Genomic DNA, 492,439 nt, shown 5'->3' with positions numbered 1-492,439 from the left:
GCAAAGGCAGCTACACAGAGCCACGCAGAGCTAGAGGGACGCAGTTTTTCTACAAGCTAAGTGCTGGGCAGAAAATTCGTCAGAAGAAGGAAGCAGATCGCATAGTGAGGGAATACTTCGTCAATGATTTCTTGCCAAGGAAATCAATATTTCTCATTTGTTGAGCAGCAAAGGAGCAGTGACTTACCAGCTCCATCAAGGAGTGGTTAAGTCAACCTAGTGAGAAAGAGGGAGTTGTTCGACATTTTTCGAAGGATATGGCAACTAGCGGCTTGAGGGATCAGGACAAGTTGGACGGGGCTTCCAACTATGTCATCTGGAATGCTAGAATGTCTTTCCTTCTAGATGAGCATGCCCTTAAGACGTATGTTGATAGTGTGGTAACTATCCCAACGGATGTAGATCCGTCGAAGAATTACAGAACTAAGATGGCAAAGGCCCAAGGATGATCCTTGATGGAGTCAAGGATCACGTGGTGTGCCACCTTGCTAGCAATGGAACTTCTAAGGAAATGCGGGATGCTTTGGCCACATTGTATCAGTGATCTTCCAAGCAGCGGAAGATGTATTTAGAACAAAAGTTGAGATCTGCTCAGATGCAGAAGGGAGAACGTGTGGATCCATTCCTCACGAAACTGAAGGAGACCCGTGATGAGTTGTTGACTGCGAGGCACACACCTCAGGATTCGGAGTTAGTGAGACTGGCTCTAAATTCCATCTCGGATGAATGGCAAGTCTTTCTCTAGAGTATCCTGGGCAAAGCGGCATTGCCAAATTGGGACAAGATGTGGGAAACTCTGAAACAAGAAGAGCTTGGGAGAGACATGCTCAAGGTCAAACTTGACGGAAGCAACAGCAGTAGTGGGTCGAAGCCCAAAGTAGAGGAGGAGGATAACACAACCCTTGCATCGAAGGGACATCAGGGGCAACAGAGACAAAAGAAGGACATCTCCAAGGTGAAATGTTTCAGATGTGGCGAGATGGCCACTATGCATTCCAGTGTCCTTTGAAGAAAAAAGGCAGGATGAGAAGCATGATTCTAAGGTTGCAGCCGCAAAGATTGAACAAGAGGAGTTCACCATGATAGCCAAGATACCTCCAAGAGGGAGGTGGGTTGATATAGAACAGTAGTTTGATAGAACTACAGATGGGCAGGTCCTTGAGGAGCCCACCTCTTGGATCATCACCTTACTACGGGAGCCCATGATCAGTAGTAGCAGGATGGAGGAGTTTTAAGTTGGTGCCATGGAGTGTTGATTCGACAGATGTAGTAGTTAGTAGCACCAGAATGTGAGAAACGCAGAGCAGGGAGGCACAGTGTAGAGCTTCAGCAGCGCAGTGGCTTTAGAAGAGAGCTTAGGACTAGCAACAGTTAGGATTTCAACACCAAGGTGCATCCACCGAATACTTGTCCAGTCTTGGGTGCTTTCAGTTACTTCTCTCAGCAACTGAGTTGCAGTACAGATGCAGTGTTAGCAGTGGTAGTGCTAGCAGAATAGCAGATGCAGCATTTGAGAGGGAGCTACAATACAGATATAGCATTGGCAGTGGTAATGTCAAAGGCAGCAGTACAGTAGCAGCAATAGCGTAGTAGTTGGTGCACAACATGTCAGACATCAGCAGTGTAGAGGTCGATGCTTCAAAGTCAGAGCAGTGTGCAATAGCATTGTATTGCTAGAGCACATTCCTCGCTAAGAGGGAGTGTTGATTTGGGGTAGCATCGGATGTGCTCTAAGCCTCAAATTTTGCAAGGAGGCCCGGGCACATGTATTCCAAAGAACCCAGAAAGTGTTTTTGGAAATTCCACCCAGAACTGATTTTATTAAAATAATTAATATTTTTAATGGCGTTCCTAAGTCTCAACTTAGGAAAATTAAAATATTAATAGATATTAATCTAATTAAGGGTGAAACTTCTAGAAAAAGACACGGATCAAACAAAAACAATCTGAGCCTTTAATTATTATTTAATCTAGTCCGTTGGTTGTCCAACAGGAAGATATAAGAAGGAGCTTGAGGGTCATTTGGAAAACACACCGAGAGATTAAGGAAATTGATTTTTCTCAAGTGAGAAGTTCTCAGCAAGAAAAATCGATAGAGGTGATTTCGTGCGGCATAGGGGCAGGGATAACTTCCAGAGAGAAAGTGAGATTCTCAATTGGAGTGTCATCAACAGAGAGAGGCAGAGAGTGATCCAGTATCCTTGACGCAAACGCTGACGCAGAGCCAGAAGGGCCATGCAGAAGCAGCACAGAGGGAGAGAGAAAAAGTCGAAAATCAGAGCAGAGAGTCACTTTTAACAGCCAGAAGCCGAGGTGTGAGACCGGGAGGCTGAGAGCAGTGACTCTGGGCTACTGATCGATACCCTTTCGGGCGACGTTGTGCCTGAGAGGGTTGACATTGGGATAGCATAGAGGCATGCAGAGGCAGCGCAGGGCCTGCTAGGGGCACCTCATCCCGCAACCAGAACAGCTGGGATTTTATCAATGATTGTGTGAGGTAATCTCATTAAATTTTCTGCGAGTATTTCTCTCTGTCACTGAATAACCCTATGACGTATTCAGTGGTGTATTCAGAATTTCCTACTGCTTAATAATAATAAACCCTCAGAGTTGTTGCACCGGGTTTCTCACATTGGGTTTTTCCGAGGACTATTGTCCAAAAATAACGGTGTCCTATGTGTTTCTATTTTCCTTGCTCAGTTTCTATGTTTCAAAATCATATTTAATTTGGTGTAAGTTGCTTCAGTAATTTATTTCAATATTTCAAGAAGAAATCTGAAATAAGTTTGTAATGTAATATACAACCTAGGTGAAGTAGATTCAACTGGTTGCAGTAGGATTCCTAAGATTGTTAGATCTGGGAATTTTCACACACTGGACCTTTAAAAGAACACAAAATACTCATAGCACTCATGTTTTTCAAGAGTATTTTTTTTGCTATTGGTACTCATTTTGGGAACCACTCATTGAGTTTTCATCTATTATTGCAACACTGGTTGACATCTCCATAAATTTTTATCATTACAAGGGAGGAAAAAGATTATGGAGTGTGCATAAAGAGCTGATCCCAAATTGGCTTCCCACATATTAATCCAATTTTAAACCATTTATTGTTTGACACACCATGTTCAAGCATTTTATCTTTCTCTACTCATTTGCAGGATGACATTTCATGCAAAGATATTCCTGAATAAACTCTAAAGCTTTCCCGAATAGATCTTTTAATCTTCTCATGACATACTTCTTTTACCAAACTGCTGGCTTTGATAGGAAAATCCCCAGTATCTTCCTAAGAATAGATTGGCCAGGAAGACAGCATCCACACAACCAAACTACTCTCCTCACAATAAATAGCATTCTAGAGACCAAAATACTGTCAGCGCCAGCTTCTGCACCTTTGATATTGGGAGTTGAGGCTGTTAGCCTAGCTATCTTTGCTGGACAACTATTGTTCAGTAAGCAATTTCAGATCTCTAAAGTTCATGATTGACTCTATGTAAAAGGACAAGGGAAAAGATGCTTCCAGTGTTGTGAAAATCGCGATAAATTCAAATTATCGCGATTTTTTCAACACAATGATTTTATCGCGATTTTTATATGAAATTATCGCAGGTTTTTTTTTTGGCCGATTTTTATGAAATTATTGCAATAATTTGAAATTATCGCGATAAATTCGAATTTATCGCGATAAAAACCGAAAAAATCGCAAGCTTCGCGGCAGCGAGGTTTTATATAGTTTTTTTTTTGGTTTTTTGAGTGGGGCAGCTTAATGATCAAGTCTAGGCCCTAGTATTGATATGCTATTCATGGTAATGTAAAAGTGACATTCTCCTTCATCTTCATTTTCATCTTTTTACTTAAATTTTTAACACTACCATGAAATGACTCAGGATGTTTGAGAGTGGTTCCGGCCTCATTGGATTTCATATGGAGAAAGTAGAATTTTAGATTTCATTCAAAATCCAGCAGACTTATCAATTTTTCAGGATTGGGAGATTGTAATGTTTCCAGGTGACACCACCTGCCCGGGCTACCCTTGCCACCAGTAGAGGGCGTGGTCTACCTCCTATAGCTCCTACTTCTAGTTCTTCAACTTCTAGAGCATAGCAGACTCCACTACCAACTCCACCAGCACCAACATCTACATGTAGAGGGAAAGGGAAAGTTGTGGCATTTTCTCACAAGAGGGGCAAAGGAAATCAATAGGATTAGACTTTAGTTATTTTCTTCATTTTATTGTATATGACATTATGACATGATGAGATACATTATTATATTTTTTGTTGATATTTTGAGGCTGAGCTGGGACTCGGGAGTCATGACAATGTTATGTGTGATTTTAGCACTAGAAATGATATTAAAGATCGTATATATTAGTTCTTTTATCATATTTATGTGTCAATGTATTTATTTTATGTTGTAGATGGTTTAGATATTAAAAAAATTGAAAAAAAATGAATGTTTTTGTACCAAACGATTTTTTCCCAATTATTTCCCGATAATTACGATTTTTTCCGATTTCTTCCTCGCGCCGATATTATCCCGATAACGATTAATGCAACATTGATGCTTTCTGATACTACTCTGTAAAAACCAGCATACACTAAGAAGGCCAGTCAGGGCTACACTTAGGCTCATGGACTACTTCTAGTTCTAACAGTTATTATGTGCACGGATGGAGGAAATTTTGCATCATGAAACATTCCAATAGATCTTGTCTATTGAAACTTGAACACAATGTTTGTTATGGTAATCACAACTCAGGCTTTGCAAACTTTCACATTTTGCTTTGTTCTGATATATAAGAAATAATGTTTCGTTATCGTGAATTTATCAGCAGGTGTCTGGCATATAACTTATTGCCAATATCGGGGAAAATATTTTAAATTATCAGAAATAATCGAATAACTCACCAAAAAAAAATTACAAAATAGACATTTTTTTCAATTTTTTAATCTAAAGCACCAACAACATCAAAAAATGCATTGCTATATAAATATGACAATAAAACTGATATAAGATGTCAAGTGGTCCATCACACATCGATATTGAAATATGATATCTGTCCTTAGTAATAATTCCTGAGAGGACAATACAACATCACATCAAAACGATAATAAACGTATCCCATGAAATGAATCATGGCAATGAAAACAACAGATTCCCCTTGTTTGCTTGACAGAAAAGGGTCACATTGTCCTCAAAGTTCAATCTCTTAACTCACTTTGGAAAATGAGGATTTAAAAAAACTCAAGAATCTGGTTATAAGGTATATTAAGGCAGACAGAGCAATAATTTCCATATTATTGCTATAATTTCAAAACCTCAAATTATCATGATAAATACAGGGAATAATATTGCCACATCAGAATTTGGTGATATTGTTGCAATAATGGTGATATTATCGTGACAATTGTAACACTTTAGAAAACATGATTTGCTTCTATGTAGGAGGCATTTAACTGTAATCAAGAAGAAGATAGATAGCAATTTAATGAGTCTATTATCTGGATAGGAACAGCCAAAAGTGTGACAGGAGAAATATAAAGGGAAAGAACAGTGAACTAAGCAAAAATAGAGTTAAAAAAGCCAATGTTACAAATATCCGCATAGGAATAAAATCGGCAAGTGGCTGGAAAAACAAAAAAATTGAAAAAAATATTGATAAAGATCAACAAACATCAGCAAAATTAAAATACTGCCAAAATATCGGTAAAAATCAGCAAACATCAGCTCAACCAAAATATCGTGATTTCACGGTTTTTTCGCTATAAAATTGGGGTGTTTGCAAAACTGGAAAAAACATCCCTGACATAGTATTTGGCATGATAAGTTTCATGTATAGATGTTAGAAATTGACCTGATAAGGGAAAAGTACCTGATAAGGAACTTCAAATATGAACACTTCATTCCAGTTTACTGCACCAATAGAATGATTGTTTGTCTCTGTCATCAATGGCCTAACACATCTAGACCTTGCACTCTGAGGAAAGGGTTTTTGATCCTCTGATGTTTGTGTCGCAGTAACTAAACGGAGAGCACAAAAGAAGTTTTTCCCGTTGCCATCTTCAGTCAACATTAACTCCTGTGAAACAAAGCACGAAGAAAACCCAGAAAGATACCATCAGAAACAAATTTAATAGTTATCCAACAAAAGACAAGTATTGAAAGAATATCATATACCCTCGCGTCTAAAATATGAATAGCAACATAGTATCGAGAAGCCTTTGTCTCCGTGACAGCATTCAATCTGTCAGGAAACCTTGGAGGTGGAAGGTGCACAAGAACATTTCTATCAGGCTTCAATAGCTCAATATCTTCAAAATTGTCTCTGTACTGCCGGATATACAAATCACATCCAAGTCTATTCTCGATGATTAATTTTTCAGAATCATCTACTTGTAGAGCAGATGCATTCTGATCCACTGCCAGTTCACCGTAGTCATTAATATCCTGTTTTCATTGTGAGGATTCAAAAATAAATAGTATAAATTAGTACATATATACGATGACTATATGAAACAGCCTCAAGAAAAAACTTACTAAAACAGTGACTAGGAAGAAAGCACATTCAAATAGAAACCTTTTCAAGCCGCATTGCCATTCGGGCCTTCTGTTCATGCTCTATTTGACTTCTCCAAGCAAGTATCGATCCTACGAATGTTTCTACATTTGCTGATGTGATATTCAAATTTACTATATTTGTTGCCGTAATTCGAACACGTTTCCCAACTCTCAATGGCAAGTCAGAATTAGCATCATATGCTTCATATCTACAGATAAAAGCAACAACATATCAACTCACCATCATATGCTTTATATCTACAGATAAAAGCAACAACATATCAACTCACCTGCCATACAATGCTAAGCCATGCCACTTGACCTATTTTATATATCATATCCTAATTGTGGAACTACAATGCATTTGATGTTGTATTACAGATTTAACAGGTCACAGTAATCTATTAAAAATGATTGCATGAGGGGTGGCAGGTGCTGTCAGGTCAGAGCAGCTGGTGGGAGGGGTGGCAGAAGGGCAGTTCATTCTTGACCCCAAAGGAAATCAGGAAAGTTCCTTTACATGGGATCAAGGTAAAGCTACCAACAATCAAGCAGAAGCTTTGGCCCAGCTTGAGCAAATGATAATTTTGAAACAAGAAGGGATATACCAGATCGGAGATAGGGGACTTGTCAGCAACTATCATGCATATGGTATATAGATCGTCACCACAAAAACCACAGCTGAGCAGATTGACATCTTTAGCTGGTGGGGAAGTTCGGGGGTGTGGGTGGTTTTCGTGGCATGTGAGTTCATTCTTGACCCCAAAGGAAATCAAGAAACTTCCTTTGCATGGGATCTAGGTGAAGCTACCAACAAGCAGAAGCTTTGGCCCAATTTCAGTGTATGACAATTTTGAAACAAAAAAGGATAACCCAGATCTGGGTGATGGGGGACTATTCGGCACTGTCATGCATATGATCTATAGATCATCACCACAAGAACAACAGTTGAGCAGATTGACATTCAGAGAACAAAAGGAAAAAGCAGAGAGCTTTGAACCGGTGAACAACTATCATGTATTAAGAATTTAAGAGAGCAAAATTAATCAGCAGATGAGAGATCAAATGGAACTTGTAACCAGAAATAATGAGAATAAAGAGGGGAAACTTAGTTTTTTGGCTCCTACAGTAATTCTTTCTTTAAACACATAGCCAACAATAAATCAATCCAATATAATGGACAAGTGACAAGCACTGTGGGAAAGGTGTAATGCATCAATAATGGAACCAAGCCTCTGAGTATCCTCACACTTCACTTCACAGGAGGTCTACCTTTATTGCCCTGCCAAGAAGGGAGGAGGTAATGAACGTGGTATTTCTTTCAATAACAAACTGGATGCTGTTTCTCCCCCAGAATCAGTCACCCTCAAACTTTGCTAGAGACAGAGGGTTGGGATGAATTTGGTGAGACTGGCACCAATGCAGGATTGCAACTTGCAAGCAGTATAGACAGTTGGAAGTTGAGCATTTGAGTAAAATCGGGGATAATGGGAAGGCCAACTCTCATGGGAATTCCAAGAGATGTGCAATTTGCAAAAACGCCGACCTGCACAGAGGTATTACCACTACACCAAAGCACAGGAATGTCTCTCTCTCTATCTATGGAAATGGGAGGGCTGGAGCAAAGTATGGGAGAAAAGAAACTTATTGAAAATGCAGACATTTCAAAGACAAATTATTGGTCTAAGTATGCAGATGGAAACAACCAAGAACAAACAAGATGCTGCTGGACATTAGAGTGGAGAACAGTAACCAGAGATTAGAGGAAGTGGAGAAGAAAATGCAACTATTTTAGGACTGAATATCAAAGCTGGAAATGGAGAACAGGCCAGTCTCTAATGCAATAAAGTATGCAGCTTCCCATATAGTGGCGAATGAGAAAGATATTGTTCAGCATAACACAGCTCAAGATAAGAGAGACTCATCAATCATCTTCTAGTCAAAGGACGGTAGCAAGAATGAATGCCCCCAGAGAGCACGGTCCCAAGCTAAGAAGGACTCATCAATCATCTTCTTGTCAAATGCCGATAGCGAGATGAATGCCCCCAGAGAGCATGGTCACTATAATTCCTCAATGATGTACTGTTTTGTAAAGTAGCCCTGCTTTTAGGCCAGTTTGTTAGGATTTACACAAGCAGAGCAGCTAACTCTAGTAATAGAACTATAAGAATAGAGAAGATAGGAGACAATTATGCTGTTATTTTGAGAACTTTTGAAGCCTTTAAAACAGTTTTCCTCCATAAAATTTTGTATAAGACTGGCGGATGGTTCAGCCGCAGCCCCCTTTTTAATACAACTATAACTGTTTCTGTAAGTATTTAAAACAAAAAAATCAATTGCTGATCTTTCCATAATGAGAACAAAGTGTCATAGTTACTTGAAAATTCCATCAAATGGTTCAATTAGAGGCTCCCATGCTTCCAACTGAGGATTGAAAGTGGAAGTAGCTACTGATGAGACAACTACCACATTCAATGCTTCCGGTCGACCATGTGCAGCAAGATTTATATTTGTCAGAGTACTGTCCACTAGAGGTGTCACCTGTACACAATAATGAAAAAGCTCTTAGGCTAGCATGCCTTAGCAAAATGTAAAGAGTGTATGCACTAATTCAGTTCAACCAAAAAGAGTTCCAATTGCAAGTTTTCAAAATTAAATAAATCTTACATACCATTCCACGCAGATTATCCAAAAGTGTTACTGATAAACAACCAATCTTCATTTCACCACTAAAGTTCTCGTGCAATTTTTGTTTCCCAGTCTCTGCAAGCCCATATGCCATCCGACTTGCTGGTCTTTTCTGGTCAGGCATTGCAATAAATGTGCCAGCCTGTAAAATGTGCACATGGTAAAATCAATCATTTGATGAGAGAGGATAAAAATGAACTTGATACTTTTGCTATATATAAAATTGCCATGGATTTCTCATTACAAATGTAAAGTAAAACAAAGAAGATGTATATGTGCCAATCTCTTGAAATTATGATAACCAAAATCACTTTTCATTTTCCCTTTAAACAATAAAACATACTGATTTTCAATCAATCATTCTCACAATTTCAAATATAAACTAAGAGCAAGACAGTCCATAAATAAATTCTGACAAACCTGGTTTTCAACTCTCCATAAGCTACAACCAGATGACCCCTTGAGACCTGGCATGCTCCAGACAGGTTTCTTGGACATATTTGCCTGGATTACAAGGTCCATACGCACACAACGCACTGTGTCTAAGGGAGGTAGAGTTGCCGATCTTGAAGCTATACAACCTAATGATACAAAACCAGGAGGTGCGACAGGGAACAACATAAAAGCATCTTCAAGACCCTTCCCTGGTATTTGTGTTTTCTTAAATTTAACAGGTTTCTCAAGACGTCCAGAATTGTCATCCCTCAGAACTACACCCAAACCCGGTGGATCCAACCTAATGTCATTCAAACAATATTTAACTTAATGGGTAATGGTTTACATAAAGGAAAAAAAATATAAATGTACACAACCACATTAAAATCTATAATTAAATATCACATTATATTAAACAGGTGCACTAATAATTTTTAAAGAAAAAAAGTTAAAGACTAAACATTACCCTTCAACAATGCTGTCACCAATAATAACATAACCAGGAGGTGGTACAGGTCGCCAAATGGAAACTGTACGTCTAGAGTCACTGTCCTTATCCCACCATATAAGATCGAACTGTGAGGTTGACATATAAGAACGAGCCAACCTGGCCATGGATGCTGTTCTATCCCATCGAGGGATGCTTGGTCCACTATCCACCCCATGCTTGCTTCCCACATCAGATTGTGCATTCATTTCAGAATATGTTGTCTCCTCATGCAAATTCAAATTAGCAAAGTTTCGGTGCAGCATTTCACACAGATCACAGGCTGCAGATTTTGGAGGAGGTTCAACAGATGTGTGCGCAAAGAAAGAACCAACAGCATTTTCTATCCACCAAATACTGAAGCCAGATTGATCCCTTCGAATAAAAAACAGCAAGTTTAAGAAATCAAGGTACAAATATTCACTGTTTCAACTCACAGTATAAATCATATATAAAGATCTATCATGTGGAAATACAACATGTCAGCACTGGTTATTTCTACAACCCAGTGCAATTTTCATATTATCAAAGAATGATGGAACAATTAAAAAGGTAAAAAAAGAAATAAGAGATACCTTGAATTAGGAGGACTGTAGTATATACAATCAGAAAACATAGCAGAAGTTAGAAGATCAGATCGAATACAATTAACAACACTAGTTGATGGAGGAGCTTTGCCAAATTGTGCAACACAACCAAGAACAGTATATCCCTCAGGTGCTATAGGCATCCACAGTGAACACTCCACGTCTTCATCTTGATTATAGGACTCTGCTTCCAGATGATTTAAACTAAAGAATGACCAAACTAATTGAAAGCCAAGAGGTTTTTTCACACGGCCATAAGTATTGCTGACTGCCATCACAGCTTGAGATGGAGGCACAGATCTGGAAATAAGATGCACTAATCGTTAATACCTATGAAGAGATACTATGCTTAATACTTCTGTGGTGACAATTAATTACTACGCATTAAATTATCCTAGTCAGGACAAAGACAAAAAAACCCATATCACAGATAACAGATCAATCTTTAATCTAATACCATACACATAAGTCAATTTACATACCCCAGTGTAATACAGTCACCTAGAATAACATAATTTGAAGGAGGGCGGGGCCTCCAAATAGCTATACGCTGATTAGAACCATTACCTGTTTAAGATAAGGCCCAGTTTATGAAAAGCAAAGTAGAAGAAAACACCAAAAAAAACGAAGACAATTTGTCATTGTTTAACACAAATACGAAAGGCAAAACCAAAAATAGAAGGGACAATTTTTGAAGCAATAATTGAGTAAGTTACTGCACTCCAAACCTCTTTTATCAATCCAAATTCTATCAAAATGTGTGCAACGCGATAAGGCATTGGCACTTCCAAATTGCAAAGCTGAAACTGTTTCATCTTGTAACCGAAGCAAAAGGCGCAGAACACTCAGAGAAAGATGAACATAAATATCTGTTGTCATAACTGAAACATTAGTCTTATCCTGGACACAGGTATATTCGCCTGATATATCCACTGGATCAAGTACAGCAAGACCGGAACCACTTTCAACAGTAAGGCCTTTAACAAATGCACGGATCCATCTATCATTTTCTTTTGCAGCATACCTATAGTCAACAAGTATAAATTTACACTAGTAAGAACTAAGCAATATTACAAAAGCTGTTTTGTTAGTTTTCAAGTCCAATAATTTGACAACTAATGCTAAATTGAACAAAACAAAAAGAAAAACAAAGTATATATATCAACTACATCATTAGTTAATATGAAATCCATCATAACAATTTAATTATCTTTCTTCAAGCTTCCAATACTAGGCAAGAATACAATATTCATTTTGCTTTCTTTGAAAACTGAAAAAATGAGGAACAGAATCAGCATTCCACATTAGTTAAACCAGATTTGTATAGAATTTTGATGTCTCTGAGAAACAAGCGCTTTAATCTTGCTTACATAGGAATTTCCCTTGCACTCCCATTTCATATTGACCTAGATGTACTTCGCAGTCCCCATTGAGCTTTTAAAGGTCAATGGTGTTGGAAAATTTGTCATTCATGTCAAAGGGTGAATGGGCCAGCACTTGTTTGGTGATTTGCATGCACAAAGCAAGTGAATTTGGGTACAACGCCCTCTAGATTGGTAGCCCTTGTTACGCCATTTCGTTTGATAGGTGGCACACCTTGTGGGTCGTCTTGGTTGGAGAGATATTAATTTTTGAATTTTGATGTCCCAAGGATAGGTTTAGCACCAGCATTTGCCTCAAATGTTTATGACCTTATCACTCCATTTGCCTCAAATCATGTACTTTGAATAATACAAAACTTAATTTCTTTAAAGGGCTAAAAGTATCCTCTTACAGGTCGGCTCCAGGAAAAGGTGGTCCTTGTTCATGGATCAGGTCAGCCCCATTAGGCCTCCCTTCTTCCCCATATATTACCTCATCATGGAGCATCAAAACACCATCAACTCGGCATCTCTAAGGCAAGTAGATCTGTGGAGGAATCCGAAGTGATCAGAAGAAAAGAAACTGGACATGAAGCACAATGACCAAGGCTCTGAATTCAAATTCTTCAAGCATTTTTTGAGACATATTTCGCTCTGCATCTACGGGATCCTTTTCCGAGGTTTTTCTTCGCATGTTCTCATGCAGATCTGAGGTTTTTGATGCCCAATTCAAACCTTCTCCTGAGGCAGAATTCGGCCCTGTCATATGGTAACTTTCTGAGGTAATTTTTCAGGCTATTCCTGGACCCATCATGTGGCAGAAGTTGACCTTTGAAACATTCATCTGGGACCTATTTTCACTGATCTCACGCTACCTTCTGTGGCTGGTCCAAATCTTTTTAGGACATAGATTTCTGAGGTATGATTGTATCTCCTTTTACTCGCTGAAGTATTCCCCTGAAGCAGATCCAAGGCTCTCCTTATGTGACTAATTTAGGGCCTATCTGAAGTAACTGTCCGTTCTTCCCTGAAGTCCTTTTTGGATCTGTTCTAGGGCAAAGTTCAGCCCTGGTTAGGGTAGTCTTAAAGCCACCTTCAGAGGACATCTTGAGTTCATAACTTCATACTGAAGCGAACAAAGTTCCTTCTTCAAATTAATTACTCCAGAAGACTTGGAATACAAAGATATCCATGAGAATACAAATATTATATATTAAATGTGTGCATAAGAATGATGATAGAATGAGAGTGAGAGGCTTGCTTATATACCAAGCAGGTGTCTCTTCATGGAGAGTCATGTCTCATTTAGACATGACTCTTCAACCTAATTCCTAATTAACTAATCATTATTTATGATTGTTATCATTTACATTATTTTACATTATTTCCTATATATTTATTCATAACATTGCCTTCTTCCTCAAAAAGTGTTGCCCTCAAAGCTTGTCAATGAAAAAGGCTTATCTCTTTTTCAGTTTCCAATGTCTTCTCGTTTCGGAACCATCATCTTCATTGATACAAGTTGATATAATCTTCTAAGTGACAAACAAAACTGTCACCCTGAGAAGGGATCAGACCATCCTAGATTAATCTTCTATGTAATATTATGATCATTGGAATTTTGTAACAACTTGTCATCATAGGACTGGATTGAGGTTACATCACTATTCTCTAGAACATGTGTTTGTTGTTTCTGTTCTGAATGGTCCCGATATGTAGCATGGTTCAGTTGTCTACTCTCATGATTCAGATGTTGATATGGAAATTTTTTGGTTTGACTTTACCTTATTGGGGGTGTGGCAATTTTTTTTATTTTCTTCTAGCGAAGATGTTGAGTTGGTTACGGAACATTCACTTGGGATGTTCATTGTCTGAACTCCAACATCTAAGTTTCTATTTTCTTCAACTTGCTTGTCTTCTTCCTGAGTTGTGACATTCACTGGATCGGTATTTGTTGTTTTTTCGTCAACTTGAATTCCTACATTTGATGCTTCCTTCTCGACAAGTTGGTGTACCTTGTTTTCTAATGACTTCTTATCCTTCTTAAGTTTCATAATTTGCATCAGTAATTTTTGACTATGGTTTTTAAGTCGAGAAACTTCTTCACTTTTGTCAGCAGTGATCTTGTCAACTTCTCCTTACATATTTTGTAGAACTTTTTTACCTTCTTGAAAAATTACTTTTGAAATATCTTGTATGTCATTTGGCATTACTGAATTTGGCTTCAATGTAACATCTTGAAATGTTATTTTTTTCCTTTTGTATGAAAATGTCTAGAACTTCTTTTTCATATTCAGGATGAAGGAACCTATGGTTTCCATCCATCTGGATCCCAGAATAATGTCACGTGGTTCAGTCCATAGGGATTGAACCAAGAATTGCGATATAAATGTATAATCGCCAAAGTTTAACAGTAAATCAGTTATTTCGTATTGTTTTCTTTAAACAGTCTAATTTTTTTATTATATTTGTCTCCAGAACTACTAATTGGTTTGCGATTTTAGGCATTATATAATTTGTATCTTCGGCGCGAGAGATAGCAATAGTGACATCTTTTCCTGCGAGAGTTCCTTTAATTTTAAATAGTACTTTAGCATAACCGATTAAGGTCTCTAGAAATCTTTCTTCTTTTATCTCCAATTTAAACTCCATTTTTTTTCAGCTTTTAATACTCTTTTTTCTACTTAATAAGGTATAATCTATCTCCCTTTTTATACCCTTATATATATAAAATTCTCAATCTAACCCTTTTCCTTTTTATTTGAGTACTTTTTGCTAACCTTCTTCGTTAATAAACTCTTTACTTCACGAATAACCCTTCTCCTCTTATAATTATATATTGAGACTTATATGTAGACTTAAAACGTCTCAATAATATTCTAATTTTTCTGTTTTGTTTAATAAAATAAGTTTCCTTAATCTTCCACGTATTCAGTGGTTATTTGACTTGACCTATATAATTAACTATATTATAAGTTTTTATATATTACCTTTTTTATATAATATAGAACTTTCTAAAACCTTGCTCTTAATAAATCCGTAACTTCACTTTATAAAACCATGCTTTTTAATAAATCCAATTCATGTATAACCCTTCTCCCTAATAAATCATTAACTTCACAAATAGCCACGACCTTTTCATTTGTCGTGACTTTTGGCAATGATGTATGAAATGGTTTGATTGTCCATTGGCTGGAGGCAGGACAAACATTGAGAATCGAGAAGGATGTGGGCAGACATCAGTGGAATTCGATGGAGGATCTTGGGTGGTTGCTGACTGTTACAAGGACCAGCGAGAAAAAATGGTTGCAGGAACAACTGAAAGTTGTCGACGATGGTCGGATTTTGTGGTTCGAGTAGGGAAGAATGGACAAAAGGCAATGCTTCTTCTACCTGTATTATCTCCCAATTGGTATCACGGTAGAGTTATGGACTGAGATTTTCAGATAAACCACAAACCAAAAAGAGTGATTTTAGCGGTGATTTTGTCGACTAGGATGAGAGTTAGAAGTAAGGCAATCATGTATGTAGGCAACAACACAAGTATCGTGGAGGAAGAAGAAGATGGCGAAACTTGCGTTGAAACAGAGATGAAGCGCAGCGGTGAATAGGGATGACAATAATTGTTGGGAATCCATTGGACAACATACCAAAAGTTAGGCAGACAGTCATGACTGTAGTGTTGTGGCTAGTTGGTTGCAGATCGATTCGCCGGATAATGGCATAGGCAGAGTGGCCGGATGATGGCAAAAGCAATCTAGTAAGTTTTTATTTTTATTTTATTTGTTTTAATAGGTAAGTTTAATTTCTATGATCTTTTGTCTTTTTAATGTGTAATTTTATTTTATTTTATATATAAATTTTTTTTAATAATCCCTTGTTTTATAATACATATTTTTTATATGATTTTTTTTAACCCTGTATATTTTTTTTAATATATAATCTTTACTTTTCTTTTCTTTTTATTATATCTCTCTCTCTCTCTCTCTCTCTCTCTCTCTCTCTCTCTCTCTCTTGATCTCTCTCGATATATATATATATATATATATATATATATATATATATATATTATTTACTTATAAAAAAATTCTTGTCTTTTTTTATTTATAATTAACTCTTTCTATGTGGCCAAAACCCTGATCGCGAGACGGAGAAACTTTGATTGTAGCTAAACGCTTAAACTGCAACAGCAATAAGGTTGACGAAGAGTCGATGGCCAGGGGCCTAGATCAGAGAGCGTGGCTCTGTGCAGGGGTGAAGCAGCCAAAGGATTGAATGCTCTGGTACCAAATGAAGCAAACAAAGTTCCTTCTTCAGATTAATTACTCCAGAAGACTTGGAATATAAAGATATCTATGAAGATACAAATATTATATATTAAATGTGTGAATAAGAATGATGATACAATGAAAGTGAGAGGCTTGTTTATATACCAAGCAGGTGGCTCTTCATCGAGAGTCATGTCTCATTAGACATGACTCTTCAACCTAATTACTAATTAACTAATCATTATTTATGATTATTATAATTTACATTATTTTACATTATTTCCTATATATTTATTCATAACACATACATTGTATTACTTCAAGCTTGTCTGAAGTAGATTGGAATCTGTCTTCAAGAACACTTTGTGGAAATTCAAGTAACTGCTTAAAGGAAATCACAGGCATCATTTTAGAGCAGCTCTTCAAGCTGTCTTTGTAGCAGACTTTAATATCAGACCTGATGAAGTTTTGGAACAGGCATTGAAGTCATTCTTGGAGTAATTGGAGTCATTCTTAAGCAGGCATTGGAGTCATTCTTGACCAGGCATTGAAGTCATTCTTGCGGAAACTTTGAAGAACTTGTAAAGCAAATCAAAGACAGAGTAAGCGCAATTGTCTTGATGATCTGATATATGCATTTTATTGTTGAATTATCTACAGATTGCATATGACAAGGGGCAGAACTGAATTTGTTTGAATGTTGCTGTAAGTGGGCCATTGTCCCTGGTATGGGAGCCCAAGAAGATTTTGATTTATCTTTTATTCTATAGAGTGGCAGGGTGGTGCTAGGGAAGGAAGTTGTAGCTTCCTTCAGGAAGTTGTTGCCTCCTTTCAATGGATGTTGATAAACCAAGGGTTGTAGCTCCTTCTAGTAGTGACTGGTAAATATCTTGGGATTGTAACCCTTCCAGTTGTAGCTGGTAAACAAAAAGTTGTTGCTTACCTTGTAATATAAATATATTGTTCATATATATCTTGTGTTGCTTTGATGTGATATTATTGGTTAATAGTTTTGATAGTAATTGTAAGAAAAAGTGAAATACTGATTCACGCCCCCTCTCAGTGTTTCCAACAATTTGTTAGACATTAAATAACTTATCTAATATTTTCTTCTGAAAATCTATTAATCACTTCATCAAATACTTTCACTTGATAATTTCTGTAAAATGTTTGGCTACAATAGACAAAGTACTAACATTAAATTGATGTCCAGTTTTGCCCGAAGCAGCTTTTCCCCTTTCAAGATATTCTCTGAAGACCATTTTGTGCTGTCATAGAATGTAAGTTCTGGAGCCACAGCCTGCAAAATTTCCACAAGGAAAGATAGCTTAGTAGATATACACCTGCTAGGGATTTTGAAATATCAATATCATGGGAAACTAGGCAAAATCCAATAAAAAAACCTGTAAAAGATAAACTAAAAGTGAAATAGGCAAAAGCAATTGGAAAACTAGGAGCAGAAAACAATATGAGCAGAACTTGCATAGTCTGTTAGGAAAAATGTCTTCAGAACTGGATTCTGTTACAAATGAAATTTTGATACGTTCTATGTTTTTCTTTAATACATGTTTGTTTTCATCAAACCATCAAAATCAAATCTTTGTTCATAAGTCAACCCTATTGCTGTTGTTGCTCACTTGATGCCGTTGTTCCCATTAATAATATGATCTCTCCCAGTAAAGTCACACGAAGTGCCCAGGAAAACTTTCCACAATAGATCCGTGTTTTGAATCTCTCCTGTCAATCTGGATTCTGAACTGCATTCAACTCAATTAACCGTCGAGATTTTATTCCCTATATCTGCTTAGCCTGTAACTTTGCTTTGAAGTTTCAGCTGTTTACTTGGGCTACCTATGAGAACTTTGTCTGAATGTCTGCCCAATTCTTAAATATTTGCACTACACAGTGATTTTTACCCTCATGATTTTACGCACCATTGCTAGAATTTGTTTATTCCAATCATTTATTCTTTGGCAGCACTTTCTATCTGATACCTGTAACCCACCCACATGGGTAACCCCTAGGAGAAAAAATTTCTCCTGTTGTTTTAGCTTGCCAGCCGGCAGCCTTATTCTGACCCACAGACATCTAGCCTCAGATGACTCTCATCCATCCTCCAGTCAGTGCTTTCTTTCCTAATGCATGTGGTCCCGAAAGGAAAAAAGTCAACTTCGTCTCAAAATGCTCAGCAAAAAATGTAGATGACATACCACATTGAAATATTTCCAAAATGTGAAGGCATCATCAAGAAAATGGCAGTCAAAGGTGGTCCAGCAGCATGTGGGAGTTTCCAAGTGGCATAACAAGAGCAGATTTTGACAGAATGAGAGATGCAATAAGTAAAAAGTGGTCTACAAAAGTAAAGAATAAAACCCAGGTGTCAAAATTCCCAGTTTCCCAAGGATGTTGGAGATCCCTCTCTCGTGCAAGATGATGTCCTCATATTATGCCACGTGGAGGTCAAATAAGTTAACGTTTGGGGTTGATCTAGCCATTGGACCTAGCAGGAATGCGCTGAGGAGTCAAAGATCCAACAGTTAGTCCAGCGAGCCAGTCAAAAAGACCAAGGGCGTTGAAGAATATTCATTATATTCTTGTTAATGACGAATATATTAAAACATAAAAGGCAATCTCTTCTCAATAGGTTTTGCAGATTTTTATAGTTATGTTGAAAACCAACTTTCTTTCTGTAAAGAGATTAAAATCATGTTCCAGATTAAAAAGGTGATTAACAAGGGAATTCTTCAAATCCATACAACATAGGTCTTAGCTGACCAAATATATTAATGCACTACTATTTAAGGTTTGGATGGGGCAATTGGGTAGTGCGACTACCTAAACCATGAATAACAAGATGCTAAAACATTGTATCACTAACGCCTTCCTTTGTAATACAATTACATTCTCCCTTTATCACGTAACATATAATACCAACATAATAAAATAATTTTTTTATAATTGAAAATTAAGATTACCTTCCAACAAATTACTTTGTAGTAATCTACTCTAAAAGGGATCTTTCGGTAAACAAGTAAGATGATAACAAAAGCCAATAATAATGAAAGTTAAAAAGCATGGAAGACATGAAATTTCATACCACCTCCCACAAAGTAACACTTTCATGGGTATTTTTAAATTCTATTTAAATTATAAATGCTTAGAAAATTACAGACACTTAACAACCTAGCCTTTGATAGAAGGAAACTAAAGAATGAAAACAATTTCAATGATATACCTGTACTTCAATAATGAAATTATTAGCTCCATTAAAATTGGTGCCATGTTCTTCTGAAACAACAGATGGACGGTGGCCCTTATTCCTTATGTCATCAGAGTCGAAAGAATATTCTTCCTCATTTAAAACATCGAAAGTCACACCATCTTCCACAGAGGCAGAATAACTGCTATCATTGCTTAAATATATTTGCTCCCCCAATTGTGAACCATTCTGGAAGAGACAAAACACATGATCTGATTTCATAAGCTATGCTGCCTTTATTGAGCCTCCATAAAGTGTAGATAAGAATAAAATTGTACAATTATACAATTATACAAACCTAAATTTAAGCACAAACTTGATGTTGAAAATTGCAAAATCTTAAATAACAACACAGCAATACCTTTAAATTTTTAGAAGCATTTCAAATCACATTCAGTTCTTAGCATGACAGCTTAAAATGTGACAATATCATAAAACATTCTTACAAGGTTCAAAACAATAAATCGGTGTTTGAAACTTTATTTCATCATATAAATCTTGTTACTTTAGTTACAAACAGCATGACAGTCACGTCAAAATGATAACAGACTACGTTTCAACTTTTAAGTTAAATATCGCATTTCATATATTCCAGCATATAAATATTGTTACTTCAGTTACAACTTGGAAGTATAAACCCACAACCAGGGCCCAAATAATATTTTTCTGAACAAGGCAAGAACAAAAAGTCAGTACAATCTTTCCTACATATATGAAGTTTTATTACGAGTCACATCCTACAACTATGTTGAAAACTACCAAGACCAAAGGCAGGTTTTACCTTAGCCAACCTGGGCAACAAGATACACTCCAACAAAATCACAAATTGCCTAATACTCAAGGTACATTCTCTTATTCATAATGGATTGATCCTTGAGCCCACAAACATTTGAATGACTCTGTTATTAAACCTAGTATTTTAAACCTTCAGGGTAGAACTCAGACTGTCATTGAAAATGAGGATCTCGAGGACCTGCCTAAAACCAGGCATCCATGAGATTGACATAACCTAATAATCCAGTTCAAATATCACAAACCAAACAGGTTCTTATATTTTTTATAAGTATTATGGTGACATATGATCAACAGACATGAAAATATCAGATTCATGTTCTTCCTGTCCTGAACATGCAGGATTTGCAATCCAGGACTAACTTGGATGAGTAGGTACAAACTCAGTCAAGTAGGGCCGGTTCTGTACCAAACCAGCTGAGTACTCGGCCAACCAAACCGACACTCTCAACTGAGCTGTTCACCGAGTATGAGTCAGCTCAGTCCAAGTTTTAAAACACTGGGTCTATTGGCCCTATTTTTTTCACTAGTTGAGAAGTTATGATGCAAAATTTCTATGTTAAGAATAAACACTTTGAATGTCAAATAAATCTCCGAGATTTCTAAAATTGAATCCTAAGGCATGTAAACTTGTCAAGCTACAATGACCAGTATGAAGAATGTCCATGAACAAATTCAATCTACTAGAACAATTTGTTACAGCATTGCATAACCAGCTGAGTACTCGGCCAACCAAACTGGCACTCTCAACTGAGCTATTCAATGAGTATGAGTCAGCTCAGTCCAAGTTTTAGAACACTGGGTCTATTGGCCCTATTTTTTTCACTAGTTAAGAAGTTATGATGCAAAATTTCTATGTTAAGAATAAACACTTTGAATGTCAAATAAATCTCAGAGATTTCTATAATTGAATACTAATGCATGTAAACTTGTCAAGCTACAATGACCACTATGAAGAATGTCCATGAACAAATTCAATCTACTAGAACAATTTGTTACAGCATTGCATAAATTAGTTTTCACACGCTTAGCTCTTTCCATTTTTAGTTGTTACATATCAAAGTCGTTACATATACAGGTGTATAAAAACAGTAAAGAGCATGCTGTGTGAAGATATAAATAAACTATTAACTAATTCAAGAATAACCAGAGTATTTTGAAATAACAGAAAAAACATGGCATGTACCTTAATTCTTATATTCTTGAAACGAAGCTTTTTCCCATATCCAATTATAATGAGGGGCTGCAAGCTAGGCGAAGAATTCCCTTTCAAGTTATCCTTTCCAATCAGACAGATTGTATTCCCACATCCATCATAAGTAAACTCATCCACATCATAAGAATCTGCAATCAGTTGTCGATGTGGAGATAAAAATACAATATCTTCTTTCTGCTCATAGAGAGATGCATTTAGGCGAACATGGTCATGCATGGTGACTGGATCATTTTGTATGTCCATTACTTCCTCCCGCCCAGTGATTATCCCCAGTGCAGGCACAAAATATTCACCTACTGCAAGCAAGAAGTCCAGAACAACAAGCAACCGTGGTTGCTGCATCCGAACCACAAAGGCTTGGGAGTCTGTCTTGACTCTCCAATCCATAACTAACATGGTTAGTTTAGGAATGTCTGACTTGGTTGCCCCACGAGGCTCATTATTAAGCCCATCATCCTCAACATCTGTCATAGACCCGAGCATTAGACGCATCTCAGGCTTTGTGCTAGGTCGCAGATCCAGAACTGACAATTTTGATAGTGTGACATAGAGATCTATTTCTGAGATCGAGGATGTTCTATATGCAACCCAAAGCCCTTGTAGCTGCACAAAGTTTTTTCAAATATGTTACTGCTGTGAAAAGTTGAAAACTACAAGAAAAGATACGCGCGCAGGTGAAATGAAAGGGGATGCCTTAAACAAAAAAAGTAAATATGAAATAACAAAATTCACAATATGCTCAATTTTGCTTGTATTGGTTGATCTAAGTAGTCAAATTTCATATAACCAAATTATCAAAACCTAAAGAAAATTTGATCACCAATATTCAAAAGAAAAAACCTACATCCATTCTAGCAAGAGGAGACTCCCGATCAATGCCATTATATAACTCCAATGAGGCAAATTGAACTTCCACCGTCACTAGTGTTAGTGTAAAGGACGAACCATCTTGGCCACTCATCTGATCCTCATTAGAGATAATATTTTGATTGGATTTTCCCAGTTCATTTTCAACTTGTAGACAAGCCAGTTGTCCTTCTCGAATATCTCTAACATTTGGAGGAATGTCTGCCTCTTCAGATATATTTGAAGAGGCACAATCTATAATAACCATGTATTCCTTGTCAGACATTACTCCATGCAACAAGTCAATCTGATCAAAACATATCACAAAGAAAGTTAGTCAGTAAAAAAATTATATCAATAAAAAGTTATCTTCCTACCACCAAAAAGCATTTGGATGAATGAATGAATGATATTTTAACATCCACGGGACTAAAAATAGTCTATCGGCTTAACAGAAAACTAAGCATAATCTTTTTGCACACTATGATTCATCAAATATATGGAATATATGAATCTACAAAATGTAAGCAACTCAAACACTTAAAGAAATGCAAAAACTCAGAAAAACAGCAATATAAAGCAGTCCATATATAATCTTCCCGTATCTTATGCACAATTTCATCTTAAACTACCATGATATTTTTTCAAGGTTAGTTCCCCAATATACATAAAACTCTGATAACATGACTCAGAAAACATTTCAATAACCTCTATCTCATGAGCTTCCCCTAGATGTCATAGACAGGAATAACGAAATAAGAAACTCAATCACATACACAAATGATTTGACAGTAAACAGTACACTATAACAGATTTAGAATTAATAACAAAAGTAAAGAAGAATAAACAAATGATAATATAACCCTAATAGGTTACCCCCAAGGGGAAACTACCATAGAGGGACCCTCACAAAGGTGTATTGTTGCTGATTTTATGAGCTCTCTTGCTCGGACTCTCCAGACTCAGACAATTCTCTTATTTCTTTCCTTAAAATAGTGTTGTGCTAGACCAGCAGTGGTATATCAGATACTCCACCCTCACCTCTCATATTTGCAAATATGAGTTATTGTTGGTAACTTGGTACACTTTGGTCACACTATGTCGTACTTTGATATTTCATGTCTTGGTATTCTTGATTGGATGCAGTGCTATAACTTCTTGGCCTCGGTGTGAAAGTCGTAAGCTCTAACTAAATCTGATAACACTTCATAACATTACCATGGGGGACATGTTGTTCAACCATCGAATTTGCCTGACTTGATCAAAATTTCATCACAGAAAAATGGGGCAGAAACACCTCCACAGAAAGCTATATCAAATGAGTTACTTTGAATATTCAGCATCCTTCAACAAATCTTCAATGAAGCTTGAGCCTCAGTCTTTTCTTGCCTGGTTTGCTACCTCAAATCCCACGAATTTGCTGTTCATTTGTGCTCCATGGCTGGCCTATATATACATGATTTGGAGAGGCCCTTAACTGGGGCCGACTTGAGCGCATAATGATATTTTTATGAATGGTCATGACTGTTCTTGGAGCCAACCTGAACTCTTATCAAGCTGACCTATACAAGGAGGCTTTAGGACACTTTAAAAAAAAAATCAAATTTTGCCTTTCTTATAATCTCCTTTCAAGGCAGATTTGAACCAATGAATTTAGGCTTCTTAATTTATAAATTTTGACCTTCCTTTTAGGGTAGCAATGAATGTTAAGGCCAAAAACCTTTGGGCCAAATGTGCTGGTGCAAAGCCCATTGATTGGGGCATGAATCTTTAAAAATTAATATCTCCAACCAGGAGGACCCACAAAATGTGCCACCTATCAAACGAAATGGCTTGACAAGGGCTACCAAACTAGGAGGTCCTTGCAACCAAATTCACTTGATTTGTGCATGCAAATCATCAAATGCTGGCCCATTCACCCTTTGACATCAATGACAATTTTTCCAACATAGAGTTCGGAAGGGTAATGAGCAAGAAGAGCTGTGTATGCAATTCTGCCAAACATTACTGCTTAATTACATATGCCAAAGAGTTCAGTGCTGTATCTTACTCTGAGTGTATTGCTGCCCTACTTGACATTACTTAGTACAAAGTTATTTCTAAATGGAAAGTAACGTGATGGTAACTGGATATGCAATACAATGTAAAGAAACATCATCAAATATATAACTTTATTTACCTGTATGTCAACTGCCACTTCAGGAACCTTTTTGAAAACATCCCGTAGTGAGCGACACACTTTGATATGCAATCCACAAGCTTCTTGTATCATTGGTTTTCCCAGTCGCCCATCAATCCCAACAACCATATTCATGCCCGTTATCTAGAAAACAAAGAAAATCTGAGAATCAAATGCAATTTGATGCATCCATTGAGAAACATGAACTCTTCATTGTACAATGAAATGACTTAAAAAAGAAACGAAAATTCTGAATTTCACACCTCAGCATGAAGGACGTCAAGATGTACAGCAGATGGATCAGATTCCTTACAACCATGCCACTCAAAATTGTTAGACATTTCAAGATGACCCAGGTCCAGCTGCATGAAGCTGATAACTCAAAACAAAAGGAAATAGTATCAGCAAGTGGTAAAAAAATGGCATCAAAAATCTGGCTCAAAAGTCATATATTAGTGAAGTTTTACTGACCCATGGTAATATTTACATAAGAAAACTAGTCTGCAATTGTTACTCATATGCATACTTTTTGCTTGTAGAATTCTGTGGCACAATAATAATAGGAGTGTCCAGGGAAACATCCAACTTCAATGAAGGAGATCCATCAATTTCTGATTGTGAAATAAGCCACTCCATTCCTCTAACTTTATCAACAACTTGGATTGCATGCTGAGCTTCTGGTATTGCCAAGCCTGTGAAATAGGCCGTTACCTGCACAAGCAAACATTTACAAATATAACATGTATTATATGAGAGAAAACCAATTTAACAAAATTATTAAGTACATCCCATCAAATTACATCTAAAAACTAGTTAAAATAGTGATAGGCATCTTTGCCGTAAAACTGATTCCATAACATTCAAGAAATTAAAAATCAGAAGACACACACATCATTGATTCGTTAGCATTCAGAGGTTTGTCCACATCCAATCATATTAAAGGAATTCAACAGTTTGTTGGTATCTACACAGTGTTTGTAAACATTTATAATACTCAGGCATTACTCGACATCAATAACCAGTGTTATCAGAACTGGTGGAACTAGCCAGTTCAGTACTTAGCCAGCCCTTTTTCACCAAACGAACGGGTTCTGCACCGAACCGGATGGTTCCATACAATGCGACCAAGAACATTCAAAATGCTGTTTTCTTTAAAAAAAATTGCGTCAGGCAGCCTATTGTTCAAGCCTAGGGCCCTACTATGCTATGCAGTTAATAGTAGAATTCTTATTTTTAACATTATCATTAATTGTTTCAAGATGTTTTAAAGTGGTTCCAACCTCATTGTATTTCATATGGAGAAAGTAGAATTTTAGACCCCACTCAAAATCTAACAGACTTGACAGTTTATAGGATTTCAGGATGGAGGGGATTGCAACGTTCCCATTGGATTTTGTCATGTACAAGGGTATGGAACTCGCATTTAATCAACAGAACCAAGCCCTCTATGTTCCTTCATGTTAGTGGCATTGAATGTTGAACTCCTCTGTCATGAACCTAGTAAGAATGTACCCATCACTCAAACAAAATCTTGACTTTGACATGCTAAGCTTCTTCAGATTTTCTAAATCCTTTTATGTTTAGAGTGTGATATTGATGATGAAGATCATAATATGGGCAATGATTTTAATGATAAGCAAGTTTCTGTTGTAGCATGAATTATTTTTTTATGCTAGAGGCCAAATCTAGAGCCTGCTTATCGATGTATTTTTGGTTCAGAAAAGGATCACACTCAGAGCTATTTTGGTTATATGCACCCTTACATGCTATATAAACGAGAATTTTTGCATATTTGTGTATAAATAATTTAGATTCATATGGATGCGCATGAATATATATGTTTTTCTTTAGTATTTGAATATTTTACATTATTTTTTGGTCAACCTGTTTTTTGGTCCTATTTTTTACTGATTCTGACCGGTTCCAGTTCGGTCAACAGTTTGTTTATGGTAATATTATCAATAACCATATATATAACCAATACTAGATACAATGATCTATGACCACATTACCTCCTCCTATCTAGCAAAGATCACATTAACATCTTTCTATCTAGCAAATATCCAATTTGTCCATGTCCTCAGTGTTGATTTGGGGTAGCATCGAAGGCGCTCTATCCACGAAACATGGTGGAGAGGCTAAGGCACATGATCTCCAATAACAAGAAAGAGTTTGGGCAGATTCTAAACAGTTTGGGAGATATTAAAATAGTTAATATTTTTAATGTAATCCCTAAGTCTAAACTTAGGGAAAATAAAATATTAATGTGAATTAATATGAAACTGTGTTAAAATGGTCCAAAAGTTTAGACTTAGGGAAAATAAAATATTAATGTGAATTAATATGAAACTGTGTTAAAATGGTCCAAAAGTCATGGATCAAGCCAGATCTAATCTTAGCCATTGATTAGGGACATAATCTCGGTCGTTGATTTGTCAACAAGAAAGGTATAAGAGGAGGCTTGAGGGTCACTTGGAGAACACACTGAGGGAGACTAGTGAGTTCAATTGTTGGAGTGCGGTTAGAGAGAAATTGAGCAAGTGGTCTGGTGAGCAGTCAAGAGACAGCAAGTACAGAACAGAGAGACGGGAGATCAGGGTAGAGGCAGAAAAGGCAGACGCGTGGCCAGAGGGAGCCACGCTGAGCCAGCAAAGACTGTGCAGAGCCAGCAGGGCTTGCGTCATCCACACAGAGACTGCAGGAATGACGCAGAAAGCCAGAGAGGCTGCGCAAAGTGTCAACAAGCTGACGCAGAGGGTTTCAGGCCACGCAGAGGTCAGCACACTGACGCTGGGTTCAGAAGAAGTGTTGGAGAATTTGTCTATCTGTGGGTAAGCCAGTTTGGCACCCTGTTGTACTAGAAAATTGTTGAATAATAAAATCCTCTCTTGCCGCACCAGTTTTCCCACATTGGGTTTTTCCGGGGATATTAGTCCATAAATATCTGTGTCAATATGTTGATTCTTATGCATATGTTTGTTTCTGTATTACGGTGTGATATCTGTTTTCCCACATTGGGTTTTTCCGGGGATATTAGTCCATAAATATCTGTGTCAATATGTTGATTCTTATGCATATGTTTGTTTCTGTATTACGGTGTGATATCTGCAACAGTATTTATTTTAATGTTTATTGAAGTGATTTCATAAATAGCTTATGGTGGAATAAGTAGGAAAAGTAAATCAGTTACTACAGTGATTGAATTTTCACATGGTATTAGAGCAAGTAATCAGAGATAGAAAGGGAAAATCAGTTATGGGTCGAGAGCACGATACAGAGGCATCCACCTCAGGAGACTCACGCAAATTTTCAGAAGATTGCACAAGAGAGGATTTTGATTTCTCTATGTTGGCTTCCAGGCTAGAAGAAGAAGTGGCGTGCATGACTAGTGGTGCATCATCAGAAGTATGGTATATAGACAGTGGAGCCTCATGGCGTATGACGGGAAACAGGAAGTGTTTCTCAGAATATCGAGAAGAGAAGATGAACTTTCAGATCACCATGGGGAACAAGGCAAAGTGTACTCCAGTAAGGAAGGGTACCATAGTTTTTCAGACAGAATTAGGAGAGCGGTTATGTGCCACAATTGTGTTGCATGTGCCAGGATTGGGGATGAACTTACTTTCCGTGTCACAACTACAAGACAAGGGCTATGACATCTACTTCATCAAGGAAAAGGTATACGTCAAACACCCAAGCTGGAAAAAGAAAGTCCATATCGGGATCAAAAGTAATCGATTGTATAAATTACAACTACAATCACCAATGGGTCTAATAGGCAATCATGGGGACAAGGACTTGAACGAACTATGGCACAGAAGGATAGGTCACTTGCACCATGGAGCTCTGAGAATTCTCAGGAGCTCTGTAACATGAGTTCCGGATCTGAGTACGGAACGAGATGATATATGCAGGGGATGCGCTCTAGGAAAGTATGCCAAGGCGGCATTTCTTAGGAGCAAACACAGAGCCAAGAGTGTACTAGGATTGATACACTTAGATATCTGCGGACCTATGTCCATCAAAGCTCTCAATGGAGCTGAGTATTTCCAGTGTTGAAAATATCGGTATCGGCAAAATATCGGCAAGGGTCCAGAAAATATCTTATCGGCAATATCGGCAAAAATATCGGCAAAATATCGGCAAGCATAAAAAATAATTTTTTCAAATTTTTAAATATAGCCGATATTTTGCCGATATTTTCAAAATATCGCGATATTTTGCCGATATTTTCCGATATTTGCCGATATTTTGAAAATATCGCGATATTTTCAAAACAGAAAATATCGCGATATTTTCTCGGCGATATATCGTTTTGCCGAAAATATCGCAATATTTCCGAATATCGCCGATATTATCAAGTTTCAACAGTGAGTATTTCCTTACCTTCATTGATGACCCCTCGAAGAAAACTTGGGTTTATTTTCTAAAAACCAAAGATGAGGTTTTATGTCGATTCAAAGAGTTCAAGGCTCTGGTGAAGAATCTGACTGGGAAGAAAACAAAAATTTTGCGCTCAGATAATGGTGGAGAGTATGTCGATAAGGACTTCACTGATTATTGCGCTAAGGAGGGCATCAAAAGAGAGTGGACAGCTCCCTACAATCCGGAGCAGAATGGTGTAGCAGAGAGAAGTCCATTTATCTTCACCATTTATCTTCACCATCTTCTGTATTCCTCTTGGAAGTCCTCGTGTTTTCCACTTCCTTCTTTTTTTCTTCTTTATCAATTGCAAGGTTCAAGCTTTCTCTTGGAAGTCCGCATGTTTTCCACTTCCTTCTTTTTTTCTTCTTTATCAATTGCAAGGTCCAAGCTTTCTCATGATATCATTTATCCCTCACTGTTCAGGTCATTCCCTTTTCTTATTTCAATTTGGAAACAATCTTAGGATAGCAACTCATAATTCCTTGTTTGTCAATAAAAGAGTGGCATTTAGAAGATTCTCATACTCAAGCCAGTGAAAGCTACTAACTTCACTAGGTCTTAGTTTCACTCCTTTTGTTTGCACAATGCAGATGATATGGTATCGCTCACATCCATTCCAAAAAGCTTGTGAATACAACTTGATGCTTCCAACCAGTTTTGTTATTTTAAATAGCTGACAGTCAATCTAGGCTTCATATTTCCTTTTGGGAACAACCAATCGGCTTGTTACCCACCACAAGTGGGTGACACCCATAGGAGACATTTTCTCCTAGATTTGACTTCAACCAGCAGTCAGTAGTCCCTTGCAGCCACTAAATAGCTCAATGTGCCACCATTCTCTGCCATCTGAGCAAGCCATTATGTGCCCTCGCCCATCTATTATGATCGTATGCTTGAAGTTGGGCCTTCCAACCCCAAAGGAATGGCTTTTCATTATGAAATTGGGTATTTTTGCTTGCCTATCATGGACATGTTTGGACATGGATTAGTAGGGGGATTAGGCGGAAATAATGGGCTTGGTTTGTACTCTTGTTCCCTTGTTCCAACTTGGTGGTTGATCTTATATCCTAGTCCCGTGGGATCTCCTCTATTGGCTACTAGCTTTAAGAGTGGCACTACATGTCCCGATACCATATACATCACTCCCCTCCACTCATTATAACCCCTTTTCACACTTTTCTTATCTGGGTGCCCATTGGGTCCAAAAGGAGTTAGCCTCCGCCTCCGCTTATCCACACTTTGGGTCGGCCCTGGAATGATGCCCCGGAGCTTAATGCAGCTAAAAAGAAAGTTAAAAGCATAATTTGGCCACTTGCACCAAGAAATGTACCATAAAATGCAAAAGATGGTTGGGACATAAAAGTTTAGCACATAGGAAAAATCCAAGTATGAGCTCTACCACTTATCATTATGGCCATAATCTTGGTTCCTACGACCCCTATGTGTGCCCCCTGCATCAATAAGGAACACATGATTGTCCCAACCCCTGGTGGGCGATGAACTTCCCAACCTTAAGGGGGTATTCACTGCTTTATCATACGCATCGTGCTCTCATTCTATGGAGCCCCGAGCAGTTAAAAGAAAGAAAAATCAATAAAAGGCAAAAGGCAACTGAAAGAAAACAGGCACACAAGTGACACCGTTATTTTTTAACCAGTCCCTGGAAAAACCCAATGAATGAAAATTGGTGCAGTTATTCAAAGAGTTATATTATTATGCAGTTTATCAAAGTACAACTGGGTGCCTAAACCGGCTCACCCGACAGAGAAAAATATATGGCAGCAATACCTCTATATCCGGAAACAGGTATTCAAAAAACCTATCAAATGAAACCCTCTCTGGCACAATTGAAGCTCAGCACTGGCCCTTTTGGCCTCTGCGTCAGCCTCCTACTGACCTGTGTCAGCCCCAAGACTCTCTGTGTCAGCCCTCTGAGGCACTGCGCAGCCTCTAGGAGCCTCTGCGTCACTCCCTCTGCCCTCTGCGTGGATGATGCAGTCTCTCTGGGCTCTGCATAGCCTGGACTGACTGTTGCTCTGGCTCTCTCTGCTTCTGTGTTGGTCTCCCAGTATTGTCCATGCCTCTCTACCTCGTACATACTACCCCTCGCTGCTGATCATTGATTCAACTTTGCTTAGCAACCCCGCTCTAGCAAAATGAATGACTGATCACTCTGGTGTATTTTCCAACTGACCCTCAAGCCTCCTCTTATACTTTTCTCGTTGGTCCATCAACGGCCGAGATTAAATCTTTAATCAACAGTTAAGATTAGATTTGGATTGATCCATGACTTTTGGAACCTTCTAACCCAGTTTTATATTAATACCCATTAATATTTTATTTTTCCTAAGTTTAGACTTGGGAACTCCATTAAAAATATTAATTATTTTAATATCTCCCAAACCGGTTAGAATCTGCCCAAACCATTTATGGGAAATGGAAATCTCATGTGCTTTAGCCTCTCCACCAATTTTCATGGCTAGAGCACATCTGATGCTACCCCAAATCAACACTTCGCTCATTATAGCTACCCTTGTACCATGGCATGTGGCTTGGAGCCTTCCCTCCTACCCCACTCTATTCCACCATCGTTTCACATGACACCTTCCATTTTGCCACATGTACCATAGACCTGTCATTCCATTAGAGGTTGAAACTACCTAATAGGGTCCTTTATTAACCTCCCCCTTGAGCTCGAGGACACCTATACATTCTAAAGCCCACGTGGAAGGGTATGCCATTATGAGGTATCCACTTGGGCCCCTGATTTGCAAGCTTATTTACCCAACTGCTTTAATGAATCCTTGTGCTAGAAGGTGAGGAGACACATTGGATTTTATACAGGATTGCAGGTGGATCTTCATCTTGGGCTTTGCCTCCCTATACGGGGTCCAAACCCCTCCAGAGGGTCATGATGGCACTTGTAGGGTGAGCGTTGGGAGCCATGGGCCTCCTCCACAACAGAGCATTGATATGCCACATCATGGTCTTCTTCAACACCACATATTACTTGCTCATGCCCTAGCTACACAGACATGATGATGTGCTTAGACCACATTGCCTCGCTACCCACATACTTGCACCCTACACTTGGCAGTTGATCTGGAGCCCAAATGGGGTTTTGTCTCACTCGGGGAGACATGGGAGGACTTGCATCATCATCCTAGCCCTTATTGATGGAGCATTGACTTGTTTGAAAGCGTTCAAAGCTCTTCGCAAATCCACTATCTCCTCTTTGATGCAGTTCAAGTGCTCCCAGACCTTCACAAGTTCCTCATAGTGTTGTTGTCTCCAAACTTTCCAAAAATATCATCTCCACAATGTGTATTGTGTGGCACCGACGAGATTTCACATTTTAAAATTATTTTCACCTGGACTAGCCTAACACTCCAACACTTGGTCAATTTTTTATTCAAGTGTTCTTTTATTCAATTATGCAGCAGATATAAACTTCATTCAATTTAATTTACTTCGTTTACATTCAACTTCATAAACGTGTGATAAACATCAACAACAATATAACAATGCAATATTGCAATTATGACAATAAAGACAGCTTTATGATGGGAGGGGACAATTCCCCAAAATAGTTTGCCCCAACTTTTATTAAATGCCTGAGCCAGCAAACTCGCCCACTTAATTTTGCACAAGTCCTACAGTCCTTCCCTACACACTTGACCTACCCAGAAAGCCCAAGTTATTCGCCCCAAAACAGAATATAACAAACTTGCCCAAGCCGTTTGGCTCGCTGGGTGAGCCCCACCTTGCCTGCACCCTCCTTCGCTGCCTTTTCTGTGATGTGCAACCTCCGTGAGTTTCTTCCACATCGCAGACCTGCGCCCTCTACGATATCGCAAACTTGCCCACTCTACGATATCGCAGACTTCGCACTTCTTCTTGTTTTGCGATCTACCTTGATGCCCTTTTGGTTGAGTGCCTCTCTTCAATATATACATGTCTCACCCATATCATTTTCCATGAGTTGACATGTCCTTTCAACATTTGAGCCAACTTTATGTTTTCATGGGTGCCCCTACCATATGGGTGCGCCTCTTGGGTCGACCTACCTATGATCGTGCGGTCACCCCTTGTTGGGTCCCCTGCCCAGCGCTCTGCCTTGCCTTATTGCACACGCCACGTTTGCCAGGTCGCTTGCTCCTCACGTCATGTCACATGATGCCCCGTCACGCCCTCACTTACTCCTCGCCCGTCGTGGCATCGAGCGCCCCTCAATGTGGGCATGCCCTTGGGCACGAGTCCACTGAGTCACTTCCTTCATGTTATTATGTGTGCGCTCCTCCTACGCACTCCTTGCTATGGGCGAGCGCTCTCCTCACAACGCCCCCCACTATACTTCGTCGTGTGGGCGGGCGCGCACTCGTTTTATGCCCGCTACATCTCGCCTGGCGCCTGCCTCGCGGCGGCGCACCCAGGGCGTGCACCCCTCCAACTCGCATGCACGCTACCCGTTGTGTCGACCTTGGTGCCTCTCCTTAGTGTGGGCGCACTTGGGCACTCTCGTTGCACCTCCAAGTCGGTTTTTTATCACCAAGTGAGCATGGCCCACCACAGACACCCGTTGGCCTTGGTGCCAACTCGGGGACTTGACACAAGTAGTGAGTGAAAACTCTTCAAAATGAGAAGAGAACTCAATCTCTGCAGAGGTTGCTTCTTGGTCCTTCTTTGACCCTTCCTTCTAGCTAGGGAATTTTTTAGCATAGTGCCCAAACTAGTTGCATGCAAAGCACTTGATCTTGTTGTGATATTTCTTCTTCTTCTTGCCTTTAGAGCTCGGCTCTCCACCACCATTGCTCGTTTTGCCTTTTCGCTTGCCCCCTTTATTGGCTAGGGCAAAGTTCTCCTCATCTTCACTCTTAGCACGAGACCCATATTGAGCTTGTCTGCAAATCTCTTGTTGGACACAGTCACCCCATAAACGCTCCCAGTTTAGAAGCTTCTCTTTGGCAAAAATCTCGCCTGTGAAAGTTTCCCAAGCCTTGGTGACACCCATCAGGGAAAAACTCACCAAATCCCTATATCTAGAATAATCTCCCCCACACCATCCACCTCGTCCTTGACTTAGGTAAAAATGGTTAGATTAGACACCACAAAGTCTACGTTGTTCATTTTAATGGTCCTGAGCTTGTCCCTCAGTACTAGCCTTATGGCCTCGCTTGAACCTTGCTATAGGCCAATAATGGTTGCCCAAATGGATTTGGTCATTTTCTTCTCGATCAAGTGAGGAATAATGTGCTCATTGATTCCCTTGTTAGGATCTCATAGGTTATGCACAACCAACTATTGAGGGTCATTTGGTGCAGTTGAAACATTATTAGCAAACTCCCACACCACTTGTTCCTCCAGCACCATGGCAATTCTGTCACGCCATGAGCAAAATTTGGGTGCACTATCCAACGATTGGATTCCAACCTATCCTTAAATCGAAGACCCTAATACACTATCTTGCCAATTTGCATTGCCCAAAAACCCTAGCAGCCAAGTCAAACGGGTGAACTCGATCCCTCTAAATCGCAAAACCTACTCCTAAAATGAAAAAAATGTGCGTAGTCTTCCGAGAGAACTTAAACCTAGCAGATCTGTAACTTTCAAAGTGTGCAACCAAAAATAAGAATAATTATTATTCTAGAAAATTAAATTACAAATACACTGAGTTTTCTAATTGTGGCATGCACAACGGAAATTGAACAAAAGTTAAAGACAAACACATAGAACACAAGATATACCCAAGAAAGCCCAACTCTGGGAAAAGCTACAAATTTTGTGTCTCTTTTATTATCTTTAGCAAGGGTAATTTTCAAAAAATTTACAAGGGAAGACTTCCCTTTCATCACAAAAAAATCACCGATCAATTCCTCAAGGAGAAATTGAACCCCCTTGCTGCACAATTGTTCTGTCATACGACTGCACAATTGTTATGTCATACGACTGCACAATATGGCATTTATGCGGCCTCCTCGCATTGTACGGACACACAACGTGGCCTTCTCCTGTGCGCATGTGCAGAGGGTACAGTGGCGCTAAAGATGTTGGGCTAGGCTAATCGAACCTCTCTCTCACTCTCCTTCTTGGTCATTGAAACTCTGCTTAGTTGTTGAAACCCTAGTTCTCTTTGTTGTGACAACACACACTTCTGCCCTCTTCCGAGTGGCCACTATTGCGGTCTATCTTCACTTATAATTCAACGTTGGGCCCCACCAACATTCTCAAAGGATGAGATTAAAAACTAATGGAGGGCTAACATTAAATCATGAATTAACTTTAGGAATGTTCACACCTAATCCTCAGCGGTTGGGTAAACTGGAACGTGAACAGTCATCAAGAAGATGAACTGATCCGTCTCATTTATGTATATAAACAATAGTTATCTAATGAAATAATCAATCAATCTTTTCTGCCAAGTCTGGAGTTACCCTGGCCTGACATGGTATCAGAGCGCAGGTCCCAGATTCCTTGTAACTCCCTTATCTCTGTCCTGAGCGCTGCTCTGTCATGAGCGTTGCATCTGTCCTGAGTGCCATTAATTCTATGTGCATCCGTTAAAAATCATTGATTCTCTGCGCATTGATTGCCTCTGTCCACACCTAATGCACCGGCTCTGAAATCCTTCCGTTGAGGAGATCTCAAAGGAAACGGCATATCAGATTCAAATCTTTTACCAACTAGTATTGAAATTATTTTCCGTCGCCCCTCCCTCCCTTTCACTCAGAAAGTTGAATGGTCTTGATACGGGGCTCTCGAACAGGCGTCTTGGGGATAATAACGGTGAGCACACCCTTGTCCATCTTTGCCTCCACCCTGTCGATCTCACAATTGTCAGGAAGCCTGAGACGACGCGAGAAACTTCCCTGCATTCGCAAGACGCTTTCTACCAACAACATCTCGCTTCAAAGTGGAAGAGTCTGCTAATTGAGGTAAAACAATGGCAGGCCGCAAATTTGCAAACACACCAAGTCCAGCACGAAGTCCAAGCAATCCACTTTCTGGCCTCAAATGACGCTCATTATTGTCCCATTTATAGCCGCCAATAGCTGCAAGAAGCACTGCATCTGATTGCTTGCAAGCAGCCAAAGTTTCATCTGGTAAAGGAACTCTTGTTGCATCTATTGCAGCTCCACCCACAAGCATTTCATTGAACTTAAAGTTTACATCTTGTTGGGAGCCCACGAGACGCAGCACTTTTTTCGCGACAGACATAATCTCTGGTCCAATGCCATCACCTGGAAGAATGGTTATTTTATATGTTTTTGAGGCTGCTGCTGCGCATCGAACCCTGGCCATCGTTGATACAGTGTTGTTCTTCGCGTGACAGACCCCAAGCCTTGGGCGCAAGGTATTGTTATTATTGTTAAGGGTGGTGGAATTAATCACGCCAAAGGAAGATGAAAGACAGTCCATTGCGCTCCCTCCGAGCTCCAAACGACAGCACCTCCTAAAGGTGAAATTGTGCAGAAGATTGGATGATTCTGTGGAAGAAGTCCAGCGATGGTTACAACTATTCGAAGGCCTGAAAGCTCCTGTCAGAGAACTATTAGCACCGTCCGAGTGGTATATGTTTCCATAAAGTTTGGTATTAAACCGCATGTATATGCCTTGTTGATGATTGACCAGCATATATATATTGACCAGCTGTTTGAATAAGTTTTGAATGCGCTGTAAGCTGTTTGAATAAGTTTTGGACGCTGTTTGAATATTTTGTGGAGGATATTTTATAAAATTTTGGAGACATTTGAAGAAAACTTAGTGCATAAAGAATTTGAAATCTGTTGCCCTTTTGAGTACAATTTCACTGTATATCAGCAGAAAGTTTTTATCAGCAGAAGTTATTTTTATTAGCAAAAGTTTTTTTTTTAGCAGAGGTATTTTTTACAGAATGCATTCAATCGTCTCTATGGTAGGAATAGTTCTCACTGGCAAGGAGAACTATCCTGAATGGTCCCGGATGGTAAAACACACCCTCATCTACAATGAGTTGTGGAAAGGAGTGTGTGTCGGAGAAGAAGACAAAGACCCTGTGCAGCCTACATCAGACAAAGAACTCGCCATTTGGGAAAATAAGAACAGCAAAGCCTATGCATTAATCGCATCATCTATAAATGAAGAAGTAAGTCGTCATATTTCATCTTATTCCACTGCCTTTGAAGCTTTACAAAAGCTGAAAGAACTCTATGATTCACATTCTGCACTTGAAGTTGTTCAGCTCATGATTAAACTTTTCACTCTTGAACTGAAAAATAATGATCCTCTTGCTCTTGCATCTGAAGTAAAGTCTATAATGCATGATATTAAATCCACTAAGGTTGAGCTGGATATCCCTCTTATTGCCTTTCTCAAAGCACTCGATCCTACCTACTCCGATTATCTTGAGTCATTACAAGCAAATGGAAATCTTAAAGATATAACCTTTGACTCTCTTGTGAAAAAGTTTGTTGAAAGACAGAAAGCCTTTGGAAAGAAAACAGTCCCTGAATCTTCTGAAGAGACTGTTTGCCTTGCTCATAAAGAAAAGCATCCTGCTCAAGATTCTACAAGAGGAAGAGGTGGACGAAGAGGAAGAGGAAGATACTTCAGAGGCAGGGGGGCCAGACATTCTCAAGGAGAAAAGGCAGATCTGCATTGCATTCGCTGCAAACGAAATGGATCACATGATGCTTCTACATGCAAGCTACCATGGGACAAAATTGAGCAGAGAAGAAACCAGCAGAAAGGTAAAACTGATGACACAGACAAAGGTAAAGCACCTGAATCCGCTCACTATATTGAGGCACAATGTAACATTGGAGTAAATGAAGATTTGTTTAATGCTTCACTTGCTTCTTCGAAAAATGATTGGTTGCTTGATTCAGGAGCAACCTGTCATATGACTCATAAGAAAGATTTTTTTGAAGATTTCACTGACAATGTTGATGGAGCAGTATACTTTGCAAATCAGTCAAAAATCAAGCCATCAGGGCTTGGCACAATTAGGCTTAAACTGCCTGGTCTTCCAGACTTTCTTCTGGATCATGTTCTATATCTCCCACAGCTCAAGAGAAACTTGTTGTCCTTGGTCCACATCCGCCAGCAAGGTCACTCCATTCATATGTTTGATGGAAAGCTTGAGGTAAGAAAGGCATCTGACCACTCACTTGTCATGAGGGGAATAGAAGAAGAAAGACTTCTTAAACTGCAAGGAACCTCTACTCATGCACAACATTTCTCATATATTTCTCACCATGAAGAAGGTACACTTCCATCAAGTTTATTATGGCATGCTAGATTTGCACATTTAAACTATGACAGTCTTCGCTTATTAAAGAAAAATGGTGTTGCTGGTTTGTCTACAATTCCTAGAAAACATAAGCAATGTGATGCTTGCATTCTAGGAAAGCATAGCAAACAGTCTTTTCATGATTCACATTCAAGCGCACATAGGAAGCTTGAACTCATTCATTCAGATTTATGTGGTCCAATGCCTATTCCTTCTGCAAATGGAAATAAATATATCATGACATTTATTGATGACTACACCAGAATGTGTTGGGTTTATTTATTGAAGAACAAATCTGATGCTTTTCAAACATTCAAGAATTTTCATAAGTGGATTGAAAATGATGCACAATCTCATATTGGGTCTATTCGCACCGATAATGGAAAAGAATATACATCAAATGAATTTGAAAACTATCTTCGCCAACATGGGATCAAACATCAAACAACTGTGCCTTATAATCCCCAACAGAATGGTGTAGCTGAAAGAATGAATAGAACAATTTTGAATATGGTACGATCCATTCTTTTCTTCAAAAATGTAAAGATAATGTTTTGGGCTGATGTTGTTCTATGTGCTGCATATATAAAGAATAGATGTCCATCTAGTGCTATAAGAAACAAGACTCCTTATGAATTGTGGTATGGACATGTTCCTTCGGTAAAACATCTCAGGATTTTTGGTTCCACCTATTATGCTTTAATACCAAAGGTACATAGAAACAAACTTGGTGCTAGAAGTCGCAAGTGTATCTTCCTGGGGTATTCAAACACCTCTAAAGCATACCGTCTCTATGATGAAGTAAATAAAAAGTTTGTTGTATCTAGAGATGTCATTTTTCTTGAATCATCCAAATCTGACAGTGTTGTTGAGCGGCAACTTGATCGCTTGGATAGATTCACAAAAACGAAATCATTTCAAGAGTTTGATAATCAGATTCCACATCTTGAAGGGGGGATTCCTATACTAGATCAACATGTGAAATCTTCTTCTGAAGAACAATCTCCCTTACATGAAACTCCAACACCGGATGATCCTTTAAGTGATGTAATTGATAGAATTGAGAGACCCAATCTTGATTCAGTCCCAACTCAATCAACAGAGCAGCCTGGACCATCTCAGAAAGGTCCCCCAAAGTGGCTGACAAAGACACTTGAAAATGTTCATCCTGATGAAATTGGAAAAACAGGAACCAGAAATACAAACCGACAAGATGGAGGTGATGTAGATAACTCTAATTCACCTGTTGATATAGATGTTCCTTATGATTGTGAATTGAATTTGTCTACAGATTTTGAACCAACTTCCTTCAAAGAAGCTGCTTCTCATGATGAATGGAAAGAAGCGATGCAGAAAGAGTATGATGCCCTCATAAAGAATGGCACTTGGAAGCTGGTTGATCCTCCATTTGGAACCAAACCAATTGGCTGCAAGTGGGTCTACAAGAACAAATACAAAGCTGATGGCTCACTTGAAAAGCACAAAGCTAGGCTTGTGGCAAAAGGTTTTCACAGAAGGAAGGGGTCGATTATGAGAAAACTTTTGCCCCCACAGCAAAATGGGCCACCATCCGGACACTCTTTGCACTAGCTGCTCAGAACAGTTGGAAAGTCCATCAAATGGATGTAAAAACTACATTCTTGAATGGAGATCTAAAAGAGAATGTTTTTATGTCCCAGCCTGAAGGATTTGCTGTGAAAGGACATGAACATAAAGTATGCAAACTTGTGAAGTCCTTGTATGGCCTCAAACAAGCACCACGAGCCTGGTATGAAAAACTAACTGAGCATCTTCTGAAACTCAACTTCAATCATTTTGATCTTGATGATGCAACTTTATTTGTCAAGAAAGTTGGCAAAACAGTTGTATATCTTGTGGTATATGTAGACGATCTTTTAATGACAGGGAACAATGAAAGCTATATTGCATCCATAAAGAAAGAATTAGGAAAAAGTTTTGAAATGACTGATTTGGGCTATGTTCATTACTATCTTGGCATTGAAGTAACCCAACATCCAAAATCCATATTTCTTTCTCAAAAGAAATACATTGGAGATTTGTTAAACAGATTTGGCATGACAGAATGCAATCCTCTTTCTACTCCAATGGAACAAAACTTGAAGCTCACATCTATTGAAGGAAAGGAATTTGAGGATGCAACAAAGTATAGACAGCTTGTAGGAAGTCTCATCTACCTCACTACTACCAGACCAGACATTTCATTTGCTGTTGGAATCCTCTCCAGGTTTATGCAAAAGCCTTGTGAAGGACATTGGTCTGTTGCAAAAAGAGTTATAAGGTACTTGAAGGGAACTCAAGACCTTGGAATCAAGTATACACAGGTGGACGACTTCAGCTTGATTGGATACTCTGATTCAGACTTCGATGGAGACAAAGAAACTGGGGTATCTACTTCAGGATATGCTATGAGTCTTGGATCAGGAGCTGTCTCCTGGAGATCACGCAAACAATCAGTTCCAGCAGATTCCACAACAGAAGCAGAATATGTGGCAGCAGCTGAAGCAACGAAAGAAATTGTGTGGCTCAGGATATTCTTGAAGATTTGCAGGTAAAACAAGTACAATCAACTCCACTCATGATTGATAACACCTCTGCAATAAAGTTGGCCAAGAACCCAAAGTTCCATGATCGTACTAAGCACATCAATACTAAATATCATCTGATCCGACATCATGTTGAGGCCAAAACAATCCATCTCCATCATTGTTCCACAAATGAGCAAATTGCAGACATCTTCACCAAAGCGCTTGGAAGAGAAAAGCTTGAAAGATTCAGAACGATGCTTGGACTCACCAACATCCCTTCAGATTAAGGGGGGGAATGTTCACACCTAATCCTCAGCGGTTGGGTAAACTGGAACTTGAACAGTCATCAAGAAGATGAACTGAGCCGTCTCATTTATGTATATAAACAATAGTTATCTAATGAAATAATCAATCAGTCTTTTCTGCCAAGTCTGGAGTTACCCTGGCCTGACAAGGAATTTAAATTTCTCCTAAGTGCAACTTTAAGAAATAGTTAAATAAAATTAATATTCTGTCGCGTGGTTGTTTTGTGGGCCCCCCTGCTAGCCTTGGCACCTAGGCAAGCAAAACCCTTCCTTCTCGACTTCAATCAATATATAATGTATTGTTGCACCTTGTAGGAGTGCCAATTGATGGTTGACTTGCAAGTCGGATTTGGTTTTCTTTAGTTCTTGAGATCCATCTTCTTTCTTGTCCTTTGCCACTTCATGTGTTCACTGATTGTATTTATTTCCCAAGTACTATAGTTAGGTCTTATTTATGAATACAATTTATTTTTATGTACAAATGAATGAATGGGATGACTTGAGCACTAACAAAGTGGTGCTAATGCAATGAATAGTCATTTTCGATCACAGGTGAGGTTGATTTGGCATTTCTCCAAGCCAATTTATAACATGATTTGGTTTGTAGATTCATATTAACCAATCACTAGGGGGTTATATGAGCAAATGGACACCAAGATAGGACAAAATAAAAACACTGCTTAGCCAAGCGATGTGAAGTTGTATAATCATATCCATATAGAGATGATAAAATAGAGGGCATCATTAAATATTCTACTACATGACTTAGCATATGTGCTCACACCAACATACTATCATACATTATAGCTGCCAACAACAACATCCACTAGTGGGGCAAAAAGAAAAAGACACCAAGATCCAAAGGATCAACCTGGTTATATGCAAGCATTAGACAAATTGGGCCCTAATGAGGAGGATATTGAATGGTGTCGTCATTGACGCCAACATCAATTCTTGAAAACTCTTAATATCTATCTAGGATGGATCGACTGGAGCTCCAATGGTCAAGAAGCCTTGGAAAGCCCTAGAAGCCCCATACTTGTTGATGACTTTGAGGATAAATATAAGGGGATTTGCTCCTAAGACCACCATCATTGAATGCTCATCATCATGCCAATTCCAAAGGTATATGGCTCATTAAGAGACTACTCCCGCTTCGAGAGATATGCCGAATCAATGTTGATGTTCACTTCATGTGGTCAAAGTCCCCCAAAGCTAGATGATGTGGCAGCATAAAATTGGCCATAATATGCCTCATCAGGGCCAAACTTTATGTGGGTCATCTTATTCATGGCTGATAATATTTTTATTAGATTCCTCTCGTCGAGAGGTGTAGGATTGATCTAAAGATCATCCGATTCCGATAATTATTCACAGAGATATGAATTTATTTTGATTATGGAACTATTATCAAGCCTACCTACAACTTATGTAGGCTCAAGAGGCCCAAACGTCATGTCTATTCAACCTCTACGTGTTAGTATAAATAGAAGAGGACTTCAAGTCATCTCTACACACACTTGGATCTCTTCCTCTCTCTTCTTGTCTTTGGGTTTTAGTAGGAGGAGAGTTCCTAAGATGATGCCGGTGATGCCGATGATGCCGGTGATGCCGATGATGCCGATGAAGTTGATGATGCCGGTGATGCCGATGATGTCGGTGAAGCTGATGATGCTGGTGATGCTGATGATGCCGGTGATGCTGATGATGTCGAAGCTGATGATGTCGGTGATGCTAATGAGATGATGCCAGTGAAGCCGATGATGCTGGTGAAGCCGATGATGCTGGTGATGCCAGTGATGCCGATGATGATGATGCCGGTGATGCCGATGATGATGATGTTGGTGAAGCCGATGATGCTGGTGAAGCCGATGATGCCGATGATGCCAGTGATGCCGGTGATGCCGATGATGATGATGTTGGTGAAGCCGATGATGCTGGTGAAGACGATGATGCTGGTGAAGCCGATGATGCCGATGATGCCAGTGATGCCGATGATGATGATGCCGGTGATGCCGATGATGATGATGTTGGTGATGCCGATGACGCTGATGATGGTGATGCTGATGAAGCCAATGATGTCGGTGAATTCGATGATGCTAGTGATGCCGATGTGATGATGCTGGTGATGCCGATGAGATGATGCCAGTGATGCCAGTGATGCCGATGATGCCGATGAAGCTGATGATGCCAGTGAAGTCGATGATGCCGGTGAAGCAGATGATGCCAGTGAAGCAGATGATGCCGGTGATGCTGATGATGCTGGTGAAGCCAATGATGCCGATGAAGCCGGTGAAGCCGGTGATGCCGATGATGCCTGTGAAGCTGATGATGCCAGTGAAGTAGATGATGCCAGTGATGTCGATGATGTCGGTGAAGCCGATGATGTCGGTGAAGCCGATAATGCCGGTGATGCCAATGATGATGATGTCGGCTGATGCCGATGATACTGATGTCACTGATGCCAATGATACTAATGTCGTTGATCTAGGGTTTGTTGCTGCTGAAGTAAATCAGATTTATGTACTATTTCTCTCTGCTGAAATATTGAAGATAAAAGAAGATTTGAACAAATGGTTTCCCCATATTGGGGTTTGTCCCTGGCTAGCCGCCACATCTTGTGTCTCTTGTCTTGGCTTGTTTTATGTTGATAGTTTAATGTTCTATCTGCACTTTACTTATGTACATGTGATTGTTAATCTGTGGATAATAATAAGAAAGATAAGTAAATTGCTCTAAGCATAGAACATCCCATAACTTAACATGGTATGAGAGGTGAGGTGAAGACAATGCCCAAGCAAGAGTGAAAGAGAAATCACCGACAACAGTTGGGACAAGACAAAAGGATCAATGGGTTCAAATTCATCGAGGGTGAAGTGGAAGCAGAGAATATTATCAGAATGGCGCAGCGGAAGTTTCTGATGGCCTACTTAAAGATCACTTCATTGGGAAGTTCGGATGTAAGGGTGTAGAGAATGTTACCCCTCCATTGAATGAATGTAACTCGATTCATTTACAGAATCTATTTTATGTACCTGATCGCAAGAAGAACCTGGTGTCCATTTGAGCAATGGAAGTCAAAGGTTACAAGGTGGCACTCATCGATGGAAAGGTACGTGTTTGAAAATATATTTTTTCAAAGATGTTTTTGAGTTCAGGGTTGTATCAAGTTGCAGGAAGTCCAATGGGGACCATGTCCATTGACACAGCACCAGAGTTTTGTGAGTCAAATGGTGACAGGGATGCCTGAATTCAAAAAGAGCATGAAGGTACATGTCTGAGATGTACTGAAGGAAAATATTACAAGGGGACCATTCCCCTCATGTAGCAGGTCCACAGGTTTGGAACAACCCGTGGAATTTGAGATTCATGAACAGGAATCTCATGTATACAGGTGGAAGAAAGCCCTCTATGGCTTGAAGCAAAACACCCCGGGCGTAGTATGAGAGGATTAATAGTTGTTTGATGAAGTTGAGATTCACTAGGAGTGAAACCAATCCAAACCATTACCCGAAGGTTGTGGATGATAGACCTCTCATACTAGCACCTCATAAGGATGACCTATTTCTGACAGGTGCAGACCCTCTCATTTGCAGAAGTAAGAGGGAGTTGGATTCCGAATGTGGAATGATAAACTGCAAGCCTATGACTACCTCAAGGATATTAACTTTCAGAAGTTATATGGTAGTGATGTCATACCAAATTTGGGAAATGCCTCCGAGTTTCATAAACTCAATCACGTTGATGTTCTTGGTGAACTTCCATCCGGACATATGTTTTGCAGGTAGCATCGTGAGCTCATATTTAGTTGAGCCTCACTGGATTGGTGCCAAGAATCCTCTGAGATATCTTCAAGGCACAATCTCTCATGGATTGAGATACACTGCCGAAAATATGAAAACTGCATGATTATTCAAACACTGACTGGGCAGGCATTGTAGAGCATCACTAGAGCACTTCTCAGTGCTGGTTCTCTTTGGATTCTACTCCGATATGATGGATGAGCAGGAAGCAGAAATCAGTTGTTATAAGTACCGTCGAGACCGGATACATAACTATGAGTATAACCTCCTATGAAGTTGCCTGGTTGTGGAAACTCTTCAGTGAGTACACATGATGAATACCACTATGATTCTCTGTGACAACCAGAGGTGGGATTCGATTATTGAGGAATCATGTATTCAATGATTGCTCCAGCAGATAGACATCAGATACTGCCTTATCTGTGATATGGTAAGTCGATGAGCAAGGAGGCTCCATCGCACTGACATGATGTACAGGTTAGAGCCCCAAGGAAAGATCAAATTTGTGATTTTCCCGAATGACTTGGAGTTGTCAAGACTCAAGATACCCTTGTAAAAGGGTCCTGCATGTTAGCTCTGGGGGATTGCGGTTCTTGCTGGAGCAACATACCACCACAGGGTGACTCACCCTCCCCTGGTGGTGCGCACTGTGAACAAGATGATTCACTCTCTTGTGGAACAAGATGATTCGCTCTCTTGTGGGACAGGATGATTCGCTCTCCTGTGTAGCAGGATGATTAGTTCTCCTGTGAGGTCTGGATGATGTGTTCTCCATGACGATTACGTAGCAGGATGATTAGCTCTCCTGTGAGGCCTGGATGATGTGTTCTCCATGGTGATTGTGTAGCAAGATGATTAGTTCTCCTGTGAGGACAGGATTGATTAAGTTCTCCTGTCAAGGCATCCTACCCATGCAGTCTCAGACTCATGGGAAGTACCTATCATCTGATCAAATGAACAGGGAAATGAGGATAGGGACCATAGTAGTACCGATGGACGCATCGTTGTATCTACTATACTCCCTACGCTAGGATGACCTTCATTGATCTAGGATCAATGATACTAGTACGGGACCAATGGTAGGAGTTGTACCTACTATGACGTTGATTTCAGGTCGGTTGAGACTGGTCTAGGACCAGCGGTACATACTCTGACACTGACCTCTGGTCAGTGCAGTACTGTTCTGGGACCAGTGAGAGTGGTACATTCTATGACGCTGACTTTGGGTCAGTTGAGACTGGTCTGGGACCAGTGGTACACTCTCTGAGACTGCGATACTGGTCTGGGACCAGTGGCACACTCTCTGAGACTGCGATACTAGTCTGGGACTAGTGGTAGGAGTGGTACCTACTATGACTTTGACTTCGAGTCGGTTGAGACTGGTTTGGGACCAGTGGTACATACTCTGAGACTGACTTGAGTCAGTATGATACATCCTCGATCATTTCTTCTTCTTCATAATTCAGACAAAAGCAGAGCAGAACAGAACAAAGCAGAGCAGAACAGAACAGAGCAGAGTGGGGCAAGGGTCAGGCTGTATAGGGCAATGCATTTGATGGATGAATAGTAGCGATCGACAGACAGATTGCAGATGAAGTTCTCCTTAGTTGAGAGGAAGTATTAAAATTGGCAACTAGGGCCAAAATTCATGTGGGTCATCTTATTCATGGCTGATAATATTTTTATTAGATTCCTCTCGTCGAGAGGTGTAGGATTGATCTAAAGATCATCATATTCTGATAATTATTCACGGAGATATGAATTTATTTTGATTATGGGACTATTATCAAGCCGACCTACAACTTATGTAGGCTCAAGAAGCCCAAACGTCATGTCTATTCAACCTCTACGTTTTAGTAAAAAATAGAAGAGGACTTTAAGTCATTTCTACACACACTTGGATCTCTTCCTCTCTCTACTTGTCTTTGGGTTTTAGTAGGAGGAGAGATCCTAAGATGATGCCGGTGATGCCGATGATGCCAGTGAAGTCGATGATGCCGATGATGCCGATGATGTTGATGCCGGTGATGTCGATGCCGATGATGCCGATGAGATGATGCCGGTGAAGCCAATGATGCCAATGAAGCCGATGACGTCGGTGATGCCGATGATGCCGATGAAGCCAGTGATGCCGGTGATGCCGGTGATGCCGGTGAAGCCGATAATGCTGGTGATGCCGGTGAAGCCGATAATGCTGGTGATGCCGGTGAAGCCGATGATGCCGGTGACACTGATGATGATGATGTCGGTGAAGCCGATGATGCCGATGAAGCTGATGATGCTAGTGATGCCGATGATGATGATGCCGGTGAAGCCGATGATGTCGGTGATGCCGATGATGTTGATGTCGGTGATGCCAATGATGTTGGTGATGCCGATGACATGATGCCAGTGATGTCGATGATGTCGGTGAAGCCGATGATGCCGGTGAAGCAGATGATGCCGGTGAAGCCGATGATGCAGTGATGTCGATGATGCCGGTGAAGCCAATGATGCCGATGATGCCGGTGATGTCGATGATGCCGATGAAGCCGATGATGCTGGTGATGCCGATGAAGCCGATGATGCCGATGAAGTTGATGATGCCGGTAAAGCCGATGATGCCGGTGAAGCCGATGATGCCGGTGATGCCGATGATGATGATGATGTCGACTGATGCCGATGATACTGATGCTGCTGATGCTGATGTCGCTGATCTAGGGTTTGTTGCCGCTGATGTAAATCAGATTTATGTACTATTTCTCTCTACTGAATTATTGAAGATAAAAGAAGATTTGATTAAAGGGTTTCCCCATATTGGGGTTTGTCCCTAGCTAACCGCCACATCTTGTGTCTCTTGTCTTGGCTTGTTTTCTGTTGATCGTTTAATGTTCTATCTGCACTTTTTACTTATGTACATGTGATTGCTAATCTGTGGACAATAATAAGAAAGATAAGTAAACTGCTTTAAGCATAAAACATACCAAAAACTAACATGTCGTCATTGACGCCAACATCAATTCTTGAACGCTCTTAATATGTATCTAGGATGCATTGATTGAAGCTCCAATGGTCAAGAAGCCTTGGAAAGCCCTAGAAGCCCCATACTTGTTGATGACTTTGAGGATAAATATAAGGGGGTTTGCTCCTAAGACCACCATCATTGAATGCTCTCCGTCATGCCAATTCCAACAGTATATGGCTCATCAAGAGACGACTCACTGTTCAAGAGATATGCCGAATCAATGTTGATGTTCACTTCATGTGGTCAAAGTCCCCAAAAGCTAGATGATGTGGCAGCATAAAATTGGCCATAATATGCCTCATCAGAAGCATAAGAAGGATGTTTCATTGAGGGGTTAAATTTAATTTTTGAGGTCAAAAGTAAATTTTATTAATGTATCCAAATTTAAAATATGGTCCCTAAAATAGGTGAAATATTTTGCTCCATTTGAAATTTGAAATTTAAATTTTTCCCTCCTAAATTGCCAAGTCAGCTTCAATAAGGGCCTATTCTCTCCTAAAAATATAGACGGATTTCTCTCATTCTTATCAAGAGAAATTTGCATTATCTGCCTATCTTGTCTGTGGCCTATGTGGAGTCTTGAAGATCCATAAGGGAGGTCGAATTCTATCAAGGTTCAGGGATAATTCTTGGTTTGGATCTGCTTATATTCTAAGGCTACATCTGGACTACTTGTTCTATCTTTCTTTCTTTGGTTAAGGATTATTGGCCAGGAAGTTTTGTGTTTTCCTGAAGAATTTAGGGCTCGTTAGAAGAACAGATCTGGAGGATCTAGGGCTAATTCTCTTGACTTCTGGACTGTGGCTATTCATGAGTTTCCTGAGGCATCTCGGCCTATCTTGAAGAGCATATCTGAAGAATTATGGGCTACAAACTTCGATGTCTCCTGAGATCAATCCTGTGCATGACATTGAGCTAGTTGTGGCACTGCATAGGGGCACAAATCTATGATTCTCGGCCTTCTCCTGGAGTTACTTTGCAATGATGCATCTAGATCAGATCTGAAGAATTATTGGAAATATTTCAGCCCCATGGTCTATAGCAGGCCAAGGATTGGTGGAAGTCTCGTTTGATCCAGGAGCATTACAAAATCCCAAGGTCAACGTCACTTTGTCTTGAGATCAGCGAAATTATTGGAAGACAAATCAAGCAAATTTTGTAAACATAAGCATGTGAGCTCTCTCTCTGCAGATATTTTTGAGGCAGCTCTGAAAACATTTTCTGAGGTTAACTTGTTGGTTACCTTAGGCTCTCTGAACTGGCTATCTGTATGAATTTTGGCCCTCTGTAATAGGGCAGAGTTGTGCCAAATCATGACAAGTCCTGTGAAGATCATGTGGATGTATTGAAGCAAGGATCTGTGGTTATTCACACCCTTTTTGATGCCTTTATGGCTCTCTCTCTGACACAGATTTGAGGCTATCTGGTTGCTACATGTATTAAAATTTTCTGAGATATTCTCACTCCTTCAAGAAGACTTTTGTGCCCTAATCTCCATGCTCTTGTGAAGCCTAATTTGTGTGGATAAATTTTCTGAAGTGGACAGATCTAGGGTTAATTAAGTCTGGATTTAGGGCTTTGACCTGGTCAAGGGTGCCATTTGCATATAAGCATTGCAGACTTGGTTATAATTCATTAAAGGCATATCTTGTGACTGTCCTGAAGCTTACTTTAGCCTTCTGTCTTCCTGAGATCTTCTGCCAGTACAATAATCATTGAGGTTGAACACAAGGTTTCTTGCGAAGGTTCCAATATCTACATATTGATAAAAATGATCAAATCATAAAAGAATGATTTAGTAGGTGCTGCTACAGGACTTTTGGCATCACGTTGGTACATTTATTAAATTTCAGGGTTGATATGGCTGGCATGTCTTGATGTATAGTCTGAGTATGTAAATGTGAAAATTCCTTGAAATGCAGCAATGGAAAATTTATTTTTCTAACTGATTAATTATGCAGTTTGTTTGCTATGGAAAAGTTAAAACAATGAATAAACCACACTGCAATTCTTCACAAATAAAAACGTTGCAGAAAATAAAATGCTGGAACTGAGAAATATAGAGCACACACACAAAAAAACTGACACCGTTATTTTTGGACAAATGTCCCCAGAAAAACCCAATGTGGGAAAACCAATGCAGCAGATGAAGGTTTTATTATTATTATGCAGCAGAGAAATTTCTGAGTACAATATGGATGCCAAACTGGCAATCCTCTGCAAGATAATCTGGCCAAAAATAAGTGAGACAATTTTTGTCTCACCCGACATTGATCCAACTCTAAATCTGGCACAAACAGGCTAATCGAAGCACCCCTGCAACAGCCTCTGTGCAAGCCAAACTCACACTGCCTGGAAGCTGCTTTGATACTGTCGTTCTACCCAACTCAGGCCCTGAGAATCACTCACTTGGCCTTCTGAAATTTCTCCCCGCCTCTAGCAACTGAATCAACCCTCTCTTCAGCTAAATCAAACTCCTCCTCTGCAGCTACCTACGCGGTCCCTGTGCAGCCTCACTAAGGAAACCTCGACCCTCCTGCTACAGACTCTCTGAAACTGGAAACTCCTCTAGAATTACTATCTCTGCTCCCTCTTTGTCTCTACATCCCTTATGGCTCGAACTTCTCTCCCTTGCTCGATTTCTGCAACTGGGTAGCTCGATCTGCCAAGGAATTCGCTCTATTGGTGTGTCTATCTCCAACCCCATCGACCTCCTCTTATAATCTCTCATTAGCTCACCAATGGCCATGATTGAATCTCTATCAATGGCTAAGATCATGTCTGAGTCAATCCATGTGGGTTTCTAGAGAAATCTCACCTTTCTCAATTAATTCCTGTTAATTTATCATTTTTCCTAAGTTACACTTGGGAAATATTTAATTATTGATTAATTAACTTAATTGAGACATCTCCAAGTGTTTTCTCTTGAAACTTTTTATGGGTTCTAGAGATCTAGTGTTCCTTAGCCTCTCTGACCAAAGTCAAGACTAGAACAAATGTCTGATTCTACAAAACTAATACTACCTCTTAGCAAGGAAGGTGTTCTCTCTCACTCTGTCTCCACAACATCCTCCATATACAATGTTGATGTTTGACAATTGTGACAACCTGTCAGTGTCCACCAAGCCATTGCGCAACTTTAATTCATGTGCCACTCTGAGTTAAACCATAATGCATCTGCACTGCTACTAACACTGCACTGTACAGCGTGTATTGTTGCCAACTCTGTTTTGCGTTGCACCGAATCTCATGTTGTTGTTGCTGCAACTATTGCAACTGAGAACTCTGAATCAACTGTGTCTCTACACTAGGTCTGCATCTGTCTCTTGAGTTGTTCACTGCTACTAGGATCTGCACTATCCATTGAATAATTGTCTGCGTTGCAACTGCTTTGCACCCCTCAGCATCTAACTAGAACTAGTACTGCAACTATCCCTCAATATCTCTCTGCGCCAACTGACACCAATCCATCTGCTATTGAAAATTGTAGGCCCCTGTAGAAAGGGTATTGATCCAAGTGGAAACACCTATCTGACGCAGTCCTCCTTGGACCCTACCCAAATCTCCATAACTCTGGGGACTAAATACCAATGTCAGCCCACTTCTCTCCGGGAGGTATGGATGCATACATCGTGAATTCATCCTCCAATCTGGAAGACAAATTGTCGATCTCCGCCAACGCTGCTACCTACTTTTGCTTCTCCTTCTTGTCCTTCTTCCTCTTCGGACATTGGGTAGTGTAGTGACCAAACTCACCACACCTGAAGCCTTATGAGCCTTGTCCCTGACTGGGACCTTTCTTTGTCTTCCCCTTTGATGCAAGGGCTATGTTCTCCTCTTCCTTCACACCCTTCGGTTCTTTGCTACTGTTGCCAGTTGCCACTGATATTGCTCTTTACAAAAGCAAGCCTCATCTACTCCTACGTAAAATATGCCCACAATCGATCCCAACTTGGTAGGTTGTCTCATCCAGTCATGCCTTGGACAAAAGTGGCCCATTCCAAGGTGAAACCATTAAGAGATGTACACACCAGCTCACTCTCTTGAGGTGCTTCTCCAACTACGACAAGCTTGTCTTGAATATTCTGAATCCTAGTGAGATAAGGAGTAACTCCTTCACTCTTATTCATCCTGGTGAGCCTCAACTTCTCCTTCAAGAACATCTTCATGTTCTCTGAAGGATTCTAGAAAAGCATGGCAACTGCATGAGCATCCCACATTTCTTTAGCCATATTCTTGGCCGCTAAGTGTGAGACTATATGACCTCAAACGCCATCAAGGATCAACTGCTTTCCCTTAGCCATCTCCTTAATATAGTTCTCTAGTTGTTGTGGGTCTATTGGTACGGCTACAACTCTCTCTGCATATGTCTTCAGACCATGCTCATCTAGCAGGAAAGACATTCTAGCTTTCCAGATACAATAATTTGAGGCTGCATCGAGAGACAAGGCTTCTAAGCTTAGTTCCAAGGCATCTCTTCCAAGCTCCACCTCATGGAGGCCATTATCAAACCCATGATCCTCTATGGTTTTGATATTTGGGGACCCAGTTTACTATAATCAAATTGGGCCACGATGGAGAGAGTCCAAACCCTACTTCTTCGAGGTATCATCCATTTTAAATGCACAGTTCTAGAGCTCGTTATTCAGGCAGAGTTCGAGGTCCACCCGTTTCACCTTGAGGTCCTTTTTCACTTGGTCACTTTCCTCCATAAAGTCAAGGATTACAAAGACTCAGCTACTAGGAGAGAGAGATACACCTATCCTACACTTTGCTCTACAGATGTAGTCACTTCGAATACCCCCTCAAGTTGTGCTCGTGGATGGTTCGTAGAGGCATCCAAGCTCCTTCAATAGATGGCCATCTCCCCAGAGCACCTTCCTCCATTTAGCTACTCCCTTGACGAACCAGCATATCTCTTACTATCTCGGTAGAAATTGAATAAGGACATCATAGAGAATATCTACAAATTATACATTCAAGTCACTTGGACATCCCCCTTGGTCAGCATTGGCCCAAAGATGTCCTTCGACCTAGAGCATTTTTTGGAGATGCAAGATGGTCTCATGGTTTGCCCCCCTTATACTCATAAGCACTAGATGCATTGTTGGAATTGGGTCTTGTCGGCTTCATGTGGAAACATTCCTACATATCCCACCTCACTCAAGGATGATTCAAGTGATCACATCATACTTTTAGGTCAATCCAGTTGATCTGAGAAACAAACGACGAGAGCAATGAGACCTTGGATCTCCCGTCAACCCCCATCCCCTTTGGTACGCCAACCAGGACCCTCGAGATCGTTGTGGAGGTATTGAACAACACATCAGTTCACTCACACCAAGAGCATTAAAGGGTTTACTACTAGACGGTTCCAAAACAACATCCCCCTCCCCAAACGGGTTCCTCCCCAACCTCAATAGGGCAGTCAACTACTTGTCCAAACCTTCTTTTCTTTGGCATCAGATGTTAATAGTATCCCTCACTCCTACATCCCCCTACAAGATCATGCAGCCACACTCTTCGTTTGATCCAGCAGTCTTTAGTAGTGAACGAGTGCCAAATTCACCTCACTCATCATCGGCTATCAGACTCGGGCATTCTTGGCATCATTGACCTCTAGCCATGGACTTATTCACTTAGCCTTCTACATGATCCATTTATATACATGTTTGTGAGCCTGTCCTATTATTGTATCCCTTTTTTTTACTTCATTTTATCCTACATTTAGCTTTGGCATTTTCTAGGAGTTGCATTTGTACTCCCACATTGTACTCCTACTAGTTGTATACTTCAATCCCATTGGCCTTTTTATGGTCATTCGTTGGAAAATAATAAAATTATCTTATCTTATCTTAACTTATTAAAAATATTCAGGGGCAACATTTTGTCCCTTGGAAGGAGAACATCTAGGATTTGTTACTCACACACTCTCCTTGGCATGGTAAGTGCTTACTATCTTGTTTTTCTTAAATCTATGCTCCATGACAAGGGTTGTGGTATTCTTTTCCATTCCATCATTAATCATCGAAGTAAAGGCAAAGTTATACGAAGTGGCAGAGTGTGATACTAATGATGAGTATCCCAATATAAGAAACAGTGGAACATTGCCTATCATTTATGTTTGTCATTTGAATGGTCTTGCTCATTTATTCATGATGTTTTCTTTCAATGTTTCAGTGTAGTGTGTTATTTATAAAACAGTGCACACACACTGTTTCCAAATTTTTTAGAGTCACATTTCCTGCACATTTCCAGGTACCTATTTCCTCCTATTATGCAACTTAGCTCTGAGCTCATTGCAGTATTTGCTGCACAAAGGTAGATATGACCTTTGATTTTTTTATCTATATAAAAGAGTCACATACATCAATTTGGCATCTAGCTAGGTCATGACCTTAAAATAAGATTGCTATTATATTGTTTGTAGAAATTACCGTGAATGTCCTCTGTATAGCAAATACAATTAAGACTTGCTAGCCTCTGAAAGATGTTATTCATGCTTAACTAGTTAAAATTTGATACACAATGATTGCACTCTTTTGTGCCATAAACATCAAAAGCAATTAATATATACACACAAACAATAACATGATTTTCAGATAATATTAACAAAATGTAACAATTGAATTACACAACAGGACAGTCTATATATTGTGCTCTACTACATAATGCAAACCCCATAACAACTCTACAGTGCAAATGATACAAATCCATATTAAAGACGTAGACATATCATCCTAAGAAGAATTTGTATTAAGCGATATACCTCCTGAATGAACCTGTACAGAAAAACAATCCGTACAGCTGAAAGTCTGGCAATGAGACTGTAATCATGGCCTTCAAAATCATCATCATCTACACTGAAAGACTGAAACTTCCACTGCAAACATGATACAACAGTGTCAGCCTAGTTTTAGCGATAAAATTAAAACTAATTCATTTAATAACAAGGTCAACAGATTCTATCATAATAGAGTATGACTTAATCGTACATGGAATCTACTCTTTAACAAAAAAGGCAAATGATAAATAATAAATGAAAGTTGGGCTGAACCAGAACAGGTGAATATGACAGTAAGAGACAAGGCAAAGAAATTGGAGAACCATGTGAAGTAGTAAGGAATTGTTTCCTTTCAATTGGAGACAAAATCTTCTTGCTAAATCCTTGGAAAAGCAATCCATCCAAAAATAAAAGTGTTTTAACATACTGTTTTGAGAAGTTCCTATGACTGGGTTGGAACATAAGTATTGGAAAATGCACTCCCCTAATCAGGATAATAGACTTACTTTATCCCTGCACACGTGATTTGGCATTTTTCTCCTATGTTCAACTGTCAATAATCAATACTTGGATAAAATAAAGGATGGATGTGACTTATCTGATAAACAATATAAGCATCCACTGATTGCTAAACAAAGTTTAGCATCTATAAGTGACTTCTAGTGGCAAGCACATATAAATTAATCAAAACCTTTTAATCTAGAGAGAAAACCATAATAAACATTATACATATATAGAAGCATTATATCATTAGCTTGAGGTAAGACAGTCAACTAACTTGCACTGCCAACCTTTTTTTTTATAATCAATGCATAAATTCTCTCACAATTAGTAATCTCTAAAAAAAATAATGAAGTTGCTTATTGTAGTTAAGAAAATGATAATTAAAATGCCTGAGACAGTTATAGTTTAATTTCGGCCAATTTATTTTGATACTAAACACATTCCAAGAAATATCATGCCTAATGACTTGGTATTTCATCAAATTCTAAATTCATATTTTCAAGAATATGTGACCCATAAATCCAACAATCACTTTATCAAGATATGTTGAAGCATTTTCCAACCCCCTTTCGATGTACCATTACTTCTATTGTTTCTGCATTTATTTAGGTGTTTGTTTACAGAGAGAGAGAAAGGGTGAGAGAAAGAACACTGCAATAGTAAATATGTTCCTTAATATTTGCCATGAATCTTCTCCAATTGTTTCTGCATTTATTTAGGTGTTTGTTTACAGAGAGAGAGAAAGGGTGAGAGAAAGAACACTGCAATAGTAAATATGTTCCTTAATATTTGCCATGAATCTTCTCCAAAGTGCTTTAAGGGATAAAGTGTGAAAAGAGACCTTTACAAGTGAATCAGAACCTGTGTCCCGTATGTCACAAAGCCAGCCCCACCAGTGATCTGGACCAAGGGACATGTCACAGATCCTGAGGTTCCCTAACATCCCCTCAATGGAAATAGAATTTGGATGAACCTGATCACATACAATATATCAAGAAACATCAATTCAAGTTAGCCTATGTCGAGAACCAATACTACTTCAAATAAATGAGACTAACATATATAGTCCAATATTTGATAACTTTCATGAAAATTCAACTATAATTAATCTAAGGTGTTATTATATAAAATTTCCCTAATATATGACAGGATTCATATGTGCAACAAATAACAATTTGAAAATCTATAACACAATCTTCTCTCCTTCTAGACCATAATTTTCACTCTCTTTTCTTGAGTTTGCAGGGGGATTTTGTTGGACAGAGGTGAAGTATATTGCTGCTATAATTTATATTTCCAATAAAGTTCTATGAAATAAATCTGGGAACCTCAACTAAAAGAACCAAACTGGTAAGGTATAAGCATGACTCAGAAAATGCTTCACCTTCCAACTAACTTTTCAGGTTCCTTCAGTGTCTATTTTTGTGAGCTTGCCTTGTGAATTAGTTGAAGCAATACCACATGAAACCCTCAAACAAGCCCCTATGTTGAAGCAATACTAGACTAGGGTTTACCATAGGGAAAACAACTAGGGTAAAGAAATTTATGGACAAGATTGAAGTGGATGCCCACCAAAAGAAGAGATTCTGTGGCAAATACACTCCTCTTAAAGTTTAGGCTCTTCAATACCAAGAATATTCCTTGCCTATGGATTTGCACCAAGCCCTATTTAGTGAGCTTGGCCTAATTAAAGAAAGAAGAGTTTATGGCAAGGTTACTTGGGAGTGGGAGCGAAAGTGGGGAGCAGAAGCAGGGAACGACATTTGCAAAAGCTCCCAGTTGGGGAGCGAATTTTTATATAATATATATCTTTATATATTTTGATGCATATATTATGTCAAGAAAAGCATGTAGAATGATGAATTAGATATAAAAAGCATAAGAAATATAGATTGAGCCATATAACATCAATCATCTGTAGAAATTTCTGTTTTCCCACCCCGGTTTTCAGTTTCTCCTTATTTCTCCCATGTAGTCAAATGCCCATTCCCATAACCATACATTTAACAGACTGAAAAAAATAAATATTGCTGAAAACACAAATTCTGGAAATTTTTCAGAATGCTGGAAATTGCAGAATTAAAAATCAGCAATCAAAAACAACCATTAAAACACTGATATTTTTTGTCAACTTGACCCTGGAAAAACCCCCTACAACTCTTGGAGAAAACCAGTTTGAGAGCTCTTCTTTATTTCTGAAAATTGCCTTTTTACAATGAGAATTATTCAGCAAGCAAATTTACAACTTATCTCCTTTCTCGTGCCTCACAGCAATCTGGAAATTACAGCAAACATGACAGCAATAAATGTAGTACGGCCTCCATTTTGTGTGCAGAAAAATCAGCAAACTGCTCCTCGATTTTTGTGCAAAAATCTGCCTTTCACTATGTGTTGAATCAGCTGTACAAATCTGCTCAACTGCTGCCTTGGAATGTGTGCCAAGTTGTTGTCTCCTTCTCCTCCCTGCTCAGAAATCTCTCTTGCTCTCCTCCCAATCTGCTCATGAAAGAATGAATGACATTTTCCTCATTTTCCTCATTTTCCTCCTTTGATATAACTCCAAGTGACTTTTGGGTGATCCAAGTGACTTTTGGGTGATCTCTAAATCCAATGGCTGAAATAGATTTAGATCAATGGCTGAGATTAAACGCTCATTTAAATCTCACTTTCTATTTTTTAATTCACCCCACTTTAATAAAGACCCACTTAGTCATTTATTTCCAAAGTCACTTTTCCTTTCTAATTTTTCATTTACTTTATAAAAGTTACTTTAAAATTAGACTTAGTAACTTTATCACTTGAAGTCACTTTTAAATTAGATTTAACTTTATAAAATTATAAAGTCATTTTAGGAGAAAAATTAAATTCTTTTGGACACTTTTCCCTAGGCCAAAGATCAAAAGCCTAAGGGAACCACCTGTCCTCCGGTACCAAATTTCAACACTCCCTCTACCGAGGAAGGTGTTCCTCACCACACCCATCTTGTCTCTGAAGTAGACATGCTTGCCCCGTGGTAAGGCTTTGGTAAGGATATCTGCAACCTGCTCATCAGTGGAAATATACTCAAGTTTCACAGCTCCCTTCTGAACATAGTCTCTGATGAAATGATATCTGATCCCGATATGCTTTGACCTGTCATGAAATACTGGATTCTCTGTGAGTTTAATGCAACTCTGATTATCACAGTAAATCACTGAAGGTCTCAACGGCTGACCAAATAAGCCAAACAACATCTTGCGAAGCTAGATAGCCTCACAACTAGCTAGACTGGCTGCCATATACTCTGCTTCCGCTGAACTCAGTGCTACTGACTGCTGCTTCCGGCTGAACCATGACACCACTGCTGAACCCAACCCAAAACAACACCCTGAAGTGCTCTTCCTATCAGAAGCACAACCTGCCAAATCAGAATCAGTGTACCCTGCCAATCTCACTCCATCTCCCTGCCTGTAGTCCAGACCATAATCCACTGTCCCCTGCAAGTACCGCAAAATGTGTTTTGCAGCCACCCAGTGAACCTTCCTAGGCTCACACATAAACTGACTCATCGTGTTGACTGCAAAACAGATATCTGGTCTAGTGTTGACCAAATACATCAAGGAACCAATCAGCTGCCTGTACAATGTGGGATCCACCAACTCGGAATCTAAAGCATGAAGCTTCTTCCAGTTGGTGATCATCGGTGTCGACATGGGTCTACAATCCTCCATGTGGAATCTGCTAAGGATGTCCACAATATACTTCCCCTACCCCAGGAATAAACGCCCCTCCTCCTGCCACACCTCCAAGCCCAAAAAGTAATGCATCAAGCCGATGTCCTTCATCTCAAACTCCGCCGCAAGATCTCTCTCTTGCAGTGCTCTATGAGTCTCTCTGCACCTGTAATGATCAAGTCATCCACATACAGCAGCAGAATGAGAGGCTCCTCACCAATCACAATAAAGTAAATGTTCGGATCTGCCTCACTCTTTGTGAAACCCATCCCCTGCAAGTATGTATCTATCCTAGAGTACCAAGCTCTGGGAGCTTGCTTCAGGCCATAAAGGGCCTTCTTCAGTCTGCACACATGGGACTCCTTCCCATGCACCTCAAAGCCCTGTGGCTGCTCAATGTACACCTCCTCCTGTATGAAGCCATTGAGAAATGCGGTCTTCACATCCATCTGGTGAATCTTCCAACCCATCTCTGCTGCTATCGATATAATGGAGCGGATCGAAGTATATCGAGCCACGGGAGCAAAGGTCTCTTCATAATCAACTCCCTCTACCTAGGAGAACCCTCTAGCCACAAACCTCGCTTTCAATTTCTCAATGCTGCCATCTGCAGCATGCTTTACCTTGTAAAGCCATCTGGAAGTAACCACGGATTTGCCCTCAGGCCTCGGCACCACCACCCAAACATCATTCTTCATGATAGAAGAATACTCCTCCTGCATGGCCTCTCTCCAGACCTGCTGGCTAGCTGCCTCCTCATAGCTAGAAGGCTCAAAGTCAAGGATGCTGGTAACCATCGCCATATAGCTACAAAACCTCTCAGGTGGTCTACTCTCTCTGACCGGCCTCTTCGGCTCAGCAACAGATGTGGCATCTCTCAAGGTGTCCTGAAGCCACTTGGGCTTCCTCTTCCCTGAGCGCACTTCTCCCACCGGAGAATGAAACTCCTCATCATCATCATCATCAGTAGCCTGAACTCCTGACTGTCTGTCTGTTGTCCTCCTGCCTGCACCTGAACCTGTAGAAGCTGAGGTACCGTGTGAACTGTCCATCAGTGGACTCCCTAGTGAACTACTCTGTGAACTACTCTGCATGCTACCCGGAGCACCACCCCTCTGCCTCGATGAGCCACTGCTCACTGACGGACCTGACATCCTCATAGATGTACCTCTGGATCCTCCTGATCCCTGCCCACTGGATCCCTGCAACTGACTCAACTGCTGCTGAGGGTCTGGTTGATCCAGATACTCTAACTCCCGTGACCTCCTAAAGGCCCTGTGCTCCACACAATAGTCAACAAACTCTCCAAGGGTGTACTCTCCTCCATTGTCCAACCTCAAGGACTTGATCTTTCGACTTGTCTGAGTCTCCACAAGAGCTCTGAACTCCTGAAACCGCTTGAAGACCTCACTCTTGGTCTTCAAAAAATAAATCCAGGTCCTCCTGGAGTGATCATCAATGAATAAAACATAGTACTCATATCCACTCAAGGAAACATGAGACATCCGACCGCTCACATCGGAATGAATCAAATCAAGTATCCCCGTCGCTCTGCTGTCACTGCTGGGAAAACGGGATTTGGCAAATTTGCCCATCGCACAACCTCTGCAAGTATCAAAGTGATCACTACTGAAATCTGGCACACCTGTAGTGATCTCCCGCAATGTCCTCAAGGCTCCATATTACATATGTCCCATCCTGCGGTGCCAAATCTCACACAGCTCAGAACTGCTAGCTCTGTTGTCGGTACTACTGCTCAATGCCAAAAGGGGCTGAAATGCAAACTTGTACACCTTTGTATGGCGTACACCTATCACTCCAGCTGAATCAGCTGGAGTGCCCCTGGGATACATCAACACCTATCCTCCCCTGAACAGTACCTCATATCCTCTGTCCTCCAAAGCTGAGACGGATATGAAGTTCTTCCTCATCCCTGGCACATAAAGAACCTCTGACACCTTCAAGGGAGGTTTGGACTCCCTCTGAAATGTCACTGTCCCCACCCCGACTGCTCTAACAACTCTGTCATCACCGAGTACTACCTCAATATCAGTGCCACTCTCTGAAAGCTCTGAGAAGTACTCCCGGACTCTTGTCATGTGACGTGAAACCCCACTGTCCACATACCACATACCTGTAGATGCTCCGCTAATCGAGGGAAAAGCATGCTCCCTCTGAACCTGTGTGGCAGGTGATCCTGCACTAGAGGACTCACACGTAGTGAACGCAAACTCTCGGTCAAAACAACCAGCAAAGTCCTCAATCTCTGCTGAAGCTGCCACGTCCTGGTTCTTCCCCTTCTTCTTCTTTTCCGGACACACAACTGCATAGTGTCCCATCTTTTGACAATTCCAACACTTCACTTTGGAATAGTCCTTCTGTGTGTTCCCCTGTTTACCTTTACCTTTGCCTTTGCCTCCACCACCGCTTGTGGAAGCCTGCTTCTTCCCTTTGCCTTTCTTGCCTCCCGCCACCAGTGCTACATCCTCATCCTGCTCAACTGGCTTGGCTGCCCCAAGTTGTCCTTTCCTGATCTCTGTCTGAATACAATCATCCCAAAACCTCTCCCATGTGGGAAGGGTCTCACGTGCACAAACCCCATCAGCAAAGTTCAACCATGAATGGGGGAGGCCATTCACTGCAATACGCACCAACTCAGTGGATGGAATGGCCTCTCCAATCGTTGCCAACTCATCTCTCAAATTGGTAATCTTTGTGAGATATCTAGCTGCACTATCATACCCCATCTTAATGTTCTTCAGCTTCTCCTTCAGGACCATCTTCCGGTTCTCATTGGTACTCTGGTAGAGATTGGACAATGTTGTCCACATCTCATGGGCATTGCTCTTTCCTCTCACATGAGGAATGCAATGATCTTTGATTCCATCTAGAATCAGCCTTTTACCCTTATTGTTCTTTTTTTTATACTCAGCCAACTGAGTAACATCAATGGGCACAACAACAGGGTTCTGTGCGGTATGCACCATGATATCCCAGACTTCTGCCTCCTCAAAGATACTCTGCATTTTCTCCTTCCAAACGCTGTAATTTATATGCCCATCCAACCTATCCTCCACCCTCAATCCCAATGACATCCTGCTGTCCTAAAACTGAAAAATAGCACTGCTGTAGTAAAGATAAAACTGTTGTTTATGAAAAAGTCAGCTTGCTGGAATTTTCTGAGTGAAAAATCAGCAGCTGTATTTTTTTCATTTTGCTGTCCCAAACTGCCCTTCAGCACTCAAGCTCTGATATCATGTAGAAATTTCTGGTTTTCCACCCCGGTTTTCAGTTTCTCCTTATTTCTCCCATGTAGTTAAATGCCCATTCCCATAACCATACATTTAACAGACTTAAAAAAAAAAAAATATTGCTAAAAACACAAATTCTGGAAATTTTTCAGAATGCTGGAAATTGCAGAATTAAAAACTAGCAATCAAAAACAGTCATTAAAACACATTAAAACACTGATATTTTTGGTCAACTTGACCCTGGAAAAACCCCCTACAACTCTTGGGGAAAACCAGTTTGAGAGTTCTTCTTTATTTCTGAAAATTGCCTTTTTACAGTGAGAATTATTCAGCAAAAAATCAGCAAGCAAATTTACAACTTATCTCCTTTCCCGTGCCTCACAGCAATCTGGAAATTACAGCAAACAGGACAGCAATAAATGTTGTACGGCCTCCGTTTTGTGTGCAGAAAAATCAGCAAACTGCTCCTCGATTTTTGTGCAAAAATCTGCCTTTCACTATGTGTTAAATCAGCTGTACAAATCTGCTCAACTACTGCCTTGGAATGTGTGCCAAGCTATTGTCTCCTTCTCCTCCCTGCTCAGAAATCTCTCTTGCTCTCCTTCTCCCAATCTGCTCATGAAAGAATGAATGACCTTTTCCTCCTTTTCCTCCTTTAATATAACTCCAAGTGACTTTTGGGTGATCCAAGTGACTTTTGGGTGATCTCTAAATCCAATGGCTGAAATAGATTTAGATCAATGACTGAGATTAAATGCTCATTTAAATCTCACTTTCTATTTTTTAATTCACCCCACTTTAATAAAGACCCACTTAGTCATTTATTTCCAAAGTCACTTTTCCTTTCTAATTTTTCATTTACTTTATAAAAGTTACTTTAAAATTAGACTTAGTAACTTTATCACTTAAAGTCATTTTTAAATTAGATTTAACTTTATAAAATTATAAAGTCACTTTAGGAGAAAAATTAAATTCTTTTGGACACTTTTCCCTAGGCCAAAGATCAAAGCCTAAGGGAACCACCTGTCCTCCGGTACCAAATTTCAACACTCCCTCTACCGAGGAAGGTGTTCCTCACCACACCCATCTTGTCTCTGAAGTAGACATGCTTGCCCCGTGGTAAGGCTTTGGTAAGGATATCTACAACCTGCTCATCAGTGGAAATATACTCAAGTTTCACAGCTCCCTTCTGAACATAGTCTCTGATGAAATGATATTTGATCCCGATATGCTTTGACCTGTCATGAAATACTGGATTCTCCGTGAGTTTAATGCAACTCTGATTATCACAGTAAATCATTGAAGGTTTCAACGGCTGACCAAATAAGCCAAACAACATCTTGCGAAGCCAGATAGCCTCACAACTAGCCTAATCTTCATCAACCACATCCACAAGTTAGTAACATACAACATATCGAGTCTCATGATTCATTAATCTTAACATTTCAAGCTTTCAAAATTCAATACATAACATTTATCATCATTGATCACCAAAATTATATAAAAATTCTAACATGAAATGAAATGTTATAAAATGAAATGAAATGAAACAACTTTCAGCTTTCACTAAGCATCATATTCATAATTCACTACCAATGAGTTATAATTGCCAACTTCAAACTTCAAACTTAAATTGCCATATATTGTATATGAAAAATATCATAATAAATATGAAAGAGTCAACAGTTCTAAATTCTACTAGAAACTAGAAAAGACAAGTAAATCTATTATATATTGCTAATGCTTGGGCCTCTTTCCGCCACGAGAAATGTCTAATTTTTTAGTCTTGTTCGAAAATGAGGATCTTTGTCATTAATATCACCCTCTAAGCATTAATATCCAATGGTATCTTTGTCATTACCTCTGTATAAGGATCTTTGTCATTAATGTCACCCTCCAAGCACTAACATAAGATAGAAAAAACATAGCATGTCAAGTCAAGATTTTGTTTGAATGATCGGTACATTTTTAGGAGGGTCATGATAGAGGAGTTCGACAACCAATGTCACTAACATCAAGGTACATAGAGGGATTGGTGCTCTGGATTAAATATGAGTTCCATACCCTAATACATGACAAAATCCAATGGAAACATTGCAATCCCCCCAATCCTGAAATCCTGAAAAACTAATAAGTCTGTTGTATTTTGAATGAGATCTAAAATTCTACTTTCTCCATATGAAATCCAATGAGATCGGAACCACTCTCAAACATCCTGAGTCATTTCATGGTAATGTTAAAAATTTAAGTAAAAGGATGGAAATGAAGATTAAGCAGAATGTCACTTTAACTTTAAGAATTTAACATTACCATGAATCGCATATCAAAACTAGGGCCATAGGCTTGATCATTAAGCTGCCCCACTCAAAAATTATTTTCATTGAAAGAAATTGCTTTTGGAATGTTTTTGCAAAAAAAGGCTAAGGAGCGAAAAATTTGCTCCCGAGGTCGCTCCTGAAATTCACTCCCCGCTAGACCACGCTCCTGGGGCTGCTCCCAAAGGGAGTGCGCTCTAGGAATGGGTTCGAGGGGGGGAGCCATTCCCCTGCAACCCTGGTTTATGGATAAGAGATGTGTTTGATCACCAACAAAATGGACCACACCTTCTTCCTTGGGAGTATGGAGTCTATGATTTCATATGATAGCCAAAAAGTCTCTAAAAAGGCCGAAATCTTGATGTCATAGCACCAAAACTCAAGCAATTATCTATGCAATGGATAATGGAATTTTCATTGGAGAGCTAGTAAAAGGTCACCACTAGGGTATTTATTTACATGGTATTCATGAGTAATAGATGCAATAGTCACATCTAGATAACATTCAATAAATTTTCAACAAATTAGGGCATAATAGAAAACCCTAGATTCAACATATTCCATACATTAGACATATAAAAAATAGATATTCAGCAACATGTACACTTACAAGATAACATGCAAAGAGAATCCATCCATTTGATCCAAAGAATAGCTCCAAAGATACACAAATCGGCTCCAAATGTCAAAATGCATTCATAGATCTAAATTCTCCATAAGAAAGAGAGTTGAATTAGCTCAAGAGGTTGAATTACAGAAGTTGTGATGATCATTTGCTACAATGTATCTCTCCTCTACTTATATGACAAGTTTGAATGCCTAGTTTAGCCTACTGACCCTAAAATAATAAAATAATGCGTCAATCACAAGTTAGGTCATAGGCCGACCTAATAGCAAATAATAAAAATCAACTGTTGCCCACACGTGTGAACTGTAGGAGAGAAATTGATGACATCATCCATGTGTGAGCCCTTCTAGGGCTAGTGTTGAGGCTTCTTGCTGCCAAAATGTGAGTAGCAGCCTTCTAAAATCACCTCCTAAGGGTTGGTCCTTAGATCTCTATCAATGTTCCTTTGTGGACCCCAATTTTCATCTTGGGACACAAAAGTGGTCGGAAGGTCACCATGTGGTCAAAACGCCTATCTCTACTCCAACATTAGGGGCTTTCAAGGTGGCGCTATCCCTCCCATGTCTCGAGGTGTGAGACCATCCTCCTCTGGGCCTGGATAAAATACCATCCCTCTAATAGTACTAAGTCGACTGAGGGCATGTTGGGCCTGGATAAAATACCATCCCTCTAATAGTACTAAGTCGACTGAGGGCATGTTGGGTCTAGGTGCACAATCACATAAAAGTCATCAATGTAGGGCAAAGTGTTAGAACCTTGTGGGTGTTGGAGGTGCCCATGGTTATGTATGATGCTTTGTTGTTGCTTAGAGTCCCATAGCTCTCAACGCCTCAACCATGGGTGTCAATATGCTCTTCTAGAAGACTTGGGCCCCAATTATGTTTCCCAAGCCATGGTTGTTGAACCCCCTGACAATTACACACAATATCCAATGCTAGCAACTACATCATTAGGTACATTTAATCATTTCTGCAGCTATGTGGACCAATCTTGAATGTAATGGGCAATTTGACATTCCAATTGTTGAAATTTGGTAGCTCAGAAGGTATTTCCAAGTGGGAAAGCCTTTGGGGGCTTTGTGGGCAAGTCACCCAAAGTTTGGGGTTTAGACCCAAAGGAATGGGCTTGGAACCCAAGACAGTGAATTTTATATTCAAGTTTAATGTTGAGTGGTGAAGTGGGGCCTCTTGAAGGAAAAGAGGGCTCCCAAGAAACCTAAAGGAAAAGTATTTATTGAAGGCCAAAGAATAGGCTAAGACATTATCACAAGTGGAGAAGGACAATCATCTTGTGGAGTGGAGGAGGCTAAAGTGACCTAGTCGCAGACAAGGAAGGAAGTTGCAATCTGAGCTAGAGATGTCAAAAAAGGTAGTCACAGTTTGAGCTAGAGAGGGCGAGGAAGGTGTGAAATTTTAGTATTGTTGCAGTGATTGGTTATTATTCACCTATTTGAAATAGATTATTTGTCTTTGTCAAATTATATGTGACAAATAGTGAATAAAACAATACTACAACTTCGTGAAAATTAAATCACAGGGACTGAGAAAATATTGTGCACGCAAAATAATAGACACTAATATTTTTGGAAACATGTCCTTAGAAAAACCCCAATGTGCGAAAAACAAGTTTTGTAGATGAGTGGTTTTATTATTCTTCAACAATTCTGTAATTGAAATTACATACACTGTTTGTCGTAAATTAGAAAAACCTCCTACAAATTATTTTCTTCACTTATGATAAATGGTCTAACCTCCTGGAAGCAGTTTAGCCTCTCAAAACCAATTTGACCCTCCTTTGGAACATTGAATCGATCCACACGTGTGGTCGTGGCAGAATAATTCAACCTCTCTGGCAACTCGCACTTCCTAATAGAATATCACGGCCTCCACTGTGTATCACAGCCTCCACTTGGATCTGTGTATCTACCCTCATAAACACCCTCAAGAGCTTCTCTTTTCCACCATACTGCATGCCCAGTCTACATCAGTATAGCCCACGAACCTGATATCATCACCTAGAGCACATCTAATCCCATACTCAATTATACCACGCAAATACTGCAGCACATGCTTTTTCGTTATCTAATGCACTCTCTTCAGTTTCACCATGAACTAATTGAGAGAGTTTACTGAACATCATATATCTGGCCTGGCATTGACCAAATACATGAGAGGGTCAATCAACAGCCTGTATAAGGTGGGGTCCACATCTTATCCCAAGATGCATATACCTTCCACCAATTTGTAATCATGGGTGTAGACATGGCTCTACAATCTTCCATCCCAAACCTCCTCATGATTTCAGTGCAATATTTTCCTTGTCCAAGGAAAATCCCTTCGTTTATCTGCCACACCTCCATGTCTAGAAAGTGGTGCACAACCCCAAATCCTTCATCTCGACCTTTGTTACAAGGTCCCTTTTGCACTCCTCTATGAGCCCCAATGAACTTGTTAAAAACAAGTTGTCCACATACAGAACAAGAATGAGAACCTCACCCCCAACCACCAAGTAGTAGAGGTTTGCATCTACCTAACTCTTGATAAAGCCCATTCCCTACAAGATACCATGCCCTGGGAGCCTGCTTGAGCCCGTATAAAGTTCTCTTCAACCTGAACACGGGTCTCTTTGTTGTGTGCTACAAAGCCCTCTGGTTGTTCCATGTATACCTCCTCTTCCAAATCACCATTAAGGAACATCATCTTGACATCCATCTAATGGATTTTCCATCTCATCTATGCTACAAGTGAGATCACGGTTCGTATAGAAGTATACATGGCCACAGAAGTGAATGTCTCCTCATAGTCTATCCCCTCCTTTTGAGACAACCCCTTGGCCACAAACCTTGCCTTGTATTTCTCGATGTTTCCATTTGCACTGTGCTTGATCTTAAATATCCAACGTGATCCAACCACTGCCCTATCTGTCAGTCTAGGCACAACCTCCCACACATTGTTCTGCATGATTGAGGTATATTCCTCAACCATCACATCTCGCCACACTGGTTGTTGTGTGGCCTATTGATAGTTCGAAGACTCGCTCTCTACTAACCGACTGAACAATGCCATGCAGCGAGTGTACCTCTATGGTTGTCTCCACTGTCTACAACCCATCCTAGGAGCTCCTACAAACAGATCCGAACGCTCCCACGTGAACCGGATGAGGGTATCTAGGGTCAAACATAAGAAAACCTGCGTCAAGCCCTAGATGCTCTCATAAGGATGGTGTGCGAGCGTCTATGGCATCCCGGAGGCTCCCAGGACCACTATGTGCGAGTGTCCGGGGACTAATACAACTCGATCTAAGCCTCAAGCCTTGGACCCTCCCATAACTCACTTTGCCAACGTCCAAGGCTCCCTGGATGCTCCCATAAGCCTGTGTGCCAGCGTATAGGGACTAAAATGCCCAGTTCAGAGTCAGCGTCCGGGGATCAGAAAACCCTAAGTCAGAGCGAACCTTACACCTGTGATTTCGCACTGTTGTGCAAACTCCTTTCGTCGAACCTGTGCGAACCAAGACAAAAAGAGAAGAGAAGATGGCTTGATCAATGTTTCCAAATGAGCTTGAGGTCTCTTCTATTTATAGGCTAACACGAGGGTCTACTTGGGGTTAAGGCCGACCTAAGCAATTACCCATGTGGTTAGGGCCGACCCATTCCATAATACATGTATGAATAAAATAATTCTAAACTCAACTTCTACTTGACCAAATTGGGTGATCTTTAGGTCGATTTTGGTCCTCTCGAAAAGAGGAATCTAATGGAAATATCATCTCGATCATTTGAGTTGTCCAAGGTGGAATTTGACCGCAGTTGCAAAAATCAACATCTAGTTTATCTCCAACAACTGCTAACTCATCATTGACATGTTGAAACCTAGTGAGGTAACTTGTAACGTCTTCCCCCCTTCTTCACCCAGGTGTTCCTCATCTTTTCCCTGAGATGTTGATTTTTAATGTACCTTGGACAAGTGGTTTCCCATGGGTTAGTCTCTACCTAGGGAAAAGTGTCCCAAATAATTATTTTCCTAAGTGTGACTTTATAAAGTGAAAGTGACTTTATAAGTGGTAAAGTCAATGTTAAATTATAAAGTGAAAAGTGACTTTAGACATAAAGTACGATGTGGGTACTTTATTTAATGGGTGAGTTAAAAAATAGAAAGTGAGAATTAAATGCAGATTTATTCTCATCCCTTGATCTAAATGAATCTGAGCCATTAGATCTTAGGGTTGCCCAAAAGTCATTTAGGGAAACAAAAGGGGCAAAAGAAAAGAGAGATTGCATTCATTCTTCATGAGCAAATTGGGGAAAGGAGGTTGAGAGCTGGAGAAAAGTTTTGAAGGAGAAATTTGTTGCAGCAAGCTAAAGGAGTGATCTCTGGCAAATTTGGGCACGAAAATCGAGGCATAGAAGATAGTATAAGGTACAATACGAATATCATTTAATTTTGTGAGTTGCACGCCATTCGAGAGGTTTTTGAGAAAAAAAAATAGAAAAAATCTGTATAGTACAGTTCATACAATCAGTATTCGACAGTACATATTTTCAACTTCAAGTGGGCACAAAAATTGAGACAAAGTGGGCACGGTTTTCAAGGAGTTTTGGGCTGAAGAGACAAGTTGTAATTTGTTCTTTTGTTTTGTCTGCAAATGTATTTTTCCTAAACTTGAAAGATAAATAAATTTGAAGAGCTCTCTAACAGGTTTTCCCCAGAGAAGATAGAATGGGTTTTGCCTGGTTCTAAGTTGACCAAAAATCTGTGTGTATTTTTATGTGTATTGTTGGTTTGTTTATGTCCATATTTATTTTCAACGTGTGTTGATCGTCCCATGTGTTTTAATCTAAAAATTTCATTTCCAAAATTCCATATGTTGAATGTATGTTTATGGAAAAGGGTATTTAACTGAATGGGAGCAATAAGGTGAAATTAAAACCGGGTTGGGATTGCAGGAAACTTTTTAGTCATCAAATTTCAACATGAGAACCAGCTTCTTGTTTGTGGTAGCATTCTAGTACATATTCATATTGTGTCCCACATCTTCTTCGTTGTGTCTAGCTCTGCAATATGTGGAACTATATGGTCCTTAACATCGTCAAGGATTAACCTCCTCACTTTGGCATCTTCCTTCTTAATCCCTACAAGTTGTGTTGGATCTATAGGTACAACTATCACACTGGTCACATACTCCTTGAGACCATTTTCTTCCAACAATAAAGAAATTTTGGCTTTCCAGATACCAAAATTAGAGGCTCCATCCAATTTGTCCTAATCTCTCAATCCTGTTGAGGCCATTTCTAAAGAACCCTTGGAAATATAGAGAAACCCAAATAAATTTGAGGAATTCGAACTGGGTTTTATAAACCCTCAATTTTCTCTTCATGTGCCTGCATAGAGCCTCTTCTTCCCTCAAATCTACTCTGAAACCATGTGAAATTTTAATATTGCTCCAATTATTGGTTATATTAACCTATCTGAAATAGATTGTCTTTTGCAAATTATATGCGGAAAATACTGAATAAAACACTATTGCAACTTCATGAAAATTAAATCACAGGAACTAAGAAAATATTGCACACAAAAAATAATAGACACTGATATTTTTGGATGAATGTCCATGGAAAAAACACAACGTGGGGAAAACAGATTTTGCATGAGTATTTTTATTATTCTTCAACAATTATATAATTGAAACTACATACATTGTTTGTCGTAAATTAGCAAAACTCTGGCAAATTATTTTCTTCACTTTTGCTAGATGATCTAACCTCATGGAAGCAATTCGACCTCTCAAAACCCATTTGGCCCTCCTCTGGAACCCCAAATCGATCCACACGTGTGGACCTGGCAGAATAATTCGGCCTATCTAGCAACTCGCGCTTCCTAGCAAAATATCATGGCCTCCACAAAAAAAATCAAACTCTACCAGCAAAATCGAATTCCCTCTTGTAAATCGGCCTTCTCTAGGAATTTCATTCTTGCTCCAACAATTCAACCTCTTCAATCAACTCGCACCACTGTTGGGAAACTTGGCCTCTGCAGATAAAATCAATATCCCTCTATCACTGAGAAACTAAAATCACCGTGAAGAAATCTCTCTCCGACAAATCGATCTTCAATCGCCGTTAATATCAACTATTGGTGTCCTCGCACTATCATTGCACCTTTGCTCTCACTGCAAATCATTGTTCTCCAAAAGCCCCATCAATCTCCTCTTATAATCTCTCATTAAGCAATCAAAGGCTACGATCTAATCTCAATTGATTGCTAAAATCATCTTGGCTTCTAAAAATGACTTTTCTAGACGTCACTAGAGAGAAGCTGATTTATCTCGATTAATCCTGATTAATTAACCACCTTTCCTAGTTAGACTTAGGAAATAATTAAATTGGCTAATTAAGACAATTTTCCATAGAAACTTTTTCTAGGTATTGGAGATAATTATTCAATTTGTGTATCTAGCCTCATAATCACCACTTGCCACTAGAACACTTGTTTGAGCTACACAAACTAACAAAAGGTTGTCGCAGTCATATAGGAGGGTTGATCTGTGTTTGGAATAGGGCGCAACCACAAGGAGGTTGGTTGTAGCCACAAGGAGACTACTCGCATTTGGAAAGGTTTGTCTAGAGGGGGGCAAGACAAGGTTTGGTTCAGCTTGTTTAGGCCTATGTGCACTGGCCGCAGTTGAAGGAAGGAACTATAGTTGGATCTGAGGTTAAAGGGAGGCCAAAACTGTTATAGGAATGCCTTAAAGATTGGTCGAGACCTAGAAGGAGGAGGCCAAGGGTCTCAGGGATTATTGGCAGGGAAACCTAGGCATAAACAGGGCCTAGGAGCGAGGCCTCATGACCAAAGAGGGTGGTCGAGTGCTAGGAAAGTGAGGTCGCGGGTCTATTTGGGCTAGTGCAACGAAGCCAAGGCATGTTTTGGAGGTTGTAGGCTAGCAAAACGAGGCCAATGGCAAAACAAAGTTGCAGAGGCTACAGAAGAAGAGGCTACAGTCATAAGGAAAGGGTTGTGGCCCTGTGGAGTCACTAAACAAAGAGATTGAGGGCTTAAAGGGGCAAGCAAAGGTCTGGGAAAAGGTACAGTAAGGTTGCCAAGTGGCAAGAGGAATTTCTAGAGGCCTAAATGAGTAGGCCAATGATGATAAAGGGTTGCCACATCAGCGAGAAGGAATCAACAGTGACAACAAGGTTGATTGAGGGGGCTAGTTAAACCCTATGAAAATAGTTTGATGAGACTAAATAGCTATAAGTATTTTGTATTATTTGTGTTTTGTATGATGGGCATATGAGAGCCTAAAGGTAGTGGCCTCAACGCTAGGCCCCTAGGTTATTGGTCAGAGGACAGACTTGTATTATAGCATTGTACTATGGTTTGTAAAGGGCCATGATCCCTGGTAAGGGAGCCCTAAGGTTTTCTTATTGAAGGACTAATAAGGAACATGTTTGAGCCATAAATTCTTGTGTACTACATTGATTTCATTATTGTTATATTTTGTTGTGCAAATTTGTCTAATGTTGGGCATCTACTAGTGTGTTTGTGTTCTTATCTAAGGCATCGACCATACCTAGGGTGCATGGAAATTCCAACATTAAATAAGGCTTCCCTTCCCTCCCTAGGTAGGAGTGGTTAATAGACCACCCTACTAGGTGTTTCCAGCACCCAAGGGGGAGTGACATGTCCTTGGTCCACCCTTCAATCGATAGGTGTCAACTGACTAATGATGAAACAGAGGGAAGAAGACTTATGCCCAAGTGCCATAGTCAAAGTGACCAACAATGGTGGGCCCCTCATCTTGAGTGTACAGATATGGGGCGAGAGAAATCGTGGATGCATGAATTACCAACTCGGCCTTTGTTTTTCAACCCTTCTTGTGCGCCTTTTACTTTTTCTTGATTTTTTCTTTCTATTACTGCTCCTAGCTCAAAGGGTTAGAGCTTGCTTTGTATGATGTACAACAATTATTACCCCCTTAATGACGAGGCAACTCATTGCCCATCAAGGTTGGGACATGCAAGGGTTCCATCTCATAATATGAAGAGCACATGTGCTCAAGAACTGAGTTATGGCCATAATGAGTAAGGTAGAGCTCATGTTAAGCTTTTGCACACATGCTAATGTGTATGTCCCAGCCATCCTTTTCATTTTGATCCTTTTTTCTTTTTTCTTGTGGCCATCATATGCTTTTTCTTGTTCGTTCCGCTACATCAACCTCCCAAGGCAAAGTTTTGGGCCCTACCTAGTTATGAGGATGTATGGTGCCAAATCCCAAAAAATCAATGGTTAGTTGAACCTGAAGAATGGAGGTGGAATATAGGGTTTATAGTGTGAGATGGAAAGTGGTAAATATAGAATAGGGAGAGATGAGACTACGCTATCTCAATCAAGGTTGCCCAAGCAATGCCGCTCCTATAACCATCGACCCATTAGAGGAGTTCACACTGGACTATGATGAAGATTAACCCCCCATTTAGGGTGAGGGAACAAGATCAAAGTCAAAACCCTGCTTCCTTCCAGGTTGCCCCATAATCCATGTCAAATGCCCAAATACAAACAAGCATAAGCAACCAATTGTAAAATGAACAAAGTACCTTTTGATCGGAAGCCCACCTTCCAACATGTGCTCTTTCCATATAGGCGAGGAAACAAATGATGATGCAGGTAGCGAAGATAGGAATGACACATCATCATTGACTAGTAAATGTTGTCAGGAGTTGTTGGCTGGCCGGCTAGAAGAGAAGATGGTAGAAAATTTTCTCCCATGGGGCCAACCCACTTTTGGTGTTTAACAACTGGCTCCAACAGGGACATGAGCTCACCATAAAGCGCATGATCCATGTACTCGAATGGGGAGTTCATGAGAACTCCAGCAAACTCCTAAGACCGCAAACCTATAAACCGCACAGTGCAACAAACTTGTTTGGGAGCACATGCGCATTGGGTGTAGGGTATTGTTACGAATAAAATATATAAATAATATAAATATAAGTAACGAGGATAATTGTAATAATGATTAGTTAATAATAATTAGTAGTTAGGTTGAAGAGGCATGTCTAAATAGGACATGACTCTCCATGAAGAGACGCTTGGTATATAAGAAAGCCTCTCGTTCTCATTGTATTATCATTCTTATTCTTATTCTTATTCATATATTCAATATATAATATTTGTATCCTCATGGATATCTTGATATTCCAAGTCTTTTGGAGTAATTAATTTGTAGAAGGAACTTTGTTCGCTTCATTTGGTATCAGAGCAGTTTGATCCTTTGGTCGTTGCACAGGGCTCGTTCTCTGATCCAAGTCTTTGACTGTTAAATTCGTCAACCTTGTTGCCATTGGAGCGTTTTGCTATAAGATTTTGGATGGTCTCCATTTTCGCTATCAAGCCCGTGGCCATTTCAAATAGAAAAAGAAAAAAGGAAAAGAAAGAAAGAAAGAAAAAGAAAAAAAAGGGAGAACAATACCTACGACTCCTGTTGCCTCACTATTGCTGCAATCCACGCTGGAGAGACAGTCGCATAGTAGTCGACCAACGGCCCTCATAGACGTATCCACTCCCGCAACCGTCCACCCACCATCAACCACATCGACAGCCACAGTTGTAGCTTGGGTACCAGTGACGTTAACCACAACCACTACCAACCGTCCTGTAATCGAATCCGTCAAAGTCAGCGATCAAAGGAAACCACAACCACCACTGCAACATTCTTGTGTGTCTGTCGTGTAGTAGCGTTATCAACATACAGTTCTCCACCATTTCCTTGCCCTGCATTCTGATAGTGACCAAATAGAAAAAATAAAAATCATCTACCATTGCGGGCGCATCCGACAAGGAACAATAGAAAAAGAACGACCACTGCTGCAGCGACATCCAACATCGATCAGCGATCGTCATTGTTCAAACACTCCCTGCAACACGCCTCCCTCTCCTATATTGCGCTTGCCAAACTTCTCTTCATTCCGTACGTATAAGATAGGGTATGGGATAAACCGACCCGCAAGGTTATACCCCTCGACTATAGGTGGTAAGGTATAACCGATAGGTTTCACCTCAAAGTGCCTAGTCCTAGATCAGGTTTTCTTCTTGATTATTAAGGTGCGAAGCCACCAGATTCCCTCTCCTTAAGTCGAGAGTTCGGTACCTCTCCCGGTGGTCGAGAGTTCGGCAATCTCACCCTCACCCTAGAGAAAGCTTCAGCAAATCCTCAGAGTAAAGAGTCTTTATCTGACTTTCCATCCAGTAGAAAAGCCAAGGAGAGCTTGTCTAATGACTTGCCTTCTTAACCATTGACTTGCTTAGCCACCATAGTGACCAACATTCTCAGTGACATGCATAAAATGATATTGATGTTAAAGCGCTCGACAAAATTGAAAAACATCGATTTTCGTTACATAAATTCGCACCTATGTGAAGCGCAGACCCTATTGAAGTGCATAAACACAGATTTGCGGGTATTCCAAGTCTGTTGGTGCAATAGAAAATTGAAGGGTTGCTCAAATTGTATGGTGAACATCGTGACCCTATCATATGAAAAGACGTGACGTTTTATATTAAGTGTGGTGACATCATAAAAATTTATAATAAGTGGGACTTTTATATTAAGTCGGGTGACATTAAAAAAAAGTTATCAAGGGAGTAATTAAGTATATAAAAAAAGAACCAATTTATTATTAAAAAAAAAGTGAAATTATTATTATTATAAGATAATAAAGTTGTTTGAAAAAGAGTCTTAATATAAAGAAAGACATACATATATAGAGGGAAACAATATAAAGGAGTATTTCATATAAACAAAGAAAAAAAAAAAAAAAAAACGTATTCAAGTTTTAACAATCCACATTAAAGGAGAATATTTGAAAAATATATATAGAAAAAAAAGGATTTATTTAAAAAAAAAAAGTGATTTAAAAAGTATTTAATATTCAAGAAGCAAAAATGGAGTCTAATACAAAAATGAAGGCCATAAGATTCCTAGAAACCTTACCCAGAGACGGTAAAGCGTTATTTAACATGAAAGGAAATCTCGCAGGAAAAGATGTTATTATTGTTTTTTCTCCGGCAGAAGATGCAAATTATATAATGCCTAAAATTGCAAACGAACTAGTGATCCCGCAGTCAAATATAACTAAAAAATTAGACCTTTTTCGCAATAAAACATATGACAGCTAATTTACAGTTAAACATTGAAGATTATACATTTGTATCGCAATTCTCAGTTCACACCCTATGGAAAATAACACTCCAAGATGTTACACTGAAACCAAATTCAGTAACGCCGGAAGATATATCAGATATTTCAAAAGTACTTTCTCAAGAAGGAAAAAAGTATTACAAAATATGCAAAAAGAAATTGACAAAATCATTGTTGACAAAAATGAAGAAGTTTCTCGACTTAAAAACCATAGTGAAAATTTACTGACGCAAATTAAGAAACTTAAGAAAGATAAGAAGTCATTAGAAAACAAGGTACAACAACTTATTAAGAAGGAAGCATCAAATGTAGAAATTCAAGTTGATGACAAAACAACAGATACCAATCTAGTGAATGTCACAACTCAAGAAGAAGACAAGCAAGTTGAAGAAAAAACGCACTTGGATGTTGCAGTTCAGTTGATAAACACCCCAAGTGAAGGTTTGGTAACGAACTCAACAACATCATCCCTTGAAGTAAATCAAAATATTTCCACACACCTAATAAGGGAAAGTAAAGTCCCATATCGACATCTGAATCATGAGAGTAGACAACTCAACCAAGCTACATATCGGGACCATTTAGACCAAAAACAGTAAATTGATATTTCAGAGAATAATGACGTAAAATCAATCTCGTCTTATGGTGACAAGTCGTTACAAAATTCCAGTGATCAGAATATTCCACAAAAAATTAATCTAGAATGGTCTGATCCCTTCTCAGTGTGACAATTTTGTTTGTCACTTAGAAAATCATATCAGTTTGTATCGACGAAGATGATTGTTCCAAGAGAGAAAGACATTTGAAGCCGAAAAAGAGATCAAGCCTTTTTCATTAACAAGCTTTGAGAACAAAGCTTTTTGAGGAAGAAGGCAATGTTACGAATAAAATATATAAATAATATAAATATAAGTAACGAGGATAATTGTAATAATGATTAGTTAATAATAATTAGTACTTAGGTTGAAGCGGCATGTCTAAATAGGACATGACTCTCCATGAAGAGACACTTGCTTGGTATATAAGCAAGCCTCTCGTTCTCATTGTATTATCATTCTTATTCTTATTCTTATTCATATATTTAATATATAATATTTGTATCCTCGTGGATATCTTGATATAGTCTTTTGGAGTAATTAATTTGTAGAAGGAACTTTGTTCACTTCAGGTATCACCCATGTTTTATATAAAAGTAATAAATGGAGTGATGGCCCACTGTCACCACAACCAAAATCCCCTTGTTGTCACTTGGTTTAGCATTAGCCTTGTAGGGTGAGCCTCTCCAAGGCCTGTTAGATTTTGCGGCAACATGGCTTACACCCAATATCTGGGACTTCTTAGTAAGTTACCCATCCCGAGACTCCTTCAGCTCAAGTGTGCTAACTTGTATAGTTTTCCCGACATTCAATCCCACTTAGGTTGCTACCACATTTGCAAAACCTCAACAAGTTTTGTACTTTATGAACTATTCATTTAGAAAACCCTTCACTCATTATTTAAGCATAAAAGGGCTTCCACAATCCAACATATGAGATAGCAATTTCAGGATTATCGTTAATCTATGACCCATAACCATGAGTATTAGTCATAACTAAACAATTTCACGTGATTGAGAACAAACCACTTAGCACTCATAGCATCGAGTGATCCCCATAGAAGTGAATAAGCGGGATTAAAATAAGGGAGGTGATTAGTGATGCCATGTGATTCATTTTGCTAGTTTCAATCCCACTTATTCACCCCTGTGAGCATCACCCAATTCAAAATGCGCTAAATGGACTATTCACAATCATAAGAAATCCTCAATGGCTTAAAAAGGAGTTTGTCAAACTATTGTCGTTTCGAGGTCAAGCTCTCTGGATATCAAAAACTCCTCAGTTATTCATGAGACCACCTTAGAATCAGGATTTCTGTTTTCCCAACACTTTTTCTCTCAGTGAATTTCTGCTGGGCTGAGTCACCTAGTCCCAATTTTGGCACCAAGTCAATTATAAATTAGGTGTCTAAGTCATAACTAGAGAATTTTGCTACTATAATTAGGATGTCTAAAGCATCTTCAACAAAAGGGAGAAATTGGTTAAGTGTAAGAAAAGATAAAGTAAAACAAGTAGTACGAGAAAGTCAAAAAGCAAAAGAAACACCCAAATGGATTGAAAGAAGTGACGATCATTAAGACAATGCCATGGAAGAAGCCTTAGAACAGTAATAGCCAACAATATAGTGTCACAAAACAGATATCCTCACATCCCTGGCCAAAAAAGAGTTGGTCTTGAGATTTGTGGTAACAGCTGGCTGGGATCTCTTAGGCCTACACCATCTAGCTGATATCATAGTGGTTACCTAATCACAAGACCTCCTATGGCATGAACCATCCAACTTCTAAAAAGTAGGAAGTGATGAATCGTAGGTAGGCAATAAGGGACTTGTCACTAGATGTTTCTGTTGGAGATGTAGCATCTCGCATATGAATAGGACAAGACATATTTGTCCCTTCTACCATATAGAAGTCCTCAAAGAACCATGCAAATCTCTGAACAAAGAAAGGTACCATCCAAGGATCACACAATAAAGCGGGCATCTAAATATACATGGGTGCCCAAATAAAATGTCTACAGGAACAAATAGTTGAGGAGTATGGAGGTAGTGAGTCCTCTGGCTACAATCTCATGAATAATGTCACTTTGTGAAAATGTTCAGAAATGCATCAGGCACCTAGATAATTGAAATCACAAAAGATGAAATATTACGCAAGGAAATGGAATCAACATAGACTGCAGATAGCAGAGAATAAAAGAGAATACGAACAGAGCACCTCAGTTCTATGTAAGGAAATGAATTTATTGGAAACATGTTGGATGTTTGCTGAAACCAAAGGTCATTTGTTCAATTACATTACCCAGAAAAGTAAAACATTTGAGCAAGTAAAAATTTCTCATTTCCCACCCCGGTTTTCAATTTCACCTTATTTCTCCAAAATAGTTAAATGCCCTTTCCCATATCCATACATTTAACAACTGAAAATTAAATTTTGCTCAAAACACAAATTCTGGAAATTTTACAGAATGCTGGAAAATGCAGAAATATAAAAATCAGCACATATAAACAGCCATTCAACACATTTAAACACAGTGATTTTTTGTCAAGGTGACCCTGGAAAAACCCCCTACAACTCTTGGGGAAAACCAGTTCGAGAGCTCCTTATTTCTGAAAAATGCTTTTTACAGTGAGAAATATTCAGCAAAAAATCAGCAAGTAAACTTTAACAACTTATCTCGTTTTCCGTGCCTCAAAGCCAACTGGAAAAACTTGCAAACAGCAATAAATGTTGTACGTCCTCCTCGATTTCTATGCCAATTTTAGCCTTAAATTCTGTTGTACGACCTACCTAGAAAATCATGCAAGTTGCCAGAAATTTTGTTGTACGATTTCCTCGATTTCTATGCCGAAAACTATTGTACGACCTGCCTAAAAATCGTGCAAGCTGCCAGAAATTCTGTTGTACGATTCCTCGATTTCTGTGCCGAAAACTGTTGTACATCCTCCTTGAAAATCTGTTGTACGGCCTCCTTGAAAATCGTGCCAGCAAACTCATATTTTTGCTCCTCGATTTCTGTGCAAACTGCTGTACAGCCTCCTTGAAAATCGTGCCCAAAAATATGCCTCACTGTATGCTAACTCAGTTGTACAGACTTGTTGGAATGCTGCCTTGGAATGTGTGCCAAGCTGCTGCCTCCGCCTCCCTGTCCAGAAATCTCCCTTGCTCTCTTGCTCTCTCTCTCTCAATCTACTCATGAAAGAATGAATGACCTTTTCCTGCTTTTCCTCCTTTAATCTAACCCTAAGTGACTTTTGGGTGACCCCTAAATCCAATGGCTGAAATAGATTGAGATCTAGGGCTGAGATTAAATGCTCATTTAAATCTCACTTTCTATTTTTTAATTCGCCCCACTTTAATAAAGACCCACTTAGTCATTATTTCCAAAGTCACTTTTCCTTTCTAATTTTTCATTGTCTTTAATAAAGTCACTTTAAAATTAGACTTTAGTAACTTTATCACTTAAAGTCACTTTTAAATTAGATTTGACTTTATAAAAATTATAAAGTCACTTTTAAATTAGATTTGACTTTATAAAAATTATAAAGTCACTTTAGGAGAAAAATTAAATTTTTTGGACACTTTTCCCTAGGCCAAAGATCAAAGCCTGAGGGAACTACCTGTCCTTCGGTACCAAATTTCAACACTCCCTCTTACCGAGGAAGGTGTTCCTCACCACACCCATCTTGTCTCTGAAGTAGTCATGCTTGCCTCGTGGTAAGGCTTTGGTAAGAATATCTGCAACCTGCTCATCAGTGGGAATATACTCAAGCTTTACAACGCCCTTCTGAACACAGTCTCTGATGAAATGATATTTGATCCCGATATGCTTTGACCTGTCATGAAATACTGGATTCTCCGTGAGTTTAATGCAACTCTGATTATCGCAGTAAATCACTGAAGGTCTCAACGGCTAACCAAATAAGCCAAACAACATCTTGCGAAGCCAGATGGCCTCACAACTAGCTAGATTGGCTGCCATATACTCTGCTTCCGCTAAACTCAATGCTACTGACTGCTGCTTCCAGCTGAACCATGACACTACTGCTAAACCCAACCCAAAATAGCACCCTGAAGTGCTCTTCCTATCAGAAGCACAACCTGCCCAATCAGAATCAGTATAACCTGCCAATCTCACTCCATCCCCCTGCTTGTAGTCCAGACCATAATCCACTGTCCCCTGCAAGTACAGCAAATGTGTTTTGCAGCCACCCAATGAACCTTCCTAGGCTCACACATAAACTGACTCATCGTGTTGTACTACAAAACAAATATCTGGTCTAGTGTTGACCAAATACATCAAGGAACCAATCAGCTGCCTATACAATGTGGGATCCACCAACTCGGAATCCGAAGCACGAAGCTCTTCCAGTTGGTGATCATCGGTGTCGACATGGGTTTACAATCCTCCATGTGGAATCTGCCAAGGATGTCCACAATATACTTCCCCTGCCCCAAGAAGAAATGCCCCTCCTCCTGCCACACCTCCAAACCCAAAAAGTAATGCATCAATCCGATGTCCTTCATCTCAAACTCTGGCGCAAGATCTCTCTTGCAGTGCTCTACGAGTCTCTCTGCACCTGTAATGACCAAGTCATCCACATACAGCGCACCAGAATGAGAGGTTCCTCACCAATCACAATAAAGTAGAGATTCAGATTTGCCTCACTCTTTGTGAAACCGATCCCCGGCAAGTATGTATCTATCCTGGAGTACCAAGCTCTAGGAGCTTGCTTCAGGCCACAAAGGGCCTTCTTCAGTCTGCACACATGGGACTCTTCAGTCTGCACACATGGGACTCCTTCCCATGCACCTCAAAGCCCTGTGGCTGCTCAATGTACACTCCTCTTGTATGAAGCCATTGAGAAATGTAGTCTTCACATCCATCTGGTGGATCTTCCAACCCATCTCTACTATTATCGATATAATGGAGCGGATCGAAGTATATCGAGCCACGGAGCGAAGGTCTCCTCATAATCAACTCCCTCTACCTAGGAGAACCCTCTAGCCACAAACCTCGCTTTGAATTTCTCAATGTTGCCATCTACAGCATGCTTTACCTTGTAAAGCCATCTGGAAGTAACCACGGATTTGCCCTCAGGCCTCAGCGCTACCTCTCAAACATCATTCTTCACGATAAAAGAATACTCCTCCTGCATGGGCTCTCTCCAAACCTACTGGCTAGCTGCCTCCTCATAGCTAGAAGGCTCAGAGTCAAGGATGTTGGTAACCATTGCCATATAGCTACAAAACCTCTTACGTGGTTTACTCTCTCTGACCGGCCTCTTAGGCTCAGCAACAGATGTGGCATCTCTCAAGGTCTCTTGAAGCCACTTGGGCTTCCTCTTCCCTGAGCGCACTTCTCCCATTGAAGAATGAAACTCCTCCTCCTCATCATCATCAGGAGCCTGAACTCTTGACTGCCTGTATGTTGTCCTCCTGCCTGTACCTGAACTTGTAGAAATTGAGGTACCGTGTGAACTGTCAATCAGAGGACTCCCTAGTGAACTGCTCTGTGAACTGCTCTGCATGCTGCCCGAAGCACCACCCCTCTGGCTCAGCGAGCCACTGCTCACTGACGAACCTGACATCCTCATAGATGTCCCTTTGGATCCTCCTGATCCCTGCCCACTGGATCCCTGCGACTGACTCAACTGCTGCTGAGGGTTGGCTGATCCAGATACTCTAACTCCCGTGACCTCCTAAAGGCCTCGTCCTCCTCGAACTTCACATCCCTTCTGACAACAACTTTCCTCTGTGCAGGAATGTAAATCCGAAAGGCCTTTGAAGTGTCATTATAGCCCACAAAGATACCATTTTCTGCGGTGGGCTCTAGTTTGGTCCTCTTCTCCTTGGGTATGTAGGAGTATGTAATGCACCCAAAGATATGAAGATGACCAATATCAGGCTTCTTCCCAGAAAAGTCCTCCGGATTCATGTGCCCCAAGGCACGATGCGGACTCCTGTTCTGCAAATAAACAGCTGTGTTGCAGGCCTCTGCCCACAAGAACAATGGCAACCCCTGATCATGTAACATGGATTTGGCAACCCCTACAATGGATCTGTTCTTTCTCTCTGCAACCCCGTTCTGCTGGGGGTTGTAAGGAACAGTGAACTTCCTCCTAATGCCTGCCTCCGCACAATAGATAACAAACTCTCCAAGGGTGTACTCTCCCCCATTGTCCGACCTCAGGGACTTGATCTTCCGACCTGTCTGTGTCTCCACAAGAGCTCTGAACTCCTGAAATCGCTTGAAAACCTCACTCTTGGTCTTCAAGAAATAAATCCAGGTCCTCCTGGAGTGATCATCAATGAATAAAACATAGTACTCATATTCACTCAAGGAAACATGAGACATCCGACCGCTCACATCAGAATGAATCAAATCAAGTATCACAGTCGCTCTGTTGTCACTGCTGGGAAAAAGGGATTTGGCAAACTTGCCCATCGCACATCCTCTGCAAGTATCAAAGTGATCAGTACTGAAATCTGGCACACCTCTAGTGATCTCCCGCAAGGTCCTCAAGGCTCCATGATACATATGTCCCATCCTGCGGTGCCAAATCTGACACAGCTCAGAATTGCTAGCTTTGCTGTCGGTACTACTGCTCAATGCCAAAAGGGACTGGAATGCAAACTTGTACACCTTTGCATGGCATACACCTATCACTCTAGCTGAATCAGCTGGAGTGCCCCTGGGATACATCAACACCTGTCCTCCCCTGAACAGTACCTCATATCCTCTGTCCTCCAAAGCTGAGACGGATACAAGGTTCTTCCTCATCCCTGGCACATAAAGAACATCCGACACCTTCAAGGGAGGTTTGGACTCCCTCTGAAATGTCAGTGTCCCCACACTGACTGCTCTAACAACTCTGTCATCACCGAGTACTACCTCTATATCAGTGCCTCTCTCCGAAAGCTCTGAGAAGTACTCACGGACTCTTGTCATGTGACGTGAAGCCCCATTGTCCACATACCAGATACCCGAAGATGCTCCGCTAATCGAGGGAAAAGCATGCTCCCTCTGAGCCTGTGTGGCAAGTGATCCTGCACTAGAGGACTCATACGCAGTGAACCAAAACTCCCGGTCAAAACGAACTGCAAAGTCCTCAACCTCTGTTGAAGCTACCACGCTCTGGTTCTTCCCCTTCTTCTTCTTCTTCTCCGGACACACAATTCTATAGTGTCCCATCTTTTGACAATTCCAACACTTCACCTTGGAATAGTCCGTCTGTGTGTTACCCTATTTACCTTTACCTTTGCCTTTGCCCCCACCATTGCTTGTGGAAGCTTGCTTCTTCCCTTTGCCTTTCTTGCCTCCTGCCGACAGTGCTACATCTTCATCCTGCTCAACTGGCTTGGTTGCCCCAAGCTGACCTTTCCTGATCTCTATCTGAATGCAATCATCCCAAAACCTCTCCCATGTGGGAAGGGTCTCACGTGCACAAACCCCATCAACAAAGTTCATCCATGAACGGGGGAGGCCATTCACTGCAATCCGCACCAACGCAGTGGGTGGAATGTCCTCTCCAACTGCTGCCAACTCATCTCTCACATTAGTAATCTTTGTGAGATATCCAGCTGCACTGTCATTACCCATCTTAATGGTCTTCAGCTTCTCCTTCAGGACCATTTTTCGGTTCTCATTGGTACTCTGGTAGAGATTGGACAATGTTTTCCACATCTCATGGGCATTTCTCTTTCCTCTCACATGAAGAATGCAATGGTCTTTGACTCCGTCTAGAATCAGTCTCTTACCCTTGTTGTTCTTTTTATCATACTCAGCGAACTGAGTAGCATCAGTAGGCACAACAACAGGGTTCTGTGCGATCTGCACCATGATGTCCCAGACTTCTGCCTCCTCAAAGATACTCTGCATTCTCTCCTTCCAAACATTGTAATTGCTAGGCCCATCCAACTTATCCTCCACCCTCAATCCCAATGATATCCTACTGTCCTAAAACTAAAAAATAGCACTGTTGTAGTAAAGATAAAATTGTTGTTTGTGAAAAATCAGCTTGCTGGAATTTTCTGAGTGAAAAATCAGCAGGCTGTAATTTTCCTCCTTGCCGTCCCAACCTGCACTTCAGCACTCAAGTTCTGATACCATGTAAAAATTTCTCATTTCCCACCCCGGTTTTCAGTTTCACCTTATTTCTCCAAAATAGTTAAATGCTCTTTCCCATATCCATACATTTAATAACTGAAAAATAAATTTTGCTGAAAACACAAATTCTGGAAATTTTACAGAATGCTGGAAAATGCAGAAATATAAAAATCAGCACATATAAACAGTTATTCAACACATTTAAACACAGTGATTTTTGGTCAAGGTGACCCTGAAAAAACCCCCTACAACTCTTGGGGAAAACCAGTTCGAGAGTTCCTTCTTATTTCTTAAAAATGCTTTTTACAGTGAGAAATATTCAACAAAAAATCAGCAAGTAAAGTTTTACAACTTATCTCATTTTCCGTGCCTCATAGTCAACTGGAAAAACTTGCAAACAGCAAAATCTGAACAGCAATAAATGTTGTACATCCTCGATTTCTGTGCCAATTTTCAGCCTTAAATTCTGATGTACAGCCTACCTAGAAAATCGTGCAAGCTGCCAGAAATTTTGTTGTACAATTTCCTCGATTTCTGTGCCGAAAACTGTTGTACGGCCTCCTTGAAAATCTGTTGTACGGCCTCCTTGGAAATCATGCCAACAAACTCAGATTTCTGCTCCTCGATTTTTGTGAAAACTGTTGTATGACCTCCTTGAAAATCGTGCCCAAAAATTTGTCTTTCACTGTATGCTAATTCAGTGGTACGGACTTGCTGGAATGCTGCCTTGGAATGTGTGCCAAGCTGCTACCTCCCTGTCCAGAAATCTCCCTTGCTCTCTCTCTCTCAATCTGCTCATGAAAGAATAAATGACATTTTCCTCCTTTTCCTCCTTTAATCTAACCCTAAGTGACTTTTGGGTGATCCCTAAATCCAATGACTGAAATAGATTGAGATCTAGGGCTGACATTAAATGCTCATTTAAATCTCACTTTCTATTTTTTAATTCACCCCACTTTAATAAAGACCCACTTAGTCATTTATTTCCAAAGTCACTTTTCCTTTCTAATTTTTCATTGACTTTAATAAAGTCACTTTAAAATTAGACTTTAGTAACTTTATCATTTAAAGTCACTTTTAAATTAGATTTGATTTTATAAAAATTATAAAGTCACTTCAGGAGAAAAATCAAATTCTTTTGGACACTTTTCCCTAGGCCAAAGATCAAAGCCTGAGGGAACCACCTGTCCTTGGGTACCAAATTTCAACAGAGCAGCCAAGCAAAATATTTATATTCACTTCAGCCTGGCTGTATAAGTAAGTGCTATTTCTTGATACGACAAGAATGGCTTATCAATACTCATACTAACCTAATCAAGCCAAAATGTGGCTTAACAACCTCCTAATCAATTATTTCCTGGAGTTGTCTATCGTTTTTTGCTTCAAATGGTAGACTGGAAAAATATTCGACTGAACAGTGAAAATGAGGAAAATTTGCTTCGTATAGTTGAGGAATTTTAAAGTCAGGCACAAATATGAACCTAGAAATATGTTATAGCTGTAATCCTTTTACATATGGTTCCAAACCTTCAATAAATGATTATGAAAAATTAATCCTGTTACATAATTGCTATTTGCTAGAAGAGCATCTTCCATAAAAATGTCAAGCCTAAGGCTGGCCTATACCATGTACAATTAAATTTTAGAGGATAACAAGAAGCCAAAAACTACTATGACTATAGTAAGTTTGATATCATTAAGAGATAACAAGAAGACAAGTTCTAATCACTTTTGAGGTGCAACAAAGCTACCACCAAGAGTAGAGATCACCTAGGATCCCCATACGTAAAGCAAAGGCCAAAAATCCTTACCAGGAAAACCTGAATGACAATTCCTTACACATTAGGCAGGAGCAAACATTCTAAATAGATAAGATCAGGCCTTCCATTCTGCTACAGAGGAGAGAGTTTCGCATAATAAAAGGGCATAAACTCTGTTGATGCATTAATTAAGCAAACATATGAAAAAAGAAGGGAATTCAGTTTAAAGTCAGGCAGAAGTCACTATCCCGACCAATCCATGCATGAGCCCAAAGGCATCACTCCCTCAACTAGCCATAAGTAAATTTAACATACATGATACAAAGTTGAATAGGGTAGGAAACCAACAACCAATACTGATATTTTCATTAAAGTAGTGGAAAACATTACAAGTTGATAAGCATCACTTACTTTCAAATCCATCTGAAACTTCTCTTGTACCAACATGGCCAACTGAGAACCATCGTCCTTGTTAAGGAAAATACAAACACTATTGACATTCATCTTCAGCTGAAACACAACTCTAGATTTTCCAGTGCCCAATAGCCCTTTAACAAATAAACGATCAGTGCTTTCTTTGTTTCCACTTGGAAAAACAGCATCACCTGCCATATCATTCTGTGGAGATGCTTTCTCAGATATGACTTCCATTAATTCACTCAGTTCCATGCCAAAGTCAATCAAAGAAACAACAGTACATCTGTTGCAGAAGAAATCAAGCTTTGTCATGCGAATGTTCATCTGAGAAATATCACATCAAGAACTTAGTTAGCTCTTACAATTAAATTGAAGCTATAAATTTCACTCCTTACTCATATGCATGTAAAATTGAAGTAAAAAAGCTCCATGGGATGATCAATACCTGAGTGTCTGTTCCATCATAGTGAGGAGAATTGGGCTGCCTTGTAACAAATGTAACACTCACAAAATCAGATACATCTTCCTCTTTGGTTTTTTCTCCTCCTACGGGTAAATTCCAATCAAAAAGTTCATATTTGGAACTTGTAAGAGGGGTTCCAAAGTCATGTGATGGATTTTGTTTTGGCGTCGAGGGGAAAGAACTTAAGATGCTTTGGGGGATGGAAGAAAAATCAGAAGGGCAACTAAAATCTGGCAATGCATCTTTAAAAAACTCATCCTCCTCTGAAATGTTTTCTGCTAACACTGTGCTACATTTATTAATGATCTCCTCATCTGGATCTTGACTATCATTTTCCAGCACAGAACAAGCAATATACTTGCATGTTGTAGACACATGACCTTGAAGTTTATCTTCAATCCTCAGGGAATGCAATGTCATCCTCACAGTCAAATCATTCTCCTGCTGTATAAGGTTCACCTGGACAACAATAATAAAGTAAATGCATTTTAAAATTCAAGTCTGCCAAAGGTTCATGAAAGAGCATTGAAACTGCATCACTGGTTGTATGTATAAACTACAGACCAAAAGGACCTCATTCATGTTCATCCATGTATAATGTTCAGTGCCTTTAACAAAGATATGTTTCATAATGAGCAATATTTATATTATTTTTAAGATATTTCTTGCTTTAAGTCATGCAAAAATTTAAGCCAAACTTCAATAAAGACTTTCAGAATGAAAGTGGAAAGTTTTGTTGAAATTAGTTTGAAATTTAGCAGCACCAATACAAATTGTATGCCATAAATTTATGCAGATAGAAAAAACTCTTTGACAAAGTATTCACTCACTGGGCATGACAAACCCTCAAGGATTTGGGACCTCCCAAACAAGAGACAGAAATAAAGAAGTTAAAAGTAAAGTTCACAAGCAATCAAATAGATCAATGAGACTTGAATGTACAACCAGCTATAGTGGCAATGCAGGAGTAATTAAAGTATCCCTTAGATGCAAAAAAGAATATAAAAGTAAGAGAAAACAAAAGTACAAAGGGGAAACCCAAGTGATAAACCCTAGGGTATAAGAAAAGCATTAACCTACAGTAAAATTAGAATAGGAGAACATCATCATCAACCACTGTGCAGGTGACAATGCAAAGCCAGAAGAAGTCTTCAAAGGAAAGTTCAATTTATTGCAAAACTCTACATGAGCACTTATATCAAAGTAAAATATAAATATGAATTGCCAATTAACTAACCTACAGTAAAATTAGAAGAGGAGAACATCATCATCAACCACTGTGCAGGTGACAATGCAAAGCCAGAAGAAGTCTTCAAAGGAATGTTCAATGAATTGCAAAACTCTACGTGAGCACTTACATCAAAGTAAAATATAAATATGAATTTCCAATTAACTATATCTACCAACTAGGTGTGTCCATGTTGCACTTATATCAAAGTAAAATATACATATGAATTGCAAATTAACTACATCCACCAACTAGGTGTGTCCATGTTAACCGCATGTTCTTCAACAAGATTGCAATTCCACTATGCATTTCAATGAACACAGCACCCTCAACATATTCTCTATCACTTGTGATAATGGCATATGCATGTGCTGATCAAAATATCGTACCAAAAATAAAATGTCATGTACCACCATCACGTTCCCAACTAGAAAATAGTGCAAGGAAAATTAGACTAGTGTTTACCATTCAATTGTATATTAAGTTATCAAGGAAAGAAATGCACATTGCATACCACTTCCATAATTGTGAAAGCAGCAGATATTGACATACAAATCACACTAAGCCAAATATCATTTTCGGTAATTGTTCACATAGGTCTTTTGTTGTGTAATCCATCACAACATCATAAATGTAGGCCATATCAATAGTATCGTTTGTTGCAATAATGGCACCTTCACCCTCATAAATGCACATATACTGCCAAAGTATACATTATATCAACAGGGCATATCACTCATTAACACTGTTCTTTGTATCCATATAATCTTTGTTATAGGTTAGAACTTAGAATCATACCAAGTTTAATAAACCTCATGGCTAAGAAAATGTGTCCCAGTATCAATGAGACAATACCTCATTGTGGGCCAACATATCTTCACTCATGTACATTTACTGCAACCTGTAGATGTCTATTTTGCAAGTAATGATAAAGTAAATGATGCAATTCCTTATGCTGTAATAATTTACCACAGCCCCCACCAATCACTCAGATAGACTTTTCCACTTGCAGTTTGGAAAGAAATGTTGCAAAACCAACATTAGAATGTAACCTTTGTACAAGATTATCCAATTCAATTGTTTGAACTTTGAATAATAATGTATCTTGTTGCCAATGAAATTTTGTCTCAATATTAGGTCTTGTTGTTGGCAACAAGAACTTTAAAGTTTAGCTTTCCTATTTTGTATTTCTGTTGCCAACAAGAGCTTTATCTTACTCGTACATCTTCTCTTTTCAAGGAAAACCTCACAGGGAAATCCAAAGGATGCTTCCCCACATTCATGGATGGCATCCCTAGTAAACCCAATAGCATAGACTAGTGCATCTTACCCAAAGGGACTTGAACTAGAATGGAACTACCGAAATGCCTATCAACATTAGCGACAACCAGTTGAGCTAACTACTTGATACTTTTCTTTCTGTTAGGTTTGCAACAAGAACAATTTGTCGTTTATTGTGCAAAGACAATCCCAAATTGCCTTTCAATTCTCACAAGACTATAGCCTTTTTTAATAAATCTCCCTAGTAAAAGCAATGTATGATAGTTTGTGCTTGCATCATCCTACATCTCAAAGCACAGAACATCATAGTTTGTGTGTGCATAATCTTTTTCCAATCCCTGTCAAGAATGCAAGCACAAGCCATGATTGCCTTCTCCATTTCTGAGTACTTCCAAACAGCCCAACTGACACTAACAAACATTTTCAACAATGCATGTTTAACCGTTGTAATAATTGTGATATGTCCTTTACACTTGAATTTTTCTTGATATGTCCTTTAAGCTTCAATGTTTCTTGATATGTGATAGTTGCCAGAGAAATTTTTGGCATATTATCTTCTTTTGGATTTGGATAAGGGGTCCCGTTTTCTTCATTGTTTTCCTCGTCAGAGCTATTCTCTGAAGATTCTTCTTCTTGTTCTGCTTCGCAGTTGTTAAGTTTTTGCATAGTGCACCTTTACCCTTGGGAATATTTATCTCTGCATGTCCAAGACTTAACATCCCTTTTTCTTTCAAAATTTGACTGTTGTTTTCCTCCATTGCGCATTGGTGGTGGAATGTACTTACCAGTCTTTTCTGAAGATGACTTACTTGACTTTCCTTTTGAGTAGTTGTTTGATTTTTCATTACTGGCATATGGCATTTTATGGAGCTTATATTTTCGCTCAATAATTATTGTTGCATGTCTAGCTTCTACCTTCTTATGCTTTTTGTGAGAGCATTTCTTTATTGCTTGCTTCCTGGACTAGTCAGCATTTCTTTATTGCTTGCTTCTTGGACCAGTCAATGTTTCTTCTTGCTTCGTAGTCAGCAATCTTATACTCCTTATGTGAGCATATTCTTTTGTTGACCTTCATCACATTTTGGTACATGCCTTCGAGCATGTCCTTGGTGAAAGAGATTCTTTCATACTTGATCATGTTATAGAACTATTCCGGTGACTCAATAATATACAAATGATAACATGACTAAACTTTGATGCATACATACCTCATCTTGATTCTCCTTTGATCATCTTCGCTTCATTTGGTTGTCCTTGGTGTGGCCCTTCTTGCTTCATATTAGCTTGCCTGCATATCATCCTTTTCTTTTGATGATGGAGGTCTTCTAAGATTCTTAATCATGATCAATCTTATTTTATCATGGATGAAGTCCTATACTAGATATGCGCCTTCTATACGAATATCTTGAGCTATATCTACCATGCACCTATATTCTAGAAGATATTTCTACCCATGCATTTTTATTCTCATTATAAATGCTACATCTTCATGAGTATCTAGAACTCTATGTATTTCATACTTCTAGATTCTAGAAGATGCTTCTAGTCATGCAATTTTATTTTATTCCTACATGCTCCTATCCTACTCAAAACCTTGAAAGAAGACATGAAGTGAAGAGTTTGACTTATTCATAGTAGACATCCGAAGGATCTTCCTTCTTTTGCTTCTTTTCTTCTTCTTTCACCTCTTGAGTCATGTCAACTTCTTCCCTCTTTCTTTTGTTGGTGTTGTCCTTCTTAAGCTTAGGACAATTCCTTTTGTAGTGTCCATATTCTTGGCATCCATAGCGTTGGATTTTGGACATGTCTTTGTTGTTTGTTCTTCGTGGACCAAATTTGCCAATTTTTCCCTTTCTCTTGGCCATGGTAGCAAATGCTTGCTCCTTTGATCCCACTTCTTCCTTTGCGTTATTTAAGTCTAGTTTCCACTATCTTGCATAAAGACCACATTTCACTAAGTGTGGTTGCTTCCTTCTTGGTATATATGCTTGATGTGAAGTTGCCCCAATCCTCAGGTAGAGCATTAAGTACTATAATTGTCATTTCTCTGTCAGACATGACTTCCCCAAGATCTTGAAGTTGATCCTTCATCTCAGAGATCTTCATGAAGTAGGGAGCTATTCCTTCCTTTGATATCTTCATCTTCTACAATTCATTTCTTAGAGATATCACTTCTCTGGCTGTGGATACCGAGAATAGCTCTACTAGCTTGTCATACATTTCTTTTAATGTTTCAAATTTGGAGACATAAGGAATGAGAGACTCTTTAATTGATTCTATTAGAATCCTCTGAGGTCTTGTCTCATCCTTATTATACTTGGCTAAGGCTTGAGTTTGTTCCTTAGCAGGGATAGTGATATTCCCTTTGACATGTTCTAGGAGTTCATTCTCCTTGAAAAGTAAATCAGTCCTCTTCCTCCATGCAAGAAAGTTATTTATACCTACCAATTTGTTTCTTTCCTTGCAAAAAGACATTGATGTATATTCAGAAGGGGACATATACTTACTTGATATATTTTGAGATGTAATGGATTTGCTTCCTCCTTGAAGACTTGATGACTTGCCTTCCTAGGATCTTGATGTTCTTCAAGTTGCCTTCTCCAAGTGGACTTTGCTTGATGAAGAGATTTGCTTGGTAATTTGTAGATGATGTAGGTCCCTTTTGATCTACTCTTCTTTGTAGGTGCCTTTGTGTAAGGCTCTTCCTTTTGCTATGTAGTCTTCCTTGATGAATGATAGATGATAGGCCTTGTTTTCCTTGAGTAGATTTGGCTTGATGTTTCAACCTTGTAGATGACTTTCCTTGATGAGTGTTCTTGAGTTTCCCTTTCCTTGATAAGTCACCTTAGCTCTGATCCCATGTTGAAGAATCTAGGGCACTAGGGTTTGTTAGGATTCTTCTCTGCTTAATAACAATTTGTGAAGCACTTTTACAATTATCTTAGCTTGATCTTCTTCTTATTATTAGTGTTTGTGTTTCATCAAACTACTACCAAAAACATAAAGACAAGAACACAAATGTTGGCTCTCTGCCAACGCCAAAACCTCTCCCTCTTAGAGAGAAAAACCCTTCAGTAAGTTTCTCTTATTGAAGCTTCTTATTGATCACTGCCAAACCCTAGACCTTTGACTAGGATGTCCTCTAAGCACAAGTCAAGTCCTCTCCTCTTTTCTGCACTTTGTTCCCCAACACATAGGCTTCCTTCTTCCGGCACTTTGCCCCCCAGCACTTTGTCCTCCTTTTCTTTGTTTCTTGTCTAGAGATAGACCTTCCTTAAGTGAGCCTTCTATTTTATCCTTTGCTCAAGTAGACTTTTTCAAACGAGCTCCTTCTATTGTTGTTCCACTACCCTAGTTTTCCCACGTTTGGAGGGTACCCTTAGTGAATTAAGGTCCTTTAACCTTCGCTGGAGAGAGAGACTTCTTCGCTTGTGTTGGGAGGCCTTGTAGGCCTAATATCTAGCCCAAAAACCAACGAATCTTGCACTGAAAAGTTATCGTTGTTATATTCGCAATATGCCCTCCTTTCCTTCGCACGTGTGACTGTTTCTAGCCCTAGAAACAGTCACCTACCTTCGCTGAGTTTCCTCCTTCCTTCACTGCACTTTTGGAGACCCTTTAGACTTGCTTCACCTTCCTTTTCTCGGCTTATCTCTTCGTTGATTTCAGAGCTTGCATTTTATGCTTTATGAGGGAGTGGACAGCCTCTATATATAGAGGATTGTCCCTCCTCTAGGTCGACATTTTGTCTTTAGGCCGACTTGACCATATCTTCATTATTTTCTTCGTTTAGCTTCTTGTGGAGGACGTTGTTGCATGGAGAGGACTTGCACTTGTCTTGGAGGTATTCCTTTGACCTTATACATAGTGTAACATGCCCTCAAAGGGTCTTACATAAATACATTGACTCTTGACTTCCTAGAAGCACTTTAAACATGTGCTTGACCTAATTCAATGAGCAAGAAACTCATTGACAAATATCATAAAAATAATTTCTCTTTTCTTAAATAAATACAAAATTCAAATTTACATTTATGAAGACCGAACCTAGTTACACTTCCTTCAACATGGCGGTTCACCTTTATATGAGTTGACTGGCCACAAGGTTAAGACACGACTTTTGACATAAGTGCCCTTTCATAGTTAATTTGGCAACTTAATTTAATTTAATTTATTTATTAATTATTAATTAATGTCTATTTATTATTATTTATTATTTATTTTAATATATTATATAGTTATGAATATTTTATTCATAACATTTGTCTTTGTGGAAGCCATATAGTCCAAATGACATACGGCCTGAAGTTCTGGAAGACATACAAGTCCAAAGTTTTGTCTATTAATGGAATCATCAAAAGGCTAAGTTTTTGGTTCATTGTGGTCTGAGTTTCTGCTGCACACATATAAGTGATATGATCCAAGATCCCTGTGTCTTTGTGGTGAGATTCAAGCTATCCCAAAATGAAACCATCTTTGTGATTCAAAGGTCCTCCCTGTCAATATCTTTGTGATGAGTCCAAACCTATTGAACTTATGGAGCATGATCTAGCATTTTTGAAGCCAAATGATCCATGTGTGAAATCCCTAACATTAATAAAGAGTCTAAATCTCTATAATAAAATTCGAACTTGCTGAAGGTGATCAAAGTAACTTATTTGACAAGTTTCCATGATCCATTTTGGTGAATGGCCTTAGTGAACCAAGTATTGTCTTAGTAATGGTTGAAAAACTTTAGAAAACCTTGAATTACCTTTGAACCTATATATGAAGCACACTTTATGTTTATGTGCAATTTGGACTTGATATTACCTTTAGTTGAAGCATGAGAAGGATACAGAAAAGGAGGATGAAGCAAGAGGTTTCATAAAGGACTAATTTATTTTCTCAAAATACAAAACTGAGCTTCTATGGAATACCATTGTTGAGAATCGAACTTGTGTCCCTCTCTATGATGGACAAAATTATGTGATGAAAGAATTTTTGTGATACCCATCACTGTGATATTCTTTAGATTATATTTATGTGAAAATATCTTTATTGAAGGGCAAACTTGCGATCATTTTGTTGAACCAAATCCTTATGATGACAGCTTTTCGCATCCTTGCAAAAGCACCATGAAGAAGGATGAATTTATGCATTGGAAAGGCCAAAGTCATGCTCTTGCCGAAGGAGATGAGATAAAAGCTATTAATGAGCTAGTGGACTTGACTAAGAGGAAGGGTGGATCAGAGGATGCTATGTCAAGAAGGAAGAATCATTGGACCAGAATATATTGACATGATTATAGGAGTTAAAGATCCGCCTTGGCCACCAAGCAAGCATAACTTTATACATGTTATTGGATGCTCAAAAGCTAATGCCTCCTTGACCCTTCTGGAATGTAAGGAAAGATATCTTGCATCTATTGTCATGAATGTTGGGTACTGAAGAATGATGAACTTAGTCTTGCACATTGAAATGAAGGCCAAAGCTTTGTGGAAAAAAAAATTGTTGAGAAAAGCAGAGTTTTCCTAGGATCATAATTGGACATTCTTAATGGATCAAAGACATTTCGATTCCAGGGTTTGTAAACCCTAGCAAGTAACAAGGCTTGATAAGAAAACCCTAGCCTTTACAAGAAAGGTATCGCATCATGATGATGATGTGGATGAAGTTGATAAAGGTACTAGATGAATGCAAGAAGATTAAAGATCAAGAGGGAGTTGACAATCTTCTCAAAAGAAAAGTATCTTATATCTCTCTTATTTTATTACTAATATTGTTGTTTTACTATTAGTTAACCCCTTGTCTTTGAATTTTTTTTGCTTGGTTGTAATTGTTCTTCCATGGCCCCCTAATGAGGATTGCAAGTACATAGTAGAAGCTACCTAGGCTCTGGCAGCAGATGGAGAAAGTGGAAGGATGAAACAAAACAAAAAGACTTTCCAAATTGCTAATTGATAAATATTGTACTTCTTCCATGGCCTCCTAATGAGGATTGCAAGTACATAGTAGAAGCTACCTAGTCTCTGGTAGCGGATGGAAAAAGTGGAAGAATGAAGCAAAACAGGAAAACATTCCAAATTGCTACTTGAAGAATATTGTACTAGATGAGACCCAAGTTCAAAGAGAGCGAGCAATTGTAAGTATGCCTTGATTGTGCCAAAAAGAAGTCAAGATCTAGCATGTAGTAGATGCCAGGAAGAAAGTAAGATTTGAGAAAGTTCTCTCAAAAAGAGGGAGAGGATCTTGACAAGACATTTGCCTCAGTTGATGATCTGCTATGACTTGTTTCTGACGAAAGGACTCATATGTCAGAGGGAGCAATTGTGAAGAAGGTATTGCCACCAAAGAGTCGTAAGAAAGCTTTGTTATAACCCCAAAGAAAGTTGACGTTAGATTCCTAGATGATGGACAGTCAGTGTGAGAGGAAGCATCCAATATGGGTATCCGAAAAGCATTTTTGATCTAGTGAAGGGAACAAAATACTCTATGGTTGAGCCTAAGATGTGATGCTCAACATCTTTTACCAGCATGGTATAGTTGGTCATGGATGTTTTGAGAAGTACAGCTGCAAACTTAGCTTGGGCTTGTGGAGATTGCCTCTCTCATTAAGAGGGACAGTTGATGAGATAAGCATTCTCCATGTGCCTTCATGACCTTGGTTGGAGAATGGTCTAATATTCTCCCTGCGTCATCTTGACCTTGGCTGGAGAAGTTCTCCCTATGTCATTATGACCTTGGCTGGAGAATGGTTTGAGAGATTGGATCGTTGCATGGACTGACATTCTTCCTATGTCATGTACTTTGACCTAATTAGGAAGGTTATCCCTGTGTCAAGTACACAGACCTTAGTTGACGAATGGTCTGGTGGACTGACATTCTTCCTATGCCATTGTATAGTGACCTGACTATGGTTGTGGTCCTTGAGTCACTTTGACCTGATTAGGAAGAATGGTCCTGCAGATATAGGAAAATGGCCTAGCAAAGGATAGTCATTCTCTCTATGTCATTGTATAGTGACCTGATTAGGGAGGTTATCCGTATGTCACATTGACCTGATTAGAGAGAATGGTCCTAAAGGTTGTAGCCTCCCAACATTGTGCTTTGATCTCTTTCTAGAGTGAGTTTGTTTTGGCATCATGCTCTTCTCTTTCTAGAGTGAGCTTGTTTATTAAATGACGCATATGTGCCATATGTCAGCGGTACTGACTAGGTTATGGCAACGTGGTTGATGCTAGTGATGATTTTGATGACGATGCTTATCTTAATCTTGATGATCCTTTCTTATAGAATTCATCAACTTGAGAACATCCTAATAGTCATTATGAATTCCTCCCTAGTTAAGAGGGAGTATCGAATTTTGTAACTAGGTTCGGTCCTCATAATATTATGTAAAATATCAATAGAATTTTTTTTTTTGAAAATTGAATTTTATAGTATGTTTATGTCTCTCCAAATGCCTAAGTCGTCCCTCCAAGAAGTCATTTTGGCCTACCTATGAAGACACCCATTCGCTCTTGACCAAGGTTATATAAAGATCATCTGTCTCCCTCCACAAGTTATCCATGCGAAGAACAAAACATCTAAAACAGTGTGAAGTTTCTTTGAGGCATGGAAACAATACGAATTATTTCTAAGGAATGACACATTTGTGGAAGCATACGAAGTCTGGGAAGATGAAGTTTGGACCTATGGAAGACTGCAACAGACCAAATTGTGGATAGTTTGAGACATCTTATCTTGGAGATCTTGGAGGGTTGACCTGGGATTTGGAGAATGGTTATATACTGGTCAGTTTGTCTATGACTTTGATGTCTCTTGTTGAACTGATTCTAGAAGGAAGGATTTGTTGGGTTTTCCCCTTATGGGTTTTGCCCTTGCCACTAGCCTAATCTTTGGTGTCTCTTTTCTCTTATATCTCTACTTTCTTTATGTTCCCGAATGTGTAATTGCTTGACGACTTAATAATGAAAATGATAAAAGGAAACTTATATATCAGTCACAAGTAATTACCATGATAAAAAATTCTAGCTTGCAAATGAATTTCAACAGAAATTTGATACCCCATCCAACCCATCTTCATATCTCAAATTGTTTGATGATGTCATCTTTGCATATCAACCACGACCACAAAATCTAGCTGCAAAATTTTAAGAAATAATTATGTTGCTACAAAAAGGAAAATTCTTTGTTGCAAACCCTCGTGATCTCAGATATCCCTTTCAGAGTCTTCTAGATAGCTTTGATACTATATTAAAATTTCTAATACCAGCCACATTTATTTTCTCACGGGAATTTAATTTATCCCTAGTTTATATTTACCCAAATAATAACTGGATCACTGAAAAATAAAATCGTCGGTATCATTAACTTCTAGAATTAAAAATAAGCAGTGGAAATAAACCAAAGAGATCAATCACACATTGCAAAATTAATTAACCCACACAATTCTCTGTCATTTCAGATACAAGGAAAAATACAATCTAGAACATGCTACTCGGCTCCCTCTGAATGAATTCGGCCCAAGTGAATAGGCCTCAAGGATATCAACCTCCAAATGAAATCTCTCTAAAGAAATCAGCCTCTAGCAATTTGATCTGCGCCTTCGAGCCACTCGATCTGCGCGTTTCCACTAATGTGCACCAAAAAAACCTACGTTAACGGATCCGGCAGCTGAGGGTCCGAGATCTCCGTATCCACGGATCTAGTACGGATCCGGATCCGGATACGGAAAAATACGTTGGAAAAACGGCACGTGGCGAATATCAGTGTTTGGAAACGGCTCGTCTTTCCTGGAAACATATGGTTAGTCAATGCCGGAACTTGCATACCTTAAAACCGAAAAAGTAAAAGCGTTGTATGCGTGGCAGTTTAGTTTAGGGTTTTTGCTTTGATGTTTGCGTTAAAGTGAGGTGGTCCCCCATTGGTCGGCAGTCAGGCGGAACAGAAAAAAACAGTGGAACAGAAGCGTTTGGCGTTTACCTCTGAGTTTCTTGGCGTTTAGCTTCAGGGGGCCCAGCGTTCCAGTTGTGTCGGCTGGACCAGAAACCGGGCAAGGTATTTATGATTACAGCCGCATTGTTTTATATTATAACCATTATATATTATAATTTATAACCATTGTTACAACTTACGGGTCCACCGTCCACGGTTCTGGGTTTAGACGCGTCCACGGTTCTGGGTTCAGTCGATATTCATATATATTATAACCTTTATAGTTTATATATTATAAGTTTATAACAATTGTTACGGGTCCACGGTTCTGGGTTTACCACAGCGGTGAGCGTTTACAAATTAGAAATACGAGCTCTAGAATCAAGCCACGGGAGCGTTTATAAATAGCTGCGCGCTGCCCTTCCATAGCGTAGAGACTATAGTCTATAGGGGTGTGAAATCATAAATCATAACCGTAAAAATTTAAATATATAAATATAAATATATATAAATAATTGAAAACATCGGCCACTGTTTATCCTAATGTATTATTATTTTGAAAAGACTGAGATTTTAATGAAAATACTTTCACCTCACCTACGGTCGACTCATAAAATTTGTTCAATAAAAATTCTTTAATGAATTACACATCTCATAATGTTAAAATTATGAAAAGACTATACATTATTATAACTCTAATACATCTACGAAACAACAAAACAAATATTCTAACTAATATTATATTATTTAAAGACAACCAAATCACGTTCTCAAAACGATATTCTAAATCTGAGATCAGGGTTAAGGAATATCAGGGTTTATAAATATAAATTATCAGAGTTTATCAGATACCTGTTAAATTATCAGAGTTTATCTGATACCTGTTAAATTATCAGAGTTTATAAATATAAATTATCAGCGTTAAGGTATCAGGGTTTATAAATATAAATTATCAGAGTTTATAAATATAAATTATCAGCGTTAAATCTGATACCTGTTAAATCTTGGCGTTTGTCTATATATAAATATATTAGTTATTTAATTCAAATTGTGTATGGATAATTAATATTATTAAATTTTAATACATTATATTTGAATTTTATATGCAGTTGTGAGTATCAGTAACGTAATTTATATATCATTATGGAGCCATCACAGCACGAGCAGAGTGAAAGAGAAATCATCAAGACAGACCCAAAATCTCCTCTATGGCAGTATGTGGAGATTATTGGAAAAAATCCCGGAGGTGGTTCATTTAAATGGAAGTGCAATGAATGCCAAGATATAAAACATGGCTCATATACTAGAGTGAAGGCCCATCTCACTGGTCAAACTAACACAGGGGTGCAAGTATGCACCGGACCAAAAGATGCAAATGGCAAACTTGGCAAAGGTTTGAGTCCTGGAAAAATGCAATTCTATGCATCTTTGCAAGACGTTGCTGATAGGAAGCATGCTAAGGGAAAGTACCCTGTGCAAAGCTCTACAACTAGGCCTCCATTGCCATTTAGGCCTATTGCCACAACTAATAAAAGGCCCACTCTAGGCCCTCTTGAAGCATCATTCAATAATCAAGGTAGAGAGACAGCTGATGAACATGTAGCTCGTTGCATCTATGCAAATGGGCTAGCATTCAATTTGGTGTGTTCCCCTTATTGGCAACAAATGATTAAAGCAGTGAATGAAGCGCCGAAAGGGTACAAAAGCCCTGGATATGAAAAGGTCCGCACTACTTTGTTGGCATCAGAAAGACAATCTGTGGATAGAAAACTACAGACAATCCGGGATACATGGGCAGAAACAGGGGTGTCCATCATTTCTGATGGATGGAGAGATCAAAGAAACCGTCCATTGATTAACGTTGCAGTATGCCCCCAAGGGGCAATGTTTTTGAAGGCTATTGATTGCAGTGGAATAGAGAAAGATGCATCTTTCATATCCACAATTCTTATTGAGGCAATAGAAAGTGTGGGGCCACATAATGTTGTCCAAGTCATTACGGACAATGCACAAGTTTGTAAAGCTGCAGGTTTGATTGTGGAGAGTCAATATGATCACATCTTTTGGACTCCATGTGCAGTACATTCACTGAACCTTATGCTTGCCAAGATTGGTGAGATTGAATGGATTAATGAAATATATGTAGCAGCAAAGGAAATCCAAATGTTCATAACCAATCATTCAATGTCCCAGGCCATTTATAGAGGTTTTGCAAAGTTGGAGCTACTAAAGGTATTCTCTTTTAATCAATATTATTTGTATTGGAAATTCTTTTAATTGCAAATTTATATATGATTTCTCATTTCAATTTGAGATTTGACTTTTGTACTTTTTGAAACTTGTAGGTTGCTGAAACTCGTTTTGCCTCCCACACTCTTGTCATAAAGAGGCTTGTGGAGGTGAGACAAGCATTACAAGCAATGGTCATTGACCCTCTTTGGGAATCATGGAGGACTTCCACTTCTGATAGAGGGCAAAAAATCAAGTCCATCATTCTTGATGATGCATGGTGGGACAAGGTCCAATATCTTCTACGGTTCACTGAACCAATCTTGACCTTGATCAGGGCATTTGATACAGATACACCTTGCTTGGGGGAAGTTTATGAAAACATTGATAGTATGTTAGAGAGGATAAGGGAAATTATCAGGGCAAGTGAAAATGACCCTGATGAAACATTCTATTATTTAGTGAAAGACATAGTTACAGAAAGGTGGAACAAAATGACCACACCATTACACCTTCTGGCATATGCATTGCACCCTAAATACTATCATTCCAAAGTTTTGTCTTTACCAGGTAGAACAGCACCAAACAAGGATTCTGAAGTGGTACAAGGATACAAAACAGCTTTGAGGAAAATTTATAGAGATATGGGAGTTGCAATGGAAGTCCGCCAAGAATTTGGAGGGTTTGTACAGTCTACAGGTAGCTTTTCAGATCCAGTAGCTATGGACGATCGAGGACATCTTGATCCTATTACTTGGTGGGGCTTCCATGGTGGGGATAGCATTCATCTCTCTACTTTAGCCACCAAGTTATTATCACAGGTTGCTAGTTCCTCATCAGCTGAGAGGAATTGGAGTACATATGGCTTCATCCATTCAGTGAAGCGAAACAGGCTGGGAGCGGCAAAGGCTGAGGATCTTGTTTATGTTCATTCCAACCTCCGTCTTCTATCACATGTTGAACCAGAGTATAAAAAAGGTCCGAATAGGATGTGGGATGTGGAGCCTGAGATCTCTGACTTGAACCTGACACTAAATGCCATGACTCACCTCAACCCACTTGAGGACATTGTTCCACCACCAGTCCAGCCTACTGATGCAACTTCCTACATTCCAAGACCCCCATCATCTATTCATGATGTAGAGTTGCAATATGCAGAAGATAGAGATCCATTTGAAGATATGTAAATGTATTTACTGTTAACATTTATGATATTATGATCTTTTTTGTTACTTTGTATGACGGATGATGCATCATTTCAGTGTTTCAGTCTTCCTATTCATAATATATCTAATGGTTTCGGTTCTAAAAGTGTTTGATGGTTCAATGGAGTAATTGATTTTTGAACTCTAAAGTGTTTTTTAAAATTTTAAAAATATTATTATATTTTATTTTTTTGTACGTGACGTATCCTTGCCGTATCTGGATCTTGCATTTTCAAAAAACTAGCGGATCCGGATCCGGATCCGTATCCGTATCCGTATCCGAATCCTGGTAACATAGGAAAAAACCTTGCCACTCCAGCAACTCAGCCTCCTCCAAACAAACATGATCTCCCTCTAGCAATTCAACCCGGCAATATCCTCCAACTCGACCCTCCTGGATTCGCTCAAGCCATAGTTTTGAACACCCGATCTAATCGAACCGAAGATCAGTCAAACCAATCGGTTAGCTTCTTGAGATATCAAACCCCTGCAATCTCCTCCAACTCGACCCTCTTGAATTCGCTCAAACCGTAGTTTTGAAAATCAGTCTGATCGAACTGAAGATCAATCAAATTGATCGGTTAGCTCCCTAAGATATCAAACCAGCCCAACAAAACTGATATGCTTGTTGATCAAGACCGATTGGGTGCCAAACCAACCAATTTGGTATATAACCGGTTGATTTTGTCAAAAAAAAGTCGGTTAAGAAGCCACGTGGTTGGGCACCTTGATGGGACTCGCGGGTGGTTTTTAGCAAACCATGGTAGGTTCCCTCCTAAATCTAGCCCCCTAACCTTATAAAAGGATGCCTAAGCTCCTATTTGCCTCACACATTTGATTTCTAGTGTTTGTGAGCATATGAGAGCTTGGACAGTTCTACAAAAACAAGTTTGGAGGTTCTTTGTCATCTTGGAGCTAGTTTGGAGTTGTCTGGTGGAGTTGGGGGTGTTGATCATAATGCAAATCTGGTAGTTGAACCAAGAGTTGAAGGAAGTGAACCACCCAAACCAAGCATGGCACATGGTGATTCGTGAGGGAAGTAGTAGTCATGCAGCTCGGTGAACTCATACTTCGAGTTTTGTTAGGCCTAGTGTTGTTGCTCATGAGGCTAGAGAGGAGTTTGAGGAGTCCTCAAACTTTGAGCTAGATGATGTTTATGTAGCTCCTGGTGATGATCCCATGTGTAGTAGCGGTGATGAGTTTGATGAACAATCATGTTGATCAGTGATTTGTAGTAGGCTAGTGGCCTAGCAGCTTGAGTTGTATCATTGCTTTTGGACTTTGGAGGCCATTTAGAGCCTCATTGTGGCATTTTTTTTGGACTATAAAGGCCATATAGAGCCTCACTGGTTTTTTATTTTGTTGATGATATCATTGATATGTATTGCACTCGGTGCTATTTTGATATATGCACCCTTACATGGTATATAGATGATAATACTTTCCATATTTCGTCTCAATTGGTTTGGAATCGTGGTTTCTAATCTTAAAAATAAGTTTTCTTCATTAAAATTAATTATTTTATTTATTATTTCCAATTATGGTTTATTGAATGTGGTTCGATCCGATTTGATCCCATTCTGGTTTGAATCATGGTTAGATAGGCGGTTGGTTCGAAAACCAGTTCCAATTTTTAAAAATATGGCTAAAACCCACTCGCACTTCTTCCTTCTCTACGCACTAGTCACTAAGCCACTCACACTGCAGAGAGAATCACTCTCTCTCGTGGTGACTCGCTCACACACTTGTGCTCTTCACTGTGTCTTCATCTCCATCGCCAACCATCCAAATCCCTAACCCCAATCTCCTCTCTAGAAACATCTTGAAGATTCCTTCCAGAAATATCTTGAATCTTCCTTCAAGAAACATCTTGAAGATCAAGAGTTGAGATTATTTAAGTAATTAAATTATTTATCCTTATAAAATAACCCAATAGTCCACAATAATTAATTGACTTTAATTACTAAACTTTTCGTAAGCTAAACTTAGGAAAGAAGACATAAATCACTAGAAGACGCAGATAATGTCTTCCACATGTTAAGAAACCAAGCAATTGTAGAAGACCTTGCAATGATACTCACATCAACACATCTCCATCTTACACCACTGGAGGTGGCACACTTGGTGGATCCTAACAGATCACGATATATGGTGATCTATCTCTATCCGGAGTCAACGAGAGCCAACTTGAAGTTGTCCCAAATAGATCTTGAGCAAGTGCATCCAATGTTTGCATGTAATGGGTAGGTTGACAATGATACCAAAAAGTGCTCTATGTAGAAGGGCATCTTTAAGCCCAAGCTCGTCGAAGGTGTGTTCGAGATAAATGTACAAACCATATATATCCTCTCTAATAGCCCAATTCAATACCTATCTAATCAACAAGAGATGGCTTGACACATAAAGGGAGAAGTAGAACAAGTGAAGGCGCTTTAGGGAGATAGTAATCGATTGAAGAAGCCAAGACTCCTCTAAGAACCAACCCTGTGCCCAGCCGAAGGGAAAAATCCAAAGCAAGAGCCTCTAAGGAGCAAATTGCAAGGTAGGGATACCTTTATCTCTCGGGGGCAAAGTTTTTGAGAGATCACACTCTATGAAGGAAAGAAACCAAATAGAAGATGACCTTGGGGCAGAAAGGGAAAACATCAGACTGTGCCTAGATGATGGGCTACAGAGCTGTCCACTTACAACTAATGACACACTTGGGAAGCAAGACTTGTACTCTCTCCAACCTAATCCAATTTGTTTGCAACATCCTCAATGCCCAGATCTTGGAGCCATAAAGAACTATGTAGTATGGTCTAATAATTGCCTCCATGGGATAGAGTTTAGTCAAGATGTCCTAACTGCCCCTAGAAGCTCTATCTCTTAATCAGGGCCAAGGAACCATACCCTTCACTAAGCCGAGGCTACAAGGTCTACCATCAACCCAAGCAAGGTCCCATGAACTATACTCCCAAGCAAGTGTAAGCTGTCGTGATCCTGTGGTGATCATTTACACAGGCCAGGACCCTATATCAATAGCTTGATCTGTAAGAAAATATCATATATGATAATCTATAGTAAAAAAATAAATTATAGTTGTCTTATTGCTACCATGGGATCAATCAGAAAAGCAAAGAACTCGAACAGAATTTTTTTCACAGGATGTACATAGATAGAAAGAAAGGGATTAAAATTAGGTTTAGTGCCTTTAAACCGCTAACCCCACCCCTCTATAATATACAAAAAACAAGAAACAAAAAAACAATACAAACAAACAAACGAGACAACAATACAAGAAGTTATAACCTGTCCAATTTAGCAACAGGGTGAATAAAGTATCTCCAAAGAAGTAGGTTCACATAAGCTCACCTTGCCTCCGCCAGCATATAGTGCCAAAAGCATTCTTTCTTCACCAACTCTGTCCTTTTCCTCATCTTCCTGGTACAATATAGAATACAGATTTATCGACTGATCACTTATCAACTAAGAAAGATAATGAGAACAACTATGCAATTCTTCTCATAACATCCAGTCACTGTAAAGGAATATAACAGAAATTGTATAGGAAAAAATTGTGAATCTACTTTGTGTCTATACAATGTCAATTTCATGGCAACTTCGGCCTTTGTAGTGAAATACAAAATAATCCCCTTTATAAATGATAGAAAAGATGTAAAGATCGTAAGTCTTACAAAAGATTTTCCATAAACAGTTATGCCTATATGATAGTACCTTCCCATAGATCAGAAGCTTCATTTCAAGCAGAGTACCGACAACAGACAAGTTTGTCTTCTCTGACACAACCACTGGTTGACAGCTTTCATCTTCAGATTCAGCACCACTAAGATTTCCAGGTATGCTCATGGACAGAGGGGCCTGAAAAGAACAAATTTAATAAAATAATTCTGTGACAGAAAATATCATAATTCGTTTCAATCTTGGGTTGAGTAAGAAAATTACAGATGCTTTATATATAGCGTGAACAAACGCCTTCATCCATTCTGCCTTTGAATGCTCATCTTTGAACTGCAGGACAACTGCGCTAGAGGACTCCAATGCCTGAAAATAAAATCAAGGGAAAAAAATATTCTTCAGACCAATGAAAAAGCCCAAGCCTAGTATGAAATTTCGAAGTAACTCAATCTGCTCAAAGCACAGCAAAAGATGATCAAATATATTTAGAAGATTCATGAAGCACCAATTTATGAAAAATGCTTAAACTTGAAAAGTGTCTAATGTTGTCAATGATTGCTAGCTGGGTCAGTGAAATCAGGTGGCTAATATAGCTCCCACCTCAGTTTAATTCTATTGAAGTGACATGCTTATGCTTGTGCTCACACTTGTGGATGTGCAACTGCACAGGCAACAGCAGTTGGGGCTAGATGGAATCCTGTTTTAATTTGGCAGAATAGATACCCCCCACTCACGGCTGCTTAACTGAAGAGCAACCAGTTTGAATGATGGACATGTTAGCCCAATGATGACAAGTGGAAGCTTAGTCCAATAAAACAAAAAAATGTCTCTAATGTTACCATGCACTTCGTTGCATCAGAAGTTAGCTTCCCATCATTCTTAGGATCGGGGCCTAAAAACAAAGAAGGATATAGCACACTAAATTCCTATCAATCCAGAAAAACTTAGGAGCATCCTTTGAATCATTCTTCACAAGTCACACAAAAATGACACAGGAAGTACTCAGCTACCTAAATTCCTATCAATCCAGAAAAACTTAGGAGCATCCTTTGAATCATTCTTCACAAGTCACACAAAAATGACACAGGAAGTACTCAGCTACCTATATGTCATGAAGGCAACCATGCCAAGTGCTTAAGCCTTATACAGCTACAAGATATGTCAATTTCCTAAGCATCATTCCAACACCTATTTGGTTTAGTATATTCAATGAAATCAACAACCCTTACCCTCAAGAATTTCACTCTTGCACTCAAGTCATGCTCCGCCCAATCTCCTTCCCCAGAACCAATCCAGTGTGTATATTTCACTCTGCATAAACAAATTCTACCCCTTCCTATTATACCAACGCCAAATATGACTTTCTGCCCAGTTCACCATTTCAATTATTTGCCATGGGTCCATACTAGCAAAATATATAAAAGAAAGAAAAAGAAGATATGTGTGTATGCAATTAAGATATGCTTGCCTGAGGATGGGGTTGAGAAATGTGGGTACAGGTTTCAAATGTGGAAGAGAATAGATCCAAATATCAGCATACAGCAACAAGAGAATGACACGAAGGAGACATTAGTAGACAAGAAGACAAATGAAGGGGGGCAATTTAGAGCCAGAGAGACAACAGGGTAAGTCAACCAATTGGGGTCAAACCTCTACAAAAAAATGAAAAGAGAAATAGAAGATGGAAAAAAATAAGATACTAGGGACTGGGGAGTGAGGATATGTGTGTTAGGTACTGTTGCCCATCAAAATGGGTAACCCCCTAGGAGCATAGTATTCAAAACCGGAACCGGTGACTGGACCAGTCCACCAATCAAACCAGTTTTTGAACCAGAACCGGAAAAACTGGATTGGTCAGATCTCAATGAACCAGTCTTTAAAAAAATACATGAAATAATTAAGTTTTAATGAAAAAAAAAACTATTTTTCAGATTTAAAACCAGGATTCCAAACCAATAGAGACACAATATACAAAGTTTGCTCATAAGTATATCATGTAAAGGTGAATATATCAAAAAGGCATTGAGTGCAATACATATCAGCAACAAAATACATAATTAATGAGGCACTAAATGGCCCATAGTGTCCAAAAACAATGCTACAAGCTATTGGGGCACTGACCTGCAACAAATCTATATATCAGTGATCAATATGATCACTCCTCATCATGATCAAACTCATCACCACTACTAGACATGGGATCATGTCATCAACATGAGCTACATAAACATCATATGGCCCAGATTCTAAGGACTCCTCAAACTCCTCTGCAACCTCAGTAGTAGTAGCAACATAACTAGACATCAAAACTACAAACCACTAATCAACATGATCACTCATGATACTCATCATTGATTCAGCACTACTAAAATGGGATCATCAACAAGAGCTACATAAACATCATCTAGCTCAAAGTCTTTAGACTTGGATTACTCAACTTTATAATATGGTAGAATTGAAAAGTTTAACATGCCTAACCAACGATTTTGGTTTGAGTGAAGAGTTCATTTCCTCAACCTTATATCGTAGGAAAAGCTTGCCATGCCTAACCAATTATTTTCTTTTGAGTGAAGGGTACATTTTTGTTAAGGCCATGGTAGATGAATTCAACAAGCAATACCACCAACATCAACAAATTTCAACAATCAATGCCACCAACATCAAAGTACTTAAAGGGATTCATGTTCTTGATCAAATGTCAATCTCATACCCTCATGCATGATAGAATCAATTGGAAACACTGCAATCCCCTAAATCTTGAAACTCTGAAAACCATTAAGTCTGTTGGATTTTGAAACTTGGAGGGATTGTTTTAGGAGGGAAATATCCCCTAGTTTCTCTCAAAACCGCTCAAAAAAACCAAAAACAGCTCACATGGGGTCCGTAATCGAGTTGGCAATAAACCGACCGATTTATGACGGAACCAGCTAGTTTATGGAAAAATTGCACGATTCCGTTATTAGTCGATTAACTTATGGCCAATTAATGCCAAAACCCTAGCCCATAGGGATAAAAACTAGTTTTTCTTCTGGTTAGGTACCACCACCTAATGAACTGGTTGGTTTGACTGGTTTATGATTCGAACTGGCCAGTTTTGAATACTATACCTAGGAGAGAACTTTTCACCTATTTTGGACTACCAACTCCTACAAATTGGCTTGATGATGATAATATGCCAACTCCTACAGATTAGCTTGATGATGATAATATGCCAACTCTTCCACCATCTACACCAGTCACTACATCTCTCACCATCCGACATTCCTCTTGGATGAAGGTGGGCTACCACTCAACAGGTACTTGGATCATTTTGCAATTGAGTGCTTTTACCTAAAGTTATGGGCATTTATCATGGATAAAGGGGTGATCTGGATGATTGCCCGATCTTGATTGTTGACCTGTTCTCTCACCTTACCAATGGGGTTAATTTTTAGCCTTGATCCAATGGGACCTCCCTTAGGGCCTTAGGGTTATAGGAGGGGCACTACTTGGAAAATATGGATTGAAATAGCATGTTCACTCTCCCTTACACAATACTTAAATTACATATCACATTATAAACCTTTTATACCATCTCCATTCTTTGGGCCCAACTTGTCATTGGCTCATTGGGATTTGGTACCCTCTTATCCACATCATTGAGTAGGGCTAGAAAACTGTTAGAAAATCAAAAGGTAGAATGATTTTCTTATCTTGATAATTACTTGTGGTTTCTTAGCAATCTTTATTAACTTCTTTTATGTCTTCTTTTATCTTCTTATCATCAAGAAACTACCAAACCATGAACATGAAGATCAAGGACACAAGATGTAAGCTCTCAATCAGGGAAAAACCCCTATTCTAGTGGAAAACCCAAATTTCTCCTCTTCCTTTAGAACCAAATCAAATGAGACAACCAAGACCTTTGACCAAGCCAAAAGACTTCTCCAATCCACCAAGTCAGCCTCCAAAATAGTTAGCCAAACTTCAGAAGTCTACTCAAGTCAAACTGCTTCAATACTGCATCAAACTCAAATTTCGGCCCTACTACATCAAGAATTTTGGCCTTACTACAAACTTGCAACTTCGGCCCTCCTGCAACTCCTAAAATCTCACGCATGTGCGCAAAATCAAGAGAAAAACAAGCTCCTTCCCTTCGCTAGGGATTCTTTGTACTATTCCTAAATTGAAATATTGTGTTGGAAACACTGAGAGGGGGGGTGAATCAGTATTCCTTTTCAATTGTTACTTTTACCAGTTAGATCACTTATATTAAGAACACAAAATGAACAATAAGAACAAATGCTTTTATTAATTTCTTCAATAAATCAAGTACAATATATGTAGGGATCCAACCCTAGATGAAGACACTGATCTTCAATCTCCCATGCTCCAACCTCTATTTTCCAAGCACCGATTTGGACTTCCAAGGCTCCAACCTTGTCAATTTTGAGGCACCAACCTCAAGGACTCCAACTCTATCTCTTGTTCAGGCTCCGACTTGGTTTCTTGAGGGCTCTAATCCTCTAGGGCAACGACCCTATCTTTCAAGGTACCAACCTTGTCTTTTCGAAGCTCCAACCTCTTGGGCTCCAACCCTTAGCTTTACTTCGTCAAGATATATTTGGTTATACTTCACGGCTCCCAATGTCTTCTTCAACGAGCCATGTCAATCTTCGCTTAGTCTTCACTTTGGTCTCCACGTTACATCATCGATGACAACCTTGTCTTCTAGAAGGTTTCACCACTGTTCTTCATGTTACCCAATCAAAGTCTCCAAGGTCACATCATAAGGCCTTCAACATGATCCCCAAGACTCAAGGTTTGCAAATAATTCTTCACAATGTCTTCAACTAAGAAGGTTTATAAAGGTTCTCCAAAGAATGTCTCAAAAACCTTCAACAGTGTTTAGGGTTGTCTTCAAAGGACTTCTCCAAGAGTGTCTTCAATAGGTATTGGATTCAGCCCTGAAGTTATCACACTCAATGTATAGCCCAAGCTCCACAGTCCATGTTTGCTATAAGTCTGAAGTGTCTATATATATATATATATATATATATATATATATAACTCTTTCAGACTGCACCAAGTCCAATCTAAGCCTTCACAATGACTGCTTAAAGATATCAAGCCAATTGTCTTAGGATGCTGGACGAGTTGACTTTTTTCTGAGTTCACAAGTATGCTCATAACTGCTTCAAGAGTGTCTTTAAATCAGTTTCAAACAATGGATTCAAGTGTATTTAATCCGTCAATTAGTCCTTCAAGAGTGCCTTCAAAATGTCACATGAGTTCACTTCAAGATGCCAACAGATAGCAATAGGTCATTGCAATTCGAGCTACTACAAGTCTGAATTAAGATTGTCGAAGGTCCACGGTACTGGAGGGTATAAGTGTAAGTTTCTCCCAGAATTTCCAAACTACTACACACCAGCCTTAAGCTATAGCAGGTCCGAGCCTTAGAATTGTACCAAGATCACCTATCCGAGTCTCCTTGACTGTTCAATAAACTAAAATCTTTACAAGCTTGTCTGAACTTCAAGTGTTACTGCCCACAGGTACACTGTAATGTATCACTGATGAAGGCTCTTCTTCACTGTTCAACGTATCACTGCACCAATTCCGAGGGTCCTCACAGCAGGTCCAAGCCACTAAAAAGGATGCACAGATCAGAGGAGGGTAAATATGTCACTGTTTTCTAATTCTTTCACAGAAATTGCAGTGCGGTTTTGTATTATATTTAAGCCCAAACAAAGAATTTCATAATAGCTCCTTCCTTTTCGTCCTTAAGCTTCTCTCCTCGGTATTTATATTATTTTTGTATTAGATGACCAAATTAATTGCTCAGAAATGAAGTCTGAATAATGCATATATAATGATTTTCACACAGCAAAACAAAAAGACACGTCCCTGTTTGGAGGCCGACTTGTGTCCTTGAGCATAGGTCGGCTCAATGTCCAGAATAATATCCTTAAAAAATGTATATCTCCCAAACTATTTGCAGTTTCGGGCCAAGTAAGAGCTCATTGGAAAGGCAAAATTATGCTCTAAAAGATGGTATAGGTATCATATTGATAGGTTGGCTCTAAGGTAGTGAAAAAACTTTTTTTAATGTCACTGGTCATCAATTAGGTGCAGAATTGGAGGTAAGATAGAATGGCTTCATGGAGAGTAAGGCCATTTGGGTTCTTCATTGTTATAGGGTCATAATGTCAGCATGATATGCTTCATCCATGTCATCTTGATATGTCATAGTGTCATCATGTACTAGTGTAGTGCAGTGATACGACATATGCAGCTTCATCATTAAGAAAGTTCCAAGATAGTATGATAGTCTTCCAACCATCAAATGAGATCTTCCATGTCATCATCTGATCTTCCAACCTTCATTAAGTACCATCATTAAGTGTAATCCTTCACATCACAAGGTTGTATATTGGCACTTAGGATGCACATGATTGGCACTTGGCAACATCATAGTTGATTCAACTACTTGACATCTTCATTGATGTTATACTAGTCAACCAACCACCAAGAGTTATGGCATCATCGTCTGGAACCAGGCATCACAAGAATATTGACATCTTAGTCAATGCCATATTGACATCAATGACAATCTTGATTAACAAAGTGTAACAAAAAGCATGCACTAGAAAATAGTAGAGAAGTTATAAAACAACACAAGTCACAAACACCCAACACAATTTCAGAACATCAGCTAAGCCATTTTATTAAAATTTGGAATATGTTGGAGTACAATAGCAAGGAATAAAGTGCACCTGGGCTTGCATAAGCAAGTTGAAGCAAACCCAAGTGAGATAGATGTCTCCAGTGAGTGGAAACTTCGACCAAGATGGCCTCGCCACTAAACCAGGATAATAGTGGTTGTCGCTATTAGTTTTGGTACATCGAAAGTGCTCTAGTCTTGAAAATTAGTGGAGGGGCTAAGGCACATGAGTTCTAAAGAACCCAGAAACCATTTCGCGAAATTCCACTCGGATTGTATTTTATTAAAATAATTAATATTTTTAATGGGGTTCCTAAGTCTAAACTTAGGAAAATTAAAATATTAATAGGTATTAATCAAAATATGAGTGAGAATGATCTAGAAGGCGGACCAAGTCATGCTTTAATCTTAAACATTGATTAGAGACTTAATCTCAGTCCTTGAAGTCTCAAGGAGGAAAGTATAAGAAGAAGGCTTGGGGTTCATTTAGAAACACACACGGAGAGAACGAATTGATCAAGAATTCTATTCCTAAGGTAGGGTTTGCTAAGGATTTTGAATTAAGTGATCATTCTGCAGCAAAGGGGCAGCGAGAATCCGGGAGGAGGACTTTTCCAGAGAATCCAAATAGAGAGACGAAGAAAACCAACTGAGCAAAAAAGTTGCCTGTCACTTAGAATTAGGGAACTGCTGGTACAGCCAGGAAAGGTTACGTAGAGATCAGAAGTCGGAACTATCGGGAGCAATAGGAACTATCGGGAACAACTGGAACTACCGGGAACAACCTGAACTGTTGGGAACTGCCGAAACAGTAGGGAAAGCTGACGCAGAGGGCAGAAACTAGAACTACCGGGAACAGCCGAAACTGTTGGGAACTACCGAAACAACTGAGAAAGCTAACACAGAGGGCAGAAGTCGAAACTGTCGGGAACAACCGGAACTGTCGGAACAGTCGGGAAAGTTGACGCAGAAATCGTTGGGGTTAGCCATTCTTGTGTCGTATCAGCCAAAATTATGTCGGGTGAAGTGAGGTCAAACCCACTAAGATTCTGTGCTAATATTTTCTCTGTAAAGGATTGCTAGATGAGCATCCTAGATTTGTATTCAGATATTTCTACTGCATAATAATAAAACCCTCAGATTTGTTGCCCCGGTCTTCACGCATTGGGTTTTTCAGGGACTATTGTGTCGAAAAATAAGTGTGTCCTATGTATCTTGTTCTTTTCTCTGTTTTCTGTTTCACGAGATCAAATATTTAATTAGAGTAGGCTACAGAATTAATTTGCTTCAGTATTCAGAAGAATAACTTGATTAATGTAATTTAAAAATCAAGTAGGTGAAGTAGATTCAGAATTGTTGCAGTAGGGGTTCCTTCGAGTGTGGGAATTTTCACATGGTATCAGAGGGTTGATTTTGAAACAAGAAGAACAAATCAAGCGTTGAACAGTGAGGCCGAAAGTTACACTTGGCAGCAGTTCGAATCACCTTGGAGGGATTGCGCAATCCTTGTCGGGAAGCTGATTCGAGGAAATCTCTCTCTGAGTGAGTCGACAGAGGTACGATTTTCGAATCGTGAGCTTACAAAGGCAAAGGGAGTGATGCAGAGCCTTATCACAGTGCTAGAAGGGCGCAGTTTCTGTCGAGGTAGAAATCCGCTAGAAAAGAACGAAGACGCATAGTAGGGGAATTTTCTCCTCAGAGAACTTTCCGCCAGAAAGTTTGAATTTCTCACTTGCTGGGCAGTTGTGCTAAGCAGTGACTAGAGGAGTCAGTTCAACAGTTGGGTGAGATGGCATCACATGGGCTCAAATATCAGGACAAGCTGGACGGAGCCTCCAACTATGTCATATGGAAGACAGGAATCTTAGTTGTTCTGAAACAATACGATCTCAAGGCCCACGTCAAAAGTGTTGTCGTTGTTCCTGTTGACAACGATCAGAAGAAGAAATAAAAGGTCGAGCAGGGGAAGGCAAAGAGGTTGATTCTCGATGGAGTTCGAGATCATGTGGTCTCACACTTGCAGGGAAAGGATACAGCCCGGGAGATGTGGGAAGCCTTGTCTTCTCTGTATGAAGGCTCTTCCGAACAGCGGAAGATGTATTTGGAGCAGAAGTTGCAGCGAACTTTGATGCAGAAGGGAGAAGGGGTGAACCTCTGTATTCAACGTCTTCAAGACACTAGAAACCAGCTTGTTCCAGTGGGGTACACTCCTCAGCCAATCGCGATGGTGAGGATAGCCCTGAATGGAGTCTCGGATGAATGGCTAGTTTTCTTCCAAAGCATATTGGGCAGCGAAAAACTACCTTCATGGGAGGAGATGTGGGCATCTCTTCAACAGGAGGAGTTAAGGAGGGACCTAGTGAAGGTCAACCTCAGTGGCAGTAGTGGGTGTGGCTCAAACACGAAGGAGGAGGAGGAAAATGCAACTCTAACATCAAAGGGATAGCAGAAGAAGAAGCAGAAGGAGGACATTTTGAAGGTGAAATATTTAGATGTGGCGAGTTGGGTCACTTTGCCTCTCAGTATACTTTGAAGCAAAAGGATAAGGACGAGAAGCATGATCCTAAGGTTGCAACTGCAAAGATTGACAAGGAAGAGTATGCCATGAGTGCCCATGCATCTCCAAGAGGGAGATGGGGCGATATTGAGGTGTAGTCAGAAGGTCTACATGTGGGCAGGATCCTTGAGGAGTCCACCTCCTGGATCAATTCCTTGCTACGGGAGCCCAAGATTCAACAGTAGCGAGATGGACTTAGTGTCAGATGAAGTAGTGGATTGTTTGGAGGATAGATGCAGTAGCTTGGGACCAAATACTGATCAGTGCAGAGCAAGGTTGGCAGCAGTGCACTTGGCACAGTGCAGGAGTCAGTAGCAGATCCAGAGAGTCAGAATCAGCAGCAGTCAAATTCCAACATTCACTGTATTACGTTGAATACAGTGAAGTTCAACTAATTTTGGATATTATTCAGTTGCTTCTCTCAGCAACTAAGTTGCAGTACGGATCCAGTAATAACAGCATAGCATATGCAACATTAGAGAGGGAGTTGCAGTACAAATGCAACAATGGCAGTCACAGTGTCATGGGAAACAGTACAGTAGTGGCAACAGTATAGTAGTAGGAGCAGCACAGTGTTGCTGGCAGCAGCAGTGCAGAAAGGAGGTGCTTCAGAAAAAGAGTAGCATGCAGGTGGACATTGTTGCTAGAGCACTTTCCTTGCTAAGAGGGAGTGTTTGTTTATGGTAGCATCGGAAGTGCACTAGCCTTCAAAAGTGGTAGAGAGGCTAAGGCACATGACTTCTAAAGAACCCAGAAACTGTTTGGTGAAATTCCACTCGGATTGTATTTTATTAAAATAATTAATATTTTTAATGGGGTTCCTAAGTCTAAACTTAGGAAAATTAAAATATTAATGGGTATTGTTGTCACACAAATTGTCTCGACAACGCGACAACGCTCGGACCGGGGGCTGTCACCCTGATCCCCGATCTCTCCATTTAAGTCGTCTCCCTGAAGCAGGCTAAGGGGGGTAGACCCTATGGGAAAAAGGAAGACCAACTGGGAACCAGCCGATTCGAGAGAGACAATAAGGCAATCGAATACTCGATTAAGGCTCAAGATTTATAATTTGATAAAAAATGATTAATCTCAATGCCTTATGGAGTCAATGAAAACCAAGTAATGAATTAGTTGTTGTTGCTTATGAAGTAATTTAACAATTGCTTGAAAATATTTACAAAATATCCAACATGTAACGAGCATTATATAATCCAAGCAATGATTAATTTCACCAGATGCAGGATATTCAAAAGAAGCACAGAGCTCTAGCAATTAAATTTCAAAGATCAAATGCTTTAAATAACCATAAAATCTAAAATCTAAACAGTTACCACTTTCATATAGATAATCTTTAGATAAAACTTAAGCGCGTTTGACTATATAAAAATGACAAACATTAATCCCACATTAAAATTTTTAGCCTTAGCGGAAAAGATACACCAAAAGTGACAAATTCTTGAATATGCCAAGACTAAATGTGACAAAATTATTTTTATTTTTAATGATTAAAATCAAAATCATAAAATAAAAACTAAATTCTCAAAAAAAACAAAACAAAACAAAACAAAACTTTTTATGATTTTTATATATTTTTTTAATTCTTTGTTATTTTTTTATGATATAAAATTCTAGATTTAAAATTAAAACATAACAAAACTAAAAATAAAATCTAATCTAAACTAAAGCCTAATCAAAAATCTAAACGGAACTTTTTATGCCTTTTCTATATTTTCTTTATTTTTTATATTTTTTGATATTATTTTTAAAATCAAAATTTAAACAAAACTAAACTAAACCTAAAATCTAAATAAAAATTCAAATCTAAAACCTAAATCAAATCTATAAACTATTAAAAAAAAAATATATATATATATATAACCTAACTAAAAAAAACAAAAAATGAAAATCGATATATATCTAAACTAAGACAGAAATCTAATTCTAAAATCTAAATACACTAACCCTAATCTAAACCATGAAATAGCAATCACCCTAACCAAGCATAAAATCTAACCAAACATAAAATCGACACATAAGAAAAATTGAAGTGTATGCATTTGGTGTTTGCAAAGTTGGTCAAGCGTGAAGAGTTTGACGGCGGGGAACATGGGCTCGAGCCTCGATGCAATGAGAAGCAGCATAGATCTGGAGATGGCGTGAGGCAGAAAGGATGGAGCTACGATGCAGATGGAGTGAGGGTTTAGTGAGCGGTTTGTTTTGCAGGTGGGCAGCGACGGCGAAATGGCAGCTAGGAGCTGGAATGGAATGGAGGAATGGCTGCGTGGTGCAAAATGTCGCTTTAATCTAGTATTTGCAGGTGCAAGTCGACAAGAGGGCAGGCAACAGATGGCGTGAAGAGGCAGTGAGTGAAGGTGAACAGCATGCAGGGAGTTGTGGAAGCACTTGAGGAGCAGTGCAGATGAAGCTGCGTGAGGGTGGACGTGGAGATGGCTGGAAACACAAGTTAGAGCTGCATGTAGCTTGAGGATGGCAACGTTTTGTGGCAGAAGTATGGTGCTGCGAATAAATGGAATACGCGGGTAGAGGGACATAAGGGGTACGGAAGGGCAGCGTGGAGAGCTTGAGGAAGAGGACGCAGGAATGGCATCAACGTGATGGGTATGCAATGTCAGAGATATGCATAGAAGGAAAAATTTGTGGAGGAGAAAAAGGGTTGTGGGAGGCTAAGGAGCGAAGCTTCCAGGTTTGATGTCAGCGATGAGGAATAACGAAATGAAAGGAGGTTGCCTTGAGGGAGCAGTAGATGCAGATAGACAACGAGGGCAGCGGGACAGCAAAATGGAATGAAAGCCGGAAGAAGCATGGGAATGAAGCAACTCGATGGATAGCGTGGATACAACTGTTTGGAAGGGAGTTGCAACGATGGTGGTGAGTATGAGTGCTATGAAGAAAAAATGTGTGGGGCAAAATGCCACTTTGATCTGGTTTTTGCAGGTGTGAAGTGCGGCTAGCAGGGAGCTGGATGAAAGGAATGGCCGCGTGGATTTGCCGAGAAGAAAAACGCAGAGGGAGAAAATATTGTCGGTGGGAGAAAACTACGTGCAGCATTGAGTAAGAAACACAGATTTGATGGGTGTCGGGAGCAGTTTGAGTTTTACACAGTTCACCCAAAATTTTCGAAATGTTCTTGCAGAAATGAAACCCCAAGTAGCAGAAATGTACACCTGCAAAACTGGTTCTGAGGCCAAATCTTACCCTCCAGGGCCTAGATCTGGCTTCCAGATTGAAGCTCACCTATAGATCTGCACCCTGTAATGATGAAAACAAACACCCAGAAACGAGATATGCAAGAAACAAAACCAGAAAAAACCTAAAACCAACTAAATAATTACAATATTCACAGTTTAAAGGCTCTAAATAGCCAGATTTGTCAGTATGCCACAAAAATATTTTCAAAATCAGAAGTTCGATATGAGATGCTTCAAAAAACCCTTCATGCATCCGCAACAGAAATTCTAATGATAAACCCGGGATCAAAACCAACTAGGCTCTTCAGAAAAGGCAATCCGGGAGTTGGCTTATTCAGCCAAGAACTTCCCCGAATGCCTGGTAAACTCAAAATCAAGGATTTCCTGCATAGTTTAATTCAACCATTAACAAAGAGGTAGAAAACGATACTGAAATCCAAATCTAATAGAGATACCTGCCATCATATTCAAAAATTTAACTACCATTCAAACCCTAGTGACTAAACAAGATACCTGTGTCTAAAATCACTCTTCATAAAGCTATCATCAATGGCTAAAATTAAAATCATGCACAGAAATAAAACATCTTACAGCATTCCCAGAAGAATAACACCAGCAAGATTTCAACCCCAAAGTCTTTCTTTATTGCACATGAAAAATGACTACAAGAGAACTTTCTTTAGCACAAGACTCACAGATTGAATGATCTCAAATGACCCTTGACACCATATTTAAAGAAAAAAATCCCAACGGCTAGTTCGAGTGATCCATGTCAAAGTGATCTCGACCGTCAATGAGAATCAAAATCTCTTTTAATCTCATCTGTTGAAAATTTTAAATGAATTTTAATATATTAAAATATTAAAATTTTGCATTTATTTCCTCAAAACTTTGACTTATTATTGTTTTATTTTTATTTTTTATTTATTATTATTTTTATATTATTCAATTTTTTTTTTTAAAGGGACCCTCGAAGTTAGCCTTTGGAAAAAACACCTAGGAATTAGGACTTATGAGGGGATAGAACATTTTCTAACCATCAAGACACTTTACATCATGATTTTTACATCTCAAGGGGGGAAAACCCATTTGACATAGACCCTCATAGACCACCCAGTTCTGTGACACAAATATAATCTAGTAGATTAAGCAATTTGTAATAACCTAACCAAATAGTTAGGATTATTTCCAAATTACTTTTACATAGACTCGAAGCACACTAGGATTCCCCTAAGATTCTAATGACAAAATCCATTCTGACTTTGGGGTTAGGCTGAAGGAAAACTCTGCTGACCATGGGTGGGTGAGACAAAAAACCTTCCAGCATGTAGATCATCACTAGAAGATTAGGTTTACCTAGGCAAATACATACATGACACAGATCTGCCAAGATTAGTTACAATTTACACATGCAGACTAGGTCTACAACATAACATGATCGAGCTGATGATGACATTCGAATGGCACAGACACGTTGATCAGGTGCTATCCCTTTTGCAATAAAAAAGGGGTGTACTGCTATGGGGAGTTGACACGTAGTGGTCAACAGGTATTAATCAAAATATGGGAGAGAATGATCTAGAAGGCGGATCAAGTCATGTTTTAATCTTAGTCGTTGATTAGAGAATTAATCTTGGTCGTTCAAGTCTCAACAAGGAAAGTATAAGGAGGCGGCTTCGAGTTCATTTAGAAACACACACGGAGAGAACGAATTGATCAAGAATTTGATTCCTAGGGCAGGGTTGTTAAGGATTTTGAATTAAGTGATCACTCTGCAACAGAGGGGCAGTGAGAATCCGGGAGAAGGACTTTCCAAAGAATACAGACAGAGAGGCGGAGAGAGTCGACAGAGCAGAAAAGTTGCCTGTCACGCAAAATCCAGGAACTACCGGAACAGCGAAGAAAGCTGACGCAGAGGGTAGACATCGGAACTGCCGAAAACAACCAGAACCATCGGGACCTGCTGGAAGAACTGACGCAAAGGGTAGAAGCCGGAACTACTGGGAACACCCGAAACTGTCAGGATCTGTCGGAACCGCCAGGAAATTTGATGCAGAGAGCAGAAGAGGTGACGTAGAAATAGCCGAGGTTAGCCAGTCTTGTGCCAGATCAGCTAGAATTATGCTGAGTAAAGTGAGGTAAAACTCACTCAGATTCTCCGGTAGTATTTTCTCTGAAAGGATTGCTAGATGAGCATCCTAGATTTGTATTCAAATATTTCCCTTGCATAATAATAAAATCCTCAAAGTTGCTGCATCGGTTTTCTCGCATTAGGGTTTTTCAAGGACTATTGTGTCCAAAAATAAGTGTCCTGTGTATCTTGTTTTTTGCTCTGTTTTTTGTTTCATGAGATCAAATATTTAATTGGTGTAGGCTACATAAGTAATTTGCTTCAGTATTCAGAAGAATAACTTGATTAATGTGATTTAAAAATCAAGTAGGTGAAGTAGATTCAGATTTGCTGGTTCCTTCGAGTGTAGGAATTTTCACAGTTGCTTCTAGAGAATAGCTCAACTCTCCCACTGGAATGTCTGGATTGGTTTGAAATTGTTGTTGTAGCCTCCTCTTAGTTTTCCCCACAAGACCCAGAAAGGAATTGGTCTCAATCCTTCACACCGGAAAACCCACAAAATGGTGCAAATTACCAGCTGAGTAGTAAAACGCATTGCTAAGCAAAAAGTGATTTCTGCTTTGAATACTACCCAGAAAATTTTGCAAATTTATCTGCGACCTCTCCTCCAAATACCCATAAAAACCCAGAAAGCATTGGGCTTAGTACCAACCTCCCAAATTTACCCCCAATTAAAGTGAGCTCCTCCACCAACTAGGAAATTTGTACCACCCAGAAATCTGCTACAAATGCCCTCCAAATTTTGTTGATCAACCCTCCTAGGAATCCCCCTTATGCCCCCTAGCACAACTCACCCCCAACTCCCAAGCTAACCTCAACAATGAATGTTGCTCCTCTAGTGATTGTGCATGCCCTCAATCAGCCACTTCTATGCATGCCCAAGAAGAGCATTTCACCCTTAAGTAATGCCACCCAATCAGCCTGTAAGTCACCTGCAAAAATGTTGCCAAATACTCAAGAAATGGACCTCTAATTTCCTGGAACAATCTTTGCCCTACATCTCTCTCCTCCCAACAGTGTGTGGTCTTTTCCAGCATCCAGTCTACTCGAGGATAGCTCAAATTCACCTATAGAATCTCTCTGATATAGCCTCAAATGTATAGCAAGGCTCTCCGAGGCTGGCACTCGAAGTCCACAGAATAAGGAGTTGAGATTACCATGCAAAAATCTCGTGTGCTAAACAGCACTCTGTTGACCCAGCTAAGCAGCTTGAGAAAACAATGATTTAGTTGTCAAATGAGCAAAAAGTCCCCAAAATGAGAACCTCCACCTCTATTTATCTTGGTGCCCACATCATCCTCCATGTGGCCCCCCACAAGTCAAGTTCCCTCCTCTCTCTCTTCCCACAAATTCGAACTCTCATAAGGGATACAAATTCCCTTTGGAGTGGCCCCCACATTCCACTTGCACTTTGATTTATTCCCCTTTCTATTGTTTGGGAGCCTTCCTTCCTCAAAAAGTCAAGTGGGTTTCTCCTAACCCATCTTTCCTAAGTTTTAATGCCACAACATCTCCCGATTGCCAAAAGTGCAAAATAGAAATTCTTCTCAAAAAAATTAATTAATTTGGGATTTTACAATCCTCCCCACCAAAAATTGTTTCTCCTCAAGCAATGCTTGAACAAGCACCCTCTCAATCATGTGACCCAAACTGTCACTACAATCAATATCGGGGTCCCAAATGTGCCACTGAGTCATCCCTGATCTTGCACTATCCTGCCTTGGGAAACTCCCTCAGTACCAGGATCCCAAGCCATCCTGATCAATATGAGGCATCCCCGACTCCACTCATTCTCTAGCTCGGCATGGGCACCAGACACCCTCTACATACCACCACTAAGTAGAGCATCATGTTGAATAAAGTGTAACTAAGTTCGATATTTACAAATGTAATTTTGATCTTTGTACTTGTCGAGAAAAAAAATTATTATTTTTGTAAATTATACAAATGAGTTTCTTGCTCATTTCATAGGTCTAGGAAAGTCAAAGGGTCAAAGTCATGTATAAGGAGCTCTTCTTGAGCCTATGTGTAAATGTATTCTAGTCTAAAAGGTCCTCCAAGACAAGCACAATCCTCCTGAAGACATCAGCTAGCAAAACAATGTCGCCCTGCAAATGGATTAAAAGAAATGTCAAGTCGGCTCAAATAAAGTGTCACAACGATTCACTGCCATGTCGACTTATTATGGAAGCATAACACCTATAAATTTGCAGTTAGGGTCACCACAGAGACAAGGAATTCGGACAAGCCTCTGTAATTGCGAAAGTGGACAAAAGCTCTGAAATTTCTATAATCAACACAATGACATCTTCGCATTCCCTTTTGTAATCTCAGACAAGTAATGAGACACAAAAATTGCGAATGGAGATACAGTCGTTCAAGAGAAGGACAACTACAATATTTCGTATGATACAGTGCCTTCGGATCTCGGGTAAGTACAATAGTTGTGTTTCTCGGGTGGTCATCATGATCAATGTCTTTGGGTACAGTCTCAAAGCAGCATCACAGTGATGACAGTCTTGGCACATTGACAAGAATGAACTTGGTGCAAGGAGTGCACAGTCGTAGTCTCGATAAAGGAGGGAGAAGGATCTTGGTCATCATTGTCACAAGAAGGATCTTGGTTATCCTATAATGACACTCTGTCTCATCATGTATTTTGGACGATGATGACCATGATCACAATGAAGACATTGCTTCAAGATCATAATCTTGATAATGATATTCGTACAACACTCCTATTGCAGCAGTAACGATGATGATCTCAGTTGAACGAGGAAGAGGATTGATGTCTTTGTTGATTTGGAGTAGCATCAGATGTGCTCTAGCCACGAAAATTGGTGGAGAGGCTAAAGCACATGAGATCTCCAATACCCAGAAATGGTTTGGGCAGATTCTAAACAGTTTGGGACATATTAAAATAATTAATATTTTTAATGGAGTCCCTAAGTCTAAACTTAGGGAAAATAAAATATTAATGTGAGTTAATATAAAACTGTGTTAGAATGGTCCAAAAGTCATGGATCAAGCTAGAGTTAATCTTAGACGTTGATTAGGGACTTAATATCGGTCATTGAATTGTCAATGAGAAAAGTATAAGAGGAGGCTTGAGGGTCACTTGGAGGACACACCAGGTTGATCAAGATTTCGATTTTCTGGGGCAGGGTTTGTTGAGGAAGTCAAAAGAGTGATCAAAGTTGCAGCTGAGGGGCAGTGAATACAGAAGAAAAGAGGCAGAGAGGGTATAGGGAGAATCACCGCAGAAGCTGGGAGAGAGGGACGCAAAGCCAACCAGAGGCCACACAGAGGCAGCTAGGGCCCACGCAGAGCCAGCCAAGAGCTGCACAATGCCTCAGAGAGCCAGCATGGGTGACACAGAGGCTCTAGAGGCTGACGCAGTGCCTCCAAAGGTTGACGCAGGGGTTATTGGGTTGACACTGGGCTGACGCTGGGCCAAGAAGGGTTGACGCAGTCCCTGGAGGCAGACATTGGGGTTTTCGTGGGGCAGATTGGCGCTGGGAGCTGTCAAAGTGTTTATCCGGGGTTTCAACCAGAACATCTGTCTCCGACTGAGAGGTACTATTGCCGAGTTTATTCTTTGTTGGGTGAGCCAGTTTTGGCACCCAGATTGTATTCAAAAACTGCATAATAATAAAATCCTCAGATAGCTGCACCAGTTTTCCGTCATTGGGATTTTCCGAGGACATTGGTCCAAAAACAACGGTGCCACTTGTGTGCTTGTTTTGTTTCCTTTAGTTGAAGATCTGTAATATGTTGAGCATGTACTTGTATTTATTTTCAGCATTTACATGGTAAATAACTTGTTAATTAATCAGAACAAGTAGGCATAAATAAATCAAAAAAGTACATGAAGGGTTTCTAACAGATAGACTTAGAAATTCCAACAGTCTTGGTCTTGGAGTGGCCTAGTAGGTCAAGGGTCAAGGTCTTGGTATTCGTCAATTGGAATCTCTATAAGAAGAATTGTGTGCGGGTTTTCCTCTCTAAGAGGGAGAGGTTTTGGTCCTGGCAAAAAACCAACATCTTGTTTTCTTGTTTCTTTTAATTTGGTAACTGTTTGATGAAGTAAGAAATACACACACTAATGATATCAAGATAAGATTGTGCTAATAAGCAAAAATTAAATACCTCACAAATAGTTATCATGCCAATAAGAATTGCATTAACTAATTGCCCTATATTCTTAAACATGATATCAAAGCTATGGTTACAGTCTAAGGAAGGGCAGAAAAGAGACTCTCAAGAATCAAGTGTCAAGCAGGGCATCAAAGTAAGTTGAAGTGTTTTGTCCAAGATTGAAGGATCAAGTCTACATCAAGCAGTCTACAACTGCAAGAACTTGTGTCTCCATAGTAGACCCTCATCAAGATGTATACAAAGCAAGGTAACTTAGAGGATCTCAAAATCAGAAAACAGGTTGAAACCCTAGCAGCAATCCTGATCTACAAAAGAAGGCAAAGCATATTGAAGGAGAAAAAGCATTGTCATCATCTTCAAGTTTATAAAAGATCATTTCCTTGAAGAAAATCATCGAAGAAAAGCAGCAAATCATCTTCATCAAAGGGAGCAACCTTTTCCATTGAAGAAAGGGTTTCCATCAAAGAGAAGATCATCCAAGAGGAAACTCCAATACATTTTCTCCAACCAGCATCTAAGTGAACAAGTAGAAGAGTTCATCTTCACTTGTCAAGTAAGTATCTTTCATTTTTATAATCAAGTTTGGTTAATTGACTTCATGATTGCAAGGAGATCTATGGATTGGATGGGTCATCAAAAGTCCTTGCATGAAGTAAGGAGGATTGTCATAATCCTCATAGATAAAAAGAAGTCAGAATCAAGAAAAAGGGTCTCCTTTTGAATTCATGAGAAGGAACTCTTAAGGTCCTCTCATCCCTACATAGCAAGAAAGGAGACATAAAAGAGATATATAAAATGCTAGAAGATATAATCTCTGAAATGCAGTGAAGAAGGTCATATACCTAATTGAAGGTATCAAAGACTGAAGAAATATCTTCATGAGATCTCAATTAGGAGACCTGGGAGAGATGATAAGAAGACAATCATCATTAACTAAAGAGTGACATTTCCTATGCCTTTCACGGGATATTTTGAATTATCTCCAAAAACAATTTCCAAGGTGGTTTCCTTCTCTATCAGATTATAGAGAGCTTCTTTGTAACCAGTGATGTGCCTTGAGGCACCACTATCAATAAGCCAATTTCCCAGCGAGTCCAGGGTAGCACTAGTAGATAGAGCTGCTGGTACATAATATTCATCTTCAGTGTTAGATTCATACCTGGAATTTCTTGCCTTCTTGAATGGTTGTCCTCTTCCTTGATTTCTAGCACTTCTTTTACCTCTACCATTTGACCTGCCATTCCTTTGATTGCCTTGAGAGGGATTTTGATCATCGTCCCGGTGTGAGTCCCTTTTATCAGGGCACTCCCTTGCATAGTGACCTGTTTTATTGCAATTGTAACATCGTCCTTTTCTTCCACCCTTTGGTCCAGCCTTTCCTTTGAATTTAGCCCCGAAATTGTTTCTTCTTTTAGTATGAGAAGAAAAGGCAGAGGGATGACCTTTAAGTATGGGCATTTCTTGCTCTTCCATCCTCGTTTCTTCTTGAATGCATCTGGCCATTAATTCCTCAAATCCAGGAATTACGTTATTGTTGAGAAGTCCTGAAAAAAACCATTCAGATGGCAGTCCTCCAAGAGTTGTGAGTGTCATTTTCCTTTGTGTCATTTCCGTATCAAGAATTACTTCCCCAATAGATAGGAGATCGTTCTTGATCTCGGTGATCCTTAAGAAATATGCTTACATACTCTCATCTTTGCCCTTCTTAATTTCCTTCAACTTATTTCTAAGAAACAAGACTTGATTTCCATCATTAACTTTAAATAAACTCACCAGTCTATCGTAGATTTCCTTGGAGGTGTTTAGCTCGGAAACATAAGCCGCCAAGCGCTTGTCGATAGAATCCCGGATGATCTTCCTTGCTTTGACTTCTCCCTTGGTCCATTTGTTCCTAACAGCAGCGAATGTATTTGATGGAGGCTCAACAATCCTGCCTCTCACATGGTCCAACACTTCTTGCTCTTCTAATGTTAGATCAAGAGACATCTTCCATCCGTGATAGTCAGACTTCTCATGGATTTTGTCTTCAGCAGGGAAGTGTGTTGAGGACCCCATGATTTATTTTTAAGATAGCCTTACCAACCTTCTCTTTGGTGATTGCTCTTGCTCTTGCTCTTGCTTGGACTTTATCTTCACCTCAGCTCCGATACCATGTTAAATTATGGTATGTTCTATGCTTAGAGCAGTTTATTTATTTTCTTCTTTTTAGCCACAGATTAGCAATCACATATAGATTAAGTAAAGTGCAGATAGAACATTAAATGATCAACAGAAAACAAGCCAAGACGAGACACAAGATGTGGCGGCTAGCCAGAGACAAACCCCAATGCAGGGAAACCCTTTGATCAAATCTTCTTTTATCTTCAATAGTTCAACAGAGAGAAATAGTACAAAATCTGACTTCTGTACTTTTATATCAGCAACAGAAAACCCTAGATCAGCAAAGTCAAACTTGGTCAAACTAGCTGAAATTGACCTCTAAAATACTTGGTCAATTTCCGAACAATTTGTCCTCAAACAGCTTGAAGAAACAGCTCTTGAACAGCCCCAAAAGTTCAGTCAATTTGTAGATTTCTGAAGTCAACTTGCAGCCCTAAACTAGGGCAGTCAACACCGGTCAAACTAGAGGTCAGATCACCTCAATTTTCGTGCCAAAAATTGCGGCCTGCCTAGGAGAGGCAACCACAACCAATACACACTTCTAGAAAGTCAAAGTTTGGTCAACGTTGGTCAAAGAGATGACTTGTTGCCCTAGCATCCTTTTTTATGTGTCTTCCTTGCCCTAGGACGTCTTCTTTTCAGCCACACGTGAGAGAGAGAGAGAGAGGCTCCTTTTATGCGTAAGAGAGAGAGAGAGAAGATGAGTGAATTGAATTGTCCAAATAAGGAGAATGCTCCTTGTATTTATATGCAAACGTTGAGGTTGAATGGACATAACTGTTGGGCTTTTGAGCCTACATAAGTTTGTTGGCCGACCTTGACAATTTGCCCATAATCAAAATAAATTCATATCTCCATAAATACTTATCGGAATCGGATGATCTTTTCATCAATCCTACACCTCTTGATGAGAGGAATCTAGGAAAAATATCAGAAGCCATAAATAAGGTGATCCACATGGAGTTTGGCCCTAGTTGCCAATTTTAACAGATATGCAAGCATGATGAAGGCAATCAACATCCAAAGGACCAAGAAAATTTGACTAAGAAATCTCCCAAAAAGATATGAAGACTCTGATGAAAGTCAGGAAAAGATGGAGACCCTTGCCAATAGATATACTTTGGAGATATGTCAACACGTATGCAAGATGTTGATACCTACATGAATATGTCATGATGAAGAGCCATCTCGAAAGGTACGATTTGATTTAATGTTATGTTTTGATTTCTTGAGTAATATCTGGATGAGTTCATGCAGGGCTACTGGAACAAGAATTGTAAGTACAAGTACAACCAACATTCATGTGGTGGATGGAAATTCCTGAAAGTAACATGATGAGGAAGAAGTAGCCATATGACGAAGGTTCCAGATATGTATCAAGAAGGCCACTTTCCATGAAGAAAGGAATGACATGACAAACCAAGAAGGAAAGTGATCGATGGACGGAGCCCTACCAAGAAGTCCGAACAAAAGACTTCATGACATCAAAGAAGGAAGATCAAGCAGCTGAAGGACCCACTAAGAAGAAGTTGTTGATGAATGGACAAGTCCCTAGCTAAGAGGGAGTTTGAATTAGATCACCCCTGATTACAAAGGAGTGACAATTGTATTTTTCTATTTCACATGTCATGCACTAGACCAGGACTAACAACTGTAAGTCTAGATGAAGGCCATGAATAGAAACGTAGACACATGATAGACACATCATTCTTATCTTCACCTAAGAAGAAAGAATGGAGGGTTGGGTAATCACCTAGCATCTGATACTCTTTGAGGATGTGTAGGGCATCCAATATAAGAGTAGGAAAGAGGACTGATATTCTTTGAGGGTTGGGAACCCAAGATAAGAATATTCTTATAAGGTCATACTCAGTGAACACCCGAGCGGGTACGTACCTTTATAGACAATGATGAAGGTGTCTATAAATCATTGGTCTCGACTCTCGCCAGCATTGTAGCTCATGGTCTCGTGAAGAGATGGAGTTGTTAGTCAAGGCCTTGCACTATGACAATGTTCATTGATATGATGCTATACAAATGGGATTACCAATCCGATTCTTCTTATGAGAAATTCTTTAGATTGAGAATAACCAAGTACCATTGTAAATACCTCCCTAGTTAAAAGGGAGTGTTGAATAAAGTGTAACTAGGTTCAATATTCACAAATGTAATTTTGATCTTTGTACTTGTCAAGAAAAAGAAATATTATTTTTGTAAATATTAATTCCTATTTTTTGGACCAAGAACATTTTATTGAATTTTTGGTTGCTTGATTTATGGAGATTCCCTTCTTGGAAAGTGCACATTCCCTTTTTTAATATTTTTCACATGGAGATAAATATTTTTCTCTCATTTTTATTTTTTGACCAATTTCCGTCTAATTATTTAACCATCTTTTTGCCAGAAAACCAAAAATAAAAAAATAATCATTTTTTACTCTAAATTAATTAATTTTCTGACTTGGGATTTTAATTTATTTTGGCCAAAAAAATTAATTAATTGATACTAAAGGGTATTAATAATTTTTTCCACCCTTAAATATTTAAGCCATGGTGTCTAAATATGAGAGACCATGCACCAAAATATTTTTACATCAAGATATTCAACTCTTGAAAGGAGAAAACACCTTTAGACATAGACCCTTAATAATTTACCCAATTCTACAACACAATATGATCTAGTAGACCAAGTGACTTGTAATAATAGGTTGTTACATAATTAAATAGTCATACTAGTCATTTACAATAAACTTGCAGAATTTGGGTTTACAATTATAATGAACTGACGAATGATGATGATGAATCCTGGATATTTGACTGCTAAAACATGATGGAATTCCTTTGCAAAAATGTCTACTGCTATAGGGTAGTTGACATAGAGTGGTCAACAGGCTCAAAGCTACATCAAGCAATAGTTGCAATGTAGATGTGTCTAAGGTATCTGTTGAGAAAGAAGGAAAAAGACAAATAAATGCAGAAACAAGAAAATAACAAAAATAGAGGTAAACCTAAATTTGTAAAAAAGTAGAGACTGACTCTTTGTAGAAGGGGAAAAAGAATTAGATCCTAATCTGCATTGTAATCGGACGAGGTAACTGCAGCCCCATCAACCACCAATTAAGAACCAATGCTAACCCTAATAATGCCTCTAGGAGAAAGACCTAGAGATTAAGAGGACCAGGTTGGACTATTCTGGCTGGAAGTCAATTTTACCCCACTGCAGTTCTCCTAGCATCCAAGATCCACAGATCCCGAGTAGAAGAGGGGAACAGAGAGATGGTCTCTATCTGAAAGATCTGAGCTGTGAATGAGAGGGGCAGTTGTCCCACTAAACCAAGTGCCAAAGCTAGTGTGTTTAACGACATCATGGCATATATGGAGGGTCACAAGGCACGTTGAGAAGTGGGCCACTGCCTAACTTATCTATTGTCACCAGTGCATATGTTGCAGTATCTGTTGGGCATTTGGCATCTTCGTAGAAATCGTTGAGCTTAAAGTGCTGGCACCCCTTTACCCACACAAATACAAACCAGAATGAAGTCAAATTGCAATGGAAAATAGGCACAACTATATTATATTCATAAATATCCTGTATGTTCCTCATCTAAGTTTCTCTCAGAAAGAACTTTTCAATATACAGCAAATAGCAACTTTCTCATCAATAAGCTTAAACTTTATAAGGGATGTCTAAATCATTACAGAATGTTTTGGGTAAAATCATCAATGTAATTTGACATTTTTATTGATATAAATGTTCTATTTTAAACTAGAAAAACAATCACATCCTATATTAGCTTTCCATAGCAAAGTACCTTTTGGATATCAAAGCCTCTGTTGCTTATGGCAACAGTGAAGTCTGATCCGCCAACACTTGCTGGTGGGATCTCCATAATTTGCCTAGCACTCATGCTGAAACATTTTTACAAAGTCATTCAAATGTATATATCATCATTACTTAAGAAACTGAACTTTAGAGCAAACAACAATAGGGCCATACGAAACAACTATAGTCGAGCTATACAAGTGAAAATATTTCTGATTTACAATGGTAGATACACCATGTGTAAGCAATATACCTGCAGCACCGCTGATAAGTCTGAGATGTTTTAGACTCCAAAACATATAAGTAAGAACCAGCAAGGGCTAGCCAACAAGATTGCCACTCGGCAACAGAATTACCAATTCCCTGTAATAAACTCTATGAGATTTTAGTAGAATAAAAACAGATACGCCATCTGTTGAAAGCTGGTCACTGAGACAATAAAAAGGTACAAAAATAGAAAAGTCAGGGACAGAACATACCCCCCAAAAGAGAACCCTAGCATCCCCTTCCATATCTGCAGGATGCCAAGATGTATGCCCCATTCTTGAATTTGTTCCATCTAATCCATCCTTTATTGCATCTCTCTCATTAAATATTGCAAGGAGATTCATGATCCTACTATATCTTGAAGGCGAAAAGTGGAAGCCAAGGTTTGGCACTTGAATTACAACTCGTGTAGCAGGGTACTTTGGATGTGGAAGTTTAATCTGGAAGGCTAAACTAGATAAGTCCACAGAGACATGAACCAAATAAACCTCAGACAAAATGCTTTGAGATCGCATCCACAAGTAGTTACCTGGTCAATAACAGCTAACATGCCACATTTGTCAAGGACAGGGAACAATTTTGACTGATTCTTTGATGTAGGAGGTACCTCAGACTTAGTCATTATACATGCAGAATCCAAATAATCATGTTTAACCTCTGTCCATTCAAAGCTTCCATCCAAGAAAAAGGCAGTAGTGTCTCTTCCTGATATGTAAAACCGTGAGTAAATACTTGGCATTTGAGGATGAACTTCACCTTCCTGCAGGAAAGTATACATATTGTAGTAAATAGACAATTCCAAAACCACAGAAGACTACTACTATTTCTTGATGGGCATGATACTGACATTCACTGTACGCAATGTAAAACGACCAAAATCTACTAGAAGCTGACTGCAACATCCAGAACATTCTGCCCTCTGAAACGGTACTCTCAGTTTTGGAGCATCCAAATCAATGTCAAGAGAAAACCTGCATAAAAATTCAATAGGATATTATATGTAATCATCACAAACCAGTTTGAGTTTAGACTTCTTAATTTTTTAAATAACTTATAAAAAATCTGGTAAGGCAAAAGAAGATATAACGTTTTGATTGCATAATATCCAGAATGCCTGTACAACCAAAATATGAGTCAAAATCATTTTCTTGCATGTCTTCTATGAATTAGAATTGAAATGGATATTAAGCAACCAACAATTAGTTCCAAGCAGATTACGACATATCATAGTTTTAAAAACCAGAACCGGCTTTTTAGCGGCCACCTATCTAATCGGAACCAGATCAAACCAGATTCAATAAACTGGATTTGAAAAAAATTACATAAAATAAATAATTTTTAATGAAAAAAAAAATTAAGATTTCAAACCATTAAAGACAAAATATCAAAATATACAAGGTTTGTTCATCTATAATATATATACACCATGTAAGGGTGATGTAACAAACAGTCCCTGTTTGTATGTGTGTAGACAATATATTTGTAATTGTATAAATTTATTGATATATAAAATAATTGATAGAATGGATAAGAATCATACAACACCCTCATGACGATATACTTATAACATTGACTGGTCATGAGGTGAAAAGGTTTGTGCCCCTTGACTTTTCATTAATTCATTAAGTTGTTGTTAATTATAACAATTATTATGTCCATAACATGGCCGCCCTCTCAAGGAATGCTTTGTCCTCGAGGCAAAGGAAACAGGATTTTCTCTAGTTGCACAGTCTCCATGGTGAAATGAAGTTTATTACTGTTTGTGGGTTTGACTTTGTTCACGCTTTGAGTGTTGGTGAGGTTTGTGTGCATTGTTGGCATCTTTTTGAGAGTGGAAAATTTAACACCATATAGTTTATAGTGTTGTCCTTGAAAATTAAACTCCATGAATTGTTCTTCAATGTTTGTAATACAGCTTCCCAACTACATCAACCATTCCGCACCTAGTACTATACCCATATCCAAGTGATAGAGCATATAGTTTTGTCTGTAGTTCTAGTTCTTGTATCTGAATTGACACCTTATGACATTTTGCTACTTCTCTGATCTTTTGTCCATTAGCCAATGTCATGATGAGGTATTTGGTGGGGCAAACGAAAAAGTTTATTTGTTTAACAACCAATGTCTATACAATTGTGAGTACTACCAGAATCTACTAGTATTGTGACATTTCTATCTTTTATCACTCCTTTAAGCTCCACGGTCTTAGATTGTGATTGCCCTATCATGGTTGTTGGTGGCATTGTAGAGTTGCTCTTTTTTTCTTAGATATTGGATCCTTTATGTTCTAACTTCTAATATGTGGTGGAACATATTTCGTAATCGGTGGTTGTAATTGTTGAAGCTTATAGTAGATTCAGAACATCTTTTGCATAGGCTTGGTGTATTAGCATGTGGAAGATGATTTATTGCCTCTTTAAGTGCTTAATTGGTGGATTAAGTGATTTATGTCTTCTTTCCTAAGTCTGACTTAGGAAAAGTACAATAATTAAAGTAAATTCAATATTGTGGACTAAGTCATTTTCTAAGGATAGATAGTTTAATTATTTAAGTGACTTAGAAATGATCTCAATCGTTGATCTCCAAGATCTTCTAGAAAGGAGACTGAAGTCTAGAGGAGGAAAACTATAGGAGGATTCGAGGGCATATCTAAGAGGTCGAATTGTTGGAGATTGCAAGGCCATGTTGCTGAAAAGAGAGGGAGATCAATTTGATTGGAGAAGTTGATTTGCCAGAGCTCAATTTCTTAAGGCGCAGTGGCATCTCGAAGGGAAGGCACAGGGTCAAACTGTTGGGCCAAAATTCTCCGGGCCAAGTTTCTTTAGAGGCCGATTTCCAGGAGCCCGAATTCCTTGGGCTGAATTATTCAAGTGGACAGCCAAGTTACAGGTTTCAGTAAATGTATGTTTTCTTGTAATCCTTTGTCGGTCGAAAACCCTAGCATTCCAGATTAATGAACGATAGAGAATTGTAGTGGGTGCAGGTACTTATCTATTGCAATGTGTGATTGATCTCTCCAAATTCTTTTATTTCCGCTGCATATAATTTCTACGAGTTAAACTACCAAATATGTTGCATGAAAGTTTGAAACCCTTCCTGGGCAGGGTACGAGTACCAGAAAAGTATTCAAACTCGGAAACTCAGTTGAAACTTCCCCGAAACATCGTTGGTCATACCTTATGGTGTTTCGTGATTCTGAAAACACCGTACAGTATGGCTGGCAGTATTTTAGCCAGAAAAATGCAATGTTTCAGTGAGTTAAGTGGTTCTTTCAAGCCAGCTCAAGTGTCTAAGAAGGGCATGGGTCCCTTCTATGGCCCAAAAATGCTTAGTTAAACATTTTTCGTCAACTTCATTTCCCTTCTAAGCTAATTTCAATGAAAAATATTACACTTAGAGCTCTGGTTGATGCTCTTCATATTAGTGGTGATGCAAGTGGAACTCGAAGTACTCGTAAAATTGTCTCTTCTATTGAAGAAGCATCTTGTTATATTTTTGTTGATGAGGATAAGGATTGTAATGATTATTAATATGTAGTCAATATTTGTCTTTAGTTCATGTTTTATTTTAGTTTTAGCAAATATAGCCCTAATCGATCTTTATCAAAGCACAAACGAAAATAGACAAATGGTGTTGCAAAAGAAATTAAACAACATCAGGACGAACAAATCAGAGGGTGCAACATCTTACCTCATGAGGATACACCAGGCTCGTGATGAACTTTCAGTTGTTGGGGAGACTATGAATGATTTGTAACTAGTAAAGGTAGCTTTGAAGAGTTGCGTTAAGCATTGGACCACCTTTGTGGATGGAATCCTTGCTACACAATAGCTTCCTAATTGGAGTTGGTTGTGGTATGACTTCATCCAAAAAAAGATATGGGAGAACTCATTGACTAGAGGACAACGTAGGAGTAGCAAGAAGAAGATGAGATTGCTCTTGCTACACAAGCGAAAAAGGGCAAAGGGAAGGCCAAGCATAAACCAAAATGGAGGTGGACCTTCACAAAGTAAAAAGGAGAAGGACATGAGCAAAGTCAAGTGCTTTGCATGTCACAAGTCCAGGCTTGTTGACAGTCAATGTCCAAAAAGGAAAAAGAGCAAGGAAAAGACAGCCATGGCAACCACTACTCAGATGGACGAGATGGCTGAGATGTTCAAGAAATTTGCCTTGGTGTCATGCCTTTATGGAACCGTCATGAGAGGTGTCTAGTTGGTGGATGGTGGAGCATCTCGTCACATTACAAAATCTCAAGACGTTTTCACTTGCATGACCAAGGAGCCTAAAATATACATGTAGATCTTGGAGATAATGCCAAGTATGCAGTAGAAGGCATTGGTAGCATTGAATTTCAAATAAACTCAAATGGCATCATGGAGGTGAATGAAGTATTTTTTGTACCGAGTTTGGAGAAGAATCTACTTTCAGTTTTGGCAATAAAAGACAAAAGACTAAAAGAAGCCTAAGGGAGAGTTGAAGGAACAAGATAGAAAATACACAAGAAGAGAAAGTGATTCTCTAGTGTGAGTGACTTAGTAGACGGGCGTAAAGGAGGAAGACTACAAGAGGATTTGAGGGTGTATCGAGGAGGCCAAATCCCTAGAGATTGCAAGGTTGGGTTTCTTAAGAGAGAGGGAGGTCAATTTGATCAGAGAAATTGATTTGCCAAGGTTGAATCTCCTAAGGCGCAAAGGTAACTCGAAGCGAAGGCGCAAGGTCGATTTGTTAGCAAATTGTTGGGCTGAATTCCTCTAGGCCAAGTTCCTTCAGAGGTCGATTTCCAGGAGCTCGAATTCTTTGGGCCAAATTCATCCAATGGGGGACTGAGTTACAGGTTCCACTAAATGTATTTTTCTTGTAATTCTTTGTTTGTCGAAAACCCTGATTTTCCATATTAATGAATGATGTAGAATTGTTGTGAGTATTTATTTGTTGCAATGTGTGATTGATATCTCCAAATTTTTATTTTCGTTGCATAAAATTTCTAGAAGTGAAATACCAATGATTTTATTTTTCGGCAATTCAAAATTTATTTTGGTTAACTAAATAAATTGTTGGGAATAAATAATTGCTCTGAAAAAATAAATCTAAGCTAGTATTAGGAGATTTACAGTAATTGGTCTTTTGGAGTAATTATCTTTCCTTGAAGTTTGTTGTCTTCATTTCTATTTGGTTGAACGCATGAGATTGAAGATAGTGATACTTTTTTGTGGTGTATCGTAATATTTGAATTTGTGTTATATGCTATCACGATTGTATCATCCAACTTCTATACTTCCAGTTGCCTTCCATCCACAATGTTATAGTAGCTCAAAGACACGTCCTCACATCTATGTCCTGGTGTCCAATTTTTCCCACACTTATGACAATTGTTTTTCTTCTTTGTCCCTCTCATTGATTCATGGCTAGATGTATCTAAGTTCTTTATTTCTTCGAAAGTATATAGTTTCTTATTGTTGCATTTGTGTCCTAGTGATGATTTGTCACCACAATATCTGCATTGTTTATTTCTTTCTTCTCTAAGTCTTGATGTCAATTTTCATATTCTCTAGTGAATGATGACTTGTTGAACTTGTTCTTTTGTTCAATTAATTTCACTGCATGTCTAGCTTCCTCACTTGTTTTAGGGTGAGTTGAAGGAACAAGATAGAAAATACACAACAAGAGAAAGTGATTCTCTAGTGTGAGTGACCTAGTAGACTAAGGCGTAAAGGAGGAAGACTACAAGAGGATTTGAGGGCGTATCTAGGAGGCCAAATCACTAGAGATTGCAAGGTTGGGTTGCTTAAGAGAGAGGGAGGTCAATTTGATCGGAGAAACTGATTTGCCAAGGTTGTATCTCCTAAGGCGCAAAGGTAGCTCGAAGCGAAGGCGCAAGGTCGATTTGTTAGCAAATTGTTGGGTTGAATTCCTCTAGGCCAAGTTCCTTCAGAGGTCGATTTCCAAGAGCCCGAATTCTTTGGGCCAAATTCATCCAGTGGGGGACTGAGTTACAGGTTCCACTAAATGTATTTTTTCTTGTAATTCTTTGTTTGTCGAAAACCCTGACTTTCCATATTAATGAATGATGAAGAATTGTTGTGAGTATTTATCTGTTCAATGTGTGATTGATCTCTCCAGATTTTTATTTTCATTGCATAAAATTTCTAAAAGTGAAATAACAATGATTTTATTTTTCGACAATTCAAAATTTATTTTGGTTAATTAAATAAATTGTTGGGAATAAATAATTGCTATGAAAAAATAAATCTAAGCTAGTATTAGGAGATTTAACAGTAATTAGTATTTTGGAGTAATTATCTTTCCTTGAAGTTTGTTGTCTTCGTTTCTATTTGGTTGAACGCATGAGATTGAAGATAGTGATACTTTTTTGTGGTGTGTCGTAATATTTGAATTTGTGTTATATGCTATCATGATTGTATCATCCAACTTCTATACCTCCACTTGCCTTCCATCCACAATGTTATAGTAGCTCAAAGACATGTCTTCACATCTATGTCCTGGTGTCCAATTTTTCCCACACTTATGACAATTGTTTTTCTTCTTTGTCCCTCTCATTGATTCATGGCTAGATGTGTCTAAGTCCTTTATTGCTTCGAAAGTATATAGTTTCTTATTGTTGCATTTGTGTCCTAGTGATGATTTGTCACCAGAATATCTGCATTGTTTATTTCTTTCTTCTCTAAGTCTTGATTTCAATTTTCATATTCTCTAGTGAATGATGACTTGTTGAACTTGTTCTTTTGTTCAATTAATTTCACTGCATGTCTAGCTTCCTCACTTGTTTTAGGGTTCCATAGATTTATTTAACTATATATGTAATCTTTCAATCCATAGGTGTACATTTTTAGCAATTGCTCCTATGTGAACCCATTTTGTATCTTGGCCAAAACTTCTCATTCATGTGTATAATCATTTACATTTCCTTTTTGTTTAAGACGAACAAATTTGTTGTACAGGTCATCGTCTTCCTCTTCATGAAACCTTTTTAATAACGCAATTGCAAAACTTTGCCAATGAAAAGAACGTGTGTCACCTTTTTGGGTCCACCATAGGAACCAATCATATGCTTCTCCTTCTAGGTTATTGGAGGTCGTCATTATTTTTTCTCTATCTCCTAATAGGAGGTTCGATTCAAAAAATTATTCCATTTTGTTGACGAATTAGTAGAATGTTTTTGGCTCACAATAAAAAAATCTTTGTCAGGCATTCTTGTATGATATTTATTGCTTGAAAAAATTACTTCAAGTGCATGTTGATGTCCCTACTCGCATTTTTTTATTCTAGACTTAGTGTCAATTTTTGGTAGACAAAGGGTTCTGCAAATAATGCATGTACCCTCTCGATAGTTGGTCAATTCATTCCCCGTGGTAGTAAAGTGTGCTTGTAGTGTCAACTTTGTCGTTGTTTCTCATTCTTGATGCAATTTGCCATCGATTCTCGGCATCTTCTATCAACTTGTCAACTTTGTCTACCTTTTCTATTAGTTTATTATTTTTTCTATTAACACTTTTTGTCCTTCCCCCAACTCTATATGTGCTTTTTCAACATTGTCAGCACAATACCTTACGCTATTGACCTCGTCTCTATATCTGCTGACTTCGGCATGTAGTTTGTTGTTGCTAACCATCTTGTGGTTGGCCTTTTTCTTTGCAAACCCCACTTCCTCTTTTTTTATTATATCTATATATATATATATATACACACTAAAGTAAATATTTTATATAGTGATTTTTGTAAACGATTTTTGGAAACAAAGTGTCAGAAACATGATTTTCCAAAAAATTTCGAAAGAAAAGCATCTCGGAAGCATATATCTATATATATATATATATATATATATATATTAAAAACAACAACAAAAATACCAAAATAGTTGCACAAGATATGAAAACATGCATATTTGTACATAAACCAAGACAGATATGGCATCCATAGTACATCCATGATTGATTATTCAAGCATCAACCATTAAGATTCTAAAAATTACAAATATACATCAAATTTTAAAGCATATCATAGATAATAGAAGGCGGAAATCTAGTGAGTGTCAAAATTTTAAGCATACAATAGAAAGTAGATATTTAGAAGATAAAACATTAAAATAACTTATCTAGCATAGTAGCGAGTGATTGCCAACATGAGTCATGACCCAATAATAATGTTTACAAAATAGACCACCCAACCGCCACCAACTGCACACTGATCTAGGATGACTAAAAAGTTCAAATTCACAAACACTGAAAAGTTCAGAGTTCAAAGGTGTCCACATGTCAAGCACTCTTTTGAGCAAGATGTTCATCCTCCAACAATGTCCCCTCAACTCAGGCATTCCTCCTCGACACATGTGTAAAATGGTTCCAATACTCATATAGCTTTATGCCCAACCTCTAAGCAAGTATTGCCTTCTTCAAAGGTGGTCACTCCACATGTTCCAAGTGCCAATCCTCCTCCACAATTATTCCCTTGTAGAAGATGTCAAACCAGCAGATGTGCACCAACTACCACATCAAGAAGTAAGCCTCACTAATGCTGAACCCAAAGTATGCATACACCAACCAAACACACCAAATGTAAATCTACCAAAATGAGACAAAGGGGGTAGGGGACAATAAGCCCTCCACATCACATGAAGTGCACTGTGCTCTCCTAGCTAGGTGAAAACACTTTTGGAGCAACCACAAGATAACAAAATCATCTGGCAAAGGCACTGGCTACATAGATCCATGTTATTGTTTTAGATGATGAGTAGGACCCATTTACTCCTCTCTTGGCTACAGGTTTACTTCCATCTAGACAAAGAATGTTCCTTCATTGGATCTCTCCTCACTTGCTAGGGATTTCCCCCGGGATAATCTACCTGTAGGCCCGTGTTTTCATATGTTATTTCATTTATGGTTGTTAGTTTATTAGTTTTTCAATTCATTTCAGTTATTTCATTCTCATCTTAGGAAGCAACATCTTCGACCCCCGTTGTTTTTGTATAGGCTTCTCATGACAGGTGTAATCTCTGGTCCCCTTGACCTATTTGGACTTCACTGGACATTAACATAAATTTCATTTTTCATTTCCATTTGAAAATCAACCCAACAACCATCTAAATTTCCTCGAGGTTTTATAGCTACAAATCAACCACAATTTCAAAGTTCATATGCCTATAAGAAACAAATTGCATTCCATTTATTAGAACATATACCTATCCAATGTGAACTGAAATGTCTTAGACAAACTGTAGTATCATGTGAAGAAATATATGAGCTGAATTACAGAACATCCAAAACCATAGACCTCCATTACTATTAAAAAAACAATCTGTTATGGTGTCTGTTTGTGCACACATGCATGTGAACAGGAGACAGAGAATTGAAGGATGGAATACCTGCTTTGTTCTTCTAATACAAGCTGAAATTGTTCCTGGGCTCGTCGAGTCACTTTCTCCAACTTCATCTGTTTGCCCAAATGCAAATGTATAAGGCAATAAAATTGATAGGCTTTCCAGATTTTGTAAAATATATTATGGACGGCCCCCTTTTGGGACCAACCAACACAAAAGGCATATCCTTGTAAATTTTTCACAGATATACAGATATTAATGAGAGCAAAAAAATATGATGATAGTAGTATTGTACAAATAAACAATATCTCAAATAACACCTTATTGTGAAACTAGATAGTTAAAGGAAGTGTGAAAATCTTAGTGCAACACAAACCAAGGAAGATACCAACTAAAAGGAAACATTATAAAACTAACTATTATTCATTTACGTGTAGATCTGAACAAACTTTTCAAACCTCAAAGACCATGATTTTAGCTTCAAATACCTGCAAAGCTGCTGCAGTTTCCAATGCTAACTCAGGACTGACAGAATTACTCCTCAGGAATTGTAGACAACGTTCAAAGCTTGTCATCCAAACCTGACATTGAACAAAACATCAAATTGAAGAGGAAAAGCAAGTATTAACAATATATGGGACCCTAACAGTAAATAGCATAAATGTTAAATTTTGGTTAAGATGTTTTTTCCATAGGACAATTACTTCAATAATTCATAAGAACCCAAGATTAATTCCATTTCACATAAATTGTTATCTCAGTAATTGAAGAAAGAACATAAATAACATATACAAGAGACAAGCCAAGACAAGAGAACACCGAGATTGGCTCAAGCCAGGGAAAAACCCCAAGATGGGGAAAACCCTTGATCAATTCTTCTTATTATTATCTTCAAATGTTCAGCACAGAAAGAGAGAGAGAAAGTACAATTAATGACCAAGAAGCAGCCCACACAAATCTTCCATTCTACCTTAGCAGTCAAATCTTGCCTTAATCAGAGATCAACAGAAGACAAAGCAGCTGCAAGGACGTCTTCAAAAGGAGCTCAATTCTGGCTGGATAGAGCGGCCCAAAACAGTTCTATACTTGGTAGACAAACCTGGTTAATGTGATGATGCGATGGAGGCAGATCTGGAACCTGGTTAGGGCTCGATTATAGCTAACTTCTGTTCATTCAATTTCCTTCAACAATACAGCGGCTAGCCTCATTCTCCATGTTTCCAACCCTCACTGCATGTAGCTTGATGTTTATGAAAGATAGAACTGACGTCCCAGAATAGACTTGTAGTGCATCTGCAATTTCCTCAATACTTGTGGTCTATGTCACAAGGTTCGTCGAACTTTAACCTCGAGGTTCGAATTTTGGCGAACCTTAAAAAAAAATTGAGGTTCGGCGAACCTCATAGTCATTGACCAAGTCCATAGATCAAAACTCATAACTTCCTATCGCAACTCAAGCTTGTAATTTATCCTTGCAGTTTCCATGTCTGTGATAGAATTTTTTATGTTTCCATGTCTGTGGCAGAATGAACTGAAGATTGTGGTTAATCCGGATCATGAATCAAAAAACTCCGACAGAAGCCTAAAATCTAGAATTTTTTATGTTTACTGATGTTGATTTCTTACTATTTTATCGTATAATTCATTTTAAATTAAATATATAGACGAACCTAATAACGAACCTCATCAAAACATTCGAACTCAAACCGAACCTAATCATTGTCGAACCCGAACTCGAACCTGAACCATGTGACATTGCTTGTGGTTTATCAAAAAGGAAGAATACTACTCCAATAGATCTCCAATCTGACCGGCTAGGCCTCAGCTTGCCTTTGCTGAATATTGGACCAACCAAAACCCATAAACAGACCTTAAATACTCCTTCGCTATCATGCTCATGTACTCCCTGTGCTGCGGCTGCCTCTCATGAGACTCTCGAGTCTTGACCCTCCGACAGAAGAGAACCCACAACTAAACAGACCTTCAACCTCCTTCAAGACCTCAGCTGCCTCAGACACATGTTTTGGGCAAGTTGATGTGTCTAATGAGAATGGAGGACACTTATATATATAACAATTTGTCCTTATGGAGGTGAAGCCGACCTTAACATTTTGGAGGCAAATTTGAATTTCAAATTTTCATTTTTCCCACCTTAATAAGGTCATAACTTGTAGAATTTCTTTTAAGTAAATAAATATTTTTCCTTATCCAAATTTGGTGATCTTAAGGTTGATTTTGGACCTCTCGAAAAGAGGAATTCAATGCCACAATAATCTTCCTCAAAGGAGCAGACCAAAGTGGAATTTGGCCCTAGTTGCCAATTTTAACAATAAAGGATGGGTAAACAAAAACATCACGCTTAAAAGTAATGACTTTGACCAATTTATGATCTAAGATCAAGTTTGAACAAATAGTTAATGTGACAAATCTCAAAAAATGGACACAGAAGCTTCAAAAGAAATTGCGCCAAATATAATAAATAGGGGCAAATATTACTATTACATGAAAAGCAGAACAAAGCAACTCCAAACAGTGATGCAAGGTTCTAGAAGGTCTTGCCTGACCTAGAAAAGTTGGCCCTGAAAGGCTTTACCTGAGAGAGAGCACTCAGGCAAGGTCCCAAAAGGCTGACATTGATCCCTACAAAGTTTTGGTCCTCAATGGTCCTACCCACTCGAAGGGTTGGCCCTGAAATATTAACACTAACACTGAGAACGGTTCGTCCTAAAAGATCTTACATGGAAAAAGGGTTGATCCTGAAAGGTCAACCTGATCTCTAATTTGATATATAACCTGATATATATATATATATATATATATATCAAATTAATAGATGTCAGGTTATATATCAAATTAATAGATCAATGGTTTGGTCCTCAATGGTCCTACCCACTCAAAGGGTTGGCCCTGAAAGATTAACAGTAACACTGATAACAGTTGGTCCTAAAAGATCTTACCTGGGAAAAGGGTTGATCCTGAAAGGTCAACCCTGATCTCTAAAAGAATATATATATATATATATAGATGTCAGGTTAAAGAGACCTCTTCCTTGGAGAAGATCACTTTCATGCATCTCACAGAGCAAAGGAAGTGCTCGATTTCTAAAACTTCCTTACTTCTTCAACGTATCAGCATCTCAATTAAATGTCTCCTTCCCTACAAGTACATCTCCTGGACAGCCCCCCTCCAACTTTCACCCCCTAAAAGGGAAGATTAACAAAGCAGTCATGGAAGACATCTATCAAATATTTATTCAAGCTTACTTGTATCTCCCTCCTAGGCCTTCTAATTTGAACATCTCCTACATATCTTTAGCAGCATTGGTCACACAGCCTTAGAATTTCCCTTGGCCAGTACAGGGTTTACTCCCACTAGGTGGGGGTTGAGGTTCAAAGGTTGACCACCACAAATTACGCACAGCATCTCTCTGCTTTCTTCTCTCCAATGGACTACGAACGAGCATTTCCTTTCAATGCACCCTATCTATTATGAAATCAGGGAGATATTTCATACAATTTTATTGTTCATCCAGACTATATTTTAGCAGCATTGTTCACACAGCCTTAAGACTGCACATGGTCAGTACAGGATTTACTCCAACTAGTTGTGGCCTGAGTCTGAGACGCTGATCACCAGGAATTACTTTGTTCTCAACAAATGGATAAGAAGGAGCACTTTGTTTCAAGGCACTCCATCTGTTATGACATCCGGGATAGATTTCAGCGTTCATATTGAGACTCAAGAGGGTCCCTTCCTACATTTTCCTGTTACCCTGAAGTGGTGGTGCTTAGCTCTTTATATCTGGAAGGAAATTATTTTCAGACAGGAGGCCCTGCAAGACTCCTCTAGTTCCAAGGCCACTAGGTTGATTACATATTTTTTTTACTCTTTTTCCACAAATGTAGGCATTGAGTGCCGACTAGATACCCTACTCAAGGACATGGCAGGTAGTAGAGAAGCAATTTCCCCATTCTTGAATAGCTGGAAAACTGCCAAGATATAATGTAGGGTCACTAAAACATATTCATTCCACTACCCAGTATGATGGTGGAGTTGGTTCCCAGTTTAGATCAAGCAGGCAAGCACCATCACGAGATTTCTTACCCCGGTTAAGGACACATCAAATTTGGATGTCAGGAGTCCTTCAGTAAGGAACACTCGGCTTACCCCCATGATTATCCATCCTGGGCCATTCCCCTAAAGACAACCCAAGGATCTACACAGGTTTCCTGAGTACTCACAATTGTTGACTATCAATCTAGCTCCTCTTTTAATTCAGGTGTAGATTGGTGTATCTGTTATTATACGATCAATCTATCTCTCTTTATCCAGGGTTTACTTCCTAGACTTCCCTTTTGTACCTTTTATTTTGATTTATTATTTCAATTTTATCCTTTGTGTCCAGGACATGCCTTTGGCACTCCCATGTTGCCGTTGTGGTTGGGTGTACTTTGTCCAAATGACCTATTTTTGCCATTTTTGGACATTAACATAATTTCTCATTCTTTCTGCAAAATTGAAAATACTGTGTAATGGCAAGATGAAAAGACACCCACATACACTCACAGAACTTGGAGGTTAAGAGAAATAAAAGTTTGTATTAATATTGATGTCGGAGCAAAAAAACCTCTTCGCACATTACATTCATCAATCAATATACAAAGCATAGTTATAGCACTCATAAAAGCTTACACTTTTACAGTGGTTTAACCACCTAACCTTTTACATACTAAATTTTAAATTTGTTTACATGCTATTATCACTAACTTCAACAGTAACATTATGAACACACATTTATACGAGTATTTGTGTGTTGACATGGTCCCGACAACATACACCAAAATCTGCTAATCAAATAAATCGGTTCATCCTGACTGCATAAGTGCATTTGAAATACTGAAGCAGCAGCTCTAGCACTAAGACACCAAATGTGATATTTGACAAAAACATAAGCTAAAAGAGTTCTTCACAAAACATAAACTGAAGTATCTCTATATATATATGCCAAGTATGAAACCATCACATCAATGAACATAAACATACCGTGACATGACAAGGAGACATGGTTGCAGAGAGTTTCCAATCTAAGTTTTCTCCAATAGGAGAGTGTACAAATGTAGCAGCAAGTGCATACTCCTTCTCTTCACTGCTCACACTCTGGGGCAAAATTCATGCATACTGAGAATCAGTAATTAAATGTCCTCTACATGAAGTATTCAGGGACGATAGGTAAGCAAAATTTTGAGATTGACTCGAAAGGGAAGGAAAATATGACCTGTATCAGGGATCCTTCAGGAGCAGAAACACCATATAACTTCAGCTTTGTATCACAATGAATGCTCTTGGGATATAGTCTAAGACCAACATGAAGACTCTCAAACTTCCCACAGATGATTTCCAAATTTTGGTTGTCTACAATTCGAGCTGCACTTTTCCCAACAGTGGCATCCAATGAGACTTGTAGCATGTCAGGAGGCTCCTTATCGGAAAGGACAAAGAAGTTCTCTGCAGAATGGTAGCTTAAAAGTTCATTAAGCTTCTTCCACTCCTCTTTAGATAGCTGTCCTGGACGTGGCATGTCAGTGACCCCCTGTGAATCTTCAGAAGCATTAGAAGGGTTTGAATCTGCTGCTGTTGACCCCCTGGAAAACAGAGTATTTTTGTTTATAAACATGAGTAAATCTATCAGGAAAATATTATGAACAGATAAGGAATCTCACAAAGCAAAATGACCAAATTTCCTGCATAATATCTTGAAAATAGATGCACCAGTCAAACATCAACAAACCATCCAAAAGACCACCAACTAGATTTCCTCACGCGTGCCCTCTCTAATGCCATTTCCTTAGACCTTGCACTTTCAACTCTAGCATGAGCAAGTAACCTACATATAAACAATCAATGAAGCAACAAATGTTAGTCACTGTGAGAATCTTTATCCGCAAATTAACAATATCTTTCCAAAATCGTTTCATTCCACTGGCACAAGAAGTCATTAGAAATGTGTGAAAAATGCAAAATTTTATACAGGTAAAGACATAATTCCCACCTCCATAAAAGGATAACCTTTGCATCTAGCTCCTCCTCAATTTCTATGATTTCTTTGTTCTCCAGTCTGGGTACTTGTTGCAAATACCCTGCATAGAGCTGAACATACTTCCTACGAAGGTGACAAAGGCGAGAAACATTTTCCCATGATAGGCGGTGCCTGAGCAACTCAAGCACAATAAAAGATGTTGAGTCTTGCCACAATATAGCCTTAACAATATAACTCAAAGAAGAAAATTAAACTCTAACCAGACATAAAACCCATAATATGAAAAGTACTGACACTATTTCCTCCCTATCATACAACAGTGGGTTTTTCAAGTCAGCAAAGTTTGCCTCAGACTCTCCTTAAGTTTCAAATATTTCATTAACTTCCAATTATTTTATTAACTTCCAAAACAATGGGAGTAGCTTTACTTTCTCATCCAACCATCACAACCGACTTCCAGTGTTATCCATGTTCATATTTTTCAGTATAACATTCAAACATTTGTTCCATTTTAATTTCAGAGAACCATTGATACAAAAACCGTCAATAGAAAGGAAAAAGCTTATTTCAAGGAAAAATATCCATAAAACTACATGGATTTCCCTCAATATCTCCCACTTTTCATGTACAAACTGTTAAATATTAGAACTTCCTCCAAACTCTTCAATACTTTACTGCAGGCTACAGAATTTATGAACCATTTAACTTTGGGTTTAATTAAACTGGTCATTTTTTGGATTAGGACAAATGTACTCTACTAAAGTTATTCCTGTTTTTAATGCCTGGCACCTTGATTAACAATACCATGGAAGTGGCTTGTGAACTCTACATCATCTGCCTCAAAGATTTTGGTGCAATAATACAAGCATGTCTGTCCCATATGCAGTTTCATTAATTTGTTGCCAACAAAGAAATTGCAAGCCCAACCATTTCCAATGGCAGTGCTGATGATACAAAATTACAAATAGCACCCATAAATGTTTAAATCTATGTTAGCACTCAGGAGTTGAAGTAACATGACACCATATTGTGTTCATTAATGATTTAATCTGTGAAATTGTGAATATGATATATTATTGTTCTCAGCCTATTATATAGATTTTAACTGAAGCATAAAACTTCTGGATAGACAGTAATATATATAGAAATATTTTATTAATAAGATGAATTACAGATAATAATTGATTACAATGGGGTTCCTGGCTTATATACCGCCACGGACACCCTTTGGGAAAGGGCATGATCTTATGATCGTGCCCTTTCGTCTAATTAAAATTAAAATTAAATAATAACCCTAAAATTAACTAATTTTTTACATAACATTGCCTTCCTCTCGAAAGAATGCTTTGTCCTCAAAGCATAAGTAACGACGGATGTTGTTGAAGAATGATTCATTCTCCCAAGAAACGTCTTCTTCGGCAAGTCCTTCCACTTGATTATATATTCCAAGATGATCAAGGTCCCACACTTTAAAAGGTCTTGGATTAATCTCTCAATTTCCGTTTTTTGGAGATGTGGATATCGGTATGGCTTGATGTTGATGGGGTCTGACCTTGCCTTGACTTCTATTGTATGCTCAATTTCCCTATTAGGCGGCATCTTCATAGGTAGGTCTTGAAATACTTTTTCATGCTTCCGAATCATATCTTGTATCTCTGGTGACTCTTCTCTGGTCATATTTGCAGATAACATTTCTAACTGGTGACATTGTACTGCATAAGCAGGTGCTCTTCTTCGACTCAGCTTCATCATCTGAGATGATGATACAACTTGATTTTCAGGTGCTTGGAATCCATGTAGTTTGTACTTCTAACCTCCCCATTTGAATTTTATAAATTGTACTTGATGGTTGGCAGCATAAGTACCTAAAGTTTGTAGCCATTGGATACCTAAGACTACATCTACTCCTCCTAATGGTACCGTGAAGAATGGAGACTCTAGATTAAAGTCTTGAATCTGCAAATTGACCTTATGGCATTTCCCTACCTTTTCAATCTTCTTACCATTAGCTACCATCACTTTCATGTTTGGTAAGGGAAATGAAAAAATATTGAGTCTCCTTGCCACGGTTGCATCTAAAAAATTGTGTGTGCTACCCGAGTCGATGAGAACCACTATGTTGTTCTTCTTTATGTGTCCTTTTAACTTTAAAGTCTGAGGTTGTGATATACCTGTCATAGCTGATAATGACACTTGCGGAATACTTCCGTCATCTAATTCTGGTGAGAATTCTGGGGCGTCTTCTATGTCTTCTATGTCATAATCTTCACTGTTTGAATCATTGGTTGCTTCACAATTATATAGGTTCTTTGGTTCTTTTCCTTTAGCACATCTATGTTTGGGGTCCCATTTCTCACCACAGCGTTTACATTTACCCTCTTTTATCCTTTGTATTTCCACATTAGATTTTTCATCTTCACGACGATGTGGTGGAACATATCTTGTATTATTTGAGTCCACATACTGGGGTATCCTTCGTCTTGCATAAGTTTTTTCCGCTTTTGACCAAAATATTGGTTCGGATTTCTTTTCGGCTGTTTTTGCTTTTCGTCTTGCTACTTCTATAGATGTAATGTCATGCATCTCAAGTTCTGCTTGTAAATGGGTTTTGAGTCTCGAGATGTATGACTGAATTAGACGAGATTCTGATAACCCAGGTACTTGTGTTACTAAGGTCTCCCATTCTTGAGTGTATTCGTCCACACTTCCTTTTTGTCGTAACTTGATGAGTTTTGAAAAGAACTCTTCTTCTCTTACACCTTGGAATCTTTTAAAGAATGCATCTTTAAATTTTCTCCAGCTAATGACGTGTGTTGTTTTTTCACCACATATACCAATTATATGCTTCTCCTTCCATTTTCATGGATGCATGCTTGAGCTTTTCGTCATCATCATTGATGTCATATATCACAAAGTATTCTTCTGCTTTATTTATCCATGCAACATTGTTTTTTTCGTTTCCATCGAATTTAGGCATCTCGACTTTTGCCCTTCGTTGGTATGTTGCTAATGGTTGAGTGAAAAAAGAGTGTTGATTGGTAAAGTTATCCCAGAGTTGCTTGTTTGTGAACGCTGTGTTACTCGCTTCTTAGTGGGGTGTCGCTGATTTTTTTGGGGATTCAACTTTTTCATGAGAGTCTGTTGACTTTGTTGAATCTAACGAGATGTGTTCTTGATTCTCTTCACCTTCTTTTAGTAGTTGTTCGAGTGTACAATTCGACCTTTTACACAGAATTTTCAGCATTGTTAAGACCTCTCTGATGCTTGCTTCTGTCTAAACATGGTAATTTTCCATCTTTATTTCTATTCGATTTGTCGTATCGTGAAGATTTTTGATTTCATCAGCTTGCTCCCCAAGTTTGATCTGGAATTCATTTAATCTTTTATTGACCTCATCATGGTTGCTATTTATCTTATGCTTTGCATCCAACAATTTTTTTATATATAATTTTTAATTAATTAAAATAAATTTAATTAATTAAATTAACTTATATATATATATATATAACTAAATTTTATATTTTTAATTAATTAAAATAAATTTAATTATATTAGAATATTTCTATTTAGTATTTAATGCTCATTCTTTTTAGCTGTTACTATTTTTATTCTTTTAGCAGTTTCTTAAATGAAACTGATTGTTTCCATATTCTACATAGAAACCTGATGTTTCTATGATTGTAAATATCTCTGTATTATCATTGAGTTGTTGGCTCATTCCTAATTAATTCATTCGATATTCTTTTATGGTATCAAAGCACAGGGATTTTTTTTTTCGAAATAATTTTTCATAGTTTGAAAAATTCAGTAGTTCATTTCAAAACTGCTCTCAGGGTCTGTAGATTTCTTGATCAGCTATCCTCTTCATATCCTAATCTCTTGAGTTCCTTCATTCCTTTCTAAGGTCGAGCCCTCTGTAAGCCAGGTAGCCTTCACTGAGTCTTAGCCTCGGCTTTGCTCACTGTGATAAAAGCTTACAGTCGTCAATCTCGATACAGAAAGGGATTCTTCTCCTGCATTATCATTTTATGAGGAATTAACTTTGTGGCGGAATCGTGAAATTGCCTTGAAATTAAAATCCGGCATTTAGAATCCGGGGGCAGCAGTCTATTTGTCGGTTGAACAGTTTATTTGTTTGAAGCCTTGTTGTCTCATCGTGGCACTTGAAGCCTAGCCACTGAGCATATTAGTGTTCACTGCGAGGCGTGGCCTGACTTGGTCCCTCGTTTTGACGGTGAATCCTCATTTAACGTCTCAGCTGAGGATTTGTTTCGCCACACGGGAACGTGGCAACACAGTCTACACGCCCGACGCCCACACAGTCTTCGCCACACGGGAATCGCACGCCCGAAACATATCAAGTTACAGTAATATCAATCTATTGACTGTCTCCTCCACCAGATCGAGAGCCTGAATCAGAACTGGAAGCGGTAGCGGAAACCGAAGTTGAAGCGTTTGCGTCACTAGAAGCAAAATCCAAAGCCAAAGCTAAAGTTAAACCGTTTTTTTTTTGCTCACATATTTTGGCTCACGTATTTTGGCTCGCGTATTCCACAGATCGAGATCTTCCAGAGATTTAAGCCCCGCTTGCATCACGTGACGGGATTTTCCAGATTATAGTGACGGCATTGAAAATATCTGGCATTTTCACGTAACGGCATTTTCCAGATTCACGTGTTTGCTTAGCGATTTGATTAAAGTTTATTGTGATTTTCTTTGAAGCGGTGGGACCAGAACAACATATATAATCGTGGACAGCTTCAGTCTACGTATTTTTTTTTCTCTTCAAATCAGCTTTAATTTTATGAAGATACAGATCTGAGTTATTTTTTTTGGTCTGGTGTTTTGATCTGGTGCACTGATACAGATCTGAGTTATTTTTTTGTGCAAGCCTATTTCTTTCACAACAGAATTTGTTAAGGTTTGGTACAGTCATCTTGAAAGAGGAATTTTAAGCAGGCAGCTACATTTTTTGTGTGTCAGACTTCTGTATTGTCTTTGGGAAAATGGCCACGCTCACCAATCTGATGTTAGAAGGAAATCAACGCTTTAATGGCAGCAACTATAACATTTGGAAACAAAGAATGCTGACCATTTTTGAATACAGGCGTCTTGATCAGCTCATTTTGGGCAAAGAGTCTCGTCCCGGTACAGCTGGTACCAATCAAGATAAATTTGATGATCGAAATCGAGAAGTTGTTATGCTTCTCAAGCTCTCTGTCGCTGATGATCAGTTACCACAGATTCCTTCTGGCAAGACCGTTGCCGAAATCTAGCAACATTTGAAAGAACTGCACGAGACATCTGACAAAAGCAGAGCATTTTTTCTCAAAAATCAGTTGTTCTCCATCATGATGGATGAACATATGTCTTTACAGGAACATCTCAACAAAATTAAAGACATTCGAGATCAGCTCGAAGCCATTGGTCGGACCATGGAGGAAGAAGATATGGTAGTCATTACTCTGAAAAATCTACCGAAATCTTATGAACACTTCATAGAAACACTCAACATTACGACCACAAATGTTGATCTGAAGTTTCCAAATTTATGTACCAAACTTCTGCAGCAGGATCAGTGGAAACAGCAGTTTGGTAGTGGTGCTTCATCAGTGTCCTCGGAAAATGCATTTGCTGCAAAATACCAGTCCTCTCAGTCTTTTTAGCAGAAAGGCTCTTCTCAGCCTTTTGATCCTGCTAGGAAGAAAAGTGTGCAGTGTAATTACTGTCACAGGTTCGATCACATGAAGAAAGATTGCCGACAGAGGATTGCTTCTGAACAGAAGAAACAGGGAGGGCCACATCAGACAGCAAATGTTGCACAACATTCCGAGCAGACAGATTCTGCCTTTTACGCCTTTATGGCTAAAAGGTCTTCAGAACATGTTCCTTCCTCTGCATGGTACATTGATTCTGGTGCATCAAGCCATTTCTCTCACAGGCGTGACTGGTTTATTGACTTCTCACCTTTCAGTGATTCTATGGTATTTGGTGGAGGTGAAAAGTACACTGTAGCTGGCAGGGGTACAGTTCAAATTCAGTCTGGTGGACGCACGCTCATATTTCTGAATGTATACTATGTTCCTGGTATGGAGATTAATCTGCTATCTGTCAGCCAGATTATGAGGAATTCTCCTCAGCTTGATGTTGTGTTCAGTGCACACAAGTGCTCCATCATTGACAGGGAGACCAGTCTAACAGTTGCTGTTGGCCTAGAGGACCATGGTCTATACAGGCTACTTGACACCGGTGACTCTCCAGAAGTGGCTCTAGCAGCACGTGTCTCTCCCATCAGCACTCGATGGCATCAGCGATATGGGCATCTAAATATGCAGTATCTCTCTCAGCTCTCTCGGGAGGGACTTGTGTCAGGATTACCTGATATTCAGACTCAGCAGTTGGGGGTATGCAGCGCCTGTCAAGCGGGAAGGCAACATCGGTCTTCATTCAAAAGTGGAGAATCTTGGCGCGCATCTAAGGTACTTCAGTTACTTCATGCTGATATTTGTGGTCCTATGAATACAGCTTCTATCACTGCTTGCAAATATTTTTACTTATTGTAGATGACTTCAGTAGAAAGATGTGGGTGTACTTTTTAAAAAATTAATTTGATGCTCTTAGTACCTTTCAGAAGTTTAAAACCTTAGTTGAAAAAGAATCTGGTTGTAACATCATGACCCTTAGGACCGACAATGGGGGGGAATTTTGTTCCTCAGCTTTTGCCCACTTCTGTGATATTCATGGCATCAAACGTCAATTAACCACACCTTACACTCCCCAGCAAAACAGTGTTGTCGAGCGTCGCAACCGCACAGTTGTTGAAATGACTCGTTCCATGTTATAACACAGGAGTGTTCCAAACAAATTCTGGGCTGAAGCAGTATTTACTGCTATTTACCTTCTTAACCAATCACCTACTCAGGTTGTTAAAGGGAAGACTCCTGAAGAAGTTTGGTTTGGTCGTAAGCCTAACATCAGTCACCTCAAAGTATTTGGCTCAGTTGCATATGTTTGGATTCCACCTGCTAAGCGCTCTAAGTTGGATTCCAAAAGCCAGAAACTCATGATGACAGGTTACAGTGATCATCACAAGGCCTATAGGCTGATAGATATAGCCACTGGTCGTCTTAGCTTCAGTCGAGATGTAGTATTTGATGAAGACAGAGGATTCTTTCAGTCTTCTTCTTCTGAGCAGCGTTCTGAGGATCAGCCTCACAGTGTTCTTCTTCCAGTCGGTCCACCTGATGGGAGGGATGATGTAGCATCAGTATTTGATAATACTCTATCTGAGCTTCCTCCAGAAAATAACCCTCCCCTTGCTGCCCCTATTGCTCTTGAGTCTTCTCCACCTCCTCCTGATATTGGTTCTTCTACTCTTCGGCCTAAATGGTGGGCTAAAACCATTGGTGATCTCCAGGATGATGAGCTCCTTGAAGGTAGAACTTCTAGACATAACAACAGACAACAGTCTACAGTCAATTTCGCTCTTATGGCTAACTTACACAGTATTTTTGAGCCTAAAACCTATTCAGAGGCTAAGGGTACATCTGAGTGGGAACAGGCTATGGAAGCCGAATTCCAGAGTCTTCAGAAGAATCACACCTGGACACTTTCTGATCTTCCTGCCGAAAAAAAGCCCATAGGCTGCAAATGGGTGTATAAAGTGAAATACAAAGCTGATGGAACCATAGACAAGTATAAAGCTCGTCTTGTGGCTCAAGGGTTCTCACAGAAGGAAGGCATCGACTATGAGGAGACTTTTGCTCCTACAGCCAAGATGAGTACCATAAGGCTTGTCCTTGCTCTAGCAGCTCAGTTCAATTGGAAAGTTCATCAGATGGATGTAAAGAGTGCTTTCCTAAATGGTGATCTCCAAGAAGAAGTCTACATGACGCAGCCTCCAGGATTCAAGGTTGCTGGTCAAGAACAGAAAGTGTGTCGGTTAGCTAAAGCAATCTATGGATTGAAACAAGCTCCTTGGGCTTGGTACATGAAAATTGATCAGTACCTGACAGATCAGGGTTTTCAGCGGAGCCCATCTGATGCAAACCTGTATATCAATCATAATGGTGATGATATCTTGTTTGTGGTTGTCTATGTGGATGACCTTATCATTACTGGCATCTCTGCACATTTGATCCATGGGATCAAACAAGATCTATGCAGAACTTTTGAGATGACAGACTTGGGACTTTTTCATTACTGCCTGGGGGTTAAAGTTTGGCAGACTGAAAATCAGATCTTTCTCTCTCAGTCCAAGTATGCCAAAAATCTTGTGGAAAGGTTCAGAATGCAAGATTGCAAACCGGCCACGACTCCTATGGAACCAGGGCTCAAACTTTCAGCACAGTCACCCTCTCCCCTTGTGGATGAAACTTTATTCAGGCAATTAGTGGGCAGTCTCATCTATCTTACTGCTACCAGACCTGACATCAGTTTTGCAGTAAGCTACATTTCCCGCTTCATGTCAGCTCCTAAAGCTGATCATTGGATAGCAGCAAAGCGGGTGCTACGATATGTGCGTGGTACTTCTGATTATGGCCTCTTATATACTCGCAGTTCCAATCCTATTCTCAGTGGTTACACTGACTCTGACTGGGCAGGTTCGGTTGATGACCGTAAATCTACAGCTGGGTATGTGTTTAGTCTAGGATCTGGTGTTGTTACTTGGACTAGTAAGAAGCAACAGGCAGTGGCTCTCTCCTCAACAGAAGCTGAGTATCGGGGAGCAGTTAAGGCATCCTGTGAGGCAGTTTGGCTTCGACGTATGCTTGCAGATATGCATGTTTTCCAGACAGGGCCTACTCCTTTGTTTTGTGATAATCAGGGAGTGCTCAAACTTGCCAAGAATCCAGTCTTTCATGAACGAACAAAGCATGTGGAAACTCATTGCCACTACATTCGTCAGCTGGTTAAAGACGGCTCAGTTCAGTTGCAATATGTTCCCACAACAGAGCAGCCCGCCGACATTTTCACCAAGCCTCTTCGTCCTGATAAATTTGTAAAATTCCGAGGGTCTATTGGTGTTGTAAATAGATTGAGCATTAAGGGAGGGTATTAGAATATTTCTATTTAGTATTTAATGCTCATTCTTTTTAGCTGTTACTATTTTTATTCTTTTAGCAGTTTCTTAAATGAAACTGATTGTTTCCATATTCTACATAGAAACCTGATGTTTCTATGATTGTAAATATCTCTGTATTATCATTGAGCTGTTGGCTCATTCCTAATTAATTCATTCGATATTCTTTTAAATTAATTAAATTAACTTCTATATATATATATATATATATATATATAAACCGTTATATATAATTTGCCGATATAAATATATATTATATATTTCTACCCGAACAGTCACGTTCACTGATAGAACCTTTTGACCGTTCAAAAAAAATATCGCGCAGTTTATCACGGAACCCTTTGACTGTTCCAAAAAAAATATCGCGCAGTTTATCACCGCAGTCTTTTAACGGATGCTACGGGTCGATGGTGGGTGTGAACAGGTGACTGGCAGAAGGCGGAAATGGACGGGATAAGTCTGGACAGCGGACGGATGGGGACGGTTATGTCAAAGACTGCAGACGGAAGTTGAGTTTTTTGCGACAGCGTGAGGTGGACGCCAGGAGTTGACGCAGGTGGGATGCACGCTAGCGGACAGGAGTAATAAAGGGAGTAACGGGCAGCCAACTATGGTTGGCTGGAGCGCTGCCGGGCGGAAGGATTGGAACAGTGGTGCGGATGGGAGAACGGTGGCTGCGTGCAAGGTGGTGACCTATGCAACGAGAATTTGTCCAGAGGATCGAATCCGCTCTGATACCGATGAAGCATAAAACTTCTGGATAGACAGTAATATATATAGAAATATTTTATTAATAAGATGAATTACAGATAATAATTGATTACAATGGGGTTCCTGGCTTATATACCGCCACGGACACCCTTTAGGAAAGGGCATGATCTTATGATCGTGCCCTTTCGTCTAATTAAAATTAAAATTAAATAATAACCCTAAAATTAATTAATTTTTTACATAACATTAACACATCTAACAATGCTTTATCAAAACTTCATTTGTCCTTCATGGCAGAACCAGTTCATACCTCAGATCGCTATTTTAAGGTGTCGAACTCTCTAGTTCCATTGACCTATTTTAGTCACTATTGGACATCATAAAAATTATCTTGTCCTTAATATTTATACATTGAGGGTACACCATCCAAATGATCATGCTGAGTAACTCAGGTATATCAAAATTTATGAACAGGTTTATGGTATAGACTCACACAGTTTGCAAATTTAGCTTGCAAGCTAGGGCAATGAGCAGCTTTACATGAACACAGCGACTTTCCAGACAAGAAACAACACAAAATCATTTCATATAATGCACTAAAATCATTGCAGTGTACAGAGAGATGCATTCATTTTATACAGATATAAACTGTGGTAACTGTTTTCCAAGGGAGAATTCACCAACCAGTCATGTATATTCTTACTCAAATGCCATTCCAAAGTGCCATGATGTGACAAGAACAAAAGAAAATAATATATATATTGATTCCCAGAAAGGGAAAGTAAGGCAAAGGGACTACTTTGTACACCCAGTAATAACAGCAATAAGAAAGTTCCTAAAGCATCTCCGAAAACAGAAAAACTCACAATCCAAAACCTAATAAAGGAATGGACCCGAAATGGTAAAACCTAGTGTCAAACATTTATCATGGCTTACTTTTGCTATGGTTTACCACCATATACGGCCTTCGGAAACCCATCTCAAGTTACTTTTGATACATTTTAGTCATACTTTGTCGAATAAACACATTTTCCAAGGTATTTTGCTAGTAATTTTTAATTTTTAAAAACTCATGAAATAATGGCACTGTAAAACAAATTTACTGAACAGCAGTGAATCGCATAATTGATCATTTGTTTCCATATGTGCAGAGCACCTGGGAAAAATCCACGACAATGGGTTTTGTCACCCAGCAACCCAAGATGGACGAATACCTATTCGTTCAGCTGAAATCGACCCATAAATGCCCAGTCAACGTGCAGTCACCACAGGCAGTATAGAGGCAAAAAAGCAGAACAGTTTGCTATTTTTACCCAGATCCCAGTTTGATTGATTTTCTCCACAATCTGAGCGTAGCATGAGGTCAATTGGATCCAAATGTGGTACCAGGTTAGCCCATAGTTACTAGCAAGGAGACTTTTAGATATTTAGCTTCATTTCTGCCTATCAAAGCAAGCAAATGAGGCTTGCTAAGTAAGCTTGTAATTCTTGTTGGAGAATCAATGTAATTGTAGATTAGAGTTGATTCTTCTTACATGATAATTACTTGTGATATTAGTTGCCCTTTTACTACTTTAATTATTTCTTCTTCATCAAGCAATTACCAAACATGGAGAACACAAAATATAAGCTCCAAGCCAGGGCAAAACCCCTCCAAGGGGAAAACCCAGAAAGAATTCTTCTCTTCTTATAGAATCAGATCAAAGTGAAACCTCCAAGACCCAAAGACCAAACCTCCAAGCACCAATTCAGCCCTCCAAAAGTCTTTCTCATTCAAGTCAAAGTTCACCAAGTCAAATATGGTCAACTTCCACAAATTCTATTCTAAGTCAGAATCTCATCCCTCTTCCTCAGGTCTTCAATTCGGTCTGCAATCTTCTGCTCTGCAACTTGCACAGAAACCCTAGATCCCTTCACATGTGTGGGCAAAACAGTCCAAGAACTCAGATCTTCTTTTTCTTCATTAGGTTTCTCCTTCTTCTTGTCCTTCGCTCTTCCTTTCTTCTTTTCAATTTTCAGAGGTCGAACTTGATTGATTGTGTGGCAAATGAGGACAAGGTCTCCTCTATATATATTATATAGTCATCCAAGAGAGCGAAAAGGTACCCATCAGGGCCGAGTTGTCATGGCAGAGCTGACTCGGTCTTGGAGAACAAAATGATGCTTCTTGACTCAAAAATAATAATTTTCTTTTGTTACAAAAAGTTCAAATGGGACTATAATACATGACAAATGTTCTACTTTTGACTCAACAAGCCCTGGAAGCATGAAGAACATGCTTTGACCTAGACTTGAGCATGAAACCCATGCTTCAACAAATAAAAATTATTTTTCTTTATACAATGTCATGATTACAAATGTCATTATGAAGACCAAATCTAGTTACATGCTTCAACAATTCTATACATTGAAGAATTATTTTGATGAACTTAGTGTTCAAAGACTTCAGCTTTGAAGTTTTGTTTCAGCTCCATTTTAGATAATATATGTAGATTTCATGATTCCCTATTGTTGATAGTCTCTGGTGTGCATGCAAAGGAGTGGAGGGCCCCCACAACTTCTGCCTGTGCACTCATTTCATTTTCTGTTCATCTAGTGTATGATGATATATATTATTTATATGTTTTTCTTTCATGTTTATACGTTATAACTTTCAGTTTCCATGTATTTTCAATTACCTCATTTATACTTGCAATCTTATGTTATTGTACTTATAATGTGTGTATGAACTTGCCGTCCATATTTTACATCATCTTACTATTCATTTTTGATTGTTTAAATTGTTGTCCATGAACAAAATGATCATCAAATAAGATAAGATAATTTTATTGATGTCCAATGAATGACCACATAAGTAGGTTAATGGAACTAAAGGATACATCTAGTGCGAGTACAATGTGGGAGTGCAAATGCCACTCCTAGAAAAGTTAAATGTCATACAAAAACTATATGCAAAATGAAATAATGAAAAATACAAACAAATGGACATGAACATGTATAAAACTGTATCAGCAGCCTAGTGAAGATCCAGTAAAGAGAGAGAGGGAGAGAGAGAGATGAACATGAGGTCCATGATATCAATAATTCCCAAGTCTAAAAACCGACAGTGAGGGCAACCAGGGCGCTGGTTCACTATTTGAGTCCTCTAGAGCTATCTGGAAATCTAGCTACACAAGCTTGGGGGGAAAGGAAGGAGCAAGGGATACTCCATACCACTGTTGAAAATACCGGTATCAACAAAATATCAGGGAGGGTCCAGAAAATATCTTATCGGCAATATCAGCGAAAATATCGGCAAAATATCTACAAATATCGGCAAGCATAAAAAATATTTTTTTCAAATTTTTAAACATAGCCGATATTTTGCCGATATTTTCAAAATATCGCGATATTTTGCCGATATTTTGAAAAAATCGCGATATTTTCTCAGCGATATATCGTTTTGCCAAAAATATTGCGATATTTTCTCAGCGATATATCGTTTTGCCGAAAATATCGCCAATATTACAACAATGCTCCATACTACTCATAGAATAATCGTTGTTGATGAAGACAAGCTAATTGATGAGTTAAGTAGACGCTAGGAATGTTTGTCTGTTGAAAAGTGTAACTAGGTTTGGTCTTCATAATGACATGTAATTATGAAGTTATGTAATGTGATTTAAAGAAGAAAAATAAAATTATTGTATTGACTTGCTTCATGGGTTTCATGAGCAAGAAATTTTATTTTTGAGTCAAGACTCCCGTTGAGAGTCTTTAGGATTTATTTGTCATCTAGTCATAAAATGTTCAGAGTCATTGTCATGTAATGAAGTCATGTTACACTTTGTAAAAGGTCAATTTTGTCTATGAAAAGTATCCTCCAAAACCTTGTCACTTATCCTCTTCAAGTCGGCCTACAACAATGGAAGAACATGCTAGAAGAAGTCGGCCTAACCTCTAGGGATCATGTCGACCTAAAGGAGATGTGTGGAGATGTATATATAAGTCACACTCGACCTCACTTAGGACAAGCAACTCAACTTGATCTCGACAAGCAGAAGTACGAAGTAGAAAGGAAACAGAAGTGCGAATAAGGGGACAAGAGAAGTGCGAAGAAGAAGAAGTGAAGAAGGGCAAGCGAAGGAGGATTCTTCTGGGCAGTGCGAAGATAGGTTTCTTTTGAACAATACGAAGATTGGTTTCTTCTGGGCTAGCGAAGGAGGACTCTTCTGGGCATAACGAAGAAGGTTTCTTCTGGATCAACAAAGAAGAGTTTCTTCTGGGGCAATGAAGAAGAGTTTCTTCTGGGGCAACGAAGAAGTAGTTTCTTCTGGGGCAGCAAAGGAGGTTTCTTCTGGGATAACGAAGGAAGGATTCTTCTAGATACTTGGTAACCGAGATAGAGATCTAGAGACCGAGATTTTCTAGAGGAAGCCAGTAAAATCATAGAGACCGAGCTTCTCTAGAAATCGATAAGTAGCAGTGTGAAGGATAAGAGACCAAGTTTGTCTAGAAGGATCCGAGGAGAGTAGTTCAAGATCAAGAAAGGAAGTCAAAGGGAAGGGGCAGAGCATCAAGGATAGTGGCAAGGTTCTTGGGAAGATACTAGAGTCAATGGGTCTGTGTCATGGTCTTTGTACTCGTCAATTGAAGATTTAGAAGAAGAATTTTGATCAGGTTTTCCTCTCAAGAGGTGAGAGGTTTTGGCCCTGCCTAACAAGCCTACATACTGTGTCACTTGTTTTTTTATTATTGGTAAATGTCTTAATAAAAAGAACACAATAATAACATAACAAAGAAAAGATCATAAGCTAAGAAGTAAAAGTATATCAGCAGCAATTATCAAGCAGAGAAATGTTTTAACTATCCATGCCCTAGATTTCTCAACACTATCCATTATCTTTCTTGGTGGAGGACAATGTCGCACGAAGCAGGGATTTTTTTTGGAAGCAAATCGTTGGGACTCGGAAGCGTCATTTCCCAAAATTTTGGGAAGTGAATTGTCTCGAAAGCATATATATATATATATATATATATATTCATCTCCTCTTGTCTAGCCTTTGCCTCTACTTTGATTCACTAAGATACTAGTCAACATTGCCCAACTTTGATCAAATGGCCTAATCCAAGCCTTAGAATATGATAGAGAAAGCTTAACATACCTAATCAATGATTTTGACTTGAGTGAAGGGTACATTTTTACTACGGCCATGACAAAGGAGTTCAAGAATCAACACCACCAACACTAGGGTACATATAAGGCTTGGTGCTCTTGATTAAATGCCAATCACATACACTTATACATGATATAATCTAATGAAATGCCACAATCCCATTGACCCTGAAATCCTAAAAACTATTAAGCCAGTTGAACTTTGAATGGGATATGAAATTATGTTTTCTCCATATGAACACTAATGAGGTTGGAACCACTCAAACATCTTGAGCCATTTCATGGTAATGTTAAAAATTTAAGTAAAAGGATGAAAATGAAAGATAAAGGAGAATGTCATTAAACTGAAAAATAAAGTAGAATATCATGTTTACTTTAAGAATTTAACATTACAAATAGGGAGAATCTAGGAAACATCTCAAGAGCATCAAGGGGACACCTTGGCAGTGTTCAGAAAGCATAATTCCTCACATAACAATTCAAGTCTAAAATAAAAAATAAAAAATAAGCCAAGTTTGTGGAACCATTTGCCTTTCTCCCAAATCTGTTCGCAATCCACAACCAATCTATTCCATAACTATAGATCGGGTCATCCTGGTTCCATTTTTCCAGGAAACGCAAAAAAAAAGGCAAAATTGCAGATTTGATTTTTGAATCTGCGGTTCCGCTTGAGATTCGGTGGCGAATTCCATCCATGATGTGAATCCGCCTCCAGATCCAGGAGGGGGGAATCCTGCAACATTGGTGGAGAAGGCCTTAACACACTCTTAGCTTCTCACTTCTTGTTGCATCAAAAGGCATCATAGTTCCCCATTTTACTAGATTAGTTTTTTGCTTTCCTAGATCAGTCAATGACATAAGCATACACTAACTAATAAGTTGAGTAGAAGACTAGGAGTGACCGTCCACTTTCTCTCTCACAAGAGAAAAAGGCCCTATTGCATCTTGACTTCTCAACTAGTGTTAGCTTGAGTTCATTGGATTGAATAAAATATTAAGGAGTGTTTGTTTACTCTCACCAGTAGAAAAGGCCCTAGTGCATTACCAATCCACCAAACTAAACCCCTTGAGCAATGTTCCCAATTCCTATCATTTACAAGCATTTGATTTTGTTAATTTTAGGTATGTTCTATGCTTAGAGCAATTTATTTCAATTTTCACAGTTATCTCAATATATTTTCCAGATTAGCAATCACATCAACATTAAAGTAAACTGCAAATAGAACATAAACATAAATCGCACAAGACAAGCCAAGACAAGAGGACACAAGATGTGGCGCTAGCCAAGGACAAACCCCAATGTGGGGAAACCCTTGATCAATTCTTCTTATATGTTCTTCAATAGTTCAGCAGAGAGAGAGATAGTACGTTTACAACAGAAGTCAACACTTTGACTTATCTAGATAAGAGCATAGATCATCTCTAAGAACATGATACATGAGATCAGTTGAAGACATGTTGCTTCAACTGATTCTCCAAGGTGACTCCTTCACCTATCGTTGTGCTGTATTTCTTCATCATGCTGCACCTCACCGCGCCTCACCATGCTGCACCCATCATCACTATGTTTCATCTCATCATGCTTCATTAATCATGAATGTACCCATCATTGTATTGCATTATGTGCCATTGCTGCACCATGTTTCCATACTAACCTATGTGTTGGTTGCATCTTGCTTGCTATTGCATGCTCGCTGTAACATTACATGCTTGGTGTATTTGCTATTAAGTACCATACAACGCTCCCAATGTTAGTTAGTTGTCCCTTGCTTGTTGCTCTCCTTCAGAGACAGATGCTCACGCTGTTCTGGCAGTTTCGGCAATTCCGGCTATTCCAGGCAATTCCATCTATTCCCGGCAATTCTGGCTATTCCCGGTAGTTCCGATAGTTCCGGCTTTTCTCGGCAGTTCCGCCAATTCCTGGCAGTTCCGGCTTTTGCCCTCTGCGTTAACTTTCTCGGTTGTTCCAGTAGTTCCGGCTATTCCCAGCAATTCAGGCTATTCCCGACAGTTCTGACAATTCCAACTATTCCTGACAGTTCCGGCAGTTCCAGCAATTCCGGCTATCCCCGGCAGTTCCGGCTTTTCCCGACAGATCCAGCAGTTCCCGGCAGTTCCAGCTTTTCCCGACAATTCTGGTAGTTCCCAAAAGTTCCGACAGTTTCGACTTTTCCCGGCAGTTCCAATAGTTTCAGCAATTCTGGCTATTCCCGGCAATTCCAGCAATTCCGGCTTTCCTAGCAATTCCGGCAGTTTCGGCTTTTCCCAGCAATTCTGGCTTTTCCCGACAGTTCTGACAATTTCGGCTTTTCCCAACAGTTCTGGCTATTCCCAACAGTTCCAGCAGTTCTGGCTTTTCCCGGCAGTTCTGGAAGTTTCGGCTTCTGCCCTCTGTGTCAGCTTTCCCAACTGTTTCGGTAGTTCCCGACAGTTCTGACAGTTTCGACAATTCCGGCTATTCCCGACAGTTCCGGCAATTCCAACTTTACCCCGCAATTCCGACTTTTCCGACTTTTCCTGGCAGTTCCAGCTTCAGCCCTCTGTATTAGGGCAGCATTATCCTTTAGGATATTTCCTCCTACTAAAACCCAAAGACATGTAGAGAGGAAGAAATTCCAAGTGTGTTGAAATGACTTGAAGGCCACCTCTATTTATACTAAAACGTTGAGCACAAGTGGGGTTTATTTGGTTGTTGGTCGACCTTGACGAATTGTCCCATAGCACAAATAAATTCATATCTCCATGAATATTTATCGGAATCGGATGATCTTTAGATCAATCCTATACCTCTCAATGAGAGGGATCCAAGAAAAATATCAGCTTCCATTAATAAGATGAACCACATGGAGTTTGGCCCTAGTTGCCAATTTTAACACTCCCTCTCAACTAGGGAGAACTCCATCCACTGATCCATATGTGCGACTGTACTATCTCTGTCATCAGTTTCCTACATTGCTCTGCACTGCTCTGCTGAACCATGAAGAAGAAGAATTGATCGAGAATGTCTCATACCATTCTCTACTGACCCGAAGTCAGTTTCATCTAAAGAGAGTGTGTCACATCACTCTTACTAGCCCGAAGTCAGTTTTATTGATCCCAGATCAATATCACAAGAGAGTGTCTCAAACCACTCATACTGATCCCAGATCAGTTTCATTGATCCCAGATCAATGTAGGTCATCCTAGCATAGGGAGTATGGTAGATACATCGATGCGTCCATCGATAGTACTACTATGGTCCCTAACCCCATTTCCCTGCTCATTGATCAAATGAGAGGTACTTCCCATGAGTCCCAAACTGCATGGGTAGGATGCCTCGACATGATAACTAATCATTCTGTCCACAGGAAAACGAATCATCCTGCCCCAAAGTCGCCACAGAAGAACTAATCATCCCGGCCCACAAGAGAACTAATCATCTTGTTCCACAGTTTCCACGCAAGAACTAATCATCCCGACCCACAGGAGAACTAATCATCCTGTTTCACAGTTGCCACAGGAGAACTTCTCATCTCGGCCCACAGGCGAACTAATCATCTTGTTCCACAGTTGCCACAGGATAACTAATAATCCCGGCCCACAGGAGAACTAATCATCCTATTCCACAGTTGCCACAGGAGAACTAATCATCATGTTTCACAGTTGCCACGGGAGAACTAATCATCCCAGCCCACAAGAGAGCTAATCATCTTGTACATAGCACACCACCAGGGGAGGATGAGTCGCCATGTGGTCGTATGTTGCTCCAATAGGTACCCCAAGCCCCCCAGAGCTCCCAGAGCTCAATGCATGCAACAGGCAGGACTCTTATAAGAAGGTCTCTCAACAACTCCAAGTCGTTCGAGAAAGTCACAGATTTGACCTTTCCCCGGGGCTTTGACAAAATGTCTGCAACCTATACATTAGTCTCAATGCGATGGAGCCTCCTCACTTATCGACTTACCATATCCCAAATAAGGCAGTATCTGATGTCTATCTGCTAGAGCAATCATCGAATACGAGATTCCTCAATAATCGAATCCCCAGTCTGGTTGTCACAAAAAATCACAGTGGTATTCATCATGTGTACAAACAGCTTACTTAAGAGCTTCTATAGCCATGCAATGTCATACAATATCATACTCGTAGCTATGTATTCGGTCTCGACGGTGCTTATAGCAACCGACTTATGCTTCCTGCTCATCCATGATATCGAAGCAGAACCCAAAGAGAACCAGCGCTGAGAAGTGCTCAAGTGATCCTCCACCCTGCCTGCCCAGTTAGCATTCGAATAATCATGCAGCTTCATATTTCTGGCAGTGTATCTCAATCCATGAGAGATTGTGCCCCGAAGATATCTCAAAAGATTCTTAGCACCAATCCAGTGAGGCTCAACCAAATATGAGCTCACCATGCTAACTACAAAACATATGTCCGAACGAAAGTTCACCAAGAACATCAATGCAAATGAGTTTATGGAACTTAGAGGCATTTCCGAAATCTGGTCCAGCATCATCACCATATAACTTTTGAAAGATAAGATCCTCGAGGTAGTCACAGGCTTGCAGTTTATCATTCCACATCCGGTGATCCGAATTGGATCCATGAAAATTAGCAAAGTGCTATGACTGTATCAAATCAAGACAGAGTTCAAAATTTATGAACAAAGAGCTATCAGGAAGACCTCTGAACAGTGGCAGTTTGTAGCCAGCAAGGAATGACGAGGACCTCGGTCAAAGCGCGTTGACCGAGGCCCATTGAGACCACGTAGGAAGCAAACTGGCAGTTACGAAGCCCGAATCGGAAAACAGAGGTTGTTTCTGATGCGCAATTAGCGCTAATCGCGCATCACTGGGCAAAACCCCTCGAGAAGGAAAAGTCGCTAGTGCTCGGTCACATGGGAAGCCGGGAAACCATAGGGAAAGCGCTAAGGCGAAAGGCAGGTCCCGCGCCCCAAAACCAGTGGAATATCGGAGGCATGTTGGGCAGTAAGCGGTTTTGGCAGGAGGACGAGCGATTCCATACATTGCACGATGCGTGTCCGGCAGATGAGAGAGAAAACCGCCTCTCATCGCAGGCTAACAGTCGAGCAAGTCAACCGCGCGATGAGAGCGAACACCGTAGGATCTGGGGGCTCCAGATCTGACGGCGGAGATTGCGCCTGATGAGAAAACGGATTTGACGAGGGAATTAAGCTCCGGCATATAAAAGTCTGAAGTCCAATTTGACCGTTGAGTTAGCAGATGAATCATTTCACAACATAATCGAAATACCGAACCATTGAGGAAGAGATGGCACAGTTCGTGAGAGGACAAGTGGCTTCTTCCCTGTGAGTTGTTGGCGATGACGCAGAGGCAGGGAACTCCAAGCAAACAACAGCAAGCGATGCGAAGGGGTGGAAGAGGAAGCGAACAGTCAAAGACAAATTGGCTTTAAGCCATGAACAGATAGAGAACAGAACAAGGAAGAACCAAAGAAGGGAACAGTGAAGAAAAGACGAAAAAGGCAGTGAAGCAAGAGGAAGAAAAACAGAGAGTCGCGCTGACCTGTAGCGTAAGGCAGTGTCGAGCAGACAGAAGGCTTGAGAGGTTCAAGCGATCCTTGTGAGAATATCTGTCGAGAACTGAGTACCAGATCGAACTCATCCCATTAAAGACCAGAGAGGTCAATATTTGGTAAGGAAAGACTCTGTGCACTCTAGTGGCTTGGGGAATCCAAGAACCACCCTACCAAGCATTATCTATTTCAGGAGACTCAAATTGAGCTCCTCATTGTAAAAACTTTGCTTTAAAGACATAATAAAAGAAGGCCACCACTGAAAGTTGGACCGGAGACGTAGCCCTGGAGAATAGGGTGAACTCCCTATTAATGTGTTGTGTTCTTGTATTTGCTTACTGTGTTCTCTTACTGTTTTCCATTTTTCCAGTGTCTGTGTATTTTGCAATCTGATTGATCCGTTGCCTAAGATAACATAGACACACACGAGCACATGAGCCTGTAATACCTTCACTCATTAATTATTTAACTGATATCACTCACGAGTGATTTTCAGATCAAGTGGTATCAGAGCTTTAGGCTGTTAAGGTTAGACAAGCTTGTGTTGGTTTAGTTGTTGAATGCTAACTAGATCAAAGCTCAAATTAGGAGAAAGAGAGTTGGTCGAAACTAATCCTGAAATTGGAAGAGTCTATCCTAGGAAGACAATGTCAGAGGAAGGTTCTATGGGGCCAGACACTCAATTCATAGATAGTTTCTTAGCCATAAAGTCCATGGTAGAGGAAATGTATAGGGACTTTAGAAACATAAGGATGAAGATTCATCAGGCTCTAAACAAGACAAAGGAGAAGATGAGTCACATTTCCATGACCACTCAAAAGGCAAAGGGAAAGAAAAAAGCTTTCTCACACCTCCTAATAGCCCTGAACACAAAAAGAAAGCATCTTTGATCAAACTAGATGTTAAATTTGATTTACCTATATATGATGGAGAGTTGAATGCAGAAAAGTTGGACAATTGGATTAGACAAATTGATATTTATTGCAGAGTGCAAAAGATCGATTCAGACAAGAGCAAGATTCAGCTGGCAAGCCTACGCCTTGGAGGCACTGCCTTGGTTTGGTGGGAAGGCAGGACCCAAGCTAACATGAAGAGACATGGTAAGACTATCTCTGTCTGGAGTGAATTTGTTTCTGCAATCAAAAAGTAGTTCTATCCATTGGCCTACATGCAGCAAGCCATGATGAGTTGGCAAACTCTTCGACAGTTGAAAGGGCAAAGTGTGCAAGGGTACACTCAAGAATTTAGAAAGAGAGCATTGATTCTAGGAATCTCATTAGACTCACCTAAGACTCTGTTGAAGTACATTGGTGGTCTACATAGCTACATGAGGCGCACTATCCTCATGTTTAATCCCACTAGTATAGATGAGGTATCTGTACAAGCTACTTGTCTAGAAGCTAGAGGAAAGAATGGAAGTCCAGAAGTTGGGGGATCCTCCCAACCCACTGCAAGCAAGAATAAGGAGAAAAGAAAGCAGAAATGGAAAGCAAGGAAGGCTAACAATGCATAGAAAAGCAAAGCTTCATGCACTCACTATAAAAAAGATGGGCATGATGATGAGCACTATTGGATTATGCATCCAGAGCTGAGACCTAAGAAGTTCGAAGGCAAGAAGAAGAAGACTACTGCAGCTATTCAGAAAGATTTGGGGTCAGACTCAGGAGATGAAACAACCATTGCAGCCACAGGTATGAAAGGTAAGAATTCTGAAGCATCTACTAGTAATTCTGCACAATCTACTATTGATGAAGAAAAAGAGAAACAAAGACATGAGCTTTTTCATATTCGAGTTATTTCCAAACATCAAAAGATTGATACTTTGTTTGATAGCTGCTCACAAGTAAATTTAATTTATGAAGCAATTGTAAAGAAGTTGGGATTAGTAACTCCACCTCACAAGAAACCATACCCATTAGGATGGTTAAATGATAAAGCATAACTACAAGTGACTAGACAGTGCAAACTCAAGTTTTCTTTTGGGTCAGCATTTGTAGATGAGGTTGAGTTAGACATAATTCCCTTGGATATATGTGGAATTGTTTTAGGAAGTCCTTGTATGATAGAAAAGTTATCTTCTATAGAGCTGAGAACAAGCATCTACTTGTTAAAGATGGAATCGAATACTTTGTAAGAGCTCATAAGCTCAAGAATAATTATACTCTCATAAACTCAGGGCAGATGAAATGAATGATAAACTCATGCAAACAATTCTTACTGATGGTTGTAAAGGAAAAGAAACCTAATAAAACCAATGTATTTGAACATTGTAATGCTAAACAACAAGCTGATTTATAAAAGGTTGTCTCAGAGTATGATATCTTGTTTCAAGAACCTAAAGGTCTGCCACCCAAAAAGGAAATAGTGCATGATATTATTTTGCAGCAAGATGCTCCATTGCCTAACATTGGAATGTACAGGTTGTCCGCTTTAGAGAACGTAGAAATCAAGAAGCAGGTGCAGGAGTTTCTTGAGAAGGGGTTCATCAGACCTAGCACATCGCCATGTGGGTCACCAATCGTTTTGGTGAGAAAGAAAGATGGCTCGTGGAGAATGTGCATTGATTATCGAGCCCTGAATAAGATAACAATCAAAAATCGTTATCCCCTTCCTCGCATAGATGATCTTTTAGATCAATTAAAAGAAGTTGTTTATTTCTCCAAGTTAGACTTGCATAGTGGATACCATCAGGTCAGAGTTGCAGAACAAGATGCATGGAAGACTGCTTTCAAAACAAATCAGGGATTGTATGAGTGGTTGGTTATGCCTTTTGGCTTAACTAATGCTCCTGCTACTTTCATAAGATTAATGAATGATGTATTCAGACATTTTCTTGATGATTTTGTTATTGTGTGTCTGGATGACATTCTAATAGTTAGCAAAACGTGGGAAGAACACTTAAAAGCATGTTAAGCAGACACTGGAAGTTTTGAAAAGAGAAAAACTTTATGTGAAACTCTCAAAATGTGAATTTGGCAAAACATCTCTGAATTATTTGAGTCATATAGTAGGGGGTGGTGAATTGAAGATAGATCCCTCTAAGGTGGCAGTCATTGTAAACTGGCCAAAACCCAAATCTGCTACAGAAGTTAGGAGCTTCTTAGGAGCAGCACAATATTGAAGAAAGTTCATTTCTAACTTTCCCTTAATTGCAGCTCCCTTACATGCTTTAACAGGATTGAACAAGGTGTTTCAGTGGGGAGGCAAACAGCAGAAAGCCTTCGACACCTTGAAAGAAAAGATTAGTACAGTACCTGTACTAGCACTGTCTGATCTTCAAAGACCATTTGAGATCCAAACAGATGGCAATGACTATGCCATGGGAGCAGTGTTGACACAGCACGGTAAACACATATGTTATCATTCTGAGACATTTAATTCTGCAGTAGTTAACTATCCTACATATGATAAAGAATTGTATGCATTAGTACAGAGTGTGAAAAAGTGGAAACATCACTTAATGGGCAAAGAGACAGTAATACAAATTGATCATCAACCACTTCAATATCTACACTCCCAACTAAGTTGCAGCAATCAAGACACTATAGATGGATGGGTTTTCTACAACAATTTCATTTAGTCATCAAATATAAAAAGGGCATACACAATAAAGTTGCAGATATGTTATCTAGACCCATTACAAATGCATCTACTATACTTAAGCATAATTCTGTGTTACATGAGAGCTACATTGAACAATATTATCAAGATATAGACTTTAAAGATGTATATGCAACTTTAAGTCAAGGCAAACGAGTAGAAGAATTGGATTATCATGTAAAGGACCGACTCTTATACCATTGTGGGAAGTTATGCATTCCACAAACTGAAAGAGTAAAGATAATTCGAGAAGCACACACTTCTCTAATATCAGGTCACTTTGGGGTAAGTAAAACAGTTGCACAGCTACAAAGATTTTGTTATTGGCCAAAAATGAACGAGACAGTTTCTAGATATGTAAGAGGGTGTACTATATGTGCCAAAAGCAAGCCCAGCAATAGAAAACTAGGCTTGTACACTCCATTACCAGTTCCTTCTCACCCTTGGGAAAGTGTTTCCATGGATTTTGTTGGAGGACTGCCTAAATCTAGGAAAGGTCATGATTATCTATATGTTGTTGTGGATAGGTTCAGCAAAATGTGTATTTTGATACCTTGTAGTAAGCAAAGTACAGCTAAACAAACTGCTAAACTGTTCTTTCAACATGTATGGGTTCATTTTGGATTACCCACTTCCATTGTATCTGATCGAGACACCCGATTTGTGGGGAAGTTTTGGTCAAGTCTGTGGGAACTGATGGACACCAAACTGAAGAAAAGCACAACTTTTCATCCACAAACTGATGGCCAGACAGAAGTAGTCAACAGGACAGTGATCCAATTGCTCAGGGGATATTGCAGCAAGCATCCTAAGCTTTGGGATGAACATTTATGTTATGTGCAACATGCTTACAATAGAGCAAAACATTCTTCTACACAGAGATCTCCTTTTGAGACCTGTTTTGGTTTCACCCCAAGGTCTCCTTTGGATTTTGTCTTTGGTAAAGACACCACAGTTGAGGGACACAGTGATGTGGACAAGGCAACTAGGTTCATTGAACAAATCCAAGAGATCCACCAGGCACTACAGGAACAGTTGGAAAAAAGCCAAGCCAAATACAAGGCAAGGCATGACAAGCATCGGATGGAGCATAGTTTCCAAGTTGGTGACCAAGTTTGGTTGTATATCAACAAGGACAGGATGCAAGGTGGAGGTAAAAAGCTAAAGCCTGTTAGGTATGGACCCTTCAAGATACTTGAGAAGATTGGTGAGAATGTCTTTCGCCTTGATCTACCAACTTACATGCACATCTACTCAGTCGTATTGCTTGAGATTTTTTGCACCTTCACTAATTGAGGATCCCCAAGAGCAGAGTCAGTTGCCTTCTATTGATGACTTGCTGCCTGAATATCTTAATGAATTGCAGGAAGACACAATTCTGCACAGGAAGGTGAGGATGACGTGCGGAGGAGATGTTGAGTACCTCAGAATTGGGATCAAGGGTTCAAAGCTGAGTAGTGCAAAGTGGATAGAGATTGGACAAGTGAGACAATTGTACCCTCACTTAGTCGATGCTTGAAAACCAACTTTTGGTGGTCCAAAAGCTTTTTCAGTGGGAAGGCCGTGATCCGAATTGGATCCATGAAAATTAGCAAAGTGCTATGACTGTATCAAATCAAGACAGACTTCAAAATTTATGAACAAAGACCTATCGGGAAGACCTCTGAACATTGGCAGTTTGTAGCCAGTAAGGAACGACGAGGACCTCGGTCAGCGCGAGGCCCATGGAAACCACGCAGGAGGCAAACTGGCAGTTAGGAAGCCCGAATCGGAAAACAGAGGCCGTTTTTAGCGCTAAACCCCTCAAGAAGGAAAAGCCACGAGCGCTCGGTCGCATGGGAAGCTGGGAAACCGTAGGGAAAGCGCTAAGGCGAAAGGCGGGTCCCGCGCTCCAAAACCGGCAGAATATCGGAGGCATGTTGGGCGGTAAGGAGTTTTGGCAGGAGGACGAACGATTCCATACATTGCACGACGGGTGTCTGATGGATGAGAGAGAAAACCGCCTCTCATCACAGGCTAACTGTCGAGCAAGTCAACTGTGCGATGAGAGCGCACACCGTAGGATCTGGGGGCTCCAGATCTGACGGCGAAGATTGCGCCTGATGAGAAACCGGATTTGACAGGGGAATTAAGCCGCAGCATATAAAAGTCTGAAGTCTGATTTGACCGCTGAGTTGGCGGATGAATCATTTCACAATGTAACCGAAATACCGAACCGTTGAGGAAGAGCTGGCGCAGTTCATGAGAAGACAAGTGGCCACTTCCCTGTGAGACGTTGGCGATGACGTAGAGGCAGGGAACTCCAAGCGAACAACAGCAGGCGATCCGAAGGGGTGGAAGAGGAAGCGAACAATCAAGGACAAATTGGCTTTAAGCCATGAACAGATAGAGAACAGAACAAGGAAGAACCAGAGAAGGGAACAGTGAAGAAAAGACGAAAGAGACAGTGAAGCAAGAGGCAGAAAAACAGGGAGCCTCGCTGACCTACAGCGTAAGGCAGCATCAAGCAGACAGAAGGCTTGAGAGGTTCAAGCGATCCCTGTAAGGATATCTGTCGGGAACTGAGTACCAGAGAGGTCAAGATTTGGTAAGGAAAGAGTGTGCACTCTAGTGGCTTGGGAAATCCAAGAACCACCCTACCAAGCATTATCTGTTTCAGGAGACTCAAATTGAGCTCCTCACTGTAAAAACTCTGCTTTAAAGACACAATAAAAGAAGGCCACCATTGAAAGCTGGACCGGAGACGTAGCCCTGGAGAATAGGGTGAACTCCTTATTAACGTGTTGTGTTCTTGTATTTGCTTACTGTGTTCTCTTATTGTTTTCCATTTTTCCAGTGTCTGTGTATTTTGCAAGCTGATCGATCCGTTGCCTAAGATAACATAGACACACACCAGCACACGAGTCTGTAATACCTTCATTCATTAATTATTTAACTGAGATCACTCACGAATGATTTTCCGATCATCCGAAATCCAACTCCCTCTTACTTCTGCAAATGAGGGGTTTGCACTTGTCAAAAATAGGTCGTCCTCATAAGGTGCCAATAAGAGAGGTCTATCCATCCACAACCTTTCGATAATGGTTTGGATTGGTTTCTCTCCTAGTGAATCCTAGCTTCATCAGACAGTTATCAATCCTCTCATTACGCCTGGGGTGTTTTGCTTCAAGCCATAGAGGGATTTCTTCCACCTGTATAAATGAGATTCCTGATCATGAACCTCAAACTCCATGGGTTGTTCCAAACATGTGCACCTACTGCATGAGTGGAATGGTACCCTTATAAGATTTTCCTTTGGTACATCTCAGACATGTACCTTCATCCTCTTCTTGAATTCCGACATCCCTATCACCATCTGACTCACATCGGGTAGGGCCCCATAGGTAGACCTCCAGTGTTATAGATGCGATATGTCAATTGACATGATCCCCAATGGACCATCCTGCAACTTGATACAAATTGCCAACCCTGCACCCATGAGAAAAAGCATCTTTGAAAATTCTATTTTTTAACACGTACCTTTCCATCAATGAATGCCACCCTGAAACCTTTGACTTCCATTTCCAAGAGGGACACCAGGTTCTTCTTGCGATCAAGTACATAAAAGAGATTTTGTAAATGAATCGAGTTACCCTCATTCAATTGAGGGGTAACATTCCCTACACCCTTTCCGAGATAGGTGGCATCGGCTCCAAGTATAATACCACGATTGTTTCCATCTCTACCAAATTAGAGAGTGCACCCTACTATCTGATGAAGTGTTTGGGGTTCCTTGCTTTTTTTTTGAAGAGTCAGCGATTTCCTTGATGACCTGCATTACCTGTCATTCCTTTGATCATTGAAGATGTCCCTGGAATGATTATTATCTTCATCAAGAGATGTGTCTCTAACATTCGGACACTCCTTCGCATAATGGCCAAACTTATTGCAACCAAGGCATCTGCCTTTCCTTCCACCCTTAGATCCGGACTTCCCAATGAAGTGATCTTTAGGTAGGCCATCAGAAACTTCCATTGCGCCATTCTGATAATATTCTCTGCTTTGACTTCACCCTTGGTGAATTGAAGAGGGATGAGGAATCCATTGATCCTTTTTATTTTCCTTTCCCAACTGTCTTCGGTGATTGCTCTTTCACCCTTGCTTGGGCATTGTCTTCACCTCAACTCTAATACCACGTTAATTTAGGTATGTTCTATGCTTAGAGCAATTTATTTCAATTTTCACAGTTAGCTCAATATCTTTTCCAGATTAGCAATCACATTAGCATTAAAGTAAACTGCAAATAGAACAACATAAATCACAGAAGATAAGCCAAGACAAGAGGACACAAGATGTGGTGCTAGCCAGGGACAAACCCCAATGTGGAGAAACCCTTGATCAATTCTTCTTATATGTCCTTCAATAGTTCAGCAAAGAGAGAGTGATAGTACATTTACAACAGAAGTCAGCACTTTGACTTATCTAGATAAGAGCATAGATCATCTCTAAGAAGATGATACATGAGATCAGTTGAAAACATGTTGCTTCAATTGATTCTCCAAGGTGACTCCTTCACCTATCGTTGTGCTACTTCTCTTCATCATGTTGCACCTCAACGTGTTGCACCATGTTGCACCCACCATCACTATGCTGCATCTCGTAATGCTTCATTAATCATGATTGTACCCATCATTGTATTGCATTATGTGCCATTGTTGCACCATGTTTCCATACTGACCTATGTGTTGGATGTATCTTGCTTGTTTGTTGTCCCTAGCTTGCTTGTTGTCCCTAGCATGCTTGTTGTCCTTAGCATGCTTGTTGTTGCATGCTAGTTGTTCCTTGCATGCTAGTTGTTACATTGCATGCTTGGTGTATTTGCTGCTAAGTACCATGCAACTGTACCAATGTTAGTTAGTTGTCCCTTGCATGCTGCTCTCCTTCAGAGACAAATGCGCAGGCTGTTCCGGCAATTTCGACTGTTCTCGACAGTTCTGGTAATTCCAGCTATCCCGACAGTTCCGGCAGATCCGGCTATTCCCAGCAGTTCCAAAAGTTTCGGCTTTTCCCGGCAGTTCTGGCTGTTCCCGACAATTCCGACTTCTGCACTCTTTGTCAGCTTTTCCCCACTGTTCCGGCAATTCTAGCTATTCCTGGCAATTCCGGCTATTCCCGACATTTCCGGCTTTTCCCAGCAAATCCGGCAGTTCCGGCTTTTCCCGGCAGTTCTAGTAGTTCCCAGTAGTTCTGGCTTTTCCCGACAGTTCCAGCAATTCCAGCTATTCCCAGAAGTTTCGGCTTTTCCCGATAGTTTCGACTTTTCCGGCTTTTCCCAGTAGTTCCGGCTTTTCCCGATAGTTTCCATCTTTTCCCGGCAGTTCCGACAATTCCAGCAATTCTGGTTATTCTCGGCAGTTCCGGCTTTTCCCGGCAGTTCCAGCAGTTCCTAGAAGTTCCCGCTTTTGCCCTCTATATCAGCTTTCCCAATTGTTCGGGCAATTCCAACAATTCTGGCTATTCCTAGCAGTTCCGGCTTTTCCTGGCAGTTCCAGCTTTTCCAACTTTTCCTGACAGTTCCGGCTCCTGCCCTCTAGATTAAGGCAGCGTTATCCATTAGGATATCTCCTTCGACTAAAAACCAAAGACAAGTAGAGAGGAAGAAATCCCAAGTGTGTTGAAATGACTTGAAGGCTACCTCTATTTATACTAAAACATTGACCACAAGTGGGGTTTATTTGGTTGCTGGCCGACCTTGACGAAGTGTCCCATAGCACAAATAAATTCATATCTCCATGAATACTTATCGGAATCGAATGATCTTTAGATCAATCCTACACCTCTCGATGAGAGGGATCCAAGAAAAATATCAGCTTCCATTAATGAGATGACCCACATGGAGTTTGGCCCTAGTTGCCAATTTTAACAGATTTCAATTGTGAAAACTTGCAAATCTATTGAACATGATTGTGTAGGAACACTATGAGTTGACCTATGAGTTGGGACCTTAGTACATGCCCAATCATCCAATGGATGTCAAGTATGTATTATTTATTTTCCAAGAACTGTGATTAGATTAAGTCATTAAGCAATTTAGTAAAATTCAAATAAAACTTTAGTAATGGGAAAATTCATATGCAGAAGTTACAACATATCTAAAGGAAATCAATAATAAGAAAGATGATAGCGATGGTGGAACGAAACAAGGTGAAGCAAAAGAAGAAGACTTTGATCAAAATGATGATAATGAAAATGAAGATGTAATAGATAATGATAAATCTGAAAATGATATCAATCAAGATGGTGAAGAAGATGAAGCAGTAGATGATTCTAATGTTGAAGATTTCGATGAAGCCGATATAGATCAAGATGAGGATCGAGATGAAGTTGATCCCGATATGGATGAAGATTATGAAGATCAAGATGATGATCCAAATGAAGATGATGTGGATGAGGACTATCTTGAGATACAAGAAGATGAACAATATCATAACAATGAGGAATTTGAATCAGAGATGATAGAGAACTCAGTGGCGGAATTCGTTAAACTAGGGCAACGCATATTAGTTGCTTGTGGAGGAAATGGACTTTATACAGCATTTGTCCATGGCACTGACGGTGGGCAAGAAGTTGATCCGCTAGCTCAAGGGGAGTTGAGTGATGGAAGACTGTCACTTGAACAAAGGACAGCTAGAGAGGAAATGGCTGCATCTTCCGACTCTGGCAATGAAATGGATGATGGGGAGTACATAAATGCGGCTATCACAAGGGAAGAAGAGGATGATGGGGAGTACATAAATGCGGCTGTCACAGGGGAAGAAGAGGATGATGAAGTTACTTTGTGGAAGAAGAGGAGCTTGCTAGAGCAGAGGGTAATGATACAACCAGAGAGATTGAGTTTTTGAAGGCAGAGAGCGAGTTGCCAATTGAAGAGCTACTTGCTAGATATAAGCAGATGGAATGCTCGGATGAAGAAAATGTTGATGAACCAGAAGAAGCAGAGGGAACCTCTGAGGCAGGGAAAAATATGTCAAATGCAATCCATGTTGAGAAACTGGAAGATGGTGCTGAAAGAATTGGAACATACTTAGAATATGATTCTTCAATTGCAAAAGAAAAAGATGGGGATGCAGTTGTGAAGGTGGAAATTTCTCCACCAAAAACAAATGAGTTACAGAAAACAACTAAAGAAGAAAAAACCAGTGAAGTTAGAAAAAACAGTTGTTGCACGTTTAGTTGAAGCTTTTAATCGGAAGAAATGGAAATACCTTATTTTAGATGAGGCTCACCTGATTAAAAATTGGAAGTCTCAAAGGTGGCAGACACTTTTGAACTTCAACTCAAAGCGGCGAATCCTTTTAACGGGAACACCACTTCAGAATGATCTCATGGAAATTTGGTCCTTGATGCATTTTTTGATGCCTCATCTTTTTCAGTCACAGCAAGACTTCAGAAATAAAAAATAGGAACTGAGAAATAGATGCGCACACAAAGTAATGACACCGTTGTTTTTGGACAATAGTCCCCAGAAAAACCCCGAAGGGAAAACCAACACAGCAAATGAAGGTTTATTTTGTTATGTAGCAATTTGAGAAAATTATTACAACTGGTTGCCCAACTAGCAAACCTTCGGAAATACACTGGCAAAATAATTTGGATATCCAAGATCTCCTCTGCAAATCAACTTGGCCACTCCTGGCCTGCTCGCACCCCACACTGGCAACTTGCATTGCTTCCTAAAATTTGCATTGCAGCCTCTGAGTGACTCGCACAGCCCTAGATCTGCCTCCAACTGAGACGTCCTACCTCCCTCTGCCTCTGGAATGAACTAGCTCTGCCTTCTGGACACTAATATGACTTCCGACAATTGAGCTAAACCTCTTCTGGCAACTCTCACCACTGCACTGGCTAACTAGCACTCCACAAATCAGCGTCTACAGACAATTCAGCCTCCTCTTTTCCTGCCTTCCGACACTGGAAAATTGAGGAAAAATTCCTCTGAATCTCTACTCCCAAATCTCTATTGCTTCCTCTCTGATATTCTTTCCCTAACTCAAACTGCGCCCTTAATGAGTATTGTGAAACAGGAAATCGATCTGCCTTGCTCAGAAACTGTAAATTGTGTCTCTCCAACCCTTCGACTTGCTCTTATAATTTCTCATTGGAGAATCAACAACCAAGATCTAATCATGATCGATGGCTCAGATCATCTTAGACTCTATCAAGTCACTTTTCCGGAAGTCTCTAGAGCAAAAATCGATTTCCTCAATTAATACCCATTAATTAAACAATTTTCCTTAATTAGACTTGAGAACATTCTAATTACTGATCAATTAATTTAATTGAGAGGTTTCTAAGTGTTTTCTCTCAAAACCTTTCCTAGGCTTTGGAGATCTTGTGTTCCTTAGCCTCTTTGACCTTAGAGACTAGAAAACCTCTCTGATGCTACCATATCCATAAAAAACTAACACTCCCTCTTAGCATGGAAGGTGTGCTCCACTATGCTACTCCACTTATCCATTAACCTAATGAACAACCTATAGATATCCTCTTGGATGATTGCATTCATCTCCTATTTGGGTGGTAAGAGGTGACTAGTTGCACACAAGGTGATCTGTAAATTGACATGGATATTCCACTGGAGAGTTCATCACAATGGATCTAATAAAATAAATTAAAATCTATACAATGAAATTCCTTTCAATTCCAGTTTTGTTAAACATTGATTTTTTGCTTATGCATAAACGGATAAAATAAGGAAAATAGAGAACAAAAATACAATCACACGTCATTCACAATAAACCAAAAAAAAATATCTAGGAAAAACTAGTTGGAAGCTAAGGTTGCTCTGCCCTCTTTTCTCTAGTATGGAAATAATGCAAGTACAAAGGAGGACTTGTGCGGCTGTGCCCTATTAGGCTACTACAAAACACTAACCCCCCTTTGTTTTGTAATCCAACTCCAACTCCATGTTGCTCTACCCTACTATGGAACAAGATACAATATCATAGAATGGAACACCCAGTTCTCCTAGTGGCTCGATTTTAACATAGCTCGATAGTCAAGGGTCAAGTTTGGCTCCAACTCAACTTGAGTTACAAATTTGACCATTCTAGAGTCTTCTTTTTCCACACATGGCTAGCCCCTTTTGTATGAGTAATGGGGCTGATGTGGCATCCTCTCCAACCATGGTTGTGAAATCGAAATGTCAATGCCCAGAGGCATAACTTTTGCATACAAACTAGCATTTAATCAAGAGCACCAAGCCCTCTATGCATCTGAATGTTGCTAGCACTGATTGTTGAACTCCTTTGTCATGACCCTAGTAAAAATGTACCCATCACTCAAAGCAAATCTTGATTTGACAGGTTAAGCTTTTTCCATATATTTTAGTGGTTTGAGGGAGATATTGATGATGAGAATCCCAAATATATGCAACAAGTTTGATGATATATAGGTATTTTTGTAGCATGAATTTTTCTAGACACTAAAAGGCATCTAGAGCCTCTTTGTTGATGTATTTTTGGTTCAAAGATGGATTGAACTCGATGTTATTTTGGTTATATACACCCTTACTTGCTACATATATGAGAACTCTGCATTATTTATGTGTAATGAATTGCATTCATATGGATGTACATGAATATATGTTTCTTTTCAATAACATATATTTTTGTCGACGGACATTTTTTCGATTTATATAATCAAACTTTAACCAGTCACCATCATGGGATTAAGCAACAGTCACATCTTGCAACAATCTTGTTATTTCCTACCTATACTGTCACACTGTGTATGACCATCGAGACTAATACCCACTTAATATGGGTGTAGAGTTGTATCCATTTTACTTTAATCAGTCCCTATCAAAATTACAGAAAGTATATGTTGTATTTTTAATGTGTTTTATATGCTTTAGGTCAGCGGTAAACATTAATAAAATTATCTTATATAATTTACCTTTTGACCTGACCACATTGTGAAAGCCAATCTGATGCACAGTTTTCAAAGTTCGAACACCATAAATAGATAGCATCTAATTGTTAATTTCTGTTTGAGTGAGGTAAAGACTTAAGTTGATTTGCTACTTCATGCTATAGATTATACTGAACTTAGCTTCACTGCATTTGGAAAAGGTAGCATTTTACATTTTTCACAGATAAATATATTTATTTGAGATTACATTGAAACAAACAGAGGAAAATCAAATTACTAAAATTCTTACCATGTCTTGTTCTGTAGATGCAGGCTTGCCTGACAGGCATAATGCCACCAAACTCGAGGGTCTTTAGACAGTGAAACCAATGGCCGGAAGTGTGACACCTCAATGCGGGTTCGATATCTTGAAACTATTTCCAATAGTTTCATTCCATCACAATATTGAGCCTGCATACAAGCATACTAATAAGGGACAAGAAAACAAGCACAGAAAATCAACCAGGAGGGTGTTGTATGTCCACAGAACTTCAGATGTGGTCAAGTGGATACATTCATCAACTCTGATATAAATCAATGACAAAAACAATCTTCAGAAAGATTGCAGACATAAAATCTGCTTATGATACTAAGTTACCTGCAAATACATAGGGGAGAAGCCAAAAGACATCAAAATAAGAACCATTACCTCTGACACTGTCACTGACACATCGTTTAGAGTGAGGGACATTTTCTGAGAAGGAACACTTGCGTCCCTCTTATCTTGCTTTCCAAAACGATAATACTTGAGAGTTCCATTAATAGGATATAGCAAATACTGGCGCCCTAGAGCCCATTTTGTTACTGAATTTCTCTCATTTTCTGTTTCTTGAATGCCAGCTTCAAAAATCTATCTTTTCAGATAGCAAACAAGCCAACTTGCTAAGTATCCATACCCATGGTATAAAAAAATTTCTAATTAAGTCAAATACTTTTCTGATTTGCCAGAGGGTAAAAAAAGAAACTTAATAAAAAAGGCAAGCAGTGAGAAAGTAGAATATATCGAGATGTAATTGTGAAAGATTAAAAAAACCTTGCTCCATTCATCAGCAGTCAATTCTTCCAATCCCTTATCCAACTTCCATGGGACACTATCAGAATCATGGTAAACTGCAAAACGCTCAAGCTGGAGAGACTGCAGAAGAACCAAAACAATGAGACTAAGCAAATTTAAAGCCAACAAACAATATGAAAATAATAAGTTCATAACAAAATGTCTACTATAAGATATATTCCAACGCTTTCAAATACAGAAAAAAGAAAATAGTATAACCTTCAAAATTGCTTTTATTATATTCAATTTTCAATGCTTGTAATGTTCATTTCACATTATTTTCTTCTTCTTTTTCTTAAAGTTATACAAATAAGAATTAAATTCTTTTGATTTTCATCCCACTATGCTTTCTTTTTAGAGGTGATCTTGTACACGAAATCGTCACATCACCTGTGCAAAGAATGACGGTGGTACTACCAATAAAATATCACACATCATTTCAATAGATGGCATGGAAATTATATATGTCAAATGCAGCAAACCAAACCAAAAACAGGAGTGTAGGTATGAAAAGAATAATTGCTAAGAATATCATATCAGGATACTAGAGTCGGAGCTTCTCAACTTCTCGAGATTAGTGATCATGGGAGTGGTCATAGGCTTGGAATCCATCATACCGAACTTTTGTAACATCTTGATTATGTACTTCCCTTGACCAAGATGTTGAAAATAGCAACAAGAAATGCTAAATATAGAAGTGCTAAATTTAGTACTGCTATGAATAGCATTTCGGGATACCTTCCTATTTTAGTTAGTCCCTGAACTAAAATAGTGAAGTAAAATTTGAATTTGATCTTAGCAGCTGTTTGTAAAATAATTAATTAATTCGCCATGAGTTAATTAGTTGTTGAAAATCAAACATGAAGTCTATATGGAGACATGCAACAGTTTCTCCATTAATTGAGGAATTTATCCATCAGTTAAAGAGATAAGGATGAGTTGTAATTAGTTGGCTCAGTTAACTGAGTCAAGTCCAGTTAAATTAATTCAAACAATTTGTTGAATTAATTGTGAGTTCAATTAATTAATGCACGCATGCATGTAACTGCTGCGCTTCAGATAACTGAATATTCTCTCATAAATAACTCATGCATGTCAGTTTAGACAGAGACCCAGTTGAGATCAGATGGAGGGACAATGTACTATCAGTTGCTAGAATATTCCAATGTGAATATTCCTTGCATGCAGAAGGAATTCTTTCCTTGAGAATTGTGCAGTTACTTCTTCAGGTTTGTGAGTGTGATGAGGCCAATTCACACATGTGGCATCACTGGACCCCAAGGAAAACTACGGAAGGAAATAGAAGGCTTGGAGGGCTTGAGGAGGACATATACAGTGTCTATTCAATCTGTGAGCTGTATTGTTTGATTGCAGAGAGAGCAGGATAGCTTGAAAGCTGATTCTTTTTGTAACTTGAACAAGATTTCCACTTGTATGATAATACAGAGATTGGGGTTTTCGGCTGAGGCTTTCCCCGGGTTATTTCTTTTGTGTTATGTGTGATTGATTTCTCATTCTCAGTTATATGTGTTCCCATTGATCTTTCTCAATTCGATTAAGCTTCTGCAAAGTTTGTTGTAGAAATAGATCATGTATTTTGCTTTAGTCTATTGCATAATTTGTTGATCTACAGTGGGAATTTCTACATATTATATCTCACCGAGTTTCTGCTAGACTTCCAAGCCCACGTAATAATGCATGAGTCCCAAATCTTTCATTTCAAATTATGTTGCCAGCATTTTCTTGCATTCTAAAATTTTGCGCTCCACAACTGTAATAAACAAATCATCCGCATATAGTAGTATAATGACAGGTTCATTCTTCACTATCTTGATGTAGAGGTTTGCATTGGCAGAAATTTTGACGAACCCAATCCTTAAGAGATATGAATCCATTCTTGCATACCAAGCCTTAGGAGCTTGCTTCAAGCAATATAGAGCTTTCTTGAGTCTGTGAACATGTGTATCCCTGCTATTTATTTCAAAGCCTTTCGATTGTTCAATGTATACTTCTTCATCAATGGTTCCATTTAGAAATGTTGTTTTGACATCCATTTGGAGGTGACAATCGATTTGTCTCTTGGTCTAGTAACGATTTCTCAAACCCCATTCTTTATGATAGATTGATATTCTTACTACATTGCCTTCTTCCATTCTTCTTGATGAGCAGCTTCTTCAAAAGTAGTCAGTTCTGCTTCTATTAATTTTGTCATGTACACTGCATACCCTGAATATCTCTTCAATCTCTTGCTTTCGCTAAAAGATCCTTTAGTTGCTCCATGTCCTTCGTCATCTTCAAGTGTAGCTTTTAACCAATTTGGCCTCTTCTTTGTTTCGAGAATGATTCTAGGTTGAATAGGCTCACTTGGTCCTTCTTCTTCTTCTCGGTTTGTAGGTGCCTTGTCAAGATGCTCTTCTTCTTCAAATAGTGATACATCTTCTTCATCGGCTTCGATTGTTATATCCTTGGATCTTTTGTAGGCATGGAGTTCATCAAATATAACATCCCCGCTAACTTCAATTTGTCTTCCTTCCTTGATGTAGATTCTATAAGCCTTTGACAAAAGGCTATAGCCAACAAAGATACCTTTTATACTTGTAGAGTCCAAATTCTTTCACTTGTCTTTTGAAACATGGATGTATGCGGGACACCCAAAGATTCAGAGAGGTCTATGTTACCCAACACTTTATGGGTGATATGCCCAGGAGAAATCTTTCTCCATGATGAGCCTCACTCGACAACCCATAGATGCCTCCTACTAGCTCAGCGTACCATATCTTTGCCACCTGAGCCAGCCATGTGGTCCCTCACCCACCTGTATTTATCGTATGTTGAAAGTGGGCCTCCCGAATCTAAAGGTATGTCTTGTCATTTGGTAATTGAGTATTGGGTTTACTTATCATGGATACTTCTAGGTATGGATTGATGAGGGGATTTGGCGGAAAGAGTGGGCTTAGTTTATGCTCTTGTCCCCTTGATCTATTTTGGTTGTTACCCTTGGATCTTAGTCCTGTGGGATCTCCTTTATTGACCATTTGGTTCTAGGGTGGTACTACTTGGGAAACCCTAACTTTGGGTGTGTGGTTCCGCTCCTTTATTAGCACATATTACTCCCTTTCCACTCACTATACCCCCATTCATCTTTTCTCCCACCTTGATCCACATTTCCATTCTGGGTCCACATAGGGCCAGCCTCCCTATCCCCTTGCCCCCACCTTGGGTCAAGCGTAGAATGATGCCCTAGGGATTGAAGCAATTAAAAGAAAAGGTGAAAAGCATAATGGCTACATTTAATACGAAATTGTACCACAAAATGCAAAAGATGGCCGGGACAAAATAATCAGCACATGGGCAGAAGCCAATGCATGAGCTCTACCCCAATCCACGGCCATCACCCTGGTTCCATAGGCCCTAGATGAACCTCCTTTATCATTCAGGAACCCATGAATGTCCCAACCCATGGAGGGTAATGAACCGCCCTACCTTAAAGGGGGTAATTACTATTATATCTTACATATCGTGCTCTTGTCCTTTGAGCCCCGAGCAGTTAATTAAAGAAATTCATAAAAGGCAAAAAGCATATAAAGAAGGGTGGAAAAATCAAGGTCGGGGCACCTCATGTACCACGATTGCTTCCCCTTATCTAGCTAACCCTATGCCCCACTATGTGGCCCAGGATTGCCCCTCTCATTCCCCATTCCATTCCACTTATTTGTCACTTGCCACCCCCATTAGAGGGATGTACCTTGGACATACTATCCCCTTTAAAGGCTGAAACCACTTAATAAGGTACTTGGCGAACCCCCTTTGGAGCTTGGAAACACTAGCACATGCCAAAGCCCACTACGCAAGAGCATGTTATTATGAAGTGCCCACTTTGTTATCCATGATTTATAAGCTCATTTACCCGATTATTTTAATCCCTAGTTGTACTGGAAGCCTGGGGGATGCATTGGATATTATGCAGGATTATAGGTGGTTTCCATTTGGGTTTGGTCTCCCTATATGGGCTTCACAGATCTCCATGGATTCTCAGAGACTACTAGCGATCCACTTTTGGGATGATGGTGATATGCTTGGTACATTATGCCCAGGGAGCCCCCACAGTAGCCCCACACTCTTGGCAGGTGTCCCAGGGCTTGTACGATGTCATGGCAGCATTCATTCCACCATTTGGGCCCTTGTAGAGGATCTACAGGCATCTCTGATTCATATGGAGACCCATGGGGTCATTTATGTAACCTCAGACCCACTGGGAGCACCATAGGTCTACTACTTGGAAAACAAGGGGCCACCCCCTTGTCCATCATATTTTGAGGAATTTATTCCTCAATGTGGCACTTCTAAATATTATTATGCCTTTGAAGGGCCCTACAACATGTACATATTATTATTTGGCCCCTTGTGAGGCTTATTTTTACATTTGTGAGCTAGTTTGGTGGGCTTGTCACCAATAGGGGTTTTATTTGCACATTATTTTATCATTAGGGGCTAATGTAGGCCCAAAGGGTAATTCGAACTCCTTAGGAGGCTATATATTGATGTTGGATGAATTCGTTTGGATCATCACTTGACTTGGGATCTCTCTAGTCATAGAGAATTTCGCATTTTTTCCTTGGAGGATATTTTATGGAGATGGATGAATTTTGACATATGGATTTGGGCTACTTGTCTTGTTTTGGAGCTTTGTCTTGTGAACGAAATGTTGGTTGGATATACTCTATAACGTTGTAAGTGAATTTTGATGTTATTATTATTGTTGTTGCATGAGGCTAAAATTAGGGCTAGTTGCCGCATAATCAAAATGTGGAATTGAGCATGTTTTAGATAATTTAATGCATGGGTCAATGTTATATGAATGAGATTTCCTAGAGATTATTTGTCTCGATAAGCTTGCATTGTTTGCTTTGAAGTATAAATGCTTGAAGGTCACTTTTCTTTTCTTTCTCTCAACATTGGATGAAGTTGACTTTTTGGGCCTCCTTGATCAAGAAACAAAGTTCTTACTCATCACTATCCTTGACTCCATATCCCCAAGTGAAGTAGACATTGGTCCCTTAAAGTGGTGATCATTTTAACACTCTTTTTACCATTTCCCCAAGTCTAGCTCCATTAGGGCATCAATTTCTCGGGAATTGACCCAAGGAAAAACTTCGATCTCCTACAGGCTACTACGTTGGTGGGTCCCCTCCCTATCCAAATTTGAAGCAATTCTAATGGTGGAATCTTCGGGAATCCAAAGCCCTAGCTCTAGGATCAACTTTTGCCTAGGCATCCCCATGGTTAGACCTCAAAAGGATCAATTCAAACTTTTGAAGTAAATACTCTTGTTTGGTCCTTTCCCCTCACCTTGTCTAGGACAAGAACATCATTGGTTGTTGCATTCCATCCCCGAACCTGCGCTAGGTCCACTTGGCCACATGTGGTCCCACTCCTCAATAAAGATTATTTGTCAAGGACCAGTTGGAAATCCGAGTTTCCTAAGTATTATAGGGATTGAGAACCTCATTTATAAGCCTATCCTTTCTCCCTCAACCCTCCAATCCTCACCCCTTATCCTTGGTGGACCAAGTCCCTTGCTTGAAGAGCAAGCAAGTTCCATTCTTCACTCCATCCTTGGTAAAGAGTTTTTAGGATCACTTCTCACCTATCCATTGACATATACCTTAAAGTGATCCCTACACTATCATGACTCCCCCAATCAAAGAAAGTTTGTAAAGAGCATGGAGACTTAGCTGTGGTGTCAGTGGGCTAAGCCAAATGTTTTAAAAAACGGAACCGGTGACCAGACTGGTCCACCTAATGAACTGGGTTTCAAACAGGAACAGGTCGAACCGGGACTGATCAGGTCTAAACGAACCGTTTTAAAAAAAATACATTAAATAATTAATTTTTAATGAAAAAACTATTTTTAAGATTTAAAACCATGATTCCAAGCCAATCGAAACAAAATATTAAAGGTGAATATATCAAAATGGCATCAAGTGCAATACATATCCGCAACAAAACACATAATCAATGAGGCTCTAAATGGCCTCTAGAGTCCAAAAACAATGCTCTAAGCTATGGGGTCATTGAACTACTACAAGTCTACATATCAGTGATCAACAACATGATCACTTTTCATCATGACCAAATTCATCACCGCTACCAAGAGACCATCAACATGAGCTACATAAATAATATGCCTTCGAGTTTGAGGACTCCTAAAACTCCTCTACAACTTTAGTAGTAGTAGCAAAAATAGACATCAAAACTACAAATCACTGATCAACACGGTCACTCATGAAACTCATCATTGGTTCAACGCTACTAGAAATACGTAAACATCATCAACAAGAGATACATGAACATCATCTAGCTCAAAGTCTTCAAACTTGGATTGCTCAACCTTATAACATGATAGAAATTGAAAAGGTTTAACATGCCTAGCCAATGATTTTTGTTTGAGTGAAGGGTTCATCTCCTCAACCTTATAATGTGGTAGAAAAAGATTAGCATGCCTAACCAGTTGTTTTCCTTTGAGTGAAGGGTGCATTCTTATTAAGGCCATGGTAGAGAATTTCAATAATCAGTACCACCAACATCAACAAAGTTCAACAATCAATGCCACCATGATCAAGGTTCTTAAAGGGCCTCATGCTCTTGATCAAATTCCAATCTCATACCCTCATGCATGATAGAATCAAATGGAAACATTGCAAACCCCCAAACCATAAAATCCTAAAAACCATTAAGTTTGCTGAATTTTGAGTGAAATCCAAAATTCTAGTTTCTCCATATGAAATCCAATGAGGTTGAAACCACTCTCAAACATCCTGAGCTATTTCATGGTAATGTTAAAAATTTAAGTAAAAGGATGAAAATGAAAATTAAAGGAAATGTCACTTTTACTTTAAGAGTTTAACATTACCATTAATTGCCAACATTGTTAGGGTTGAGATGTGTCAAGAAAATGAGAGGGTTAATTGCCAACATTGTTAGGGTTGAGATATGTTAGGAAAATGAGAGGGTAGGCATGTTTTTCTTGGAGGGACTATTTTTGGAGGAAAACAACCCCAAATTTCCCTCAAAACAGCTTCAAAACTCACAAAAATGCATTTTGTGCAGGTTATAGTTTCCCTGGCAATAAACCGGCCGGTTTGACCACAAACCGGTCGGTTCCGTCCTAAATCGGCCGGTTAGTACCGGTTAGGGCAAAAAAAAGGCGAAATGAGGAGGTAAACCGGGTTTTTATATCGGTTTGACCCGGTAGGCTTGCTAACTGGCCGGTTTTTAAAACATTGGTTGTGGGGCAAAATGACTGAGTCAATGTGCAGCAAAGTGTTGAGTTGGAGTACTGTTATCAAGTGTAGCAGTGAAGTGCAACAACAGTAGCAGCAGGTGTGGCAGTGGACAGTGGTAAAGTTCAGTATCAGTGGCAACAGACGTGGCAATGGACAGTGGTAAAGAGCAACAGTAGTGGAAGCAGGAGTGGCAGTGAACATAGGTAGCAAAAGTTGGAGAGTGGAGCACAGAAGTTGAGGATGTACAAGGGGACTGAAGACCCCTTCAGATTGGATCTATAAAACTCTTAATCCCTTGGGGAACATTAGCTTCCTTCCAACCTTGCTGGTAAAACTCTTGCGAAGTTTTGTACTTCCATCCAGTTCATTTGGTAAATTCTATGTAACCATACATAACGAAGCATTTGTTGAGAGATATCGTTCGTGTACTATCATTGATGTAATGATTTGATGAATGCTTGTTAAATGACTAATGCTTAATATGAATTTCAGTTAATAAATGATAAGGAACTAACCAAATGGGAAAATTAGAGGAAACATTAATTCACCCCCTCTCAGTATTTCTAACAGTTACCTTGTATGGATTATGAATACCTCCCTAGTTAAGAGGGAGTGTCGAAATGTGTAACTAGGTTTGGTCTTCATTATGTCTACTGTAATTATGATTTTAAGTATTTTTGTAAAGAGGAAAAGAAATTTTATTATTATTAATTTTGAAGCACGGGTTTCATTTTCAAGGTCATTTTATTTGTAGGACAAGCACCCATTGAGTGCTTCTAAGTTTTGTCATGAAGTCAAGAAGTCAAAAGAGTCATTGTAATATGTTAAAGACCCTTTTGGGCAAATTGTATCTAGTTAAGGAAATTTACTTGAGTCAAAGTCACCCTACAAGACAAATCGGCCTACAAAATTACAAGTCGATCTCATGAAAGGGATGTTAGACCTATATATATGAGAAGACCATCGGCCTCATTTGGCGAGATACACTCAAGCAAGAAGAAGTTCAATCAAGGAAGAGAGGAACCTTATACCTAGTGAAGAAAAGAGAATAAAAAGGAGAAGAAAGTGAAGAGTTCAAGGATTGTTTCTAAGCATAATTCTTCACACATGCGAAGAAAACTAGGGCACATCTTGCTACAACATAACATAAGTTACAGTCACCTTAAGGAACTAATAATTGGAGTCAACAAGATCTAGTTTACAGGCCGAGATACTAAGGAGAGAATTCCAAGCTAAGCAAGGAAGAAAAGCACCCTAATTCTGCCCTAAACTATCCACACGTGCAAAATTGCAGGGATTTCAGAAAGGCCGAAAAGTACAGATCTGAAGCAGTGACCAAATTTCTGAAGTGAAGCCGAAATCTGGAGCATTGAAGCAAGTTTGACTAGTGTTGACTTTGTGAAAGAAAAATTCATCAAGAAGAGGTTTGACTTGGTCTTGGAGGGATCTTTGTCAAGGGTCATAGGTCTTGAAATTCATCATCTAAACATTCTATAAGAAAAAAAAAAAGAATTCTTGTGTGTTTTCCTCTCAATAGGAGAGGTTTTGGCCCTAGCTAGAAGCCTATATTTTGTGTCCTCTTGTCTCATTGATCTTCATTGTTTGGTAGTCGTTTGATAAGAGAAAACACAATAATAATCAAGTGAAAGAAGAAGCTAATAACAAGAACATCAAGTTAAGTAAAAGAACATCACAAGCAGTTACCAAAGTAAGAGAAATCGCCTAATCTAGTTGTCCCTAGATTTCTCAACAAATGGACTGGTCGTGGATCAAAAATATGGGGATTATGTAAAAAAGTCGCCCCTCTTATTGTTGAAAATCTGATATGGCAAGTGGGGAATGGAGCTCGTATTAATTTGTGGAAGGACAGGTACCTACTTGGGTCTATCCTTTCTTCTGAAGAGTTAAAAACCCTGATTGAATGGATGAAAGCTAACGGGATTAAAAAATTGAGGGATATTTCAGAGTGGGACGAATCTGGCTCCAAGAAAGGATGGGCATGTCAAGGAATTCCTCCAAGGATGCAGTCATCCTGGGAAAATCTAATCCCTCTCTTGAAAGATCTAGCCCCGATGCATGTAAATGAGAAAGATTCCAGGTCATGGAAAACTAGTAAATCAGCCATCTACTTGGTCAAAGAAGGATATATATATTTATTGAGAAGTATTCCATCTCTTGGTACTTCTAAATTGTGGAGAGCCATATGGAATAACGATGTCATCCTGAAGGTGAAAGCTTTCCGTTGGACTCTTGTCCACGGAAGCATTCTCACTATTGAAAATTTAATACACAGAAATATACAAGGTCCTTCAAGGTGTGTTCTTTGCAAATAGGAAGAAGAATCGATCCCTCATCTCTTTTTTTATTGCCAATTTACTTTATCTGTGTGGAGATTTGTTTTTGGACAGGTTTCTCAAATATTAGTCATCCCCTCAAGTTGGCACGAAATGTTTATAAACTAGACCTATCAAGGCTCCTCACAGGGTTCGATTACGAAAAAAGCGTGGAGAGCCCTATTCAAGTTTATATGCTGGAGTATTTGAATTTTGGATATCCAAGAACCAAAGCATATTCGAAGGAAATCTTCCATCGATCAATCCAGTTGTTATCAAAGCCATGTTATTGCTCTCTGAATTGCTAGCATCGAAGGGAATAAATACTTCAAAAATGGAAGGGCTGACACAGCTAGAAACTTGAAAGGAAGTGGTTAGGCATAGGCGCATCCACAGATCATGTTGGAAGCTTCATTTCTCGCCCCCAGGTGAGAAAAGTTCAGTGTTTAAGATTAAGCCAAGAAGAATTCAATCACTGGAAAGAAATGCAAACGGAGGCCATTCTTTTATTTGATGGAGCAGCAAAAGGGAATCCAGGGGCAATAGGAGCGGTAGGGGTACTATGTTGCCCCAATGAACAAGCCGAGATAAAATATGCATGGGGATTAGGAGTGGCCACCAATAAAAAGGCAGAGTTATTTGTCTTGTGGAAAGGATTGGACCTTGCTCTAACTCTTGGAATAAAGAAAATAAATGTTGTGGGGGACTCCTTGATGGTTATAAGAATGTTCAAATAATCAAACGTCCAATATGATGCTAACATGCCCTCTATTGTTAAAAGAATAGCTTATCATTTGGAAAAAATTGAACAGCACTTGTTCTTCCATGTTCTTCGCCACCTAAACAAGGTCGTCGATAAGATGGCAAATTGTGGAGTGCTTCTGGGTGCAGGTAAATATGAGGTTAACGGGAGAGAATATATTTTTCCGTAATAGGAGAGAGAATCAACTCAAGTGAAGAAGAAAGTAGGAAGAATCTACCATAATCTTCTCTCGTGCAGGATCTAGGGTTTCAATAGAAGAATTTATTGGGGAGGTTGAAGTTGCAGAAGAATCTACAGGGAGGTCGAAGTTGCAGTAAAATTTTGTTGGAAGTCGAAATTGCAGAAGTTCCTGAGGAAGAAGTTGTTGGAAAGATTTGACTTGGTCTTGGAGGGTCTTGGTCAAGGGTCATAATTCTTGGAATTTGTCAATTGAGTTCTATAAGAAGAGAAGAATTCTTGTGGGTTTTCCTCTCAAGTGGAGAGGTTTTGGCACTAGTTGATCGCCTATATCTTATGTCTTCTTGTCTCATTGTTCTTTATGGTTTGGTAGTTGTTTGATGATAAGAGCACAATAATAATCTAATCAAGGAAGAAACTAATTAAGATAAGTAAAACGACATCACAAGCAGTTATTAAAGAAGATAAATCACTTAATCTAGCTACCTTAGATTTCTCAACACCTTGGATAGGATGTCTATTTAATGGGTCTGAAGATTGAGGATCTCCACGCAATTATGGCACGAGCATAATTGCGCGCAAGAGGAAATTTGTCTATTTAAGGACTCACAACCCTCCCCCGAGTCACTCATTGTTACAAGTTTGGAGTGTCAATTAGATCACTGTGTGGTTTGGAGGGACACTGGAATGGATATGCATGAAGGTCAAGACAGGAAATCCCTTGAGAAGGATCTAGATCACTGGAAGAGAGTCGCCGAATTCCTGATTAAATTAATAATGGGAAGGCTTGACCTTATCACTCTCTAGGTGGAGATGTTGGATCAAGATCATGCTTTAATGCCAAGTTTGAGAGTGTTGAGGAGTCCCTGGAGCTAAAGATAGTGAGGATGGAGACTAATTTGATTAGTGACAGTATATTTGTTAAGGTGAAAGAGACTATAGCAGGGTTACTCGAGGAGCTTGTGGCCCAGCCGCAAAAGGATGGAGGAGAAGGCGGTTCAGGAGTGGGTTCGGACTCCGAACAGCCGAGGCAAAGCAGTCAATGAGGATATAGGGACGTCCAACCCTGGTTAATGTTGTTTTATGTATTGTCGTTATGTGTGATATTAGGTCTGTTCTTCCAGGTTTATGGCAGATATCAGTGTTTTTTTATAGTTTATAGGGCTTGTCGGGGGGAGAAATTATTTTTATGGTTCTACTGGGACATGGAAGCAGCTGCACAGACTGGAGCAAGTTTTGATGTGATGATGTAAAAACGGTTTTGGCCATGTAATCCAGATTTTGAATATGAGGTATCCTTTCTATTTAAAAAAAATTTGTACATTGACATTCATAATCTCAAAGGCTTCCTGAGCCTTACAAGAGTTTACCTAGACAGATGTTCCTTTGACACAGTTCAGATTCTCAGAAGTTTTGTGCCAAAGTCAAGATTAAAGTCCATTCAATAGTCTTAAAATACTAAAAAAATTCAAAACATCATTGCTTTTCTATATTTTGGTCGGTTGCATATGTATATTAATATAAGTATTAGTTTGCAAGTCCATGCATTCACTGCAAGGGTGGATGCTAGCATATCTTCCTTAAAATTTGGAATCTCTAAAGAGGTACTGATCATATCTATCAGTCAGTATAGAACTCTACATTCCCTTCTTTATTTCGTTTTATGAAAACCATTTCAGATTTTGTGTAGTCCTCTTACATGTATAGTACTGAGTTTCTCTGGTTGCACTTTTTGTATCTCTCTTTAGAAGGTTGTATTTAGCATGTAGATATTTTTTAATGTCCTTCGTAATTATGGTTCATTTTTCAAAATCTAGAAGTAAACATGCTTCTATAATAAAATTTCGGCTTTCTTGTTAGTATAGAGCTTCTCAAAGATAGTAAAATATAGGCAAGCCTGGAATACACTGAGTCAGCTTTATCTAAATACATTAGTAATGTTGAGGATATGTGAAAACCTTGCGTAGCCTATCTAACGCTCCACTAGTGTCAAATGTTTCCAGACCATGCTCATCTGTTGTCACAGCAGCAAGCTTTGCCAAAGTAATCCCAGAACAAAATGGATGTCCCGGGTTGCTGCATGAAGAGCAAAATCTTCTGTCAAAAGCTTGTAATAATGGTTCATATAAATTTTTGGGAAGTTGTAGTTTTATTGGCTTCCCTGAATCTTGATTTAATCACAGATCTAAACATAAAGAATTGCAGTCCTGAAAACTGTAAGACAAAAAGAAAATCACAACATTTAATTTACCTCACTGCATCCTCGTAGCGTACATGTACATTACTGATAGATATTTTTAAATTTCCAACCACTGTTGCAATAATAGAACCTATCCATGAATTTGTTTCTGATGACTGTCACAACAAAAGTAACGAGGTTAGTATTAAAATGCCTCAACAGACATTTTTCTGAGCATTTTGCCTCAACTAAAAACTACAGCTTCAAGCTCCACAGAAAATAGTTCTCTAATTTCAGCCATCTTGGAAAAATGACTCCAATGCCCTTCTGAAATCAAAACAAAACTCTTCCCAACTAAAAACTACAGCTTCAAGCTCCACAGAAAATAGTTCTCTAATTTCAGCCATCTTGGAAAAATGACTCCAATGCCCTTCTGAAATCAAAACAAAACTCTTCCCAACACAAAAATTATTACTCACAGTAAAAGTTGAAACATGTGATAACTCAAACATGTCAAAGGCCAATACATGTATCTCTGTGCAGGTGTATTGTTCTAAAGGAAAAACAGAACTCTTTACAAGGTAAAGAATAGATTGACATCCAACAAACTAATTTTTTACTTACAATAGAAGACGACTGAAAATGTCACAAAAATGGAAAAAATATGTTCAGATACCATGCATACAAAATTAGAGCTAACTAGAAGCTGATATAGACGCTGAATGCCTCTCTATGCACTAGAAAATAAGCCTGTGAACGCTACATACATTTTCCACTTTTGTTTTCCCCTTATCTTTTGCTTCCAGCATTGCCAGCTCCGCTTCCTGAAAATGTACAGTAACCCAAATCAATTTGAATTTTTAAATTGTTTATCATGTTGAAACAGAAAAGATAAGATCTGAAGTGTTACTGAACAGCAACAACTACTACAATAATAGAGTTTCATGTTTCTCATACACACGTGCTACAAACAATGGGTGATCACAGTTAGCCAAACCTTTTTGGTTTCTAGCATCTACTTTCTTCAGTATCTAACCCACATGTTAAATATTGTAGTAATGTCAAACAAATGCAAATCTCTCATTATATTGTTAAACTTTTATTAAGAAGACGAAAACAGCATGATTATATGGCGAAAGAAAAGAAAATGTTAATTCACCATAAGTTTAAGATTAAATCCTTTTGGTTAATCTTCAATCTCGAAAAGCACCTCTGAAATTCTTGATCCCTCTACCTGGTTAATTATGCCCCCTCTATTTACAATGTCTTGACTCTTCGTACAATCCCCAACCATAATCACAGATAGATGTCCACAAGATCAATGTTAGCTTTTAAACTTCAATTCGCTTCAGCAGGAGTCATTAAAAATTCAGAGCTAAGCTCCTTAAGGATAGCCCAGCATTGCCAGCAATGCATATTGCTGACTTGCTCAACAAGCTCGCTTCATATTAAATCTTGTGATCAGCATAACCCCAATAATTATGAGACTATGGTTGGTCATGCTCTAGCCAAGTTATCCACCATAATGCATTATGATCTCATCACTCGGTTGGTTAAACAAAGAAAACAACAGAAAAGGTCCAGCACAACACAGATATAATTATAAGAGAGTGGATCATAACTTGATTCTGAGAACTCTCTTTAGAACTGTGCTTCATCGACTTTCTCAAAGCCTTCAGCACTGTGTCCCTCAATATCTATTTTTCCAAATTCTAGTGATTTATGGATTCCACAGGAGATTGTCACTATCTTCATGACCATATGAGGATCCTTGTGCAGGCACACACCAGCACAGGACAAACATATAATGTTCACGGCACTACGGTGTCACTCATGGATGTCTCAACCACACTCTTCTGCTATATTACATTGTTGAGCTAGAGGATCTTATCTCAAAGTCAATAAACCCAAATGGTGGTTGTGTGCTATGCAATGTTGTTAATGCAATTATCCACTTTGTAAATAATATCACCTTGACTTAGGTGGTAATGGTTGTTTATTTTCTTATCAAATTTGAGATACAGAACACCTAATAGTTAACCTGGACAAAACAAAATTTGACATTGAATCCAAGAAGGAATCCAAAGAACCAACTTTTCACCTACAATGGTGTAATAGTTGGAGGAATCCCAAGGACCTGATAGTCTTCACCTTGTTAATCTCTTCTTTGGACTTTCTTTTTCTATGATTCTAGACTCAAAGGAAAGATTAAGAGCTATAGTGATATTATTATAGTAGAGAGACAATGATTCAACCTCTAGTTCCAGGGCATTAGGAGGAAACTTCACATTTTGTTATACTATAATCACAACTAGCTAATGTTTATGATATCTGGGGACCTGGTTTTTAGAGTTCTAGCTGATCGCACAATAAGAGTACACTTGTTTCTATGTTTTCCAAAAACATTCCTGCCAAGAAAACAGTCCCAAAAACTGTGATCTTGGAAAAATCCAAGGCACATCCATTGCTAGCCTCAACAGTCCTCCATCTGTTAAGTTTTGTAGGCCTTGTTCCCAGGAAAACACACTGGTATGATGTGAAATACATACCCCAATCTCTATGATTTAAGGGTCAACTTTAGTTAATGTGACAAAGCAACCACTCTTCTTCACACCATGAATCTAGACTTAGAGAATTCTCAATCTATCACATCCTTCAAAGATGCCTCAAAATCTAAAAAAGAGACACCAATCAACATATTTTTATGTATTATGTACCTTGTATGTCGAACACCTTCCTCTTTATATATAGAGAGAAAGAAAGAGGAAGTAAAATATTTTATATAATGATAAGATAATGTCAGGCCAGGAGGTAACTCCTCAAATCAATTGTACTTATTCATTAAGATTACTCATGGTTATATACATGAGGGAGTGACTCTTGGGTTTCACCTCCTGATGATTCTTCGTTTTCCATTATTTACTATTTACATTATTTACAAGTGTTCACCCAATCCCCATGATTAGGTGTCAACATTCTCCCCCTTAATCTGAAGGGATGTTGATGAGTCCAAGCATCGTTCTGAATCTTTCAAGCTTTTCTCTTCCAAGCGCTTTGGTGAAGATGTCTACAATCTACTCATTAGTGGAACAATGGCATAGATGGATTGTCTTGGCCTCAACATGATGTCGAATCAAATGGTATTTTGTATTAATGTGCTTCATTCGATCATGGAACTTTGCATTCTTGGCCAACTTTATTGAGAGCTGTTGTTAATCATGAGTGGTGTTGAATGTACTTGTTTTACCTGCAAATCTTCCAGAATTTTCATGAGCCACACAATTTCTTTTGTTGCCTCAGCTGCTGCCACATATTCTGCCTCTATTGTGGAATCTGCTGGAACTGATTGTTTGTGTGATCTCCAATAGACAGCGCCTGATCCAAGACCCATAGCATAACCTAAAGTAGATACCCCATTTTCTTTGTCTCCACCGAAGTCTGAATAAGAGTATCCAATCAAGCTGAAGTCGCCCACATGTGTATGGTTGAGTCCAAAGTCTTAAGTTCCCTTCAAGTACTTTAGAACTCTTTTTGCAGCAAACCAATGTCCCTCACAAGGCTTTTTCATAAACCTGGAGAGGATTCCAACAGCAAACGAAATGTCTGGTCTGGTAGTAGTTAGGTAGTTGAGACTTCCTACAAGCTGTCTATACTTCGTTGCATCCTCAAATTCTTTTCCTTCAATGGATGTGAGCTTTAAGTTTTGTTCCATTGGAGTATTCAAAGGATTGCACTCAGCCATGCCAAACTTGTTCAACAAATCTCCAAAGTACTTCTTTTGAAAGAGGAATATAGACTTCAGATGTTGAGTTACTTCAATACCAAGATAGTAGTGAACATAGCCCAAGTCAGTCATTTCAAAACCTTTCCTCAATTCCTTCTTTATGGATGTAATGTAGCTCTCATTGTTCCATGTCATCAAAAGATCATCTACAAATACTACAAGATATACAACTGTTTTGCCAACTTTCTTGACAAACAAAGTTGCATCATCAAGATCATAATGTTTGAAGTTGAGTTTCAGAAGATGCTCAGTTAACTTTTCATACCAGACTCGTGGTGCCTGCTTTAGGCCATATAAGGATTTCACACGTTTGCATACTTTATGTTCATGTCCCTTCATAGCAAATCCTTTAGGCTGGGACATAAAAACATTCTCTTTCAGATCTGGCTACTAAGGCAAAGAGTGCCTGGATGGTAAGCCCATTTTGCTATGGGGGCAAAAGTCTCCTCATAATCGACCCCTTCCTTCTGTGCAAAACATTTTGCCACAAGCTTGGCTTTGTGCTTGTCAAGTGAGCCATCGGCTTTATACTTGTTCTTGTAGACCCACTTGCAGCCAATTGGTTTTGTTCCCAATGGAAGATCAACCAACGTCCAAGTGCCATTCTTTATCAAGGCATCATACTCCTTTTACATCGCTTCTTTCCATTCATCATGAGAAATAGCTTCTTTGAAGGAAGTTGGTTCAAAATCTGTAGACAAATTCAGTTCACAGTCATAACAAACATCCATATCAACAAGTGAATCAGAATCATCTACATCACCTCCATTTTGCCTGGTTGAATTTCTTGTTCCTATCTTTCCAACCTCATCAGGATGAACACTTTCAAGTGTTTTTGTCAGCCACTTTGGGGGACCTTTCTGAGATGGTCCACACTGCTCAGTTGATTGAGTTGGGACTGAATCAAGATTGAGTCTCTCAATTCTGTCAATCACATCACTCAAAGTATCATCAGTGGTTGGAGTTTCATGTGGGGGAGAGTGTTTCAAAAGAAGATTCCACAGATTGATCCAAAGAAGTATAGGAATCCCCCCTTCAAGATGTGGAATCTGATTATCAAATTTTTGAAATCATTTTGCATGTCCGAATCTATCCAAGAGATGAAGTTGTTGCTCAACAACATTGTCAGTTTTGGAAGATTAAAGAAAGATTACATCTTTAGATACAACAAACTTTTTATTAACTTCATCATAAAGACGGTATGCTTTGGAAGTATTTGAATACCCCAAGAAGATACACTTACGACTCCTTGCACCAAGTTTGTTTCTATGTACTTTTGGTATCAAGGCATAACAGGTGGAATGAAAGACCTTGAGATGCTTTACCAAAGGAATGTGGTCATACCACATTTCATAAGGAGTCTTGTTTCTAATAGCATTAGATGGACATCTATTCTTTACATATACAGCACATAGAACTGCATAAGCCCAAAACATCAATTTTACATTCTTGAAAAACATCATGGAATGTACCATATTTAAGATTGTCCTATTCATTCTTTCAGCTACTCCATTCAGTTAAGGATTATAAGGCACAGTTGTTTGATGTTTGATCTCATGTTGGCAAAGATAGTTTTCAAATTCATTTGAAGTGTATTATTTTCCATTATCAGTTCGAATAGATCCAATATGAGATTGTGCATCATTTTCAATCCATGTATGAAACTTCTTGAATGTTTGAAAAGCATCAAATTTGTTCTTCAATAAATAAACCTAACACATTCTGGTGTAGTCATCAATAAATGTCATAATATATTTATTTCCATTTGCAGAAGGAACAGGCATTGGACCGCATAAATATGAATGAATGAGTTCAAGTTTTCTACGTGCTCTGGAATATGAATCATGAAAAGACTGTTTGTTATGCTTTCCTTGAATGCAAGCATCACATTGCTTAAGTTTCCTAGGGATTGTAGGCAAACCAGTAACACTATTTTTCTTCAACAAATGAAGGTTCTCATAGTTCAAGTGTCCAAATCTAGCATGTCATAATAGACTTGATGGAAATGTACCTTCATCATAATGAGAATTGTATGAGAAATTTTGGGCACGAGCAGAGGTACCTTGCAACTTGAGAAGCCTTTCTTCTTCTATCCCCGTTATGACAAGTGAGTGATCTGCTGTTTTTCTCACCTCAACTTTGCCATCAAACATATGAATGGAGTGTCCTTGCTAGCGGATGTGTACCAGGGATAACAAGTTTCTCCTCAGTTGTGGGAGATATAAAACATTATGCATAAGAAAGTCTGGAAGACCAAGCAATTTGAGCCTGATTGCGCCAAGCCCTGATGGCTTGAGTTTTGATTTTTCTGCAAAGTATACTACTCCATCAACATTGTCAATAAATTCTTCAAAAAAATCTTTACTAAAAGTCATGTGGCAAGTTGCTCCTGAATCAAGTAACCAATCATTTTTCCAAGAAGCAAGTGAAGCATTAAACAAGTCTTCATTTAATCCAATATTACAATGTGCCACAACATAGTGAGCGGATTCAGGTGCTTTACCTTTCTCTTTGTCATTGGTTTTACCTTTGGGTTGATTTCTTTCCTGCTCAATTCTATCCCAAGGCAACTTGCATGTGGATGCATCATGTGATCCATCTCTATTGCAATGTATGCAATGAAGATCAAACTTTTCTCCTTAAAAGTGTCTACCCCCTCGCCTCTGAAATTTCTTCTTCCTCTTCCTCTTCGACCACCTCTTCCTCTGGAAGAATCTTGAGCATGATTCTTCTCTCTATGTGCAAGACACACAGCGTCTTCAAAAGACTGAGGAGTTGTCTTTTTCCCAAAAGCTTTCTCTCTCTTAGCGAATTTATTCACAAGGGAGTCAAAGGCAATTTCTTTGAGGTTTCCATTTGCTTACAATGACTCAAGATAATTTGAATAAGTGGGGTAAAGTGCCTTGACAAAAGCTATCAGAAAAATGTCTAGTTCAACATTAGTGACTTTGATAGCATTCAAAATAGATTTTACTTCTAATGCAAGAGGAAGAGGATCATCATTTTGTAATTCAAGGTTGAACAATTTAATCATCAGTTGGACAACTTCAAGCACAAAGTGTGAGTCATAGAGTTCCTTCAATTTTTGTAAGGCTTCAAAAGCATTCGAAAATGGTGAAATATGGCGACTCACCTCTTCATTTACAGATGCTGCAATCAAGGCATAGGCCTTGCTATTCTTGTTTTCCCAAATGGCGAATTCCTTGTCTAAGGTAGGCTTTGCTGGTTCATTGTCTCCTTCTCCAACACAAACTCCTTTCCACAGCTCATTAAAAATGAGAGTGTGTTTGATCTTCCGAGACCACTCAAGATAGTTCTCCTTCCTGTTGAGAACCACTCCCACAATAGATATCAATGAATGCATTTTTTTTTGTAAAAAATGTCTACAGTGTAAAATTTACTTTGCTGCCAAAAGAAAAAATTGGACTTCTGATGTAAAAAAAAAAAAAACTACATCGTAGTAGCAATATTCTGAAAAAATGCAATTCTGGTAGCAATATAACAAAGGTATTATTGGGGGAGGGATTATATGGGGAAGGAGTGGTATGGAGGAGGGGATATATGGGGGAGGTGTTAGTTGGAAGCGGTGATAACACACAACACACAGTGTTATATCCAGGATCAAAACATGCAGTGGCGAGCGGATTTATGGCATAAAATCTGGGAATTCACAGTTCCAATCCTTCACGCCATTAGAGTAGTGCTCGTCATCGTTGGATTCCTCTTTATGCTTCTTCAGGCCCAGCTTTCTGGGTGTTGGGATTGATTTACAATGCAAGCTCTAACCCTTCGGCAAAGCAAGCTCTAACCCTTCAGCTATAAGCAACAATACAAAGAAAAATCAAGTAAAATGTGCACAAGAGGGGTAGAAACACAAAGGCCAAGCTAGTAACTCATGCATCTATGAATGCTCCCTCCTCACATCTATACACTCAAGATGCAGACACCCCCATTGGTTGGTCCCTTTGACCATGGCACTTGGCCATGAAATCTTATCCCTTTCGTTACCATCATCACTTTCACTAACAACTATGAATTGAAGGGTGGATCAATGGAAATGTTACTTCCCCTTGGGGGTCGGAAGCACTTAATAGGGTTGACCTTTAGCCACCCCCATCTAGGGAGAAAATATCTTTGCAAGAACAAGGTCATAATTTTGGAAGGGGATCCTTTTTTAAAGTTTTAAATTGCCATTAACATTCAAGTTTGGTTCACTTAGATCCATTAATGATCTTGTTCCTTGATGACTGGTTGCTTTCACTGGAATCCATGTTGTTATATTAGGTGGTTCAGCAACCAAGGTCTTGAGCACCTGTTCCACAAGTATCCAAGCCCACCAGAGAAGTATATTGGCACAAATAGGTGAAGCGTTGAGACTCTTGGGCCTCCTAGCAACATCATTGGATGACACATATCCTGGAGCACCTCCAGCACCCAAGACATTGGTTGACTTCATTCCAAATTTGATGATTCTTCAGGATGCCACAATTGGACCCAGCATGCCCCTAAGCTAGCCTTGACACAACTTGATGGGCAGTAGTTGATTCACAACCCAGATGAAGATCGTCTCACCATTAGAGACTAGAAAGGGCTTCTTGCACTAAAGAAACCCTTAACGCTAGAGCAAAGGAGCCCACTTTTAGCAGTTGGGGACCCATGGAGACAACTTTGCGGTGCCCTAGTTGGATCTTGTGACCCCCACAAAAGGTAATGAGGTGAATTTTGGAGCCAACCTTCAAATCATGGACTTGACATGCTTCTACACCACCTTGGACACCTCATCACCCTTGGACATGACATTTGGAGCACTTACATTGGATGACATCAACCTTAGAGAGCTTACAACTCACACGTGTGGGCTAATTAGGGCATATTTTCATAAAGCTAATGGGTTGGCTTTGTTGGAAATACTAAGAGGGGGGGTGAATCAGTATTTCTTTTCAATTGTTAATTTTACCAGTTAAATCAATTGTATTTAGAACACAAAAAGAGCAATAGGAATAAATGTTTTTATTAATATAATCTTTATAATGAATCAATTACAATATATATAGGGCTCCAACCCTTGATGAAGACACTGATCTTCAATCTCCTAGGCTCCAACTTGTTGTCAAGGCACCAACCTTGTGGTTAGTGGCTCCAACCCTATCCTTCAAGGCACCTACCTTGTTTGTTCGAGGCTCCAACCTTCAGGGCACCTACCCTCTGGGCTCCAACCCATTGCTATACTTTGTTTAAATATGTTTGGTAGTAACTCACAGCTCCCTATATCTTCTTCAACGAGCCTTGTCAATCTTCAGCAATGTCTTCACTTAGTCTCCACATTACTTTATCAATGACAACCTTGTCTTACCATGAAAGTGTCACCATTGTTCTTCATATTTACCCAACCACTTTCTCCAAGGTCACTTCATGATGACTAATGCATCATGGTCTCCAAGATTAACTCTAAGGACAACTAGGCTTCTCATCTGTATTCAATAAGTTGCACTAAGCCTCAAAAATCTGCACCAAAGAATTCTCTATTTCGAGCCTCTGTTCTCACTATCGCGGTAACTACTTCAAGAGTGACTGCTTCAGAGGAATGACTGTCGTGGCTTTTTATTGTGCGTTCAATTAAAACAACCCTGTTCATACTCAGATAATCTTTTGAACTATCATCTGAATCACTGTTAAACACAAGTCCTGGCTATATGAATCATCCTATGCGCAGTCAGTCTCAGCGTTCTTCATTCTTCAACTCTTTAATGCTCCTATGTATTTCTCCTTCGATCGACCTTCGGCTTTCTTCTTTCCTCTATTTCTTCTTTTCGCTCGTCCTTCGGTTTCTTTGAGTTCACAAGTTGTGAACTGTTACTTCCTTTCTATATTCAATGCCCGAGATCAATACTCAAGGTGAAACGTTTAACTTGTATTTATATATGTTCCACCAAAGACCAAAAAAGACACGTCTATTGGAGGGAGGCCGATTTGTATATTAAAAATATATATCTGAAAGTCTTTCATCCATAGACTTGATTATTCACAGAAACCATATAAGAGGGGCTATACCCACAGGGAGGTCCCACATGCCACGTCACTGCTTAAATCCCGCTGATATTATATATGCCGACATGTTAACTCCTCTGGTTTGTTTTATTCCATGCGCTGTGAACTTTTAAAGGGTTTCCATGGTTTATTCCTTCCTCCGATATCATTGTTTTCTTCCTTCCGGATTCTCTTCACTCCTATGACTTCCGATAGCACTGTTGGGTTCTTAGCTCTTGTGGCTTCTCTTCACTCTTCCGCTCTTCCGATAGCTCTTCTTCCAATGATGTGTTCCTCTTTGACTGCTCCTGTTCCTGACTTCCAATGTCTTTCCAATGGCTTCCCTGATGGCGTTCCTCCTTGGGTCTACTACTTCTATTCTGTTTGTAAATCCATATATTGTATTCAGTCCTTGGGTCCTCCATGGGCAACATTATGATCAATGGGCAACATCACGTATCACAAGAATTTTCCATCACAAACACTGCCATATTGACATCAATGACAACCTAGATTAACAGGCTTGTAACCCAAGTTCATTTTAGCATCAAACTTGTTTTTAAGGGCTTTGTGGGCTAATTAGTAGTCCTAATCCTCATATAAATAGAGGATAGGTTCATTTGTATTGGATCATCATCACTTGTGACTATTTCGACCCTATTGGAGAATCCCAACCCTCTTGAATGCTTGTGGAGAGGTGACTCTAAGATGTACTTTGTTATTTGGAGCTATTTCTTTGGTCTTGGAGATGTTACTTTGAATCAACAAAGCATTGTAAATGCATTGTATCTTTTAACTAAACCTTGGATTGGTTAAATCTTTGTTCTTGTGTCTAATATAGAGAATGATTTGTTATCTAGGGTTTCTATTGTGTTATTTTTTTGTGAAAATCAATGTATGGACTCTAGGTAATGGCACTATATGCATTACTCATTAGTAGAATGTCAATGGCAATCCCCTCAGTGTATCTTTAAACTAGTTATCCCAAGTGACTTTGATCCCTCATAAAAGTAATAGTTAGGGTCTTGAGCTAGGGCTTTAAAATTTCCTTACTCCTTTGCCAAGACTTAGCACATTTTTCACTCCCATAGACTCCATCAACCCAAGGACTATGAACTAGCCTTGTCATTTTGTTGATCACATAAAAAATTTCACCATTAAACAAATTTCCTCTCTTCTAATATCTTTTTCAGCCCCTTTAAGGTCAAGCCGCTAGCGAGGGCTAAGGCACAAATTGACCTAGTATGGAAATTTTGGCTTGTCGAAGGATTCAACATTGGAAGGAATAATGGTTGCCTCAAAATCACTTCCTTCTAGTGTCTAATTCATCCATTTTAAGCTTGAATTATTTTGCCCTAGGTAGATTTTGCCATAGGAAATCCCCAATTTGCCCTAGGCTTCAACTTGGAGGCTTGTTGAAGGTTTCTTGCTCCTTTGTTTGCTAATATTCACTGTTTGGAAACTTTTTCTTGGCCTCTTGATTCTAGGTTAATTCATTTAGCTTGTTATCTCTCAAGCCCTAGATCATTTTTGCCCAAAATAGGCCTTATTAGAGGATGGGAATTTCCCTTTACACTTGTTGAGCTTGTCCTTAGAAAGATTTGTCCTTTATAGACCTTTCTTGTCACCTTGATCCTTGAACTTGATATATCCTTAGGTGACCTAACTAAAGGAAAGCCTCCCTAGTGGTGAAAATCCACAAAATAGCAAGAGGTAGTGGTTGTAGTGACAGTGGGCCACGCCTCATTGTTGTCCCTTAGTCTAGTTTTTGCCTTGAAGTTAATAAGGAAAAATTTAGGGGCGAAATTTCTCAAATAGGCTATTTTGGACATTTTCTGAAAAGAATGTTTGCCAGTTTGTTAAAAAATCGCATATTTTTTACATATATGATTAAATGGATGATATTTGACAAAAAATTACCAATTTTAATAGTAAATTACATGTTTTTTATTGAATATTCACGTACATTCTATGTGTATGAATTTTCAAACCAAAATAGTCACCTACAATACTATATATAGGAAAAAATAAAATATTAAATCCTTAAAATATAAACTGTAGGTTACCCTCACAAGACCTACAAGATTTTGAGGCAATAAGTACAAAAACCCTGAAACGCACCTCAAACATGTTTCACTTTTTCCAAACACATTTAAGCCCAACTAAAATCTGTTTCAAGCACCAATGTTTTAGTGTTTGTACATCGAGTTTCAGTGTACACACCCCATGTGCGCGGGGGGGGGTGTAACATGCTTGTATGTCGCATGTGGGCCAAACGCAAATTATTTTAAAAAAAAGAATATTTTATAAGTGGGGCAACATGATATTCAACCCTAGGGTCCTACTAACGCTATTAAATTAATGGTAATGTTAAATTTTTAACATTACCATTAATTCACACAAGATGCTTGACAATGGTTCCAATCTCATTGGATTTCATATGGAGAAAGTAGAATTTTAGATCCCACTCCACATTCCAAATAGTAAAATTTTATACCTCACTCCAAATCCAGAAGACACCAATTTTTAGGATTTTAGGATTGGGGGGATTGCAATGTTTCCATTGGATTTTGTCGTGTACAAGGGTAAGGAACCAGCAATAAATCAAGAACACCAAGCCCTCTATGTACCTTAATGTTAGTGGCATTGATTGTTGAACTCTTCTATCATGACCCTAGTAAAAGTGTACGCATCACTCAAACAAAATCTGGATTTAACATGTTGAGCATTTTCTATCTTATTTTAATGCTTATAGGGTGATATTAATGATGAGGATCCCAATATATGCCATGATTTCGATGATATGTAGCCGTTTGTTGTAGCATGATTTTCTTGGGCCTTGGGCATTGGCAATTTGTTAATTTTAAGTATGTTCCATGCTTAGAGCAATTTATTTCAATTTTCCTAGTTAGCTCAATATCTTTTCCAGATTAGCAATCATATCAGCATAATAGTAAATTGCAGAAAGAACATACCATAAATCGCAGAAGACAAGCCAAGACAAGAGGACACAAGATGTGGTGCTAACTAGGGACAAACCCCAATGTGGGGAAACCCTTGATCAATTCTTCTTATATGTTCATCAATAGTTCAGCAAAGAGAGAGAGATAGTACATATACAACAAAATTCAACACTTTGACTTATCTAAATAAGAGCAAAGATCATCTCTAAGAAGATGATACATGAGGTAGCTGAACTCAGTTGAAGACATGCTGCTTCAATTGATTCTCCAAGGTGACTCCATCACCATGCTGCACCTATCATTGTGCTGCACCTCATCATCATGCTGCACCTCACTGTGTTGCACCATGCTGCACCCATCATCACTATGTTGCATCTCATCATGCTTCACTAATCATGATTGTACCCATTACTGTGCTCAATGTATACTGCAATGTATCATCACACTGCACCACTGTCATTAAGTTGCTCTTCATCACAAGCTCCCATCACCAGGTTGCACTCAATCATTATGCTGCACTACATTGTTTTATCTAGATATGTAGTTGCATCCATGGGTTGTATCTAAACATGTTGCATCAACCATGTAGTATCCAATGATTCCAACCATTATGTTGCATCTCTTAGAATGTTGTCCACCTCCTGCATAAGGAGGGACACTACTTCTGTCATGCTGCCACACTGCCTTAGTTGCCGGCTATGGCCTATGGCCTACCCATCAACAAGATAATCTATGATCCCACAGTTCTAGGATACACACAAGGTTGTCATCAACATGTGGCCCACTAAAATACAATGTTGATCTATGTGTTGTTGGAGCTTCTTCTCATCAAGGTATGGAGGTTTTTCATTGTTGTAGCAGTTCCTTTAGCCAACACAGTATAGCCCTTCTAAAATGCTGATAAGAACCTCTTGGGACAGCAAATAGGATCTCCTCATAAAACATCTGAAGAGACCTCTCCCTTCTACGTGGCTGGTCTTTAGGACTACAGCTAAGATGTGCACCTAAAACGCATTCTTAGGGCTGTTAATAATGTATCTTTCTTACAACGGATAGGTGGTGTAGAATACTGCCGCTGGGGCTTCATTTGAGGCTTCTTTGAACAGCGTATGGAGACCTCCTTGCTGCGTTGAGGAGCCTTCTTTAAGGACAGAGAAAGAGTCTCTATCTATGGTAGCAAGACCTGCGACTAAGGCATGAAGGACCTGCGGCTAGGGCAAGATAGGACTGTGCATTAGGGCAGTGTGTATAGGCCTTAGATCTCCCTGCTTGGACTGCGGCTTGGAATCCTTTAGACAGTGTGTATGGGAGCCTCTTTACTGCAGTTAGGGTATCCATTTTACTGCGTCTAAGGGTTGTCTCAAATCCTTCCAAAACAGCGTATAGATTAGGGCATGACGCGTTTAGCTAGTGCATGATAAGACCAACGTTAGGGTTAGCTGTTAGGCCTCCTTCATCATGTTAGATCTCCCTTTCCTCCTGCGTCTAGGGCTTCCTCCTCTTAGACTTCTCTTCAACTAAAACCCAGAACAAGTGGAGAGAAATCAAGAGTGAAATGCGTCCAAATAACAAGCCACCTCCTTTTATACTAAAACGTTGAGCACAAGAGGGGGTTATTTGGTTGCTGGCCGACCTTGACGAATTGTCCCATAACACAAATAAATTCATATCTCCATCTAAGTCACATGACATGAGGACACGAGACACAAAGGACACGTAAATACGAGTATTCGACACGAGACACATCGACCCCAGAAACAAGACACGAGGGACACGTTTTAAACTTATATATGTATATATATATATATATATATAAAATATACTAAAATCTATGTTGCAGGAAACGTGGTATAGAGGTCCGTTTCCGTACGAAAACGGGTACGAAACGCGGAAACGCGTTTGGTATGGCCGTGAAACGCGTTTCCGGCCGTATTGCCACGTTTCCCGAAACGGAAACGTGGTCAGTACGGCCGGAAACGCGTTTCAGGGCCATACAACGCACGTTTCTTCATTAACTTGTGTTTTTTTTTAATTTGCTTTTTAATTTACTTTTAGAGTATGTTAGTGACTTCTTGTTGCTTCTAGATGCGTGTCTAAAGTTATAAAAGTGAATTTTTGCCCTAGTGTTGATATGCAGTTCATCAGGAAGTTTGAGGGATATGCATTTCATGGTAATGTTAAATTCTTAAAGTAAAAGTGATATTCTCCTTTATTTTTCATTTTCATCATTTTACTTAAATTTTTAACATTACCATGAAATGACTCAGGATGTTTGAGAGTGGTTTCGCCCTCATTGGATTTCATATGGAGAAAGTAGAATTTTAGATCTCACTCAAAATCCAGCAGACTTATTTGTTTTTCAGGATTTCAAGATTGGAGGGATTGCAATGTTTCCATTGGATTTTATAATGTACTAGGGTATGGATCTTGTATTTAATCAAGAGAACCAAGCCCTTTATGCAGGGGAAACTCCCAATAATCAAGATCATGTAGGGCACTAGGGTATGAAATGTGTATTTAATCAAGAGCACTAAGGTCGTTCGACTATGTAGGAGGAGACTCCCAATACAACAATGGTCCTTCTAAAGAATGGGATGTGGATGCAGAAAATCCTAATTTGGATCTCTCTCTTGCAGCCTTATAGTCTTTATTGTACTTGCAGCCTCATATATTAATATAAATAAAGGCTGATTTTGAGATTTGGATATATAATAAAGGTTGCTTTTGGATATTCCGATATTTTTATTTTCATTATGTGATCATTCATGAGTAAATGTAATGTAAATTAAATCTTAATGTTTAAGTGTAATAGATTATAATGTATCATTTATGCTTTATGATTGCACACACACACACACACAGATATATATATATATATATATATATATATATATTCGCGTTTCCCCGTTTCCAAAATTTGGGGAGGTCGCGTTTCGTATCGCTTCCCGTTTCAGAAACTCGTACCTGTTTCCCCGTTTCGTGCAACTTAGACTAAAATATAGTGCCTGATCCATATAGATATGAATCATGATGATATCTGTTTAGTATTTAATATACAGTATTTACTATTTAGTAATTTTCTGGTTAGTTTATTAATTTACTACATCAATGATGTTCACAGTTCAATGTTCATTGTTCATGTTATAACTTTTGTTATTAACTTCAAACAGGTTCGATCATGTTCAAACTTCACATAAGGTAGTTTATAAATTATAAATTTATGTGTTCAAACTTCACTGTTGACAGAGCATTAATCGAGTTTTCCCTCCCTTTAGACCTCAAAGGTGTAGTGAGCAGTGAGCACATGACTAGGAGTTGAGATTTTTATTTCAACACACAATCTATACGTGGTCACTGGTGTATAATAAAGTTAAGTTCCATAGGCTATAACACAACTTACAGGAAATTTAGGCTCTCCAAACTCTTAGCAAAGCATGCAAACACTCGTTTCCTTCATCTCCAAGTCCAGGTCGATGTGAAGTTGTTAACTATGCTCTCAATGTGAAGTTGTGAGCATTTCACTCGAATATGATGGAGTTCCTCACACTGCACAACAAATTTGATTTCTGCAGCGAGAAAACTCAACTTCAGTGACAAACAATGATAAAAAAAAAACCCAAAAAAAAACCATGTTGCAGGTTTTAAATGTCACTTTTCATGTGACACGTGTCCTAAAAGCCAAAAACGTTAGGGCACGTTTTTGCCACGCCCAAAACGCATGTCTCGATTAGAGGACACGACAAAAAACGTTTTCGACATGTTTTAGGGCACGTTTCGTGTCTGACACGTAAAATACGGGACACGATACCCTAAGGGACGTGTCCTGTGACTTAGATCTCCATGAATACTTATCGGAATCGGATTATCTCTAAATCAATCCCACACATCTCGATGAGAGGGATACAAGAAAAATATCAGTTGCCATAAATAAGATGACCCACATGGAGTTTGGCCCTAGTTGCCAGTTTTAACACAATTGCTCATTTATTCATGAATTTCTATCTATATTCTAAATTAGAATGTTAAAACTTAGATGCTTTCTTTCAAAGTTTCAGTATAATTTTCTATATACATGTATATGTATATGTATCATGTTTACCCATTTCCTGGCTTTTGAGGGGTCACATTTCCAGCATGTCCCTGTTTCCTATATGTGTTTTTGTTTCCCCGTATCATGCAATTTAACCATTTACTCATTAACTACCGCACATATGAATGAAAACTCCAACACTACAGAGATAAATCAAATATTAGCTCACTAACCAACGCAATAGCCATTAAAAATACACATCGTAGCTTCATTAGACTGTGTACAAGCTAACACAACAAAGTAACAACACAGTAGATAAACGAAAACACACGGAAAATTAAATTGAGTGGAATAACAAAATTACCACTGAGAATTCTTCCTCAGAACCATTACCATACTCAGAACACACTCAACATAAATATGAGTAGCATATTTCCCACACAAAAAATTTATAGCAGCAAAAACAAACATACCATAAACTTTGGTTACAATGCAACTAATAGCTCTTTATGTATCCTCACCACCTTGGCCTAAGACCCTCTACGGGAGAGTACATGAAAACATAGGGAGAGTTGGGATGATGTGAAGGCCAAGGGGTTTCCCTAGCTAGGGTTTTGAGAGCATTGGAGAAGTCCTAGCTTGCAATAAGCTTGAAGCACTTACTTGGACCATCTTTGAAAAATTTGTCGACATGTACTCATAGCCTCATCTTGCATATAAATCAAGAGTTCCTTCAAAGCATTCCAAAACTTGATGCCCTAGACAATTTTTGTGACTCTCACTCTCCATCACTCTATTGTCACACTATTATATATCTTTTGGGATTGATTTTAGTTAAACATAGTGATTAGCTTAACCAAACACTTATCTAGGCTACACTTCTTCATTCACTTTCTTTATCTTTACTTTTGGCATTACATTATATACAAATTGGATGTATCTTTTAGTCCCATTACGCTACTTTGTGGTCATTTGTCAAACACTAGCTTCCAGGAAACGGCCCCCAAGCTAGCGTATCCATACCCGAAACATCGAAATGTGACCAAAACATAGCCGAAATGTCTATATGGTATTTCCTAATTTAGAAAGGCCACCAAAACATTCCAGCGGCGTTATGGTCCAAATCAACCCCGTTTCCATGACTTTTTTGCTTCCGACTAACTCAAGCACCCAAGAAGGGTGCGGGCCCCGTCTATGGTCAAAAGAGATTTAATCTACCACTAAAATTCATCTCTAATCACTACAGAAACTAATTTATCTCTAATCAATCCATGCTCTAGTTCTGCTAAAAAACACCTTGTTCGAGTTTTGTCACTAAGGATGACGATTATTGAGATATGTAATTATACTTGTCATTAGCTCATGTTTTATTTCATTTTGAGCACATATAGCCATGAATAAAGGCTTATTTTGGATGTATAGCCTCATGTACAAAGGCTGATATTTGGAACCTTGGACGTAAAGCTCACATCTATAAATGATAATCTTGGCTTTTGCATCATGTAATCATCTATGAGTTAATACAGACGTGTTTCATGTTTCCAGTCATCCCCATTTGTGAAACTTCCAAACATTTCCACATTTTGTGCAACTTAGATAAAACATTAATAAAATTATCTTATCTTGCTGTCCAAACTGTGTAAGTCGATTTGATTCTCTGCTTATGTTCTCATGATAATTGAGTGCTTTCCAAGGCTGGTAATGCATGATGATTTGACATTACAATGCAGATTTGCTAAGTGATTTGACAAATATATAGATGCTAAGGGCACAGATTTACAGCTGTAATGTATCTGTTTTAATAAGTAATTTTGAAATTTTCAGATCTGTTTGTGTTGGGAGGCATGCCCTAAGAGCTGGAAAATGCAATTGTTAAGTGTTAATTTTCTCGGGCTGTCTTGTGTAATTGTTTGAACAAAAGTGAAATATACACCATTGTAACTTATATTTCAGATTCAGCCCTATGGCTGAATGTTCACAGGAAATAAATCTAGGAAACCTCAAGGTTGAGGTGGAATTTCTGATTTTGCAATAAAAAATATATCTAGGAAATTCTCACATACCCATACAACAACCAAAGAGACTGTAGTCTAGAGGCAATTACAAATGATGAAAGCCACCCAACCATACCTACAGACTCCACCACACCATCTCGTGCTATTCCTGAAAGTTGAGATCCAAAAGTATCCAGAGACTGAGAGAATGGCCCTTTGAGCACTCTCATGTGTCTCTGTTTTTTCTGACAGAAACAGTTATGGCTTCTATTAAAAGTTTGTGACTTGAGTTGTACAACAAAGATCAAATATTAGAGCATTTCAGTAAGATAATCCCCCAGTCCAATAAGCGAAATATTACAGCACTTCAGGGAGACTACCATATTCAAGATCAACTCCCCACCCCAAGCAGGGTGAAGAGGGCATTAGAATTGGTGTTTCCTCTCGTTTACATAGTTTCTCTTTTCTTGCTTAAGTAAGAAAATCATCACGAACTAATTACATTGCAAAAAACAAAAGAAACAGATATCAACTTTTGCAAAGTGGTCTGGCTACCTTATATTTCGTAATTGGAGGGGTCCATAGCAAGCACCTCTTTGACACACCTGTTGTACCGAAACAACGAGTTCTAGATTCCCAAGGCTATATTCCTCTGTCTCTATTTCCTTTTGCTTTGAATTGGATTTTTTTCTACTGAATGGGGGCAAGTTTTAAGGGGGCAACCTTCACAATGAAGAGTAGGGGACACTTCCGGCCTTGATAATTAATCCTTTATCATTATCATTCCATTCTTCCTTTTCCGCTGAAAAATCTGAGATCTACTAGAATCAATCGGTGTTCATCTTTTGACAGCAGGTGTTGGAGTGTGAGGCACGCCCTTTCATCACTTCTCTGTGAACATTTCAGACATTACATTCTCTGCATTGGTTAGCATTGCTTCAGTTATTTCAGGGGTGGATTCTACAGCTATTTGGTTCTCTGTTGACTCAGAAGGGGATCGTTCCTTGGAGAGGGGATCTCCCTCGTTTAATTTTGGGTTCTAAAGCTCAGCGCCTTTCTTATCTTTAGGGTTCTCCACATCATCTAAGACTTGGAAGTGAATGTTGCTCAAGGGAATGACCTTCAATCTTGGATGTTAAGGCTGTTTTAGTTGCTTTCTCTTGCAGGTCACAATGTGAAACCAATTCTGATCACTCTGCTTCTGGCTTACTCTGGGTGGAATGGGTGATCTGCTTTTTTGAAGGAGCTTGGGATTTCAGGTAGTCCCTTGGAAAGTGCCCATATTCATGGCACAAGTTAGGTTTAAAGGGAAGCCTCCCGGAGAAATTTGGTCAAGGCAAATTCTATGCAGATATGTGTGCATGAATAGTGGAACCCCCTTGGCTCTGCTACTTCAATGAACTTTCCCAAGTTGTCTCCTAACGATCTTAGAGTGGCTCTGATCTAGATTACCAATGTATGGTGTAGGTGACAGATCCATATGGGTACCAAAACTATTTATTCTATTGGCTTAAAAACCAAGGACAAATGACCAAGACACGATCCACTCAAACCCATGATATAAGGGTCAAATCGGAAAGTAACTGTTGTAAAATGTAACTAGGTTCGGTCTTCATAATGACATTGTAATTGTCATTTTGTAAATGAAGAAATTATTTTTGTGATGCCTTGCTTCATGGGTTTCATGAGCAAGAAGTTTATTTTTAGATGGCTCCAATTGAGAGCGTTAGGATTTATCAAAAGGTCAATGTCATGTATAAAGATATGTCAAATATATTCTAGCAAATAGCCCTCCAAAGACAAGCACAGTCCTCCTCTTCCTATATCGGCCTGCAAGATGAAATAACAACTCATGTCGGCTCATGTTATGGAGACAAACCGGTTCATAAACTCATGTCAGCTTATATTTACGGACAGACTACTATATATACCCATCTCAGCCTATTCCAGAGTCAGAAGATTTCGCATCTATCTCAGAGTTTTTTGGTTGGGGAGAACAGAGAATTTCAGATCTCTGGCAGAGTGAGAAGACTTCGGATACCTCTGAGATTTCGCAGAATAATTAGAGAGTTCAGATGTGAGAAAAGAGCTCAGTCTAAGGCACAGGAATGGAGATCGGGTAGGGAATTCTGATCCCTCTTATGTTCAGATCACAGTGACAGCAAGGAGTATTGAAGGGCCAAGATAGCACAGTTCAGATCTTTCTGAAGCTTGATACACAGTGGCAGCAAGACATGTTCGGATGTGATTACATGGGTGTCTGAACAAAAATAAAGGGACAGTGAGATGCTTCCTACAGTGAAGAGTCTCTCTGTGACTATGTCTAGCTATCACATCAAGTGCAGAGAAGCAGTCTTGAAGAAATAACAGTTTGGTGCAACCACAGTTCATTGATGATGACAGTAAGAAGGTCTCACGAGAAGAGATCTAGATGAGATCTCAGTGATGTCAATGTCTCAATGCTCAGAAGATCAAAGAGGAAGAGGAGTCTACAGGAGGAGAAGACAGTCAAGAGGACTTGAGAGGTTTGTGCCCTGGCTCATAGCCTACATGCTGTGTCTCTTGTTAATTTATGTTCATGCATTGGTTAATGTTCGATGAAGAAGAACACTAATAATCTAAACAAGTAAAAAGCATTCACAAGCAGTCACTAATAGAAGAGAAATCACCTAATGCTAATGCCCTAGATTTCTCAACAATAAGATCTCTATCTTCTTATTGAATCTGGAAAACAAAGAAACCCCTCCCACAAGCAAATAAGGGTTGACCCTGCAACTTAGATTTCTAGGTTTCTTCTCCACTACTCAATCAAAACATAGCTGGACCATAAACCCAAGGATTTACCCACCAATGCACTCCAAGAGGATATGATAGTCCTTCGACAAGTCTCCAAACCAAGATATCTAGGGCAGATAAAGAATCCATATTCTTCATGACCATGCCAGCAGGGACTACGCACACATGCTTTGTTGCTTGTTCTGATAGGTCTAAAGCACTAAGATGATTAGGCAAGCATAACAAGCCTACTTCAAGGAGAGGAGAAATTCCATGGCCTTCAATCTGCAGAAGTGAAGCAGGCAGCAGTGGCAAGAGCAGAAACCCTAGCCAATGGAGGCCACAAGCAATGCAGCTCTCTTCATCCTCCAAATTCAATTGTAAACTCATGTGTCTCTAGTAGAATTACAAAGAACAATAGATTGTAAATTGGAATCACAACAACAATTGTGGTTTTAAAAAGGAATTGTTAACCATCTCCAAATGGATAACGAGATCTCATTTTATTTCGTTTCCTAGTATCTTGATTATTCAGCATAATACATCCAACTTCTAGAGAGTGCTAGCTAAAATCAAGACTATCCTCGACTTTCCTATAAGACCAAACTTTTTTGCACAAATAAAATCTAATGTTTGGAAATACCATGACAAATAAATTTGACCATCAGCAATTACATACCTCAATTTTCCGTCGTTTTGCTTCAAAAAGCCTTTCCTTATCCTCCTCCTGGGCAGAGATATATAACAGTGTTAGGCTCATAGCTATTCAAGGATAATGTGGAAAAAGACAACACAAAATCCCCTTGAACACTTAAGTTTTCTGAATGTATGCAACACAATTGTTGTTAAAAAATTCTTCATCAATCCATGTATCATACCGTGAAAGAGCATTCATCTTGTGCAGGTTCTGCAAGTACAAACACACGGTCAATGAGAACAATAACTGGTTCTTTTCCAAGGCTCTTCCAAGGAACCTGCAGCAAAGATCACAAAGAATTAAGTATACCATATCAAAGGTATCACTGACACAAGAACCAACAGTAATATAAGATATGTATTGTTGCTTTCCTTATTGTTAGTTCTGGGAAAAACCAAACTATGCTCCAGGAACTATAATTCCTAGTCTCCAGGATGATATTAATATACAACGAAACAAACCCATAGAATAAAACATTTGTTACTCTATGCGCTGCTATGATTATTCTGGGAGATAACAAAAACAAAAAAAATGAACAGCATGCTGCACCTACCGGGTAGTTACAGGTCGAGTACAAGATTGACAGTAACAAAGAGCACATATTACAAGAAAAAAAAAGTTGTTGTCATATTGTAGCATCTTTTTATGGAAACCAGAACATCAGGAATTGAAGACAAAAAGGAATCAAATAATGGATATGAACTAGTAATCACCATGTTCATTTGACAGAAAATCCTGGAATGAAATATTGAACCAATGCGTAGGCACTAGCTCTCACTCTCGTCTCTGGCAAAGAGTTGAACTTAAGATAATCAATAATGCCCTGGAGATCCCTATTGAAGTGCAAACCATAAGAGCAGACATTACTTAGGATCCTAACCAGGATTAGACACTGATTCTAGAAGTTCAGACTCATGTTTTACAGAGCTCCAAAAAACAACCAGGGTTGAGCCAGGGAAGGAAAATATATTCGACGCTGGAAAGAATATTTGGCATAGGATAGATCAGGCATCTAATAATTAAGTTAAGCTTGTGCTTCAATTATTACACAGCTACCAATAAAAGGAGATTCCCTTATGACAATTCAGTTGGTATATACCACTGTTCCCCCAAATTTCTGGGACAGGGAATTGCAGGAGCAGGGAGATGCACATGGGGGACATGTGGCAGCACCCCCAATTTTTTCTGGAGGGGAGGGGGGTGGAGGATACAGAAAAGTTCCTATTTGGGGGAAAACGCATCCCCCACACTAGCAAAATGTTTCCCCCTGCATTTCCCCAAATGGGGGACATCTGGAGACCATAGATGAGATTAAAGATTTACTAATCAAGTTAACAGGAGTGGATTTAAGGCATATTCAAACAAACAACAAGAAGTTGGTTGATAACCTCACAAACTGCAGGTTCCCTTGGAATTTGAACAATTTCAAATCAAAGAATATAGCACAGGCAGAGGAAAGAGAATTAATTAAGTGAAGGGACCATAAAAAGGGAGATTCCCTTTTGACAATTAACTTCATATAAAGAAAACAAGTCAATGGAAACCAAGCAACCAGAGATTGTAGATGAGACTGAAGATTCTAATCAGGTTAAAAGGAGTGGATTTAAGCCATATTCAAATAAACAACAATAAGCTTGTCGATTACTTCATAAACTCCATGTTCCCTTATAATCAGACCAAATTTAGATTAAAGGATCTGTAGCAGGGGCAAGAGAATGAGATTTAATTAGGATAAGGGACTATAAAAAATATCTCCTAGTAGCATCGTGAAGATTTGGTTGAAGCAACTAATCATGGGAAACCATTTCAATAAGTCAGACTATGATCTGTAAACTACCGTGGATATTCCACTAGAATAGTTTGTCACAACGGATCAAATAAAGTTACTGAAATTTCTATTGTGAATGTTAATTCCTTTTAAATATCAGATTCTTTATTCACTGTTTTTTAAGCTTAAATATATTAGCTGAAATGCAAGAGATATAGAACAGAATGGAATATGCACACCATCCACTACAGACACAAATTTGCCATAGAAGCCCTTAAGTGAAAGCCCAGCTAGCAGGTGAGGCTGCTCTGCTCTATTTTTCTCTTGTATGGAAATATGCAAGTACAAAGTAAGACGTACTCCCTATGGAGTTACCTATGGCCTGTATGGCTGCTACAAAACTTTAACCTTCTCCATTATGTTCTCTCACATCACACTTCCAACTGCTCTGCTCACCCATGGAACAAAATACAATAGCATAGAATGGAATCCCTACTCCTAGTGGCCTAATATTTAACATAGCCCAATAGCCAACTTGGGGTGAGTTTTTGACTCCCTCAACCCTCAACTAGAATTATGGGTTTGAACCTTCTAGAGTCTTCTTCAAATTCTGCACTTGGCTAGCACCATAAGCATGAGTAATGGGCACTGATGTGGCATCCACTTGTACAATGGTGGTAACATGGTATGTCAGTTTGTGGGAGGCATAACGTTTGCATACAAATTCCAATTGACACAATTTTTGTGTTGTTGAAAAGGTCTCTAAGTATAGATCAACATCCCAGGGTCCATGTTACAGATCCATTTGGGCACATCAAATCCCAACATCCAGATCAGTAATTTAGGGCTCATCAAACCATAATTTCAGTTGCTTCATGCCCTAAACAAGTCACCCCTTTGAATGCCTCCTTCCCAGACAATTTCATGACTTGAAAACATCTAGAAATTGCCTCTAGAGGGACCAGCGCAAGTAAGCCCTTATGAAGGTGCGCTGCAGAGCAGTTAAGTCCATTGCCAGGGTGCTCTGCAGAGCACTTAGGTTTCCTTTCACCTGCACTAGGCAAGAATGAGCGAAATTCACATAGGGTTTGGGGAATATTCTTATCTTTTGGGGTCATCTAGAAGTTTCCCTGTCTTATCAACTCTAATGAGCTCGAAAATGGATGAGGAATGAGTTAAGGAGCATCCTATCCTCTCATCCCTTCCTCCATGGAACTAATTCTAAGTATGGAAGGCCATTCAATACCGCCATTAATGACAAAACCTCCTTCATCTTCCTATAAATTGACCACTCATCTAAGTGATCAGGGGCTGGATTATGTTGAATTGTAAGGAGATAATGCTGCTATGAGACTTGACTTTGGAGCAAATGATGTGATGCCACAAGCTTGTCTTGCTTTTGATGTGATGTGGATGGGATCCAAGCTGGAGGAATGACTTTGAATCAGACACTGATGGTTGTAATTCCTTCTTCTATCTAATAAAGTGTTTGAACCTTTTTCCATATGTTGTGTTCTTTCATAATGTTTATATGTATGAATTGCTTCTGATTCCTTTCATTTATATTCAATGGATCGTATGCTTTGATCGGTTTTTGTCTTCTGTTGTGTTTACAAGGTACTTCTCAAGCGGATTAAGTACGGGAAGGAGCGATGGAATCGATACAAGGGAGACGAGAGGAAAGCAGAACTACAGGTAGGTCTTCTATCCTCTCTTCTTATCTATTGTTTATAGGAAAAGTTTAAAACACTTTAAATTGTTGTTCTAGGCACATCTACTTGTCTAGTGAATTAGTATTTATCCATACATGCTAAATTCTCCAAAACAGTCCAATGCCAAAGGGGGAAGTTTTGACCCCAAAAAACATCATTCAATGCCTCAAATGGCTCTAAAAGGTTTCAAACCCCAATTTTCCAAACTGCAACCCGCCTGGAAAAATGACTCAAGTTGATTCCTCCAATTTTAAATGTATGGAAAATAACATAACGATCCAATCCAAATCACACCTCTCCACTTAAGGAGGCTTTTGATCCCCAAAAATTTTACTGAATGAGGTCAGAAAAACTTTCTGATACCTTCCCCTCGAAGTACCACTTAGCTTTACATAGAAGTTGTCCTTCCCCCTATCTTGTAGTTCTAGACCTCTTCTACAAAATTGTGTTCTCTACCAAGTTTGCCTGAGCATCTGGTGCTAAGTCCTCCATGGAAGGCAGGACATGCCCCTCCTCCTCATCCAACATGGAAGAGTTTGAGATTCTCCACATTCACTATTGAGTAAATGCACAAGTATGGGGGTAGACTAAGTCTATAGGCATTATCTTGCACCTTTTCCAATAACTCGAAAGAGCCATGCTTCAAAGCCTTGATCTTCTTACCAAGACCTTGTTGTCTTTCCTTTCTCAACTCTAACCATACTGGTGTTTTAAAAACCGGCCGGTCTAAACCGATAACCGGTCAAACCGGCCGGTTAGCTAGCCCACCGGGTCAAACCGGTAGAAAAACCCAGTTTGACCCTCCATTTCGCCAAAAAAGTGGACAAACCGATCCTAACCTGTCCTGAAACCGGCCGGTTCCATCCTAAACCAGCCAATTTATTGCCAGGGCAACTATAAACCCTACAAAATGAATTTTTGTGCATTTTGAAGCTGGTTTGAGGGAAATTTGGGGTTTTTTCCTCCAAAAATAGTCCCTTCAAGAAAAACATGCCTACCCTCTCATTTTCCTGACACATCTCAACCCTAACAATGTTGGCAATTAATGGTAATGTTAAATTCTTAAAGTAAAAGTGACATTTCCTTTCATTTTAATTTTCATCCTTTTACTTAAATTTTTAACATTACCATGAAATGACTCAAGATATTTGAGAGTGGTTTTGACCTAATTGGATTTCATATGGAGAAACTAGAATTTTAGATTTCACTCAAAATTCAGCAGACTTAATGGTTTTCAGGGTTTCATGGTTTGGGGGTTTGTAATGTTTCCATTTGATTCTATTATGCGTGAGGGTACGAGATTGGCATTTGATCAAGAGCATGAAGCCCTTTAAGAACCTTGATTGTGGTGGCATTGATTGTTGAACTCCTCTACCATGGCCTTAACAAGAATGCACCCTTCACTCAAAGGAAAACAACTGGTTAGGCATGCTAATCTTTTTCTACCACATTATAAGGTTAAGGAGATAAACCCTTCACTCAAACCAGAATCATTAGTTAGGCATGATAAACCTTTTCAATTTATATCATGTTATACGGTTGAGCAAACCAAGTCTAAAGACTTTGAGCTAGACGATATTAATGTATCTCTTGTTGTTGATGTTTATGTATTTCTAGTAGTGTTGAATCAATGATGAGTTTCATGAGTGACCATGTTGATCAGTGATTTGTAGTTTCGGTGTCTATTTTTGCTACTACTACTAAAGTTGTAGAGGAGTTTTAGGAGTCCTCAAACTCGGAGCCATATTATTATGTAGTTCATGTTGATGATCTCTTGTCTAGTAGTGGTGATGAGTTTGATCATGATGTGGAGTGATCATGTTATTGATCACTGATATGTAGACTTGTAGTAGTTCAGTGACCCCATAACTTAGAGCATTGTTTTCAGACTCTAGAGGCCATTTAGAGCCTCATTGATTATGCATTTTGTGGCTGATATGTATTGCACTCGATGCCATTTTGATATATTCACCTTGACATGGTATATAGATGAGCAAACCTTGCATATTGTGTTTCTATTGGCTTGGAATCATGGTTTTAAATCTTAAAAATAGTTTTTTCATTAAAAAGTAATTATTTAATGTATTTATTTTAAACCAATTCGTTTAGTCCTGACCAGTCCTTGTTCGACCGGTTCAGATTCGAACCCCGGTTCATTAGGTGGACCGGTCTAGTCACCGGTTCCGGTTTTAAAAACATTGAACCATACTCTATTTCCCATTCTGAATGACTTGCCTATTCGTGTTCATCATGCAAGGCCTTTTGTTTTTCATGTGATTTTCTTCAATGTCTCTTGTACTTGCAAATGGATATACCTATTTTTTTTCGCTCTTAATGCATCTCCTATGAGGTCCTCCCTCACTCCTCATTGTCACCCATATGCAACATCCAAGGGTGAAGGTGCCAAATATCCAAAGCAAATTTCAAAAAGGGATGTGATAGCCAAACTTGGCTCACAAGTTAAATATCCAATATACTTGGAATATCAAGAAATCCATTTAGGATGAAATAATAATATATATTGAATAAAAAAGTATGAGAAATTATATGGTATGATTTACAAATGAGAGCCCATATATATACTAGGTGGAAGGTTAAAAGACTTGGACTACATTCGATTAGTGTCGAACTTTTGGAAGGCTCAGCCCCCTGACTCTGGTCGATCTATCTCTGAAGGTTTCTCCAACAACCTTCTTAGACTTAAGCGATTAACCATTGATTGGGCCAATGACAAGAGAAAGAAGGATGACCTTAAACTACACAATATTGAGCTTGAGCTCGCTAATCTGGAAGATGCTAATGGGAGGGGATACTCATCTACTGATGCCAAAACCCACCTCATTGGACTCAAGGCCGAAAGGAATAGGATTCTAAAAGACAGAGAAGAAACATGGCGACTCAGGAGTCATGCCATCTAGCTACAAGAGGGGGATGATAATACGAAGTTCTATCATCAATTTGCAAATGGGCACCGAGCGATCAATACCATCTGGAAAATGACCAATGAAGAAGGTCAGAGAGTCCACTCCTTCAATCAACTTGCATCGCTCAGCACTTCTCACTTCAGTCAGCTTTTCAAGGCCCCTCAGGAAGCATCACTTGCTGAGATTATCAGGGTGGCTGGTCTCTTTCCTAGGTTTGTTGATCAGGATGTTGTTGAGGATCTCAACAAGCCAGTATCTATGGGGGAGCTAGAGGGCACATTAAAATGGTTTTAAAAGGACAAGAGCCCTAGCCCTGATGGATGGTCAGTCGAATTCTACTTGGCTTTCTTTGAATTACTTGGGAAAGATCTGCTTCAAGTCATTGAAGACTATAGAACCAGTGGCCGAATGTATGATGCATTCAACTCGACCTTCATTGCTCTCATCCCTAAATTTGATTCCCTTGATACTTTCAATGACTTTCGACCCATCTCACTCTGCAATTGCATTTACAAGATCATTGCCAATCGCCTCAAACCTATCCTATCTGCTCATATATCACCTGAAAAAGATTAAGAAGTTAAAAGGAATGATCCTCAAGATTGACCTAGCAAAGGCCTTTGACCGTACCAGTTGGCTATACTTGAGAATGCTCCTAACCCATCTGGGGTTCCCCCTGGACTTCATCAACTGGATCATGTGTTGCATCACCAAGGTCTCCTACAGTGTTCTTATAAATGGATCTGCCTCCCCTTTTTTCCATGCTGAACGTGGCCTTAGACAGGGCTACCCCCTGTCTCCCCTACTCTTTTTGCTTGTCATGGAAGGTCTGAGCCGACTCATTTCTGAAGATCATAGACTTGGTCGTCTCCAAGGTATTAAGATCGACAACAACCGCATCCTTGCACATCTTCTATTTGTCGACAATGTATTATCTTCCTCAACCCGGGGGGGTATTGGTGATTCATCAGCATTTCTATCATTATTGCAATTATTCAGCCGAGTCTTGGGCATGGAGTGTAATGCCCGGAAATCTACCATCTCATCTACAGGATGCTCGCCACATGAGATTCATTATGCACATCAGAGATTTTCCTTTACACTTCTACGTTTTGATGATGGACTCAGGTATCTTGGGTTCCGATTCAAACCTCTTCATTACAAGATTGTTGATTGGACCTAGCTTGTTGCCAAGATTGAAAGTAGATTAAACATTTGGCATCATAAATATATTTCCAGAGCTAGACGACTCATACTAATCAAATCAGTCTTGGAAGCCACTCCGGTCTATGTCCATGGCTTGGATTCCTAAGGGGATCTTGTCAAGAATTCAACAATTGTGCTGCAGATTTTTATGGAAAGGGAAACATGATGGTCACATATATGCATGGGCTCGTTGGGACCTGATTGCACTTCCCAAGAAATGGGGAGGTTGGGGACTGAAAATCCTTGAATCCTTCTCTAAAGCACTTGCTACCAAGATGGGCTAGAAAATCCTCACTGCAAAAAGTTTATGGACTGAGGTAGTTTACCATAAATATATATGGCCCCTTCACACACTTGATTGGGTCAGACTCCCCACTTGGAACCGATCAAGCATCTCATCCATTTGGTGTGTTGTCTTAAATTCCATATCTTACATACGTGATGAACTGGCTTGGAGAATAAGGTTTGGCTCCTCAGTTCGTGTTGGTATGGATCCATGGTCTGGATGTGGTAATGCTTACAGGCTCCCTCCTGATCTCATTCATTACTTAACTAATGTTGGTTTTACATATCTTGATCAAATTGCAGATCCAGAGAATTCTACCATATTTTCTCAGGCATGGAAATTTGCTCTTCAACTTGGCATCCCTGACAAGTGGCACCTAGATTGGCTCAGCTACACTAATGCTCTTGCTGAATCACATGCTAGGTTAACCGATGGCGAAGATGAACTCATTTGGGTACATGCCAACCATGGTAATTATGCACCCAAGGATGGCTATACTATCATTTATGCAGCACATAAACCACTAGTTATGGACTGGTGGTGGAGTGTTTTGTGGAAATTGAAGGCTCAGCCGCGAACTAGACTCTTCATGTGCACTGTCCTCCGCTACAAAGTTCCTACGAGAGAAATCTTGAAGAAGCGATCCTTCCATGGCCCTGCTTGGTGCGTTTTTTGCCGACAGGATTCCGAGACTATTAACCATCTCTTCCTTCACTGCCTCTCCATTTGGGCTTTTTGGACATAGATTCTCACCTCCCGCTCTATCACTTTTCGATGGCAGAGGATCTCCATCCTAGAGGCCTGGCAAGCATGGTAGACCTATGCCCATTAAAATTAGGAACCTTCCTCTTTTGGTTTGCTAGTCTATTTCGCTGATTCGCAACCAAAACCATTTTCAAAGACATTGAACCTCACCAGACACAGGCTTCTGCACATGTTTTATCCCTATACTCCAGCATACCCAATGATGACCGACCTGCTCCCCAGCAAACCATCATTCCTGAAGCCATTGACAAGAATCTACCATGGGCCTATTTTGATGGATCTGCCCAGGCGGATGGATGTGGGGGAGGGGTCCTCTTACATCTATCAAAAAACCATTTTTTTAAAATTCAAATGGGATTGGGCAATGGTACTAACAACATTGCAGAATTGATCACACTCAGACATGTTTTGCATTTTGCTTTAGAAAATGAGTGTAGGCATATACAAATTTGTTATGACTCTGAGATCATTATAAATTGGTTTAATAGTACATCTATTTGTCACACGCACACACTCAGGAATATACTGGATGATACACATCCCACTTTGACTCCATCCGTTGTCATCACATCTAAAGGGAGCGCAACCAGATTTTCGATCAATTGTCCAAGGAGGCAGTGATCCAGCCTAGGGCCCTATGGCTGATACAGGAACAGAGGGGATCGAACTTCTATCAGTACTACCACTGCCCATACATTGATCAGAGGATACAAGGGCCTGACAGGGCCTGGTTTCATGGGTCTTTTTTGAGCTACTGATAGTGCTTTTTGTATCCAGTGCAGTTTTATGTATATATATTTTTTTGACATGTAATTGTGTAATTATCACTAGATCACCCTATGGGGTTTTTTGTACAAGAACATCTGAAGGTGGAACACCACAACTTACAGCATATGCTTCTTTAAGCATCTACAATATCTATTTTTCAAACATATTAATGGAAATTACAATTTTTCCTTGGGGAAAAAATATACTAGGTGGAAATCCCCTTTCATAAGAAGTCATGTATTTTCATTGAGACATGTCGTTTCATGTGTCTTTTCATTAATTATGAATCATGAATCTATTATTTATATTATTTACATCTATTTTTGTTAATTTTGTTTATAACATTGCCTTCCCCTTATAGATGTTTTATCGTCAAAGGAGATTGATGAAAAGGCCTTATGTTTTTTATTTTCGCTTGTAGTATCTTCACCATAGTTTTAAAAACCGTTCACAAAAACCGGTAACCGGTCAAACCGGCCGGTTAGCTAGCCTGCCGGTCGGAACCGGCCTAAAAACCCGGTCTGAACCACCATGTGCCCGTTTTTTTGACCTAACCGGTAAAAACCGGCCGGTTTAGGACGGAACCGGCCGGTTTGTAGCAAACCGGCCGGTTCCGTCCTAAACCGGCCGGTTTATGGCAAGCCCACCATAACTTGCAAAAAGCGGTTTTCTGATTGTGGTTTAGGGGTTTTGGGGGGGAACTAAGGGTGTTTTCCCTCCAAAAACACCCTCTCCAAGCTTATAAGAGGCCCCTCTCACTCTCATTTGTCTCACACAACTGATTTGGAGTGTTTGTGAGTGTTTGTGAGTTTGTTTGTGAGCTTGGAGAGTGTTGAGTTTTTGCTGAAGTAGTCATCTTGGAGTTGGAGTTGGAGCTATTTTGGAGATATGTAGCTGTCAGTGGAGTTGCCATCTTCAAGAGGAGGCTAAGGGAGCTAGTTTGCATTTCCAGGTAAGGATTTGCACTTGATAATTCCTCATTTGAGTCTGCTGTCCATGAATTTTTTTTATGTGTTATAAACTTCTCACTTCTATGATCTACCATCCAGGGAGTCATCATGCCTCCAAAAGCCAAAGACACTGCATGGGCTCATTGTGATATGATTGATGGCAAAATGATCTGCAAATATTGCCAAAAATCCATTCAAGGAGGGGGTATTAACAGGTTCAAGCAACACTTGGCTGGGATAGGAGGCCATGTAAAGCCATGTGGAGCACCAAATGAAATAATAGGGCATATTAGGGCAGAATACCTTCAGAAGTTTGAGACTCAAGTCACTGAACCAATAGAGAAGTTTGTGACTGCAAAGTTTGGGAGTCGAGACTCAACCGAGTTTGATCATGATGACTGAGACTCACGAGAAGTTTCAACTTCAAGTGATAATGTTGATCACTATTATAGTATTACTATTATCATATATGTAGAGTCTACACTGAAGTCTTGTAGTAGGCCACTGGCCCCATAGTTTGTAGGCTTTGTTTTTGCACTCTAGAGGCCATTTAGAGCCTCATTGCTTATGTATTTTGTCGACGATATGTATTGCACTCGATGCCATTTTGATATATTCACCTTTACATGGTATATAAATGAGCAATCTTTGCATATTTTGTCTCTATTGGCTTGGAATCATGGTTTTAAATCTTAAAAATAGTTTTTTTCATTAAAAAATAATTATTTAATGTATTTTTCTAAAACCGGTTCGTTTAGACCAAACCAGTCCCGGTTAGACCGGTTCCGGTCGGTAAACCGGTTCATTAGGTGGACCGGTCCGGTCACCGGTTCCGGTTTTAAAAACACTGATCTTCACTTGATTCTTTGTTTTTTGATGTTGTCAACATTCATGAAACTAGAAAATATAAACTTCTAAGCACTAAGAAAAATTGTCAAATTGCAATCCCAATTTGATCCTCTGTGGAATGTTGCACTAAAAGCAAATGTGATAGCTTAACCTAGCTCATGAGTTAAATATCCAAAATACTTGGAATATAAGGAAATCCATTTAAGATAAATAATACTATATATAAGTATGGGGGATTTACGCAGTGCATTATATTAGATATCATTTTTGGGATTCAACTGCGTTAAGTAAGTCATTCAAAGTATGACCATTTCCATGAGAGGTAGTCGTAAAGTGACTAATATCTCATGATTTTTGAATAGTTCACTTAGCACTCATTGCATCGGGTGATGCTCACCCCTGTGAGCATCACCCGATGCAATGAGTGCTAAGTGAACTATTCAAAAATCATGAGATATTAGTCACTTTACGACTACCTCTCATGGAAATGGTCATACTTTGAATGACTTACTTAACGCAGTTGAATCCCAAAAATGATATCTAAATACTATATATAATGAATAAAAATGTATGAGAAATGATATGGTATGAAATGAGGGCCCATATATGTACAAGGCAAATGTGTCCTTTCATAATAAGTCACGTCTTTTCATTGAGACATGTTCTTGCATGTGTCTCTTCATTAGTTGTGAATAATGAAATTATTATTCATTATTTATATTTATTTTTGTTTATAAAAGGGCCCTTACCAATAGAAGTGTACCCAAAGTGCACCCAAACCTATTTGAAGAACAAGTTTATTACTTCTTGCCCTTTGATGGTCTCTTTACAAGGCATAAGAATGCACATCTTATTGAATTTGTCAACTACCAAAAACAGATAGTCATGTCCTTTCTTGGTTATTGGTAGACTTCCCAAAAAATCCATGGAAAAGTTTTCCCCATAACACATGGGTACATGCAATGAATTGTATAAACCCTAATTCGTATTACAAGGCTTGTTGATACACCAAAGTATACATCCTCACAAATAAGTTGCAAACATACACCTTTAGAAACACAGCTTGTCCAATCTGTAGAGTAACCCATTTTGAATGTGATAGTCAGCTTCGCTATCACATCTTCTACATGACTATGGTCCAATAGTTGTTGAAACATGTAGTATCCCGATTTAATAATTTAACAAAATCTTCAAAAAAACATGCCATAAGCTTTTTATTTAGAACTCGGCAAATTTGGCAAGATGAAAACATACAGAGGCAACAATTCAAAATTACACACAAGAAATAAAAGCAAACTCAACTTCATTTTATTACTGGATATAAGATTACATAAGCATAGCTGAGATGAAGGCCTCCAAATAGCTACTACAATATTGATGCTATTCTTCTAAAAACTACAACTAGAAATGACGCCCAATTTGGAGATTTGGATGATCCCCACTCAAATATGTTGCTAGAAACTCCATGAGATTTCTGACTAAAACCTCCTCAGTAGTGGGTTGGGTTTTCGTCCAACTTACGCAAGGAACCCAAGGGTTTCCGTCTTAGGGCTACTGAAGTTGAGAACCACGTTCCCAAAACCTCTCCACATATAAATTTAACAACAACAACAACAAAACTCAAATTCAAGATGTTCCAAATGATTTACTTCTCCTCCTTTTATAAATCTGATGGATCCCTCTCCAACCTTCTAGAAGCCTTTATTTTATTATTTTATTTTACTACTCTAGAAGCTTCTCATCATCCCCTTTCTTAAGTGACTTTCTTTTATTTTAGTCGCTTGGCCTTTTTCTCCATTTAGCACTTTTTCCCTTCTTTTATTAATTAAAGTCACTTTTAATCTGGGAAAATGGTAAATTGGCCACCATCCTTTCGTTGGTCACTGAAATCCACTTTTCACCATCCCATCCTATAGATCTTCTTGTCTTAGTTCCAACAAGCTATTACACTAAGGTGTTTTATTAAATATTCCTCCTGAAATGACATCTTAAACATAATTAATTTAAACAGGATCAATAATAACCTCGTTTACAGTAATTCTCAGAATTCAGCGAAACCAAAAGTAAGTTGTGCAAATCATACAACATGTCAAGTGAAAACCATTAGATCCCATAAAACTCCTCAAAACCCCTATGGAACCTCTGATGACATACTTTTGCTCCAATAACCTGGCCATCATGTACCTTGGAAATCCATCCCAATTGCACTATAGAGGACACTGAAAATAGGGACATTACAAAACACCTCCTTGAAGTCCCCATCTTCTATATATGCCTCTCTATATGCATCATGGATGAAAGCTCTGTGTGCATTAGAGCTCCCAAAGCCATAAGTTTTTATGTGGGTGGCCTTAAAAGCATGTCTACCAACCTGTTTAAGATGACCTTCTTATACTTTATGACTAAATGAAATTGTTGTGAGAACCTCATCCACTTATAGTCTCTACTCTATTGTAGACTACTCTGGGTCTACAAATATTATAGCAATTGGTGATCTATGTGGATGATGGTCTCCTTTCCCATCAAATAGTGATTCCACTTTTTTATGGTTTGTATTAGCATATAGATGTCCTTGTCATATGTAAGGGTAGTTGACAACTACCCTATTAAATATTTCGAAATTATAACATATTGGTCTTCCTCTTGGCATCAAGACCACTCCCATGGTATACCCACTTGCATCCATTTCCACTTTAGAAAGCTTTTGCAAGTATGGTATTGTGTGAACCAGTGCTTGACTAAATTTTCTTTTCAGTTCATCAAAGGCCTTCTACTGATTCTCCCTACACTTGAAACTCTTCTCACTTGCAATTATAGGGTAGAGTGGTGCAGTTATTACTAAAAATGAAGCTATAAACTTCCATTAATATTGTGCTAGTCAAACAAAACTTTGAACTTCTAAGACATTTGTAGGAACCAACCACTTCATGATAGCCTCCATCTTCAAGAGATCTATCTTAAGCTCCCCTCCACCAATCACATACCCCAATTACACCAAAGAATGTTAAGCAAACCCACATTTCTTGAGGTTTGCCAACAACTTATGCTTCTTCAAAGTCTTTAACACCTGCATGAGATATGCTCCTCCCAAGTAGCACTTAAACTAGTAAATCATTCAAATGAACTAACAAATAAATCTAAATAGGGGTGTAGTACATCATTCATTAGTCTCATAAGCATAGTTGTTGAAATGCATAAATCACATGGCACGATCAATCATTCATGCACACCATGTCTAGTTTTGAAGGCAGTATTCCAAGTGTCTTCTTCTTTGACACAAACCTAGTGATAGCTTGATTTTAAATCCATCATGGTGAAGTATTTTGCATGCTACAACGAATCTAACAGATCGTCGATCTTGGGCAGCGAGTACCAATTCTTGAGTGTAATCTTCTTTAATGCTCTATAGTCAATGCACAATTCACGAAATCCCATACTCCTCGTGATTCTAGGTCTATACTTCAAGATCTTTTGATGATAACATCCCAAAGCCAAAGTCAGAACTTCTCATTTGGCAAATCCATTGGAAGAATGAAGCCCTAGTTCTTCATCGATTTTTCATGTTTGTAGGGTGAAGCAAGCATCTATTAGGGTAGTTAAATTCACCTTGGTAATTGCACAACTATGTGATGTGCAAAATTCAAGAAAGTGGGTCCTTGGGATTTTCATGAAATGTACCCTCCTCTAGATATTAAGGATATTCTTGGATATCCTAATCGTTATGGTACAAATTGTATGACAGATGTTTCGAAGTTCGATGGTGATCATTTTTTAACCATTGAACATGTGGTAAAATTCCTCAAATAAACTTCAAAGATCAGTATGGTGCATGATCATGCTCTTATGAGACTGTTCATTAGTGCTCTTGGAAAATATCAAAGAGAATGGGATAAACATTCTTGTGAACCAAAAGGAAAACCTTCTATTAAGGTGTTTATTGAAAAAATCCTTGATTATTGGGGGCCAATGTCTCAAAGTTATGAAGATACCCTTCAAGTTTCGACTGAGGCCCTTCAAAGGGAAAGCATTTTACACTCTCTTGAACATGTAGAAGATGAAACTAATGAAGAACATTACAATAAGCAAGAGAAGGAGATCCTTCTCGATCATCAAGAGGAACATGTTGAAGAGGATCACGATCCAAGTAAAGATCCTAATAATAAAGAGGATCATGTTAAAGATGATGCCTTGTCACATAAAGATGATGCCTTGTCACATAAAGATGAGGTAAGCCCTATCATTCCGCAACGATTGAGTTTTAAGACCCATCTTATGAAATCATGGAAAAGGAAAATCCCATAAAGATAACATTGATGACTTGTTGCATATGGAAAAGGAGAAATAGGATGTGAGTTATTGGTGTTTTGATGGGGATCCAATTTATGATATTGATATTAACACTGGTAGTGTTGATAATCTCGTCCAACCTTACAAATCATATCATGATCAAGAAGATATGATTACAAATTTATTCAAACCATCTTTGCTTCCTCCTGATATCATTCCTTAATCATATTGAGATTCTATGGATTATCAATGTGATGAGCTGACTTTGAATTTGATTTTTGTGACGACCAAGTTGTAGCTCGAAATTTTGTCCTTCAATGATCTTTTTCCTCATGCCACTCGCAACATGTCCCTAATGACATCAACGAGAGTTGTATGTTTAAAATAGCTATTAGTAGGAAATTTTAAAATTGATGATTGATTACTCTATCTTCAAATTGCAAGAGGGGATGCAACAATGTGGGCAAAATTTATCATCCCCAATCCATTCAAGCAAGGACGAGCCATGTTTGACTTATTGTAATCTTCCCACCGCCCACCCTTATTGCTTTAATCTGGTCTTTGAATATTATGAGATAATGGTTGTTGATTGTGATATTTTCTTGTTTTTATCTCATGATTATATATACGAGTAAGAGGTGTGATGTTGATCTCATAATATGTTGGATTCCGTAATATTCCTAAATGGAAACTAACAGCAAATACCAAGCAATGAACTAGGAACAACAAGAATGAATCGAACCACAAACAAAAATTAAACACACAATGTATCCAATAGAATAAACTGAGACATTTTATTAATTATATAGAAATTAGGTACAAAATATGAGTTGAAATTATAGAACCTAGGCTTGCTATGCAAGTTGAGAAAAACCAGTGTTTTAAAAATCAGCCGAGTCGGCTCGGATCCGACCGAGCCAACCGAGCCATACTCCTGGCTGGTTCGACTCGACAGAAAAATCGGTTCGATGACCAGTTTGTTACCGAACCGGTTGAGCCGGTCACCGACTCGGCCAGTTCGGTAACAAATCGGTCGGCTCAGTCAAGCTCGAAATAAACCGATCGGTCCAACCAACGACGCCCAAACACGCCCAGACTCGACAAAAAAAACGGTCCTGTGGCCGGTTTGTTATCGAATCGGCCGAGCTCGAGTTAAACCGGTGGGTTCAACTAGCGATGCCCAGACACACTCAGTGATACCTTTTGGAGGGAAAAACCGACCACAAACTTGATTCTAATTTAGTTTTAGGTTATCTTTAAGGTTGTTTACCTCTCCCAAGCTTATAAAAGCTACCCAACCCCTCACATTTCCTCACAGCTATCTCATTGCATTTGTGTGAGAATTCGTGAGGAATTTGTGAGGAGTTTGTGAAGAGTTTTGGAGTTTGTTTTTGGAGCATCAATGAGGAGTCTTGGGCAATCAGCGCAGCAGTAAAGTGCTTCTTGGGCAACCATTGGAGCAACATTGACGACTTGGTTTGTTGGAGCAGCATTAAGGGGCGGTTTGTGCCTAGAGGTATTTTTTTCACATCTAAAATTTGTTTTTGCTTGTTTTTTTTTTGTGCAAATCTGGAAATTGAAAAGAGTCTTTTTTGTAAAAGAAATGAACATTGAAGCATGTTTTTTTTCATTTTCAGATTTTTTCCTTTCATTTCCAAGTCCAAATATCAGAAAATGGCTCCTAGAATGAAAGATGTTGCTTGGGCATATGCTGAAATGATTGATAATCAAATGCATTGCAAATTTTGTCATAGAAAATTTAAGGGGGGTGGAGGGGGCATTCATAGGCTGAAACAACACTTGGTTGGTATTAGAATCCAAATTACTCCATGTGAAGCACCATTGGCACAAATTGGGGAGATTAGGAAGGAGTTGCTAGATAACTTTGAGAAGTTTGAGCAAGAAAAAGTTAGGCAAAAAGAAATAGAGGTTGAAATTGGGAGGAAGAGGAGTATACAACAAATGATCGCTGCCAACCCCAATTTTGATTATGAGGGCTCTTCATCTATCCCTTGCACTGATGCATCCAATGCCTTTCGCTCTATTCCTCCCTCTTTGGAGTCTATTCAAGAAAAGGGCAAGGGTAAAATGAAAAAGAAGGGTGATATCAAAATTTATTTCACACCCTCCTCTCCCTCTGATAGTGCACATGATCCTCAAGCTAATAGAAGTCATGTGCAGCCCACTTTAGATGACCATTGGAAAAAAGAATTGAGAGAGACTGCCTGTGATTACATAGCTAGATGGTGGTTGATATCCCCTTCAATGCTTCTCATTCACCATATTATGAACCTATGTTTGATGCCATATTTGTTGTTAGAAAGGGCTTAAAAGACCCTACCATGCATGAGTTAAGGGGATCCCTTTTGCAAAAAGAAGTTTCCTCCATTGATGAATATTTGAAAGATTTCAAAAGCTCATGGGCAAAAAGGAGATGTACCATCATGTTAGATGGATGCACTGATCAAAGGAACCGTACCATCATAAACTTTCTTATCTTTTGCCCATAGGAAACCATGTTTCTAAAATCAGTTGATGCATCTAATAAGGTGTAAGATGCACACTTGTTGTTTCAGCCTTTGGATGAGGTTGTTGAAGAGGTTGGGGTGGCTAATGTTGTTCAAATCATCACAAATAATGCCTCTAACTATGTTCTTGTTGGTAAAATGTTAGAGGAAAAACACAAAACCATCTTTTGGACCCCATGTGTTGCACATTGCATAGACCTCATGCTTGAGGATAATGGCAAAATAGATTGGGTCAAGAACACTGTAGAGCATGCCAAGAGCATAACAAAATATATCTACAATCACTTGTGGATTTTGAGCCCGATGAGGAAACACACAGGGAGAAGGGATATTATTAGGCCTACCATCACTAGATTTGCAACTCATTTTTTGACATTGCAATCTATGCTTTCCCAATGTAGAAACTTGCAAAAGGTGTTTTCCAATGATGAATGCAATGAATGTCAATGGTCTCACAAACAAGATGGCAAATATGTGAAAAATAAAGTTAATGAAGAAATATTTTGGAAAAGGGCAGCAGAGATTGTGAAGGTTGTTAAGCCACTCATTAAGGTGTTGCGGTTGGTGGATGGGGAAAGACTGGCTATGGGCTTCATTTATGATGCTATTGATCAAGCAAAGGAGCAAATAAAGGCAATATACAAGGATAGAGTGGCTAAGCATAAGCCTATTTGGGAAATCATTGATCAAAGATGGAACAATAAACTCCATCGCCCTATACATGCAACTAGGATTTTTCTGAACCTAAGGTATCATTATAAAGCTCTGGAGGCAAGAGCTTTGTTGGGGACGTTAGAGATGGATTGATTGACTGCATTGACTGCATCATCCCTAAGGAGAGTGATCAGCTGGAGATACACCGACAAATAACTTGTTTCAGCATAGCCACAAGTACCTTTGGCAAGAACCTAGCAAGGATTGCAAGGGACGCAGATGAGCCAGATAAACAAACAATTTCAATTTTCAAATTCTTATTTTGATAAATTGTTTATAATTTGAAATTTGGATATAATTTGTTGAGCTAACTCATTACACAACTATGTTTTTTGCAGCACAATGGTGGGAGGCATTTGGTAGCCATTGTCCTCAATTGCAGAAGTTCGCAATTCGTCTTTTGAGTCAAACTTACAGTGCTACTGAGTGTGAGCGCAATTGGTCTGTTTTTTAGAGGATTCACACGAAGAAGAGAAACCTTTTAGAACAAAAATAGTTAAATGATCTAGCCTATGTCCAATACAACCTCCGGCTAAGACACAACCAATTGCTGAACAAAAGCCCTAATACAGATCCCATTGTGTTGGAAGATATTGATCCAACATTAGATTGGGTAGTGGAGAGTCATCCAGCAGAGTTTGATTCTGACAAGGATATTGGTATTGATTTGGATTTACAGACAGAGGCATTAGTTGAACATAATGTTCAGTTGAATGCAGATCCACTTGTACCAGGCCCAGCCCCAAGTCCTCCAGTTGCAAGCACTTCCTCTACTCAGCCACGACGGAAGCGCATATCTCATCTATCTCAGCGTGCAGCTGTTGCGCCTGCTAGTGCTACTACTTCTACAGTTGTAGTTGGAGATGGTGATGAGGAGGAGGAGCCATGGGTTTCCCTGTCTGACTCTAATTCAGAGTTTGAGCCAGATGATGTTGGCTTCTCTAGCAGTAGCCAGTAGTATTGGTGACTAGTGATGTTTTACAATTTACTTTTGTTGTAGAGGTCATTTAGAGCCTCCTTGGTTATGCGTTTTTGTTGTTATCTCTATATCATGTATGTATTGCACAGTGCATTAGGTGCCATTTTGATATAATGGATATATTCATGATCCTATTTTGATCATATTTTGTCTACTCTCTATATTCCAATGCTTTTTGTTTGAAAACATGAATGAAAATCTTTAAAATTATGCTTTTTCATAAAAAAAATATTTAATGTATTTTTTACAACAACCGAGTCATTGAAATCAAACCAACCGAGTCGGAGCCCACTCTCGACCGGTTCTAAACCCGAGTCTGAGTTTTAAAGCATTGAGCAAAACCAAGAAAAGATAGCTCGAACCCAAGTGTGGAATTGTCTCCGGAGGGATCTGCGCACTACCTAGAGAAAATTTGCAATTGTTTGCTAGTTGGAATGTTGATCTCAGGGCCAAATATTCCTCGAAATGCTCTGAAATTTTAGCCACAAACTCCTCTCACCAAACCCACAACAACCCAAAATGGTTTTGCTTGACTCCAAGCCAAGATCAAGCCCACGAAGTGGTGTGGATTACCCAGTTTACCCATAAACGCACTACTAAGGAATGTTGATTTCCAGTGCGAATACTACCCGAAAAATTCTGAAATTTTAACTATGGACTCTTCTCATAAAACACAGAAAAACCCAAAACAACGACCAAGTCATTGAAATCAAACCAACCGAGTAGATACCGAGTCGGAGTCGGAGTCGGAGCCGACTCTTGGCTAGTTCCGAACCCGAGTCGGAGTTTTAAAACATTGAGCAAAACCAAGAAAAGATAGCTCGAACCCAAGTGTGGAAGTGTCCCCGAAGGGATCTGCGCACTACCAAGAGAAAAGTTGCAATTTTTTGCTAGTTGGAATGTTGATCTCAGGGCCGAATATTCCTCTAAATGCTCTGAAATTTTAGCCACAAACTCCTCTCACCAAACCCACAAAAACCCAAAATGGTTTGGCTTAACTCCAAGCCAAGATCAAGCCCACTAAGTGGTGTGAATTACCCAGTTTACCCATAAACACACTACTAGTCATTTTCTAGCAAATGAAGCAGCGGTGGAGTTTCTATAATCAGTCTCCAAGTGGGAAATTGTTGGGTGTGGAGCCTGATTATCTTTTGTATTCAAAGGTTTCAGTCGGATGTATACCCCAGGAAGACTGTACACCCCTCCACGCAGGGGGGAACATGTTCCCCCCCCACAGAGGTCCGGGGGAGTAAATCCCCCCAAAGAAAGTGTAACTAGGTCCGGTCTTCATAATGACGTGATCTTTGTATTTGATGTAATTAAAGAGAATAAATTATTTTTGTAATCTTGCTGCATGGGTTTCATGAGCAAGAAGTGTCACTAGGTAAAAGACTTCTTCTTGATGTCTTTAGGATTTATTTATATGTCAAAGAATCATGTCATGAGTCCATATAAATGTATACAAGTCTTCAACAAGTATAGCAGCCCTCCAAGACCAAGATCAATGCCTCAAGAACAAGCACAAGAAGTTTGCATGCGAAAACAAGGAAGAATACTTCATGTCGGCTCCAAATATAAATTAAATACATAAATGAAAGTTATGTCGGCTTGATAAAAGGACACGTCGGTTCATGAATGAATGTCGGCTCAAAATAGGAGGCTAACCACTATAAATACCCATGAAGGGTCAACGAAAATGATATAAGAAAATTTGGATGCCTCTGAATTTTCACATGGAGGAGCAGAGCCGCAGTTAAGGCTTGAATGCACCTCGGTTGGGGTTTAGGTGCAGTCAAGACCTCGCATGTATGGGAGCAAATCTGCACTGCAGGAAGAATGACGTTGATCTCAGGTGAGTACAGGTTCTTGGTGTCAAGGTGCAGGTTAAGTATTTCGTAAGAATACAGTCAGATCAAGTCTCGGTTAAGCATATATGATAAGGGTTTTGGTGAAGTAATGAGGATGAAAATCAAACCCTTGCAATCCGCACTACAGAAACATCACTTCGGACCTACCTTCTAAACAACCTAAGCACATGTATATAAATGTATATGGGTACTCTCTCAACAGCATGCTATCTCGGCAGCCACTAACACTGTCTCAGCTAAATGGAGATCACGTTAAGTGATTATCTCAGTCTTGCATATATATATGATTGTCTTGGCATAGTCACAATGATGAAATATGTGATACTCAGCATACCTGTGACCTAAAGGAAATATCTTCGGATGAATAAATCAGAGAAGGCTAATGATGATCTTGGTATATCTATGAGCAGCATCTCGACATACCTGTAGGTGTTGTCATCAACCGGATGGAGCTGAAGGGTCTTAAGTCCTGTAACAAGGATCTCGGCATACACTTATATTTGTTTCTATTAACTCGCATACCTCAAGGGAAATTACAGTACTAATGTATGTCATAAACCTAATCATTGTCATTGTAATAAGCAGTATCACAGGTATAAGAAGGAACAGTCTTAGCATCAAGAGAAATGTTGGAGTATGGTAATGAAGATCTAATAAATAACAATCATAGTGAAGACCTCAGTGATGTAATGAATAAGCCAAGTCTCTGCAGTGCAGCAGAAAGATGTCTTCAATGATGCAGCAGTTCGAGCTAAAGGATTGATGTCTTGGTCTTGGAGAGGCAGGAAGTGTCAAAGGTCATGGTCTTGGTATTCGTCAATGGAATCTCTATAAGAAGAATTTTCCGCATGGGTTTTTGTTAGGTCCCTAGACTACTAATGTAACCCCTTATTATTATTAGTACAATCCCCTTATTATATTGTTGTGCCCATGTAGTCCCCATATTGTTATTATTGTGCCCCATAGAAGCCCACTATTGTTATTATTGTGCCCTTACATTATTATTGTTATGTCTGCTCTGATTATATTATGACCCCTTAGACTCCTATATATAGAAAGGAGGTCTTGTCATTTGTATCATCCAAGAATTGTTTATTTGTGTAACATAAAGGAGGTTTCCCCCTCAAAAGGGCTTATTTCTAAGGCGTTGATCTATCTTTTCTATCTTTTTGTGAGCTGGTTTCATAACATTTGGTATCAGAGCTTTGGATTCTAGGGTTTCGCTGCTCCAAACAGGTCATCGTCGCATTTTTGCTATAACTTTTTTCCTGCAACATCTCAGAAGCGAAAAAAAAAACCATTTGAAACGAAATCGCGCTAAACCTCGGGTCCGAATTTCAGATCTTGTCCGCTATATTTTCGAAGATATGATCTGAGGAAGTTAGGTTTTTTCAAGCTCCGGAATATCATCTAAAACAGGTCATTTTGGAATTTTCGCTATGAAGTTTCAAAAGCTAAAAAAAACCATTTGAGAAGAAATCGGTCTAAACCTCGGATCCAAATTTCAAATCTTGGCTCGCTATATTTTCGGATATATGATCCAAGGAAGTTAGGGTTTTTGCAGACTCCAGAATTAAATCCTAAACAGGTGACCTTGGGAAAATCATCATAACTTTCTCTCTGAGCATCAAATTGAAATTTCGTAAGAAGTTACAAAAAGAGGACGGACGGTATTTTTTTTGGGTATAATTTCAAAACCTAAGGTTGAAACAGTGATACGTGGCACGTCGTACAAATTCACTCTACTGAACTATTCTATAATTAGGTCATTGGGGGAGATTGGGAATAAATCTTTCTTCAAGAATCCAATTGTGATCAGACTTGCAGAGTTAGAAAGAGGACTCAGAGGGCTATTGCAGACCGAAATTTCAGAACTTAAAGATCTAAAAGTACAAAGTTACAGTGGTTTCAAGATCGAGCTCCTAAAATCAAGAAAAAGCGAGATGAGGAAGTTTGATGACAAGGATCCGGTAAATTGGATACTACAGATGAAGAAATATTTTGATCTACATGGTGTACCACTATTAGAAAAGGTATGCGTTGCATCTAATTATTTAGAATCAAATCCAATTTTATGGTATAAAGGGCTTTGTTCTCGTAAACCACTTCTCACATGGTCAATCTTCAGAGAGGAAATGATAGCACATTATGAGGGTACAAAGAGAAACACCTTCTTTAGCCAATTGATAAATCTCAAACAAAAGGGTTCAATGGTACAGGACATTGAGGACTTCCAAAAATTGAATATAAGGGTAAATGATATTCCAGAGAAAAAAATGGTTGATGTCTTCATAGGGACTTTAAAGGATAACCTTCATCACGAGGTTCGTCTTTGGGAACCTGATTCATTGGATAAGACATTCAGGTTGGCAAGAAAAATTGAAAGCGAAATTATGGAAACAAAGAATCCCACCACTCACGACTATAATTATGTTAGTGCTTTTTCTCCTAATCTTCCACAACCTACAAGGTTTACACCACAACAATTGGAAGAAAAAAGAGAAAAAGGGCTTTGTTACAATTGTGATAGCAAATACACTAAAGGTCATAAGTGTGCTAAGAAGAAATTATTTTATATAGATTATGAAGAGGAGGAAGAAAAGGATCAAGAAACATCAAAAGAAGAGGATATACTCCAGGAACCCACCCCAGAGAAAGAAGAAATGAATCCGACCATATCTTGTGAAGCATTGGAAAAAATTACCACTCCTCAAACTCTCAAGATAGAAGGACAAATCAAGAAGAAAAAGGTTCAAGAAGTGAAAGATCGCATCAAGAAAGAAAAAATGAATCCAACCATATCTTGTAATGCATTGGCCGAAATTACCACTCCTCAAGCTATCAATATAGAAGGACATATCAAGAAGAAAAATGTTCAAGAAGTGAAAGATCACATCGAACATCAGGAAATGAATCTGACATATCTTGTAATGCATTGGAAGAAATTACCACTCCTCAAACTATCAAGATAGAAGGACATATCAAGAAGAAAAAGGTAATAGTATTGATTGATTCGGGCAGTATCCATAATTTTATTCATTGTAAGATAGCCAAGGAATTGAATTGCTTCCTATATCCAGCACCAGAGTGTCAAGTGATGGTTGCAAGTGGAGGAATCATAAATTGCTCTGGAAAGTGCCATAATATCAAGCTATCCATGGGAGAATATGTATTGAATAGCCCAATGCTTTCCATTCCAATGGTTGGTGTTGATGTTTTACTAAGAATCCAACGGCTACGATCTTTGGGTACGATAGCTTTTAATTTTCAAGAACTTTTCTTCAAATTTTTTTGGGAAGGAAAGGAAGTTGAGTTGAGGGGTATTGAAGGGAAAACAGGAAAGATTATCAACTCTAACAGCATGATAAAGCTTCTAAATAAAGAACAATGGGGCGTAATTGCACAATTATGTTCACTAGAGGATCCACATCGAAATCATGTATTTCTCCAGAACTCCAAAACGTTTTGGACAATCATTCCAAGGTATTTGAGACTCCCAAAGGCTTCCCACCTATTCGTGATCATGGTCATGCTATTCATTTAATTCCAAGAAATGTTCCTCCAAACATCAGGCCTTACAAATATCCATATGCCCAAAGGAGTGGGAACTCATTCAAAAGTTGTAGAAGATCCCAGTTCAAACAGTATCGTGAGAACTTGACAATGAAGGAAAAATCATATTGGAACCTGAAGCAATCATAGAACCGAGAAATCGACAGCTACAAAATAGATCAATTTCAGAGTATCTCATCAAGTGGAAGAACTTACCCACTGAAGATTCCACATTAGAGTTCAAGAATTTATACAGAAGCATCAGGAACTACTCAAGCGTTGAGGACAACACTTTTTGAAGGAGAGGGGCATGTTAGGTCCCTATACTACTAGTGTAACCCCTTATTGTTATTAGTACAATCCCCTTATTATATTGTTATTCCCATGTAGTCCCCATATTGTTATTATTGTGTCCCATAGAAACCCACTATTGTTATTATTGTGCCCTTACATTATTATTGTTATGTCGGCTCTGATTATATTATGACCCCTTAGACTCCTATATATAGAAAGGAGGTATTGTCATTTGTATCATCCAAGAATTGTTCATTTGTGTAATGTAAAGGAGGTTTTCCCCTCGAAGAGGCTTATTTCTAAGGTGTTGACCTATCTTTTCTATTTTTTTGTGAGCTGGTTTCATAACAGTTTTCCTCTCCAAAAGGGAGAGATTTTGGCCTTGACAAATAGCCAAATATTTGTGTTCTTGTCCCTTTTGGTTTTGATAGCAGTTTGATGAAGCTAACATACACATACTAATAATGAAGTAAACATCAAGCTAAGATAAATTGTTTAAATACTTCACAAATTGTTATCATATAACGAAGAATCATCTTAATTATGTCAAGCCCTAGATTCTTCAACACTAAGGAATGTTGATTTCCAGTGTGAATACTACCCGGAAAATTCTGAAATTTTAACTATGGACTCTTCTCATAAAACAAAGAAAAACCCAAAACAATATTGGGCAAATTCCAGCTAATCTAGAAAGCCCCAATTTAGTGCAAAAATCCTAGACTACCGAGCTCCGCGTCCAACAGGAAATCACCTCAGCAAATGATCCAGATCCACCTCCGGAAATAGCTAAAAATATCCTCCAGAAATAGATCCAATTCCCAGCCAAACTCCAACTAAATTTCCAGCCCCAAACCTATGCGCAGATTCTACCTAATAACCTTTGCGCACCACCAGAAAAAGATAAATTCAGCCCAGATATTCTCACCAATCTTTGTCCTGCAAAGTGCCAACAAACTCTTGCTATAGCCAAGGGGAAACTCTCTCCAAAGCCCGGAATCTATAACCCACAGTTGATGCTCCAAAAGATGTACCACACACTCCTTTTGCACCCAAGAAATACGTAAAGTTGATCAAATCTCCTACAATAAGCTCAAGGGAAGCCTCGAATTGGACTCCCAAACTTCCTCACTAGGGAGACACTCGAAGTTCTCCGAAATGATGGTGGAATTTCCACTTGGAATTCCTATCCTAAATAGCACTTTTCTTCTTGTGCTAAACAGCCCCAAAGGAAGATGAAAGGTGAAATATAATAGACAAAAGATGATCAACAAATGAGTCCATCCTCCTTTTATAATTTCTCTCCATGCTTCTAGACTCCCTTTTCTATTATTATTTTATTGGTGGGGGGCAATTTCCACTAAGTGACATTTTCCCCCATTTTAATAAAATAATAATTTGTCGTCAATCTCCATTAAAATAATATTTTGCCTCCAATATTATTTCATCACCATTCCATTAAAATAATATTTTTTGTCTTTTCTCACAAAATAATATTTTCCCCTTTTTTAAAATTATCAAGAATTAGCAAAACTCCTTAGTGATTTTAGCATGCACAAAATTGGGGACATGACAGCTTCATTGGTTGTATGACTATATTTAGTTGATGTACTACATGTTGGCATAGGTTAGAGTAGCACTGTGTGCATTACATCCTTCTTTTGATATTGTTCATGCTAATTTTTAAGGTGTTGTTAGATAAATCCATTGAATTCTAGTCAACGTTGTATTTTTGTTTATTATCATCTTTATCCTATATCGCAAGGGTAACAATCAGCTCCCTACTCAATTGCTATCACAAGTTGTTGTGAGTGTACAGGTAGCAGGTCTACAAGCACCAGGGATTGTTGGGATTCTCATGCACTCCTCATTCAAGCACATGGATCATGTGCTCTACAGTGAGCACATGTCCCTGAGTTGGAGCCAAATGTTACCCACCAAAAAGTGGACAACCCCTATGAGAAAACTTTTCTCCTCATTTGACGGCCAGCCAGCTAGCAACCCCATGTGTTATGAATACTTAGTAGTTAATACTGATTAGTAGTTAATTAATCATTCTTTATGACTATTACAATATATTGAAGAGGCATGTCTCTAAGGACATGACCGTTTGTGAAGATGTATCTGTCTAGGTATTTAAGCAAGGCCCTCACCCTCATTTGTAAGCATCTCACTTGTATTCAAATATTCTTATAATATATATTGCTTGTCCTACAATGGATATTTATCTACCTATGTTGCACGAGTTTCTGATACGCGGGTACTTCAAGCACAGGGTAACAAGTATTCGACACGGCTAGAAGCTTTGCCCAAATTTACAGGAAACATCAAGTTGGGAGCGACAATAATATAATATATTAAAATTTAATATATATTAAAAATAAAAATAAAATAATTAATTTACTTCCATCCAAAACTTGCCAATCAAATTCCATCTTGCAATGAAATATGTAAAAGATGAACCTTGAAACACTGCCAGAAAAAATCAAAACATTAATTCATCAATAATTTGCCAATCAAATTCCTTGCCAACAAAGAAACATGCAAAACTCTCAAACCGGAAAAAAAGGTTGTTATTACTCGATTATCATGTGATTTCATGCAAAGATATACTATATTCAACTTCGAAATTCAAATTTGGAAATTTATAAAATGAATCTGACTAACACGCTACGTTTTCTCTTCCTGACCATAACTGTAATTCGTTGAATCTCATCATTAAAGCTTCAAGATAGTTCAAGAAAGTAGACTTATTTGCATTTGTTGAACTTCAAGATTTGCAACAGACGCTGCCAAGGAATGACTGGCAACTGTTTATATTTTGTTGAAACCTTTGCTACATCTCCATGTCTCTGTCACTTTACAGAGCTCATGCAGTCCAACTCCCTGACCTGGCATGTATCACTTAGAAAATAAACAAATTGTACCTTCTCTGCTCAAAATAAGTACTCAAAACATGAAAATCTACTCAAACTAGGTACCCAAAATGTCAAAATTTGTTGCAATGAAGCTTCCGAAAAGCTCCAAAGTACCCACTAAAGCTCCCGACAATTTTGGAGTGTTTCCTACCAGCTCCCAAGCTCCCAGAGCATGGGTTAAGTGCTCTCCAATGCTTGAGAGCAGTAACCATGTAACTATGATATTTACATATACCATATATTCTAAATATTCATGTTGTGTATATGAACCTTGTTCGTTACATTGGTATCAGAGCTATTCAATCCTTTTGCTACTCAACCGCTGCACAGAACCAGACTGATCCGACACTTGGCCATTGACCTTCCGTCAAGTTTTTTGTCGTGTGATTGAAGTGTTTCGCTACACAATGTGGAGGTTCTCTATTTCGCAAGTTTCATCCTCAAGTCTTCGAACATTTAGATTTAAAAGAAAAAAATCAAAACAAAAAAAGGGAGTCAAAGATTAAAAAAATAATTAAAAAACAAAAACAACAGACTTTGGCTATTAAAAAAAAAATTATAAAAAAAAAAAAACGAAAAGAAATAAATTAAAATAATAAAAAAAGGAAAAAAAAAGTCAAAAATAGGTCAATTAAAAAAAAATTTAAAAAGGTAAAGAAAAAGGAAATATATATATATAAAGGCAAAATATGTATAAAAGAATATAAAAATAAAAAAAAAATCACAACCGACTGCTACTGCATGGCCTCCAGTCGCCACCGCCACCGCCACCAGCACCCACAAAGCCACTGCACGCATTTGTTGGGAGCCAATGAACATCTACAACCAACCGCAGAAGCAAACCATAAGAAACCAAAAAAAACAAAAAAGAGGTCAACTACCAACAACTCTGCCAACCACCAAACGTTTCTTCGATGTTGTCATTGTCGTAGACTAGCAACTTGCTACATGCAACCACTGAAGCCTCAGCCCATCCATCGGACCATTGTCCACCGCTGTCGTAGACCTGCCACAACTAAACAGCAACTAGTTGTCCGTAGTCTAACAGCTTACCTACAGCGTCCTTTGGAATCACCTTCTGATTCTCGTGTTGCTTCTGCCATATTTTCCTATTGCCTCCATCCATTCGCTGCCCCTGTCACACCGCCTACTCTGGATCAGTCTACCTCCAGCAATAATATTTCACCCCCCACTACCCGACAACCATTTCCGTCATTGCTTTTACGTTGACAACCTTGTTCCTCTGTGTGCTTTGAGTATCCAGTGTTTCAGACCATTGTTCTCGACCACTACTTCAGGTGTATTCCCCCCAACCGTCTGCTTGTCCCTTGACTGGCGTCTATCCCGATCGTTCGTCCAATTCCCGTCATTTCCATTCAATAGTCAAAACTCCCGACCATTACGACCCCTCCCGACCGGTACGACGGTGTAAGAAATTGTCCGGTGGTTATAAAACGTTATATAATAAACTAAAAAAGAAATATATATATATATATAATATTTAAAAAATTAAAGATAAAATTAAAAATTATATATATATATATAAACAAAAAGAGAATCTTATCAAAAAGGGAATTCTATTAAAAGAAAATTATAAGGAAAAAAATTAAAACAATTTTGTTGAAAGGCAAAAATGGAGTCTGATTCGAAGATGAATGAAGGAGTTATTGATTCATGCATAGTTCTACATTTTGGACCAAATGTCTGTTTTGTCGAACAGAATATGAATATTCATCGATTTTTAAAAATCGCACAATATTTTGTCCAACATGTAGGAAATTGTTTACTTTGGAAGAATATCAAGGTAATCCACATACACAAATTAAAAGATTAAAAGAAGAGCTCATAGAACTTCAGCAAAAAAATGAGGCAACAGAAAAGAAATATAAATATTTTGAAGTTTTGTGTTACAAGCATCAATGGAAAAGTAACAGAGAACTTTTGCATCTAAGGGACCAGGACCATAGTCAAAAATTACTTACAAAGGTCAAGAATGCTAAGGCTACAAAACAAAAAATAGAACAAGAAAAGGAACCTCTAGAAAGGAAGTTCAATGAGAGACTATCAAAGAAGGAAGAAGAAAATTTGTGCTTAAAAGACCTTAATCAGAGGTTATTTAAACAAATCAAAAGTTTAAAAGATAAAAAGGTTGAATGTTGAAACACTAAAAATAAAGTTAATGAATCAGAAACTGAAGAACTCTTATGTCTCAGAAATCATAATCAAAGTCTATTAACTCAAATTATGAAACTAGGAATGATAAGAAATCATTGAAAAACAAACAAGAAAAACTCATCACGAAGGAAATATCAAAGTCTTCAGATGATGACAAACCAGTGGAAGTAAAAACATATTCAGATGTTGCAATTCAAACGAAGGAGATTTCAAGTGAAGATCCAATGATTAACCCAACGACTTCCATACCTAATGGAAATTAGATACTTCAAGTAAATCAAGAAATCGACACAACAACGTTAAGGTGAAATCAGATCACAAGAACTCCTTATCTACACTTGAATCACAACAATAGACATCTCAATCAGTTTGCATATATGTATCACTTAGAACAAAAACAACAAACTTATGCTTCGAAGAATAATAATATCAGCACAATCTAGTCTGACTCAAACAATTTATCGCAGCTACCAAGTAATTGCAAAGTTCCACAAAAAATTGATTTAGGATGGTCAAATCCTTTCTCAGTTCAACAATTTTATTTATCACTTAGAGGATCTTATCATCTTGTATCAATAAAGATGACAGATCGAAGAATTCTAGAAGATGTGAATAGATTACAAAGACAAAGAACAGATGATATGCCTTGTCAACAATAAGCTTTGAGGACAAAGCTTTTTGAAAAGGAAGGCAATGTTATGAATAAAATATATATATAAATAATTAAAATAATATAAATTGTAATAGTCATAAATAATGATTAATTAACTAGTAATTAGTATTGAAGAGGCATGTCTCTAAGGGCATGACCATTTGGGAAGAGGTACCTGCCTAGGTATATAAGCAAGCCCTCAACCTCATTTGTAATTATATCGCTTGTATTCAAATATTCTTATAATATATTACTTACATATATCAAATATTCTGAGTATTCTTGTTGTGTATATAAACCTTGTTCCTTACAACATGATGGTTAGCACATAACACTATGCCACAGTTCTACACCCATTTCTCCAGTCATATCTCTCTCCCATCTGGCATTTCCTCTTGAAGGAAGGTGGGTTATCTATCGACAAGTACTTTAACCATTCTCGCAATCATGTGTTTTCATTTAATGTTACGTGCATATCGATATGGATCACAGGGAGAACTAGATGATTGACCAATCTCAATTGTATTCTCGTTCCCACACTTCACTTAGGACATTAGTCTTTGACTCTAATCTAGTGGGACCTCCTATAGAACCTTAGGTTTTAGGGAGGCACTGATTGATATAGCATGTCCAAGGTAATCCATACTTACCACTTTCCATCCCTCCTAGTTATCCACATCCTTTCTTTGGGTTGGTAGCCACTAATCATTAAGATTGGCGTCCTCTACCCACATCCTTGATTCAGGACCCGAAAACTTGGCCCTGGATTTTGATGCAATTGAAAGAAAGTTAAAAGCATATAAAGAAACAATGAAAGGAAATGTAAAATGAAAAAGATGGTTGGGATAATATTTAGCATGTGGGCAAAGGTCTAGCATGAGCTTTGCTCCCCTCATTAGCCATCACCCAGTTCCTCAAACATTTAATGCTTCATCTCAAACAAAAGAACTCTTGAAAGTCTCAAACTTGATTAGCGATAACTTGCTACATCTTAAAGGGGTATTGGAAAAATATAAAAGCAAGCTTGGGCTCCTAATTTATGCACAAAACAGCGGAAAAACATTGAAGATGCACTAAAGGGGTGGAAAAGCAAGCCGAGATAAGGGGTACCTCATACCACCTTAATTTCTCCCTCCTTACATCAATACACTCAAGATGTTGGACCCTCATTAGCTGGTCTCATGGCTATGGCACCTTGCTTTGAAGCCTTTCCTACTCCGTGAGCATTATTTTCACACACACCTATGAATTGATGGGCTAAATTGGGACATGTCAACTCTAATTGATGCAATAATTGCACCATTGGAAAGGTCTCTAAGTGGAGTTCAACCTCTTGGGTTATGGCACTAAAGAGGAAAAAGAATTTACCCCAAAAAACACCACTCAATGCTTCAAAGTGGCTCTGGAAGATTTCAAACCCCAATTCTCCAAACGAGGACCCATCAATAAAAATGATCCTACAAGTTGAATCCTCCAATTTTTTCACTTTGAAAGCATCGAGATAAATAGACAAATAATATAATGATCCAATCAAAATCAAACCAGTAGATCCATTATCAGTGGAAGAATATCACCAAGATAACATGAGGAATCCAATCATGATAAGGACTTAAATCAATCAATTCATCATAATGCTTTAATATTGTCATCACAATGAAAAATGAAGGCAGTAGCTACCAATGGAACATACGCCCCAAGGGTTAGCTCAATTGGTCGAGTTCTCGGCGTTAAAAGTTTCTTACGAATGGGAGGTCATAAGGTCAATTCTCTGTTACGAATAAAAGATATAAAATAATGTAAAATAATTGTAAACAATAATAATCATAAATAATGATTAGTTAAACTAGTAATTAGGTTGAAGAGGCATGTCTAAATGAGACATGACTCTTCATGAAGAGACACTTGCTTGGTATATAAGCAAGCCTCTCGTTCTCATTGTAATTCATTCTTATTCTTATTCAGACATTTTAATATATAATATTTGTATCCTCATGGATATCATTATATTCCAAGTCTTCTGGAGTAATTAATTTATAGAAGGAACTGTGTTCACTTCATTTGGTATCAAAGGTGTTGGGTCCTCTAGATTGTTTAGCCAGCACATAGAGCTCGTTCTTCGATCCAGGTCTTTGACCATCAAATTCTTCAACATCGTTGTCGTTAAAGCATTTCCCTACCAATTTCTGGAGATTCTCCATACTATTGTCAGGCCTTTGGCCATTTAAAAGATTCAAAAAAAAATAGAGAAATAATTTTTAAAAAAAAGAGGTAAATAAGAAAAAAAGAAGAAGTCAATATATAAAAATTGGCCATATTTAAAAATAATAAAAAATTAAAATATTATTTTAAAAGAAAAAATATAAAATAATTATTCAAAAAAAGAAAATAAAGAAAATAAAATAAGTACATATAAAGATTAAAAAAAAAGGATATAAAAGATAAGAGGGAATCTTTCCAAGTATATTTAAAACTTTTACGTGGAGAAGCCCGTGGTTTTAGAAACAACCCATGGTAATTGCCCATGGTATTTTAAAAGTAAAAGAAAAAAACAAAAGGGATACAAAATCTCTTTACGTGAAAGGTAAGTTTTACTTTTTACTTAAAAAATATGGTGAACATCATGACCCTGTCATATGAAAAGACGTGACCTTTATATTTATTAAGTGTGGTGACATCATAAAAGTTTATATTAAGTGTGGTGACATCATAAAAATTTATAACGAGTGGGACTTTTATATTAAGTGGGGTGACATTAAAAAGTTATCAAGGGAGTAATTAAGTATATAAAAAAGGGGACCAATTTATTATTTAAAAAAAATAAGTGAAACTATTATTATTATAAGATAATAAATTTATTAAAAAAAAAAATCCCAAGTTCATCTTAATAAAGTAAAAATGGAGTCAACCGTTGACGATAAAGAAATTGAGTGTAGTTCAGAAATGAAAGAGGGAAGATTTTCAAAAACCTTTAGTAAATGTGTTGATACATTATTTAAAATCAAAGGATCACTCGCAGGAAGAGATATCATAATCTCTATCAGTCCTGCTGAAAAAAAGTAATTGTGTTAGTCCTAGATGTGCTAACCAATTGGTGATTCCTAAATCAAATATAGTTGAAACAAATATTTATGGCGAATATGACAAACAATATGACATAAGCAATCTACACCTAAGTATTGGAGATTACACTTTTACCTCGCAATTCACCATGAAAACCTTATTTCTTGACAATAGTGACATTGTTTTGGGATCACCCTGGATGGAAACTCTAGGATCTGTCATCTTAAATACGAAGAAAAAGTTTTTAACATTTTCTTACAAGAAGAAGAAAATAACGCTCCAAGATTTTACACTAAAACCAAATTTAGTAACGCCAGAAGATATCTCAAATATTTCAAAAGTAATGTCTCAAGGTAAACAGGTATTACAAAATATGCAAAAAGAAATTGACAAAATCAATGTTGACAAAAATGAAGAAGTTTCTCGATTTAAAAACCATAGCGAAAAATTACTATCGCAAATTAAGAAACATAAGGATAAGGAATCATTAGAAAACAAGGTACAACAACTTATCGAGAAAGAAGCATCATATGTAGGAATTCAAGTTAATGACAAAACAACAAATACCGATTCAGTGAATGTCACAACTCAGGAAGAAGACAAGCAAGTTGAACAAAAGACGCGCTTGGATGTTGCAGTTTAAACAATGAACTTCCCAAGAGAATGTTCCATAACCAACTCAACAACATCTTCGCCAGAGGAAAATATAAAAATTGCCGCATGCCCAGTAAAGAGAAATCAAACCAAAAAAGTTCCCTATCGGCATCTGAATCATGAGAATAGACAAATCAACCACACTACGTATCGAGACCATTCAGAACCAAAACGACAAATTGATCTTCCGAAGAATAATGACGTAATAAAATCAATCCAGTCTTATGCTGACAAGTCATTACAAAATTCCATTAATCAGAATACTACACAGAAGATTAATCTAAGATGGTCCAATCCCTTCTCAGTGCGACAATTTGTTTGTCACTTAGAAGATCATATCAGCTTGTATCGACGAAGATGACTATTCTGAGACAAAAATACGTTCGAAGCTGAAAAAAGATCAAGCCTTTTTCATCGACAAGCTTTGAGGACAAATCTTTTTGAGGAAGGAGGCAATGTTACGAATAAAATATATAAAATAATGTAAAATAATTGTAAACAATAATAATCATAAATAATGATTAGTTAAACTAGTAATTAGGTTGAAGAGGCATGTCTAAATGAGACATGGCTCTTCATGAAGAGACACTTGCTTGGTATATAAGCAAGCCTCTCGTTCTCATTGTAATTCATTTTTATTCTTATTCAGACATTTTAATATATAATATTTGTATCCTCATGGATATCATTATATTCCAAGTCTTTTGGAGTAATTAATTTATAGAAGGAACTTTGTTCGCTTCATTCTCCTTGACACGCTCGGGGTTAGGCTCTACTAATGAGACAAGAAATGATCCCTTCGGGTGGATCTACCTGAATTGTTTCCGTGGACGTAGCAGCCACTGATCTCTAGTGTACGTGAACCACACATAAAAATAATTAATTAATTAACAAAGAGACACATGAAAGGACATGTTTCAATGAAAATACACAACTTCTTATGAAAGAGAACTCCAACGTAGTATTTATAATGCACCCCTCAATTGTATATCATATCATTTTTACTCATACATTTTATATATTAATTATTTATCTTAATGGATATCTTTATTTTCTAAATATTTTTTATATTTGAAAGTGAACCATATTTGGTTGTCACAATTGGAATCAAAGTCGACTCTAATCCTGGTTGTTGACTACACTCATTATCAAGACTTTGCCTAACCTAGCTATAGGTTAGTGATATCAAGAATGTCCGAGTCTAATGGCCAACGGGGCAATAGTGGCGTTGGTTTGCAATCGGAATCCTATGGATCCAAAGAGGTGTTTGGTTGCATGATCCTAATGGGGGTGTAGGAGCAATGAATACTCTTAGAATCCAAGGCCAAAGGAAAGAAGCTCTACATAAGTCTTTGGTTGTTACACTAGGGCCAGGGAGAAGTTCATCGGGGGGAGGCACTATGCTTGGGAACTGACTAGAACTAATCCTTCTAACGCTCTAGGTGTAAGTGAACTAATGTGTTGTTCAGCGCCTCCGCAACGATCTAGAGGATATTGTTTAGCCTCCTAAAGCAGGGGGGCGCGCGGTTAAGCGGAGACCCAAGGTCTCACTATTCTACTATTTGAAATACTCTGGAATTCATCTCATCACTTGTTGCTCCGATCAACAAAATCAACCTAGAATGATGTCATCATCCAAATCGTCCCTGAGTGAGGCAAGGTATGTACGATCTAAGATCTATGTTTGAATATCTCCCTGATGAAGAGGGCTAGCATCTCTGGTCAAGATACCGAAAAAAATGAAGAGAGGAATCCTCTTGAATCTCTATAGAGGCAATGCCACTGCTCTTGGATCTCATAGCATAACGGGGACCTAAAAATAAGGTGTTGCTCTATCTCTGGCTCCTAATTCATTCATAATTATTTGAATTCCAACTACCGTAAGATATTCGAGTGAATTAATTCAAGTTAAAGGGAATACTTATCAATTCATTTGTTATACTCTACGATGATTATATCCACACATTTATCGATACCAACATTTGCTACCAAGAGCCTATACATTTCCACTTGCGAGAACAAGGGTTGCAGCAATAGTTAATAAAGGAAACAAAGAAATCTCTTGCTATCATTTCCTTGACCACCATTAAAACAAAGATACACTCGAAATTACGAGGGGATCCAGATCTGATTTCCAATTACCAGCAGTGAAGAACCACAATTTCAAATTCATGTCATTGTAACAATGCTGAAGAGAGTCGTCTGCTTCATCATCGTATCAAATAGAAGGATTACAGGTTGTGTTGTTAAAATTAATTTACAACCAACAATATGACATAATCTATTTACAACTAAACATTATGGATTTATACTTTTGTATCACAATTCATTGTTAGACCTTTGTGCAGCAATGATAGTGACATACTTCTAGATTCACCTCACATAGAAGTGTTAGGAACTTTCATCTTAAACATGAAGAAGACTTTTAGCATTTTTCTATAAGAAGAAAAGGATAACATTACAAGACACTACATCAAACCCTGATTCCTTAAAGATATCTCAAGTAATCCTTCAAGAAAATCAAAAGTCAGTGGAAAATATGGAAAAATAAGTTGACAAAATTATCAGAGACAAAAATGGAAAATTTTCTAACTTCAAGGACCACAATGGAAAATTACTTACTGAAATTAAGAAGATTAAGAAGGATAAGAAGTCATTGGAAAACAAATTACAACTTATCAAGAGGGAAGAGTCAAAATCTTCATATCCTGAGTATCTTTTTACTTAAATTAGTTTGGCGTCTTCTGGAGAAAGGAACAAATACAAATACAGTTAATATCACAACTCAAGAAGATGCCAAACGATAGATATACCAACTGTACTTACTAACAAAAGCTCAGCACGAATTGAGATTGATTGGGCTCTGATGGCGCGCACGCGTAAGGGACTAGGCTGAAGGGTACCCGGTGTCTACTGCAAAATCAACGCGGCTAGGGTTTTTTACCATTCTCACTCGGTTTACCGCCGCGGTCACAGCTCTGGGGCTTTACTGCTACAGCATCTCCATTGGATTCTCCACCAGTCGTTTTCGGTCGCAGTTCAAGAGACAGTTATGGCTGACATGGAGCTAGAGGCGGTGGACTACACAGAGGATCCTTCGCCGGACAAGGCTATTTTCGGGAACCCTAGCTTTGCAACTCGCTCACAGTTCGCGCCCTCATCATCTTCGACTGCTCCGGATCTGCCGCAGCACCTGCCCTCCGTCTCGCTGGCCGTTCATCACCCTCCTCCGACCTCTGCGGGAACATACCCTATCGATTCACCGCCATTCGAGGTCCCCCCACTCTCGCTGGGCTCTCTGCATTTCTTGGCTACATATACGCCCCCTTCGCCCTCTTTTGATCCGTTGGCCCCTCCCCTCCTATCGGTGCCCTCCCCCCCTCCGCCGGTGCCCCCTACATATCATCCCTCTTCTTCGGGAGTCCGTCCCTCCGGCTGCTTCGAAACCCCTGCAGTCAAAGTTAGGCCCGCAAAGCCCCCATCTCTGGATGGTATTACCAATCCTCTGGTCGACCATCCGTCGGCTCCCCGCACCTGCAAAAAGAAGATCAAGTGCGTAAAGGCTACGGCCAAGGACATTTCCATCAAGTTCGACGAATCGAAGCCTCTCGGAGAACTCATGGACATTGCCAACACTGTGTTGGTAGGGCATGTTAGGGGAAGGACATACTCGGTGAAGCGGCTCACTCAATGGGTAAAGGAGATCTGGGGCGGTGTTCTTTTCGATCTACCTGTGGTCCATGTCCTCCCCAGAGGATGGTTTTCCCTTCATTTCTCCAAGGAAAGTCACACAAATCTGGTCTTGGGCAGATACTGGCATATTGAAATGGCCCCGGTCCTCCTCAAGAGATGGAGCCCCCTCTTCGACCCAGAACGTGAACAGATCGAAGCCGGACCAATTTGGGTACGCTTGCCAGGTCTACCACTACCGTTTTGGGCTGAAGAAGTATTCATTAGGATCGGAAATGCCCTGGGGACTTACCTAGATTACAATCGCACATATGTTGAATCTGGGAACCGAACCCTAGCGCGGATATTGGTCCATCTTGACACCCGTGAAGGACTTGAGGAACATATCACCCTACAATGGGGAAGGTGTATCAGAGTGCAAATATTGGACTATGAAGGAGTCCCCTTCCGGTGCAGGCGATGTCACAAAGTGGGACACCTTGCGAAGGACTGCCCACTCAACAAGAAAGCAGAAGATACTCTGAGAGGTACCCCGGCTCCAACCAGGACGGCATCTCCCATTACCTCTCGCCCTACCTCTTCGGGACCGCCACCACCGTCTACCTCTCCTGTGGTCGATCCGGGACTTCGGCAACCCTCACCGCCAAGGACCAGGGCTCGCTCGGCAGCAGAAGCTGGTATGGTCTCGGGTACCTTTTCCCCTCCCTTGCATTCTTCTTTTGATGTTATGAATGAGTTTGGATCCTCCTCTCAGACTTCCATGGTTCACTGTGCATTATCATCTCCCCCCCTTATCTGCACCACTGATCCCATCATTTCCACCTCCTCCCCCGTGGCTAGCCCCTCCCTGTCTCCCTCGGATCCCTCCCCACCCCATTCATATTTTCTCCGGTCCAGGACACAAGCCAAAGAGCCCCCTATCAGACATTCGGGTCTGGGCATCGTGGTACCTGAGGGGGGTTCCATGAACACCAGAGGAAGAAAATCCCATCTCTCAAAGGCTATTAAACAAGCCGGGGCAGAGATTGTATCAGGCCGGCAATCGACCATTGACGAGGTCCTTAGAGCAGGACACACCCCGAGAGGTGTTCCCCACTGTAGAGGATTGGCTAGTTCCTCCAAGAAACTAGCCATGAAGCGGCTCATTGAATCGGATCCTATCGATATCATCATGCTCCAAGAGACCCTCTGTTCTGCAGATCAGATTACTCGAGCCATGCAAGCTTTGACCCCTGGCTGGATCTTCTCTGCCATTGATGCCGTAGGCCGATCTGGGGGTCTGGCCATTAGTATCAACCCTCGCTCCATTAAGGTGGACTCGACTTGGGGAGGATCGGGTTTTCTAGGGCTTGATATATACTCTGCTGAACTTGGTATGAACCTTCGAATTGTCAATGTTTATGCCCCCTGCACCCAGAGAGAATCGTTCTGGCAGCATCTTCTACATCTCACTATGATAAATGAAGACCGGGTTGTTATTGGAGGAGACCTTAATTTCTCTTTGGGATTCAGGGAGTCATGGGGCTCGGCAGCTCAATTTGACCCCATTACCGACTACATGACCAACCTGCTTGAGCAAACTAATTTTATGGATATACCCATGCAGAGAATTCTTCCCACATGGAGGAACAGGCGGGTTGGGGAGGCTGCACTTGCCCGCAGACTTGACAGATTCCTTATGAAGGAAACACTCCTTCAGCGTTTGCAACACTACAAACAATGGGTTGGCTCGGGGGGATTGTCAGATCACACTCCAATATACCTGGAGATTCAGGGTCCATTCAAGAAACCCAAGGCACCTTTCAAATTTAATCATACCTGGCTGAAGGATCCATCATACATCAAGATGATATCGGACTACTGGTCCTCTCACCCTATCAATGACACAGAATCTCTTGCTAAAGGGTTCTGCAGGAATCTCTCCGAAATTAAACATATATCTATTGTATGGGCAAAGGAGAAACAGGCCCGAGACACTGCTCAGCTTACCCATATTGAAGCTGAATTATGCTCTCTCACCGACGAAAGGGGGCTGGGGTTCATAACAGCAGCAGACAAATGCAGGCTGATTGAATTGGAGAATCAAAAAGCAAAGATCCTCAAAGAGAGAGAGGAATCCATTAGACTGAGAAGTAGGGCATTATGGATTCAGGCTGGTGATGAAAACTCGAAGTTCTTTCATAGTTTTGCCAAGAGCAGGAAAGTATCAAATACTATCTGGAAGCTCCCTACCCCAGATGGTGATATCGCAGATACTTTTAACAAGCTCGCTCATCTGGGCACCACTCACTTCAGGGAACTTTACAAGTGCCCCCGTGAAGTAAATCTGCCTGATATCATTAATGTGGCAAATCACTTCACGAGATTTGTGGAGGAAGAAGATGTGGAGGCTCTAAATGATCCGGTCTCGGCAGAGGAGCTGGAAGGAGTGCTGAAATGGTTCAAAAAAGACAAGAGCCCTGGCCCGGATGGATGGATCATTGAATTTTATTTAGCCTTCTATGAGGTCCTGGGACAGGATCTGCTGGGAGTGGTCGAGGAGAGCCGGACTACGGGATCCATCTATCATGCCATCAATTCTACTTTCATCGCCCTTATACCAAAATTTGACTCCCCTGAATCCTTCGATGATTACAGGCCTATCTCCTTGTGCAATTGCCTCTATAAAATTATCTCTAAGACCATTGCAAATCGACTTAGACCTATCCTCTCCAGATCCATTGCCCCGCAACAATTCGCTTTCCTTGAATCTAGGCAGATTCATGAGGCCATAGGTCTAGCCCAAGAAGCTATACACTCCATATGGTCCAGGCATCTTAAAGCCATCCTCCTCAAAATTGACCTCTCAAAAGCCTTCGACCGGGTCAGCTGGCTCTATATTAAAATGATCCTAATCCACCTGGGTTTTCCTCATGCCTACATCTCATGGATCATGGCATGTATATCCTCCCCTACCTTCAGCATCCTCATTAATGGCTCGGCCTCCCCCTTTTTTCATTCCGAAAGAGGGCTGAGACAGGGCTGCCCCCTATCTCCCCTGCTCTTCCTTCTGGTCATGGAAGGACTTAGCCGCCTCATGGACTCTGCAAAGAGAGCTGGAGATGTTCGAGGCCTCCGCATATCCGACCTATGCGCTCTCACTCATCTGCTCTTCGTGGACGATGTTCTCATCCTTCTTGATGGCAGTGTTCGAGACTCTCGGACTTTCTCAAAGATCCTACAACTTTTCTCTGCTGCTACAGGTATGCTACCAAATCAGTTGAAATCAACCATCACTTGCACTCGCACTTCGGTACAGGAATCCAGGCTAGCCCATCAGGTATTCCCCTACAATGCTCTCCCTCTGGATAGAGGTCTCAAATATCTGGGGTTCAAACTGAAGCCTACTTGTCAAAGAATAGCTGATTGGGTCTGGTTGGTTGCCAAATTGGAAAAAAGACTCTCAGGCTGGAGCTTCAGATTCCTCTCTAGGGCTGGCAGATTGGTGCTCATTAAATCTGTTTTAGAGGCTACCCCGGTATTCTGGATGGCACTTGCGTGGATACCGAGGAATATCCTTGGTCGACTTCAACAGCTGTGCAACCGATACCTTTGGAATGGGAATCAAGATAAAAGAATATTTGCTTGGATTAGCTAGAAGAAAATATCTTTGCCCAAAAAATGGGGTGGATGGGGTCTCAAAGACCTTCCTGACTTCGCTATGGCTCTTGCCGCTAAGATGGGATGGACCCTATTAACCAGTCAAAACCTATGGGCACATGTATCCTATCACAAATACATCTGGCCCCAGAATATCATGGATTGGGCTAGATTACCATCTTGGTCATCGAAGGGATGCTCATCAATCTGGAAGGCCCTGATTCATTCCCTTCCCCTCATCCGAGATAATCTTGTATGGAGAATTAATGATGGTTCGTCGGGCAGGATTGGCCTGGATCCGTGGATCAACAGTGGGGGCAGACACATACTCAATCGTGACCTCATTACTCACCTACATAATCGAGACATTCGGAATTTTGCCCATATCGCCGATCATCTGCGCACAGACATATTTTCCCAAGCTTGGAAATCGGCCCAGCAACTCGATCTCCCCCCGCAATGGCATCAGGAATGGAGTGACTATATTATTGCATTAACTGAATCCCATATCCGCATCAAACAAGGACCTGACGAACTCATTTGGTGTAAGGCGGATCATGGTATATACGCACCTAAGTTTGGATACAGAGCACTCATCACTCACAGAATACCTGATCCAATACCTTCGTGGTGGCATGTCATTTGGAAGTTAAAGGCTCCACCTCGCTCCAGATTATTTTTCTGGTGTGCCCTCAAAGGCATCGTCCCCACGGGCGAACATCTTACTCGCAGATCCATCTACGGTCCCTCCTGGTGTTCATTTTGCAAGGCGGCATCTGAGACCTCGGATCACATCTTTCTCCATTGCCCGGCTGTACACACACTATGGAACAACATATGCACACAATTGGGCATAGCGGGGAATTGGAAGGGGGATGATCTCTCGGGTGCATGGACTGCATGGACGCACAGCCACCCGGGCTCCAAACTCTTAAACCTTCCCCTCGTGGCAACATGGTATACTTGGCTAGCGCGGAATCGTGTCATATTCGAGGACCAAGCTGTATGTTGGCCCCGGACAGAAGCTACCATCATCGCCGTGTATCAAGAATTACCCGACCCTCCCCCCCCCCCCGAACCAGGTCGATACAGGCACTGCCCACTATTGACAAATCGACCCCGTGGGCCTTTTTCGACGGGGCAGCAAATCAAACGGGTTGTGGAGGTGGATTCATACTGCATATAAATGAACACCACAGATACCTCGTAAAAATGGGATTCGGCAGAGGATCTAATAATTTTGCTGAGCTCTCTGCCATTCGAAATCTATTGCATTTCGCTTTAACACATCAGCATTCAAATCTTAACATATTTGGGATTCAATGATGGTTGTAAACTGGATCAATAATGTCTCTACATGTCAAACACACACTCTCAGCAATATATTATATGATGCTCTGACACTCAAAGCAACATTTAATCATTTCTCTTGTTTACACATTTACAGAGAACATAACAGCGAGGCTGACAAATTATCCAAAGAGGCCTCGATACTACCCAGAGGCGAATGGCTAATTGTGGAGCAGAAAGGGACTGAAGAACGCAGGTTTTATCATAGGCCATACATAGACCAGAGAGAACAGCGGGACAACAGTCCCGATAGCTGACAGTAATGAAAGTATTTTTTGTCATGATGGAAACTGTACATAACTATGGTTATATTTTGTGTGCAAATGGATCCTATGCGATCTCGAACAGGCTAAAACAACCAGACATATGCATGTATCTAGCTCTTTTTTGTAATATGCTCTGATATAACACCCTGCGAGGTGAATTTTGTATGAACATCACAGCAATGCCAAAGGTATCTACTATATGTAATTTTCTAAACTTAATGAAAATTACTGATTTTTCCAGTGGAAAAAAAAAACAAAAGCTCAGCACTTAATAATGCAACATCAGTGCATGAAGCAAATAAAAGTCCAAAAGCAAATCCAAAAAAAATATTACGAAGACACTTTATTGACATCCTAATCACAAGCACAGGTACGTTAACCAGTCAATGTATCAACAATTAACCTACTTTCCAAAGAATATTGATACCAGTATTGTCAAATTTCATGATAATAATTCATCTTGGAAAGCCTATAAATGCAACATTCCACAAAGGCTCGAATTAGGATGGTCAGATCATGTTACAGTTCTACAATTCTGCTCAGCACTTACAAGTTCGTACTGTCTCGTATCATCAACCATGACAACATCAAAAAAACAAAGAATCAGGTGAAGATATTACAAGTAAAATATGTAAAGCATTTTCATCAATGTGCTTTCAGGACAAAGCATTTCTATGGGAAGACAATGTTATCAGCATAAATATATATCGCATAATGTAAATAATAAATTATAATTAATGAAGGAACATAAGAAAGGTCATGTCCCAACTAAAACACAACTCCTAATGGAAGGGCGAGGGGAATGAACATGGTACTGGCTCGCTGTCTGAGTCCTCTAGAACATCTTACAATGGGTGAAAAAACTCATGACCTATTAGGGAGTACAAAGAAAATTATTTCAGTTTTCTCCATAAAGGAGATGACAGTAGACATTCTAAGCAGATCTCTGCATTTTGTGGGCCAGCCAAACACGGACAAGGAAATGATGGTAGGTCTAAATATTAGGATGAAGCAGTTGAAACTTGAAGTTCAAAGTCTCAATTTGACAATTAGGAAGCTCATTGCAATGCAGATGTCGAACCATGCAGATGGAGGTCATTGCAATGACCATATCAATCTTAATTACAGTGAGGCTGCCTAGAGGAGCAGAACATCTTCAAACTTCAAAAACTTCCATTAAAACTTTGGATGTTGAACAGGTCCAGGAACAGTACATCACAACTACGAATGTTTCCAATCAACTTTTTCAACCGCATTGCTTCATTTCCCTTCGGTATGATTTTTCTCGTGAATATCAGAAACAACACAAGTAGATAAAACTTCCAACTCTCTAACCTGATCTCATGATAACAAAATAAAATTTGTCCAGAAAAGCAGATGGCAAATATTGCATAGCCCTTAGGTTTACCAGAACTTGCTAGAGACTGGCATGTAGAAGTATAATAAAACTAAAATACTATGTATTACCAAACCACTTGTCCTTTAGCTGGGGAAGTCAATACCTTAAGTGTCACAGAACCCAGGAAGCCAGCTTTGACTCTAATGGGCAACTTCAAAGCATTCAGTGCTTCAGCCTTTAAACGCAAGTCTCTTAAAACCACGTCACCTGCAACAGTGTTAAGCAGAACTCTAAGAAAAAGTCAATCCCACAGCCTGCATTCCAAGCCAACAAAAGTAACATTGGTATGCTCCAATACAACCTGCTATGAATACCAATAAGTCAAGACTAAAGCATTCCATGCATGCATAGATACTAATTTACAAAAAAAACTAGCCAAACAGCTATCATTTTAACTGTTATATAACTTTATGTGTACCAATAATAGAAGAAATTTGTGAAGTTTATAAAGGACATTTTATTTCAGTGTGCAAAAAAATTAATCAAATAAATTATAAAGCGACATGAAAATAGACTCCCAATGAATTTTATTAGGTAATGATGCGATGAAACCCATGTGCTCAAAACTGGAAATATGAACATTAAGAGCTGCCTTACAGACATTCTCAGAAGTGTCTTGGAAGACACCAAATGGAACTCATAGATTGAAAAACAACAAGCTGTCTCTCCTCGGATATCAAAGGTTAGGTTATTAATCAACAAGTTCAAAAATGAAAATCATCCATTTCAATACCTTTCCAGACACTGATCTTTAGAGCCTCGGTGGAGAGACCATGCACATATTCTCCCAGATATCTACGAAGCAAATGCAAAACCTGCAACCAAAGTTGTCATAAATAAGCTCAAGTATCATAACATTGCCAAGCTGAGCTTTTGAAAAAGATTGATCATATTGTCTTAACAGTAAACTCTACAAGTATGACATATCTACACATCATATAAAACAAAACTATGTGATATATACTAAGGCATGACAACAAGCTTTCCTTTGTGAGATGTTTATTTATTTGAAGTTTTTCAATTTCAAGTGATGTATCAGATCAAGAAGACAGCTAATGCACTCTATGTTATTTTTTGCTGTTAGAAACAACCAACTACCTTGATTAATACAATTACTTTTTTTCTTCAAATCGTGCCTAACAAGATAAGGGCACTGATATGGTTCACATTTTGCACAGTCACTGACTTTCTCCAACCAATCACCGTGATTAATACAATTACTTTCTTGAAGTCATGCCTAAAACAAGATAAGGTCTTTAATATGGTTCACACTTTTGACAGTTCACTTTGAGAGAACACTAGAAAGCTCTGGAACTCTTTTCGCAAGAGGCTGGAACGCAACACCAGCAAGACCAAAGTCGTGATTTTTTCTTTGAAAAGAAAAAAGCAGCAGGTTACCTTTTTCTTTGAGGGTAGCCCCTTGGAGGTTGTAGATGAGTACAACTACCAAGGAATTGATTTCCACTATTGGCTCAGCTAGGAGACATGCAGATCAAAGAGAATCCAAGAAGGGTGGAAAGCTTCATACCTTCTCCAGAATAGGTGCAGACAAGCAGAACTGTGGGATTGGAAGACTAAGAAAACCCCCATTGGATTATTAGTGGTGCCAGTTATCCTCTATGGTAGTGAGATATGGAGGAGCAGCATGTCAAACCACAAATGGCAATAAATAGAAAGAATTCAAAAACATCTAATCACTAGTGGTCTCAAAGTCAAATCAATGGTCCATTATGATATCTTTTTAGCTGAGGCTGGTATGTTTTCAATTGAGGCTACAGTGATTATTCATTTCTTAAGTTACCTAAAAAATGTTGAAAATATGGATAAGCACCACTGGCCCAAAATGGTTGTTGAAGAAGAGCTAAATCGTCGGAAAAAGACATGGATGAAACAAAATAGAAAGTGGTTGGGCAAATGGGACATAAATATGCATGACTGTCCTCACACTAAGGAGGAGATAAAAAAGTGGGTGTTAGAAAAATTCAAGACTGCCATGTGGACAAAACAGGTAGGCAGGAAAAAAGCATATTATGTCAAAGAATTTAACCCCACATGGAAGCATGATGATAGAGTATTTGAGATCTTCAACCAAGGGAAAGGCTAAAATTTTAATTGCGCAACTGAGGACTAGCTCCCATCATCTGAGATGTGAAACTGGTAGATGGATGGTCCCCAAAGAAGATTGGGAAGAAAGAACTAGCATTTTTTGCAGCAGAGGGGAAAAGCATCTGAATATGGATTAAGTCGTTATTTGTTGGTCCCTTAGACTGCAAGGTCTTGTGGACGGCATTAAATGCATCCATTCATTCATTCATTCCTTTTTTGTGGAGAAATACTTATAGAATCTCTTTGTCCAAGCTGCCACACTATGAGAAGTGTAACATGCTATCAAAGTCAAACATAATAATCAATTCAAAATAATTTCCCATTTAAATTTCATCTAGCATGACAATCAATGGGCCAAGACTAGGTCATCCATCGTAATGTTTTAATCTCATCCTTGTACCCCTATGGCCATAGCAAAGAGTTTATTAAAATAACAAAATTTAACCCCAATTCAAAGATATTCAACATCTACCAAATGTGGAAAATGGAGGCCACAACTAAACTCAATTCGTGCAACTTTTCCTTTTGTGTCGTGAAAATCCTTGCACACAATGCACTACAGCACTTCATGACTCTCCCACTAGTTTGTCCCAAGAAAACATAGAAATCTACATATATGGCTTTTACTGCAAATTCAGAAATTTCACCTCACTAAGGGTTTCCTAGATCTAATCCCTAAGGGCTTTCAGCGTTAGGGCTGCTCTGAAATATTTAATTACAGCAGCAAAAATTTCAATTCACTTCAGTCCAAATGGATATTGCAAACCCTTTACTAAATCTACAAAAATAAAAAAATATAATGCAAGCACAAAGTTGTATACATGCTTAGAAATATGGATATGGTATATTGGAGTCAATCTTCACTCCACAATAGCTCCACTAATGGCAATAAAACCACCAGATTTCTTTTTGTTTGCTCAATAGAAAATGGTAACAAAATTTTGAAACCACCAGATATGCTCAATCCCCTCTCTTTTACACTAAGTTGCAAGATACAGGAAAATGGGTACGAGTTTTTGAAACAGTACCGGTACGAAACATGACCCCCACTTGACCTCTTTGCCTCCTTTTCTCCAAGATCGAACTTGTAGATGGATGCCCTAGATCAGTAGCAAAAACCCTGGTCCTCTTTAGCACGTGTGAGAGAAAGATAGCCCAAACATAAAACTCCTTCGTCCTTCTTCTCCTTTGTTGCCTCCTCCTTCACTAGAATGAGTGGTGAGTGTGTGTGCTTCAAGGAGGACGAGTCCTCTTCTATATATATGCTTCTTCAAGGGTCGGTGTGGCTCTTCCTTTAGGCCGACTTGGTCTTGGAGGGTATTTCGACACTTCTAAAAACAAAAATAATTTTCTTTACAAATTACAATGTGCCCAATGGGATCTTCAACTTATGACAATGACTCTTTTGACTTCTTAACCTGAGACAAACCCTAGAAGCACGCAATGGGTGCTTGACCTATAAAATAAAAGACCTTGAGCATGAAACCCGTGCTCCAAAAATAATTATAATAATTTTCTTTCATTTCATAATTTACAAGAATCAAAAATACATTTCATACTTATGAAGACCGAACCTAGTTACACATTTTTCAACACTCCCTCTTAACTAGGGAGGTATTCATAAGAGGTACATGGACATTCTCAATTTAAAGAGATCTCATAAGAAAAGTCAGATTGGTAACCCATCTGTCTAGCATCATATCAACCAACATTGTCACATAGCAAGGCCTTCACTAACAGCTCTATCTCTCCACAAGACCAAAGCACAATGCTGGCGAGACCAATGATTTATAGACACAATCATCATTGTCTCTCAAGGTACATACTCCACTCGAGTGTTCACCGAGTATGACCTTCTTTGGACTATTCTTGTCTTGGATAGCTAGTCCTCAAAGAATATCAAGTGGAACTTGGAGATAACAAAAGCTATCCCATGAGAGACATTGGATCAACCTCTATAGAGCTAGAGAATGGAAGCATCAAACAGCGACCAAAAACAAAAAGAACAATGACACAGTATATATGTTGCAAGCCAGGGCAAAACCTCTCCTCTTTAGGGAAAAACCCTTAAATCTCCTCTTCCTTATAGATTCTTCAATTGACGAATTCCATGACCTTAGGACGGAGACCAATACCCTCCAAGACCACAACCAACCTCTTTGAATGACGTGCCAACTTCGATCTAGTCAAACCCAGTCAAATATCTTGTAGTAGCACATTTTCAACCTCTTGCTGCAAGATTTTCGGCCTCCTAATGCAGATTTGAAATTTCAGCCTCCCAGAAACGGTTGTTGCCACGCGTGGGAACTTCGATCTTCTTCTAGATCCCTCCTCTAACCTTCATTTGTCTTTCCCTGACTTCTAGAGCTTGAGATTGACCCTTGGTGACCTTCGCTTGACCTCTTTGCCTCCTTTTCTCCAAGATCAAACTTGTAGATGGATGCCCTAGGTCAGTTGCAAAAACCCTAGTCCTCTTTAGCATGTGAGAGAAAGATAACCCAAAAATAAAACTCCTTCATCCTTCTTCTCCTTTGCTGCCTCTTCCTTCGCTAAAATGAGTGGTGAGTGTGTGTGCTTCAAGGAGGACGAGTCCTCTTTTATATATATGCTTCTTCAAGGGTGGACTCTTCCTTTAGGTTGACTTGGTCTTGAAGGGTATTGCGACACTTTTAAAAGCAAAAATAATTTCCTTTACAAGTTACAATCTAAGTCACGGGGACACAAGACACGAAGGACATGGGGATTCGAGTGTCGAACACGGACACGTTGACCCCCCGGGACAAGTCACCTGGCATGGGGACACAGGACACAAGGACACGAGATTCGAGTGTCAGACATGGACACGTTGACCCAACGGAACAGGACAAGTTATGTATTATTTTATATATATATATATATATGTATGTATGTATATGTATGTATATTAAAAATTAGATATTTCTTACACAAATTCTCATTCATGATACAAATTCATTGATTCTGTCAGGCCAGGCAGTAACTCCACAAAGCAAAAACTGATTCGTATATTATTCCATCAGGTAGGTCTTTGTTATATACAACAGGGAGAGACTGTTCAGTTCATCTCCCGATGACTGTTCACATTTCTAATTTAATTATTTACATAAATTCACCCAATCATGAGGATTAGGTGTCAACATTCCCCCCCTTAATCTGAAGGGATGTTGGTGAGTCCAAGCATCGTTCTGAATCGTTCAAGCTTTTCTCTTCCAAGCACTTTGGTGAAGATGTCTGCAATTTGCTCATTTGTGGAACAATGACGGAGATGGATTGTTTTGGCCTCAACATGATGTCGAATCAGATGATATTTAGTATTGATGTGCTTCGTTCGATCATGGAACTTTGGGTTCTTGGCCAACTTTATTGCAGAGGTATTGTCAATCATGAGTGGAGTTGATTGTACTTGTTTTACCTGCAAATCTTCAAGAATTTCCTTGAGCCACACAATTTCTTTTGTTGCTTCAGCTGCTGCCACATATTCTGCTTCTGTTGTGGAATCTGCTGGAACTGATTCTTGGCGTGATCTCCAAGAGACAGCTCCTGATCCAAGACTCATAGCATATCCTGAAGTAGATACCCCGGTTTCTTTGTCTCCATCGAAGTCTGAATCAGAGTATCCAATCAAGCTGAAGTCGTCCACCTGTGTATACTTGATTCCAAAGTCTTGAGTTCCCTTCAAGTACCTTAGAACTCTTTTTGCAGCAGACCAATGTCCCTCACAAGGCTTTTGCATAAACCTAAAGAGGATTCCAACAGCAAACGAAATGTCTGGTCTGGTAGTAGTTAGGTAGTTGAGACTTCCTACAAGCTATCTATACTTCGTTGCATCCTCAAATTCTTTTCCTTCAATAGATGTGAGCTTTAAGTTTTGTTCCATTGGAGTAGTAAGGGGATTGCACTCTGTCATGCCAAACCTGTTCAACAGATCTCCAATGTATTTCTTTTGAGAAAGAAATATGGACTTTGGATGTTGGGTTACTTCAATGACAAGATGGTAATGAACATAGCCCAAATCAGTCATTTCAAAACTTTTCCCCAATTCCTTCTTTATGGATGCAATGTAGCTTTCATTGTTCCCTGTCATCACAAGATCATCTACATATACCACAAGATATACAACTGTTTTGCCAACTTTCTTGACAAATAAAGTTGCATCATCAAGATCAAAATGTTTGAAATTGGGTTTCAGAAGATGCTCAGTTAGTTTTTCATACCAGGCTAGCGGTGCTTGTTTGAGGCCATACAAGGACTTCACAAGTTTGCATACTTTATGTTCATGTCCTTTCACAGCAAATCCTTCAGGCTGGGACATAAAAACATTCTCTTTTAGATCTCCATTCAAGAAAGCAGTTTTTACATCCATTTGATGGACTTTCCAACAGTTTTGAGCTGCTAGTGCAAAGAGTGTCCGGACGGTAGCCCATTTTGTTGTGGGGGCAAAAGTCTCCTCATAATCGACCCCTTCCTTCTGTGCAAAACCTTTTGCCACAAGCCTAGCTTTGTGCTTGTCAAGTGAGCCATCAGCTTTATACTTGTTCTTGTAGACCCACTTGCAGCCAATTTGTTTGGTTCCTAATGGAGGATCAGCCAGCGTCCAAGTGTCATTCTTTATGAGGGCATCATACTCCTTTTGCATCGCTTCCTTCCATTCATCATGAGAAGCAGCTTCTTTGAAGGAGGTTGGTTCAAAATATGTAGACAAGTTTAATTCACAATCATAAGAAACATCCATATCAACAGGTGAATTAGAGTCATCTACATCACCTCCATTTCGCTGGTTTGAATTTCTAGTTCCTGTCTTTCCAACTTCATCAGGATGAACACTTTCAAGTGTCTTTGTCACCCACTTTGAGGGACCTTTTTTAGATGGGCCAGGCTACTCCGTTGATTGAGTTGGGACTGAATCAAGATTGAGTCACCCAATTCTATCAATTACATCACTTAAAGCAGCATCCGTTGTTGGAGTTTCATGTGGGGGAGAGTGTTCTTCAGAAGAAGATTCCACATGTTGATCTAGTATAGGAATCCCCCCTTCAAGATGTGGAATCTGATTATCAAATTCTTGAAATGATTTTGCTTTTGCGAATCTATCCAAGCGATCAAGTTCCCGCTCAACAACATTGTCAGTTTTGGATGATTCAAGAAAAATTACATCTCTAGATACAAAAAACTTCTTATTTATTTCATCATAGAGATGGTATGCTTTGGATGTGTTTGAATACCCCAGGAAGATACACTTACGACTTCTAGCACCAAGTTTGTTTCTATGTACCTTTGGTATCAAGGCATAACAGGGGGAACCAAAGACCCCGAGATGCTTTACAGAAGGAACATGTTCATACCACATTTCATATGGAGTCTTGTTTCTTATAGCATTAGATGGACATCTATTCTTTATATATGCAGCACATAGAACAGCATCAGCCCAAAACATTATCTTTACATTTTTGAAGAAGAGCATGGATCGTACCATATTTAAGACTGTCTTATTCATTCTTTCAGCTACACCGTTCTGTTGGGGATTATAAGGCACAGTTGTTTGATGTTTGATCCCATGTTGACGAAGATAGTTTTCAAATTCATTTGATGTGTATTCTTTTCCATTATCAGTGCGAATAGACCCAATATGAGATTGTGCATCATTTTCAATCCATTTATGAAAATTCTTGAATGTTTGAAAAGCATCAAATTTGTTCTTCAATAGATAAACCCAACACATTCTGGTGTAGCCATCAATAAATGTCATGATATATTTATTTCCATTTGCAGAAGGAACAGGGATTGGACCACATAAATGTGAATGAATGAGTACAAGTTTTCTACCATGGGACAAAATTGAGCTGAAAAGGAGTTGGCTCTGATACCATGTCAGGCTAGGCAGTAACTCCACAAAGCAAAAACTGATTCGTATATTATTCCATCAGGTAGATCTTTGTTATATACAACAGGGAGAGACTGTTCAGTTCATCTCCCGATGACTGTTCACATTTCTAATTTAATTATTTACATAAATTCACCCAATCATGAAGATTAGGTGTCAACAGATTCAAACAAAGATCTTAATCTAGATGTAAGTTTTACAAAGTAACATTATGCATACAAATACAATTGTGACATAAATGATAAATCATAATACATATTCAATTCATCAATGATCCAATAGGAGAAAGACAAGATATTGTAGTTTTCTCATTAAGTCATCAAAATCAAAATGTGTTACATAGGTAGTATAATGCCAATGGCAAATAGAAATAGCAAATACAAAACAACTACAAGTATACAAGCCTCAAGGCAATAGGTAGCTCATGAGTCATCAATCCTCATCATCAAAATCAGCATCACTGTACTCATCATCATGGTCACCACTGCTCTCCTCTGTTGCATCCTCCTCCTCTGTATCCAAAGTCATCTCTGCATCTGTTGGTGTGGAGGATGACCCCTCTACAGTATCACCATCATCAAATGTGACAGGCTCTAGCACTGGCTCATTGAGATCCAAGTTGGCTAATGCCAACTCAACACTGTTTTCCAAACCCAGGACAACCCATATCACTAAGAAAGGCATCCCACATCTTTGTCTTTCCCTTCAACCACTCATCCCTCTGCCTGTAAATAAGATTAAGGTTGGTGTGCACATACACCATTGTCTCTAGCCAGTCCCCTTCACCTTAGGAGATTCGTGGCGCTTATGAATCAGTGTTGGAGAGGTTACTATTTGACATGTAAGAAGGGAGTAGGTCACTATTGGACTGTCAGAAGGGAGGTGGATTGGCTCATGAGATCAGCGGGTTGTGGCTTACCTTCAGATTACTTATTGAAAGGGAGGGCCCGCTAACTACCGGGAAGAGCTGAGAGAAGAGTATCTCCCTTTAAGTCAACAGTAAACCTTTGAAGTCAAAGAGATAATACCCTTTCCCCCTCTAGCTCTAGGGCAGTATCCATGGGATGTCTCTGGGGCAGTATAAGCAGTATCCATGTTTCCCCTCTAGTCTAGGGCAGTACAGTATCACCATCATCAAATGTGACAGGCTCTAGCACTGGCTCATTGAGATCCAAGTTGGCTAATGCCAACTCAACACTGTTTTCCAAACCCAGGACAACCCATATCATTAAGAAAGGCATCCCACATCTTTGTCTTTCCCTTCAACCACTCATCCCTCTGCCTGTAAATAAGATTAAGGTTGGTGTGCACATACACCATTGTCTCTGCCCTGGACTACTCAAGCCTGCTCTTCTTAACACTATACAAATTCCCATATGTGTTCCAATTCCTCTCGCAAAGAGAGGATGAAGTCACCTAAGAGAGGAGCCTCATGGCGAGCCTTATGGCTAACTGTTGTAGAGGAGGGCTTGTTTCCCCATGAGTTGCCCACCAAGAATAGGGCTTCTCAGCACCCATGTCTCTAATCATTCCATATCCTGCAAATCGACTAGTGCCAATGGAAAACTCTGCAAAGGCATCCTCCACCTCAATAAGGGATGCTCTATTTTGAAAAAGCCGCCTAAATGCATCTTTCCTCCCTTGTGAAATTTCACCATCCATGTGAGGAGGGAATTTGCAGAAAGTTCCACCATTCATCCACTCAAGGTTGTAGTATTTTGGGTTCAATGAGTGAGCCAAACAATGTAAATGTGTGCAATTTTTGTCCCATCTGCTGACAAGAATATCCTGTATGGTGGTGAAGAACGCCTTTGATGATGTCTCATACTCGGAAATCACTCTGTAAAATAATTCTCCTCATAGACCCAATCATGGAATCCCATCCCTCATAAACCTCTCCTAGGAAGTGTTGGTCTGTATCTGCAAATCAAAGCAAAGAAATGATAGTGTCCATGATCTTAATAAGTAAATCTACCCTCTCCCACCAAGCATCTTCTAGCATTATGTCCTTCACTCTTTTTGAGGTTGTTTGATCTGTCTTTCTCCAAAAAGACCAAAACTCTAAAATAACCATGGCCCCAAGCGCAGTCTTGAACTCAACCTCTTCAACATGATGAATGAAGAGGAAAACCGTGTATCCGCAGTCTTCAACAATGATAGATTGGTGTACTCCTTGTACATAGTGAGGGAATTTGTATGATTTTGTACAAAGTTGCGGATATATCATGCACCCTCAATAATGCTTCCAATCCAAAGCACATCAGAAGCAATAGATTTAAGTGCTAAGTTCAATGAATGGACAATGCAAGGTGTCCAAAACACTTGTGGATATTTAGCTTCCATAATCATGCCAGAAGCCTTGCAAACAAGTGCATTATCTGTAATGATTTGCACAAAAGAATCAACACCTACATCTTCAATAACTTTAATAAACAACTCACCTGTATATTGTGCATCCTTGTATTGTCCACGCGCATCCACTGATTTCAAGAAAACTAGACCATTCAAGGAAGACACCATGAAGTTGATGAGTGGGTGTCATGCTGGATATGTCCATCCATCAAGAACAATGCTAACCCCAAATGTTGGCCATGCTGATTTAATAGACTCAAGCATTTTGTCCACCTCTTCTTTTGCCTTTGTCAACAATGTGGTTCTAAGCTTCTCTGACCCATAATGGAACCCCTTGAGTTAGAGCTTGGCACATCTCAATAAATAGAGGTGAGCATGCAACATTAAAGGATATGAATTTATGATAGAGAAAAAAGGCAATGCTGAGATCAAGCTCTTCCCGTTTCTCTTTCTGAAAAATCTTGTCCATTGGACCAAGTGCAATTGCCTTTCTTTTTGTTGCTTATCCCCCTACAGAACTCTCAAATGGGAATTTGTTGTTGCTTTTCCTCAAGAATGGAAGGGGGTCATCATTCTTGTTTTTTTCAGATTTTGTAGCCACATTTGCCATACCAACATTGGCCTCTCTTTCCATTTCTTTCCTCTTTGCTAAAGATACCTTCGTACACACTGCAATTCCACAACTTGGTAGAGCCAACAAATGAGCTTTCACATGGAAATATGTGCTCATGAAATGATTGTTGCAATAGGTGCATTTCCAATCAACATTGCCTCCTCCCTTCATCTTGTTGTCTGGCACTTGCTCTCTTATGACATATTTCCACAAGGGATGTTTGCTATCTTGACGTTGTTGTCTTCCCTCAACATTTGAAGTTGTTGTTGCAGTCCCACTTGCAATAGAGGGAACATTTGAAGACCCTAACGAAATTGAAATAGCAGAGGCATCTCCAATGGGGACATTCTTCCCCTTCCTTTGCCCCTTCCCTGCTGCCCTTGATTGAGCCATGAATGCTATAAAAAAATAAACAAAAAATGCACAAGCAAACTGTTGTAATAAAATGCAAAAAAATAGAGAGAAAATGCACTTACCTGTTGCTTGAATCTCTTTGAAAATGCTCCCACACCCTTTGCTCTTTGCTCTCACACACCACAGCAAACCCACACAACCAATCCAAAAGGTAAAGGTGCAAATAGAATGGCCAAATCGGCCTTTTAACATCCTGCGGGAGTCCCTTTTTTGGGATTCGTGTCCCAAAATCGAGACACGATCAAAAGGACACGAATCTACTCGAATCGTGTCCGATTCGCCCGATTTGGAACACGAGGGGGCAAGGGGATGAAACCAGATTCTTAGGTTACAATGTGCACAGTGGGGTCTTCAACTTATGACAATGACTTTTTTTACTTCATGACCTAAGACAAACCCTAGAAGCACTCAAAGGGTGCTTGACCTATAAAATAAAATACCTTGAGCATGAAACCCATGTTGCAAAAATAATAATAATGATTTTCTTTCATTTCATAATTTACAAGAATCAAAAATACATTTCATACTTGTGAAGATCGAACCTAGTTACACATTTTTCAACAGTAGCCCTATTGATTTCTCAACAGATGGACCAAAAAATAATTTTTCTCCAATTTCTTTTCTCGAAAATCCCTCTTTCAATTTAACCACTTTGGCCCCAAAAAAACGATTTTCCCTTAGAAATTATTTTCTTGGGCCAACGAATTTTTTGGAGTTTTCCTTCACTTAAATCGTGGAGATTCTTCAATTTTTTTCCTTAATTCCTTCCTTGGGAAAGTCCACAACACTTTTTTAAATAATTTTCACTTGCAAAGAATTTTGTTTTTCTCTCATTTTAATTTTCTGACCATTTTCCCGCTAATTATTTTGCCAATTTTTGCCGGAAAATAAAAATAATGACTCTAGAGGGGTTTAAACACATTTTTCACCCTCAAAGTGTGTCTAAATAGAAAGTTTAGGGGTTATGATGTAATTTTAAGAACTCACACACCCTAAAACTTCTATAGAAAACACTTTTTACATCTTTTACATCAAATATTACATGAAATCCCATTTAGAAGGGGAATTTTAACAATTAAAAACTGACCTCTAGACACAACCAAACTCCGCAAGACTTTAGACATGATCTAGTATGACATTATACATCGACTCTATACATTAGGACTCACTTAAGACTTCATTATTGAGCCCTACTCTAGCTTTGGGGGATGTGTGGGAGAAAAACTTAACTAATTATTTAATGTTTGGAAAACATAAATAATTAGCTAAGGAAAAAAACTTCTTAGAGTGTCACTCTCTAGTAAAAATCATAAGCTTACCTGGATGTGTTACATGGCTTTATAACATACTACAATCATTTTTATATAATGGCCCACAACGCTGCAAAATTTGGATTACAACTAAAGAACAGACGCTGTAAGATGATGATGAATTCTGACAAAATTTTGATTGTTCTGAAATGTTCTCTGCTATAGGGTAGTTGACACTTGAGTGGTCAACACTAACCATAGTAAATATAATGAAATCTTAAAACAATTGGGCCAATTGTTGAGAAATCTAGGGCATCATATGGATTAAGTTCTTCAAGTAGATTTCTCTTAGACTTTCACATTTTATTGTGATTGTTCTTTTCTTCTTATTAGTTCTTTCAATTTATTATGTTCCTTTCGCCAAGACAAATGCCAAACAATGAAGATCACTACAAGGGGCACAATATGTAGGCGCAAGGCCAGGGCCAAAACCCCTATGAAGGGGAAAACCTAGTCAACTCTTTCTCTAGTGCATTAAATCATATTGAGACAAACTTGACTTTTTGACCACAGACTTGTTCCATCCACCAAATCAGCCCCAATTAGAACTTAGTTTCTTCTTTCTCACAACTTCAACAATGATAGATTGGTGTACTCCTTGTACATAGTGAGGGAATTTGTATGATTTTGTACAAAGTTGTGGATATGTTGTGCATCCTCAATAATGCTTCCAATCCAAAGCACATCAGAAGCAATAGATTGAAGTGCTAAGTTCAATGAATGGACAATGCAAGGTGTTTAAAACACTTGTGGATATTTAGCTTCCACAATCATGCTAGCATCCTTGCAAATAGGTGCACTATCTGTAATGACTTGCACACAAGAATCAACACCTACATCTTCAATAACTTTAATAAACAACTCACTCGTATATTGTGCATCCTTGTATTGTCCAAGTGCATCCACTGATTTCAAGAAAACTGGACCATTCAAGGAAGACAACATGAAGTTGATGATTGGGTGTCATGTTGGATATGTCCATCCACCAAAAACAATGCTAACCCCAGAAGTTGGTCGTGTTGATTTAATAGGCTCAAGCATTTTGTCCACCTCTTTTTTTGCCTTCATCAACAATGTGGTTCTAAGCTTCTCTAACCCAGGAGGCACATACCTTGATGGAGCCCCTTGAGTTAGAGCTTGTCACATCTCAATAAATAGAGGTGAGCATGCAACATTAAAGGATACGAATTTCTGATAGAGAAAAAAGGCAATGGTGAGATCAAGCTCTTCCCATTTCTCTTTCTGAAAAATCTTGTCCATTGGACCAAGTGCAATTGCCTTTCTTTTTGCTGCTTGTCCCCCTACAGAACTCTCAAATGGGAATTTGTTGTTTCTTTTCCTCAAGAATGGAAGGGGGTCATCATTCTTGTTTTTTTAAGATTTTGAAGCCACATTTGCCATACCAACATTGGCCTCTCTTTCCATTTCTTTCCTCTTTGCTAAAGACACCTTTGTACAAGCTGCAATTCCACAACTTGGTAGAGCCAACAAATGAGCTTTCACACGAAAATATTTGCTGATGAAATGATTGTCGCAATAGGTGCATTTCCAATCAACATTGCCTCCTCCCTTCATCTTGTTGTCTGGTACTTGCTCTCTTGTGACATATTTCCACAAGGGATATTTGCTATCTTGAGGTTCTTGTCTTCCCTCAACATTTGAAGTTATTGTTACAGTCCCACTTGCAATAGAGGGAACACTTGAAGACCCTAACGAAATTGGAACAAGAGGGGCATCTCCAATGGGGACATTCTTCCCCTTCCTTTGCCCCTTCCCTGCTGCCCTTGATTGAGCCATGAATGCTGTAAAAAAATAAACAAAAAATGCACAAATTTGTAAAAGAAATGCACATACAAACTGTTGTAATAAGATGCAAAAAAAATAGAGAGAAAATGCACTTACTTGTTGCTTGAATCTCCTTCAAAATGCTCCCACACCCTTTGCTCTTTGCTCTCACACACCCACAACCAACCCAAAAGGTAAATGTGCAAATAGAATGGCCAAATCGGCCTTTTAACATCGTGCGGGAGTCCCTTTTTCGGGATTTGTGTCCCAGAATCAAGACACGATTGGACACAATCAGAAGGACATGAATCTAATCGAAACGTGTCCAATTCGCCCAATTCAGGACACGAGGGGACAAGGGGATGAATCCAGCGTCTTAGGTTACAATGTGCACAGTGGGGTCTTCAACTTATGACAATGACCTTTTTACTTCATGACCTAAGACAAACCCTAGAAGCACTCAAAGGGTGCTTGATCTATAAAATAAAATACCTTGAGCATGAAACCCATGCTGCAAAAATAATAATAATAATTTTCTTTCATTTCATAATTTACAAGAACCAAAAATACATTTCATACTTATGAAGATCAAACCTTGTTACACATTTTTCAACAGTAGCCCTATTGATTTCTCAACAGATGTACCAAAAAATAATTTCAATTTCTTTTCTCGAAAATTCCTCTTTCAATTTAACCACTTTGGCCCAAAAAAATCGATTTTCCTTTAGAAAATTTTTTCTTGGGCCAACGAATTTTTTGGAATTTTCCTTCACTTAAATTGTGGAGATTCTTCAATTTTTTTCCTTGATTCCTTCCTTGGGAAAGTCCACAACACTTTTTTAAATATTTTTCACTTGCAGAGAATTTTGTTTTTTTCTCCCATTTTAATTTTCTAACCATTTTCCCACTAATTATTTTGCCAATTTTTGCCAGAAAATAAAAATAATGACTCTAGAGGGGTTTAGACACATTTTTTTACCCTCAAAGTGTGTCTAAAGATAAAGTTTAGGGGTTAGGATGTAATTTTAAGTACTCACACCCCCTAGAACTTCTATAGACAACACTTTTTACATCTTTTACATCAAATATTACATGAAATCCCATTCAAAAGGGGAATTTTAACAATTAAAAACTGACCTCTAGACACAACCAAATTCTGCGAGACTTTAGACATGATCTAGTATGACATTATACATCGACTCTATACATTAGGACTCACTTAAGACTTCATTATCGAGCCCCACTCTAGCTTTGGGGGATGTGTGGGAGAAAAACTTAACTAGTTATTTAATGTCTGGAAAACATAAATAATTAGCTAAGGAAAAAAATTTCTTAGAGTGTCACTCTCTAGTAAAAATCATAAGCTTACCGGGATGTGTTACATGGCTTTATAGCATACTAAAATCATTTTTACATAATGGCCCACAAGGCTGCAGAATTTGGATTACAACTAAAGACCAGAAGTTGTAAGATGATGATGAATTCTAACAAAATTTTGACTGTGCTGAAATGGTCTCTGCTATACAGTAGTTGACACTTGAGTGCTCAACACTAGCCATAGTAAATATAATGAAATCTTAAAACAATTGGGCCAACTGTTGAGAAATCTAGGGCATCATATGGATTAGGTTCTTTAGGTAGATTTCTCTTAGACTTTGACATTTTCTTGTGATTGCTCTTTTCTTCTTATTAGTTCTTTCAATTTATTATGTTCCTTTCATCAAGACAAATGCCAAACAATGAAGATCACCACAAGGGGCACAAAGCCAGGGCAAAACCCCTACGAAGGGGAAAACCTAGTCAACTCTTTCTCTAGTGCATTAAATCATATCGAGACAAACTTGACACTTTGACCACAGACTTATTCCATCCACCAAATCAGCCCCAATTAGAACTTAGTTTCTTCTTTCTCGCAACTTCAACAATGATAGATTGGTGTGCTCCTTATACATAGTGAGGGAATTTGTATGATTTTGTACAAAGTTGCGAATATGTCGTGCATCCTCAATAATGCTTCCAATCCAAAGCACATCAGAAGCAATAGATTGAAGTGCTAAGTTCAATGAATGGACAATGCAAGGTGTCCAAAACACTTGCGGATATTTAGCTTCCACAATCATGCCAGTAGCCTTGTAAACATGTGCATTATCTGTAATGATTTGCACACAAGAATCAACACCTACATCTTCAATAACTTTAATAAACAACTCACCCGTATATTGTGCATCCTTGTATTGTCCAAGTGCATCCACTAATTTCAAGAAAACTGGACCATTCAAGGAAGACACCATGAAGTTGATGAGAGTGTCATGTTGGATATGTCCATCCATAAAAAACAATGCTAACACCAAATGTTGGCCATGCTGATTTAATAGGCTCAAGCATTTTGTCCACCTCTTTTTTTGCCTTCATCAACAATGTGGTTCTAACCTTCTCTGACCCAGGAGGCACATACCCTAATGGAGTCCCTTGAGTTAGAGCTTGGCACATCTCAATAAATAGAGGTGAGCATGCAACATTAAAGGATACGAATTTCTAATAGAGAAAAAAGGCAATGGGAGATCAAGCTCTTCCCATTTCTCTTTCTGAGAAATCTTGTCCATTGGACCAAGTGCAATTGCCTTTCTTTTTGCTGCTTGTCCCCCTACAGAACTCTCAAATGGGAATTTGTTGTTGCTTTTCCTCAAGAATGGAAGGGGGTCATCATTCTTGTTTTTTTTTAGATTTTGCAGCCACATTTGCCATAACAACATTGGCCTCTCTTTCCAGTTCTTTCCTCTTTGCTAAAGACATCTTTGTACAAGTTGCAATTCCACAACTAGGTAAAACCAACAAATGAGCTTTCACACGGAAATATGTCCTCATGAAATGATTGTTGCAATAGGTGCATTTCCAATCAACATTGCCTCCTCCCTTCATCTTGTTGTCTGGCACTTGCTCTCTTGTGACATATTTCCACAAGGGATGTTTTCTATCTTGACGTTGTTGTCTTCCCTCAACATTTGAAGTTGTTGTTGCAGTCCCACTTGCAATAGAGGGAACATTTGAAGACCCTAACGAAATTGAAATAGCAAAGGCATCTCCAATGGGGACATTCTTCCCCTTCCTTTGCCCCTTCCCTGCTGCCCTTGATTGAGCCATGACCCAAGCATGAAACCCATGCTTTAATGTTTTCTTAATAAAAACTTATTTTTCTTTTCTTTTGACAAATACATTATATCATGACTCAAATACAATTGTGAAGACCGACACTAGTTATATTCTTCAACACTCCCCCTTAACTAGGTAGGTATTCATAATTTATACATATACATATAGGTAGAAGGATGAACTCAAAATGATATGATCTACAAAGATAAAGAGTAATACAACACTGCAATGCTTTCAAATTAGATACTTGACCATGGTATCTAACCGGGTGGGACTAAGGTTTGTTCCAAGCTTCAACCACTCTATGTACCATCAGGCTTCCACTCTAACACCAACCCAAGGATCTAGGTGCGTATCCAAGGTCGGAGCTCCATGACTAAAGCCACCCTCCCTACTTCGGGATCTATACATCGTCACAAGTCAGCCAAATGTCCTACCAAGCATCTCGCTGCCCCAAGATGCTTCACCTCTCCTTATCAACTAAACCAGATATATCATCTAGTCCAAGCATGCTTCGAACATTCAACCTTTTTATGGAGAGATCTGCACAAACACAATACCAATTAGTAATAAACTTTCACTATATATATTTAACAGACCTTCAGGGTCCTTAATCATTCTGATATTGCTTAGATCATCATTAAACTATCCAAAATACAACTCGTCAGAAGCTTTCTTCTTTAACTTCTTCGGCAACACCCAACTCAATCTCAGCACTTCATCCAAGTCTAGTTCACAACTTTATCAATCACAAATAACCATTAGTAGTGCTTCAACTATTCTCCGATCTCAAACATCCTCAAGGCCTTTTCATCAAGTCATTCAATTCTCTTCAGGCTCCCTCTCAACTAGGGAGATAACAAGGGTACAAGTCCATAAACTATCTGATTCTTCACACAAGTTCTTCCTTTTTCATCAACAAATTATCGAAGAATTTTAGACCTTCCTAAACTTTATTATGGCAACAAGGTCATCTATCAAACTTTAATGTAAACTTTAATGTCATCAAGGTTATCACAGCTCCCTCTTTCCATCATGTTCAACATCCTCATTAAATTATCATCAAATACGAGGTAAACATCTCCATCATCTTTGAAGACTATGTACCTACAAATATCTTTTGGACTTCAACAACTTGCTAGGGTTTTTGTCATAAACCCTAGATTCCATCATTGAGACTTAAAGCCTTGATATCATCAACTGAAACAAGTTAGCAAATCAATCATAGCATTTTACATCTTCAATATTATGTCCTAGAACTTTGTCGAATTCTACTAGGGTTTTATCACACACCCTAGATTTCATTAATTAACAATCAAGTTGACATATTTCATATCTAGGGATTCATTCTTATATCAATCTCTAACTAGGGTTTTTATCGAAATCCCTAATCCCTAGATACACACATCAAACTTCAACAGTTTTACCAGACTAGGGTTTCAATTATGCAAAAACTTATAAACCTAGGGTATCATTCCAAGGACTTCACTTTAACTATTACAAGGGTTTTGGTCATAAACCTTAAACCCTAATTCAACAAACCCTAAAAATCTAAGGTTTCATTACAAGTTCTAAATATCAATATCAAACTCTAAAAGACTAGGGTTTTATACAATCAAAACTTTAAACATCGAGATACTAGGATTTCATCATGAGTTATATTCTTTAACATCAAACCTTAAGTAGGTTAAGGTTTTATTACAACATACCCTAAGCATTAAGAAGCTAGAGTTTTACAGTGAACCCTAAAGGTTAGGGTTTCACCAAAATGACCAAACAAGAGATAATATAATAAGGGTAGATTCAATCTAATGATTAATCACCCTAACAAGAATCTTTATGATACAAGACCCTAGGCATAAGAGAGTTAGTCATACAAAGCAAATTTTAAAATGATTGTATCTTTTAATGAAGAAGTTTAGCTACACAATCTGATGGACTTGGACATACCTTGAGTTGCTTCTTTTACAAACCTTGTAGATTTTCCTTGAAGTGCTTCTTTTTTAATTTAGCCATAATATTTATACCTGCAATACTTATTGACAAATAAAACAAAGCACAATATGCGATACCAAAAGCATGATGTCAATTTGTCAATCTAGGGTTTAATAGAGGATGGAATCCTAGGGTTCCCAAGTACAAATCCTAGATCTAGCAAAAATCAAATCATCTTCTCCTTCAATTAACACTAGGGTTTCCTCGACACCCTAGATTACCTACAAATCCTAGAAGTAGTAATGAGTGATTAGGGTTAGGATTTCTATATGACTAGGGTTTTCATGTGCCACCTAGGATTTACAGTCATAGATATCAATACCAATATCAACAACTTTTGATAATGAAGATAACAAACCCTAGAACCATATAAGCAGCTAACCCTAAAATATATCATGTTAGACCCTTAACAAATCTATCATACATACCTCATGATTATGTACCTTTGACTTTGAAGTTCCATTGAGCTTGTTCCCCTTTTCTAGCAAACTGAAGACAAATTGTTAGATAACTAAAACATGAAAAGTAATATCAATATTTAGTTGGGAGATAAGGACCACAAAAATGCCTTATGCTTTCTCTTGCAAAAAATTCTTTAAAGTGTCAAGATGCTTCAAAGATTTCCCTAAGTAATTTTACTATTCTTTTCGATCTTTTGGTTACAATGTGAAAGTTGCTATAGGTATACGGAATCTTCTTTCCTCTATCTTCAATAATGGAGTAGGTCCTTCATGGCATTTCAAAACTCTTCAAAAGATGTGAACTTGATCTTCTTTAGTGTGTCACCATTGCCACAATCCTTGTTTAGGCTGATGTCTATATAATTTTTGTTGCATGGGACTTCGGATCCTTTTGAGACTCTTTCAGATCTATATTTTACACAAAGGTTTATTCCTTTTCATAAGAGACTCAGCTAGGTCTTAATTTGTAGCATGGACTTCAAGACATGTTCTTCTAAGTTGGCTTTAATGTTTCAAATTTTATTTATATGCATAGATGATCATCCCTTTTACTGTAAGGGTTTCAGGCATATGTTGGTAGCGACTTCTATAATGTTTTTAACTTGGTCTAGATTCCCCTTTTCTTTGTTGGTCACCAAGGACTATCTTTGATTAAAGATACTTTTGTAATTCAATCACTTTACAGAATGGCAATCACAGACTTTATACCAAACATTGCTCCTCCTTTTAAATTTTTCGGCCTTAGTCAGGTTATGGATCTAATCTTCTTGGATCTGAAAAGAAATGTCTTTGCTTCTTATATCTTTTGTCCAAAAAGCTTAGGTTTGTAGCCTTAACCACAGAGAATAATACATAGTTCGGATTTTGATGACACTTACAGGCCTTAAATACTTGCTCTAGTACCTCACTCTTCTTATTAGGATACTCGGCCTAGCCTCTCGGTCCTCCAAAATAGGGCTTACATGCTCTTCAACAAACCTTGCTCTTCCTGTCCTAATCATTGTAACTAGGGCTTGTGATCATGCCCAGAATTCAAAACTTCTTTCCTCTAGGAGCTCGGTCTTGGATGACTATTTTCCTTGCCAAATTTGAAACTCAAGTGACCTTCCTACTACCCTTAAGTGAACCAAGCTCTGATACCATGTTGAGTAATCTTGGGCATCATATGGATTAGGTTCTTTAGGTAGATTTCTCTTATAGACTTTGACATTTTCTTGTGATTGCTCTTTTCTTCTTATTAGTTCTTCTTTCAATTTATTATGTTCCCTTCATCAAGACAAATGCCAAACAATGAAGATCACCACAAGGGACACAAGGTGTAGGCACAAGGCTAGGGAAAAACCCCTATGAAGGGGAAAACCCAGTCAACCCTTTCTCTAGTAGATTAAATCATATTAAGACAAACTTGACCCCTTGACCAAAAACTTATTCCATTCACCAACTCAGCCCCAATTAGAACTTAGTTTCTTCCTTCTTGCAACTTTTGTAATCTCATTCTTTCATCTTGCAATTGTTATTCTTGGCCTCTGCAACTTAGTATGTTTGACCCCTGCAATAGTCATACATTATTCTTGCAACAATTCGATATTTGCAACTAATGTTCTCGGTTCCTGCAATTTTTTGGTTCTTGTAACTAGCTCCAAAATAATTAATTTGCCAGAAAATCATCATAATGGCTTGACAAACTTTTCTTCTAGACCTTCGCATTGCCTTATGTTTATGTTCCAACTACAAATCAATCTTGTTGTTACGTCCTCCTCTAAGGGGTCGAGTTCACTCCTATATATAGTTGTGGGAGTGTCCTTTAATAGGTCGACATGAACAATAGTAGAAGTCAACTTTTCAATTTTTAAACTTCAGTTGTAGTAGGGTGACATGTGGGAGAGGTGGTTGTCTTGTAGGAGAGGGCGCTGACTTGGTGGAGGAATCTTTTTAACACAAAACAACTTTCTTTCTTTGACTTTGACTTAATAAAAAGAATCCTAAAGCACACAATGGATGCTATGACCTATGGACCATCGACCCAAGCATGAAACCCATGCTTTAATAAGTCAATCTTTTCTTAATAAAAAATTAGTTTTCTTTTCTTTTGACAAATACATTGCATCATGACTCAAATACAATTATGAAGACCAACACTAGATACATTCTTCAACACCAATGGCTTATCAACCATAATAAAGATGATCAAATTTATGATTCCATGGCAAAGTGAGAGTTTGGCTTTAAATATACTACTCATTTTCAAGGAGTACTGCAAAGACGAAACAATCCGTTGTAGGCCAAGTATGTTGATCACTTTGTTTTAACTTCTTATAGTGTCAAGTAGCTTTGCTATGTGGCAGGAATGTAGAATGGGGAAAAGAAAAGTCTAAATATCATGGACATTGTTTGTTGGTTTGTAAACAAGACTAGAATATTTCTCCTCGTTTTGTTTGTTTGAACCTAAAAAACAAAGAATGGAGGCTCTAAGGAAATATTTTAGAAATAGAGCCATTCTACACAGGGATTTACAGTCTTTCATACTTGGATGCTTCAGAGATTTAGTATTTGGATGCTTCAAAGAATATGTGGGGCATTGAGTGTTTACATATTGTTGCTATTTTTTCATAGTGTAGAGAAAAATTTGGTACACAGGCAAGAAGGAATAGAGTCCCATAAGACCACTGCAACACAATACAATTACTATACCACAGACACAGTTACATGTATGCATCATCAGGATGCCATCTAATTTCAAAACTACGCATTGACTTCAAAGTCAAAATTTTCAAATATGGAGGATGTCTCTATGAATCTCAATGACATGTGGTTAGGTGCACTTTATGGAATTGACAATGGTGAGAATATAGTAAGATAGTCTCAAACTTGAATTATGCTTAGCCATGTTTAGGTAACCGCTTATGAAGATTTGAGTGAAATATCATGACGCACAAGTTCGAAGGAGACGTTGAAGGTTGTGCAGAAAGTATTGTAGAAGAAGTTTGTGGCATTTTAAGATGTTGACAATGGCGAAAAAACTTCTCCAAAAAGTTTATTTTTATCCATTACCCAGTCAAAATCATGTCAAACATATCATTTTTTCCTTGTGGACGATGAAATGGTGCCCAAAAAGTCCCCAAGATTTGCCGAGGACAGGTTGGGAATGACTTGGATGTCCCCAAGTCCCCGATGATGACCCCAAAAAATTGAGAACGTTCCCAACCCCTGTAAAAGTCCCCGAAACTTCAGGTTCAAGAGATTTTTTTAGCGGGGACGAGTCTCTGTGCACAATAGGATATATTTGGCATGATATAAAAACAAAATTGTGTCCACTATTAATGGAAGAGGAATATGAAGCAATTTTATTTACCACCATTCCTAGTAGTATTTCTATAACAACGATATATATATATATATATCATAGTTTTAAAAACCGGTGGAAAAAACCGGTTACCGGCCTAACCGGCCGGTTGGAAGCCTGGCCGGTCCGAACCGGCCCTTCTAACCCGGTTTAGACCCCCTCGTGCCCAAAAAAAGGCCCTAACCGGTAAAAACCGGCCGGTTTAGGGCGGAACCGGCCGGTTTATAGCAAACCGGCCGGTTTAGGGCGGAACCGGCCGGTTTATAGCAAACCGGCCGGTTCCGTCCTAAACCGGCCGGTTTATGGACAGGCCGCCGGTAAAACCAAAAAAGCGCAGCGGTTTTGGAAATGAGGGCGGTTTAGGGGTTTTGGGGGTGAGGGAAAGGTATTTTCCCTCCAAAAACACCCTCACACTTGCTATAAGACACCCCTCTCACTCTCATTTGTCTCACACAACTGATTTGGAGTGTTTGTGAGTTTGTTTGTGAGCTTGGAGAGTGTGGAGTTTTTGCTGAAGTAGTCATCTTGGAGTTGGAGTTGGAGCTATTTTGGAGATAGTGTGTAGCTGTCAGTGGAGTTGCCATCATCAAGAGGAGGCTAAGGGAGCTACTTTGCATTTCCAGGTAAGGATTTGCACTTGATAATTCCTCATTTGAGTCTGCTGTCCATGAATTATTTTTTTTGTGCTATAAACTTCTCACTTCAATGATCTATCATCTATGCTAAGCCTATGAACTCTCTAGCTCTATGCTATCAAATTTTGTAGCTTGCATGTGCATTTTTTTCCTACATTTATCATTGGTTTTCCATGTTCCTTAGCTGCAATTTTTTTTTTAAATGGCAGATTTATTTGCAAATTGTTATTATTTCAAGCAAACATGGCTCCAAAAGGAAAGGACAGTGCATGGATTCATTGTGATGTAATTGAGGGAAAAATGATATGCAAATTATGCCATAAATCTATTGGAGGTGGGGGTATTCTTAGGTTGAAACAACACTTGGCTGGGGTAAGAGGCCAAGTAAAGCCATGTGATGCACCAAAAGAACTGTTAGGTCCTATTAGGGCAGAATACATTGCCAAGCTTGAAAAAATTTATGAGGATAAGGCTAGGGAGAAGGCCATCCAAGATGAAATTGCAAGGAAGAGGGAATTAATGGAAACCATGAATGTTTTGAAACAGAGTGGGTATGATGATTATGAGATTCAAGACTCCACTTCTATCCCTTCCACCAATGACCCCTTTCACTATGTTCATCCTTCTGTTGGAGTTGGCCAACCATCAAAAGGAACAAAGAGACCAAACATCCAAAGTTATTTCTCATCTTTTGCCACCATTGCCTCTTCTAAATCTAATCCCACTTCCTCCCAGCCAAGTTCTCAACCCACTTTGGATCAGCATTGGAAAAAACAATGCAAAGAAACTTCTCACCAATACATTGCTAGATGGTGGTATGATTCAGATATCCCATTTAATGCTGCTCGCTCACCTTATTACCAAGCTATGTGGGACTCTGTTATAGCTGCAGGAAAGGGCTTCAAAGGCCCTAGTATGCATGACTTGAGGGGAGCTCTTTTGCAAAAAGAGATATCTTCCATTGATGAGTATTTGGTTGAGTTTAAAGAGTCATGGGTCAAAACAGGTTGTTCCATTATGTCAGATGGATGGACCGATGGAAAGAACCGCACTATCATTAATTTCCTTGTTTCTTGCCCTCAAGGAACCATGTTTTTGAAATGAGTTGATGCATCTGATAGGGTAAAGGATGCAAGCCTTCTATTTGAGCTTTTGGATAACATTATTCAGGAAGTTGGGGAGCAGCATGTTGTGCAGGCAGTGTTTTTAAAACCGGAACCGGTGACCGGACCGGTCCACCTAATGAACCGGTTTACCGACCGGAACCGGTCTAACCGGGACTGGTTTGGTCTAAACGAACCGGTTTTTAAAAAATACATTAAATAATTAATTTTTAATGAAACAAAACTATTTTTAAGATGTAAAACCATGATTCCAAGCCAATAGAGACAAAATATGCAAAGTTTGCTCATTTATATACCAACAGCTCAACTATAACTCTGCTACAACAACATCAAGCATGAAACCCTAGCACCTCAATAGTTCTGCTGAAGGTACATATCATCATGTGCACTAAGCCAAACAAACACACACTGGAGACTGATACAGACCATCAACAAACTCTGTCTTTTCCCAACAATTGTATGTCACTGTCAAAACTTAGTTGCAGGCCTCAGCTGCACTTTGTCCAACCACACGATCAACCCAGCTTAGCAGTCTTAGTCGTATCTTGCAACTTTGATCAATGAGATGATATTTCCATTGCCATAGACTTCAAATCTGATCAACATATGAAAACCCTAGTAGATTCTTGACAGTGATTAGGTATTCAACAATAAGAAACTTCTACTCATTAATAACATCAAGCAGTGTAACAACTAGCCCATCAATTCAACATCATCATTAGAATCTAACGAGCATATTCTGTCTTAACAAGCTTGCCAATAAACTCAATAATACATGTCACTGTGATCATCTTAGCTAACATCCATAAATGGCTGGCACAGTAATATGGCATCAATGAAGGTTAATACACAAACCCTTGCAATATTAGAAACTCTGCATACTTAGTCATGTTAACTACCAGCCAAGGATCATAGATAGAAAATTAGCTTGATGTTTAGACTCAGACCATTGCTGGAATCATAGATGTTACTGATGAAAGTATCCTGAAGATATCAATCAATATTGATTATCAATGCTGATACATATGCCCTTCTACTTCACTCCTAGAGGTGAATCTGATCAAGGAACTTGTCCTACAGTGACCAACTATTTATATCACAGATCTGAAGGGAATTTGCTGCAGCTTTTTGGTCACAAGTTTGGGCTTGTCAAAACATCCAGAGGATTCATCAATGTTGCACTTCATGACCTCACCCACAAGTACAATTTCAATATGATTTTTAAATGATCTCAGGAGTATTGTACCTCAAACTTCAAGGATCACAAATTCTTCTTCAATGATGCCACGGAATTTTGCTTCAGTTTAGTTTCTAGAAAGGACTGAATATGTCTAACAAGGACAATCCACCACAATGTACTGTTGTTCCTTGCAAAAATTAACCATTGTTTGATCTTGATTCACTGCAAACATTTCAGAGAATTTGCAACTGGTGTGGAGGCTTGAAGTGAGCTTGATCTAGGTCTGATCACAAGCTTCAGATCAACGGCAAAATCAATGACAAACAATCAAACCTTTCTCCAGATCTTATGTGAAAGAAGTTTCAGGTTAAACTCGAACCAAGGATAATTAGTAAGCTAATCAAGGAATGCCTCAGCTCGGACTTTAGCCTTGTCTACATACTGTTGCGCAGATTAAGGTTTGATTCAGCCTCAGGAATGCCTTCAATAGCCTGCATACAGATTCAAAACCAAACTGTCCATAAACCGGCCGGTTTAGGACGGAACCGGCCGGTTTGCTACAAACCGGCCGGTTTTGACCGGTTAGGGCCTGTTTTTGGGCACATAAGGTAATAAACCGGGTTTGTTAGGCCGGTTCGGACCGGCCAGGCCTCCAACCGGCCGGTTAGACCGGTTACCGGTTTTTGTGGCCGGTTTTTAAAACTATGTGTGCAGGTCATCACTGATAATGCCTCAAACTATGTTCTTGCTGGAAAGATGCTTGAGGCCAAATATAAGACCATATTTTGGACTCCATGTGCTGCACATTGCATAGACCTCATGCTTGAGGATATAGGCAAGGTGGAGTGGGTAAAAAACACTGTAGAGCATGCCAAGTGCATTACAAAATACATTTACAACCACTCATGGGTATTGAGCCTAATGAGGAAACACACTGGAGGCAAAGAGCTTGTTAGGCCTGCAATTACGAGATTTGCAACTCACTTCCTCACGTTGCAATGTCTCAATGGTCAACATAGAAACTTGCAGAAAATGTTTTCCTCTGATGAATGGTCTGAATCTCGGTGGGCTCGTAGACCAGATGGAAAAGACACCAAAAAGAAAGTGTTAGACACTTATTTTTGGAAAAGGTCTGTAGAGCTTGTGAAAATTACCAAGCCCCTTGTTAAGGTGCTAAGGTTGGTGGATGGGGAAAGATTGGCCATGGGCTACATTTATGAAGCTATGGATCAGGCAAAGGAGCAGATACGGGCAGCTTACAATGACAGGTTAGCTAAATATGGCCGTATATGGGAGATCATTGATAACAGATGGAACAATCAACTCCATCGTCCTATACATGCAGCCGGGTATTTTTTGAACCCAAGGTATCACTATAAAAATCGGCTAGGAGATCAGCATGATGGGGAGGTCAGAGCTGGATTGATTGATTGCTTGGAGCGCATGGTCCCTAACCATGTAGACCAGTTGGATATACATAGACAGCTTACTATTTTCAATCAAGCAAGTGGTACTTTTGGCAAAAACTTGGCAAAGATGGCAAGAGATGTGGACCAACCAGGTAAGCAATTCCAATTTCCATTTTGTTTTTCATTTCAAGTTAAAATTGTTTACGTTCTTTACAATTCAAATTATAAACTAAGTTACTAATTATTGTCTTTTTCTTTGCAACACATTGGTGGGAGTCATTTGGTGGCCAGTGTCCTCAATTGCAAAGGTTTGCAATTAGAGTCCTCAGTCAAACTTGCAGTGCTTCAGGTTGTGAGCGCAATTGGTTTGTTTTTGAGCGCATACACACGAAGAAGAGAAACCGTTTGGAACAAAAACGGTTAAATGATCTTGTTTTTGTGCAATACAACCTTCGACTGAGGAGGAACCAAATGATGAGCAAATCACCTGATCTAGATCCCATTGTGTTGGACGATATTGATCCAACATCAGAATGGGTGGAGGAGACTGAAGATCCTGTGTTTGAGGCTGATTTTGATATCGACATGGCTTTAGCGGAGGATGAGGCAGATTATGTGGCGGCATCAGAACCAGGATCAGTAGCGGCATCAAGGAAAGGCAAGGAACCAATGGAAGGCACTAGTCGTGCAGGTCGACAAACTCGTGCTTCCATTAGGTCCACTTCTATTGTCATTGGTGGCATTGATACTGATGTTGCAGATGAGGCAGAGGCATCCTCAGACTCTGAACCAGATGATGTCTATGTAGCTCCTGATGATGATCCTGTGTCTAGTAGTGGTGATGGACTTGATGATTGATCATGTGTACACTGTAGACTTGTAGTAGGCCAATGGCCTCATAGCTTGCAGCATTGTTTTTGGACTTTATAGGCCATTTAGAGCCTCATTTCTTATGTATTTTGCTATTTTGTCGATGATATGTATTGCACTCGGTGCCATTTTGATATATTCACCTTTGCATGGTATATAAATGAGCAAACTTTGCATATTTTGTCTCTATTGGCTTGGAATCATGGTTTTACATCTTAAAAATAGTTTTGTTTCATTAAAAATTAATTATTTAATGTATTTTTCAAAAACCGGTTCGTTTAGACCAAACCAGTCCCGGTTAGACCGGTTCCGGTCGGTAAACCGGTTCATTAGGTGGACCGGTTCGGTCACCGGTTCCGGTTTTTAAAAACACTGATATATATATATATATATATATATATATATATATATATATATATATATATATATATATATATAGATATAGATATAGATATAGATATATCTCACCAGCATAGATCCATCTTAACTTGAGATTTCTTAAGCACCGAGAGATGTCCATTTGAATTGTTTTTCAATCCTTCTCAATGCTTTACAAATCCAGAACTAAAATGAATCTATCTTAGTCTAATTTAAGATCTTAGCCTAGATGGAAGCCAAATTTACATATGTGACTCACTTATTTGTGTGACAAGGATGATTGAATTCATTGGACAATATTGCGAACACAATCAAGGAATCAGTGTCCCTGTATATACCATTTAATATTTCCACTGTATGGTTAGCATTAATCTAGGTTCCATTGCCAACGCTCAAAACCTTTCATGATAAAGAAAAGTTGGTAACTGGACTAGAAAGAATGTGTTGTCCATTTTGCATGGCCCCTATTACCTACCTTGGGGTCATGAGCTCAAGCCTCAAAGACTAATTTTATGTCAAGTACCTATCATTGTACGACAAAGGGCAACAATCAATTGTGAGGCATTATTAACTACGATCATGCATCATTGAAACATTGGAGAAGGTTCCAATGAGAGGTTTGGAAGCGGTTTCCACCACACAAGGAAGGAATGATGTCATCAAATACCCTAAGAGAAATAAGTAGGCTTGCATCCATTCTAATACTATAAATCTTTCCTTTTGTAGTATTCAAGTTTTATATGTGGGGAACCTCTCTAACAAAAATCCTAAGACATGATTTGTTAAATCTAAGTTGGATTATGGATGACTAATTCCTAGTCTCATGTATATAGACACTTGAATATATAATACTAATGCTAATCCATTAATTAAATATAGATGATTTGGCAAAATATATCAAACTAAGGGCCACTTCTCACTGTTTCCTAAGTTATTCTAAAATCTTATCCGATTTATCTGCTACTTCATATTAAGTCCTTGACCAGAATATGAGATTTTACTCTATTTCTTAATATAGCTGATTACCTACTTTAAAGATTGGAAGTAGCTAATTTAATTCCCTTGGAAATAGAGTTCCACCAAAAACAACCCTAAGTTTCTTAAATTGAGTCATAAGATACTTCAATAGCTGTGTCGTGTAATTGGTCAGAATTATTGACAAGTTATGACTAAAAGAAACACTGAGAACAGAGCAAAGCCACTCCCGGTATTATTCTAATTAATCCTAATGTGACGGATGCCTTGAACTTAATAAGATGGTTAGAGACTCTCTTGAACAATACATCATCGGCTGCTTTATGATAGAACAAATGCCTGGATTGCAGCCAAATTCTCTCCAACATTGCTTTGGCAGAAACTGTACCAAGGCGTATAGAAATTGTGATTCGATTGTACTGAACCAATGTAAAGCTTAAACTCATCTGACGCTAAAGCTCATCCCCTGCAATTTCTAATATAATATACTGCAATTCACAGAACTTGGGAAATTTATCATATAAATAACGCCACACCGACATTGTTTCAACTTAAAGATCTACAATTTATCATACTGTTAACATCATCGAAGTTAAATATCTCAGAGTTATTCATTTTATTCTTTATAGATGCAGCTAGGGATATCAATTGGCGAAATTAATGCTTTGACACTTACATGAGCTTCAAACATTGTGCCAAAACCGTGTAATGCTCAATACTTTCTAGCTGACACAACATGCTTCATCCGCACATCGCCAGTATCCCGCCAGCTATAAGCTCAATAATCCAGCTGCCTGCGGACAAGATCAATACCGTTTCAAGTAAAGATCGACCCGACACAGATAAAATCGGTGCAAAACATCTCCTTAACGCCGCCTCCAAGAGACGAGAGCAATCCGATCAAAATTACCCCTAAGATAAGCCAAAATAACTTCCAAAAAAAGCCCTGAAACAGTTCCACGACCCTTAGACGGCTGCAATACTACGAAATCAGCAAATCATCGACCCAATTTTTATGAGAATGAGGAAAGCTTACAGCAGATAGGGCTCCTAAAATGTCCCCATGGCTGCTCTCCGCTCGCATAAGAAAGGTTTTTCCTCTTCGTTCGTGCAGCGTACGTCAAAGTCACCGTTAAATCTCGGAGGAAATCCAGAGCAACGACGTTAGCATCTCGACGGAGGACTATCCACCGCCACTGTTATGCCATTTTTAACTACGAATCTAAACTATGTGGTTTGGGTTGAACCAGGGTTCGAGTCTAGTTGGGTGTAACGGACACTGTTATGGCATTTTAAACTACCAATCTAACCTACGAAGCAGAAGTGTTTAGATTCGGAACCAGGCTTCGACTCTAGTTGGGTGTAACGGAAGATGGGTGCCGTGGTTAGTGGCTCGCGCCAACTTGTGGGGCACGTGTCTGTTAATAAAATATCTAATATAGGTACACGCGTTTAAAAATCTTGCATGTGATAATCTTAATGCAACATTATTATTTTTTTATGAACGGCCTAAATTTTTGCAATACCAAGTTCCAAAATCTCTAGAAACATAGTTTCAAGGATTTTCATGGGGTGTTAGTAAAAGGAATAATAATCCTCTTTGATTCATTTTCCTTTAAAATTAGATAGAAATATCTTCGTAGTGGGAATAGAATTTTTGGGATTTGTTCGAGTGATTATAATTTTTAAAAATAATATATAGTTAAAAAGCGATAATAAAATGTTTAAATTTAGATTAAAATATTAAAATAAATTTGGGATGGGGGGTTTATTACAAGTATTTATAGTGACATTGATAATCAAATGTCATAAAATTTCATTTGCATTAAAACACGTAGTTTAATGACGTTGTAAATTTGCTTAAAAAAATAATGGAAATTTTGGTAAAAACTAGCGAAATTTTTTTGAAATTTCTGTTAGAGTTTCAAATTTCAAGATTTTGAGTGCCAAGAGGTTTTTTATGGTGTTGAAACCATTTTCGCCATTAAAAACAAGATTCAAGCACTTCTACTGTCAGATTATTTAAGGAAAAAATAATTGAATTCCGACAGGTTTTGGCTCTCTAGGCAAATTTGCCACCTCGATATTCAAGTTTTAATTTATACTTCATGTATAAGGTTATGGAAAGTATAGATGCAATAGTGGTATAACAATCTATCATATCATGTAATAGTTTATCATGTTGGGTGTTCTCAATTTAGCATAATTGTAATCATTATGCATTGGTTATGGGTAGGTTCCTCTTTGTCAAGGATTTTTCATCTTTACTTATGTTTGCCTCCTCTCTAAGTCTACATGCTCTAGGTTTTATGGTTTTCCCCTCTACTAAGTTTTACATTTACACTCTCTCCTTTCTACTTGTTGAGAGACCTTCTTACCCCCCTCCATCACCTCCCCCTTCCCCTCTTCTTTGTCTTTCTAATTATGCCTCATTTTGAGACTCAAGCCCTTCACTTGACTCAATGCCTCTCTTCTCTCATTCGCATGGACCATGCAAGTTCTAGTAGATGGGTTGTTGTGGGTGACATAGCCAACCTCTAAAAAGAGCTTGGTTGAATGCAAAGTCCTTTACACAAACTTTTTGGACAAAAACTCTATCAAACTTCGGAGCCGAAATTGAAATTACTAAATTTGAAGCTCATGCTCAACATAGAAGTACAAGTAATGAGGAGATTGATGTAGAAGTTGGACAATGGATCTCGGATATAAATGACACTCATAGCAAAAACACTAGATACTTTCAAACTATTGAATTGTACTAGCAAGTGAAGACCATTATGGGAAAGGTCTTGATTCAAAGAAACAAGTCCCATCAAGAGATATTGCTCTGTTTGGATGCACTACAACTCAAAATCCAATAGATGAATCATTGGGTCACAATTATGGCAATGAAGATTTTAGGTCTTGAATTTGAGGAGACAAAGAAAATAGATAGGCACAACTCTACTAAAGAGGATGTTTCCCTCCTCCTTGATATGCACGGGTCACTCAGTTTTTTTAGTTTGTTTTGGGGTAGCAACAATTTAGCTAATTCTTAGTCTAGCTCAAGGCATCTAACTATTTTTCCTTTTAGACTTGGTCTGTTTTTTAAAGATGTTGATGTCAATTGTCTTTCTCAAACTTTATGGACAAAGACTTTGATTTATTATCACTGGTCTAGTTTCCTAAGTGGCAGACGAGTTATGGTTGACTATGTATAGTTTTTTCTCTTAATTAATGTAAAAATTACAGCTAGCTTAGAAAAGAAAACATATTAAATTTAATGTTATAATAAAAAATTGATCAATTGTAAGTCTTATCATCCTAGGTACCTTGATTATAAGTTTTAAGAAAAAATAGTGTTTATGAAATCCAATACTAACTCACATGAGTGAAATAACAAATTCAGTGTGTGTGTGAGTGAGATAGAGAGATTTATATGACTTATAAGAGAAGAAGCTCATTTCATTTTAAGATGCCTTTTATACGACAATATTTGTTGTCGTAATCCAGTTCATGAAATTTTATACTAAGGCAATCAAACTCAACTTAAAGATATTGCTATGAATTTAAGCTCACATCAAAACCATCATCTGTAAAAGTAATTTTAAGCTTTTGAATTCTCAGTTTTATCTTTTCACCTATTTTATTTCAATCCTACACAACACATTTATTTAAAAACATTAAAAGGCTCTATGGTTGTAATAGAGAGGATAAATAAAAGAAAAATTAAAATTGTAAAAATTATTCTAATACATAAAATGTGGTGTATATCACAATAGTTGATATAAAAGGAGAATAAACTTGATAATGAAAGGTGGGGAGGTTGTGAGAGTAAATATAGTGCAAATGTAGGAAAGTAAAGAGAGGCATGACTTGCGACATTTCACACAATCTTTTTGTAACGCTTTGATAGTTTAATATTGATAAAAAATCTCATAGATGCAAGTGTATATTGGCGATAATGACAATCTTGTAATAGCTTTTTTCTTCTTTTTCTTTTTTATTTTAAATGGAGAAAAATAGTGTTATATTTATAATAGATATGTTGCCACTATAGTAATGTAGTTTAAAGAGATATTTCCAAAACTAATAATGGTTCCAAAATTTATTGTTGTTATTAACAAATGCTTCCTTACAATTGTGTTAACACGCAGAGAAAATAATATAGCTATCTTATATATTTGATATGCAATAATGTATATATTTCCTAAAAACTAAGTACAAAAACTATTTGCAAATTGTATTGTGACAAAATATATCTTAGGGTTCTCTAAATCAGAGATGGAACATTTGCAGACACTTCATTTCTAATAAATTCTTGTCCTAGACTTAAAGTTCCTCCTTTGGGATTAACACTACAAGCTAGCCATCGCACACACCATCCTTTGAAAGCTCCATAGAATTGAAATTTTTCCTTTGCAATTTTTACTCCCTTTGTTCCTATTTGTTTGAAGTTTGACCTCTCACTTGCTGCATTAGTTTTTTATTATATCAATCACCCTCCCTTCAAAACTAACATTTCATTGGGCCATATGTTCATCCCTCCTTCAAATGTGTCCTCCTCATTAGTATGGGAAGAAATGCATTTCACATTTGAACCTTAGCCACATCTATAAAAATGGGTCTCCACATTGTTCAACTCGCACCTTGACCTTATCTGAAAATGGGTATGCAAATTGTATAAGCCCACTCCTTAACCTTATTGACATATAAAACTGCAAAACTATTCATGAGTACACAATGGCTTTTAGGATGCTCTATCCTTGCAACAAGAGACGCTCTTGTATGTGGTCAAATCTCCTCTCATGCTATGATGAATACCATTCTAATCATTCCTAATAAGTTGCATGGACAAATGAATATATGAAAGTGGCACATTGTGTTCCTCCACACAAAAATGAATGTAATGATGCAATTAGTTTTTATGGAGGAAACGTTGAGATGTCAACAAGGATTACTAACACTCCACGTGAAGGTCATACAACCATATCATTCCTCTATAGTTGAAATAAGAGGGGTGTTGAAATAAGAGGGGTGTTGTTGAAAATATGAACTCTATCATTAATAGAGTTGTTTGATACAATAAGGATGGTTTACTTTTTTTAATTAGTTAGGTAGTTGAGTTACTTATATGACATATCTCTCTTGCATTAATAATGCCTAGTGACCCTTATCACTAGCATAAGGACACACTCATGTTGAACTCGTTTTTAGACTATGACTTTATTACATTATACTTTGTATTGGAGCATTGATACTTTACCAAATCCAAGCTAACTAATTAAACTTTTGCCACGAGAATTGTTGATTTATCTTATTTTTGGGGGTGAGGGAGAGTATTGTGCAAAATATAATATATAATACTATAATTTTCCCAATATTTCCCTTCACCCCTACCTCTATATAATTTGTCTAATATTCCCCCTTACCCCCTCCCTCATATATGAGACGCAAATTATAATATATATGAGGGTGGGGTTGCGGAGAAATATTGCACAAATTATAATGTATTATCCATCAAAAAATTTGAATCATCTTCCTTGAATCCCATTAAATCCAAACATTGCAATTTTAATAATATCCATTATGAAGTCCCCCATTTCACCTTGGTTGTTTCTCTTTTTTTATCAATCTTAAAAGATTGTTTTGATATTCTCTCGATACTAATTCCATATGTCTTGGGCCATTACATTGTTAATTAATGGTTGACCCATCATTAGTCCTCTCTTTTTAGGCTATGAGTATACAAATCAGCTTCTATTTTTGTAAAAAAGTTAGTACTCATATGAACAAATGTAAGTAATTATTTGAACTGTTTGTTTATGTATTTGAAATTTATGTAAGTTGTACTTTTCAATTATTTTAACAACCAATCACATGAATCTTCATCTTGTTTAGCCTAATATAGAGGCAAAGGCAATCAACTTTCATTTCTCATGCAGATCTCCCATGTTTCAACTTGGAAAAGTTAAAAATTACAAAAACAATTAACATTATAAATTGTGAGGTAGGTAATGTTAGACATCACTTTAATAGTAATGGCCCTTTGTCATATTATTATATTTGCAATATGTAAAATAGTCTAAACAATATTTATCACATTGATCTTGTTGGTCCCCAACATTGCCATCTCCATCTACCTTTTACCTATACTACTCCTCTACCTATTATGCCCATTTCGCCTCAAAAACACATGATTTTGACCCAAAGCACCCATAACTAGTGTGATGAGGTAACAATTTCTTAATTTATTGAAATCTTATGTTTTTAGATAGATTTAGGTGGGTTTTTTAGATTATGTTACTAATGATGGAAATGTAGTTCACTCCTAATACCTGCAAGAGGATTTTGATACCAAAGGGATCACAAGGTCACCGTTTCTCCTATGCATGGCCATCCACACAATAATTTGACTCATGAGTTTTGGAGGTACACTTGTTAGCATGGTATCCTTCCACTTGGAATGCACTCAAACTCATTCGAGTAAGCTTGAGATCGAGTTAAAGTATCGAGTGGTTCTATTGTGTGCAAAGTCGGTGGTCAATTCATAACTAAACCCTATTTTGGATGTGAAACAACACATACTTGGGATATAGTTGATCTCTCTGCATCTATGATCAACATGGTGAAGGTTCCAACGCCTAGAAAGATCTTCTTTTTGGTATTTTTAGCGCTTTGAGAAGCCCTGATCCCAAAACAGGGGATTGATCCTCATCATTATAAATTGGCCTTTTGAAGGCAAATATTGATGTAATTTTTGTATATATAGATCAAGACAATAGTCTGGTAGGTTATTTGGCTAGTTGGCAATGAAATTATGATCATACTCATATTTCAGACTCTATGAGATTGTATTTGTATCTATTATGCATCGGTAGGCTTGTTGTAACACAATTTTGGTTAATATAAGCTTAGTTTGATTCATGGACCCATTGTGATCTTTCTTCCTCTGTGACTGCAACTTAACTAGGCAGTACCTTTGGGAAGGGCCCCTCACATGACTATGTACATGACATGTACTTTATTAGTCTTGTGTATATATATATATATATAGAGAGAGAGAGAGAGAGATAGATATATGTATGTATATATTTCATCATTGTATACATTTAATTTCCTATGGTGTTTCATTGATTTGTATTTTTATAATTTTTGTGGTTATCATTGTGTTTTGATGCGTAAAATGGTAATGTTGTGGATTCGATTGTGAGCCATGACAACATATATAACTCAATATACATATATATATAGTGGATGCAATGCACTAATTTTTGCTAAATTGGATACTCCTATTTACGACAGGCACTCTGTCTCACATACAACATATGCACTTTGCATATACAACATGTAATTTTCTTTCCCATAATGAAAATTACGATTTTTCCAAGGGAGGGCAATATATATATATATACATATGGTTATGTATTAAAGTTGATGACATGTAACAATGTGTATCTATATGTTTGACTCGAAACCACATTTATATTTTGAGATTTAATTAAGCATTCATCCTTTGAAATCGAATGAATATCATATCAAAGTATTAAAGTCGAGTGATATTGTTTTCATACTAATTTGGTTTCTTTCCTTTGATATAAAATTTACACAATATCGGTATATGAATGTGTGCCCTGTCACAAGTGTGACAACATCCTCGGGTCAACAAGAAATGATATTGACTCTTATACGCAGTTTATGAAATTGATTTGCAACACTTAGTTGATGAACTCGAGATCAATCAAAATAGTATGTTTATGTGTGTGCTAAGGTTTGATCTCTGGTTTCAATAATCAACCAATTTGTTATAATGGGTAGGGTTTAACCGCTGTCATACAACTGCTCTATACAACATATATATAGTATTGTCCCTTGTAGATAGTTTCTAGCTATGAAACTATGTCAAGGCAATAGGTTGTGGGGATTTTTTTGAAATAAGGTTGCTAAGGATTAAATTTGTTGCTTTAAATATGATGAACAATTCCCCCATAAGTTTAACCAAAAGGATAGCTTTCAACCATGATAGATACAAATAACTTGAAGGTAATGAATGAAGACAGTAAAAGTATAATAGATAACATTTACACTAAACCTAGATATATCAGCTATATGTTGTGACATCCCTTGGTTAATAATTTTCCCCATTGTAAATAAATTGTAACTAATTAAAAGGTTGAGAGAAGGGGGACATAGATTCCAGATTGCTTGGGGTGATAAATGCTTGGTAATTACTGAGAGGGAGGGGTGAATCAGTGATTATATCTTTTCAATTATTTAGCTCAACTTAATTTACTTTTCAGATACCTTCTTATGCAACTAATGTCTTATGTATACATTCAATTATTAATTTATTTATATATGTGTGTGTGTGTGTGTGTGTGTTATTATTTTTTTCAGTTATTAGAGAGAGATATTTGCATATGTATATATTCATAATTCAAAAGCATTCACTCAAGCGAGACACTCAACAAGCAGCACATGAATACATCAGATATAAGTGGAAACCCATAAAGGGAGAAAATCACGATTTTTTGGTTGAAAGTGATGTGAATCCAAACTCATGCTCCCTTGTTACATCAAATTTTCTATAGGATCCAACCTACAGGAGGTTGCTACATCAAGGAAGATCCAACCCCCACAATTTTTTTGTATCCTGCAACCCACATGAGGCTCCCACCTCAACAGCTACAACTTGTTCTTTGTCAAGCTACAACTTGAAAGGAGACTGCAATCTCCCAATCATATTACAAAAAAAAATTGTTGGTTACTTGGTGTTGTCTAGGTAAATCCTCTCTGCAGACAGAGATGATCCCTCTAGCCCAATGAGTGGGTCTAGCAACCTAAGTGACAATCTACTAGACACTTTCCTAAGTTGCAATTGAAAAGAGAGACGAAGAAGATGGCCTACCTCGTTCTAATGTTATCTTGATCTCTTTTGTTGAAGACCTTGAATCACTTGCGTCACAATCTCGTTCCTACTACTCTCAACATTTATGCTCCTGCACAAGAGATCAAGACACAACAAGGCATGCAAATACAAATAGCATATTCAAAAGCAACCTACTTAACTAATCAAGGAATGTTAAGCTAAATGATACATGAGCATACATATTTGGGGAAAATGAATCAACAGTCATATATTAATAGAAAATAAAGGGAATCATACAACTAAGCCTTGATGTTGATAGGCTCTCCTTGAATGAATATCCAAGTCCAAGCTAATCTCTCCAAACACTCCTTCTCCAAGCCAAATGAGTATCATATAGGCACAATCTTAGCATAAGGGCGCAAATAGACATAGACGAACCATTTGGGAATGGGAGAGGATGGATATATAGGTTGGGAAAGGGAGTTAGGACCTCTCCAAAGATAGGATTAGGCCCTTGTCTCAAGGAGGTATATAATAGCGATAAGACCAAGAGGCCAAGTTGGGAGGCCAAGTTGGGAGAATTTGACCTCATCTATGCCAAACAACCTCCAACTCTCCGCTCTAGAAGCTTCTAGATTACGAAGCTTCTCATCCTCTTTGGGAAAATTGCCTTTTTGGGATCACGCGGGTATACAAGTGAACAAAACGATGCCATCTCAGGTCAAGTGTAGTGCAACAGGCAATCATCATTGTTTTTAGTCTCATAAGTGCGATGATTCTCAAATTAGGGTTTTAGAGCTATTTATTTTAGGGAAAGCTCAAGGGATTTTCCAATCAATGTCTTAGGAAGGATCTGAGTTGCATATTTGAAAGAGTACACTGCATAATGGTTATGTTTTGGACACTTCGGGGTATGTCATAGGGAAGTGCGGTAGCTATGACAAAGTACGGTGTAACAGATGCCCCCTAAAGCATGAAGGCAGAACAGGGAGTGATGGCTGAGATGTTTTACGAGCTTTTGCAAGGACAAGGAAAAACACTGTCAGGAGACCTGCAAATCAAGCACTCGTATAGATATACATATATGAGATCAAGACATGAATCCACAATATGGAACCAGCCATTCGAATGATAAGGACTACATGAAAGGATCCATAGTATGGGTGCAACCATCCAAATGAGAATGATCATTTGTGAATCTAAGATCCAAGGTATGGTCGCAACCATCTGATATAGAAGGATCATCATAAATGTAAAGTCCCATAGTATGGTCACAACCATTCGTATAGCAGAAACATGTGTACAATCATGAATAACATATAACTCCACGCAACCTGAGTCATATCAGACAAGACTCAGGGTCTTGCACTCCATCCTGACCCGATCAAAGTACGAATTCTAACATGTGAATGAATGTGTCGAAGTCGAGCATGTTAGAAAAATGCCTGATTACCGGCCAATAATGTGGACCGTTAACCGGCACGAGAGAAACCACCAATAGTGATAATGGATCTCAATGTATGACAAAATCCCTGAATGTGATAATGAAGTTGAAGTTGAACACTCGTGGAATCATCCAAAAGAAGGCCAATGCTAGAAACCTGTCGTTGGATGCGAAGAACTTGCCATTAAGGCATGCAAGCTCTAAGGTACTGTAAGGGAGTTTCTAAGTCATCTTCCCAGATAATGAGCTGAAGTCGACAAGAAGTGACCCGTCGAAGGAGGGCCATGATGAATCCCCCATCATCAACACAAAACAATGAATAAAGTGGAATGAAATGAATAAGATACAATAATATAACAATGGATCAGACAATGTATAGGTAATAAACTACAAATAGAACTTCTCTTGAACATATTGGTGACACGACTCCAGAGTGTGGTAGCATTAGACTCAACATAGGACCAAGGGTCATAATGACAAAGTGGAATAGTCAGATGAGAGGCAAAATGGATCACTCAAACCTGGAATGACAAGTGACTAAGCGAGGATATCCCAAACCCGACATGAGATGCAGATGAGTGTCATGTTCAAGAGCAACATTCTGCCTATACAAGAGATGTTTCACTTTCATTTTCCCTGCTATTTCTAGCGAGTACCTCTTTATTTTTTCACAAGCTTGAAGAGGATACCATATGTTTGTTGTATAAGTCAACCTTCGAATGAATCCATCCTAGGAAGTTTTACGAGTCTTAGGAAGGAGAAACTCGGCTCATCATGGTGACGAGTCTTTCGTCGTACAAAAATTAACGAGCCTAACGGAAGAATAACTCGGTATCTTTTTCATATTTAGAGAGTTTGAAAAGAGACGAAAATGAAAACTCCATCAAGTCCCTTTTCGTAATTTGTCTCTTGAACCCGAAAAGGTAGAAAACAATATTCGAGAGAACCTCTTGACCATATCGACCAAGGTGTACCTTTTTCGTAAATAGTCAATCTCAGCCCGAAAAAGGGGTAAACGTATACTGAGACGATGTCAATTCATTTACTTTAATGAGTTCGAAATGACAAGTACTCGACAATCTTTTCATATTTCAAGAGTCAGAAAAGAGCTAAAAGATGACTCTTCCTAGAGGAACGAGTGGTATAAAAGGATAACAACTGGTTTCGGTAATGATGGAACTACTCAAAACGCGTAATGGTCAAGATGTTGGCTAATAAGACCACTCATTGCAGATGTTCCTCAGGAAAGGGTAAAACAATCAAGTGAAAGCATATGATTGGCCAAAGAGATGGTGACAATGGAAAGGAAAAAACCAAGGCTCATCTGGAAAAAAACAACAATCACGAGATGTAAAGTGGGAATAGTTTCATTTTTACACAAGCTTGAAACATGAGAGAAACTAGAAAAACCATGCTCGGATTTGGTTTCATTTTTACACAAGCTTGAAACAAAGATAAACTATGCTTGAGATAAGTTTGCATGCCCCCATCATAATAACTCAATTTGAGGTACATGCCCCCCAAGCTTCACCTAAGTCGACTACTGGTTACTAACAGGTGGATGGAATGAAGGTTCACTTACGAGATCAAGTGAAAGACTCAACTGGGATTTTTACGAGATCTAATCAAAGTCTCGAATTGGAACGGGATTTGTTTCATTTTTTAACGAGATTGACACAGGAAAAGAACTATGTTCATGACACCTTGTTTCATTTTTTAACGAGATTGACACAAGTAAAGGAATCATGCTCATAGCACCTATTTCATTTTTTAACGAGGTAACAAAGTAGAAGAACTATCCTCATGGTCCTTATTTAATTTTTTTAATGAGCTTAACACAAGATAAGGAACTCTGCTCTATGGTCCTTGTTTCATTTTTTAACGAGCTTGACACAAGATAAGGAACTCTACTCTATATCCCTCATTTCATTTTTTAAGGAGCTTGACATAAGACAAGGAACTCTGCTCCGTCCCTTGTTTCATTTTTTAAGGAGCTTGACACAAAACAAGGAGCTCTGCTCCATATCCCTTGTTTCATTTTTTAAGGATCTTGACATAGGACAAGGAACTCTACTCCATATCCCTTGTGTCATTTTTTAAGGAGCTTGACACAGGACAGGGAATTCTGCTCCACCTTTGATCACAGACGAAAAGAGGCCATGGCTTCCAAGAGGTTCTCATTAGATGGAAGAACAACACTCTGGAAGGGATACATGTCCAGGGATCCAAATGAAAAATCAGGCTCCAAAGCCCCCAGTACATGATGTACTACATCACCTACTAGATCATCAGTAGATTTGGGAATGGAACAGGTGGCCACATAATTAACCTGTGGTGGGGGTGATACCATTTGCATATGAGAACCATTTAGGGATGATGGTTGATGGAGAGTTGATTCAAGACTAGTGAATGTAAGATGATCAATGATCATAATGCTTCCTTCATGTGGGAAACACATCACTCGAAAGAGGGAAGAAATAAGAGCTCCCATGACATAAACATAGTCACGACCAAGGAGTAGATTAAAATATAAAGGGCCTTGGACAACTGTTACACAATGTTTTTTCACGCCTCGTGCACTTCCCTGTGACATACCCTGAAGTGCCCGAAACATAATTATTATACAATATACTCATCCATGTATACAGTTCATATCCCTCCTTTAACTTTGCTTGGAAAATCTCTGGAGCTTTCCCTAAATACATATCTCTTAAAACCCTAAAATGAGGGTCATCGCCCTTATGAAGCTCAAAGCCGCGATGATCGCCTGTTGCATCGTGTTAAGCCATCGATGGCATCACTCTGTTCCCTTTCATAGTCGTGATGGTCTCAAAAAGGAAGTTTTCCCAAAGAGGATGAGAAGCTTCATGATCTAGAAGCTTTGAGAGCGGCAAGATGGAGGTGGTTTCACATAGATGAGGTCGAATACTCTTAATTTGACCTCTTGATCTCATCCCTATGAGCTACCTCCTTGAGATGTGGGCCTAATCCTATCTTTGGAGGAGTCTTAACTCCCTCTCCTAGCCTATAAATTCCTCCTCTCCCATTCCCAAATGGTTGATCTATGTCCATTTGCACCCCTATGCTGAGCTTGTGCTTAGAGGCTATTCATTAGACTTGGAGAACGAGTGTTTGGAGAGTTTCTTGGACTTGGATTACCACTCCAGGAGAGCCTTTCAACATCAAGGCTATGGTTGTAAGCTTCCCTTTATTCTTTAAATAATAATACAAATGCTAGTTCATCTTCCCAAAATATATGTTAGGTCCCTATAATACTAGTGATGCCCCCATTACTATTGTAGTTGTATCCCTTATTAATATTGTTGTGCCCCTATTGTTCCCATATTGTTATTACTGTGCCCCATAGAATCCCTCTATTGTTATTGTTGTGCATTTATATTATTATTGTTAGGTCGGCTTGGTTATATTGTGACCCCTTGGACTCCTATATATAGAAAGGAGGTTTTGTCATTTGTATCATCCAAGAATTTTTCATTTATGTAATGTAAAGGAGGTTTCCCCCTCGAAGAGGCTGAATTCTAAGGCGTTCAACTATCTTTTCTATCTTTTTGTGAGCTGGTTTCATAACACTTTTGTGCATTATCACATCCATTTAAAGCCAGTGCAGTTTCTACGGCATTTATGGAAACAATTCAAAAGCAACATGGAAACCCAAAGATTATTGTAAGTGACAGAGATCCCATTTTTACTGGAAATTTTTGGACAAAATTATTTTCTTGTCTTGGTACTCAGTTGCTCATAGCTCATCTTATCATCTGCAATCTGATGGGCAAACTGAGATAGTAAACAAATGTTTGGAAGGATATCTTCGTTGCTTTGTATCTAATAAATAGACATAATGGGTCAAATGGTTGCCTCTGGCTGAATGGTGGTATAACACTTCCTTCCATACTGCAACAAAAATGACCCCATTTATGGCAATTTATGGATATCAGCCACCATCCATCACATCATATTTAAGAGAAAATTCTAAGGTTCAAGCAGTGGAACATCACATCGATCATCAACAACAAGTTCTCCAACTCTTAAAGGATAACCTTGTGTTGGCATAGAATAGAATGAAACAACAAGCAGATCAACATCGCAGCCAAAGAAGCTTTGATGTAGGTGGCTGGGTATTCCTACGGCTACAACCATATAAGCAAATGTCCCTCAAGCAAGCTAAGAAGGATAATAAATTGTCACCAAAGTATTATGGTCTGTACAAGGCGTTGCAAAAGATTAGTACTATGGCATACAAATTGGAGCTTCCTGCAGCTTCTCGAGTGCACCCAGTTTTCCATGTTTCATGTTTAAAGAAGTTTATAGGCGATAAGGTCCTAGTTCAAACAATATTGCCAGAACTTAACGAGGAAGGAAAAATTATATTGGAACTGGAAGTAGTAATGGAAACAAGAACTCGACAGCTACGAAATCGATCCATTTCAGAATATCTCATCAAGTGGAAGAACTTATCCGCTGAAGATTCCACATGGGAGGATGAGAATTTTATACAGAAGCATCCAGAACTACTCAAGCGTTAAGGATAACACGTTTTTCAAGGAGAGGGGCATGTTAGGTCCTTATAATAATAGTGATGCCCCCATTACTATTGTAGTTGTATCCCTTATTAATATTGTTGTACCCCTATTGTCCCCATATTGTTATTACTATGCCCCATAGAATCCCTCTATTGTTATTTTTGTGCCTTTATATTATTATTGTTAGGTTAGCTTGGTTATATTGTGACCCCTTAGACTCCTATATATATAAAGGAGGTTTTGTCATTTGTATCATCCAAGAATTGTTCATTTGTGTAATGTAAAGGAGGTTGCCCCCTTGAAGACGCTGAATTCTAAGGCGTTCAACTATCTTTTCTATCTTTTTGTGAGCTGGTTTCATAACAATATATATGTTAATGTATGTATTGTCTTGGCATTCCTTGATTAGCTAAGTAGGTTACTATTGAATTTTCTATTGGGTTTGGCATGCTTTGTTGTCTCTTAATCACTTGTGAAGGTACATAAGCGCTGAAAGAAGCAGGAACAAGTCCGTGACACAAGCGGTTCGAGGATCTCAACAAAGGAAATCAGAATAACATCAGAGTGAGGTAGGTCATATCTCTCGTTCTACTTTTCGATTATAATCTAGGAAGATGTCTAGTTGATTGTCACTTCAGTTGCTAGACCCGGTCATTAGGTTAGAGGGATCGTCTCTGTCCGCATAGAGGATTAAACTTGTCAACAAAATGGCGACTCGAGAGCATATGACCCTTTCCTTCCCTTCCTTCACCTTGTCTTTTGATGAGTTTGATCAACCATTGATTTTTAGACTTCATTGCTTGTCTGTAGTCAGTGTCACTTTCTGGTAGATGCCTAAAGATTGTTAACTTGAGCTGTTTTTGAAGATTTTGGATTTCTTTTTTGTTTTCCTCGACCATCACGGGTTTGACCCTAACAGTCGCGATGATATTGTGGGTTTTCTAGTTACAGTAGCAATGATCGCTACTTTACTCCTGACAGGTGCGATGATTGTAGAGAATTAAGAAATTTAGGGTTTTCTCTCTTATTTTCAGTTCTATTTGCCTTCTTCCTGTGATTTACCAGTGTGTTCTTCATTGACTCTCTCATTGTCTGATTGCAATTGTCTTTTAACTTGGCTTGAGTGTGCTTGAAGTTTGATTAGCCTTTTAGGGTTCTAGGTCTTCTAGGTCAACCTTCGTCCACTCGTTGGTCTTCCCATCAGAAATCAGAGATCAATTTCCTATGTTAAAGAGTCTTTGTGTGTTCAGACATACTTTGCAGATCACTTTTTGGTTCTTGTGCCTTAAGTTGTTTTCATTAGTGGATATTGTGAAAGTCACTTAAGCTTCATTTGACGAATGATAGATTACAAATCGATTGTCTCATTAGAATCAAAAGGAAGTGTTTGTTTTGAAGTTTTTTTGTTTCAAAAAGTGAAAGTGCTATTCTTTTCGTAGTTTTCGAAGCATTTTTAGTTGCATTGATGTGAAAGAGATTTTCATATTTCTTAGCTTGCTTGCATTCTCTTTTACTTGGCAGTGGATTACATTAGTTGCATTTTGAAAAAAGAGAAAAAATCATCATTATATCTTAAGGAAATTTTGTTTTAAGATTTATTTTGGCATTATATTTGCTTATAATATGAAAGCTTAGATTTCATATTTTTCATTTAGCATTTGGAGATTGTCATGGATGCATTTTTGCATTTGGTTTGATGCATGATTTGAGTGATCTTCTTCCCTACATAGATAACTTTCATCGAATTAAAGGATTTCATTTCATCATCTAGTTTGCATTTTAGGAACACGTAACATTGTTAAGGCCTTGAAATTGAGACATAATTACAAGATCAACTTTAAAATATATCAATTAACCTAAGGATCATTTGAAACATTAACGTTCATATCTAGTGGTCTAGGTTAGAGATGTGTTCTAGCGTCTTAAAAACTTAGCAGTTGTCGTTCGCTTTGGCATTAGACAACGCTAGCACGGACTTGTGCTCCTTGTACCGTCGCGTATATAAAGGGAGACCCCCATAGGTTGCAAACCTTTATCCGTAGGAAGCCGAGTCTGCCGCCCTGTAAACGTGATACACCAAACACAACATTTGGGGGGATTTCCCAGCATGTACATCAAGTCCTTGGTATATTTATTTTCTGAGGTGTATATTGCAGTTCATGCTTACTTGGTACTACTTTTACTTAGATTCTCTTGAGCAGTCATTTGATATATTTTGACTCTTTAAATTTGAAAAGATCATCGAGCAACTTGTCCTTTCAAGCTCACAAAACTATTGAAAGCGACTAGAGTCAACTTTTCACCATTTTCTCGACTCTTAAAAGATGAAAAGGTAATGTTTTTGTTTCTAAAATATAACTGCCCACAATAAACATGTCGATCCCAAGCAGTTGCTTCTTAGACCAAATTGAGTAATTTCCTGTTAATTTCAAGATTGTTAAAGCCCTAAATGATTTTTTTCCTTTCCTTTTTGTTGTTGAGGGGAAGCCATCATGGTTGAACCATTAAGTCCATCTCATAGTTCCCCTTTGTTGTCTGATACTGAAGGGTCCTCCCAAGGAGTTCATCTGGAACTTCCTTAGTCGCTTGAGGATCAAGGTTTTGAACTTGGAATTTTTCTGAGTATCCAACCTTTGTCTTCTTGTCTGCCTCCATCATATTCTTGGTCACCTCAAGAATCTGATCCAGATTCCTCTAATAATCCTATTCAAACCCCCGAGAGTCCACAGACTCCTGAAAGTTCGCAAGGGCTGGTTGTCTATTCACCAAACCCATTGTTCGATCCTGTTGTGATATATCCTCAACATCCTTACAGTCTGTACGATCAACCTGGTATTCCTTTGGAGTTATCTCCTCGTACATCTCAGGTTCCTCGTTCGCCAATTGTTTCCATCTATGGAGTCAGAACGCGAGATCCTAGTCTCCTCTCTCGGTCATTCGGAATTTTCTGTTACCCATACTCCTCACGTAGATGATGAGCAGGGATATGAGTTCTTTCCAGAAGGCTTTCCTTATACAGGAAGAGTCTCGTCTCCCTCTTATCCTGAGACTAGTGGACCCATGTTACCACATGGATATACCACTTTAACTCAGCTAGTTTCAAGCACTCCTAGTGCCTCATCATTGTATCAGAACCCCATCTGGTCTTCCAATGATATGCATACATCATGTTCATTCATTTTGAACATGACCTCTAGAACAATTGTACAAACTACAGTCACTTCAGTTCGGTTCAACCTACCATTCCATCTCAACCTATTTCATCGTTTCAACCAACTGTCTTAGGTCAGGTCTCGGTAAGTTCTTCTATCCCTCCATCGAGTGGGTAGGTTGTGCCATGCCTGGGGGGCAAGATCCTAATATTCCTCTTATGTTAGGTGAAACCAATGTGAGTGGATTACAAACTCACATGGTTGGAATGAATCAACCTTTTTATGGTGCTATTCCTAACCCTGTTGGTCCGTCCGGGTCAGGTAACGTCCAATATCAGTAGTCGTATATGGCTCAGGTCCCATTCCAATAGGCTTATGTCCCATATGGTTCGCAAGCCTTGGTTAATCTGCCTTACATTCCTCAAGCTGGACCATATGTTCAGCCTGGTCAATCCGCTATTCCTGGTGGATATGGTGAGATCTAATTTAGGAACTATCAATACCCTCATGGTATAACCCCAGGAACTGTAAAACTACCCTTGCAACAATAAGGACAACCTTTGCAACAACAAGGGCAACCTTCGCAGCAGCAAGGGAAATCATTGCAGCAGCAAGGGAAAGCATTGCAACAGCAAGGACAATTGCTACAACAACAAGGGCAACCTTTGCCACAATTGCAACAACCTTTGCAACCGCAATCTCAATTTGTTCAACAGTCCTCCCAACCTTTGTCCTCACAAGGCCAACCTTTGCAACAACAAGGTCAACCTTTACAGTAGCAAAGTCAGCCTTGGCAGCATCAAGCTTTATATGCATATCAGCAAGGTCAACCCCTGCATTAACAGGGTCAATCTTCTTACATCCAGGGTCAACAGGTTCAATAGCCTTACAACTCGTATGCCACGTACAATGCTTATCAGCGGCCTATGGCAGGGCAGTATCAAACTTACCCTGGACTGAATCCTCCTTACGGGAAAGGTAACCCTCAGTGGGGACAAAACCAGATTCCATATGGACAAAATCCTCCACTGTGGGGAAAAGTCCTTACCAAAAAGGATGGGCTTTGCAGTTTGGGTCTCCTCAAAGGCCCTATATGTCTTTTAACATAAAATTGCCTTTCTTGGCTATGTTGGAGCTGCTCGACGTCTCGAAGCTTACAAATGATCCCATTCTTCATTTGCCTTATTGGCCTCCAGTTTCGACAAAAATTCCAAGCGATTACCCAAAATTCTAGGGAAAAGAGAAAAAGAATCCATAAGCCCACATGATAACATATCACCTCTAGTGCTCCTCCAATTCGTGTATGTCGATGATTCTATCCATCTTTGTCTCTTTCAAAGAACTCTCACAGGTGCTGCCGCTAAATGGTACATCGAATTATCTCGAGGTACCTACAGTGACTTCAACTCTCTCGCTATGGCTTTCCTCACTGATTTCCAACTGTCAGTTCGATATGAAACTGGTACTCATTTGCTTACGTCACTTAAGAAAGACACCGTGACCCACATTTCCGATCATATTCATGGATGGAGACATCGGTGTCACCTCATCAAGTTTGAGATTGCTGATGAGTTGTTGACATAATGGTTCACAAAATCATTCGTCAGCAAAATTGCTAAGGACATAGCCATGGGTGGATGTGTTATTGAAGAGCAAGCTATCGCCCGTGCCCAGTATTTAGACTTGGTCTATTCGCAATCTGGCACATTATATGAGATGTTACTAGATGCTCCAAGACCATCATCAGATCTAACAGCATCGAAGTTGTCAGGCGAGGAGTTAACTCCTCAAATGAGATATGTTTATTCATTTGGGATATTCATAGTTATATATTGAGGGAGTGACTATTGAGTTTCATCTCCTGATGACTCTTCATTTTCTCTTATTAATTATTTACATGATTTACAAATTGTTCACCCAATCCCTATGATTAGGTGTCAACATTCCCCCCCCCCCCTTAATCTGAAGGGGTGTTGGTGAGTCCAAGCATCGTTCTGAATCTTTCAAGCTTTTCCCTTCCAAGCGCTTTGGTGAAGATGTCTGCAATCTTCTCATTAGTGGAACAATGGTGAAGATGGATTGTTTTGGCCTCAACATGATGTTGGATCAAATGATATTTTGTATTGATGTGCTTCGTTCGATCATGGAACTTTGGGTTCTTGGCCAACTTTATTGCAGAGGTATTGTCAATCATGAGTGGAGTCGAATGTACTTGTTTTACCTGCAAATATTCCAGAATTTTCCTGAGCCACACAATTTCTTTTGTTGCCTCAGCTGCTGCCACATATTCTGCCTCTATTGTGGAATTTGTTGGAACTGATTGTTTGCATGATCTCCAGGAGACAGCTCTTGATCCAAGACTCATAGCATAACCAGAAGTAGATACCCCAGTCTATTTGTCTCCATCAAAGTCTGAATCAGAGTATCCAATCAAGCTGAAGTCGCCCACTTGTGTATACTTCAGTCCAAAGTCTTGAGTTCCCTTCAGGTACTTTAGAACTCTTTTTGCAGCAAACCAATGTCCCTCACAAGGTTTTTGCATAAACTTGGAGAAGATTCCAACAACAAACAAAATGTTTGGTCTGGTAGTAGTTAGGTAGTTGAGACTTCCTATAAGTTGTCTATACTTTGTTGCATCCTTAAAAATTATTTTCCTTCAATGGATGTGAGCGTTAAGTTTTGTTCCATTGGAGTAGTTAGAGGATTGCATTCAGCGATGCAAAACCCGTTCAAAAGATCTCCAATGTACTTCTTTTGAGAAAGAAATATGGACTTCGGATGTTGAGTTACTTCAATACCAAGATAGTAATGAACATAGCCCAAATCAGTCATTTCAAAATCTTTCCTCAATTCCTTCTTTATGGATGCAATGTAGCTCTCATTATCTCCTGTCATCAAAAGATCATCTACATATACCACAAGATATACAACTGTTTTGCCAACTTTCTTGACAAGCAAAGTTGCATCATCAAGATCATAATGTTTGAAATTGAGTTTTAGAAGATGCTCAGTTAGTTTGTCATACTAGGCTCGCGGTGCTTGTTTGAGGCCATACAAGGATTTCACAGGTTTGCGCACTTTATGTTCATGTCCTTTCACAAAAAAATTCTTTAGGATGGGACATAAAAACATTCTCTTTTAGATCTCCATTCAAGAAAGCAATTTTTACATCCATTTGATGGACTTTCCAACCGTTCTGAGCTGCTAGGGAAAAGACTGTCCAGATGGTAGCCCATTTTGCTGTGGGGGCAAAAGTCTCCTCATAATCGACCCCTTCCTTCTGTGCAAAACCTTTTGCCACAAGCCTGGCTTTTTGCTTGTCAAGTGAGCCATTAGCTTTATACTTGTTCTTGCAGACCCACTTGCAGCCAATTGGTTTGGTTCCCAATGGAGGATCAACCAACTTCCAAGTGCCATTCTTTATCAAGGCATCATAATCCTTTTGCATCGCTTCTTTCCACTCATCATGAGAAGCAGCTTCTTTGAAGGAAGTTGGTTGAAAATATGTAGACAAATTCAATTCACAATCATAAGAAACATCCATATCAACTGGTAAATCAGAGTTGTCTACATCACCTCCATTTGGCTGGGTTGAATTTCTAGTATGCATTTTTTGTTCTTCCGGAAAAGTGGAAACAGAAAAACATTTCATTTTAGAATGTGAAGTCTTCAAAGACAACAGGGAAAATTATGCAAATATGTTGGCAACTAGCTCTCGGGATAATCTATTTAGCGAGGGGTTTGTCGAGAAGCTAGGAGCATTTATTGTGAAGCTTCACAGAAAAAGGGCCGAATACATCAAGCAGATGAAGAAGCAATATGTCACACAGGCTATCTTTAGCCTCGTGGAATTTAAAATAATTCCGTCTTCTTTCCCCCAATATGTATTACTACTCCCACCCAATAAAAAGTGGTTAGGGGTGGGGGGAATTACTAATTAAAATGTAATATTATAACATTTTACCTAATATTTCCCATCACCCCCAACCTAAATATTACATTTCACTCAATATTTCCCCTTACCCTTGCTAATTTTATATTTGAGTTTGTTTACTTTTAAACTTCAAATATAAAGAAAAATTACAATAAAGATAGGGGAAATATTCTAATATTATATTTTACCCAATATTTCTCTCAAACTAGTAAAAAGTGGATGAAGATATGCATAAATATTAGGTAAAATATAATAATTACATTTTACCTAATATTTCTTCCCGCTCACTTTCATAGTTAAGCTTATTCATTTCTAAACTTACCATCCTAGATCTATTAGAGCTCTATTTCTATAGCACAAATTAAGAGAACATATTACATATAATATGTTAAAGTGATTATCAAAGAAGCCATTAGAATGAAGAAGCAACTATTGTTCGGTACTTTGTGCAACCTTGTTTAACCTTACACTTCTTAAAAACACCTTCCTGATCACCCAATAATCTCCAGGAAGATGTAAAGATTCTACGCATATATACACATAATGTATTCATCCATTCAACGATAGAAATAAAACATACAAATGCCAAGTGTGATTGCATATCCATAAAAACATTTTACCTTTACAAGCTAAATGGATTCAACACCATCGTTTTCTTCAACTAGTTATGTATCTAAATATAACATCAAACTAAGATGGATCTAGACTAATTTAATTTCCCCCTTAAATAAGTTACATTCCACACGAATACCATACAAATGGCAAGTGTGATTGCATATCCATAAAAAACATTTTACCTTTACAAGCTACATGGATTCAACACCATCATTCTCTTCAACTAGTTATGTATCTAAATATAACATCAAACTAAGAAGGATCTAGGATAATTTAATTTCCCCCTTAAATAAGTTATATTCCACAGGAATACCATGGGTTCTTAATACCATTTTTATTATTAATTTTTATAGGGTTTTTTTTTTGTTATTTTTACCCTGTTAAAATGTTTACATTACATTACGTTACATTAAGTTACACATCTCTACCATATTTTATTTTTATTTTTACCTAGTCAAATTGTTTATATTAAAGTTACACATCTGTAGCATTGAGTGGTTACATTATATTTTTAAATATTATATTCAAAATCTAGAGTTCACCACCGCTAAATTAACTATTTTACTTTAATTATTTCACCCTTTCTCACAAAGAAAATTCCCCTAAACCAGATGCATCCTCACTATTTAAACATTCACCTTTGTCTTGAGAATGAACCACATTCATGATGTGATTAATCGAAATAATTTATCAAAATCAGTATGGATCACAAAAGTCTAAAATCAAGATCTAAAAAATGTTTTAATGTTAAATAACATAGTTTTATATCAAGTTTATAAAGAATAGCAAAGTAATTTAAATTAAAAAGTGTCTTATATTTTCACTTTTCATGGTAAATGATATAAAAGAAAGAAATTATTTTTAATGTCCATGAGTCATAATAAAAGCTCCCAACTTCTCAAAAAACCCCTCCCTCAATAAATTATCCCAAGAGCTAGTTGTCAGAATATCTGCATAATTTCCCTCCCTGAATAAATTATCCCAAGGGCTAGGTGCCAAAATATCTGCATAACATTCCTTACTATCTTTGAAGGCCTGGCATTCTAAAATGAAATGTTGTTCTAACATTCCTTACTATCTTTGAAGGCATGGCATTCTAAAATGAAATGTTGTTCTATTTCCACTTTTCGGGAAGAGCAAGAAATACATACTCTTTTTGCCCACATGAAGTTCTAATTTTGACTTTCACCTCTTCATACAACCTATGCACAAGTGCTCTGAAATGCCTAGGAACCCCAAGTTCCTCCATTCTATGCCCAAACTTATCCCTAGGGACCGTGTCAAATATTTTTCTAAAATCAACAAAGCAACACAAGACTTCCTCCTTTTTGTCCCAAACTTTTTCAATGAAGTGCCTTAAAGTTAAACCATAATTAACTGTGGAATTTATTGCATTCTTAATATGAAGTTAATAAAAGAAATGAATTTTATATATGTGTGGGGTGGGGTTGACATAGAATTCTTATTCCATTAATAATTTTTTTTAGGGATATTTGTAATTCATTCATTTTTTAATATGGAATTGACACACACACACACACACACACATATATATATATATAGAGAGAGAGAGAGAGAGAGAGAGAGAGAGAGAGAGTTTATCACAAAAATAATTATATATATAGAGACACCTATAAGTATATGTTTTCTACTCCCAAATATGATTGGGACATGCATTAATATTTGTGAATTATAAATAAAATATTTCATTGTCAACTATATATATGCTATATAAATCAAAAGAAATATATATATATATATATATAGAGAGAGAGAGAGAGAGAGAGAGAGAGAGAGAGAGAGAGAGAGAGAATTTATCACAAAAAATAATTATATATATAGAGACACCTATGAGTATATGTTTTATACTCCCAAATATGACTGGGACATGCATTAACATTTGTGAATTATAAATAAAATATTTCAATGTCAACTATATATGCTATATAAATCAAGAGAGAGAGAGAGAGAGAGAATTTATCACAAAAAACAATTATATATATAGAGACACCTATGTGTATATGTTTTCTACTCCCAAATATGATTGGGACATGCATTAACATTTGTGAATTATAAATAAAATATTTCAATGTCACTTTGGGGGTTGGAAAACATTTCATGCTTTTCAAAATAGGTGTAGAGAGACAAAGTTATGAGACTCGAAAACCACTCTACCTCTTTTTGGGCTTTTAGTGATTCCAATGATTCTCTATGGTTGTGAACTATGGGCCAGTAGTACATCTGACATGCAATAGAAACAAATTGAGAAAATTCAAAAGCGTTTGATTACAAACAATTTCAAAATTAAAAGTACAGTTCCTTATGCTATCTTATTAAGTGAAACATGGGTTTCTCTTATTGAAGCAATTGTTATGGTGCGAGTCATAAGGTATTTAAAAAAAATTGTGCAAATGGAAGAGACAGATGGCCTAAGGTTGTCTTTAATGACATATTGTGCAAAAGAAAGAAGACTTGGATGCGACAAAATAACAATTGATTTAGTAAATTGGGTATTTGCTTAAACAATTGTCACATAAACACTAAAGAGATAAAATATTTTGTTATAAATAAGTTCCACAAGCGTATTTGGGATAAGGGGCTAGGGAGAAATAAAAATCACTATATTGAAGAGTTTAATCCCACTCATAATCATCAACAAAAAACATACATAGGGACCAATATTTCTTGGAGAGTCAAAATTATTATTACTGAGTTAAGGACTAATTTTCATGAACTCCGTTATGAAAAAGGGTGTTGGAAAAGGCCAAAAGAAGTGTTGGAGGAAAGAGTATGTATTTTTTCTCTTCTAGAAAAGTGGAAACATAAAAAAAAATTCATTTTAGAGTGTGAGGCCTTCAAAAACATTAGGGAAACTTATGTAGATATTATGGCAACTAGCTCTTGGGATAATCTATTCAGCGAGGGGTTTGTCAAGAAGTTGGGAGCGTTTATTGTGAGGCTTTACAGGAAAAGGGCTGCATACACTAACCAGATGGAGAAGCAATCTGTCCCATAGGCCATCTCTAGCCTCACGGACGTTAAAATAATTTTTTCTTCTTCTTCTAATATAAACTTTATATAAAACTATGTTATTTAATATGGACATTAAAATGTTTATTTGTGGCTAATAGTAAAATATTTGTTTGTTATTAGTATAGTTTTGTCTTAACTATTACATGTCATTTAAACATATAATGAATTACATATCATGTAATATCGATTCTATTGTTTTCTCTGAGCTGCTGCGCGCGCCCACTCGACTCTACAACTCGCGAGATATGCACCCTGCGGATCTAGATCCCTGCGCGCTTGCCCACTTCTGCTCTCTCCGATCCCTGCGGGCTGGTCTGCCGAGGGTTTTGCCTTCAGACTGCGGTCAGCTAGGGTTGGCCTCCGAAAGCTCTAGCCTTTGGCTGCGGTCGGCTAGGGTTTGTCCTGCTGCTTGAAATGGAGGAGCCGGATCCTTCCCAGGGGCCCTCCTCCCTTCTCCGTCTTCTGCTGCTGAGGCCTTCAGATCCTTACTGGCCTCTCTGCCCAAGAAGAAAGCTGTGGAAGCCGCTAAATTTGTGAAAAGACTTGAAGACATCCCCGAGATCGCTCTCCCCCCTGAAGGTCCGATTCAAGTAGCTTTATCTCTGGCAGATCACGCTCTAGTTGGTCAGTTTACAGGTCTTTGGCCCTCCCCGAAATCAACAGAGAAATGGGTTGCTAGAAATTGGGCTCCGCTGATCAAGAACAAGGTAACATCCTACTTCCTCGAAAGAGGTTACTTTCTATTCGAATTTTCAGAAAAAGAAGATGAGGATCTCATTCTCAGAAACGACCCCTACTTCATGGGGCCTCAAGGGCTTTACTTGAATAAATGTACGCTGGATTTTGATCCGGCGGTGGATGTGCCCTCTGCGGTTCTAGTATGGGTAAGGCTTCCCAATCTCCCGGTGCATTGTTGGAACTAGGACTCTCTGAAACACATAGGAAACACTCTTGGGAAATTCATAGATAGGGCCAACAACAAGGATCAGTATGACTGCGCCAGGATTTGTGTGGAGGTGGATCTGGAGGTCGGACTACCATAAGCCATCAAAATAAGGGTAGGTCCTTAGACGCATGTCCAGAAGCTGGACTATGAACAACTGTCGTTCAAATGCCAGAAGTGCCAAGTCTATGGACACTTCGCTAGAGATTGCCCGTCTACTTGGTTGGACTACATGGACAGCTTAGTCATGGACATCAGGTTGGGGACTTGAAGACATGGAGCATGGTAGACCTATGCAAGGACATTGTGTGGAAGCACTTTGTAGAGATGTCAAGGGACATCCAAAGAGGAGTGCTAGGGCAGGAACGTTATGCAGGAGGACTTGCTAGTGTGACATGGGGACTTGAGGATGGCACATTGCAAATGATGAAGAGGACTTCATGGACCTGAATGGGGCACATCAAGAGTTGATAAGATTGGAGACTTGAGGATGGCACATTGCAGATGATGAAGAGGCTTCATGGACCTGAATATAACATCAAACTAAGAAGGATCTAGGATAATTTAATTTCCCCCTTAAATAAGTTATATTCCACAGGAATACCATGGGTTCTTAATACCATTTTTATTATTAATTTTTATAGGGTTTTTTTTTGTTATTTTTATTTTATTTTTACCCAGTTAAAATGTTTACATTACATTACGTTACATTAAGTTACACATCTCTACCATATTTTATTTTTATTTTTACCTAGTCAAATTGTTTATATTAAAGTTACACATCTGTAGCATTGAGTGGTTACATTATATTTTTAAATATTATATTCAAAATCTAGAGTTCACCACCGCTAAATTAACTATTTTACTTTAATTATTTCACCCTTTCTCACAAAGAAAATTCCCCTAAACCAGATGCATCCTCACTATTTAAACATTCACCTTTGTCCTGAGAATGAACCACATTCATGATGTGATTAATTGAAATAATTTATCAAAATCAGTATGGATCACAAAAGTCTAAAATCAAGATCTAAAAAATGTTTTAATGTTAAATAACATAGTTTTATATCAAGTTTATAAAGAATAGCAAAGTAATTTAAATTAAAAAGTGTCTTATATTTTCACTTTTCATGGTAAATGATATAAAAGAAAGAAATTATTTTTAATGTCCATGAGTCATAATAAAAGCTCCCAACTTCTCAAAAAACCCCTCCCTCAATAAATTATCCCAAGAGCTAGTTGTCAGAATATCTGCATAATTTCCCTCCCTGAATAAATTATCCCAAGGGCTAGGTGCCAAAATATCTGCATAACATTCCTTACTATCTTTGAAGGCCTGGCATTCTAAAATGAAATGTTGTTCTAACATTCCTTACTATCTTTGAAGGCATGGCATTCTAAAATGAAATGTTGTTCTATTTCCACTTTTCGGGAAGAGCAAGAAATACATACTCTTTTTGCCCACATGAAGTTCTAATTTTGACTTTCACCTCTTCATACAACCTATGCACAAATGCTCTGAAATGCCTAGGAACCCCAAGTTCCTCCATTCTATGCCCAAACTTATCCCTAGGGACCGTGTCAAATATTTTTCTAAAATCAACGAAGCAACACAAGACTTCCTCCTTTTTGTCCCAAACTTTTTCAATGAAGTGCCTTAAAGTTAAACCATAATTAACTGTGGAATTTATTGCATTCTTAATATGAAGTTAATAAAAGAAATGAATTTTATATATGTGTGGGGTGGGGTTGACATAGAATTCTTATTCCATTAATAATTTTTTTTAGGGATATTTGTAATTCATTCATTTTTTAATATGGAATTGACACACACACACACACACACACACACACACACACACACATATATATATATATATATATATATAGATATCTATATATATCTATATATATCTATCGAGAGAGAGAGAGAGAGAGAGTTTATCACAAAAATAATTATATATATAGAGACACCTATAAGTATATGTTTTCTACTCCCAAATATGATTGGGACATGCATTAATATTTGTGAATTATAAATAAAATATTTCATTGTCAACTATATATATGCTATATAAATCAAAAGAAATATATATATATATATATCTATATATATATATATATATATATATATATAGAGCGAGAGAGAGAGAGAGAGAGAGAGAGAGAATTTATCACAAAAAATAATTATATATATTGTGCAAAAGAAAGAAGACTTGGATGCGACAAAATAACAATTGATTTAGTAAATTGGGTATTTGCTTAAACAATTGTCACATAAACACTAAAGAGCTAAAATATTTTGTTATAAATAAGTTCCACAAGCGTATTTGGGATAAGGGGCTAGGGAGAAATAAAAATCACTATATTGAAGAGTTTAATCCCACTCATAATCATCAACAAAAAACATACATAGGGACCAATATTTCTTGGAGAGTCAAAATTATTATTACTGAGTTAAGGACTAATTTTCATGAACTCCGTTATGAAAAATGGTGTTGGAAAAGGCCAAAAGAAGTGTTGGAGGAAAGAGTATGTATTTTTTTCTCTTCTAGAAAAGTGGAAACATAAAAAAAAAATTCATTTTAGAGTGTGAGGCCTTCAAAGACATTAGGGAAACTTATGTAGATATTATGGCAACTAGCTCTTGGGATAATCTATTCAGCGAGGGGTTTGTCAAGAAGTTGGGAGCGTTTATTGTGAGGCTTTACAGGAAAAGGGCTGCATACACTAACCAGATGGAGAAGCAATCTGTCCCATAGGCCATCTCTAGCCTCACGGACGTTAAAATAATTTTTTCTTCTTCTTCTAATATAAACTTTATATAAAACTATGTTATTTAATATGGACATTAAAATGTTTATTTGTGGCTAATAGTAAAATATTTGTTTGTTATTAGTATAGTTTTGTCTTAACTATTACATGTCATTTAAACATATAATGAATTACATATCATGTAATATCGATTCTATTGTTTTCTCTGAGCTGCTGCGCGCGCCCACTCGGCTCTGCAACTCGCGAGATCTGCACCCTGCGGATCTAGATCCCTGCGCGCTTGCCCGCTTCTGCTCTCTCTGATCCCTGCGGGCTGGTCCACCAAGGGCTCTGCCTTCAGACTGCGGTCGGCTAGGGTTGGCCGCCGAAAGCTCTAGCCTTTGGCTGCGGTCGGCTAGGGTTTGTCCTGCTGCTTGAAATGGATGAGCCGGATCCCTCCTAGGGGCCCTCCTCCCCTTCTCCGTCTTCTGCTACTGAGGCCTTCAGATCCTTACTGTTCTCTCTGCCCAAGAAGAAAGCTGTGGAAGCCGCCAAATTTGTGAAAAGACTTGAAGACATCCCCGAGATCGCTCTCCCCCCTGAAGGTCCGATTCAAGTAGCTTTATCTCTGGCAGATCACGCTCTGGTTGGTCAGTTTACAGGTCTTTGGCCCTCCCCGAAATCAACAAAGAAATGGGTTGCTAGAAATTGGGCTCCGCTGATCAAGAACAAGGTAACATCCTACTTCCTCGGAAGAGGTTACTTTCTATTCGAATTTTCAGAAAAAGAAGACAAGAATCTCATTCTCAGAAACGGCCCCTACTTCATGGGGCCTCAAGGGCTTTACTTGAATAAATGGACGCCGGATTTTGATCCAGCGGTGGATGTGCCCTCTACGGTTCCAGTATGGGTAGGGCTTCCCAATCTCCCGGTGCATTGTTGGAACTAGGACTCTCTGAAACACATAGGAAACACTCTTGGGAAATTCATAGATAGGGCCAACAACAAGGATCAGTATGACTGCGCCAGGATTTGTGTGGAGGTGGATCTGGAGGTCGGACTACCAGAAGCCATCAAAATAAGGGTAGGTCCTTAGACGCATGTCCAGAAGCTGGACTATGAACAGCTGCCGTTCAAATGCCAGAAGTGCCAAGTCTATGGACACTTCGCTAGAGATTGCCCGTCTACTTGGTTGGACTACATGGACAGCTTAGTCATGGACATCAGGTTGGGGACTTGAAGACATGGAGCATGGCAGACCTATGCAAGGACATTGTGTGGAAGCACTTGTAGAGATGTCAAGGGACATCCAAAGAGGAGTGCTAGGGCAGGAATGTTATGCAGGAGGACTTGCTAGTGTGACATGGGGACTTGAGGATGGCACATTGCAGATGATGAAGAGGACTTCATGGACCTGAATGGGGCACATCAAGAGTTGATAAGATTGGAGACTTGAGGATGGCACATTGCAGATGATGAAGAGGCTTCATGGACCTGAATATAACATCAAACTAAGAAGGATCTAGGATAATTTAATTTCCCCCTTAAATAAGTTATATTCCACAGGAATACCATGGGTTCTTAATACCATTTTTATTATTAATTTTTATAGGGTTTTTTTTTTTGTTATTTTTATTTTATTTTTACCCAGTTAAAATGTTTACATTACATTACGTTACATTAAGTTACACATCTCTACCATATTTTATTTTTATTTTTACCTAGTCAAATTGTTTATATTAAAGTTACACATCTGTAGCATTGAGTGGTTAGATTATATTTTTAAATATTATATTCAAAATCTAGAGTTCACCACCGCTAAATTAACTATTTTACTTTAATTATTTCACCCTTTCTCACAAAGAAAATTACCCTAAACCAGATGCATCCTCACTATTTAAACATTCACCTTTGTCTTGAGAATGAACCACATTCATGATGTGATTAATCGAAATAATTTATCAAAATCAGTATGGATCACAAAAGTCTAAAATCAAGATCTAAAAAATGTTTTAATGTTAAATAACATAGTTTTATATCAAGTTTATAAAGAATAGCAAAGTAATTTAAATTAAAAAGTGTCTTATATTTTCACTTTTCATGGTAAATGATATAAAAGAAAGAAATTATTTTTAGTGTCCATGAGTCATAATAAAAGCTCCCAACTTCTCAAAAAACCCCTCCCTCAATAAATTATCCCAAGAGCTAGTTGTGAGAATATCTGCATAATTTCCCCCCTGAATAAATTATTCCAAGGGCTAGGTGCCAACATATCTGCATAACATTCCTTACTATCTTTGATGGCCTGGCATTCTAAAATGAAATGTTGTTCTAACATTCCTTACTATCTTTGAAGGCATGGCATTCTAAAATGAAATGTTGTTCTATTTCCACTTTTCGGGAAGAGCAAGAAATACATACTCTTTTTGCCCACATGAAGTTCTAATTTTGACTTTCACCTCTTCATACAACCTATGCACAAGTGCTCTGAAATGCCTAGGAACCCCAAGTTCCTCCATTCTATGCCCAAACTTATCCCTAGGGACCGTGTCAAATATTTTTCTAAAATCAACAAAGCAACACAAGACTTCCTCCTTTTTGTCCCAAACTTTTTCAATGAAGTGCCTTAAAGTTAAACCATAATTAACTGTGGAATTTATTGCATTCTTAATATGAAGTTAATAAAAGAAATGAATTTTATATATGTGTGGGGTGGGGTTGACATAGAATTCTTATTCCATTAATAATTTTTTTAGGGATATTTGTAATTCATTCATTTTTTAATATGGAATTGACACACACACACACACACACACATATATATATATATATATAGAGAGAGAGAGAGAGAGAGAGAGTTTATCACAAAAATAATTATATATATAGAGACACCTATAAGTATATGTTTTATACTCCCAAATATGATTGGGACATGCATTAATATTTGTAAATTATAAATAAAATATTTCATTGTCAACTATATATATGCTATATAAATCAAAAGAAAAAAAAAAAAAAAATATATATATATATATATATATATATATATATATCTATATATATATATATATAAATAAATAAATAAATAAATAAATAAATATATATATATATATATATAGAGAGAGAGAGAGAGAGAGAGAGAGAGAGAGAGAATTTATCACAAAAAATAATTATATATATTGTGCAAAAGAAAGAAGACTTGGATGCGACAAAATAACAATTGATTTAGTAAATTGGGTATTTGCTTAAACAATTGTCACATAAACACTAAAGAGCTAAAATATTTTGTTATAAATAAGTTCCACAAGCGTATTTGGGATAAGGGGCTAGGGAGAAATAAAAATCACTATATTGAAGAGTTTAATCCCACTCATAATCATCAACAAAAAACATACATAGGGACCAATTTCTTGGAGAGTCAAAATTATTATTATTGAGTTAAGGACTAATTTTCATGAACTCTGTTATGAAAAAGGGTGTTGGAAAAGGCCAAAAGAAGTGTTGGAGGAAAGAGTATGTATTTTTTTCTCTTCTAGAAAAGTGGAAACATAAAAAAAAATTCATTTTAGAGTGTGAGGTCTTCAAAGACATTAGGGAAACTTATGTAGATAATATGGCAACTAGCTCTTGGGATAATCTATTCAGCGAGGGGTTTGTCAAGAAGTTGGGAGCGTTTATTGTGAGGCTTTACAGGAAAAGGGCTGCATACACTAACCAGATGGAGAAGCAATCTGTCCCATAGGCCATCTCTAGCTTCACGGACGTTAAAATAATTTTTTCTTCTTCTTCTAATATAAACTTTATATAAAACTATGTTATTTAATATGGACATTAAAATGTTTATTTGTGGCTAATAGTAAAATATTTGTTTGTTATTAGTATAGTTTTGTCTTAACTATTACATGTCATTTAAACATATAATGAATTACATATCATGTAATATCGATTCTATTATTTTCTCTGAGCTGCTGCGCGCGCCCACTCGGCTCTGCAACTCGCGAGATCTGCACCCTGCGGATCTAGATCCCTGCGCGCTTGCCCGCTCCTGCTCTCTCCGATCCCTGCGGGCGGGTCCGCCGAGGGCTCTGCCTTCAGACTGCGGTCGGCTAGGGTTGGTCGTCGAAAGCTCTAGCCTCTGGCTGCGGTCGGCTAGGGTTTGTCCTGCTGCTTGCAATGGAGGAGCCGGATCCCTCCCAGGGGCCCTCCTCCCCTTCTCCGTCTTCCGCTGCTGAGGCCTTCAGATCCTTACTGGCCTCTCTGCCCAAGAAGAAAGCTGTGGAAGCCGCCAAATTTGTGAAAAGACTTGAAGACATCCCCGAGATCGCTCTCCCCCTGAAGGTCCGATTCAAGTAGCTTTATCTCTGGCAGATCGCGCTCTGGTTGGTCAGTTTACAGGTCTTTGGCCCTCTCCGAAATCAACAGAGAACTGGGTTGCTAGAAATTGGGCTCCGCTGATCAAGAACAAGGTAACATCCTACTTCCTCGGAAGAGGTTACTTCCTATTTGAATTTTCAGAAAAAGAAGACAAGGATCTCATTTTCAGAAACGGCCCCTACTTCATGGGGCCTCAAGGGCTTTACCTGAATAAATGGACGCCAGATTTCGATCCGGCGGTGGATGTGCCCTCTGCGGTCCCAGTATGGGTAAGGCTTCCCAATCTCCCGGTGCACTGTTGGAACTGGGACTCTCTGAAACACATAGGAAACACTCTTGGGAAATTCATAGATAGGGCCAACAACAAGGATCAGTATGACTGCGCCAGAATTTGTGTGGAGGTGGATCTGGAGGTCGGACTACCAGAAGCCATCAAAATAAGGGTAGGTCCTTGGACGCATGTCCAGAAGCTGGACTATGAACAGCTGCCGTTCAAATGCCGGAAGTGCCAAGTCTATGGACACTTCGCTAGAGATTGCCCGTCCAAAGGGGTAGAGGAAAAAGGAAAGGAAGAAGGATGGAACCAGGCAAAAAGACCCAAATCTTCTTTCAGGAAGGCTACAAATACTAACGCCAGAGCCCCCCAAACGGGCCCTGCACAGCATCCTCCCATGGAGAGCCAAGGGAACAAATTTGAGATCCTTGGATCTGAAATAATGAATACCCAGGAGACAGAAACTCCGAAAGAAGTCTCTCCACCTAAATCTAACAACGAACCAGAGAGATCCAAAGGGAAGATATCAGAAGAGGAGGAGGAAACCCAAGAGTCCGAGGAATCAGAGGAAGAAGGGGAAATAGGGGATTCACAGTCTACCCCGAGAAGATCCATAAGAGGCCGAATGTCAACAAAGGAGAAAAGGGACCAAGAAACATACAAAGACAAGCTCCAAGGCAGCCAGCCAACGCTAGAGAAACTCCTAGCAAAAACCCTGAAAACGAAGAAGATCCAAACCCAGAGCTCCAAAGGAGCTCACCACAGCAAAAATAAATGATGAAGATAGTCTCCTGGAACTGTAGGGGAATGGGCTCCAAAGCAAAGGAAGAAGCAATGAAAAGTCTAGTAAGACTGGAGGCCCCGGACATTCTTCTCATCCAGGAGACTAAACTGGAGGATCTAGCCTTCCTCCAAGCAAGCAAAAAGTTTTGGAAAAAAGACGAAGTGCATGCAACCTCTGCCCGCGGAGCTTCAGGAGGACTTGGGTCGCTCTGGAATCCAAATAAGTTTTCCCTTATCTCTGAGTCCCTGAACACTCATTGGATTTTGTTAAAATTGCAGCACTTAGAATCTAAAGAAACTTTTAGTCTGGTCAATGTATATGCCCCTAACAATGCAGGTGAAAAAAAATTATGTTGGGATGCCATCAAAAATTTGGCAGATCTAGAAAATCTGGAGAACATAATCATAGCCGGAGACCTCAACCTCACTCTTCTCTCGTCAGAAAAAAGAGGAGGCAGTATTGTCAGAGATCCGGCAAGGGAAGCAGTGGAAGATCTCATGCAAGACTGGGATCTGATAGACATCAAGCCATCTGTTGGTAAGTACACGTGGTCAAACAAGAGGGTTGGTCCGGGACACATAGCCGCAAGACTGGACAGATTTCTGGTGCAAAGTTCCTTCCTGCTCCTCGGATTAGAGGCTAGATCGTGCATCCTCCACAACAGCATATCAGACCACAAGCCTATTAGCCTGGAACTGTTGACCCCCAAAGACCTGGGGCCTATTCCATTCAGATTCAGTTCACTATGGATTAAAGAGGCAGATTTTATGGATAGGGTCAAAGATTGTTGGAAAGAACCAGTCAAGGGATCCGCCTTCTTCGTGTGGGAGGAAAAACTCAGAAGAGTCAAAGCCATGTTAAAAAATTGGGCCAAGACCCTACCCAACCCTGCTGCGCAAAGGAAAAAAATCCAAATCGAGCTAGAAAGCCAGCACCTCCATCTTGAAGCAGCGGAAATCACAAAAGAAGAGTTGGAAAAGGAGGCCAGGCTCCAGCAAAGCTTCCACAAGGCCTGCCTGGCAGAAGAGGAATATTGGAGGCTCAAGTCCAGAAGTCTCTGGCTTAAATCAGGCGATAGAAACTCCTCATATTTCCATAAACAAGCCCAAGCCAGGAAAGGGAGAAACTCCATCACGGAAATTAAAGAAGAAAACAACGTCTTGAAGGATTTTACATGCATAAAAAAGGCATCTTCTGAGCACTTTGGGAAGCTGTACAGGGAGGAGCCATCAGCTGAGTATAATGACAGCCTGTTAGATGCTGTCCCTAACCTCATCACCACCAACATGAACCTGATACTCGAGAGCAAAATCACTCACAAGGAAGTCAAGGAGGCCCTTTTCGTAATGGATCCCGACAAAGCCCCGGGACCCGATGGTTTCACGGCCAGATTTCTTCAAACTTGTTGGCAGATCGTTGAGAAGGAGTTCCTCAAAATGATTCAAAAGTCCCAAGATTGTCAAAAGATTGGAGGAGGTACAAATTCAGCCTTTCTTGCCCTCATTCCCAAAGAGAAAGGAGCAAACTCTTTCAGCAGATTCCGCCCAATTTCCTTATGCAATATTGGGTACAAAGTCATAACCAAAGTGATAGCTAACAGGTTGAAAAGAATTCTACCCAAAATCATCCCCGACAGCCAAGGAGGATTCATCCAGGGCAGACAGCTGGTAGATAACTTCGTGCTGGTCTAAGAGGCAATCCACTCTAGTCTTCATCGAAAGGAAAAAGGTATGGCTATTAAACTAGATATTGCAAATGCATTTGACCGTGTTAGGCATAAATTTCTGTATGATGTGCTCCATAAACTGGGGTTCAGACAAAATTTCATCAACTGGGTCAGAGCATGCATTTCAAAACCTTGGATAGCCCTTCTAGTGAATGGAAGGGCGGCAGAGTTTTTCAAAGCCTCTAGAGGATTGAGGCAGGGATGTCCCCACCCTCCTATTTGTCCTTCAGGCCTCTGTCCTCAGTTTGAAGTTAGATAAAAAACAACAAGAGCAGGAAATTGCTGGCCTATGCATTGCAAGAGGGGCAAAAAATATCAATCATGCCCTCTTTGCGGACGATACAATACTGCTGGGGGCTGCTTCTCTTCGCTCAACTCTACAATTTAAAGAAGTTCTGGATGATTACAGCAAGGTTTCAGGAAGCATTTTAAACAAGGGCAAATGTAACATTTACTGTTGGAATACCTCTGTTTCAATAGCAAATGTAATAGCTAGATGCTTAGGATTCGCAGCCTCTGTCTCCTGGTCTTCATTTAAGTATCTTGGGTTGCCAATTTTCCACAGGAGGGCCCTGAACAAGGACTGGCACCCACAGCTGGACAAATTCAAAACCAAAATGCAAGCTTGGGGAGCTTCTTGGCTCAATATCGCCGGAAAAACAGTGCTCATTAAAGCAGTGCTGAGTAGTTATCCATTATTCAAATTCTCAGTCCTCCTAGCACCTGTGGGAATCATCAAAAAGATGGAGGAGTTAATCAGACACTTCTTCTGGAAAGGAGGCAAGAATAACGAGAAGAGGATTTCCCTAGTCAATTGGGAAATAGTCACCAAACCTACCTATGAAGGAGGATTAAATTTCAAAGACCTCAGAGCTCAAAATCTAGCCATGGGAGCCAAAATAATATGGAAAATCATAGCACCTAAACCAGGTTGGGCTCAGGTAGCTCTGTGGAGAAAATATTTTAGAGGCACAAGGCTCAGATGCCTGGAACAGCCAAAAAACGATCTCAGATCTCCTCTCAGTTTATTCATTAACAGAATAGTCCCACTGATAAGTAACTATGCATATTGGATCCCAGGCAATGGTAAACGAATTCAATTGTGGACGGACAACATCCTAGGCAGACCTCCGTTGGTTGAGCTGAGAGGCACGTCTGAACTGATGCATTGGACATCTGAGAATAATATTAACACTCTTTGGGACGTGTCAATCTGGAAAGACGAAGCCTGGGCGGGTTGGAAGCGACTTCCTGTTCCTCCCGCGCTGACTTCTGAGCTGGGCACGCTCTACTCGAACTTGCATGGGTTGGCTCCCACACACGCGCGCAGGCAGGACGTGAGAGGATGGGGCTCAACGTGTGCAGGCTACACAGTAGCTCAGGGGTATATCAAGTGTCTGGAACGTCCCCATGTGCCCCCCAATCCTACCCCCTAGGTTGGTATTTGGAAAATCCCCTCAATTCCAAAAATTGATCACTTCTGTTGGCTCCTCTGCCATCAAAAAATCCTCACAGAAGACAGGCTCCAGAAAAGAGGCATCCATGGCCCCTCTAGATGCATGATGTGCAAAGAAAATTCAGAAACCGCCCTCCACCTCATTATCAAGTGCAAGTATGCAACCTCCATCTGGCAGGATCTCCTTGAGGCCTGGAACTACAAGTTCGATTTCCCCACCTCGATTTTGGATCTGTTTGCAGGTTGGATGACCAGATACCCAGGTTCACCCCCAAAAAACAAAACAATCAGAATTGCGTGGAGCGCTCTTCCTAAATTTATCAGTTGGCAAGTTTGGTTGGAAAGAAACAGAAGAATTTTTCAGAGCAAGGAACAGGACTACAGATTAGTTGTCAACTTAGTGAAAAGCCATCTAGCTGAGTGGCTGGCTGAAAAAGGGGATGATCTAAATGTAAATCAGCGGGACAAATATTTAGGATCTGCCCTCAACTTCAAGTTCCAAAAATTGAGCAGCTCCCCTCCACCCACCAAAGAATGGCAAATCAGGAAAAACGAAGAAGACTTCCAGCACTGGCTGTCCAACCAACCTCTTCCCTCTCTCTTCTTCGATGGGGCAGCAAAAAGGAACCCAGGAATTGCTGGCGTAGGAGGGTTCATCATCAACCCAGAAGGTTCTCCACCACACAGATTTGCTTGGGGATTAGGCCATTCCTCAAGTATACAAGCTGAGGCGATGGCCCTCTTTCAAGGTGTCAAACTCCTCAAAGAGCTAGGATTTGAGGAGGCTAACGTCTTTGGAGACTCCCAGGTTATCATAAGCATAGTGGTGAACAATTCCAAGCCAGCTGATCTGCAACTTGCAAGGATTATTGCAAGGATCAAAAGCATGACCAAGTCTCTAAAATTGAATTACTTCCATATATTAAGAATCAACAACAAAGAAGCGGATAGTGAGGCAAACAAGGCTGTTCTCTTAGACGCCGGCACAATTCTCAGAGACCAGGAAATCTGTTGGGACCCAATCCCTTAAAGAGTCATGTTTTATTGCCTTTTATTACAGCAGTTTGTTTGTATCTTTCAGCTCGGGAAATTAGCAGCTAAAGCGCACTATTTCAATTGTAAAAAAAGGAAGCTGAAAATAGTAGGAGAACTCTTCCTACTGTTGGAAAATCATGCAGAATTATGTTCTTCCCCTTGTAATTGAATTTGAGGCTGTTTTCCATCCAGTTAATAAAATCCCATAACCGTTCTTGTAAAAAAAAAAAAAAAATATTGTTTCTATTGTTTTTAACTCCATATTAAATAGGGAAGGAATTATGTATCCCTTTATTATTATTCTCTCTAAAAAGTGATGTAAAATTAAGATCTAACTTGAAGTATTTTATTTATGTTATTATATATTTCCCATTACCCCATGTTTCATTACTAACAAACAAATTTAATATGGACCATATATAAATAGTTTAATTTTCACCTTATTTTTACATCAACTTTATATCGAGAAATAAAGTAATTGAAAGTAAAAAAATAATAATTTACTTTCTAGGATGACGAGTATATTAATTTTTCCTTGTGGTCAGATGGAAATTATGTCCAAAATCGAGCTTCTTATGTCATCCTGTGACTTTCTTGTAGCACCTGTCGGATGGAAATTATGTCCAAAATCGAGCTTCCTGTGGCATCCTGTGACTTCCCTGGAGCACTGGTTTGCAAACCCTGTAGCTTCCTGTAGCGACCTATGTAGGAATATCTTGGATGTGTTTTCCTCTTGTAGCATTGGTGGGCCTCTTTTAGGATTAAAATAGACTTTCCATGCAAGGTTAGATTCGGGGGGAGCCGATTTATGTGGTTATTGGTTGAGGTGATGGGATCAACGTGTTATGTGAGCTGACCCCCACCTACCATGTCGAACACCACACTTCATGATGAGTAGGAATGTTGGCCCACCTCCTTGAGTTATCATCCCCTCATTCTCTTTTTCCTTTCGCATTTGTGGGTGATTTTGGAGATGACTAGAGTTGACTGCTAAAGATGGTTGAGATTGATCTACTAAATTTGGTACATAAAACCTCTTCTTCCATACACTGATAACATTTTTCAAGCTAAGTGTTGAGCCCTGAACTTGCATCTTTCCTATACACCTTCCTAGACTTTTTCCATTCACCTAGACCTCCTAAGCTATCAACATCAATGCATATTAATCATAAAAGAGCACTTAAAGTGGTTTTTAACTATGTTTTGCGTCTGTTGTTTGAACTAGATTTTTGCTCATTGAGCTGCGGAATCCTGTCACTTTCTGTAGCTGCTTCAACTTTCCGCAGTTGTTTTTGTCAAAGTCTACATTGCAGGTGTCATCAGGCAAATCGAGCCACATGGGCAAGTTGGAAATGACTTGGACATCGACTGAGTCTTATTGGCTCAGTTGGATTCGTCGGAGGAGGCAGTGGTCAACGGTGGTCAAGCGGTGGTCAAACAGAAGAGTCCTACGGCAACAAGACTCCGTTTCCAAGCACGTGAAAGATTTTCGTGGCTGTTTCTAGATTTCTGGAGGCATGATGACACCTGTAGGCTGCCCACGATGTGAATCCAACAAGTTGTTTTCAATAGATTGCATAATCTCGGCAGCATGACGCTAAATCCATGGACGCTATCATTTACGTGTCCTCTGTCAGCAAAGTTTATAGGAAAACAGTTAAGTAATATTTTGTTATAAATAATGCGTTTCTATACGCATAGTAGTTAGTCTTTTGAATATAATTTTGCTGTTAAAAAGCCCACTGTGTCGTGACACTAGTTTCATTGTTGTGACTGCGTTCTGAAATATATGAGAAGACTCTGTTTCTGAGCATAATTCTTGATTGATAGCTGTTGCTCGAGGTTGTGCAGAGGGCCCCTGCACACGCCGAGGTTTTGTTTCTTATTGTTGTACAGTTTCATGCTGTGTTTCTTTATGTTTATTATGCCATAGTTTTTTTTTTTACAAGAACGGGTATGGGATTATATTAAACTTTGGCCAAAACGCCTTTCACCGGTTACATTTGGTCGGGCATAGCCCTTAAATTTTCTTCCACTAGCTGATCAGAGGTCCCAAGTCTTGGGTACCCGCGAGCTTTATTCAAGACTATCGATTCTATCTCTGTTATTTTCCCTATCTTAAATAGACAAACAAACTGATTCAACAAAATGCAGAAAAACATGACAATCTTTATGGAATGGAATCCCAGCTCTCAATTTCGTCTGCCAAGAGACAGCCAGCGGAAAGAGGAACTGCCCTGTTGGCTTCCATATCAGCATCTTTATTGTTTTCTCTCAAAACATGGAGGAAAGTTGTAGTCCGGAAGGATTTCATCAAGGTTCTGATTCTTGAAATGATTCTTGCCAGGCTGATGTCTACCAGAGAGGAATCCTCTACCAAGACTTTGATAATGGCTTGAGAATCTCCTATATTGCTGACTTTTGAGATACCCATAGCCTTTGCTTACTTAAGGCCTTGCAGAAGTGCCAAGGCTTCAGCTTGCATGCTGGTTGACTGCCCTAATCCCCAAGCGAACTTTGCCACTGTTATGCCCTCTTTATTTTTTATAATTCCTCCTGCCCTAGCCAATCTAGGATTGCCTTTCGCTGCTCCGTCAAAGAACAAAGAAAATCTGGATTGCCTAAGAAGCAAATTCGACAGTTCGTTCTCCTTCCCCCTGAATTGCCATTCTTTTATGGCCTTGTGATGCCTAGTTTCGCCTGAGAAATGGAGGCCCATCGAGGCACCCCAATCTAAGTCATGCTGACTCAGATTCAAATCCGACGGATAATCCCCAAGACTTTCTTTCCAAAGGCATTTTGTTTTGATGATAATAACCTATGAATTGAGACTTTCATCCATGAAGACTCTTCTGTTATGCTCGAGCTAGATCTGCCAACAAGTGAATTTCGGCAGGGAGAGCCATGCTGCTATGAATCTTTCATTTTTTGGAAGAGTTTCAGGGTAGTAATTCCACCAATTTGCAAAGAGTTCTGATATATACATGGGCAAAGTGAATTCGGATTTCCAGAAACTCAGAAGTCCTTGCCAGATTTCTCTTGAAAAATTACAGTCCAGCATGATATGTTGAGCGTTCTCCTCACTGTCACAGCATAAATGGCAACGAGAGGGGCCATGAAAGCCTTTCTTCTGTAGTCTGTCAGCTGTTAAAATCCCTTTGTGGCATAACAACCAGCAAAAGGAGTCGACCTTGGGCATGGATTTACAGTTCCAGATCCCGTTCCATACAGCTGGGTTAGGGGGGACGTAAGGTCGCTCCTGCAGACTCTTGTAGCCTTGCGCCACCGTGTACAGCCCTGGGGCGGCTCCCCATCCTCGGGCGTCCTTCTTACCCACGCGCAGAGGCGCCATCCCGTTTAGCGAGGCAAGGAGCAGATCGCGAGCTTGAGACAGCTCAGGAGGGACGGGTGGGAGTCTCCAGCGCAACCATGATCTGCCTTCCCACTGCGAGATGTCCCAAAGTGTGTTGCAGCCTGCGTTGTCCAACCACAAACGCAGCGATTGTAGAGAACTGTGAGACGATAAGGGTGGATGCATCATAATGCTATCTTCCCATATCTTGCATTCTTTACCGTTTCCTGGAATCCAATATGCTCTGTCTCTGATTAAAGGGACTGCTTTTTGGCAAAGTTTGATCAGCTGCGAGCCTGTGGTGGGTAGAGGGGCGTCCAAACATCTCTTTCTCTTTCCCCTGAAGTATTTCCTCCAAAGAGCTCTTTGCGCCCAGCCTGGATGTGATCCAATGACTCTCCAGAAGATCTTGGCTCCCATGGCTATGTTTTGGAGGCTGAGATCCTTGAAGTTAAGGCCTCCTTCGCTCTGAGGCTTGCATATTTTCTCCCAACTTACCAAAGGGATTTTCCTGTCATTATGATTGCCCCCTTTCCAGAAGAACTTGCGAATGAAGGCTTCCATTTTTTTTTATGATGCCTGAAGGGGCTAGAATTACAGAGAATTGAAAAATGGGGAGGCTACAGAGAACGGATTTGATGAGGACGGTTTTACCAGCGAGATTTAGCCATGAAAACCCCCAAGCTTGGATTTTGGCCTTAAATTTGTCCAACAGAGGGACCCAATCTCTGCTGTAAGCCAATTTACGAAAGATGGGGAGGCCCAAATATGTAAAGGAGGACCAGTTGAGGGAAGCAGTAAAGCCCAGAATTCTTGAAATGATTGAAAGGGTGGAAGTCGAAATATTCCAACAAAAGATTTTACACTTACCACTGTTTAAGCTGCTGCCTGTAGCTTCACTGTAGTCGTCCAGGACCTCCTTGAAACTTGAAGCAGATCTGGCGGAGGCAGCCCCTAACAAGAGGGTATCATCCGCGAACAGGGTGTGATTAACATTTTTAACACCTCTTGCTATATTGAGCCCCAAGATCTCTTGGTCAACCAGTTTCTGATCCAGGTAGAAACTCAGGATAGAAACATGAAGAATGAAGAAGAGCGGAAAGAGGGGGCAACCCTGCCTAAGCCCTCTTGAGGCTTTAAAAAACCAGCTACTCTCCCATTCACAAGAGGGGCGATCCAAGGATCAGCAATACAAGCACGAGTCCATTTTAAAAAACCCATTCCAAAGCCGAATTTTTTCAGGACCTCCAAAAGAAAGCTAAGTCTGACCCGATCAAAAGCATTAGCTAAATCTAATTTAATTACCATACCTTTCTCTTTGAGAAGCTGACTCGAATGGATCGCCTCTTGAACCAAGATGAAGTTGTCAGCAAGCTGTCTCCCTTGAACAAATCCGCCTTGGTTCTCCGGGATGATGGCTGGAAGTATGCCTTTTAGTCTATTGGAAATGACCTTTGTGATTAGTTTGTATCCAATATTACAAAGCGAGATGGGGCGGAACCGATTGAATTCTTTAGCACCCTTTTCCTTGGGGATGAGGGCAAGGAAGGCTGAATTGGTGCTGCCCCCAATTTTCTGGCAAGTTTTGGATTTAAAAATCATTTTGTAGAGATCTTTCTCCACAATCTGCCAGCAGGTTTGAAGGAATCTTGCAGTGAAGCCATCTCGCCCGGGGCTTTGTCAGGCTCCATGTCGGAGAGAGCATCTTTTATTTCTTGTATAGAGATCTTCGCCTCGAGCTGTTGATTCATTGAAGGAGAGATCCTAGGAGGAACCGCCTCCAAGAATTTAGAGTTTGGGTCCGTCACTCCCTCTTCTCTATACAGATTTTGAAAATGGTTGAAAGCTGCTCTCTTTATGCTATCAAAGTCTTTGTGAGTTGAGCTTCCATCTTTGATTTCTGCAATAGAATTGAAGCTCTTTCTGGCTTGAGCTTGTTTGTGGAAGAAGGCAGAATTTCTGTCTCCTGCTTTAAGCCATAAACTCCTAGACTTCTGTCTCCAATGCTCTTCCTCCGAAAGGCAGGCTTTATGGAAGATTTGTTGGAGCTTAGCTTCCTTGTCTAGTACTTCTTTAGTGATTTCTGCATCTTCACTTTGAGCATGGTGGTGGGCGAGGTTGTCCTGGGCCTGCTTTCTCTCTTTTGCAGGGGAGGGAAGGGATTTGGCCCAAGTTTTAAGGACTACTTTAAATCTTCTAAGTTTTTCTTCCCAAATAAAGAAAGGGGAACCTTTCACTGGCAGAATCCAACAGTCATGAACCAGCTTCAAGAACTCCGGTTTCTTAACCCAAAGAGGGTTGAATCTAAAGGGGATGGGTCCAAGATCTTTGTGGCCTAGCATCTCAAGAAAAATGGGCTTGTGATCAGAAGCGCTACATGGGAGGATATGCAATCTGGATTCTAAGCCCAGCAGAAGAAAGGAACTCTGCACCAAGCATCTATCAAGTCTAGCAACAATATGAATATGACCTATTCTTTTGTTAGACCAGGTGTACTTACCATTTTCTGGAGGGATGTCGAGCAGATCCCAATCCTGCATGAGGTCTTCCACCCATTCCCTTGCAGGATCCCTTATGATTGTTCCTCCTTGCTTTTCCTCCATGCGCATGGTAAGGTTTAAATCCCCTGCCACAATGATATTTTCCAGATTTTTGACTCCGACAGTTGTCTGATGGAGTCCCAACACTCCCTTTTCTCCCTATATTTGTTGGAACATAGACATTGAAAAGGTTGACTGCCTCCCTTGAGTCCAGGGGCTGTAGCTTCAAAATCAGCCAGTGGGTGTTGTGCAACTCGGTGACCAGCCTATACTTGAGAGGGTTCCAGAGGGAGCCCAGACCCCCAGAGGCTCCCTGTGCTGAAACTGCATGTCCGCTGCTTCCTTTCCAAAAAATTTTACTGATTTGGAGGAACTCCTTGTCCTCCATTTTGGTCTCCTGGATCAGAAGAATGTCTGGGGCTTCTCTTCTTATAAGGCTTCTTGTTGCTTCTTCTTTCACTTTGCTCCCCATTCCTCTGCAATTCCAGGAGACGATCTTCATCATTTATTTTTATGATGATGGGCTCCCTTGGAACCCTGCACTTGGTTTTTTATCGTCTTCGGATTTTTCCAAGGAGTTTCTCCGGAGTGGGTTGGCTACCCTGAAGCTTGTCCTTGTAAGTTTCTTGATCTCTCTTTTCTCTAGCAGATTTACGGCCTCTTGCAGATCTTCTGACAGATGTCTGCATGTCTCCTATTTCTCCATCCTCCTCAGACTCCTCCGAGTCATGTTCCTCCTCGGATGCTTCTGTTTGCTTTTCCTTGTTTTTTGTTGTGGCGCTTTCTTCAGGTCTTGCATCTGCTGAAGTCGTTTTTCTGGTGGATTATCTTGCTTATCTTCTTCCTGGGGAGTCTCTTCAGCGGAACTTAAGACCACATACCTGTTTTCTTGACTTTTTGGCGGGTGAGCATTCTGGGTGGAGGCAGGATTGGGGCCATGAACCCCAGATTTCTTTTGGGATGCCTTTGACCTCTTGACCTGGTTCCAGCCCTCTTCCTTACCTTTCTCTGCTTCCCCTTTGTTCAGGCACCCTCTTGCAAAGTGGCCATAGATATGACATTTTCGACATTTGAAAGGAAGTTGCTCATAGTCCAGCACTTGCACGTGCGTCCAACTACCGACCTTTAATTTGATGGCCTCCGGAAGCCCCACCTCTAAGTCTACCTCGACACAGATTCGGGCGCAATCATACTGGTCATTGTTGTTTGCTCTATCAATGAATTTTCCCAGAGTATTCCCTATGTGCTTGAGGGACTCCCAGTTCCAGCAATGCACTGGGAGATTAGGGAGCCGAACCCAGACAGGGACCGCCGTTGGGACATCCATGGTCGGATCGAAGTCAGGGGTCCATTTGTTGAGATAGAGACCCTGAGGTCCCATGAAATATGGCCCATTCCTGAAGATCAGGTCTTTGTCCTCCTTTGTGTTGAACTCAAACAGGAAGAAGCCTCTACCCAGAAAATAAGAGGTGACATTGTTTTCGATCAGCGGAACCCAGTTCTTGATGACCCAGTTTTCCGTCGATTTTGGCGAGGGCCAAAGGCCCGTGAATTGACCCACCAGGGCTCGATCTGCCAGGGACAAAGCAACCTGGATCGGACCCTCAGGAGGAAGGTTTACCTCCGGAACATCGTCGAGCCTTTTGACGAATTTAGAGATTTCGGGCTTCTTCTTTTTGGGCAGCGAAGCAAGGAGAGAGGAGAAGGCTGCTTCAGCTTCCGGGGGTGAAGCTTGCGAGGGACCGGTAGGCGAGCCTTGGGCCTCCATGGCAAAGCACAGATCAGCAAAACCGATCTTCACCAAGCAAGAATAGGAAGCAAGGCATCTCAAGCTCGGAGAGAAGGAGATCCGATCAGACCCTGTAGGACGAGGGCAATCCAAGCAGATCTGACAGGTGCAGGGGCACAACGCGGTCAAGGCAAGGAGCAAAAGGGAGGCCTGGCAGATCCAAGCAGCCCCGCAGTTAGGAGGACCAGGATTGGGGCGGAGAGGCCGAGAGGGCAGCACCCAGACTCAGACTGTGCAGATCGCAGCGAGGGCTGCAGCGCTCAGCGGGAGGGAAAAAAACTATTATGCCATAGTTATTCACCTATGTATATTTCATTTACTATGGTACTAACATTTCATTATTTTTCATAATTTTACATGCTTTACATTGTTGTTAACGCTGATCAGTGTGTATGTTCCAGATTATAGTAGGCAGCCCAGGCAATTGCATATAATTTTCACAATGACTAATGACATGGAATCAGTCTTTTTGCTGACTTACTTTTCTTAGCTTTTAATTCCAGTTCTGTTTTGTTTATTTTAGTTTTGTTCATTGGCTTTATTAGTTAGCTTAGATATTAAATTGCTCATATCATTGTCAGTTACCTCCGAAAGCCATAGCTGGACTACTGGCAGGGGATTGAAGTATGAGTGTGTAATTTGATATTAGTTTTATTTTTCTGCAATTAGATATCAGATTGCTTAAGTTGTTGATGATTACCTCCGAAAGCCATAGCGAGGCTAACTGGCGAGGGGTCAGACTATGAATTGTTGTGATTTGATTTTAAGTTTACTTTTCTGCAATTAGATATCAGATTGTTCAAGTTGTTGATGATTACCTCCGAAAGCCATAGCGAGACTAACTGGCGAGGGGTCAAAATATGAATTGATGTAATTTGATTTTAGCATTACTTTACTTGCAATTTTTGGATTTCTTTGAGTACAGTAGCTTAATTCATTTCTTTTGTATTTAGACAACAGAAGGGATAATGGTTTCATGATCAATAGTTCAAACTTCACTGTTTGTTTGATTAGAATAGTGGCATGTTTTCATTTTCTTTTAAGAATTTATTTCATCATTAGTATGTTCTAAGACCCTCTAAAGTTTGAAGTTTTGGAAATCATTATAAATGACATAATTGCCTTGAAAATTTATATCCATACTTGTCTTTTAGAATTTCCATTTCACATTAGGAGATAAACAAAGATAAAAACCCCCAAAACAAAATAAAAAATAAAAAACGACAAAAAGTAAGAAATAGGTTATCTTGCACATATAGTGTGCCACACTTCAACAGTTTACGACTCCCGGATTAACAATTAATATATCAATTTAGGACACTCTAAATTGACCAAACATTTTGGCGCCGTTGCCGGGGAAGTGTAACTAGGTAGCCAATTTCTTTAAAAAAGAAGAAAAATTCAAAGAAGGGAAAAATTGATAACTTCTCAAAGTATGCTCTCCTCTTGCACCTAGTGTGATCTGGAAGATTAGGAAGAGAAATATTAGTCCGACTTGAAGATAAAAAATAAAATAAAAATGACATGCATAGAGCAAGAGATTCTAGGGGAAGGTTTATAGCTAGGGCCAAGAGTTGGATTTTTACAACTCCAGCTACTTCATGGCATAGACAAGATACACCTCCATCATCTCCAACTCAGACTCCCAGCCTTAGGATTCCTAGAATTCAAGGGGTAGCAGCTGAATTAGGAGACTCTCCTACACTATCCATCAAATCTGACCTAGGGGAAGAACCTTTCTTCACTTCTACAGGGGAACATATTGTAATCAAAGGAGTAGAATCACCTGAAGAAGAAGAGGGAGAAATTCCTCCTCGTTCACCATTAATAGAAGAACCAGAGGACTCTGAAAACTCTGAGGAAACTATCATGACAAAGGAAGTAGTAAACGGATTTGGAGGAGGAGGTAGAGGTAGAGGTAGAGGAGGAGGAAACAATGGAGGAGGTAGAGGTAACAATGGGGAAAATAGGGATGGAGATAACTCATTTGGATTTCCTATAGTTGATGAGGAAACTCATACAACAATGAAAAACATCTCACCATCTGTCCTCCCAAACTTTTATGGGTTGCGAAGTGAGGATCCTGAAACATTTCTATTTGAGTTTGAAGTCGTGTGCCGAACTTATGACTATATGGAAGACTCTCAAAAACTCAAATTGTTTCCTTCAACATTGAAGGGAGCTGCTTTGAAATGGTTCATGGGATTAGTCACTCAATCTATTAGGACTGGGAATGATATGAAACAAACATTTCTGGATAGATACCTGGACTATTGCATTCCCACCAACCATAAGGATGAGGTATTTAAAATGGTGCAAAAAGAAGATGAAAACTTGGAGGATTTACTTGAAAGATTTCAATACAACTTAAAAAGAGCAAAAATGAGTAACTTAGATGAGGAGACCTTGAAAGCCCTTCTATTAAAATCCATTAGAGATGAATGGATAGATATTTTAAACATGATGGGAAAGGGAGATATTTCTCAACTTCCACTTCATGACATAGCAGAACTATGTGTCCATCTCTCGAGGGGAAAATCTAAAACGGGAAAAGGGCCTAGAGATCCTTCTCTTATTAGAGCAAACAAATTTGCAACTGGATCAGTAAGTAGGGCAGAGATTGGCAATATGCTTGATGAGTTCAAAACTGATATTCTAGGGAGCCTTAGTGAACAACTAGACACCCTCAAAATACAAAACAAGCAGAAAGCAAAAGCTGAAGCCTTGGCCATCTTTTGTCCAAAATGTAGGAAGAAACATGTTCTAAGGAAATGCCCCTTGGATGCAAAAGTTGTGGAAACATGTATGTTTGCTCGGAAAGCCATGAGACTAAGGATTGTCCTTCAATTCATGGGCTCAAAGCTGTCTTTCAAGAAGATCCAAATTCAGTAGAGTCTCTCTGTTTTGTTTAACAACCCTATGAACTTTCAACCCCGCCCAAATTGGAATTCTTGGCAACAACCTCGGCCCCAACCTCAAAATCCATATCAATCATGGGTACAAGGTATGCAAAATCCTTATGGGATATTTGCTCAATTTTATCAATATCCTCCATCTTTCCAAAATCAACAAGCTCCACAACTTCCAAATCAAAACCCACAACTTTCATTGCCATTTCCACAACAACAACCTTCTCAACAAAATCCAAATTCTCAACTCTTGCTTCCGTTCCAACAAAAGAAAAATCAACTACCAGCCCAACCATTGCCAAATCCTAATAACAAAAATCCTCAGAATGCTTACATGGTAGAAGGACAACAATTTCCTACCTATATGATTGTTCCTCTTAATGATGTACAACTCAGGTCTGGTAGAGTTTTAGAAAAACCTTCTATAGATGCTCAAAAGCAAAGTACTTTTGAGGAAGATTCTCTTAAAGTCAATAAAGGTTCTGAAGCATCTCTTCAAAACCCAAACACTCAAAAAGAAGAAGAAAAAGAGTCAACCCTCACAACTCCTATAGTTGAGCAACCTGCATCTTCATCCACACCTCCTTTCCCTGAAAGATTACAAATTGACAAAGGGGTGGAAAAACAAATCTTGTTGCCTGACTATGATTTCCTAGATGAATTAAAGAATGTTTGTATCAAGATTCCCTTGCTACAAGCCATTAGAGAGATTCCTATTCTAGCAAAAACAATAAAGGAGTTGAGTCTCAAAAGACTAGGAAGGAAACCAAGAGATACAAGAAGAATCCACCTAGTAGGAAAAATTGCAGATATCATGATGGGAAAAATTACCATGCAGAAATATGTAGATCCAGGTAGTCCACTCATCGAGACACATATAAATGGGATAGAAATTCCAAACACACTAATTGACTTAGGGGCTGCTATCAACATTATGAGTAGACAAACTATGGAACAACTTAAACTTCCTAATCTTGTTTTTACACCTACCTTACTGCAACTTGCAGATCGATCAATAATCAAACCAGATGGTGTATTAGAAGATATTTTAGTCTCCTTAGATTCTTGGGAATATCCAGTAGATTTCATGATTTTGACTCCCAAGAGTAATTTAGGAGGGCACCCACTCATCTTAGGAAGACCTTGGCTAGCCACAGTTGATGCTTTCATTAGTTGTAGATCTGGAGATATGTACATTTCTGATGGTAATTCGACAAAGAAGTTCAATTTGTATCCTCTAGCAAAAGCAATTACAGAAGTAGGAGATAATGAATGGGTCGATGATGAGGACACTATACAACCTGTCTTTACCATTTCTGAAATTAGTGAAGATAGTCAAATTCTGAACACATTAGAAAATTTTGAAACATCTTCAGAATATGACCACACACAATTTCAGTTATATTCTGACATTGAGTATTTATCATCAAGACAAATGTCTCTTTACTATATGGAAGAGTTCGGCAGTTCCACCATTGAGATTTTTCCAGGTAAAACATTGAATATCAATAAAAATTTGGAAAAGTCACAACAGGAAGAGCTAACCAAAATCTTGCAAAAACATTCTATTGCATTTGCATGGGAGTATACTGATATGAAAGGTATTGACCCTAAGACTTGCATTCATCACATCTACATCGAGGAAAACAACAGACCAATCAGACAACCTCAGAGAAGGATGAATCCAAACCTTAGGGAGATAGTGAAAGAAGAGCTCCAAAAACTACTCAATGTAAACTTCATTTATCCAATTTCAGATAGCCGATGGGTTTCTCCTTTGGTTATAGTACCTAAAAAGAATGGTAAATGGAGGGTATGCATTTATTACAGGGAATTGAATAAAGCAACTTTGAAGGATCACCTTCCTTTGCCCTTTATCAATCAAGTATTAGATACATTAGCAGGCAAAAAGAACTTTTCATTTCTGGATGGTTTTAGTGGCTATAATCAAATTTAGGTAGCACCTGAAGATCAAGATAAGACCACATTTACCTGTCCATGGGGAACTTTTGCTTATCGAGTTCTTCCTTTTGGATTATGTAATGCACCTACAACATTCCAAAGAGTAGTACTAGGAATCTTTTCTGATCTAATCCATGATTGTGTAGAGGTTTATATGGATGATTTTAGAGTTTATGGTAATTCGTTTGAAGAGGCATTAGAGAATTTGGAAAAAGTCCTTATAAGATGTAAAGAAACAAACCTTTCATTAAGTCATGAAAAATGCTTTATGATGTTTACTGAAGGTATTGTTTTGGGACATCACATTTCAGGGGATGGGATTAAAGTTGATAGATCAAAAGTTGAAGTCATCTCCAAGTTGCTTATTCAAAATTTTCAAAAAGATGTTAGAAGTTTTCTGGGATTTACTGGGTACTATAGAAGATTTATAGAGAACTTCACTAAAATAACATCTCCACTCTTCAAATTTCTTACAAAAGACTGTGAATTCAAATGGGATCCTGATTGTCAATCAGCATTTGAAACTTTGAAAACAAGAATATCTGAAGCACCCATCTTGAGAGGGCCAAATTGGAAACTTCCTTTCCATATTTCTACAGATGCTTCAGATACAGCTCTAGGGGCTGTGTTGGGTCAAAAGGATTTAGTTCCTTATGCCATTTACTATACTAGTAAAAATTTGACTCCCACTGAGTTGAACTATATTGTAACTGAAAAAGAATTCTTAGCTGTTGTTCATGCAATCAATAAGTTTAGACATTATATAACAGGCTATGAAACTTTTATCCATACTGATCATTCTGCGATTAGATATCTAATGAACAAACCTGTTACTAATGGCAGAGTTACAAGGTGGCTCTTACTTTTACAAGAATTCAATATTACTGTGTTGGATAGACTAGGAAAACAAAATATAGTAGCTGATTTCTTGTCTAGGATTCAGAATACTAAAGAAGATTCTCCTGTAGAGGACAAGTTTCCCGATGAATATTTATTTGCAGTAATCACTAAGACCTCTTGGTATGCAGATATAGCTAACTATTTGGTTACAGGGAAACTGCCTCCACATTTATTTCCTGGTGAAAGAAGAAAGATTATTCAGGAGAGTTCAAAATATTCATGGATTTCTAACGAATTGTTTAAAACAGGGCCAGATCTTATGATCAAAAGATGTGTTAGGGAAGATGAAATGCCTGATATCCTCAAAGCATGTCATGATGAACCATGCGGCGGACACTTTGCTGACAAAAGGACAACCTATAAAATCCTCTCTTTGGGATATTATTGGCCATCCCTTTTCAAAGATGCAAAACAGTATGTCAAAAGGTGTGACAGCTGCCAAAGAGTAGGGAAACCTATCATTTCAAATGAAATGCCATTGCAGCCACAGGTACTCATCGAACCCTTTGAAAAATGGGCTTTAGATTTCATTGGACCTATTAACCCACCATCTAAACAAAAAAAGTATATATTGGTATGTACTGATTATGTCACTAAATGGGTAGAAGCCAAAGCATTATTTTCTGCTACTGAAAATTCAGTTGTTAATTTTCTTTATGAGGATATTTTTACTCGCTTTGGTGTTCCAAGAGAAATTGTGACAGATCAGGGAAGTCAATTCACATCCAACCTGGTGGAGAAGCTGATGAAAGAATACAAAATCAAGCACAAAAAATCTACTCCTTACCATCCGTAAGCAAATGGCAAAGTGGAGTCTACAAACAAAGTTATTGAAGGCATCATCACCAAAACTGTTCATCTACACAGAAGAGATTGGGCAGAAAGGCTTCCTGAAGCCTTATGGGCCTACAGAACTACATGGAGAAATACAACAGGACATTCTCCCTATGAACTAGTTTATGGGAAAGAAGTCCTGCTCCCCATTGAGTTCCAAGTCAAAACTTTCAAGATGGCAGTTCAATTGGGGATGGATCTATCAGAAGCCCAAAAGTACAGAATGGAGTAGTTGAATGAGCTAGATGAGATCAGACAAGAGGCAATTCTAAGAACTGATCTAGTTCAATATCAAAGAGCTAAATGGCATGACAAATACATCAAAGAGAAAAAGTTTCAAGAAGGAGATTGGGCATTGCTATTTCATTCCAAGTTTAAAGATTTTAAAGGAAAATTTCAGACCTATTGGCTTGGGCCATATGAGATTGACAAAATCTTTAGCAATGGAGCAGTAAGAATCAAAACCATTGATGAATATCAAACTCCTCTTATTGTGAATGGCCACAGATTAAAGATCTATCATAAGCCACTCTCAAAAGAGGAATTTGTCACAATGTTTCAAGATAGTTCTGCAATAAGGCTGGTGATGAAGAATCCTTCTTCTCCACCAGCCTAGCCTTTGTTCCTTTCTGTTTCTTAAAAAAGATAAAAAATAAAATAAAATGTATAAGCCTGAAAACCAATCACTGATTGGCAGCCTTATACAAAAAATACAGGGCGAAAATTAGGAACTCCTGACGCCCTATATTTTCGAAAAAATTCTCTCTCATTTCACAGTTTTGTGACACTCCACTTCATTTCATTCCACTCCACTTCATTTCACTCCACTCCATTTCATCCATTTCATTTCATTCCGCCAATAAAAGTTTTTTTCATGATCATTTTCATTCAGTCAGTTATCATCTATCCATCTCCATTCAGTCAAATGATTGCTGTGTCAGTTTCCGCAGCTAGAAGCAGTTTCCACAGCTATCACTCTATTTTTCAAAATTGATAGTCAGATGTTAGTTAAATAATCATGAAATCAAATGCAGGTATGACCGAGGACATATTATGAAGACATGAGGCACTTAAAAGCATCAACAAGGAGCAGCTGATCAAAGATTAATGAAAAAAATGGCAAGAATTCCAAGGTATGAGTAGAAATTTATTTCAAATAGCGTTCAAAGCACATTTTTACATAGTTATAAAACCATAGCTCCATTATATGCAATGATTGGCATTGATAACTCCATAACCGTTCCACGATCTCTATACGATTCCCCCACAATCCTTGCATTTATTTTCAAACGGCCTCATGATCAAGCCTCCGGTTTTAACTCGTGTTCGGCTGTACTTTGATACTCCACCTGTAATTATGGGACGTGGTTGATTTGATCACAGCTTCTCTCCGCTGTACAAATTCCGCAGCCATTTCATAAGCATGTTTACGTCCACTCCGCAGCCATTCAGTTTAAAATTCTGCCGGGTTCACTTTACTCCCCTGCTATTTTATTAAAGCCACAGTTGCATTTCCACCTTGTTCATATCAGTCTCCGCTCCATTCCGTGAATTCACTCCCGCTACCTGTTCTCTGTTTTCCATTTACAGTCACTGTTTTCTTCTCCATAAACCCTGTTCATCACCGTAACCCAGCCGTCTACCTCCGCTAAAACCCTTACTCATGCAGACGAATTTTAAAGACAGAAGGAAGGATGGGTCTGTTGTTGAGGGCAGAACTGGAAGGGCCCAAGTTTTTGGAAGGATACCCGCAAGTGAAAAACATATTGAAAAAGGCAAGGTGGCTACGGTTTATTCAAAAATTCAAGGGCTACAACAAGGAGATTACAAAGACTTTTGCGAGGTCTTTTAACAGCCTGGAAGTGGAAGTTGGAGACCTCAAGTTTACAGTCACCAAGGCATCTATAGCAGTTGCTACAGAACTTCTACAGGAGGGTGAACGCTGGTTCAAGAACAAGAGCTTTGACGAGAAGGCTTGGAGGGTTATCCTATGAAATCCAGGTATGGATGTAACTATTTTTAAACGAGGAATCCTTGTCCATGCTTTAGAAGAGAAGTGGGCCAGTCTATTGTTGATTATTCAAAAGTTCATCACCTGTGAGGGACGTTTTGGATCAATGTATATGTATCACACCCGGTTGTTGATGAATTTCCTAGAAAACCAAACCCTCAATCTGCCATACTTTTTACTGAACAGTTTGAAAAAGATGTCTGTAACCGTCCAAAAGAATCTGGGGGATGTAGAACCACACTTGTATCACCATGGCCTTGTGAAAATCTTGATAGAAAAACAATTGAAAGAAAAGAAGGACACATGGGAGCAGTTTCTAATCAGAAATTTCTTTCAAGATCCACAAGAAGCCCCTGAAAGTAGTACATCAAGAAGAAGCAGAAGAAAGAGAACAAGTGATAAAATTCAAAGTACTCCTACTAACATAGTTGAAGAAACTAGTAGAGAAGAAAGACTATCTAAAAGGAGGAAGGAAAAGATTGAGGGTAAGAAGCCAACAAAATCAAAAGAGAAAAGAAGCATTGAGGCTGTGCATCAAACCCCAGAACCTTCCTCAGAAGAAGACCATCAAGTATTGTCTGAAAGACTAGTTCACCTTCAGGAACAGTCAGCTGCAACCAAGAAGAAAGGAAAAGAAAAACAGAGTAGGGAGGAAAAAGATACTAGTCCACAACATGTAAGAAGAAGCTCCAAGCTTAAAGGGAAATTAAGGACAGTGCAAACCAAAGGACCCCACTTTATTGACTTGGGAGGGGAAACACCGGAGCAGCCTCCAGCAACCTCTCCTGACCGTAGCCCACACCATACTTCCATTTCACAACCAGATTTTGACATGAGTCCTTCTCGGCCAGATTTGGAAATCAGTCCTTCTCAACAGGATTTTGGGGTCAGCCCAAGGAAAACTACACCCGAGATAGACCCAAATCAGCAAGAGATGTATGATTATCTAGAATCCTTGGAAAAGACAGCCACAGGCCCAAGCACTTCATCCACTCAGCCTCACAAAACACAAGAAGATCTAGTCCAATCGTTGAAACAAGAAGTTTTTGAATTGGAGGTTTTAAATAGACATCTTAAAAATGAAAATGAAGCATTAAAGGAACAAAGCAGATTGGACAAGATCATTCATGACAACACTATGTTACATCTGGGGCTGTGGCAGAAAAAGAACAGGAAATTGAAGAAGAAATGCAAGAGGTTGAGTAAAGCACTTATCAACCTCAAATTCAGATGCTTGATGAGGAAGCCTAGAATGTTAGCAGTACCAAGGAAGAGGAGAAGAGGGCTGGATGTGCTGGCGGAGGTGTCAGAGCATATGGATTGAAGAGAGGATGGTCAAAATTTTGGTTGCATGGGGACATGCAACACCTTCACAGTGGGGGTATGTTGAGCCCTGAACTTGCATCTTTCCTATACACCTTCCTAGACTTTTTCCATTCACCTGGACCTCCTAAGCTATCAACATCATTGCATATTAATCATAAAAGAGCACTTAAAGTGGTTTTTAACTATGTTTTGTGTCTGCTGTTTGAACTAGATTTTTGCTCATTGAGCTGCGGAATCCTGTCACTTTCCGCAGCTGCTTCAACTTTCCGCAGTTGTTTTTGTTAAAGTCTGTTAACACCCAGGTTGTTCCCTTTGACTCCTGAGGGAATACGGCCAAGGTAACCACTAACCAAGCTTTGGATTACAGGTTCTAGCCAACCTGTAATCAGAGAGGGCTCTCTCTTATGATTTTTAAGTATGTTCTAGGGGATCTTAGGCTAGCTATGAGGTAAGGGTTTTGGTTTTATATTTTAGGTTGAATGATGTCTTTCAGTACCTAAGATGATATCTTCAGATAGTTTTAGTCCATTGGGCAATGGAGTCTGTGGTTACAGGCTGTTTGAGATGTTTAAGTGGGATTGTTGAAACTGCAGGGCCATTTAAATATTTCGTGAAGCAAACTTGAAATTGAGATGATGAGATATGTTTAACCAGTGGAAGGCATTTAAGAATTTTCCACGAAGTTGGTGGTGTGAGAAAGAGATGTATTGCCCAGGAGCAGGTTTGAATTCCTGAACGATAATCATTGTGAAAGGTACAGTTTGAAGGTGCAACAATTAAGAATCACACTCTTATAACTATAACTGAGGAAAACATTCATAACAGCATAGATTGAGTCCAGGGTATTCTATGAATAAATCCTGAAACTATTCTTTTTCTTTGCCATTAAACTGTGAAACATAGAACATGAATGGATTATGAAGGAAATAACAAACATAATGAACAGGTTAAAGAAACTTATTGTTCCATGAAATACGCAGGAATCCTGTAGCATTCAGCAAACACACCATAACGCATCAGACAACATAGAACTTTGGAAATTCCATCAGCTTTGTTGTATTAAAACTCTGAACATTTACAGCATAGGATCTCTTGGAGAGAAAATCAACAACCCCTGCAAGCTTATGCGAGGGGGAATATATACAATCGGTTTTACAAAAATATCTAAACCGCTGAGTCATTTGATTAATAAATACATTCACCAACTTTCAAAATAGCAGATAAGGAAGTTATTGCTGCTCTAAATACAAAATGAATGCTCTTTAATTCTGTCAGAAGTCTTTTTGACCTTTGGAGGCCACTGAGTCGGTTGAGCGTTCTGCATTAATGCTGAATGATGTGTCTTTATGGCTCTGTCATACTGTAGAGTTCTCGGCCTTGTCACCTGTAGCTGTCAGTGTTGCTGCGGTGGCCGAATCTGTCTGCTGAGTTGGCTCAGCACAGTCTTTTCCAATCATATTAAATTTTCTGAACAAGATGACTTATATTTTAATAAAAAAAACTTGATGAAAGCCTGTTGTTTACAGTAATAACTGTATCATGCTGGTCCACCATTCCTGTGTAGGCAATTGATGTCTCAAAATTGCACCTAAGGTTTCATCTGCCTCTGTATATTTGTAGAAATTTGGAGGCACCTCGAACAAATGCCTGATTTCATTCATAATAAAAAACAAATTCTCCACTTTTTCATAAAGGCTCTGCCCAGATGCAGGCCCTACTTCCTCTGGAGTGCTTGATCCTGCAGTGATCTGATTGGTGGCAAATGCATTTACCCTTTTTGCATAGTTCTCATGTGATAGTAGCCTTCCTGCGTTGTTCAGTAAGCTGGGAAGGCCTCTGTTATGCAATACTGTGAATTTTTCCACAAATTTATTTACTTCTGTTTGCGTTTCCTGGCATCTTCTATCCAATGTTTGCACCAGGCTTCTCAAAGTGAGCACTCTTTTTATCAATAATATGGTGTCAGTTCTACTAGAGATACCCATGGCTGCCAGCTGAGAGCCTGTACGGTTGTTGAGGACGTTGATCATCCTGTTGGCCATCTCAGGCATGTTTCCAAGAGTTGCCATTGCCTTTTGAATTTCCTTGTGAGCCCTGCTGATGAGATCCATCTGCTCATGAATAGTCTCTATGTATTGCCATTGATCTGTTATTGATTGGCCAATGTTGGCCCATAAAACTTTCTTGACCTCAGCCACCACATTGTCAAGAGTGAGCTCTTTTTCCAGCTCGTTTATCCTTTCCTTAAGAGCTTTTATTTTTCTTCCTTTTTCAGCTACACTCTGTTTGGATTTGTCATATTTTTCATTAAGAGTAGCTAGATTTTCCTTGGCTTCATTCAGCTCTGCCATCTGGGCTTCTAGGACTTGAATTTCATTCATCAACTTCTGCATGTCCAGGCTTGTAGCCTGCTCTGATGTTGGTGCTGGTGCTGATGTTGATGGAGCTGTCTCAACTGTCTGTACTGTAGGAGGAGTGACAATTTGAGGGGGGTCCTCAAGGTTGATTACTTGCTGAGGGGGCTGAGATGTTTGGCCTCCTTCTTTCTGTTGTAGGGCTGCCTGCAATGCAGCCTCTGTTTCTACCAATTTTCCCTCTATCTGGACCAGTTGCTTATGGAGTGATATCAGCATGGCTGCTACATCTTGGTCCTGCCTTCGCTGGGCAACCTCTTCTGTTTGAGGGTGAAGGGTTGCTGGGATCTTTATCATCTTTCTTAAAGCTGCAATGTCTGAATCTCTTATCTTTAGCAGCTCCTTTATAGCTTTAGGATCCTTTGGGTCATGCCCAAGCTCTATGATTATATCCTCCAAAGACCTGATCCTGTTGTCTTTGGCCTGAGAGGATGCCTTCTCCAACTCAAGTTGGGCAGTTGTATTGTTCAGGCTATTTTCCAACCTATGTGCCAAGAATGTCTTGTCTGCCAGCGTCGAATAGACCATCTCACCCGTTTGCTTGTGAAGTTCTATTTGATCCATAGGGTGGATGTCTTTTGCAAGAACCTCAAGGTTGGTCCTTATATAGTCTGCAGCTGACTGTGGCTGCAGCATGGTTGGCATGAAATGACTCATGGTCATTTTCCCCTCTGTTATGTCATAAGCTGACATAAGCCTCTACTGGTTTGTAGGGGCCATTTTAAGCAATTGATTATAGAGCTGGAGCCTGAGTGGCTCATTTCTCTTTTTGATATCAATGAATTGTTGCTTGATGCCTGTTTCAGCCCTCCTTTGCTGACTTGAGGAGTTGACCTCTCCTCCAATTATTCTTTCTTGTTCCTGCTGAAAGGAACTGGCAGATGCTTCCATGCTTGGCGGGCCCATGCCCAAGGATTGCCCAATAGGCATCTCTTCTTCTGAAAGGGGATTTATCCTCTGCCTTTTCTCCCCTTGAGTTGTGGATGTGGTGAGGGGAGTCTCCTGCTCTCTATCCCTCTTTCGGTTTCTTTCTTCATTCTGTGGAGTTTGGAGCACCGAGGCCTCCACTATAGTTTCTTGCCTAGGAGGCACAGTTTCTTGTGCCTGCTGCTCTTTGGTTTTTGGGGCCTCAGCTGTTTCTTCTTGCTGCATTGGCTGCTCTTCTTTTTGCTGTTCTGCTGTAGGAGGTGGTTGTTCCTGCTCCATCTGCTTTTCTTTACCCTTGCTGGATTCCTGATGAATAGTTCTAGCTGCTTGCTGGTGGGCTGTAGAGGATGAGGCAGCTGCTCCAAGTTGCCTTTGATAGGAAGAGGAAACCTGCCCACAAGTTTCCAAGTCAGCCTCTTTCTCAATATTCTTTGCCTCTCTTTGTAGCATTTTCTCTCTAGTGATTGCCTCCTCTAGAGTGCCCTCTTTCCAACTTAACAAATTGGCATATTTCTCAATATGACACAATCTGATGTGAGCATAGCTACCCAATTTATGTTTTACCCTCCTGAGAGAAATGAAATGATTAGGGTCATAAGGTACCCAGCGGAAACTAGTTTGCAATTGGAGGGTCTCTAGGATCCTATCTGCTTCCTTCCATCCCTCCTCCCTCTTGTTGTAAAGAAATGGGCCTAGCTGGTTCCTGAATTTCAGTTGCACCTTCTTGTTTTTACTGTGGAAATGGACCTGGTCTGCATTTCCAAACTGCCTGAAATACTCCAAGGCAAAGAGTCTCATAGGGACATATCTTGGCAGCCTATAAGGGTTCAACTCACAGCCATATATTCTGATTACTGTATGGTGTTGGTAAAAGTACCAATCACTAATGCTGTAGGCCTTTGAGAGCTGGAGTATTCTTTGCATCTCATCGGTCAATCTTGGAGGAGGGATACCAAATAACAAGGTCATAGCTGGATGGATAAAAAGGTCTATGAATTCACAGTAGGTGTATGGTGAACAGGAGGTGTGATGAAAAACTGAAGTCCAAAATACCACAGACCTTGGGTTTCCCTGAGCATCAAGCTTCTTGAGAGGAATAGGGAAACTGTCAGGCTGATAAAATAAGAACAAGTGATAGATGTATGAGGTGTATCTAAACACCTTTTCCCTTTCTAGATTCGTCAGTTGCTCATGAATCTTATTGGCAATGTATGCAACATAATCATAGTGCACAGCAGGAGGCTTTCCAGTGGAAAAAATGGACAGCATGGCCATAATGGTGTCATCAACATCCTCACATGACCTGTATCCTAGGACATAACTGATCAAGTCCACCAGCATTTTGCCCAAGTCATTGAGATATGGATTTCCAATAGGAGGTGTTCTCATAGCTTCAGAGCTTGGCTGAACAAATAATTGATTAATCTTGATGATTTGGGCACTGGACAGCTTGCCCCCCTTCTTTAACAAGTCCATCATGGAAAGAGGAGTGAGAGGCTTTGCAGTGTGAAAGTGTAGCATCTCATTTATGGCCTCAGGGGTGATATGGAACAAGACTGAACCTGAGGGACTGAGAACAGCTCTTTGACATGGATCATAGCTAGAACAACATCGATGGATCAGGTCTGGAAGGACATTGACTTGAGGAAGGTTGAAAATGGGCAAATTGGAGTCCCAAATCCCTAAAATATCAGCTCCACTAAGGTGTTGAGCCTTTAACTCATTTAGCATATGAATGTTAAACTTGGAATTCATTGAGAATGACTCTGTCATCTGATAATCTTTATCACCTAGGGCCTTCCACTCTAACTCTCTGTGTGGGGCATTCAAAGGTGGAATGTTCAGTGCTACTGGTGTTTCCATGGCTAATTAGGACTCTGATTTGTATTAGGACTTGTTTTACTGGACAGAGCAACTCCGAGGGGTATTTTTGCAAGAGTGAGGCAAATTGCAGGGAAATACAGGGTAAATTATGGTGAGAGCAACTGAAATGCTCCAAAGAGAGTTAAATGACCAAATGCTGGGCTAGTAACACTGTTTTCCCGGTGAATTAGTGCAGCAAGGTTTCAAGTTCACAAATGCGTGAACTAACTGTTAATTGATGGAAATTTGGCTCAATGCGGGTTCCCGTAGGCGAATTTCGACCTTACAACTGAAAATAAAGCTGGTCACTGGAGAATTGCTGGTAATTACAATGATTTTTACTCTTTTTATGCTTGCTTGGTAAATTATACTCAAAACCAGGCGCGGAGGGGAAAATCGGATAAATACCTGGTAGAACTTTGGCAATAGTGACAAATGCAGGCGAATTTGCAGGCGCCCACGGTCTTTAAGTTGAATTCTGCAGGTTGGCGGCGAAAATATCGTATTTTGCATGCAAACCGGAGCAATAGTTCTTTTGGCCAAAGTGACAAAAAACACGAATTTTGGCGAAAATATGGACTTTTTGGGTTATTGGCGCTTTTTTGGATGACGTCAGCATGACGTCATCGGGGTGGGGTCGGGTACGGAGGGGTGACGTGGCGGCCTGTGAGTGGTCCACGGGGACTGGTGAGGTGGCGGACAGGTCAGAGCAGTGGCGGGCCGGGCGCTGACACGACGCTGAGTTGACATGACGTGGGGATGACGTAGCGGTGACGTGGGCAGGTGGTATACAAAGGGTGGTAAGCGGTTCCATCGGACCGCTTATGGTATGGTGGTGGTAATGGCAGGCGGCCTCCCGATAAGATTTGGGAGCGACGCGTGGCAGAGGCCTGACGTCACCCTCTGCCATTTCTCGGGAGGTAACGTCCGGTCATCGGGGCTGACCCGATATGGATGTGGGCCGTCGGATGGGAAAGCCCAGATCCGACGGTCGACGGGTCAATAAACTGGAAGGACAATACGGCAGCGGGCGGGGAATATTTTAATGTATTCTTTGAAATGCGCGCCCGGGCGGTACTTTAGGATATGATGAAAATTTTGGGTTTTTTCAATGTTTTCGGGCAAAATGGGTTATAAGGGGTTTATTTACAAAGACAGGGTTAGGCTATTAAACCAAGCGGATCTTGGTTTAATCCCAAAAATTAAACTCTCGGCGCCTTTTGCATTGCGCTCTAATGTTTTAGCGCTCAAACCTTTTAGACCACATATAAAGCTATAACGCTTGGGAAGGGGATATGTAGATACTATAGGATTATCCTAATAATAGGGGAAAGGGAGTATAGGGAGTTTAAATAGTAAGAAATTAGGAGTTAATATGAGTGGAAGAGGTGGATGAGGGGGGAAAAACACTAAATTTTATATGAAATCAACTTAGTTTAGGAAGTAGATCAAAATGAAAAGAATTTTACACAAGAAATGTGGCTCTTAAAGAAACAAGAACCAACAAAAGACTTCGATTTCCTTCATGAACATAGGTAGTATTGGGATGTTAGTAATGAATGTAATGGGGGATAATCAGGGAGTTAGACATGCTTCATTGTATTGCTGCAAAACTGTTGAATAAGAGCCCTGCACTGGCACCATGTTTTTCCTTTGCTTGGACTAGTGACATAAAAGAAATCATGCTTCAACGACCCCATCTACCTACCCACTCTATTGCCTAGCATTTTTTGTTACTCCAAGGAGGGTGCACTTAGACTTGCAAACCCTTATGTGCCTTTTCTTTTCTTTTGGCCTTTTCTTTTGATTTTCTATCTAAGGCTAGCCTTATTGCTTCCAAGGCCCCAGATTAAATAGTTGGGAACCTTCTTTCTCTACCTAACTACTTTATCTGCCAAGATTGAACTGTTTGGACAGATTTCTTTCTCTAATCTACAATAGAAAATTGAAACATGGGATGACCCAGCTTAGACTGTTGGATCACCCATTCAGAAGTGGAGCAGCATCAACCAACTGTAAACATGTGTCTTTCACCAAAATATGAGATCTTTGCATCACCAAAGTAGATCATATTGGCACTTCCCCAGCCAATCATGAAACATGAAACCTATTGGCATAGGTAGCTAACAGTGGCTCCACTTGGGGATGGTTTTTCTTCTTGAAAGACCAAGAAAAGCAGGTCAGACTGCCTTGACTGTGTGACTTCTCTTCAAAACTTGAAAACTTTCTTTTTGGACTTCAAAACTGGAATCAGCCACACTTTTGGAACTTGCTGAACTAAAAAACCTTTTCCTGCTTCTGCAATACTTTTCAAACTGAGCTATTCACATGCTGAAAGAAAATATTATATACAACAGATTATGTACAGGGGAGCAGCCATGCTATATACATGGAAAGTAATCAAAGTAGTGCTTTAACATTCGGCCATTTACAGGGCCCTCTTCAACTTCAGTGCCATCCAGACTTTCCAAGAAATAAGTATTATTTCCTTGTACTGCTTGAATCACAAAAGGTCCTCTCCAAAGTGAGTCAAACTTGCCTTGCTTACCCTTGTCTTCTCTTCTTGAATCCCATTTAAGCACTTTGTCACCAATAAAGAAATCTTCAGCCTTGGTTCTTCTATCAAAGGCTTTCTTCAGTTTATCTTGTAGGACTTGAACTCTGTTAAACACTTGATCTCTGGTTTGCTGTAAGCATATAATTTGGTTTACCCTTCTTTGCATGTCATTTGGTTCAGCTTGACTTTCTTGAAGAAGTTTCATGACAGGGATCCCTAAGGATGAAGGGAATTTGGCTTCCATTCCATAAACCAATTCATATGGGCTGACCCCTATAGATCTCTTGGTTGTTAGCCTGTCTGCCCATAAGGCATTTACAAGCTTCTTATGCCAATTTTTCTTATTCTCTTCCAATACTTTCTTGATGATGTTGATAAGACTTTTGTTAGAAGATTCAGCTAAACCATTGCCTTGAGGGTAGTATGCTGTGGAGTGACCCAAAGTGATATGGAATTTGTGACAAAAGTTCACCATCTTCTTGGATCTGAAAGCAACAGCATTGTCTGTTATAATCTTGTCAGGACAGCCAAATCTAGAAAGGATATTAGTCTCAAGGAATTGAATGATAGTAGAATCATTTGCTTGTCTACATGGAACAGCCTCAATCCATTTGGTAAAGTAATCTGTGGCTGTCAAAATCCATCTAAGTTGGCCTGAAGAAGACGGATGAATTTCCCCAATGAAGTCCAAGCCCCATTGCTGAAAGGGTTTTTCTATTGCAATAGGCTTTAAAGGAAGTGGAAGTAACTTTCTTTTTCCCTCAAACACTTGACATTTGTGACATGAAGTGGTAAATTTTTTAACATCAGAGAACAGAGTAGGCCAATAGAAACCAACTCTTAATATCTTATCCACAGTGGACTTTCAGTACAAATGTCCACCACAATCTCCTGCATGAAATTCTTTCATAACATTGTCAGTCTCATCCATATTCAAACAGTTCAGCAGTATACCTTCATGATTTTTCCATAGTAAATTACCATCTATAACACAAAATTTTGAAGCTTTCATTTTTAGAAATCTAGATTTGGTTCTGGACAATCCTGGGGGAGCACACAGGTTTTGCAATATATAACAAATATCAGAATACCACAGGGATTGTTCAAAGGCTACATTGATCTTTGGAGTCGCCAGCTCCGGTTCATTGTCCAGTTGGTTTATATCCAAGGCTTGGAAATTTGCTTCAGACATTAGTTTGGCCAAACCTTGCCCTTTTATCAGTTTTGTAGGTTTTATTTCAATGTCAAATTCTAAAATGTTGGCAATCCATTTTCCTCTCCTACCCTCTAGGTTTTCTTGAGTGAGTATGTCTTTCATAAGATGGGAGTATAAGATGTAGATCCTAAAGTCTTTGATGGCTTTGACCAAAGCATAAGCTTGCTTCTCTATGATCTGATAGTTGAGAGGTGCATCTCTGAGGGCTCTACTAAAGAAAGCAATAGGTTTTTCATTTCCTTGGTCATCTTTCTGCAATAAGACAACAGCAATGTTATGCTGGGAGGCAAAAGAGAAAATGATAAACTCTCTGTCAAATTGAGGATTTGTTAGGACTGGGGTTTGGGTAAGGGCCAATTTTATACCTTCAAAAGCTTGATTTGCTTCTACTGACCATTTTACCTTTGAATCCTTCTTTAGCATGTTGTTTAGTAATCTGATCAATTCTGCTAAATTTGGGATAAACCTCCTTAAGAAGTTGATCTTTCTCAAGAAGGCTTGTAATTCTTTGATGTTTCTTGGATGGGGCATTTGCAGGATGGCCTGTATTCTGTCTGGGTCAATTCTAATGCCATCCTTTGAAATGATATGACCCAACAGCTTACCTTCTTCCAAACCGAATAGAGACTTTTTTGGATTTAAGGAAATTCCATACTTCCTACATGTTATGAATATTTGTCTCAAGTGTTTTAGATGTTCTTGGTCAGATTTTGAGAAAGGTGTGAGATCATCTAAGTAAATAACAAGGAACTCATGGATCTCTTTGGCAAAAGCAATATCCATTGCTCTCTGAAATGTAGCTCCTGCATTTTTCAATCCGAAAGGCATTTTAACATATTTGAAGGTTCCCCATGGGGTTGTGAATGCTGTTTTATCTTGATCATCAGGGTGGACTAGGATCTGATTAAAGCCTGAGAATCCATCAAGTAATGATATTCTTGAAGCCCCCACCACTCTTTGGAGAATGTGATCCATTTTAGGTAAGGGATAATTGTCTTTGAGGGATACTTGGTTTAAATTCCTTAGATCAATGCAAAGCCTAATCTCACCGGTTTTCTTTCTTGTGGGCACCAAATTTGAAATCTAGTCTGAGAACCTGATTGGCGCTATGATACCTGCTTTAAACATTTTTTGTACCTCTTTCTCAATTGAAGGGAGAAGCATAGGATTGATCCTTCTCAATTTTTGCTTGAATGGCTTTTGATTAGGCTTGAGAGGGATGGTGTGTTGGATAACAGAGGTGTCATAGGATTTTAAATCCTCATAACTCCATGCAAAGACATCTTGGAACTCTTTAAATAGGTCAACGTATTTAGGTTTCTGGTCAGGAGGTAAAGATGCAGACAATTTTATTATTTTGGGTTTTTCAGGAGTCCCAATGTTACATTCTTCAATGGCAGCATTGAGGGGCTGCATTTTCGGTTTCCTAGGGACATCATTTGAGTCAAAAATGTCCTCCAATGGAGTTAGGCCTGTTGGTAGAAAGTTATCCTTTAGCTCTATGATTTCAGCCTCTGTTCCAGCTGCTTCATCAAAATGGAATTGTTCAAGTTCTTGTATTTTCTCCTTGTCAAAGTTAGTTGGACAAAGCATTTGATTTGCTGTTTTGGGTGATATTGCTGTTTGGTCCTGTTCACTCAATGGTTGTGTGTCTTTCACAGTGTCAACATCAATGTTCAAGCTTGAAAATTCATGCTGCAAGGTTAAGAAATTATTTATCTGTGTGTCATCCTCAAATACTTGCCAGTCTTTAACATTGTTTGGGACAGAAGGTCTGTGTTTTATCTCAGCTGTAAAACAATGGTTAGGTTCAAAAGGCAATTTGCATGTACTAGCAAATGTGGCTAAACTGTGTGCATGAAGGTTGTGGGTTCTAGCTATTTTGGTTATTTGAAATTCTGTGAAAGCTTTGAGAATTTCAGTAGCAGCAGCCCTGTATGATCTTAGTCTTTTGTCATTGGTGACAAAATTGCCTTTCACTTGTTGGATAATAAGGTCTGAATCTCCCATGATTGAAACTTTTGTGGCCTGCAATGATTTTACCAATTTGAGGCCTAGTAGAAGAGCTTCATATTCTGCCATATTGTTAGTACATCTGAAATTGAGCCTAAAAGCTCGGCCTTCTGCATGATTGCTTTGTTTGTTATGAATCCACACTCCAGCTCCTGCCCCTAATTTGTTGACTGATCCATCAAATTCAAGAAACCATAGGATCTCTTGATTTAAGGGATTTTCAACATTTTCTCTATGGCTTGGGACTATAAGTTGGAGTTCTTGTCTTTCACCTGGTTTGCCTTCTAGAACAGTTTCATTACTAGATTGCACACCCTTGTTTTCTTGGGAACTTGATTCCTCACTTATATGCAGGTCTTGTTCAAGCATGATAGATTTGTTATTGCCCATTGGACTTACATCATCGTTGAACAAAATGAAGGAGTCCATATCTGAATGGACTGCATAAATGGGGAAATTTTGAGGTTTTTCTTCACTGCTCACCATGTATTTCATGAGTGACTCTCTGTATAGCCTCTTGGGTTGCCCAAAGACAGAGATGGTGGCATATGACATGTCTAATTGCAGGGAACCTTGGAGTTTAGCCCCCCATGATCTTGATAACAACATTCCATACTTGGGTGGGATATCAGCAACTACAACATCCATCAAGATTGTCTTATTTGGGTATTGGACAAGTGACACACAGAGATCCTTTATCAGGCCTAAACACTTAACTTGGCTGGAGTCAAATGAAAATAGGTCCTTGTATGGTCTTGTAATATCTAGGTTCAATCTTTCCATGACTGATTTGGGCATCAGGTTGTGAGAGGCGCCTGAGTCAAACATTGCATTATGTAATACCTTATCATGAACATGCAGGCTGACATAAAAAGGTAAGATTCCTGTAACTGCTGTCTTTCCATCAACCTCTGGGCCGAAAAGTAGCTCTGGGGTGTCATCTAACACATTGACATCATCTTTATTGTGAGTGAGTTGAAGGGATTTCTTGATTTGTTGTTTGTAAATGTTATGCTTAGCTAGCTCTGAAAGAGGGATGGCTATCTTCAATTTTCCAATTTCAGCTTCTAAATCAAAAGGTCTTTCAGATTGGGTCTTGGTGTCTTGCTTAACAACCTTTTCTTTGCTAATTAAGTTTTCTTCTTGACTCACACTTTGATCTTGAGGCTTGTCCTTCTTGTTTACTTTTTGAAAAGTGTTGCTTGGATTATGCTGCAAGGGTGAAGTAGCCATTGGTTGTTGTTTGGAGGGAGATGCTTCAATTATTTCTTCAACTGTTACTTCATTTGTAATTGAATCAGTTTTGTCAATTGGTTCTGTGACAATGGTTTTCTTGGGCAGTGGGGTGTCCTTTGTTTTCTCAGGCTGTGTCACATTTATAGTTCTGCTCCTTAGCTTGTATTGCTTATGAACTTCATAAACAGCTGTGTCATAGCCTTGTTTAAAATCAAATGACTCACCTGATTTGGTTTGGAACTGCTTAATGTCATCATCCTTATGATCTTCTTGACTTAGAAAAATTTGCTGATCATCGTTCAGGCCCATTAGGTTAATGTGGGTGTCATCTATCTGCTCATTTGAAGTGGATGTTTCAGCATAGTTTTCCTGGAATGGTGGTCTAATTTCTGGTTCAGGGCTTGCTCTACCAACATTAGGATTTTGATTTCTTCTAAAATTGGGATTCCTGATTGGGTTATTTTGTGGTGCTTCCCATGATGACTTCCTCTCAACTGATTCTACTCTGTCACCTAATCTCTGCATACCAGTGATTATTGTTGATCCCAGCCTGAAGGCTCTTCTTTAAAGGTAGTCTTTCTCTCAGTTCTTGTCCTATTTCTCTTAGCTATCAGGTTGGATTCTACACTCACTGCTATATCTTGCATTTCAGCTAAAGTTCGGGGAGCCCTTTCCCTTAATTGATATGCCATATCTGAATCAAACCCATCAGGAAAGGTATATAGGGCCAGATCCGGTGGGGGTCTAAGATTTTGGGGAATAGCATTGTAGACATTGTTAAACTGAGCACATTAGTCCAGGACAGTTTCTTGTGGACCTCTTTTGATTGTATTGTATTCAGATAAAATATGAAGTGGATCCTTCTTCTTCTCCCATCTGTTGATAAATGTTTGATACAGGGCTTCAGGGTCAACTATTGAGTTTGCTGTAAGTGACCTAAACCATGTTCTTACATCTCTTGTTAGGCTTTCCACAAAAATTTTCATTCTAACCCCATCATCATCTATTTCGTAGTTTTCAAAGTAGTCCTGCATTTTCTTAGTATGTTGAAGGGCTGGATAAGAGCCAGTACCATCAAAGTATGAAATCTTGCTTTGGTACTCTTGAGGCATAGGAGCTGGATTGGCCGGTAACTGCAGTGGAGCATATCTATTAGCCATGTTTGGAGGGACAATATGAATAACAGGGATGAATGGGACAAGTGGGGGAAAGGGGATGAAAGGGGTATGAGTAGTTGATGGAGGAGTTGGAAGAAGGCTTTGTGAAGTGGATGATGGACTAGTAGATTGTGGACCAGTGGTATGAGGATGAAGAGAAGCCTTAGCAGGGGTTGGAATGTCAGTTTGAATACCTGCTTCTGAGCTGGATTCTGATAAAGTCCCTTCTGATTTATGTCTCTTAAGGATTCTTGAAATCAAGTTTGGGTTTTGAAACTCAGGTGATGGGTCAGGATCTGGGTTAGATCTTGTATAGCGAGTTTTCTTCTTAGGAGCCAGCTTCTGTGATTTTTATTTAGGAGAATTTTCAAGGAGGCTAATGATATTTGATAAGGACTGATCAGATATAGCACAACTGTATGGAACTTAAGACTGAATAAAGATTGACTGAGGCAGCTTTTATATACTCCTGCAAATGCAAAGCAGAGGCAATTTCTAAGGCTATCTGGCTGTCACTCAGGCTTTATCTACAGTATTAAGAATCAGACGGGGGTTATAAAGTTTATTCAGGTCCCCAGTGGAGTCGCCATTTATGTTAACACCCAGGTTGTTCCCTTTGACTCCTGAGGGAATACGGCCGGGGTAACCACTAACCAAGCTTTGGATTACAGGTTCTAGCCAACCTGTAATCAGAGAGGGCTCTCTCTTATGATTTTTCACTATGTTCTAGGGGATCTTAGGCTAGCTATGAGGTAAGGGTTTTGGTTTTATATTTTGGTTGAATGATGTCTTTCAGTACCTAAGATGATATCTTCAGATAGTTTTAGTCCATTGGGCAATGGAGTCTGTGGTTACAGGCTGTTTGAGATGTTTAAGTGGGATTGTTGAAACTGCAGGGCCATTTAAATATTTCATGAAACAAACTTGAAATTGAGATGATGAAGTATGTTTAACCAGTGGAAGGCATTTAAGAATTTTCCACTAAGCTGGTGGTGTGAGAAAGAGATGTATTGCCCAGGAGCAGGTTTGAATTCCTGAACGATAATCACTGTGAAAGGTACAGTTTGAAGGTGCAGCAATTAAGAATCACACTCTTATAACTATAACTGAGGAAAACATTCATAACAACATAGATTGAGTCCAGGGTATTCTATGAATAAATCCTGAAACTATTCTTTTTCTTTGCCATTAAACTGTGAAACATAGAACATGAATGGATTATGAAGGAAATAACAAACATAATGAACAGGTTAAAGAAACTTATTGTTCCATGAAATACGCAGGAATCCTGTAGCATTCAGCAAGCACACCATAACGCATCAGACAACACAGAACTTTGGAAATTCCATCAGCTTTGTTGTATTAAAACTCTGAACATTTACAGCATAGGATCTCTTGGAGAGAAAATCAACAACCCCTGCAAGCTTATGCGAGGGGGAATATATACAATCGGTTTTACAAAAATATCTAAACCGTTGAGTCATTTGATTAATAAATACATTCACCAACTTTCAAAATAGCAGATAAGGAAGTTATTGCTGCTCTAAATACAAAATGAATGCTCTTTAATTCTGTCAGAAGTCTTTTTGACCTTTGGAGGCCACTGAGTCCGTTGAGCGTTCCGCATTAATGCTGAATGATGTGTCTTTATGGCTCTGTCATACTGTAGAGTTCTCGGCCTTGTCACCTGTAGCTGTCAGTGTTGCTGCGGTGGCCGAATCTGTCTGCTGAGTTGGCTCAGCACAGTCTTTTCCAATCATATTAAATTTTCTGAACAAGATGACTTATATTTTAATAAAAAAAAAACTTGATGAAAGCCTGTTGTTTACAGTAATAACTGTATCATGCTGGTCCACCATTCCTGTGTAGGCAATTGATGTCTCAAAATTGCACCTAAGGTTTCATCTGCCTCTGTATATTTGTAGAAATTTGGAGGCACCTCGAACAAATGCCTGATTTCATTCATAATAAAAAACAAATTCTCCACTTTTTCATAAAGGCTCTGCCCAGATGCAGGCCCTACTTCCTCTGGAGTGCTTGATCCTGCAGTGATCTGATTGGTGGCAAATGCATTTACCCTTTTTGCATAGTTCTCATGTGATAGTAGCCTTCCTGCGCTGTTCAGTAAGCTGGGAAGGCCTCTGTTATGCAATACTGTGAATTTTTCCACAAATTTATTTACTTCTGTTTGCATTTCCTGGCATCTTCTATCCAATGTTTGCACCAGGCTTCTCAAAGTGAGCACTCTTTTTATCAATAATATGGTGTCAGTTCTACCAGAGATACCCATGGCTGTCAGCTGAGAGCCTGTACGGTTGTTGAGGACGTTGATCATCCTGTTGGCTATCTCAGGCATGTTTCCAAGAGATGCCCTTGCCTTTTGAATTTCCTTGTGAGCCCTGCTGATGAGATCCATCTGCTCATGAATAGTCTCTATGTACTGCCATTGATCTGTTATTGATTGGCCAATGTTGGCCCATAAAACTTTCTTGACCTCAGCCACCACATTGTCAAGAGTGAGCTCTTTTTCCAGCTCCTTTATCCTTTCCTTAAGAGCTTTTATTTCTCTTCCTTTTTCAGCTACACTCTGTTTGGATTTGTCATATTTTTCATTAAGAGTAGCTAGCTTTTCCTTGGCTTCATTCAGCTCTGCCATCTGGGCTTCTAGGACTTGAATTTCATTCATCAACTTCTGCATGTCCAGGCTTGTAGCCTGCTCTGATGTTGGTGCTGGTGCTGATGTTGATGGAGTTGTCTCAACTATCTGTACTATAGGAGGAGTGACAATTTGAGGGGGGTCCTCAAGGTTGAGTACTTGCTGAGGGGGCTGAGATGTTTGGCCTCCTTCTTTCTGTTGTAGGGCTGCCTGCAATGCAGCCTCTGTTTCTACCAATTTTCCCTCTGTCTGGACCAGTTGCTTATGGAGTGATATCAGCATGGCTGCTACATCTTGGTCCTGCCTTCGCTGGGCAACCTCTTCTGTTTGAGGGTGAAGGGTTGCTGGGATCTTTATCATCTTTCTTAAAGCTGCAATGTCTGAATCTCTTATCTTTAGCAGCTCCTTTATAGCTTTAGGATCCTTTGGGTCATGCCCAAGCTCTATGATTATATCCTCCAAAGACCTTATCCTGTTGTCTTTGGCCTGAGAGGATGCCTTCTCCAACTCAAGTTGGGCAGTTGTATTGTTCAGGCTATTTTCCAACCTATGTGCCAAGAATGTCTTGTCTGCCAGCGTCGAATAGACCATCTCACCCGTTTGCTTGTGAAGTTCTATTTGATCCATAGGGTGGATGTCTTTTGCAAGAACCTCAAGGTTGGTCCTTATATAGTCTGCAGCTGACTGTGGCTGCAGCATGGTTGGCATGAAATGACTCATGGTCATTTTCCCCTCTGTTATGTCATAAGCTGACATAAGCCTCTGCTGGTTTGTAGGGGCCATTTTAAGCAATTGATTATAGAGCTGGAGCCTGAGTGGCTCATTTCTCTTTTTGATGTCAATGAATTGTTGCTTGATGCCTGTTTCAGCTCTCCTTTGCTGACTTGAGGAGCTGACCTCTCCTCCAATTATTCTTTCTTGTTCCTGCTGAAAGGAACTGGCAGATGCTTCCATGCTTGGCGGGCCCATGCCCAAGGATTGCCCAATAAGCATCTCTTCTTCTGAAAGGGGATTTATCCTCTGCCTTTTCTTCCCTTGAGTTGTGGATGTGGTGAGGGGAGTCTCGTGCTCTCTATCCCTCTTTCGGTTTCTTTCTTCATTTCTTGGAGTTTGGAGCACCGAGGCCTCCACTGTAGTTTCTTGCCTAGGAGGCACAGTTTCTTGTGCCTGCTGCTCTTTGGTTTTTGGGGCCTCCGCTGTTTCTTCTTGCTACATTGGCTGCTCTTCTTTTTGCTGTTCTGCTGTAGGAGGTGGTTGTTCCTGCTCCATCTGCTTTTCTTTACCCTTGCTGGATTCCTGATGAACAATTCTAGCTACTTGCTGGTGGGCTATAGAGGATGAGGCAGCTGCTCCATGTTGCCTTTGATAGGAAGAGGAAACCTGCCCACAAGTTTCCAAGTCAGCCTCTTTCTCAATATTCTTTGCCTCTCTTTGTAGCATTTTCTCTCTAGTGATTGCCTCCTCTAGAGCGCCCTCTTTCCAACTTAACAAATTGGCATATTTCTCAATATGAGGCAATCTGATGTGAGCATAGCTACCCAATTTATGTTTTACCCTCCTGAGAGAAATGAAATGATTAGGGTCATAAGGTACCCAGCGGAAACTAGTTTGCAATTGGAGGGTCTCTAGGATCCTATCTGCTTCCTTCCATCCCTCCTCCCTCTTGTTGTAAAGAAATGGGCCTAGCTGGTTCCTGACTTTTAGTTGCACCTTCTTGTTTTTACTGTGGAAATGGACCTGGTCTGCATTTCCAAACTGCCTGAAATACTCCAAGGCAAAGAGTCTCATAGGGACATATCTTGGCAGCCTATAAGGGTTCAACTCACAACCATATATTCTAATTACTGTATGGTGTTGGTAAAAGTACCAATCACCAATGCTGTAGGCCTTTGAGAGCTGGAGTATTCTTTGCATCTCATCGGTCAATCTTGGAGGAGGGACACCAAATAACAAGGTCATAGTTGGATGGATAAAAAGGTCTATGAATTCACAGTAGGTGTATGGTGAACAGGAGGTGTGATGAAAAACTGAAGTCCAAAATACCACAGACCTTGGGTTTCCCTGAGCATCAAGCTTCTTGAGAGGAATAGGGAAACTGTCAGGCTGATAAAATAAGAACAAGTGATAGATGTATGAGGTGTATCTAAACACCTTTTCCCTTTCTAGATTCATCAGTTGCTCATGAATCTTATTGGCAATGTATGCAGCATAATCATAGTGCACAGCAGGAGGCTTTCCAGGGGAAAAAATGGACAGCATGGCCATAATGGTGTCATCAACATCCTCACATGACCTGTATCCTAGGACATAACTGATCAAGTCCACCAGCATTTTGCCCAAGTCATTGAGATATGGATTTCCAATAGGAGGTGTTCTCATAGCTTCAGAGCTTGGCTGAACAAATAATTGATTAATCTTGATGATCTGGGCACTGGACAACTTGCCCCCTTTCTTTAACAAGTCCATCATGGAAAGAGGAGTTAGAGGCTTTGCAGTGTGAAAGTGCAGCATCTCATTTATGGCCTCAGGGGTGATATGGAACAAGACTGAACCTGAGGGACTGAGAACAACTCTTTGACATGGATCATAGCTAGAACAGCATCGATGGATCAGGTCTGGAAGGACATTGAATTGAGGAAGGTTGAAAATGGGAAAATTGGAGTCCCAAATCCCTAAAATATCAGCTCCACTGAGGTGTTGAGCCTTTAACTCATTTAGCATATGAATGTTAAACTTGGAATTCATTGAGAATGACTTTGTCATCTGATAATCTTTATCACCTAGGGCCTTCCACTCTAACTCTCTGTGTGGGGCATTCAAAGGTGGAATGTTCAGTGCTACTGGTGTTTCCATGGCTAATTAGGACTCTGATTTGTATTAGGACTTGTTTTACTGGACAAAGCAACTCCGAGGGGTATTTTTGCAAGAGTGAGGCAAATTGCAGGGAAATACAGGGTAAATTATGGTGAGAGCAACTGAAATGCTCCAAAGAGAGTTAAATGAGCAAATGGTGGGCTAGTAACACTGTTTTCCTGGTGAATTAGTGCAGCAAGGTTTCAAGTTCACGAATGCGCGAACTAACTGTTAATTGATGGAAATTTGGCTCAATGCGGGTTCCCGTAGGCGAATTTCGACCTTACAACTGAAAATAAAGCTGGTCACTGGAGAATTGCTGGTAATTACAATGATTTTCACTCTTTTTATGCTTGCTTGGTAAATTATACTCAAAACCAGGCGCGGAGGGGAAACTCGGATAAATACCTGGTAGAACTTTGGCAATAGTGACAAATGCAGGCGAATTTGCAGGCGCCCATGGTCTTTAAGTTGAATTCTGCAGGTTGGCGGCGAAAAGATCGTATTTTGCATGCAAACCGGAGCAATAGTTCTTTTGGCCAAAGTGACAAAAAACACGAATTTTGGCGAAAATATGGACTTTTTGGGTTATTGGTGCTTTTTTGGATGACGTCAGCATGACGTCATCGGGGTGGGGTTTGGGTACGGAGGGGTGACGTGGCGGCCTATGAGTGGTCCACGAGGACTGGTGAGGTGGCGGACAGGTCAGAGCAGTGGCGGGCCGGGCGCTGACACGGCGTTGAGTTGACATGACGTGGGGATGACGTAGTGGTGACGTGGGCAGGTGGTATACAAAGGGTGGTAAGCGGTTCCATCGGACCGCTTATGGTACGGTGGTGGTAATGGCAGGCGGCCTCCTGACGTTACCCTCTGCCATTTCTCGGGAGGTAACGTCAGGTCATCGGGGCTGACCCGATATGGATGTGGGCCGTCGGATGGGAAGGCCCAGATCCGACGGTCGACGGGTCAATAAATTGGAAGGACAATATGGCAGCGGGCGGGGAATATTTTAATGTATTCTTTGAAATGCGCGCCCGGGCGGTACTTTAGGATATGATGAAAATTTTGGGTTTTTTCAATGTTTTCGGGCAAAGTGGGTTATAAGGGGTTTATTTACAAAGACAAGGTTAGGCTATTAAACCAAACGGATCTTGGTTTAATCCCAAAAATTAAACTCTCGACGCCTTTTGCATTGCGCTCTAATGTTTTAGCGCTCAAACCTTTTAGACCACATATAAAGCTATAACGCTTGGGAAGGGGATATGTAGATACTATAGGATTATCCTAATAATAGGGGAAAGGGAGTATAGGGAGTTAAATAATAAGAAATTAGGAGTTAATATGAGTGGAAGAGGTGGATGAGGGGGGAAAAACACTAAGTTTTATATGAAATCAACTTAGTTTAGGAAGTAGATCAAAATGAAAAGAATTTTACACAAGAAATGTGGCTCTTAAAGAAACAAGAACCAACAAAAGACTTTGATTTCTTTCATGAACATAGGTAGTATTGGGATGTTAGTAATGAATGTAATGGGGGATAATCAGGGAGTTAGACATGCTTCATTGTATTGCTGCAAAACTGTTGAATAAGAGCCCTGCACTGGCACCATGTTTTTCCTTTGCTTGGGCTAGTGACATAAAAGAAATCATGCTTCTGCGACCCCATCTACCTACCCACTCTATTGCCTAGCATTTTTTGTTACTCCAAGGAGGGTGCACTTAGACTTGCAAACCCTTATGTGCCTTTTCTTTTCTTTTGGCCTTTTCTTTTGATTTTCTATCTAAGGCTAGCCTTATTGCTTCCAAGGCCCCAGATTAAACAGTTGGGAACCTTCTTTCTCTACCTAACTACTTTATCTGCCAAGATTGAACTGCTTGGACAGATTTCTTTCTGTAATCTACAACAGAAAATTGAAACATGGGATGACCCAGCTTAGACTGTTGGATCACCCATTCAGAAGTGGGGCAGCATCAACCAACTGTAAACATGTGTCTTTCACCAAAATATGAGATCTTTGCATCACCAAAGTAGATCATATTGGCACTTCCCCTGCCAATCATGAAACATGAAACCTATTGGTATAGGTAGCTAACAAAGTCTACATTGCAGGTGTCATCGGGCAAATCGAGCCACATGGGCAAGTTGGAAATGACTTGAACATGGACCGAGTCCTATTGGCTTAGTCAGATTCATCAGATGAGGCCGTGGTCAATGGTGGTCAAACAGAAGAGTCCTACGACAACAAGACTCCGTTTCAAAGCACGTGAAAGATTTTCGTGGCCGTTTCTAGATTTCTGGAGGCACACTGACACCTGTAGGCTGCCAACGATGTGAATCCAACAAGTCGTTTTCAATAGATTGCATAATCTCGGCAGCATGACGCTAAATCCATGGACGCTGTCGTTTACATGTCCTTTGTCAGCACAATTTTATAAGAAAATAGTTATGTAATCTTTTGTTATAAATAATGCGTTTTTATACGCATAGTAGTTAGTCTTTTAAATATAATTTTGCTGTTAAAAAGCCCACTGTGCTATGACACTAGTTTCATGGTTGTGACTGCATTCTGAAATATATGAGAAGACTCTGTTTCTGAGCATAATTCTTGATTGATAGCTGTTGCTCGAGATTGTGCAGAGGGCCCCTACACACACCGAGGTTTTGTTTCTTATTGTTGTACAGTTTCATGCTATGTTTCTTTATGTTTATTATGCTATAATTATTCACCTATGTATATTTCATTTACTATGGTACTAACCTTTCATTCTTGTTCATAATTTTACATGCTTTACATCGCTGTTAACGCTGATCATTGTGTATGTTCCAGATTACAGTAGGCAGCCCGAGCATTTGCATATAATTTTCACAATGACTAATGACATGGAATCAGTCTTTCTGCTGACTTACTTTTCTTAGCTTTTAATTCCAATTCTGTTTTGTTTATTTCAGTTTTGTTCATTGGCTTTATTAGTTAGCTTAGATATTAAATTGCTCATATCATTGTCAGTTACCTCCGAAAGCCATAGCTGGACTACTGGCGAGGGATTGAAGTATGAGTGTGTAATTTGATATTAGTTTTATTTTTTCTGCAAATAGATATTAGATTGCTCAAGTTGTTGATGATTACCTCTGAAAGCCATAGCGAGACTAATTGGCGAGGGGTCAGACTATGAATTGATGTGATTTGATTTTAAGTTTACTTTTCTGCAATTAGATATTAAATTGCTCAAGTTGTTGATGATTACCTCCGAAAGCCATAGCGAGACTAACTGGCGAGGGGTCAGAATATGAATTGATGTAATTTGATTTTAGCTTTACTTTACTTGCAATTTTTGGATTTCTTTGAGTACAGTAGCTTAATTCATTTCTTTTGTATTTAGACAACAGTAGGGATAATGGTTTCATGATCAATAGTTCACTGTTTGTTTGATTAGAATAGTGGCATGTTTTCATTTTCTTTTAAGAATTTATTTCATCATTAGTATGTTCTAAGACCCTCTAAAGTTTGAAGTTTTGGAAATCATTATAAAGTACATAATTGCCTTGAAAACTTATATCCATACTTGTCTTTTAGAATTTCCATTTCACATTAGGAGATAAACGAAGATAAAAACCCCCAAAACAAAATAAAAAATAAAAAACGACAAAAAGTAAGAAATAGGTTATCCTGCACATATAGTGCGCCACACTTCAACAATTTACGACTCTCAGATTGACAATTAATATAGCAATTTAGGACACTCTAAATTGACCAAACACTAAGCTAAGTTTGTAAGAGAGGTTTGGAGTATTGCATACCTTAGCCTTACCTTGGGTGTGTTTTTGCAGGTGATGTTGAGGTCGTTCATGTGACTATTGGAGCTGCCCTTGATGGTCCCGAAGTTGTTGGTGGTGCTATCTAGGGCTTCAATATTTCTCTCATAGCTTTTGGAGGTGCTTTGGAGTTTTTATTGTTTTCGTTACCTCTCTGGTTCAAACTATCAAAGTACTGTTACTGTAGCTGGATTGGTGCTTCTGATTGTTGATGATTAAGGATCCTGCAGTAGCCTACAAAGAATCATGTAGCTGCTCAGGCTTGTCTTATGAGCTCCTGGATTATGGTGGTCTTCAAAGCTCTTGGGATTGATGTTGCAAATTTGGGCCTACAGGGCTTCTGCAGGCTGCTACATGACTGTGTGTTTTTATGTAACAACCACATAAGCTCCTCGTGCTCATATTTTCCTCTACCCTTGGGCTTAAAAAATTCTAATAATTGGAGGGGAGGTTTCTTGTGGTGATTGGAGAGGCATTCTTTGTTGGTGATAGGTGAAAAAAAGGTGGAAAGGTTGAATTTTGGTGGGTGGTTAGTGGAACAATGATGAGAAAATTGAAGGTTGATGGAATGGGCAGGTGCTAGGGGATTCCATAGACCTTCTCTCTTTCCAATAGATGGAAAAAATCAGTTCTACATCTTCTTTCTGTGCTCGGTAGTTTCATATAGAAATACAAGAACTTTCCTATAACATTTCAAGGCAATGATTAAAATGGATAGAAGGGACTTGGAAATTATGGAGGAATCTTGGAAAACGTGAGAGAATGAGTGAGATGGATGCAGAGAAATTGGTTGAAAGGTCTTGAAGGTGAGTTCTTGGACTACAGGCTAATCTTCTTGATTGGTTACTGGAATTCTGTTGTAGCTGCATCACTTTTTTTTTGGCTGTGGTTCACGGACACCTTGGTCAATAGGTGGTCGCTACGTCCACGGAAAAATCTGGGCTGATCGACCCTGAAGGGAATCTAGCCCCACGGCCCACTATCAAGGCCTAACCCCAAGGGCTTCGGGCAGAATGGACCCTGTGACCTCCCGAACGGCGAGGCACTGATTTTGACGAATTGAGCTAACCCTTGGGGCTATTGTAGCTGCATCACTTGTTAGAATAAATGAAACATATATGGCCTTTTATTTCTTCATCTTTTTTTTTCTTCTTTGTTTTTTCTCTCTTTTATTCTTAGGCCCATAGGCTGCCTCATTAAGGTTTTCAATGTAAGTAGGTTTGCATCACGTGCCTCAAGGGAGGTTTTCACCTTGAGATCTTTTTATTTTATTTTTTCCGTCTTTAAGCCCATGGGCTACCTCAAGTAGGTTTTAAACCTATGAGCCTGCCTAAGGTGCCTCAAAGGAGGTTTTTACTTTTATTATTATTATTATTATTATCATCAAGGATTGAATGGAATGAGAATTTTGATGTTCTCAATCAGATTCAGTTCTCTGCTCATTGAACTAGTATATTCAACACTTGAGAGAGGCTTCTTATAAAACTTCAATCTGTAACCATTCAACAGAAGTAGGATTTTTTATTCATTAATAGTCCTAATCTGAACTGAGCCATTGTCATGGAATTTCTCCACTAAGTAAGGACCCAACCATTTGGTCATGAGTTTCCCTTTGAAATATTTGAACCTAGAACCATACATTAGAGCCCAATCATCCTCGTAGAAGGTCCTAGCCTTGATGTACTTGTCATGCAAACTTTTATTTGTAATTGAATCACTACGATGTGCGTACGAGCTTGTGACCTTAGTTCATCAAGACCATTCAACTGCTTAAATCTCTCTTCCTGAGCTTTTGTGATGTTCAAGTCCAGTTGTGGTTCCATATTGTACTCAAATTCAATGGAAAATAATTTTTTCTTACCATAGATCAACTCCAATGGGGTAAGTATAGTGTTGTTATTCTAAGTAGTGTTGTAGGCCCAAGTGACCTCAATAAGCTTGTTTGCCCAATCTCTCTTGTTGTTGCTAACAACCTTAGTCAAGATTCCTTCTATTGCTCTATTGGTCACTTCCACTTTCCCATTTTCTTGAGGGTGATATGGGGTGGACTTCTTATGTATGATGTGATGTTGCCTCATTATCCCCTCTATCAAGTTGGAAGTGAATTGAGCTCCTTGGTCTGTACTAGTTCCCTTAGTAAAAGAAAATTGTAAAAAAAAATCTCCCTTAAGAACTCTACTTCTTTATGTTATGTTGTTTCCTTAACTGCCTTTACTTGAGCCCACTTGGTTAGATAATCTATGCATACAATGATATACTTCTTCTACCCAAATGGGGGGTCAATAGGTCCAATACTTCCGTGCCCTAATTCTCAAATGGATTGAAAGTCACTTGATGTTGTAGGGGAATCTCATCCCTCGGAGTAGGCTTCACCATCCTCTGGCACTCATCACACCATGCAGTGTACCTCCTAGCATATTGATGAAGGGTAGGCTAGTAGTAGCCTACTTGAAGAATCTTGTAACCTGTGGTCTTAGTAGAAAATTAGCCCCCACAAGGTCCATGATGACATGCTGAGAGGGTTTCATAGACCTCATATTCTCTTAAACATATCATTAGTATATGATCAAGCCTCAGTTTGAAGAGCTTACCCTCAATCCAGGTATAAGGGGTACTTTTCCTGACAAATTTTCTCTTTTCTTTAGAAGACAAGTTAGGAGGAAATTGGTTAGCAACCAAGAAGTTTGGTATATGAGAAAACAAAAGTAACAACACTGATATGTTGAAGAGGTGCTCATTTGGAAGCTGATCATGTACCATATCTTCATTCTCTGTAGACAGGGTAAGTCTAGACAAGAAATATGCAACAACATTTTTCTTTCCATAGCTTATCGAAAATGGTTAGATCAAATTTTTGTAATAGCAATAAAAATATAATAATTTTAGCATTAAAATCAGGTTTGTTCATCAAGTACTTAATGGCTGGATGATCAACGTGCACAAAAACTTGATACCCGATAAAGTAATGTTTGAATTTATTTAAAGAATCCACAACATACAAAAGCTATTTTTTGGTGTCTATGTAATTGATTTCGTCCTTGGACAAATTTTTACTAATGAAATATATAGCATAAGGTAATTTACCTTCCAACTGCCCCAATGCTGGCCCTACTACTTTGTCTGATGCGTTTGTGTGAATGTGGAAGGGCAAGGCCCAATTTTAGGTCCTTGAGAACTGGTGCAATTGTTATTTTTTCTTTGAGCTCTTCAAATGCCTTTATACAAAGGTATGTCTAATAGAAATTTGAGTCTTTTATCAATAAACCAAACAAAGGTGAATATTTTTTATTGAAATCTTTAATAAATATCCTATAGTATCCAACTAGTCCTAAAAATTTCCTAACATCTTTTTTTCTTTGTGGGATAGGAACCTTTCTAATAATTTCAATTTTATTAGGGTCATCCTGAATTTCTTCCTTAGAGAGGAAGTGGCCTAGAGCAATTTCTGCATTCATAAAAAGTGTCACTTTTCATGGCTTAAAGAGAGATTCATTTTTATGCATCTTTTCAAAACTTTGCACAAGTTAGAGAGGGCTTCTTGGAAAGCATCTCCATAAGAAGTGAATTCATCTATATAAATCTTAACTGAATCATGTACACGATTAACAAAAATACTCAATACCACTCTCTAGAAGGTGGCAGGAGCATTACACAATTTGAATGGAAGGACCTTGTAAGAAAAATTTTGCCATGGGGAGGTGAAAGTAGTCTTATCTTGATCTTCAAGACTTATTTGGTTATCACTGTACCCGTTGAACCCATCCAAAATGAAAATAACTTATTTCCTACGCGAGCATCCAAAACTTGGTCAATAAAAGGTAAAGGAAAGTGATCTTTCTTAGTATATTTATTAAGCTATCTGTAATCAATGCAAAATATCCATTTCCCATTCTTCTTGTGAACAATTACTAAAGGTGACACCCATTCACTATAAAAAATAAGATAAATAAAACCCGCATCTAATAATTTCTATATTTCTTCTTTTACAATGTCCTTTCATGTATGTTTCATTCTTGTATGAGGTTGGCTAATAGGTTGATGGTTATCTTTGATGTATATATGACGAGTATAGACAAAGGGGTGAACTCCTTTCATCTCTTTGTAATCCCGAGCAAAAGCGTCAAGGTTATACCTTAAGATAGTGACCAATTGTTCTTCTTGATCAAATGAAAGAAAAGGGTTGATTTTCAAAGTTCTAGAGGGGTTGATTTCTATAATTTTGACATTATTTTGATCAGACCTAACAATGATTAATTTTTCCCAAGGGTTGTCTTCAAGCTATCCTAAATGTTCCCTTTTTAGACCACTAATTTGCATGGCAACATGATACTTATTTTGCTGAAAATTGTCAATCATATTGTCTTCGTCCAATTTCCCGCTACCAATAGTCACTTCTAATGTTCAAATGGGATAAGTTAATACTTGATATATTTCCTCTTCTACCTACATAGGAAATTCATGCTCAACAATGGGTTGAGCAGGGGGATATAATACTAGTTGTTTTGTTAGTTTCCCATTTGTAATTTTCATGTTTCTAGTGCTATAACTGATATAGGCATCATACATAGTTAACCAAGGTGTTCCTAGGACAAGATGGTTGCCATTAAACTTGGTTTTCGACTGGAGAACAAGGAAATCAATAGGGTACTCCCATGACTCAACAAAAACCATGACATCCTCAATGACGCCCTTGGGTGCTATTGTGGATTTGTGTACAGGTTGCAACACTGTGGTGGTTTTCCTTAAGTCTCCTTGGAGGTTAAGCTTGAGCATGGTCTCCTTGGTCATGACATTGATTGCAACCTGTAAAACAATGAGGGTATTGGGGACTACAATTTTGTTGATGTATACATCCAATAATGGGTTGTTAGGATCCAAATACTTTGGGATGATGAACTTCCCAAGCATTAGATCAACTAGATGCCCAATGACATTGATAGTGGGATCATCTTTCCTCTTCCTTTTGGGCGTCTGAAGACATTATTCTATGATGAATTTGTTATATATGGGAACATCTTTGATGGCCTGTAGGAGAGGAATTTCGATACAAAACTTTTTTAGTTCTCCCAAAAGTTTAGCTTCTTCTGTGGTGTGTGGTTTAGGATGGATCAACCTTGCAGGGTAGGGTAGCATGTTGGCTTGATTTCTAGAATTTTGACATTATTTTGATCGGACCTAACAATGATTAATTATGCCCAAGGACTGTTGTCTTCAGGCTATCCTAATTTTTCCCCTTTTAGACAATTAATTTGCATGGCAACATGATACTTATTTTGCTGAAAATTGTCAATCATATTGTCTTCGTCTAATTTCCTGCTACCAATAGTCGCTTCTAATGTTCAAATGGGATCAGGTAATACTTGATATATTTCCTCTTCTTCTTCCTCTTCTATCCACACAGGAAAGTCATGCTCAAAAACAGGTTGAGCAAGGGGATATAGTACTAGTTGTTTTGTTAGTTTCCCATTTGTAATTTTCATGTTTCCAGTGCTATAACTGAAATAGGCATCATCAATAGTTAACTAAGGTATTCCTAGGATAAGATGGTTGCCATTAAACTTGGTTTTCAACTAGAGAACAAGGAAATCAATAGGGTACTCCCATGAGTCAATGGAAACCATGACATCCTCAATGACACCCTTGGGTACTATTGTGGATTTCTGTACAGGTTGCAACATTGTGGTGGTTTTCCTTAAGTCTCCTTGGAGGTTAAGCTTGAGCATGGTCTCCTTGGTCATGACATTGATTGCAACCCGTAAAATAATGAGGGTATTGGGGACTACAATTTTGTTGATGTGTACATCCAGTATTGGGCTGCCAGGATCCAAATACTCTTGGATCCAAAATTTTAGCTTCTTTTGTGGTGTATGGTTTAGGATGGATCAACCTTGCAGGGTAGGTAGCGTGTTGGCTTGAGGAGTACTTTCTTCCTTCTCTTCTTCCATTTTTCTGCTAGAGAAGGTGAATGAGCATGAGGAAGTGCCACCCTAGACTTGAGGTTGATTTCTTGGATTTCTAAAACATAGGTAGGATAAGATGTCTCTCTATTATAGAGTTGTTGGTCTTGCTTATTGCTGTGGTCTAGATTTGGTTGAGCAAAGATTTGTGGTTATTTAAGTGGATTGTTTTAGGGTAGTTGTGGTTGAGGAGGAGGAGGCAACAAGGTAGGTGATTTGGTTGCCTAAGGCCTCCATCATTGTGATGGGTTACCCCATTGAGGAGGTTGGGTTGCCTAAGGCCTCCATCATTGTGATGGATTACCCCATTGAGGAGGTTGGTGCATGGAAGATTGCATGGAGCAACTTTGTTTTGCTACCTGAGCCTTAGTTCTTATTATCTTTACATAAGAAAATTTTATTTTTTGTTCATTTTCCTTGTTTTCTATTACATATGATTAGTATATTTTACTTCTTATACATAAATAAACCTTGTCCTGATAAAGGATTTCATGTTTTTGCTCCAACAAAAGATCTCCTTACCAGAATGCTCCTTTGAGGCACAATAGTTAGACCATGGATTTGCATGTGGCACCCTAGTAAAATTCAGAATAATCAGAAACACAAACTCAACCTTTGGATAATATGATAATTGCCATGGAATAGTGAGTATAATTCATCCCCTTGTGAGATCTTAATTATCTTAATTATGGCCTCATTATGACATAATCACCTTATCGCCAGTTCATCCCTTTGTTAGATCTTAATTATGGCCTCATTTTGACATAACCACATTATGGCCAATTCATCCCTTTGTTAGATCTTAATTATGGAATCATTATGACATAACCACATTATGGCCAATTCATCCCTTTGTTAGATATTAATTATGACCTTATTATGACCTAACCATAGAGAGGGAGAGAGAGATAGATTTTGTAAATATTTGAGAATGCTTTTTTGAGCAGTTGGCAATGGTACCCACGTGGCAAGAACAATATACTAGAGAGAGAGAGAATCACATTGAAGGATTTAGAGGTCCCACCATTGCATCACCAATTTTTGTAGTAAATACAACACCCCCCTCAATTAATCCTGGTATCTTGCTGCTTGGAGGAATTTGCGGGTCACCACATGATCAAAGCCTCCTAATTTAGCGTGCAAATACTTATTGACATTTCCTAGCAGAGATAAGCTTTATGTGAACCTGTTGTGCTATACAACAACCCTCCCCATTTCAAAATTTTCATCCAAAACTTTAACAATAAATGGGTCCTCTTTTTAGGAATTAGATAAAATCAATAATTCAATAACAATCGCAAACTTTGCAAAATCCATACAACACATGAAAATCTTTATGAAAAGGTCCGATCCAATTTAAATATTAAACAAGACCTTCTCGTAAAACAAATATAAAGGAATGTGTCACACCCTTTGTTTAAAATATAGACTTAAGGCTTCCACTGGCAATCGCCGATGCGATAACACTATCGGAAAGCGCAAATCGCAAGTTATCAAGGAAACATTCCAAGGGTCCATGTAAACCTCCCAATGCGATAATTCGATCGCAATCGGCCATTGCTGAAAGCATGAAACACAAAACGAATGCCCATTTGGAGATGCAATTTCATTATTGGAAAAGTGCGCTTTTCAATAAAAGATGAAATATGATTGTTAAACGAATGTTTACGGGTCTAAAGCTTAAATCAATTATAAATGAAAAACAAACGATTCATTGATTTCCTACAGATTATCCCACCTCGCTATGACAACTCACTATTTATCACAATCAAAGCTATATAAGTAAACAACTAAAACATAAAGTTTGTGCCCACCGATCTGCGACATACGATTTTCGCTAATCGCTGATTGGGAAAGTCACGAGATTCACTTTAAAGAACTGTTACTAATATGAGCGATGTGAAATATCATTATGGCATTTAAGTATCATAATTGGTAGTTATGGAAATCATTAATAGAGCAGTTATGGTTGAATCCGTCGAGGATTTCATCCGTGGTAACATTAGAGTTCGTATTGCTTATCACACTTAAATTAACATTAATCTTTTATATTCTGCGTTAGCTTTGAACATATTTTTCTCTGTTACGGTCTTCTGTTTCTTTTTGCAGAGCAAGCCTGAGTTTATGAATCCATAAAAAATGACGAAGGAATCAAAGAAACCAAAGGTCCTCGTCATAGCCAAAGAGGAACCAGTTAAAAAGGTCTTGATAGCTAATACTACTTGCCTCGGTCTGGGCAAGGCTTCATGGAAAAGTATAGACAATTTACTGGAATCTGAGGATCCGGAAGAGATCGAAGAAGAACAGGGAACAACAGATTCCATTGACAAGTCAGAGAGTACTCTTAAGGATTTGGCTAGCTCTTATCTTCATAGAATAGCAGCCCACGCCAAAGTATTACCCTACAATGACTTGGTCAAGTGGGTAATTGAAAGTATCAACATAATAGACAGAACATTCTTTACGACTGATGGAAGGATGTTTGGGTCGTTTAGAGTGGAAGATATCAAAAAGATGTACCATTTGTTGGAACCACAGAAGCAGTACAACAAAGCATTTTTGGAATCCTTCGCCAAGGAAAATGCCGTGGAGTCATACTATCAGACAGTGGAGGCATTACCCAAACAAACACAACCATGAATCATCGAGTATGTACTCTGTAGGCTCATTAGCATCTCCTTACTGTTATGTTGGTGCTATGATATGCATAATCTTTGGAGTCCAAGCTTCGGCTAGGTTTTCTATAGAGATGGTACCTTTAATGGAGGCAGCAGTTAACTCTTATATCATGGATTGGGCGACCATTTTGTCTGATAAAATGGCCAACCAAATCCTTGATTATAGGAAAAATAGGTTTGTGACTACCTGGGTAATACCCCCATTTTATATGAGTGCCTACATTTTGGACACTATCTGTTTCAATTCTGATTACCCCATTTTAGGTTGGAAATGGACTCCACAGGACCCAAACCCCATTCATATCTATCATAAGGAATTGTGGAAAGCCCATTATAAAAATCATCTTTATAGAATCTGTCATGGTTTCATCCTCCCCGTTCATTATGCTATATTCAATAGACCCGCTCCTAGGTTGTCCGATGAAGCCAGTGTCGACTTAACATCAATTGGTAGTTGGTTTGGTGAAGAGAAGTTCACCTACATCAGACTTTTTGGCAGCACTACTGACCCACATGTCCTCCCCTTATACATCCTTGATAAATTATTTGCCAGAGAAATAACTTATCAGATAACAGTAGAAGGGATGTCAAGGAACTTAAAGGAGTCCAAAAAACAAATGTGGCCTTCATTCCCCCTCCGATGTGGTACTTTCACGCTGCATGACTTCAAACATGCAGAGAAGGAAGCTGAGAAAATTAAAATGTTAAAGTTAGCAGTCATCCCAAAGAGGCAGTATGATCCAAAATCTGTTGCCTACAATTTCACTTCTCATGTCAAAATTGCCAAGTTTGAACATGAGAAGGATAATTATGATGATTTGTTTGCTTCAGCCGAGTTATTTTCTCAAGTGAAACAACTGGCAAAAATCAAATTGGGAGCAGAGGGATTAGAGGAATTTTTGAAGTTCAGGACACAGAGATTGCAAACACTGCCTCTGGACTTGTTAAATACTACCTCTATGGTGCAACTAGAAGGCCACTATGAAGGAAAAATTATGGAAAAGACTCCTGAAAAGGAAAAGACCCCAGAAAGGGAGCAGACAAAGGAAGGAACTAGTGAGACCCTTGATACAGATATGAATATTGATCCTGCTTTAATCAAGGAATGGGAGCAGTTTGACCTAATCATCAAAAACCCAAATAAATCCCAAGAGCTCACTACACCAAAATTGCCTGTAGCACAAAAGCCTGAAGTTATTAGTGTTCCAATTGAAGGGACAAGCGGCCTACCCAGGTTTCAGCAGGATATAGAAATCATTCCCGAAAATCCTATAGAGGAGATTGTACTAAGAACAGAAGAAATACCACCCCTAGATGTATTCTACAGTCTGAAGCACAGGGTTGTAGTTAAAAGACAGAGGAAAAAGAGGAAAATTGATCAAAGTCCTCTTCTAACTCCTCAGGCAAAAATGATGAATGTGATATGGAAAGCAGAAGTCAATCCCTCTGAGGATTTAACAAAGTTATCTTAGTATGTAGGAGCTTACACAACAGCAACAATGGACAAAGCCTCAGAGGTCAGCTAGCTGATCATGGAAAAGGATCAGAGGATCACTCAACTTGAGGTGCAATCGACGAAAGGACAACAAAGGCTTTATTAGCTTGAACAATAGCTAGCAAAGCAGAGACAACAAAATGAGCGACTAAGAGAGCAGTTGAAACTGGAAAAACAGAGGATTAATGAGTAGACTTTCCATAAACAACAAGAGTTGTCTCAAGAGTTAAGCAAGCTTCAGATGATAAGTGAGCAAGAAAAGAACGCAAAGGAAGATCAAATTGCACAAATGCAAGAACATATAGAAAGGTACAGGGGTTATCCACAAGTTAGTGAATTCAGAAAAGAAGCCTTGGAGATAACCAAAGCCTTGTCCCAACAGTTGAACATTCTTTGCCACAACATATCATTGGCCAACCCATCGTGCGATATCTATGCATCACTAATTGAGAAGGCAGTGGACGCCAGACTGGAATTGGAAAAAACAGGTGAAAGGGTAACAAATTTTCTGTCCTGGCAAGATTCCATAGAAGGAATGGCTGCCAACTTGCCAAAAATACAAGAATCACACAAGGAAATCTCGTTTTCCGAATGGGAGTCCCAGTTAATGAAATCCGGAAGAGCAACTTCTAGATGTAGAGCTGCAACTAATGGTTTGATTGAATTAGTAAAGAACAGTGTACATATGTCTAATTTGATCTCCGATTTCTCTCCAGGTAAACCCCCGAAAGCAAAGGCACTAGAACATCATTGGAAACAGGATCTAGCGAACAGAGCAAAATAGATCGTAGAAGTCCAAAACTTGACATGGGAAACATTCTGGTCTTTTCTAGTCAAGCCACATAGCCAACAGATGGCCATGAAATGCCTTTCTGATACGGTCAACTGCATGATCCCCGAACTCTCTGATGCCACCTACACAGCCTAGCTACACTCCAGGATGAGTCAACCTCCAGAAATCCAGCTAATGCTCGCAATCTGTCAGCTACAATCACAAGAAAAGAAGTCGATCCAGTGAATTAGTTCAACCACTATTGCACTGCTATTTTTATAATGAATCCCAGATTTTCATGTCTACAGTTAGAACAACACATAGCGATTTTTATTGACAGTTAGTTTTTAATTTTATTATTTAAGACCCTTTCATGTATTTAGAAAGGGTCCTCAATTTGTATTAAAACTTGACTTGGGAGTTGCACTTTTGTACTTCTAATATTTTTTTATTATTATCAAAAGTGGACCAAAGTTCTGCATTTTTGTGAAAGAAGCTTTTACAAGACTCACACTTTTGCATCGTTTGAAGGTTTTCTCAAATAGGAAAGCTAAATCTGAGTGTTGTTTATATCGGGAGAATTCAAATGCATATGGTACTATTATCATTGATTTTGTCTTATTTCTCTATTTGAATGAACATTTGGATATATATGTCAGTGATATATATTGTGATAAATATGTCAGTGATATATATTGTGATAAATGCGATAATGTTTTTATAATTACTTTGTTTAAATTCTTAAACAAAGTAATCATTATATGAATGCATTTTTCTATTTTACGAATAAGCCATCTTTATGATTATTTGTCTAAAAGAAATAATCAAAAATCGTGTTGTCAACAGGATACCCGAGTTAGATTAGTTATATTTGTATATTTTTGAATTATATGATAAAACACTTATCACCTCCGTTACACATTACAAAACAATCACCCATCAACTCATACATCACTGGGAAACTGGTCCCATTATGTCCAGTCGGAGCCACCACACCAAACGGAAAAGGAATTGCACTAAGTTCTGGATTGGGTGGTTTTCCCCGATGTTGACGCAACGATTTTAGAGGCATCAACATTTTTGGCGCTAGAAGGAGGGCATGAACTGTGAATGGCGAGCAAATCCAAATCTATAGCCCATTCTGAGAGTAAATCTCCCTCACCGTCTCCTCCAACTTCTCCCTTGCATTCTAAATCTCCAATTTTCAAGCGAGAAGTTGAAAAGACAACACCCACTGCTGAAAACTTGAACATATCGGACAAGTATTCCCTTGAACCCCCTGAAGTTCAATCTCTAATTCATAAACTTCAAGGGTTTTCAATATCTCAAGAAAAGTTTGAGTTATCCCAAGGCAGTGTGACTTCGTAATACATTCCTTCTCAGCCTCTTACAATATTACAGAGCGAAAAGCTTGGTATTGAACCAACATAATTTCCTCTGCCTAGTCGGAAAAGAGCTAGGAAGACACCTTTAGAGTCTAACAGTGAGACTCTTTCATCATCATCATCCATTTCATCCAATCCATTGCAAAGTCAACCATCCACTCCCCAACTTCATATCATAGTTCAAAAGGGTATAGGTACTCCGACATCCTCTACCCAACCACTTGTAACTACATCCTCACTTTCCTCTGCTGTTAGTGTGACAATGGCACAAAATCAACCACAACCGAGGCCATGGACAAATCCAGGGGCAGTCGCAATGCCTGCACCCTTGAGTCAATTACCAGCCCACCCTGAAAAGTGGTTGCCAAAGTTTAATCCAGATATCGGCATACTAGCAGAAGAACACATAAACAACTTTATGTTTTTTTTTTGAATCAGAGACCGGAGAATCCACAGTATGAACATTTTTATACCAACGTTTCAAATCCCAAATGGGATCCATCATCAGGATTGAAGAATGATGATAAAAGAAGAGCAAATAAGGGAAATAAATACTAATGAGGAAGAATTTTTCAAGGAAGAACACACTGTCGGCTCGAATCTTTTAATTTTTAATTTTATATAATTTTATTTAATCTAATAAATTGCTTATATTTATTTTTCATAATATTATTAAAATTTTTAAGAGAAAGAAACTTAGTTCATAACCTAATTATAAAACTAGGGACAATAAGAAATAAATTAATATATTAAACTAATTTAATATGTTTAAATCATATTAATAATTATAAATAATTAATATTTATAGTTAATTAATATAATAATTCATATATTAATTAATATAATAATTAATATAATAAAATTAATTATTATAAAATAATTAATTAACTATTATTATAATAATAATTAATTATTATAATAATAATTAATTAATATAATAATTAATATATTAATTAATATAATGATTATTATATAAATTAAATTAATATATATAAATCATATTAATATTAATAATCATAAATAATTAATATTTATAGAATTTATATAATAATTAATATATTAATTAATATAATAATTATTATATAAATTAAATTAATATATATAACTCAGGTTAATATTAATAATCATAAATATTTAATATTTATAGTAATTAATATAATAATTAATATATTAAATAATAGCTATATATAGAAATCAATATATTATAGTATTTTAATGATATAAAACTGGACCAAAAAATGGAAAAGGAGAGGGGAGATAACTTACCTGAGGGGTGCATTACCTGGGGATGGGATGGCGACTTTTAATTTTCTTGATCAAGGGAAGCCAGCTTCCGCTAATTTCCATACCATTGTCTCTGTTCAGATTCTGAGGATGCTTAATAATTTCAAGTGCTTCTCTGATCTTTCGTCTTTGATGCTGCTCTTCTCTTGCGATAATTGATGCGTTTTCCAGGCAGATATGGTGCTTAGTCTTCAAGGAGTGTTCTGCCAATGCTGAGGTACGAGATCTTCCATTCCTAATATCAGCGCCATGTTCTTTGAGCCTTGTCTGGAGGGAGCGACTTGTTTCACCTATGTAGCTTTTTCCACAAGAACAGTCTATTTTATAGACTCCTTTAAGCTGAAGATTGTCAATATCATCTTTAACAGACTTCAAACCTTGTCTGATAGTACCAAAAGCTGAGAAATGAGTGATAATGTTTTTCTTTCTTAGGATTTTAGCGATTTTGTCTGTAACACCATGGATATAAGGTAGAAAAATCTTACTACATTGAGGTTGGTCTTGCGCCTTATGCTCATGAGATGACAACTTTCTTTCAGCTTTCTCTATGGCTTTTTTAATCTCATGCTCTTTGTAGCCTATATTCTTAAAAGTTAAAACCAGATGCCTCTTTTCTTCATTCAGATGCTCTGAGTCGGAAATTCGAAGGGCTCTAATGGCAAGGGTGTTTAGAACCCCAAACTTCTGGGCTGGGTGATGGTGGGAATCTGCATGGAGGTAACTTTCTGTGTGGGTTGACTTTCTGAAAACCTTGTGGCCTAGAGAGCCATCCTCTTTTCTGATGATTAGAACGTCCAAAAATGGGATGCTCATGTTTTCTTCGAGTTCCATCGTAAATTTTATTTCTGGGGAGATGGAATTTAAGTGAATGAAAAACTTGTCAAGTTCTGCTTTACCATGCGTCCATTTTATGTTGGTATCATCGACAAAACTTTATGTTGTCAATAAAATTAAATGGAGTGACAAAAGAAGATGCTGTTGTGAGGCTTTTCCCATACACCTTACAGGGAGCAGCTGGATCATGGTATTTTTCATTACCACCAGGATCCATTAATAGTTGGAATGCTTTCCAAGAATAGTTTTTGACTAAGTTCGGAGATGATAGGTCCACGACGACATTAATCAATGATCTCTCCAATCTTAAAACTGAATCAAAAGAACCCATTAAAGATTTCAACTCGCGATTTAATAAGCTCTTAAATAAAATTCCTGCTATGTCTAAACCCAGTGAAGAGGTCCGAAGCGAATGGTATATTTCTGCTTTACCTTCGAATATATCCATCTTCGTTGATAGAGCTGCAAAGCCAACCTTAGTAGAGAATATGAAAGAAGCGATTGCCGTTGAGAAACGTATTATTGCTTTAGAAAAGAAAACCACTCTTGAGGAAAGAAAGTCTAAAAAAGTTACTTTTAAAGATGATTCGAAAAAGAAAGCAACTAAAGATCCATACGATATGGAGGGTTTGCAAAAAGTTTTGAAGACTATGTCTAATGAAATGGTAGAGATAAAGAAACAAGTAGCTGAAACCTCCACTAAAAATCCATTTAGGAACTTCAAAAGCGCTGAATCAAAACCACCTAATGCCATATCTAATGCAGAATCAAATCCAAATAATGATGAAGATGAAGACACAATTTTGTCATCAGAAGAAACAGAAGATGATAAGATAGTTGAATGTCACAATATGTGGGACTTCATTTTGCCTAATTCTGATACTGAAAATGAACAGGAAGCTCTCCCAGTAAATACCAGAAGTAAAATCACTGTAGAGCCTGTTCAATCTACTCAAAAGAAGAAAAATGCAAGCCCTACTACCAAAGATAAGGCTCCCATGAAGAAAACTCCAGTTTTGCCTACTCAAAATCAGCCATCATCTTCCAATCCACCCTCATCATCCAAGACATTGGTAGTCTCTAACTTTATGGATTACAACATTATTGAAGACATGAAGAAGACTAGAGCGAATATTTCTTTATTTGAGCTTAGCATGCTCAAATAACAACAACAATTGTTGCTCAAAGAGTTAAATGCGGTACCTTCTTCTCCTCTTCCAAATGCTGTACTATCTAAGGCGGTTAAAGGAACAGGTAAGCCACCATCAGATAAAGCAGATGCTACTGATGCTATTTTGATTGGAGATAGATCTAATTCTCATACTCCTCCTTTTCTCTTGACCTATGAGATCTATAATAGAAATCTGCACAACTACTTAATATATTCAGAGGCTTCATCAAACATAATGCCAGCCTCGGTTTGCTCAAAATTAAACATTGAGCCCCAAAAATCTGTAGTACATATTGTTTAGTTAGATCGAACTAAGGTTCAAGTTTTAGGAGAGATTAATTCAGTCACCATTAGGTTATCAGCTGATCCTAGAGTAGTCCAGAGAATCGATATATTGATCGCTGACATCCCTGAGTTTTATGGGTTAATTTTAAGCAGGGACTGGTCTGAGAAACTCCATGGTTACATTTCTATTGATTGGTCTCGTATGTGGCTTCCCTATAAAGGGAAACCAAATCAAATTAAAATCGATCTAGAGAAGCACATGACCCACACTGTAATGGAGTTTGAGCAGAAAAATCAACCATAACTTTCAATAACAACATTCTCGGAAATTACTCAGCTGAATCATTCTTTGGTAATTTTAATGCTCAATCATCACCTTTTTCTGTTAATAGTTTAACATCACAGATAGAATTTTTTTCTCATACAGATAAATCAAGGTGTGTTCTATTGCTAAAGAAATTGTAAATAAACCTGTAGATAAGCCTGTATTTTGGTCTTTATATTTTGATGGATCAAAATCCAATGACGGTGCAGGAGCAGGATGTATTTTAGCTAGTCGTGAAGGGGAAAAAACTATGTTATCATGCAGATTGGAATTTGAGTGTACAAATAATACTGCTGAATATGAGGCATTGATTCAAGGGCTTTATAAAGCGATAGGCCTGAAGATTCAATATCTAAAAGTATTTGGTGATTATGAGATTGTCATCAAACAGGTAAGGAATACTATCCATTGCCTTTTAGGACATCTCAAGCATTATCAGTCCTTGGTTCAAGACCTCATATCTCATTTTCTAGCATTTAATATTTCTCCTATTCCCAGATCTCAGAATGCAACAACTGATTTATTAGCTAATGTTGCTTCTAAGCTCCTTCCATCTGAGGATTATAGTCCTGATAGGTTTTCCGTTGAATTTATTTTTAGACCATCTATTCCAGACAATGTCACCAATTGGCGGGTATTTAATCATGACGAAGACATTTTGAATTTCTTAACTTCTGAGAAATCTTATGATGACCAGATTATTGATGAGAATGATCATGATCTTCAAATAAAACAAAGACAGAATGAGAATTCCATACCTAAATCTGTGGTCAAACTTGAAGATCTTTATGATATCAAGGATAGGTTTAAACAAGTCACTAATTCAAAACTTCAAAGTTCTACTTTGAGGTTTGAATTAATAAATCTTGGCATTGAGGCCAAACCACAAAACATTAATCTGGGACTAGGGCTCACTTCAGAAGAAAGATTTGCTTTTATCAGATTGTTGAACAAATATAAAAATATTTTTTCTTGGAATTATGACGATCTAAAAACGTATGATACTTCTATCATACAACACACAATTCCAATGATTTCTGAGGAGAAACCTGTGCAACAAAAATTGAGGAAAATTCACCCGAATCTGGAGAGCTAGATCAAAGCAGAGTTGAATAAACTCTTGAAAGCTAAGATAATTTTCCCAGTTAGACATTCTAAATGGGTTTCTAACTTGGTACTTGTTAGGAAGAAGAACAATGATATTAGGATTTGCATTGATTTTAGAAATATTAATAAGGCATGCCAAAAAGATAATTTCCCATTACCAACAATGGAGTTAATGTCTTTTCTGGACGGTTTTTCTGGATATAATCAAATACTGGTGCATGCATATGACAGATTAAAGACTACATTCAGAACCAAATGGGGAACATATGCCTACCAGAAATGCCTTTCGGTTTGATTAATGTTGGAGCTACTCTCCAAAGAGCAATGGATATAACATTCAAGGGTTTGATTAACAGGTTAGTTGTTTTCTACTTAGATGACATAACTATCTTCTCCAAGAAAAGAGCAAATAATCTACATGATTTGAAACAAATCTTTGAATGTTGTAAAAGGTATGGAATTTCATTAAATTCCAAGAAATCATTCTTTGCTCTTGATGAAGGTAAACTCTTAGGGTTTATCGTATCTAAAGATGGCACTTACATTGATCCAGAAAGGATCAAGGAGATTTCTGATATTCCTCTGACACATAATAAGAAATCAATGCAATCATTTTTAGGTCAAAGAAATTTTGTAAAAAGATTTGTTCCTGAATTTTCGCAGATTGTTTTACTTTTACAGACCATGATTAAGAAAAATTCAGTTTTCAAATGGGGACATAATGAAAAAGAAGCCTTTGATTCAATCAAACAGGCAATCATTAATGCTCCTGCATTAAATACTCCAAATTTTTCTAATCATTTTATTTTGTATACTTTAGCATCTGAAACATCTTATGCAGCTGTGTTAACGCAGATCAATGATCAGCAAGTTGAAGCACCCATATCCTTCTTCAGTTCTAATTTACAAGGTGCTGAACTTAATTATTCCGAAGTAGAAAAACAAGCTTTCACTGTGTTTAAATCTATTAAACACTTTAGGCCATTCCTCCTAAAAACTCATACAAAAGTAATAGTCCCATTCTTGGCAGTGAGACAATTGCTAGTCCAAAGGGAAGTAGGAGAGAAGAGAGCCAACTGGGTTACAACATTACAAGAATATGATTTAGATATTAAACCAACAAAAAATGTAAGAGGTCAAGGTTGTTGTAGGTTATTAGCAGGAGCTTCTAACATTCTAGAACATGAAGATTCAGATAATACTCTTCAATTAAACGAGATAAGTATCATGAATTTTGAATCTCAATATGCAAATCTAGTCTTTTATTTTAAAAATGGATATGCTCCTCCTAGTCTCTCTTACAAAAACAAACGTGCCTTAAGATTAAAAGCAAAACACTTCGAAATCATTGATGATGTGTTATTTAGAAGGAATTATGATTCGATTTTGTTAAGATACCTTGAAAAAACTGAAGCACAAAAGGTGTTACAGGAATTACATGATGGTCCAGCAAGTGGACATTTTGGAGGTGATACAACAGCTCACAAGATAATACATGTTGGATATTATTGGCCCACTTTATTTAAAGACGCCCATGACTATGTAAGGAAATGAAAAATATGCCAAAATGCCAGTGGAAGACAAAGGAAACCAACATTTCCTTTACAACAAGTCAACATTGAACAACCATTTGAACAATGGGGACTGGATATCATAGGAGAGATTGTTCCACATTCTTCCAAGCAGCACAAATATATCCTTATAGCCACGGATTACTTCACGAAAAGGGTAGAAGAAATGCCTTTGAAGGTGGCCAGTTCTGATGCAATCATTGAATTCATTGATCAATTCATCATTACGAGGTTTGGTGTACCTAATGCCCTCATTTTTGACAATGCATCTTATTTTTCTGGAAATACCATACTTGAATTTGCTCTTAAGAGAGGATTTAAATTAAAATATTCTGCAAACTACTACCCTCAAGGTAATGGTTTGGCAGAATCAACCAATAAAAATCTTATTAAGATTATTAAGAGAATTGTTGACCAAAATCAAAAGAATTTGCGTAAGTCTTTGATATTTGCATTATGGGCAGATCGCATAACTCAGAAGGCCTCAATAGGTACTTATCTATTCAATTTATTGTATGGGAAAGAAGCTGTAATACCAACAAACTTAGCACTCCCATCTCTAGCCCTAGTACAATTTATTGAAGAAAATCCCTCATCTTCTATTCAATTAAGATATGATCAAATCCTTAAATCAGAAGAGGAAAGGAAAAAGCCAAAATCACACATGCAAAACATCAACAGGTCATTAAATCTTCTTTTGAGGCAAATTCTATCGGCCCAATTTTTTTACAAATCGGTGATCTTGTTTTGAAATGGGACAAAGTGCACGAAGACAAAGGCAAACATACTAAATTTCAAAATATGTGGCTTGGACCGTTTCAAATCATTGAGAAGATAGGCTCATCAACGTTCATATTGCAAGACCTATCAGGAAAGAGAGATTCTCTTCCTGTCAATGGGCTTATCTTGAAGAAATTCTTTACTTAAGGAGGTAACCCCTTCTTACCTGTAAATATTCATTATGCAACTTTGTTTATTTTAATTTTTTATTTGTAGAAAATAAGGTTGTAAATAGTCTTCCATTGACCTTTTACTATTGGAAAGTTCTTTAAGGAAATATTGTAAATACTTACTTTCGATAGATGGAAACCTTTAAGGAAAAGACTGCAGTTTTAGAAAGTTAGATAAAACATAAAACTCTGAGAACCTCTTTTAGATTTGTAAAATCTTCACAAGCCTTGAAAATACTGTAAATCATTCCAAGTTTTAAAGAGCCAAGAGAGGTTATTTGTAAAAAGTAAAGACTTTTTCAAACTTAACATCTACAACTCTAAAATTGTCATCCATATACTCTTAAGGAAAAAATAATTCACCCCATCCACTAAGTTTATGATTTTTCACAGTGATTCCAAAATTGTCATCCATATACTCTTAAGGAAAAAGTCATTCACCCCATCCACTGAGTTTATGATTTTTCACAGTGATTCCAAAATATGTCTGATATAAAAGATAGGGGGTCTCATCATGAGCCTGCTTACCATGATCATAGGGAACTAATTAAACTGACATTACCAATACTGCATAACAAAATAGGGTAATGGCTTATAATCATAAGACAAGGGGTCTCATCACGAGCCAGCTTGTTCAGTTCAATTACAACCAGTGAATGGCATTGTCAATAGCTGGCCACCAAACCAGGACAATGGCTTTTTATCTTTTAAAGAAATTGAAAGAATAGAAAACACAAAAAAGAAAAAATATGTGTATACATATCTTTTTGAATTTATCTTTCAAAAGTTATACTCTTAGATGGATGGGACAATGAATGATTAAATGGTTAAAAGGTAACCCTGTCGAGACTATAAATGTCTGCTGGTAGCAGAGGCACTACCTGTGACAACAGAGTAAACTTAAAAGCTAAGTTGGAGAAGCCCCTTGCTTTATCTATACCAACCAATCAAAGCTTGAATAAGCCCAGAATGTTTTTATTTTTAAGATTGGAAAAGGAATTACAAAAAATTGTCATTATATTCAGAGTTAATTTTTATTTAACTATTCTTAGATTGTTTTCTTTATCCTCAATGGTTTCCAAATTAAGAAAGTTATAGATATTTCACTACTTTCTCAGAGATACTGTTTCTCCCAGTGAATCGCCAATTGTTGTGCTATACAACAACCCTCCCCATTTCAAAATTTTCATCCAAAACTTTAACAAGAAATGGGTCCCCTTTTTAGGAATTAGATAAAATCAATAATTCAATAACAATCACAAACTTTGCAAAATCCATACAACACATGAAAATCTTTATGAAAAGGTCCGATCCAATTTAAATATTAAACAAGACCTTCTCATAAAACAAATATAAAAGAATGTGTCGCACCCTTTGTTTAAAAGATAGACTTAAGGCTTCCATTGGCAATTGCCGATGTGATAACGCTATCGGAAAGCGCAAATCACAAGTTATCAAGGAAACATTCCAAGGGTCCATGTAAACCTCCCGATGTGATAATCCGATCGCAATCGGCCATCGCTGAAAACATGAAACACATAACGAATGCCCATTTGGAATCTGCTGATGCGATTTCATTATTGGAAAAGTGCGCTTTTCAATAAAAGGTGAAATATGATTGTTAAACGAATGTTTGCGGGTCTAAAGCTTAAATCAATTATAAATGAAAAACAAACGATTCATTGATTTCCTAAAGATTATCCCGCCTCCCTATGACAACTCACTATTTATCGCAATCAGAGCTATATAAGTAAACAACTAAAACATAATGTTTGTGCCCCCCGATTTGTGATATGCAATTTTCGCTAATCGCTGATCAGGAAAGTCATGAGATTCACTTTAAAGAACTGTTACTAATATGAGCGATGTGACATATCATTATGGCATTTAAGTATCGCAATTGGTAGTAATGAAAATCATTAATAGAGCAGTTATGGTTGAATCCTTCGAGGATTTCATCCGTGGTAACATTAGAGTTCGTATTTCTTATTACGCTTAAATTACCATTAATCTTTTATATTCTGCGTTGGCTTTGAACAAATTTTTCTCCATTGCGGTCTTCTATTTCTTTTTGCAGAACAAGCTTGAGTTTATGAATCCATCAAAAATGATGAAGAAATCAAAGAAACCAAAGGCCCCCATCATAGCCAAAGAGGAACCAGTTAAAAAGGCCTTGACAACTGACACTACTTGCCTCGGTCTGGGCAAGGCTTCATGGGAAAGTATATACAATGTATTGGAAGTCAAGGATTCAGAAGAAATCGAAGAAGAACAGGGAACAAAAGATTCATCTGACAAGTCAGAGAGTACTCTTAAGGATTTAACTAGCTCTTATCTTCACAGAATAGCAGCCCGCACCAAAGTATTACCCTACGAAGACTTGGTCAGGTGGGTAATTGAAAGTATCAAAATAACAGACAGAACATTCTTTACAGCTGATGGAAGGATGTTTGGGTCGTTTAGAGCAGAAGATATCAAAAAGATGTACCATTTGCCTGAACCACAGAAGCAATACAACAAAGCATTTTTGGAATCCTTCGCCAAGGAAAATGCCGTGGAGTCAGACCCTATCAGACAGTGGAGGCATTACCCAAACAAACACAAGCATGAATCATCGGGTATGTACTCTGTAGACTCATTAGCATCTCCTTACTGTTATGCTGGTGCTATGATATGCAGACTCTTTAGAGTCCAAGATTCGGCTAGGTTTTCTATAGAGATGGTACCTTTAATGGAGGCAGCAGTTAACTCTTATATCATGGATTGGGCGACCATTTTGTTTGATAAAATGGCCAACCAAATCCTTGATTATAGGAAAAACAGGTTTGTGACTACTCGGGTAATACCCCCGTTTTATATGAGTGCCTACATTTTGGACACTATTTGTTTCAATTTTGATTACCCCATTTTAGGTTGGAAATGGACTCCACAGGACCCAAACCCCATTCATATTTATCATAAGGAATTGTGGAAAGCCCATTATAAAAATCATCTTTATAGAATCTGTCATGGTTTCATCTTGCCCGTTCATTATGCTATATTCAATAGACCCGCTCCTAGGTTGTCCGATGAAGCTAGTGTCGACTTAACATCAATTGGTAGTTGGTTTGGTGAAGAGAAGTTCACCTACATCAGACTTTTTGGCAACACTACTGACCCACATGTCCTCCCCTTATACATCCCCGATAAATTATTTTCTAGAGAAATAGCTTATCAGATTACAGTAGAAGGGATGTCAAGGAACTTAAAGGAGTCCAAAAAAAATATGGCCTTCATTCCCCCTCCGATGTGGTACTTTCATGCTGCATGAACTCAAACATGCAGAGAAGGAAGATGAGAAAATTAAAATGTTAAAGTTAGCAGTCATCCCAAAGAGGCAGTATGATCCAAAATGTGCTGCCTACAATTTCACTTCTCATGTTAAAATTGCCAAGTTTGAACATGAGAAGAATAATTATGATGATTTGTTTGCTTCAGCCGAGTTATTTTCTCAAGTGAAACAACTGGCAAAAATCAAATTGGGAGCACAGGGATTAGAGGAATTTTTGACGTTCAGGACACAAAGATTGCAAACACTACCTCTAGACTTGTTAAATACTACCTCTATGGTGCAACTAGAAGGCCACTGTGAAGGAAAAATTATGGAAAAGACTCCTGAAAAGGAAAAGACCCCAGAAATGGAGCAGACAAAGGAAGGAACTAGTGAGACCCTTGATACGGATATGAATATTGATCCTGCTTTAATCAAGGAATGGGAGCAGTCTGACCTAATCATCAAAAACCCGAATAAATCCCAAGAGCTCACTACACCAAAATTTCCTGTAGCACAAAAGCTTGAAGTTATTAGTGTTCCAATTGAAGGGACAAGCGACCTACCCAGGTTTCAACAGGATATAGAAATCATTCCCGAAAATCCTACAGAGGAGATTGTACTTAGAACAGAAGAAATACCACCCCTAGATGTATTCTACAGTTCGAAGCACAGGGCTGTGGTTAAAAGACAGAGGAAAAAGAGGAAAATTGATCAAAGTCCTCTTCTAACTCCTCAGGCAGAAATGATGAATGTGGTATGGAAAGCAGAAGTCAATCCCTCTGAGGATTTAACAAAGTTATCTCAGTATGCAGGAGCTTACACAACAACGACAATGGACAAAGCCTCAGAGGTCAGCCAGCTGATGAGGGAAAAGGATCAGAGGATCACTCAACTTGAGGTGCAATCGGTAGAAGGACAACAAAGGCTTAGTCAGCTTGAACAACAGCTAGCAGAGCAGAGACAACAAAATGAGTGACTAAGAGAGCAGTTGAAACTGGAAAAACAGAGGATTGATGAGCAGACTCTCCATAAACAACAGGAGTTGTCTCAAGAGTTAAGCAGGCTTTAGATGATAAGTGAGCAAGAAAAGAAGGCAAAGGAAGATCAAATTGCACAAATGCAAGAACATATAGAAAGGTACAGGGGTTATCCACAGGTTAGTGAATTCAGAAAAGAAGCCTTGGAGATAACCAAAGCCTTGTCCCAACAGTTGAACATTCTTTGCCACAACATATCATTGGCCAACCCATTGTGCGATATCTCTGCATCACTAATTGAGAAGGCAGTGGACACCATACTGGAATTGGAAAAAACAGATGAAAGGATAACAAATTTTCTGTCTTGGCAAGATTCCATAGAAGGAATGGCTGCCAACTTGCCAAAAATACAAGAATCGCACAAGGAAATCTTGTTTTCGGAATGGGAGTCCCAGTTAATGAAAGCCGAAAGAGAAACTTCTAGATGCAGAGCTGCAACAAATGGTTTGATTGAATTAGTAAATAATAGTTTACATATGTCTAATTTGATCTCCGATTGCTCTCCAAGTAAACTCCCGAAAGCAAAGGCACTAGAACATCATTGGAAACAGGATCTAGCAAACAGAGAAAAACAGATCGGAGAAGTCCAAAACTTGACATGGGAAACATTTTGGTATTTTCTAGTCAAGCCACATAGCCAACAGATGGCCATGAAATGCCTTTCTGATGCGGTCAACAACATGATCCTTGAACTCTCCGATGCCACCTACACAACCCAGCTACACTCTAGATGAGTCAACCTCCATAAATCCAGCCAATGCTTGCAATCTGTTAGCTACAATCACAAGAAAAGAAGCCGATCCAGTGAATTAGTTCAACCGCTATTGCACTGCTATTTTTATAATGAATCCCAGATTTTCATGTCTACAGTTAGAACATCACATAGCGATTTTTATTGATAGTTAGTTTTTATTTTTATTATTTAAGACCCTTTCATGTATTTAGAAAGGGTCCTCAATTTGTATTAAAACTTGACTTGGGAGTTACACTTTTGTAGTTCTAATATTTTTATTATTATCAAAAGTGGACCAAAGTTCTGCATTTTTGTGAAAGAAGTTTTTACAAGACTCGCACTTTTGCATCTTCTGAAGGTTTTCTCAAATAGGAAAGTTGAATCTGAGTGTTGTTTACATTCGGGGAATTCAAATGCATACGGTACTATTATCACTGTTTTTGTCTTATTTCTCTATGTGAATGAACATATCTTAAAACTTGCCATTATTGATATATATATGTTTTTCAAACAATTATTTAGCATATCATTTCTAAAGGTTTTATAATTGTTATCATTTGGATATATATGTCAGTGATATATATTGTGATGAATGCGATAATGTTTTTATAATTACTTTGTTTAACTTCTTAAACAAAGTAATCATTATATGAATGCATCTTTCTATTTTACGAATAAGCCATTTTTATGATTATTTGTCTAAAAGAAATAATCAAAAATCGTGTTGTCAACAGGGTACCCGGGTTAGATTAGTTATATTTGTATATTTTTTAATTATAGGATAAAACACTTATCACCTTCGTTACACATTACAAAACAATCACCCATCAACTCATACATCACTGGGAAATTGGTCCCATTATATCCAGTCGGAGCCACCACACCAAACGGAAAAGGAGCTGCACTAAGGTCCGGACCGGGTGGTTTTCCCCAATGTTGATATAGTGATTTTAGAGGCATCAACAGAACCCTACGACCCCTTAAGAAGGATTTTAATCCTAAATAAGCCCTATTTCTTAGCATAACGATACAATGGGGAAATAATGGTCAACCTAGTTATATAGACACCCTAACTCCTCAGTCCACTGAACTAACACTCATGGAAAAGGCTTTAACTCGAGTTTCTCTTGCAAGTTTACTTTTCTAGAAAGTGCATCACTCCATTGGGCCTTAGTCTAGCAACATATTGCCTATTTGAGCCTCAAGGAAACAACATACATACAATTTTGTTGTTTTAATCTTAATTCTATCTCCTTTAGCACTCCATGTTGCCTCTGCGAGGCTTGAATTAGTGCCATAACACTCCCTTGAGCATCAAGCTAGTGACATGGTATCATAACTTGGAATTTAAATTCATCTTATCGCTTTGTCACTTAGTTCACTTCATTGATGAATAGTGTAGCGATATATCGCTCTAGTGGGAATAGAGGTAGTGACAAACTCTGAGTTTGAGGATTAAATTCACATTTTAACTTTTTCTCCCTACTATATCACTACATTGACACATAATGTAGCAAAATAGCACCCCGTTTTTCATAAACTCAACGCCATATCATTACCTTGAGCATCGAGCTGACACCACAACACTTTGCTCAAGCTTTCATTTCACTCATGACACTTTTCCCTCAACTTTTCTCATGTATTGTTGACTTAATTAATAGTGAAACTAAAGATTAAAAGGTAATTTATTAAGGGAATTAATGATCCGGATTTAAACATGAACGCAACAAATTACAGAGATAACCATAAACACATAGTTGCAACGGAAATAATACTTCATTTCATTAATGTAAAATACTGAAATATGCTTACAAACAACAATGGAAATAAACCAGCTAAGGCAATGGTAGCTTATCTCTGAGAAGGGATGTGGCGGCTACATGCCTCTGAACTGTGTTACAATGAGGCTTGAAAGCCTATTTATTTTTGAGAAACAATGGAAAACCTTAAACATCCAAAAACCTAACCCTAGAAAATGAAACGCCAAACTGTGGGCCCCATTTGGGTAAATTGGTACATCAACTTCCTGAGGTCATAACTTTGGCATACGATCTCCATTTGACGCCCACAATATCTCGTTAGAAATATCTATCCGAGAACTACAACTTTGGAAATAGTCTTCCCAAAAGAACTTCGTTTAGGGCCTCAAAATGACTCCGGAAGTTCAGGACCCGAAAAACTGCTAAAAATAGTAAACTGTGCTACAATTAAGGAAACTGAAAAAGCTGAAAGGAACAATGGTGGGGGTCCAAGTGGACTTGGCAAGTGGCCACCAATATCCACCTGGATCATTCCTCCCCCCTTAGGAAGCAATGGTCCCCATTGTGTTGGGTTCCTCCGTGAGATGAGGAAACTTTTGCTGAACTTGGTCCCTGGTGAAGGAGTTGGCCTACTTTGACAACTCGATACAGTTGGATATTTTGCTGGTGAGTGTGCTTGATCTGTGTGTCCATGATCCGATCAGTTGCAGCTTGTTCCATGCAATCTGGATTTAACTCTGTGGGTGTGAGCTATTCTGCAATGTTGGATGTCTCTAGTAATGGTGGAAAGTATGGCCGAAGGCGATCCACATTGAACACTGGGTGCAGGCCAAGGAATGGTGGAATGTTGTGCTCAAATGCATTGTCTCCCACAGCCTTGGCAATGGTGTAAGGACCATATCGGAGTGGTTTGAGTTTCTGATAGGCTCCGGTAAGGCGTTCCTTTTACAAATACAATCGGACTTTGTCGCCCGCCTGAAACTTGTGTGGCACCCGATGTTGATCATGTCGTTACTTGTACTTGGCATTTGATTTCTCCAGAATGTCATGGAACTACTGGTGAATATGTTGGATGTGCTCAATGAAGTTGTTTGCCCTATCTATTTCGGACTGGACATGAGCCGAATCTACGTGAGTAGCTGCAAATGGCATGGCCACATCAATGGGACATAGTGGCTGGAATCCCAAGCCCACCTGAAAAGGGCTGTGGCCAGTCGAGCTGTGGAGAGCGTGGTTGTAGCTTTTCTGAACATAGGGGAGGCTGTCATCCCATGTATGTGGATGCTTTGAGCTGTACATGCGCAGAATGTGTACGATCATCCTGTTGACAACCTCTGTCTGGCCATCAGTTTGAGGATGGAAGGCTGTGGACTTAGTGAGTTTGGTGTCCAACATCGACCACAGACTAGACCAAAATGTACTGAGGAACCTGCTATCTCGATCTGAGATGATAGACTGTGGGATCCCAAAGTGTACCCACACTTGTTCAAAGAAGAGTTCAATAGTGGCTTCTGCTGTGATATTCTTCTTGCAGGCCACCATAATGGCCATCTTCGAGAACCTGTCAACGACCACAAAAACACAGTCGTTTCCATGCTTAGTGGAAGGAAGGCCTGACATGTAATCCATGGAGATGGATTCCCAAGGTCGACTATGGGTAGGTAGCGGGGTATAGAGGCCTTGCTTCTTGATGGTCGGTTTGGCAATGGCACAGGCAGTGCATGATCTAATGTACTTCCCGACATCCTGTCGAAGATTCGGCCAATAGAAATACTTCTGCAGTATTGCCACCATTTTCTCGACCCCGAAATGCCCAACAACCCGACTGTAGTGTGCTTCCCAAATCATCTTGGCATGCTCGCTTGAAGGAACACAAAGGTGACCCAGGTGGCATAACAGGGCATCCTGGAGGTGAAAATCTAGAACATGTTGACCCTCCAAGAGTGTCTGGTATGTGTGGTCAAATTCTGGGTCACTTTTGTAGAGAAATAGCCAATGAGAAGTCTCGTGCCCACAAGAGTTGAGCACGATGGTTAACGCCATGATTGGTGGTCGACTGAGGCAATCTGAAACATTATTGGTGTTGCCCTTCTTATACTTGATATTCAAATGGAATTGTTGTAGGTATGTGGACCACTTCTGATGGCGATCATTCTGCAATTTCCCTTGGGTCTGTATGAACTGTAGGGGTCAGTGGTCTGTGTGGATGACCGTTTCCTTCCCCAAAATGTAATGCTTCCATTGTCGATAGTCCTGCATAATGGAATACATATATTTGTCATAAGTGGGATACTTCCAGATTGTGTCTGAAAGTATCTCACTGTGATATGCCACCGAATGCCTGTGTTGAGTAAGTACTGCCCCAATAGCATAGTCAGAGGCATATGTCTCGACCTCAAATGGTTGTTGCAAGTCAGGTAATGCGAGCACTGGTGCCATGCAGAGGCGATCTTTCAAATCTGTGAATGCCTTCTGTTGAGATTCAGACCAAAAGAATTTTTCTTTCACTCCTCCCTTGGTGACTTGACTCAAGGGCCAAGTGATATGAGAAAATCCCAACACGAACATGTGGTAGAAGTTGGAAAGACCTAGAAAGTTGTGGAGCTCTGTCAGAGTGGTTGGTGATGGCCAATCCCGAATGACTTGGATCTTGGCCGAATCCACATGCACCCCCTATTCATCAATAATGTATCCTAGATAATGAACCTGGGTCATGCCAAAAGTGCATTTCTCCAAATTGGCACATAACTTGTGTTGCCGCAGTGTTTCGAGAACCTATCGGATGTGGTGGAGGTGCTCTTCCCAACTCTGGCTGAAGATCAAGATGTCATCCAAGTATACCACTACAAATGAGTTGGTGAATTCCCACAAGATGTCATACATTAGCCTCATGAATTGCAGGAGAATTCGTCGATCCAAAAGGCATAACCAACCATTCGAAAAGGCCCTCCTTGGCTTTGAAGGCAGTCTTCCACACATCGGAGGGTTCGATTGGTACCTAGTGATATCCTGACTTCAAATCGATCTTGCTGAAATATTTTACCCCCTTCAGTTAATCCAGGAGGTCATCAATCCGTGGGATCAGGTGCCTATTACGGACAATGATCTTGTTCAACGCTCGATAGTCAATACAGAGTCTCCAAGTCCCATCCTTCTTCTGTACCAACATGATTGGGCTCCCATAGGGCGATGAACTTGGACGGATGTGACCTTTCTGCAGCAGCTCGTGAATCTGCCTCTTGATTTCATCGTTCTCCAGAACGGAGTGTCGATAGATTGGTCCATTAGGCAGCGACACACCTGGAGTCAGATCGATGGAGTGCCTGACCTGATAGTGTAGAGGAACACCTACGGGGGGGTGAAGATATCCTCGTACTCCTCCACAGTCTTGTCCGTCTGTAGTTGTCGTGCGGAGGGGCCTTGTCTGGAGGTCGTGGCCACCGTCTTCTTCTTTCCTTAAGGGCGTATCATCAGGAAAACAAATTTTCTGGTTTTGGAAATGAGCTTACTGCATTGTTTTGTAGTAACCAAAGAGATGGCGGTAGGCAATGCTACCTCCGGTATCCTGTACAACTTATTCCCTAAAGTAACAATAACAACATGAGGCCTTGATTCATACACAACATGTCACTTCCACAAGTATGGTTGTCCTAATAGTACATCACAAACTTCAAGGGGAGAAATGTCACACAATACCTTGTCCGTGAAGGGCTTGATGTTGTATGGAAGGCGACACTGCTGACTCACGCAAAGATATCATCCTTAGTGAAGCCACCCGATGGTGTATGGTTGTGGATGTGTTGTGGTAGGTAAGCCCAGCAGCTTCACAACCTCTGCCGAAATGAGGTTCTTTTGGCTCCTATTGCCAACAATGAACTGTAGCGGGGAGCCCTTTACCCACATCTAGGAGTGGAAGAGACGCTCCTCCTCCTCTGGATCTTCGGGTTCCTCCTTCTGGATCTTCATGGTGGCAACGATGGCGTTGGGCTCTGCATTGATAATATGCTTCCCTTTGTCATTCCCCTTGTTGGGTTCTTACTCAGAATCAGAACATGCTTCTGAATTTGAAACCTTTAGCTCAGCCACCAGTGACTGCTTGGCCTGACACTCATTTGTGTTGTGAGTGGAGCTCTTATGGAACTCACATCACTTTCCCGTGTCCTTTTTCGGCTTCATGGTGGTCTTCTTTGCTTGCAACTTTGGCGGGTTGTCTTGGGCCACCCCACCTTGGCTTTGTCCTTTGTTCTGCGGTTTGGGGGAACCTTTCCCTTGCTTCAAATTTGTAGATCCAAAGTCTCGCTTCTTTTGTTTAAAATTTTGCTCGGCCTTGATAGCGTATCGATATGTCGTGCCGAGCGAGGGGATGTTCAGGAATTCTATTTCTTCCTGGATGTACTTATGTAGGCAGCTGCGGTATTTGAGTACCAAATGCTTCTCCGAATCCTTGATACCCAACTTTGTGCGAAGGGTATGGAAAATATTGGTAAACTCCAACACGTCTTGGTCCTTTCCCTGCTGCAGCGTGGTCCACTTTATGTATTGATCCTCATAGCTTCCGACAGGGTAGTACTACTCCTTGATGGCATCCCGGAATGAATCCCAAGTGGGTGCGGCTGAAAATAGTGAGCCTGTACTTTCATCCTTCTGCTCGTAGTAGGTTTCCCACCAGTCCTTGACGTGGGGGGCTGCTTTGAGAAGAGCGAAAATAATCTTTTCCCAACTGGAAAAATCATGAACAGAAAAATAACCCTCTAGCAGATTTAACCATTTATCGACGACATCTGCGTCTATTTGACCCTCAAATATGGGGATTTCAAAATTAACTTGTACCTTAAATGGTGTGGCATTTCCAGAGTAGCTGTTGGAAGTCGATGCGTCGCCCCTAGGTAGCCGCTGAAGGATCTGGGCAAAGTTGTCCATCATCGCGTTCCTTTGTTGCTTGAGGGCTTCTTTGAGCAAGATTTTGATAGGATCTCCTGCCCCCTCATCTTTCTTTTCATCCGCCATGGGAGGCTGTCAGGATTTGCGAGGCTGGTCTTTCAAAGGTTCGACCAGTTCAAGGCCTAACTCCTTATATCCCGACCTCGTTGGGTACATGCAAAGAAAAACAGAGAAAAAGAAGACCGCTCTGATACCACTGATCCATATTTAGACAAGAACGCAACAAAATATAGAGATAACCATAAACATAGAGATGCAACGGAAATAATACTTCATTTCATTAATGTAAAACACTGAAATATGCTTACAAACAATAATGGAAATAAACCAGCTAGGGCGATGGTAGCTTATCTCTGAAAAGGGATGTGGCAGCTACATGCCTCTGAATTGTGTTACAATGAGGCTCGAAATCCTATTTATTGTTGAGAAACAATGGAAAACCCTAAGCATCCAAAAACCTAACCCTAGAAGATGAAACGCCAAACTGTGGGCCCCGTTTGGGTAAATTGGTACATCAACTTGAAAATATTTTTTATTTTGTACCGTATTCAATTCTTTAGGTTTCTATTGATTTGAAAAAGAAAGGATGTTCATTCAGTCGTCTTGTTTTATAATTAAATTATTTACAAACATTTTAGAAACTATAATATCAAAATTAAATTATTAATTGTTTCATATAAAATTAATGCTACTGATTTAGATGATGGTGCAATTTAAATGTTCTATCTAGTTTTATTTTGAAATTACATGGATATGAGGGTGCAATTTAAATGTTCTATACGGTTTGATTTTAAATAACATAGATATATTTGATAGAAATATTTTTGGAAAAAATTGCATTAGAAGAATTTTGTCGACGCGTTTCGAACCAACTAGTGTGGTTCATTGTCATGACAAGTTGAATAATCAGATCAAGACTTCATGTTAAATAGGGATAGCAGAATTTCAAACAGCTAAGATTGATCGGAAAACGACTATATTAGACCAAGCTGGACAGATGGTTATAATCCTCTAAAAAAACGGCTAGATTAGACAAATAATATTATTAAAATAATCAATATGTGTATTTTAATATTAATATTATTATTATTTTTAATAATCCAAATGAGAAGTATAATAACCTATATTATTCAATAATATTAAATATTCATATTATTATTTTTTTAATTCATTGTTTAAAAATAAATAAATAAATAAATATATATATATATATATATATATATATAATTACAATCATTGTCTAATAAATAAATTAAATATAAATAAAAAAATAAAAAAATAAAAAACTTATTAAAAAAACATATATATATATATAATAAAATAAAAATTAAATAACTAAATAAATTATTTCTTTTTTTTTCCTCAAACAAGTCACTAACAAACTAAATAAATTATTTCTTTTTTTTTCCTCAAACAAGTCACTAACAGAAGGGGAAGTCTAGACAAATAATATTATTAGAATACTCAATATGTGTATATTAATATTAATATTAATAATATTATTATTTTTTTAATCCAAATGGAAAGTATAGTAAGCTATATTATTCAATAATATTAAATATTCATATTATTTAATTTTTTTTTTCATTGTTTATATATATATCATTAAATTACATTCATTGTCTAAAAAATATAATAAATAATATATATATATACACACACGTTATTAAAAAAATAAAAAATAAAAATCATATATATATATATATCTATATAAAATCAAATCCAAATTATTCAAAAAAAAATAAATTATTTAGTTATTTAATTTTTATTTTATATATATATATATATTTCAAACAAGTCAGATTTTATTATATATATATATGGTTTTTTTAATATGATTTTTATTTATTTTTTAATTTTAACAATGTATATATATATTTTTGTTTATTTATATTCAATTTATTTATTATATTTTTTGGACAATGATTGTAATTTATATATATATATATATAATATTTATTTATTAAAAAAAATGTATATATATATATTTTTAAATAATATGAATATTTAATATTATTGAATAATATAGGTTACTATACTTTCCATTTGGATTATTAAAAAAATAAAAAATAATATTAATATTAATATTAAAATACACATATTCCCCGGATGCGGGTGTCGAAGCCAGACGTACAGGCATGCCACATGCAGTGCATGGGCTGCCCCGTGTAAACCCATAAGCTCCCCAATGAAGGCCGTCATATGGCCATTAAGCCACCCCAAGTGGAGAAGGCATTCAATGCAGAAGAGACGGGGTAGATGGAGGAGCAGGGCAGATTTATTGTGCACCTGCAACGAGAATTTAGGGGAGAATATTACAAGTTTCATGGTTTGATCAAGGCATTCTGGCCTGAGGAAAGTTGGCGGTCGTGGAAGCATAGCAAGCTCCGGCCAAGTTCGGGTTCATTCCCCTGCAGCCTGGAGAATTGTCCTTGCGGCCATTCTGGTTGCTGGGTGGGGAAGAGAGAGCAATTTGGTGCCTTGCAGCATCGAGTCTGGCAGCGGAATTGTTGGCCAACGAGCGAAGGAAGACAAGGGGAAAGCCGGGCATTTGAGAGTGAATTGGGAGGAAACTGTTGCGGCTACCAATTCCAGATTCAACATCGAAGACACAGAGGCAGCTTTAGACTTACAATGGCAAAACTTCGCGAACGGCAGCCATGTAGACGAGGTCCATCCAGAGGATCATCCTCAAGACCACCTGCAGCAAATGAGCACCATCATTGTTGCTGCTGCTACTGCCACCGGAGAGCTAGAGCAACCCCGCTTCCCATTCGACAATATGTGGAGGTTGGGGGATCTTGTGAAGGGAAGACGAAGCTCCCAGCTTTTGGTTCTGTGGTTTTCACCTTGCCGAGAACAGAGGATTATGAAGGCGTTAACGCCCATATCTCCATCGTGTTCACAAAACTTCCAGATGAGGAGCATCTCCAGAACCCGCAGGAAAAACTACTGGAAGACATGGGCAGGGAGATCAGTCTTGGAAAGGAACAATCGTCCGTGGAAAAGAATGCTGCTGAAGCGCAACCAACGTCTGTTGTTGGAAGCTTGGAGGAGACGAGTCGGCAAGACCGCTTCCCTCCGGTGGGGCCACCTCCTCCAGATGTTGACGAAGACACTTAGCGGAAAATGTGGGAAGGGCGCGAGGAAGGCGACGGGTGGGCTTATGTCGTGGAGGATCCGAACCTGGCTGAAGCGGCAGATGCACACTTCGCCTCCATCCAGCAATCTTCAGCTCGTTGAAGCCATGGCGGGTAACGTCTGGATTTTGTCTTTTGATCCTCTGGTTAATGCTTCCTCTGTTTCGGTCTTTTGGCATTCGCCTCCTGTCTCTTGGTCCTGCTTAACTCTGAGTTTGTGGTCATGTCTTTGGTTTTGCCTCATCACTGGCAATTTGAATTGCATAGCTGACATCTGTAACTCAGTCACGTTGACACCTGTCAGTTATACAAGTCAAAATATTTCTGCTGATAGCCCCTGCGTGGGCATTCATATGTCTAGTTCACTGTCATGAAAGTTTAGCTCTTTGTCGCCCCTGTGTGGGTTTTTTGTTTTCTTGGACATCTCAGTTTGGTTTTGGAAGAAGCTGCCCCTGCGAGGGAGCTATAAGGTTTACAGTCTGCAGGCCCAGGGCTATTCTTTTGGCTCTGGAAGGAATGACATGATGCTTGTAATCTTTTTGTACATATAATATATTACTTAGATAGCTTTTACAGAGAAAAAAAAATATTAAAATACACATATTGATTATTCTAATAATATTATTTGTTTAATTTAACCGTTTCTTAGAGGATTATAATCGTATGTCCAACCTGGTCTAATATAGCCATTTTCCGGTCAATCCTAGCAGTTTGAAGTTTTGCTATCCCTATTTAACATGAAGCCTTGATCTGATTATTCAACTTGTCCTGACAATGAACCACACTAGTTGGTTTGAAACGCGTCGACAAAATTCTTCTAATGTGATTTTTTCCGAAAAATAATTTTATCAAACAGATTATGGATCACAGAAGCTTAAATTTGAATAACATAAATATAATTAGTGAGATTGTAATTTTTTATTATTTAAATTTCATTTTAAATATATAAATAGATTCAATGTTTTTTTTTTTTTTTTTTAACATTTCAATTGTAAATATTACATAACTTAAATTTATAATTTTTACAAATCTTAATAAATATATAAATAAAATGTAAAAACCACAACCTATAATTAAAAAATTATATTAAATTACTCTTTAAATTAATTTGTTTTAAATCTATTACATCATTTCAAAACATCCGCTCACATATAATAATAATGATATCAGAAAATAATTTTAAATAAATTTTATTTATCAATTTAAAATTAAATAAAGTATATACATTCTATAATGTCTAAGCCCCTGTTGGACCAAATTTAAGTTCAAATTCATGACCATAACTCTGACTAAATTTGAAATTTAATAGTATTGTTCCATTGCACAAATATTTAAGCCTACTCATTATAGTGAATCCAAAATGAGCACATATGTGCGCTCCAAAGACCTAAGTTGTTACAAGGTACATTTTAGCCAAAATAAACACATACACATGTTCCTAAGGACTATGTTTTCATAAGTTACATTAATGGCTTGTACTCTTGGTGGATGTGCTAGAACTGAACCTGCTGAAATGTGTCGTTGAGATAGTCAATATTCCGTAACCAACCCTGTAGGTGTGGGTATGATATGGAGGCCAAGCCCTCTACATTTTTGATGATGATCTGCTAGTCCTCGTATATTTGCATTTTGGGGATGTTAAGGAACCTAGAAAACCACATAAGGCCCCATAAGGCTATGGATTTTTCTCTCGAATTCGTGTCGGGTCCTCTTGACCAGTGGAGAAAGTAGTGTTGGTTGTAGTCCATGCAAATCCAAGCTCCATATCCACATCTCCCATCCTGTGCTGCATCGTCGAAGTAACCTGTAGGGAAAGATAGATTTGGTGCTGCTATATGTTGAAAAACATTCACCTGAGCAGGATATGTGTGTACAAGCGATCCTATTGGGATGGGGTCCCTTGGTTCAGTTTTGAGTTAAAAACCCAAGTTTTGATGTAAATTTTGATGAAAAGATGTAAAGGCTCTGCGAATTGTGGATGTTGAGCGCATAGATAGTTAGGAGTCAAAAAGGGTTTTTACCCTCGTTTATGTAAAGTTGAGTCAGTTTTGAGATCCACCCATGGTCCGCGGACCATGGGATTTCATGTAAAAGGGTATAAATAGGTGTGTCTTAGGGATTCTAAGGCATGTCTATGGGTATGAATGGATGGAGTCTTAGAGAGATAACACAGAGAAGTAAGTATTAGAGGAGGAAAAGGCTCTGCAGCTGAGTGCACAGAGGCCTAGAGTAGTGTCCGCAACTGAGTGCATGGACCCCTGCAGCTGAGTGCACAGAGGCCTAGAGTAGTGTCTGTAGAACCTCTATTTTACACCTATTTGTCTACCATTTTCCTCCACTTTTCCTTATCTTTCCTTCACTTTTGCCTCATTTTCACCATAAAACCTCTCAGATCATTACATTCAGTGTCAATAAGCATGATCAAGCAAGTTTTGCTAATGGATGACTATTTGTTTAGTTTTTGACTTACTTGCAGGAATCCCGCAGCTATCTGATGATCCCGCAGCTATCTGAAGATCCTGCAGCCTTTTTGTTAAACACTATGATCCACGTGTCAGTTTGCTAGACGGGCCACATGGGCACTCAGGTATCAGTGTGGTCGAGGTTCCTATCCTATTGTTCCAACCATCCACGTCACTTTCATCCATGGTCAAAGCTGGTTTAACCACGGTCAACTCAAAGTGGTTTAACGGTGTTTGAAAGCTATTTGGTCACGTCATCTCCAATGGTGATTTGTCCAGGTTCTAAAGACAGCAGAGGACGCAATCCAACAGGGATTTATTATCCATGATGACAGGAACCACCAAACTCGTTTATGCAACCGTAATGTGTCAAAGAGCCATTTAATACGCATGACTGTTATCGTTTTTCTGTTAACTAGCTGTACGCAAAGGATAGCTTAGAAATTCCTATAAATTGATGCGTCTGCGTACGCTCAAAGAACTTTTGATTAGTTGTATTTTGCTGCACTCGTGTTGAATTTAGAAGCGTTTGTGAACTCTGTTTTCTAGTGCTATTCCAGCACTCTGTTTTGTAAACTTTTTGCAAATGGAGAAATCAATATAGCACTGTTTTGAAGTTTCCAGATCTTTGAGTTCTCTTGTGGCTGAATGAACAGAGGGCCCCTGCTCATCTCAGCCTTTGTAAAGTATTTCATGTGCAGCATTTCATTATTTTCTCATTTGTTTCCTTAAGCATGTATAGTTTTATTTACTTGTTTTCCTTTATTTTCAGCTGATCAGTGTTATTTCTTTGCAGGTTTCTTTTAGCCCGGGATTTATTTTTATATGTGTTGTGTTTGCTTTACAGCTAATGGTATTTGAAGTTGACAATTCAAGTGCTGCCTTTGTCTTTATAGTTAGTTTTTAATCTTATTTCTCAAAGAGCTGTTAACATACATGAATGATCTTCATCATAAACTACTATCTTTTAAGATCAAAATATCACTAACTTGCCGCTTGTTTGGGTGCTTTTTGGACTGTTCTTAAGCTACTTTCTTTCCTTACTTTACACAGTACATGTGCTTTGAAGTATTGAGTTAGAAAGAGTAAATCATTACCACTAGTCTTTAAAGTAAAAGTTTTGATTTTAAAGTGTTTCCTAGACTATTTCCTCACTACTTTCTAATCATGCTTCCCATAGTACATATGGCTGAAGTAGAGTATTAGAAATAGCAAATTATTATCATTAGTCTTTCAAGCATATTTTTCTCACTTTTATAATTCCACTTAAGCTACTTTCTTTCCGTGCTTTACACAGTACATGTGCTTTGAGGCATTGAGTTAGAGAGAGATAATCTTCATTCTTGGGTTTTAAAAGTGACTCTTTTTCCTTTTATTAGCAGCGACTTGAACGGTGTCTAGTGCCATTGGTAGTGGTCATTTGCTTTCAAGTTTATTTCAAGTCATTTCAATTTCATTTATTTATTCCAAGCATTTCCTTTCAAGCAAATAGTTAGAGATCACTCAACACACACTTCCACTCATTTAGAATTCACTCTACACACACACCATCACTCACTTGTCTATAAATTCTCATTCCATCTAGGAACATAATTAAACCGCAACAACACCCCCAACGATAAGAAAAACTCTAAGAGGATACTTAAGTACATATAGTACACCTTCACTTCATCAGCTTACGAGCCCCGGGTTGACAATAAATACTAGCAATTTAGATAACACTAAATTGACTAAACATTTTGGCGCCGTTGCCGGGGAAGTGAAATTAAGTAGCCATATTCTTAGAAGAAAAAAAAAAAAAAAAAAAAAAACAACAACTTCAAGAAAAGAAGTTAATAACCTATCTAAGTATGCTCTCCTCTTGCACTTTGAAGTGATCTGGAGGATCAGAAAGGAGAAAGTTATTAATCTAATAGTTTCTTAAGTATGCTCTCTTCTTGCACCTAGAGTGAACTGGAAGATCAGAAAAAGAACTATTTAACTTAACTTGAGGATAAAATAAAAATGACATGCATAGAGCTAGAGATTCTAGGGGAAGGTTTTTAGCTAGAGCTCGAAGTTCAATTTTTACAAGTCCATCTGCTTCAAGAGATAGACAAGAGATACCTCCCTTATCTCCAATCGAAACTCCTAGTCCTGAAATTCAAGAACCAAGAGTTGACTCTCCTATACCTTCTATTGAGTTCGAACTAGGAAGAGACTCTTCTCTTTCTCCTACCAGACAACCAATTGTAATTGAGGAAATAGACTCACCTGAAGAGGAAGGAGAAATCTCTTCTCATTCACCCCTTGTAGAAGAACCAGAAGATTTTGAAATCCCTAGGAGAATCATCATGGCCGAAGAAGAAGGAGGAGGTAGAGGTAGAGGAGGAGGAGGAAATAACAATAACAATGGAGGAGGTAGAGGTCCCATTGGAGGAAATAGAGATGGGGATAACACATTTGGGTTTCCCATTGTTGATGAGGACTCCCGAGCCACTATGAAAAACATATCACCATCTGTTCTCCCAAATTTTCATGGATTAAGAACTGAGGACCCTGAAACATTCTTGTTTGAATTTGAAGTTGTGTGTCGAACTTATGACTATCTGGATGATACTCAGAAACTCAAACTGTTCCCATCAACGTTAAAGGATCAAGCTTTGAAATGGTTCATGGGGTTACTTACTCAGTCCATTAGGACCTGGGATGAAATGAAACAAACCTTTTTGGATAGGTATTTGGACTATTGTATGCCTACTAATCATAAGGATGAGGTTTTTAAAATGATGCAAAAAGAAGATGAGAGCTTAGAAGATTTACTTGAGAGATTTCAATATAATTTAAAAAGAGCAAAAATGAGCACCTTGGATGAAGAGACCTTAAAAGCCCTCTTATTAAAAGCCATTAGGGATGAGTGGATAGATATCTTAAACATGATGGGGAAAGGGGATATTTCTCAACTTCCTCTCAGTGATATAGCAGAACTATGTACCCATCTCTCAAGAGGCAAATCAAAAACTCAAAAAGGGCCTAGAGATCCTTCTCTCCTTAGGGCAAATAAATCTGCAACAGGATCAGTGAGTAGGGCTGAAATCGGTAATATGCTAGATGAATTTAAAACTGACATCTTAGGGAGTCTTAGTGAACAAATTGATACCCTTAAGATTCAGAATAAACAAAAGGCAGAAGCCGAGGCTATGACCATTTTTTGCCCGAAGTGTAGAAAGAAGCATGCTTTAAGGGAATGTCCCTTGGAAGCACAAGTTGTGGAAACCTGTGTAATTTGCTCAGAAACTCATGAGACCAAGGAATGTCCTTCAATCCCTGGCCTCAAAGCAGTCTTTCAAGAAGATCCAAGTACGCTTGAATCTCTTTGTTTTGTTGCAAGGAAACCTTGGCAGGGGCAGCAAAATCAAGGGTTTAACAACTCTATGAATTTCCAGCCCCCACCAAATTGGAATCCTTGGCAACAACCTTGGTCACAACCACAAAACCCTTTCCAAGCATGGTTGCAAAGCATGCAAATGCAAAATCCTTATGGGAGATTTGCCCAATTCTATCAATATCCTCAATCCTTTCAGAACCAGCAAGCTCCCCAACTTCCAAATCAAGGTCAACAATTGTCATTACCATTCCCTCAACAACAACCTCCTCCACAAAATCAAAATTCTCAACTCTTGTTACAATCTCAGCAGAGGCCAAATCAACTTCCCTCTCAACCTCAACCAAACCCCAATAATAGGAATCCTCAAAATGCTTATGTGATGGAAGGTCAACCACTTATGGAAGGTCAACCATTCCCTACCTATATGGTTGTCCCTCTCAATGAGGTCCAACTCAGATCAGGTAGAATCTTAGACCAACCTTCTACAAGTACTCAACAACCAAGCATTTCTGAGGAAGAATCTCTCAAAGCCAATAAAGGTTCTGAAGTATCCCTTCAAAACCCAAGCATTAAAGAAAAAGAAAAAGAATCAACTCCCTTAGTAGAGCAACCTACATCTTTAGCTATTCCTCCTTTTCCTGAAAGATTGCAAATTGATAAAGGAGTAGAGAAGCAGATTTGGTTGCCTGACTATAGCTTTCTAGATGAATTGAAAAATGTCTGTATCAAGATCCCCTTGTTAACAGCCATTAAGGAGATTCCCATTCTAGCAAAGACAATAAAGGAGATGAGTTTGAAAAAAACAATAAAAAGAACCAGAGACACAAAAAGGATACATCTAGTTGGAAAAATTGCAGACATTATGATGGGTAAAATTACCATGCAAAAATATGTAGATCCCGGTAGCCCTATTGTTAAAACTCATATTAATGGGGTTGAAATCCCAAATACTTTGATTGACTTAGGAGCCGCTATCAACATTATGAGTAGACAGACCATGGATCAGTTAAAACTTCCTAATCTTCTCTTTACACCTACTTTGCTGCAACTTGCAGACAGATCAATCATTAAACCTGATGGTGTATTGGAAGACATTCCAGTCTCACTAGACTCTTGGGAGTATCCAGTTGATTTTATGATTTTAACTCCCAAGAACAATCTAGGAGGACATCCTCTTATTCTAGGAAGACCTTGGCTGGCCACAGCTGATGCTTTCATAAGTTGTAGGTCGGGAGACATGTATATATCAGATGGTAATTCTACCAAGAAATTCAACTTGTATCCTCCCGCAAAGGCAATAACAGAAATAGGAGAAGATGAGTGGATTAATGATGAGGAAACTCTTCAACCTATTCTAACCATCTCTGAAATCAGTGAGGACAGTCAAATTCTAAATACATTAGAAAATTTTGAGGCACCTTTAGAATATGACTCTTCACAATTCCAGTTAGATGCAGATATTGAATATCTCTCCTCTAGACAAATGTCTCTCTTCTCAATGGAAGAGTTTGGTAGTTCTACAGTTGAAATCTTTCCAGGAAAAACATTAAACATTAACAAAAACTTGGAAAGACTACAACAGGAAGAATTAACTAAACTGTTGCAAAAACATTCCACTGCCTTTGCATGGGAATATACCGACATGAAAGGAATCGACCCTAAGACTTGTATTCATCATATTTACATTGAAGAAAACAGCAGACCTATTAGGCAGCCACAAAGACGGATGAATCCAAATCTTAGGGAAATTGTGAAAGAAGAACTTCAGAAATTGCTCAAGGTAAACTTCATTTACCCCATTTCAGATAGCCAATGGGTTTCTCCCTTGGTTATAGTGCCCAAAAAGAATGGTAAATGGAGAGTTTGCATTGACTATCGAGAATTGAACAAGGCAACCTTAAAGGATCATTTTCCTCTACCTTTTATTGATCAGGTATTAGACACTTTAGCAGGTAAAAAGTATTTCTCATTCTTGGATGGTTTTAGTGGTTACAATCAGATTCAGGTAGCACCTGAAGATCAAGACAAAACCACCTTTACTTGTCCTTGGGGGACTTTTGCCTATCGAGTACTCCCTTTTGGTTTATGCAATGCACCAGCCACATTTCAAAGGGCTGTACTAGGAATTTTCTCAGATCTGATTCATGATTGTGTAGAGGTATACATGGACGATTTCACAGTCTATGGTAATACATTTGAAGAAGCTTTGGCAAATTTGGAAAAAGTACTGGTAAGATGTAAGGAAACAAATCTTTCTTTAAGTCATGAAAAGTGTTTTATGATGTTTACTGAAGGGATTGTTTTAGGACATCATATTTCAGGAGATGGAATCAAAGTTGATAGATCTAAAGTAGAAGTCATCTCTAAGTTACCTGTTCCAAATTGCCAAAGAGATGTTAGAAGTTTTCTTGGGTTTACTGGTTATTACAGAAGATTTATTGAAAACTTCACAAAGATAGCATCCCCTCTTTTCAAATTACTTACCAAAGATTGTGAATTTAAGTGGGATCCTGAATGTCAATCTGCCTTTGAAGCTTCAAAGTCTAGAATATCTGAAGCACCCATTTTAAGGGGTCCAAATTGGAAACTCCCTTTCCACATTTCTACTGATGCTTCAGATACAGCTTTAGGAGCTGTTTTGGGACAAAAAGATTTGATCCCTTATGCCATTTATTACACAAGTAAGAATTTGACTCCTACTGAGTTAAATTATACTGTTACTGAAAAGGAGTTTCTAGCCGTTGTTCATGCTATAAACAAGTTTAGACACTATATAACCGGCTATGAAACCTTTGTCCACACTGATCACTCTGCCATTAGATACCTCATGAACAAACCAGTCACTAATGGTAGAGTTACAAGATGGCTTTTGCTTTTACAAGAATTCAACATAACTGTGTTAGATCGACCAGGTAAGCAGAACACAGTAGCTGACTTCTTGTCCAGAATCCAAAACACTAATGAGAACTCTCCGGTAGAGGACAAATTTCCAGATGAGTATTTGTTTGCAGTAACTACCAAGAATCCTTGGTATGCTGATATTGCTAATTATTTAGTTACTGGAAAATTACCTTTACATTTATTTCCTAATGAGAAAAGGAAAATCATTCAGGATAGTTCACTTTATTCTTGGATTTCTAATGAATTGTTCAGAACAGGGCCAGATTTGATGATCAGAAGATGTGTACGAGAGGATGAGATGCCTGACATCCTTAAAGCATGTCATGACGAACCTTGTGGCGGACATTTTTCTGATAAGAGGACTGCCTATAAAATCCTTTCATCAGGATATTATTGGCCTTCTCTCTTTAAGGATGCCAAGCAATATGTTAAAAGGTGTGACAGTTGTCAGAGAACTGGGAGACCAACTCTTTCAAATGAAATGCCACTACAGCCACAGGTATGCATCGAACCTTTCGAGAAATGGGCTCTAGATTTTGTTGGACCAATTAATCCGCCATCCAAGCAAAATAGATATATACTGGTTTGTACTGATTATGTTACCAAGTGGGTAGAAGCTATAGCATTAACTTCTGCTACTGAAAATTCAGTTGTTCAATTTCTTTTCAAGGATATTTTCACTCGTTTTGGTGTCCCAAGAGAAATTGTAACAGATCAGGGAAGCCAGTTTACATCAAGGATGGTGGAAAAGCTGATGGAGGAATATAAGATTAAGCATAGAACATCTACTCCATACCATCCGCAAGCGAATGGTCAAGTAGAATCTACAAATAAAGTTCTTGAAAGCATCATCACAAAGACTGTTCATCTTCATAGAAGAGATTGGGCAGAAAGGCTTCCTGAAGCCTTATGGGCCTATAGAACTACATGGAGGAACACTACAGGACATTCTCCCTATGAACTTGTTTATGGGAAGGAAGTCCTGTTCCCCATTGAGTTCCAAATCAAGACCTTCAAGACAGCAGTTCAATTGGGGATGAGCTTAACAGAAGCCCAGAAGCACAGAATGGACCAGTTAAATGAACTAGATGAAATGAGACAAGATGCAATTCTAAGAACCGATCTAGTTCAGCACCAAAGAAGCAAATGGCATGATCGACATATCAAAGAAAAGAAGTTTCAAAAGGGTGATTGGGCACTCTTGTTTGATTCAAAATTTAAGGACTTCAAAGGAAAATTTCAAACTCATTGGCTTGGGCCATATGAGATTGATGAAGTCTTTAACAATGGAGCAGTTAGAGTGAAGACTATTGATGAACTTCAAACTCCCTTTATTGTGAATGGCCACCGGTTAAAAGTCTACCACAAGCCACTCTCAAAAGAGGAGTTTGTTAAGTTATTCCAAGGCGATTTTGAAATGAGGCTGGTGGAGAAGAATTCTTCTCCTCCATCAGCCTAAATCTCTGTTTCTTTCAATTTCAATTTCAATAAAAAAAAAAAAAAAAAAAAAAAAAAAAGAGAAAAAAAAAATGAATAAGTGTATGAGCCTGAAAACCAATCTCTGATTGGCAGTCTCATGCAGAAAACATAAGGTGAAAATCAGGGTCACCTGACACCTCATGTTTTCCGAAAAAAAAAAAAAAAATCTCTCTCCCTCTTTCATTTCCATTTCATTTTACCATTTTCTTCCATCCTACCATCTTCACTCCATCTCACTGTTTTTCACTCATCCATTCATTTCTTCACTCCATTTCACTTCATTAATAAAGTTTTTTTTTTGGCAGCTAAAGTATTTTTATGCAGCTAGAAGACTTCACTACAGTTCTGCAGCCATTTGACAATCCTGCAGCCGATTAGCTTTCCTGCAGCCTTCTGTACCTGCACAAGAAACACAGTTTGTCTGAAGAAAATATTTACAGTTCAAAATCATCAAAGACAAGGAGAAAAGATCATGTGCTAGCAATAAAGTTAACAAAAGGTCAGTAAATCATCAGAAGCCAAATCAAATGTGATCCGAGGTATGTTCAAAACTCTAAACCTATGGTTGTTTCATTATGCGAACTTTCTGGGTTATGTTTTGTTGGCCACTAAACGTAATGATTACCCATTTTCTTTTTCCCATGCGACTACAAATCTCCGAATCCTCCACGTCTACTAGCTCATAATAACCACGATTTTCGAAATTACATATGGCTGTTGCGGTCATTAAGGTCCTCTACCCTAATGACGTAACCTACCGCATTACGTCTCTCAGCTCTCGTCCCACAGCCATGTGTCACTCCATATCCGAAATTGGAGAATGTAGCCGTTCCGTTCGTCATTTCAAAACCCTCTATGTTCATAACACCCTATTCCTCGCCATTATCTCCCTTGTTTCGTTTTCACTCACTACGATTACCTCCATAAACCATCCTCTGTTTTCCCTCTGCCGTATAGCCGTAAACCTGTAATACAGTCGTATTACAACTGTTAGTCACTTTTTTTTACCGTGTCCACGCTAATTCCACCGCTTAACTCTAAATTCAAGCCGTGAATTCCCGGTGTCTAAGACTGTTTATGCACCGTATACCCTCTGTTCCACAGAGTCTGAACAGAGACCGAGAAGTTACTGTGTGAAGTTACGGAGTTACTGTGTAAGGTCACCATCAAATTTGTGTTTAAACAAAGCTGAAGAGTCGATGGGAAAGCTTCTGAGGGCTGAACCGGAAGGTTCGAAATTCTTGGAGGCATATCCACAGGTTGAGGAGGCACTACAAAAAGCCAATTGGTTACAATGTATCAGAAAGTTTAAGGGCTACCATAAGGAAGTAACCAAAGCCTTTGCAAGATCGTTTACGGATAAGGACAGCCAGGCAAAGGTGGGAGATTTAACAGTTACAGTCAGCGAAGGATGCATAGCAAGGGCTACCTCTCTTCCACAAACCGGTGAACGTTGGTTCAAAAACCGGGCAGTCCAGGATCAACAATGGAAGCGGATTTTTAAAAACCCAGGTATGGACACAAGTGTTTTTACCAAAGGCATTCCAATTTCCCATGTTAAAGAAGAATGGAAAATTCTATTGTTATTAGTACAAAAGTTTTTCACCTGTGAAGGGAGATTTGGAGTGTTGTATGTCTATCATGGTAAAATTATGCTGCAGTTTCAAGGAGAACATGATATAAACCTTCCTTATTTCCTATTTCAAAGCCTTAGGAAAATGTGTTCCATGGCTCAACGAAATCCACGAAATGTAGAAGCTTACCTCTGTCACCATGGTCTTGTAAAGTTATTGATAGAAGAACAGTTAAAAGAAAAACAAGACACATGGGAAAAATTCCTTGTAAGGAATCATTTTGCAGAGCCTGGAGAGTCTTCTATACCTAGAAAGAACAGAAGGAAGAGAAGGGAAAGTATCTCTGAGACTGATGTCTTAGAAGGACAAACTGTAGAAGAAATAGAAGTCCATCATCCTGAACCTGAGATTGAACCCACTGAAGACAGTGCTCAAGAGGTCATCTCGGAAACCCTCGCTGAACTTGCTAAGGAAGCTGCCAAAAAGAAAAGAGAGGACAAAAAGAAACAAAAACAAGATAAGGGGAAATCCATAATCCGAGAAACTGACCAGACCCCAGAGCATTCTAGTGGTGAAGAAAGAGATAACCAGCCTTTAGCACAGAGGATAACTAAACTCCATGAGAAAACTGCCCTCTCTGAGAAAGTAAAAGCTCAAAAACCAAAGGAAAAGGCACAAAAAGAAACACATAGTGCTGCCACTGTAAGAAGGAGTAGTAGATTGCAGAATAAGAGGAAAGCCACGAGGACACTCTTCGTTGATCTTAGCACACCTGAGAAGGGTGCTACACAAGCAGACATTGAGGATAGTCCATCATCACGTGAGGCAGCTACTCCTCCAAGAGAAGACAGTCCATTTCAGCCGGAGTTTGAAACTGAAATTGAACATGAATATAGTCCAAGGAAGTCACCAATTGTTGACCCAATTCAACAAGAGGTGTACAACTATTATGAGACATTAGAGCAAAACACTGCTGGCCCAGGTAATGTCATACCTCATGAGCAGCAAATAGATTTACTTAGACAAGAAATCTATGAACCGTCACATTAAACAGAGAAATGAAGAAATGAAGCAGCAAGCTGATATTGCCAAGGCAATCCAAGATAATACCTATCTTCACATGAGCATGTGGCAGAAGAAACATAGCAGACTCAAGAAGAGATACAGAAGGCTGAACAGAGCCTTAATTAATTTGAAATTCAGATGCATGTTCAAAAGGCCAAAGGTTAATGTTTCTACACAAAGGAAGAAAAGGAGGTTGGATGTCCTAGCTGAGGCATCCCAGCAGATGGACTGAATTGTGTTTTCATTGCATGAGGACATGCAATACCCTCGGAGTGGGGGTATGTAGAACCTCTATTTTACACCTATTTGTCTACCATTTTCCTCCACTTTTCCTTATCTTTCCTTCACTTTTGCCTCATTTTCACCATAAAACCTCTCAGATCATTACATTCAGTGTCAATAAGCATGATCAAGCAAGTTTTGCTAATGGATGACTATTTGTTTAGTTTTTGACTTACTTGCAGGAATCCCGCAGCTATCTGATGATCCCGCAGCTATCTGAAGATCCTGCAGCCTTTTTGTTAAACACTATGATCCACGTGTCAGTTTGCTAGACGGGCCACATGGGCACTCAGGTATCAGTGTGGTCGAGGTTCCTATCCTATTGTTCCAACCATCCACGTCACTTTCATCCATGGTCAAAGCTAGTTTAACCACGGTCAACTCAAAGTGGTTTAACGGTGTTTGAAAGCTATTTGGTCACGTCATCTCCAATGGTGATTTGTCCAGGTTCTAAAGACGGCAGAGGACGCAATCCAACAGGGATTTATTATCCATGATGACAGGAACCACCAAACTCGTTTATGCAACCGTGATGTGTCAAAGAGCCATTTAATACGCATGACTGTTATCGTTTTTCTGTTAACTAGCTGTACGCAAAGGATAGCTTAGAAATTCCTATAAATTGATGCGTCTGCGTACGCTCAAAGAACTTTTGATTAGTTGTATTTTGCTGCACTCGTGTTGAATTTAGAAGCGTTTGTGAACTCTGTTTTCTAGTGCTATTCCAGCACTCTGTTTTGTAAACTTTTTGCAAATGGAGAAATCAATATAGCACTGTTTTGAAGTTTCCAGATCTTTGAGTTCTCTTGTGGCTGAATGAACAGAGGGCCCCTGCTCATCTCAGCCTTTGTAAAGTATTTCATGTGCAGCATTTCATTATTTTCTCATTTGTTTCCTTAAGCATGTATAGTTTTATTTACTTGTTTTCCTTTATTTTCAGCTGATCAGTGTTATTTCTTTGCAGGTTTCTTTTAGCCCGGGATTTATTTTTATATGTGTTGTGTTTGCTTTACAGCTAATGGTATTTGAAGTTGACAATTCAAGTGCTGCCTTTGTCTTTATAGTTAGTTTTTAATCTTATTTCTCAAAGAGCTGTTAACATACATGAATGATCTTCATCATAAACTACTATCTTTTAAGATCAAAATATCACTAACTTGCAGCTTGTTTGGGTGCTTTTTGGACTGTTCTTAAGCTACTTTCTTTCCTTACTTTACACAGTACATGTGCTTTGAAGTATTGAGTTAGAAAGAGTAAATCATTACCACTAGTCTTTAAAGTAAAAGTTTTGATTTTAAAGTGTTTCCTAGACTATTTCCTCACTACTTTCTAATCATGCTTCCCATAGTACATATGGCTGAAGTAGAGTATTAGAAATAGCAAATTATTATCATTAGTCTTTCAAGCATATTTTTCTCACTTTTATAATTCCACTTAAGCTACTTTCTTTCCGTGCTTTACACAGTACATGTGCTTTGAGGCATTGAGTTAGAGAGAGATAATCTTCATTCTTGGGTTTTAAAAGTGACTCTTTTTCCTTTTATTAGCAGCAACTTGAACGGTGTCTAGTGCCATTGGTAGTGGTCATTTGCTTTCAAGTTTATTTCAAGTCATTTCAATTTCATTTATTTATTCCAAGCATTTCCTTTCAAGCAAATAGTTAGAGATCACTCAACACACACTTCCACTCATTTAGAATTCACTCTACACACACACCATCACTCACTTGTCTATAAATTCTCATTCCATCTAGGAACATAATTAAACCGCAACAACACCCCCAACGATAAGAAAAACTCTAAGAGGATACTTAAGTACATATAGTACACCTTCACTTCATCAGCTTACGAGCCCCGGGTTGACAATAAATACTAGCAATTTAGATAACACTAAATTGACTAAACAGTGTCCGCAACTGAGTGCATGGACCCCTGCAGCTGAGTGCGCAAGGAAGTTTTGAGTATGTAACCTTATACTGAAGATCAATAGGGAAGTTTTGAGTATGTTAATTATGTTGCGTTATGTGCTGTGATTGAAATAATGTCTCTATGAGTTAATAATGTATTGATGTGCGAATCTATTGGATAAATATCACTAACTAAATGCAATACATGTTAAGTATTTACGCGAAGATTATAATACATTCTGTTACGTTTATTAAGCACTTAAGAAAGTCTGTGTGGATTCCGATTTGAGGCTATTTTATGATACGCGTAAGTAGATAAATTATCTGTTAAGTATCCAAAGAGGCCAATCGTATACCTTCGCAAAGGTCTAGGGGCCGTTCGGAGGAATTTACAGTACCAAGCCCTAAGGGCTTAATGATCTGCGCAAAGGTAGATCTAGGGCATAAAAAGACATCACACTGATCTCTGGATGTGGAAAATTGGTTCCAGTATCCCCCCATACTGCTTCGGGTGAGACTTTAGTCCGCGCTATGTGGGTTGATGCCGAAAGGGCCAGTAGTGTAGGGTTTTGTTTGGCGCAACTAACTCTGAAATTGGGTCAAGACCCACTAAGCGAACAAATGGTTCCATTGCCAGGACCAGAATCAACATAAAGAGATGTGTGATTTCGCATCACTGGAATCCAACCAAGAAGGAAATTGAGAAGTGCTTAGATAGGAAGATTCACGAATTCGTGGCGCAAGAGAACAGGAATCCAAACTTGTCAGAGGAGTAGTGGTTGGACAGATATTTGTATTCAGAAATACATGAAATTTTCTTCTACACCTTCCCGATCGAATTATTCGAGTGGATAGCTAAGTTGGCACATGACCAAGGAAGGTGGAGGCTTGACGGTCTAATAGTGTGGACTCCAGAGCTAGTGCGAAGGCTGGAAGCTTTTGATGAAAAGATTGCGTGCACTGTTGACCACTGGCTCGATCACATTATTGGAGGATTTGTTACAGAGTTCGCGGTTGATACCTCAGTCAGCTACAGCGAAGCAGAGCGACGCTTCTTCAAAGGACCGCGAGGTAAGTATTTGAGATATTTGAATACCTGGATTAAGATGCTCTTGTGTGAAAAATGGGTTATTCCATTGCCTTAATGTTCAGATCTACGTGAAGTGGACGGATCTTCAGAAATCAAGAGAAAGAAAGCCCTAAATATAGCTCGTTGATTAGACCTCCCTCGAGTGACGATGAGGGAACGACACAAACGTCACTACAGAGTGCAGTCTAGTTGATAAGACAGGGTTTTCCATGGATACATCATCCATCTACTCCACCTCCACCTTCATCTCCACAACATACACCTTTGCCCACACCACCGCCACCACCACCGTCGTTCAACATGTCAAACTTAATAAAGTTGCCGATTTGCAGGGGTATAGGGAGCAAGGATATATATCAGTTCTTGTTCTTCGCGAATGTTGTATGGACTGGGCAACAGATCACTGATGACAACATAAAGAAGGCACACTTAGTTACTTCTCTACAGGATTACGCGTTGACATGGTATATTAAGTATTGTACTGATCATCCTTTAGCAATGCTAGCAGATACTAAGGATGCTTTAAATAAGGAATTTAGTAAACCTAAGTCTAACTCGTAGTCATTCGTTGGATTTAAGAAAATCATGATGAGGGATGGTGATATGCCCTAGGAGTTAGATCAAAGGCTGAAATGTGTGATCCACGAAGCTAATATGCAGCTTACAGATGGCCAATACCGCGAGTGGTTTATAGTCTCACTTCTGCCCCATCTGAGGATTGCCTTTTCATAGCAGAAGATAGGAACTCAGGCAGAAGCCCTGGAAATCACGATGAGATTGCACGACACATCTATTCAGGACGCGACTTTGGGAGTCCAACAGATTCACTCACAGCTGCAGAACCTCTGCTTGGAACTACAGAGCTTGAAAAAAGAGAAGGAGGCTAGGCCAGAGGTGCGTGAGGAAGTCTAGTGCCTCAAGTGTAAGAGCTAGGGCATGATAAAGACCACTGTCCTGTCTTCACAAATTATATTACGGGTGGGGGGGACCAATGCATCTGAGGTAGGAAGCTCCAACAGGACTAAGTGCGGGGCTTGCACTATGGTGTGATATTTGTCAGGTGGCTGGAAAACATGTAACGGATAATTGTGATTTGCTGCAAAAGTTCGTTCAAACGCCACAATAATTATTCTACGATTTATGCAAATCAGTGGACCACGATGAGCACCACTGTCGTAGCTATGAATTGATGATGGAAAGAACACCTACCTATTGAATGTAAGCAAAAACTTGGCCTTTGGATTAGGGCACTAGGGGAGCACACAGAGGATGTCAGGGGCGAGGACAAGGCCAAGGAGGAGGAGGACCTAGTAGAGGTCGCGGTCAGGTTATTTGCTATAACTGTGGGACACCAGGGCACTACGTGCGGGATTGCAAAATTAGACATGCTCGTCATGTCAATATTGTACCTAGTTTGATCACACTATCAAAGAATTCCCTGTGCTAATAGCTAAGATGTAGGAGAAGAAGGCGCAACCTCAACACCCTACGCAGAACTTACAAATGATGAGAGTTGAGCCCCGTGAGGAAGATCCGAATGTAAATATCGTGCTAAGAAGTGGAGTAACAACAGGGGATGATAAGGGGAAACAACCTGAAGAAGACAGATGGGTTCGCAAGGCCCCAAAAAAGGAAGCAGGTTTTGATTTGGTGCACGTAAAGGAAACATTTATGGAAGCCAAGAAAAGCTTCGTGAGGCATCTACTTCAGGAAGTCAGAACAAAGCAACAAAGACTAGCATGCCTACAGAGGTTGACCCCTCTGTACTTACCACATTCCTGGAAACTTGCATGAAACTTTTGCGCGATAGCAAGGATGTGAAGGGTTTGCAGGAGTTGATAAACAAATGTGCTGGTAAATAAGGCGCTCCTGATGGACACTGCGTAGTATGAAAATTTGGCAAACATAAGGGAAGAACAGGGCGTGAGATGAGGCTCACCACGCAGATAGGAGATTATGATATGGACCAAGTTATTTTGTATATGGGGTTTGACGCAAATGTGTTACCTAAAAAAACATGTGAGAGGATGGGAGACCTGCACTGTAGTAGTCTATGATCTAGCTTAGAATGGAAAACCAATAGAATATCATCCCCATGGGATGGTTACATGGAGTAACAATAAATATCAAAGGTGCGAGCGCATTGGCTGATTTTGAAGTAATAGAGATTTCTGATGACAACAAGCCATACCCCACACTCCTCGGAATTGATTGGGCCATTGATATGAATGGAGTCATAAACTTGAAGAAGCGGAAAATGTCGTTTGTAAGCTTCTGGTGGTAGTACCATTGGACCCTGCAGAGGGACCGTGCTACACTGAACCAGTCCACAACTATGAAGAGAATCATGATGACTTGGATCAGATATACAAAATAATGGAGCGAGACCAAGAATGGATTAATCCAACAATCGATGGAAGAATTGCATGGGACCGAGAAACTTCTTGTGCCTCGGATTTAGATGAAGAACTGGAGCATTGGAAGAATAGGCTGCATGAAGTATCTACGGTGTGCTGCAACATGATGACTAAATCATTGCGTTGTGTGTCATCAGAGGTAATAAATTTACCCGATTATGATGGTTTAATTGACGTAGATAAGTTTTTGGATGCCTTTTAGTGAGAAGTCCCCGAGGATCATTGCTTCCAAGCACTAGATTTGGCACTGTGTGCTATGCCTGCACGATGGTGAGGTACACACAAGGACAACTTTGATGAATGGTGAGAGTACAGGAGGATGATGAGGTTGCGATTTGGTCGTCCTAAAGTTCAACTAACTGAAAAGTATGATGGGAGAAATGATCCACGCGATCATTTAGCAAAGTGGACTAAATTTTATGGCATGGGGCCATAGCTAGAGTGGGTGTACTTATTCTATCATACTTTGGATATAATCCCTATGAATTGGTACCTGGAAATGGAGCTCCGCTATGGCACTGCGGAATGGGACATTTTAAGGGAAAAATTCTTAATGACCTTCAGTTTTGAATATGTGTTCGAAAGCATCGACGAAGCTCTACAGGAGGTCAAGTCAACAATCTTCCGAATACCATCGGATACTTTGGAGTTGGTGCAGCCTGATTGGAGCACCCATTTGCACCATGCCCTGGAATTCTATAATGTGACAGCTGAGGGGGAGGATGAAGATCCAAGGAATATCAATATTCCAGAGGCAGAAGACCATCGCGAAGTTGAAGGTCCGAAAATAGAGAACCCGGATATCACTGCGCCATTGAAAACCAAGAAGGTAAACATTGGTACTGAAGCAGAGCCAAAATTTACGAAGATCAAGGACTATTGGGATGATGCCATAGTGGATAAAGTTGCTGAGTTACTCCGTGAGTACCACGACCTTTTTCCTACCAATTTCTTGGACTTGAAGGGCATAATAGGTGACTTGGGTGTGCTGAAGATTACTTTGAAACCAGATTCGAAGCCTATTAAGCAGAGGTCGTATCACCTTAATACCAAGTACAAGGAAAAGGTCTGTTTGGAGTTGGATAAGATGCTTGAGGCAGGCATTGTCGAACCTGTGGAGGAATATCACTAGGTGAGCCTAATGGTGGTTCAAGAAAAGAAACAGAAGGGAGAAATAAGGATTTGCATAGATCTCAGGAAACTTAATGATGCCTGCTTCCATGATCCTTTTTCGACACAATTTACTAATGAGGTATTGGATAACGTTGGAGGGAACGCGGCATACTCATTCACTGATGGATTTTCGGGGTACCATCAGATCAAGATCGCATCAGAGGGTAAAAGCAAAACAATCTTTGCGACTAAGTCGAGTTGTTTCCAGTATACGGTGATGCCATTTGGACTCAAGAATGTGTCGGCGATATTCTATTGCATAGTCATCGTGACATTCAAGGAGTTTATTCACAAATACTTGGAAATATATTTTGATGATTTGATAGTGTTTTGGTTAGCAAAGCACCATGTAGCAAGTCTACGCTTAATGTTGGATACATGCTGAAGATACCAGATCACGCTGAACCTGAAGAAGTGTTTGTTCTATGTACCCTTTGGGATCTTGTTGGGTCATGTGGTGTACAAGCAAGGGTTGATGGTGGACCCAACCAAGATCGTGGTGATAGTAAATTTGGAGGCTCTGAGAAGTGTCAAGCAACTGCGTGCAATGCTTGGACATACCAGGTATTACAGAAAATTCATCAAGGATTATGCCCAGATTACTGCACCCATGGAGAAACTGCTAAAGAAGGACACTATGTTGTATTGGGATGAAGAATTTCAATGCAGTTTGGATGTCTTAAAGGAAAAAATGGTCATCGCACCAATTTTTGTCTTCTCGGTTTGGAAGAAGGAATTCTATGTACACGTTAATGCCTTGTGTATTGCATTGGGAGCAGTGATCACATAGGACGGTGAAGGAGAGATGGACCACCTTATAGCATTTGCGAGCAGGAAATTATCAAAAGCTGAGAAGAATTACTCAACAACAGAGCACAAAGGATTGGCTATGGTGTATGCGCTTCAAAATTTCAAGCATTATCTGTTGGGTGACATTTCAAAATGTACACAGACCATTCCGCCTTGAAATACCTGGTCAATAAGCCTGTGTTGGGGGGGAAGATCTGCCGATGGCTGTTGCTATTTCAAGAATATGACTTTGAGGTCATTGTGAAGCCAGGTAGGTTGAATGCAGGACCTGACCATCTATCGTGGATTGAGACAGGAGAGGAGCCCACTAATTTGGAGGAAGGGTTGCCTGATGTGCAACTCTTCGCGGTGCGCATAGCGGATAATCATTTTGCAGATATTATCCACTTTTTGACTACCAAAACGGCTCCAGAAGGATATACCAGTCAGAAAAAGAAGGAACTAGTGGTGCGCATGGTGGATTTTTTGGTGATCGCTGGACATTTGTATAAGATGGGTGTTGACGAGATCTTGCGAAGGTATGTGCTTGATTTTGAGCGGAACAACATCCTCGCAGAAGCTCATGGAGGGGCTGCAGGAGGACATTATGCAGGAAAAGAAACAACACAGAAGATCTTGCGTACAGGTTTATGGTGGCCTACGTTGCATAAGGATACCAAAGCATATTATAGAGCATGCGATGCATGTCAGCGAACAGGCAGACCATTGCGAAGGGATGAGCTGCCACTAAATCCTCAAATATCATTGCAGCCATTTGAAAAATGGGCAATTGAATTCGTTGGACTGATTCATCCCCCAGGAAAGAAGACAGGTGTGCGCTATATCATCATCGTGACGGAGTACCTAACCAGATGGGCGGAAGCACAACTGGTGAAGGATTGTATAAGGGCTACAACAACAAAGTTCTTGTTTGAGTATGTGTTAACCAGATTTGGTTGCCCAAAGGTGTTGATGAGTGATTGGGGTATGCACTTCCTCAATGAAACAGTCAGCGCGTTGACTGAAGAGTTCTAGATTTATCATCAAAAGAGCACACCATATCATCCTCAGGCTAATGGAATAGTTGAGGCCTTCAATAAAATCTTGGAGAACGCACTTACACAGATTTACAACGCGCAATGAAATCACTGGGATGTGTGTGTACACGTAGTGCTATGGGCGTACATGACTACTTGCAAGAAGATGATAGGACATACACCTTTTCGATTGGTCTATGGTGTAGAAGCTATAATGCCTATGGAATATATCGTTCCTAGTTTATGCATAGCAGCTTGCACAGGGATGGCGGATCGCGGAGCCTTGGAAGAGAGGCTCGCATAGCTAATGGTGCTTGAAGAAGATATATTATTGGCTAGATTCCATCAGCGAGTACAAAAGGAATGTGAAAAGGCATGGCACAATCGGCACATCAAGCTACGCACGGTTAAGGTAAATGATTTGGTTTTATTATATCATAGTAAGTTCGCTAAGTTTCCCGGAAAGTTTCAGATGCACTGGATTGGGCCATATGTCATCAAAGAAATTACAGAGGGAGGCACAGTTTAGCTCATGAAGCTAAATGGAGAACCTTTTCCAGGAAGGGTGAATGGAAGCTGATTGAAGCCATATACAAGAGATCTAACTCAATGGCTACATGACGACAAGATAGTCTTAGTGCTCCAAGCAGCTACAAGGGAGTGCAGGAATATAAACTACACTACTCGAATTAGAGGACTATGCGGTAGGAGGATTGCGCATAAAAGGGTGATTTTACGGTATCAGAAGCTACACGAAGGAAGATGCACTATGAAGAGAGGTACTGTGTAACATAGCCAGAAATTGACCATTGGAGTCACTGTTCATGATTTGACACTAGAAGACGGTTAAGAGGAGCGGGTTTGCAGCATTTAAGGCCAAAATATTTTAAGGTATGCTGCTAAAACAACATTAATGGATGAATTTTGGGGGGAATGGTCGGATTTGAATTCAAAATCCCCTATAAATTATGCGTGTCAGCCCAACATATAACACTTTGCACCCTTAGAGTTTTTGAGCTGTGTTGTCTCTTGCTTATGAATCATGCGTTTGTCGAGGACTTGGTCACGAGCCCTGCATTTGATCAATTACCAGAGTTAAATCGGAAATTCATTTATGATACCATGTTAGGACTAGGCCCCACTGAGATTGCGAGCACTAGAGGAATTGTCGCATCCGAAGGAGCTGCTCCAGAGGTTGTGAGCATGGAAGCTTTGACTCTTGTGCTTATGGCGCTGAGGTTGCCTATGTCTGAAGTCCACCCCTATTAAAGAAACCTAGAAACCAAAGAACGGCAAATAGAAGAGGCCGGTACCAGTGCATGAGTCTCCCAGGAAACATACTGCAGCTCAAAAGAATAAGAAGGGAAAGCAGCTTGAGAAGGCTATGAATTTGGAAGCTGAATAGGGCACCAAGGATATAGACTCTGAGGGAGCGAAGCCCATCACCAAGTTGCCTGAATATATCCCTTTGCGTAAGGGGAAGGTGAAGGTCCCCAAGGACCCAGACTCGGACAAGTTCCTCATTCATACGCCCCTATTTCCGGAGCAGATGACCTTCGAAGGTTTATGCCTTGCGCGGGTCCCCCTATTAAAAATGGAAGATTGGGACCATGAGCGGTTCCTTCACCTCGCGACAGAAAATTATATGAGGCACGTTTATTACCTAGACTCAGGTGTCACTGAGTTGGAAATGGTTGAATGGATTCGCGGAGTGGAGAACTCCGAGTTGTTGAACCTATTGTGGGTGCCCCACTATCACTGCACTAATATTAACACCACCTATGTGCGGCAGTTACTTACTCTTGTGCATGATGGGTGCTTATGGCTTGGTGCGCCTATACCCATCACGGACATGCTCATCCATAGGATCACACACCTGCCACATGAGGGTTTGAATTCGACCAAGGAGTTTGGCGAAAGGCATGAGAAAGAGACTTGGCAGAGAAAATGAAAAAGGAGTTTGAGCTTGTGAAGAAGCCACACAGCTATTCCATCATGTCCATCAACGATCCTGCGGTGAAGATTTCCACCCAAATATTGGCTAGAAAGGTTATGAGGAAGTGTTGCGAGGACAAGGTTCCGACGCATATGGTATTGTTAGCTGCACAATATGCGAAGGCGTGCAGTTTAACTGGTCATGGTACTTATGTAGTTATTTCCTTGCGAATTTTCGCGAGGTCCAGGATGAGAGCAAGCCCTTCCACTATGCATGGTTGCTGCTCTCCCTCGTGCCGGTCGCATGGGATCTACCAAAAGATAGCCAGTTTCCTCCATTGAAGGAAGGATTGTTGGAAGCCACACAGTTCACCTCCCTCTGGGCCATGAAGGACCCTGCGCTGGTCATAGAAACTAAGATCTTTTGGGTGCTGATGGCAGCGAGCTTCCGCATGGCCATCAACCAATGCCCAAGGTTTTCCCTAACCCTGTAAGAACAATTGTCCACATATGTCGCTTTCAAGGCAGATTTCCACCGCGTCTACATTCAGGCGTGGAAGGAACTACAACAGAAGTGGTTTGATTTACCGTATTTGGTCACCAAAGATGCCATCCAGGAAGTCATCAAGTGCTGGCCAGAAGAATGGCGTGCCCCATCGGACTTGGATGTAGGTACCAGCTAATAAGCGCCAGTATTGCAGCAAGGATGCTGCAACTCCTGGGCTACCAGCTTTACTTATCAACCTGGGGTTCGTACAAACTTGGAGGTGACGATGCTATATGCACAAGTAAAAGTGAAGGTCCTGCCTGTTGTCACTATTCATCTGGCGAGAGAACCCAGGGGTTCCAAGCCAGACTTCTATAGAGTCAGAAGAAGCTTGATTCTTTGATGGAAGAAGAGAAAATCTACTCTAAGAGAGCTACTCTACTGCAGTAATGAAGAAAACAACATGTAATGCTAAATCACACCATATCTTAATTAACCATTTAAACATATATGCTAAGCTGAATTGCTAAATCAACACTAAACAAATGCTACTATCTAAGCTACAGAAGTAAAGAGCATCAAACCATACTAGTGCGTAAGCAAAAAAACTAAACTAAATCTGTTTTCACTTTTTTTGTTTTTTGTTTTAGGCAAAATCAAGTATGGAAATCAATTATCCTTGTGGATGTGGCAGGTGAAATGAAAGGTGATGGAGAATGTCTAGAAGGTTTATGGAGTGGTTGGATGGTGTGGAAGGGTCCTAGGAGGCTTTGTGTGACTTCCTAGAGGTTTCCCATCAATTCGGCCTCAAAACAGGCTGTTTTAGGAAAACCTACAGGATGTACTAGAAACCTACAGGATGATCCTGTAGGAATTACAGGAAACCTACAGGATATAGTCGAGAGCTAATTGTGAGGTGTTGGGAAGCTTGGGAAAGGTGTATGATGAGTGGAATGGGGTGCTAGAAAGTCTAGGAGCACTTAGGAGTCAATATCCAAGATAAGAGATGGCTAGATTCGCTCAATGTAACTAAGGGAATTTCAATGAAAACTGATAAAAAAACTAGTGAGGGTGATGGTGGAACAAGAGATGGCTAAGGTGGATGAAGTGGAAGGTGGCTGCTGTTATCACTCAGGTTGTTCCCTTTGACTCCCAAGGGAATACGGCCGAGGTAACCACTAACCAATCTTTGGGTCACAGGTTCTAGCCTACCTATGACCAGAGAGGGCTCTCTCTTTATGATTTAACTTTGTTTGAATAATATTTTAGGCTAGTTATGATGCTCAAGGTTCTATTTTTGGAATTTGCTGGATGATGACTTCAGTCAAGATATATATGTGCTTACCAGGGTGTTCTAGGCCATTGGGTATGGAGTCAGTGGTGCTTTATTTGTTTAATATGCTGTGTTGATACCGTAATGATGTTGCAGAGCCAGATAAGTGTCTGAGAGACAATGCTTTGAAACTGTGATTAAGTGTGATGTAACCAGGCTATGAAAGGCAATTAAGAATCTTTCAACAAACTGGTATGGAGAAACGGTGAGAATATTATTTAGAAGCAGTGAAGAATTTCTATATAACATTCATATTTATAGAATTAATGAAAACATGAGCAATTAAGAATTCATGTTCATGATCAGTTCGGAAGAAAACATTTTCAGCAATAAAGATTGAGCACAAGGTGTAACCAAACATATCCTGTACTATTCCTTTTCTCTACTGCTAGATTAGTGAGACATGTGTCTGATTTAATAAACATAAGAAGACAAAACATAGATTGAGAAAAACTTATTGTTCCATCAGACAACACAGGAATTCTGCAACAACACGCATATCATCACCAAGACATCAAACATTCAGGAAATCACTGAGCTTTTCCAGCCTTTTGCATTAGATAATCTGAAAATATACAATACATTTGCCTCAGAGTGAAAATCACCAACCCCTCATACGTTGCCAGGGGAGGTATATATACATAATTTACACAAGAAAATATCTAGCTGATGAGTAAATGCTTCATTAATGTCATGCCAACTCCTGGAGCGTTGTAGCTGAGGGAGTAAATGCTGTAGTAACTCTTCAGTGCCTTAGCTGTCCAAAATGGTCAGAAGATGTTAACTTTGTGGCTGTTGGAGTCGGATGAGGATGTGCTGTCCAAAAATTGCGTATTTATCTCTTGGCTTGCTGTCGTTGTCTATATGCCGAGTCACCTTTCGGCTGCCTTAAACGCTGTCTTTATTCTTCTGTTTGACTTTTGCTGAGTTGTAGCTGACTGGGACCGAGCAACTGAGGCGATTGTGGCAAAATTTGAAGCATTGCCTGCCACCAATCCTCCTTGGGCATTTGGTGTCTTCGAATCTTCACCAAAGTTTCATCTGCCTCTGTATATCTATAAAAATTTGGAGGAACCTCAGAAAGGTGGTGGATTTCATTTTCAATAAAAAACATATTTTCAAGTTTGTGCAGAAGGCCCTGCCCTGTTGGAGGCCCTGCTTCCTCAGAAGTACTGCCAGATGCAGTAATTTGATTTTCAACAAAGGTTGACATCCTGTTGGCATATTGCTCATGGGGGAGCAGTCTTCCTGTGCTGTTTAGTAGGCTGGGCAGTCCCTTTGCTTGCAGTGCTCCCATTTTGAGCTTGTACTCATCCACCTCAACCTGTATTTCATAGCATTTCCTCTCCACGGTTTGTACATAATTCCTGAGAGTCAGTACCTTTTTAGCTGTAAGGACAGCCTCTATTCTGTTGACAATGTTGATGGCTGCCAGTTCCTCCTTTGTTTGTTTGTTCAAAAAATCTATCATTCTATTGGCCTGCTCAGGCCTGTTTCCCAGCACTGTTCTGGCCTTCTGAATCTCTATCTGTGCTTGGCGAATTAAATCCATTTGCTCATGCACAGTCTTAATTGACTTCCATTGTCTAGTGATGGATTGGTCAATTCGGGCCCATAGGATTCTTTTTATTTCTGCCATAGCACTTTCTAGTTTGAGCTCTTTCTCCAAGGCCTTTATCTTCTCTTTGAGGGCCTTTATTTCTCTACCTTGTTCTGCCACAGTCATCTTTGATTTATCATATTTGGCTTCTAGCTATGCCAACTTTTCCTTGGCTTGTTTTATCTCAGTGGCCTGGAGCTCCATTTCTTTAATAGCCTTAGTCAACTCTTCCATGCTTGTACTGGAGCCTTGAGCTGTTGTTGTTGCTGCTTCTGTTGTTGCTGTTGTTGTTACAGGGGCCACTGCTGCCTCTGTAGTTGTTGCAGTGGTTGAAGTAGTTGGAGGAGCTTGGGATGTGGATTCTCCCTGCTTATCTTGTAGTGCCCCTTCAAGTTCTTTCTCCAAATCAAGGACCTTCTGGTTGAGCTGCATTATAAGATCCAGCTGCTCATCGGCCTCCTTTTCCTTCTGTAATTCTGCTGTTTGAGGGTGCTCGGTGGGCAGCAGCTTTAACCTTTTCTTTAATGCATTGAGGTCATCTTCCTTTTTCTTCATGAGGGCCCTTACGCCCTTTGGATCCTTAGGATCATGTCCTAGGTCGATAATGATGTCCTCCAGTGATTTAATTCTGTTGTCCTTGGCCATGGAGGACATTCTCTCAAAATCCAACTGAATGTTGGTATTTTTCAGTGATTCTTTTAATTCATGGGCCATGGTTGCCCTGTCCACCAAGGTAGCATAGACCATTTCTCCAGTCTGCTTGTGGAGTTCTATTTGGTCCATGGGGTGAATGTCTTTTGCCATGATTTCCACCCTTGTTCTCACATAATCTGCAGCTGATTTGGGTTGCGGCACCTTAGGTTTGAAGTGGTTGAGGAGCATTTTCTCCTCTTGAATGTCATAGACAGACATCAGCCTTTCTTGCTTGGCTGGTGTTGCTTTCAGAAACTGTTTGTACACTTCAATTCTCAGCAAGTCATTTTGTGCCTTTATTTGCTTGAAAGAAGCCTTAGTGCTTGTAGGCTTCTTGCTCTGCTGAGAGGAGGAGGATACCTCCAAGCCAAGCTGTAATCCCTGCTCCTGCTGAAAGGAGCTTGTACCTGTTTGCTGGCTGCCTTCTCCATCTTTCCTTGAACTGTCCAGGACTTCTTCACTGATTTCTTCTATCTCTGGGGAATCAACCCTTTGCCTCTTGGCCTTGGGTTGCTGGGAGGATCCACTAGCAGGAGTGGCCTCTTCTCTGTCTCTTTTCTTACCCCTCTCCTCATGTGCTGGGGTCTGCAAAATAGGTGCTGTAGGTGGTTCAGTTTGCGGTGGAGGGGTTTGCTCTTGTTGCTGCCCAATTGAGGAGGCATGCTGTTCTTTCACTGTTTCTTCTTCAGCACCCATTATTCCTTTCCCTTTATCTGTACCTGGCGCTGCTGTAGAAGGTGCCTGTGTGGTTGGTGCAGTTGTTGTGCCCGAGGTCCCTTCTCCTACTGGATGTGGTGGCTTGAAGATCACCTGCTGCACATAATCCAAGTCAAGAGTTTTTTCCAAATCCTTGACATTCTTTTGCATTATCTCTTCTTCAGTTAATTTTTCAATTAAAGTGTCTTGCAGCCATTCTTGCTGATTGGCATACTATTCAATGTGTGGATATTTGCAATGCTCATAGCCTAGCAACCTGTACTTCACTCTTCTAGCAGTGATGAAGCCTTCAGGGTCATAGGGGACCCACCGGAAGCTTTTTGAGAGCATGTACTTGTCTTTAAGGATTAGCTCAGCATCTTGCCATCCCTCTTTTTTATTCATGATGAAGGGGCCCAGGTGGTGCTTGAACTTGAGATGGGCTTTCTTTTTGGAGCTGTGAAAGTGAGTGAGATCAGAGTGAATGAGCTGCCTATAATACTCCAAGGCAAACAGTCTCATGGGCACATATTTTGGGAGCCTGTATGGACAGAGCTCACAGCCATAGATTCTGATGACTGTATGATCCTGGTATAGGTACCAATCACCTATTTTATAATTCTTGGAGAGCTGCAGGATTTTCTGTATTTCAAATGACATTCTGGGAGGAGGGGACCTCATCAACAAACAAGAGACTGGGTAAACAAATTGATCAATGAATTCACAATATGAATATGGTGAATTTTGCACTTGGTGGAAGACAGATGTCCAGAAGATAACAAATCTTCTTTCCCCTTTAGAATCCAGCTTTTTAATGTGGCATGGAAAAGCCTCGGACTGGTAATACATGAACAGGTGGTAGATATAAGATGAATACTTGAAGATGCCCTCCCTTTCTACTTTGAAAAGCTGCTCATGTATCTTGTTGGCTATGAACTTAGCAAAATTATATTTGTAGGCAGGAGGTTGGCTTGGGCTATAAGCAGATAGTAATACCGGGACTGTCTCATCAATAAATTCACTGGTCTTATAGCCCAACACATATGAAATCATGTCCAGTAGAAGTTTGCCTATATCAGTAAAGTGGACATATAAGTAGGGAGGTGGCCCTGTGGGCTGGCGGTCAGGCCTCATAAATGTCTGGGTGATCTTTTGCCTGTCCTCAGTGGTCATCTTGGCACTTGTATCCAGCAGATAGTTCATAGAGAAAGGGAACAGCAGATGAGTTTGTTTGAAGTTGAGCATTTGGTTAATGGACTTAGCATTAATGTAAAAAAGGATGCTCCCAGATGGAGACTTGACAGCTCTGTGACTGGCATCATAATTCTCAGCACAAAGGCGGATAATCTCTGGAAAAATATTGACAGGTGGGAGGAAGTAGTAAGGGAGATTGGATTCCCATATCCCATATGTATCCTTACCATTTAAATAGTCATCTCTCAATTCCCTGAAGGTCTGCAAATGGTCTCTATCACCCACAAAGTCTTGGATGAGGTAGTCCCTGTCAGCAAGAGGCAGGGACTCCGGCTCTTTATTTGGTGGATTTATGGGGGCAACACTGAGAGCTGTGGGTGCAGGAGCAGCCATTAAGTAGCCTGTGAATGGAACAAGGTAAATGCAATGGTTTGCAAGGTTCCTCAAAGCTCAAGTGACAGACTCAATGTAGACAATGCCAGAAATTTTCTTCAAAGTGAAATAGGCAGGCTAGGCAGACTTGTCTCTGCTGTGCTTGGGTAAATTCACAGGAATTGTGAATACTATAGACGAAATGCAGAGGGTGGGCAGGATTTAAATTGGTGAAATGCAGCTATTCAAGCTTGCACTCGGCAAAAGGGAACAATGCCGGGCAGCTTGAGGACAAATTTGTCAATTTAGACCGTGAATTATCGTTTCAATATCCAAATTTGGAGCTGGGGCAATGTGGGTTGCTTTAATTCAAAATTAAGTAGGAGACAATCTTCAATTTGGGACTTAACAGGTGTTTTTATGGATGATTTGCAGAGAAATGGCTAAAACATGGGTGAAACAGGTAAATTCTGGCAAATACCTGGATAAATGATGCCGAGAGCCTCCGGGTTGACAGTGGATGAAAAATGCAGGTAAATTGGTGATCGACGGCGTTTGTAGCTTTGAATTTGGCGACTTGGAGGCGAATTTCGCAGCGCACAGCTCACAACGGCTCTCTGTCTTTTTCGCGTGAAAATGACATAAAACGGCCAAAAACGCGCGTTTTAACGACAAATTTGGCAAAAATGGGTCATTGGCGCTTTTCCGCCGATGACGTCAGCATGACGTCATGGCGGGCCCGGGGTACGGAGGGTGACATGGGCGCTGAGCTGGAGGCCAGCGTGGCGGGACACGGTGGCGGGTGGAGTGCGGGGTGGCATGGTGACCTGGAGGGCCACGAGGCGCGAGGGCGGGCGGAGTGGCATGACGTCATGGTGACGTAGGACGATGTGACAGCGGAGGGGCGGTATCGGGGAGAGTGGTAAGCGGTCTCCCCGCACCGCTTTTGGGAGAAGGTGGTATCGGGGAGGGGGGCTCCGAACACCCCCGCCGCTTGCCACGCGTCTCGTGTACGGGGGGGAAAACCGCCCTCTCCCCGGACGTTAAAGGGCGGCGGGTTGAAAATTAAAAAAAGACCGCCCACCGTTGGATGAAGGGGGGCGGGAGATGGACGGCTGGCGGGCGCCCCGACCCGTCGTGCATGTTGGGGGGGACCTGCCAGTCGATTAAAATATTCATTATAATATTTTCGGGTTTTAAACTTTGGTTTTGGGGTTTTTGTGGGTTTTGGTGGGTTTTTTGGTTAATCTGTCGGATTTTATAAAAACATAGGGATATTGGGTTTTGAGAGGGGGAAAGGGCTTGCAGGGGCATTTTTAGGAAAATAGGGTATATGAGGGTTAAGGGTGGGTTATTAGTCTAACCAGGGGTTAGAGTAATTCCCAACACAAGGGTTGACTACAGTCCCTGGTGGACTAAAGTCTCCCATAGACATACTATTTAGCTATAATGCTAAAGGGGGGATATTTATACATTGTTTGGGGTTTATACACCATGGTGTTATAATAATAGGGAAAGGGGATCATAGGGGATTTAGTGTAGATAGAGTTAACAGTTAGTATTGTAGGGGAATATGAATGGGAAAATGATAGAAACTAAGTTTTTAGGAAACAAACTTAGTTAGGGAGTAGATCAAAATGAAAAGAATTTTTACACAAGAAATGTGGCTTCTTTTCAAAGAGAGAAGTCACTTCTGACATGAAGTTTGTACAAATGAAGAGTGTAAGGAGGACTGATCAGGCAGATCCTGCAGTGCTCATGGGGAAGTTAGTAAAAAACTTTGAAGGGGATGGGGGAAGTCAGTGATAGTTTAGTAGTTTGCCCAATGAGCCATTGGTCTTGCCTTTCTTCTGCTGGTGACATCATTGTAATTCTTGCCAATTGATTTACTTAGATGATGCTTTCTGCAACCTTCAACTGCCTACCCTGCCTAATATGCCTAACATTTTTTCTTCCTTTGGATGGGTGCACTTAGTCTTGCAAACCCTGATAATTTTCTTTTTCTTTTTGCTGCCCTCCTATCTAAGTCTACCCTTATGACTTCCAAGGGCCCAGATTTAGCAGTTGGGCTCCTTTCTTTCTCTATCCACCTAGTCATCTGTCAAGCTTGAACTGTTTGAACAGGTACTTCCTCTCTAGTCTACAACATGCAATTCAAAACATGGTGAGGCCCAACTTGAGCTGTTGGACCACCCATCAAAATAGTAGTGGCAATTTGGACTAGCCACTTTCATGGTCTTTGTTTGGGGTTCATTTCTTTTATTTTTTCATTGACCAATTCATTTTCTTGCCCTTTGATTTTTCTTTTAAGGCATACCCTCTTTACATTTTTTAAATTGTCTGCTTCTTTCACAAAAATGGAACCTTAGCAGCATGGAAGGTGAACATTTTTGGCACTTCCACTGTCAATCATGAGAGATGAAAACCTATTGGTATAGGAGGCTAACAGTGGCTCCACTTGGGGATGGCTTTTCCAGGTGAAAAGCCAAGAACAGCAGGTCAGATTGCCTGAGTTTCTGCTTTCCTGCTGCTGGCTGAATTTCTGTGTTGTTGGAGACCAATGGATAGGACCCTAAATAGTTGCAGGCAACACCCAGTGAGCTGATTTGCTGTGAAATTGCAAATATGTTTTTTACCTGTTTCTCGGAAATTTTCCTCATCACTTGATAGTTACCCTGAGTTTTCTTTGCTTTTTAAATGCTAGGATCAACATTTTCCCAAAAGAACATAGTGTAGCATCCTGGTATCCTCAAAATTTGCTGTACTTTGTGCTTTATTTATCTGCTGTAATTGAAAATACTGGAAAATACAAATATTTATGTACAATATATGCCTGTTCAGTGTTTAATCAAGGGAGTCAAAATAATGCTTAAGCATTCTCCCATTAACTGGGCCTTCCTCAGTGTTTGAGCCATCCAGACTTCTTAGAAAGTAAGTGTTGTTTCCTTGTATAGCATAGATGACATAGGGTCCCTTCCATAAAAAATCAAACTTACCATGTTTGCCTTTGTCCTCTCTTCTGGAATCCCATCTTAACACTTTATTTCCTATAAAGAAATCTTCAGCTTTGGTTCTTTTGTCAAATATTCTTTTGATATTTTCTTGTAGAACTTGGGTCCTTTGATAGACTTCTTCTCTTGTTTGCTGTAAGTGAATTGTTTGATTAATTCTTCTCTGAATGTCATTGGGCTCAGCTTGTATTTCTTGCAGCAACTTGATCACTGGAATTGCTAGAGATGTAGGAAACTTTGCTTCTAGCCCATAGACCAGTTCATATGGACTCATGCCAATTGATCTCTTGGTGGTCAGTCTATCAGCCCATAGTGCATTTACCAGCTTCTTATGCCAATTCTTTTTGTTTTCTTCCAAAACTTTTTTAATGATGTTGATGAGACTTTTATTGGAAGATTCAGCTAGGCCATTACCTTGAGGATAATAGGCAGTGGAATGACCTAGGGTCATGTGATACTTGTGACAAAAATTGATCATTTTCTTGGACTTGAAAGCTGCAGCATTGTCTGTGATGATTTTGTCTGGACAGCCAAATCTGGACAAGATGTTGGTTTCTAGAAATTGTATAATAATGGAGTCATTGGCTTGCCTACAAGGGATGGCTTCTATCCATTTGGTGAAGTAATCTGTGGCAGTGAGAATCCACCTATGCTGGCCAGAGGATGAAGGGTGAATTTCACCAATGAAGTCTAAACCCCATTGCTGGAATGGTCTCTCAGTTGAAATTGGTTTGAGTGGTAAAGGCAACAGCTTCCTCTTGCCCTAAAAAATTTGGCATTTGTGATAGGACATTACAAATTTCTTCACATCAGCAAACAAGGAGGGCCAATAAAATCCAGCCCTTAGGATTTTATCAGCTGTAGATTTCCAGTATAAGTGTCCTCCACAGTCACCTGCATGAAGTTCTTTGAGTACATTGTCAGTTTCTTCTATTGTTAAGCAATTGAGTAAGATTCCTTCATGATTTCTCCAAAATAAAACATTGTCAATAATACAAAACTTTGATGCTTTCATTTTCAAGAATCTTTTCTTGGTTCTGGACAACCCTGGAGGAGCTTGCAGGTTTAATAATACAAAACATATATCAGCATACCATGGAGATTGCATAAAGGCTTGGTTGATCTGTGGAGTCGCCATCTCCTGTTCGTCGTCCAGTTCATTAATGTCAAGGGCTTGAAAATTGGTTTCAGTCATTAGTTTGGCTAGGCCTTGTCCTTTTATCAGTTTGGTAGGTTTAATCTCAATGTCATATTCTAAGATATTGGCAATCCATTTGCCCCTCTTGCCTTCAATTCCTTCTTGGGTTAGAATATCTTTGATCACTGCATTAGGAACATAGGCAATTATATGAGAGTAAAGAATGTAGATTCTGAATTCCTTGATGGCTTTTACCAAGGCATAGGCTTGTTTTTCCATGATCTGATATTTCAAGGGAGCATCCCTAAGGGCTCTACTAAAAAATGCAATGGGTTTTTCACAGCCTTGGTCATCTTTTTGTAGCAAAACAGCAGCAATTGTATGCTCAGAAGCAAAAGAGAATATGATAAAATCTTGATCAAATCTAGGGCTTGTTAGGACTGGTGTGTTTGTCAATGCTCTTTTGATATCCTCAAAGGCTTGTTTAGCTTCCATAGTCCATTTGACCTTGGAATCCTTTTTCAGCATATTGTTTAGCAGTCTAATGAGTTCAGCCAGATTGGGAATGAATCTCCTTAAGAAGTTGATCTTTCCTAGAAAGCTTTGTAGTTCTTTGATGTTTCTTGGATGAGGTACTTGTAGGATAGCTTGAATTCTGTCCGGGTCAATCCTTATACCATCTTTTGAGATTATATGCCCCAGAAGTTTACCTTCTTCTAGCCCAAATAACGACTTCTTTGGGTTCAATGATATGCCATACTTTCTACAAATTGTGAAAACTTGCCTCAAGTGTTCTAAGTGTTCTTGATCTGATTTTGAAAAGGCAGTTAGATCATCAAGATAGACTACTAGGAAGTCATGAATTTCCTTAGCAAAGGCAATATCCATTGCTCTTTGGAATGTGGCCCCTGCATTTTTGAGTCCAAACGGCATTTTGACATATTTGAATGTTCCCCAAGGTGTTGTAAAGGCAGTTTTGTCTTGATCATCCGGGTGTACTAGAATTTGATTGAATCCTGAGAAACCATCTAGTAAAGAGATCCTAGCAGCTCCCACTACCCTTTGCAAGATGTGGTCCATTTTAGGTAAGGGATAATGGTCTTTGAGAGATACTTTGTTCAGATTCCTAAGGTCAACACACAGTCGGATTTCCCCTGTCTTTTTCCTAGTAGGCACTAGGTTTGAAATCCACTCTGAGAATCTGATTGGGGCAATGATCCCAGCTTCATACATACGTTTGACCTCTTTTTCAATAAGGGGGAGAAGGACTGGATTGACTCTCCTGAGCTTCTGTTTGAAAGGCTTTTGATTTTCTTTTAGAGGGATAGTGTGTTGGATAACTGATGTATCATAGGATTTAAGGTCCTCATAACTCCAGGCAAAGACATCTTGAAACTCTTTAAATAACTCAATGTATTTCAGTTTCTGCTCAGGTGGTAATGCTTTGGATAATTTGACCATTTTGGGATTTTCAGGGGTCCCAATATTACAATCTTCTATTTCAGCATTCAATGGTTGCATTTTCGGTTTTCTAGAGATATCATTTGAATCGAACAGATCCTCCAAAGGGGTTAGTCCTATGGGCAGAAAATTGTCCTTTAGGTCAATTACCTCATCTTCTGCTTCAACCATTTCCTCTGCATCATCTGATTGTTTCAATTCCTGTATAGTTTCCTTGTCAAAGGTGGTAGGATGCAAAACTAGATCAGCTGTTTCAGCTGATATTTCCTGTGTAATTATGCAGATCTGTGGTTGATCTTCTCTAGTGCTAGTGTCAATGTTCATGCCAGAAAATTCTTCCTTTAAAGTGAGAAAGTTTTTTATCTGTTTGTTACTCTCAAAGACTTGCCAATTCTTGATGTTATCCGGAACTGAAGGTCTGTGTTTGATTTCAGCTGTAAATGTATGATTGGTTTTGAAAGGCAACTTACAAGTGCTGGCAAAAGTTGCCAAGCTGTGAGCATGTAGGTTGAGTTCTCTGGAAATCTTAGTCAACTGTGATTGTGAGAAACTCTCAAGTATTTGAATAGCTGCCCCCTTGTATGCTCTCAACCTCAGATCATTTGTGGTGAAATTTCCCTTCATCTGTTGTATGACTAGATCTGAATCTCCCAAGATTGAGATTTTGGTTGCACCTAGATTTTTTATGAGTTTCAGACCTAGCAGGAGGGCTTCATATTCAGCCATGTTGTTTGTGCATCGAAAGTTTAGTCTATATGCATGGCCCTCAGCTTGGTCATTGTGCATATTGTGGATCCATACTCCTGCCCCAGCTCCTAGCTTGTTTACAGAGCCATCAAATTCTAGATACCATAAAGTTTCATGATCAAGATTTGGATTGGGATCATTAGAAAGTTGGATGATGGGTAGGTTGGTTTCTTGCAAGTCACTTGGTGTATCCTGTTCCTTTGCCTTCTTATCAGCTATTCCCACAGTCCCTTGGTCTTTGAAAGTACATTGTTCATCTGACTCCTCGGTCTGTACTGTCATTAATAGGTCAGAATAAGCTTTGTGACAGATGTCAGCATTGTAGAGAATAAATGAATCCATGTCTGAGTGTATCGAATAGATTGGAAAGTTTTGGGGCTTATCTTGACTGCTTACCACATATTTCATCAGAGTTTCCCGGTACAATCTCTTTGGCTGCCCAAAGACTGAGATAGTTGCATAGGACATATCTAATTGCAGAGATCCTTGAAGTTTAGCCCCCCAGGATCTGGACAAGAGCATGCCATACTTAGGGGGTATGTCAGCTACCACTACATCCATCAAGATAGTTTTGGTTGGGTATTGAACCAGGGAGACACATAAGTCTTTAATTAGGCCTAAACACCTGACTTGGCTTGAATCAAATGAGAACAGATCTTTGTAAGGTCTTGTGATATCTAAGTCAAGTTTTTCCATCACAGATTTGGGCATTAAGTTGTGTGAGGCCCCAGAATCGAACATTGCATTATGTAGGACCTTATCATGAATGTTTAGACTGACATAAAAGGGTGGTACCCCTCCATTTTCTGTTTTTCCATTAACCTCAGGCCCAAACAGCAACTCTGGTTGGTCATCTAGGACATTCACAGCATCTTTATTGTCTGATACTTGGAGTGATTTATTGATCTGCTGTCTGTATATGTCATGTTTGGCTAATTCCGAAAGAGGAACTGATATCTTTAGCTTGCTTATTTCTGTTTCCAAGTTGAACGGTTTTTCCATTTGAATTTTGGCATTCATTGCAATAGTTTTTTCCTTTTCAGCTGAGTTATCAGGTGTCTTTTGCTCATAGTTAGGTCCATTTTGAGTGAAACTGGTGCCATGTTTGTTTCCTAGGGGAGTGTCTGCCTTTGTCTTTGATTGATGGGGCAAACCTGGCTGATTTTGAGAGGACTGTTGCTCTGAAATGTCCTCCACAGTTACTTCTGTGGCAGGTGAGTTTGAGCTGTCAGCTGATTTGGGGAGAGTAGTATTTTCATTGATCTTTTTTGGTTGTTTATTATCCTTTGGTTTGAGGGGTGTAGGTACATCTATTGTTCTACTCCTTAGTTTGTACTGTTTGTGCACCTCATACACAGCTGCATCATATCCTTCTTTAAAATCGAATGATTCTCCTGACTTAGTGTGGAATTGACTGTCATTGTAAACCTCTTGGTCTTCTTGTGTCAAAAAGATTTGATTTTCACCATCCAAACCCATTAGATTGATGTGAGGGTCCTCACTAGGTTCACTAGATGTTGAAGCCTCAGCATAATTCTCTTGAAAAGGAGGTCTGACATGCTGGTCAGGATCAGTCCTTCCAACATTAGTATTTTGATTCTTTCTGAAGTTTGGGTTTCTAATATTGCTTGTTTGACCTTCCCATGATGATTTTCTTTCTATGGTTTCCACCCTGTCTCCAAGTCTATCCATCCCTTTGATGATTGCATCTAGCTTTTGCTCAAATGATGAGGGTTCTTCTTTGAAAGTAGTTCTCCTTTCAGTTCTTGCCCGGTTTCTTTTGGCAATTAGATTTGCCTCTACACTCACAGCTATGTTTTGCATGTCTGCTAGAGTTGCAGGGGCTCTTTCTCTTAGCTGATATGCCATATCAGCATCAAATCCATCAGGGAACTTAATCAATGCTAAATCAGGTGGGGGTCTAAGATTTTGAGGAATGGCATTGTAAATAGTGTTGAATCTAGTGCAATAGTCCAAGACAGTTTCTTGTGGGCCTCTTTTTATGGTGTCATATTCAGATAAAATGTGCAGAGGGTCCTTTTTCTTTTCCCATCTGTTTAAGAAGGACTGATAAAGGGCACCTGAATCAGCTATAGAATGTGCAGCCAGTGCCCTGAACCAGGTTCTTACTTCACCTGTCAGACTTTGGACAAAGATTTTCATCCTTACATCATCATCATCTATCTCATAGTTCTCAAAGTAGTCTTGCATTTTCTTAGTATGCTGTAAGGCAGTGTACGTACTGGTTCCATCAAAATAAGTAATTTTGCCTTGGTAATCCTGAGGCATGGCCCCAGGATTGCCAGGCAACTGAAGGGGTGCATAGCGATTAGCCATATTTGGTGGGATAAGTGGGACAACTGGTAGAAGGGGAACAACTGGGACAACAACAACAGTTTGTGTGTTGGTTGTAGACAATATGTTTTGTGAAGTGGATGATGAAGAGGGGGAGGAATGAGTTGTATGGAGGTGAACAGATGGCTTAACAGGGGTTGGAATAAAACTTTGCTGACCTGCCTCAGGGCTAGTTTCAGGGGATTGTTCAGGTTCCTTCTGGTTCCTATGAGTTTTATGGATCAAATTTGGATTCTCGAAAACAGGTGGGGGATTTGGGTCAGGATTTGACCTGGTGTGCCTAGTTCTCTTCTTAGGAGCCAGCTTCTGAACTTGTTTTTGGTATTTTTGAGGATATTTTTTAGAACTATTTTAAGGGACTGCTCAAGCTTTTGGAACCACTGTCTAAAAACAGACAGCAGTTGAAAAATACGCTCTGTCCCCAGTGGAGTCGCCAATTATGTTATCACTCAGGTTGTTCCCTTTGACTCCCAAGGGAATACGGCCGAGGTAACCACTAACCAATCTTTGGGTCACAGGTTCTAGCCTACCTATGACCAGAGAGGGCTCTCTCTTTATGATTTAACTTTGTTTGTATAATATTTTAGGCTAGTTATGATGCTCAAGGTTTTGTTTTTGGAATTTGCTGGATGATGACTTCAGTCAAGATATATATGTGCTTACCAGGGTGTTCTAGGCCATTGGGCATGGAGTCAGTGGTGCTTTATTTGTTTGATATGCTGTGTTGATACAGTAGTGATGCTGCAGAGCCAGATAAGTGTCTGAGAAACAATGCTTTGAAACTGTGATTAAGTGTGATGTAACCAGGCTATGAAAGGCAATTAAGAATCTTTCAACAAACTGGTATGGAGAAACAGTGAGAATATTATTTAGAAGCAGTGAAGAATTTCTACATAACATTCATATTTATAGAATTAATGAAAACATGAGCAATTAAGAATTCATGTTCATGATCAATTCTGAAGAAAACATTTTCAGCAATAAAGATTGAGCACAAGGTGTAACCAAACATATCCTGTACTATTCCTTTTCTCTACTGCTAGATTAGTGAGACATGTGTATGATTTAATAAACATAAGAAGACAAAACATAGATTGAGAAAAACTTATTGTTCCATCAGACAACACAGGAATTCTGCAACAGCACGCATAGCATCACCAAGACATCAAACATTCAGGAAATCACTGAGCTTTTCCAGCCTTTTGCATTAGATAATCTGAAAATATACAATACATTTGCCTCAGAATGAAAATCACCAACCCCTCATACGTTGCCAGGGGAGGTATATATACATAATTTACATAAGAAAATATCTAGCTGATGAGTAAATGCTTCATTAATGTCATGCCAACTCCTGGAGCATTGTAGCTGAGGGAGTAAATGTTGTAGTAACTCTTCAGTGCCTTAGCTGTCCAAAATGGTCAGAAGATGTTGACTTTGTGGCTGTTGGAGTCGGCTGAGGATATGCTGTCCAAAAATTGCGTATTTATCTCTTGGCTTGCTGTCGTTGTCTATATGCCGAGTCACCTTTCGGCTGCCTTAAATGCTGTCTTTATTCTGCTGTTTGACTTTTGCTGAGTTGTAGCTGACTGGGACCGAGCAACTGAGGCTATTGTGGCAAAATTTGAAGCATTGCCTGCCACCAATCCTCCTTGGGCATTTGGTGTCTTCGAATCTTCACCAAAGTTTCATCTGCCTCTGTATATCTATAAAAATTTGGAGGAACCTCAAAAAGGTGGTGGATTTCATTTTCAATAAAAAACATATTTTCAAGTTTGTGCAGAAGGCCCTGCCCTGTTGGAGGCCCTGCTTCCTCAGAAGTACTGCCAGATGCAGTAATTTGATTTTCAACAAAGGTTGACATCCTGTTGGCATATTGCTCACGGGGGAGCAGTCTTCCTGTGCTGTTTAGTAGGCTGGGCAGTCCCTTTGCTTGCAGTGCTCCCATTTTGAGCTTGTACTCATCCACCTCAGCCTGTATTTCATAGCATTTCCTCTCCACGGTTTGTACATAATTCCTGAGAGTCAGTACCTTTTTAGCTGTAAGGACAACCTCTGTTCTGTTGACAATGTTGATGGCTGCCAGTTCCTCCTTTGTTTGTTTGTTCAAAAAATCTATCATTCTATTGGCCTGCTCAGGCCTGTTTCCCAGCACTGTTCTGGCCTTCTGAATCTCTATCTGTGCTTGGCCAATTAAATCCATTTGCTCATGCACAGTCTTAATTGACTTCCATTGTCTAGTGATGGATTGGTCAATTCGGGCCCATAGAATTCTTTTTATTTCTGCCATAGCACTTTCTAGTTTGAGCTCTTTCTCCAAGGCCTTTATCTTCTCTTTGAGGGCCTTTATTTCTCTACCTTGTTCTGCCACAGTCATCTTTGATTTATCATATTTGGCTTCTAGCTCTGCCAACTTTTCCTTGGCTTGTTTTATCTCAGTGGCCTGGAGCTCCATTTCTTTAATAGCCTTAGTCAACTCTTCCATGCTTGTACTGGAGTCTGGAGCTGTTGTTGTTGCTGCTTCTGTTGTTGCTGTTGTTGTTACAGGGGCCACTGCTGCCTCTGTAGTTGTTGCAGTGGTTGAAGTAGTTGGAGGAGCTTGGGATGTGGATTCTCCCTGCTTATCTTGTAGTGCCCCTTCAAGTTCTTTCTCCAAATCAAGGACCTTCTGGTTGAGCTGCATTATAAGATCCAACTGCTCATCGGCCTCCTTTTCCTTCTGTAATTCTGCTGTTTGAGGGTGCTCGGTGGGCAGCAGCTTTAACCTTTTCTTTAATGCATTGAGGTCATCTTCCTTTTTCTTCATGAGGGCCCTTACGCCCTTTGGATCCTTAGGATCATGTCCTAGGTCGATAATGATGTCCTCCAGTGATTTAATTCTGTTGTCCTTGGCCATGGAGGACATTCTCTCAAAATCCAACTGAATGTTGGTATTTTTCAGTGATTCTTTTAATTCATGGGCCATGGTTGCCCTGTCCACCAAGGTAGCATAGACCATTTCTCCAGTCTGCTTGTGGAGTTCTATTTGGTCCATGGGGTGAATGTCTTTTGCCATGATTTCCACCCTTGTTCTCACATAATCTGCAGCTGATTTGGGCTGCGGCACCTTAGGTTTGAAGTGGCTGAGGAGCATTTTCTCCTCTTGAATGTCATAGACAGACATCAGCCTTTCTTGCTTGGCTGGTGTTGCTTTCAGAAACTGTTTGTACACTTCAATTCTCAGCAAGTCATTTTGTGCCTTTATTTGCTTGAAAGAAGCCTTAGTGCTTGTAGGCTTCTTGCTCTGCTGAGAGGAGGAGGATACCTCCAAGCCAAGCTGTAATCCCTGCTCCTGCTGAAAGGAGCTTGTACCTGTTTGCTGGCTGCCTTCCCCATCTTTTCTTGAACTGTCCAGGACTTCTTCACTGATTTCTTCTATCTCTGGGGAATCAACCCTTTGCCTCTTGGCCTCGGGTTGCTGGGAGGATCCACTAGCAGGAGTGGCCTCTTCTCTGTCTCTTTTCTTACCCCTCTCCTCATGTGCTGGGGTCTGCAAAATAGGTGCTGTAGGTGGTTCAGTTTGCGGTGGAGGGGTTTGCTCTTGTTGCTGCCCAATTGAGGAGGCAGGCTGTTCTTTCACTGTTTCTTCTTCAGCACCCATTATTCCTTTCCCTTTATCTGTACCTGGTGCTGCTGTAGAAGGTGCCTGTGTGGTTGGTGCAGTTGTTGTGGCCGAGGTCCCTTCTCCTACTGGATGTGGTGGCTTGAAGATCACCTGCTGCACAGAACCCAAGTCAAGATATTTTTCCAAATCCTTGACATTCTTTTGCATTATCTCTTCTTCAGTTAATTTTTCAATTAAAGTGTCTTGCAGCCATTCTTGCTGATTGGCATACTGTTCAATGTGTGGATATTTGCAATGCTCATAGCCTAGCAGCCTGTACTTGACTCTTCTAGCAGTGATGAAGCCTTCAGGGTCATAGGGGACCCACCGGAAGCTTTTTGAGAGCATGTACTTGTCTTTAAGGATTAGCTCAGCATCTTGCCATCCCTCTTTTTTATTCATGATGAAGGGGCCCAGGTGGTGCTTGAACTTGAGATGGGCTTTCTTTTTGGAGCTGTGAAAGTGAGTGAGGTCAGAGTGAATGAGCTGCCTATAATACTCCAAGGCAAACAGTCTCATGGGCACATATTTTGGGAGCCTGTATGGACAGAGCTCACAGCCATAGATTCTGATGACTGTATGATCCTGGTATAGGTACCAATCACCTATTTTATAATTCTTGGAGAGCTGCAGGATTTTCTGTATTTCAAATGACATTCTGGGAGGAGGGGACCTCATCAACAAACAAGAGACTGGGTAAACAAATTGATCAATGAATTCACAATATGAATATGGTGAATTTTGCACTTGGTGGAAGACAGATGTCCAGAAGATAACAGATCTTCTTTCCCCTTTAGAATCCAGCTTTTTAATGTGGCATGGAAAAGCCTCGGACTGGTAATACATGAACAGGTGGTAGATATAAGATGAATACTTGAAGATGCCCTCCCTGTCTACTTTGAAAAGCTGCTCATGTATCTTGTTGGCTATGAACTTAGCAAAATTATATTTGTAGGCAGGAGGTTGGCCTGGGCTATAAGCAGATAGTAATACCAGCACTGTCTCATCAACAAATTCACTGGTCTTATAGCCCAACACATATGAAATCATGTCCAGCAGAAGTTTGCCTATATCAGTAAAGTGGACATATAAGTAGGGAGGTGGCCCTGTGGGCTGGCGGTCAGGCCTCATAAATGTCTGGGTGATCTTTTGCCTGTCCTCAGTGGTCATCTTGGCACCTGTATCCAGCAGATAGTTCATGGAGAAAGGGAACAACAACTGAGTTTGTTTGAAGTTGAGCATTTGGTTGATGGACTCAGCATTAATGTAAAAAAGGATGCTCCCAGATGGAGACTTGACAGCTCTGTGACTGGCATCATAATTCTCAGCACAAAGGCGGATAATCTCTGGAAAAATATTGACAGATGGGAGGAAGTAGTAAGGGAGATTGGATTCCCATATCCCATATGTATCCTTACCATTTAAATAGTCATCTCTCAATTCCCTGAAGGTCTGCAAATGGTCTCTATCACCCACAAAGTCTTGGATGAGGTAGTCCCTGTCAGCAAGAGGCAGGGACTCCAGCTCTTTATTTGGTGGATTTATGGGGGCAAAACTGAGAGCTGTGGGTGCAGGAGCAGCCATTAAGTAGCTTGTGAATGGAACAAGGTAAATGCAATGGTTTGCAAGGTTCCTCAAAGCTCAAGTGACAGACTCAATGTAGACAATGCTAGAAATTTTCTTCAAAGTGGCATAGGCAGGCTAGGCAGACTTGTCTCTGCTGTGCTTGGGTAAATTCACAGGAATTGTGAATACTGTAGACGAAATGCAGAGGGTGGGCAGGATTTAAATTGGTGAAATGCAGCTATTCAAGCCTGCACTCGGCAAAAGGGAACAATGCCGGGCAGCTTGAGGACAAATTTGTCAATTTAGACCGTGAATTATCGTTTCAATATCCAAATTTGGAGCTGGGGCAATGTGGGTTGCTTTAATTCAAAATTAAGTAGGAGACAATCTTCAATTTGGGACTTAACAGGTGTTTTTATGGATGATTTGCAGAGAAATGGCTAAAACATGGGTGAAACAGGTAAATTCTGGCAAATACCTGGATAAATGATGCCGAGAGCCTCCGGGTTGACAGTGGATGAATAATGCAGGTGAATTGGTGATCGGCGGCGTCTGCAGCTTTGAATTTGGCGACTTGGAGGCGAATTTCGCAGCGCACAGCTCACAACGGCTCTCTGTCTTTTTCGCGTGAAAATGACATAAAACGGCCAAAAACACGCGTTTTAACGACAAATTTGGGAAAAGCGGGTCATTGGCGCTTTTCCGCCGATGACATCAGCATGACGTCATGGCGGGCCCGGGGTACGGAGGGTGACGTGGGCACTGAGCTGGAGGCCAGCGTGGCGGGACACGGTGGCGGGTGGAGTGCGGGGTGGCATGGTGACCTGGAGGGCCACGAGGCGCGAGGGCGGGCGGAGTGGCATGACGTCATGGTGACGTAGGACGATGTGACAGCGGAGGGGCGGTATCGGGGAGAGTGGTAAGCGGTCTCCCCGCACCGCTTTTGGGAGAAGGCGGTATCGGGGAGGGGGGCTCCGAACACCCCCGCCGCTTGCCACGCGTCCCATGTACGGGGGGGAAAACCGCCCTCTCCCCGGACGTTAAAGGGCGGCGGGTTGAAAATCAAAAAAGACCGCCCACCGTTGGATGAAGGGGGGCGGGAGATGGACGGCTGGCGGGCGCCCCGACCCGTCGTGCATGTTGGGGGGGACCCGCCAGTCGATTAAAATATTCATTATAATATTTTCGGGTTTTAAACTTTGGTTTTGGGGTTTTTGTGGGTTTTTTGGTTAATCTGTCGGATTTTATAAAAACATAGGGATATTGGGTTTTGAGAGGGGGAAAGGGCTTGCAGGGGCATTTTTAGGAAAATAGGGTATATGAGGGTTAAGGGTGGGTTATTAGTCTAACCAGGGGTTAGAGTAATTCCCAACACAAGGGTTGACTACAGTCCCTGGTGGACTAAAGTCTCCCATAGACATACTATTTAGCTATAATGCTAAAGGGGGGATATTTCTACATTGTTTGGGGTTTATACACCATGGTGTTATAATAATAGGGAAAGGGGGTTATAGGGGATTTAGTGTAGATAGAGTTAACAGTTAGTATTGCAGGGGAATATGAGTGGGAAAATGATAGAAACTAAGTTTTTAGGAAACAAACTTAGTTAGGGAGTAGATCAAAATGAAAAGAATTTTTACACAAGAAATGTGGCTTCTTTTCAAAGAGAGAAGTCACTTCTGACATGAAGTTTGTACAAATGAAGAGTGTAAGGAGGACTGATCAGGCAGATCTTGCAGTTCTCATGGGGAGGTTAGTAAGAAACTTTTGAAGGGGATGGGGGAAGTCAGTGATAGTTTAGTAGTTTGCCCAATGAGCCATTGGTCTTGCCTTTCTTCTGCTGGTGACATCATTGTAATTCTTGCCAATTGATATACTTAGATGATGCTTTCTGCAACCTTCAACTGCCTACCCTGCCTAATATGCCTAACATTTTTTCTTCCTTTGGATGGGTGCACTTGGTCTTGCAAACCGTGATAATTTTCTTTTTCTTTTTGCTGTCCTCCTATCTAAGTCTACCCTTATGACTTCCAAGGGCCCAGATTTAGCAGTTGGGCTCCTTTCTTTCTCTATCCACCTAGTCATCTGTCAAGCTTGAACTGTTTGAACAGGTACTTCCTCTCTAGTCTACAACATGCAATTCAAAACATGGTGAGGCCCAGCTTGAGCTGTTGGACCACCCATCAAAATAGTAGTGGCAATTTGGACTAGCCACTTTCATGGTCTTTGTTTGGGGTTCATTTCTTTTATTTTTTCATTGACCAATTCATTTTCTTGCCCTTTGATTTTTCTTTTAAGGCATACCCTCTTTACATTTTTTAAATTGTCTGCTTCTTTCACAAAAATGGAACCTTAGCAGCATGGAAGGTGAACATTTTTGGCACTTCCACTGTCAATCATGAGAGATGAAAACCTATTGGTATAGGAGGCTAACAGCTGCTAGTGATGAAGTCTGGGTCTCCTCTTGAAGTACCTGCTTTACGTAAAACATGTGTGTCTTCCAAGAACTATGCAACAAGATGCATTTTCATAATCTAGAAAAGCATGAATCAATCTCCTATATTATGCACGAAGAAAGTTGTTGAAGGGAACGAAAGCATGAGTGAGATCTTATTGCAGAAATGGAGATGGAAAAAGATGAAAATGAAATATACCTTACAACATGAACCAAATACTGAATCAAAGACAACAAACTCCAAAGCTCATGCAAGAACTAGAAATCTGTGTTTTTGGGGCTGCTGAAGGGTCCCTTCCTCAAGTCATGGTCCCAGAGGGAGGAAGTGAAGCCAAGACACCTGCTGACAACCTTATGGTGATCCCTTTTCTCCTTGATAACTCACTACTTGAAAGAAGGCACAAATGGAAGCAAACTATCACACAACCAATCTAATCTACATTGTTGTAATGGAAATGCATCTACTAAGCAAATGAATAATTAAACTATGAATCTATACTAGCATACATGTACAATAAAGAGGAGCCTTGGCTGCTAGGGTTGGGCCCTAACCCAAGAGCTTCAACCCTTTGAGTTAACTCAGTGCTGGCTCAAAACAAAACTCATTCTTATTACCAAAACAATGGATTACATCAAAAAATGTCACAAGTCTTGCAACTCGAAAATAGAGTAGAGTTTTACAATAAAAAATCCTAATCCTACTAAGGTCCTAGCCCTCTCTACTTATACATCTGAAGTCTCCAATGTATTCCTTAAAATTAGGGAGGCTTGGCTCCCAAACTCAAGATAAACTGGTGCTTTGTCTTTCACTTGCTCCGCTGCCTTCTAGTCCTCATGATTTGGCTGTTTGCACTCTGAGCTGATGGAGGAATATTCGAATGGAGGGGTAGTAAATGAGGAGGATTTACCTCCTATAATATCTCTCCCTTGTCCCATTCGATTTTTGACCATGGTCTTTGCCAAAATTCCTTGCTTTTATCCTTTAATCCTGCATTAAATTCACATTAGACCACAAAGCAAAATATCCAACTCTAACTCATCTCATAAATAAAATATAATCAAAAGTATGCAATAAGTTATGAGAATAGTTGGTTTGACTAAGCCAAGAGTTGAATTAAGGCCCATATAATTACCCAATGATGAGGCTCATCATCACCCCCCTACTGAAAGTGTTGCTCATCCTCTGAGCAACTTAGTCAATATCCATATCCTTCATGGCTTTGGTAGCCTCTCTAACATCCCATGCCTCTGCTGTGGTCTCTTCTTCTTGTTCATAGAAGCCTGCTTTATTTTCTACTTCTTCCCACTGCCTCTTTTCTTCTTCTTCTTTTCTCCCTTCTAGCATCCCTAAGAGTAGTGGTGGACTGAGTTTTAGGCCTATCCAATTGACCTTCAACCTTTGCATAGATTGCTTATACATAGGTGTCCTGTTGAGTGCCTCTCTCAACCTTTGAGGGGAGTGATATTCTCTTATCTTCAAGCTGTGTGGCAGTGTGTTCCATCTCCTTAGGCAAACATGTATACTATCATCTCCTAGTAGCCTAAACATGTCCTCAAAGTGTGAAATTGCTTGCTCTTTGGCAACAAGATATCTAGGTGCCAGCTGAGGATCATTTGCAATCAAATTATGGGTATTGATGAGGGCCATGGGATTTGATTGTTCAACTCTGATCAAAAGAGGTTCAATCTGCTCTCTGGCCAATATTATTTTCATCTCTGCAGCTCTTGACTCCTCATGGTTCATCCATGAAGCCAAAGCCATTAATTGTAGATCTCCTAGCTTGGAATTAGGGTCCCAAACATTCATGTCTGTGAGGGCCATGTTGTGCAAATAAAACTCAGCCATTTTGGCCCTATCCTCTAGTGTACTTTGATCACAAAGATCAATAAACTATCTGTAGTCCTGAAATGGCATGGTTCCCCTTTGTGCTAGTGTCTTAATCTGAAACTATAGACATTGTTCTTTGAGGTAAAGAGCATAGGATTTAGCTGGCATCCTACATTGGATTGCCTCCATGGAGAGGCTGGCCATACATGCTAGTTCTTTCTCTCTTTCCTGCAGCTATCCCCTCAGCCATGCATTTTCTCTCTCAAGTTGACTTCTCATTATAACTTCTTTGTCCCTTAAGCCACTTAGCTCTTTGCCCATTTCTTTGAGTTTCTCTTCCATGTGCCCAATGTCTTCCACCCCCTTTGATTTGGTGATCTGCATCCATCGGTGGGTTCTGGCCCTCTCCTTCTCAAGCTCGAAGAACAGTGGGATGGAAAATTTTGGAGGTATTACCCTGCCTCCTTCAATAAACCAGTAATAGGAGTCCAGGTTAGGTTGGGGGCTAGGTTCCTTTGTCTCTGGGTCTTCCTATTTAGCTTCTTGCTACTCCCCTACCTTGCTTTCCAATTTCTGTGCCTCCTGTAGTTTCAACAGAGTATCTTGTAGGACTGTTTTTGCTTCCTGTAGGTTTTGCTGTAGATCCTGTAGGATTTCCTTACCCTTTGAGGAATTTGATCTAGTAGTAGGCCTCCTTACATAGGTGATAGGTGACTTAGGGTAAGGTATTTTGTATTTTTGTGTAGGGGAATCTTCAATCTCAATAGGAATTTTTGTTGATGTTTGTGACTTCCCCTTTTTTATTCTTGTGCTCTTTCTTGTTCTAAAACATAGTGGGTTTGCCTCCTTCTTTTTCATTTTTTCTTGAGTGGAGTGATGAGAGCAGTGAGGGCAGCTGCTGCCTCTCTCTCAGTGGTCTCTGGAGACACCCTAGGTGACTCCGCCTTGTGTTATTTCCTCTCTGTTTTATTTTCTTCTTCTTCTCTGTTTTTCATGTCTTCTTCCTCTTGTGGATCTTCATCATCTCTATCAGTTTCCTCCTTAATTTCCTCCTCTATTTCTTCATCATCCTCCTTCTCTTCTCCCTCTTCTTCTTCAGCTTCATCATGTTCCTCTGTGTCAGCTTCTTCTTCATCCATCTCATCCTTATCTTGCTCTGTATCTTCCTCTCCCTGTTTTGCCTCCTCTTCACTGACAATAGGATTAACATCATAAGTCAGGGCCTTAATTTCATCCTCTGCTGGCAAGTCTCTAAAGACTGACCATGTTATAGGGTTTCTAAGGTTTTGGAGGGCATCTTCAATGAGGATCCTAATCAACCCATGGTGAGCCAATTGTTGGGAATTCCCTTCCTTCACTTTGTTGTTGGAGTCTATGAGTGATTGCAGTAAGAAATAGGGTATGTTGAGTCTTTGGTGAGGTGGTGTTTCTATCCCAAATCTTAATTCCTCAAGGATCCTGAAATGATAGCCATAAACAACACTATATATACCCTCACATGAGATGTATTTGATGAGTTGGTAGCCTACCTCACTCCATGGGTATGGCAGACTGTCCCTCCTTACTCCATTTTTGTCCTCAGTGGGTTCTTCACCTTCTAAAAAGAATTTCCTTTTTGCCACCTGGCTTTCTCCTTTGTCTTCTTTTCTCCATGGAATTCCTAGGGGGAGTGTGGTGACCCTGCTAATGAGCTTTGGGGTGAGATCTATAGTGAGGCCCCTTACTACAACAGTGGCATGGATTTTGCTATGTGGAGTGAGGGAGTGAGCAAATTCTTGAGCCACCTCATCATCATACCCTGTGAATTTTTCGAAAAACCCCATCCAGTTGTGTCTTGTAAAGATTTCAAGCACCTAGGGGTGTTGTTGGATTCTCACAGTGTTTGTGGGCTCTCTCCTATTAAACCCTCCTGTCATCTTTCGGTGAAGCTTGAGGAGAAAATGAGAGGGTTGACACAAATTTTCAAATGCAGGAGCAAAACAGAGTTGACTGTGTATGTAATTTACTTCTCACAATTTCTAAATTCACTAGATTTTAGAGTATCCCTAGTGTATTTGCTTGGAAAGGGGGATGAAATTTTAGAGCCTACCTCTTTAGAATGGTTGCAGTGGCCAATTCCCGTGATATTCCCTCTTGAAATCTTCTCTGCCTATCCTGTAGACTGTCTCTGTGTATCCTATAGATAGTCTCTGTGTATCCTGTAGACTATCTCTATGTATCCTGTAGACAGTCTCTGTGTATCCTGTAGGAATTCCTATGCATGCTCCTGTAGGAATTCCTATGCAGAACGGTGGATCTTTGCTTCCAGTGGGTGGCCTGGGTTATGAGAGTGACTTGAGTGAGGGAGTTTTGAGGAGGTGAAATGCATGAATGCATGGGAATGATGTTTTATTTTCGTTTACGATGATTCGTGGTGAGGTGGTGTGCTGGCGGCAAAGGTATGTTGCCATTTTTGGACCATTGGTCCCCACTACCACCTCATCATTTCCCACTCCTCGTAATCATCTCCCACCTCGTAGAGCCGTAGTTTAATCGCTTTTTGTCCTACTCTTTCTCTGTCTTTCTGAATTCATCCAAGCCATTCAATTGGAACGATCTCTCTTTTTGTGCATTACTGAGATCCAAATCTAGTTGGGTTGCCATCCTTAATGTGTTATATTCAAACTCAATGGACAACAAGGCTTTTTTCCCATAGACCAACTCATAGGGTGTGAATCCAGTGGTGGTCTTCCATGTGGTATTATAGGCCCAGGTGGCCTCAACTAGTATTTCTACCCAATCCTTCCTGCTGCTGCTCACTACCTTGGTTAAGATGCCCTCCAGTGCCCTGTTGGTCACCTCCACTTGCCCATTAGCTTGTGGATGATAGGGAGTGGAGGTCCTATGCTTGATCTTGTGATGGATGAGTAGGTATTCAATCATGTTGGAGGTAAACTGGCTACCTTGGTCTATGACTAGCTCTCTAGGGTACCCAAATTTGTAGAATACATTCTCCCTTAGGAACTCAACCACCTTTTCTTCTGTTGCTGCCTTAATTTCCTTGGTTTTAGCCCACTTAGTCAAATAATTAGTGCACACAATAATGTATTGTTTTTTCTTTGAAGGAGGGTTGATAGGCCCAATGAAGTCCATGCCCCACTTGTCAAATGGCTTGAAAGTCACTTGAGGTTGTAGGGGCATTTCATCTCTTGGTGTAGGCCTTCCCATCCTCTGGCACCAATCACACTGACTAGTGTACTTTTTCACATCCTGATGAAGAGTGGGCCAATAATAGCATGCTTGTAACACTTTGAATGCTGTCCTATTTGATGCAAAGTGACCTTCACAAGGCCCATCATGACCAGTCAGAAGGATGTCAAAGACTTCCTCTTCCCTGACACACCTTCTCAAGATTTGATCTGGGCCAAGTTTGAAAAGATTTCCCCCAATCCAAGTGAAGGGGACACTTTTCTTAACTATCTTGCTCTTTTATTTGGAGGGCAAGTTTGTTGGGAACTGTGCTGATACCAAATAGGTTGCTATATCAGCAAACCATGGAGAGAGAACTGAAATAGCACACAAATGCTCGTCTGGTAATTGATCATCCACCATTCCTTCTTCACCTATAGGCACATTTACCCTAGATAAAATGTCTGCAACAACATTTTCCTTACCAGGCTTATCAACAATGGTTAGATCAAACTGCTGTAATAAAAGCAACCATCTTATAATTCGAGCATTCACATTTGGTTTGTTCATTAAATATTTGATTGCAACATGGTCAGTATGCACAAATGTTTGATAGCCTATAATGTAATGCATGAATCTGTTTAATGAATGCACAAAAACGAGGAGTTCCTTTTCCGTCACTGTATAATTTAGCTCAGCCTTTGACAAGTTCTTACTAATAAAATAGATGGCATAAGGTAGTTTTTCCTCCACATGACTGAGGGTTGCTCCTATGGCTTTGTGTGAGGCATCAACATGAATCTTAAAGGGAAGGGCCCAATTTGGGCCTCGGAGAATTGGTGCAGTGGTTAACTTACCCTTTAGAATGTCTAAGGCCTCTTGATAGCTTTTTGACCATATAAACTTAGAATCTTTGGCCAACAACCCAAATAAAGGAGAGGCCAATTTGCTGAAGTCCTTTATGAACCTTCGGTAGTATCCAACTATCCCTAAGAAACTTCTGACATCTCTCTGCTTTTGAGGAGGTGGGACCCTTTGGATGATGGCTATTTTTTTTCAGGTCCGCCTGCAGTCCTTGCTGAGATATTAAATGACCTAGCATGGTCCCTTTAGTCATTAGGAATTCACATTTTTCAGGATTAAGAGACAGGTTCATTTCAATGCATTTGTGTAGTACTTTGCCTAGGTTAGTCAGGGCTTCTTGAAAATCATAGCCATAAGGTGTAAAATCATCCATATAAATTTCCACCACATCATGGACTAATTTGGCGAAAATACTCAAGACTGCTCTCTGGAAAGTGGTAGGAGCATTGCATAGGCCTTCATTCTGAATTCATCCAAGCCATTCAATTGGAACAATCTCTTTTTCTGTGCATTACTGAGATCCAAATCTAGTTGGGTTGCCATCCTTAATGTGCTATATTCAAACTCAATGGACAACAAGGCTTTTTTCCCATAGACCAACTCATAGGGTGTGAATACAATGGTGGTCTTCCATGTGGTATTATAGGCCCAGGTGGCCTCAACTAGTCTTTCTTCCCAATCCTTCTTGATGCTGCTCACTACCTTGGTTAAGATGCCCTCCAGTGCCCTGTTGGTCACCTCCACTTGCCCATTAGCTTATGGATGATAGGGAGTGCAGATCCTATGCTTGATCTTGTGATGGCGAAGTAGGTCTTCAATCATGTTGGAGGTAAACTGGCTACCTCGGTCTATGACTAGCTCTCTAGGGTACCCAAATTTGTAGAATACATTCTCCCTTAGGAACTAAACTACCTTTTCTTCTGTTGTTGCCTTAATTTCCTTGGTTTCAGCCCACTTAGTCAAATAATTAGTGCACACAATAATGTACTATTTTTGCTTTGAAGGAGGGTTGATAGGCCCAATGAAGTCCATGCCCCACTTGTCAAATGGCTCGAAAGTCACTTGAGGTTGTAGGGGCATTTCATCTCTTGGTGTAGGCCTTCCCATCCTCTGGCACCAATCACACTGACTAGTGTACTTTTTCACATCCTGATGAAGAGTGGGCCAATAATAACATGCTTGTAACACTTTGAATGCTATCCTCTTTGTTGCAAAGTGACCTTCACAAGGCCCATCATGACTGGTCAGAAGGATGTCAAATACTTCCTCTTCCCTGACACACCTTTTCAAGATTTGATCTGGGCCAAGTTTGAAAAGATTTCCCCCAATCCAAGTGAAGGGGGCACTTTTCCTGACGATCTTGCTCTTTTCTTTGGAGGGCAAGTTTGTTGGGAACTGTGCTGATACCAAATAGGTTGCTATATTAGCAAACCATGGAGAGAGAACTGAAATAGCACACAAATGCTCGTCTGGTAATTGATCATCCACCATTCCTTCTTCACCTATAGGCACATTTACCCTAGATAAAAAGTCTGTAACCATATTTTCCTTACCAGGGTTATCAACAATGGTTAGATCAAACTGCTGTAATAAAAGCAACCATCTTATAATTCGAGCATTCACATCTAGTTTGTTCATTAAATATTTGATTGCAACATGGTCGATATGCACAAATGTTTGATAGCCTATAATATAATGCCTGAATTTGTTTAATGAATGCACAACAACGAGGAGTTCCTTTTCGGTCACTGTATAATTTAGCTCAGCCTTTGACAAGTTCTTACTAATAAAATAGATTGCATAAGGTATTTTTTCCTCTACTTGACCGAGTGTTATAGACATTTTTGTGCCTTACAACATTGAGCATGAAATGTCCATAATCTAAGGGATCCAAAGTCCCTAAACATGTTGTTCCTACCCCTAGGGGAACAAGGCTAACAAACCACAGCAATTCACAGAAGTTCTCCACCAGAAACTGCTAAAAAACAAGTCAATTCAGGATCATTTCAGTGGCTACACTAGCTGTTTGCACTGAATGTCAAAGCCAACACTAGCTACCTGCGTTGAATGTCAAAGGGAACACTGGCTACCTGCGCTGAACGAGAATGGACATGTGGCAAGCTCATTTCTCAAGGTGTCAAAACCCAGGAAGCTTCCAAAATGACACTTGCCTCAGGGAATTCGACTGGTGATGAGTAAGAGGTTCCAAATCTCCAAGTGGAAGCAAGAACCTCCAAGTGGAATCAAGAACTGACAGAGGGAGAGGACACTAGTCAGATCTCAAGCTGACTCATCCTCTCTCCAAACATCTATATATGGATCTCTCCTCCATGAGATCTAGAGGCTGGAATTTTGTTATTGCAAAGAATTGCTGTTGGTTTGAGATTGGAATCATTGGGTGCTTAATGCTTTGAAGGGGGTGAAGATAGGAATTCCATTTGCTGGGAAGGAGATGCTGGATTGGAGCCCTCTGGGTTGTATCTCTTCCTGAACCTTGTTGTTCATCAATAAAGTTATCTTGGTTTCTCCTATATACTGATGTATCTTTGATGTATGATTGCATTAGTATATTTGGTTTATTTCTAATCCTAAACTAGTTATGAATGTGAATATTTGTCTTTGTGTAGTGTTCTTCTCTTGTCGCAAGTAGCTGTTCTCTTGTGATCTTGCAAGAACCCGTTGAAGCTGGACAAGCAAGAAGGCAAGTAGCTGCTCTCTTGTGATCTTGCATGAACCTGTTGAAGCTGGGTGAGCAAGAAGGCAAGTAGCTGTGAACTCCCAAAGAGAAGAGAGACCAGATCGAGGGACAAACGGAAGACACCGGTAAGTCTATTGATCTCTCTTCTTTCACATTTCATAAAGGAAGAAACCAGAATAGCTGTCTCTGTTTGTTGCTAAGGCACTGTCACACCTTAGGTGGATAGGATCGTCCTGCATAGGCATTTTTCCCCACAACAAATTGGCGACTCCGCTGGGGAGATCTGTTTAGTCATTTTATTTGTGTTTCTATCATTGTTTGTTTCATAGACTTGAATGCAACGATCGAACTGCATCTGCTATTCCCGGATGCAAAGTAGACAGTTGCTGCTTTGATCCAATCACTGGACTTGTCTATGATCTGAAAAATGGACTCACAAATGATTTGATGATCCTTTGTGATAGATCTTAGTACCCCCTCAAAGCATCCCTTTGATTGTACCTTGCTTGTTGCTTTTATTTGGCCTAAAACAGTAGATTAAATAGCAATCTGTGACCCAGAACCAGTGGGAAACGAGAGTTTCTCCTTCAGCGCAGACCCAGTGAAGGGATTCTGCATTTCAACGCAGGTCCCGCGAAGGCTACCTGCGCTGAATGTCAAAACCCCTGTGTTGAGGTTGCGCTGAACCAGTTTGGCCTTGTGCAGCTGGGGTTCTCTGCTATGTTTTGCCTTGTTTTGATCTCTGATTTTGCAGCCGGTAACCAGCATAGGTACCAGTCTGATAACTCCTTTTCTCTGCTTAGATTCCGCCTCCTTTTGTACAAAAAGACTGTGAGTGTTTTTATGTGTTTGTGGCGTCATTTGCAGTCTTCCTTTGCATGAGTGAAATAGTCATCCTGTAGCCCTTGATTCAGATCTGTTGATTGTGATCTTAGGAGAGAGTTCATTGGCTGTTTACAGTTGATTATACATTTACTTTTGCTTATTGGTTTGAGTTTGTCTCTTTTAAGTGTCGAAACAAGTATTCATTTCGGAAATCATTAAGTGTTGTAATCTCTTCTACCCTCTCTGATTTCGGAAAAGTAAACTTGTTTGTATTTGTCATTTAAAAGCAAATTCAAAGTTGTACAAAAAGCTTTCTTTTGTAGGCATCAATACTAAGAAAGCGGAAAACAAACACCTGCATTGTGCATTTGCATCTTGATAGTTTGCATGTCTGATTTAGAAAAAGTGCATTAGAGTGTGCTGATTGCTCTTTGAGAAAAGATGGTGTCTTTCTTTTCCCTTAGTAGCTAGGATTTTCAAAGTTGAAAAGATATAAAGCTTGCTTATCATCTTTAGACTGCATTTAGGAATTTGTATCATACATCTCGTGGTGAACCTTGAAAGGCAAACTTCTAAAAAGATCAACCTAAAATAAATTGAATGAACTTAACAACGCTTTGCAACATAACGCACAACATAGAGGTCTAGGCTAGAGACGTGTTCCGGCGTCGTAAAGCCTGGTGACTGTCGATCTTGTTGATGGTGGGTGATTCCTCCTGAGGGACGATAGCGCTAGTACGGATTGTGCTCCCATGTACCGTCGCGTATATATTGGGAGACCCCTATAGGCATAAAACCTTTATCCTTACGAAGCCGTGTCGGCCGCCCTACTGATCGCAATGCACTGAACACAGCATTCAGGAAGATCGACCGCCCGTACCCTAAAAAGTATTCTGCGGTTTTGCGAAAAGTTTGGCACACCCTCTGCCTAGAACTCCAGAGCAGTTCCTTTTGGCCTTTTTCAGACTCTATAACGGAAAAAGTCCATCCGAGCATTTGTCACTTCGGGCTCGTTAAAACATCGAAGGAGACTAGAGTCATCTTTAGCTTTTTCTCGACTCTTTAAAAGTGAAAAAGCAAGTTGTGTCTAAAGCGTCGTTAAAATTTATTTTAAACGGAACAATCACCCCTTATTCCTGCGTTGATCTTTAGGTTGAAAAAATGGAGCACACCAACCAAGGAATTCCCCTTGGTGGAAATCCTAGTCCCTTCTCCTCTTGGGGAGATGTTGGTGCACCCCATATGGCCACATTGTCGCTTCCAGGACTGACAATTGGCCTGCCGGTCTGGCTCTTTTCAACCAATGTCGTTCAAACCACCACTATTCCTGAACAGTCGAGTCAACAGTTAGACCAGACCAGAGTTGCCAACCAGCCTTCTACTTCATCTAACTCTTCCTCTCCTCCTTCCTCTTCGCTTGACGGAACTGGTAAAGCAAAAAACCAAGTTCTTAAGGAGAAGAAGGAAAAGAAGAAGAAAGAGAAGAAGAAGAAGGAGCCAAAAGCGACTGGGGGCAAACAAGTGTCGTTTGACAAAAATCCACACACAACACTGACAAGGCCTAAATCGCCATGTGTCATATGCAGGGGAGACCACTTCCACAGAGATTGTCCCTGCATCCCTCGGATACTAAGGGACTGGTCTCCCCGTTTGCACAATTCGGTAGCGTCGACCTCTGATAGCCATGTTGACAGCTCACCGTCGACTAGTGAAAGTGAAGTCCCAGGACAGAGAGGGAAAGCTAGATTTCCCTGCAAACTGTGTGAAGGCGACCACGCCATCCACCGTTGTCCCTTCTTAGACGAGGCTAAAAGAGTTTTGGAAGATCGCCCGATTTTACGAGCGAAACTTCCTCCTGGATATCAAAAACTCCTGCCAAGTCCTTCACTAGTTGAGAACCCGGCTGGCCCAGCTAAGTGGTCAGCCGAAGCACCTATCATTGAAGATGAACCGTCTGAATCCATACCTGACGAAAGTCAAAAGGTTGAGGCGGCAGTTGACCCGGTTTTGCCTTCAGAGGCTCTATCTTCGAATGATACCATCACAAAGGAGAATAAAGACGACACCGTCCAAATTCTCTTCATCAACACAGACTCCGACGAACAAGGGGGCAATTTGCCCATTCCTTTATCGCAGGAAGGAACTTCGTCAGAGTCATACCCGGCCGTCTATTCGGTCCCACCACCAAGCAACCTAGTTGTCTCGTTCGACTGGAACCAACTAGGCAGACCCCGGTTGCCAGCAAGCATACCATTTCGAATTATCGTTCAAATATACAGAATGGTAATGGCTGGCACTATCATTGATGAGGGGGCATCTGTGAGTATCCTTTCCTCTATTTCTTGAAAACGCTTGGTTCGCCAGTGCTTTTGCCTGAAATGAGAAATCTATCAGGCTTTGATAAAGGAACCAGTCGACCTTTAGGGATCCTCCCCAATGTGCCCATAACATTGAAAGGGAAGACCGTTCAAATGAACGTGATGGTCGTTCAAGGACCCTTGGATTATAACCTACTCCTTGGACGAGACTATATATATTGCATGGGGGCCCTCGTCTCCTCACTCTTTAGAGTAATGTGTTTTCCGCACGAAGGAAGAGTGGTCAAGCTCGTGGACCAACTTTCATTTCCCGGATCACGCATCGCAAATAGTCATATACCATCCCTAAATGGTCTTTTCACGCAAGAAGTGTCTCAACCCACGGTCCGTCCTCCTGATGAGCACGAGTAATCCGGGAGGATATGACTGGAACCCAGGGGGCATGCGTCCTGGTCTGCTTCGGCAGGGAAACTTTGGGTATAGAGTAGGTTTCCGCGGGAGAATATGACTAGTCTGTACCCCGCCCATGCTGGAAGAGGGTTATTCTAGAATAAGATTCTCTTGTCAAAGCTACGTGTTTGGCACTAAGGTCATTCACCTTTGTCTATCTCGGTAGATATCGCCGAAGAAGTGTTTTGTTTGAAAGATTAACGAGACAATCTTTGGGTAGCCTGAAAGAGGTAGGCCTTTCCTGCTTAAACAAATGTTTTGGTGGACAAAGTAAGGGTAACCTTGAAATCATATTTTATGCCTGGGGGCATGCAAACCTTTTGGAGTGCAAGCAAGGGGTGGCTATTTATTTTTAAAATTTTTAGGTCCTTCCCTTTAAACCTGTAGGTCTAACCCTTTAAACTCGTAGGATTAGTCGTTTCCGAACTTGCATAACGAAAGGATGCGGGGCATAGCTTTGGTAAGGCGCAAGCTCCATAAAAAATGGAATCTTACATGAGACACTCTTATCATACGACTGGGTAATCGAGTAGTTTTAGCACACAGTTCATGCTCGTTAAAAAAATAAACGCAAGATCCGAGCAGTTTTAGCACATAGTTCATGCTCGTTAAAAAATAAACATAAGACCGAGCAAATGTTTCCACCCGCGTTTAAGCTCGTTAAAAAATGAACCATCCCGGTAAATAACCACTGTGAATGTAATATCATCAACCATTAAAGCCTTGGTCGTGTTTGCACCGTCACCTCCACTTTTCATTTGGCCGATCGTTCACCTCCATATGATTGTTTACCCATTTTGAGGAACAGCTGCGAAGAGTGATTACACCTAGCCATCCTTGTGACACTGCCGTGATTGGAAAATTCCAACCTGTACCTGGAATCAGCTGCTAACCCTGTTTATCACTCGTTCCTCAAAATACGAGTCTTCTTTGAGCTCTTTTCATTTGACTCGTAAAATATGAAAAGATTGCCGAGTTTTGGCCTTCCAGCTCGTTAAAGCGACCGGGAGAGCTATCCCTCCTCTAGATTTTAATCTTTTTGGACCTGAGGGATTATTGCACAAAAAGATCGAGCACTTGTTTTATTCGGCTCGTTAAAACTATCGAAAACTCATCCCTTCTGTATTGTTTTATACTTTTTCGGACTTAAGGGATTAGATGACGAAAAAGGACTTTTGGAGTTAACTTTATGTACCTTTTCAGACTCTCTAAAAATGAAAAGGACCGAGTTATCCTTGTCGTTAGACTCGTTAAAATCATTAAATAGCGACAAACTTGTCTTTAGACGAGAACGAGTTTCACTATCGCTAGGCTCGTTAAAACATAGCGATGGGCTTGCCCGAAGGGCAGGTTATAGAACAAGCATATGTTATCCTCCTCAAGCTTGACAAAAATAAAGAGGTACTGGTCAGTAATGACTGGGGAAAAATTGGGAGAAACTAAAGAAAACTTTGATGGTAGCAAGTCGCTCTTGAACATGACACTTTTCCTCCGTACCACAATCGGGTTGGGTTGTTTCATTCACCGGTCACATCCATGGTCTCGCCATACCATCCATATTTGGGGTAATGCTACCGATCCATCGCATCAGTGTCGCCACATGTTCAAGAGATTCGTTCGGAAAAGTCAATCGTGTCCCATCCACTGCCATACATTATCCTTCATCCTTTCATGACCGCCACGCTGAATCATATGTCACAGATCGTTTTCACCTCCATTAAAATCATTAGCTCCGTTCCGTGTCACTGATGAGGGATTCATTAAGGCCCTCCTTTGACGGATCGCTTCTTGTCGACATCAGCTCATTATCCAAGAAGTTGATCTAGGAACAACCCCTTCAGTACTTTGAAGCTTGCATGCCTCAATGGCAAGTTTCTCACTTCCGGCGACAGGTATACATCAATGACCTTCGACCGAAAGATTTTGCGTGGTGTTCGACGCCAAGTCCTTTATTCACACCACGTGAATTGTACTGCAGTACCTTGAGGGTCATTATCATTATCGGTGATTCCTCTCGCGCTTGTTAACGGTTTACGTCATTGACCGGTAATCAAGCGATGTCTTTCCATGTTCGACTTCAGAACATTTCTCACATGGATCGACTTGTACTTAGAGTGAAGATCGAACGAGTTTGAAGACCCCGGATCTAGTTTCATCAATCCGGGCTGTGATATATATTCAGGAAAGATAAAGACATTGGCATGTACATCATTGTAACAGATGATCATCCTACTCAAAGGATGATAATTTCATCAAAATTATCAGTCTACCATCAGACGATTGTCTGTTCTATGTACAAAAAAATGAATTTATAAAGCTGAGCATGGGAATGCCCGCCTCAGCTAGATCATGAAAGCAGTATGAAAAATAATGTATTGTATTGTATCTTATAACAGGTCTCCTCCCAGCATTGGATGAACTTCGGATCCCCCTGATAAAGCATTTCACCCGATAAACGACCTCATACTTTAGGGGGCAACTGTTATAGACATTTTTGTGCCTTACAGCATTGAGCATGCAATGTCCATAATCTAAGGGATCCAAAGTCCCTAAACATGTTGTTCCTACCCCTAGAGGAACAAGGCTAACAAACCACAGCAATTCACAGAAGTTCTTCACCAGAAACTGCTCAAAAACAAGTCAATTCAGGATCATTTCAGTGGCTACACTAGCTGTTTGCGCTGAATGTCAAAGCCAACACTGGCTACCTACGTTGAATGTCAAAGGGAACACTGGCTACCTGCGCTGAACGAGAATGGACATGTGGCAAGCTCATTTCTCAAGGTGTCAAAACCCAGGAAGCTTCCAAAATGACACTTGCCTCAGGGAATTCGACTGGTGATGAGTAAGAGGTTCCAAATCTCCAAGTGGAAGCAAGAACCTCCAAGTGGAATCAAGAACTGACAGAGGGAGAGGACACTAGTCAGATCTCAAGCTGACTCATCCTCTCTCCAAACATCTATATATGGATCTCTCCTCCATGAGATCTAGAGGCTGGAATTTTGTTATTGCAAAGAATTGCTGTTGGTTTGAGATTGGAATCATTGGGTGCTTAATGCTTTGAAGGGGGTGAAGATAGGAATTCCATTTGCTGGGAAGGAGATGCTGGATTGGAGCCCTCTGGGTTGTATCTCTTCCTGAACCTTGCTATTCATCAATAAAGCTATCTTGGTTTCTCCTATATGCTGATGTATTCTTGATGTATGATTGCATTAGTATGTTTAGTTTACTTCTAATCCTGAACTAGTTATGAATGTGAATCCATGTCTTGTGTAGTGTTCTCTTCTTGTGATCTTGCAGAAACCTCTTGAAGCTGGGCGAGCGAGAAGGCAAGTAGCTGGGAATCCTCCAAGAGAAGAGAGACTGGATCGAGGGACAAACGGAAGACACCGGTTAGTCCATCTATCTCTCTTCATTCTTAATTCATAAAGGAAGAAATATTAGAATAGATGTCTCTGTTTGTTGCTAAGGCACTGTCACACCTTAGGTGGATATGATCGTCCTGCATAGGCATTTTTCCCCACAACACCGAGGGCTGCTCCTATGGCTTTGTGTGAGGCATCAACATGAATGTGAAAGGGAAGGGCCCAATTTGGGCCTCGGAGAATTGGTGCAGTGGTTAACTTACCCTTTAGAATGTCTAAGGCCTCTTGATAGCTTTTTGACCATATAAACTCAGAATCTTTGGCCAACAACCCAAATAAAGGAGAGGCCAATTTGCTGAAGTCCTTTATGAACCTTCGGTAGTATCCAACTATCCCTAAGAAACTTCTGACATCTCTCTGCTTTTGAGGAGGTGGGACCCTTTGGATGATGGCTATTTTTTTCAGGTCCACCTGTAGTCCTTGCTGAGATATTGAATGACCTAGCATGGTCCCTTTAGTCATTAAGAATTCACATTTTTTAGGATTGAGAGACAGGTTCATTTCAATGCATTTGTGTAGTACTTTGCCTAGGTTAGTCAGGGATTCTTGAAAATCATAGCCATAAGGTGTAAAATCATCCATATAAATTTCCACCACATCATGGACTGATTTGGCGAAAATACTCAAGACTGCTCTCTGGAAAGTGGTAGGAGCATTGGATAGGCCAAAAGGAAGGACCCTATAGGAAAAATTACCCCAAGGATAGGTGAATGTGGTCTTATCCTGGTCTTCTGGGCAGATTTGGATTTGGTTGTACCCACTGAATCCATCTAGGAAAGAAAAAAACTTTTTCCCTGCCAGGTTGTCTAGCACTTGGTCAATGAAGGGTAGAGGAAACCGATCCTTCTTTGTGGCTTTGTTCAACTCCCTATAATCGACACCAATCCTCCACTTACCATTTTTATTGGGAACTAACACTAAAGGGGATACCCACTCACTGTCGAAGATAGGGTAAATGAATCCTGCATCTAGCAGTTTTTGTAGTTCTTTTTTGACTATATATTTAAGAGCTGGATTCATCCTCCTTTGTGGTTGCTGGACCGGCTTGCAACCTTCTTTGATGTATATGTGGTGAGTACACATTGAAGGGTGTACTCCCTTCATTTCCTTGTAACTCCAAGCGAAGTCTTCTAGGTTTTCCTTTAACATGTTGCATAGCTTCTCCTCTTCGAGAGCAGAAAGAGATGGATTAATTTTCAAGGTTTTCTCTAGGTTGAATTCTATGGTTTTGACATGGAGTGGGTTGGAATCGGCCAAGCATAATTCAATTGGATGATTGTTTCGGGTTTCCCTTACTTCTTCGAATGGTAATGAACCAGGAGTTGGACTTTGGAGCAAATTTTCAATCAAGTGATCTGCATCTTGTTGTCCTCCTCCCATGGTTGCTTCTAAAGCATAAAGTTGGGTGGAATAAACCTCATCTTCTTCCTCCTCCTCCAACCATAAAGGCAAATCATGCTCTAGAGACGGTTGAGCAGGAGGGTATAGGACTAACTTCTTGGACATATTCCCATTCTTAATGGTCATATTCCCAGCTCTACAGCTGATGTAAGCATCGGTTGTGGCCAACCATGGCCTCCCAAGGATGAGAGGATAACCAGTAAGCTTAGCCTTAGGTTGGAGAATTAGAAAATCTATAGGGTACTTCCAGGAGTCAATGGAGACCATCACTTCCTCCACAATTCCCTTAGGGGTTACTGTGGAACGATATGCAAGTTGCAGAACTATTGCGGTCTTCCTCAATGACCCTTGGAGGCTGAGATTGAGCATGGTGTCCTTGGTCATCACATTAGTGGCATCCCCAAGATTGATCAGTGTGTGTGGGACAATGGTGCCATTGATGTGCACATTTAGTACAGGGCTTCTAGGGTCCAAATATTTTGGACATATTACCTGCCCTAGCATTAAGTCGGACAACTGCCTAATGACATTAATGGTAGGGGCATCCATTTTTCGCCTCCGTGGATGCTTGACGCATTTCTACTTATCAACTTATTGTAAATGGAAACATCTTTTATTGCCTAGAGAAGGGGATATTTACATGTATATTTTTCAATTCTCCTAGAATTTCAGTTTCTTTTGGGGTAGGCTAGTGGTTGGGCTAATCTCTCAGGAAATGGTGGATTTAATTTAAGGTTTCTTTCCTCTCTTTCTTCCTCAAACTCCCTAGGTAGAAGGGAAGGTTGGTTATCTGGGAGAACTCTCCCAGATCTCAGGTTAATCTCCTGGGTTTACACAACATAAGCTAGATATTATGTCTCTCCACTGTATACTTGCTGAGCCTGCCTATTGTTCGGGTTCGGATTTGGTTGGGCAGACATCTGGGGTTGCTTGGGTGGAGCAGAGTGTAGGATTTATGGTTGGGCAGGTGGTGGAGGCAATAGAGCTGGGGCATTGTTGTATTAGGGCCTCCACCCTTGGAGTGGTGTATTCCACTGAGGTTGTGGCAGAGCGTAAGGTTGAAATGATTGGCTGGCTGGCTGGGAATGATACTGAGATGCATAGGACCAAGGAGGGGGTGTAGACTAGGAAGGATGAGCAGGGGGTCCCCAAGAAGGTATAATTGTGGTTTGGTTGGGGTTGTAATATGCATGGGATGACCCTTGCATGCCCTGTTGGTATGGTCTAGGCCCAGGAGGTCTCCTTTGGTTAATGTAGCAAAGTTGCTCAGTGACCCCTTCAGCTCCTTGATATACAACTTTGAGTCTGGGTAAAGAAGGGCACTTATATGTGGAGTGGTTTTCTTCACAGACCGAGCAAATTTCAATACAGTTCAATGGAAATTTGTTCCTAGGATGCCTCCTGGTGCATCTAGGACAAATGATGGCCAAGGCTCTCTTTGTTTCCTCTTACTTCCTTTTAATGTTCATGGTGTCCATTTGCAAGGCAAGGGTTTGCAACATCTCACTTTTGAAATCTTCTAGCATATTTCCAATTTCACCTTTGATGGATGAGTTGGAAGATGATGTACTGGCCATAGGTTGACTACCCCTACCCATTTTCCTGACTACCATAGAATGGTTTCTAAAGACAGTCTTGATATCCTCATAGGGTAATTGGTAGATATCTCCTCCTGCTAACAAATGTAAGGTATCCAGAAGATCTTCTCTTACTTCCCTGAGCAGGACCAACTTTAGTGACTCAGGGTCAAGTGTGCACCTGGCCCTTTTGTAACTGAGTTGGAATCTTTCTTCGTAGTCTTCTAAGGATTCATCCTAGCCTATGGTCATCCTCGAAATTTGTTCTTTAGTATCTTTTGACCTACAATAGTCCCAATATTTGTTGTTAAAGTCCTGCTGCATCTGAGCCCAAGTTGTGATGCTATCTCTGGGTAAGCCCATGAACCAATGCAATGCTGCATCCTTGAGGGTAGATGGAAATATTTTTAACTTTTTCTCATCATATGTATAGTCATAGGTTCAACATATAACAACAAACTCAAATAGGAAAGTGTCGGGGTCCTCTGTGGTCAGGCCATGGAAATGAGGTAGGGAAAAGGGGCTTACATTTTTCATCTTAGTGTCCCTGTTGGTTTCCCTGATAGGGAAGGCTCCCTCAACTCTCTCTCTATTCCCTCTGCCATTTCAGTTTTCAGCCATTGGTTCAGTAGGAATGGGTTCCTCTTCTTCTTCTTCCCCTGTAGGTTCTTCAAATATGCCAGGTTGCTCACCTAAAGGTTCCTCCAGTTCACAGCTACCGAAGAAGAGAGAAGGTTGGATGTTGGATGCAGTGGGGGTATTTAGAAATTTTTTCCCTAGGTTGTCCCTATTCCTATGAGGCATGAAAGGAAATGTTTTTGGGTTGGTTTTGTATTTTTTTTTAAAACTGGAAAGTACTTGCAGAAATGAAATTGCTGATTGAATGAAAATCACTTATAGAATGAAAAATCTACTTGCTGAATTGAAATCCTACTTACAAAATAGAAAGGAAAGCAGATAAAGGACAATGAAAGAAAGGAAGCAACTAGATTACTTTTGCAGAAATAAACTAGTGATAGAATATTGAAGACAAGAAATAGAAGAAAAGAAAGCAGTAATCACATTCTACTCAGAAACCTCCCCGCCAATGGCCCCAAAAAGTGATGAGCACCAGTATTACAGCAAGGACACTGCAACTCTTGGGCTACCAGCTTTACTTATCAACCCGGGGTTTGTACAAACTTGGAGGTGACAGTGCTGTATGCACAAGTAAGAGTGAAGGCCCTGCTTATTGTCACTGTTCGTCCGGTGAGAGACCCTAGGGGTTCCAAGCCAGACTTCTATAGAGTCAGAAGAAGCTTGATTCTTTGATGGAAGAAGAGCAAATCTACTCTAAGAGAGCTACTCTACTGCAGTAATGAAGAAAACAACATGTAATGCTAAATCACATCATATCTTAATTAACCATTTAAACAACTATGCTAAGCATAATTGCTAAATCAACACTAAACAAATGCTACTATCTAAGCTGCAAAAGTAAAGAGCATCAAACCATACTAGTGTGTAAGCAAAAAAACTAAACTAAATCTGTTTTCACGTTTTTTTGTTTTTTTAAGGCAAAATCAAGTATGCAAATTAATTGTTCTTGTGGATGTGACAGGTGAATGAAATGTTATGGAGGATGGATAGAAGGTTTATGGAGTGGTTGGATGTTGTGGAAGGGTCCTAGGAGGCTTTGTGTGACTTCTTAGAGGTTTCCCATCAATTCAGCCTCAAAACAGGCCGTTTCAGGAAAACCTACAGGATGTACTAGAAACCTATAGGATGATCCTGTAGGAATTACAGGAAACCTACAGGATACATCAGAGAGCTAATTGTGAGGTGTTGGGAAGCTTGGGAAAGGTGTATGATGAATGGAATGGGGTGTTAGAAATTCTAGGAGCACTTAGGAGTCAATATCCAAGATAAGAGATGGCTAGATTCGCTCAATGTAACTAGGGGAATTTCAATGAAAAATGATAAAAAAAACTAGTGAGGGTGATGGTGGAACAAGAGATGGCTAAGGTGGATGAAGTGGAAGGTGGCTGCTGGTGATGAAGTTTGGGTCTCCTCCTAAAGTACTTGCTTTTCTTAAAACATGCGTGTCTTCCAAGAACTATGTAACAAGATACATTTTCATAAACTAAAAAAGCATGAATCAATTGCCTATATTATGCGTGAAGAAAGTTGCTTAAGGGAATGAAAACATGAGTGAGATCTTATTGCAGAAATGGAGATGGAAAAATATGACAATGAAATCTGCCTTGCAACATGAACCAAACACTGAATCAAATCCAACAAACTCCAAAGCTCATGCAAGAACTAGAAATCTGTGTTTTTGGGGCTGCTGAAGGGTCCCTTCCTCAAGTCATGGTCCTAGAGGGAGGAAGTGAGGTCGAGAAACCTGCTGACAACCTTATGGTGATCCTTTTTCTCCTTCATAACCTTCTACTTGAAAGAAGGCACAAATGGAAGAAAACTATCACATAACCAATCTAATCTACACTGCTGTAATGGAAATGCATCTACTAAGCAAATGAACAATTAAACTATGAATCTATACTAGCATACATGTACAATAAAGAGGAGCCTTGGCTGCTAGGGTTGGGCCCTAACCCAAGAGCTTCATCCCTCTGAGTTAACTCAGTGTTGGCTCAAAACTAAACTCATTCTTATTACCAAAATAATGGATTACATAAAAAATTGTTACAAGTCTTGCAACTCGAAAATATAGTTGAGTTTTACAATCAAAAATCTGAATCCTACTGAGGTCCTAGGCCTCTCTACTTATACATCTAAACTCTCCAACAACTTCCTTAAAATTAGGGAGGCTCGGCTCCCAAACTCGAGATAAATTGGTGCTTTGTCTTTCACTTGCTCGACTGCCTTCTAGTCCTCATGATTTGGATGTTTTTACTCTGAGATGATGGAGGAATATTCGAATGGAGGGGTAGTAAATGAGGAAGATTTACCTCCTATAATCCCTCTCCCTTGTCTCATTCGAGTTTTGACCATGGTCTTTGCCAAAATTCCTTTCTTTTATCCTTTAATCCTGCATTAAATGCACATTAGACCACAAAGCAAAATATCCAACTCTAACTCTTCTCATAAACAAAATATAAGTATGCAATAAGTTATGAGAATAGTTGGTTTGACTAAGCTAGGAGGTTAATTAAGGCCCATATAATTACCCAATGATGAGGCTCATCACCAGCATGGGTGCGGGGAGCTCAACTGAAAAGAAAAGGAAGGATGTAGTCAAACAGGCGGTGCAAAAGTTGGTCACGTAGCAAGCAGAAGAGAAGGCTCGAATGGAAAAGGAGTGCGCTACAGAGGAGCAACTGGAGCAAGAACAATGCGACTCCGAGCAAAGTGAAAAATATCCTTCACTCGAAACCAAGGAGGAAGAGCAGTCTGAGCAGGGTGGTGGAGGAGATGAGAGGCAAATAACCCCATTTCGGCTAAGGAAGCACAAAGAGCAGCAGCAGGAGGGTTCCCACAAAAAGCAGAAATCAGAAAAAATGCAGGTGGATCCCTTAACCTTGACAGAGGGTGATCTCGATGAGATCGGTGACAAAGTGTGCGATACTACAATTGAACTGTTGCAACAATTTGAGCAACAATACATGCAGTCGTTGGGAAGCGTCGAGAAGGATCTGCATGAAATGCAAATCCAAACTACCAGAATATAGGCGGGCATAGGTCAAATGAGCATATCACAAATGAGCCTGGCACCGGGGACAAGTCAAGCTGCAGAACTGGTACAAACAACGAACCTTATATTAGTTGCACTACCGAAAGGGTCTCTACGCGTGGAATTGGCCAATGACCGAGTTATTTTGAGCACCGTTAAGGACGTCGCGTTGAACATTGTAGCGCTCCCCAATGGATTTCTTCATGCGCTGCAGGCATGAGTCACAAAGGAATTAAGAGCTCGGGATAAACGTGCTCTCAGTTTAATCAATGAGTATCAGGTGATGAGAAAATTTTCATTGAGAAGACACATGCTCTGAAAGAAAGGGATACTATCCGACACAGAGCTCCAAGCTGGCAGCCGCGGTAGGAGAGGCGTGCAAAAACAATGCCGAAATTTCACATACTTGAGGACACACAACCAAAGGCCAAGATTTGAAAATTAGTTGTAGGCGTCCACGAAGCAAAGGCAGAAATTGTGAGAGTTCAATTTGAACTCAACATGAAAATCATGGAGCTGCAACTCAAGTCAAATAGGCGGGCATAGGTCAAATGAGCATATCACAAATGAGCCTGGCACCGGGGACAAGTCAAGCTGCAGAACTGGTACAAACAACGAACCTTATATTAGTTGCACTACCGAAAGGGTCTCTACGCGTGGAATTGGCCAATGACCGAGTTATTTTGAGCACCGTTAAGGACGTCGCGTTGAACATCGTAGCGCTCCCCAATGGATTTCTTCATGCGCTGCAGGCAGGAGTCACAAAGGAATTAAGAGCTCGGGATAAGCGTGCTATCAGTTTAATCAATGAGTATCAGGTGATGAGAAAATTTTCATTGAGAAGACACATGCTCTGAAAGAAAGGGATACTATCCGACACAGAGCTCCAAGCTGGCGGCCGCGGTAGGAGAGGCGTGCAAAACAATGCCGAAATTTCACATACTTGAGGACACACAACCAGAGGCCAAGATTTGAAAATTAGTTGTAGGCGTCCATGAAGCAAAGGCAGAAATTGTGAGAGTTCAATTTGAACTCAACATGAAAATCATGGAGCTGCAACTCAAGTCATAGCCTTCAACTCCGCCCAAGGTCAGGGAGCAACACAAAGCCACTATAAAAGAAGGAATAACCGCGGTGGATACCGCAGTCACTGACTGTTCGACCTTATTTGAATAGACCATGGAATTAGTGACAACTCTGTAGGAAGATCCAACCCGGAAGGTATTGAACACATAGGTTCGCGAGTTGCAAAAGTAATATGATGAGGTCAGGGTGATGTCGCGCTCAATTTCTCCAGTGCAACGCCTCACCAAATTATAGGAGGGGAAGCAACTCCCTACACAAGTGGAAGTAGCTCAGAAGAAGGAGGCAATACTTAAGGCTAGGTTGGGACCTTGGTTAGATGAAGCCTACCAAGTAACAACCAACATTTTGGAAAATTTGACGAGCTTGCAGCAAATGCAACAACAGATCAAGCTGGCTGCGGAACGTCCAGCTACGGAGCAGCTCGTCAAAGGAGTAAAGTAGACAGCTACACAGAGCACTGTTGAGGTAGCAGTTGTGTAGGTGGAGCTGGGGGATCTTCGTAGCAAGATCATCATGCCAGTCAAGTGACTCGAGGGCGAGTCACGACCTTTGTGTTGGGGGCCTGTTGGGATGGGGTTACCTAGGTCAGTGTTGGGTTAAAAGATCGAGTTTTGATGTAAATTTTATGAAAATATGTAAAGTATCTACGAATTGTGGATGCAGAGCGCGTAGGTAGTTAGGTGTCAAAAATGGTTTTTACCCTTGTTTATGTAACTTTGATTCGGTTTTGAGATCCACCCATGGTCCGTGGACCATGGGATTGCATGTAAAAGGATATAAATAGGTGTGTCTTAGGGAGTCTAAGGCATGTCTATGGGTATGAATAGATGGAGTCTTAGAGAGATAGCACAGAGAAGTAAGTCTTAGAGGAGGAAAAGGCTCTGCAGCTGAGTGCGTAGAGGCCTAGAGTAGTGTCCACAGCTGAGTGTGTGGACCCCTGCAACTGAGTGCGCAGGGAAGTTTTGAGTCTGTAACCTTATACTAAAGATCAATAAAGAAGAAAATTGGAAAAATTCATGTGTTTATCTGTTTACTACTGTTAATTATGTTGCGCTATATGCTGTGATTGAAATAATGTCTTTATGAATTAATAGTGTATTGATGCATGAATCTATTGGATAAATCTCACTAACTCAATGCAATACATGTTAAGTATTTATGTGAAGATTATAATACTTTATGTTATGTTTATTAAGCACTTAAGCAAGTCTGTGTGGATTCCAATATGAGGCTATTTTATGATACATGTAAGTAGATAACTTATCTGTTAAGGGTCCGTAGAGGCCAATCGTAGACCTTCATGGAGGTTTGGGGGCCGTTTGGAGGAAGTTACAGTACCAAGCCCTAAGGGCTTAACGATATGCGCGAAGGCATATCTAGGGCATAAAAGACATCACACTGATCTCTGGATGTGGAAACTTGGATCCAACATCTCCCCATACTGCTTCAGGTGAGATTTCAGTCCGTGCTACGTCGGTTGATGCCAAAAGGGCCAATAGTGTAGGGTTTTTTTTGGTGCAACTAACTTTGAACCTTTGTCAGGATCCACTAAGCCAACAAGTCCCACCCAAGAAATGATGTTATTGATGACATTATAGATATTTAGAACTTTGCCTTCGAAAATGTCAGAGTTTCTGGCTCTCCACAATTCCCAAAAGATAGCAGTTGTAACTACCCATTTCCCCTCATGATCTCTTGCTCCACCATACTAAGCATGTTGCTATATTGGCCCGTACATCATGTTTGTATCCAGGGTCCTTTTCCATACCTGTACAGCCCATGGGAAGTGTAGAAAAATATGTGTGTTATCCTCCTATTGCATATTACAAAAAACACATCTGCCCAGTCTGTGGTTGACTTTCTTTTTCAAATTTTCCCAAGTTAGATTTTTGTTCCTCCAATTCAACCAGGAAAGAGGATCATTTTATATGGTACCTATACTTTCCCGAAGCTTGCAACCCATGTAGTGTTCTGAATATTGTGTGTGGTGCAACAAATGAAAAAATTTGTATCTACAAAAGATGTATTACCTTTGTGTAACTTCTCATCCCATCGAACTTGACCCCCCGTCTCGTCCTTGCATACACCTTCTCTACATACTACTTGTGGAGTACTGAAGAAGGTATGTTTTATTGACTATTTTGTCATCTTTTCTTTAGAACTCGTAACATCTTTGCATCATGAACTAGGTAGATAATAGGAAATCATGACAAATCTATAAGATTTATATGAAACATGAAAACACTAATAATTTCCATTTCTTATGCAGGAAAAGGGAAAAACTAAAGATTGCTGCTCCAAAGAAAAAGACAGGGCCAAGCTAATTACTATCCCTTTGGCGGGGAACCATATGCAAACAAGACGATCTAAATTAAAACATTTCAGCCAAGGAAAGGAAAAGGAGATATCGACTCGGCGCAAGAAAACGACCGGATAACTGAGGATTAACAGCTTGGCGAATCCCTCAGAATCCTTTGATCCCAAGGGATCGCTGCTTTAAACTATTTTCACATCCTTGATATCTCTGCTTCAGCTGTTATAAGTAGGGGTAGCACTGCTAGCCCGAGAGAGAGGAGAGACTGTTAATTTTTATGTAATCTTGCTTTGTATTTGAAACTTTGATCATCGACTCTCGTTGAGAAGTGATCCACTGTAACTCTGTTTTAATGCTTTAATATAAATCTGGTTGCTGTTCTATCGTTGATCCTGGAATAATTTCAAGCGGTGTGTCCCTGGAGGCTAAGGGCCCGGCCCTGGTGGAACACTTGCTCCTGTACCATTACCTTTAGTTCGTGTGTGGTTTGCATTATCAGCTTTAATCGGTAATCTGGTGTGTTCTGTTATTTTCATATCACAACTTTGTTATATTTACGATATCGTTCTCTACAAAAGGAAAGTCGTATTGTTCATTCTGACCTTATAACGTATTGCTGTTCCTTTAAAGTCATTAATGTAACATTACTGTTCTTTACAGAATGTTATTGTTGTTCAATTGCAGGGTAACCGAGCTGTAATATTCTTAAGTTGGTATTACTGTATTCGTCTATGGTTTATACTTCATACGATTACTGTTCAATTGACATTGCTGTTCCATTATGAATTGTGATTGTTATCCTTTCTAACTGAGATCAATATTTGTGGTATCAAACTCAGATTACTATTTCTCTTAATATCTTTGTGTGCTGTGTGTGTGATATTTATTTCGGTATTGTATATTCACAATTTATTCTAAGCATTGTTTTATATTTCATTGGTAATTGGTTGCCGTTCCATTTCTATTTGCTGTCCGATTTACCCTTTAAGTAAAGATTGCCATTTGATTTCTGTCGGTAAGATTAGTGCACTTGTTCTTGTAGATTACGATGTTGCTGTTCATCAGACTTAGTTGCTGTTAAATTTTCTAGTTGCTGTTCCATTTCCTGTTATTTGCGTTATTGTTTCTTTGGTGTGCAGAACAATCTGAAACTGTAGAGGGCGTTGGCATTTGTTTTCTAGTCCCCAGATTGATGATCTGTTCCTTGATTACTTTTAGTTACATCAGTTTCCAAAGGGATGAGTTATTGTTCCTGGACCCTTGACTCATAAATTTCTTAGTTTTCCGAGTGCATGATTTAGTTTTTGAAGCATTTGGCTGTAAGTAGATCTTGTTTCAAGCATCTGTTTACTCTTGTATTTTCTTGAGCTATACTACTAGCATTACTCTGGCAAATGAAAGCCTCAAACTGAGTACACTCTTTGAGATAACAAATCATTCCTGGATTGATAAGTTAATGCGAGGTAATTAGAGGTGAAAAATACCCTTTTTACGGCTCGACATTTTGGCGCCATTGCCGGGGAAGAGTGTAGCCATTTGTTTCTTTTCAGAGTAGTGTAAGAACCTGTTAGGAAAGAACTGGGTTTTAAAAACGGAAGGTAAGAACCTACGTGTGGAGTATGTAATAGCCCTGCTCCCCTGCCCGCTTTCCTGCAGATTTGTTGCTATTTTGTTTGGGTAGAACCTAGCAGTTGATTTGTGTGCATGACTAAGTAGAAAAAGCCAGAAAAGAATCCAAAACCTCTACCCAAGCCTGATAAAGCTAAGGGGCTGGTGACCCTTGGCCGATCGACCTTTATAGACGAAATCCTTAAGAAAGCAGAATCTCAGCCTTCAGTAGGACCTAGAAAAGTTACTTCTAGACAGCCTACTAGTTCCCTTTAGGCCACAAGATCACCATCTGTAGCCTTTGCTGAGGTGCATAGTCAAACCGAAGAACAATATTTTCAAGAAATTGAAAATTCTAGCCCAAAATCATTGCAGGAAGGGAACCCTAGCAATCTCTGTGAAGGAAGAGGAGAAACAGGAGAAACTGAAGAACCAAAATCTCCTCTTAGGGTAATTCAGCCATTAAGTAGCCCAGATAAGGGAAGTGCTGCAAAAATCATTTATAACAAATCCCCCCAGACATTAGGCACTCTCATCATCCCAGATAAAGGAAGTGCTGTCAAGGCCATCCCCATTAGAGACGTTCCCCCTCGACAACCTAGGAATACCCTCCTAGATATCCTTGAAGGCTATTGGCATATATTCGACCAAATGGCCGAGAACCAGCCAAACACCCAAACCTCTACATTGCAATACCCCATTGTGGATACTGCCGCTAATGCACCTATGAAAGCAATTCCTCTCCAGCATATCCCTATGTTCCATGGCCTTACATCAGAAGATCCGGATGCATTCTTGTTTGAATTCGATGTGCTGTGTAGAGGATATGACTATACCACCGATCCCCAGAAACTGAAATTATTTCCCTCTACATTAAAAGGAGCTTCTTTAAGATGGTTTATGGGATTAGGTGGTGGTGTTATAAATAACTGGGATCAAATGAAAGAGTCTTTTCTAAAAAAATATCAAGACTATTGTAGGTCTCGAGAGTTAAAAGATGAAATATTTCAAATGGTAGCTAAACCAAATGAAACATTAGAAGAGTATGTTGAACGTTTCCAGTATAATCTTTAAAGATCTCCTTATGCATCATTACCCTTACCTAATAATGTATTAAAAACAACATTAATTAGGGGAATGAAGGAACAATGGATTGAGACATTAAACATTATGGGGAAAGGAGATATTTATCAGGAAAATTTTGCTGACATTATTGATTTATGTATCAGGAGCTCGAGAGGCAGCACAAGACTAAAACTAGCAGAGCATGATCGGTTTGCAGAGCATGATCGGTTTGTAAGAGATAATAGAATTTCGGTAGAAGGAGTAACTCGTGCAGAAATTGGAAATTTATTAGAAAATTTTAAAACTGACATATTGGGGATGCTAACAACACAACTTGATATTATGTAGGCCAAACAAAAGAAATTATAAGTAGAACAAAATTTGGCAATCTTCTGTCCCATATGTAGAAAGAAACACAGCCAAAAGGAGTGTCCATTAGATGTAGTTCAAGTTTGCGCCATTTGTACAAAAGACCACTCCACAGAGAGCTGCCCCTCACTCCCTGGATTGAAAGTAGTATACAAGGAAGCATAAGAAGAGCCAGAATTGGTGTATCTACTTAATTAGCGCCGTCAATGGCAGCCGCGACAAACAGGTATGTTTTCAGACCCATCTTCTTCTTTCCAGCCTCCGCAATATCATGCTAAAAAATATAATACAATGTGGAAAAATCAACCTCCCTTCCCGAATTGGTCACAGCAATCATTCCCTTCATCATCTCCATGGCCGAATCAAGCAAGCCAACCCAATTGGCCAAATTTTCCCTATACCCCACCATATTGGCAAAACAATGTTTTTCCACCACAATGGACTCCTCCTACTTCACAGAGTCAAACCTGGCAGACAAACTGGCAAAGACCGATGAATTAGCCAGTAGGAACTATCCCACTCCCTCAACCTACACTGCCAGCCCTACAACAAAACCCCCAGTCTAATTTAAGGCCACAACTCCCAGCCCAACCCAACCCCAATCCGAATAACAGACCGGTCCAGTCCATTCAAATAATCGAAACACCAGAGATAGAAACCGATCTAAGGGAGTGTAATGACCTTCAATTAAGATTTGGGCATATCATTGAAACAGAGGGAGATAAAACAGTTCAAGTTGAAAACTAGTTACCTGTAGAACAACCGTTACAGGAAGAGGACATGACCAAACAACAAATTCATGATCCAGCAACCACATCCTCTCCTCCATTCCTAGAACGCTTAATTATACCTCGACCTATACAATATCCTGATTTTGACATTCTGGGAGAATTACGAAATCTGTACATAAAAATCCCGCCCCTCCAAGCCATTCATGACATCCCGATATATGCAAAGACTATCAAAGAACTATGTATAAAGAAACCAAGGAGGACAATAACAAATAACCCAAAAGTCCAAGTAGTTGGCACTTTATTTGACTTATTATCAGGAAAAGAAACACCTGTTAAATACGAAGACCCAGGAAATCCAATAGTAACCATACAAATCTATGGTCAAACCTTCTCAAATCCCTTAGTTGATCTAGGAGCTGTAATTAACATCTTAAAAACCACTACTTGCCAAAAACTGGGTATTACATCAGTAGAACCAACCTCCACTTTATTAGAACTGGCTAATCGATCTGTCGTTAGGCTAGAGGGCACACTACATGATGTTATGGTATCTGTTGACTCCTGGGAGTATCCGGCCGATTTCTCGATAATAAATCCCAAAAACCGACTTGATGGACATCCATTGATCTTAGGTAGACCTTGGCTCGCAACTGCCGATGCTTATATTGGCTTCCGACAAGGTAATATGACCATTACTAGGGGGACAAATATTAAAAATCTATCTTTATACCCCCCAACGCAGCCAAGTGTCACAATAATAAAAACTAACAAACATCCTGTATCATACCTCACCGTAAATATTAGATCTCCATTAACCATACAAGAGGCCCTCGATTTCAAAGACCAAACAGAAGATGATGCCATTAATAATTTCATTAGCCAAGCTGAACCCAGATCCCACGTACAATGTCACATGATAGAAGTAACATTTGATAATGAATTAGAAGAGGATCTTCTTAAAGATACACATGATCAAACAATACCTACTACCTCTATTTCGAATAGAAAAATTGTGGAAATTGAGCCAGGAAAGACTTTAAACATTAATGCCAACCTGACTTCCGAACAAGAAAAGAAGCTCATCCAATTATTGAGGAAACATAAAGAAGCATTTGCATGGGACTACCCTGATATGAAAGGAATTGATCCCCAGTTATGTACACACCACATTTACATAGAAAAGGATGCAAGACCTGTTCGCCAACCACAAAGGAGATTTAATCATCATCTAAAAGACGTTGTAAAAGCTGAACTTCAAAAACTTTTAGATGTTAACTTCATCTACCCTATCTCCGATAGTAAATGGGTCTCTCCACTTGTTGTGGTACCAAAGAAGAATGGAAAGTGGAGGATTTGTGTAGACTATAGAGAATTAAACAAAGCAACGCAAAAATACCACTTTATCCTTCCATTCATCGATCAAGTATTAGACACTCTAGCAGGAAAGAAATTATTTTCTTTCTCGGATGGCTTCAACGGATACAATTAGATTCAGATTGCCCCTGAAGACCAAGACAAAACCACTTTTACTTGTCCCTGGGGAACATTTTCCTACAGAGTCCTACCTTTTGGCTTATGTAATGCTCCTGCCACATTTCAAAGAGCTATCCTCAGCATTTTTTCAGATCTAATAAATGAGGGGCTCGAAGTCTACATGGATGATTTTACACCATACGGAGATGATTTTGACCCAGCATTGGACACACTGGAAAAAGTCCTGCAGCACTGCATTGCCACCAGGCTTTGCTTAAGCCATGAAAAATGCTATATGATGATGACTGAAGGACTTATTCTAGGCCATTATATCTCAGCAGCTGGCATACAAGTAGACCCAGCCAAAATTCAAATAATTTTGCTAATTCCCACTCCTACCACTCAAACAGAGGTACGCAATTTTCTCGGATTCTCTGGTTATTATAGAAGGTTTATAGAACATTTTTCACATATTGCTACACCTCTATATGCAATGATAGGTAATGTTGACTTTCTTTGGACAGAAAAATGTAACCGTGCTTTTCAGGACCAAATTGGGACCTGCCATTCCAAATTTCATCAGATGCCTCAGCTACAGCTATTGGAGCAGTCCTTAGGCAGGAAGAAGATAAAAAACCATATGCAATTTATTATATTAGCAAGAACTTATCCCCTGCTGAACTGAATTATACTGTTATTGAAAAGGAATTTCTAGCTGTAATACATGCTATTAACAAGTTCAGGCATTACATTACTGGATATCCTGTTATTTTGTATACAGATCACTCTGCCATAAAATATTTAGAAAATAAACCAATCACAAATGTTAGAATAACTAGATGGCTTATTTTATTGCAGGAATTTGATATTACAATCAAGGACAAACCTGGAAAAGAAAATCTTGTAGCTAACTTTCTCTCGCGAATGCCAAAACCAGTGGACGCAACAACAGTTGAAGATCAATTTCCAGATGAACATTTGTTTGCTGTGACTGTTAAAACACCCTGGTATGCTGATGTTGCGAATTACTTAGCAGTAGGTAAATTACCAAAACATCTGACCCCCAATGAATGAAAATAGATTGTCCAACGAAGTGCTCAATTTTCCTGGATTGGGGGACACCTGTTCCACACAGGAGCAGATATGCACATCAAGAGATGTGTCCGGGAGGATGAAATTTTTGATATTTTGAAAGCTTGTCACGACGGACCATGTGGAGGACACTTTGTCGATAAGAGAATTGGACATAAGGTGCTGCAAACAGGGTATTATTGGCCTACGATCTTCAAAGACGCAAAGAAGTTTGTTCAAACTTGTGACAGTTGTCAAAGGGCAGGACGCCCTGGCCAGTCCGACGAAATGCCCCTGAACCCACAACTGGTTATTGAATCATTCAAGCGATGGGCACTTGATTTTTTTGGTCCAATTAATCCATCATCGAACCAGAAAACACATATTTTGGTGGCAACAGAATATGTCACCAAATGGGTTGAAGCAAAAGCATTACTGAGAGCTACAGAGGATTCTGTCATACAATTCATGTTTCATATATTTGTGCGATATGGGCTTCCAAGAGACATAATTACAGACGGTGGACCACAATTTGCTGGTAATGAGATTGCTGCAACACTTAAAAACTATCATATCCAGCATAAAATTACTACTCCATACCACCCACAAGAAAACGGTCAAGTAGAAAGCAACAACAAAATAATAGAAGCAATCTTGACAAAAACCATTGCGTCACATAGACGCGATTGGGCTGCAAGACTACCAGAAGCCTTGTGGGCCTACAGAATAACATGGAGAAGCACTACCAGATATTCACCATACCAATTGGTGTTTAGAAAGAAACCTATTTTCCCCATAGAATTCGAAATCCAAACACTGCGAACAGCACAAGAAGTAGGCCTAGATCTAAATGAGGCACAGATTAATAGATTACAATAGATCAATGAGTTAGATGAAATTAGGCTCTCTGCCCTTCAACATACTACATTAATCCAACAACAGCGAGCTAAATGGCACGACGCTCTCATTAAAAACAAAGTCTTCCGCGAAGGAGACTGGGTGCTCTTATACGATTCTAGGTTTCAGGATTTTCCCGGGAAACTTCAGACTCGCTGGCTAGGGCCATATGAAATCCAGAAGGTACATGATAATGGCACCCTAACTCTAGTCACTATTGATGGATCTGGACATACCTTTAAAGTAAATGGCCACCGAGTTCGATTATACCGCAAACCACTTACTCGGGAATCCTTCTGCCAGCATCTACGCGAGGACTCCGATATGCAAATTCTACAGGAGGAAGAGAAATATTCCTCACCTGTGATTCATTAAGTGATTCACCTTTTTATACTTTGTACATAATTTCTTTGTTCTGTATATATTTTTGTATTTGCATTTTTTCTGCTGTTCCTTTTTAAGAAGAAACAACACTGTCATTTTTGCTGTTCCTTTTTCTGAAGGGACAACATTTGTGTGCACTTTTGTCATTGCTGCTGTTCCTTTTCTAAAGGGAAAACATTTTTGTTTACTGTTCCTTTTTCAAAAGAACAACACCTTTTGTTTCAGCCATTCTTTTTCATTTTCATTTTTGCTGTTCCTTTTCCAAAGGAAAGACATTTGAGTGTTTTGCTGTTCCTTTCCAAAGGAACAACACTTTTGATTTTTGTTGTTCCTTTTCCAAAGGAACAACACTTTTGATTTTTGCTGTTCCTTTTCCAAAGGAACGACATTTGTGTTTTTGCTGTTCCTTTTCCAAAGGAACGACATTTGTGTTTTTGCTGTTCCTTTTCCAAAGGAACGACATTTGTGTTTTTGCTGTTCCTTTTCCAAAGGAATGTCACTTTTAGCACTTGCTTTTCTAATGTTCCTTTTCCAAAGGAATGACACTTTTGGTTTTCTGCCGTTCCTTTTTTAAAGGAATGACATCTTCGATTTTTGCTGTTCCTTTTTTTCAAAGGAACGACACTTTCGGTTTTTTCTGTTCCGTTTTCAAAGGAAAAACACTTGTATTCCTTTACACTTCCTTTTTCAAATGACAACATTCTCGTATTCCTTTTTCGTATGACTAAATATACCTTGCTGTTCCTCTTGTTTCAAGTCTTTTGGGGCACATCTATACACTCATGCGATGAATACAAAGCTAGAGCATACTGAAATCATCAAATTATATAAAATCGCTACTTTTACAAGAAATTGCTGTAAATTGATAAAGAGGAACAAGGAAATGACACAATTGTTCATCACTTTTGCTGTCATTACCCTACTAATACTGACATGATTGGTCATCTTTATCATGCTGGTTCTTTTTAAATTCCCATAATCTTCTTTGATAATTATTAAGGAATAAGAACAAAGGGTTTATATTTTTCTATTGAGATGTTAAGACTTCTTCCACCATTCCTACTCTTAAGGAGGGCCGAACCACCCTTTGTGTATAAATAGGAAAGCATTTTATAAAAATAGAAAAAAGAAGAATGTTTTGAATTGTCAAATGCAGGATAGGGGGTCTCATCAAGAGCCAACCTACCATGATCATAAGGAAGAAAGTGAAGTGGCATTCCCACTATGGCCACCACACCAGGGATATGGTCCAAGAGGCACATCAGAAAAAATAAAGAGTCCTTGGAACAGGAGGTCTCATCACGAGCCGGCCTGCCCACCTTTCACTCCTTCCTGGTGAATGGAATTATGATTTAACTGGTTACCAAGCCAGCATAATGACCTCCATTTTGACACTGAACAATACTTCCTAGGCATACACAAAGGATCATGGTTCCACGGGTGAAACAAACAACTCTGCTAAGGTTATGGACACCTGTCAGCAGTAGAGCTCTGTTAATGGTATTGAAGTCACATTTCTTATACACCAATAGTAATCATTAATACCCTTCTCTGTCTTATACCTTTGTAATCTGTCAAATAAGATTATGCATATCACTTCCCCGAACCATTAAACACATGAAAATCCATCATAACCAATCATGACGAGAAAAGTAGACAGTGATCGCATTACACTCGTTGTGCACGTCAGCTGTCCTATCCTCCCAGCCTCGCATCATGTAACCACATTTTCTTATTTATTAAGCGATCCTATTATACACCTCAATTTCGGTAACCTGCTCCTTTTTGTAAACATGGCATCTTGGCATACGCTGTTCCTTTATGACCCTGTACCAGAACAGATCGGCCCGCCACTCCTTCATTTGACGGCCGAGGATGGCCTATCACATTGCGCGCGTGGGGGGGGGGGGGGTTGACTTCATAATTTGCTGACATACGTGTCAGGCTATTATTCGGCAAACTCTTACTCGGGAATAGCAAGGCTTAACGGTATCTCATTTTTCAATTTGCATGCCTTGCTGTTCCTAAGATATTTCCGTCTGTAACAATTAGTAAGATTTGAACGAGCCTTGCGATTTTGCTATTTTCTCTGTGTTTCTAACAGTTTGAACAACCTGCTGTTCCATTGTCGTCTTTGCGTTTTTACAGTGAGCTAAAGCATGGGAGGAAGGTCAATTCGAAGAGAACCACAGGTATTGACAGTTTCTGACGCTGCATGGGAAATCCTGGCAAGGGCAGGATGGTTAGTCTATCTTAATCGTTTACAGGAATCCAATGAGACCATGGCAATAGAATTCTTGCAGAACTTGCAAGAATACCACTCCATAGTAAGGGGAAAACACATAACAGTTACCGATGACGTAATTGCAGAGGTCTCGGGACTGCCAGCCACTGGACCTGTGTGGACTCTAAAGAAGGAGAGACTGCAAAAGATCATGAAGATCTTCCAGGATGAAGGCCAGAACCTGACAGTCAGAGGAAAGGGAGTCCTACCAGCAGCATTAGGAGAGCCATGGACAGAATTGGAGAGGATAATCCAGAGCTACTGATGAGCCCCAATTTTGGTACAATTTGGGCTCATTTTGGCCTATTCTACTTGCTCAAACCATTCATTTTTTATTGCTTATGCATGCATTTCTTAGTTTGTTCATGTTGTTTGTAGGAAGAAGGGTAGGCACTCTATCTACGTGACTAATGCATTATGATTCCAGGTTTTGGCATTAAAAGGGAGCAAAAGACAACGAAAAAGGAGACAACGAGGTGGCACTGCTGGTTTTTAGGAGAGGATGTCCACGGTCTTGGGGACATTCCTCGTGATTCCCACCAAGAACTCCGAGCTCCAATCCATCTCCCCTCCGAGCTTAGAAGCAGCCAGCTGTTCTACAGGAACAGCAATTACAACTGTTCTACAGGAACAACACTTATGACTATCCTACAGGATCAACAGTTAAACTCTAGTTGGACAGCCGAGCTCCTAAAATCAAGGACACTTGTTGGATCACTGTTTTGCATAAGTATAGAGGCCGTAGCCTTTGATAGGTTGTTGAAACTTTCGCATTACTATTGTAATTTTGGAGCACAGCTCGGTGTTAGTTCTTGTTGTAAGCCAGTTTTGGCATAACATCAGATTATGAATAAAGAAGGCAGATTTTGATCTAGCTCTGAGTTTTCTTAAGGAGACTATAGCTCTCAGGTTAGGGCCCAACCTGAGAGCCATAGATCCCCTCTGCTGTAGTGTTGTTTGCATTTCGTTTCAGCACTCTGAGTTTTCATTTTCACATGCAATTTGAATTACAGGTTGTTGAATTAGTCTTTTTCATGAGCATAGATAGGACTAGTTTATGGTTGAATTGCTTTCGGTTGTTTAGTTAGATTAGCAGGTTGATAATACATTGGAGCTCCAGCAAAAAAGGTTGAGGAAGTCTCCACTGCCATCTCCGTTTGGAGATTGGAGTGCAGCCTATACCAGCCACAAAAACACGCAGTTCTTCACTTCATACATGCTGCAACATAGTCTCGTTATGATAGATCTTTCCACATGATTCACACCTGCACACACGCCTTCATCACAGCTTCATGCACATTCTCCTTCGCGTATTGGATTGCTGTTCATTGAATTTATACGCACAGGTAGTTTAGGTTGATGCATTTTCGGTTTGGTGACAGTCATAAGCATTTGTTTCACTTACACTGCTCTCTCTCGTTCCAGTACCTCATTCTCCATCTTGATCACGCATGCAAATACATCGTTGACCCCTGCTCCGCTCTGTTATCTCCCGAAGTCTTTCACTCCTCACATAGCTTCACTCTCTAGCCCTTTCGTTGACCTAGTCCTCTATCTTCCAACCTACTCCCTACACTCACTCCCTATCCTATTCTTCCACTTCTGAGCCATCACCAGCCTTATTCCTACCTTACACATCTCCCCCTACCATTCCATCACTCCTCCATCACTTCAAACACTCACGGTAGGTCATCCTGCAGCAATTTGTAGACATCCTGTAGAAATCTCTGCGTATCCTGTAGGATCCCCTGCAGACATCCTGTAGGAGGCCACTCACTCGGTTGCTGAGCATCTGAATGCGAGGAACCTCTGTGGATGGATGCTAAGGATCCCTAGGGACCTCTCCTAGCCTCCCCAACCTGTCCCACGCTTTCCTTCCTTCTCCATCCCATCTGCACAACCAAACCCTAGTTAGCACAAAATCACAATCATTCCATCCACTTAAGGGAAAAATACAAAAACATGTCTTTTATGATGCAAGTAGCTTAGATCCATGCATTTCCACTTATTAGAGGTAACAGCAGCATTGGTAGAGGTTTCATTCACATTCTTTGCATTATAGAGGTTAGACTAGTTAAATTAGGGTTTCCTAGGTTTACATGCTTTGATTTGCTTTCAGTCCATTTTGTCAAGTAGAGTAGTTTTCCTTTGAGAATAGCTTTCGTCCATCAATTAGCAAGCTTCTTCTGAGAGCCTATAGAAGTTGGCTTGAGCCCTAGCGGATTTGTGCCAGCTGACCAAGTGACAGCTGCGACAAGAGCTAGTACTTGTGCATATAGCACCGTCGCTTCCAAGTTTGTACGAACTACCGGGTTGATAAGATGAGAGACAGGAAGCCCCAGGAGTTGTAGCATTATTGCTACAATACTGGAGCTCACCATCTTTTTTTGGCGCCATTGCTGGGGAAGCGTCAGAGTATTAGTAATTGTTGCTCTTCTTCTACTTTCGTACTCTTACTTCTGCTCAGTAGTTTATTTCATTTCCATTCTGCAAAAGTAGCTTAGTATTTCTTGCTTTCCTAGCTTAGTATTTCCTGCTTTCATAGATTAGCATTTCCTGCTTTCCTAGATTAATATTTCTTGCTTTCCTAGCTTAGTATTTCCTGCTTTCATAGATTAGCATTTCCTGCTTTCCTAGAATTAGCTTTCCAATTCCGCAAATTTCATTTGAGCAATATAGTTAGTGTAGATCACTCTGTTTCAGTTTTGCAGGTACCAAAGAAAAAGCAAAAGCACAAAAAAAAAAGAAAAAGAAAAGTCCTTTCCATTTCATGCCTCGTAGGAACCGAGATAGATCAGGGAAATTCCTACCAAACACCCCCACCACATCACAGAGTCACCCTTCTCTCTTCTTTGGTGACAGTGACCCAGAGGAACCTATAGGTGAACATCCTGAGATATACCAAGACCCTATAGAAGAAGAAGAGTTAGAGACCACTCCATCTGAAGCCATGGCTGATAATAGAAGAGAAGATGAGAGAATAGAAGGAGCTTTCCCCATCCGAGAGACCAATGGAGAGATGAAAATGAAGAACGTTAGCCCCTCCGCCTTGCCTCACTTCCATGGACTGACCACTGAGGATCCTGATACCTTCTTGTTTGAGTTTGCTGTCCTTTGTAGAACCTATGACTATATTGAAGATGAGCAAAAGCTGAAGCTTTTCCCTTCAACCCTTAAGGATGCAACACTACACTGGTTCATGGGACTACCTGGGAATAACATCGCTACTTGGGCTCAAATGCAGCAAGCCTTCAATACCAAGTATAGGGATTACTGTAGGTCTAAGGAAACCAAGGGAGAGATCTTTCGGATGACCATGGGGAATGATGAGTCCTTAGAGGATTATGAGGAGAGGTTCCAACTTAGCTATAAGTGGGCCAGGTGCACACTTGACCCTGAATCCCTCAAGTTGGTTCTACTCCGAGGAGTCCCTGAAGATCTCTTAGACACCCTTCACATGTTAGCTGGGGGGGGAATTTACCAACTGCCTTATGAGGACATCAAGACTGTGTTTAGAAATCATTCCAGGGCAGCTAGGAAACGAGGTAGAGGAAATCTCCTCTCCACTGGTGTCCCTTTCTCCAAACATGAGTTTACAAACCAATTAGAAGATCTTAAGAGTGAGGTGAGACAGACCATTGCCATGCAGCTGGACACATTTAGGATCCAGCAGAAGAAAGAAGAAGCTGAGAGAGCCTTGGCTGTCTTCTGCCCTAGGTGCACCAGAAGACACCCTAAGAACGAATGCCCATTACATTCGGTTGAAGTGTGTTTCGTTTGTGAGGAGGACCACCCAAAAAATCAGTGTCCAACCTTACCTGGGTTTAAAGCCGTGTACCAAGGAACCGAAGCCCCCACTGAACCTCTCTACTTCATCAACCAAAGGAGGCCACAAGGATCTAGACCTTATCAGCAGGGGATGCAAGGGGCACCACAAGCTTATTATAACCCCAACCAATCGACTCCCATGCCTTCTTGGGGTCCCCCTGCTCATCCTTCTTGGTCCATGCCTCCTCCATGGTCTTATCCACCTCAGTACCCTACACAACCCACTTCTCATTCCTATCATTCACATGCCCAGTCACAACCTCAATGGAGTGCACCTCAGTCGGGGTGGAGGCCCCAATACAACACTCCTCCTGCCATTTTGCCTCCTCCACCAGTTCAACCTCAGCCTTTACCTCTTGCTCCTCCAAGGCAACCTCAGATGCCTGCTCAACCGAACCCGAACCCCAACAATAGACAGGCTCAGCAAGTATATACTGGGGAGACCTCATGCCCTACCTATGCTGTGGAAATCCAGGAGATCAATCGTAGATATGGAAAGACTCTTCCAGATCGCCAACCTCCTCCCCCAGAGGATGAGGAAGACCATCAGGAGAGTGAACCAAAGCCTATTCCACCCTTTCCTGAGAGACTAACAGCCACCACACAACCCAACCCAGAGGAGGATGAGCTTCTGGGAGAGCTCAAGCAGTTGTGTGTGAAGATACCCCTTCTCCAAGCTATCAAGGATGTGCCCATTTACAACAAACTGGTTAAGGAGAAGTGTTTCAAACACCCAGGCAGACGGAAGAAAGATGCCTCAACTATCAATGTCATAGGACAATTGTCTGACCTTATGCTAGGACAAGTCATCTGCCCAAAGTACCTAGATCCTGGAAGTCCTGTAGTAGATGTTCAC

General features: G+C 39.4%; 2 protein-coding genes across 2 annotated transcripts; one reads left to right on the top strand and one right to left on the bottom strand.

Annotated features, from left to right (window-relative positions):
* Window positions 1–5,468: 5,468 nt before the first annotated feature.
* LOC149172506 (uncharacterized) lies at window positions 5,469–293,201 on the bottom strand. The gene is made up of 47 exons (XM_089426345.1): window positions 292,712–293,201; window positions 262,770–262,851; window positions 262,140–262,243; window positions 216,968–217,063; window positions 216,769–216,816; window positions 195,284–195,340; window positions 194,589–194,692; window positions 194,296–194,413; window positions 181,758–181,859; window positions 181,374–181,574; window positions 180,975–181,135; window positions 146,703–146,861; window positions 146,442–146,537; window positions 145,929–146,295; window positions 145,697–145,810; window positions 141,142–141,234; window positions 140,699–140,766; window positions 132,167–132,290; window positions 131,849–132,079; window positions 131,532–131,759; window positions 131,306–131,415; window positions 131,042–131,138; window positions 106,577–106,675; window positions 106,349–106,492; window positions 105,986–106,054; window positions 87,752–88,228; window positions 87,301–87,630; window positions 56,163–56,294; window positions 54,803–54,916; window positions 25,209–25,393; window positions 24,946–25,054; window positions 24,683–24,826; window positions 22,502–22,810; window positions 21,628–22,260; window positions 19,626–19,838; window positions 17,587–17,690; window positions 11,490–11,785; window positions 11,244–11,328; window positions 10,750–11,061; window positions 10,154–10,549; window positions 9,673–9,988; window positions 9,236–9,394; window positions 8,942–9,105; window positions 6,584–6,773; window positions 6,184–6,453; window positions 5,879–6,085; window positions 5,469–5,564 (listed from the first exon to the last, which is right to left on the bottom strand). Exons 1-47 carry the CDS (start codon window positions 292,724–292,726, stop codon window positions 5,469–5,471), a joined length of 8,328 nt encoding a protein of 2,775 aa, XP_089282471.1. The 5' UTR covers window positions 292,727–293,201.
* A 36,959-nt stretch (window positions 293,202–330,160) lies between these two features.
* On the top strand, window positions 330,161–330,943 carry LOC149172505 (uncharacterized). Its single transcript, XM_089426344.1, has one exon. It carries the CDS (start codon window positions 330,161–330,163, stop codon window positions 330,941–330,943), a length of 783 nt encoding a protein of 260 aa, XP_089282470.1.
* Window positions 330,944–492,439: the final 161,496 nt, after the last annotated feature.

This window comes from Pinus tabuliformis, chromosome 4_2 (genome assembly GCF_031772625.1).
Source record: "Pinus tabuliformis cultivar Carrire ecotype Pingquan chromosome 4_2, CPIR1, whole genome shotgun sequence".
NCBI lineage: Eukaryota > Viridiplantae > Streptophyta > Pinopsida > Pinales > Pinaceae > Pinus > Pinus tabuliformis.
Note: the sequence above shows the minus strand (reverse complement) of the source record. Positions and strands in the feature narration are given on the sequence as shown.

Bases quoted from the DNA above. Each gene is read 5' to 3' on its own strand.
- LOC149172505 (XM_089426344.1), top strand. From the start codon at position 330,161: ATGACCAGATACCCAGGTTCACCCCCAAAAAACAAAACAATCAGAATT.
- LOC149172506 (XM_089426345.1), bottom strand. The intron at 194,693-195,283 runs GTATGTAGCGTT...TTGTTGTGACAG, and splicing joins GGAAAACAAAAGTGGAAAAT to TCATCAGAAACAAATTCATG. The intron at 24,827-24,945 runs GTGTGAAATTCA...TTTGTTTTCTAG, and splicing joins TTGACGTCCTTCATGCTGAG to ATAACGGGCATGAATATGGT.